General features: G+C 45.7%; 178 protein-coding genes and 2 non-coding genes across 180 annotated transcripts; 87 read left to right on the top strand and 93 right to left on the bottom strand.

The window, feature by feature from the left end:
* Positions 1–4286: 4286 nt before the first annotated feature.
* Positions 4287–4694, top strand: C8R40DRAFT_1167287 (uncharacterized protein; the record flags this gene model as incomplete). Its single annotated transcript, XM_046230988.1, has 2 exons — positions 4287–4462; positions 4517–4694. The coding sequence occupies 2 exons, from the start codon at positions 4287–4289 to the stop codon at positions 4692–4694; spliced, it is 354 nt and encodes a 117-aa protein (XP_046089649.1).
* Positions 4695–15755: 11061 nt separating this feature from the next.
* On the bottom strand, positions 15756–16017 carry C8R40DRAFT_1006370 (uncharacterized protein; the record flags this gene model as incomplete). Its single annotated transcript, XM_046222810.1, has 2 exons — positions 15756–15902; positions 15955–16017. Coding segments are annotated over 2 exons (210 nt in total), but the record flags the coding sequence as incomplete, so codon positions are not given.
* Positions 16018–17999: 1982 nt separating this feature from the next.
* Positions 18000–19495, bottom strand: C8R40DRAFT_1066992 (uncharacterized protein; the record flags this gene model as incomplete). Its single annotated transcript, XM_046225849.1, has 7 exons — positions 18000–18031; positions 18142–18310; positions 18346–18421; positions 18976–18992; positions 19078–19257; positions 19283–19380; positions 19426–19495. The coding sequence occupies 7 exons, from the start codon at positions 19493–19495 to the stop codon at positions 18000–18002; spliced, it is 642 nt and encodes a 213-aa protein (XP_046089651.1).
* A 2235-nt stretch (positions 19496–21730) lies between these two features.
* C8R40DRAFT_1038042 (uncharacterized protein) lies at positions 21731–22126 on the bottom strand (the record flags this gene model as incomplete). Its single annotated transcript, XM_046223723.1, has 1 exon — positions 21731–22126. A coding segment is annotated over one exon (396 nt), but the record flags the coding sequence as incomplete, so codon positions are not given.
* A 1200-nt stretch (positions 22127–23326) lies between these two features.
* Positions 23327–23842, bottom strand: C8R40DRAFT_1037621 (uncharacterized protein; the record flags this gene model as incomplete). Its single annotated transcript, XM_046223684.1, has 1 exon — positions 23327–23842. A coding segment is annotated over one exon (516 nt), but the record flags the coding sequence as incomplete, so codon positions are not given.
* An 8499-nt stretch (positions 23843–32341) lies between these two features.
* Positions 32342–33268, bottom strand: C8R40DRAFT_1167293 (DJ-1; the record flags this gene model as incomplete). Its single annotated transcript, XM_046230989.1, has 7 exons — positions 32342–32448; positions 32500–32510; positions 32573–32624; positions 32686–32766; positions 32824–32953; positions 33003–33156; positions 33219–33268. The coding sequence occupies 7 exons, from the start codon at positions 33266–33268 to the stop codon at positions 32342–32344; spliced, it is 585 nt and encodes a 194-aa protein (XP_046089654.1).
* Positions 33269–33325: 57 nt separating this feature from the next.
* Positions 33326–35045, top strand: C8R40DRAFT_1090068 (alpha/beta-hydrolase). Its single transcript, XM_046227462.1, has 8 exons — positions 33326–33538; positions 33592–33664; positions 33722–33846; positions 33903–34107; positions 34168–34364; positions 34429–34511; positions 34569–34581; positions 34637–35045. The coding sequence occupies exons 1-8, from the start codon at positions 33333–33335 to the stop codon at positions 34683–34685; spliced, it is 951 nt and encodes a 316-aa protein (XP_046089655.1). The 5' UTR covers positions 33326–33332; the 3' UTR covers positions 34686–35045.
* Positions 35046–35198: 153 nt separating this feature from the next.
* C8R40DRAFT_1159065 (DNA/pantothenate metabolism flavoprotein) lies at positions 35199–36758 on the top strand (the record flags this gene model as incomplete). Its single annotated transcript, XM_046229829.1, has 7 exons — positions 35199–35342; positions 35403–35437; positions 35492–35520; positions 35587–36011; positions 36071–36193; positions 36275–36551; positions 36658–36758. The coding sequence occupies 7 exons, from the start codon at positions 35199–35201 to the stop codon at positions 36756–36758; spliced, it is 1134 nt and encodes a 377-aa protein (XP_046089656.1).
* Positions 36759–37070: 312 nt separating this feature from the next.
* C8R40DRAFT_1090072 (glycoside hydrolase family 3 protein) lies at positions 37071–40030 on the top strand. The gene is made up of 5 exons (XM_046227463.1): positions 37071–37196; positions 37254–37703; positions 37763–38592; positions 38646–39192; positions 39244–40030. Exons 2-5 carry the CDS (start codon positions 37446–37448, stop codon positions 39931–39933), a joined length of 2325 nt encoding a protein of 774 aa, XP_046089657.1. The 5' UTR covers positions 37071–37196; positions 37254–37445; the 3' UTR covers positions 39934–40030.
* A 361-nt stretch (positions 40031–40391) lies between these two features.
* C8R40DRAFT_1090077 (uncharacterized protein) lies at positions 40392–42349 on the top strand. Its single transcript, XM_046227464.1, has 4 exons — positions 40392–40598; positions 40662–40790; positions 40852–41702; positions 41756–42349. The coding sequence occupies exons 3-4, from the start codon at positions 40856–40858 to the stop codon at positions 42250–42252; spliced, it is 1344 nt and encodes a 447-aa protein (XP_046089658.1). The 5' UTR covers positions 40392–40598; positions 40662–40790; positions 40852–40855; the 3' UTR covers positions 42253–42349.
* A 247-nt stretch (positions 42350–42596) lies between these two features.
* Positions 42597–43346, top strand: C8R40DRAFT_1037897 (uncharacterized protein; the record flags this gene model as incomplete). Its single annotated transcript, XM_046223706.1, has 2 exons — positions 42597–42776; positions 42843–43346. 2 exons carry the CDS (start codon positions 42597–42599, stop codon positions 43344–43346), a joined length of 684 nt encoding a protein of 227 aa, XP_046089659.1.
* Positions 43347–46138: 2792 nt separating this feature from the next.
* Positions 46139–47555, bottom strand: C8R40DRAFT_1167296 (uncharacterized protein; the record flags this gene model as incomplete). Its single annotated transcript, XM_046230990.1, has 2 exons — positions 46139–46629; positions 46691–47555. The coding sequence occupies 2 exons, from the start codon at positions 47553–47555 to the stop codon at positions 46139–46141; spliced, it is 1356 nt and encodes a 451-aa protein (XP_046089660.1).
* A 683-nt stretch (positions 47556–48238) lies between these two features.
* On the top strand, positions 48239–50218 carry C8R40DRAFT_1167297 (uncharacterized protein; the record flags this gene model as incomplete). The annotated part of the gene is made up of 3 exons (XM_046230991.1): positions 48239–48438; positions 49578–49687; positions 49743–50218. The coding sequence occupies 3 exons, from the start codon at positions 48239–48241 to the stop codon at positions 50216–50218; spliced, it is 786 nt and encodes a 261-aa protein (XP_046089661.1).
* Positions 50219–51469: 1251 nt separating this feature from the next.
* C8R40DRAFT_1159068 (dihydroxyacetone kinase) lies at positions 51470–53409 on the bottom strand (the record flags this gene model as incomplete). Its single annotated transcript, XM_046229830.1, has 4 exons — positions 51470–51476; positions 51501–51827; positions 51889–52019; positions 52081–53409. The coding sequence occupies 4 exons, from the start codon at positions 53407–53409 to the stop codon at positions 51470–51472; spliced, it is 1794 nt and encodes a 597-aa protein (XP_046089662.1).
* Positions 53410–53961: 552 nt separating this feature from the next.
* On the top strand, positions 53962–54618 carry C8R40DRAFT_1167299 (uncharacterized protein; the record flags this gene model as incomplete). The annotated part of the gene is made up of 2 exons (XM_046230992.1): positions 53962–54215; positions 54270–54618. 2 exons carry the CDS (start codon positions 53962–53964, stop codon positions 54616–54618), a joined length of 603 nt encoding a protein of 200 aa, XP_046089663.1.
* Positions 54619–55147: 529 nt separating this feature from the next.
* On the top strand, positions 55148–55789 carry C8R40DRAFT_1167300 (uncharacterized protein; the record flags this gene model as incomplete). Its single annotated transcript, XM_046230993.1, has 1 exon — positions 55148–55789. One exon carries the CDS (start codon positions 55148–55150, stop codon positions 55787–55789), a length of 642 nt encoding a protein of 213 aa, XP_046089664.1.
* A 1860-nt stretch (positions 55790–57649) lies between these two features.
* Positions 57650–59525, top strand: C8R40DRAFT_772334 (uncharacterized protein). Its single transcript, XM_046236168.1, has 4 exons — positions 57650–58039; positions 58094–58538; positions 58596–58885; positions 58947–59525. The coding sequence occupies exons 1-4, from the start codon at positions 57767–57769 to the stop codon at positions 59073–59075; spliced, it is 1137 nt and encodes a 378-aa protein (XP_046089665.1). The 5' UTR covers positions 57650–57766; the 3' UTR covers positions 59076–59525.
* On the top strand, positions 59403–61234 carry C8R40DRAFT_772322 (uncharacterized protein). The gene is made up of 3 exons (XM_046236167.1): positions 59403–59819; positions 59880–60292; positions 60345–61234. The coding sequence occupies exons 1-3, from the start codon at positions 59729–59731 to the stop codon at positions 60924–60926; spliced, it is 1086 nt and encodes a 361-aa protein (XP_046089666.1). The 5' UTR covers positions 59403–59728; the 3' UTR covers positions 60927–61234.
* Positions 61235–61285: 51 nt separating this feature from the next.
* On the bottom strand, positions 61286–62320 carry C8R40DRAFT_1090104 (acyl-CoA N-acyltransferase). Its single transcript, XM_046227465.1, has 2 exons — positions 61808–62320; positions 61286–61751 (listed from the first exon to the last, which is right to left on the bottom strand). The coding sequence occupies exons 1-2, from the start codon at positions 61881–61883 to the stop codon at positions 61447–61449; spliced, it is 381 nt and encodes a 126-aa protein (XP_046089667.1). The 5' UTR covers positions 61884–62320; the 3' UTR covers positions 61286–61446.
* Positions 62321–63784: 1464 nt separating this feature from the next.
* Positions 63785–65371, bottom strand: C8R40DRAFT_1090107 (Mad3/BUB1 homology region 1-domain-containing protein). Its single transcript, XM_046227466.1, has 4 exons — positions 64818–65371; positions 64167–64767; positions 63909–64107; positions 63785–63857 (listed from the first exon to the last, which is right to left on the bottom strand). The coding sequence occupies exons 1-3, from the start codon at positions 65330–65332 to the stop codon at positions 63955–63957; spliced, it is 1269 nt and encodes a 422-aa protein (XP_046089668.1). The 5' UTR covers positions 65333–65371; the 3' UTR covers positions 63785–63857; positions 63909–63954.
* A 456-nt stretch (positions 65372–65827) lies between these two features.
* C8R40DRAFT_1037537 (major facilitator superfamily domain-containing protein) lies at positions 65828–68138 on the bottom strand (the record flags this gene model as incomplete). The annotated part of the gene is made up of 17 exons (XM_046223676.1): positions 65828–65854; positions 65904–65996; positions 66054–66103; positions 66162–66175; positions 66228–66351; positions 66418–66518; positions 66573–66618; positions 66680–66778; positions 66833–66926; positions 66981–67012; positions 67076–67229; positions 67282–67398; positions 67460–67494; positions 67547–67640; positions 67701–67802; positions 67858–68000; positions 68063–68138. The coding sequence occupies 17 exons, from the start codon at positions 68136–68138 to the stop codon at positions 65828–65830; spliced, it is 1401 nt and encodes a 466-aa protein (XP_046089669.1).
* Positions 68139–69825: 1687 nt separating this feature from the next.
* C8R40DRAFT_772447 (WD40-repeat-containing domain protein) lies at positions 69826–72756 on the top strand. Its single transcript, XM_046236169.1, has 12 exons — positions 69826–70116; positions 70185–70199; positions 70253–70358; positions 70406–70475; positions 70532–70594; positions 70647–70710; positions 70763–71272; positions 71328–71572; positions 71633–71822; positions 71929–72063; positions 72130–72171; positions 72324–72756. Exons 1-12 carry the CDS (start codon positions 70000–70002, stop codon positions 72597–72599), a joined length of 1833 nt encoding a protein of 610 aa, XP_046089670.1. The 5' UTR covers positions 69826–69999; the 3' UTR covers positions 72600–72756.
* Positions 72757–72797: 41 nt separating this feature from the next.
* C8R40DRAFT_1090119 (uncharacterized protein) lies at positions 72798–74336 on the bottom strand. Its single transcript, XM_046227467.1, has 6 exons — positions 74179–74336; positions 73952–74122; positions 73851–73898; positions 73648–73750; positions 73311–73467; positions 72798–73252 (listed from the first exon to the last, which is right to left on the bottom strand). Exons 1-6 carry the CDS (start codon positions 74317–74319, stop codon positions 72997–72999), a joined length of 876 nt encoding a protein of 291 aa, XP_046089671.1. The 5' UTR covers positions 74320–74336; the 3' UTR covers positions 72798–72996.
* Positions 74337–74881: 545 nt separating this feature from the next.
* On the top strand, positions 74882–78196 carry C8R40DRAFT_772688 (uncharacterized protein). Its single transcript, XM_046236170.1, has 4 exons — positions 74882–74981; positions 75046–75601; positions 75653–77324; positions 77385–78196. Exons 2-4 carry the CDS (start codon positions 75191–75193, stop codon positions 78077–78079), a joined length of 2778 nt encoding a protein of 925 aa, XP_046089672.1. The 5' UTR covers positions 74882–74981; positions 75046–75190; the 3' UTR covers positions 78080–78196.
* A 1231-nt stretch (positions 78197–79427) lies between these two features.
* On the top strand, positions 79428–82289 carry C8R40DRAFT_1090127 (L-glutamine D-fructose 6-phosphate amidotransferase). The gene is made up of 7 exons (XM_046227468.1): positions 79428–79525; positions 79588–79637; positions 79795–80446; positions 80499–81292; positions 81345–81621; positions 81677–81989; positions 82055–82289. The coding sequence occupies exons 2-7, from the start codon at positions 79596–79598 to the stop codon at positions 82077–82079; spliced, it is 2103 nt and encodes a 700-aa protein (XP_046089673.1). The 5' UTR covers positions 79428–79525; positions 79588–79595; the 3' UTR covers positions 82080–82289.
* Positions 82290–83713, top strand: C8R40DRAFT_1263361 (uncharacterized protein). Its single transcript, XM_046233861.1, has 2 exons — positions 82290–83513; positions 83569–83713. Exon 1 carries the CDS (start codon positions 82455–82457, stop codon positions 83490–83492), a length of 1038 nt encoding a protein of 345 aa, XP_046089674.1. The 5' UTR covers positions 82290–82454; the 3' UTR covers positions 83493–83513; positions 83569–83713.
* On the bottom strand, positions 83714–84639 carry C8R40DRAFT_1263362 (heme oxygenase-like protein; the record flags this gene model as incomplete). Its single annotated transcript, XM_046233862.1, has 2 exons — positions 83714–84127; positions 84187–84639. The coding sequence occupies 2 exons, from the start codon at positions 84634–84636 to the stop codon at positions 83855–83857; spliced, it is 723 nt and encodes a 240-aa protein (XP_046089675.1). The 3' UTR covers positions 83714–83854.
* Positions 84640–84716: 77 nt separating this feature from the next.
* On the top strand, positions 84717–85377 carry C8R40DRAFT_1038332 (uncharacterized protein; the record flags this gene model as incomplete). Its single annotated transcript, XM_046223748.1, has 2 exons — positions 84717–85253; positions 85309–85377. The coding sequence occupies 2 exons, from the start codon at positions 84717–84719 to the stop codon at positions 85375–85377; spliced, it is 606 nt and encodes a 201-aa protein (XP_046089676.1).
* A 1981-nt stretch (positions 85378–87358) lies between these two features.
* C8R40DRAFT_1167312 (uncharacterized protein) lies at positions 87359–87900 on the top strand (the record flags this gene model as incomplete). The annotated part of the gene is made up of 4 exons (XM_046230994.1): positions 87359–87460; positions 87556–87633; positions 87689–87827; positions 87878–87900. The coding sequence occupies 4 exons, from the start codon at positions 87359–87361 to the stop codon at positions 87898–87900; spliced, it is 342 nt and encodes a 113-aa protein (XP_046089677.1).
* A 390-nt stretch (positions 87901–88290) lies between these two features.
* On the top strand, positions 88291–91096 carry C8R40DRAFT_1038107 (uncharacterized protein; the record flags this gene model as incomplete). The annotated part of the gene is made up of 7 exons (XM_046223730.1): positions 88291–88510; positions 88565–89229; positions 89288–89304; positions 89357–89430; positions 89481–89791; positions 89843–90919; positions 90980–91096. 7 exons carry the CDS (start codon positions 88291–88293, stop codon positions 91094–91096), a joined length of 2481 nt encoding a protein of 826 aa, XP_046089678.1.
* Positions 91097–92013: 917 nt separating this feature from the next.
* Positions 92014–92728, top strand: C8R40DRAFT_1167314 (uncharacterized protein; the record flags this gene model as incomplete). The annotated part of the gene is made up of 4 exons (XM_046230995.1): positions 92014–92067; positions 92120–92500; positions 92555–92657; positions 92715–92728. The coding sequence occupies 4 exons, from the start codon at positions 92014–92016 to the stop codon at positions 92726–92728; spliced, it is 552 nt and encodes a 183-aa protein (XP_046089679.1).
* Positions 92729–93042: 314 nt separating this feature from the next.
* On the bottom strand, positions 93043–95168 carry C8R40DRAFT_1167315 (caspase domain-containing protein; the record flags this gene model as incomplete). The annotated part of the gene is made up of 13 exons (XM_046230996.1): positions 93043–93069; positions 93137–93157; positions 93211–93446; positions 93500–93617; positions 93688–94130; positions 94188–94295; positions 94348–94384; positions 94447–94497; positions 94549–94598; positions 94664–94726; positions 94783–94843; positions 94900–94991; positions 95054–95168. The coding sequence occupies 13 exons, from the start codon at positions 95166–95168 to the stop codon at positions 93043–93045; spliced, it is 1422 nt and encodes a 473-aa protein (XP_046089680.1).
* A 1059-nt stretch (positions 95169–96227) lies between these two features.
* C8R40DRAFT_773199 (glycosyl hydrolase family 71-domain-containing protein) lies at positions 96228–98943 on the bottom strand. The gene is made up of 14 exons (XM_046236171.1): positions 98732–98943; positions 98482–98556; positions 98068–98430; positions 97974–98013; positions 97905–97923; positions 97795–97849; positions 97620–97736; positions 97541–97564; positions 97463–97494; positions 97310–97407; positions 97160–97255; positions 96625–97106; positions 96557–96564; positions 96228–96503 (listed from the first exon to the last, which is right to left on the bottom strand). The coding sequence occupies exons 1-14, from the start codon at positions 98758–98760 to the stop codon at positions 96340–96342; spliced, it is 1602 nt and encodes a 533-aa protein (XP_046089681.1). The 5' UTR covers positions 98761–98943; the 3' UTR covers positions 96228–96339.
* A 1230-nt stretch (positions 98944–100173) lies between these two features.
* C8R40DRAFT_1067018 (Alpha/Beta hydrolase protein) lies at positions 100174–102763 on the top strand (the record flags this gene model as incomplete). The annotated part of the gene is made up of 8 exons (XM_046225850.1): positions 100174–101660; positions 101728–101741; positions 101817–101897; positions 101948–102094; positions 102154–102275; positions 102339–102568; positions 102626–102654; positions 102723–102763. 8 exons carry the CDS (start codon positions 100174–100176, stop codon positions 102761–102763), a joined length of 2151 nt encoding a protein of 716 aa, XP_046089682.1.
* A 65-nt stretch (positions 102764–102828) lies between these two features.
* On the bottom strand, positions 102829–104713 carry C8R40DRAFT_1090171 (uncharacterized protein). The gene is made up of 6 exons (XM_046227469.1): positions 104506–104713; positions 104287–104437; positions 104145–104235; positions 103219–104080; positions 103116–103163; positions 102829–103059 (listed from the first exon to the last, which is right to left on the bottom strand). Exons 1-5 carry the CDS (start codon positions 104589–104591, stop codon positions 103154–103156), a joined length of 1200 nt encoding a protein of 399 aa, XP_046089683.1. The 5' UTR covers positions 104592–104713; the 3' UTR covers positions 102829–103059; positions 103116–103153.
* A 3613-nt stretch (positions 104714–108326) lies between these two features.
* C8R40DRAFT_1038189 (uncharacterized protein) lies at positions 108327–109093 on the top strand (the record flags this gene model as incomplete). The annotated part of the gene is made up of 6 exons (XM_046223733.1): positions 108327–108362; positions 108483–108495; positions 108551–108570; positions 108640–108715; positions 108761–108846; positions 108905–109093. The coding sequence occupies 6 exons, from the start codon at positions 108327–108329 to the stop codon at positions 109091–109093; spliced, it is 420 nt and encodes a 139-aa protein (XP_046089684.1).
* On the top strand, positions 108841–110201 carry C8R40DRAFT_773386 (uncharacterized protein). Its single transcript, XM_046236172.1, has 5 exons — positions 108841–108846; positions 108905–109069; positions 109117–109159; positions 109390–109732; positions 109799–110201. Exons 2-5 carry the CDS (start codon positions 109062–109064, stop codon positions 110140–110142), a joined length of 738 nt encoding a protein of 245 aa, XP_046089685.1. The 5' UTR covers positions 108841–108846; positions 108905–109061; the 3' UTR covers positions 110143–110201.
* Positions 110202–111421: 1220 nt separating this feature from the next.
* Positions 111422–111977, top strand: C8R40DRAFT_1037983 (recombination protein Rad52; the record flags this gene model as incomplete). The annotated part of the gene is made up of 2 exons (XM_046223720.1): positions 111422–111778; positions 111837–111977. The coding sequence occupies 2 exons, from the start codon at positions 111422–111424 to the stop codon at positions 111975–111977; spliced, it is 498 nt and encodes a 165-aa protein (XP_046089686.1).
* Positions 111827–113138, top strand: C8R40DRAFT_773452 (uncharacterized protein). The gene has a single exon (XM_046236173.1). The coding sequence runs from the start codon at positions 111962–111964 to the stop codon at positions 113087–113089; it is 1128 nt and encodes a 375-aa protein (XP_046089687.1). The 5' UTR covers positions 111827–111961; the 3' UTR covers positions 113090–113138.
* Positions 113139–113750: 612 nt separating this feature from the next.
* Positions 113751–115185, top strand: C8R40DRAFT_1067022 (peroxisomal dehydratase; the record flags this gene model as incomplete). The annotated part of the gene is made up of 8 exons (XM_046225851.1): positions 113751–113801; positions 113866–113950; positions 114069–114205; positions 114273–114372; positions 114425–114495; positions 114578–114761; positions 114815–115068; positions 115123–115185. The coding sequence occupies 8 exons, from the start codon at positions 113751–113753 to the stop codon at positions 115183–115185; spliced, it is 945 nt and encodes a 314-aa protein (XP_046089688.1).
* A 256-nt stretch (positions 115186–115441) lies between these two features.
* On the top strand, positions 115442–116836 carry C8R40DRAFT_1167322 (peroxisomal dehydratase; the record flags this gene model as incomplete). The annotated part of the gene is made up of 9 exons (XM_046230997.1): positions 115442–115492; positions 115545–115629; positions 115685–115690; positions 115747–115883; positions 115933–116032; positions 116096–116166; positions 116223–116406; positions 116468–116721; positions 116780–116836. The coding sequence occupies 9 exons, from the start codon at positions 115442–115444 to the stop codon at positions 116834–116836; spliced, it is 945 nt and encodes a 314-aa protein (XP_046089689.1).
* Positions 116837–116945: 109 nt separating this feature from the next.
* On the bottom strand, positions 116946–117033 carry C8R40DRAFT_t61. The gene has a single exon. It is a non-coding gene; the product is annotated as a tRNA-Pro (tRNA).
* Positions 117034–117036: 3 nt separating this feature from the next.
* On the bottom strand, positions 117037–118242 carry C8R40DRAFT_773535 (ubiquitin-conjugating enzyme/RWD-like protein). Its single transcript, XM_046236174.1, has 5 exons — positions 117985–118242; positions 117775–117928; positions 117603–117713; positions 117270–117489; positions 117037–117211 (listed from the first exon to the last, which is right to left on the bottom strand). The coding sequence occupies exons 1-4, from the start codon at positions 118226–118228 to the stop codon at positions 117285–117287; spliced, it is 714 nt and encodes a 237-aa protein (XP_046089690.1). The 5' UTR covers positions 118229–118242; the 3' UTR covers positions 117037–117211; positions 117270–117284.
* Positions 118243–118508: 266 nt separating this feature from the next.
* On the top strand, positions 118509–119049 carry C8R40DRAFT_773584 (RecF/RecN/SMC N terminal domain-containing protein). Its single transcript, XM_046236175.1, has 2 exons — positions 118509–118612; positions 118716–119049. Exons 1-2 carry the CDS (start codon positions 118592–118594, stop codon positions 118995–118997), a joined length of 303 nt encoding a protein of 100 aa, XP_046089691.1. The 5' UTR covers positions 118509–118591; the 3' UTR covers positions 118998–119049.
* A 4739-nt stretch (positions 119050–123788) lies between these two features.
* Positions 123789–125019, top strand: C8R40DRAFT_773671 (uncharacterized protein). Its single transcript, XM_046236176.1, has 2 exons — positions 123789–124778; positions 124832–125019. Exon 1 carries the CDS (start codon positions 123832–123834, stop codon positions 124762–124764), a length of 933 nt encoding a protein of 310 aa, XP_046089692.1. The 5' UTR covers positions 123789–123831; the 3' UTR covers positions 124765–124778; positions 124832–125019.
* A 492-nt stretch (positions 125020–125511) lies between these two features.
* Positions 125512–132291, top strand: C8R40DRAFT_1090197 (uncharacterized protein). Its single transcript, XM_046227470.1, has 5 exons — positions 125512–127788; positions 127849–127941; positions 127998–128108; positions 128171–130253; positions 130308–132291. Exons 1-5 carry the CDS (start codon positions 126001–126003, stop codon positions 132179–132181), a joined length of 5949 nt encoding a protein of 1982 aa, XP_046089693.1. The 5' UTR covers positions 125512–126000; the 3' UTR covers positions 132182–132291.
* On the bottom strand, positions 132292–133516 carry C8R40DRAFT_1090208 (B18 subunit of NADH:ubiquinone oxidoreductase). Its single transcript, XM_046227471.1, has 5 exons — positions 133323–133516; positions 133144–133227; positions 132952–132966; positions 132521–132766; positions 132292–132466 (listed from the first exon to the last, which is right to left on the bottom strand). The coding sequence occupies exons 1-4, from the start codon at positions 133400–133402 to the stop codon at positions 132715–132717; spliced, it is 231 nt and encodes a 76-aa protein (XP_046089694.1). The 5' UTR covers positions 133403–133516; the 3' UTR covers positions 132292–132466; positions 132521–132714.
* A 74-nt stretch (positions 133517–133590) lies between these two features.
* Positions 133591–135148, top strand: C8R40DRAFT_1263377 (protein-L-isoaspartate O-methyltransferase; the record flags this gene model as incomplete). The annotated part of the gene is made up of 6 exons (XM_046233863.1): positions 133591–134229; positions 134293–134332; positions 134394–134685; positions 134736–134845; positions 134917–135000; positions 135107–135148. Exons 1-6 carry the CDS (start codon positions 134021–134023, stop codon positions 135146–135148), a joined length of 777 nt encoding a protein of 258 aa, XP_046089695.1. The 5' UTR covers positions 133591–134020.
* Positions 135149–135314: 166 nt separating this feature from the next.
* Positions 135315–136965, bottom strand: C8R40DRAFT_773889 (uncharacterized protein). The gene is made up of 2 exons (XM_046236177.1): positions 136249–136965; positions 135315–136188 (listed from the first exon to the last, which is right to left on the bottom strand). The coding sequence occupies exons 1-2, from the start codon at positions 136776–136778 to the stop codon at positions 135549–135551; spliced, it is 1170 nt and encodes a 389-aa protein (XP_046089696.1). The 5' UTR covers positions 136779–136965; the 3' UTR covers positions 135315–135548.
* Positions 136966–137004: 39 nt separating this feature from the next.
* Positions 137005–140235, bottom strand: C8R40DRAFT_1038259 (nuclear condensing complex subunit; the record flags this gene model as incomplete). Its single annotated transcript, XM_046223741.1, has 11 exons — positions 137005–137418; positions 137484–137615; positions 137662–137784; positions 137846–138115; positions 138169–138327; positions 138379–138539; positions 138591–138926; positions 138978–139423; positions 139471–139659; positions 139713–139849; positions 139909–140235. 11 exons carry the CDS (start codon positions 140233–140235, stop codon positions 137005–137007), a joined length of 2694 nt encoding a protein of 897 aa, XP_046089697.1.
* Positions 140236–140881: 646 nt separating this feature from the next.
* C8R40DRAFT_1167329 (uncharacterized protein) lies at positions 140882–141668 on the bottom strand (the record flags this gene model as incomplete). The annotated part of the gene is made up of 3 exons (XM_046230998.1): positions 140882–141377; positions 141434–141529; positions 141583–141668. The coding sequence occupies 3 exons, from the start codon at positions 141666–141668 to the stop codon at positions 140882–140884; spliced, it is 678 nt and encodes a 225-aa protein (XP_046089698.1).
* Positions 141669–142547: 879 nt separating this feature from the next.
* C8R40DRAFT_1219061 (uncharacterized protein) lies at positions 142548–144281 on the bottom strand (the record flags this gene model as incomplete). The annotated part of the gene is made up of 7 exons (XM_046233249.1): positions 142548–142862; positions 142918–143010; positions 143065–143178; positions 143228–143539; positions 143595–144033; positions 144083–144154; positions 144210–144281. The coding sequence occupies 7 exons, from the start codon at positions 144279–144281 to the stop codon at positions 142723–142725; spliced, it is 1242 nt and encodes a 413-aa protein (XP_046089699.1). The 3' UTR covers positions 142548–142722.
* Positions 144282–146587: 2306 nt separating this feature from the next.
* C8R40DRAFT_1067029 (uncharacterized protein) lies at positions 146588–151201 on the bottom strand (the record flags this gene model as incomplete). Its single annotated transcript, XM_046225852.1, has 13 exons — positions 146588–146977; positions 147254–147473; positions 147533–147615; positions 147665–148082; positions 148160–148295; positions 148364–148444; positions 148545–148690; positions 148740–150061; positions 150115–150397; positions 150461–150595; positions 150738–150856; positions 150972–151058; positions 151079–151201. 13 exons carry the CDS (start codon positions 151199–151201, stop codon positions 146588–146590), a joined length of 3543 nt encoding a protein of 1180 aa, XP_046089700.1.
* Positions 151202–151724: 523 nt separating this feature from the next.
* C8R40DRAFT_1037957 (uncharacterized protein) lies at positions 151725–151964 on the top strand (the record flags this gene model as incomplete). The annotated part of the gene is made up of 1 exon (XM_046223714.1): positions 151725–151964. One exon carries the CDS (start codon positions 151725–151727, stop codon positions 151962–151964), a length of 240 nt encoding a protein of 79 aa, XP_046089701.1.
* Positions 151965–152532: 568 nt separating this feature from the next.
* C8R40DRAFT_1167333 (uncharacterized protein) lies at positions 152533–153705 on the bottom strand (the record flags this gene model as incomplete). The annotated part of the gene is made up of 4 exons (XM_046230999.1): positions 152533–152543; positions 152603–153264; positions 153316–153497; positions 153553–153705. 4 exons carry the CDS (start codon positions 153703–153705, stop codon positions 152533–152535), a joined length of 1008 nt encoding a protein of 335 aa, XP_046089702.1.
* A 2637-nt stretch (positions 153706–156342) lies between these two features.
* Positions 156343–157730, top strand: C8R40DRAFT_1167334 (uncharacterized protein; the record flags this gene model as incomplete). The annotated part of the gene is made up of 3 exons (XM_046231000.1): positions 156343–157175; positions 157240–157268; positions 157321–157730. 3 exons carry the CDS (start codon positions 156343–156345, stop codon positions 157728–157730), a joined length of 1272 nt encoding a protein of 423 aa, XP_046089703.1.
* A 364-nt stretch (positions 157731–158094) lies between these two features.
* On the bottom strand, positions 158095–160822 carry C8R40DRAFT_1037599 (protein transporter SEC23; the record flags this gene model as incomplete). The annotated part of the gene is made up of 9 exons (XM_046223681.1): positions 158095–158118; positions 158183–158392; positions 158451–158718; positions 158767–159344; positions 159400–159639; positions 159691–160164; positions 160218–160512; positions 160562–160733; positions 160789–160822. 9 exons carry the CDS (start codon positions 160820–160822, stop codon positions 158095–158097), a joined length of 2295 nt encoding a protein of 764 aa, XP_046089704.1.
* A 318-nt stretch (positions 160823–161140) lies between these two features.
* On the top strand, positions 161141–165609 carry C8R40DRAFT_1167336 (nuclear condensing complex subunit; the record flags this gene model as incomplete). Its single annotated transcript, XM_046231001.1, has 18 exons — positions 161141–161462; positions 161523–161700; positions 161753–161944; positions 161996–162795; positions 162852–162994; positions 163053–163220; positions 163277–163549; positions 163619–163744; positions 163810–163941; positions 163998–164110; positions 164169–164281; positions 164337–164449; positions 164508–164725; positions 164789–164866; positions 164918–165001; positions 165058–165129; positions 165366–165420; positions 165490–165609. The coding sequence occupies 18 exons, from the start codon at positions 161141–161143 to the stop codon at positions 165607–165609; spliced, it is 3300 nt and encodes a 1099-aa protein (XP_046089705.1).
* Positions 165610–166309: 700 nt separating this feature from the next.
* C8R40DRAFT_1159090 (gamma-butyrobetaine hydroxylase) lies at positions 166310–167742 on the bottom strand (the record flags this gene model as incomplete). Its single annotated transcript, XM_046229831.1, has 3 exons — positions 166310–166419; positions 166444–167063; positions 167123–167742. 3 exons carry the CDS (start codon positions 167740–167742, stop codon positions 166310–166312), a joined length of 1350 nt encoding a protein of 449 aa, XP_046089706.1.
* A 272-nt stretch (positions 167743–168014) lies between these two features.
* On the top strand, positions 168015–170296 carry C8R40DRAFT_774589 (uncharacterized protein). The gene is made up of 6 exons (XM_046236180.1): positions 168015–168247; positions 168302–168373; positions 168424–168597; positions 168666–168812; positions 168875–170110; positions 170226–170296. Exons 1-6 carry the CDS (start codon positions 168080–168082, stop codon positions 170229–170231), a joined length of 1803 nt encoding a protein of 600 aa, XP_046089707.1. The 5' UTR covers positions 168015–168079; the 3' UTR covers positions 170232–170296.
* Positions 170297–170921: 625 nt separating this feature from the next.
* C8R40DRAFT_774562 (uncharacterized protein) lies at positions 170922–171449 on the top strand. The gene has a single exon (XM_046236179.1). The coding sequence runs from the start codon at positions 171089–171091 to the stop codon at positions 171362–171364; it is 276 nt and encodes a 91-aa protein (XP_046089708.1). The 5' UTR covers positions 170922–171088; the 3' UTR covers positions 171365–171449.
* A 713-nt stretch (positions 171450–172162) lies between these two features.
* Positions 172163–172247, bottom strand: C8R40DRAFT_t60. The gene has a single exon. It is a non-coding gene; the product is annotated as a tRNA-Ala (tRNA).
* On the bottom strand, positions 172183–172641 carry C8R40DRAFT_1090246 (uncharacterized protein). The gene is made up of 3 exons (XM_046227472.1): positions 172539–172641; positions 172298–172481; positions 172183–172246 (listed from the first exon to the last, which is right to left on the bottom strand). Exons 1-2 carry the CDS (start codon positions 172572–172574, stop codon positions 172329–172331), a joined length of 189 nt encoding a protein of 62 aa, XP_046089709.1. The 5' UTR covers positions 172575–172641; the 3' UTR covers positions 172183–172246; positions 172298–172328.
* A 166-nt stretch (positions 172642–172807) lies between these two features.
* C8R40DRAFT_774294 (uncharacterized protein) lies at positions 172808–179881 on the bottom strand. The gene is made up of 18 exons (XM_046236178.1): positions 178837–179881; positions 178706–178782; positions 175956–178655; positions 175847–175900; positions 175668–175796; positions 175442–175609; positions 174535–175286; positions 174407–174475; positions 174292–174354; positions 174137–174226; positions 173977–174081; positions 173783–173927; positions 173698–173735; positions 173491–173648; positions 173274–173433; positions 173161–173209; positions 173022–173108; positions 172808–172966 (listed from the first exon to the last, which is right to left on the bottom strand). Exons 1-18 carry the CDS (start codon positions 179757–179759, stop codon positions 172887–172889), a joined length of 5847 nt encoding a protein of 1948 aa, XP_046089710.1. The 5' UTR covers positions 179760–179881; the 3' UTR covers positions 172808–172886.
* A 375-nt stretch (positions 179882–180256) lies between these two features.
* On the bottom strand, positions 180257–180903 carry C8R40DRAFT_1159103 (uncharacterized protein; the record flags this gene model as incomplete). The annotated part of the gene is made up of 4 exons (XM_046229834.1): positions 180257–180285; positions 180345–180475; positions 180589–180845; positions 180901–180903. 4 exons carry the CDS (start codon positions 180901–180903, stop codon positions 180257–180259), a joined length of 420 nt encoding a protein of 139 aa, XP_046089711.1.
* Positions 180904–181022: 119 nt separating this feature from the next.
* Positions 181023–186187, bottom strand: C8R40DRAFT_1090255 (non-SMC mitotic condensation complex subunit 1-domain-containing protein). The gene is made up of 17 exons (XM_046227473.1): positions 185965–186187; positions 185424–185913; positions 184986–185373; positions 184430–184941; positions 183986–184379; positions 183751–183935; positions 183580–183695; positions 183394–183530; positions 183271–183343; positions 182777–183202; positions 182530–182726; positions 182055–182478; positions 181911–181999; positions 181642–181854; positions 181527–181583; positions 181376–181472; positions 181023–181310 (listed from the first exon to the last, which is right to left on the bottom strand). The coding sequence occupies exons 1-17, from the start codon at positions 186080–186082 to the stop codon at positions 181252–181254; spliced, it is 3975 nt and encodes a 1324-aa protein (XP_046089712.1). The 5' UTR covers positions 186083–186187; the 3' UTR covers positions 181023–181251.
* A 75-nt stretch (positions 186188–186262) lies between these two features.
* C8R40DRAFT_1090256 (FAD binding domain-containing protein) lies at positions 186263–188911 on the top strand. The gene is made up of 16 exons (XM_046227474.1): positions 186263–186389; positions 186454–186527; positions 186585–186726; positions 186777–186829; positions 186878–186899; positions 186969–187151; positions 187206–187227; positions 187291–187620; positions 187672–187800; positions 187851–187925; positions 187982–188064; positions 188128–188186; positions 188244–188255; positions 188310–188403; positions 188452–188505; positions 188558–188911. Exons 1-16 carry the CDS (start codon positions 186346–186348, stop codon positions 188904–188906), a joined length of 1725 nt encoding a protein of 574 aa, XP_046089713.1. The 5' UTR covers positions 186263–186345; the 3' UTR covers positions 188907–188911.
* Positions 188912–189340: 429 nt separating this feature from the next.
* Positions 189341–189911, bottom strand: C8R40DRAFT_1167342 (uncharacterized protein; the record flags this gene model as incomplete). The annotated part of the gene is made up of 4 exons (XM_046231002.1): positions 189341–189500; positions 189563–189608; positions 189664–189833; positions 189883–189911. 4 exons carry the CDS (start codon positions 189909–189911, stop codon positions 189341–189343), a joined length of 405 nt encoding a protein of 134 aa, XP_046089714.1.
* A 403-nt stretch (positions 189912–190314) lies between these two features.
* C8R40DRAFT_1159094 (membrane transport protein-domain-containing protein) lies at positions 190315–192458 on the bottom strand (the record flags this gene model as incomplete). Its single annotated transcript, XM_046229832.1, has 7 exons — positions 190315–190446; positions 190504–190567; positions 190629–191740; positions 191791–191965; positions 192016–192127; positions 192187–192343; positions 192402–192458. 7 exons carry the CDS (start codon positions 192456–192458, stop codon positions 190315–190317), a joined length of 1809 nt encoding a protein of 602 aa, XP_046089715.1.
* A 1704-nt stretch (positions 192459–194162) lies between these two features.
* Positions 194163–195278, top strand: C8R40DRAFT_1090278 (uncharacterized protein). The gene is made up of 5 exons (XM_046227475.1): positions 194163–194336; positions 194412–194481; positions 194623–194757; positions 194835–195080; positions 195139–195278. The coding sequence occupies exons 1-5, from the start codon at positions 194272–194274 to the stop codon at positions 195226–195228; spliced, it is 606 nt and encodes a 201-aa protein (XP_046089716.1). The 5' UTR covers positions 194163–194271; the 3' UTR covers positions 195229–195278.
* Positions 195279–195538: 260 nt separating this feature from the next.
* Positions 195539–196918, bottom strand: C8R40DRAFT_1159095 (glutathione S-transferase; the record flags this gene model as incomplete). Its single annotated transcript, XM_046229833.1, has 8 exons — positions 195539–195595; positions 195648–195741; positions 195823–195902; positions 195954–196120; positions 196181–196522; positions 196581–196637; positions 196692–196724; positions 196786–196918. The coding sequence occupies 8 exons, from the start codon at positions 196916–196918 to the stop codon at positions 195539–195541; spliced, it is 963 nt and encodes a 320-aa protein (XP_046089717.1).
* Positions 196919–197762: 844 nt separating this feature from the next.
* On the top strand, positions 197763–199361 carry C8R40DRAFT_1159105 (endogalactanase; the record flags this gene model as incomplete). Its single annotated transcript, XM_046229835.1, has 9 exons — positions 197763–197907; positions 197962–198111; positions 198172–198192; positions 198250–198325; positions 198393–198453; positions 198509–198832; positions 198905–199006; positions 199058–199148; positions 199303–199361. 9 exons carry the CDS (start codon positions 197763–197765, stop codon positions 199359–199361), a joined length of 1029 nt encoding a protein of 342 aa, XP_046089718.1.
* Positions 199362–199858: 497 nt separating this feature from the next.
* Positions 199859–202036, top strand: C8R40DRAFT_1067042 (cytochrome P450 1; the record flags this gene model as incomplete). The annotated part of the gene is made up of 12 exons (XM_046225853.1): positions 199859–200045; positions 200099–200237; positions 200295–200325; positions 200390–200547; positions 200615–200879; positions 200929–201025; positions 201079–201092; positions 201209–201341; positions 201497–201592; positions 201637–201697; positions 201762–201905; positions 201952–202036. The coding sequence occupies 12 exons, from the start codon at positions 199859–199861 to the stop codon at positions 202034–202036; spliced, it is 1410 nt and encodes a 469-aa protein (XP_046089719.1).
* A 350-nt stretch (positions 202037–202386) lies between these two features.
* Positions 202387–204575, top strand: C8R40DRAFT_1219112 (cytochrome P450 2 Le.CYP2; the record flags this gene model as incomplete). Its single annotated transcript, XM_046233250.1, has 13 exons — positions 202387–202573; positions 202623–202746; positions 202806–202836; positions 202898–203055; positions 203110–203374; positions 203446–203542; positions 203611–203624; positions 203678–203867; positions 203926–203982; positions 204030–204054; positions 204115–204240; positions 204299–204442; positions 204494–204575. 13 exons carry the CDS (start codon positions 202387–202389, stop codon positions 204573–204575), a joined length of 1500 nt encoding a protein of 499 aa, XP_046089720.1.
* Positions 204576–205922: 1347 nt separating this feature from the next.
* On the top strand, positions 205923–208127 carry C8R40DRAFT_1038315 (cytochrome P450 1; the record flags this gene model as incomplete). The annotated part of the gene is made up of 13 exons (XM_046223746.1): positions 205923–206112; positions 206178–206301; positions 206360–206390; positions 206451–206608; positions 206660–206924; positions 207008–207104; positions 207163–207176; positions 207230–207419; positions 207478–207534; positions 207582–207606; positions 207667–207792; positions 207851–207994; positions 208046–208127. 13 exons carry the CDS (start codon positions 205923–205925, stop codon positions 208125–208127), a joined length of 1503 nt encoding a protein of 500 aa, XP_046089721.1.
* A 131-nt stretch (positions 208128–208258) lies between these two features.
* Positions 208259–211081, bottom strand: C8R40DRAFT_1167350 (nuclear protein 96-domain-containing protein; the record flags this gene model as incomplete). Its single annotated transcript, XM_046231003.1, has 5 exons — positions 208259–208357; positions 208413–208733; positions 208786–209064; positions 209115–209232; positions 209286–211081. 5 exons carry the CDS (start codon positions 211079–211081, stop codon positions 208259–208261), a joined length of 2613 nt encoding a protein of 870 aa, XP_046089722.1.
* Positions 211082–211131: 50 nt separating this feature from the next.
* On the bottom strand, positions 211132–213092 carry C8R40DRAFT_774955 (2 beta-glucanase). Its single transcript, XM_046236181.1, has 12 exons — positions 212822–213092; positions 212602–212766; positions 212505–212537; positions 212420–212432; positions 212321–212353; positions 212192–212261; positions 212098–212131; positions 211855–211968; positions 211678–211792; positions 211531–211618; positions 211417–211473; positions 211132–211363 (listed from the first exon to the last, which is right to left on the bottom strand). Exons 1-12 carry the CDS (start codon positions 212962–212964, stop codon positions 211290–211292), a joined length of 939 nt encoding a protein of 312 aa, XP_046089723.1. The 5' UTR covers positions 212965–213092; the 3' UTR covers positions 211132–211289.
* A 431-nt stretch (positions 213093–213523) lies between these two features.
* On the bottom strand, positions 213524–215352 carry C8R40DRAFT_775537 (2 beta-glucan). Its single transcript, XM_046236182.1, has 12 exons — positions 214981–215352; positions 214757–214924; positions 214673–214705; positions 214566–214620; positions 214494–214512; positions 214411–214441; positions 214186–214353; positions 214023–214134; positions 213876–213963; positions 213766–213822; positions 213607–213711; positions 213524–213538 (listed from the first exon to the last, which is right to left on the bottom strand). The coding sequence occupies exons 1-11, from the start codon at positions 215133–215135 to the stop codon at positions 213638–213640; spliced, it is 960 nt and encodes a 319-aa protein (XP_046089724.1). The 5' UTR covers positions 215136–215352; the 3' UTR covers positions 213524–213538; positions 213607–213637.
* Positions 215353–216005: 653 nt separating this feature from the next.
* Positions 216006–217230, bottom strand: C8R40DRAFT_1090359 (ubiquitin-conjugating enzyme E2). Its single transcript, XM_046227476.1, has 6 exons — positions 217163–217230; positions 216978–217024; positions 216762–216875; positions 216522–216705; positions 216339–216465; positions 216006–216282 (listed from the first exon to the last, which is right to left on the bottom strand). Exons 2-6 carry the CDS (start codon positions 216999–217001, stop codon positions 216267–216269), a joined length of 465 nt encoding a protein of 154 aa, XP_046089725.1. The 5' UTR covers positions 217002–217024; positions 217163–217230; the 3' UTR covers positions 216006–216266.
* Positions 217231–217970: 740 nt separating this feature from the next.
* Positions 217971–220985, bottom strand: C8R40DRAFT_1067049 (uncharacterized protein; the record flags this gene model as incomplete). The annotated part of the gene is made up of 3 exons (XM_046225854.1): positions 217971–218139; positions 218213–220691; positions 220715–220985. 3 exons carry the CDS (start codon positions 220983–220985, stop codon positions 217971–217973), a joined length of 2919 nt encoding a protein of 972 aa, XP_046089726.1.
* Positions 220986–222754: 1769 nt separating this feature from the next.
* Positions 222755–223037, top strand: C8R40DRAFT_1167354 (uncharacterized protein; the record flags this gene model as incomplete). The annotated part of the gene is made up of 2 exons (XM_046231004.1): positions 222755–222884; positions 222940–223037. 2 exons carry the CDS (start codon positions 222755–222757, stop codon positions 223035–223037), a joined length of 228 nt encoding a protein of 75 aa, XP_046089727.1.
* A 1738-nt stretch (positions 223038–224775) lies between these two features.
* C8R40DRAFT_1067051 (uncharacterized protein) lies at positions 224776–226353 on the bottom strand (the record flags this gene model as incomplete). The annotated part of the gene is made up of 11 exons (XM_046225855.1): positions 224776–224825; positions 224883–225012; positions 225135–225155; positions 225205–225275; positions 225298–225354; positions 225415–225518; positions 225697–225761; positions 225814–225854; positions 225907–226166; positions 226203–226242; positions 226302–226353. 11 exons carry the CDS (start codon positions 226351–226353, stop codon positions 224776–224778), a joined length of 891 nt encoding a protein of 296 aa, XP_046089728.1.
* A 2158-nt stretch (positions 226354–228511) lies between these two features.
* C8R40DRAFT_1090434 (uncharacterized protein) lies at positions 228512–232135 on the top strand. Its single transcript, XM_046227477.1, has 5 exons — positions 228512–228643; positions 228697–229548; positions 229608–230592; positions 230661–230895; positions 230955–232135. The coding sequence occupies exons 1-5, from the start codon at positions 228632–228634 to the stop codon at positions 231844–231846; spliced, it is 2976 nt and encodes a 991-aa protein (XP_046089729.1). The 5' UTR covers positions 228512–228631; the 3' UTR covers positions 231847–232135.
* Positions 232136–232307: 172 nt separating this feature from the next.
* Positions 232308–234433, bottom strand: C8R40DRAFT_1037834 (MFS polyamine transporter; the record flags this gene model as incomplete). The annotated part of the gene is made up of 10 exons (XM_046223701.1): positions 232308–232731; positions 232794–232909; positions 232966–233054; positions 233108–233134; positions 233189–233428; positions 233483–233550; positions 233610–233858; positions 233914–234000; positions 234061–234129; positions 234183–234433. 10 exons carry the CDS (start codon positions 234431–234433, stop codon positions 232308–232310), a joined length of 1620 nt encoding a protein of 539 aa, XP_046089730.1.
* A 373-nt stretch (positions 234434–234806) lies between these two features.
* Positions 234807–235169, bottom strand: C8R40DRAFT_1167357 (uncharacterized protein; the record flags this gene model as incomplete). The annotated part of the gene is made up of 3 exons (XM_046231005.1): positions 234807–234931; positions 234987–235083; positions 235143–235169. 3 exons carry the CDS (start codon positions 235167–235169, stop codon positions 234807–234809), a joined length of 249 nt encoding a protein of 82 aa, XP_046089731.1.
* Positions 235170–235438: 269 nt separating this feature from the next.
* C8R40DRAFT_1037752 (endogalactanase) lies at positions 235439–236997 on the bottom strand (the record flags this gene model as incomplete). Its single annotated transcript, XM_046223693.1, has 10 exons — positions 235439–235507; positions 235569–235588; positions 235641–235731; positions 235789–235893; positions 235961–236284; positions 236334–236394; positions 236449–236524; positions 236580–236587; positions 236644–236806; positions 236868–236997. 10 exons carry the CDS (start codon positions 236995–236997, stop codon positions 235439–235441), a joined length of 1047 nt encoding a protein of 348 aa, XP_046089732.1.
* Positions 236998–238284: 1287 nt separating this feature from the next.
* On the bottom strand, positions 238285–240446 carry C8R40DRAFT_1090458 (TFIIE alpha subunit-domain-containing protein). Its single transcript, XM_046227478.1, has 7 exons — positions 240056–240446; positions 239874–239969; positions 239670–239811; positions 239379–239620; positions 238885–239324; positions 238523–238831; positions 238285–238463 (listed from the first exon to the last, which is right to left on the bottom strand). Exons 1-7 carry the CDS (start codon positions 240166–240168, stop codon positions 238354–238356), a joined length of 1452 nt encoding a protein of 483 aa, XP_046089733.1. The 5' UTR covers positions 240169–240446; the 3' UTR covers positions 238285–238353.
* Positions 240447–240483: 37 nt separating this feature from the next.
* C8R40DRAFT_1263401 (uncharacterized protein) lies at positions 240484–243031 on the top strand (the record flags this gene model as incomplete). Its single annotated transcript, XM_046233864.1, has 5 exons — positions 240484–240799; positions 240855–242245; positions 242295–242729; positions 242790–242912; positions 242957–243031. The coding sequence occupies exons 1-5, from the start codon at positions 240601–240603 to the stop codon at positions 243029–243031; spliced, it is 2223 nt and encodes a 740-aa protein (XP_046089734.1). The 5' UTR covers positions 240484–240600.
* A 253-nt stretch (positions 243032–243284) lies between these two features.
* Positions 243285–244742, bottom strand: C8R40DRAFT_1159110 (uncharacterized protein; the record flags this gene model as incomplete). The annotated part of the gene is made up of 3 exons (XM_046229836.1): positions 243285–244283; positions 244333–244577; positions 244631–244742. The coding sequence occupies 3 exons, from the start codon at positions 244740–244742 to the stop codon at positions 243285–243287; spliced, it is 1356 nt and encodes a 451-aa protein (XP_046089735.1).
* Positions 244743–244850: 108 nt separating this feature from the next.
* C8R40DRAFT_1037760 (uncharacterized protein) lies at positions 244851–246598 on the top strand (the record flags this gene model as incomplete). Its single annotated transcript, XM_046223696.1, has 6 exons — positions 244851–244925; positions 244975–245497; positions 245561–245580; positions 245627–245879; positions 245940–246397; positions 246443–246598. The coding sequence occupies 6 exons, from the start codon at positions 244851–244853 to the stop codon at positions 246596–246598; spliced, it is 1485 nt and encodes a 494-aa protein (XP_046089736.1).
* Positions 246599–248533: 1935 nt separating this feature from the next.
* On the top strand, positions 248534–249223 carry C8R40DRAFT_1037836 (putative malate dehydrogenase; the record flags this gene model as incomplete). Its single annotated transcript, XM_046223703.1, has 2 exons — positions 248534–248745; positions 248800–249223. The coding sequence occupies 2 exons, from the start codon at positions 248534–248536 to the stop codon at positions 249221–249223; spliced, it is 636 nt and encodes a 211-aa protein (XP_046089737.1).
* Positions 249224–252154: 2931 nt separating this feature from the next.
* Positions 252155–253778, top strand: C8R40DRAFT_1038240 (DUF791-domain-containing protein; the record flags this gene model as incomplete). Its single annotated transcript, XM_046223739.1, has 5 exons — positions 252155–252359; positions 252421–252568; positions 252618–253072; positions 253121–253548; positions 253608–253778. 5 exons carry the CDS (start codon positions 252155–252157, stop codon positions 253776–253778), a joined length of 1407 nt encoding a protein of 468 aa, XP_046089738.1.
* A 353-nt stretch (positions 253779–254131) lies between these two features.
* C8R40DRAFT_778064 (uncharacterized protein) lies at positions 254132–255168 on the bottom strand. Its single transcript, XM_046236185.1, has 2 exons — positions 254677–255168; positions 254132–254610 (listed from the first exon to the last, which is right to left on the bottom strand). Exons 1-2 carry the CDS (start codon positions 254822–254824, stop codon positions 254213–254215), a joined length of 546 nt encoding a protein of 181 aa, XP_046089739.1. The 5' UTR covers positions 254825–255168; the 3' UTR covers positions 254132–254212.
* C8R40DRAFT_777731 (mitochondrial glycoprotein) lies at positions 255169–257059 on the bottom strand. The gene is made up of 7 exons (XM_046236184.1): positions 256500–257059; positions 256323–256444; positions 256213–256271; positions 256005–256155; positions 255796–255948; positions 255621–255737; positions 255169–255560 (listed from the first exon to the last, which is right to left on the bottom strand). Exons 1-7 carry the CDS (start codon positions 256654–256656, stop codon positions 255513–255515), a joined length of 807 nt encoding a protein of 268 aa, XP_046089740.1. The 5' UTR covers positions 256657–257059; the 3' UTR covers positions 255169–255512.
* A 905-nt stretch (positions 257060–257964) lies between these two features.
* On the bottom strand, positions 257965–258839 carry C8R40DRAFT_1167368 (uncharacterized protein; the record flags this gene model as incomplete). Its single annotated transcript, XM_046231006.1, has 3 exons — positions 257965–258019; positions 258074–258675; positions 258723–258839. The coding sequence occupies 3 exons, from the start codon at positions 258837–258839 to the stop codon at positions 257965–257967; spliced, it is 774 nt and encodes a 257-aa protein (XP_046089741.1).
* Positions 258840–260406: 1567 nt separating this feature from the next.
* Positions 260407–261625, bottom strand: C8R40DRAFT_1167369 (uncharacterized protein; the record flags this gene model as incomplete). The annotated part of the gene is made up of 4 exons (XM_046231007.1): positions 260407–260960; positions 261011–261182; positions 261232–261302; positions 261358–261625. 4 exons carry the CDS (start codon positions 261623–261625, stop codon positions 260407–260409), a joined length of 1065 nt encoding a protein of 354 aa, XP_046089742.1.
* A 3356-nt stretch (positions 261626–264981) lies between these two features.
* C8R40DRAFT_1090532 (uncharacterized protein) lies at positions 264982–266462 on the top strand. Its single transcript, XM_046227480.1, has 3 exons — positions 264982–265230; positions 265279–265798; positions 265854–266462. Exons 2-3 carry the CDS (start codon positions 265443–265445, stop codon positions 266419–266421), a joined length of 924 nt encoding a protein of 307 aa, XP_046089743.1. The 5' UTR covers positions 264982–265230; positions 265279–265442; the 3' UTR covers positions 266422–266462.
* Positions 266463–267193: 731 nt separating this feature from the next.
* Positions 267194–271267, top strand: C8R40DRAFT_1090548 (glycosyltransferase family 20-domain-containing protein). The gene is made up of 11 exons (XM_046227481.1): positions 267194–267292; positions 267358–268532; positions 268629–268953; positions 269016–269117; positions 269177–269338; positions 269409–269547; positions 269603–269988; positions 270086–270205; positions 270261–270497; positions 270563–270684; positions 270738–271267. The coding sequence occupies exons 2-11, from the start codon at positions 267387–267389 to the stop codon at positions 271116–271118; spliced, it is 3120 nt and encodes a 1039-aa protein (XP_046089744.1). The 5' UTR covers positions 267194–267292; positions 267358–267386; the 3' UTR covers positions 271119–271267.
* Positions 271268–271938: 671 nt separating this feature from the next.
* On the top strand, positions 271939–272639 carry C8R40DRAFT_779092 (uncharacterized protein). Its single transcript, XM_046236187.1, has 4 exons — positions 271939–272006; positions 272066–272148; positions 272218–272259; positions 272306–272639. The coding sequence occupies exons 1-4, from the start codon at positions 271974–271976 to the stop codon at positions 272415–272417; spliced, it is 270 nt and encodes an 89-aa protein (XP_046089745.1). The 5' UTR covers positions 271939–271973; the 3' UTR covers positions 272418–272639.
* Positions 272640–272861: 222 nt separating this feature from the next.
* Positions 272862–275078, top strand: C8R40DRAFT_1167372 (uncharacterized protein; the record flags this gene model as incomplete). Its single annotated transcript, XM_046231008.1, has 13 exons — positions 272862–273002; positions 273048–273151; positions 273218–273234; positions 273318–273409; positions 273512–273670; positions 273739–273872; positions 273930–274005; positions 274059–274103; positions 274161–274294; positions 274343–274469; positions 274537–274556; positions 274609–274618; positions 274692–275078. 13 exons carry the CDS (start codon positions 272862–272864, stop codon positions 275076–275078), a joined length of 1446 nt encoding a protein of 481 aa, XP_046089746.1.
* Positions 275079–275373: 295 nt separating this feature from the next.
* C8R40DRAFT_1090557 (uncharacterized protein) lies at positions 275374–276846 on the top strand. The gene is made up of 6 exons (XM_046227482.1): positions 275374–275462; positions 275526–275627; positions 275678–275935; positions 275988–276002; positions 276055–276114; positions 276163–276846. The coding sequence occupies exons 1-6, from the start codon at positions 275431–275433 to the stop codon at positions 276626–276628; spliced, it is 933 nt and encodes a 310-aa protein (XP_046089747.1). The 5' UTR covers positions 275374–275430; the 3' UTR covers positions 276629–276846.
* A 98-nt stretch (positions 276847–276944) lies between these two features.
* On the top strand, positions 276945–278655 carry C8R40DRAFT_1167374 (uncharacterized protein; the record flags this gene model as incomplete). The annotated part of the gene is made up of 2 exons (XM_046231009.1): positions 276945–277748; positions 277813–278655. The coding sequence occupies 2 exons, from the start codon at positions 276945–276947 to the stop codon at positions 278653–278655; spliced, it is 1647 nt and encodes a 548-aa protein (XP_046089748.1).
* Positions 278656–279485: 830 nt separating this feature from the next.
* On the bottom strand, positions 279486–282527 carry C8R40DRAFT_1167375 (uncharacterized protein; the record flags this gene model as incomplete). Its single annotated transcript, XM_046231010.1, has 21 exons — positions 279486–279589; positions 279646–279698; positions 279754–279886; positions 279941–279980; positions 280040–280053; positions 280118–280145; positions 280203–280342; positions 280396–280422; positions 280470–280717; positions 280783–280917; positions 280969–281004; positions 281060–281066; positions 281125–281185; positions 281245–281373; positions 281427–281473; positions 281526–281833; positions 281889–281922; positions 281977–282039; positions 282101–282296; positions 282363–282412; positions 282479–282527. 21 exons carry the CDS (start codon positions 282525–282527, stop codon positions 279486–279488), a joined length of 1902 nt encoding a protein of 633 aa, XP_046089749.1.
* Positions 282528–285698: 3171 nt separating this feature from the next.
* On the bottom strand, positions 285699–286310 carry C8R40DRAFT_1159117 (NAC domain-containing protein; the record flags this gene model as incomplete). Its single annotated transcript, XM_046229837.1, has 3 exons — positions 285699–285955; positions 286016–286192; positions 286256–286310. 3 exons carry the CDS (start codon positions 286308–286310, stop codon positions 285699–285701), a joined length of 489 nt encoding a protein of 162 aa, XP_046089750.1.
* A 167-nt stretch (positions 286311–286477) lies between these two features.
* C8R40DRAFT_1037712 (acyl-CoA N-acyltransferase) lies at positions 286478–287341 on the top strand (the record flags this gene model as incomplete). Its single annotated transcript, XM_046223689.1, has 6 exons — positions 286478–286519; positions 286574–286603; positions 286656–286703; positions 286772–286987; positions 287067–287099; positions 287195–287341. 6 exons carry the CDS (start codon positions 286478–286480, stop codon positions 287339–287341), a joined length of 516 nt encoding a protein of 171 aa, XP_046089751.1.
* A 183-nt stretch (positions 287342–287524) lies between these two features.
* Positions 287525–288382, bottom strand: C8R40DRAFT_1167378 (actin depolymerizing protein; the record flags this gene model as incomplete). Its single annotated transcript, XM_046231011.1, has 7 exons — positions 287525–287554; positions 287639–287752; positions 287847–287888; positions 287948–287977; positions 288039–288164; positions 288226–288284; positions 288349–288382. 7 exons carry the CDS (start codon positions 288380–288382, stop codon positions 287525–287527), a joined length of 435 nt encoding a protein of 144 aa, XP_046089752.1.
* Positions 288039–289228, top strand: C8R40DRAFT_780726 (uncharacterized protein). Its single transcript, XM_046236191.1, has 2 exons — positions 288039–288135; positions 288346–289228. Exon 2 carries the CDS (start codon positions 288518–288520, stop codon positions 289142–289144), a length of 627 nt encoding a protein of 208 aa, XP_046089753.1. The 5' UTR covers positions 288039–288135; positions 288346–288517; the 3' UTR covers positions 289145–289228.
* Positions 289229–289596: 368 nt separating this feature from the next.
* C8R40DRAFT_1038218 (cytochrome P450) lies at positions 289597–291533 on the bottom strand (the record flags this gene model as incomplete). The annotated part of the gene is made up of 8 exons (XM_046223736.1): positions 289597–289808; positions 289874–290281; positions 290337–290385; positions 290448–290741; positions 290795–290883; positions 290939–291041; positions 291098–291196; positions 291270–291533. The coding sequence occupies 8 exons, from the start codon at positions 291531–291533 to the stop codon at positions 289597–289599; spliced, it is 1518 nt and encodes a 505-aa protein (XP_046089754.1).
* Positions 291534–291974: 441 nt separating this feature from the next.
* Positions 291975–294068, bottom strand: C8R40DRAFT_779569 (HlyIII-domain-containing protein). Its single transcript, XM_046236189.1, has 9 exons — positions 293962–294068; positions 293502–293822; positions 293412–293455; positions 293324–293341; positions 293082–293272; positions 292874–293018; positions 292618–292822; positions 292390–292564; positions 291975–292339 (listed from the first exon to the last, which is right to left on the bottom strand). Exons 2-8 carry the CDS (start codon positions 293654–293656, stop codon positions 292402–292404), a joined length of 921 nt encoding a protein of 306 aa, XP_046089755.1. The 5' UTR covers positions 293657–293822; positions 293962–294068; the 3' UTR covers positions 291975–292339; positions 292390–292401.
* A 1488-nt stretch (positions 294069–295556) lies between these two features.
* On the bottom strand, positions 295557–297931 carry C8R40DRAFT_1037969 (high affinity methionine permease; the record flags this gene model as incomplete). Its single annotated transcript, XM_046223715.1, has 14 exons — positions 295557–295773; positions 295825–296077; positions 296131–296267; positions 296318–296492; positions 296549–296642; positions 296694–296723; positions 296772–296928; positions 296987–297062; positions 297113–297208; positions 297261–297345; positions 297398–297474; positions 297534–297611; positions 297674–297713; positions 297764–297931. The coding sequence occupies 14 exons, from the start codon at positions 297929–297931 to the stop codon at positions 295557–295559; spliced, it is 1683 nt and encodes a 560-aa protein (XP_046089756.1).
* Positions 297932–298758: 827 nt separating this feature from the next.
* C8R40DRAFT_780273 (CTLH/CRA C-terminal to lish motif domain-containing protein) lies at positions 298759–300549 on the bottom strand. The gene is made up of 7 exons (XM_046236190.1): positions 300399–300549; positions 300152–300337; positions 299880–300095; positions 299698–299820; positions 299465–299650; positions 299039–299398; positions 298759–298969 (listed from the first exon to the last, which is right to left on the bottom strand). Exons 1-7 carry the CDS (start codon positions 300453–300455, stop codon positions 298868–298870), a joined length of 1230 nt encoding a protein of 409 aa, XP_046089757.1. The 5' UTR covers positions 300456–300549; the 3' UTR covers positions 298759–298867.
* Positions 300550–300571: 22 nt separating this feature from the next.
* On the top strand, positions 300572–302521 carry C8R40DRAFT_1090623 (uncharacterized protein). Its single transcript, XM_046227483.1, has 2 exons — positions 300572–301121; positions 301186–302521. The coding sequence occupies exons 1-2, from the start codon at positions 301051–301053 to the stop codon at positions 302339–302341; spliced, it is 1227 nt and encodes a 408-aa protein (XP_046089758.1). The 5' UTR covers positions 300572–301050; the 3' UTR covers positions 302342–302521.
* A 150-nt stretch (positions 302522–302671) lies between these two features.
* Positions 302672–302989, bottom strand: C8R40DRAFT_990444 (uncharacterized protein; the record flags this gene model as incomplete). Its single annotated transcript, XM_046236722.1, has 2 exons — positions 302672–302805; positions 302896–302989. Coding segments are annotated over 2 exons (228 nt in total), but the record flags the coding sequence as incomplete, so codon positions are not given.
* A 152-nt stretch (positions 302990–303141) lies between these two features.
* Positions 303142–305030, top strand: C8R40DRAFT_1037917 (P-loop containing nucleoside triphosphate hydrolase protein; the record flags this gene model as incomplete). Its single annotated transcript, XM_046223710.1, has 8 exons — positions 303142–303249; positions 303305–303615; positions 303666–303877; positions 303930–304433; positions 304485–304575; positions 304635–304757; positions 304811–304938; positions 304999–305030. Coding segments are annotated over 8 exons (1509 nt in total), but the record flags the coding sequence as incomplete, so codon positions are not given.
* Positions 305031–305586: 556 nt separating this feature from the next.
* Positions 305587–307559, top strand: C8R40DRAFT_1067077 (cytochrome P450; the record flags this gene model as incomplete). Its single annotated transcript, XM_046225856.1, has 10 exons — positions 305587–305797; positions 305860–305968; positions 306032–306058; positions 306107–306295; positions 306356–306510; positions 306567–306670; positions 306729–306845; positions 306900–307095; positions 307156–307237; positions 307289–307559. The coding sequence occupies 10 exons, from the start codon at positions 305587–305589 to the stop codon at positions 307557–307559; spliced, it is 1461 nt and encodes a 486-aa protein (XP_046089761.1).
* Positions 307560–307816: 257 nt separating this feature from the next.
* Positions 307817–308457, bottom strand: C8R40DRAFT_1159127 (uncharacterized protein; the record flags this gene model as incomplete). The annotated part of the gene is made up of 5 exons (XM_046229838.1): positions 307817–307939; positions 308007–308044; positions 308098–308152; positions 308208–308303; positions 308359–308457. The coding sequence occupies 5 exons, from the start codon at positions 308455–308457 to the stop codon at positions 307817–307819; spliced, it is 411 nt and encodes a 136-aa protein (XP_046089762.1).
* Positions 308458–310176: 1719 nt separating this feature from the next.
* Positions 310177–310914, bottom strand: C8R40DRAFT_1030235 (uncharacterized protein; the record flags this gene model as incomplete). Its single annotated transcript, XM_046223136.1, has 1 exon — positions 310177–310914. A coding segment is annotated over one exon (738 nt), but the record flags the coding sequence as incomplete, so codon positions are not given.
* Positions 310915–312932: 2018 nt separating this feature from the next.
* C8R40DRAFT_1090634 (aldehyde dehydrogenase) lies at positions 312933–315726 on the top strand. The gene is made up of 16 exons (XM_046227484.1): positions 312933–313379; positions 313450–313463; positions 313523–313723; positions 313771–313874; positions 313935–313985; positions 314041–314056; positions 314114–314125; positions 314175–314204; positions 314267–314298; positions 314352–314659; positions 314716–314884; positions 314941–315133; positions 315189–315215; positions 315270–315355; positions 315409–315503; positions 315559–315726. The coding sequence occupies exons 1-16, from the start codon at positions 313261–313263 to the stop codon at positions 315608–315610; spliced, it is 1509 nt and encodes a 502-aa protein (XP_046089764.1). The 5' UTR covers positions 312933–313260; the 3' UTR covers positions 315611–315726.
* On the bottom strand, positions 315698–316763 carry C8R40DRAFT_1037528 (uncharacterized protein; the record flags this gene model as incomplete). The annotated part of the gene is made up of 5 exons (XM_046223675.1): positions 315698–316209; positions 316270–316344; positions 316403–316488; positions 316548–316588; positions 316641–316763. 5 exons carry the CDS (start codon positions 316761–316763, stop codon positions 315698–315700), a joined length of 837 nt encoding a protein of 278 aa, XP_046089765.1.
* A 562-nt stretch (positions 316764–317325) lies between these two features.
* On the bottom strand, positions 317326–320036 carry C8R40DRAFT_781439 (uncharacterized protein). Its single transcript, XM_046236192.1, has 2 exons — positions 317597–320036; positions 317326–317545 (listed from the first exon to the last, which is right to left on the bottom strand). The coding sequence occupies exon 1, from the start codon at positions 319977–319979 to the stop codon at positions 317607–317609; it is 2373 nt and encodes a 790-aa protein (XP_046089766.1). The 5' UTR covers positions 319980–320036; the 3' UTR covers positions 317326–317545; positions 317597–317606.
* Positions 320037–320990: 954 nt separating this feature from the next.
* On the top strand, positions 320991–321293 carry C8R40DRAFT_1090641 (uncharacterized protein). Its single transcript, XM_046227485.1, has one exon. The coding sequence runs from the start codon at positions 321019–321021 to the stop codon at positions 321283–321285; it is 267 nt and encodes an 88-aa protein (XP_046089767.1). The 5' UTR covers positions 320991–321018; the 3' UTR covers positions 321286–321293.
* A 16412-nt stretch (positions 321294–337705) lies between these two features.
* C8R40DRAFT_1067081 (WD40-repeat-containing domain protein) lies at positions 337706–338804 on the bottom strand (the record flags this gene model as incomplete). The annotated part of the gene is made up of 4 exons (XM_046225857.1): positions 337706–337852; positions 337907–338186; positions 338238–338349; positions 338408–338804. 4 exons carry the CDS (start codon positions 338802–338804, stop codon positions 337706–337708), a joined length of 936 nt encoding a protein of 311 aa, XP_046089768.1.
* A 592-nt stretch (positions 338805–339396) lies between these two features.
* C8R40DRAFT_1219343 (uncharacterized protein) lies at positions 339397–340500 on the top strand (the record flags this gene model as incomplete). The annotated part of the gene is made up of 5 exons (XM_046233251.1): positions 339397–339418; positions 339462–339564; positions 339805–339836; positions 339952–339998; positions 340167–340500. 5 exons carry the CDS (start codon positions 339397–339399, stop codon positions 340287–340289), a joined length of 327 nt encoding a protein of 108 aa, XP_046089769.1. The 3' UTR covers positions 340290–340500.
* A 146-nt stretch (positions 340501–340646) lies between these two features.
* C8R40DRAFT_1067083 (uncharacterized protein) lies at positions 340647–341585 on the top strand (the record flags this gene model as incomplete). Its single annotated transcript, XM_046225858.1, has 1 exon — positions 340647–341585. The coding sequence occupies one exon, from the start codon at positions 340647–340649 to the stop codon at positions 341583–341585; it is 939 nt and encodes a 312-aa protein (XP_046089770.1).
* Positions 341586–342800: 1215 nt separating this feature from the next.
* Positions 342801–344172, top strand: C8R40DRAFT_1037900 (Alpha/Beta hydrolase protein; the record flags this gene model as incomplete). Its single annotated transcript, XM_046223707.1, has 4 exons — positions 342801–342910; positions 342976–343059; positions 343117–343589; positions 343637–344172. The coding sequence occupies 4 exons, from the start codon at positions 342801–342803 to the stop codon at positions 344170–344172; spliced, it is 1203 nt and encodes a 400-aa protein (XP_046089771.1).
* A 199-nt stretch (positions 344173–344371) lies between these two features.
* Positions 344372–345994, top strand: C8R40DRAFT_1090679 (kinase A anchor protein). Its single transcript, XM_046227486.1, has 7 exons — positions 344372–344509; positions 344566–344667; positions 344724–344745; positions 344794–345187; positions 345251–345309; positions 345366–345674; positions 345729–345994. Exons 4-6 carry the CDS (start codon positions 344821–344823, stop codon positions 345669–345671), a joined length of 732 nt encoding a protein of 243 aa, XP_046089772.1. The 5' UTR covers positions 344372–344509; positions 344566–344667; positions 344724–344745; positions 344794–344820; the 3' UTR covers positions 345672–345674; positions 345729–345994.
* An 8011-nt stretch (positions 345995–354005) lies between these two features.
* C8R40DRAFT_1167403 (uncharacterized protein) lies at positions 354006–354543 on the top strand (the record flags this gene model as incomplete). The annotated part of the gene is made up of 3 exons (XM_046231012.1): positions 354006–354025; positions 354130–354256; positions 354325–354543. 3 exons carry the CDS (start codon positions 354006–354008, stop codon positions 354541–354543), a joined length of 366 nt encoding a protein of 121 aa, XP_046089773.1.
* A 903-nt stretch (positions 354544–355446) lies between these two features.
* On the top strand, positions 355447–356190 carry C8R40DRAFT_1067086 (uncharacterized protein; the record flags this gene model as incomplete). Its single annotated transcript, XM_046225859.1, has 1 exon — positions 355447–356190. One exon carries the CDS (start codon positions 355447–355449, stop codon positions 356188–356190), a length of 744 nt encoding a protein of 247 aa, XP_046089774.1.
* Positions 356191–356522: 332 nt separating this feature from the next.
* Positions 356523–357495, top strand: C8R40DRAFT_781764 (uncharacterized protein). Its single transcript, XM_046236194.1, has 4 exons — positions 356523–356617; positions 356664–356796; positions 356857–356942; positions 356994–357495. The coding sequence occupies exons 1-4, from the start codon at positions 356591–356593 to the stop codon at positions 357318–357320; spliced, it is 573 nt and encodes a 190-aa protein (XP_046089775.1). The 5' UTR covers positions 356523–356590; the 3' UTR covers positions 357321–357495.
* A 360-nt stretch (positions 357496–357855) lies between these two features.
* Positions 357856–358953, top strand: C8R40DRAFT_781757 (uncharacterized protein). The gene is made up of 4 exons (XM_046236193.1): positions 357856–357951; positions 358328–358565; positions 358617–358691; positions 358739–358953. Exons 2-4 carry the CDS (start codon positions 358351–358353, stop codon positions 358764–358766), a joined length of 318 nt encoding a protein of 105 aa, XP_046089776.1. The 5' UTR covers positions 357856–357951; positions 358328–358350; the 3' UTR covers positions 358767–358953.
* Positions 358954–359464: 511 nt separating this feature from the next.
* C8R40DRAFT_781808 (uncharacterized protein) lies at positions 359465–360829 on the top strand. Its single transcript, XM_046236195.1, has 6 exons — positions 359465–359888; positions 359956–359984; positions 360039–360052; positions 360107–360344; positions 360402–360476; positions 360528–360829. Exons 1-6 carry the CDS (start codon positions 359712–359714, stop codon positions 360547–360549), a joined length of 555 nt encoding a protein of 184 aa, XP_046089777.1. The 5' UTR covers positions 359465–359711; the 3' UTR covers positions 360550–360829.
* C8R40DRAFT_1090735 (uncharacterized protein) lies at positions 360593–363154 on the bottom strand. The gene is made up of 6 exons (XM_046227487.1): positions 363040–363154; positions 362582–362985; positions 362325–362527; positions 362242–362273; positions 360849–362195; positions 360593–360790 (listed from the first exon to the last, which is right to left on the bottom strand). Exons 1-6 carry the CDS (start codon positions 363136–363138, stop codon positions 360743–360745), a joined length of 2133 nt encoding a protein of 710 aa, XP_046089778.1. The 5' UTR covers positions 363139–363154; the 3' UTR covers positions 360593–360742.
* Positions 363155–363213: 59 nt separating this feature from the next.
* C8R40DRAFT_782157 (uncharacterized protein) lies at positions 363214–365261 on the top strand. The gene is made up of 6 exons (XM_046236196.1): positions 363214–363602; positions 363657–364083; positions 364137–364240; positions 364289–364388; positions 364443–364762; positions 364818–365261. Exons 1-6 carry the CDS (start codon positions 363291–363293, stop codon positions 365100–365102), a joined length of 1548 nt encoding a protein of 515 aa, XP_046089779.1. The 5' UTR covers positions 363214–363290; the 3' UTR covers positions 365103–365261.
* A 525-nt stretch (positions 365262–365786) lies between these two features.
* Positions 365787–367866, top strand: C8R40DRAFT_1038052 (PLP-dependent transferase; the record flags this gene model as incomplete). Its single annotated transcript, XM_046223725.1, has 4 exons — positions 365787–365987; positions 366037–366794; positions 366850–367206; positions 367269–367866. 4 exons carry the CDS (start codon positions 365787–365789, stop codon positions 367864–367866), a joined length of 1914 nt encoding a protein of 637 aa, XP_046089780.1.
* Positions 367867–368223: 357 nt separating this feature from the next.
* C8R40DRAFT_1167411 (uncharacterized protein) lies at positions 368224–369527 on the bottom strand (the record flags this gene model as incomplete). The annotated part of the gene is made up of 6 exons (XM_046231013.1): positions 368224–368462; positions 368513–368813; positions 368862–369188; positions 369239–369312; positions 369369–369422; positions 369476–369527. The coding sequence occupies 6 exons, from the start codon at positions 369525–369527 to the stop codon at positions 368224–368226; spliced, it is 1047 nt and encodes a 348-aa protein (XP_046089781.1).
* Positions 369528–369620: 93 nt separating this feature from the next.
* Positions 369621–371745, top strand: C8R40DRAFT_1090742 (uncharacterized protein). Its single transcript, XM_046227488.1, has 10 exons — positions 369621–369783; positions 369842–369903; positions 369956–370027; positions 370079–370217; positions 370270–370359; positions 370417–370811; positions 370868–370907; positions 370964–371020; positions 371069–371173; positions 371225–371745. Exons 1-10 carry the CDS (start codon positions 369654–369656, stop codon positions 371497–371499), a joined length of 1365 nt encoding a protein of 454 aa, XP_046089782.1. The 5' UTR covers positions 369621–369653; the 3' UTR covers positions 371500–371745.
* Positions 371746–371837: 92 nt separating this feature from the next.
* C8R40DRAFT_1038207 (uncharacterized protein) lies at positions 371838–373402 on the bottom strand (the record flags this gene model as incomplete). The annotated part of the gene is made up of 2 exons (XM_046223735.1): positions 371838–372500; positions 372560–373402. 2 exons carry the CDS (start codon positions 373400–373402, stop codon positions 371838–371840), a joined length of 1506 nt encoding a protein of 501 aa, XP_046089783.1.
* Positions 373403–374040: 638 nt separating this feature from the next.
* Positions 374041–375960, bottom strand: C8R40DRAFT_1159136 (S-adenosyl-L-methionine-dependent methyltransferase; the record flags this gene model as incomplete). Its single annotated transcript, XM_046229839.1, has 6 exons — positions 374041–374791; positions 374840–374904; positions 374957–375168; positions 375218–375287; positions 375354–375574; positions 375633–375960. 6 exons carry the CDS (start codon positions 375958–375960, stop codon positions 374041–374043), a joined length of 1647 nt encoding a protein of 548 aa, XP_046089784.1.
* A 267-nt stretch (positions 375961–376227) lies between these two features.
* Positions 376228–377106, bottom strand: C8R40DRAFT_1167414 (uncharacterized protein; the record flags this gene model as incomplete). The annotated part of the gene is made up of 1 exon (XM_046231014.1): positions 376228–377106. The coding sequence occupies one exon, from the start codon at positions 377104–377106 to the stop codon at positions 376228–376230; it is 879 nt and encodes a 292-aa protein (XP_046089785.1).
* A 408-nt stretch (positions 377107–377514) lies between these two features.
* Positions 377515–378423, bottom strand: C8R40DRAFT_1159137 (DNA-directed RNA polymerase III, subunit Rpc31; the record flags this gene model as incomplete). The annotated part of the gene is made up of 6 exons (XM_046229840.1): positions 377515–377531; positions 377582–377750; positions 377800–377864; positions 377919–378053; positions 378110–378236; positions 378292–378423. 6 exons carry the CDS (start codon positions 378421–378423, stop codon positions 377515–377517), a joined length of 645 nt encoding a protein of 214 aa, XP_046089786.1.
* Positions 378424–378457: 34 nt separating this feature from the next.
* On the top strand, positions 378458–380283 carry C8R40DRAFT_1090761 (uncharacterized protein). The gene is made up of 6 exons (XM_046227489.1): positions 378458–378640; positions 378707–378922; positions 378987–379140; positions 379732–379861; positions 379916–380009; positions 380060–380283. The coding sequence occupies exons 1-6, from the start codon at positions 378611–378613 to the stop codon at positions 380105–380107; spliced, it is 672 nt and encodes a 223-aa protein (XP_046089787.1). The 5' UTR covers positions 378458–378610; the 3' UTR covers positions 380108–380283.
* Positions 380284–380320: 37 nt separating this feature from the next.
* C8R40DRAFT_1159139 (uncharacterized protein) lies at positions 380321–381577 on the top strand (the record flags this gene model as incomplete). Its single annotated transcript, XM_046229841.1, has 6 exons — positions 380321–380429; positions 380477–380591; positions 380647–381048; positions 381106–381379; positions 381430–381473; positions 381529–381577. 6 exons carry the CDS (start codon positions 380321–380323, stop codon positions 381575–381577), a joined length of 993 nt encoding a protein of 330 aa, XP_046089788.1.
* A 526-nt stretch (positions 381578–382103) lies between these two features.
* Positions 382104–383206, bottom strand: C8R40DRAFT_1067097 (Pre-mRNA-splicing factor Cwf15/Cwc15; the record flags this gene model as incomplete). The annotated part of the gene is made up of 6 exons (XM_046225860.1): positions 382104–382136; positions 382223–382247; positions 382296–382383; positions 382445–382695; positions 382747–383031; positions 383094–383206. 6 exons carry the CDS (start codon positions 383204–383206, stop codon positions 382104–382106), a joined length of 795 nt encoding a protein of 264 aa, XP_046089789.1.
* A 211-nt stretch (positions 383207–383417) lies between these two features.
* C8R40DRAFT_1090767 (uncharacterized protein) lies at positions 383418–384756 on the bottom strand. The gene is made up of 5 exons (XM_046227490.1): positions 384494–384756; positions 384310–384437; positions 384162–384242; positions 383805–384100; positions 383418–383753 (listed from the first exon to the last, which is right to left on the bottom strand). Exons 1-5 carry the CDS (start codon positions 384512–384514, stop codon positions 383533–383535), a joined length of 747 nt encoding a protein of 248 aa, XP_046089790.1. The 5' UTR covers positions 384515–384756; the 3' UTR covers positions 383418–383532.
* Positions 384757–384898: 142 nt separating this feature from the next.
* C8R40DRAFT_1067099 (major facilitator superfamily domain-containing protein) lies at positions 384899–386772 on the bottom strand (the record flags this gene model as incomplete). Its single annotated transcript, XM_046225861.1, has 4 exons — positions 384899–385603; positions 385817–385845; positions 385895–386577; positions 386633–386772. 4 exons carry the CDS (start codon positions 386770–386772, stop codon positions 384899–384901), a joined length of 1557 nt encoding a protein of 518 aa, XP_046089791.1.
* Positions 386773–394739: 7967 nt separating this feature from the next.
* Positions 394740–395968, bottom strand: C8R40DRAFT_782903 (uncharacterized protein). Its single transcript, XM_046236197.1, has 5 exons — positions 395643–395968; positions 395525–395591; positions 395057–395465; positions 394871–394997; positions 394740–394819 (listed from the first exon to the last, which is right to left on the bottom strand). Exons 1-5 carry the CDS (start codon positions 395772–395774, stop codon positions 394775–394777), a joined length of 780 nt encoding a protein of 259 aa, XP_046089792.1. The 5' UTR covers positions 395775–395968; the 3' UTR covers positions 394740–394774.
* Positions 395969–396260: 292 nt separating this feature from the next.
* C8R40DRAFT_1142638 (uncharacterized protein) lies at positions 396261–397318 on the top strand. Its single transcript, XM_046229488.1, has 2 exons — positions 396261–396476; positions 396546–397318. Exons 1-2 carry the CDS (start codon positions 396318–396320, stop codon positions 397167–397169), a joined length of 783 nt encoding a protein of 260 aa, XP_046089793.1. The 5' UTR covers positions 396261–396317; the 3' UTR covers positions 397170–397318.
* Position 397319: 1 nt separating this feature from the next.
* C8R40DRAFT_1271065 (beta-glucan synthesis-associated) lies at positions 397320–400851 on the bottom strand. The gene is made up of 18 exons (XM_046234046.1): positions 400838–400851; positions 400302–400776; positions 400187–400252; positions 399944–400137; positions 399799–399889; positions 399576–399744; positions 399496–399515; positions 399172–399371; positions 399113–399119; positions 399025–399046; positions 398706–398977; positions 398598–398642; positions 398404–398533; positions 398272–398348; positions 398105–398215; positions 397891–398048; positions 397804–397815; positions 397320–397748 (listed from the first exon to the last, which is right to left on the bottom strand). Exons 2-18 carry the CDS (start codon positions 400425–400427, stop codon positions 397655–397657), a joined length of 1794 nt encoding a protein of 597 aa, XP_046089794.1. The 5' UTR covers positions 400428–400776; positions 400838–400851; the 3' UTR covers positions 397320–397654.
* On the bottom strand, positions 400852–404668 carry C8R40DRAFT_1090780 (HECT-like ubiquitin-conjugating enzyme-binding-domain-containing protein). Its single transcript, XM_046227491.1, has 8 exons — positions 404394–404668; positions 403251–404345; positions 402783–403197; positions 402131–402729; positions 401671–401807; positions 401500–401617; positions 401300–401439; positions 400852–401235 (listed from the first exon to the last, which is right to left on the bottom strand). Exons 1-8 carry the CDS (start codon positions 404619–404621, stop codon positions 401073–401075), a joined length of 2895 nt encoding a protein of 964 aa, XP_046089795.1. The 5' UTR covers positions 404622–404668; the 3' UTR covers positions 400852–401072.
* Positions 404669–404896: 228 nt separating this feature from the next.
* C8R40DRAFT_1037982 (uncharacterized protein) lies at positions 404897–406225 on the bottom strand (the record flags this gene model as incomplete). Its single annotated transcript, XM_046223719.1, has 6 exons — positions 404897–405096; positions 405154–405383; positions 405436–405558; positions 405615–405951; positions 406012–406042; positions 406100–406225. 6 exons carry the CDS (start codon positions 406223–406225, stop codon positions 404897–404899), a joined length of 1047 nt encoding a protein of 348 aa, XP_046089796.1.
* Positions 406226–406651: 426 nt separating this feature from the next.
* Positions 406652–407251, bottom strand: C8R40DRAFT_1159146 (histone-fold-containing protein; the record flags this gene model as incomplete). The annotated part of the gene is made up of 4 exons (XM_046229842.1): positions 406652–406672; positions 406728–406852; positions 406906–407010; positions 407062–407251. The coding sequence occupies 4 exons, from the start codon at positions 407249–407251 to the stop codon at positions 406652–406654; spliced, it is 441 nt and encodes a 146-aa protein (XP_046089797.1).
* Positions 407252–407573: 322 nt separating this feature from the next.
* On the top strand, positions 407574–408113 carry C8R40DRAFT_1037516 (histone-fold-containing protein; the record flags this gene model as incomplete). Its single annotated transcript, XM_046223674.1, has 3 exons — positions 407574–407745; positions 407806–407935; positions 407990–408113. 3 exons carry the CDS (start codon positions 407574–407576, stop codon positions 408111–408113), a joined length of 426 nt encoding a protein of 141 aa, XP_046089798.1.
* A 205-nt stretch (positions 408114–408318) lies between these two features.
* C8R40DRAFT_1235206 (aspartate kinase homoserine dehydrogenase) lies at positions 408319–409801 on the bottom strand. Its single transcript, XM_046233378.1, has 4 exons — positions 409194–409801; positions 409011–409136; positions 408651–408952; positions 408319–408586 (listed from the first exon to the last, which is right to left on the bottom strand). The coding sequence occupies exons 1-4, from the start codon at positions 409707–409709 to the stop codon at positions 408421–408423; spliced, it is 1110 nt and encodes a 369-aa protein (XP_046089799.1). The 5' UTR covers positions 409710–409801; the 3' UTR covers positions 408319–408420.
* Positions 409802–409941: 140 nt separating this feature from the next.
* On the bottom strand, positions 409942–411055 carry C8R40DRAFT_1038161 (uncharacterized protein; the record flags this gene model as incomplete). Its single annotated transcript, XM_046223732.1, has 9 exons — positions 409942–410091; positions 410158–410196; positions 410256–410274; positions 410331–410416; positions 410472–410544; positions 410619–410634; positions 410693–410779; positions 410832–410887; positions 410952–411055. 9 exons carry the CDS (start codon positions 411053–411055, stop codon positions 409942–409944), a joined length of 630 nt encoding a protein of 209 aa, XP_046089800.1.
* A 775-nt stretch (positions 411056–411830) lies between these two features.
* On the bottom strand, positions 411831–413604 carry C8R40DRAFT_1037550 (dihydrolipoamide succinyltransferase; the record flags this gene model as incomplete). Its single annotated transcript, XM_046223677.1, has 9 exons — positions 411831–411880; positions 411947–412143; positions 412193–412245; positions 412312–412692; positions 412754–412974; positions 413029–413149; positions 413211–413335; positions 413396–413454; positions 413507–413604. The coding sequence occupies 9 exons, from the start codon at positions 413602–413604 to the stop codon at positions 411831–411833; spliced, it is 1305 nt and encodes a 434-aa protein (XP_046089801.1).
* Positions 413605–414139: 535 nt separating this feature from the next.
* On the bottom strand, positions 414140–415338 carry C8R40DRAFT_1037659 (BNR/Asp-box repeat protein; the record flags this gene model as incomplete). Its single annotated transcript, XM_046223686.1, has 2 exons — positions 414140–414830; positions 414887–415338. 2 exons carry the CDS (start codon positions 415336–415338, stop codon positions 414140–414142), a joined length of 1143 nt encoding a protein of 380 aa, XP_046089802.1.
* A 3407-nt stretch (positions 415339–418745) lies between these two features.
* C8R40DRAFT_783518 (uncharacterized protein) lies at positions 418746–419062 on the top strand. Its single transcript, XM_046236198.1, has one exon. The coding sequence runs from the start codon at positions 418780–418782 to the stop codon at positions 419023–419025; it is 246 nt and encodes an 81-aa protein (XP_046089803.1). The 5' UTR covers positions 418746–418779; the 3' UTR covers positions 419026–419062.
* A 4943-nt stretch (positions 419063–424005) lies between these two features.
* Positions 424006–425851, bottom strand: C8R40DRAFT_1037722 (uncharacterized protein; the record flags this gene model as incomplete). Its single annotated transcript, XM_046223691.1, has 4 exons — positions 424006–424251; positions 424539–424799; positions 424859–425032; positions 425264–425851. Coding segments are annotated over 4 exons (1269 nt in total), but the record flags the coding sequence as incomplete, so codon positions are not given.
* A 1565-nt stretch (positions 425852–427416) lies between these two features.
* Positions 427417–428563, top strand: C8R40DRAFT_783650 (uncharacterized protein). Its single transcript, XM_046236199.1, has 4 exons — positions 427417–427687; positions 427750–427899; positions 427947–428368; positions 428438–428563. The coding sequence occupies exons 2-3, from the start codon at positions 427792–427794 to the stop codon at positions 428355–428357; spliced, it is 519 nt and encodes a 172-aa protein (XP_046089805.1). The 5' UTR covers positions 427417–427687; positions 427750–427791; the 3' UTR covers positions 428358–428368; positions 428438–428563.
* A 2447-nt stretch (positions 428564–431010) lies between these two features.
* On the top strand, positions 431011–432260 carry C8R40DRAFT_1167436 (uncharacterized protein; the record flags this gene model as incomplete). Its single annotated transcript, XM_046231015.1, has 2 exons — positions 431011–431348; positions 431402–432260. 2 exons carry the CDS (start codon positions 431011–431013, stop codon positions 432258–432260), a joined length of 1197 nt encoding a protein of 398 aa, XP_046089806.1.
* A 1144-nt stretch (positions 432261–433404) lies between these two features.
* C8R40DRAFT_784007 (uncharacterized protein) lies at positions 433405–434293 on the top strand. Its single transcript, XM_046236202.1, has 2 exons — positions 433405–433431; positions 433741–434293. The coding sequence occupies exon 2, from the start codon at positions 433796–433798 to the stop codon at positions 434123–434125; it is 330 nt and encodes a 109-aa protein (XP_046089807.1). The 5' UTR covers positions 433405–433431; positions 433741–433795; the 3' UTR covers positions 434126–434293.
* Positions 434294–434432: 139 nt separating this feature from the next.
* C8R40DRAFT_1235213 (uncharacterized protein) lies at positions 434433–436229 on the bottom strand (the record flags this gene model as incomplete). Its single annotated transcript, XM_046233379.1, has 5 exons — positions 435943–436229; positions 435719–435890; positions 434929–435663; positions 434611–434875; positions 434433–434548 (listed from the first exon to the last, which is right to left on the bottom strand). Exons 1-5 carry the CDS (start codon positions 436149–436151, stop codon positions 434433–434435), a joined length of 1497 nt encoding a protein of 498 aa, XP_046089808.1. The 5' UTR covers positions 436152–436229.
* A 29-nt stretch (positions 436230–436258) lies between these two features.
* On the top strand, positions 436259–438235 carry C8R40DRAFT_1038078 (uncharacterized protein; the record flags this gene model as incomplete). Its single annotated transcript, XM_046223728.1, has 5 exons — positions 436259–436502; positions 436559–436755; positions 436804–437515; positions 437544–437746; positions 437804–438235. 5 exons carry the CDS (start codon positions 436259–436261, stop codon positions 438233–438235), a joined length of 1788 nt encoding a protein of 595 aa, XP_046089809.1.
* Positions 438236–438488: 253 nt separating this feature from the next.
* Positions 438489–440026, bottom strand: C8R40DRAFT_783795 (uncharacterized protein). The gene is made up of 3 exons (XM_046236201.1): positions 439903–440026; positions 438690–439845; positions 438489–438642 (listed from the first exon to the last, which is right to left on the bottom strand). The coding sequence occupies exons 2-3, from the start codon at positions 439842–439844 to the stop codon at positions 438619–438621; spliced, it is 1179 nt and encodes a 392-aa protein (XP_046089810.1). The 5' UTR covers position 439845; positions 439903–440026; the 3' UTR covers positions 438489–438618.
* A 204-nt stretch (positions 440027–440230) lies between these two features.
* Positions 440231–441224, top strand: C8R40DRAFT_1167440 (oligosaccharyl transferase delta subunit; the record flags this gene model as incomplete). The annotated part of the gene is made up of 4 exons (XM_046231016.1): positions 440231–440346; positions 440402–440609; positions 440660–440944; positions 441003–441224. 4 exons carry the CDS (start codon positions 440231–440233, stop codon positions 441222–441224), a joined length of 831 nt encoding a protein of 276 aa, XP_046089811.1.
* An 82-nt stretch (positions 441225–441306) lies between these two features.
* C8R40DRAFT_1090862 (uncharacterized protein) lies at positions 441307–442163 on the bottom strand. Its single transcript, XM_046227492.1, has 2 exons — positions 441614–442163; positions 441307–441539 (listed from the first exon to the last, which is right to left on the bottom strand). Exons 1-2 carry the CDS (start codon positions 441786–441788, stop codon positions 441463–441465), a joined length of 252 nt encoding a protein of 83 aa, XP_046089812.1. The 5' UTR covers positions 441789–442163; the 3' UTR covers positions 441307–441462.
* On the bottom strand, positions 441669–442491 carry C8R40DRAFT_783724 (uncharacterized protein). Its single transcript, XM_046236200.1, has one exon. The coding sequence runs from the start codon at positions 442277–442279 to the stop codon at positions 441815–441817; it is 465 nt and encodes a 154-aa protein (XP_046089813.1). The 5' UTR covers positions 442280–442491; the 3' UTR covers positions 441669–441814.
* Positions 442492–442787: 296 nt separating this feature from the next.
* Positions 442788–444109, top strand: C8R40DRAFT_1037576 (uncharacterized protein; the record flags this gene model as incomplete). Its single annotated transcript, XM_046223678.1, has 4 exons — positions 442788–443072; positions 443121–443586; positions 443650–443921; positions 443981–444109. The coding sequence occupies 4 exons, from the start codon at positions 442788–442790 to the stop codon at positions 444107–444109; spliced, it is 1152 nt and encodes a 383-aa protein (XP_046089814.1).
* Positions 444110–444309: 200 nt separating this feature from the next.
* On the top strand, positions 444310–445323 carry C8R40DRAFT_784456 (uncharacterized protein). Its single transcript, XM_046236207.1, has 3 exons — positions 444310–444799; positions 444854–445096; positions 445150–445323. The coding sequence occupies exons 1-3, from the start codon at positions 444656–444658 to the stop codon at positions 445216–445218; spliced, it is 456 nt and encodes a 151-aa protein (XP_046089815.1). The 5' UTR covers positions 444310–444655; the 3' UTR covers positions 445219–445323.
* Positions 445324–445375: 52 nt separating this feature from the next.
* Positions 445376–447121, bottom strand: C8R40DRAFT_1037593 (uncharacterized protein; the record flags this gene model as incomplete). The annotated part of the gene is made up of 7 exons (XM_046223680.1): positions 445376–445489; positions 445549–445728; positions 445783–446136; positions 446184–446360; positions 446415–446758; positions 446823–446886; positions 446939–447121. 7 exons carry the CDS (start codon positions 447119–447121, stop codon positions 445376–445378), a joined length of 1416 nt encoding a protein of 471 aa, XP_046089816.1.
* A 1049-nt stretch (positions 447122–448170) lies between these two features.
* On the bottom strand, positions 448171–449823 carry C8R40DRAFT_784203 (Alpha/Beta hydrolase protein). The gene is made up of 7 exons (XM_046236203.1): positions 449724–449823; positions 449487–449662; positions 449291–449427; positions 449112–449243; positions 448898–449052; positions 448324–448844; positions 448171–448270 (listed from the first exon to the last, which is right to left on the bottom strand). Exons 2-6 carry the CDS (start codon positions 449635–449637, stop codon positions 448553–448555), a joined length of 867 nt encoding a protein of 288 aa, XP_046089817.1. The 5' UTR covers positions 449638–449662; positions 449724–449823; the 3' UTR covers positions 448171–448270; positions 448324–448552.
* Positions 449824–450151: 328 nt separating this feature from the next.
* On the bottom strand, positions 450152–452607 carry C8R40DRAFT_784246 (uncharacterized protein). Its single transcript, XM_046236205.1, has 13 exons — positions 452569–452607; positions 452486–452519; positions 452186–452414; positions 451730–452124; positions 451665–451670; positions 451523–451610; positions 451222–451461; positions 451100–451155; positions 450794–451046; positions 450694–450735; positions 450518–450636; positions 450358–450459; positions 450152–450299 (listed from the first exon to the last, which is right to left on the bottom strand). Exons 3-12 carry the CDS (start codon positions 452400–452402, stop codon positions 450403–450405), a joined length of 1473 nt encoding a protein of 490 aa, XP_046089818.1. The 5' UTR covers positions 452403–452414; positions 452486–452519; positions 452569–452607; the 3' UTR covers positions 450152–450299; positions 450358–450402.
* C8R40DRAFT_784430 (uncharacterized protein) lies at positions 452352–453263 on the bottom strand. Its single transcript, XM_046236206.1, has 4 exons — positions 452828–453263; positions 452701–452778; positions 452486–452519; positions 452352–452414 (listed from the first exon to the last, which is right to left on the bottom strand). The coding sequence occupies exons 1-4, from the start codon at positions 453009–453011 to the stop codon at positions 452399–452401; spliced, it is 312 nt and encodes a 103-aa protein (XP_046089819.1). The 5' UTR covers positions 453012–453263; the 3' UTR covers positions 452352–452398.
* Position 453264: 1 nt separating this feature from the next.
* Positions 453265–456312, top strand: C8R40DRAFT_784210 (Metallo-dependent phosphatase-like protein). The gene is made up of 16 exons (XM_046236204.1): positions 453265–453580; positions 453633–453899; positions 453954–453980; positions 454037–454205; positions 454261–454285; positions 454338–454421; positions 454472–454568; positions 454625–454707; positions 454766–454804; positions 454863–454892; positions 454942–455191; positions 455244–455337; positions 455389–455463; positions 455517–455549; positions 455606–456009; positions 456062–456312. Exons 1-16 carry the CDS (start codon positions 453353–453355, stop codon positions 456200–456202), a joined length of 2046 nt encoding a protein of 681 aa, XP_046089820.1. The 5' UTR covers positions 453265–453352; the 3' UTR covers positions 456203–456312.
* A 1102-nt stretch (positions 456313–457414) lies between these two features.
* C8R40DRAFT_784797 (uncharacterized protein) lies at positions 457415–459781 on the bottom strand. Its single transcript, XM_046236209.1, has 7 exons — positions 459409–459781; positions 459312–459344; positions 459185–459253; positions 458956–459126; positions 458840–458899; positions 458703–458774; positions 457415–458644 (listed from the first exon to the last, which is right to left on the bottom strand). Exons 1-7 carry the CDS (start codon positions 459638–459640, stop codon positions 457491–457493), a joined length of 1791 nt encoding a protein of 596 aa, XP_046089821.1. The 5' UTR covers positions 459641–459781; the 3' UTR covers positions 457415–457490.
* Positions 459328–460345, bottom strand: C8R40DRAFT_1090914 (uncharacterized protein). Its single transcript, XM_046227493.1, has 2 exons — positions 459409–460345; positions 459328–459344 (listed from the first exon to the last, which is right to left on the bottom strand). Exon 1 carries the CDS (start codon positions 460114–460116, stop codon positions 459703–459705), a length of 414 nt encoding a protein of 137 aa, XP_046089822.1. The 5' UTR covers positions 460117–460345; the 3' UTR covers positions 459328–459344; positions 459409–459702.
* Positions 460346–460407: 62 nt separating this feature from the next.
* On the bottom strand, positions 460408–462395 carry C8R40DRAFT_1090918 (kinase-like domain-containing protein). Its single transcript, XM_046227494.1, has 4 exons — positions 462317–462395; positions 462030–462266; positions 461566–461978; positions 460408–461512 (listed from the first exon to the last, which is right to left on the bottom strand). Exons 1-4 carry the CDS (start codon positions 462338–462340, stop codon positions 460834–460836), a joined length of 1353 nt encoding a protein of 450 aa, XP_046089823.1. The 5' UTR covers positions 462341–462395; the 3' UTR covers positions 460408–460833.
* Positions 462396–462568: 173 nt separating this feature from the next.
* Positions 462569–463261, top strand: C8R40DRAFT_1038313 (ankyrin; the record flags this gene model as incomplete). Its single annotated transcript, XM_046223745.1, has 5 exons — positions 462569–462663; positions 462726–462739; positions 462795–462807; positions 462856–463154; positions 463215–463261. Coding segments are annotated over 5 exons (468 nt in total), but the record flags the coding sequence as incomplete, so codon positions are not given.
* Positions 463262–465082: 1821 nt separating this feature from the next.
* On the top strand, positions 465083–465572 carry C8R40DRAFT_1037910 (fruit-body specific protein A; the record flags this gene model as incomplete). Its single annotated transcript, XM_046223708.1, has 4 exons — positions 465083–465194; positions 465242–465289; positions 465348–465370; positions 465432–465572. Coding segments are annotated over 4 exons (324 nt in total), but the record flags the coding sequence as incomplete, so codon positions are not given.
* Positions 465573–480052: 14480 nt separating this feature from the next.
* On the bottom strand, positions 480053–481910 carry C8R40DRAFT_1037835 (uncharacterized protein; the record flags this gene model as incomplete). The annotated part of the gene is made up of 2 exons (XM_046223702.1): positions 480053–480431; positions 481792–481910. The coding sequence occupies 2 exons, from the start codon at positions 481908–481910 to the stop codon at positions 480053–480055; spliced, it is 498 nt and encodes a 165-aa protein (XP_046089826.1).
* Between the last annotated feature and the right edge of the window lie 25106 nt (positions 481911–507016).

Below are 507016 nucleotides of genomic sequence, written 5' to 3' on the forward strand. Positions count from 1 at the left end.
ACCCAAATGACTCTAACAATTGTGTCGACATTCTAATATAATTCATATGACTCATTGAGTATTAGTTGTACAGATTCATATCAAGTCATTTTGGATAACTATAAATAGATCTCTTGATTACAGCAATGTCACTATAGTCATCCATTACGTATGCTGTAGTTGCATTGACACTTTGAAGTCATTTAATGGAGCAGCATAGTGTTGCAGTTGCAAGTCATTTGCAATAACAATGTTCAGCTTATGACTCAAGTGATTGCTGCAAGGTATATATGTAAGTTAATCACAGTGTGTTTTTATAACAATAAGTTGTACAACAATGTCACTAGAAACAAAGTTGGGAGCAACCTATGCTCATCAAGTATCATCAACAGCAGAGGTGTTTCTAGAAATTATTACACTGATTGAGAGACAATACCTTCCAGTTGTAGCTTTGGTTTCAAGAAGAATCCGCATGTTGGTATACAGTGAATTGTATAGAGCAGTTCCTAGTTCTTCATTAGTTTCTATTGGAGTTACCTATCGCCGAAACATATTTCAACATGAAGCACATCCAGCACATTTTGTGAGATCACTCACTATATCTGACACAGAGTTAACACAAAAAAAGAGAAGAGTTGCAAAAAAATTCATTCTGCAGCATCTTTCTCGTGCATTGGAGAAAATAGCAGCACATTCACCAACAAAATCTTTGCAGACATTTGGAATATCATCATCTTTTCTTTCCATTAATGATATATTTCCACTTCGGATGCCCAAGGCATTGATGAATATTGAGAAACTGATTGTTCAATGTCCTTTTCCTGATGTAAAAATGTATACTGCTACCTTAGTAAGTATTGAATTGCTGGTATCAACTTTTATCCAACTGATTTCTTGCAGAACAAGCTCACAAGAGCAAGTCTGACTATCCTTGAAATTGACCTTGGTTTTTACCTCTATTACCCTGGTAAGCAGAGATATATGCAAGTTATACATGTTGTGGATTTTCTATTTTTTCAGATAATGATATCTCAATCTGTGATTCATTGTTGAAGTTGGCATGCAATAGTCCATGTCTTTCACACATGCGGATGTCTATTCACTCAAAATCCACATTACAAGAGGTTTTTGATAATCCCGCATTTCACTTCCCTGCACTACAACTGCTCAGTTACCATAATCACAATGGGTCACTGCATATAGGCAACTTTCTTCACAGACATGGAACATTGAAATTCTTAACATATCATGTTACAGAATATCAGTTTGCAGAAAGTGCTGATTTACTTGACTCAAATATTTTGCATAATCTGTTAAGATTCACTGGTTCACCTTCCAGTGCAAGTGTTTTATGTAGATCACAGATGCGATCTATATCACAGATATGTGTGGAAATAATAAATAATGAGGATCCATACATAGACAAATTAGTGGAGGCTCTTGAAGGTTCTACACCAATTCAGAAGCTGATATTAAATACACGACAGCAATATCCACTGGATGTTATCCAGAAATTCATGGATACGTGTACATGCCTAAAATTTTTTGGATGTGTGTTGGCACCATTTAATGATGAATCACAGGTGAGTAAATAGTGATATTGTGCCACATTGCAGAGATATAGTTCAATGTTAGGACGTGTTGCAGAGCTTGACTACTGTATATGAGGTTATTTTGAAAGGTTCACATGTTATGGAAAAGATTATAATTTGGCTTGGTGATGTAAGTAATGAACAGCTGCTGCTTCATAAACAAGCAATGCAACTTGCTGCAAAAAAGAATGATAAAGTAACATATGTTGAGTTCAATGTTGATACTGTTTGTACTGAGTTGTCAATGTATTTTTGAAGTAGCAATCTGTACAGGGAGCTGTTATTTTCATTGAATTTATCATGTCTCATTTACCTATAGTCTCTTGAATAAAAGTGCCTCTCAAACATCAGCACATACAGCAACTTTGTAACCTGTACATCAATGTATGCACTTGTTGGGAAAGCAGACATTGTTGTTGTTACAAGAACTATATTGTGTAACTATCTGTCAGCATTAACTCTGATGTAATTAGTATGTGCATATCTGAATATCCTTGCAAGATTACCTGAGCCAAAAGCAGAATGATTGAGAGAGCTTGAGAATGCTGTGGTACATGATCTTTTAAATTTCCTGGCAGCACTCATATCAGACGTGCAGAGTATTGATGATAGTGACTGGCAAAGTGCTGTGGATCCTCAGCACAAACTCCTCACAAATCTTGCTCTGCCCAACTACACACACTTGATACCAAAGGCCAAATTCATGTTCATCACATGTCAGGCTCCTGCTATGCCTGTGATTCACAGCCCTGTCCTCATGCCATCTCCCACTCAATCTATGAACCAACTAGCCTAAACAGTGGTATAATCCTTCTGTCAATTCACTGTTCTATTGTCTCAACCACACTGCCTAATCCAATCATGTAAGATCCCACCCAGACTTCCCCTGCATCACCCACTGTAAATCAGCTCATGACACTACTCATTTAACAAATAACTAACTTGGCTTAAGTCATCGAGGAATGTAATAGATGAAGTAACCATTGGACTCTAGCTACCCAACGTCCTCCCTGTGCTTGAGGGTCAAGCTTCCCATGCTCCTTTTCACATTTAACATAAACTGTGCTTCCAAAGATGTGGAAGTTGCAGATGTCAGGGGTCATGCCAAATCATTCCATTTGCCTTATTTGGTGTCCTGTTCCATACATACACTGTGTACTCCATCATCAATCCCCAAAGCCATTTCGGTAATCCAGATCATATCATGAGGCTGCATACTCCATTGAGTAGCATCCTGTGACTCCGTTCCACTATACCATTGTGATCCAGAGTGTCACGTACCGTAAGACTATGCTTAGTGCCTAATCATTCAAGGTTTGCTGTAAATTCACCACTGAGATATTCACCCCCTTGATTGGAGTGGAGTTTCTTGACCATTATGCCATATTGAGTTTGGAGACCGGTTTGGAGTTGTAAAACCTGGGTCAGAATAGGTCCTAAGGTAGGGCTTGGTATGAAAGGGTTTATGCTGTAGCATGCTAGGAGCAAGCTGGAGCTCGAAGGGAGCTACGGGAACCGCGACTGAGGACAGGAATGACCTAGTAGTGGCTGGGATGAAGGGATTCCTATAAGGTCCAGGGGAGTCCCTAAGGCATAGGGAGGTTAGGTAGAACTACGGAACCTAGTAATGTTGCGTAGTAGGAGTTGTACTCCCTAGAACATCAACATAAGATCGAATAGGCCGTAGTGGAAATGGGTCTCGAGTGTGTAAGCTTCCGAGAAGGTATATGCCTGGGAGGGTAGCTCCGCGGGGACTGGGCTTGAGGGTGGACATCCTCAAGTGTTGGAGGTTGTAACGGAGAAGTGGCACATAGTTCGAGGGTAAACCCCCCCCCCCCCCCCTGAGGGCACTACAAGTCCAAGTAATGTCATGTTAGAGTTAAAGTAGATCTTTGTGCAGGTTTAGAATTGGTCAAGGGAAATTGGGTACTCACTCAAGATGCTTAAACATGGTGTAAAAGTAGAAATTGGAACATAGAAATGAGAAACAGAAGCACAGAGATGGAAAGTAAGAAAACAGAAAGTGAGCACTAATTAGCTATTTATTGAATGTTACCTTAATGATATGTATTATGCTGATTGGAAGATCTTATCAAACATGGTCTACATGCCTTGCATCAAATTCTATATCAGCCCAAAGATCTCACTGTCAATAATGTATCTGTTGGTATTTTTGGAGCTCTGAGCTTCCATGAAAATATCACTAGTGTCAGGTTTGTTATGGACAACAATTATTCACCAGGATTTGCAAATGATGAAATAAAGATGATTCTCACACCCCATTGTATTCCATACAAAACTTAATCAAGACCCATGACATATAGTGATAAATATTTGCAGCTTTTTGTATTTATTAATGATAAGTGGCAATCAAATACAGTTCTTAATTGGCTATTGTGATTGCATATAATGCCAACAATTCTGTCGTATCCCACCCACAAACCCTCCATGTGCCAACATCCCAACATGCTACTTCTGATCCTGCAACCCAATTGTCTAATCACCACACTGTTCTTTCCATGCCTCTGTCATGAACCGGTAGAGGCATAGTGACTAACAGAGCAGGAAAGCAGTGTGCAAGGAAAATGGGGAGAGGTGTTCAATAGTGGACTAGGAGCAGTGATTACACCAAAAGCTATACCCGTGCTGGAGGACAGGAGCCAGCAGGACATACTGAGCCCGAATGCCCAAGTGCAGGTGGTTCTCAAAAAAAGCATGGAACCAGCTGGCAGGGTTACTGTAAAGGCCTTAACCCCGCTGGATAGGGAAGTCACTGACCTCTGTTCTACTGCTCAGAGTTCTGTTACTAACAATGCTGGACAGTACAAGCCTGAGAACTCACTACCGGACAAGTACAAAGCTCCGCGGATTGAAGTGGTACCGGATGAGGAGTAGGCGCAAGCCTGCAGTGAACCCGGCATGGCTAATGACACTCCGGGGTGAAGCATGGATGCTGGCAAGGAAGAATGGCAGGTGACGGAGGCTGAGTTGGAGGAATGGCTCAGGGAAGCCTGTATGCTCCGCAGAGAGGAGACCAGCAAACGGCAAGAAGAGCTTGAATGCAGGCAGTGGGAACGGCAAAAGGTTTCGGATAAGGAGGAGGAACAATGGGATACAGAGTAGGCTGTGTGGCTGAAACAACAGCACGCAGAACCTGGTCTACGTAAATGGTTCTTCTGGCAGAACCGGTTCAAGATTCTGAGTCCTCTATGGAGGTTGCGCATGGAAGCACTAGGGGGAGATAACGCACCCCCCTCGAGGGAAGTTTCTGCAGATACTGGATGTAACAACAAACACGATATTGACCACGTTTCTGCAGAACAGTGAATCCCAAACACAGTAAAACCTGAGGCATAAATGGGGCTGAGTGGAAGCGATCCTGGAACCATGCCTTAGGCTCGCGGGTGCACTCAGTGGGGGGATGTGAAAGTCTCACATGGACACTCAATGACTGATCCTCAACATCCTGACCAAACCCAAACAGCTCCCATCTGTGTGCTCCAAGCTAACAAAGATTACCCAGGCGAAAGTGACATGGGTCTGGACTTCTTCCCCCATTGCACCAATGCGAAGATGTTACCTGTTAACATGTAACGATGGTGAAGAGGGAGCATGTCGGCCAGAGACAGTAAAAGAAATCCTCCACAAAGTTAAGATCGGCCCAAACCTCTCGACGGAACAGAGGGCAAGGGTGTAAGACCTCTTAAGCACATATGCCAACTGCTTTGCAGTATCTGTGTGCGAGGCCAAACCAGTGAAGAATGTGATCCATTGCCTGAACATACCTGAGTGAATAACCTTTCTGAAAAAAGTCCGACAAAAAACCGTAACTCCACTGCAGCGCAGATACCTGCATGCTAAAATCAATGAACTCCTCGAGGCAGAGGTGATAAAGAGATGCAACCCGGAGGATGTGAAACGCATCTCACTGTTGACGCTGGCATAGAAGGCCCACGAGGTGACAGGACTTACAGTGGAAGAGCTAATGCACAGGCTGAATGACGAATGAGTGGCTGTGGGTCTTCCCGTGTCCTTTGATCTTCCCACTCGTCCAGTACAGCCTCCGAAGCTGACGAAACACACAGGATCATCTAAGCCGGCCAAGTGGAGGATATGTCAAAATTTCATGGCTGTCAATAAGGTCACTGATATTGAGCCAATGCCCCAAGGCAACATAAGGTCCAAACAACAAGCCCTCAGTGGCCACACTTTCATCTGCTTATCTGACTTCACATCTGGTTTCTATGCATGCAAACTGGACCAAGAATCTCGCCCTTACACACCATTCTACATTGAGAGTAACGGTTACTTTTGGTGTTGGCTCACCACATCGTGGATGTGAGGCACATTCCGGGTAAACTAAACGTGGTGGCGGACGGCTTGAGCAGAATGTGGGAGGGCCAGGACCGAGTAATGGGAGATAGAAGCGAGTGGACCGTGAGTGAGGACTGGGAAGCAGTCACAGGATTAATTAACGGTGTATTTGGGGTAACCATTGCTAAGGGGATAATGGGGAGTGAGGCGGTAACAAATTGCAAGACTCTCGCGGAGCGCTTTGCCGAACAGCCAGTGTTCAGGGAGGTAATAGATGCACTGAGGGTGCTGGAGAGTCCCAAGGACAACAAAGCAAAGCTGCTTGCTACATGGTGGAGGGTAATCGGCTATGGAAGGTGGGGGGCAATGCCGGGATACGACAGAGGGCAACAGTAGAGTGTGTCACATGGAAGGAAGCTGTGGAGCTGGCGGATGTCCAACATGGGGAGGCAGGCCATTGGGAACGTGACTCAGTAAATTTGGCGCTAATTGACAGGATGTGGAGTCTGAAGCTAGATGAGTCGGTCATGGAGGCCATTACCACTTGTCCGGAATTCAAAAACTTTGGTGCTACCCACATCCATGCACTCCTCAACCCCATTACCCGACGCCACCCATTTGAACTACTAGTGGGGGACTACCTATCAATGTCAAAAGCCAAGGGAGGGTACAAAACTGTGGATCTGTATCTGGATATATATTCTCAGCATGTATGGGCCTTCAAGTTCAAGGTCACAGGGTCCGGAGCCACAACGACATCTAGCCTAACTTCCCTCTTTGGCGGATACCTCCTGCCTGAAACATTCATGACTGAGAACGGATCTCACTTTGCCAACAAGCAGGTAGAAGCGTTGTGTGCGAAATGGGGCACCAAACAGCACCTCACTCCTGCATACTCACCCTTGGTCAATGGCTTACTGGAAGGGACCAACAAAATCCTGCTCCACATTCTGAAACGCTTGTGTGCGCCAAAACTGGGGGAGGACTCGGAAGAGTTCCAGAAAATGAGCTGGGAAACGCTCACGGAGAAATGGCCAGAATTTCTTGACAAGGCAGTGCGTATTATCAACAACAGGAACGAAGCCCAGTTCAACACGACAGTCAAATTAACGAAGACGGATGAGAAAACGATCTGAACCATACTTGCTGGATGTCAGTCAGTATGAGATCTTTGTTTCTCCCAGTGTACTCATTTGCTTCAGATAAGCTTCACAATTGCGATGTCATGATTCGTGAAGATGTGAGCATTGAAGCTTCAGTCTCTGATAGTTGTTCTAAATCACATGTTAGATTACCACAGATGAATTTATTGATGTCCTTATAGGTGTGTTCACCTGGGACTTTGGGAGAGATCCCAATTTGATTCCTGCCGCTTACAGGAAATCGAAAATACGTTCCTTGTATCTGTTCATCACCCGCCTTTCTTTATCACCAAACCCCTGCTCATATGGCTTAGATGTATACAATAAAATGACTCCATCAGCCCCGAACAAGTAGACAAAATAGCTCGCACCCCCCAGAGTCTAGTGATTAGTTGCGAAATGGGTTTAAAGCGAGCAAAAAATTTTCTGCGACATAAACTCCGAGCCTTCTGACACTTCTGCTTTATATCAGTTTGGATTACCTGGTCTCAAAAACTGTAAGAAACACACACTTGAAACAACATCCTCATCTTGTACAGCATGCGCTAAGCTCACTTTCTGTGCATGTGGTGAAAACTTGCTTGATTTATCCCTACGTACAGAAGTGAATGAGGGCTTCTCGGTGTTGAATGTTAAACGACACTGACCAGACAAGAGCATATCTGAAGTTTGGTGCTAAATATCTATGGATTGTATTACAGACCGTCTGCAATTTCAGCATCTTGAGAATGGCTTCATTGGTATCAAACAAAGATCTTTCACCTCGATAGTCGAGCCTTTACATAGACAGACAGGATCATCCAGGTCTGGATGAGCTCCCCACTTCTTGGTGTATACCTTGACCATTGCAAGTTCTTTTGCAAAATATACAGTGGGCAGGTTTGAGGAGCATTGAACATCACAGGAGCAAAGTAAACATCCTAAACTAAACAATTCCATAAAAGCTACAAAACTCACTTTTTTGCAAAATACACTCACAGCACATTAGAATTAACAAAATATATTTCAAAATTCAATGGATCACAGCTAATCAAGGTTTGTCTATACTATGGACAGCTTGTCTTTGGTAGGGAACTCTGAATCAACTTCCATTGCTTCCACTCCACCCCCAACCCAACATGCATGATGCCCACTATCCTGCATCAACAAGTAGATGTCATTGTTGTTGCCTTCAGCGGCAGGGAGCCAAAAAGAGGAGTAGATGGAGAAGAGGAGGTGGCAGAGGTAGCCAGGTTGGAAAGGAAGAGCGGTACAGTGGGAGGGGAGAACCGACCCCAGCAGGGGGGTATCAGTAATGAAGTAGATGAAATCCAGCATCATTGCCTTGCAAAGTTGCATAAGCAAATTTAGAGAGGGGACAGCCAGGACCAAATCCTTCATAATGGGGAACTGCCATGTCAAGGGCAAACATGCACCAATGAAGAGGGTGTTGAGCAGGCAAGGAGTGCGTAGTGGGAACACCCTCCAGTACCATACCTGGTAGTAGAGCTTAGTGTCTCAGTGAGGCAATAAAAGTAAGAGAGAAGCGAGTTGGATTCCAGTACAGGATATGGCCTGTTTATATACATAACTGTATGACAGTATTACATAAGGAAGTACAGAGGAATCCGCATATAGTAAATGACTAGATATGACTACATATGATATATTATAACACATGATCATAATAGTGGCATGTGAACAGCATAGCCGCGTTCAACACACCCCCTTGCTGAGCAGCACAGTAAAGTACTTTGCTCAAAGCAATAGCGGTAGGCGTCAGACAGGACAGACAGCCTAAGGATTGGTGGACGAGTAGAACTCAAGTCCAAGCATTGAGCGGAATAGCTCAAATTTGATACGCCCAAGATTCTTTGTGAAAAGATCTGCAGGGTTGTTACTACCATCTACGAAGAATACTTGCACAAGGCCACGTTCGACAACTTCACGGATATAATGATACCGGATGTCAATGTGTTTCGAGTGCTTGCTAGTGACAGGATTTGATGCCATGAAAATGGATCCTTGATTGTCTCCAGCAATAGGAATAGCGTCAAGTTTATAGCCTAGTTCTTCAAGTAGATTACGGATCCAAACCACTTGACGGCTGCAATCAGACAATGCCATATACTCAGCCTCTGTAGACGAGTGAGCAATTGTCTTCTGCGCATGGCTGGTCCAAGAGAAGATGCCATTGGCAAGCTTCATGAAAAATCCAGTCTGTGACCGGCGTGTATAGGGATCGGAAGCCCAATCCGAATCAGTCCAAGCGCTGAGACCGATACCCGATTCACCATCATAGCAAAGTGCATATGATCTAGTACCTAGGAGGTAGCGGCAAATATAGAGTGCCTTGTTAAGGTGCTCTTGAGATGGGTTAGCTGCATGTTGTGCAAGCTTGGTAACAGCAAAGGAGATGTCGGGACGTGTACCCAACATAAGGTAGAGAAGGGAACCAATAACCATTTGAAACTTGCTACGAAGAGCAGAATTCGATTGGCCTATGGTGGGTTCAGGTTGGAACCCTGCAGGAAGTGGTGTATCAGCCATTTTAGCATTTTCCATACCGCAACGCTTAAGGACTTTGTCAAGGTAGGCGCATTGATCAATATAGATCTTTTTGCCATGACGATTAATCCGCATGCGAAGGAATTCTTTGGCTTCACCAAGATCTCTGCATTCCCAGTGTGACATGAATTTCCCTTTAAGGGAATCTACGAGTTTCTTGTCAGGTCCAGCGAAGAGTGCGTCATCAACGTAGATGATGGCGATGACTAGAGAGCCATCTTTTCCTCGTCGGATAAAAATACCTGCATCAGAGCTCAGGCGTTTGAAGCCGAGTGTTTTCATGTATGAGTCCAGTGTTCGCCACCAGACAAGACCTGCTTGTTTCAGTCCATACAGAGCTTTGCGCAGTAAGAGGACTTTATCCTCTTTGCCTTTGATTCGAAAACCTTCAGGCTGTTCCATGTAGATAGTCTCATGTAAGACGCCATATAGATATGCATTTCGAACATCGAGTCCAGTGAGATACCAGTTGTTCAGCGCAGTCAAGGCGAGCAACAGTCTAACAGTCTCAAACCGTACTACAGGAGAGAAGACTTGGTCATAATCAAGACCTTCAATTTGTGAGAACCCTTTGACAACAAGGCGTGCCTTCTTACGACCATCAGATTTGATGTCGAAGACCCAGCGGTTCTTAATGACCTTTCGGTCTGCTGGACGATCCATGAGTTCAAAAGTACCACGCCGTTTGAGCGCTTCAAGCTCTTCTTGGCAGGCCTTAAGCCATTCCTCACGCTCAGCCTTAGGTAGGCGAGTAATGTCCTTGTAAGTCCATTCACGGACATTCTCAGAGCTTTTCAGCTCCCCCTCAAAGGGAATGGCCTTAGCCATGAGAAAATATATTAATTCAGCTCCTCCTTCCCGACATAGTCTGATCAGGGTATTAGCTTCGTCACCGGGAGTGACAGAGGGTTGTTCTCCATTTTCAGGAGTAGGATGCTCAGTACTAGGTCCGGGAACCTGTTCTGGCTCAGGACGTTCTTGCTCAGCCGAGGAGCTACCTGGCTGTGGTGCGCGTCTCTGAATATCCCTCTTTGGTCTCTCTACCTGTTGTTCCGTAGGAAGCTTAGTGCTGCTTCTAGGATCACCGGTAAGACGAGTAGGTGGTCTCCGCACACGACCTGAACGTCTCAACTGTTCTTGAGCAGGAGGTTGTTCATTCCGGGGTTGTGGCGGCGGACTAGGATCTCGTGCTGGCTGTTCAGCTGGCACAGGCGGTGCAACGTCTTGCTCCGGATCCTGTCTCATTTGGGGAGTGGTAGGTTGATGAGAGATGGGAACATCATCATCACCAGGTGGAGGAATAGGATCTTTAGGATCTGGGTTGCGATCTGGTAGTCGCGTAGAGCGATGACGCTCTGAGGATTTACAACGAGGAAATAATTTCTCGTCAAACACAGCGTGCGTAGCAGTGAACATGGCATTGTTCGACCGCATGTAGATATTTCCGTGTCCACCGTCAGAAACTCCGAGATATGTCATTAGTTCTGACCTAGGCGATTGTTTGTTTGTCCGTATTTCTTCATGAAGATAGACATACGCGCCACAGCCAAAGACACGCAAGTGATCTATGCGCGGAACTTTGTTGTACAAAATCTCATATGGTGTCTTCCATTTGTGACGACGCATAGGAGTGCGGTTATACACATGCACAGCGTGTGCAACAGAGAATTCCCACCAGGAATCAGGAATACAGGCTTGAAAGCGCTGTGGTTCACTTTTCTCAATAATAGTCCGGATAAACCTTTCGGCTCTTCCATTCTGCTGGTGGATATGAGGAGATGACCATTGTGCTTTGATACCTTCGTTCTTAAAGAACTCATCAAGTGCATTGGATCTAAATTCTCCGCCACCATCAGACATCCATTCCTTGACGTTAGTCTCGTATAGATTTTTGACTGTGGCAATGAATTGCTTTATCACCGGAAGAGCTCCGCTCTTCTTTTTTAAGTGGCAGTAGAACCCATGCGAAGTATAGTCATCTATGAAGAAGATCGTATACTTGTACTTGTGGTACGAAATGGTAGGCCATTCTTTGAGGTCTGAGTGAATAATCTCGAAGGGACGTGATGCCCGACGATTAGTTGGCGGAAATGGACGTAAAGTCATCTTTCCTTTGGCACAACCTTCACATAGATCTTCCTCATGGGGAATGCTAAAGGTGGGAACACCTTCTGCATGTTTCCTCAGTTGAGTGAGTGCTTCGCGCGATGGATGACCCATGCGACGATGCATGGTAGTGTAGTCCACTGAGTGGATCACTAGGTTTACAGCCATAGGCTGTGGCGAATAATCTTTGAGAATGTAGATTGTATCGCTGTGAGTTCGTGGTTCAAATGACAGGAATAAACCGTCTTTGTCCCAGAAGTCAACTTTGTCTGCGTTGCCGCGAACAGTTTTGCCATCTTGTAGGAAGCGTCCTTGTGCTATAAGGCGATGACTCAACTCCTTCATATAGAATACTGGAGCGATTCGTGCCGAATGCATGCGACCTCTAACATCCTTGAAATTTATCAAGACAGTCCCAATGCCAGTAATGTAGGCAGTTGTGGTTGCAGTTGCTATGAGCACTTTTTCCTCAAGGTCTTCATACTCAATGAAGTCACTCAAGTCAAAGGTAGTGTGTTCAGAACAACCAGAGTCGTTCATCCACCATTTAGGTTGATTTCTCTGTTTACCCTTACACTTCTTGCACACAGAGTATGAAACGTCATGTACACAAAAATGTTCATTGGATATATACTTGGCATCGATACGGTAATTATACAAACGGGACAAGAGATCAGGCTCAAAGGCCGACTTGCATGTCTTCGCCACTGCAACCGATGAAGGTGCGTTAGTATATCCCATATGGTCAAGATCAGAGGAGGGTACTGACCCCATGGTGTCCATGAATCCAGTGATTGCCAAAATTTCACGATCCAAGTCGAAGTTCATCAACTCATCAGGGTCGAAAGAGGCAGTTCCTGGGACCTCAAAGTCCATAGGAGGAGATGGAGGAGGCGGCGTAGGAGCCTTACTGCCATTCTCAACATCATCCACAGGAGACATTGCACGAGTGCGCTTTGTTGGAGGATCAAGTTCATCATCACTGTCCAACTCCGAAATATGCCCAGCTGGCTCAAGGGTGCGAATGACTTCGGCAGTCGCACGGACGCCAATGTCACGGGCACGTTTGATGGCCATCCTTGTCTTCTTATGAAGATGAAGGGACGTAGCATTAGGAGGAGGGTTGTAAGGAGGATGGATGGAGTGCTTGCGCACATCTTGAACAGAAGGAGTAAGATCAGTACGTACCGGACCAAAGTCAACAGTACTGCCAATCGGACTGAAGTCCATAGAGTCTGCATCAGCGTGGGCAGCGTTTGCATTCTTCTTAGCCTTCTTGTTCTTTCCACTGCCACGCTTACGCTTCTTCTTGTTGTCATCGTTCCCATTCTGTCCCTTCTGCTGCTGGTTACTACCGTTACCATGCTGCTGTTGGGAGAACTTGGGATCGTTTCCCTTGCGATGAACGTTCGAAAACTTGTTCGCGTTCTGCGGTTGGGAGTTGCCAATGGTGTCTCCGCTGAAAGCGTTCATAACTGCGATACGAACTTTAGCAAAGGTCAATTTCTTGAGCTCTGCAGTTTCAAGCTGAGACATGGTTTGGATAACGACAGAATAACGTGATGGGAGCTTAGATAAAAGAATCAAAGCTTCGAGGTGGTCAGCAAGACCAATGCCAGCTTCATCCATACGGGTGAAGTACATGCCAATCTCCATCATAGAGGACAGCGGATTTTGCTTGTATGGAATTTTAATAGCCATAGCGGCAGCAAAGTCATTAAAGACTGCGCCCAGACTCTTGACATTGTAAGTCTTGGCTAGATAGTTCCAAAGCTTCTTAGCTGTGTCGCTGTATTCCTTGGCAAGGATGCGGATGGAGGGAGAGATACGGAGGCGAATGTTACCAATAGCCTTGGTGTCGATCTCCTTCCAGGCTTTGAAAACAACCTCATAGTTCTTCCAGGCTTCAACACTGGCGGCGTTTGCAGCAACAAGTGGAGATGGTTCACTGGGTTGGTCAGTCGTAATTGCTGATTCAAGCCCTGTAGCCTGAAGGAAGGCTTCCATTTCGGAGGCCCAGGTGTCGTAGTTATCACCTTTGAGGGTGGTGGTAACAGCGGTAAACAGTGCAGAGGACATTGCGATCTGGATAAAATCAACAGAAAATGTCAGCATGCAATTCATAAACGCTCAATGACAACAGATGGAAACAAAATGTCATGAATGTTATTGCCAGTAGTGACAAGCTGCGACATATGTCTAGCAAGCTGTCATCTACAGTGTCAAGCACTCTTGGGTGATGTCATAATCAGCACTGTTAAGTGCGATATTGACTTCAGCACCAGAGGCGACGTTCCAGGTAAAGGTCTGTGTCAGAGACAGCAATCAAATAGATGCGTCAATGACAACAGTAGACCAGAGAGCACTGCGAGCTTAGAGCTCAGCAAAGCGTTCATCCGGGGCCCATAACCTGTTGAGCAGGCAAGGAGTGCGTAGTGGGAACACCCTCCAGTACCATACCTGGTAGTAGAGCTTAGTGTCTCAGTGAGGCAATAAAAGTAAGAGAGAAGCGAGTTGGATTCCAGTACAGGATATGGCCTGTTTATATACATAACTGTATGACAGTATTACATAAGGAAGTACAGAGGAATCCGCATATAGTAAATGACTAGATATGACTACATATGATATATTATAACACATGATCATAATAGTGGCATGTGAACAGCATAGCCGCGTTCAACAGAGGGGGCTGCAGGGAATCCTCAAAAGGAGCCACAAACCTACATGCTGAGTAACAGTAACAAAAGAAGCATCAATGGGGAATCAAGAGTGCACTAAAAAGACAATAACCACCCTCCTCCCTCTCAGCAGTGTTATTGAAAAACCACTGAATGCTGCTCAAAGAACAAAGGTGGACCTTGGCACGGACATCACGAGCACCTTCTGTATACTGTAGGGCAAGCTGGAAGCTTTGGGTAACAACGTCTGATTCCAAACAATCCAAACCATGAGAATGGAAGGAAATGACAACATCAATCAAGACTCCAGTAGGGTTGCTATGATAAAGTCCATGCTTAAATTCAACACTGCCACAGCATAAACAAGCTAACACAATGTCAACAGCTCCAATGAATGAAAAGTTATGATGGGGTCAGAGAAGTTGAAAACTCCAACAAGCTCCAACATTTTTGATGCACTAAACAAATATCACTACTATCACAAACTACCACTTCTAGATACAATTAACCAATTTATATACCTACATTGCCAGATACAGTCACAGTTTAACAGTTACAACAGTTATTGCTGTAATATTGTTCATTGACAGTACATTGATTGAGCAACATATGTGTAATTCACACTTGACATGTGGGTTTGGCATCTCAAAATGTTTACTGATTGTCTGAAGCAGTAAGAGGCTTGCCTCTGTACATCCTCAACAATTCCCTAAAAACCACACAAGAAAACAACAAACTAAGCATCACATAGATCTCAACAAGAGCTATTCATACACACTCACATCTGTAGGAATATGTATGGAATTGGTTTCCCAGACAACTATTGACTGATGAATGCTATGAAACATACACCAAAAAAGTTACTACTGACCACTTAGCTCAACTTGAATGGTCCTCATTATAACTCATATTAAATCTCATCTGAACATCTTTTCTTGTTTTGCATATCAGCAATACATCACATGTCTATCACATTGATTCTGTGAGGCCCCAGCACTGAAAGCCTGCTCTGGTGTTACCCAGACTAGGCCTAAGCAAATGTGGTAACCGCCTAGGCCGGATGAGGAGGTATGGGGCATTGTCAATACTACTGAAGGGCAAACTAACCACAAGTAGTTATGGAACTTGGGTACCCCCAATAAAGTGTCCCACACGTGTATAACCACCACTTTGATATGGAGGGGGAGGTGTAACCAATGCAAGTGGGGTTTTCTGGGGAGCTTACGAAGCAATAAAGCAGAACCGGGAATCTAATGGAAACTTCCAGAGGATGAAAGATTTACCATAGGAACCCCACCGTCTACAATATTCAGTACACCAGGTGGCAAACCTTAAATTGTGTGTTGTATGAGTATCACACACTGCAAGACTTTATTGATTCTCCTCACCTGCTCACCTGCTTGTTGACAAAGTTCAGCAATGATCATGGCTGCACCAGGATCCTCTTCTGAGGACTTCAAAATTAATGTGTTTCCGGTTACAGCTGCCATTGGTATGCTCCAAAGCGGAATCATAGTGCACATTAACACCATGGAAAAAAGCTACATATTCAGAGCAAAACAGATCATACGCCAGAAAATTAAAATGTGCAACACTAACACAAACACCAAGTGGTACTTTGTGAATGTATGTATCCATATTAAAATTTACTGGAATATATGCATGAAATTCAATTCGAGTGACAGAAGCTAGGAAGAGACCCATGGAAACTTCCAGAGGATGAAAGATGACTTGTAGAGCCTCAAAGGAGAACCATAGACAAAGCATTGAGAGAAACAAACCAGACATGGGAAACAGAGAGGTCAAATAGAATTGAGGTCAAACAGAGATTTAAAAAAATAGATAATAAGGAAATATATGCAGATGAAATGTGTCAGACCCTGTTGCCGGGTACTAGTACACTGTACTAACAGGAACCAGAATTTCCAGGTAAGATTTGACAATGACATCTTCAGCAACTCCAAGGAGGGTCCCCAACCTATACACTGTACATGAGGCTATCACAAAGATATGTCATGTAGCAGCTGGAGTGACTGTTTATATTTACTACGAACATCATAAAAATGATGCATAGAATATCAGAAACACAAACAAGTGATGAAGCGGAGTTGTGGAAATACAAGGGGAAAGTCCACAGAAGCAAGACATGACAGATTTTGATAGGTAAATTGGCTATAAGTACTTGAGCAATAGTGTTGAGAACGACATCCAATGATCCAGCAACAAATAACCTGTCCCAGTCCCACATTCAATAATGCATATACTTATCATAATGGTAAATTCAAATACACACAAAGATTAGCATTCAACAATTTGCCCAACACTTTGAATCTTACACATCCACAATATTCTGTAGTGCATTGTTCACATATTTCAAGGCAACAAGATGCCTCAATGTTCAAGTGTAATTCCTTCGCCTTTGTCCGTGCCATAATCGAACATGCTGAAGTGGCATATACAAGATCGGATTTATAGCTCTAAAATAAATGTTTATGGATATCCTTGATTTACTTTCCTCCAATTGTCACAAAATTGGCTAACTTCTTCAGATACACAATCTCTTTGACAATAGCATCAAGTACATACTGGGAGTTTTACTACCAATATGCAATAAACCTTATGCCACCATCGCAATCTGATTTAAAATTTTCTATTTTGACAGAAAAGCCAACAACAGGACATTTCCTTGAAAAATAGAAAGCTTCCAATGATATTGACTATACTGAAGATGATGTTTGCTGATCATTTCTATAGTCCAATCTCACAGTGTTTGCATCATTGCCGACTTGTCCTGAAGCTTGATGGCTTCAGGAGTGTAACATCATCAAAAGCCATATCTTCCACAAGGTCAACAACCTCCTGAAATCAATTCGGACCATTGTTAAATTTGTTCATTGAACAGCCTGAAGCTGCAGTTTGACCCTTTGTCATAGAAAGCAAACTGAGCATAATCAATGCATACAAGACTTCTGTTGAGAATTCAGAATGTATGAATAGTGTTAATGCATCAATATCAATGGTTCTTCACTCACTTATATCTGTCATGCCCTGACCAACCTACCATACCCCTACCCGATTCCAAAGAACCCCCCCCCCTCATTCTTCTAGCTCCCCACGGGACTGCCCCATTCACCCCAGGACCTCCCGGGCACCTCCTCCATAAGCTTCCCTGCCTCAACTCAGCCTCGACAATGCACCCCAGATTCTCATAATACATCATTCCATAAGACCCTTCCGCCGCAACAATCCCCATTTAGTCCTCATCTCGATCATTTACCTCACACATACCAGATTCCCCAATGCTCCCTTGTTCACTTCCCATACCTATTTAAGTAGTGCTGCAACATCTCCAAGTCGCAGCTTGGTATATCTTGAACACACACCCTTTTGCATAGGTCCTGTAACACTAATGAACTATTTTGTCATAAACATATACATATATATAAGCAATATACTCTTTCAATGTTCTCAAGTCCAACTTCATAATATCATTACTTGGATGATGACGACTAAATTCTCCACTATTCACTTGACTATCAAACTCCCAGATACCATTTTCATTCAACATTCTTCCGACAAAATGATTACATCCATAATATACTATTGCATTCAATTTATATTCAAGATTCACACTTCCATCACTGGATGGCACGGTAATTCGGAATGAAGGCTGCAAATATTGAACATCATGTAATTCAAACATCATTAATTGTGCTATTTCACCTGCACAATTGCGTGGTGAAAATGTATTTCCAGTGCAGAACAGCATCTGATACCTACTGTCTATAAAATCCTGCACATTCTCAATATTATCACAATACGAATATAGAGGTTCGGCAAGCTTGCTGATGAGATTATATGATGCCACTGAGCTATACCTCCAAACTTCTCTTTCATTTGCAGTATCCAAGAATGAAAATGGAACATCATTATTGTTTGATAAATGATACTGCAAAATGGTTGATATTGAAAGTAACACATTACCATATCTTTCACACTCTGAACCATATATTGAAAACAGCACATCTCGCCACCTATCTCGCATCTTACACCATATTGACTGCAATTTTTGCAAATGTATATCATTATGTAGCAATAACAATATGTCAAATGATTCTCTGCATTGTGATTGTGAAGTCCAATTACGCCGTCCTTCTATTGACATTGTGCAATAGCAGTTATACAGTACTACTAATGCAACATCAAATGCACAACTCCAATTGACAGGATCCCACTTTGGACCAATGGTGGCAAATCTTTGATGAGCTTGTAAATATGCTATTTCATTATCACGAAATTTGTAGTCGGAACCAGTTGAATTATTGTATTCATATGATGTTTTCCTTTTTTTTGAATGATTTATGGTGCTAGTATTCTCTTGACTCATGTCATGTTTCATATTATCAATGTGAAAATTATAATGTATCTTTGAAAAACTGCCCCTATTCTCAGATTCTGCATCAGGTATCTCTTGCAGTTCCCCTTTCATGAATCCCCACTTTAACTTAGTATTGTGTGCCATTACTTGAAACCTTTGAGTTTCAAACCATAATTCATATGGAATCCCAGGACTGTTAAGATTATCCAATGTCACCTTTTTGGTAATAAACAAACCTTTCCGGGATCTCACCCTAGAAGCAGCTACATATGCACCATATCCACCCAAGTGTAACAGACAAAGAACAAATGCAAGTGTATATCCTTGTGCAGACTGACCTGTAAGTGCAAAAGCAGGCTCAAATGGTACTTGAAACCTTGTAACAGATACCAATATCTGCTGATTTTCTTCACTGAATATGAATGCATTATACTGCCATCTACGAGGTTTGATCGGATATACACCTTTTGGTAATCCATCAAGCTGTACTTTACTATTTGGAAATTCAACCAATGCACCTATACAATAAGTGAAACCATTTACATCAGAACCAAGTTCAAGCTTTCTAATAAATCCCTTTGCACCATTTGTTATGCCAAGCTCAGTATTCAAATTCTTGTGCTTTAAAACAACTGGCATACCTATGTATAACTTCAAAACACCAGGAAGTCCTTCTCTCAACTTACCAGAAGATGTATCAATACCCAACAACTGCAATTGTTCAAATTTACTAGGATAATGTTTACACCCAATCATATTGATATCTGGATGCTTTTTATATTGAATTTCATCATATGCATGAACATGAATAAGTTGAGGAGAGCCTTCTTTCTCACATATAGCACTAGCTTTGAAATCATTCAGAGACTGCCTGATAGAATTCTTTGCAACAATGATAGATGCTTGATATTCTTCATTAGTTTCAAATGTAACTCCATTTGGATTGTTTGCAGTCTTTATTACTCGCGTGTTGAAAAGTTCAACATCTGCTTCTGTGCATTCTCTAATCCGAAGCCGTGAAACAGCTGCTGCATATTCTACATCCACCTCCATCCTCTTTTGTTCTGTCAATATTACAACTTCATTAATGGCCTTCCATGCAAACCTACCTAGACGACGTTTCATTTCATTCACAGTTTGTGGTCCAGATGATCGAATTGGAGTATATAATGCTGTACCAACAGGTGGATACTGAAATAAATCTCCAGCAAATATTATATTTATACCACCAAAATAATCATCTGGTTTTTCCTTAGCATATCGTAATGCTGCATCAATCTCTGCTAAAAGGATAGAATCCAACATAGACACCTCATCTATCAGTAACAAACATACATCTTTCCATTCTGCCCTTAATGTTGTCTTTCTGTTCACACTAGCAAAAACAGATATATGCTCATCATCTTGTCCTACCTTCCGCTTAGACTTTCCATTATTATGTTCATTAACTTGAATGTTCAAACCATTGTGAATTGTCATTCCATCAATAAGTGATGCTGCTGTACCAGTTGGTGCAAGTGACCGATAGCCATTTTGCATGCCATAATAATCCATAATCTTTTGCACTGCACGAACAACATGTGTCTTTCCTGTACCTCCCGGTCCAGTTAATAGCATTACTAATGCATCCCGGCTCATCCAATCTGGTAACTTCATAACTTCCCGATAAATTATAGTAGAAGCTATAACTTCAAAAGCCTGCTGCTGAGATTGATTCAATTCAAACTGTGTCATTATTTCCTTCTTCAACTCCAATGGAGTTAATGCTTTTTTTTGTTTTTTACTGTTTCCTGACATTGTGTTACACATATTGGGGTAATTCTCATATGTATCATGCATAACAATTGAAACCGCATTATAGCTATCAGATACTTGATTGTTGATGTCTGTGCGTTGCCGACGCATTGCAGAAAATTTTTCACCTAACTCCTTAGCTTCTTTGCACCACTCATCCATTTGTTTATCAGTCAAGGTGTCAATACAAATTGATGTATCTGATTGTAGTTCACTTAACATATTTCTTGGAGGAGAACTCAACCATTTTGAAAATAACAAATCAGTGCGCAGTAGCTTAATATATTCCAGCTGCACATTCTCTTTCTGCTGAACATTATTACTTCTAACTGGTAGAATATTATTGATACTCTCACCATCTTCAACATGGTCAACTTCTCTACTATCATCAGTATGCATTTTTGATGCAACATTTGCTTGTTTCCGCAAACGCTCTGCATCTCGCTGGTCTGTACATTCATGTATTTCTTCCCAGTTCATCATCACTCTTTTATGGTTTGTACCAAATTGCATCATTGAAAAAGTGTCTTCTATTGAATACTGAGTATCTATCAATGGCATCGATACTGAAAATGGTTTAAAATGGGCAACAACAAACAACATATAATCATCTGATGTTGCCCGAGGTGCACCCATTCCAATCATGACAGGTACTAACTCCTTCCCAACATCACCCTGCTCAATATAAGTCCGTCTTATAAGCTCATGTGAAGCATGCAAAGGATGTTGCATCAATAATGAATATCTCCTCAATACACCAACCCGTGTATCTGATGTATACACAGTACGGGTATTAGATTTTGGTTGAATAAACACATATTTTATGAAATCATAGAAACACATATCACTCAAACCAGGGCCTCGATACCAGTAATCAATAACCTGATTATTCTGTGTAAATTTTCCACTCCTATCAACTGTAAACTGCAATGGTATATCATCATTAATTCCACTTTCTGTCTCATTACTATGATAATAGTTACTCCGGACAAAATACATTAAGTTAGCTGATGGCATTGGTACTGTGCAATGAGAAGACATACTATCATCTAATCCACGAAGATATCGAACACATTGTTGAGCATGAATCTGTTGCTTTTGCCCAAAATGAGTTAAACACCGATGTAACAATCTTTTTGTGTTTGAGATCGGACTACCATCCAAATCCTCTGGTGTTAGAGATGCAACTGCGTTTGACAATAATGACAATAATTGATCTGTGTTAATAGGCATTTTTGTTATATAATCAGATATATAGAACATTGCTGCTTTAGCTGCTTTACCAGATAGAATACATTTAATATCATGATTATGCCGTCCATATACTAGCAAAACAGGATTATGACCATTGACATCACATTCCTTACGAGCAAGAATAACTGAATTAGTTTCTGCATCAAAATATGAACTTTCAACAATATCATGTGGGAACCCAAACCGGCATTGACTATTAGATATTCTACCTTTGAAACAAACAGGGCGACATCTATGCCTCTGAACTTTTTCACCCAGTTTCTTATGTTCCTCATCAAACAATTGCTGCCATTGTGCTACTGCATCTTCACTTTGATTATCAGGTACTTCAGGAGCCATCTCAGTTCTAGGTTCATATTTATCAACTATATCATAATCAACACTAGGTAAATGATGATGTATAATATCTTCAAAAAATGAAAAAAACTGTTTACAATATTCAGATGAATTGTGCATCCTCTCATGAACCTCACTTGGATTCAGACCTCCTCGCAAAAATATCAAAAAATGTCCATGATAACACCCCCGATCTGTTAATTCAGCACACCCAAAAAAAGCACGCAGATGTCCAAATATACCACCATTTTGCACTGATTTTCCCTTTTCAAAATCCCAACCAAACAAACTACCAAAAATTGTACGGTACATAAATTCAAAAAAATCAGCACCAGCCACAGGATCGCATGCAAGACGGTATGCCCGCTCAGAACGTGGTTGTACAATGAAAGGCATATCTGCTGACAAATCCACATTTTGATCTCCATATATTACTTGGAATACAGGGCTATGAACTGCAGAAGGATTGAGTGTAACAAATAAATGTGGTAATCCAAAATAGGCATAATAGCTCCGAATGTTCTGGCGTATTTTACTTTTAGCTGCTTGAGACCCTGGTATTTTTGCAGATATAAAATTCACCTCCTTCAATAGCCGAAATGCATTTCGCTCATCCTCAGTGAAATGGCTAACATCTTTTTCATGCTTTAAATGATTTGCCAAACTAGATAGAACATATGGAGTAACTGATAATAAGGCAGTACTAATCTGCTCAAACTTTTGTGATGCTACTGATATTGATGTATGTAGATGTGCCTTTCTTCGTTGTATCAAATTAAGAATCACAAAAGAAAAAAAATGATGATATCGGAACACCCTTGATGAATCATCTAACAAATGTTCTGCATGAGCTTCAATTGAGACTTTAGGACACTGTCTACTATCCTCAAACCCACCTATACCTAAAGGATATAATGTTGGAAACATTCCTGGAAACAAATCAGCATTATTATATTCAACAATAGCATCTTTATTATATCTCAAAATAAAGTCACCATGATTATCTGCACTTTGTACTAATCTCTCCGCAATATTATGTATTGCAGCTGCAGCCATATATCTTGCTGGAACATCTACAGATTCAGGATCGTATACAGATGACTTTTCAAGAAGAACTTCATCAGAAGACTCCTGTTCAACTATTGCACCAGGATGTTCGTCAAAACCCTCTGTCTCTTTTCTAAAAACAGTCTCAACATCTGTTTTATGATCATACACTATCCGCTCTTCCAGTCCCGGAAGTAAACCATATTCAGGAAACAATGCAAGATGTTCTGCATTAGGAGGAGGTAAACCCATATACAATTGATTATGATGACATAACATATTTAATAGTCTTCTTATCACCTCCCGCCTAACAAAAAATGGCTTTAACTTTTGAAGATCTTTCTCAGTCAGTTTTCTAGGACCCACAAAGATTATGCTAATCAAATCATTTAGATCTGTAGGTGTCCAAGGTAGTATCTTCACTGCAGAACATATATCAAGTGGATGAGCACAAGCATTTCCATGCATTTGCAATGGATCACTAGACTTATTAGAACCATAAATACGTGTTACATGTGCTGTTGTCTTATACAGACTACAAGCCATCTCTTCCACCCATGTAACATTTTTCAATTCATCAGGCAACTCTCCCCGATAAAGATGATTATTTAATGCCAATCGTGGCATCACGTTGCGATACAAATAACCCTTGCAATCCTGACATAAATACATTTCAAATTTACCAAAATCTTTGTCAACAGCTCGAATGCCTTTAGGATCTAACAATAGTCCATCCAGTTGATGACATATATATGTAAAACGTGTCTTGGGTGTATGCTTCAGTATAAATGCATCTGTTACCTTCAAATACAACAAATTTGGCCAATCTTTCTCAGGAATGAAACTTCCTTTTCTATGCCTATCTTCACATCCACAACATGCACAAATCGAAGGTTTGACATACTGTACCATCTTGCGATACTTTCTCATACAAGACAAAATGACTTCTCTTGGCACTTGCTGTGGCCAATTATCTGATGCTGGAAGAATTAACTCTTCATCTTTCATTGCACGTATAATGCGACCTTGACGCCTATGCTCACGTAATATTTCACTTTGAGAAGTATCACTAATTCCATTGTTACATTTACTTATTTCTTTCACAATGTTATAAGGATAACCTAATGAGATCATGATATCAAATATCAAATTATATTGCTGAACATGACCAACTTCTTCTCTACATCTAAATAGATATGTATCAATCAAATTCACATTAGTCATTGAATATAGATATTGAAAATCTTTTTGAAAACACCTTGCAAATAACAAACACAATTTCTTAGAAGTCAACTCATATGAACCACAGAGTGTTTTAGCAGAATAACAGACTTCATTTTTTCGTTTTCTGTCTGTAACACTAAAACTGATCCTTAGCAAAGAAATACAACTCATACACAACCTTTCAAACATTATTTCAATTTTAGGAAGAAAATCCTTTTGCTTCAGAAAATCACAAAGATGATCATTTACCTTGTGACTATGAAATTGAGACTGCAACACATTGACAACTTTTTCCCCAAACTCAACTAAACATAATTCATGAACTTCAATATATGACTTGTCAGTGCTGAAATGTTTCCTACAAAATATCATCAATCTGCTATGCAATGAATTGACTAAGTCATTCTTCTTCTTATATTGCCTTTCCTGAATTAGATCCTTTCTCGGAAGTCTACACAAAAAAGGGAGCATAGTTTGCACATAATTTGGATCAATCCAAGGGGGAGGCATAGATATCATAGTGACACACATTGCATGAAGATCATCTGCCATTTCAAAGAACAAACAAAAGCAATTGCAGTATGCAAGGATAAACACAGCAAAATGCAACAATCTGCACCTTTGCTTTCGTTTCTTTGCCTCCAATACTCTTATATATCATCAAAATGACTCAATATCATTCAAACAGCACATTCTATGCATACACAGATATTGATAGATAGATAAACTCAACAGCGGATATTCAACAGTACTCAATCTGAGTACAACAACATCCAATATGACTACCAACATAAAGCTATCAAATGACTCAAACTATTTCATCAATGACTACCTTCTTTGAGTCATGATGCATACACAAGTATTGATATATAAGCTCAACATTAACTTGACTCTCAACACATAACCATACAATGAGTCAAAATGGTCCACCATTTACTCCCTTCTTTGAGTCAACACAGCTTTACTACAATGCAATTCATTTCACACATTTGACTCAATAGATGTGAAATTTGACAATTTTTGACAGACTCTTACCTAACCATTTGAGTCATTTACATACCAATACATTTCCAAATAGATATATAGATGGATTGACCAAGCGAAGATTAAGTTAAGAACATTCATCTCCTGACATCAACATTGTCAAAGGAACATCTTCTTTATACTTCCTCCAAATGTTTGCAAAATCTATTATACTAATTATTCATACAACTTCTAATCCTCTATAGCTCAGATTGGTCTAGTTATGAACCCTCAAATTCCAATTGAAATTTGGATTGAGATTTTATCACATACCAACTACTCTGCACTTGCTGCATTCAGTTCCACATGCAGCCTATTCAATTCCATTACACAACCATTACTGTACAACACTATTCACTTCTCATCAGCAGAATATTTCATGCATGTGGTTGAGAAAAACTGGCAAAACCGCTCCACTAAACTACTTCAGTTGACATCTAGCATTCACATTTGGAACCCATCTTATTTCCGTCTCAATCGTCATATCTCCTTTCATGATGGATCTCCTTGGTTCTTCATTGGAAATTTAGCAAACATATTACCACATCTGAAATCTTTTCATTTTGGCAACATCATACTTCCATCAAACTTGCCTCTATTTTTAAACAGTTTCACTGCACTTGAACAAGTTGTGATACACAAATGCTGTCTACAACGATACACTGACTTTTGCACTTCTCAACTGCGTTTGAAGTCTCTCACTCTAGAAGAAAACTGTTGGCATGCACCTTTATCTGATGATGTTGTCATTGCTTCTACATGCCACAACCTAAACAACCTCACAATGACATTTGATTCTGATACTGCAATCAGGCTGCAACAACACAAGCTGTGCTTGCCACATTCACTTACTACAATTACAATCACCTGCTACAACAAAATGTGGTACAATGATAATTTTGATTTATCATTCACAATACCCTCATTTTTTCAACATATCATTAAGTTACCTAACTTGACTTATTTTGAACTCAAGGGTTTTTTTCCCCACTGGAAACCTTTCTATAATAATTCATTTGACATTGGATTCAATCCAAATTTACACACATTTATTGGTCCTTTGGCACTGCTGAAACCTGCTTCGATATTCAAATGCCTTTCTCATGTACTTCTTACTGATGATGCTATTTTTGAAAATACTATCCTACCATATTCTCCACACCTTTGCAATGTTACCAATTTTACCATATACCTCTCTCAGTTTTCAACCACATCTCTGCTTACATTAGCTACAATACTTCCATCTATAACCGATTTACATATATATATTGCACACACCAACATGGTAAGTTTCATCATGACATATCCATTGAATACATACTCACAAATGCAAATCATAGTTTCCTGTTATATCTCAGATTGAACATCACATTGGACATTTCCGCTTGTTACAGCATCTACAACTACCAAACCTGACTACAGATATGGAACAAATCTCAACTTCATTGCTCAATCAATGGAAAATGAAAATAAACACACTATGTTTCATTCGCATTGGTAACAATACATGGTTTATCAACCGTTCCAACTTCTGGAATGCAGGCCAAAAGATGAAAATTGTTGAGGAGGATCAGATATTCTTCCGGAAACCTGAGTTGTGGGATTTTGAAACTGTTGTATGGTAAATAAATCTACATGGTATCAAATAATCATATCATAAATTTAATTTCTCATAAACTGATTCCAATGTACATATAATCTATACCTCTCACCCTCATGACTTATTTAAGGCAACCAATATTGTCCATTTCATTGTCTCTGTCATGTCATGACACCTAACTAGTCACCTCCAACCTCCTTCATCATTACTACTTCCTCACATTATAGTCCCTCCTGTTGGTCCCCTAACTTTTCAAATGTCCTCCGCACTCAGCCAGACCAGATCCCTGACTTTGAGCTTTTTGCTTTCCACACTTATATCCCTCCTTCTGTTGTTTGTTCCCTGCATGTAAAGCAGCTTCAGCATGTTGTCGAGCTTCTCAAACAATCCGTATATCATCATTCATACCAATACCACTACATTGACTAACAGCAATATTGAATAATGACAGGTAACCATAGCTCAACTTGAAGGGGGACATGCCTAGGACAGTCTGGGTCTGCGAGTTAATTACAAACTCTTGTCAGTGTCCCACATACAGACCCATGTATTTCTGTACTTTCTGATTTACACTTTTACTCTGTCTATTAAACTGAGGTTGGTATCCACATGTGAGATTGTGTTTAATTCCTACTTTGGCAAAAAGGGATTACATGAGTTTAGCTGCAAACCAAGGCCCATGATTGGATTAGAAATGAAGATGAAGACTATGTAGTAGATATCACCCACACCATTCGCAGTGATGGAACTCATGCATGGAATAGCTTGAATTTGTTTTCAGTGCAGCTCTGTCGTGTACTATAGTGTAGTTCCTCTGTTTAATTATCAACTTAGATCACCCTTACTTATCTCTTTGTCCCCTAAATCTTCAGGCTTGTTGATGAAGTACTCCCCACCCTAACCTCAGGACTTATAAGTTGTTTGGTCTACTCAGCATCATTGCCATTACCCACTTCGCTGCTTCTCATACCTTTCTTCTACTCCCAATCTCCAGAAACTAGCGACACAACAGGAGTGTTGTCAATAACTTCACCACTGTCCCACCCGACCCTCTGCTTGTCATGACAAGGCAGGAAACAGAAGGCATGAAGCCCGAGTATATTGAACAGCGACAGTGGCAGAGCAAGAAGACACAGAAACAAGTACAAAGCACAGATGAAAGAAATGGTAATCTCAAACAATAGTGAGATACTGTCAGAGGCCAATCACACCAGTAATCAAAAGAAAATCTAGTTGTCCAATGAGCAAGAGGTCGAGATGGGGAACTAGGATTTGTCTACTGTGCTTTATATACTACTCTTGTCTAATGAGTAATTGATTGTAAATAATGATGCAATATAGAACAAGAGTGAGGAATCAATATATACAAGTAATAGTGAGTCAATAATGGTGCATCATGAGACTTCATGACATTACCCCCTTCCTTAGAATCAACGTCCCAGTGACCAAGAATCATTGAACATGTTGTAGGCAGGTCGGGATTGGCCAATCCTTTACTGCAGCGACCTTGACAGGGTCCATATGAACTTCTCCTTTAGTGATGATCAAGCCTAATTGCTCAATAGAGCTTTGTTCAAACTTCCATTTCTCTGGACGGAGATAGAGGTCATTCTTACTGCATATGCCCGGATTTCCAGAACAATAGCTAAAGCAACTCAAAACGATAATAAACTCGGAATGTATGACATATATCTGATGCAACCAAGGACCCAGTCTGAAGTATGGAAGTGGGTCATGAGCAGATGTTTTCTTCAGAGTTTGCTTGAGTTTTTGGAGACATAAAAAATAATTGGTCCATATAATGTTAATGAATTGACTTTAATTAAACTATTAACATCATATATACCAACAAGCTGTACAACATCATTTCAACTTTAAATATGCCATTATAGCCGCATCCTAATATACACATACATGACAGTCATCTCCATCATTATTTTGCTACAGATTTACAGAACCAAACTAAACACATAGAAATTCCATATTTATCTTTACCATGTAACTTACATTTCTGGCATTAACAACTCTGGAGATATACTACCAATGTTAAATTGCACATATATTACTCTATCACTCTTTTTTAATGCACATTTCACCGCTTCCTTATGAGCAAACAGATATTCATCACTTACACCTCCAAGCCACATTACTACTCTTTCCAAACAACATGAACCTTGGAAAATAACTTCATACATAGTTGTCAACTTCTGCAATATTTCCTAACATTCTCTTATCTCCCTGCAACATAACACCACAACTAAACTCACCTCTGGTTCATTCTGTAATCGTACCAATACACATCCAAAATAAGTCAACAATGTGCATGTATCCACAAATTTCTGAATGATAGCCAATGGATACTCTTGTCGAATGTTTAGTATCAACTTCTTAAGCGGATGTGAATTTCCCAAAACATCCAGCAATTTGTCAATGTATATATCCTGATCATCAATAATTTCTATACCAATCATTGATATGCAGCGCATATGTGATCCACACAAGATACTGGAACTTGAAGCTGAACCAGTAAATGTTGACAGATTATGAAGAATATTTGAAGACTGTAAATCTGTACTTTCTGAAGAATGATACTCTGCAACACGATAAGTGAAGCATTCCACTGTTTCATGTCTCTGAAGGAAATTTCCTATCTTGAGACATCCTTTTTGACTATGATAACTAAAGTACTGAAGTGCAGGGAAATGGAAGGCAGGATTATCAAAGACCACTTGTAGGTTGGACTTTGGATGAACAGAGATGCGCAAAAGTGAAAGACATGGACTGTTGGTTGCCAATTTCAATAATGCATTCTGAATTGGTGCATCTTCATCTAAAACAATGATTATGCATGCCCTATATTATTCAATACAACAATCTCACCAGGGTATGAATGACAAAAACTGAGATCAATTTCAAGTGACTTCAAACCTCCCTCTGTCAACTTCTTCTACACACAATCAACATTCATTCAATCCCCAACATTGAACACTCACTAAACAAACACCATACATTCTGATATTGGGAAAAGGACATTGAACAATTAGATTGTCAATGTTCTTTACTGCCTTAGGCAAACGATGTCGAAATATATCATTGATAGAGAAAAATGATGACACAATCCGGAGCACCCGCAATGATTTTCTGGGTGAATGCACTGCTATTTTCTCCAATGCACAAGGAAGATACTTTATAATGAAGCCTTTTGTAACACTTCTATTTCTTGGCATAAAGTCTGTCTCAGAAACAGTGAGTGACCTAACAAAATATGCTGGATGATGCTGAGACCAAAACATCCCCCGAGCATATGTTACTCCAATGGAAACCAATGAAGAACTTGGAACTGATTTGTACAATTGGCTATAGACCAACATCCGGATCCTTTTGGAAACCAAAGCTATAACTGGAAGATATTGCCTTCGGAGAAATCCCAATATTCCCAAAACCAGCTCTGATAATAAAAATACTTGATGAGCAGATATTGCCGGTAAATCTATGACTAAAGACATTATCGCAGATGCAATTGTATAATAATTCGCGCTCTGAACCTATATATACCACCCCCTTCACTAACACTGCATTGACTCGAAATATCTAATATCAGTAAGTATGTGACCAAGAATGACTTGCAACAAAGCTATAAATATAACTCAACATATAACACTGTTTACTTCATATGACTTGAATACAGCAGTGACAGTTACACAGCCCATACTTCGTTACATACTTTATGACACCAAAACTTCACTAATGACTCATAAATCTGATAAGTAAACCTGTGTTTCTACTACTTTACATCTCAATCTAGACCCCGATTTCATATACCCCAAAGAGGTAATTTCCTGTCAGATTACCGCTACCTACAAAGACCTCCTGTGAACTAAAATATATTCTTGAAAACTCATACATAATATGACTCTTAATACTGCTTAACAGCTACATTTAATTTCAAACTAATTCAGGCTGGCCAAATGAATCAAGTCATGCCTAGTCATGCCAATGCATTTCACCCCGAAAAAAAAACACCCTTGATATAACTAAAGCTGTGCTTCTACAGCTTTGCATTCCGATCTACAGACCCGATTTTAATACATCCAAAAAAGGAAATTTCCTGCCAGATTACCGATCGCTACCTACAAGGACCTCCTCTTTCAGAGTCGGTGACTTTGAGCGTGGAAAAACGTGATGACTTTCCTTTTTAAGCGGTGCAATCTGCCTTTTATGGGCTGTGACTGATTGTTCCTGGAAAATCCACGTGATCTCGTATAATGTGAGCCCGTGTGACCTGACCTTCTGAACTCTTGTCCGCATCCTTTGGCATCCTTTGCGTTGGCGCCCAAAGGGCGCCCTTTACCCAAGGGGCGCCCTTTACCCAAGATTGTCAGTGATGCTGACCCATAAGTCTCACCCAACATGTATTAGTACAGCTGAAGAATTTCAATGAGGACTCGTACATGCCACGCGCGAAGCGCGATGGCCCACTTCCGCACGTACTGTAATCTTAAACGTTGCTCACTTTGCTCAGAACCACAATGACCTAAATCGTAATAGTGATGCTAGAATGACGGTGACTTACCCATCCGGATAGCCCATGACAACATGAAGGAGCTTGAAGGAGTATAAAGGTTTCGCTCAACTCGCAGAGATGGACACGCAAAGCCCTTCAATTCAAACCTATTGATACTTCCACGACCATGTGGAAAACTCTGGATGTGGGTGCATTTTTGAGTTGCGACTCATTTCTCAGATTCAGGAGGGAGACATCTTCACGGACAGAAGCAACCGAACCTATGAGGCCAGTCAGGCCTCTGGTTTGACGGAGACTCATCAAGATCCAGGTGAGGCGGCATCGTTTAAGCATAGATCCTATTTTACAATTCCTTATTTCGTTGTCGTTCTTGCACGGTATAGACTCCTCAAGGACGCACATTGATTCTAACGACAATGCAACTGTGAACCAAGATTCTGACTACTCAGGTGAGGACAATTGATGTATGAAACTCAGACTCAGACCACTGGATTATGCTTTAGGGCAATCAAGATCTGGAAATAGGCAAGCTCTAAATCTGCAGAAGAACGACAACAGTAAAATCTATTTTCCAGGTCCTACTCAACTCAAGTATTGATTATATTATAGACAATATTAACTCAAATGCACAAACACAAGGGAGCTCGTAAAATGACCAATATCGTCATCGAAACAAGGCAGTAAATTAGTTAGATCGTTTGGCACAAGAGCACGCAATGACGATTTCGATTAAGGAGTCGAACGAACATTCTATTGCTCGGGTTTTGTAGAATGTACACATATCACATCTGTTTCGCGTTCACCATGGAGTTCCGGGCGGGAACACCATCGGGCCGTGAACTTCCTTTCGTTTCTCAACTCCGCAGAGCATTTCCACTAACTTCAAAGCGAAAGGGAATGCAGTCCCTATTTGGCAAAGTCAGATTGTGTCAAGTTCCAAAACTATATCATCCTCACCGGGTCCCCGACTACAGCGTGACAAAAAAGTGAGAAATAAGGAATGAAAGAGCTCTTAAGCAATCATACGGACCTGGTAATCAGATTGTCGGAGACAACAACAGGTACTTCAGTATATATGAAATCTATAGCACAAGGTCGCGATAAGTAACGATAAACGCATTATCAAACTTAGAGGAGACAGACCTGATTCTAGTTGAGCTTTGACACTTGGATGAGAGGTCAACGCTTGTTTAGGTAGGCCAGCCGTAAGTGCAGCCATGCTTCCTATTTCCGCGTAGTTGCATTTGAAATGTTTGATTGATGGATTCCGAGAAAACCCACCTGCGCAAATCATGCCAACTAGCTTCTCCTTTGATAGGTATTCCCTGATCAAGGCTTGTACAGCAGGATTCTTTGAGATGGTCTCTGCACCTTTCGCACCACCAGGAATAACAAGAACGTCGAATTTATCCTTCAAATATCGAGTCAGAAGTTCATGCGAATGACGTTCGAGTACGAACAGGACCCGAAACATTCGGCTCAAAGTACACATCGGGAATGATTCTAATCCCTCTCGATCCTTTTGCTGCAACAGGACTGACGAATTCGTCGTCGTGTACAAAGGCGGACTGACACGTTACACCCGCGCGCACTAGGGTATCGTACGTGATCGTACTGCAGATATAGGTAGATATGATTTATCGAGAAAGAGAATTCAGGGCTGGATGAATGCTTACAATTCCATCTCCTCGGTTCCATCTGCGATGAGTATGAGTGCTGATGGCATATTGTAAACAAAGAGGTGACGTCTGGAGTTTACGCGCCGTGGATAATTAGACGCCCTAATCGTAATGCTCCAGACTTTCAGACCCCCACTCTATCAACGTTTAGCAAGTTCGACCCGTCGCCCGCCTCCATCGTATAATAGCGGAACTCAATACTACTCCTCTCATACTCAAAGTCAACAGATAGAACCAGTGGCCTTAAGTTTCCTCGAACAGATACCAGAAAATGGGAATAACACTGAAGGCGCGTTGGTCATTTTACATGGGCTTTTGTGAGTCAATTGTTCTAATGCATCTATCTTGCCTCATACTATCATTCTTTCAGTGGCTCGAAGCGCAATTGGTCTTCACTTTCCAAAGCGTTCAGTCGGGACTTGGGAATCCCGGTTTATGCATTGGTATGACCTTATGGTGTTCGAATGCTTGTCTTCCCACCACAGTCATACCTCCCACAGGACCTTCGCAATCACGGTTCCTCCCCGCACGCATTACCCATGACATACACTTCAATGGCTACGGATGTGATGCATTTCATTGAAAAGAAGAGCCTGAGCAAAATATCTTTACTCGGGCATTCAATGTGAGCCAACTAACGGATTTCATCCTGCTTGTTTCCGTAAACTAACCACACACTAGGGGTGGAAAAGTTGCCATGGCGCTTGCACTCAACCCCTCACTTCCACCCACTGTCTTGCAAAATCTGATAGTAGCGGATATCGCGCCGGTTCGTGCTCACCTTTCACCGGAATTCATTTGGTACATTAGTGCCATGAAGAAGATAGAAAGTATGAAGCTGCGAACGAGGAAGGAGGCACGGCAAGTCTTGACCGAGTATGAGAAGGTTCGTTCGGCCCCGCGCGCGTTGGACTCTTTTAAGAGGGATACTAAATGTATTCTGCAGGACCCAAATGTTGTTTTATTTCTTCTGACCAACATCCTAATGCCTCACTCAGAACTAAACCGAGGAGAATACATCCGATTCCGCATCCCATTGAGAACTATGGACGACGCGATACCCGAACTCGGGTCATTCCCTTACGCGCCAGGTGAAACCGAATGGGAAGGAAGGACCCTGTTCATAAAGGGCAAGAAAAGCGCGTGAGTGACTTGAGATTGTATCGTCACGGTCTATTGTGCTTGAACCACTTCGTATCGTTCGCAGGTTCATCAATCATCATTATCACCAAACGATGGAAGACTTTTTCCCAAGAATGACGATGGAGATGCTCGATGCTGGTCATTGGGGTACGTATTATTCCTTTAGATCTCGAATATTGATTCTATCTCTAACCTTGGATACAGTTCACGGCGAACGGTAAGTTGTCCTCTCAGCGATGACTTTATGTCAACTTAGCAGTCCCCTCATACAGGCCCCACGAATTCAAGCAGCTTGTGGAAACCTTCATAAATAGTCAATAATTTTGCTTTGCCTGATAGAATACAAAATTTAGATGCTTGGTGTTCAGACTAGGTCCAAAGACATGTAAATAAATTCTGTAATTCCGCATATCGTGTGGGTACAGGCCTTTCAGGTTTTTCCGGTGTTCTGCATCATTGAAGGACAATTGAAGAGGTTAGCTATTCCGTCAGTTGCGGACTGCGAATAGCGGTGGACGTCGCTTTCTTATATTTATATGCTTCTCTCTGCTTGACATTCTGCAATCCGATCAGACTAAAAAGATCCAGCTTCTTAGAATCTTATCTCCCTTAGCTGTGTAGCATATAGGAGGGCATACAAATTTCCGATTTTGTTATCGGGAAATAGACGCTCATTTGAGCGCGTCGCTTCTTTGTTTCATTCACGATCATGTCATTGACTTCCTCCTAATTCTGCTCATTGCTGTTCAAGTTTTCATCTTAACTCCGACCTAAATTTGAATACACTCGATCGAGGAAATTAGTTCATACAGAATCACACCATATTCGAGGAGAATGCCTGAATCTTCGTCATCGTTTTCCGCCGAATCCTACTTCGCTACTCAACCACCACCATCTGGCTTAGAGCACGATATCGAGGGAGTGAAGCAGTTCGTAAGACGGCAGCAAGAGGAAGGAAGAAATGTCGTGCTAATTACAGTGAGTTTCTTGTTCACAACCACACTGCTCAACGATAACAATCTGATTTCTAAAAATCAGAGCGGAGGGACGACAGTCCCTTTAGAACTCAATGTGTGAGCAGTCTCGTACTGAATCTGCCTTAGGGCTTATGGACAGCTGCGGCCTAGTGTACGATTTCTAGACAATTTCAGTGCTGGTGTGTCTATTCTAATCTTCATCTCATTTGTCGCAACACGGTACTGATAGTATCGATCTTGGCTAGGTACTCGAGGTGCAACCTCTGCTGAATACTTTCTCAAAGCTGGATATGCGGTCCTTTTCATGCACCGGCAATTCAGTCTCCAGCCATTCAGCCGTCATTATTCACATTCTACCAATCCGTTTCTAGATTTCTTGGAAATTGAACCAGGAGTTGAAGAAAGCTCTTCATTTACATCTTCCGGGGCAGGATCTGGAGAATCGCAGATTTGCGTAACGCTAGACAAACGAGAAAAGCTCCTGGAAGTTCTAACCGTATACAAAGCGGTACATGCCGCCGGAACGCTCCATACCTTGACGTTCGTCACAGTGAACGATTATCTTTGGCTTTTGCGCGCAGTCAGCCAGGAATTGAGCGTGATGAAAAGAAAAGCGATGTATTATCTGGCCGCTGCTGTTAGCGATTTCTTCTTGCCCAGGCAGAAGATGGCGAGTAATCCGTCAATTACCTTCTCAACGCTGATGCGATACGTTTCCGAATTTTGCAGTCGGAGCACAAAATCCAGTCAGGCAAAGGCTCTTTGCACATCGAGATGGACCAAGTGCCCAAAATTTTGAAGCCGATGGTGGATAATTGGACTGGGAAAGATGGGTTTGTTGTTTCGTTCAAGGTTAGTTACCTCGTCGTCCGTTACATCTTGATATTTACGCCCTCTCTGTCCCATGCTGATCATCCTTGCTTGTATGTCTAGCTGGAAACGGACCCTGCTCTCCTGATTCCAAAAGCAGAAACATCTCTTCAACGTTATGGACATCAGGTGGTTATAGGAAACGACCTCAACCGGCGAAAGTTCGAGGTCGTATTCATTTCGTGGAAGGACGCGTTGCCGTCTTCATCTATAGACACGGCGGATTCGAGTTCATCTTTCGCAGAATCATGGCTTCGAATCGATCCCCATGACCACAACAAGGAGATAGAGGAAGATATAGTTGCAGAATTGGTCAAAAGACATGAGATGTGGATTGCAGGTGGTACAACGTCAATTAAATCATGATAATGGATGGAAATGCATTATGTCACAATTATTGAGTGGTGACTGTCGTTTTAGCATGAGCTCTGACAAACCGTAATCAGGATGGAGACTGAAGAATAAGGCGAACAGGAACCTGCGTGAACTCCTGTCCGCTTATAAATCCTTTTCGAAAACGAATAACCCTGCCGAAGACAAGATTTAGCGGATTGCACCAGCCGTGGTGTGGATGATTTTGAGAATATATCTCATCAGCCACAAGACATGCCCATGGGTCACTACAATTTGTTCCGTTTCTTCACGCACGATGATGTTAAGTATACATTGAGCCGTTCTTGTAATCGGCGCAATGAAGTTGCAAGTCCATTCGGTACCGTGAGGACTGATCTCTGATTTGCCTGCTAGATGCAGAATTTGGACTACCGAAGCTGGGAGTTCGGAGCTCCGGTAAGATGAACGACAATCGAAAATGTTTATCCAAAAGGTCAGTCGGGCGCATCATTCCCCTCATCCTCGACTCATTTGACCTCCTCCAATATCGCAACGGACCGGCTGGTTTAAAAAGTATTTACGTCTGCTCAGGTGATGGAAGAATCTATGGGACTTCCTTTCCTTCTCCTTAAGCTTCCTCCGCCAACACATGGTGAGCTCATATCTTTTTCCTTTGTTCACATAATTCATCCAAACTATTTCCATTCAGATATCATCTTACACCACTCACGGAGAATCGTCAGTTGGTTCCCCCAAATCACCGCAGAAAACAAGACTATTGAGGAAGATACTAGGAGTTACATGTGCCTCATGACTCTTCAGTGCAAATATAAGTACTCCTCTGATATAAAAGATGGTTTAAACCAGCTCCATCTTACTTCAACGAACAATCACTATCGAGATGAAATCACTAATCGGAGGCAATGGAATGATCCTGCTCTCATTCGTTTCTAGCGGCGCACTCGCAGCATTCCCCGACTGTGCCAATGGCCCACTCGCGAAGAACCTAGTGTGCAACACCTCCGCAAACTTTATTGACCGAGCTAAGGCACTGGTGGCAGAATTTACTGTCGCAGAGATGATCAACAACACTGGATACGACACACCCGGTGTACCTCGTCTCGGACTTCCTCCTTATGCTTGGTGGAGTGAAGCTCTGGTCAGTTCAGAACCCATCTTATTGCCTCCAGACGACGTGACTAAGTATTCTTCCTACAGCATGGTGTAGCAAGCAGTCCGGGTGTTACTTTTGCCCCACCAGGAAACAATTTCAGCTTCGCTACGTCCTTCCCTGCGCCAATACTTACGAGCGCAGCTTTCGACGATCAGCTTGTCAATGATATAGCGACCGTCATCAGTACGGAGGCGCGTGCCTTCAACAACTTCGGCGATGCTGGCTTATCATTCTTCACACCCAACATCAACCCGTTCAAAGATCCTAGATGGGGTCGAGGACAGGAAACACCTGGAGAAGACCCATTCCACATCGGAAGATACGCGTACAGCCTAGTGACCGGACTTCAAGGGGGCCTTGGGTCGCAGCTCGATGGTGCCGAACAGAAGTATCTGAAGATCATTGCAGACTGTAAACATTACGCTGCATATGACATGGAGGACTGGGAAGGAAACAATCGAATGGCGTTCGATGCTATCGTATCCACGCAAGATCTAGCAGAGTTCTACTCTCCAAGCTTCCAAAGTTGTGTTCGAGATGCACAAGTCGCATCAATCATGTGCAGCTACAATTCGGTCAATGGGATCCCATCTTGTGCATCGGAGTACCTGATGCAGAATATCACCCGTGATCACTTCGGTCTCGGAGAGAATCAGTGGATTACGTCTGATTGTGATGCAGTCGGAAATATATTCGATCCGCACAATTACACCGACACGCTAGCGAATGCGAGTGCAGTAGCGTTACATGCTGGAACGGATATTGATTGTGGGACGACGTATTCCAGCAGCTTGCAATCCGCACTAAACGAGGGACTGGTCAAGGAGTCGGATATTGTGCAAGCTATGGTAAGACGGTATGGATCGCTCGTTCGGTGCGTGTTGGGCTACGACTTCGAAGAAATATCAATTCAAAAGTTTTTTATAGGCTCGGATACTTTGACTCCCCCGAGGTTCAGCCCTATCGACAACTGAATTGGAACGATGTAAATACTCCTGCCGCCCAAAACCTGGCTTATACTGCAGCCATTGAGGGCATCACCCTTTTGAAAAATGACGGGACCCTCCCTCTGAGCTCGTCTATCATTAGTGTTGCTCTAATTGGTCCCTGGGCCAATGCTACTACCCAAATGCAATCCAACTACAACGGTGTAGCACCGTTCCTCATCAGCCCCCTTGATGCATTCCGGACTGCAGGGTTCAATGTAACCTTTGCTAGTGGTACAACGATAAGTGGAACAGACACGAGCGGTTTTAGTGCTGCTCTAGCTGCTGCTCACTCTGCTGATCTTGTTGTATTTGTCGGAGGGATCGACGATACAATTGAGGCCGAACAGATGGACAGGTTGGAAATCAGCTGGCCGGGGAATCAGCTGCAGTTGATTGGGGAACTGGCTTCAGTTGGAAAACCCTTTGTGGTTTTACAGATGGGCGGAGGACAGGTTGATAGTAGCGATATCAAAACAAATGAATCTGTGAGTATATCGGCTTGTCTCCTTTTTTTTTTAACTAAACATAGAATATAGATCAACGCTTTGCTGTGGGGCGGATATCCTGGCCAAAGTGGGGGAGCTGCACTTGTCGACATTCTTACAGGAAAACAAGCCCCTGCTGGCCGCTTGCCTACTACCCAATACCCAGCAAACTATGTTAACGAGGTTCCTATGACAGATATGACACTGCGCCCTTCCTCCACCAATCCTGGACGAACATATAAATGGTATACTGGCGAGGCGGTATTCCCATTTGGTTTTGGTTTACACTATACCAACTTTTCATTGGAATGGTCAGAGCCACCCAAAAGAAGTTATAACATTCAAAGCTTGATGTCTGCGGCCAAGTCGGGAGGTGCTCCCGTCGATTTGGCATTACTCGATACTCCCTTCGAGCTGACCGTTAGAAACACTGGCTCTATAACATCTGATTACAGCGCCTTGCTGTTTTCAAACACAACTGCGGGACCGACGCCTGCTCCTTTGAAGCAGCTCGTTGGGTACACCCGTGTCAAGAGCATCGCAGCGGGTCAAAGTGCAACGGCGCACCTGAACGTGACGTTAGGAAGTTTGGCAAGAGTGGAAGAGGATGGGGACAGCGCGTTATATCCTGGTACGTATAATGTATGGGTTGATACCGATCTCAATGGGCTTGGGGTGGCAGCGACAAGCTTCGAGTTAGTGGGAAGCCGAGAAGTAATTACTGAGTGGCCTCAGCCTTGAAGAAAAGTAGACTATCCTTAGATTCAGAGTGTGTACATATTCCATTATCAAGGTCCACGATGTAAATGTTACATACCCCTCTACTGATGATTCTCATAACGTCAAAAAGTCAGTAGCGGCAATAGCTTATACTCATTCTTGTGCCAACATTGCCACTGGCCAGACACAACTTCTATCAATCACATCTCATGTCGTTCAGCCAAATCCACTGAAATGGACGACGTCAACTCAACATCAATGACCATTCTTGGAAGTTATTTGTGGGATCAGTCGAACGAGGGAGAAGAGGGGAGAAGAAGGACTTGGAAGGAAGGAGATCGATGTTCTAAGTTATTACTACGGAAGTTTTTGTTAGGGATTCATTGATTACTCGTTAGATTTGCCTTTGTTGCTTTGTTGACGAGATGGGACACATATGTACAGTATAGGTGTTCGAACTTGTTTCTTTTTCCAGTTGACAGAAAAAACTTTCCTTTTTTTCGTTTTGTGAATCTCGTGACTAATAATGGCCACCGTGACCGTGCTCATTGATTCTATCTTCCGACGTTCTGTGTCCACCTAAATACATATGGACCTCGGACTTACATTTTCACGATGACTGAGACAACGACAAGGGAGCACGATATATATCATCAGGGTTTATTCACGAGGATCGAGGAATGCAGGTACGAGCCATAACGTGGCTTTGGGCAGTTTGTGCCCGTTCTGGGGGACTAATTTATTTCCAGGTCAGGCCCTGCTAAGCGCTTCGCCACACTCGCAACAGCCAGATGCTAGAATGTGAATACCACCAATCTGTCTTTATCTGAAGACACGCGCCGAACCTGGCGCTTTTTAGGGGGGTTTCACATCCATCGGTTCGCTTCTTTGTTCCCAGCTTGTTGGCGGTTGAACTTCCTCTGTTGACCGACTCTTCAGAGTCATGGTCGCGTTCGGGCGACTGAAGCCTCGCCATGTCCGGCTCATCGCGATATCCATCGTTCTGTATTACATCTACACGACTTTCAAGTACCACTCAAATCGACTTAGCAAGTCGGAATCGGTTTGGACAGAATCGCTGCCATTGGAGTCTTCTACTCAAATTCCAAATAATCTCTCATTTTCAGCACAAGTCAGCATTGCTCGAGAATCCTCACGTTGTGCTCCCAAGCAGCATTCACGAACCCTAGGAACAGGCGCCCTCTTTGTTATTTCATTAAAACGTGTCGAGTCGAGGCGTCAGCAAATGGATGTGCTCGCGAAGGCCCTCGATTTGGATTTCACATACATTAACGCAACAGACGCTCAGTCATCTGGTGCATACGGTTTACAAAGGGCTGAAAGAATCATCAACCGCGTACGGTGGCAACGGGATCGTTTAGACGAAAAGGATTTGGAAGACGGCTCCGTGGAAGCAGACTTTCATCCAAGACCTTCTGAAAACCATCCAAACTACGTATTCGATGCGTTTCCGTTCAAATGGTCGAACGACGCCATGGACAATTTTGTTGATCCTCTGGCGAACGAGTTGGGCATATCTGGAAGTGATTTTTGGACGCTGGAATTGGATCGCTTTGACTCAGGCGAAGGCTTGGATGAGGCAATGGCTTGGGAAGCCGCAAATCCCATGCCTGCTCATTGGCTGCATGAATCATGGAAGCAGTCTTCGGAAGCCTTAGTAAACCACGCTTCGGTTAGGAACAACCTGCAGATGAGTGATCATCTAAGTCTGGGTGGCGTTGCGTGTGCGGATTCCCATATACGTGCAATTCGAGAGATTATACGGAGGAGTAAGCCTTTATCATCTATCCACATCTGAGCTCGAATGAATATTTACTGCTAGAACTCGACTCGGCGATAATTTTCGAAGACGATATAGACATCGAATTCTCAATTGAGAGAATCTTACAACACGAATGGCCATTCCTTCCTCCAACCTGGGACATTGTCTACCTTGGACACTGCTGGTCATCTACCGAACCTTTCCAGCCTTTCCTTGATCCAAAAGCAACCTATCTACGCAAAACCCAACACGCTTTATGTCTCCATGCTCACGCTATCTCCCTCAGAGGCGCACATAAACTCGCTCGATTCCTTCGTTCGCCCGATTACGCGTATTCACGGCCAATAGACCATTTGATCAAGGACCTAGTGCAGATGCATTATCTGGAGAGTTACACGTTTGTTCCCGCGTTGGTTGTACAGACGAAGGAGGAAGAGAGTCAGATCAAGGTGGGACAGATGAATAGTGCGTGGAAGGATGTGAGTGGGGAGTGGCTTGTGGATTCGACGAAGGAAAGGATAGCATTGGTGAGTGGTGGGTTTGACGAGAGTGGATGAAGTTAGGTATTATTATCTGTATCAGTGCATTATCTTTAGGGGAAAGTAAGTAGGTTAAGAAGTAATAAATTGAAAATGGCCGGGCTATTATTATACACCGAAAATTTAGCGTGCGTGCGAACATCCTGTAATATGCCAGCGCTTTCTTACCCATTTTCATCCCATTTCCATCTCATCACTTTTGACGTTGCTCGCACTGGTCGGCGATCTCTTATACCCATTTTTACGACAATATGGCTAGCATAATCGAGTCTGCAGATAATGACCAGCCTTCTCAGTCTCCTTCCACAGAACTGACTCAACCAGACGACGTCGACTATCCGGCAATAACCGCTACTACGCCAATGTCCCTGTCTTCCGTTACTGCGATACATAGCAGAAGATCATCCATTGACGACCCACAAACCGAATTGATATCGACGCTTCGAGGACAAATACAGGATTTATTTACTCAAGTGACTCAATTAAACTCGAAACTTGTCCAATCCTACGACCGTGTTTCCGACTTGGAAGATGACCTACACGTCAATCAATCCAACCTCCGCCAATCTACGCTCAAAATATCTCAGCTCGAATTAGAGAGGACCCAGCATCTTTCCGCGTTAAACACCGGAACGCTCGTCGAGCGAAGCAATGTTGTCGAAGAGTTAACGCGGTTGATGGAAAGGGCTACACAGGAGGCGGCACAGCGCTCTTCTGCGGAATCAGCCAAAAGGAATATCGAGACAGAATTAGAGGAATTGGCAAAAGATTTATTCGAAGGAGCAAATGGTATGGTCGCGGAGGCGAGGTATGAAAGATTTCTGAGTCAGCAGAGAGCAGAGGAGAGTGAACGACGGGCAAGAGATGTTGAGGAAAGACTTGTTGCTATGCAGCAAGAAATGCGCCAACTCGACAAGGGTAAATGGGTGCCAAGAGCAGGAGATCTGGTCAAGGAAAGAAAGTTGATGTCCTCGCACGTTCCCTATCAGGAATTTCTAGGATTTGTTGGTCATTTACGTGGATTACATGGACAGCAAGGACAAGCAGTTCCCGCTATGACTACGCTGTTGAGCTTACCCTTTCTGGCAAGGATTGCTACAGAGGACAGGTGAGGACTTCGTTTCTCTTCATTTCATTGGCTCATTCATCTCTTCTTTTCGCGTCTCTCATTGTCGTTCTATGATAACTGATTATCGTCCTACTTTTATAGTGACCCAACTCTACGTCTAGACCTCGCGCCTTCTTTCAACTGGCTCTCTCGGCGTTCCGTACTCGCGGCGATACACAATGGCTGTCTTGTCATCGAATCGGTGTCGTCCGCGGACTTTCTGCATCAGTTATCTCAACGACAGCAACGACAGGGTAGCACAGGGTTCAACCTGAATAATCTTAGTATCACTGTTGGGGCAGGAGGAGCGGGAGGTAATGGCACGAACCATAATACAGTTGCATGTGCGTTGTGTGGGGTCAATATATTTCCTGGTCCGGATGCTGCTTCGCCATCAACGCACTCTCAACCAGCTAATCAACCTACCGGGACGTGGCCAACCTCAATATCGTTATTCAGGAAAGGCTCCTCGGCATCACTGAATACCACTCAGTCCAGTCAAGGAAGTCAGGGTATTACACCGCCGCCTTCACCACCGCTTCCATCCAAAGCAAAAACGATCCTCGGTGTTGGTTCCAATGAAATTGCGCAGGGCCAGATAATGCCGGAACAGGTGTATGTCTTTCGAATAACCTCCAACTCCGCATCCTCGACCTCGGCTTCAACTAGTAACAGCACGCAATCTTCTTCCATGAACTCGACTGCTTCGCATGCGCCTACCCTTCCTCCCCATCCTCCTGCACATCCACCTGTGACCCAATCGGTGCCGACACGTCGAGGTCGATCCGGGACCGTCTCCCAGTCTCCATTTGGATCTCCGACCAAGGTCTCAAGGCCATCTTCATCTTTCCAACCTTCTTTCGCCCCTTCGTTTTCTTCCCAATCATCCTCTACCCAACCCAGTACATCTACTGCTACTGGCGCGGGCTTCAATGGCTCAGCGAGTGCCGCGGGTACTAACACTAACACGGGGACAAACACAGGGTCTATATATCCTCTCTGCACCTCGACCTGGTGCCTCACCCGTCTCCGAGCCACTTGCGAGATATGGGCGTTCGTGCGAAGTGGTGTCGTTAAGAAGGTCTGGGAGGAAGATGTCCCTGTTTCTAACACACTGTCGGGTTTGCCTTTGCCTTCAACCAACCCTAATATAGGATCCTCCTCAACTATGCCAGATCCACCGCCTACACACCCGTCTCAAGCTCCCCACATTCATACATCGAACACATCAACTTCGGGACCTGCTCCACCCATCCCACCACGCAAACGTGGTCTGTGGGGGACGTTGGAGTCTTTGAGTGAGAGAGCTGCTTCTTGGGGTGGCGGGAGCCAGTCGGGTAGTAGACCTAGCACGCCTATTGCGGAGGAGAAGGAGAAGAAACTTCCTGTGCTTCCACCTCCCCAACCGCTTGTTCATCCATCCGTAGCTTCGGTTCAGCAAGATCCGCCATCTGAAGATGGGGCGGGGGTCAGCACGGGAAGCGGGACTTCAACAACGAGTGCGCCTCCCCCGTTGCCAAAAAGGAGCGAAGGTCGCGGCCGGCAGTCATCTGCGCCTACCGCGCTCAAACCTGTTGCAGAGGTTACTTCTCAAGTCGATACTGAACCTCCCGCTCATACTTCCGAAGCGAACGCTGACCTCCCTGAGGAAGGTCAAGAAGATCCCATCCATACAGTTGTATTCTCCGCATCAGCACACAACTCCCCTATTCATTCGCCTACTCCTGCAGTGGCTCAAGAACCTTTCAAACTCCCTTTACCGGATTCACGGCCTTCAACCCCGGTTATTGGCGGATTGAGCACAGGCTCGAGACCTGGGACGCCTTCTAATACTAATAAACCACCTTCTAGGCCTAGCACACCTTCGAATGCAACGGGTCTTGTATCATCTAGGCCGGGAACGCCTAGCAATAGAACAGACGGTGTTCCTCCACCGTTACCGAGACGTGCTGTTACTCGGGGACCTAGACCGATGTCGACAAGGAAACCTTCCACATCTCCTGGACCGCCTGCAATAGACATGTCTCGTACAGAGGTAATCAAAGAAGAAGGGGAGATAGATGCTGTGGAGACAAAGGTAGTTGAGAAGGTGGAAAAGGAGGAGCAGGAGGAAGTTAGCAACGGGACGAATGGTGTAACAGAAGTACCCCAGCCGGAAGGAACGGTAGAATTGAAGCCGTCAAATGCAGGCGTCGAGGGGCAGATACAAAGAGAAGAAAATATCGGTGCCGAAATGGATATAGGCAACACAAGTACAGGTTCTACTAAGCCGGAAGTGGAAGGTACCGGAGGAGCTGAAGTGGCGGACGCGGGGAGGATGACGGCGATCACGACGGACAAAATTGAAACTGACCATCATGCAGCCAAAAGAGTCGAAGAAACAAGCGCAATCGCGGAGGAAAATGGAACCGACACTTCTCTCGAATCCGAAAAACCCTTCCTTCCGTATACCAGTGTCGGTCATTCGACATGGGAAGAACGCACTTGGAGAGAAATTGTGAGACTCAAGGAGGTCATGTTTTGGGCACGGGTAGGAGGCGTAGAATCTTCTTAGGCATGTAGGAGGTCCTTGCTCGTCAAAGTCAAACGGTAATCTACGGTAATGGGATGTGTACATAATGATTTTTAACGTAATAGGTGATACATATACCAAAGGATATACATTACGAAGTAACGTCAGTGCTACGTGCCTTTTAGAGTATCTAAAACTGATTGAAGGCTCCTGTCATGGTCATGGTTACTTACATAGAATAGTCAATGACGTCTAGTCTATGATTTCTGATAGCAATGTTGTGTTCATCCACCGGTCAAATTCCTAACCATTGCTATCCTCTCCCTCGTCGAATCCAGAAGCCACTCTCCACTCATATCCTTCCATGCACTATTCGTTTGACCCATCCTGATTTGACTCTCATCTTCCTTCGTCTGCACAACCAGCGCTGGAACGAACGTGTAACTCTCCAAATAATGCATCTGTATCAAATCCTTGATAAGATGGTCTACCGGCCGTGAATAAGCGAAATCAGGAGAACGAAGGAATCGAGTGAGTTTGTGTGCGCCTCGAAGGGAGACGGCGTAGCCGTGATTACATAGGGTGTGCCGAGTTTTGCGGAGGTAAGTTGCTTTTGGGTCGATGAGAGGTTGGTCGGGTTCGGTGCCCGACCAGCAGTGTCCAAGGTAGAGGATATCCCAGGTTGAGGGTAGGAAGGACCATTCGTGTCGAAGGATTCGTTCAATGGAAAATTCGATGTCGATGTCATCCTCAAAAATAATGGCAGAGTCAAGTTCTGAAAAAGAGTTGTCACTTGAACTTAGTAAATCCAGTCGCTTTGACAAAAACGCACTTACTTCTTCGTACAATTTCTCGGATAGCACGCATATGCGAATCGGTACAAGCGATTTCAGCGAGCGTTAGGTGTTGAGTCGTCTCTAGTGAATTTCTGACAAAAGAAGGATTCACCCAAGCTTCCCGCGATTTTCTCCACGTTTCATCCTGCCAAAAAGAGGGCATCGGATGCTGCTCTTCCCAAACTTTTGCCTCGTCCAAGTCTTCGCCTGCGTACAAACGCTCCAACTCCAACGTCCAATAATCAGCCCCGGAAATACCCAGCTCGTTCGCTAAGGGATCAGCTAGATTTTCAAGAGCATCTTTGGACCATTGAAACGGGAATGCATCGAGTATCATATTGGGATTGGTGTCCGAAGGCTTCGGGTGGTTGCCAGCTACCACGGTATCGTCGTTGACATCCTCTTCGTCTAGGCGATCTCGTTGCCACCGTATGCGGTCAAGGATTCGCTCAAGTCTCTCTAAACCATAGACACCAGAAGATTTGTAATCTGTGGCATCGAAGAAGGAAAAATCCACATCAAGGGCCCGAGCAAGCGATTCCATCTGCTTGTGTCGATTCTCGACGCGTTTAAGCGATATAACAAAAAGACCACCGGTTCCTAGGGTGCGTGAATGTTCCTTGTGAGCAAAAGGCGAAGTTTCTCGAACTGTGCCGACTTGGGCGGAAAATGATAAATTATTCGGAACTTGTGAGAAATGGGAAGGAGATTTCGAAGATGCGGGGTAGTCTATCCATTTCGATTGCGAATTGGCGAATTGGTTCGAACGGTTGAAAGCCACGTAGGTGTAATACATGTACAAGACGAAAATGGATATCGCGATTAATTGGACATGACGGGCCTTTAGACCGCCTATTGATAACATGAGTGCCCGAGTCAATGAGCGGAGGAGATATACAACAGTCGCCTGAAGGCAGCTGGGGGTATATTATGTATGGAAGGATGGAAGTTGGAAAGAAAGAAAAGCGGGATTCAGGTTCGCGCGTGAAACCCTGCGTGAAACCCCCCCTATATCGCATTCCCGCACACAACAATGCCAAGATCTGGATCAAGCGTTATCTTTTTGACACATGTATAGCGTGGGCCCCGGCTGTCCTTCGGCCGTGGTTCCTCCTCCCCAGTTCATAGAGTATGAAAGCCCCATCGTCTTTTCGACCATGCCAATATCGAAAATAAAATCAAGGGGACATTCAGGAAATCCTGGGACGCATGTAAGCTGGAAGGATCGTAAATTTAATTTCTACTAAAGCTTTGACTGATTGAATAAGTTTCAACCGCATATCAAGTCGCAATTTTCAACTTACCTGGTGGTTGCATTCAAATCATCGAAAACCAAATTAAGAGAGCAACGTCGCGGCGTTCTAAGCGCCTCGTGTTTATCGAGTATTCACCTGAATTCGCACCACAAGGACGATTAGAACAAAGGAGAATTTCTGAATGGCAGTTGAACGTTGAACGTTGAAGCTTGAAACTTGGAGGACAAAGCTAGTGAGTAATTACTAATAAAAGAAGCCCGTCGTAATTGGCGCCTAACCTCCAAACCCAATCATGCCTCCTGCCAAAATTTACGGTTACCTGGCTTTCGGGCGATTCCAACGACCGCCACAGGCTGGGTATGAGAACGAATTCAGTTTGCATTTTCTCGGAGTGTCTACAAAGGTCTACAATGTACGACGGTTTACTTCTATTGAGCTGCACCAGAGCCATCTGCATCCAAGGCCATCAGAGGCCACTGCAAAGCATAGAAGGTGAGGATCATTCGAAATTGGCAAGTATATAATTAGGCGCTTGCAAGGAATAATTTTTCGAGGCTGTTTCAGCATCAATTCACCTTGAATAAGATAAGTATTCGCTCAAACGAGCTCGATATAGAATACCAGAAGCACTGGGAAGTGCTCAATGATAGTAGAAGAGGTTTGCCTGGGGCACAGCCCCGCTCGGGTGGGAAAACACACGAAACACGGTTTGGCTGAGCCTGGAGCGTCTTTGTCCAAAGACTAGACACTAGAGTAGTAGAGGGAAGGGAGGGTGGGCTCACACAAAAGAGCTAAGAGATGGATTTCGACGATGAGAGTGTAGTTCAAAGGCGATAAGCGCCCGCTCTCATCGCCACATCTTATCTTATCCTCTGAGAAGACAGCTCTGCTGCCTTCTGGCCTTCTCTCGGAACGTTTGAACAACAAGCGCCCGTGTAAAATTTTCTTGTTGTCTCTGTCCGTTTCGACGGCGGATACCAGCGTATACCTTTGCCCCATATAAGACAATCATCCTTCATCGAACGGTGACTCTGACTCCAATCCTGCACTCTACCTGTCCCTTCCCACATCTTACACAAACTTCCCCAGTGCCACAAGCTGCCACAAGTTTTCTGCTTCTACAATCTTTGCTCAATGTCGACTGAAATAAGCATTCATTTCTCATCTTCGTGTGATATAAGCCTACAAATTTCATAAAGTCCAACCGATGAAAGAAGATCATCAGGCAAGTGAGAAAAATGCGTGTCCCCAACGGGTTACTATCTGTTACTATGTCAGCACAGCCCTAGATGATGTGATATAAAAAGCTCGTAGGAAACGGAAAATGGTCAACAACTTGTTAAGAAAACGAAAACACGGTATGTAGTCGGCATTTGCTCCTCACAAAAGGCTAACATTATGAATAAGCACATCGCCCGCCCGCAAAGAGGCAGGATTAATTTGCTGGTCAAATTTTATTCTTCTAGTTTCTGAGCTTTGAATCTTCTTCTTCCTTCGTGGTATGTGAGGATGATATTAAACAATGATTCTGACTAAAGTACCACTTCGAATCCACTTCTACTTCCTTCTTCACCATTAGTCACTTCTCTATACACAACTCGTCACTTGTATATGATGTTTTTCTGCCTCAGAAGATGCTTACTTGTCGCCACTGCTCTCATCAACATCAATGCGGCTGCCGGTCCGTTGCCATTGGTGTCTCCAAGTTATGCACCTGCGCGGCTGGAGATGCGCGGCGGAGGTAAGTAAGCTCTAACCCTACAGGCTCGAGGTTGACGCAATGTATACGAATCAAGAACCTTACACCAATCAAGTTGTCCGAGTAGGGTTCCAAGACACACAAGGACACTGGCGAGATACATATTCGAATGGCGACGCTATTGTTCTTTTCGTTGGGGAATACGATACGTTTGCGGTTGCTCAAAGCTGTCCGAAGAACATGGCACTATTGTTGTTGCATCCACCTCCTATGACATTCAGAGATGTTAGAGCTCCAGCGGCAGCGGAAGTGCGGCGGATGACTGAATTGCGCATATCAGTCACTTTCGAAGGTTATAAGGAGAAAAAAGCCGTTCTCCACACCTTGCGAGACATAAACAAACTGGAGCGTACAACCTCCCTCAAATTCTCAAACGACTTGGAGTATTTCGAAATTATTCTTGAACGTCTTCACTCCTTGGAGAGAGAGGGTCTTGATGTGTTCGAAGTGACGGGTGATGGGAAGGGATGGGAAGATGTGAGAAGAACAGTAGCAAGCGCGAGGGGATACTGAAAAGGTACAATTTATACTTTTCTGTTTTTCAGCGTCGAGCCACACGATCGAACGGCGCTTCACTCCCGGAATTTTTTGAACCGTCGACCATATGTATTTGTCATTGATATCAGATTCAAGAAACTTGAGCCCTCTTGAGCCCCAAGATGTTATGCTGAGTCTATGACGGCGCCGACTGCTCTCCGGGATAAAGCATATGATATTCATATGTAGTACAGAACGATATTAAAATGGAGGATGCTAAACACTTGGTTTGATGCAATACATAAAGGTCTAAGGTTCGTTTGGAGGAATTTTCAATGGTACCTGACTGTGCCCTACACCCCGTCGTACCAGCCGACGGAGGTCGGTCTAGCGGTGCAGCGTATAAAAGCTGCTAGGGTTCAAGCTAGACTCAGACTGTAACGGTGTAGAGCTGGACTCCCCGCAACTTCAGTACGCATGTCTGAATCATGTTCACCCTTCTATAATCTAATCCGGTCTCCTCAGGATCAATATGTATACTCCCAAGGCTGCCTTTTCGTTGCTCGTTATTGCATTACTCCTCATCTCGATGTTGCAATCAGCGGAGGCGGGTCAATATCACAAGCAGACATCTAAACCAGGAGGAAACCAGGGCAGGCAACGTTCAAAAAAACCAAAACAAATGGCAACGGATGATAACTTGACAATTCCTCCAAAGACAAACAGCAGGCAAAGCAGGACTTGTAGCAATGGTCGTGAGCGACAGTATCTTGAAGGGACATTCGAGGAGTAAGCAAAATAAATATCCTGTCTAGTCCAGCTTGATCATTGATGTCCCGGATACATAGATGTGGGACGACCAAATCGAAAGGCTGGGTCAGCGCACACAACTGTGCAGGGCACTATTACTATTGCGTTCGAGAAGGCCAACCTGCGTGCTATAAATTGAATTCCATGACGGAACCTCTTGAAAGAGGAGAATGTTTCTTATGAGGGTCAGGGCACGGGCACGGCACATAAGGAGACGGTGGTGGGCCATTAGAGTTGGAGATATTGCAATAGCGCATGCAATTAGTGGAAACAGCCGGTTTGACGTTTGTCAGGAATGTATCATAATTATTGCTATCTGCTGCAAAACTCTTCCATGCGAAACGACGAAATTGCAAGGGAATCAGGAGGCAGAGGAGATGTGCTTCTTTCCGAATCCACCGCAACGCCAACCTTGCTCGCCCTTGGAAGCACATATGAAAGCTAATTGTCGAAATTGTTTCTGACGAAACAGTATCCTCAGCTCCTTTCACCGATGATCGCCTTCAACAAAATAGCTACTCCCCACGCACCCGGATCCATCTCCTCTTCGCTTTCCTCTCCACCTCCATATACAGCCCTCCCTGCCTTTGCTTGCATCCCCTTCGTGGCTCGAGCAGCTTCTTGTGCTTTCTCGCACGACTTAAAAAAATCAGCTTTGTCTGTAGATAGACCCTTCACGAAAGCATCGAGAGGATCGACGAGCGTACGCGATGGAGGGCGTGCACGAGTGTAGGTGTACAGTTTCGTAAGGGCGTGGTTCAATGCTGAAGGCCAGTTGACTTCTGGGGTTGAAGAAGAAGAGCGTAGTCCTTGAGCGAGTGCAGAGAAGAATATGCTACGAGCGACGTAGCATATCAATGACCTATCCAAGATGAGAGGGAAGTGATAGAACTCACGAATACAACCCTCCGCTTGTTCCGCCCATCTTGTCCTCGGCAACACCAGCGATCGCGATGAAAGTTGTTGGAAGATCATGACCATTTATTTCATTGGATTGGATGAGTGATAGTACGCCTTCGGCGCCGGCCTAGAAAGTATGCTTAAGGATATATCTTCAAGACTCGACACAACAAACATGAGAAACCCACCTTTAACGTTAATCCGCAATCACCATCTCCTGCAACTGTATCCATTCGTGTCAATTCAGGCTCAACATGAATGAGAGCGTTGCAGGCGCGTCTGATAACCTCAACAACTTGTCTCGCGCCTTCATCATTTGACGAGGTAGTTTTGGTAGTAGACACAGACGTGGATGATGACGGGGTTGAAACTATCTGGTCAGATAAGGGGATAGGTGCTCTGCTAGAAACCCAGCCCCAACCAGAAGCTTCTGCTGGAGAATCAAGAAGAGAGAGAAGCAGATCTTGACTTGGCTCTTGTCCTGCACTCGGCAGCTGTAACAAAGTCAGAGAGAACCCCGGCATATTCAAACTTGTCATATACGTCCCACACAGCACTCTTTTGATTTTCAATCCTTTGTCCGATATGACTTTTGTGGCCTCTACAGACACAGCGGAGAGTTCAAGGGGTGATAGGCCACCGAGGTTGTTCACCATCAACACCACATCGGCGGAAGGTGCGAATGAGACCCAGCCTCGTTCAGGATCTTCTTCTTGGGAAACAGTCAACAGATTAACGAGACGAGGCATAATTTCGGATAAAGGAGGCGGAAGGCCGCTGGAACCGTGGAGACGTAGAACCCCTGGTTCGTTATGAATTCCCATACCAATTTCAATCTCGTCTTCTCCCAATACATCCTGTCCCCGCTCGGTTCCAGGTACATGTGAATGGCCGGTGGCGACACCGATGGAAGCCAGATTCTCCGCCACGTATTGACCAACTTTCTCAACTTCATCTAAACTCGCACCCCTCGCAGCCAACTCACCAATAATTTTGTACGTCAGGACAGTTCCAGCAAGCCCCCGTCGTCCAACAAGAGTGATTCGAGAACGAGGGACAGCAACATCGTCAGCGACGGTGAGGAAACGAACTGAGTTGGCATATGCCGGATATGAGCCTAATGCTTCTTTGGCCAGTCCAAAGTTCAGTACGTCTCCTGTATAGTTCTTGACAATGATCAACGTTCCCGCTCCTTCTTCAGTATTGCCCGAACTCGAATTTTGCGGATGCACCAATTCGACCGCTCGCCTGACCTGTTTTCCACTAGGACTTGCGAAGACACTTCCGGATACAGCGGCAGTGAGAAGTCCTTTCCCGACGAAAGCTGCGTGAGCAGGCTCGTGGCCTGAGCCACCACCGCAAATGAGAGAAACTTTCTGAGATGAATTGCTAGATAAAGGCCTGAAGAGCACTCTAGCATCCTTATCCAGTCTCAAATCGGGATTGAGCAAGCAAAGGCCCTCGAGTGACTCGATAACGAGGGTGGAAGGCGAATTGATCAAGTGTTTCGAGGCCATCCAAGCTTCTATAGCGTCAAGTTTTGAAGTTAGTAAGTTTCGTCGGGAGGTAGGGGGAAGGATAGATAGTGGGGAGTTATAGAGATAGGTTAGGAATTTGCCAGTACGCTATTCAAGTATACTGTAAGTGTGACACTTGACGAGAAAGTCAGCTGGCCCTCGGGAATGTGTAAGGTCTAAAGAGAAAACTAGTAAACCAGTGTCGGCCCCCTTATCTAATCTGATGGAATCGATAACATCAGGAGAAAACGTCGCCGTACGCGTATTCGATGGACCGCAGGCGGGAAGTTGTGCTGTCTACTTCGTGGTATCTCAAGCCATCCCAGTCAACATTTTATGGTCATAGTTATCCCTAAATGAAAAAGATTTCAGAGACTTGTAAGCACAAACTGAAAAGCACGCACGGTCCATGAAAACTCCCTTCAACGTCAGATTCAAGTTCAGCAGCTAATTGTAAATTCGTGCTGCAAGCGAGAGAAATAATAAAAACAAATCCCCACGCTTTGCTGCCATCTTCGGTTACTTTAACTTTTAACTCGTTGAATACCCAACATGCACGTATCATCTCGACCTCTTCCGAACTCGGCCTCTTCCGAACTCGGCATGCACCTCTCAATTCACCGAATGCACGTTGGAACGGATCGTGCTCACCACTATGCCACCCTTACACAGAATCCACCTCCAGAGTTGAATTTCGCCATTACATTCGAAGCACCTAACCTCGCGCTATCTGAAACCCGCACATCAACACATCACTCGTACAAGAATGGCCACAGTGGCACGGCGTTCGACGAATATCAGACCTGGTTTTCACGGTGTTCTTGAGCGTGCCTTTGAGGAACCGTATACTGCCGTCGTAGTAGAGAAAGGAGGAGTGAGTGTTTCATTCGGTTGATGAAATACGACTATGAACGATGGAAGGCAAAAAAGACGACAGCGCTATATTTCTCGATTGCGCTTGGGCTTACGATGCTCATCTCTGATGGCGAATTAGGACCAACAAGATTTAAGAATGGCCCCAATCGCTGCCATCGTTCACCAACACCTATCAACGTGTTTAATCGAATCTTTCAGCGCAAAACGAAGACTAGAATTCAAGTCTATGAAAAGTCTATGAATAGAGCGTTGGGGCAGTCTACACCGTCCATACAAGCTGCGATGCGTCAGTGGAGATTGTCACACTATTCTACCGCAGCTGAGTTCGATTGACGCTTCAGTATGTCACTTTTCCAGATCCCTCCCGTGTTCTCTATTTATGGTGCGCTATGGACAGCCTCAACTTCAAGTCGGGCTCATTGAAGTGCTTAATGAGACGCTCTCGCTCCTCCTCAAGCATTCAACAAAGCATTATACCGTGCAGTCCTTCACACCATCTTTGAACATTCAACATGTACGCGTTTAACGGAGGCAAAATTTAATCCAAGGTCTGAATCTGAACACCTTTCCAAGACATTGCCCGTACTTCCGGGTCCTTAGACAGCAGCCCCTTCAAGGTTCTCCCCGACCTTAAACAGAACTCAGATAAATTATGTCAGAGCCACACCAAGTCTCAGATCCCGCCTGCTCACCACCTCATTCGTGGGCAACGGCTGCAATTACGATACATTCTAAAAAGCGACTGTACACACACTTTCGGCTACCAACTACCCACTGCCCAATTTTTCTCGTGCCTTATTTCTGATATACGCGAGTGTCACCAGGATCTGTGTTACCCGTAACGAACTATACGACATCCACCATGTATTCCACGCTACCCTTCCTTCGAAAGATTTCTGCAGTCAGCATTGCGATATTTCTTTTCGCATCTGCCTCACCAACTCGCGCTATTCCAATTCGCATTGCCGTTTACGTTCCTGCTGCTATTCACCTCGACGTAGAGGTTACTGGCAGCCAACTCAATCACGATCTCCACGCAATCGCTTCTTCCCCCGACATTCACCTGGATGTCGAGAACGACAGCGTTCAACAACCAGAACACGCCCTTCACGCATCTGCTCTTGTCGTTGACGTCCATCCAAGTATCGAGCTCATCGGCGGTCGACCTGATCATACAAACGTTCCCGCCGCTGTAACTTACATCCGTCCCGATATCGAGGAATCGAACAGTAAATCTAGTCATCACGATTTGGATTACAATCATGAACCCCACGACTCCACACTCTTTCATGAACTTCTTGTCGGAAACGCGAAATCGCATGCGACGAGTGCGCCTTATCCAGGCGAACTTAATCACCTCAATGACGGCGGCGTTGTCAGTGGATTGAAGATCAGTACACACAACCCTTTTCGCGCTCTCAACCATGCGTCTTCTCACAGTGACTCGCTCGTCATTCAGCCAGACACCGTTACCTCCTCTGCGGAGGACGTTCATTCTCAGTAAAGAATTATTCATGCCTTAGATTCTTGTTGCGCCGTTGCACTGTAACATCGGCAAATTTGGGAAAGAGGAAAGCAAGAGACGGTATGGCGCGGAACAGGTTGCAGATGAAGCATCTAACAACAGGCTACGATTGTACTTTCTACGGACAATTCTCTTTGTATGATTTTTTTCGATCTTTTGTATGTAACTACGGATATGTAAAATGCAAAGTACTGAAGACCAAGTTTAAGATCGTTGATAATTTCTTCGTTCCAAACTTTTTCTCAGTGTAAGGAACTCACAGATCAGTACAACAATATCAACAGTGTCCTCCGTGTGCATCATGGCATTTCGGTAGAAATTGTGACTTCTACATAACCGCTAGGAGAAGTTAACGATGTCATTTCATGTTTATTTCTTGGAGTAAAAAAAAACCGCTTCACACTGTAGAGTTTCGGGGTGCTGTTATTACTAACCAAACTGGTCAGATCTCCCGTTCAAAGTACACTGATTTTGCTTAGGAAAAGTCATAATCGGGTAATAACACCCCGCAAAGTTCCCGCCTTGCATAAGCGGGTTCAAGATAGGCTGTTGTACTTGCTTCCTAATGGCGGATTTGACAACTACGAGATATCACGAAGGCCCTGACACTCAAGAGATCACCGTGGCAAGTAGGATGAAAGAAACACTTTGTTAGCACGACTTCGAAGTGAATGATTTGGGAAAGGAATGCCATCGACTTACTATTGTACCACCAATCAAGGCGCCGATATTGGTTGTACCGCTGCAGACCGCTGCATACGGTCTTAGTAAGTGTGTAATTGCCACTACCGACGTCCCCATCAGTCCCTGGATAAGGTGTATAATGCCAGTATAAGTGTCCCCCTTTGCATGTACGTATGACAATTTAAGGAGAATCCCTTGGCTCAAGAAACATGATTGTCGCCTGGAAAAAAAGATCTTATCCTTCATTTTTGGGGTGGGTATTGAAGTCGGAGTTATGTTAGTAATTTTACGGGAAATGGGTTCTCAAGATTCATGCTTTACAGCTATCTGCTGGTTCAAGATAGTGGGATCTTGAAGAGTATCACACCGTAGAACCCACTGACTAACCTAGACCCACCTTGAGATGATCATTGAGGAGGAAGCAGTGCTCGCGGGCGCTTACTGATCTTGTGCTTGTACCAGCATGATTCGACATGGCTTCAAGTGAATTAGAACGGAATCTCTCTTATCTCGAGCAGGGAAAGGTCCTGTTATTACAGTCTTCGATTTCGTCCGGATCCGTAGTTTTCCACTGTTTCCATGATATCAGATAGAAGCAGAAGTCAACTTGAACCATGACAGTGCTTTCCAACAAATCTACTGGACTCTAGCCCGCTTGGTGCTATCGCCTCATATCTTTTTGAAACTGCTCAATGCCCTTCAATGCCTAACTACAATAGACCATCCACCCAAGATCCCTTACTTCCAAGATTACACGGATGGATGTATCGGCACCGAATGAATTCAAGTTTTTCAAGTCGGACTTGTCCGAGTCGTTTCGATCCTTCACTAAGGCTATATCCTGGAATGATATCCATGAGTTTGTTCCGGGAGGTATCGTTATATACATTATACGCATCCCCATACCGTACTAAAGGTTCGGAAGGGCGAAGGTTGCTTTTGTCGAATGGTAACAGGGTGAGGCAAAAGCCTCGACTACATGCACGGCTATACACGGCGGCCTAAGGATTTCTCTTCATCCTCATCAGGAGGTACTTACAATAAGCGGTTAGTCACTTATATTACATCCTATAGATGGATTACTCATTGTTGAGATTGCTAATATTTTCACCTTATGAGAAAGTCCTAATTTTTGTCATGCAGATTACACGATGTTTGTCAGATGGATTTGCGCCGGGAAAGTATTTAAGTGCGACGGAAAACCCTCTAATACTTCACTCAAACATCCGCTTCCGCTCTCAAACTCATCACTGACAGCTCGAAAGACGCAAAATGGTCTCTACTCCCTCCCTATCGGCGCTATTCAAGCCGGCGCAAGTTGGGAAGATGTCCCTAAAACATCGCGTTGCGCTGGCTCCCCTCACGCGTATGCGTGTCAACGCAGCACATGTCCCTCATCCCATTGTCATCGAACATTATGTTCAAAGAGGAAGTATCCCCGGAACGTTGCTCATAACTGAGGCGACGCTGATTTCGCATCAGGCTGGAGGCTACGCTCATGTTCCTGGCATCTGGAACGAGGAACAGATTGCCAAGTGGAAGGAGGTTAGTACTTGCACTGAAAAATCTGAACGATCTTTTCTGATCTTATTCCACTAGGTCGCTGACGCCGTCCATGCCAAAGGCTCTTATATCTATCTTCAACTTTGGGCAATAGGACGTCCCTCTGTTCCAGGAAAGCCAGGCATGGAGTCCGACTTCCCCTACGACCATGTCTCCGCGTCAAACATTGCCATGAGTCCCGAGGATCCCCAGAAGCCAAGGCCCCTTACTATCTCTGAGATCAAACAATACATAGAATGGTTCGCGGCAGGTGCAAAAAATGCTGTTGAGCGTGCAGGATTTGACGGAGTGGAGGTTCATGGTGCCAATGGGTATCTGGTTGACCAGTTTCTGCAGGATGTAAGTAATGACAGGAAAGATGAATATGGAGGAAGCATAGAAAACCGGGCGAGGTTTGGATTGGAGGTGATGGACGCGATAGTGAAGGCCGTTGGTCCAGAAAGGGCTGCAATAAGGCTCAGTCCCTGGAGCACGTTCCAAGGTTAGAAATTTCGGTTGTTGAACTCACTCATGTGAAGACTGAAATCGTGTGTCACAGGAATGCGAATGAAGGACCCTAAACCAACGTTCCGATACTTCGTTGAACAACTCAAGAAAGCCCATCCCGCCCTTTCTTATATCCACGTTGTCGAGCCTCGTATAGATGGTTTCGAAATTCGAACAGACCTGCCTGAGTGGGAGAACAACGATTTCATTCGTGAGGTCTGGACTCAGGAAGGGAATTCGAGGTGGCTGATCAGTGCCGGAGGTGCTACCCGGGAGAATGCCATTCAGTCGGCAGATGAGAAAGGTGATATCGTTGCTTTCGGGAGACCATTCATAGCGAATGTAAGATACTCGTTTATCTCTTGTTCCCGTTGGGCCGTTGCTGATTGGTTGTTATGCTTAGCCCGATCTTCCCTACCGTTTAGAACACAACATACCGCTCAATGCATATGACAGGAACACGTTCTATGTCCCTGACGGTAATACGCCAGAGGGATACACGGATTATCCTTTTGCCCCTAAGAAGGAATAGATATACCTTACTGCTGTGGATTAGGACGACTACCGTTTACTGTTAATTGCATAAGAAACACTACTCTCAGCTTGGTCTTGCATCCTTGAAGGGTCTGCAAGCTCTTATAGTAGCTTCTGTATAGTCATCATAGAGGGGAATGGCCAGGCAAACAATGCATTGTACAAATATTCCAGGTTGTACGGGTCTCCAAAGTCACCGTTTTCTAGATCCTTTCGGGGCGAATGCAATCGAAACATACTCAAAAAATTGAACCGTGTCTTACTAAAGCACTCAACTAGAGACTGCGCCTCAATGCGCCTCTACATGATATTACTTCTCCTCACCTGTCACAATACATAAATAAGTATCATCCCAAGTTCAAGAGTGCGGGCTGTCTTGATGATTCAAAAATTGGCTGGTATACATACTATTCATCCTTAATTCATGTCGAATGAAGTGCCAGTGTTGAAACGTTGACAGTGGATAACATGAAGAAACGCTATGTAAGAGACGCGATGTTCTATAGACGCCGAATAGACGCGTTACGCGCTATCTCACGTGCTTTGCCTCTCACGGGCAACTCGCAGCCCTGACCGAGCTCTTTCATTTGTTTTTGGCACTTTCTGGCTTGTTCTCTCTTATACCACGACACCGCTCCATTGACAGCACCAATGGATTCTTCTCTTAATCTAACTACACTTGCTAGCTCCCTACCGAGCCCGTACCAGAATGCTGAGAAAGATCTGCTGAATAACTTCAAAGGTATTACCTTTCTTTTCATCTACTAATCAATCTAATCTGACTGGTTCTCTGCAGCTGCAGCGCTGAGTATCACTACACTGTACCGATCCTCTCGAAATGCTTCGAAGAGAGCGTACAACGCTGGCTATGCCAGTGCGTGCAATGATATTTTGTTGATGATTCAGCAAGGTGTTTCGGTCGAGGGAATCGAGCATACACAGAACCATTGCTCTGAAACAAGCTCAACCACACCATCGTCCTCTCAGGGCAAAGGCATGACTATAGGAAAGGTCATGGACTGGATAGAGGCCCGCATGGAAGCGATCAAGTCTCGAGAAGAGGAAGAAGACGAAGAAGAGGAAAGGGAACGGGAACGGGAACGAGCTACTACTTCGACTGCGAATACTGCTGGCTCTGCGACAGCGGCTAATCCGTCGGCCAAACCTATAACGGGATCTAAGCCTTCGATCCAACCCAAATCAGCGAGGGAACAGGTAGCATCAAATTTTTGTAGATTTGTATTTGCTGACTCTTTGTTCTATTCAGCTCATAACTAATCACGCGTCTGACCTACCCGGGCAATCACAATCACCCTCTCCGCCACCCGCTACGCTGCGACAAGCACAGCGGGCTCACAACAAGTTGTCTCGTACGCAGGCACAGACCAAGGGTGATTCTTCTCTACCCTCTAGTCCACTGGTGCCCTCCGTCGATCGCTCCGCTCTTCACAACCCCACAACGTTCAACTTTGTCTCCGAAGATCATGCGGTTTTTCCGTCGGTGGCCTCTTCGTCTCCACCATTATTATCGACATTGTCGTCTTTCCCAGACCACGTCCCGGCTGTCACTGCCGGAGCGAAACGACGCCATGCGGTAATGATGATGCTCGATTCGTCTTCAACGTCCTCGTCGCCTACTTCCGTTGGAAGCTCGACCTCTACACCTAGCGGGACACCTCCACTTATACATAGTCACCTAGGCGTGGGATCCAGGAGACGGACCAGGAGTACCAGAAGCACCAACCACAGCCTAGGTTTGAACGTGAACCTTGGGTTGGCTTCTGAAGCAATGGACGTTGAAGAAGATGGGCTAGGAGGCAGGGAAAGAAAGAGGGTTGCGAGACGTTGATATTTGAAGCGTCTTTTTGGTATGGCTTGACATGACTCTTCCACCGGTTTTTGTCCATTCTTTCATGAACGCATACTCGTACTCTCTTCTTGCATGACGATCTCCATTATTTACATTGTCCATCGTATTCTGTAGTCAGTAGTAGATCATCCACTCCGAAGTTCAATCTAACCAACAAGTGTATTATCATTTCTCCATCATTCCCTTCCCTCAGTAGTAATAGTAGTAAGTAGTAGTAGCAGTAGCCTTAGGTATGTAATCGACGTCCATGCAAATCAAGTCCATGCAATACAATCTGGGAGAGCTGCTTCTAGTATAACTTACTATACCCTTGACTCTTGAGAAGTTCACTCGTTGAACATAAATCCCCATGTCGGACTGGTTTAGACTTGCGGCGTAAGCGGTCACACCAAGAAGACTCACTTGCAATGACAATGATAGCGCTGCTACTACGACCTATATCGAGGCTTGATGTATGAGTCTATTATCGATTCGTACTGTTACTACAATATTTCAATAGTTATTTCGAGTTTAATAAATCCTTTCTGTATAGGAAAACATGAACATTGTCAATACCAAAACGAAAATCCTTTTCCAGTACAATTTTGTACCCCAGTTTTGTATATAGCTGCCTAGCATGAGGCTGGTAAAAGGTCGTTCGCAGGACTATTGCGGTCAACTTGTGTTTACTCGTAGTCGCATGCGCCTCGCACGCTTCGATGAGGGCACGAGCGATACCCCGTCTGCGGTGATAAGGAGAGACTATCATACGACGAAGTTCGGTAGTACCAGGCCCCGAGGTGAACGGAGGAGGGGGGGGATCACCTATGAGGATTGAGATAATTGTGCTGACAGCGGTAGGGCTGCTATGTTTTACTCACCAAGACTAATACAACCGACGATTTCTGCTTTATTTGTCACTGGAGACACAATTTCTGCCACCCAGAAGCCTTTCATACTAGTTGCCTCAAGTTCTGGATCTTCCGAATTTTCATTCGAAGTACTCGTCACCTGGCAAAGGTTGTAGTGACCTTGTATGTTCTTCAAGTCAGTTCGGAGGCATGTCAAGCCAAATTGAATGTAAAATCCGACGGCACTATATATCGAATAGCACAGATACAACAGTACCAAGAGGGCTATTGCTGCAACTGTCACGTCTAGATATGCTGGAAGAAAACTGGATAACGTCGTGACCTCAACTGTTATCGAAATGATGAGCAGTGCAAAGGCGCAGAGAAAGGAAGGTGATCGCGTAGTGGCGGCAAGGTGTGCTCGGGCTGGTGCTCCTTCTGAAGGAACGAAAAACAAGTCAGCGGATGTACTGTGACAAAATTTAAATGGAAGGGAGGCCAGAGGGGTGTTAATACTTACCGCCTATCATCATGCAAGTCGTGAAGAGTCTTCGTACAGCTTCGGAGTCAGATTTCCGAAATATCCGAACACGTACGGAGCTGGACTCGCTCGAAGTTAGTGTAATCAGTTCTTTTCCGGTGATGCCATTGGGGTCGTGCATTAGTGGGGGAATAGGTGCATCAAGCCCACCAATCGCGCAATAAATACCCTCAGAGTCATGTATAAATACAGTAGCTGTGCTGTCCTTCCTTGCCGCATTGATCTGATTACATGCATATTAGTCCTCACCCCGGCTACCTATATAATATACTCAGACACTTACCGATTAGTATCGGTCACTTCAACGAACCGTATACATAGTACATAGGTGGTTCAACAGTAGAAGACATCATTTCCTAACTCAACCATTTCCCCCTCCGATGATCCCATCGCATGCTGAGCCTTGCTTTGGTCAGTAGGTTGTACTGTATTCTTATTTATGCGACCCGAGGAATCTTTCTATCTTGAACGTTTGAATTCCGAGTTTCTCTATTTTTCATACATCCAATTTCAAGAAATGGAATATTGCGAAAATGTATAGCGAAGAGGATACTGCGACATACTCTAAATCGTCTAATTGCTCGTGCGAATGCGTAGTGACGCCGTCAACTCCTACTCAGTGCTACTGAAAGGTGTAATCAGTAGTCGGCCACGAGCTCGAAAAAAGACCTAACGTACTCTCATATGCATATGATAATATAAGCATCTCAATATTGAGGGCAACGTACATTCATGGATGACTACTCCCGGGCAGAACGATCATTTATAAATGGAAAAGATAACCTGAAAAAAGACACACCGGCGAATACTCCGCCGTGGCTGAGGTTTATATGGCATCTCTTGTTTGCCATGCAGCGAAGACGAAGATGAAAGAGCAGGATCTTCACTTTCAGCAAACCCCGAACTATCTCCTCGCCCGAATAATGCATCATAAGTCGATATTGTCGGTTGATGTATGCGGAGAACGTCTTTCATGAAACCAGAGCCTTTAAGTATAGAGCTCTTCGAAGTACCAGGATTGGATGCATCATTTGCAGCTGCCAAGGAATCTCCTCGTGCAGGAGACGGTGCAGCCATGACCAAAGTTGCGAAGACCGCAACAGATACAACTGTAAAGAGCCGCATAAGAAGAGACCTCGAGTGTAGTAAGCTTGAAGCTTCAACGTGGTAATGGCAGACGGGAATAAGACGACCTAAAGACGTGTCATACTTGTACTCTCGACGTTGGAACGTTTCCTTTTGAGTCTCGATGATGATTGCTGGACCTGCCGTTATTAGGAGTCATTAGCTTTTATAACGTACTGGTAGATCGGATTAAGCGTGTAGGGAAGGAAGTGATTACACGGCATGGTCCAGAAGTGAACTGAGGAAATTCGAACGGTCCCTTGCAAGGATCGCAGAAGATTTGGCTTCACAAGAAAGCAAGGAATGGAAGCAAGCCTTATTCGAACGATGACTTTCTTCAGCACTGATTGAGAGTCACATACATATTAACAACATATGAAAAGATTACAAGATTAAAAGATAGATATAAAATTGCTAGTCAACGAATGAGATCGTGTTTTTGTTATAGAGGGGTATGATCAATACCTTGCAGCGCGTGAATTCTATCCACAAATAACATTCTTTTGGAAGGTTAGTGTTCCTGGTTGGCACCAGTATCATAGTTCTTGAGCGGATCCTTCCGAAGGGCCTCGGCCTCGGAAGTCGGGGTCGCAGATTGAACGTCAGCTTTCTTTAGCTTCATAACTGAGTCAGGTACCGCCAAAGATGACGTTACAAGTGTATCCTTTGAGGGACAAATGTTAGTTCCTGAGTATATGAAGTATGAGTGGGTTCTACACTCGCCTCATCGCGGAAAGGAGTAAATTTGGGAGTAGATGGGACGGTGAGAGCACTTTCTTTGACGGGTGTGCTTGGGAAGCGCGAAGTCGAAGAAGAAGCGATGGGCGGCGGCGGTGGAGGCATCTCATCCGGACTCGGATCCCTGTAGGGTACAATCTTGGAGCCAGATGAACTAGACGCCAGCCTCTTCGTTTTGCCAGTTTGCTTTAGTGTTGTTCCAGATAACTTCTTTGTTTCGGGGACGTTCTCCTTGACTCTAGTCTTACGTGTCCCGATGTCTGGCCACGCATTAACTTCCATCTCCGCAGAACGGGCAGCGGATCCTGAGGGATCCACAAAAATTTGCATATGCGTATTCGACGCATTACGAGACCTTGTTCGGGTACTTGTTGAGGGTGGAGACACGTCAGTGGATGTAGCGGAGGTGGTGATTAAAGCCCTCCGCGTAGTAGACGTGTTTGGCACAGTCGAAGCAGCAGCAATCGGTGGCAAGGCGGAGGACATCATGCGCTTCTGAAAATCTTTATATCGACTCTTGAGATGATCCAAGGACGACACCTTTCGAGCAATACCCAAACAGTAAACGTCATCCGCTTCCTTTCGTCTATGTACATCTATCAATGAATTGTAGACAAGAATTGAACCTGGACACACCTTCCATCTCGCTCCAGTATAGCGGCAAATTCTTCGTACAAGATTGCGAAGTCCGTTCCGATATCATTTGCGAGCAGAAAACGATAGATGATGCTAGGTTTCTCGACGAAACTAGCGTAAAGCATCCACAATTTCAGATATTTCATTTCGCCTCTCCATTTTCCATCTCTATCATCTTTGAGAACACGAGTTGCTTCCTCCAAGAGCTCCAATAACCCCGATTCGGCACTGTGGCCTTGGGGATAGTTTTCAAGCGTCCAGTTCACCAGGGTACAGTAAGCTTCCAATGGGTCATCATCGTCGTCTTCCAAAGCCATCTCTATGTTTATGCGAAGCCTGTGGCGGGTGGCAACAAGTTTGGATTCTCTTTGAGCATGGGGAGTGGCTAGAACGGAGGAAAGTGAAGTAACTCGGCGCCCAGTGGCTAAAGGTTGGATGTTCTCCTTGGCTGCTTCGAGGACGTCGCAGTCAACCATTGTAGTAGAGCTACTGCTAAATACATCTTCTGTTGACATGACTGAGGCTTCAAGAGAAAGTGAATAGAATGAAATAATGTAAATTGACGCGAACATCACATGATCGAGTCAACTATGTACCAAAAACCGAACGCTTTGACCCGCGGGCCCATGTATTTTTTTAAATCTTTTCAATCAAAAGCTGGATCCTGGATCTTCGTCTCTAAAGCTCTCTAGAGATTTTAAAATGGCGGTTATTGATCGCAAGTAAGTACTACTTGTGGACCAAATCCTTGTTTAATTGTATAGTATAGCGATGAGTTGTAGGGGTGTTCTGTATGTATGTGGAGGTATGTGGGCCACCATTGTCAACTTGCAAACCTCTGTCATTGAATATTGAAGGCTTATAAGGGCTTATATGAACCATTTCTACGACGTGAGTATACAGCGAAGAACAAACTATAAATACAGGTAGCTCTACCAGACTATTATTAAAACGTCATGCGGTTTTATACAGAATTTCGTCAGATCGGACTCCCTGGAACCGTAAGCGTTTTAAATAATATAACGGAAAGTAGGAGCCTGTAAGGGATTAAAGTCATATCTTATTTGTGAACGGAAGAGGACAGACCTTGTCCGCCATTTCTGCGACATCCACTCGAGCATCCTCTTTGGGAACTCCGTGTAGCTTGTTTCTACGAGCGTTGTCGAGACGGTAAGAGATCTGACATACAATGCATCAGTACACAATTTCGAAGAGCTGCTAAAGTCGTGTGCTTACCGTCATAACCAACGCGCAAAGAGCCCCGAAAATTTCAAGGCCACAGCAGACTAGCGACAATGTCAGCTAAAGTTTTCCTCCGATACTACTATTTTTTCAGAAAATTACCCGCAAATCCTTTTCTGCAAACGGGTGCTTCAGAACAGGATGTACGACAAACTCAATCGCACTTACATGTATCGAGGACCCTCGGTGGTTGGGAAGAGATGAGATCCGAGGATACTGCCGCATTGACCTATAGCCATGAACATTGGGATGCCCGTCGCTTTTTTGGTTTCAGACCCAAGATTATGCGCAACTGTGATGAAAACCGGCACCAAGCGAGTGAATATCTTTGATTAGACAACCTCACAAGGACACGTACACCAAGCGATTATGATGCCAATGCTGGTATAGGTACCGCTAGTGATACAGAACGTTGCAAAGTATCGGGCGTGTAGGTTAGTCGGGACAAAGAGAAGGATTCTATGTATTTCGATATCAGCCGCTTAAGACACTTTGTGAGGTGCGCTGACTCACAAGTATCCGACGCCTCCAACTAAAGAAGCCAATGCTATAGGAATGCCTTCAAATTTGTAGCTGTCAATAACAAAGGTTTTTTTTTTCGACAAAAACGCGAAACAAACCTCTACTTTGCAATCTATCCGATATCCAAGAGCCTAGTACGATAACAAACGCTGCAACAGCATATGGTGGCACAGTCATCAACTGAACTCGGGCAGAACCTATATCAATTGTTAAATTTCCATCAACTCTGAGGTACATATCTGCTAACTTACTAAAACCCAGTGTTTTTAGAATGGTCGGGAGGAAAGCGGAGGTGGAGGCCAAAGAACAATTGAGTGCGAAGTATATCACTCCTCCAGTATAGATCTTGACAACTGTGAGTCGCGTAGTGTTACATAGGCTCAACAGAAAATTACTCACCCTCCAGTCCCGAAATGCCATGGAGATATGAGCTGAGTAAATTCAAGTAGTTGAGCCTTTGGCATGTCTGTGATCGTTGCGTCCATTACGCTCACATCTATTGACAACAGCTCCAACATCACCGCTCGTTCCGCGATTCATTCTTGCAATAGCTATCTCTCTTTCCCTCTCATCTAAATAATGCGTAGATTCCGGCCGGTCTGGAAGGAAAAAGAACGTCATTATTCCCAGGCAAATGGCTGGCAATCCCTAGAATGCAAAATGTGAATGTATTGCATATGGTTTTGGGTGACGCTATCACCTCGACAATGAAGAGAAGGCGCCAATTACTGAAAGGCAGAATCGCGTTTTGTATTCCAAACGCGACTATCCCACCGAAGGCTCCAGCAACGGCTGCGAACCCGAACCAGTAAGCCATCTGAACGCGGAACTTGAAGTAAGTGACAGATATCGCTCTGAGGATCATGAATTGAACATACTCGCAAGCCCATTTCCTCCTTCGTGTAAAAAAGCGCTGCAGGAACGAACGTTGGCATTCAACAAAATCAGGAACAATTTCAACTTACAGAAATAAAGAGGGATCGCGGGACCGAATCCCGCTTCAAATATTCCCAAAAACACTCTGGTGGTCATCAGACCGCCGAAATCAAAACCGGTGGACTACACAACAGATGGTGTCAATGCGTTTAAGTGGCTACAATTGCGGTTTAAGTTATTTACCATTAGTGTTGAGCAGGTTCCCCATCCAATGGCAGCTAAAGCCAACCATATGCGAGGGGCAACCAACTTGGACAGAATTGTGGCAGGTACTTGACAAAGAATCTAAACACTGAATTGAGAACCTGATGAACGTCAAGTAGATATGAACAGTGCTAACGTAGGAAAAGAAGAATGCCGAGTTGACCCAGTCAAAGAGGATTCCTGTCGGGTCACCACCGAGTGCATCGGTGGGAAGAGGTGGTTTCCCATCGTTAGTCCCAGTGAGAACTCGAGCATTGCCCAAATTAGAGCGATCCAAGTCTGGAGGTTAATTTCCAAGTTATGTAAGTGCGCAATAAATAGTCAGGAATAGAAATGCTCACAAGCAAACAAGTAGAGTAAACATGCTATGGGTAAGATACGACGATCTAGTTTTCGGATGAGCCTTTTCTCTTCCATGAACCAGGCCCCGGATGCTTCAAGCGAGGCTCGCTCTTCGGTCGCCACCTCTACTTTCATGTCGTCACCCTTGAATTCCTTGCTGCCGTCGTAAGTTGAAGCCATTGTCAGAAGAAAGAGTGAAGATGAGTGGAGCAAGGAACTCCTAAGGAACATTTACCTGGCTTCCCGTATTTAAACTTCAACGATTACAGTCACGTAACAGGCTATGGATCTGATGAATTCAATTTCGCCGTGAATTGCGGGGTAAGCTGGGGAAGACAGGATCTCGATTCAAACCCCCCACTGAAGAGTCTTTCGGCCGATGCGAGATGTTGACTTGAACTCGGGAATGTATATAGATATAGCCATCGATGATCCTGGCGAGGCTGGCCGATAGCGAAGGCATGCACCGTCTTCGGCAATAATGCTGGCAAACCGGTATGACTTTCCAAAATCTACCCGTATTACGGGTATATCCTCATACGGGTCTGGTATTCTCAACCTTCGAGTCTTCACGATACGGATGGTCGTATGGCGTTCCGAATACCAGTGATACCGGATGCGAAATCAACGTTGAGTAAAAATATGTGACATGAATCTATACATACTGTCCAAATGAATGATTGTCCCAGTATAAAGAATTTCGGGGACGTACACGACTGCATCTAAAAAAACCAGACATACAATACCTGAGCATTTCGGGACGGGTATATACGGTACTTACCCGTATATCGTCGACGACGCTGTAGGCCAGCCACAACGCCTGAATATCTATCAAGATTAAGCTGCTACTGACCAGGTTACTGATCTCGTGAAAGGGGGCAAGGTGGGGCTTGATAGACAGATGTTGTAGGCGTAAGTATGTAACTGAGCTGCATGAGAAAAATCGGCCGAAAGTAACAGGATTGAAATTCCATACATACATAGGCACCAGATGTGCGCCGGTCCCGTTTTCGTATGCAACTGTGTCATAGATATTTCGGAGCGCTCGTACAGAAAAATAGGAAAACAAGCCTACCGTCAATACTTAGTGCGAAAAGAGGGTCAAAGAACTATCAGTATTATATAGTTTGTGTTTTTGAGCCTAGTACTGTTCGAGCAAATATGGTGGGCTAAAGAAAATCTTGGTCTTGTTCGAGTATTTTGCAGGAGGATCATATATCGCCCTTCGGCTGACTTTAACCAACTTTGAGTTCTGTGAGGGATGTTGGTGGTGGCAATCCCTGGTGATCCCTAGAGTATCTGTAGTAGTACAACGATGGGCATAGATTAATCATGGATCCAGTACACCCAGATCAATGTCATGGATGCTAGGACGACGTCAGAGTCTCGCAGTCACAGTTAGCATAGCCTTGCCTACCTGGTACTGAGGAGGCTCAGCGACCACCGAAATGACCGTGACGAGCGCGAGGGTGATTCATCTGGTCATATAAATATACATATATATTGACTTCGATTGTTGTTGAGGGGGTGAGGAACAATATTAATGTTACCGTGATACCTGCGACTGCCACCTTTCGCGAGAGGGGATTGTTGGGAAAGTCAATTGATAGAACTTTTATAGGCCGAACCACTGAGGGTATTCTAACATCAGAAGGCAGCTTGTTCTTGTTGATATTAAACAGTGTCGCCCAGCTCGCCATTGATATTGAGGGGGCGGTCAGTAGAAGTCCACGTTGAGTATTAGTACAAGTCAGACAAAGCTACCTTATCAAGTCATTTCCGCTTGCCGACTTTCATGGAAAAGTTGACAAAGGGTCAAATACGACAATGAAGGCTGGATATTGTCTTCCTCGAAGATCCAGGGAAAGTTCTCGCGTTAGGGCTGTACTTTGCCACTGCAGCGCATTCAACTTTCTCCTTAACCATCATCTTCACCATGTCCTTCAAACAATACGCCATTTTTCCTTCCAATCCAGCGACAGAAAGAGGAATCTCGACGAAGCTCAGTGCAAGTAAAGATAGAATTGTGTATGCCAGTGGCAAGACCATCGTGGTCAGTGTCATAGTCATCGTGGAAAGTCATGGTGTAAAGGCTGTATAACCAACATCCGATTGTCACAGATACGCGACCTCAAGGTCAATATTTGACTTCCTAGTCACCCACGACCAATATTAACATGTCTTACTAGAATCCCAAATCATCGATTTCGTATAACGGACATATACAAAATGCTACTATTGCCCGTATCTCGCCATCGGGATACTACTGCGCATCTGGAGATGCTGGAGGGACTGGTACGATGTGCTAGCTTTGTACAGATTTTCCCTAATAAACTGATCAGTCAGAGTATGGGATACTGTGGGCGAAGACCACGCATTGAAAGGCGAATACAAAGTCATTTCAGGTCGAATGTATGCAACTAAGTTGCCCTTATCCATAAATTGCCGAACTAAATCACCTTTCGTAGTAACGATCTAGAATGGGATGGTGAAAGTAAGAGGATCATTGCTGTCGGAGACGGTAAAGAAAAGTGCGTACTTGCAACTGATTGCGATCATACTTGTACTAACCATCGACCACAGATTCGGGCATGCCTTCATGATGGATACGGGAACCTCTACCGGGGTGATTAGTGGGCACTTCAAGGTCGGTTTGGACATCTCTGCATCTATATCCCGCCTTCATATACTTTCTGTAGGCAGTAAACGCCGTATCGATTCGCCATCAGCGTCCGTTTAGAGCTGCCACCGGCGGAGACGACGCTGGGATCATTTTCCACCAGGGTGTACCATACAAGTATGACAAGTCCATCAAAACCCACACCAAATTCGTTCAAGACGTTCGGTATGCACCCTCAGGGGATATCTTTGCCTCCGTTGGTTCTGATTTCAAGATATTCCTATACGATGGGAAGAATGGTGACACTCTCGACGAAGTCACGGATAGCCCGCACAAAGGCAGCATTATGGCGTGCACTTGGAGTCCTGATAGCAAGTCGTTAGTGACATCCTCTGCGGATTGCACTGTAAAGCTTTGGGACGTCGAAACTCGCAAAGCAATTACGACCTGGACTGTCGGGAACGGAGTAAGCTTCCAGCAAGTTGGTAACACCTGGAGCGGAGAATCTGATGTAGTCTCTTTGTCGTTGAGTGGTGACTTGAACGTGTTCGACATTAGAACGGGTGACAAGCCTTCCCGAATAATTCAAGTGCGGGTCTCCCATGTAATGTCAATTTCATGCAATGACACTCCTTCACGATTAGGGTCCCCAAAAACCTATCACTGCTATCGCACCCGTCCCAGCTTTGCCTGACACGTTCTTAGCTGGAACCGCCGATGGTCGAGTTCTTTCATATTCTAAAACGACAGGAGAATCTTCTCATATGCAAGGCGTCAATCATAGTACCTTGGTAACTAGCCTGGCCTCCTCTTCTGCGGGTGGTAGTGCGTTTTCTGCAGGATTTGATGATTGCGTTAGGGAGATTGGAAGTGACGGGACTGGTTTCACGTTAGTCCACTTCTCTGTTTCACATCTATGTACTACCGACTCTGACTCTGAGGTATACAGACCGTCATCTTTCTCGCTTTCTTCTCAACCCAAATCGCTAGCTGTTGGGGATGATGCCTCTGTCTTTGTAGCGGAAATTAAAAACAGCATTGAAGTTATCAGGTCAAATCAGAAAATTTTTGACCTTTCTACGAAATACACTCCTAGTGCCATAGCAGTGAAGGGGTCGTTGGTTGCCATTGGTGGAGAGGTGAGTTTGATGAATTTTATATGTATTCTAGGATCAGTCTTCTGTGTTACTAGAGCTTTACTTCTTCCTTTTCCGTGTCATCATGATAACACGCATCACCTGCCAGGACTCCAAGGTTCACCTGTATCAATGGGATGGTAAATCACTGGAGGATGACGCGGTTCCGATTTTGCAAGGCAACAAGGCCGTTGTGTCCGCATTAGCGTTCTCACCTGACGGAAATCTACTTGCTTCGGGTGATGTGAGTTCTCAATATGTTCTATTGCTGCTTGCCGTTTTTCTTCTCCTTTTGATTGACAATTTTCAGTCGAGCGGTAGCATATCGCTTTTCGATATCAAGGAAAAGAAGGTAATTTCTTCTGTCGTTTTAGATATATGAATATTGATTTCTTGCTTCGCAATGGCCGTTTCGGAATATCGCATCCGAACCTCACTCTCTCGACTCATTCTGGAAAATTTTACTTCTAATTCATCCAACTTTCTCGTGTTTTTTTCATCCAGCTCATTACTTCTCGCTGGTCTTTTCACACTGCCCGTGTCAATTCACTCTCCTGGACCTCTGACTCCAAACATTGTGCTTCTGGTTCGCTTGATACCCATGTCTACATCTGGAGCGTTGCTAAGCCTTTGAGAAATATCGCGATCAAGAATGCAGGAGCTAGAGGTGTTAACGCTGTTTTATGGATAGATAACTCCAATGGAAAGACAGGTCAGTTGGTTAGCTCTGGGGCAGATGCCTCTGTAAAGGTTTGGGAAGTTACATTCCATGCGGCGTAGGTTGAGAGAACGTAGTAGCATTGGAATCTGGATTGTGCAATCAGAGGACAAGCCAATGTAGAAATACTCAGGAACTAAACACAAGGAATGTATACCAAATATTATCCAGGACCACTTGGAACTTTCTTGGACTAGAATGAGAACGATATTGACGCCATTAGATGATCTGGTTCTGGCTCAACAATGAATGAGAATTTTACACCGTGCTCGGGTGCCGATCGAAAAGATTATACGACCAATGTACGGTGAAATAGGACGGTAAGATACACAGAAGAAATAAATACAGCGAAGCACAGGAAAGTATACCATCTACTAATCGGCCGAAAGTTTAGTATAAGTAAAACGGACTAGTGTCCCCCACTCTTGATCTCATCCTAAGCCTAGTGTTATTCATTCTCTACGCCATCTCGACATCTTGCTCTCCAACAGCTCCAATAGCAGAATCTGCCACAAGAGACTGTGCTTCAGCCGAAGCACCGGCAATCGGTGCAGACTCTGCGTCTCCCATGAACGCATCCAACTCTTTATCCAGGTCCTCTGCCGTTTTGGGTTGCTTGGAAGCTTTCGGTCTTGGATCGGAGCGTTGAGTAGCGGCGCCACCTCTAGGCATACCTCGGCCTCCTCGACGCGAGGGTCTTGTGCGTGTGGGACCACTGCGGTGATCAATCAGATTGGGAGTAGAAGAGAATACAAAAAAAAAAATCAACGCACGGGCCAGCTGAATCCTTGACTTGTATGTCGTCGGAAGAAAGGCGATCTGCAAGGGGTGGTTTTTGTATTCTGTTGATCAGCGATGAGTGTGGTGCGCTGACAGCTCGTCGAGATTGCCGTGGTCCGCCCGTGTCAAAGGTGATTGTCATGGGTTGGCCTAGGATATAGGAGAGGATACTGGCGTTAAGAACGTGGGTCCAAATTGTTGTAGAGAAAGAAGTAAAGAAATAACAGAGGAGAAAGTGAAGGTAGCAGAAATGTGATTCGGTATTGAATTCAGTCTCAAGAGATAGAAAATAGTGATCAGAGAAAAATATATATATGGCTGTCACTTCACCTTTTGCTAGGACCCCATCGAACGTTTTCTTGCCTTTGGTTGCCTCAGCGGCTGTCTCGTAAAACACGATGGCGTTTCCTGTTGATCTTCCACTGCGGTCGTACTTGATTTTTGGAATGTAAAAAACCACAGAAGGAGAAATTGAATCATTCGTTTGGTTGGCTTTTCAAGCAAAGAGTTGGGTGCTAGTCGGATTATCGTACCCTAATCAATGGCTCGCGAACGAGCGTGCCAATCTGTCCAAAGATGGCCTATGCAAATGGTGTTTGAGCCTGGAAAACAATGAAAAATTCATTGAACGCACGGCAAGGTCTTTAGGAGTGACTTCATAGTGCAAATTTGAGACAAGGAGCTTGGTGTTGCTTTGCTCAACTATATCGGATGGTCCCCTAGGTCGAGAGTCGGTATTCATATTTTTCATTCCAGGGGCCTTGTCGTGAAGCCATTGTCCATTAAGATCACCTCGAGGTGGGCGCTGTGTAACCATAGAAATTTAGTCGGAGGAAGAGTATGAAGGGCTGGCTGTCTCACACTGTAGGGTTTGTTCCCCCCTCTTTGTGCTCGGAATGCTGACATTTTGCGCGAAAAGTTCGAGTAGAGAGTAACGAAGAAGAGGTTGTGGATAGAAGCGGGAAATGACCACGTGGATTTTGAATTCCGCCCAATCTCCATGAGTGGATGAGCGCCAAAGACTCCACCATCTTTTCTTTTACCACTTGATCAAGGGCGCTCCGACTCGAAATATCACTACCTTGGGTGACTGTGGACATTGTCGAGTCCTTCGATCTTCTTCCCAGTCTTGATTTATGGAATAGTATACATACTCACCCGTATCTCGACTCAAGGTGACTTTTCAGCCTCAATTCCACCGCAGATTGCTTCTAGTAGTCTGATATTGTGTATGTGTGCTTCTCCAAATTCATGTTCCGAATCTATGGCAACCTTAATCATGTACTTCTGCAACTGAGAGTCCAAACTTCATATACATAGTCGGTCATAAGATGTATTGCAAGCAAATTTGTAGCCGACTAAACCGACGATCCATTCGACGTCTGAAGAAACCGGATATACTGTTCATACAGACTCATGTGGAAACAAGGCATTCGTTGTGTTCGATGTGGTGGAAGATCATCAGCTAGGGCGGAGACAACCTCCTGCTAGAGAATCTTGTAGTTGTGGTCTGGTTGTAGTAAGTCGCAACTCATTCGGCCCGGAACTATAAATTATCCGGTATCTCGAGAATATTTACACGAGAGTCGTCGATAGGAAGAGGATAAAAGAATTCAAATCCTGGTCAATGGATGGAACTTTGTGACTTTGCCTGTGACCATTCTGTGACTGCAATTTCTTAATCGGGCCGATTCCCGTTGTTTAACTGATTTTTCCTCTCCTTTTAAGCCTTCATCTACTTGCGACGTGCAGGTGAAGATTGCCTCAGTCATCCTAACCGCAAGTTTTACAAAAGTCATATTATATCTGCACATCAGAACCTTCATCCCAAGGCCTTGCCGTTATCCTCCTAGGGGCGAGAATTCGACTAATAATGGATTCCATGGATTCACTAGAGCAGGACCATCAACTTTCTTCATCCGCCGATCTGTTCTTTCCAGGCGACCACCAGCACCATATGGGCTCTCCTACAGATCAGGCTCAGCAAAAAGATACACTAGACGGAGCACCATCCGGCTCAAATTCGCTGAATCTCAATCCTTCCTTTCTAAATGAAGCAGGAGGGAACAGCATGGGAATGGTTATGGCTGCTCTTCAATCTCTCGGTAGCAATACAAGGGCTTCGAATCCTTCCGATGGTGAACAGCAGCCTGCTGCCCACAATGAGGACCCCGGAGCTGGACAGGGCCAAGGGCAGCTTAGAGAACAAATTATCCTGGAACAGTTCAAACTGGCGCAGCTTAAGCAGCTGCAGGAGATCCAGCAGCAGATTTTTCAGCAACAGGTCTGCCAGCTTTAACCTTTTTACCCCACTCACTAAACTTTTATTGCCCAGATGGCGCTACTCAATAGCGGAACTACTTCTCTGGACAGTCAAGCTCGGGATCAGACTCAGCGCAGATTTCACGGTTTACCCACGCCAGGTTCATCTACCGAAATTCGACCATCTCAACCTATCCCTGTCGAGTTCGTATCCCCGATGCTACTCAACTTCAACGATATAGACTCAAGCTCTATCATGTCCCTCGATTTTCCCGGCCAAAATCCGTATCCTCGAAACAATGCGGCCTCCCACACTCCGGTGTTCCCTTCACGCGACCCCGTCGGGTTAGATATGAACGTTAGTAGCTACGCAGCAGTGCATCCGCAATTTGGCGCAGGAGGAAGTACAGTTACGGGCAACAATTTTGCATCATCACCTCCGTTCCATGCCACCTCGAATACAGGCGGGGGTGGTCATGCTCGAGCTCACGATCACTATATTGCTCATCGAGGGACTGCGTCTGCCCCTGCGCATATTGCCTTCGGTAACCCGTACCACTCTTCTCAAAATGGTATGAATATGCACGGTGGTATCAACACTATGAATATGTCGTCCGAGCCTTCGTCACCGTTACATTCGGAACTAGACTTCGATATATCACCACTGACGAGTCCTTGGCTCGGGGCAAAAATGACCGGAAATAGCAATGGAAATGGAAGAATTCAGGCGTATGGGCATCCCCAGAACCAAAGTCAAACTCATCGTAACCAAAATCAAATGCACTCCCATCTTAACACTCACGCAGGATTAAAACGCGCTGCATCACCGAGTACTCCCGATATCGACGTTGACGTTGTATTTAGTGGTGCTTCAGACGAAATCGGGAGGTCACGGAAGCGACAAGCTTCGATATCCCTGTCACCTAATACTATGCGACCTTCTGCTTCCAATTCTACTTCGTCCTCTAGGTCTTCACGTGTCTCAAGTTCTGGGTCGAGGTCCATGAACTCGACGCCCTTATTGAGAGGAATCAACCCAAATTCGAACACTAGGGCGAGAAGAGGAAGCATAAAATCAAATAGTCCCATGACTATGGCGATGACTGGTGGAGCTGGTATAAGTAGCGTAACAGGCTTTTCCAGTATGCCGAGTCCTCTGGTTGACTCTAATTCGGGATCATCGTTCAGGGGGTCGAATATGAATGTCAGTAACGGTGATTGCCATACTCATAATAACAGCGACGGAATACCCGTAGGCAATGGAGACAACTCAAATATTGGTTTCGGAGTTGTGGGAGACTCACCTTCGCCTGTGGATCTTTCCCTGTCCATGCCACCCCCTGCGGCACCTGCTTCGGCATTCACTCCTTCAACAAGTACCAGAGGTACAACGTTACCAGAACCACTGGTTCCTGTCACCCCTGCGAGTATCATGAACCTTGGGAATTCGTTCGTGGGGCTCGGTGGTGGACTAGGTAGCGTCAGTCAAAATCATAACTCTGGTATAAGTGCGGGCGTTGACGGAGCCGCTTCTTCCTCCACGCCCGGTGCGTCAGGTAATTTTCCCGCCTCGACTTCTGCAGCTGCGGGTGGTGCTGCGAAGCCCGCCACGAAAGGTGCTGGAAGAGGTGCGAAGAATGACAAAAATGATCCCGGATCAGGGACAGGGACACGAAAGTCCGGGCGTAGAGGTGGAGGTGGTGCAGCGACTGGCGACAGTACAGGCTTGAAACATATATTACCTGGTGCGTTCATAAATCCTTCATCCTCGATTCTGAGGAAGTATCTCAATCTTTTGATTTCAGCTACCAATCCGTCCCCTCCGTCTTCGTCCTTACGTCCTTCCTCAAACCTGAACTCAACCTCTGTCGCCGCCACTTCATCAACCACAACTATCGTTCCCGTCAAGGAACGAAAGACCTCACATAAAGCTGCTGAACAAAAACGTCGAGATTCCTTGAAGACTACATTCGATGACCTTCGTGGGCTCCTTCCGCCCATTCCACTCCCAACAGATGGCGATTCCAAATCCGGAGGTACTGCAGCTGTAGATGACGAGATTGGTTTCATAGCTCTCGCAAAAGCCTCGCTTCTTCCGGGGGCTCTACCTCCTAGGGGTCCGCCTAAAGTAGGGGAGGGTCCGAATAAGGGAGTGAGCAAGTTACAACTGTTAATTTGTGGGAATGAATATATTCGAGTGCTCAAAGGCAGAGTGGAAAGACGAGACGAGGAGGTGGAAAGGTTGAGAAGGGAAGTTAGGCGGTTAAGATCGAAATTGATAGGGGGTGAAGCTGAAGAAGATAGTGGTAGTAGTGGTGAGAATGAGAATGAGGGTCAGGAAGGATGTTGTTATAAAGATGGGGGAATGTTGGATTTGGATAGAGATTTGGATGCTGTGGAAGTTTTGGAGTCGATGGGGACTTCGTCTTCTGGTCTTTCTGCGTCCATGAATGGGGGAGGTTATCTCACGGGAGTTGATGAGGATGTAGAGGAAGACTAGTGCGCTTGGAATCCATATGGACTGACGGTGGCCGTGTGGTTTCGAAAGACGTTTACCGCTCTATATGTGCAACGTGAGCTTGCATTTCTTAAACCCTTCACGTTTAACGCTTAAAATCATTATATGATCCAAACTTGCTCATCATGACCATACTTAGTACCTTAGTTTTGTTGAAGATATACCTATGTATTCACAAACAGTGTTTGCATAATCCATGTTGTAGCCTTAGAACATCAATCCACATATACACAGTTGTAGTTCATCACCGTAGAATCCTTTGCTATGCTTGATACATTAGGGTGTTGTGCCCGAAGAAGACTGATCTTAGAGAATGAGATTGCGCCAGTTCTCATTAGTGCTACATACCTGCTAGGGTCCCGATCACCCTTTCAAACATTCTACGCGATAAAGATGGGTAGCACTGACAGTAATTTGGCCGCGACCGGGCCACGACTGGTGACCGTCATGATAAATTATTCAGCAATGAACAAGCTATAGCTGACGAAGATGCATGACCTGCACAGTCACGGACAATTTTTGAATGAAGGAGACCGATGTATGTATATTTGTTTTTACAGCACGGTATGCTCGAGAACAAATTTTGAACGATCCATCATGCATCATCCCGCCCTTTGACTAGAGAGGATATTTTAGTATTTATATTAATATTATACTCAATGGGAAACGGTGTTAACTCACCGCAGCTCTGCTAGGTTTCGCAGCACGTTTATACGCATTTTATTTGTGTGCTACGATAATCGCACTTTCTATAGAGCAGAACGTAAGTGTTAGAATCCCAGTGAGATATTATACTAGAAATGAAAGAATGGAAGTTAACAAAGAGTAAACGAGGACGGAGGTTTGAGTCATGGTATCTTCAGCTTCGAGAAAGTACAGCAACAGGCCAGTACGCTTGACCTATGTATCCCGCGTTCCTTCTGAAGCACTAAGTGCAGGGCGCGAGCTTGGCACTATTGAAGCAGAAGTGGCGTCATTTGAATTTCTTTGACCTTGAAATAAAGCGGTGTTTGAGCAATATCGGAGCAGAACAAGAACCGTAAAGGATACGAAACGGTGCCAATACCATGGAATATACATAGTACGTGTGTACGTATCGTATCGAGTTTTTATTCGCGTGAAGTTGCATTCGACAATGTTCAAGGTGTATGTTAGGGAAAAGGCTTGTATAATGATCCTTAAACATCGAAACTTCAGAATGGTATTCGATGAAAATCTTGAGGCTGTAACCTGATTGAATAGTGCGGAATTTTGGGCGATGATGGTTTCCAGTAATGTCATGGCGGGCACCGCTTTCGCGACGCGTTTGTGACACTGTTACGATACGTCACATTAACGTATAAATTGAACCTTGCCGAAGTTATTAGCTCTTCTCCCCTCCATCCACTTTCAAATCTTTACAATTTCAAAGCTCTTTCTTCTTCTTAGGCATGTCAATTTCTATGGACCTATTTTCATTGCTCATCGATTTGCTCGTCCCGTTGTCACAGATTCATCCATGTGTGGAATTTTTGGCTACTGCAGTTTCTTGAAGGAAAAGGTGAGGAACGTTCGCACAATTTCCCTTACTGGGATCTGCATTTATGTCCACGTTGGGAACCAATACTCTTGTCAAATGCATATGGCTGCTCGTATTCTGCTCTTTTTCGTTTACCCGTTAATATCGTAATACTGATCTCGATATGACTTGTTGATAGAGCCGCAAGGAGGTTCTAGAGGTCCTTTGCCAAGGTTTAGCTCGCCAGGAATATCGTGGTTATGACTCTGCCGGTCTTGGGGTCGATGGCGATAAACCTGGTGAAGTCATCTTCTTCAAGGAAGTCGGCAAGGTTGCTGGCCTCCGCAAGCAGATTGCTTCTTCCAATGTTGATGTAAACAAGACCTTTGTTTCCCAAGTTTCCATCGCTCACACTCGTTGGGCGACTCACGGTGTTCCATCAGTCGCCAACTGCCACCCTCTCCGATCCGACCCTACTGCCGAATTCTGTGTCGTTCATAACGGTATCGTCACTAACAGTGCCGCGCTTCGTCTCGTACTCCAGAAGAGAGGTTTCACTTTCGAATCTGAGACAGATACTGAAGCTGTCGCTAAACTTTTGAAATACGTCTACGATTCACAAGCTGACAAGAAGAACTTGACCTTTACCGATTTGGTGAAGGCCGTTCTCAAGGAACTGGAAGGCTCCTTCGCTTTCGTCTTTAAGTCGACACACTTTCCGAATGAAATTGTCACTGCTCGTCGCGGTTCTCCTCTTTTGATTGGTGTTAAGACGGACAAGAAGCTTAAGGTCGACTTTGTTGATGTCGAATTCGCAGGCCAGGATAGCAAGGATGTTAAGGCTGACACTCGTATGTGATTTGAGTTTCTTTTCTTTTCGTTTTGCCTGACTTCTATCCGTAGTTCACCCGACTTCTCCCTCCGCTTTGCTGGCGCCCCCATCTGCCAACCCGAAAGTCCTCCGCACACAATCTCGAGCTTTCATGTCCGAGGATGGCCTTCCTCAACCCATCGAATTCTTCGTCGCATCTGACGCCTCTGCAGTCGTAGAGCATACCAAGCGGGTCTTGTACCTCGAGGATAATGACATTGCCCACATTGCTGATGGTGAATTGCACATCCACCGTCTCCGCCGCCAGGACGACCGAGACCAGACCCCTGCCCAAATTGCTTCTACAAGAACCATCGAAACCCTTGAGATCGAAATAGCGGCCATCATGAAAGGCAAATTCCATCACTTTATGCAGAAGGAAATCTACGAGCAGCCCGAATCAGTGGTCAATACTATGCGTGGTCGTGTCAATTTTGACACTAATCAGATCACGCTGGGTGGTTTGCGCGCGTACCTCCCGATCATGCGTCGTGGAAGACGTATCGTTTTCATCGCTTGCGGAACAAGTTACCATTCGTGTATTGCCACTAGAGCTATTTTTGAGGAGCTCACAGAAATTCCTGTCAGCGTTGAGCTCGCGAGCGACTTCCTCGACCGAAAGACTCCGATCTTTAGGGATGATGTCTGTGTGTTTCTGAGTCAGAGTGGTGAGACGGCTGATACTATTCTTGCTTTGAGATACTGCTTGGAGCGTGGTGCCCTTTGCGTTGGTGTCGTCAACACTGTTGGCTCTACGATCTCCCGGGAGACCCACTGTGGTGTTCACATCAATGCTGGGCCTGAAATCGGTGTTGCTTCTACCAAGGTTTGTCTCTTGACTTTTTTTTGTGAGGACCTGTCATTTGACTGTTCCTAAGGCTTACACTTCTCAATACATTGCTCTCCTCATGATGGCACTCCAATTATCGGAGGATCGCATTTCCCTGACTGAGCGTCGTAACCAAATCATTGCCGGTCTTCACTCAATGCCCGCTCAGATCAAGAAGGTCTTGGATCTGGACTCTGTGATTCAGCAATTCGCTCAGAGCGTGGCGGATTACAAGAGTCTGTTGTTGATGGGTAGAGGATTCCAGTACGCCACCTGTTTGGAGGGTGCTTTGAAGATCAAGGAAATCAGTTACATGCACTCTGAAGGTAAACCTACTTTCATCCTTATTTTCGCACCCAAGTTTTATTGACTGGATATCAGGTATCCTTGCTGGTGAACTAAAACATGGTCCTCTTGCCCTTATCGATGAAAATATGCCTGTCATCATCATCATGACCCAGGACTCCCTCTACCCCAAAGTCCAGTCTGCATTTAGTCAAATCACTGCTCGTAAGGCCCAGCCCATTGTCCTCTGTAACGAGGGCGACGACGGTATTCCCGCAAATGCCAAGACCATCCGCGTACCCAAGACAGTTGATTGTTTGCAAGGCATGTTAAACATTATCCCGTTGCAGCTGTTGAGCTACCACCTCGCGGTCAACAAGGGCTATGATGTTGACTTCCCAAGAAACTTGTATGTTTTGATCAACTCTGTCGTTCTAGTCATGGTAGCTTATCCTTCTTTGTTCCTTCTTACAGGGCGAAATCTGTCACCACCGAGTAAACGAATGAATGCACCATAGGTAGTGGAGATTGTGTATGATTCTGAGCGGACTGAAAATTATTGTACTTTTACATATTTCGACAAGTTTTAAGTAATGTGGGTCGGAGCTGCCTTGCGGGTACCCGATAGAGCACGGTTTTTCGTATAAATGGACTATCTTACTGTTTTTGTCTGTACATACCCTGCAATGTGATCTGCTCTCTGAACGTTCTAACCAACGATATTGTGTCCATCCTCCAAAGTAGGGGATGTCAAAGCGAGTCTTATCATCGCCACGCGTTCACTGTTCAACCAATTTTTGCATCAGTCTTATCATTGCGTTCTGACATACTCCCATCTTCGATCCCATATCTATCTTTACTTAGGCCTATACAAATGTCAACCCCAATCCCAGCGATTGCGGAACATGCAAACGGACCAGCTAGCGTTCCACGGCTCTCTAGGACTCTGCAGACTAGCACGGAAGCTTTCATTCGTTGGCACGATGCCGAAGTTGCCCTCGCTTTAAAGGATATGGAAGCTACCCGCGAATATGAACGGTGCTTAAGGATTGATTTGCAAAATCAATTGATCCTTTCGGAACAGAATCTGCGGGCATGCGAAAGACACCTGGAAGTTGTGCAGAAGAAAGTCAACCCAGACTTACGGAAAATCAACATGGACTCGGCGCGCCTGCAGCAGGTAGAGACAGATGTGAAATCGATCATTGATGTATTGAAGAGGATTGGCATACGTTTGTGCAAGGATACGAACGATGTCCTGTGGTTGGTTTGCGACGTAGATGCGGATGCTCGATGGACTCAGGTGCAACAACCCTCCGAGGATAATCATCGCTCCTTTCAGGATGTGCTCGATAGTCCCTTGTGTTCTCCGACGAGTCAAAAAGCAACGATCCAAAAGCAACCATTGAACGCCATTGTAGCTATAGACACCCTCCTCGACGCTCATAATAAGCACATGGCTGAGAAACGCATTCTTAGCGCACGGTGCAACACGGCAGAAAGCGTGGCAGAGCAATTGAAAAAAGAAATGGAGGTGAAGGACTCCAGGATCGCCGAGCTCGAAGCAAAGATCGCTTCAATGTGGGTAGAAGAGCCGTGCTCAACGACAGGGGTCACGAATGTGACGTGCATCAGTCCTTCGCAGCTTTTCAAGAACCCAAAGTTCTCGCCCTTCCTTTCTGAATCCTCCAGCTCTTCAAATCCATTCCAGCCTGGAGTCGGGGTCGCTTCTAATAACTCAGATTACGATTCTTCCTCCAGTGATCCTTCAGATGGCAGTACAGATCCACAGTCTTTTCTGAACGCATCCGTATCGCAAATACGACAATTGAAGAGCCTTCCGCCTTCGAGTTCGGATAAAGCAGGTTGTAGTGGCACCCGGATTCGGTATCACCAATATGCGGATCCTTGAACCACTGAGGATGCAGACATTGTAAGTCCGTACCTAAAATGAATGGGAAAACAGTGCTAATAAGATAATGATTTAGAACATCAACTGCAAGTTGAAGCATGGAATATAATGTAGATATGGTATATTTTAGTACGCAAATTTTTGAGTAATACATAGTCGTTCTATTGTTTCCGATAGGTTTCCGATAATGAATCCTCACGATCAAATCAACATCTTTGGGTTGTGGCTGATGTAGAAACCTCATTTCCTTGAATATACTCCACCTAGCTTTGACAGACGTGACAAGTACCTACTGTACATATTTCTGTTTGTATTGATCTTGCAATCCTTGCTATGTTCATTTCGCGAGTCGAGCCTCTTCTTCAAACTTCTGTGGGCCAAAAGTCTGCTTCGAGCTCTATTACTCTTGCCCAAACTTCCTCTGCACGGCTCCACTCTGCAGATCCTGGTTGAATTCCCAATGAGTCCACCAGATCTGCCAAGTCGTCAACGAACTTGACAAATTCTGGACAGCTCCAGTTGTCCGATAGAGAAATGATAGCGGAGTTTGTTCGTGTTAGAGATTTAGAGGAGAATATGAATAAGGCACTGGTATTGGTCAAATCTCGAACGTAGGTCCATGCATCCAGATATACCTGGGGAAAAATAAGTTTCTCTGACTAACAATGCTAGTTCAGGTCCAAGCTTTACTAACCCTTTCCATAGCCCAGAGGAAGATCAAACCGTCGACTACCGCACCATCATTTGATATTCTTGACATCTCTGCCGTATAGTTTCTTGTCCCTTTTCTCTCAGGCCATCCTTCCAAATTCAAACCCCATTTTTGTGCTGTTTCCTGAAAGAACCCGACTTCTCGGTCGACATTCTGCAGAGAGAACAGCAGAAGTTTGAATATTCGTTGGTTGAGAAGTTCTTGGGTCGAATTAAGAGAATCTTTCGAATTGAATGGGATGTTCGATATAAGAGATCCAATGAATTTCGGATACGCGTGAGCAGCGTATATTCTGTCCTGAGCAAGCCAGAGAGCGAGCAGATTGTGATCAAGAGTTCCGCTGCCTGCTGCTGTGAGAAAGGAGTGCTTAGTGGCAGATGTATAAGCTGCAGTGGATGATGAAATGAGATATTTCGTGAGGGAAGGTGACATGATAATCGGATTCATAAGCGCTCAGAAATCCCACTTTACCTTAAATTGCCCCGCCAGGCCGAATTCATTCCGTGGCCTCCATGTCGGCCGTTCAAGCTCTCAAAAAGTTTCGTCTTCACGAGCTGAAAGGCCTTCAGAGCCATATCTCCCGCTTTGGACCTCTTCCTGCTTCTGAATCATCTTCTGGCGTCCCTCTCCCAAATCCTTTTCTTCCTCACAAAAATCCACAAACCGGAAGATGGGCCCCGCCTAAATATTCTCTGCGACGTCAGGCAGAGCTGATAAAGAAGGCTAAAGCCTCCAATAATCTCGAGCTACTTCCTCCAGGACCAAAGCTCTCTGTCCCTGCTGCCAGTATCTGGAGTCAAAGGCTGGACGCGACTGTTGGTTCATCTCAAAAGTTGGCGGTATTGGATGAGACGCTAGCTTTTCCTGTGGATTGGATTGGAGAATTCAAGCTGAAGGTGGCGGATGGAACAGACTTGGGTGCACGGCTGTATACAGGAAAGAAGAGGATGTTCAAAGGACACAAATGGGAGCGGGTCAGAGAGCGTCGGGCTGCTCACCATACTATGTTGTTGAAAGACATGGACAAGCGCGTCAGGAGGTACAAGAAAGTGAGCTCAGATGTACTCTCCTCAAAATGTGACTCTGATCAATCGTTTTTCCCAGCAACATCTGAAGAAGAGACCAAATCCTCTCAAGGTTTCTCGAAAGATATCTACAAAATTACCGTTCTAGTGGCATGCGTATTATTGAGTATAATCGTTGTCATTCAATCAATTCCAGCTTTCACAAGAAGCATCACAGCTGTGGTGTCGTTGCACCACATAGGTAAAGAAACAGATCCACGGTCCCGTTCGAGCATGCCCGACTATATCAGCTAGAGCTCGAAGTTTGGTCCGTGCATTTCTGGTCGAATTTGGAAGTAAAGAGAAACTATGTATTTTGGGTGCCCTCGTTGTGCATCACTCTCTTTTCCAAACTCATCTTCGTCTCCGCCAACGGAACGGAGCCGGAGGTATCGCCAAGGGACTTATCTCAATTCCTGAAGAGCGAAACTATATAAGACTTCAAGTTGTGTATGATATATGTCTTTTTCCTCAGTCATCTTCCGTGATTTTCCCATTGACATGAAACCATAGCCTGTGAAATGATAATATAGCCTATCCCCGCTGTGGAATAAGACAGCCTCTCGGATGTCAGGAATGTGTGTCCTGTCCGGAACATTATCCTTTCTCGTTCACAAACGACGTAGAAAGGTTACCCCCAGTTCAAACGAACATTCTCTTGGCAGTACTGAATGTTCCAAAGATGCGTTACTTCTCCCCGAGTGATTGCACAGTGGACTTGTAAGCGCGCTCCGAGACGGGTATTTTCGCTCGTGTGCAGGTTGGAATTTTTAAGTCTCTGAAAAAGGCAAGGCCGAACGCAGGTAAGATACTCCCAGTTCAGTTTCGACGCATATCACGTGCTGGTCACAGCTGTGACCCCGCCAAAAATCTCAAGGTGCAACGAATTGGTCTTTCGAGTAGTTTTCATTTGAGTTATGCAAAAATTAAAACACGGGCACTGTTAACCTACTGCTTAAAGACAATATCAGATTTTCTGAGATTTTATAGTGAAGAATTCAGAGATGAGATAGCATTCTGGCAAGAGTGTCTAAACTAAGCGCCAAGTCCTTAATGGTCCTCGGTTCATATTTTTGTACATTGACTGCACTTTTCTCATCATCCCCAGCTGTAAATCATGCTTGAATGAGCAATGTTTTATTATGAATAACCTGGGTGATCCATCCATTCTGAGAGTGGAATAACTTCAACAAGAAACAAGATGCATACCATGGACAAGCCACAAAACTGTGCTGAAATGATGAGTATTTTGCTCTACAGGCATCTATGCACATCTCTTACTACAAAATACAATACAAAGTCCTCAAGTGCTGTTGTTCTTGACTTTTGAGTTTTTTCAAGAATGTTGAGATTCATCAAAAATGGTGAATTTTGTGATTTCGCACACCATAAAGCTATAGGCTTTCTCAATTATGGATATAAGACTTAGATTTTCTGGGTAGGTCTACCTACGAGGGTACTCAACAGGGCCCGTGTTCTCAATAGACTGTATTGGGGCTGGGTGTTGAGATAAAAAGTGCTCAAGGATTGTCACTCTGAAAGTCACTGAAAAGCACATGACGTGCGTCGAAACTGAACTGGGAGTATCTTATATATCCGAGTGAACTGTCTTCCGTCCCGGTGCCTTTTCCGTCCCGGTGCCTTTCTGAATCATTTGGACTTAGAAACTCTCAGCCCGAATGATCTTTTTGAACTCTTCATTAACCGCAAGTAAGTAAGACTAGTACTAAGGCGCGGGGAGCTGCAGCCCGAATGATCATTGTCCACAGGATACCAGGTTGTTTGAGGACGTCTTGATGGTCATCTCACGATACAAAAAAGTCTGTCCGGAGAAGTTCACTTAGACACATAATTGGATTGAATATTAAATATCTGTCAGTGGTTATATATAAACCCCAGCATAGAGGCTTGCAGTACCTGTGTTAGAATTAGAACTTGAAGTCATCCTTCAAGTGTTTATGACGTTCAGTCTGCGTTCACTGGTCCGGGAGCGCTCCAAGAATCACCAAAAGATATAAGTATATAAGCCTGAGGTAACTTGGTTGGTACTGAATATTGAACCTCCACAACCACTGAATCAAAACAATACGATGACCAGTCATTCAGAGTACACAAAGACCGAGCAGGTAGTCGGAAGACCCAGAACGACGTCGCACAATAGGATGGACGATTACGTGAAGAACCCTCCCGACGTACGTCCTGGTACGCCCCGCAGTGAAAATAGTGAATACTAACACCGTATTGGAATAGAAATTTGTCTCCGGAATCGTTGAAAAACGCTGAGAAGGCCATCCGGGATTCTGAAGCTTACGAAGACAGATTGAACAATGATAAGCATGAAAGACAATATCGTGCTGAGACCAAGGTAGGTATTATTGGCTAATATCCAGTACTGATTAATAACAATAATTCCACTGCAGAAACATACCGGTGGTCGTCTGGGGGCTTTGGGTGATGCAGAAGAGGGCGGTATCCCCCAGGTCCAGGATCGGCAAGACAGAGAGGTTAGTGGAATGGTAGATCGCGCAGGCGTAGTTATTCACAACGAAAAGGAGCTGGGTAGGCCTGTGAGGAATGATGTGGAGGCGTCGCTCCTGACCTCACTCCAGCGTTGAGACGGGATTTTGAATAAATGTAATTTCATCGTAGTCTAGAATGCAAATATTTTGTTGATCTCCAATTTCTTCTTCGTTGCTTTTACAAGTTTGTTATCTATTACGTTACACTTCCTAGAAGCACGTCAGTACTGTGCCAGTGATGGGCAAGCAAAGAACATACTGTCTGCAGCCACTGTAACGATAAAGCCCATACAGGAGGTAAACAATGAACACTGATGAACATCAAGTGCTTACTTAATCGCCCTTCAAAAAAAACCAGTTACTTGTAGCCACCATCCTCGAAGGTTTCACGCCTGCATCATTTGTCGTGGATCTGTCTACAGCTTATAAGGCAGCTTGAACATTTCCAGTGCAGTTCTGGCCAAATATTTGATCTTACAGCATATTCTTACACGTTAATCAAGATGGATCCAGAATACCAGGTGCCACCACAAGAATCCGGGCCTCAGCCTCATCCTTATCTTCATGAACCTTTATTGTACATCACTAATCTTCCTGCAAATGTCACTGACGACGCTATTGGAATGGCATTTATGACTTGCGCCCCGTTCAGACCCAAAATTATCAGAGATACAGCTAGTCCAATGTTTTCTGGCACCATCGAGTTCAAATTTCTCGAGAAAGGTGCGAATTGCTGTTCTTATCGGCTAGATCAACACTGACCTTCACGTTCGTCAGCCGAGAAAGCATTAGCCACGCTTCAATCGCGTCCTCTGCCAGATGTACCAGGTGTACTTCTCGTGTTATCGCCTTACCCGCCGACAAACCCTCCCACACCTCTACCTCCACCATCTGCGCTTCCCAGGCTGGTCAAACACCTTCCAGTAGGCTTTAGCGACTCCGCTCTATTTGATCTCTTTCGACCTTACGGTGCTCTCGCGTCCGTTCGAATCCCAACGCATTTTGGGCCTGATACCGGCATGATCGAGTTTTGGAACGAGGATGACGCGCGGAGCGCCGAAGAGGCCATGCACTGCGCTGATATCGAAGGTCAGAACATCGCTGTTCAGGCTTACCAGCCACGGAGAACTGCTAGTGGAACTATCAACGACTTTAACACGAATGCCCCGGCCTTCGTACCTTCAGGACCAGTGTTCGGTTACTCAAGTCCGGCTGCGACGTATTCTCCTCCTCGTCCGCACTACAGTCCTAGGAGTCCCGTGTCGCCTATCCCTCATGGTGGTCCTCAATTTGTCCATGGACCTGGACAGCAGGTGCAACTCGCTCCAATGGCTGGTCCCGGCTCGAATAGCCATAGCGGGTTAATCGATCCATGTAACCTGTTCTGCAAGAACTTGGACCCAGAAATCGACTCGAATGCCCTATTCTCTCATTTCCGTCAGGTGTGTCTGTCGTGGCTCCCTCGTAGTGTCAAGTCTCTTTCCTAATTGAAACTTCCAGTTTGGGCAAATTGTTAGGTGAGTATATCCGTCCAGTATCTTGAAATGGAGCCGAACTCTCTGGTATCAGTGCTCGTGTGATGCGTAACGAGGCCGGTGAAAGTCGAGGCTTTGGCTTTGTATCATTCCAAATGCCAGATCAAGGTGTGCTGAACATCTTTCGCCATAATGCTCAAATTCACATTTCGTCGTAGCGGCTGCTGCCATGCACGCAATGAATGGTATCACCTTAGGGTCCAAACAGGTTGTTGTCCGACTACATGAGCCCAAACAGCTGCGTCAGGAAAAACTTGCCGCCAGATTCGGCGGTGGAGGTAATGGGCATCCTAGAACAGCGAGTGGAGCCACTAGCCCTACTGCCAGTGAGGGTGGGGACAGCTATGGCGCTGGATGGGGAAGCCCAAGTCCAAGAAATAGAACTTTAGGTCTAGGGAATTTAGGCGGTTCTCCTGGCTATGGCACTGAGAGAGATAGAGGAAGAAGAGGAAGCGGAAGCTATTACAACGTAACAAATTTTTCTTTTGGTTGAGAACAGAATATTGAACTTTCAGAACAGGCCGCTCTGACTGGAACACTGAACCTTCCTATGCGTTACGACGACCTGGCTGCTCTATCTCCGGTCGTACGCAAAGAAGTTCTTACTGGCGAACTCAGCAGACGCGTCAAATCCCTCGGCAGCGTTGCTCCCGCCGACGTCGCGAGTATCGTCGACGGTCTAGTTAATGTGTCACTGAGCGAAATTGTTCAAGCAATCGATGACCCAGAAAAGCTCGCGAACCAGGTTGATAAGCTAAGAATTTCACGGAATTTATCTGCATCGACCTCTCCGTCTCCGAATTCCAACTCACAGAGCCCGGCGCGCTCAGCTACCGCATCGCAGGACTCACGCCTCCTTGATCCTAATGCTCTTGCGGCTACCGCCAGTGCGCCTGAGCATCCCTCCACACCCATCTCGGTGAATGCTTCCTTGTCAACACCACCGCGTACCTCCTCCCCATCAGGCTCCCTTCCACCAACGTCGGAACGCGATCGTATTGCTGCCGCTGTAGCAAAATTCGAAAATTCTCCGTCAGAGAAACAAGAACAGCTCACAGAGCTTTTGATGAGTCTTCCCAAAAGAGAACGCGCGCTTTGTCTGTTCAACATGGAGGTGTTCCGTGCAAAGCTTGCGGATGCCAGGCTGGTGTTGGAGAGTATGGAAGAGGAGGAGGAGGAAACCAATGCGACCTCTGTTGCCACAGCAGCTGCCGTTCCTCCGTCTACGCCACAAAACAAGAAGACTTCATCATATTCTACAATGGAAAGATCTCCTCAGACACCTGACCTCTCCTCTCGCGGCCCTAGTGCCACTTCTTCACCTCTCCCTGCCACCCCCGCCGCCGGAACTCCCACAGGAGCAGGAAATACATACACAATCGCAGCGCTCGCCAAGCTTCCTGCCAAAGAGGTTCTCAAAATTGTGAGGTCCTCCTCCGTGATCTTACCTGTGGACATGTCCAAAGCCGACCCGCTTGTGGTGCAGGCTACGGATGAATTTGTTGATGGATTGATGGATAAGGCCCCCCAAATGCAGAAGCAGCTACTAGGTGAGAAACTGTTCAGGGTCGTCAAGAGCTTTGGAATCAAAGGAGCAGTGAGTTTTTTTTTTCGTTATGACCACTGATATTGCACGTTTAACCACCTTCCTACGAAGCCCAAAATTACTGTTACTCTTTTGGACCAGGAGGACCTGCGCTCTCTCGCGCATCTGATGAACAGCTATCCTGCGGTGTTGAAAGATAAAGCCCAGGCTCTCGTCGTTTCCAAGTAACATGATCGGCTGCAGCCTGCATCCACCATTCCAACTTCTTAATATATTTTCTTTTATTTAGCTTTTCTATACATTATTACAGAAAACATCCAGGTTGTGCTGTTTTTGAGTAATTGTTTCTTGGGTGTTTGTGTTTACTCCAACATACAAACCGTCTCACTCACACGTCATCATATCCATCCATTTGTTCGCTATACTCTTTCAGATTGTTCTAACCTCTATTACTGCTTCTTCATCTTTTCTCTCGGATTCACAACTCGCATACTTTTTCTTTTTACCCGGTCGTCCGATTTTATTTTCTGTCTATCGTTTCATCACTTCTACCTCTCAATGGCATTGTTTTCTCTGTTTCCTCGTCGCTGTTCCTTTTCTCTCGGTCTGTTCTATCCTTTTCTATCGTAACTCCTAAATTTTCTCGGCTTTCCCCTGCCCCTTCATTAGTTCTTTTGAATTCTTCCTTGTTCTATCGATCTTTCCATTGTTTTTACTTAACGATTTTACGAAACCTTACGATTTTATCTGACTTGAATCGGTTTTCAATTGTGATTTAAGTATCCTGCACCCCATTTAGCTCAGTCATCAGACATCGTATTAACGTGCGTTAGAATAAACGGCTAATCAACCTCAGATTGTCCCCATCCTTTACAATCGTGCGTCAGCGTAAGTTATTGCAGTTTTTTCATGTAATTACTTCCGTTCGTTAGCGTTCTTTATGCTCCGGTTTTACCATAACAGAAACTCACGATCCGACATCTCTCGATTTTAACATCCATAGGTTCAAATCGGATAATCATCCGGGTAATTGGGAATAATGGGGGTTGAAATCGTTGCATTGCTCTTTAAGGTAACAGCAGACCCCAAGAGGACTACTTTATAAACCCCGGAACATTCAAGTGAGATCCCACAACCTGACCAGTATGGCCGTTCCAGAAAGTATGACTACTCTCAACCTGAGTGGCAAATTTTCAATCGTACGCATACATCTTTTCATGTCCTTTGCTGAGTTTACCTTCACCGTCATAGAACAAAACGCTGAGCCATCCCCCCGAAGAGATCTTGGAGCTTCAAGGTGTGGCCATGCTCAAACGCAAAGCCATGGGCGCCGCTACACTCACAGTTAACATGAAGCATTACAAGAACGACAGTGGGAAGGAATGTCTCAGCCTCGAGCAAACCATTGCAGGCTTAGACCTAGGGGTGCCAGAGGAGAAAGTCCTTGACTGGGTAGAGCAGACCAGAGACACGAAGCTGATCGGCACCGTGGTGACGAAAGCCAAGAGGGTAAAAGTCGACGAAGTCGAGAATGCCTACCTGAAAGAGGGATGGAGCGCTGATACTTTGGAGAATGGATGTATCATGGTTCATGTCACTCCCGAGGGAAAGGATAGCTGGTCTGCTGAACAGGTTCGTCAAATCCAACGTTGTTCTCCGTTAAATTTTCACCTTGCGCGGTTCTAGACTTGGGGCATCGGCGAGGTGAAGGGCGAGAGACGCCATGTCAGACGCATTGCTTTCACTGGACCCGACAAGAAGCTCGAGCACCAGTTTGTATATGACTACCGTGAGCGTTCCCTTCGTTGAGGAGAAAAGTTGTTTTACTCACCTTTTCAACGAATAGTTGGAGAGAATTAAGATTTACTGGTACAATAACGCGTAACTATGAATGTTCTTTGATGTAGATGCGTGATACATACATACAAGCTGTGAACTCTCGTTGACCTGGCCGCAGAATCAAGGAGCGAATAAAGCCAACCCATGAATTCTAGTAGTAAAGTATGTGAAGTACAGAAAACTTTAGCAAAATGATAGCAAAATATTATTCATTATACCAAACACCAGATTATATGCATACATAGATGGGAGCAGACAAGATCCTCGAATTCGACATCCAAAACAAACTAAAGAAAAAATTAATTGGAGGAAATGTATACCTAGATGGCAGTGTGTTATGGAGCCCATTCTGCACTCATCTCCTAAATCCAGATTTAGTATAGATCTTTGAAGGACCCGAAGGAGTGTAAAGGAATTACGGTCACATACTAAAGGTCTCAAGCTAGACAACTACGAAGTAGCTCAAGGTCATTGCATTATTACTGAGTATGAAAGATACAGACCTGTGGATCCTGAGTTTCGTCCATATTCAATTGCCCTTCATCAAGAGGTTGATCACTCGCTTGGGAAGGGTGTTTTTGTTTCCATTTTGCTAGCTGCTTCTTGTACTTTAGTGTCTCCTTGTGGTAAGTATTCACTATGGCGTGGTGGATTCGACGACTAGTTTCATGACTTGCTTGTGAGCTCGAAGTGAATGAGGGAGGAGGAAGAATTAACCCAAGATTATCCATCATCGTAGCTAGTCTGGGATGAGGATTTTTCTCTGGAAATGCAATCTTCACTTAGTCTTACATGCAATCTGAGACAGAATAAGTAACAAACGTAGTAAATCCACCAAGGTCTTGGTTAGCGTGCCCTGATCCTCAGATTCCCAAGCCCTTTGAGCGTCCGTACATGCTGACAGAGCAATCTTTCGAGAGATGCCCATTGCAAGGCAAATTTGAACTTTCCAACGACTTCGCTTGTACAAATTTACTCACCACCAATGGTCCATCATAGATATACTCATCCCGATCATGGCAATCTCCATCACAAAATTGAATCGGACTGGCACATCTAGGAATCGGGATATCAAGTGACCCTAGTCGAGTAGGTTTCCGCAGTGGAACTGAGTGTTTCTGCGTCGTAGTAGCAGGTTGAATCTGCGTTTGTACAACTAAATTTGAGTTGTTGTATGGGCTGGTGTTTCGCCTTCGAAGAAAATTCAGGCTATTACTGACAGCGCTGATGCTCAATGTAGTGCGAGTTTTTCGCAGTATGCGCCAAACTTTCGCAGAAGTAGCAGTAGGTGTTCGGGAGGGGAAGGCTTGATTGTTCTCGACGTTCACAGTCCTCCTCAATGATATTGGGAGAGTAGTCTTAGACTGAGTGAATTGAGTGTCATTGGTGCGTAGATTTTCGTAAACAGCCAAACCCTGTTGACCTGTAGAGTATACGAATGAACAACGAAAGTGATTCAACGATGTGATTCAATTCATACTTGTTTGTTTGCCATTGTTATTTCGCAGAGAGTGTTTTTCTTTCAGATGGAACTGAGGAAGGAAAGGAACTTTGGCCCTACGACGGTTACAGCGCCAATGATCGAGATCTAGACTCTAAAGTATGAATGTGGTTGGACGGCCTATATATACAAGAATCACCTAGCAAGGTTCCAGAGTGGCAAGCATCAAAGACAGCCTAGGGGGAAATCCGGTGAGATCGTGTTGTAGTATTATTATACCCAGAATGTGGCATCTCACAGTCAGTTTACATTGCGCTGGTAAACTTTCGACTAGAATCTCCCTGAGCATCTGGGAAGCAGATCAACTTCAATTGTGAGCATTAATTGAAGGCATGCGTACATCATCCTGAATCGCATTCTCCACTCCATCACAATCGCATGGTACAATAACTGGTTTGAGTTCGGTTTGAGCTTCATTGATGACCTGGGAAATGCATAAGGAACATTGGACGCACATTCATCAAGGCCGTCCTCTTCTTTAGGATCGTCGGTTGTTTGCTGCTCGACATGCCCGGCGTCTTGAGAGAGCTGGCGTATCAGGGCAGTAATAGGAACGATATCGTATCATACATACAGTAAAAGAACAGATGATCTCGAGGTTGGGCATCTTCAACAAGGGCGTGCAACTCTCTAAGCTTGAAGAACGGGATTAAAACACGTTGGTCGTAGTAAGAAAAAGTGATCCGCTCACAATATTCTCCCGAGTCGGATGTCGATCCTTAGGATGAGTATCGTGGCAATCAAGCAACGTAATGATATCTCTCTCTTGATATTGGTATGTGGCTGGTCAATCGAACGAAGGATTGAGTAACAATTCTTTGGAAGTCGCTTTACGATTGCCGCACCGATGAGCAGATTTTTCATTGCTCTCACATCTTTGTGTGTTCCAGGGAGTTTTTCAGCCTGGGGTTGTAAGGTCTCCTTCACCCCGATCAAGAGAGCTTTTCTCGTGAGCGGCATGTCCGTTTCTCGTCTATTTGTTGCATCTTCCGAGTTTATTATAAGGTCCTGAGGTCGGGACCGGGATGTGTGTGTATGTCGTGGCATTGGGTAGCAGTGAGATATCCTGGTTTCGCTTTGAGTCACAGATTATATGGCTAGTTTAGCACAGCTATTAGCAAACTGTGATGGGCATCCCGATAAAGAGGATTCCTGTGGACGAAAGCTATGGAAGCGAAACGAGGCAGCGAATGTCAAAAACATGATTGATGAGGAAAAAAAACGCCCAGGCACGCGCCTAACAATGAATAAGTAGGGCCAAACGGTGTCGAGGAATTCCACAACTGACTGGGTGAGTAGAAGGAACGATCGCACATCATATCAATTTTTGCGCAAAGTCATTGGTCAAAACTGGTCAAAGCTGTTGATATCGATTCTATTTGGGCAACAATCATTTACTACTTGAACATATGATAACTACAGAGATATTACAACGATGAATACAATATTTGAGGTAGGCATGAAATCATAACGTATAAACATTAAGAGCGTCGTCAGTTGAGTGCGAACATAAGATAGAGATTAATGTTTGTAAAACTTCAGGTACCAATTTTACTGGAGGTAGCGACTGGAGAATTGGAAGCGGCCTTGGAGTAAAGGCTCAAGAAGTACGATCCTCCGCACATTTGCGAAGAATCCCCACCGCATTTGTCGTTACAATTGCTCGAAGCTACAACGGTGCCAGTAGCTCCGTTGTTTGTGATCGTATTGCCACAATAACCTATTTTGATAGCGTTAGTTGGGATGCTGAACGGAGACATACTCAGGTTGTTGACTTACATTGGGTGCTGCGCCGTCGAAATTTTACATTAGGTGCGTGAATTGAAGCAATAGAAATATTACTCACCTATATTCGGTACCGGAATATACATATCCTGCACAAAACGTCTGGCACTTAGCGGGAGTCATCGAGCTGACCGTATAGTTTGCCCCAGTAAGAGCGCGACGAGTCCCAGTTGTCCCTTCTGCGACACATCCCACATAAGAGAATGAGGCAGAAGCATTTGGGGCAGTTGAAGAAGTGGAAGTACTGCTGGTACTACTTTTGGTGGTGCTGGAACTAATACTTGTGCTGGTGCTTGTCGTACTTCTACTGGTGCTGGTGCTTGTTGTACTTCTATTGATGCTGGTGCTACTGGTGATGGAAGCAATGAGAACCCGATTTGGAGTACAGATTCAAGTAATAACTTCCTCCACATGATTGGGACGAGTCTCCACCGCACTTGGAGTTGCAATTGCTTGACGCTACCACGGTCCCAGTTGCTCCGTTGTTCGTGATCGAATTACCGCAATAACCTATTGGATTGCATGAGAAAATATGGCAAATTGAAAGGCAAGCATCTACTAACATTGTGTACTTGATATCGTTGAAAACAGAGCTCAGTATGATTACCATATGATGCGTGCAAATGCTTACCTGTACTCAGTACCTGCGTATGTATAACTTGCACAGAAGGATTGACATTTAGCCGGAGTCATTGCACTGTTCGTATAATTGGCACCAGTCAGAGCACGGCGCGTACCCGTCGTACCCTCGGCAACGCATCCCACAGAAGTGAACGGAGTGGAAGAACTTGTTGCTGTCGCACTCGTGCTTGACGTAGTGGAGGTTGAGATGCTGCTGGAGGTACCAGTCACCGCAATAGTCGCTGTCTCCGCTCCAACAAAGACGTTGTAGTTATACTGTGACGGAGTAGCAACCACGCTGAATCCAGTGGGAGACGCGTTGATGACAGTCGTCGAGCCTTTGACCATCTTGATGCCGACTGTACCGACAGCAAGCGGGAGCTTTAGTTTGTTGACGCCGGAGGCGAGGTTTGAGAAAGTCTGCGTGGAACTACCGAGTGTGAGGGTGACTGTACACGTCGAGGAACAGAAAGCGGCAGCCCATAGATAATCCTAATAAGGAAATTTTCAATACATGGTATGAACGACGATATCATCACACCAACATCAGCCCAATTGTAGCCATTGGGTCTTCCAAGCGAATCACCAGTCGCTGTAGCTAGCGCGGGATGTGGCCGGCTCCACCAGTACACTACATCTTGCTAAGAGAAGAAATAATCGTAAGTCTGCAATTGTTCAGCCGAAATGTAACTTACAGTGATGGTTGGGTAGGCTCCAGTTTTGTATGCAGTGATGTAATATTTCGAAAGAGATATCCAAGCCGTATGTGGGTAATTTTGAGCCCAGTAAGTGCCTGATGGATGGCGATGAGTTGTTGGGGTACAATTTGGGTTCTGGACTTTGCTTACCAGCAGGTTGTGCTCCCTCGAAAGGACCAAAACTAAGACAAATGAGAATGTGCACGATAAGCTTACACGGTGACATACTAGTCGGATTCGCCGTAATCATTCCTGTCAGAGAGGTTTAATTAGCCACTGAGGATACCACTAGTAGGCGGCGATTTACCAAGTGACCATTTCGACAAAGGTCAGTTGATCGCGCAGTTGGAAAAGCTCATCCCACCGGTTGATTATAAGCCAATCGTCGCCACGCAGATAGAAGTTCTTCGAGCTGAGGTGCGTGCTACAAGGGGGAATTTCGTGTGAATATACGTCAAAGGTGAGATAGACAAATAACCTACAAGAACCAACCACTAATAGTGGTGGCATACCGACCGGCGCCAAGTTGCTGAATGTCTAAATTTCAAAATGAATAAGGGATATAAATTCGACTGAAAAAATGACGCTTGACAGTATTGATCGTCAGTAGTCTGTGAAAATCGATTCAATATACAAAGGGTATAAAGTGGAGAATGCTCACGTTCTTATCCCAATCGCCTTGTGGCCAAGCACATCCCCAGCTAAACAAGTGACATGATTAGAAAATGTCTCACTCAAACTTTTTAATCGCCTACCAATACCAAGAGTCCAAAAAGGCCCAATCAGTTTTGAAGGTGTTCTCCGAATCCCAGAAGAAAGGCATCAGATATCCGTTGGTGTTAGCTTTGACCGTTTTCCAGTTGGCGACTCCCAAGCAATCATAACCACCACCATAGGTGGAAATCATGGGTTTCCCGTTGACAGTGAATTGAGCGGGATACTTGGCGAAATAGTTTGTCCAGTTGGTAGTTGCGTAACCATTGTCGCAAACGAAGGAGGTGTAGTCAAAGGAAATGAACATCTTCAAGCCAGTTCCTGAGGCCGCGGCAGCGTTGTAAGCGTCGACAACGCGGTCCCATTGCCACGTATCACTGCCTATGTTGAGTGCGACAGCATCTCTGCGGAAAAAATGGGTTACGGAACAAACGCGCAGATAAAAAATCACGCACACGCCCATGGCCGATATCTGTTGGACGTCACTCAGCCAGTTATTATACACATACGGGTATCTGCGAGTACAACAACTGTGAGCAGCATTAAGAGAGGAAATCGCAACGAATTTACGTGTCTGCGCAGGAAGAGGAGATTTGTCAGCGATCTGTAAGTTAAGAAAAAACGAACGAAGGCGTACTTCCAACAATCTATAACAATACGATTGTCAGAGAGACATCAGAACGCGAGACCGCTGACCATACGTACATGATGCATAAATACATATTTCGTTCCATCTCTCTTTGTTAGAGGCTCTGGCGAGAATGTGTCGCGTTGCAGCGACAAATCTATAATGCCTTTGCGTTGAAAATCGTCCTGATCTTGTCGTAAAGCAATCCCTGGATCGCGGCGAATATTTCGAGCTAAAGCTGGAAGGAGAAAGAAGATATGAAAGAGCGGGAAATTTGATAGGGCGAGCATGTTGCTCGGATAGCGATGTGGAAATAGTAATGTAAGGGCCTTCGCGGAGAAAGAAACGCGCAATCGCGAAAAAGCTTATTTATAGGCTCAATGACAGACTACTTTGTCCCAGTTTGACAACATATAGGAGCCTTCTACGAGACGCGCCTGCAATCGTCAGCGGCCAGGACAATTGTTGGCGCCTAATGCATGTTCTGTCGGAGAATCATATACTGCAGCTGGGAGGCATGTCGAACTGCTTTCCATATAGCAGTAAACGACGGCTTTAGCTTCAGCTCTGATAATTTCGAAAGATGTACTAGCTAGGACGTACAACTCTGCCAGTGATCACATGTTGGTACCTCCAGGAGAGTCTGAGATATATGCCCTTCATTACTCGAGATCTCAACCGTTGAACCTGAATTCGTTACTCGAGGGAAAATATAGACATGCATGTTGGAGACTGTGGAATCGTGGAGAACTGAAGAGTCTCAGTCAACTGAAATGGAGAGCATCAATTTGAATGTGGGAATCTCTGATTGATTGTCTCGTTTCGTCTAAGACAACGTCAACTCTCAGAGTCTAAATGGTCCATGCGTCCTGTAAGTTTTACCAGTTCAAGCAAATATGTTCGATGAACCCCGTTGCTTATATCTAGTCTATCGAAGCACTGATAAATTAGCTCGGGGTCTTGCGGCCAACGTTTCAAGAGCCAAGGAGAGCCAGGGTCCTCACTTGTCACGGTGTGAATCGAGTTTTTCCGTACACATCCAGACACAATCGTACACGCACACAGTAATGAATCGGAAGTGAGCTTGACGGTACACAATCCCCTCGAGCTTTATGTTCCTAGTATGTTGCCAGTGAGAAGAATAAACTGGTCTATGCGAAAGCTTCACAAGGCAGGCCTGTTAGTTGCAGATAACTTGTTATAGTTACCTCAACATTCGAGGCAATGGTGATAATAGCTGATACTTTGCTCACTGTTCGCTGTCCTGCTAAACAACAACATCATGAACTTCAGCCTAACTTAGCCTCATCGATCCTCATCGGTCGCTTACAAAGATTCTCCGCTCGCTTGTAATAGCTCCATCATGATTGGTGTTGGATATTCTATTCATCTCAAAACGACTATCCTAAAATATCCTACCGGTGTACGCTCATTCCAGGTGTCATTTAGTCCTGACAGGTTTTAAAGACGGGCGGTAAACTCACGACATCGTGAGCTTTCCTTTGCCTTCCCCATCCCAATGATACCAGAATCTATCAGCGCAACAAATAGCAATTTGAAAGGTATATGCCCTTCGAACGTAGCGGCGACCCAGAAAGTAAGGAATGTTAAGATCAGCCCAAGCACCAAGCAGATCGTCTACCAAGTCGTTCCGTTCTACAAAGGGCCTGAACGGATGACATCGGAAATATGGCTTGCAGATACAGACATCGCAGGCAGTGCTCGCCGCCTCACTGATGGCCTGTTCAACGATAGAGCAGCAGTATTCCACCCCGATGGAAACAGTGTTATCTTCGTTTCAGACAGGACGCAGCCGGGTAAAGCCAAGGATTTGTATCAGCTCTTCCTATCCGATACAGAGGACGCCCGCGATCCTCGATTTTTGAATTTAGGAAGAAGTGTACAAGAATTCGAGATTTCCCCGGACGGTCAGTACATCGCTTATTCTAGCATTCGCCATTCTTTCGCCGAGTCCACCGCATGCGATGCAAAGGTGTACGGGTTCCAGAAATCACCGTTGGGCCTCTGGATATACTCGTTCGTCACTGCTGAATCTCGTCTTGTTGACGGTATTGATGGCGTTTGTCATATCGAATCATTCACATGGAGTCCAGACGGCTTCGAACTTTTGTACCGTTTACGCAAGGGAAAGGAGGCTGAATATTCAGAACAGGAGATCCTTGTACAGAGAATCTCAGTCAAACCGGAGTCTCGTCCAATGACCCTTGGGACATATCCTCGTTCTCCTTCTGGTTCAAATATCTGGCTGGGCTCTGGTCATATTGTGGGTCTGCAAAGCTACGAGCCATGTAACTCTCTCGATGCGCGGGCTCTCTTCATCCACGACATATCGTCAGGAAAGCCCAAAGCGACTAAGAGACTGTATGGAGATTTTGAGGACGCGGTCCGTATTGTTGATATGCAGTCCAAATATTACTCGAACAGACATGGCGGAAGCGGAATGATCGCAGTAGAGGTCTGCTCAGACGTGGATACTCATATTGATGCAGTTTATCTCCACCGAAATAACTCAACGCCAAAAGATAACTATCTGTTCGCTGTACTCCCGTTATTCCGCACGCAAGGCGATGCTATCTGGTTCGGGGCTTGGGACGCTAAATATGCGTATGATTCTGCTACTGACAAAACCACTGTCGTAGTTGCAGCAGTGCTTAGCTCTGGGATTCTCAACGAGCCTCCAAACGTTTGGTCCGTCAGAATTGACGAAAACATGGAGACCAGAGGTACACCACCGTCCCGTGCTGTGACATCTGATGACCGACTTGAATACGATGTGCCGAACTGGTATTATCCTTCCTTGACCTCCGTTCGCTACAAACTTTCTTCGCATCTCGACTGGCTCAAGAATTCTGCACCTCTTCGCACGGAAGTGATCCACTGGCAGGCAGAGGATGGCACCCGATTGAGTGGCGTAGTAAGGTCGTCTATGTCTGCCGTAAATCGACCTCTTCCTACAGTTCTGTTCATCCATGGAGGACCCTATCGGTAGGTCAATCATCTCTCGTATAAAATTAATAATTGCGTCGTTAACCTTTTTGACGTGGTGAGCAAGTCGTGACATACCTGGTACGTTGAAAATCCGAATAATCCTGGAATAGTAATCTATGGCAGTGACTGATGTTACTTTCATGTAATGGCCAGACTATATGCCGTACTTCTGTAATTGGCGGGAACTTCTGGCGAGTGCCGGATACCTTGTTGTTTCTCCAAATTATAGAGGCAGTAAGTGGTATTCTTTTTGAATCAATACCAATAACTTAATCAAATCTCAGGTCAAGGTCGGGGTCATGCCTTTGCGTTTGCTGCTAACCAAGGAATTGGGGTGTACGATTGGCCCGATTGTGAGAGTATGGTCGACGAAGTGATACGTCGCGGCTGGGCAGATCCAACCAGATTGGCTGTGGCTGGATGGAGTCACGGTAACGTTATAATTCGCCAGTATATGATTAATCTAGCACACTCACTGGGGTTTTGTCAGGCGGATCCCTCACTGCATGGGGTGTAACTTTGACGAAGGACCGTTTCAAAGCGGCCGTCGTTGGGGCCGGGGCCTCCAACTGGGAGGGCATGGTAATGGAATCTGGATCTCCGGAGCTCGAGGTAACCATAAAAATCCTCTACAAGCTTCGACATTTTGCTTAATGCTAGATCGAATATTTCCAGAAAGCGATAAGTCAGAGAGATCCTTGGGACGGGGAGCTTCACAAACGAAATCTCAGCCCCATTCATAGAGTTGATGGGGTCTCAACTGCTGTATTAATTCTTCATGGTGACAGAGACGAACGCGTGCCAGTTGGCCAAGCTATCGGATTGTACAGAGGGCTTCAAAGAAAAGCTAATGCAAGGGGAAAACGAGGCACTGAACTCGTTATTTATCCTAGGGAGCCCCATGGGTGAGAGTAAAATTCCTTCACTTGGAAAACGCTGTTGACCGAATTGTTGCCTCGTAGGTTTTTGGAAAGAGGACACGCTGAAAATGGTAAGTTCTAGATTTTTTAGATTTCCAGATACGAAGTGCAATCCTGATGCTTTCCTATTTTTTGACAGTCATGGAAAGGGTCATTCGACATTTTGACAAGTGGCTATGACTAAGTAAAATATCTATAGTGTCAACAAGCTAAGGAATAGATGAAGAGTGGGGCTACACTGCGTTAAAAAAAAAGTCGTCGTGCTACATGGAAAGTACATACTATCATATCCTACATCATACATCATAATACAACAAGTTACAACAAGAGTTATATATGCTCAGACACAAGGAGTATGCTTGTTCGTGCTATAAAGTTAGAAGAAAAGAGAAAATTCGATGCATAAGAAAAAGGCTTTAATTATGCAGCATGCCGTCCAATTGAGCAAGATCCTCCTTAGCACTCATAAGGGCCTCCTGATAACCAAAAGTAATTCAAAAATAAACCATTGTGATAGAAGTACTGGGCTTACCGCAACCATGGTTTGTCGGTTCTCGTCACGAATCTCCTTCAAACGACTCTCATAAGTTGCTAATAACTCTCCATACTCGTCCCTTTTTCTCTGATCACCTTGCATTGCAGTCCGTATAACTGCTCTTAGAACATAAATTCCAGCGACCCATTCAACTTCGTCTTCCTCCCACACCGCGTCGCGCGCGGTCATCTCAGAGAAAGCCCTGCTCATGGCATACGAATAACCACTATCATCAGCGTGTCCGGAATGTTCCATATTTAGCATCCCGAGCTCTAGTGCTGCTGCGTGTATACGAGCCCATTGTATATGATCCTTTTTACGTTGTCGATCATTGGCCAATCGTTGCATTTCGTCCGATATAGAATAAGAAGAAGAAACAGAAAAACATGGTGCAGACGGACTTGGAAACCAGATGGAGTTCTTCCGAATTTGCATCTGCAAAGCTCTCGGTCCGGCGAGAGGACCAGACACACCAGCATGAATGATGGAGGGTGGAAAAAGAGTGGACGCATCTAGAAATCTGCGCAGACAAGCACGAGGATCCCTGCTGAAGCTCAGCTCAGCGGTGACAGCTTGGAACAGAGAAGTTATAACCGGTGTCAGAGGAGTAGTAGAGGGGTTCAACATCACAAAGGACTGAATCATTGAGGCTAAACTTGAAGCGTCAATTCCCTGTGAGAAGGAATCACGAAGAGTAGAGGTTGTAATCTGAAGGTTGACTGCTAATTCCAGAGACGAGTGATGTTGGCGTGGGGACTGTTGATTGTGCGATGACTGTCGATGTGCCGACATGGGATCTAAGGGTCCTCGATGTACGCCTCCGTATTGAATTGGTGAGACTAAGACCTGTGTTGGACTTGCAGTGTCAGAATCGACAGGAGTCTGAGAGTAAGGCATTACTGTCGATGCCGCTATATCACCCGTGCTCCAGGCATTGTTTAGTGTGTTATTCAACGCGCCCTCTGAGATAGCAGTAACTAGAGTACGTCGGCAGTTCATTGTCTTCAAAGATCTGAATTCACTCACCTTTCTCCAACACCTTCTTCATTGACCTTGGCCGACCCTCTAATTTCCTCCTGGTGCGCCCAACGGTATTCTTGAACCAGTTGTAGATTTGCTATTTGGCTCCGTCAGCTCCATTGTCGCATGTAATCGTTGATGTATCCACCTCCTTGAACCTTGGTTCCGCCTCTTCCACATGAATGAACTCATTGGGTAAGCCAAAAGCAGAGATAAAATCTGCTGCTTTTTCAAGTGCGAATTTTTTAGCATCTCCTCTTATGGATCCTTGAGTCCGACGCTCAAATTCGGGTAAATGGCTTGAGTATTTCAAATTCGACAATGTCTATTAGATACTGGTCGTAAGGAAGAACATCGCTTTGAATACCTTTTTAAAAAGGCAAGCTGCTGGTCGGTGTAGGATTTGGGCAGCCGGGTTCTTTGTTGTTGTACCCTGGGATCTCCGGTAGACATTTCGACACCAACGTTACAGCAGAGGTTGCGATTCCCATCAACAATCGCAAGCGAAGTCGGCTTTTGCCGGTTCCATTTTACATTTTTGGATTTCTTTTGTAAAATCCTGATTCAGAAACACAAAATGTCTTCGAGACATGAGTTGACTTGGAGTTACTTGGTTGCTGATATCAACGCGACTAAGTACCTGACATCGTTATTCTTTTTAATCCACAACCCACTCATTTTCTGTAGACTCATTCTAGCCCGAGAGTCGAAAAAACCGTCTGAAAACATTGTTGCTTCTCCTAGCTTCCCCTTTATTTGTGTTACACCAACGTTACAAGGTTTATAACTAACTTGATACTATGATAGTTTGCGATCGGGACTTTTTGCAAGATCCAAAGTTGAGCCACCTCGAGTGAATATAGACGGAAGCCCGCCCTATGGCAATTTTAGAGATCTTGTACAAACTGGTTCATCTTTCCTCGGACCCGTCGTTAAGTTTTTTTTTTCGATTCTGGGCAAATTAATCGAAAAAATATGCCTCTTGATCTCAATTCCTTACCCAAGTTGAACTTCAATCTGCTGATTTTCACGCTCTGTTGCCCCACTTGATATCATTTGAGGACTAGCGCGCAACCTTTCCATCGAAACCGAAAATCCTTGATGAATCAGCGGCGACGTTAGCTTGAAATTTGGGTAAGGTTTACTGCCATGGAATGTCGCATGAGATGTGATTTGTGAGTTGACTGCCCCCGAGCTCACTTATCAGTGTGAGCCCGCATAGAAGCGGTAGTACTAGGCTTGATAGGGACTACAAATCTCTACAAATAATACCGGCGGCGATACGATTACAGTAGATTGCAGTCCTCAAACTTTCAACGACGTCCGGGATGTCCACATTTTCTCATGTCATGTGGAACAAAAAGCAAAGAGCTCACAGCTGATACGATGAACCTTTCTAGAGGCGCATTGATCAATTATCGAAAGTGCATATTTCCCCACCACTTATTTCGTCCTACGATCATTTAGCTGGCAGGATACCTTTCCGTCTACTAGAGGGAACATTTTTCCCGTCTCCCGCCAGTCGCGGATCGAGTTTGAAGCTAGATCTTGTACTCTGCAGTGGCAAGTCCCATCTTGATTCCTATGATTGATCATGAGTACAGTCCGGGCGTTTGCCTTTGCGAATCAAGTACTTTAACCAGTTGAGTACAAATTACGCCCCCCCCCTAACTAGTCATAAATTACTTCGTCTTCGGTAGACCCTTTTTTTCAGATACGGGATGCTACGATACAGAATGTACGACTCGGTGTCTTTCGTGTATGCCTCAACTGGTGCTTCCTGTGCACGGGTGACAGATAACAAATGTATTCCGAGCCAAAGCATTTCGACATGAACAAAACAGTACTATTAAGAAGGCTTACAGGCATGGCATTGTGAGACTATTTTGAGAGTGGTATACTGCATCCGAGCTTCAAGGACAATTTCGAGTAGCATCGCACATTGGTGTGTTCACGCAGTGTTAGCCATGCGACTGACTGTAATCTTTCAAGAGTTGACTACCGTTAAGTTTCTCTGCAGCCAAACGCACCAACGCAAATATGCATGCCGGCTGGGCAAAGCTTTGTTTCTGAAGCGTATCGTATTTCTTCCCTCAGCACCTATCATGAGCATTACACGGAAATCCTAGCACGGACAATACCGTGCATAGCGGGCAACTCTCCATGTATATCAGGTAGGAATGAACCCTGGGATTTCCGATCTTTGTTTTAGTGGTCATAGGAAGACTAGAAAAATTGCTGTCTTTTTGTACATGGTACATTTACCAAATCCCTCCAGAGGTTTCGTTGTGCAAATATTGGATCTGAACGTGACGAAATGTCAGTCCGAGGTTCTCGTCGCTATTACTTGTGATATAAAGAAGAAATCCTATGGTCACACTTCCAGTCGCGAGTATTTGGCCAGTTGTGCATAGGACTTGAGTAGTGTTCCATCTGCGCATCGTATGACCAAAAACGTGGCTCCAAGGTGAGTGCAACGGAGGTACACTTATCAATATTGGAATTTTAGTTTGGCTTGAGTGGTGTACGAATAACATCATACAAAGCCAAAGAATGGGATCCATACAAATCAGTACAAATCTCAGCGAAAAAATATCTTCAATGAGTTGCATATCAATCTAGGTCGAACTCACCAGATTTTCATCTGAGCTGAGTAATCTTATAGCTGTATACGTGCAGCGTCATCGAACCCCACGAGCCTGAAGAACATGCAAGGAGCATCGGAACCCCGCATACTTTCCATGGACTTCCCGCGAACTTGAGAATATCCATAACAGCTGCACCGGGCTCGAATACCAAAATTCAAAAAAACAGGAGAACATACGGCGGTGGAACGTTCATGCTATTCTAATGATTTACTAGGTCTGTTAGTGAAGAAAAAAAGAAGTGGATTTTGTCAACCAAACAAATCTGATGCACAGCTAAAGAAGTGCCAGGGACCGAACGAAAGCTTCCATCACAATGTGGTCTGAGAAACGGATATGTTCGTGTTCCTCGATGGGATGGAGCCGATGATTGGGAATTCCAACAATCATACAAGGAAATTTGAGATTGTCCACTGCACGATTCGCCGACGGGAGAATATGTTTAGAGAGTTAAGAAGCATCCTGTGAGCTTCTAAGAATTCGAGAATTGTTTGAGTGTATGCTGGTACTATGGTCGTTTTGACATGTGAACGGTGATTGCAACCTCAAAGTGCGGCCGGCGAAGTGGGAACGCGATCCTGCACCAGGGGTTCTCCGATTTTGCGGAAGGCCAACATTAGGGCTCGAGATCATGACCGTGAAGATCAATCAGAGTTGTGAGTGTTGGAAGTTTTCAAGAATAGAACTTGGTCTATCGGCAAACAAAGGGGAAATGAGATTAACGGAAGGACAAGACGAGATGGGAAGATTTAGACAAACTCAGATATTGCGGAGTGCATGTGAGCATGGATGTTCGATGTGAGTTGGAAGAGTCAATGATGTGTCAAAATTCGAGACGAAAGCTTGCACTAGACAGACGGAACTTCCCTAGTTGACGTGAGGCGAAGACTCCGGAATTTCTGGAGCTGGGAAGATGGCACTCGTAACGGCAGACATGTTGAAAATAGGCCCGCGTCGAAGGAGGTGCATGCACGGGCGTAAGGGGTGGAAACAATTTCTCCTAGACTTGATACAGTGGTAGTTCAAAAAGGACAAACTGAACGGCATCTCGGGAGAAGTCGAAAATTTTCAGTATCCGCGGGCCGGAACAACATCGGAGATACAATTTTGCGTTCAACACTATGTGGTACACTCTCTCAAAGAATTCTTCAGCAAGTTGTACAATGTGTCGGACGTGGTCAATACTATATCTTTCTCAGATCAATTGTTCCTACTCCTCAATTCTTGCTCTCAAAGCAGATGCGGAGATCAAGCAGGACGTATTATTTGATGAAGGTTGAAGAAGATGCCGGCAGCAATGGAATGAATACAAAGGGATATGCCACGAGTTCGTATCAACTTTCAAGTTTCTATAGCAGGATTCCCGGAAGTCCTGAGCGGGCATGAAGGTCTCTAATGCATGGGAACGCGCCGTTAAGAGGATGTCTTCGGCAGAGTTCTTGTGGTACATGCCGAATCATCGCTCACTAATGCAAAAAGAGGACGCTCGTCAAGTTGACTTGTTTCTCCACACCCATCTTTGCCCCCCCATCACTTGTTCAGAATGGGCAGAAGAAAAATTGAAATCCAACCAATCACGGTCAGTGCTCATCGCTCTCAACAACATGATCTGACTGAAACGAACTTCATGGTTCCACATTTCCTTCCCCCATTTGTACTTCACCTAACCTCGTTAATTCCTCGAATCTGGTATACTTAGCACGAACGCAATCGTATGTTAAAAACACCATCAAGTACAACTTCAATTCGCTAACTCCGAGCCCGTAGGTTCAGTGACCTTTTTAAAGGTACCTATTCTTGGCAGTGTGATAAAATTATCCCGACGCGCTATGGTCGAGCTAACACCTCAATGATAGAGGAAACACGGTCTCTTCAAGAAAGCGTATGAGCTGGGAGTGCTCTGTAGCGTCGACGTCGCAGTCATCATCTTCGGTATGCCCATACCCTATTTTTAGGTTGTGGATTAATCTCTTTTAGTAGAAGAAAAACCAGGTCACAATTTCAAGAAGCTGTACCAGTATTGCTCCTGCGATGTCCAGGACATAGTACAACGACATATAAGGGTGCGTCAGAATTGCTAGGGTCTCCACAACGGCTTTGAACGCTTTTAATATATCACAGCACGACGGCGAGAAAGATACCCGAGGGCCAGTTGACTTTGCTGGTGGGCCTAGCGCCAAGTTTGAAGATTTTGGAGAAGCCGAAGACGATGATGTAGAAGACGAAGAAGACATACGTAGGGGTGCTAAGCGTATAAAGCCCGAGGAGCTCACAATCGATGTCGACGTATGTGATTCATTTGTTCTCTGATTTGTTGCCTGACAGATATCCAGCTGGGCTACGTTCCCTCACCTCCTTCGTCAATGCACGGAATCAATCCGAATAGTCAAATTCCTTCTGATCGACACCTTCACCACCAGCATTCTTCCATAGCGCCGAACAAGAGGCTGCGGTTTACAGGAGGTAAGAATGGGCTTTTTTAATCATATTTTTCAATCCTAACTAAAGACACCCTAGATCCCCTTTCCAAAAGTCCAAGGAGTACTCAAGCATTTAGCATTTCTCCTACAAGTCAGGTCTTTGGCCGATCCCAGCAAGGATCAAACACTTATAACAACGAATTTTTCCCCGGTGCAACGACATCGCCAACTTTTCATCCGGAATCTAATTTTAATACAGCGGGCCATTCATCAAGAGACTCACGGGGGGGTCATAGCGGAGCTCTTAGTTACCCTCCACGGAGTACAGCCTATGATGCTGCGTTATACACTCCCAGTATCAGGCAGCAACACCAATCTCACACGGGCAGTGCAACGAGCGGGGAGGTTTTCAAATTCCTTGAAACGGATTCGCGTAGTCGCTCCTCGGGATCTACTGGGCATTTAGGAACAAACATCGACTGGCCGGACCATACTCATTCCGGTTATAGCTCGAATGGCCCGACAGCTAGTAAGTGCTCCGTCCGATATCGTAGGTTGTAGCCCCGAGCGCTCAATTTTACTTTCCTTGACTTAGATGCTAACCATAATACATCCCCGGAAAGCGAGAGCACATGGCTTGACTTCCTTTCAACCAGTCCCACCCATGGGAGTCATCCAGTAGCAAATGCACCTGACGCCAGTGGGAGACGAAATCCCGAATCGCTGTCCTGGGAACGCGGGCCTAGTACAAGAAGCTCTATGGGCTCACCTTTTACTCGAAACATCTCCGCAGTTGGTGATGGGACAAGAAGATCTAGATTAAGCTCCTCGGGATCAGCAGGTGAAGATGAAGCCTCTGTCTCGGGTGGGAACGGTGTTCCGAGCGGCATGGGTAATACTAGAATTCCCATTAAACTGGAAAAGGACGTTGGCGGATGAAGTGTCGGGTGCAGTTGCCTCGAACATCCCCCTTCGAATACACGATCATATCACTTAGTTCTCTTGTTCACTTTCCACATAGTTCTAAATACAGGCTGTGGCTTGGCATGGGCGGGTTTTATACTGCCAGTGCACATATATATGTATGTTTGTAAATGCTCTGCGAAAATAGATAGCGTCTTTTTTCCCATGGGAGATTCAGTAGGTGATCCTGGGGAATTTGCGCTCAGGCTGCACCTTGTTTCGAGTTAACTGTTGTATCAATCACTGCACAGTCTGACTTGATAAAGTCAGCTTTGACCTGCCCTTTTCCATCATGTACGTATAGTGACTTGGACCTGGTTAGGCCGTCTCGTAGTTTAAAAAGAGAATACATCTTCGAGAACATGACAATATTATCTGATCTCTTTCGCTGACTGAGCACGTAGCCCAAGGACCGTATCGTTACCTCGTTACCCTGCGTTTTGGCCTGTCGAATAATCATAATCTCTGTTTAGGTGGAGTATGCAGCATCTTAAGAGTTCTCCCTTCCCGTGTCATTAAACTTTTGCAGATCTCATCATCGTTGAAAGCATACGAAGGTAGACGAAAGTACCCGCTATGAACGTGTGATAACTACGTGACGACTTGCAGCCAGAATGAGATTGGGGATGAAAACATGGCTACAGCTGCGAAAAGGCAGGATCAGTGTCTTCTGAGAAACAGTCCATCATGGAATAGCATGGAATATGTCATGAAACCCGCCAATAGGAAGATGTTTTACAGTATGCATATGGCGTTACTAAACTTTAAGGTGCTAAGACACAAGGGGGACACAAGCAGTGCATCCTACAGGACCTTACAGGACATGTGCTATAAAACGTAACGCGTTACTGGTTCCATGGTTGTCTTCGTATAAGTAGCTTTGACCGAGCTCGATTTAGTCAAATTTCCCAAGGTGTGATCCTTGCACGTGATATCCACGGTCACAATGATCATGAGTCTTTGCCGGTTCGTGTTGAACGTTAAAACGTTGGACATCCACTTCGCTTGCTTGTGGATGGCAGGCGCCTTAAGCGGGCACATTCTGGACTCATATTACACTCTCAAGTCATCGCAGTTCTCTGGGCCTTTTGGCGCGGTCATGCATCCTACATTCAACAATATTGTTTCAAATCCCTCGCCCAGCGATAGCAGTCGCATAGTCACAAATGGCGCTATGTCTTTCGATCCAGATATGCACGGAAACGCGCAGCCCATGAAATTGGTCTCCGATCTTCCAGAAGACGACAATTCATTCATGAATCTCTCGAAAGCCACCTCTATAAAGATTGCCTCGTTGCAGGCCAAGCTGAATCAACAACTAGGACCTGAATATATATCGACTCGACCAGGGCCAGGAGGAGGTCCCAAGCTTGTGTATGCGGAGGGATGGAAGATTATCAACCTTGCCAACGAAGTCTTTGGCTTCAATGGCTGGAGTTCGAATTTAGTTAGTTTGACGACGGATTTCATCGACTATAATGAGGAGACCAGGAGATATTCTGTGGGCGTTACAGCTATATTACGGGTTACCCTCCGGGACGGTGTTTTTCACGAAGACATTGGTTATGGTATCTTGGAGAATTCGAAAACAAAGGGTCCGGCATTAGATAAAGTGCGTCTATCGTGCGCGATTAGTTATATCTATGCTGAATCTGACTCCCGCTGTTTAGTGCAAGAAAGAGGCCGTCACTGATGCCTTAAAACGGTCGCTGCGCAATTTTGGAAATCTCTTGGGCAACTGTCTATATGACAAGCAGTATACCAATGAAATCGTCAAAATAAAGGTCCCTCCAGTATGTCTTCCCAAGTGATTGATACTCGTATGACTCAACAGTACGGTTTTCAGCCCAAATTCGAGAAGGAAAACCTCCATCGTAGACCGGAATTCTCGACTGACATGAATAAAGCTGCACCCAGCCCAGCAACGAACAACACATCCAAGCCTGCCACATCGGGCAGTACGGCAACGAAAGTTGATACTACCGCTTCAGCAGTCAAGTCTGAACCAGCGCCCTCCAAACCAATATCTTCTATCCCTCATCACGTTCGTGAGCAGGTTCGATTGTCTCTTCAAGAATCGTCTTCATCGAGAACTACTCCAAACCCACCCAAACCAAATATTTCTGCTACCCAATCTGACATATCGTCCAATGTTACCACGCCGACAACGGGACCCTCCAACCGAGGATCTGCAATCAGACACGCCGCTATCATACATGGACTAAATACACCTATTACAACGCCTGCTGCTCTTCAACCGATTCCTCGCATACTTCCACCTCAGCAAGCACAAGATACCCCCAATCACCGCCAAGTTATGTTTGCTGATTCTCCGTTGGCGAACAAAGTGACTGCCGTAGCTAATACGCTTCCTGCACCGCCAGGCGAATCTTCGGACGACTTGGGGGCTGGCGATGATTCTTTCGCGCTTGGGTCAGAAGATGATGCTTTCTTTGCCTCAGTGGACCTAGGCAATGCTGATATGGGAAGGCCCATTGGCTTCACGGAGGGGCCAGGCAACGGAGGAAATCAAGAGCGGGGCCAACATCATCTCTCGACCTCAGCTTCACATCAGAAAAACATCCAATCTACTCATCTGAATCCAGCCTCGTCATCTTCCTCTGCCACGTCGAGTCCCGCCATGACGCACAACTCATCGAAAGTATTACCGCCACTTCATCCGCGCAAAGATGGACATCGAAACCAAATTCTTCCTCATCAAGCGCAGCGGCCTGCTCCCACTTCAAAAGGCTCAGATACCCCTGATAGACAAACTCATCCGGATGCAATATCAAGTAATACAGCTAGAGACCCAACGAAAGTTGTCGCGACTTCTACTCCTGCTCCACGTCGAATGGGAGGTTTCTCATTCCCGCCCGATTTGGCAAGTTTCGATCAAAGTCGGATCATCGTATTCTTCTGACCGGTGTTGTAGCTAAATCGGCAGCCTCAACAACCACAGCAAGGGATTGGAATGAAACGGCCGGCAGAAGCTATGAGGTTTGCATATCTCCTACATACGTCAATTTCTAACAGTTGACCTACGCTCTGACCAATCAGAACACCCGTTAACGCTGCTACGGCTTCTCGAGATCGAAGACACGCTCAGGGAATGGGATTGATGACAGCGCAGGGAGCTGGTATCACGAGACAGCAGTTTAATCAGGCTAATGCACAGGGTTTGGTATTGGACCGGGAAGAGGGAGGAGATGCTAAGAGGATGAAGTACTGATATTGTGTAGTGCGGAACGTCTTTGCGCCTCATGATCGGACCTACAAGCTTTCAGGTTAGAACAAGGTTGGAATATCAGTTGACATGCTGTACTTGACTGCTCTTGTTGTTGTTGGATATATACATAATGCAAGCATTGTCACATATGTTTTCATGGTGTCGTCTGGTCTAAGTAGTGTTGGTAGGCAAAGAGCTCGAGGTGAAGCCTGGTCGCGTTGTGTCGCGTTCCAATTAATCGGCTGGTATAAGTTGCCGTCCCGGTTTCTCGAGTCCCCGAGGTCAAGACCGAACTAGCATTTTATGGCCTGCTCTGTGCTATTCCAACCTCAACCTCGTTCCTTCCAACACACACATGGCTGCTGAAATTTCGAAATTGATTGGATATGAACTCCCTGACCGTCCTGTGAGCAAAGCATTGTCAATATCCATCGTTCGAGTAATTACAACGAATAATCTGCCAACTTAAGGTGTCATGGCTGAAGCGGGATCTTATTCTGTATGCACTTGGGATTGGGGCAAAGGATGACAGCGATGATCTCTCGTTTATTTATGGTATGCTTGACTCCGCTAATCCCTTTCATGCCTTGCGTTAACTATACCCCACAGAGCTTGGTCAGTACTTATGCATTATCCAGTATTGAGCACCGGAAATCCTGACGCACACATGCAGACCCTAATTTTTCCGCATTCCCCACGTACCCTGTGGTTTTGACCTTCAAAGGTGACAGCCAGGAGCTAAATCTATTTGCGGAGACGATGAAGTCGAGCGCGCTTCCTGGATTGCCCCCAGTAGACCTGGGTAAATCTGTAAGTCCATTCCAAACCTTCTCTCCTAAAGTCCCAACCATCTGTCTTCATGCGATGATCTACATAGGTCCATGGCTCCCAGTCCATTGAAATACTCAAGCCTCTGCCTCTTGCAAGTGGCCCTGGATGGAAGTGGAAGACAAAGTACACTGGTGTCTCGGAGAACAGTGAGTTTTCCGTTTGCTTCTCTTGCATCGCTGAATGGTTCGATGTTCTCAGAAAGTGGTGTTGTCATCACCAATGAAAATCTTCTCGTTGATCCTCAGGGGGTCCCCTATGCTAGACTCTACGTAAGATCAAGTTACCTGAGTCCCGTTCCCAGTTTGCTAGTTTGTTCAATGGCTCACTTTGGTTACGTTGATATCGATGTAGAGCTCGTCCTTCAACATCGGAATGAAGATTACTGGACAGAAGTTTGCTAAAGTGATTGCTGGTCCTCCGCAAGCAAAACCCATCCCAAAAGACAGGAAAGCTGATTGGGTGGTGAGGCAACAGAGTGCTCCTGATCAAGCTCTCTTATACCGACTTTCTGGGGATTATAACCCTCTTCACATTGGTATTTGCGTCACCTTCGTGAGAGGTTGTGTATGCGTCTAACTCTTATTCTAGACCCTCAAGTGGGGCGCGCAGCCGGATTTGGCGGCACAATCCTCCATGGTCTGGCAACCTTTGGCTTTGCAGCCCGCGCACTTCTGAATGCTATTGCATATAACGAGCCAGAATCACTCAAATTCTTCGGCGTAAGGTTCACTTCACCTGTAAAGCCTGGTGATGTTCTTGAGACGCATGCTTGGGAAGTGGGACCTGGCCCGGACGGCACTATTGAAGTGGCGTTTGTCACAAAGAATCTTACAAGTGGAAAGGTATGTTTCTCTCGGTCAGGTTGAGTGTGAAGTGTGCTGAAGCAATGTCTGCAGGATGCACTTGGGGGTGGCATTGCATACATCACGAAAGCTCAGGCTATCCTAGCCGCGTTGTAGAATTTTGGCAGTATGAAGAGAATGTACTTGTACTCAATACAACTGCTACATTGTGAGAGGTTGTTCGTTTTTGCACTTAAATAGCTTGTTTAAAACTCGATCTCGAACGACGCGAGACCTCGCGAGACGCGCCGGTTTGATTCACGATCACATGCGTGCTTCGTGATGCGTGAGCAAATCAACCGGTTCATGCATTTACCGATAACCGTACGTAGACTTTCATTAGCTTTCACTCTAACGACCAATTTTGCACCCAATGTCTTCAGAGATAGAAAGAGTAATCGGTTTTCAGCTACCTGATAGACCTGTAAGTTACCAGGTTCCTTCCACGCGATGAACAATCAATCCTGGGCCGTCAGGTAACTTGGTTCAAACGAGATTTGATACTTTACGCGCTTGGAGTCGGAGCAAAGAACACTGAAGATGACCTTCCTTTCGTCTACGGTAAGCCGACTATATTCATAACAATGGTTTGCATGTCATTGAATACACATTACAGAATTAAGTACGTAAAGCACTATGATTCCGCGCCAGCCAGGACCGTTGACAAGTTTATCGTAGACCCGAATTTCGCCGCACTGCCTACATACCCTGTTGTATTAACATTCAAGGGGAACAGCCAAGAATTAAACCTGTTTGCCGATCGAATGAAAGGCGACAATATTCCTGGAATGCCTCGGGTGGATCCCAATCGAATCGTATGAATCTTTGCTCTTCAGACATGTAGATCACTTATTGGTTTTGCAGGTACATGGATCGCAATATATAGAAGTGCTAAAAGCTTTGCCCCTTGTCAGTGGTTTAGGATGGAAATGGAAGACGAGATATACGGGTATATCAGAGAATAGTAAGTCGTGCGGATCGTTCAGGCATGTTTGGGTGTCCATTTATGTATTGCTCGTATCTCCAGAAACCGGCGTTGTCCTTACAGCGGAAAGCACTCTTGTAGACCCGAAGAATGTCGCATATGCTAAACTATACGTGAGCTCTAGCATAAGACCTAACATTCGCGCTCATTCCAGGTGCTTTGCGCACAGAGCTCGTCGTTCAATATCGGCATGAAGATTACTGGCAACAAGTTCAACAAGACAATCGCTGGACCGCCCCAGGCAAAACCCATCCCTGAAAACAAGAAGCCGGACTGGGTATACAAAGATGAGACATCGACTCATCAAGCCCTTATATTTCGGCTTTCAGGGGACTATAATCCTCTTCACATTGGTATATAACACTGCAATATATCTGAACTTTGCAGTGAGAACTGATTTACGGCGTCTATTAGACCCAGCGATTGGTCAAGCTGCTGGTTTTGGAGGCGTTATTCTTCATGGCCTATCGACGTTTGGATTTGCAGCTCGTGGACTCCTGAAAACAGTTTGTGGCAACAAGCCCGAGGCGCTCAAGCTCTTTGGAGTCAGGTTCACGTCGCCTGTCAAGCCTGGAGATGCGCTCGAGACACAGATTTGGGAAGTTGGTCCTGGTCCCAATGGGACAACCGAAGTCACTTTTGTTACGAAGAATCTCAGGACCGGGAAGGTACGCTCTTCCTCCGGATGGGATAGCATTCAATTTGTGACCAATAATCTTCTGCTAGAACGCTCTGGGGGGTGGTATTGCGTATATTGTGAAATCACCATCCGCAAAGTTGTAGTGACCCATTGATTGAATGTAAAAATATGTGTAGGTGAACATGGACAATGTCAAAGTGTAATATGTGGCCAGGTATTTCTCAGTAGTTCAATGAGCAAAGAAAAAACGATGGGGCGAATCCGGATTCGAACCGAAGACCCCCTGCAACTGGATATACATGCACCCAAAGCAGGTATCATACCTCTAGACCATACGCCCATAAAGTTTCGGGGCTGATAATCAACATTGGAAGTAAAAAGTTTGAGCAGCCAAGACATGAATACGCGATATTGTGAATAGGTGTCCTGAAGGCGACCATTGGGCAACTACTTGATATGTACACCACAAAAGATGTCGACACTGATCGGGACTCCTAAGAATGTGAAGGCTACATCCACTGTTTTTCAGTAGATGTGTAAATATGATGTTCTGTAGAAGACGCCGATTGGACTCACAGAAGCACATTGTGTTCACTGATCCATTTTCCACTCTTTGAGACCAAGCCTCTCACGCTCCTCCTTCAACGTCTTCGCCTTGAGTTTGGAAAAAGGCATGGCATGTAATGGTTTCGTCTTCAAAGAGAGCTGGTCCTTTTCGTACAGAGCAGTGTCAGAGTGGGACAGGGATGAAGTCTGTGTCGCGAGAGCAGCAAAAGAAGTGGTAGATTCATGATATCTATCAAGAATCGTTGTTGCATCCACAGGAGGAGCTTAATTCGAGTACATACAATCTGGAGGAGAATGATTAACGGCATTCCGAATCGTTTCAGACAAGGCTGACGGCCTCACTTGTAAGCTTCCTTGTTCAAACAATCAGCTTCCTCTATCTTATCCAATACATCTCTCTTGAAGGCGGCCTTGATAAAATGCAGGACATCAAAGACATGGTGTTGGTTTGGTCTACAGAAGTCAAGATGAGGAAGTACTTCGGTCACTGTACAGTGATACGGGAATATTTTACCGCCATGCTCGAAATTGAGGCATAAGAGAGAATGTTCCATTAGAAGATATCAGCGGATGGAATACATCGTTTATGAATTGCACTGTAGGAGGGCGCTCAGGATAGTTGGAAGGAAAGGTGAGTTTGAATTTAAGAATTGAGTCCGCATAATATCCTACACAACGATTGAATCCATATCTGATGAGCCTGAAAGGAATATTGAGTACAGACCTTGATGGATGAAGAGAACTGCATCCCAGATTAATATCGTATCTGCTGCAGGTACAACATATAATCCGAGAGGACAATGCGACCTATTCCTCAGAGAGGCATATTCCAAAGCGATGGCTGCACGCGCAGCGGGGCTGGCAGCTTCCAAAGGCTGAGGGGTAGATTTGGATGAACGGTGAGCCGGGCGTGACTGAGATTTGGTCCTTGTTAGCACGTCTAATGGAGGACCGAGTGGGTTGAACATGTGGAAGGAGTAAGTAAATAAGCGCGCGCTAATATCGTCGTACTATCGTGGAACGCAGACCTACGCAGACTATCGACGATCGTGAGCTCTGCAGCTGCAGCTGCAGTAAATTTGGTGCCACCGCAATTAAGTATTTGACAATAATTCACGAAGGCTTCGCTAATCACTGTGCTCGCAACTCAAAGATCAAATTTTAGTACTTGTACCGTGCTCTGGCCCGGCACGGTAGCTGGTACGGTTTCATTGTCGAACCGCCCCACGTGCATTATGTGCACGCACACCATTGCTCATCATCATCTTGTCCTTATTCCTCTTCCCAAAGTCGTTACCGCGAGTATTTTTGGTCCTTAAGGCACTTCTAGGATGCCTTTGGTTCGTATAGAAGTATGTGATTTCAAATCTTATCGGTCGGTCGCATTCAGTCTTTTCGCGGCCTATCCATTGACCAAAGTCTTCCAGAGGCCATCAAACTATTGGCCCCTTCAAGAGCTTTACTTCTGTGATTGGACCCAATGGCGCCGGGAAATCCAATCTCATGGACGCGATTTCATTTGTTCTGGGGGTTAAGAGTGCACAACTTCGGAGTTCTCAGTTAAAGGATCTTGTGTATCGGGGAAGACGGCTGGCAAAAGAGAACCCGGATGGCTCTATGGCTATGGATAATGAAGATGATGAAGATGGTGATGGTGATGGAACGGCGAAGAAAGCATGGGTTTCCGCTGTTTATCTGGATGTCGAAGGCAAGGATTGGACGTTTCAGAGAACGTGAGTAGCCATACTTCTTCTCTATAATTTTCAAATCAATTTCAAATCAATAACGCGAGCTCCGAAGTGTATCTACTACTGGATCATCGGAATACAAGCTGAACAATCGCGTTGTGACTTACTCTGCTTATAACGCCGCGCTCGTGACCCACAACATTCTCGTGAAAGCAAAGAATTTTCTCGTTTTCCAAGGTGACGTAGAGGCAGTGGCATCACAATCGCCTCGAGAACTGTCGAAATTAGTCGAACAAATCAGCGGGAGTTTGGAGCTCGCGGCAGAGTATGAAAAGGCAAAGGAGGAGTTAGACAAAGCCACGGAGAATGCAACATTCAACTTCTCTAAACGACGTGGGATTGCTGGGGAAATCAAGCAGTACAAGGAACAGAAAGGCGAGGCTGAAAGATTTGAAGCAATGGAGCAAGAACGAGTAAGCAGCACTTCATTTATGATATATGTACATCTCTGACAGATACCAGGACGCGCTCATTTTGCACAGAGTATTGTTCAAGCTCTACCACGTGGAAGAATCCATCGAGCGGAACGCGCATGAAATACGAACAAAGAATAAGGATTTGGGCCGGCAGCGTGAAGAACAACGTATAAATGATGAATCATTGGAAACAGCTAGAGCAGAGCAGGCCAGGGCTCGTACAGGGGCAATGCAGATGGAAAAGAAGATTAAAAGGGGTGAAAAAGCTTTGGACTCCAAGGTACGTATGTTCCGTATAGGCTGAGTGAAACTAGTCGACAATTTTAACTCCACAGAGACCCGACCTCGTTTCTGTCGAAGCTCAGATTACGCACTCTACCCGAAAGACGAACAATGCTAACAAGGCGAAACAAGATGTAGCCAAAACGCAGAGTGATTTAGAAGATCGAGTGAACAACCTGGAAGCTGAATTAGTGAAGGTCAAACGAGATGCAGATAAAGCTCAGGGTACGCGTTTAGATGAAGCAACCAAGTGGTACTGATCATCTGATTGTAGAGGCCCAACGTATAATGTCCCAGAACAATCTCGCGCTTAGCGATGAGATTTTGGAAGAATATCGGAGCCTGTTCGTGATTAAGTTTCCTCCCTGGAGAACTTAGCTTTCAACATGATTCTAGTAAAACGTCAGCCAATCTTCTTGCGATCGAAGAACGCCAGAAGCTGGAGAAGCTCACGCGAGAAGAGAAGGCTGTTATTCGAGCGTTGAACGCGCTCAAGGAGAAACACCAAGGTCTCGAAGAAAAACGCGACTCTCGTGGTGAAGAGACCACCAGTCAAACAACAAAGAAAACCGAGCTGGAGGAAAAGATTGCCGGGCTCCAGGACGAATTGACCAACAAGAAGCAAGAACTAGAGAATCAGCAATCTGAGCGTACAAAGATTTCGTGAGTACTCTTCTTAAGTAGTCATGTTGATCAGGGTGATGATTGGTGTAAACAGTCAATTGGAAGCACAAGCGAACGAAAAGCTTCAGAGTGTGTATCAGCAACTCTTACAAGCGGGAGTTGACAGGAACGAGTCTGAGCGAGAGCGAAAGCTCAAAGATACCCTGACAAGTCTTCAGAGAATCTTCCCAGGTATGATTTCGAATTAGTACGCTTTGAGTATTCCTACACTTTCCGCTACTGTTAGGAGTTCGAGGCAGAGTCATTGACTTATGTAAGCCTTCTCAGCGAAAATACGAAACGGCGGTTTCGGTGGTCCTCGGAAGAAACATTGATGCTGTGGTTGTCGATGAAGAGAAGACGGCAATCGACTGTATTGAGGTGCAGGTTGTTTTTTAGAAACTGGTGATCCTCTCTGATACTCTGCTTCTGTTCCAATAGTATATGCGAAACCAACGGGCTGGTCAAGCAACGTTCATCCCCCTCGACACGATCCAGGTAAAGCCAATCAGTGACAAATTTCGATCATTTGCAAAGGGTGCACGACTGGCAGTCGATGTGATCCAATACGAGCCAGCCGTTGAACGAGCTATGCACCACGCATGTGGAAATGCGCTTGTTTGTGATACAATGGATGTTGCAAAATATGTGTGTTACGAGAAGGGGCAGGAGGTCAAAGGTCTGTGAAATTTCAGGGAACAGTAACATCACAGATAAGAACTCAATGGACACAATCTTCAGCGGTGACCTTGGAAGGGACTATTATCCACAAGAGTGGTCTCATCACCGGTGGACGCAGTACCCACGGCGGCGAGAAGAAGTGGGATGAAAAGGACGTACAGGGATTACAAAAGTCAAGAGATTCTCTACTGGCTAAGCTCAGAGATCTGAGCAAACAGAAACCGAGAGGAAAGACGGATGAGAATCTCATCGCAGAAATTTCTCAGCTGGAATCCTATATTACCATTGCAAGGGATGAACTGGTTCGTTGTGATATCTCTTTCACTCACGCCTGTTCCTTCTTAGTTGATCGCCGCTTTTCTAGAGCGCTTGTAAGACGAGACTCTCTGGTTTGAAGGAGGAATTAAGACATTTGGACCGAGAAATACAGAAGAACGGTCCTGAGCTCAAGAAGGTAAAAATATTATTCACCTTCTCAATTTTTATATCATTTTTGATTCAACGTTCGTAGGCACAGAAAGAACACGGCAAGCTTCAAGAACAAATATCAACCCTTGCCGAAGCAGTCAACTCGGCGGAAGATGAAGTCTTCACTGATTTTTGTAGAAAGATACGAGTTGAAAATATCCGTGATTTCGAGGAAAGGCAACTTAAATTGGCTCAAGAAGAAAGCGAGGCTCGATTGAGATACGACAATCAAATCGCTCGATTAACTCATCAGTGCGTATAACGTGGAATATCTTTTGCCGCAATTTTGTTTGATCATGATTGCTTTCACAAGGTTAGAATATGAGACTGAAGCACTCCGAAGTAGTAGGGAGCGTTTGTCACATCTGGAAGAATTGGTGAAGACAGAAGAGGTCAACCTAGCGAAATTACAGGAACGTAAAAAGACAGTCGAACAAGAGCTGGCTGACTTGCAAGAAGGCATTTCTGCACATAAAGAAGAGCTGACAGAGCTGCAAGAGGTGTTGGACGAAAAGAGCAAAACCGTTGAACAGGCCAAGCGAACGGCCTTGCGATCTTCAAGAATATTGGAGCAAACTCTCAAGGAGATCAGTGCAAATGTGAGGAATCCGACAATTATAACGTAGAGTTGCTCATTAATCGAAACCTCACCAGAACGACGAGATTGAAAAATTAGCCATGGAACGTTCTACGACGTATCGGAAATGTAGACTTGAAGAGATCAAACTCCCTCTACTCGAAGGTAACCTGAAGAACGTCCCAATGGAAGAGGTGAGTATGTCGTTCTGTCGTTTCGGAAAGCATCATCAAAAGATCAATTACTGTAGAATTTGCGGGACGAAGTTGCCATGGATGTCGATGACGATGAAGATGGTACGCAGCGACCAAAGCCTGTCCAGAACTACGGTATAGAGGTCGATTTTGCGGACATCGACGATGAGGAACGAGAAGTGTGTCTGTGGACTATAATATGATATCATGGTGCTGACGCCAATCTTTCCAGGACGGGTCTCCAGACGCGCTAGCTGAATTTGATGCACAGATAGCCAAACTCACTACAGAAATTGAACGTATTGCTCCGAATATGAAGGCCATGGAAAGGTTCGTTAATGTGATTTCTCTCATTCGTCGAAGTTACAGCTGATCAACTTTAAGATTGGACGACGTTGAGCAGAAGCTTGCGGAGACCGAAGCAGAAACCGAAAAGGCTCGCAAGGACTCGAAGACAGCCAGAGAACATTTCCAGGACGTTCAGAGGCGACGGTACGCGTATAATTGATTGTTAGGAATGTTGACTGATGTTCCTTCAAGGACGGAATTATTCATGAAGGCCTACACGCATATTTCTGATCGCATTGACCAAGTTTACAAGGACCTGACCAAGGGCAAAGCTGCGCCCATGGGAGGAGTGGCCTATCTAAGTTTGGATGATTCAGAGGCAAGGCGCTCGCTATCATTGATATCGAACAAGCAATAAAACTATCTTTGCAGGAACCATACAGTGGTGGTATTAAATACCACGCAATGCCGCCAATGAAACGATTCCGTGACATGGAACAGTTGTCCGGAGGGGAAAAGACAGTCGCTGCACTAGCCCTGTTGTTTGCTATTCATAGGTTTGCACTATTTTGTTACACCCGCTTGACAAGGACCTGATTGAATTTGCATCAGTTACCAACCCGCTCCATTTTTCGTCTTGGACGAGGTTGATGCAGCGCTAGACAACACCAACGTGGCCAAGGTGGCCAATTATATCAAAAGTCAAGCATCAAGTTCGTTCCAATTTGTCGTGATTAGTTTGAAGGGATCCTTGTACGAGCGTGGTGATTCTCTTGTGGGGATCTACCGTGATCAAGAAGCGAATAGTTCGAGGACTCTGACGCTTGATGTACGCCTTACAATATTTTATCTTCTTTATCCAGGTTTGAATGCTGACACTTCCTTTTAGCTCACCCAGTACGATGAATGAATGCTTACATATCATATCACTATTATCCTTATTTTGCCCTGCTTTGTTGAATGCCTTCCCTTGTACTATCTTTTCTTGTACAGTAACAGCTTGTAACACCAATAATTTGAAAGACCTGGCAATGGGCCTTGCGTTGACTTGGAGCGATGTTTATGAGCAATCGGCGGTCAGTAATTTTAATAAAGCTCATTTTTGCTCTGCTGCGTGGTGAGCGCCAGGCGCTAAATATTTTCGTCTAACCAAAGAGGGACAAACAGCTGCCTGTGGTGATGTTGATAAGATTATTTTTTGGTGCCAATCGGCCCGCAAATTTTCCGCATTTGCTTGCAAGTTGAATCATTCTCATGTTGCTTCGACCTATTCCGCGTTCTTTCCCATTTCTACACCCTACAAGGCTGTCCTTGACACCTTCCATTGCTTCAGCACTACTACGACGCTCTTATGATGCTCAACAGATTTCGCGATTTCACAGTTCTTCGCAGAGTCAATCTAATCAATCCCTTCTTTCGCGTCTTTCACATCGAGTATTGTACAAAAAAGATGGGATAACGCCCCGCTCAAAAAAGCGAGGCTTCGTGATAGCCAGCTGGCTTTCTGTGACAGGTCTACTACTTTATACTGCAATCTCACTACTGTCGGACATAGAGGATATTGTGCTCCTTCTCACGGCCTTCATTCAGCTGCAGCAAATCGATGCATCCTTCTACACTCCATCTGACCCAGACACCAAGCAGCGAAATTGGGATGACTGGGGAGAGAGTACTTCGTACTTCAAAAGCATATGCAAGCCAGTTCTAGTCACTTTAACATGGGCAGAGCCTGTTCATGTAGACCGTTTTTTTGCTGAGCTCGAGGATGTTGTTGACCGGCTCGATGACTTCGATGTAAATCATCGCCAGATGCAATCCGAGACGGAAACATTGAAAAATAAAATTCACAACATCATGAACAGTGCCTCACATGCCGTTCATCACTCCCTCCTTTCCCTTCGGCACGAACTGAGTAACCCAGAGTCTTCACTCTCGGGCTTGCTCAAACCGAACTCTGGAGGCTCCTTACGCACTACTGGTGCCGAAATCACGATAGAGGGAGCTTCTGAGGTCGTACAACACATTCGCGAAGCCATTGAGGCTATCCTACACGCTTTACAGGAGAAGGTAGATCGAGAAGTAAGTGGGGAGATCGATAAAGAGCTCTCTGGATGGTTCAAGGTTAAAGGCGATGGCTCTGGCAGTGGGAAGGGGAGTAAAGGCAAGGGATATGATATAATAGGATAGCAGGACACCCGGATGTACTGTCGTCAATCTGCTTTCCAAATGAATCAGAAGCTTACGTGTCCAACAGCTTCATGCCACTGGAGGTCAGTGGTTTCTCGCAAGGAAATCAGTGTATTCGTGCGAGTCCATCCGGAATCATTGCTTTGCGAATTCTTCCCTGTTTTTCCTTAGTCCTGCGAAGGAATCCACAGCAGGGTCGTTAGCCTAACTAGCGCCGAGAATCCCTAACCTTCCTATAACCTTTCCTTCCGAGACTGGTTTCTTGACAAAACATGTCTCGGCGGGCATCACCAACCATGACACTGACTTAATATGATCGCACCAGCTGGTAGCAGGATTTAATAGGTAGGCCGATAGACGGTGAATCATGTCGCAATATCAGTCTGAGTACGAGCGGCGCGCCCATTCGTAGCCATTAATGCGATCTCAAACAATGGCGCAAACTGACATGAGCTCTTATTCAAAGTGGTGACTGCGATGCATTTCATCCGGGTCCATGCGTTGCAACATAACATGGGTCTGACCTGGGATATGTACACCACCGGTATATATATGCACTACAGTACCATCGGAGGTATGTACATACATGACTGCGTCGGTTGCGTACCCTGAATTCGGAATGCGGATATACTCTGGATACTTTTCAATTTGGAAACATAGACTGTTCCACGTTCCCATTCCCCTGCTTTGTCCTGGGCACGATTTTCGGTTTTCAATTGATGATAAACTTACTAACTTTACTCTGGTATCAAATTATCTTTTATTTTCCGAAACGACAGACGAGGCTCGATATAAGTAGATCTTAATATGATGATGCACGTATGCGAACACGTCTTGTACCAGCTCGTACCTCCGGTGTACCTCTACAAGATCCCAGGGCCAGAGCAAACCTCGCAAAATTACATGTTGGATATGCAACAATTACAATGTCGCGTAGCCATTAATTTTCGTCAGCATAGCACCATAGGTCAGCATCCGTCCTGTTAGGTCCTGCAATGTGCATTTCTTGCCTCTGTCGCCTCTTCTGTCACGGTCGTCTGCAAGAAATCAGGATCCGACCTTGCAAGTTCGGGATATTGCCAGGAGGTCTATCTCTCTCTCTACAACTTCATGGCTAAGCTCACTGATTCGAATTCGACGATTCGACAACCAGAACTTGAATCAAAATTGAACTTCCTCGCCCCTGCATCACCATGAAATTACCCAGAAATCACCCGAGATGACCCCGCGCGCCCGATGCCGTACATATTTATTGGATACACTCCAAACACTCTAATTTATGTATCACCGCCTCCGTCTTGTTATACCCATTGTCAACATTCAGCCAGAGCCTCGTGGTGGGCGAGAATATTAGTACTTACAGCCGATCTCAAACGTTCCTGCCTTACTCCTACTTTTCTCTTCTCGCCAGAGATGTCTGGCACTGAGGCCTTTCGCCCTCAAGGCAGGCTGCCGCTGGATCCGTTTAGCATTGCACCAGCAGGTGCATCTTTGGGTAGCGCCGGGACTGGGAAGGAGAAAGTTCGAAGAAAGACAGGCTGGACTGTGAAAGAAGAAGATCTGAAGCATGTTTGGACGAAACACGAAACTGCGCAAGGGAAGGTCATCCTGGTTCTAGGAGGCGAGTTTTTCTTCTCCTTACGCCGGTTGGGCGCTTGGTTAACTGATGGGTGCCTCCGCCATCTCCTTTCTGACATCGTTTTTGCATATTTAGAACCCACATTAAAAGACCTTAGTCCTCTACTGAACTCCTCTCTCCTGTCAAAGTCATTACTTATCCTTGCTACGGAGCGCCCGCCATCCGATTTGGCTTCATTTCTTCAAAATCACACTTTGAAAGGCCTTGATTTTCTAGTTTTACGCGTCCAGCCGCTTCCTCACCCAATTCCACAACAAAATCACTCCATCTTGAGCCGCGCGGAGCTTCTAGCGAGGAAATGGAAACAAGATCGAAAATTAATATTTCCAGATCCAGAGGATGAGCGGGGAAGATCCAAATTCAGAAGGAACAATAGAAATACTTCTGATGAAGCGCCAATCAAAGCGGTGCAGCTTTCAGAAATCGGAGGTGTTTTTGGGCGGGATTTTACTGTAAGGGAGGAGGTTGGGTCGAATCCTATGGCCTCCGCTAGTGCTTTTCCTTCGTCGGGCCCTTCATCTAATCAGACACAATCTCGTTCTCGGGCTCCCTCATTTAAATCTGCCTCGATTTCCAAAAAGATTCGAGGGCAGCGTTCTTTCGACGCTGTCATCAACTTCGTTCCCTCCCCTGGAGTATATGAAGAGGGTCAGGAATCAGTGTTCATGCACAATATATCTTCCGTCTCATCTGCTAGTCGTGCATTCCTCGCCCCGCCTTCTTCTGGACCTGGTGGCTCAGGCGACCGACGGGGCAGAAGCTTGTCAAGAGGCTCGAAGGGACGAAGTTCTAGCTTGGATCGAATTAGAAATTGGATGAGGAGTAGATCACGTTCCAAAACTCGAAATGACCAGAAGTCAGAAAAACTTATCAGTCATAATCCTGAGTCGAGATCTGGGACCGTGAGTCATGGAAGGCAGGGACGTGTGTCCGATTCTTTGGCCACGATGGGATCAAGGGATAAAGGTCTGGGGGTAGCTCTGACTGGACCTACAGACTTTAGGAAGGAGAAGGGGAAGGCTGCTGAGGACAATGCTCGCGAAGATTCCGTTAAGAGAATTGAGCGTGGGGTCTTGACTTCGTGGAGCCGGACGCAGCTTGGTCAAGCTAATCTCCCCTCTCAAATCCAAAACGATTCCCGAAGTAACTTGGGAACAGCGAGTTCAGAAGGATCCAAAGCATATCTTATTCACGTTTTGCCACTTTCTCCCCCGCTGCCTACAACCGCCCTGTTGCGGACAGCTTTTTCCCAAGACCGACTAAGTACACACTATTCAGAGCAGTCTTCTGGTTCTGTCATTTCATCTGCGGAAACGGAAATGCCGCCCTTAGGAGCAAGTCACAGTACTTCGGAGGAGTTGAAAGATCACGGTGTTTCTCGTGCGGTGAGGAGATATTTCTGACATGTTCGTTATGTCGTCACTCACATGCTATGACTCTCGAAGGTACCTGCCGCGCAAAAGCCAGAATCTGTCGAATCCTCTACGGCTATAGCCCTCAATGGAAGTCACAACCGAAACGGATCTCTCGATTCCAAGGTAGATTGTCCTGTCAAGACCGGAATTCACCTAACCAGAATCCTGTTCTCAAATAGGTTCTCTTTTCACGATCTAGCTCCCCCGGTTCTACACCTACTTTTCGAACTGTATCGGGGAATGAAACTAAGAATGAAATCAAGAAAGAACTGCCCAATTCGGAAAATCCCGTTCGTCCGTTCATTCACAGCTTGCCTGAAGTTTTTCGAACCCCATATAATTTTTTCTACAGGCTCCGATTGGGAGATTAGAATCAACCAATCAAGTATCTGCTACAGAGAGTTCCTATCCAAACTTAGACGACAATCACTTGGTTCTTACTAGTTCGTCGCAAGAAAATACGAGCCTAAGCTCCCCGCGATCGAAAACCCCACTCAACCGACGAGCATCGTTAATCTCTCCCGCTGTCGAAGCTGCTGTAAAAATTGCCACTCGACATTCACATTCCTTGCATGTCAGCAACGGGAGAGCATTGTCGCTGACTGGACCGCAAAAGGACAGGCAACTCCAGCGTCGAAGCACTGCCATGCAGGTTGCGTCTGCGGCAGCGCTTGCGGCTTTGGAAGTTAGCTTTACTAAGGCCTATGAGAATCAGCTAAAAAGATCTCGCGTTAGTGACATGCCTATTATCGGCCTTCAAGATGCAGTCGATGAAAATGGTGCAGGATCTGTAGCCCTTGAAATGAATGGCCCTGAATCAGACAGCGATCCTGACGGACATATTATCGTACACTCTCGACAGTCTACGCTTTCTACAGACATACCAGAAGCGTTAATGCCTCATCCCCATCGTCAGAGGTCGCTGGTATTACGTGACAGTATTTTCAATCCTCTGGATATTGAAGCCTTGTTTCAAAGATTCGATTCAGGCTTGGATGGGACATTGACGGAACGGCCAACGCCGATATCACTGCTACCCCGTCCTCATGCTCGTGCAAGAACACAATCTCTTGATGGACCGACTAGGTTCTCAACGAAGTCTGATGCTTCTTCGAGGGTTTCTGACATTATTTCTCCTATAACAACCGCTCTTCCGATGCCTCCTCTTTCTCCAACTGATCCTGATTTTTATTACGAGAAAAACAATCTGGTTCAAGAGTTGGAACAATTCCTTCTTTCCTATTCTTATGCAGACTTCTCGTCCTCCGTTGTCTCACTCTCGGCACTTCCGAAAGGTGCTGCAAAACCTGCCATAATCAGTGGTGGTCCTGCTGATAGCAAAAGCCCCATCTCAGTTGATGCTATGGACGCATCGAACAGACTAAGTCGAGTGGATCAAACACCCACGTCATTCCTTCTTCCTCAAGGCTTGTTAGGACTTTCCTTCAAGACCACTTCTTCATCTTTCCCAGATGACTTAAGGCTTTCATTTGTAGACCTCATCCTTCACGGCCTACTGGATCCTACGTCGGAATCATTAGCGCTGTATCGTGATGCTATGTTCGTCGCCAAGAAAATGAGTCCTCCGGGGCTTCACGCCAGTGGAAGAAGAGGTGTCACACTGAACGAGCTGCTGGCCTTGGGTGCGTTGAGTGGGGAAGAAGCCGGTGTAGCGCATAGCATGCCAAGGGCGTGGGTAGGAGGAATTGCTGACGTCGATATTGAAAACGCAATTCCGGAAATTTCCCACTTTAATTCAGGCGTGCCAGATAGTGGAAGCACCACTACGACGGAGGGGTTGCCTTCAAGGGGCGCAGTGGCTGGGTCGAATACCGGTGAACTTCCTACCACACCTCCCATTTTCTCCATGCCACTGTTATCCGCTGTTTCTCTGCATTCCCAGACTGTGGCTCGATCTCTGAGAGAAAGAGGAGGTTCTGAACCTAGTAGCCCACATCTGGACGTGGTTCATCTACAGAATAAAGTAGAGGATGGTTGGAAACAATCCGTCAATGAGTCTGTGGACGCGAGAGAGGATGATGGCGAGCTGAGTGCAGTTGAGTCTCGTCAAACGCATACAACTGCAGTTGTTCCATCTGTTGCTCTAGATACAGTACATTCAAAGCCATCACTCGCTCGAACCGCTACTGCACCTGCAATTTCTTCATTACACTATTCAGGTGCACTGAAGCGAATGTATAGCTTCATACCTCCTGGTGCAGCACTTCCGGTCAGTCCCCACTTGCCCAACGCCTATTCGACATTCCCCAGGCATTCTGTGTTGCTCATGAGTCCTACAAGTCTTCCTCAGCACCAGCAAAACTTTACAGCCTCTACCGAAGCCAGGCCACAATCTGATATTGATTCAGAAAATGGTGGTGAGGACCACCGTGAGGCAGACGATGATATGAAGGATACGGACACGGAAGACGAAGGTATGTTTTATTTTATTTTGAATGATTGTATGAACTCACTTGCATTTACGAAAGAACGATGCTCGGAACTTACGAGCGGCACGTCCATCTCTTCAAATCCCAATCTCATCGGTGCAATTCCGCTTCCTTCAGTATCTTCGCCACTTCTCGGTAGCCCTCACTCGAGCATCTCAGGATCTGGTACTGTCACTACAAGTCTCATTTTCAGTGACGAAACAGAGATCCTACCTTCTCAGGTCGAGCCAGAAGTTAGTGTTGAGGTCGTGTCGCTTTCGGACAGTATTTCTATCATCCTTGACCCGCCGCAGCCTAGAACCAGCCTACTTCTCGGGCCTGAGGGCTCTGAATCAACTCCACCAGAGTCGCCAAGCACCCCGACAGGATCACAAATCCAACCGGATATCACGGAACGGCAAAAGATCGCTAGTACATTCGATTCAGATAACTTGGCATCTAGTTCAAAGCGCAGTGTACATAGTAGTCCAAGTGGAAGCTCTGCTCCGCGTTCTCCATCATCTCCCCTCATTGACGGAAAGAGAAACTCGAAAATTTGGCTTCAACGTTCTCTCAAGCCATCTGGGCAAGGTACACCCCCTGAGTCTCCAAGCAGAGGGTATTTCAGCGGCACTGCCGCTCCTGAAGGACGGAGAAATTCACGCGTTGGAGATTCAATCGTTGATTTGCCCAGCAGCAGCGTCAGCGATTCTCCTGATACAAAGGGAAAGCTTTTAAATCTCCCACATCTCGGGATTCGTAGACGTTCTACCGTGCCGAAGGAGCGACCGTCAAGCATGTATAGCGATAGTGAGAACGTTGATGATACAGAGGCAGTTCCGAAGAAAGCCAAACGTCTCTCAAGAGCTATTTCGTGGATGGTGACTGATTCGGACGATGGTCCTACTTATACGCTCGACGTAGACCTCGAGGAAGGACAGCGATCCGGCAGAAGCTCAAAATCTGGTAGTCCAGTCAGAAGTTTCTTCAACAGCCTTGCAGCATCAGCTTCTGCGACGTCTTTGTTGCTGAACCTTTCACACAAGGAGAGGAGGCTCAGTACGAGCAGCAGTAGCATTGAAAGTGGAACCTTCACCGTAGACGGCCCAGCCACCAGTGGCACAGGCTCTACTCCAATTCCAGACACACATTCTCCAGCTCCAGCATTGGTAATCACACCAACACCCTCCCCACTTCTATCAATTCTTTCCCTCCCTCTTCATAACCTCTCGAGTCGCCCGAAAACCCCACCTGGTCAAGCTTTAATCATCTCTGACTCAACGCCGAACTCTACATGTTCTACTATACCTCCATCTTCGGTTAGCGTCCCCCAAAGGCTTATGGTTTCCACTAACGCCAGTCTCGCTCGACGACATTCCAATGGCGCAGCCCCTGTGGGGCCACGGGCTCCAAAACGCAGTGGATCTATGCGTACTGTGACTTCTGCTATCTCTCTCAAGACTAATAGCGGTGAATCGACACAATCGCAGCTGCTCATGAGCCCAATTTCTAATCGCCCATTACCAGTTCCTGTGCCAGTGCCACAATCAGAGTTGGTGCACACTGATGTGGGATCTGTAATAAAAGAAGACGCAACAGAGAATCTCATCACTCCTTTCCCTGCTCCTAGTCCTAATTCGAACAAGGACTCCGAGAGTCGTCCGAACACAACGAGCAGACCTCAATCTCGTAGTGGTACTCCCACCGCATTCTCTCCATTACGGAAACTCGCTATCGACGAAGTACCTTTGCGTACGAGGATTCCTCGTGCAGCTATCCCTGTAGGTAAAGCAGACAGGCCTACGAGTGTCGCCGGTGTGGGCGACATTGGTACAGGAAGTGGTTCGTCGAAAGGGAAGTGGAGGTTCTGGGGTAACGGGACTGGAAATAAACGTCCCGTATCGATGACAGTCGATCTCACCAGAGAAATTTAGATCTGAATCAGCAACCTTTTTTTCACCACAATCACCCTTATTGCATTTGCATAATTCATATACTATCATTATATACTCATGTAGCACACAATTCTGGAAGGAAAAAATAATTGCATCCATTATCTCGTTAGTTGTGCCCACCTCGTCTGAGTACATCGACAACAAGGTGCCCCTCGACACCTCTATCTCAGCCTGATAGGTAGATCTGCCTAGCCCTGCGCCTTCACGCATCCCTTTCAGAGCGCTGACCACATACAGACAGCCAACGTTCAAGCAAGCTCGAAGGTAATGACTGCCCTTACTATACGATTGGCATGTTTCTTGCTTGATGATTATTAGTGCTCCTTCCGATATCAATGCTCTGATTGTCAGGAATTTGCGAGGAACGTGCTAGGGGTTGTCCGTGAAACTTTGTAAAGATGGTATTCGCGTTTGTGACTTTTCCGTAGGCGGGGGAGACACCGGGCGTTCGTACACTCTCAAGGCGTTTAGATTTCGACGATGTATACAATGTCTACGGGTATTCTTCCGCCTCACACCTCCTCTCTCTTCCTCTTCGATAGTTCGGACATTCTGCGCATGTAGCTGGTAAAACGGAACATATTTTCGAGTCGTGATTGTCGGAAAGGGAGTGAATATATCAAGAGCGGAGGAGTATGAATAAATATGAAGGTTTGCAGTAGGAAGCCAGAAATGGCGAGAAGGGGGAAGGAATGGAGCCAGGGAAATAATCAGTATTCGTATATATTATGGGGTATTGGCATACGCACTCATCGTATTGACACCTAATGAACGAACGCATAACATTCGTTCCCGATTAAAACACACAAAGTGAATAATCATACCGGGTACAGTGTATGGTTGAGCGAGCAATTAACACAGAGCAGTAGCCATGCGGTTGTGAATGAATGAAAGGAACCAGCTTCGTCAGTATATGAACACAAGAAATAAGTACAACACACTTTTCATATGCATGTTTCTCGTGTTCGCATTCCCAAGGCAAGAAGTTCTTGTCTCTGCGGCAGATGTTCAGCGGAATTAGAAGGCTGGTGATTCGGAAGTGAAACGGATGTATGAGCAAAGCAAAACAGAAAGACCAGTCAATCCTCAGTATCTTACAAGCTATACACAAGAAACGCACGCAGAACATTGGTCCCTCCATCCTAATGGGAGCCTGGCGGCTTTCATCTCCTCCGGGGTAGCGAGCGTTGTAGGGCTCATAGTGCAGTAAGTCTTCACGGGTTTCCTAGGCAGGGTATTACTATTTAGAAGAACTCAAAGGCTTTGACACTCGTTCCACGATTCGGATGCGTCGGGAAGGAAGGAGTTTTGTTTGGTTCAAATGACTCAGCCAAACATTCTATTCTAAGGGACCGCTTCAATCAGTGTTGCGCTACAGAACATTTCTATTTATCTATTCATCAGGCCAAGATACTTACAAGGACCGAAGAGGGCGTCAAGCTTCAAGCTTCAAGCTTAACGCTGAAATGTCATACCAATTTCTTTGACAACAAATCTATTGGTCCACCATACACAACCATACACACTCATGGACTGATCTTGTTCCCTTGCCACTGCCTTCAAATTGCATCTCATATCTTGCCGACCTGCCAGATCGCCTACCACATAAGCTCAGGAAATTAACTCGCGAAACGAAGGCTGAGCGAGCGTTGTATCGTAATTTTGGTTACAGTAGAGGTGATTTTCGCACGAGAACGTCATACCCTTCATTTCTTCCAATGTGCACTGAAGAAAACTTCAGTGCACGATATAAGAATCGCATCCTTCTTTATTGAACTCTTACGCCGATTCAGAAGATCCCCGAAGAACATCGACTCCATGGCATGGACATCATCAGGCTCCTCTAACGCAGAGCTCATCGATAACATGCTCCGGAACGGAATTCTTGGGAAGGTAGTGGGTGATGTAGTAGATGGCAACAAAAGCGAAGCTGAATGCGCCAGTGACCGTATCGCACGAGCAATGAAAAAGGTCGACAGAGCGAATTATGTCCGGGATAAAAGAGATGCATATGAAGATTCCCCACAGTATGCAAACGAGAAATACGTATATACACCTTCATAGCCGCGCTGAAGCGTTATCTCCTCCAGGACTATTGGGCATGGCGCAACAATCAGCGCTCCTCATATGGTGCGTTCTTGCAATCAATGACCTACTTCCTCTTCACTTCACATCTAATTCTAACCGACAGCACGCTTACGCAGCCTCTCATCTACTTCCGTATCTCCCTCCAGGCGGTCGGGTCCTCGACGTCGGAAGCGGCTCAGGCTATCTAAGCGCCGTCTTATACCATCTCATCGAGGATCCACATGGCCACAAACCATCTTTGTCAGACTCTGACGCAAAGTCAAAGCCACTGATAATCGGTATCGAACACGTCTCCGAGCTTACTGACTGGTCCATTTCTAACCTCAAGCATGACGGACTCGGAGAGGCACTGGAGAAAGGACAAATTGAAATGGTTACAGGTGACGGACGTTTAGGTTCGTTGTGTTCATATGTACAGAACTCGCATTAAACAGCTTTCATCCAGGTTACCCGCCAAATGCGCCTTATGATGCCATACACGTGGGTGCTGCTGCTCCGGAGCTTCCCCAAGCACTAGTGGACCAGCTCGCGCCTGGTGGAAGGATGTTCATCCCGGTGAGTAGTCAAACCTCACAATGTACATCGCTGGTTCGACTCTTTTCAACAACTCTACGTCTTACTACCAGATTGGAACCTATAAGCAAAACATCTACCACATCGACAAGGATGAATCAGGAAAGATCACACAGACGGAAGTTATGGGTGTAAGAGTGAGTCTTCACTTTCTGCTTTGTCTGTCTCATTCTCTCGCGGCCCCCTTGCTTTTCGTATCTTTTGGCCTGGGCTCGTGAGCTCCTTACGATCTTCCCTCCCTAGTACGTTCCACTCACAGATAGGAAGTCACAAGAAGAGCACTAAAGCAACAAATATCAGTTGCCGAGTCTTCACCGTTAAATTTTAGTGTCATTGAAACTAGCTGCCTTCATTGTCGATGGTGCTCTCGTTGAAAGATCATGAAATACCAGTGAGGGTGAAAAAATGGACTGCAGACATGATTTTGAGTTCACCAGGGGAAATGACTCCAGAGCATAGAATCCATCATTGCACTAGTGTACATCAAAATTTTCGAACATATACTGTACGAAGTCCTTCAAAATACTGTGACAAAAAATGACAGCATCAGATGAATACATCGTTGAAAGCAGAGAAACTGTTTCTACGTTATTCCGACAGCGAATAATTTAGTCTATAAATGACGCCACCCATGCACCCAATGGTAACACATAAAAAACAACAAATGCATGAATCACCCAAGAGATTAGATATCTGAATCGAAGCCATCCACTTCCATTTCCTTCTCCTGCTTTCGCCTACTGCTGCGCGTCCGTGTCCGTGTGGCCGGGGGTTTAGAAGATTCAGCTGAAGCCCCCTCTTTCGCTCTCTCCTTCAACTTAGCTTTCGCAGTTGACGCTCCATTCTCTTTTCCTTCTGGTCTGCTTTGCTTCGAGACTTTCTCGTTTGCTTTCGTCGATACTTGACCAGACGCTCTAGATCGCGTCGAAGCACGGCTTGATCTTGTCGATTTTGCTTGTGGTATCGGGGAAGGCGACGGCTGTCTCTGAGCCTCCTCCTCCTCCTCCTTTTGTTCATCTTCCTGCTCTTCATCGTCATTATCCTCTCGTTCCGCGAGTTCATCGCCTGCCACTTCTTCCTCTTCCGGAGCATCTCCGGACCAACTTGCCGCAACGGCCCTGGATCCTCTCCCCCGTTTTGGTGTTACCCTCGGTTTTGACCTCGTTTTCGGCTTGGGAGAAGGAGACGCATCTCGTTCAGGCTCTTGCTCTTGCTCTGCCTCCCGCCTAGACCGGCTTCTGCCTCCAGCTCTCTTCTTCCGTATTGGACTAACAGGCTCAGTAGAAGGTCCCGCTTGGCTCTCCCTCTGTGATGCGCGCGTTCTTCTGTGTATAGATGTATCAATTAGTCTTTGAACGAACGAAGAACCAAAATTTAATGCTTACTTTCCGGCCTTCTTCATCGGGGATGTCGTGACCACAGACGAAGGTTTTAGCGGCAGGAGGACTTCTTTCGCTTCTGCGGACCGCCGTTTCTGCCTTGCATCCGTATTCTGTTCTGTATCCATCTTACCTGTCCGACGACTCCTGCCTCTCCGAGCAGGTGCCTTGGCAATTTGAACATCCTCTTCATCTTCCTCGTCCGGGTGGCCATTTGAGGATTTTGAGCTTCTAGTAAACCTGGACTTGGACTTCGCCCCGGCTGACACACCCTTCAGTTTTGATTGTGTCTTCGAAGGTTGCGTTTGGTCCTCCTCATCATCATCTTCTTTCTCCAGCTGCTGCTCTCCTGTCTCCACTGCATCCTCATCCTCTGTAGACTGCTTCTTCTTCTTTTTCAGTGATTTCGAACGTCTCTTCAGCCTCTTTGGCTTTGTCGAGATCTTCTGCAACCGTATCTGTCGTATCCTCTTCTTCAACATACTCTTTAACATACTCTTCATCTTCTTCTTCAACATCTGACACTTCGATGGCATTGGCCACAGACTCAATCGTCGGCTCTTCGTGGAACAATTCTTCGTTTATCGGTTCCCCTGTCGCCTCTGGCACTTCCATGCCTATGTCCTCATAGAATTTCTCGAACTCCGCATCCACATATCGCCCGGGATCGATATTCTCCAAACGTCTCCCGAAGCCTTTTTGGAAACGATCTTTGACGCGTTTGAAAGTACGGTCAAGAGAGGCATCGTCGAACGGACATTGCTACAGTGTACAGCATGAAGACAAGAACATTCGGCTTTGAGTAGGATTACTCACTTCTTGCAAATTCTCTATCAGGATATTCAACTTCAATACAGTCCGATTGTCCAGTTCCAACCCTAGCTCTTTCGAGGGAAAGAATTGTAATTGCCCCAGGAATTGGCAGAACGCCTTCCTGGTGTCATCGCTCCGTTCCGAATCATACAATGCCAAGAGGAGTTGCAGAGCTAAATCGGCATGCGGGTTGCGATCGGAGGGTTTGGGTGGAGGAACTTTTTCTACCAACTTCGTCATATCCGTCCAGTCGATCATCAAGAGTCCAAACTGGTGTAAAGACACCAATTTCGGGTCTTCTTTCTGTTCATCCTCGAGATATTCGTGCATCCGCGAGGCAAGGTCAAACGCCTCGCTGAAAATCTAAGTAGGACGAAAACCGAACAACTGAATGTCAGGATCCAGACGGACATATTGACCTCACCCACCGACTGCATTCTGTTCTGATTCTCCCTAGATGAGTAACAATACACCGGAAAGAAATACGATAAACACTGTTTCAGCTCGGCGTTGTCCATTGTCGATGGAGAGATGTAGATCAGTGCGAGGCTTAGAAGAACCTGCACAGATTCAGTCAGTTGGCTGTGGTTGATTCACTGTGCAAACCTTTGAATCCGTGACCTGCCCCAAAAGAAGGAGTTTACACATTCCTGTGCAAAGCACGGATTGTATGGCGGGAGATTCCTCCGAGTCAAGAGTTTGAAGAATGAAGGAGATAATTTGACGTGACTGTGTACGCGAGAATGGTTCAGAAGAGAGAACCTTTTGGCAAAAGGTAAGCGTCACTCACGATCTCCTCTGACCTTCCCAAAAAATCGCGATCGTACACGACTAACAGGTCAAAAACAATCTGGAGGACCTTTAGTTTCAAATCCTCAGGTGCGGTTTGCACCTGGTTTAAGAATAACTGGAACGAGTTTGTTGCCATGTTATGCGCGATGAGGCAACACAACCCCAAAGCAACTAGGCCTTTCTCGCGGAGTGCAAGCTCCTTACGTTTGACTGCAGGCACGATTAGATCAGTGAGAATACCTTCAAGGGTTGAGTTGTCTTCGAAAGTCTGGATTGTGTCAATTAGAAGATATTTCTGAGAGGAACACGCTGAAAACGTACTCCGTTGACCCGCTCAAGCATTCCGATGCAAAGCACAAGACAACGCATGTCAGTCAAATCATTCTGTTGTTGTTCTTCGGGAGTCATTTCATGTCGATCCTTGCTTCTTCGCATAGATCGTTCTTTCTGAGTGATATCTGAGCGGCTACCGTCAAAATTCTGTCTTAAATGTGAGTTGGATCAATCTAAAGTGATTTGCTAGACACGCACATCATCAATGACAGGTTCGACTTCATCATCATCGCGAAGCTCGATGATAATTTCAACCACTATGCGAATCAATTCGCGCTCGGATGGGAGTATTTTCGACAAAACATCGAGACAATGTTCAATGAGTCCTGGCGGAAGGTGTGGATGTGCGAGCATATCCTCTACGAAAGAACATCAGTTTGTTTCAAACCGGAATCGAGCAAGAAACTCACTGACAACGGAAAACACTTTCCGTCTTCCAATCTCATCCATGTAATCCAAATTCAACGCTATTCTCAGTAATTCTCCGAGAATTAGCTCCTTTTTTGCTAGTTCCTCCTCTCTCGCCTCACTCTCTTCATCGTCCGGTTCCCCGATTTGCAAAAAGTCCATCTCCTGCATCAATGACAGCAATGCATTGTAGGCTTCTTGAATGTGAAAAGCAAAAGCAGTGACGACTGGTATTGCAGCGTCTTCCAAACGATTTTCGCTCTTGGACTGTAGACATTGATCGACAAACACACGAGCGAGAACAGCGGACTCGGGTATAAGGTTCGCCCAAAAGTCATCTACAAAACATGCGTCGGCAAGACGTACATGAATGAGAAAGTGAGGCTTACCGTTGAAAACGAATGCGTCTAGAAGCGCTGGCTTTGTAGTGAACACGGAAAGCATTGCGTCGACTGCGATAGCTTCACCGGGGCCAACGACATCGAAAAATGTCAAAAAGTTGATAAATCCCTTCATCACACCCCCGTCATCTCCTACCCACGTCTCCGGGGGTTGACCAGGTGGATCTTGCTCACTCATAGCAATATCCAGCCATTTGGTTATCATATTGCCTGCAGCTACCCGAACGGTTGCTTCCCTATCACCCAAACCAACCTTGGTGATATCCTCCCTCTGAGCAATAGTCAAATGTCGAGGATGACCGAGCTTTGGTTCGAGCACCGAGCTATACGCCAGCTTCCGCGTAAGGGTATCCGTGTCCCTTGTGCGTGTTATGATGACCGGAAGTGTTTCGGGCGTGACAGGGAGATTGATAAGTGCGGCTCGGCGTACTTCACTAGGCATGGATAAGCATTTAATAGGGTAGGTGGTGGATATGCTCACGGGGCGGTGTCGTATTGTGTACACTCTAATAGTAAGTCCAGGCAAGTCTTCTCTCCCTGTTTGAGCTCCTCTGGGTCCTCGGTCCCAACGAGTTTGGAAAGCGCGATGGCAGCATGAGCACGAATCAATGGCTCCTTGTCGCACAACCGCTCAATGAGATTATCACGAAGTTGATTATAAGTGGATTCACTATATGGGCCTATCCTGAGTCTCGTGGTTTCCATGTTCAGAATAACACGTACTCGATCTCTCCAAAGTTTGCCATCATCTCTATCACCAGCTGTATTGACCTCTGTCTAACCATTTTGTTCTTTGCCTTGAAGCCTTGGAACAACCATTCCAAGAGTCGAGTAACAAATCTTGAAGCGAATGTTTCCTCCTGATTCTCGGCTTGTGTGCGATCCTCCGTAACTAATCAGCAGATCAGGTCAAAGTAACGGTGCATTGTGAGTGCGACTCACCCTTGTCGTTCATCATCTTCACATAACTACCCACAAATCGAACGATACGATCTGCGAATGCTCCCTTCTTCATAGCAAGAGTTCTGTTGACCATATCAATGAAGGCATCGCCAAAAGCCCATTCTCCCGTCAATGCATCCTCATTCTTCTTCCCAGGATCCTTGACTCTGGAAGCTTGAACATGGAGTTTGTGTAATGCGACGCAGTTTTTCCGGTGATTGGCTAGAGATTTTTGGGCCTCGTCAAATCTAGCAGCTATCGCAGCTGGTACATCATCGAGAGAAAAAGTTGACTTTGCAGGCATCTGAGAGAGGACAGTGTACTAATTCCGACGGAGGTTGCGATCAACGAAGAAAGATTCAAACATACGCGATGACCACGTGGTACGTGTTTCTTTGTAATACAAGGTCAGAAATTCTGATCGAAGATAAATTACATATCCTTATCCTTTACAGGATTTGGTATCTTATCTATATTACGGCAATGTACATAGAGATAAGTCCTACGTGTATATCGCCGATATAACCCCTTCTGATCAACGTGTATGAATTCTCGGTGCTTCCGCAATTTACGACACCCCATATGTGGTATCAAGTTATAGCTGTGAGTAACACTGTTCGAGTACAACAGGAGGAATTAGGCAAATGATTTGGGGATTGGTTCAAAGTTGGAAAGGAAACAAGCATTCAGGAAAAGGGGAATTTAGGGCATTGAAGCCATTGAAGCCTTTAGGAGAGTTGGGGTGTTCAAAGGGAAATCTGTGGAGTGGTGAAATGTTGATGGTGGGTGAACAGTGAGCAATGAGCAATGAGCAGTGAGCATGAACAAGGTCCCCCTTTCGACCCCGGATATATGAAGCATAAATATGCTGAGAGATATACTGGCTGGCGCGTGAGCACAGATAAATGGTTGCTAATCGAGATGATATTATTCATCAACTTCTACTTTTGTCAGTCTGGCCGAAGGGGGAGAGAACGTGTTCGTCGCAACTGGGGACGAACGAAGGGCCGGACATCGGCGGTCGGAGGTTCGACACCGCGATAAAATTGCGTGATGGTCGTGTACGGTGAGGACGACATAGATTGGGCCCTAGGCTTCGTTCGCCTGGCAACGTCGTCAGAAGCGACGGACCGAGGTCGTTTGAAATGAGATGAAGATGTATCCGATGACGAGGAATCAGAGTCGACGGGTTCCTCAGTCCGTGATGAAAACTGTGACGAGTCGGGGGAGTTGTGGTAGACATCTTCCCTCCACGACTCTATTGACAAAGATACTTGGGGAGGCAGAAGAGAGAGGGACAATGAATTCAAAGGATGAGCAGTTTCGAAGGAGTTCTCGTCCATGAGAAAGTCAAAGCTGCCGCCTGTCCCTTCAGTGAAAGAGTCTAAATCCTTAATAAGAGGAGCAGCTGGATAGATAATGTGTTGATGCTCGGAATGAGCAGTTCTGTTCAGTAGGGTTAATGTCGCCGCCGTGTGAATGGCACGAAAGCAACGACGTACTCATGACGAGGAGGTTGTACAGAATCTTCAAGGGCAGGATGCTCGTTTGCATGTGGTGTAGGAAGAGAAGTAATCCCAGAGCTTGGTGTAGCGTCACTTGAAGAAAAGGTTATAGTTCACATCATACGCAGCGACAAGGAAGTATTCACATATCAGGGAAACCCTTTAATGGCAAATCCATAAGTTCATCCAATAACTCTACACGCTCGTCGTATATGGATTTTGTAGGCGGCATGGCTGCGGTTATCGTTTGGTGGAAAGGTCGTCAATTATATAGTTGAACGATCGTGATCGAGAGAGCCAGGGACTATGTGGGGAATAAGCTGTTGCAGAAGGGTATAGAATATGGTAGAATGGTCGTACTATGTACAAGCTCTATGCAAGAAGGGAAAAGAGGGAGGATCTAGAAGGGTGTCGAAGGAAAGAGACGAGGCGGAAGAGAAGGGTTAAGCCGTAAGAACAGAAAGGCAAATTACCAAACTTTGATTATGTACTGAACCAAATGCCGGAGAGCTTGCCGCGCACAGGTCGGTGTTCACACGACAATTCCACTTTGCAGAGAGCACTGAGCAGAAAACTGCGTCGACCCAGATGGTCTGATTTTTTTTTTCTTATCGTTCCATTCGTGATACCAACCATCACAATAAATCAAGAAAAAAACATGCTACGCAGAACCGCGCCGCGGGTCGCAGTTCTGAATATCCAGCTAACCATACTTGAAATTTCCTTTCAGGGTAATTTTCAGCTCGTTACAAATAGTACCTAATACTGTCTTTGAGCCCAGTGCCTATGCTAGTCCAAGTGGCGAAAAAATCCGCGGGAATTTTTCCCCGGTAGCCCGACTTTTTCACATGAGCGCGACTTGTTCATGGTGCGCCCGACTTTTTCTTGTCAGCGCAAATTCTTTTTGTTCAGCACAAAAGAACAATTTGCCACAGAAAATGTAATTTAGACTCCAAGAAGTAGCGTAAAAAATAGTCCCCCGTTGAAAACGTGGGTAGCTTTGTTGAAAACTAAACCTCTCCATGATATATAACTTACGACTGTAAGCTGAATATTTCAAGCCTAAGTAACATTTTCTGTACATTGAATACTATTAAGCTCATTGTAATGAGTCAGGAATGTACTGTGTATAAGCCGGTAGGTTCGATAATGCTAGAAGAGAAAGTGCAATAAAGAGTGACTTGGAGATAGAATCCTTTGTCCGGAATCGCTAGCGCTAACAAGGGTATAAGGGATTGTGAGGGAGTAAGTAGTAAAGCAAGCAATCAGATGAGAACATTCAAAGCCTAAGTCCAGTTGTCCCAACTATCCTCTTCCTCGTCATCATCATCCTCGTCAACTCTGTCCTTACCAGCATCTTGCTCTGAGGATGCAGTCGAGGAGCCAGAACTAGAACTGTAACGTCTAGACTCATCTTTGAGGCTCACTACGTAACTTATAAGTTCCCTTGTCTCACTCTTCCCAGAATCAAATAATTTTACCTTCAACTTTCTTAAAGCCTGGGCTGTCCTCACCCTCATCACCTTCATCACCCTCGTCACCTCTGTCTTCAATTCCAGGGTCTTTCAGGTCACCTGAACAGAAATATATTTAGAGATAGTAAACACCAAAACTGAAGTGAACTGTACCGTGATCATTTACTCCTTCTGAAGATTCTTCTTCATCCTCAGAGTCTGTGAATCTAACCTTGGCACTATTTTCATCCAGGTCAGAAATCTCTATGTACTCCTTAGCTAGAGAAGCTAAACAGGTAAGAAAAGTTCGTGTAATATTCCTAACAATACAACTCACTTTTGGGCCTTTTACTGTTTCTTTCCTCCAAAGCCTCATCATCAACTGAACTACGCTTTCTCTTGAGCTTTTGAGTTGATGAAAGAGCTGCAGGTGATTCAGGCTCCAACTCATTTGAAGATTCTGACGATCCAGAGTCAGAAGCTAGGAAAAATAAAGCCTTTCCCTTCCCTTTCCTATCTTTCTTAGCGGTCTCATCTTGAGCTTTCAATCTCTCCAGAGCTACTACCGGATCTATGGCTTGCTCTCGGGAAAAAATTGTAGCAGTGCGCCACAACCTTTGAGTGGAGGTTGGAATAGTCTCCAGTGTTGCTACGACAGAAATTGAGACTAGGTGGATACTCTATCCAGGAAAATAGGTACCTACCCAAGAAGAGGATCCTGTCGTGAAGGCCGGTCTTTTTACTTTTGAAGCAAAGCTCAAATAGATCACGTCCATTTGGGAACAAAAGCTGGTTCCCGACATGCTCCAGACGCCTCCCCTCCTTGACAAAAAATAGAAGATTCGGCAGAAACTTGTGTTCATCGTTTCTATAGATAGTGGGATGGAAAGGATTGGCTGTCACAGAATTGTCGTCGTCCAGGTGCTCCATGAGTAACGGAAGAGCCTGCCAAAGGTGGGTTATAATATCATCAAACGACATAGACTTCTTGAATGTAAGGCTTGGGTTGTTAAACCTTTGAGATTGGGCACCTAGGCCTGATTGAACCAGCTCGTTATAGAAACGGGGACTCATTTTCAAGCCAGAAGAACCTCCTTTGAGCGCAAAACATTGATCATCAAGAGCTAGCTTATTCCGATTTCTCTGTACAACAAATGACTAAATAAACAGTTTAAGAGTAATTGGGACTTACGGTTAACTGAACGCCCACGGGAATAACGTACAAAGCCCCCACTTGAAATGTATTTTCATTCTCGTCATCTTCCTATGAGGGTAAAGGTAAGAATAGCAACCAAAGTAAAAAGAAGGGTAAATATTACTTCTTTAGCTTTAGCCTGTGTGTTTCTTCTATTCTTTAAACCGTCAGAAGCCTCTTGAGCACTTTCCAGCATTGATTTGATTACAACGCTGTTAGGCCGGACAGATCGTTGTATGTCTGTAGCAGCGTTCAAGATTCTTTCAGTTTTTGAGCTGTTGCGCTCAGCCTTGGCGGGCTGAGAGATCTGGGAAGGAGGAGGTGGCTGCAAATGAGAGGGAAGGGGCTCCGAGCGTTGAGAAGGTTTAGAAGAACGGGATAAATTAGAAGCATGAGAGGAACGGGAAGAACGAGTGTAAATAGACTTTTGAAGTTTCTGTTTTGCAGTAACCTTTTTTGTCCGGTCTGCTAAGGTGCTCATAGTGGATAGAAATTGAGCCTACTTTCCAACTTCTAGCGATTTGTTGATTTGTGCGTGACACAAGTGGGCGGCAACTTAAGCGCCAACCTCCTTCCTCCAAAAGGAAACCTTTTGCGACTGCGTAAGTAGGATTAAGTAGCGGAAAACAGTAAGTGATTCATAATATGTAAATACTGTCCCCACTGTATAGCCCTAGGCATCCAGATAGAATGAGGAAGATCAATACGAAGCTCTTTTCTACCGCGCTTGCCAGTTTTGATAAATTCAAAAGCAGGATACTCGCCATTTTCCCATTCTTCTGCCCTCAGATGATAATTGGCAGGTATTACATTACTGCGATCAAACTCTTCAATAGCTTCACAAAATAGCTGCAACTTTTCTGGTTGGTGCGTGAAAGGTGATTGGTGTTTTGGGGTGGGAACTGGACAGTGTCGGTAATGAGTGGCCTGCTCTTGACGTATCTGTTCAATTACAGATATTTCCGCTTCTTTACCTGCTCCAGAGGAAGCCGGGGGGTTGTATCGTCCATGTTTCAGCTCTCCGTAAAAGCGTAAATCCTAGTAACCTAAGTTTGAGTAGGTGAAAGTGGAAGGTTATAATTTACTGACGTTGGGAGTTTGGTAGTGCCCGTGACCAGAAATTGGGTGAGAGTTCCAAGTACTGACAAACTTCTGACAGTCTTCATTGATTAGAGGTAGGAAAAGGGTTTGAAGAAGCCATATATGAGTAGGATCTTCTCTTTTGAGACCGTGAAGGCGCTCAAGACGTAAAAAGAAAGCTTTCCACTGACGAGCGAACTGGGAACCTACTTCAGGCCAAAGTCGCTCTATTTTGGTATTATGTGTAGAAGATCCCCACATAGCGCTAGCCCTGTTTGGCCCTCGAAGAAATACCATAAGTGTGGCGACTTCAATATTCTCTCCTCCCCTATCTAGTCTGACCCGCGAGGGAACTCCATATTTCTTAGCTGCTTCTGTGAAGAGATTCAAAACAGTGCTAGCCTTATTGTTCGAACTAGCTTGCAAGCCTACAACCTGAAGGTAGAGAGCGTAAAGGAGGAACAATAAAAGAACAGAAAACTACACATACCGTTCGGCTATAACCATCTACTATGCCATGTATAACTATACCCCAGAAAATAAGCTTATGGTGACCATCCAGATGCCATAACGCATGAGGTCGGGGAACTTTATAAAGTCCACGCGAAATCGTAAGTCTTCGTCGGAGCCGTGAGCCCAGGCGATCCACTCTTTTCAGGGAGTCCTTGACCCGCTGACGCTGAAGCCTATAACCTTTTTGTCGTAGGAAGCCCATAACATATCCAAGACCAGATGCAGGGTTTGTTTCCTTGAAACGTTTAGTTAATTTGTCCAAGTCTGCGTTAGTTATAGGGCAGAATCTATAGTCAATGCCGTTCTCCTTCAGACGGGTGCGGAGTGTCTGTCTATGGATACCAAGACAACTTGCTAGCTTGGTAAGAGTAACCCTCCTTGCGCCATTAGTAGCCTCCTGTAGAAGTCTAGGAGCAATCAATTTCCTGGGCCTGCCCCGTCTTCCTGTTTTGGCCAAGAATACTGGTTCTGAATAAGATACACTAGTTTGCTCCCTGCCAGAAGGTATTAGAACTTGACCTTGACAAACGCAGAAAAATCTAATTTACCGCCCGAAAGCAGCCTCTTCCGCTTCTGCCAGTCGTCTCAACAGTTTTCCAAACTGTTGGCTGACACCCTTAATCCAGTCTAAAGACAGCCCCTCTTCATCTGCGCAGTTCTCCATATCTAGCAAGAGGGGAATAGCTTCTTGATGAATCGCATTTTTGTGAAAAATACTGCGGTGTGCATCTAAGCTGCCTGCAGAAAGTGAGGTGGAAGCTGGAGAATAAAGGTGTTCCAGAAGAGAGGCGGCATGATACACCTGAGGAGAATAAGGAAGTTCTCGATGAGGTAGCGGATTCAGCTTCATAGGAGTTGACAGTAGAATTGGGCGTCTAACAATCCCTGGCTAAATTGAATATTTATTTATTACAATACGAAATCGTTGTGAACCCAGCCGTTTCCGTCTCTCTTGTAGGATTCCCCATCTTTATCTGAATGTAATACTAGAGAAGATCTGATTCCTTGATAATGAAGATTGAAATGTGTGTAGCGTCTTGAAGGAAAAGCCACAAAGTCCCCGTTAAACATTTCCAGCACCAACTTTGGCTCAAAAAAACACAATTCCCCGCCTGAGCAACTACTGATCACTAAAACTATACAACCTTTTTGATCTTGCTGATCTTTATGAGCCAAGGTGGCGCAGTTGAGATTGATCACAATACTTCTGAAAGGGCGCCCTGGAGTGGAATCGTAAAGGGGAACGATGTCAATTTCCCCAGCCAAACCTTGGAAGAAATCTGGTAGTCGGGTAATAGTCTGACGAAAAATTTAGTAAACAGTTCCTACGCACGTAAATCCTTTTTTTACCTTGCTGGCTATGTATTCCAGAGTATCTTCCAGAGCAATACACAAAAGCTCGTAAGGTTCTGGATACCTTCTCATATCAGCTGAAGCGTATACGTGAAACTGAGACGTGTTGGTTTTTTTTTCTTCCGTTCTTCTAAGCAAATGGGGATGGATATCTGTTGGCGCATTTTTGCCCTATATAACCCTTAGCTCAGATTCTGAAATAAGAAAACTCCGAAAGCTTACGTTAACCCCGTATTTAGCGTGGTAGGAAAAATGTAGAGCAGTGAAAGCAGTATTGGAGGAAGAATCCGTAGTCTTCAAATCCATGCCAAACATAGACAAGCTGGCTGTTTGACACCAGGCCTTTAGAGAATTGAACAGATTGGTCCGGACTTCTGAACTGAGAGTCCCATCGATGTGGAAAATCAATTTGCCGTCCTGATCCCACAAGTTAATCTCTCTCCTATATAAGCACAGAGCAGAAACTTAGCACTAATAATACGGAGAATGAATTTATCTTACCCTGCGATAATATGTTGAGGGACTTTTAGCCATTTCTGATTTTTTCTAATCTTTCCCGTAACCTGGTCGTATCTATCCTTCAGCTGGAGGGAAGTTAGATAATGATCCAAGAAGCGGGTAATAAGAACAAACTTTTTCTGCCAACTCTTCTGTATTTCCAGGACTAATAGCTTTCGAAGCTGCTGCGCGTTTTTCTTCTGTCCAAGTTTTACGTGAAGATATTTTAGCTGGAAACGGGTTACTCTTTCCAATCGAATCTTCTCTGAACCAACTCTTCAATTGAAGGATATTACCCTCCTCAGGACTCCCTCCGTAGGAGCTAGCAAACTGATTATCTGATGTGGAAAATCCTTCTCCCCTCTCCCGATAGTCGAAATCTAGTCCAGGTTCCCAGGCGTCCAAGTCTTGGTCCATGTCTTCAACCCCAGATGACTGGGTAAGGTATCGGTTCCCAAGGTTGTTAAAAGAAATAGGATCGTCTCCTTCCTCTGGTGCAAAAGATAAAACTGGTTCCCATATTTCTTCTTTACGTGCGAGATTGAATGAGGCCCTGAAAAATTAAAAGATTACTGTTAGCGTATTGAGGGAAAACAATGAAACCACCTTTGGTGAAAGCTATCAAAATACCGATCACTGGTTACAAGGTCCTGGCAGAGAAGAATTTTGGGAATGTTTTTCCGTTTTTGAATAATAGGAGAATATAATGTGGGGATCTGAAGAGGAATCAATTTTTGTAATTTTGCGATAGCGGGAACTAGACGATCTGCCACAAATGACCTAGGTACTAAAGAGTTTTGAGGAATTTTGTTCGTTCTTCAACTATACACTCACAAGGGTTATCTGGCCACCGTAGGTCGTTACACAGAGCAAATAATACAGTACTGCTAACTGCTTTCGATCTTAATTTAGAAGCTAAACCAGGTTGTCCAGCTATTATCAACAAGAGATAGATAGAACCTTTGAATCAAAATTAATTACTCTGTGACCGCTAGAATTGAGCCTTTCCACTTACCGGCTGAAGCTAGACGCCCCCAGCGTGAGCCCGCGTTCAACCAATTATGCATATTATTTCGGGTTATACCTTCGCTTACAACGCTAGTCATTGCGGGATAGGCACTTGAGAGTGGGGCCCCGTCCTTGGAATTCTCGTGAAGTATACTGTAATGAGCCTTGAAAAACAGTTCCCAAAAACTCAGTAAAAGCTTACCTGTTCACTTTTGCTGCCAGAAACAGTTCGCACATCATTCTGACAAAGGTAGCCCCAGTATCTATCTTTTCAGCCCTACTACATCTTTGAGCTAGATGAAGCAAGGAGTAGCTACTCAGCGCTCCGGATGCTTCCTCCCAATCCACACAAGCCACAATTCGTAGGATATCTTCTGCCCAAACATCAGTTCCCCAACCAGCCCCCCCAGTCAAACGCAACATTAACCCCAAAGATGCATCGGTAACCTCTTTGGGTGGAGCGCGGGGGTGAAGGCTGGCTTCATAAAGAAACTGCTGTCCAGTATCCTCCTCCTCCTCCTCCCCCCGTTCTCCTGAAGCCAGGTTGGTCCGATGATTGACCTGCAGTCTCTTGCGTGAAGCGGAGGCCCCGTTACGATTGCAATCTGGTCTTGCGTCAGCTACCCCTGGTACCGCTACCCTGGCAGGAACCTCTTCCCCAAGAGATTCACGTAAACGTCGTCGCTTGCGGGAGGCTGGATCTTCGTGTGCCGTGGCAAAATGAGAAGAAACAGGATCAGTACGTGAGCCTGGCTGCCCTGCAGTAGAGTTGACTAAGGGCCCCCTCTGTTCCTCCTCTGATAGGGATAAGATTAGAGGGTCTAAGTCTGAGAGGAAGATTGCGTCCTCCTTCTGATGAGAGTCACAGGCCTGGCGGGTATTGAAGTCGGGGTCATCCAATTCGCGGTCGCCCAATTCGCAGTCGTCCCATTCGCGGTCATCCAATTCGCGATCATCCAATTCGCGATCATCCCATTCGTGGTCATCCAATTTGCGATCGTCCCATTTGCGATCGTCCCGTTCACGATTGTCCCGTTCGCCATCGTCCCATTCGCGATCGTCCCATTCACGTTCGCCCAATTTGCGGTCGTCCAATTTGCGGTCGTCCAATTCGCGGTCGTTGAGAAGCTCGTCTAGGAGAGCTTCAAGGAGTGAGTCAGGGTCTGCAGAATCTTCGCGATGCTGGTCGCTGGGGAAAGGGTTCTCGTTGGCAAGGCCGGGATCTTCTTGTGGCCCGTAGTAGAATGGGTGGCCGAGGAGCGCTCCATCCTTAGCTTTGCCTTGGTCTAAGGCCTTGGGGAGCGCGCCCTGCGTGAGCGAATCCTGCGCGTAGTTGTGGGTGCTGTTGCTGGTGTTGTGGGCGTCGTAGTTGTTGTAGTTGTTGTGGTTGCGGGAGTTGGCGCCAGTATCCGGAGCGTAGTTCGCTGCGCCGGCGTCATCCCGCAGACCTTGGCCTTCTCCTCCCAACTCTGAGCCAGCTCCGTAGTCAGAGGTAGAAGCAGGAGAAGGAGGTCTCGAGAAGTTCTGGAAAGCTTAACTTAGCAGTTTCCCCAGGATAGTCAGGAGTGATTGCGTACCTCTGGAGCCAAATCTGAGTCTGCTACCTGGATTCCCACCTCACAAGTTGTCCTAGGCTGTGAAAGGAGCCCAGGAGACCTAAGTCTAGCTCTAGCCAAAGAAATACTGCTGGTCCTAGGGAGTCTCTCTGGGGAAGGAGATGGGGTAGGAAAAGAAGGAGCAGAGGAATTGAGGGCCAGTTGAGCTTGAAGGCAGGCAGGCAGAGACTTCAGGTCATCAGAAAGATGGGAGCCTTGAAGAAGAAGAAGGGTATGAAGAGCCTGCAGTTGAGTTACAGAAAGACTGAGATCAGCCATAATTAGCCTGTGAATTGAGCCAAGAAGGTGGAGGCCGAAAAAGGCAAACCTGTCTGAAATCCCTGCTTTGCCTAATTGAGCGTCCACTTCCAAAGCTGTGCAGCTATAAGCGCCAGATAAGCGCGCGCCTAACCCAACAAACTTGAGATTGAAGAGCAGAACTTGCTCCTTGCTATCGCTTGGTCTAATGGCAAAGGTCAGCCACCTGACTGGCAGGATTTCATTGGCATCATCCTTCTGCTGCTGATCACAATACCGACTCGGACGACCGTAAATAAATTGTATCTCTGGACACCAACCTCCTTCCAGTTCAACCTTTGTCCCACCTATTTACGATTCCCCACGAGTTTTCAGCTGCCCCGGATGTAGGTTGGCCTGATATATTCAACTCTGGTGTTCTAGTGCTTTCTCCGGGTGAAGAGAAATTTTCGGAGCTTCGGGAACTCTTAAAAATGAACGGAAGTTGGGATGGTGGGGTTCAGAGAATTCTCAACGAGTGGAGAGGAGATAATTGGAACAGACTTAGCTTCACGCACAACACTACTCCAACGGCAGCTTACACGTAAGTTTCGCAACTCCCTTGGATATAGTGCCGAGTATACAGCGATACGCTTCCTGACTTGGGCGTCAACCCCCGCCCATTGTACCTTTTGATAGCGAAGATTACCGGCGAGGGAAAAAGAGCTGGGATGAGCAAACTGATGCTAGTAGCCGAGATGGAGACGATGAAGACAATACCGACTCGGATGATGATGAACGATCCGAAAGAACGTGGGTTCGCACCCGCCATGGCGACCACGTTGGCATTAGAAGGCGTTATAGTAGAAGACGAACTGCTTCTGGCTGGCGGTTGCACAGCTGTGGGTGATTCCTTAAATCCAAACTCGCGAGAAGAAAGAGGATCTAGAGTCGGAGAAGTACGTGAGTTGGATGCGTCATTCAGTGGTAGTGCTCTTGGAACTGATGATGTGTCCATGGGGGTGGTCTTGAGTTACCCGTCTGGAGCGTTAGAGAGCTTCTTCTCGGGCTTCCAATTTTCTGATCTTGCAATAGTTTTGGTGTGTTCGATACCTTTGGCTAGTTCGATACCTTTGGCTAATCCACAAGAATAGAAACTTAAACGGCCTGCTCCCGCATTTCTGGAGAAATATTCTGAACGCCACATACTGGATATTCTTTCTTTTTGGATTTCACACCTTAACTCACCGATGAACCTAGACAAGCCGGATACAGGAGTTTCGTTGTCACTATCGGCGAGTCGGCTGACCACTCCGCAAGGCCCCAAGGCTTTGTGTAATACATCAAACAACTTGATGATCACTTCCCCTCCTTCGTCTGCTGGTCCTGTATCGCCTCACGAAGGACAGCCTATCTCCTCAGTAGTGTCTTCCAGAAAAGCTGGGCGAGTGTTTGACCTTGCAAGAGGTGTCGAATTGTTCAAACGTGGATCAGAGGAAGTTTTGGCTAGGTTTCTAAAAATGAGCTCATGGGAGGAAGAGTCCTCTCCTCAGTGGCGATTCGGTGCTGTCATCGTAGTAGTATCTCATTTCTGAATTACGATTATTGTCTTTTTCTTTTTTTCCTGTTGTATGTCTTCCTGCGTTTTGGTCGCATCTCATCTCTCCTGCTTCCCTACTGTCTGAAGACTGTTTCATCCTTTTTCTATTCTCGCTGTGTTGCCCTCTTTATGAACGGGCCTCTTCACTCTTTTAGATCAAAACACTCATTAGATTTTCATTTCACGAACCACAAGATCTAACTGTCTACGTCTCTACATCGCGTTCGTATCAACCCCACCTGTTAACCTCCGTAGCCCCTCTTTTTCTTTCTTTGCATGTGTGCCAAGTGCAAGTTGCGTTCTTTCTTGGTTCTTCCGTTTGCATATTTTCAAGCGAATTTTCCCTTCAGGAATCTCTTTATACCCCAATTGCAGTTCCATATTTTAATTTGAATAAAATAGTCAACGTTGGATGTTGAATCCATGGCGACACGGGCGTCAAAAACCATACTCATTCTTGCTCTCACCTGTTCACAAGATAAAAGTTGATCCCTCTCTCAAGCAACACATATCCAGATAGACACAGATTTAGGGCTATGAGTACTGAGTACGGAGTATATAGTTCAAACTTCAGCTAGAAGTAAGTTAACGGCGATTAGAAGAAGGGCTTGAAGTACAGAGGGGTTTACCTACCGTTCCCTGGAGCTGGACCTCTTCTAGGGACGTGGTATATGTCCTCAATTGAAGCTACTGCTTCTTCCACCAGTTCCTTCATCCCAGGATAATCGCTTTTCCTTGATAACCAACTCAACATGCGTGCTTTGCAAGACGGATTTACTTTGGGGAAATCTGTGTTTTGTAGTAGTTCAAGAAGCTCCCTGTAGGTGAGAGGCTTCTGGAAGTGAAGGAGAAGATAGCCAATGTTCTCTTTCCAAACCAATTTCCAGGCCTTTTGACATTCTTTATGGGTTAAACAAAGATCAGCTTCTTCTTGCTGGTCCTTATCTGCGAGTTTGAGAGCAAACGACCTCTGAGATACTTCGGTGAGTAAACGCTGAATGTTCTCCCGGGTTCTAGCTATGGTCGGATAGGCAGCTGCTATCTGCTGAGCCTCAGAGTTCGTTATTTCACCAAGAGGCCTCCGGATAAGATCCTTGACTGCTGGACCAACCCAATAATGAACCTCTGGAAGGTGATGAAAATCACCAACCAGTTGTAACATCCTAGCAGAAGGTAGACGTAAACTTTCCAGACCACTGACAGCGTAAGAAATCCCATCCTCGGCCTTCAAGGTTGAAGAGACCCTCAGAAGATTCACCAGACTTTCTTCCGTTATCTTGAAAGGTCGCCACTCTCTACCGTAACATAATTAAAGATAATAATTGGGGAAGGAAAAAAAAAGTTACCTATCATGAATCCAATCAAGGAAACCAGTGAATTCTCGAGTTGTGAAAGGCAAGATCACTGGATTTTCTTCCGTCCCTTCAACACTGTCTAACACCTGGGTCAAGAAGTTGGCCAAAACAGGAGCGTGAAGCTCTAGCGAAGACAAATGGAGTTTGAATCGAGAATAAATGGCCTTGCCTGTCTGAGATCCAGTCAGTGATTTTACAAGTTTATTTAAATACATCTTGAAAGTGTACTTCGTCGATCTCTTGGGTCTCGATAACCACCATGCGATTGTTATGATAAAAATCCACAACATTCACAGAAATTTTACACTCTGCTTTGTCAACCAACATTTGGTTCTCGATATCCTCTGTGGATCTGGGCTTAGGTTTGGGATGGTCGGCCATCTGATTTAGTAGTAGTAGATGAAGCTCTGACTTTTGCGTCACAGTGACAGTCACATCTTTCCTTCTGGACTCTCACCTTCTACCGACAGAATTTTTCTCTAACAGCCACATCAGTTTGCAAATAGTACAGATCAGCTTCCATGTCTACTGCTCAGCCAAAATCCACCCCTCTATCTTCAAAACCCTCTGTTGTTACTGATAAAAGTCAGGAAAACCAGCAGCTCCTTCAGGTGGCTCAATCTTCAGTTTGTCGCTCATGCAACATCAAACAAAGCAGTAAGTTTCTGGCCTTATCTCCATTCTGGTTTCTTATCTCAAGTCTTTCTGTGCTCTGCTATACAGATGTCAAAGTTGAGCAATTTTGGAAGAATTTTCCCCAGGAAGCCACCGAACAAGCCAGTAAGCTACCAATATTTTTACTACGAGATTCTGCAGTATTCAGCTGCCTTTTGTAGATATTCAGAGAGTCAACATCTGAAAAGTCTTAGTTTTCTTATCTACCGCAGTGAGTAAATTTCATGGGGACATATAGCGTATAGACAACTCATAGATTCTCTTTGGGGCTAGTGAATCATCTCCAATTTTCCTTACTTCCATTACCCTTTCCCCAGTTATTTGTTGCTGTAGTCATTGCCGTAGTCATCACCGTAAATTAAAAAGGTTTCACTGAGGAGTAAGGTTCCTGGTGAGGGAGCACACCGTTATGTAGGTACAGCTTGGACACTTCCCATTTGAGAGATGTTCTTATTACCGTAAACTATACAGTTATACCTATGTACCAAGCTGACAGTGTATTAAGCTCCCTCAGTGGCTTTGCAGACGTCATAGCAAGACACTTAGGATACTCTGACAATACAATAGCAATGAAAACTGTATATGATAGTGTCGTACCTATTGGAAATTTGGAGGCTATAAATGTTTTCTGAGGAGAACAGTTTTTCGGGAACATGAACAAGTTCTTTACTACAAAAGCAAGAAAAGCAAGTTTTCTGCTGGTTTGAATAAGTGCTGGAATCCAAATAATATTTTCTGCGGCAGATTGTTCTTTTGTGCTGAACAAAAAGAATTTGCGCTGACAAGAAAAAGTCGGGCGCACCGTGAACAAGTCGCGCTCATGTGAAAAAGTCGGGCTACCGGGGAAAAATTCCCGCGGATTTTTTCGCCACTTGGACTAGCATACAGTGCCCACTGGCATCTGCAGAAGTTGCTCAGGCTAGCATTTTCCACAGATTCCGGGTTACAAGCAATGTTTGTCATTCGATTCCAGTAAGTGATATCAGCTTAGGTATGTACGGACAACTCGGAACGAGAACGAATTCAACACAACAATTCGGTCCTGTCAGGTCTTGATGCGGTCGCGTCATTTTCGCTAGTGAACGCGGGAGATCCAGGCAAAATTTAGGAATAGCACGGAGGATGGAACGGAATTCTTTAATCACTGAGGTCCCAGTTAATGGTTCCGGTCCTTTCCCCCCCGTGACGAGAACTTGCAACTTGCAATCTGACTACATTTGGCCCACTCAGGTAAATAGGCGTCACCCAAGCGCCCTGCTATTGATGATCAAGGGGTTTATGGCGCTATGACGCAGCGCCAGCGTAGAAGTACGTGGTTCAAGCCTTCTTTCAATTGCAATCTTTGCGCAGTCCTAACAATAGCGTCTGAAACGCGAAACACCTCCTATCTACATGCATACACGTAGTATCAGTGTTAACTAACACGTCGAACGACACGCTCCGACACGTTGATTCCAGAGACCTGAAAGCAGTTCTTGGGCGACCGAAACTTCGAAGATGCTCAGTGTATCGAACACTCCCATCCTCAGCCGAGTTTCATCGGGAATATCTTGCTCATATACAGATCAACGTCCGCGTCGCTCTACCTTGATTTGTCAACAATATCTTTCTATCTCAGGATATGAAGCTTGAATGATTCAGAACGAGGTCTTTATTCATTTCAATCGTAAGTTTCATCCGTCTTTGGATCCCGGGAGCCAGAGGCATAAAATAATTCACCGGAATTAGGCGGGACTCTCGGTTGTCCCTGGATGGGGCACCATTTTCCTTTCCTCTTTCTCCGTCTATCCGGTTCATGATAGGCAAACAATTCATACTTTTGCCAATTTCTGCTCTCTATCATATAAACGGATAACTGATTGTATATTCTGGTCAAAAGCATGGTCCACCCCAGTGATATTTCAAGCCTCGGCTTCCGAATTCATTACATCCGATTCGCACAAAAGTGTTTTGTCTATCGTTTTGTTTTGCAACACCACAACTCCAATGGATTTCGACGAGCAGGGCACCAATACAGGAGATCCGAACAGTGCGGCACGTAACGAATTGTAATCAACGCCTCCTTCGATCAACCTTCAACCCTCAACCCCAGAGCTTACCACACTCATCCTTTCCTCTTGCAGCCATCATCAACTCGTTATACCCTGGGCCTCGACATTGTTTATTCACCACTACTACGACGAGGAAGACAACTTGACCTCGACCCCGGTCAGGTCTAGTCCTACACAGACTCCGTAAGTGTCAGGCCTGTCTCTCAGGTAAGCAGAGTTGAACATCGAGACAGAGGTAATGTCTCTTACTTCGCCTGTTGCAACCCGTGTCTAATTTCTTTCGAAGAAATCCATGAACAAGAACTGTCCCATTTCTGGTTCCGATATCAACATGCAACGGCGATTTCCCAATGAAATTTCCAGCATCGTTGTTGACTATCTTGTCGACGACCCTCCCGCTCTCCAGAATGTCGCTCTACTATGCCATGATTTTGCAAGCCTGGCACAATCGCGCATCTTTGAGCAGGTCAGCTTAGAAGACGGTTCAAAGTTGGCATCTGGTTATATGCCGTGGTCCAGGTGGTCCAGGTACCAACGGCATGATTACGCTCCCCTCATGTACCGGTTCAATGCCCTATTGAGCAATCCTCAGACGGGTTTCCTAGGAAAATTTGTTCGAAGACTCGACTTGGATCCATGCTTGGGTCCCCTCAGAAACATGGAGCATACCGAGGTCGATGTGACCATTTCTTCCATCTTTCAACAATTACCTGCCTTGACGGAGCTCAGAATCAATCACGGACGCGGCGAACACTTTGGAGCTGTCGAAACGTATCTAAGTCAACAGTTGAAGGAATTATGGATCGGACATACCACTATTCATGAACAAAAATGCTTCGAATATTTCCAAAACATGCTCACCTCTCTTACTGCCTTGACGCGTCTTTCTATCAATAATTGTTCTCTTAGTCACCCCCCAGACGTCGGGTCAAACCCTATACGCGCGCTCATTTTCCCGAGTTCATTGAAAGCAGCTTGTATCACAGGTACAGATGAGCGTACTTTCCGTGCCCTTGGACTAGGATTAGAATGTCCTCAAGCTCCAGTGTTATCCTCCTTTCTTTCGGATTTTCGGAATGAAGTGGAAGATCCGAAGTATACTTTGGAAAGGACTCGGGACCAACAGTTCGATTATTTTAGATGTAGGAAACATGATGTATTGGCCCGGTGGCCTTACAATGTGGAACAGAGCTGACCCAATAACTTCCTACTTGCCGGGTGAGCATTCAACTATTATGTTCACTAGCAAATTTCCATTTATCTTTCATAGCTATGATCTCCGTCACTAGAGGGATAGAAGGCCCCAACCTAACACTATGTTGCTCGCAGTTTTATCAACTGATTGCATATTTCGCCCACTTTATTTCCGTACTTCCCGAATCCGTTCGAAGAATATGTATCGATTTCAATGCTGGAGCTACCGATGGACCTCCAGATCTTCATCATCTGGATGGGTGGGTCAAACTAGATGATACTCTTATGGATAGACATGCGATCGGATTGCTGGAAAGTGTCTGCTTTAGGTGCACGAAACGTACCATATCTGGTAATGGTCCATCGTTCAAGAGTGGTTCTTCTCTTGACCGAACAATTTTAAATCGTGTATCTGGATTGTTACATCGGTCAGATGAGGCAGGAATGCTCGAGATCGACTATACCACACTCATCTTTAAATTTTAGCGTCTACGTATGTACTGGAAGAATTTTGGCCCCAATTCACAATCATTCCGAGCGTCATGTTGCCTTCGTCAGGCTCACGTATATCATTTAATAGCCTGACATAAGTGCTAATCTCCTCAAGAGCTTCAAGAAACTAAAATCTGGTCAAAATTAGTAGTCCTCAGGCAAAATATCGTATTCAATTACTCCGAACAGTCTTCGAGCCATGCAAAATGCATAGGGAATGCTGGATAGATGTCTCTCCATGATGAAACACCTTAGTACTGATCCTGAAGTTATATCATAAATACCGAGGCGACAGGGGCTACAGTTCGAGGAAGAGACGAGGAGTAAACACAATGGAACGACTATACACCCAGAGCTATTAATTGGTTTGCGCTCCGACAGCCTGCAAAACAGCAAGGAATAATTATAATCAGACTTACACACGAAAAAAGAGATCAGATACGTACCAGACGTTTCAAGTATTCCATGAACACCTGCAAGCTAACATCATCCGTGAAGATAGCCTGTCCGGACCCTGCAGCGGACGACTGCCCATACATAGTTGCAGACATGTGGGTCGTTGATGGATTTAATTTGGATAGTAGGAACCGCGCTTGACTACCTCCTTGGTCACAGACAATGTACCGAGGAATGGGAGTTCGCTCGCCAAGGAGATCCTAAAAAAAGGGTGCGGGATCAGCGCGCGATTTCATACCTCCAAAAATAAAGGCTCACCTGAGCATCTTGGACGGGAGCCTCCAATAACTCTTTGAAATTTTCATATCCCTCCTGGTCCTGGTAGCCTTGTTTTCTCCACTGAGCAACAACCTCTCCGTGCCAAATCAGGATATGGAAGAACGTATCGAGAAGCAGGACGACATCGGGCTTGATAGAAACACTGTCCAGCAGTACAGGTTGCGGTGGCGTGTCAAAGGTGTACGACATGAGTGTTGGCTGAATCATGATAAGAGAGTTGTTGACATCCTCTTCATTTAGGACATGTCTAAGAACAGTTAAACGTGAAAGAGTAACAGATTTATTATCCGCGTACCTGTAGAACGCAGTCTCATCAGGACTGTTGTTGAAAACTTGTAAAAACTGACTCCTCCGTAAATGGAACATGAATTGTGGGTAGATGCTGAAGTTGTCCGTAAGCCGGAAACTGGTCGGGTCTTCTTTCCTGTAGTCGGCGAACTTTTGGCACAGACGTATAAGCATACGGTCAACCCATCGAAGAACATCAGGCGATTCGTCAACTTCCGCTTTGAACACGGCTACCCTGGCCATGAGAACAGCAGCCGTCTCTTGGTCGAACGATGCAGCAATGTTGGGTGATCCTGCCTCGGCAAAATTCCGTGCAATGGTGGTAACCCGTAGTCGTTGTTGACCAGAAGCATGTTGGTAGTGAGTAACGAACTGTATGAGACCACGCGATCCAGGCTGGAGAGGCTGCCCGGCGGGAGTAACGACTTCAAAGTACACACCCGCCGATGTTCGTGGTGTCAAGGTGTTGATCTTCCAAGCAGATGTTTGTCCAATGCCGATCTCTGTTTCGCCGACGCATCCCGACTTTTTGCCTGCAGAAATAGCGTGTCCAATCATGCCAGAAACTTTGAGTTCTTTTGTCGTCTAAAAATGAACGGGGTTCACAGTTATCGCCGGAAGAATCATCATGAGTACAAACCTGTACGTCGAAAGTGGCATTGAAGCCCATTTGCAATTGACCCTGTTCGTCCTTGTTGAATATACGTAAGAAACTCTGTTTGAAGATTGACGTTGCGAAAGAATCAGACAACACGATAACACCGTTTGTCGAATTGGGCAACGATTTCATCTCGAGCAGACCGACTTGATCGAGACACCCAGCGAACAGATCGACGGCGTGACCATTGTTTGAAGCGCGTTTAGCAAGTCCTTCGTAGAACTGCCATGACGTCAATTTCGACAACACCGAACAAGTGAAGGAATTTCAAACCTTCATAGCCCGTTTATAGTGCTTAGCACTGTCCCTATCAATATCGTGATGTGAACGAATAGGCTCTTTCAGCTCGTTGCTAACAACCATTCCTGGGCCTTCTGTGGCAGGCCCACCAGTAAACAACATGATACGAGCACCAGTGTTAGGATAAGTGGTTTCCAAGAGACCGATAGCAACACTCAAAGCTCCACCAGTGCATCGCAACGCCCGTTTGTCGTTGGCGACAGGCCATGGGTCGCGTGTGAGTGACTCGAGGATTCCTGTGAGCTGGAACTCGCATTGTTGGACAGGGAGCAGGAAGCGAGAGGCACCAAAAGCTTGAGGAGGCATAGGTTGTCCGGGGCGAGGAGCAGCACGGTTCGTGGAGCTAAGCCCGAGCATATCTTGTATTTGTTTCGGTTGGTACTCTTTTCCGCCACGGAAAACATAAGATTTGCTGCATTCAGGATAGCCGATTTCGTGGACTTGTGTCTATGACTTAGTCAGAAAAATAAAAGACTTGGGCGCGGGCGAGTGCTAATTACCATGGTCCCATAAGTGAGCAATCCTACCAGTGCGTACGGAGGTATCAAACTGAGACTGACAACAAGAGCGTCGCGTAAAGCCTTCAGATCATCCTCATCGAGACAGGTATCGACGACGAAAAGGAATATTGGAGGAACCTGAGCGGGTCGAGAAAGTGTGTACTCGATGGTGGTGTATTTTGGTAAAAGTTCAGCAGGGAGATTCGTGTTGGAAATATCTTTATAATGTGGAGGAAAGGCATTACGAGTAAGGCAGAAGGGACAAATCCAGAGCTTTGCTCTGATATCTATTTGACTGAAGGAATTTGAGAACTATATTCTGTCTGCAGGTCACTATCACATACCAATACGGATTTAGGATTGCACGACATGGCGGCTTGCAAGCCACGGGTTCATAGAGCACGGGAGGCAAGTCTTCCCTTACTTTCAAAGGCGTATAAAGAGCTGAGATTGGGACGACCGTTCGAGTTGCTTCAATGCGAGAAGAGGGCCAAACGTTCCACGATAATCGAACACCTGAAAGTAAAGTACAGTCAACACAAGAAAAAAGTCACATATCAGCAAGACGCACCATCTCGCTCCTCTACATCTTCAAAGTCCAGCATTTTAGTTGTAGAGTATGCCTCTAAAGGTTAGAGAAAAACAACCGACACGTATCAAGCAGGAACAAATACAATGATATGCTTAAGCGCTTGTACTGCCACCCGCAAGATATGCCGAGATGCCGACGCCTCCAAGGAGGAGTCTCTCTTCATCATGAAAAATTATCTCTTCTCTCCGCCTTGCCTCCACCACTCGTCTGTTTAGTTGGATTTATAGCGCCTGTTGACACTCCTTGAACTCGATCGTATATTTACGAAGGATATCTTCTGAAGACAGCCATTCGTCGTCCGAGTCGTTTCAACTTTGAATCTGCCATCATGATGGCTCAAAGGATTTCGCAAAAATCCAGGAATACGTCGGAGGTCCTGAACACCTTACCCAGGAGGGTCTCTGAGATAATAAACGAGGTCCAACTCTCCTCATCTAACCACCATAAAAATAAAGTTGCCCTTCATAGGGTCTATGTCGATGCGATTTCAATACGTGAGGTAGTCAAAGATGGATGCGTCTTAACCGGCATGCATAAATTCAAACATGCCATCTATCTCATGGTCATCCGACTACTTGACGCAGAAAAGGGTGCCTCCGGAGATCGTGTGGCCAAATTCCTTGTTGAGTTCATTAAGTATCTCCTTGAAGAAGGTAAGACATATTCATCACATCTAACATCCATCGACCAGGCATCATAACAATCTCTTGTAGAAGATTTTCATGAATATGAACAAGACTCGAATAAAATTCAAGGATCCATCGCTCAAACGTTCACGAATCAATTTGTTCAGCAACTGCTTAAAAAAGGCTGTGCCGCGAAAGAGAAGAATATTCGATACAGAAGTGTAGCTTTATGTGCCAACATTGCCCTTGGCTTGGTCCAGATCCAGTAAGTGCTCTTGTGTAGTAGTTCAATGTTTGTCCTACATTTTTCATCGCAGTGAATCACTCTATTATTCTTTACGCGAAATACTCTTTGATCGAATCAACGACGAAGATTGGACCATTCGGGAACATGCAGCAATTGCGCTATGTACTTTTCATAGGGTGGATGATCCTGAGGAGCTTGAGGCCAAAGGTTTAACCTCATCGTCCGACGTTTTACTTGACTCTTTGTCCAATGACACCAAGCAGTATGCATTGCTTTTTCTTTATTGAAAGTCCATGGCTAACTTTCGTTAAAGAAACGTCCGCCTTTCTATATTGAAGAATCTAGACATCAGGGAAGATACAATTGATTACATTCTTGACCGCACTCGGGACACGGTTGTCGAAGTTAGGAAAGAAGTCTACTCCTTACTGGAAAAGAATGTACTCATCGGTGACGAGGATGACAAAGACGACTTGGAAATGGGTAGGATGCACCCAAAAATATTATCAAATGCGCATCGCGATCTTATCATCAAAAATGGGCTGGGCGATCGGGACCCTAGTGTTCGAGACTCTGCTGTCAAACTTTTGACTAAGTGGGTAGATAGCATCACCATAGGGGACGTGTGGCAAGATAGACCTCAAGGGAGCATGCAGGAAACAAATCTTTTCAAATTATTGACGTTGTTCAACCTACGTGCCAATGACACACTTTCTGAAGCCATCATCAAGGTGTTTGAGACAAATCCGAGAATTTGCAACGATGTTCTTTTTTGCAACACCGACTGGTTATCATTGACTCCGGAGACAGCCTTTCTTGAACGAGTTTACTTCCAATATTGTGTCAAAAACAAATGTATCACGCAGCTCGCCGAGGTGCATCCGGTCGTCATGGATTTTGCATTTTACATGCAAGAGTACTTCAATGGTATGGTCGATGTCATTCAAAGGTACCAGGAAGAGGCATCCAATACCAATCTCGATGATGTGGCCCGTGCAATCCTTCAAGCTCAAGTGGATGATCAAGAATTGATCACCTCCGAAGTGCTCAAAATCGCAATCCACCTTGATTATGGAGATGAAATTGGACGGAGAAAAATGGAACAGCTTGTTCGTAAGTTTCTTTTTTTTTGATTCTTCTCCAACCCCGTCAATGTTGAAGTCATACAGGGGACTTCCTGATCCACGAAGATCTTCCGGTAGGGCTTATAGGACCATGTGTAGAATTACTGAGAGAGATAACAGTTAATGAGCACGAATTGATCCACATTGTCAATCACATTATCATACCAACTGTCCTTCGCAACAGCGAGGTGAGATACAATTCATTCCATGGCGGGTCAACCGTTGACGACTCGGCGAGTAAAATAGGTTGATGTTGACCAAGTTTGTGCAAACTTTGATGCTCTCGATGTAACTTCATTCCCGTCTCAACGACAACAGGCCCGCGAATATTCAGCTGGTAGTCAAGGGCAGAAGGGGAAGGTAACTGCTCGTTGTTTGTGTATTTGCGAGTCCATGCTCGTGCTTGTCAATGTGGTATAGAAATATTGCATGTTCTTATTCTACCAGTACTCACGACACATATTTTCCAGATAATCAAAGAACATTCTCCAATTCGCAACATTGCTGACCTCGTGTATTCTGCGGTCGAGAGAGAAACAGACGATGAAATTAAGGAAATGGCATTTCGATGTTTTGCCCTCATTGGTCTTATCTATCCGAGTGTCGCCGCGAAGGCATTGAAATTCTTTCTGGGACATATGGCAAACCACGATATGCCAGACGAATTAAGGTTACTTGCTACCCAAGTTAGTTTTGACCTACTACTGTGGTATGGTGAAGAGAATATGCACAAATGGTGCAACGTAGGTGTTCCAGCCTGTCTTGAACATTTTTAGGGTTTTAAATTTAATGCTATCTCTTGTGTGTCGCAGGTTGATCATTTGGTCATTCATTTTGTCGAGGCACTGGACGAAGAGGAACCTACAGATGACATGCGGGTTCTCCTTTGTGAAGGACTAGTGAAATTGATGAATGCAGGGGTACTTGTAGATGAACAGGTACATTAATGACATGATCATCTTTGCTTATAATAGCCTGATTCTCTTTCTTGGAATATGTATAGATCACCAATCTCCTCATTGAGAACTACTTCTCTCCTGAATATACCAAAAATCAAAGTCTCAAACAGTGTTTGTCATTTTTTGTTCACAAGTACTGTGCACTCCTACCGGATAACCAAGAAAGGATTTCTAAAGTATGCCAATTTCTTGGTGTTGATATACTAGCATCTGACTGATATGACTTAAACAGACATTTGTACATGCCTTTCTGAAATTGTGTGATAAATTGGACACAGATGGGCTTCCTCTCATAGCCCAATTTGTTGACATGTTCTTGACATGGACTCATCCCAAGTATATTCAGTGGGCATTTTATAATCTACCTCTCCCAATCATGGAGCTCAACTTCTCCATTTCTCAGGGAACAAGACAAACTGAGGAAGTGTGGTGTCAACCTGGATACATGCATACATTTAAATCTGGCTTTCCGAATCATTAGAGAACTTCTGCAAGAGGATAGTCTCAGGGTACCCAGTAAGTAGGACTGTCTTGTGCTTTGTCATGACTGTTGAAATTGTTATTTGTGTAGAAGAGCACAAAAAGATACTTCTCCAGGTGTTTTCGCATAAACTGTATCTACCAGACCATATTGATGATGTCGAAGTTCGACATTTCAAAATGCTGCTTGACAAGATTCCTTCGGTGAGTTTGGTTCCCACAAATCTGCAGTCTAGTAACCTATGGATTTTCTATGTTGTAGTTTTTCCATCTTGATGCCTCGTCGAAGAAAGGTTTCGAAAAATTCCAACTGGATTTTGCAAAGAAATACGAGAAACAGCTGGAATTATTCACAGAAACAAATCTCCGCGCCCTCAACAAATTTCATAAGGAAATTGCTTTCTTGGACGAAATTGTTCCTTCCCGACCCGAGTCTTCAAGTCTGAATATAGGCAAATCATCAAAACGCGGTAAAAAAAGGTCTGTATCCTTTACCGATTTCAAGATAACAAATAGCTCACAGAAGTATGAATACTAAACCAGGAGATTTGCAAGCCTCACAAGTAGGTCATCTTCTGAAGCCGATGACATTTACCCTCATGGCAAAAATGGACCCTCAAAGTGAGCACACCCACTTGGTTCATTAGCAGTTCTCAGTGTCATGTATTGCAGACGCCCTCGTCATACTGTACAGCGAAACGAATTCGATTGGGATTCTGACTCCCTATCGCTATCAAATTCGCCGTTCTTGACACGGTCAGTGCTAGTAACCCGACTAGAGCATTCAATCGGAACTCAGTTCAATTTACTAGTGACCACGCTTCAAAAGATGTCGACGGCACTTCGAAAGAGGAGATCCTCGATGATTTGCTAATTGTCAATCAGTGAACAGAACACAACTGAGTAGCTATGAAACGGAACTTATTTCGTTACACGAATCGAATTCCGCCTCGAGTGCGAAGGGAGGTTGTGCTACGTTTGGGAAATGGGTCGAGCAACTGGGATATCGACAGCAGCGATACGATCCGTTCGTTTAGCGTGCTTTTCTGAGGTCCAAAAAGGGAGGGGGAAAAATCTAATTAAATTTTTTTTCGAACTCCTACCTACCACCTATGTACAGAAACGTAGTACCTACCCTAGATCTGGACTTTAACTATACGAACCCTCGAAACAAAGTGCGTACGCAGAGTACCTACCAGATAAGTCATAAAAGATATTGTATACCTACTTATCATGTCTTTTAGAATCAGCCAGTTGCTGTATCCATGCTCCGCTCCGACGTAAATCCAACAATCATTCCGGAGCACGAGCTAAAGAAAGTGGATGTGACGGTGTCATTCGCACCTGGTATTCCAGAACCCTAGCCCTTAGCTCCAGTTTCACAAAAAATACAGCATTGCTTAGAGCTCGTAGCATCAGAATTAGGATTCATCGCATCAATATCTGATACGAAAGGAGAGGAGAGCCATATGTAAAATAAGGCGTGGTCCATTTTATAATGGCAGGATCCGGATCGTATTCAGGACAGATGGCTGCTGAGGATATAGTCGCCGAGAAGTCTACCACGTTTCGATTGAAGATGTTAGACGGAGAACATAGTAGAGGAAGGGTAGTCAGACTCATATCGGATGGGTCAGTTCAGTCTCAGCAGAGTGCTTGATCCATGGCTTTGATTTTTTCTTGCGGAACTCGCTACATCAATAGACTAGGCTCTCATTTACAAAGAACTTGGACAGCTGAGGATGTTGACCGGTCTCCAATGGACCTTTGGTAGGATCGGGAATGGACGTCAATGGACAGAGTTGGTTAATACCTATGATACATTTGATACCAATTTAAATACACTGTATTTTGGGCTCTGCAAGAACCACTCTCTTGATATTGTATCATATCTGGCAGATTTCTATAATACCCAGCATGAAGATTTTGTATACATACTGTCCATTAATTCCAAGTGGAAATTTTGCACAGATGGATTTTGTTGCAGTACACATTCATTAATATGGTGGGTACGGGATGTCAAAATGTACAACCAAGAGAGCAAAGGAAATAGACCCAATCATCTCAAATCAATCCAGCGATCTTTTTTGCTCTTAGCACTCTCCCTCTGTCCTTCATGATATCACCCTCGAAATAGCATCCTTGCAACCATCGACTTATATCCTTCTTCTTCTCTGTCGTATCAAAATCAGACCTACCACTATCTACCGCATTTGGATCCGTAAAAGCCGTCCGCGAGTGCAACACCCGCCGATTATCGAAGATCACAACATCTCCTTCTTGTAATGTGTCCTCATATGTATTTTCGGGGCTATTGAGTAATTTGGCAAAACGTCCAAGAGCGAGATAAAAGCGGCGTAGCGCGGAGGATGACGACGAAGGGGATAAGGAGGATAAGGAGGAGCTGGAAGTTGGGCTCAGCAGAAGCGGGGCTTGAAATGGAGGTCCGTAGTTTATGCATTTGATTGGCGGGCACCGTAACCCAGGATTATAGTGATCTTCCTCGATAGTAGGGTGTGAGAAGTGTAAATGATGATCTCCATATAGATACTCGAATGGGACTGGCGTTTTCGTTAGAATATCATAATCCTCCGGATAGAAGCTTTTCAGCATTTTAGCCGCATGGAATGAATCGCTGAAGATGGAGGATCCGCCTTGGACTCTGTTCCGGATGCAGTGGAGAATCTGATATCGAGGAGGATGCTCGAAGTAGAGCAGGTCCATGTGTAGTCCGAGTTTGAGATTGGTGTATGCAATGTTCTCAGCATTAGTGTTTTGAACGTGGAAGATACGGCCGTAGAAGGTTTCCCGGATTTCGCTGGAGAACTGAAGCGCGAGATCAGTTAATGTAGGTTCGGTAGGTGTAGTGGTTGAAACGCCTTTCTGAGAGAGGAACTTATTATGAGCCGCTCGTTTTCCGAGATGAATGTACTTGCACGCACCAGAAAAAGCAATCCATGGCGACATAGTTTATCGATAGCCCGTGATAAACCAGCTGGCGTCTTGATCTCCTCATGCGATAGATATAGATCCCTACTCTGTTCAATATCTTCCTTGTCCCACGTCTCAGCTTCAACATCTTTCCGGAAACTCCCAAGATACTCTTTCGATGAGTGCCTCTTCAGGAACGATTCGGGGAAAAACGAAACATGTCCGTCAGGCCATTCTATGTGGATACCTATCCCACCTTTCGACTCGTTGTCCTCGATGATCTTCACAGTCTTGGGCCGGATATCAACATCAAAATCCGTCGAAGAGTGCAGTTTCTGCGTCGTCTCTGGATGTTTACATTCTGGTGAATGGCACGAGTCTCGGAGCCAGATATAAGGGAAAGTGGCATTATTAAGACTAGGAATCGTCAGGGAGTCGTCGTTGAGGGTCGCAGTAGTTATACGTCGATGGAGAGCAGGTGAGATGAGGATCTGCTTGGGGACGATTCGCCTGGGGAGCGAGCGGGAAAATCTACCCGGGACTAGGCGATAGAATGAGAAAGACATGTTGATGGTCCCAGATAACCAACGTTCACCTGTGATTATTATATGTCTTGTTTGACCAATCGAACATACATAATTATACTGTGTTTCTCCCACATACTGCTTTTTGTGAGCTTGAGAAGACGAAGAATTATTCTGGTTATCAGCAAAAGCACCCGAGGCTTATACAAAGCAGGTTGTAAGCGAACTGAAGACAGCATTCCGTTCGGTGTGGTTATGGTACTAAGTATTGTGAAATCGGAAATTAGCAACACGTGGTCGTGTAGATAAGCTGTGATTGCGATAACTCCGGCCAACCCGTTGGTCAACTTCTGGACCCATAACCACAGCTTGCTGGACCATGGCGTCCAACACGAACAAGAGCTTTGTCAACTGGAAAACCAACGGGAGAAACTGGATGACGAAGAGTAATGAGTTTGGCTCGCCGATGAACTTGATGAGCAAATCCTCTTCCGGACAACGCTCTGAAGCAGAGAAGAGACCGGTCTATCCTGCGACATCCACTACTGTGAGCACAAGCACTAATCCATCCAAATACTATCAAACTGAAAATAGAATCCAGGATAGTGGTCATGGAGGCTGGAGTGGAAGTATTAGTGAAGATGCGGGTTTCAATACGAGCAGAGGCGGCATAGTATGTTATCTTTTACTAATATATCTCCAGTTGCATTGATATAGATACAGGTAGATTTTTCTCAGTCTTATCCTACGGAGCGCGTGTTTCCGAGTAACGTCAATGAAGCCATCAACCCATCCAAGTTCAAGCAATGGCAGCCGTCCACGTCTAGTTTTGAGAAACGCGCAGAGCACAATTATAATCCAGCTACCAACGGACGCGGTGGTAGAGTATATCACACAGTGAGTAATGCTCTTGATTCATTCCCAAGGTGTGAAGATCTAGCTTACATGTATACATACATGTTCAGCATAATTCGCAGAAGAAGTCTTATGCACAGTCGAGTGTAACCCATAATGGACCAATTACGCTAGGCAAAGGAAAAAACAAACAGGTATCGGCGGAAACAGTCACGCATAACGTCAGCCGCAATAATTGGACTAACGATAACACCAAGGTGAATACCGTATATACTAACCAATCGAGCCTTCAACCCAAAGTTATTTACATCCCTATCAGAAATCTCAACGTCCTATCAACAAATCTTATCCATCTTTTCCTTCTCAACATTCAGTCCACCCCCCTAAGAAGCCATCTGCCCAAGTTCGAAAAGGAGTCCCACATGCGGAAGATCTGCAGCCCAACGAAGGTTTTACCGGCGTGAAAACTACGGTAGCACCCGGTGTTCCCAAGGTGCTCTCGACGTCAGGTAAAGTCAGTAAGAACGGCAATACGTTTCGTGGAGGCTGGATTCCAAAACGAGGTAACTGGACATCGAAAAGAGGAAGATGGGGTGATCAAACTGGGAAGCAAGGAAGCGGCAGAAATCCTAACCTACCTATGCGACCTGCACAACCTTCAATTACTTCCTCGGATCTTTCATCATCCAGTTCGCTCGATCCTGGCATATCCACACCACATCGTCTCCCTCCCACTGCTTTAAGCAAAGCTCTCAACAACCACCATATCATCCCTCAAAAACGGAAAATTTCGCCGAATTCTGACCCTGCTGCATCGATATCCTCATCTTCGCTAATGAGTATCTCTACTAGTAGTAGTGGGAGTGGTGCACCAAGCGGAAGCACCGGCCCGAAGGACTTTAGCCATTTGCTTCCTGCGGGGCCTTGGAAGAACGTTAAACGACGAAAGATACAGGAGCAGGAGTTAAGGCAGGAAGATGAAGTTCCACAAACTCGTGAGACTCTGAAGGAGGAGTTGGCCAATACTGGTGCAATACTTGTGGCTGACGGTCAAACCGTGGGCGAACGCACAGTGAATCTATCAGATCATGACCCAATGGAGCTCAACGCTGGAGAAATCAAAGTTGAATCTATCGATAATAGTTTTCAACTTGTATATCCTCCTTCTTCACCTGCTCCTTCTCGTCCCTCGCCTTCAAATGTGCTTCCTGCGACATCAATTACACATTCGAACTCGCAAAAAGCCTCCACTCAATCGAGCAGCGGGACTACAATTGTCAAGGCTACTCCCATCTCCACTACAAATATCAAAGACGAACCACTCGACGTTGCACTTACCGAAACCACAAAACCCAACAATCCAACTTCTGGTACCAAACGATACCACCCAATTCCTTCTTCTTGCCTCAAATTCTTCTCCGTTCCCGCCGTCAATACATCTTTCCCTAACATCCTATCCTCTTCTTCAAGCTCCAAGTCGCAACGTCCGGGTCATCAACTAGTACCAAACCCCCATTTCCGTACCGCTCGTGCCGAGTTCACCAAGCGCGCTGTTGCTGAACTTCGTGCGGAGGGTCTGGTAGTGTTGAGGGTATTGTGGCGGGACGATGGGTTTTGTGTAGATTGGGAAAAGCTTACTGTTCGAGAGAATGCAGCTATTGGTGCTGGAGAGGTGAATAGTGGAAATGGAAAGGAAGGAGCACCGGACGTGGGGACTAGGAAAGAAAAGGGTGCTGAAAACAGGAATGGTCAATTTCGGACGATGAAACAGGCATCTAGCCTCACGGGAACGAGGTTTAATAATCTTTATTCAATGGAGGATGGAGACTCGCAGGATAAATCCGAACCTCGACCGGATCCTAAACCACCGACTGAGACTTGGAGACCTGGCATAAGCAGCTCACGTCGCTCACAGCTCAAGACTGATGTAGATACCAATGTCGACATCATCGACCTCACCTTGGACGAGGAGACGCCGATACCTCCCGTTTCCGTTCTCCCTAACACCTCCAACTCTGATTCTTCTCCTGGCATTGGATCCAAAGAAAATGTCGTTGTCGAAAATGAAGATGTTCACCGTTCTGATTACAAACCTCCGCTGCTCGTTCGTCTCGGTTCCGGGCGCACTCCAACTGTAGATCCTTCTCGCCCGGTAACTGGTAGGACAAGATCGCCCTTCCTTCGTGATATTCCGCCATATCTGAAACCTCGCAAATCCTCCACAGTAGTTTTTGACTCTGGATATGAATGCGTCACAAAGTCTTCCTCTGAGTTATCTGGACTTGCTACACCTCTGGATTCAAACTTGATCAAACTTGAACCTCAATCGACGTCGCTAGTTCAATCTCAGCCTATTGTTCCTTCGGCTGTCCAACGAGTTCATGATGATTGCTTTATCAGCCCTCCAAGTGCTCAGTCTCTTTCTGCTGGGGCGAAACCACATACCGACAGCCGCCTCGAAGGTACGGAAGTCAGCCAGGCTATCTGCGTGCCGTCCCGTGACGCCGATGATTCCGGGGATGTGGAGGAGGAAATGCAGGTCCGGGATGAGCTTGGTCTCGATCTTCATGATGTGGAAGTGAGGCTGGATTCTGAAGATGACATGGATAATTCGAGGCCATTGGAGCAGTCTTCCGAATCTGTTGTTGAATTCCCGAAATCCACAAAGCGTGGCAGTTCTCAAGTCGCAAGAGAAGACGCGAGAGACTTTGGTTTTTCAAGCGCCAATGGACGTATCGAACGATTGGTCGTCGATCGGGATGAGAAAGTCAAAATGGAGCAACTGACACTTGATTTTCTTCGACGGTAATTTGAAATCACTTCTCTGGTGGGTAATCTTCTTTTACTGAGTAGCCTATATTGCAGATATATCAATTCCTGGGAATACGATCGTAGAAGTCTTTCTAGCGCCTACGCTCCGAACGCGGTGTTTTCATGCTCTGTTGTGCTCCCTGAATCGTCATCTGAGATATCCTTTGATGCAAGCCCCACACATGCCTTCGCATCACATTTTGTTACGTCGACATCCGCCTACAACTTCGATCCTTCAAGTTCAGCTTCAGCTTCATCTCGTCCGGTTCAGGGCCCACCTATCCTCATACAAACACCCACAGTCATCACACCTGCCCTTCTTCTCCTTGACCCCCAGCGGGCGTATACATTCTTTCCCCATGGGAGACAGGCAGAAGTAGCATACGACATATTATATCTCGGAACTCTTGGGAACATGGACGGTGGAACAAGCCTTGGTGTATTGGTGTATCTCGGTGTTCAAGCGGAGCTCAAGCGTCGAATACCCGAAGCCGATGATGACATTTTGAACATACTTACTAGTCCCAATGTGGATAAGAAGGAGAAGGGACGGTCGAAAGCCGGGATGGAAGGGAAACTTTGTCTCGGCTGGAACTTTGTTTTACGCGCTGGGGGTGTCAAAGACGATGATAACTTATCATTGCAGATTGTATCCCACCAGATGTTGGTTAGAGACGGACTCTAATAGATGCGAGTTCTAATCATTAGTGGCCCTACTACATACATACATATATCTTGAATGATTATCGAAGAGAAACTGATCACAAAATCAAAGTCATATTGAGGAACAAAATAATGGACACACTGGGAATTGAACCCAGCACCCCCCGCATAAGCGTAAAATGCTAAGCGGATGTGATAACCAACTACACCATGTGCCCTGTGGAATTTGGGATTAGAATGCGGCCTAGAGCAACAATGGAATGCCTGCCATATAGCAAATACATAAATAAATGCAAAAGTTAAAACCAAGCCTTCCTTCTCTCGTTCCATAAGTATAGTGCGTGTATAATCCCCCCAATCCAGAAGAGGAACGTGAGTAGGATATTGATTAGTATATCTGATACGGGCCGCTTCATTAAGAAGACCGCAACAGGGGGAAGAAGGATAGCGCACTACAACAATCAGTGTTAGATGGGTGCATGCCAATGAGTATACTAGAAAAAACCAACTATTATGATGAGGACATCATCAGTTCGTATAGCCATTCGTATATATTTGGGTGCGGGTGGGGCTTTTAGATATTCTGCAGAGTTCGGACGAAAAACAGCCACTATATATCTGCTACTCAACCCTATAGCGTCATAAATCCCAAGGTCATTACGAGTGTGGCGCAAATTGCGATGCATCCACAGTGAAGTCATCACAGTCTAGTTTGCAAGGTCGTGGTCAAGTCGTGGTAATGGGTAATTGTGGTGTGTATTATATGTATACAGATATGAATTCTATGTACTTGTCCAATATTATTCCTGAATTATTAGTATCCAGTCCTTGCAGTACGAACTCTCGGAATCCATGCACTAAGCACGCTGCTTCCTGGCCGCCCGCTTTTCAGCATCCTTGCACTTTCGGCTCGCATCTTCAATTGCTTTCACCCACACTGCAATGAGATCGAAGTATCAGCGAGACGTGCCATCGATATCACCGGTACACACCTTGACAATCCCTCGCGGAAGTAGCTCGCAGTCCAATAGTCTCGCCACCACGAGGATATGGCAGTGCAACTTGGAATGCAAGATCATCTGTTCAAATCATTCTCAGTGAATATATTTGGCGCACAGGGAAACTTCCTACCTCGGTTTCCAGGAAGATCTTTTACTTGCGTCTCTGACAATGCGATAGGCTACAGAGTAGAGGGTTATTGGATTGAGTCGTGTATAGCTCTTCATGGCAATTAGTCACCCTACCATACGATAAAGATTTTGGACTTTATCATCGGTGAGCACCAAAATATCACTGCACAAGAATGCGTGTAGTCTTCTTCCGCTTTTGGCTTTTGTCAAGGTGCCCTCCTTTAAGAGTTTTCGTACACCCATGTACCTCGTCGGAGCTGTGAGATCCAGTCGCCTTTCGAAGAAGAGAAGGACGCTTAGCCACAATCCCTTTATAATTTGAGTACCTTACCCTTGCCCAATCCATAGATACTGGGAAATTCGCTTCAGCGTCTCCTGCCCCTCCTGATATCGAATCGCTTCGTTGATATGGTTAAGGATTTTCTCAGCAATTTCAATCGATCGATCAATCGAATCTTTCTCTTCCCCTGGTAAAGTATAGTGAGAGATCTAAAGCGCGTTGAGCTTTGATATCTCGAGGATAGGAAACACTACGTGCTTGTCTTATGAGGAGTGGATACCTCGTAATGCGTTGCACTGGAAATAATGTAAGTATTATCAACACAAGAGAAGCCATCACGTACTAGGTATTAGCAGATAGCTAGACAAGTCCAGATTCCTCGACGATGGGCCATCTCGAATGTGTTGAAGTTGCAGCGCGACTTCAGAGTTCGAATTGCGGATGTCTTGCAAGACTTTGATTGCATTGCCTTGATTGACACAATATTCCTGTTTTGTGTAAAGGAATAGAATGGCCCATAGTACTATCGTTGCTGACCATATAGACACCCATACTCGACATGTAATTCTCTATTATGTCACCGATCCGATCAATGTACAACCTGCAATCTTTCTGCCTTTCCTCGAGCGAACTCATGAATGTCTGCGAAGGAAATATTCAACATAATTAGGAGGAATGTGTATATCAGCTCACGTACAATGTTTGTTAACAAGATATCTTCGATATTTGCAAAAATCACAGTTATTGCCTTTCGGTCCAGAAGAGGTAACAGTTTGGAGTAGAAGGCCTCGAGTCAAAGACAAAGCACGTCAGTTTGGATGCAGTAGAATTTTATAGTTAGATTCTCCCCACCTCAACTACAAGCTGTAGATCTCGAACGTAGGCGTTTTCAGTGGCGATCAGCTCGAAGATGGCCTAGAGCAAAATCTAATCATCGTCAAAGGAAACTTTTCTTTATTGGATTTACCTCTTGTCGGCGTCTCTCGTGGGAAGGTATACCATCCAGGGCAGATTTATCTACCAAACTGGCCCAAGACTAGACACAAATGCTGTTTGAACGACCAAGGCTCAGCAAATACGAAAATTTCCACTCACACTCCCAAATGCAGGACTGTTTGAGCGCGCGGAATCTTCATTAGAAAGGGAACTCAGAATGGGAGCGGAAATTGTCAGAGTACGTCTGTCGCTGTCCACCGGGGTCTTGGACCGTCCGAGGAAATGGAAAATCCCAGAGTGTGAACGGGTTTCGCCGTCTTTAGAAGGAGAAGTTGACATAGTCACCGAAGTCGTAGGGGAAGAGAGCGCGGTGTCAAAAGATGCAGCGGAGAGGCGGTTGTTACCTGCGCCTGACTGTGTGAGACGGAAAGCTTCGTATCTTTCAAAAGCATCGTCCAAGGGGGTTGGCTCTGGACCTTGCATAGACTCAGGGATTTTCGGAAGATCCTTTGAAGATATGGATGAAACGGACTGTGTTCGAGGAGCGATAGGCGGAGGTCGCCTTTTTCGTTTGGGGGGTCTCGGTGGCGGTTTAACGTCTTTCTTGACGATCAAACCAGCGGCTTCCAATACCATCTGACGTTCGTGTTCGCGGCGAGCCTCCCGTTCTTCATGCGTTTCCTCACTGTTTTCCTCGCCGTCACTGTCCTCGAATGAATGGTAGTCAGTATCAGAATCTGAAGCATCACTAGCAGCAGCATCATCCTCATGTTCGACCTGCTCAATGTTCTGAATGAAACCATCCACCACATTGAGATGATCCAAACTTCCGACTTCAGTTGGATTTACTGTCAACATATTTTGGGCATCTTTCAGTTGGCTTGCAACAGTTGTAGTGTGAAGAGCACCATCTGAATGTCAATAACAATTTCCATTCCATTCCGGGTCAGGATTTATTTGAAGGTGGTACATGATAAAAGAAAACCAGAAAAAAAGCAACTTCAGCCTGTTGTTCACATGACGAGGGTAAACAGAGACGCATAGGGGAGGTAGTAACTTGACTAACCCTGGATAATTTCTAAATAACCCGCGGGCACAATGAATACTACTCCACCCTGTTCTGCTTTCCACCATTCTTCTTCGCTCTGGTCGATGATAATAACTTCGTCTCCTTCGGCCATTGACAACTCGTCGGGATTTTCTCCAGTATACGTGTAAAGTGCCTTGGCCTTGACTGTTGGAAGATGATGAGACAATCAATATAGATAGAGTGTAAAGGAATCGAGACCAACCTTTCGTTACTTCCTGTACATATGTCTTCGGGAATAAACCCGACTTGCCGGTACAGTCTAAAATGCCATACCACCAATCGCCACCCGTTTTCGAAGGATGAGCAGTAAGGGTAAGGTTTTCTCCGAAGCCTATCCAGTCCAAAGATTAGCGGATGAGATTAGAAGAAACACAATCTTACTGAGATCATCGGGGCCATCGCCCTCGAACGGATAGAGTGACCTTACAGACAACGCTGTTGATAGATATTGGGTACCTTCACAAGCCTGCCCGAGGAAAAGAAGACTCACTGATAGACTTGTTGATATCGGCCATCAGATCGGAAGCGGGATCGGCAACATCAACTTGAATATCCGGGATTGGCGCATGGTATTGCTCAGACTCCGGTTCATATTCGGCATCTTCACCGATCGTGGCCGGAACCACAGGAACGGAAGTTTTCCCAACATCCGCCGCCAAACCAGCATACCAATCCACCGACTGACGGTTATCCTTCACATTCATAACAGGAGGCTCGGGCGCAGCCATAGGCGGAGGTGAGGGAGGCGATGGTGGGCGAGCAGCAGCGGTAATATGTTCTGGAGGAGAGGATTCACCCAATACCTTTCCAGATAGCTGAGGCCCACTCTTGTCCACAGTCTTTGTGGGTTTCAAGCGAAGTCCACTTTGGATAGAACTAAGGAGAGCGCCTCGATCTCCAGGAGCAGCCGGTGGTGCTCCCCCTCCGACCATGGGAGGCGGCGGCGGAGCAGTAGGAGCAGTAGAAGCCATGGGCGGTGCTGGCGGAGGTGGCGGGATACCCATGGATGGAGACTCGGGTTTAGGCGTATGGCTTGCACCAGGCGCAGGCGAACTCGGGCTAGACCCAGGCCCCGATTGAGGACGAGGTAACAAATTGCCGAACAACCTATTTGCAATATCATTTCGAACAGCCCTGGAAGAGGATATCTCATCGTCGCTGCTATCTTCATCATCATCCTTCTCCTTGACCATATCCCAGTCATCGTCGTCATCTTGAGGGGCCGTATGGTATAGTTTAGGTCCGGATGAGATAGGTGTAGGGGTACTGGGAGCCCTAGCAGCAACAGACGGTGTCGGTGCAGGAGAAGCTATAGCTGCTGCAGGTTTGGCCCAGGGGTTCGTACTTGCAACTGCAGGAGGTGAAGACGTGAAGGCTCCTGCACCTGCTCCTTGATTCATGAGACGACTAAAGGGATTTGTACTAGATTTATCAGGCGTAGACACTGGAGGGCTGGCAACTGGAGGTGCGGGCGGCGGCGGAGGTGGTGGCGCAGACACGGAAGGAGAAGGAGCAACAGGCGGAGGAACAACAGGAGAAGCTGCTGCAGGTATAGAAGGTGGAACTGGTGACACAGAGGGGCGTTCACTCAGAGCCTTCAGTCTCGCCTGGTACAATTCTTCTTCAATTCTAGCCTGTTCCGCTTCCTTCTCCATCTCTTCAAGTGCTTTCAAACGGGCTGCACGCGCTTCCCGCTCCTTCCTCAAAACCTCTTGACGTTTACGAATCGCTTCATCTTCTGCGTTAATTTCAGGCTCAGCGGGAGCTGCCGGGGGTACGACAACCGGGATGGAAGGCGCTGGAGGGGTAGGTACTGCCACCCGGATAGTCCGAGGTTTAGGCGGCGGAGGAGCTCGTTTACTGACTGGAGGTGGAGGAGCAGCTTTTGGAGCTGGAGGAGTAGGAGCAGTTTTCGGTGTGCTATTTTCTTTTAAAGCCCTTTCTTGGTCCAACCTCTCTTTACGAAGATTCTCCCTTTCCTCAGCTTGTTTCTCAGCAGCACGGACTTTCTCCTCAGCTTCCTTCTTTTCCTGCTCAAGTCGATCTTCGACGGATGTGTCAACCGAAGTGGGAGAAGGTGTGGCGACAAGACCTAGTTTGGCTTTGCGCTCCTCAATTAACCGCTGTGCTCGAGCTTGGGCATATGCTTGTCGTTCAGCGGGAGTCATATTCTTGGTCGAAGGACCGGGGGAAGGCGCCGGTTTCGGAGCCGGAGGAGGATCACGGATGGTGCTTGGTGGCGCAACAGGCGGTGGCGCTGGAGGGGACCGAGTACGTGCGGAGCTGCGTGGACGGTCATAATCTCTATCCTGGTTCCGTTCACGATCTCTGTAGTACTCAGAGTCACGGTCCCTATCGAGGCCTCTGTCTCTGTAGTCCCTGTCGTAATCTCTTCTATCGCGGGAGCGAGAACGTTCTCGATACCTATCACGGTCGTCGTCGTAACCTCCTCGCGAATAAGGTCTATCACGATCATCGTAATCCCTGGGAGAGGAATATCGATCATCTCTGTCGTCGCGATATCTCCCCGTCCTCTCGTTGGCACGATCGCGATCTCTCTGCCACTGCCTCTTTTCCCTTTCCCTCCTTTCGTCCCTGGCCTTGAGTTTTCTCTCCAACTCAGGCAATTTCTCGTGTCGTAATGATAGGAGTTCTCTTTCGAATCGTCTCTTGTCTTCTTCCTTACTCGCAGTCCTAGGACCTCGTGATACGTAGTCCAAATCTTCAGTGAGACGCTTAATACGGTATTTGAGATCGTCTCTCTCGGCATCAAGAGCTTCATCTTCCGCAGACCTAGAAGCATTCTCCTGCGATGTTTTGTCTACCATGTACGAGCTATTATCGAGCATGTGTCGCATCTCGTCAATGTCGCCGGCGCCGCTTTTATCGTGAGTTCCACGAATAGCGCTACGATCAACATGACGCCGTGAAGAAGTGTAAACGCCGCCCGAACTATCATCGCTATGCTTGTAGATGGTTGCATCCCTACTGGAGTCGAGCGAGGAGCCTGACGAGTTGAAAGAACGTTCTTTGAGGTAAGATACAGGGGAATCGTGGGTAGTTGGGGAGCGGTTGCGAGTTTCGTTCTTCAAAAGGTCTTTGAGAATATCAACAGAATCACCGAGATTTCGGGCAGACGGCGGGACGAGTTCGGGAGGCAGGGTCTCGGGAATATCATTGCCATTGAGCCCTAGTAAGGGTCAGTTGTACTGATTTACATGGTGTGATTAATGTACGCACGTCGGTAAATCAAACCCATAGCAACATGAAACTCAGCAAGGTTCAACTTTCCGCGATCGTCTACATCTGCTAGAGTCCTAAAGTCAAATAGATCAGGATGAACCTTAAGCCTTCCTTGCAGAGGTACTTACCAAATCCTGGCCAAATCGTCTTTACTGAGGCCACTTTGACCGAATACCTCCAAGGCGTTCTGACCAGTGATAAAACCAGTGCTCTGAGCGTCCCAGGCTCTGAAAATCTGATCATAGCTCTTCTTCTCAGACCTTGAGAGAGCCCAAGGAATCTTGGGTGCAGATCCCTGATTCTGCTGTTGGAATGACTGCTGCAAGTTCAGACCGCCTTGCAAGTTTGACGGTAGTTGCGGAGCACCGGTTGCGCTGTAGGGCATAGAAGTATTCACAGGCATAAAAGTGTTGGACATCATCTGTAATTTAGGGTCAATATAACCCGTTGCCTGAGGAAGTAGTGGTCGAGCGGAGCCCATTCCAGGAGATGGACTAAGGAAAGACCGGTTTTGAGGAGGTTGAGAAAGAAAGGTTGGCGTGGAGTTCTGCTGCTGAAATTGGCTGGGGATAGGTGGAACCGGAGGAGGAGGCGCCGCTCGTAGCTGCTGCCCTTGCATCATACCTGGATAGCCAGTTGCTTGGGTTTGCAGGAATCCAGAGTTGGGAAAGCCGGTCGGCTGTGCTTGCATGGCGAATCCAGTAGGCTGAGACTGAAGTCCACCTGAAAATCCAGGTTGCTGGGGCTGAATTCCAGCAGGAAACCCGGTTCTCTGTGGCAAGATACCGCCTGTGGGTACACTAAAGCCTTGCTGAAACTGAGCATTTTGTTGTAACTGGGGATTTTGTTGAAACTGAGGGTTACCGCCGGGCATTCCAGTCTGCATAGGGTACTGGTACCCTTGCTGCTGGCCCCATTGCGACATGATGGTCAGGAAAGAAGGAAAATGCGGCCACTGACGACGTAAACTTGGACTGGACGAATTGGCAGTGTGGGAAATTACGCGGTTTACGTCAGTCCCGGAAACCAAATTCTCGCCGTACCATAGCATTGCGATTCACTGTAAAGCATAGGTCGTCTTTGATTGCCCTTTCAAGTACTTATATCTTGTAGATGAAGATGATCGAGAATAAATACAACCACCTGCGCAAGGCGTGCATTTACTGTATATGTACTAGATCTCAAATGGCACTTGATAATTCTTGCCTGTAGCACTGAGGTGTGCAGTCCAGAGCGTGAATCCCATAGTAGAAAAAAGCCTGAACGTGAAACTCGCAATACTGATAGAGAAAGTCAATGGGCAGAACCCAAGAACAACTGCGATCTGCGTTTCACATCCGGAATTGCTGCGATGCTTTTAGATCATGTCCGATAAGCGATCATCGATATGACTCTGAGTCGCCTGAAGAATGCGAGTTTACAGACGTCGATCTGGCAATATCCATTCAGATTTCTACGATTTCACGACGCGAGAGTTTGGTAAGGATTAGGACTACAGCACAGAACTATTAAGGGGAGTGAGAATGGTAGACCATCAAGGGGAATTGTTTAGAATGATTTGCTGGCTTTCTCCAACACTGTCCACGACGAGATCAGATCAAAGAGTTCTATCGTGTGTAAAGGTCGTCAAACGCACCATTCTCGTATGAAACCTCACTCAAGTCACTTCCTTGTATATCGAAATGAATACCATCGAACGACTTCTTTAAGGCGTCCTTCGAAGAGGCGGTCAACATCCTGGACCTGACCGATGCCGCGTCGGGGTTCCTTATCAAAGAAGATCATTAATTCATGATTTATCCCGGAGAGACAGCGCGCGCGTGCATCCGCAGGGAAAAACCGCCAGGCCTCCAAAAAAGAAGAGAAAGAATTACACTCACCACAAGAAGAAACAGACCTTGTTCCTCTGACCGCCACCTTCTTTCTCATATTGAAAATCATATACCGCATATCGGCATTGGTCCTCTGGGAGGTCCGCAATGAAATCTTCGTAATTGTCTGATTCCGACGTCTTCTCTGTGATAATTTCTTTGTTGTCTGGGCTGAACTTGAAGATGATGTATTTAAGCTTTTTGCCCAATTTGAGCGTCTGGTAGTCTTGCAGACAACCGGGGTGGACACCGATACCGGAAGAGGCCTGTAGCGCGCACGAAATCAGCGTCAAGAATTTCCAAGATTGAAAGGTTTCTGACCATGGTAGATGTTGTTAATAAAGGAAATGGATGTGGTTGAGATGAAAGGTATGGATCAGTTCGAATCAGAGGCACTGGCGCTGGTTACGGTCTGGAATTTGTGACAGTGACTGACTTTATTAGGCAACGAAATAACTTGCTGGGACAGGCCCAGCCTTAGGGCAGAAATCATGAAGTATAACAACGTATGTAGCGTATAGTGAACAGTACAGTGATATCATACAGTATACAAGAAAGAATTCTACAACAGTACTATAAAATCTGCGATAAAAAAATACTAAAGTTACAGATCACAAATAGGCAACCCAGGAATTTAGGATGCAAAAGCTAGATGGCCGCATCATCATCGACCTACTCTTCCTCAGATTCGCTTCGATCTTGAGTTGCCTTTGCTGGCACGCGACGAGCGTCTGCATGAGAAATCAAGAATCAGCAAAACAGCGGTTCCTTCTGACAAGATCTAAACGAAACGTACTCTTCTTTGCACGTTTTTTAGCTTGTGCCTTCTTGCCTTTAGCTCGTTTCTCTAGAGCCTGATCATCTTGACCCTGGCGACGGGCCTCATCGAGAATCTGTTTCAGACAATGAGAGGGTTACACAATCGGAACACATAATCCATAACTTACCTCTTCAAACTCCTTCAGTTCTGCCCCGATATCGTTCTTACTTTTGGTTAGCCGGGCCTGATGAAGAGATCATAAGTTCGCAAAGAGGAAGGAAGGAGGGGGAACTATGACACACTTTCTGCAGAATCTCCTGGAACTTTTCAAAAACACCTTCCTCGTAAAGTTTATCCCGATAAAACGGCAGACCTTCGACGATCTTTTTGACCGACTTCTCAGACTTGTAAGGCAACAGCGACAGACAGTAGGCGATGTCGCGCCACTGTCGTGGATCATCAGTAAGTCTAAATCGCTGGCATAGTTTCTCGACGATGTTTTCGGCTTGTTTTTCCTGCAACGAAGAAAAGATGAATAATGCTTCTACAGGCACGAAACCATGAGACCGACTTTTTCGATAAAGCCAAATATGAACTTGAGTGTCTTTTGGAACTTCACTTCGTCTACAGCATTATCCCCTGCAGAAAGATGACTGATGACTGTGGGTTTTGCAGGTTACTCGTTGGTCAAAACGGGACACGAAGAATGTCTTACCATCGGGCAAGTTGTTGTAGATTGCATTATCCTTCGTGGACAATTCCTGGAAGAAAAGTTTGGCAAGATCCGAGATCCGTAAATCCTCCTCGTCCTCGACACACTTTGCCATCTCTCCAAGTTGACCTTTGACCTTGACCATACCATTTAGAATTAGGTGAGTGAGCACCATGAGCGTGTTCTTCTTCACGATCGGGTCGCGGTCAGAGAGGCCTTTGTATAATTCATTACTGTTTTCGTCGATGATACTGCTGAAAGACACAGCGACATCACCAAGAGCGATCACTATGTTGCTTCGAATACCAGCATTCTTGGATGTTTCCAGAATTTTGAACAGCAGGCGATGATGCTGCTCGCAGAATGTAGAGCTGACACAGAGGAATTTACTGAGAGAAAGGGTGGCTGCAGCTCTGAGTGTAGGGTTCTGAAAAGACTTGATTTAGCAGGATTGTATCAGAAGCAAGTTCATGCATACCTTGAATTTTTGGGGACTACCGCAGATGTTCACAAGCATTGGACCATAAACACCAAGAAGAGAATCCTTATCAAGCATTTCGTGCTCTCGGATCTCTGTGATTTTGTCCCCGATTTCGTCCTCTGTATTCCCAGTAACTTGATCGAGCTCTTCTCCGTCCTTATCCGTGGCTTGGGGTCCGTTCGAGGTACTTCCCGCTGCAAGTAACGTCAGAAAGTCAGTATCGGAGCCAGAATAGAGCGCTTACCAGATTTTTGAGATTCTTTCTGCTTCTTCATTTCTCGCTCGACAACTTCAAGGTAAGCTATTTGTTTGATGGCGACGTGTCCCACCACAAACAACAATTGAGCGAGTTCAAAGGCGTCACCTTTGTCCTCGTCAGTTTGTGACGGGTTACCGTTGGCTTGTGAAGGATTTTCATCCTCATCCATCGCATCCAAATCTTTCTGCGGGATTTCTGCCTGAGTCTTGGGAGTGAAAATTCGGATTGTCATTTTCTTGATGATATCGCTACAGAGGTCATCAGGCTGTTGACCGAGAGCATAGATGGTGTTGATCGCTTGCTCGGCCAGGCCGAACCAATCCTTTGACCGACACGGGCGTTCGATGACATCGCGCATTTTGCGGAAGATTGGACTATCCATTTCGATTCGCTTTGTTTGCGGCATCGTACCTGTAAAATATATTAGGTGTCAAATTAGGATCCAGACTCTACAACTTTATCTGACGCCTCAAACGCACCCTTCACTTTTTTCATGGTACCAGCAAGACGCTGCAGGGCAACACAGGTGAAGCGCGCTAATGTGAGGTCCGCCTGTGCTTCATGAGTAAAGGTTATTGTGAAATCACAGTGGATGTACCGACCTTTCCTAGGGCGCCCAGTCCGACTTTGAGCATGACATCCACTTTGTCGACAAGCACACTTCGCTTTGAAAGAGCAAGCATACCCAGAATGATGATAGCTCCACGTCTTTGGTACTTTGGAATATGTTTTTCCACACCTGTACCACGTCAATCACGGATAGCATACAAGTGGGGAAGGTTACTCACTAAAGATGTTCCAGAGCTTATTGATAACGTCTTGATGCACTCTGTCATCTTCCATCATTGTCCGCATCATCTCCTCCAAGCTTGTTAGGTCTGCAAGTGTCGCGTCGAACGTGAGCCTAAGACAGCGGATTGAATGAACAGCAACAATAGCAGTTCACGCAGAATACGCACTGTATCATGTTCTTTGCGATACGATTGACCTGTTCCTTGGGAGATATGTCGGGTACGGGGTTGAAGTACAGCTCTTGATAACATTCTAATAATCTTGCACGAACACCTTTCAGTTGTTTGCCATCTTCAGACGTCGCGTTGTTGTCCTTGTTCCAAATCAAATGCAGCATTTTCCGGATACCAGTCTGTAGTTACGAGTTATAGACAGCAGATACCTTTCGAGTGAAGAACGCACCTCAGCGGTTGAAAGTTGATATTCATGTGCTACCCTGAAAAATTCCATAGCCTCCAAAACTTCAGCTTTACTTTTAGATCCAAGCATCTGCACCAACAACACTATGGCACCTTCCATTTGTCGGATGAATTCCAGACCATCTGCAAAGTACTTTTTTTGGAGACGAAGCTTTTCGGTGTCAACACTCGTTAATTTCCTGATCGCTTCGTCATCATTGAAGGCTTCGAGATTCAACTGGGATTTCCGTGGTTTCAGTTTGTTCTTCTTCGTAGAACTGGGAAGCTGCCCTTCTTCATCGACAGCCATTGAAGTGTTTTCGCCCTCATCTTCATTCTCATCCTCGTCATCGGTCGGTTCCTCGTCCTCGTCGTCAACTTCCATGTCATCTTCAGTTCTAGGGAAATAAGTAAATACAACGCGAGAGGATACCTGGTAAAGTTTTACCTTTTCTTCTTTTTCGGTTTCTTCGTAGTTTCACCCTCTTCATCCTCCTCTTCGTTTGTGGCTTCCATCACGCGTTGATGGGCTGTATGTTCTATCTCGTCGAGCTCTTTCTTCAGTTTGGCGTAACCCTCATTGAAAACATCCAAGGACAGCCTGCCTCCATCAACCATCCAATACGGGTGCGTGTGGAGCAGTTCGATGAGGAGGGTTATAGCGTTCTTCCGTACTGTTGGTGTCTTATCCTCGAGTGCCCCCACTGCTTCTTTGGTGACCTTCAGCCTTTGTTTGGGGAATTTCCTCTTGATGCGTGATAACCGAGTTAAGACAGCTAAAACTTTGACCCGCACATAGGAGTTGGAATCGTACACGCGTTCAAGGAGAAAGTCGTATATCCCTTTTATCTGCTTTTCAAACTGGTGGGGGTCTTCAGCAGTTCCGCCATCAAGTGCAGCGGCAAGGTCGAGGATTATGAGACCCATTGATTCTATGACAGCCATACGCATTGGATAGGCCTTTGAATCTTAGTCAAATTCTCCAAGAATATAAGAACGCTCACATCAGATTCCAACTGAGCAAGCAACAGACTGAGCTGCTTTAAGAGGGCGCGAGGACTGTCCTCTGCGAACTTGGTAAGAAGTCGACCGTAGATACGAGGGGCTTTGTTATCCTGCGCATTGAACTCCTTTTGCGAAATTTCACGGATAATCTCGTCACCGAGCTGCGTATGGTCATATTCCTTGGCCAGCAACGTGAGACATTCAGCTATCGGTTCAGCGAGGTGTTCATGATACTGAAGGCGCTGCATAAGCAAGATTTGAGCAGTGGCTGCGTGGTTTTGATTCTTCACGGCTCGACAAATGACTTTGTAGAAATTCTGTCTGACTTCGAGTGATTTCATGAAGACTTCGCTTTCTGCAACTTGATATGCCGGACGTGTAACGCAGCTGAAAGGCAGATAAGTTATATGAATTAGGCGTAATGTGCTGGGACTCACCTAATGAACACCTCTCGCTCTGTGTTGGTCGTCCATAGACGCTGGGTGTTCAATTGAGCGAGAAGACGCGCAATCAGCCCGAGGGTGACTGCCACATGGTCAAACCACGTCCATTCCTCCGATTTCTTAGTACGAGCAGGAGCTCGAGCGCCCATAGACTTTGCTCCCCTCCCTCTGCGAGATTTTGGAACAGGAGTGGAAGGCTCTGCTGTCCCTTTCACCTTCTCTGCAGCTTGAACAAACCACTGCAAGAGAAACGCGTACATTTCCAGGGGTGCCTTGTGGGTGCGATATACCTGTTGGTCTTCGTTCTGTATATCTTTCCTGGCACTATCCAGTTGAGTAGAGAGACCGGATGTGATGGAGTCCAGTAGCTTGTTCATGACAGATCCGGGCACAAATTCCGAATGTTTTAACAGGCTGCAGTACAAATCGAATACCTGAGGATCGGTGATAGAGTCGCTGGATTCCGCGACGGCTTCCACAGCAGCTAGAGACTTTCCGGTCAGAGTTCCTCTCGCAGGAGTCAAGGAGAACTGACCTTCAAGCAATTGCTCGGCTTCTTCTCTGCTAACATCTCTTTCATTTGGTATTTCGAACTCGGAAGCACTGGATGTGAGTCTTTCTAGGGCATCCGCTAAATCAAAGCTTGAGGTCATTAGAGCAGACCAGACTTGATATCGCAGCTAATCGTTAGAGAGAGATGACTGAGTGAATAGATACAGGTTCAACCCTTCCCAAGAAGTGAGATCGTTGAAAACGCGATACCCCGTGACTTTTGCATGATACCCACAGCGGTACGGCTAACAAGCGCTGGGAAAAACAAAAGGCGCCCGAACCTCTCCTGATTGGCGCCACGTATTCTGCAACTCTTCTGAATGGAAGGATGATGTGCTGAGAACCTTTCTTTTCCTTCGTAAGAATGTCAAGATTCGCTGAAACCCAGAACACAGTTGACGTCGTCATGTAGAACCGTGCTAAATCTGTCACGCATTCTGCAACTGATTTAATCTCCCTGACAATCTCATAGTGTCGGTGGTGGACCCGTAGGGCTACTTCTAACCTATCAACTTGCCCGGTTTGGCTGCAGAGTCTCTATCATAGGTTTGTATTTCTTGATGAATGAACTCTGTCTATTCCAAGTAACGACATTGGCATCAGAACAAGATGACAAAACGCAATCGTCCTATGGTCGTGCCAGTACAATGTGGCCCCGAACGATTGAGCTACTTGACCAGCTCGACCTTGCTGAGCCGCTTATTCAAGCGGGAATGATCACTCGATCGGGTTTGCACTTTCATGAGTAAGCGGATGCTTAGTGGATTACATTCTGTACCTACTATACCTTACTAGAGGTCGTCGTGTAAAAGGTGGTTTGATGTACGGTAATCGGATGGATAAACTTGGTGCGTTATCTCGACCTCACCGAACCCGTGGTTTAACTTTCTAATTAGGAGATACTTTCTTCAAATTTGCGTCAGTCGCGTCACATATCTCATCTCAGTCATCTCATCCTCCTTCACGTTTGCCGTAACTTGATACTAGCCTACATTTACGCCAACGCCTCACCGAAGAAATATTCGCCGACGCGGCCTCTAAGGAGATCGGGTCAACACATATGATGCTTCATCGGATGCAAGGCTTTACAATCGATCAGAATGAGGATTCGCATCCTGTGACAGTTCAAATCAAAGACTTGAATACAGAAGAAGTAGTCGACATTAAATGGTAAGCAAAGCGTATTTTAAGACACCATTTTTTTCCGACGCCTATGTCTCTTAGCAAGTATCTCATCGGTGCTGATGCAAGTACATTATTCGTTACAACTACCATTGATATATGTAGGTGCTAATATCTTCAATGGTAGGGTGGGAAATCGACAGTCCGCAAACTTGCCAACATCTCATTTGAAGGAGAACATACCCAAGGTCGCTGGATTCGGATGGATGCTCGGGTGACGACAGACATGCCCAACCCTCGTTGCTTGAATAGCATCGATTCCGCTTCGCACGGTCAAATTCTCTGGTGTCCAATTGACAATGGTCTGACGCGCATCGGATACGTTTTTTCTGGATCGCTCATCGAAAAATACGGCGGAGTAGAAGGGGTGACGCAAGAAGTCGCAATGGTAGAAGCAAAGCAAGCTTTACATCCCTTCAAGCTCGAGTTCTTGAGTGTAGATTGGTTTACTATTTATGTCCGTCTATGATTGAAAGAGGTCAATCCGTTTACTGAAGCAGGATCCCAGGGAATTGGGCAACGTATCGCTGGAACTTTTTGTGCCAATGATCGTGTCTTCCTTGCTGGGGATGCTGGTCATACACACAGTTCTGGGTCTGCGCAAGGTCTAAATACCGACTTGGCTTGGAAACTTGCAGTAGATATATTCTCTTCCCCATATGTATACTACTGATTCTATTTTCGTAGCTCCGTGTTCGGGGTTTAGCGAAGAAAGCATTGCTTGATTCTTATGATGCTGAAAGAAGACAAGTTGTGCAAACGGTCCGTTCCATCTAGTATTTCTTCGAAAGGAGAGCTCGTCTGAGGTCGTCTTATAGGTTATTGATAATGACAAGGTCATTTCCACCTTGATCTCAGGCCACTATCCACCGAGATTCCAGGGGCGCAGTGAACCAACCAGGTAACTTGTCTTCGGAAGGAATGGCATTCGATAGTTAGCTGACAGTGAGTGCTTTGCTCTTAGAGAATTATTGACAGAATGGTTCAACGATCTCAATATGCAACACTTTACTCTTGGACTTGGTGAGACTTATACGGGGGGTACTTATCTATGCAAAAGTTGATGCATCGTCTCTGTAGGGATATCTTACCGTGCGCTGGAAAGATAGTCTTATCATGAATAATACTCTGACCCGGATCATATAGCACTCAGTTTACTCAACGTTACAATTGCAGATCCGTCAGTTGCTACTATTGACCCTGGCGAGAGAGGCCCTGATGTATATCTAACCAGTCTGGGGTGCGAGAGATTTTTTCCTTTGGTATATCTTCATGCAACTTTGAACAGCACGGGGGATCCGTTACGTTTGCAAAAGATATTGAGCAACAGAGCTAAGTTCTCGTGAGTTATGATTTATTTTCGATGTGTCCCTCTCGGACTAAACGTCTCGAAGAATTGTAGTGTTTTCTGGAAATACCGAGTACACTAGATTGGCCCTCGTCGACCTCAGAACTACAATTACCGCATTAGATTCCTTCGTCAATGTATTCCCAGCGCAAATATTTCAATGGTTTACTATCCCCGCGACCTTTGGCAACGGGGGGCAAGAGATTCTTGGTTGTCACCCTTTTGGAAAGGTGTACCTAGATACAGAGATGAAAGCACACGAGATGTACGGCGTTGATATACGAAGAGGCGCGGTCATTGTATTCAGACCAGATGGATGGATTGGAACTGTCGTCCCACTCTCTGGTGTTGGACAATTAAACCACTACTTTGACGCAATCTTGAATAGACGATAATCAGGCACTTGCTAGTTCTGTTCCTTATGTAGATTCTTATTTGACTTTCCCCGATGGTTTTTAGGATGACCAAGTGGGTCCAAGACAGTTGAATATGACATTGCATGCTTCAAGACTATTATCTTCTTTGGACTTATAGGCGATTACGGACGGATATATTGTGCCTCTTGGAAAATTTGGGGTTAAAACTTGAGAGAAAGATTAACTATCGCATCCTGACACATCTTTCCAGAATTCGCAGATTCCACTGGCTGGTCTTTCAAACAAGTTCTGCTATCATTGCAGACCCGACAGTATACATGGCGGATGCGAGAAGACCTTCATAAAGTCACACCATTTAGAACTTGTTAAAACTATCCAGATGCAGATCAATCCTCACCTAGCAGGGCGATCAAACTGGTTCGCGCTCCAAAAGTTCGCTTGATAAATAGTAATTAGTTGACCTGCAGATGAGGCTGAGGACTGAGGAATGCTATCGGTACCTTTTCGGGGCCGCTAGATGTATAATCTCGAGTGTAAATTGCGCGTGTGATCACCCACGATTCACATAGCGAAGCAGCCAGTATAGGATATTTGCACGCAGTGATACAAGTTCTGGATTTTCAAAATATCAATCATTGGTCTTCCACTTCGTTGGGACTTCCATTGAAACTCACACCAGATAGACCATTGGAAGATATTCCAAAGTATTCAGATGCGCACCTGGCAGGAGTTCAAAATCGTTAGGTTCGCGTTCCAGTTCAAAGAAACGTCATACGTTGTGCACAGTTCAATCTCAATGCATGAAGAGACTTTGCAACCTCTGCCTGTTCTGCATATAACTGAGGAGGTTGGATACCGGATGCTTTGCGACGCGCGGCAACAATTATAAGCTGTACAGAGACAAGAAGGATGGAGGAAAGGAGTGCTGCGCCAACGTAAGGCAAACTTGGATTTCATTAGTCTCGTGAAGTTCATTCGCTGTTAGGTAGCTTACCCGTGTGGCACCGTTATGGTGATAGACATTGCTTGCTAGCTCTTGAGAGAAGTGATGATATACAGGAGTATACAGAGAGACTTTATATGAGTCCGCGTATGCGACTCACGCTAAACCCGAAAATCCCAAGCTGCAAATCCGTCGGATATCCCGGAAAAAGGCTGCACGGCATGACCTGACACGTACGTGCGGCTCTGCTCTGAGGCGCACTCACCTTCATCCTCCGGCACAATCGGGATATGTTTATAAGTTTACAAGATGATATTCATCTGTGTCTCCTATGTTGCTTTGTAAAACGCCCACAAAACCTCACACTACACTGATGCGATCTTGGGCTGTACGAAAGCTGATAAATTTTTCAGATACTTGAGCATCTAACAACGAAAAGAGACCACTAAAAACTGAGTAAAGACATATCTAACCACAGGTTCCTCAAATTCCAGTCAGAATCAAGCCCACGGCAACGTACAAAATCATCAACGGCGGGGTAACAATACAGTAGCTCCAAAAAATGGTGCGGGAAATGAGTCGTTCGAATGCATCTCCGGACGCAGCTTGAGTGATCTGTATGCACGACAAAGCTAAGGGCTTATTATATTTGAGGTTGGAATAAGCACAAACCTGAGCAAGTGTTAGGGCGGGAGGTGAAGCAATTAGTAGTACATTGGATACAACGAAAACGGGGCTAAGGGGATGAATAGAGGTCAGAATTGACATAATGTCGGTTATAGTCGTAAACGGCTTACTCTTCGAAAACGCTATGCCAGTCCTCCTTGGCCGCGAACGTTACCAAGGGCATCAACGCCAAAGGTGTCAGCACCATCCTCGACAGAATCGCGATCACTACCGTTTTCGTCTCACCGGGAAGCGGCATATCGCCGTTATCAGAGTGAAGGAAAGCAGGACGTCGCTTCCGCTTTGGGTTCAACTTTGAGAACAGATCTCTGCAATGTTGGACTGCGGACGGCTGAGAGGGACCCCCTGGTAGCTTGGATCTATTGTCTACACCATTGCTCCCTCCGGGAATAGCCCCTGCCTCCTGTACGCCTTCCATTCTCGTAGGTATCACGCTCATTCCGTCACCGAATCCGTCCTTCTCTTTATAAAAGTATGCGCCCAAAACAACCAATGTTACTGGAATGGAACAAGATCCAGAGCTCTCCAAGGCACCTTTGATAGGGTACAGGTGTACTTCCAAGGTGTGTTGTATAGTTGGAAGTAAAGCAACAATTATTGATAGAAAGGCGGCGTACAGAGGAACTGTCATAAAGTCTGTGAATCCGTGCCAGAATATTGACATTGGGTGCAACAGATATTTTTGAAGGGCAGTCGGCTGTTCAAGTACATGCGAGTGGCGAGACTGCGTAGAGCAAATTGAAGATTGTCGAACATTGGGTTGTCGAGTAACAACTTCAGCATTACGCGCGCGGTCTTCTTCCACCAAGCCCCGTCCTTCCTCCACCTCCGTGTCTTCGATATCTGGAAGAGACACTTTCGATTGGTTGGGAGAATTTGGGAACGAACGATAAAAGTACGAGGATTTATGAAGGTGACTCTTGGTTAAATCGGGACGAGCACGTAGAGTGGCATCTTTATCGAAGGGTTTAGCTAATGGTGGCGGTGGCGAAGGAGACGATTCTCTCATGAATGAATCATCGATGATTATACTGGGAGTTTTGGATTGATGCCCTTGCGATTGGGTGTCGACCATAGTTGCCGTGGAGGCGGAAGGCAACATTGCTTCCAGGTCACGAATTCGTCTTTCTCCCTCGGCGTCTCCGTCCTCAGGCAGTCGGATTGGTGAATCCAGAGGATCATCGGCTTGCGCAAGGAGACGGACACCGTAGCTCCAGCGTAACTGTGAAAGGAATATGTGAAGTGCCTATGCCAAGTCAATAACAGACTTACAATCATGCCAAATGTGCTGTACAAGACCAGATAAGTCAATGCTCGTCCAAGCATCGCATTCTTGTTATCATCTTTAGACCATTTCAGCCCATGTACAGTGACCACAAGGGACTGCATGAGTGCGACAGGCAGGGAATTCGAGTTCATAAACATAGAAGCGGCGATCGCGAAGCTCCTGGAAATAGACTTAGAAACGGGATATGTTACTGGATATAACAGACGCACCTCTGCGATCTACTCAACCGAAAAGTCACTGCCAGAAACCAAGCAACAAACATCGACACCGTCGTGACAATGATGAAAAAGATCGGTATAACCCATAATTCGCGCAGTTTTTCTATGGACATCAAGAGTCTTATTTGCCATTATCTTTGATGTGGAGGAATGGGCGCATACCTGGTGACAAAAAGAAGGCAACTTTTGAGAAAAGAAGACAGGGCGTAAATAGCGAAACATTGATTCTGTTCATCTGCTTTTGCGTCTTCTTATCCAGGATGCCTTTCCATGCGAGAACATAACCGGCGAGACATAGTAGAAATACTTCAAGAATGGACTGAATGTTCGAAAAAGTCAGTTTTACTTTTATAGGATATGAAAGGACCGGGACGTACCGCAAATACTGTGATCAAAAGACCACCAACATTCAGTGGAGCTGATGAGAGGATCATTCTTGTTCAACTGATCCAGAGAAAAATCCTTCGCTGACGGAGGAAATCTTGAGGATTTGAAGGTGTATGTATGATTCGAGCGAAATGCTAAGCAATGGGGGAGTGAAGACGTCAGAATAATGGAGGAGCGACCAGATAGAATATTTCGAGTACCAGGGAGAAAAAAGGAGATGATAGTGGAGGTCCAGCCTAGTAAAAGGCCAGCCTCGTTTTGCGCAGCGAGGATTCGATCAATTGTGGATCTTTCCACGCGGTTTTACCCCCGACGCTCGTTAATCACTGTTCCGTCGGCCGCCAATGTCTTTTCTTTCTCTTTCCTTCTGTCATGACCGTTGAACTTGACGGTAACACTTACCGCGAATTGCTCCCTATTGCTCCTGCTTTTTATCGAGAGATTGTAGCGATACACCAGCAACTCGTCCTTTGAGATCAATGAGAACAACGAACAGCGCTAATTGACGTACACTGCACGGCTTTTCCCTCCTGCCAAGAAGCGCTAAAGCTTTTCTAACCAAGACCAAGCTCCTTTTTTCCCAAGAAACGAACGGACGTCAGAAGCTTCGAGTCGCCGCAGAAACAGACGAAGGAGCAGCTAACGAAACCCACGTCAAGACTCCAAGTCCACGATTCAAGTTCGCATGCTTCTCAACGTAACCATTTTGGCTAATGCTCCTCTAATCTCAACCGAACAGCAAGGCAAAGTCGACACAGATCTGTGGTCCGCGGTCATTGAAATACTTGATTATACCGGACCTGGTTTCTGGTATGCGTATGACGCTCTACCTTACACATACCCACTGAACAATTGAATAGTGCATAGGCAAAAACCCAGTTATATCTAGCGCATCTGGGCACTGAAATCACATCGACTGTGCTGTGTATTCCTAACGCAATTCGGGTTGCAATCATACCTTCATCAACCTCAGTCAAGTCGTGCCACCATCATAGTCGTATTGACCGTTGCAATCCTAGTAGACATGCAATACTCCCGAAGAATGTCACCTCAAACTTCAGTACTTTCCCTGTATCACTCGCCAGTCCAGATGAACCTGGATATCTACGTATAGACCAGTGTCCATCTTACCTCACGCCATCTGGGAGTGTGAGCCTGACTTCCACTGGACTCTGTTATTCAATTCCTTTCCGCAACCTTTGGCTGTTGGTTCGACCAGTTTGCGGTATAAAAACGATGAGGATTCGTGAATATGGCTCTACAGAACCAGGTGTTCCTACAATCCAAATTAAGCTGCTGGTCAGCCTCAACACTCTGTACTTTATTTGCCTTACTCTTCAACTATAATGCATCGTCAAGCTTTCTTTTCCTTTATCGTCGCGGTAATCGCTTTGTGTGCTGCATTGAGCATCGCAGCCCCGACCGTACATTGTATATCCCCTTTCCTATTGAATCAGCGAGGCTCACCCCTTGTACAGACCGGACATTCGTCAAGTCCATCCTTTCCAAACTTGCCCAAGCCCGAATTCAAGCATTTCGCTCCAAGAACTAAACCCAAGTCCCCTCCAAACTCGTCATTAAAGGCACCCGCCAAGCCAAAGGCTGCAGCTCCTCCTGCTCCCAAGAAGGCTTCTAAGCCCGCTCATATACCGAAAGCTCCGACATCGTCGTCGACCCATCCGTCAACTCCCAAGGCTTGCTCCCCTCTCTATCTATTTCAAATAATTTTTCTAACGATCCGGTCTTGGAATTAGCTTCCTGATAGATGTCCAGCCAAGGACAAAACTGGGAAGAAGATTACAAAGGGTAGAAGTATTGAACTCGAGGGACGTACACCTAACCCTGGAACCACTCTGTGCGATGTCCCGATCCGCGAAAATGTGGACTGCACAGGCAGACCGAGCCCTCTTGAGCATGTCAAGCGAGTACGTTGTCCTATCTTTATCAACCTCCCCTTCTTGACATGATCCTAATCCCCTTTCCTCCTGTCATTACTATAGCGTTCCCCACCCGATTCATCCGACTCGGAATATCTACCTGGCCCCAGTTCCTCCGAAGACTCAAGTGAAGGTGAGGACGCTAACGTCTTAGAATGTGGTGGGTTATTTTTCCCTTTTAGAAGGCATAGTTTGGAGCTCAAAGTTGTGTGTAAAAACCCACTTCACAGAACACGCCGTAGAACTCCAGCTTCTCGCATTCACTTTCACTAAGAACGGTTTCTGTGCCGCCCTCGATGATCTTGTCGCTCTTTCCGGAATGGGCAAGGATGCCTACTTGACTGACATCAAAACCAAGATCAACCAGAAGACGAACTTGTACAACATTCCAAAGGACACTAATGCTGCTGTGAGGACTCTTTTAATGCTAATGTTTACGTAGTCCAATCGATCAAACACTAACACGAGAAATTCTATGGTCTATAGAAAAACCACATCACAGCAAAGTTCAAAGCTGGGAATGGTGCTTCCAACGCTGCAACAGCCCCGTTCGACCCCGAGAATGTGATTCAGTGGGGACGAGTGAAGACGTACCTCAATACTCCGTACGTTTCTAGCAATGCGGCAACTTTAGTCAAGTCCATAGACACAAAGGCGACGGCGCTTCTGGAGAAGGCAGAATTGGATGCCAAGGGTTGCCAGGCTTCTCAGAATACAATCGATTCTGCGAAAGTACGCGATACTCATAATCACCCAAAGATGATTTATGTACCTCTGCCATGTTTTTCAGGCCAAGTTCGAGCCCAGTGAAGTGACCATGGCATCGATATGGGAAAACTATGTCAAATATGTCACTACGCAGGCGAAGGTGAAGAACTAATCCGATACGTTGCTAATGTGTATCATAAATACAGTATTGACAAAGTCCAGCGAAATAACAAGGAATACAATAGTCAAAACAAAATCGGAGACCGACTCAATATCGATACGACTTTCTGCGCTTGCTCTGAGCTTTGAGAGATATAACAAGCACGACAAGTGCTGTAAATTTTTATTACAAGAAATACCATAGAATATCCTGCAGTACTAGTACATAACGACATTACCCAAGGTTCCTGACTCAAATTCTCTTTTCTCCACTGGCATGATAGGTCCTTATTCAATGTTTTGCATTTCTCGTTCAAGGCCGCTCAAAGAGGTTGGATCACTGTGATAGGTCCCACAGGAACGATCCTTGTAGGATTGATCTTTCAAAAGACGAAGATCAACATGAATTCGACAGAAACGACGAACACTTACCGAAGGATGTGACCAGTAATAATGGGTCTTAATATGTTCAAAATTAGTGCAGTCCTTGAACGCGGCATTGTTCCAATACAAGTTCTTCATCCACCTGCGGCGAGTGGGTCAGTACTGACATACGATGGTAATATGGAGGATTACAACGCGACAAAGGGAAGATCCGCACACTTACTTATTGATGGAGGGATATCCATTACGAATGTCTCGTATGTTACATTTGAAGTGACCAACATAGACCGGGTCGAAACGAATCTACTCGCAGTCAGTTCGGAAACGTATGTGATATGGAAGAGGGGGACTCACTATGGTTACCCAAAGCCTCACATCGCATTCTGTAAGCTGATCTCCAACAATATATTTCTTATCTCCAGCCAGAATTGCTTCAACTTTGTCTAGTGCTTCAAAAACCTCTTTGACGGCGGTTGAGTACGCATCTTGACTAGTCGCAAAACCCGCGCGGTAGACACCGTCTGCCAAAGGATAGGTATCAATCAAAACACCGTCAAGACGCCTTGAAGCCAAAAACTCACTATTGATATTCGGATAGATCCATTCATTCAACTCGTCAATCTTAGCTTTGAGAGATGCTGGGTAGAGATCGACCTGTGCAAACTTTTCTGGTAGCAGATGATTGAAAGCAGTGTTGAATATGCGAATGATTTCCGAGCTTTCATTATTCACGATAGTTTTGTCCTTCTTGTCCCAAAGAACCGGCACGGTGAACCTTCCGCTGTAATCAGGCGCGACGGAAAGATAGAGGTCCTTGACGTGTTGGGAGTCGTACAGCGGATCCACATCAGCTCCTGGAAATGGATCTACGGAAGCAAAAGGCCAGCCGTTTGCGCCCATGCGCGGTGATACCACGGAGACAGCTAAAAGTATATGTTCGGTCGAAGGAAATAAAAAGAGATAACGCTTCTTTATACGAACAAACGAAGTCCTCTAGGCCTTTGAGCTTGCGTACGATGAGAGTTCTGGTGGCCCAAGCTACGTATGGTCTCCGGATTTAGCTTGTACCAGATTCAGCATGTATGTACATACGACAAGCATAGGAAACGTATAGATGGTATCGATCTAAAATCAATAGTGGTCATAAATCCCGCTGGAACTGGATGCAAAGATGCAGAATGCGCACCTTTCTCTGGTTCAAACTGGCTTCCATTCTCTATAGAGTTCCTGAATGAGGCATCCAATCTTTTGAAGGATCCATCGGCCTCTGTCTTCATCTTAGCAATGTCAGTTTGGTGAGATACATCTCTCGTAGACATTATAATTGTAGATGCGAAGAGAGATGACTTTGACAAGACGCGAGGCTTATATGCTTTGAAAAGAGACTGCGTGAGACGCAAATGAAGATAATTCATTCTGTACAAACAAACGCTCTCACATTGGCCGTTTGCAAACCGATACGATGACATCATCATTTCGATAAATAAGCAACTGCTTACTAAGCTGCAATTATGAGGTGAAGCGCTGTTCGGGCGCTTATGCAGAAGCGCGGTGTCACCCAAATCTTTCCCAATGTACAATACAGGCTCATCTGTTCGCCAGACACTCCAAGAGAACAAGCGCACGCAGGGATACTGTTGTATAGACGATGTTATCAGTAAGAAAAACAACAAAATGTCAAGCAAATTTCTCCAAAAAAATGTGACACCGAATGGTGCAACGGCTGGAAACGGTCAAAGAGTCTGGTGGCTCCCGGTAACCATTCGACTGCCAGAGTTGTCCGCCTGACGAAGTGTGTAATATTCCTGATTTCTCTACTCTACTCTCAGTCAAATTCAGCTCATTGTCGTTGCCCACAAATCCAAAAATATACCACTGTTTTTTCCGTCTTTCCTCTGATCCATCTTCATCCGATGTTCTTCCGACAACATTTTTACCAGTACTCACATGGAAACAGAGCGCGCTTTCACTTGCACTTGATCATGAGTCAAAATTTTCAAGCATGGATAGAACCGTTTTTCGTGTCTCCTCATGTGTACGACCTTGCGGACCGTCTGCCTTTACTGACTGGATATCGTTTTCGAAAAACCCTTCCTCGCAACGCCTTATATATCCCCCAATATTTAAATGATCTGAGGACGTATTTTTCCTGATCCCCGCACCATGCTCTCTCAGAATAACTGGCAGTCCCTCGTACTCTTTGTAGCCTCGCTCCCTTTAGCCTATTGTCTCACTTACCATGGCGCGGACTACTCGTCTTTGGTCAACCTCGAAAATTCGGGAATCACGTATAAGGATTCTGGGACTAGTTGAGTTTCTGGAGCCGTGTCACTTCCCTGCCTATGCTAATACCGTCCATTAGGTGAAAAGTTTGACACAATTCTCGCCAATCAAGGTGTCAACCTGGCCCGAATTCGTATATGGACAAGTACCAACGACGCCGACTACAGCTTGGACTACGGGTTAGCACTCGCTAAGAGAGCTGTTGCTGCTGGAATGTCCCTCTTGATCGGTGTGTCCTGCATTCATGATCTATCGTTGATTATCCATTGACTTTAATCGTTTGGTGTAGATCTTCATTATTCAGACACCTGTATGTCTCAACTCGCTTGCTTCATCGACAAATGTTTACTTTGTTCATTTTATGTAGGGGCCGATCCCGAAGATCAAGCTACTCCCTCTTCCTGGCCTACCGACTTGGACGGTTTGAATACCGAAATTTATGAGTACCTACTATCTCCTCCGCGCGTTCCGTGCTTCATCTACAGATATCTGACAGCTTTTCACCTCTAGCTACACCAATAGTCTAGTGACATCATTCGCCGACCAAGGAACTCCAATCGACTTTTTGCAGGCAAGTGCCTTCACCTTCACGAGCCGGTCACCGTTCTTGACAATTCCATTGTCAGATTGGGAATGAAATAAACAGCGGCATCCTGTTTCCCACAGGTGAAATTTCAGTCAACGGGTATTCGCCGTTATCCCAGCTCTTGCATTCGGCGGCCAATGGGGCTCACGACGCTTCTGATACTGTCAAAATTGTCGTCCATCTCGCCAACGGCTGGGATGGCTCTGCTATGAGTTCCTTCTATGAGCAGATCTTCATCCAAGGTGAATTTGCTACGACCGACTTCGACGTCATGGGCTTTTCGTTTTATCCATTCTATGACGCGGCTGCCACATACTCTGCTCTGCAATCAAGTTTGGATAATCTTGTTGCGACATACGGCAAGGTATTTCCCCCCATACGTCGTTCAACTAATTCTGTACCTTTATTGAAATTCCTTCCTTCGTTCCGTTGAAAGGATGTGATGGTGGTGGAGACTGACTGGCCAAGTTCGGGATCATGTTCTGGCGTAACGCTTTCAGAAGATTTCGCGATCTCAACTTCAGGGCAGGAATCTTGGGTAAGTCAGAGTTTAAACCAATACATACAACGCAAAGTTCATATATCTTAGGTATCCGGCATAACTGAAATACTGGCTGGCTTGTCAGATGGTCATGGACTGGGTGTTGTATATTGGGAACCTGGATGGATTGGGAACGACGGTGGGTTTTATGTTCCGTAAAAGGAAGAATTCGTGCTCAAGCTTTGCGCGATCAAACGTTCGTAGGACTGGGGAGTGCCTGCTCGGTAAGCTCCACTTCAGTGATATTCTCATAACGTACATGCTTTCTAACTCCTTTTCTCAGAGCAATCTAGTTGTTGACGATTCGGGAAATACTCTGGCATCAGTCGACTTGTTTTCTGCCGACATGTAGTTTGCCTTCTCTTCCTTGTGCCATACAGTTATGTCACTGAACTTCTCGGAATGGAAGACGATATGTGAATATAGTGTCTACGACGAGTTCCCTTTTTGCGGAGACATGGGAATATAATTTCTGCCCCACAGCATTCGTTCTTTGACGATGTTCAAATGCTCATCACCTGAGTGCCGCTAGCTAGGAGAACCGTATCAACAAAATTCAGAAGCTTGCTGTTCGTGCGTTCAATCGCAGGTGCCACAGCCTCGATTCCGACACGATGTAATTCCGTGGTCCAAATTGCATCCGCGGATATTTCGAAGTCGTTCTTTGGAGTCACTGTGCAAGGGTCTCGAGATACCAAATTGAACTTACGCAAAGGTTTGAACTATTTCTACTATCTTTAATGTAATAGACCTTTCAGCATCATCTCATCTCAAAAAGCTGAGGAGAAAAAGGACGGTATAAAGGGATCTCTTCTCATGTAGACGATTCGGTAGTTCCGCAAGAAAATGATGAATCTCACCTCCCTCGTCTCGTCTTTGCTTCTCGGCTTCACTGTTATAGCCTTGGCGGTGCTGTACAGATATAGTCGCAATCGGTCGACGTACACAACGATTTGTTATCCCCCTGGGCCAAAGGTAACGAAGATGCCGACTCATGATGCCTGGGCAAGATATCGAGAATGGGGAAAGGAGTACGGTTGGTCTTCTTTTCACCGATCTCTAATAGGTCAGAACTCGAAGTGCTGATAGAATTTGAACCAACAGGCGGACTAATTTACGTTAGCAGCGCAAACGCATTGATCATCAACAAGGCTGAGGTTGCTATCGACCTGCTGGAAAAACGTGCCCGCATCTATTCAGATCGAGCTGTGACTCCTATCATGAAGCTGTGAGTCAAAAATTGTCGTGATCGCACAGACATCTTGAGCCAAGTCATTTCTTGAAGATGTGGAGCAGATCTAAACCTTGCACTCGAAGTAAGTGGACCTTCATTTTTCGATTTTGCTATCTCTGAATATTGGCTGATGCTATCAATGTCAGCCGTACTCCGACAGATGGCGTAGGGACAGAAGACTTTTTCAGCAAGTATTTCGACAAGCTACAATCAGTCGCTTTTATCCGGCACAACACTCTAAGATAAATGAATTCCTGCGTGAATTGTTATTTGCACCTGATGACTTCATGGACCATACCATGGCGTGCGTGAACAATAACTGGAGCAAGAAATTGAAGAGGCCTTGTACTGATATTCTATCGTTCTATCAGGCTTTCACAAAGACTTGTATACTCTGCACTTTATGGGTTAGACATCAGTCCTGGAGATTCACTTGCACAGAAAGCCCAAAATGCAGTAGGGGGCATTGGAAAATCTTTACTCAGTGGCAGCTTCCCAGCACTTGAGCGGTTCCCATTTTTGCGCTTTATGCCCTCCTGGTTCCCGGGGTGCGGTTTCCAACAAGTTGCAGAACAGTGCCGGAAAAATATTAAAGAGATAGACACCGTTCCGTTCAAACTTGCAGTCACTAATATGGTGTGTATATTCTGCTGTGATCGTAACGTACGCTGATCAGATTGCATAGGAAAATGGTACTGGTACTTCCCCTCTAGCTGAATTGGCGGCGAGGAAACCCACAGAGATCGAGGCAATCAAAGCAATGGGTACAGTGAGCTACCTTGGTAAGTGCTATCACACTATCTCGTTAGGTGATCTTACAATGTATACAATCCAGCCGCCGCGGACACGGTATGTTCGATCACTGCTTCAACCTGTGAGCAATGTGTATTGATATAAACACGGTCCAGACGATGTCTTCCATTTCTTCCTTCCTTTTGGCTATGTGCCTACATCCAGATGTGCAGAATAAAGGACAAGAAGAAATAGATTCCGTGATTGGCAAGAATCGATTGCCCAACCTCGAAGACCGCCGCTCCTTGCCTTACGTCGAAGCTATCTATCGTGAAGTTATGCGATTGCACCCCCCTCTTCCCCTAGGTACTAGACATCCTCTGGAATGCATAAATGTATAAAAATTGTGCTGCAGGAGTTCCTCACAGTCCAATTGAGGATGATTTTTACCATGGATATCATATCCCGAAAGGTTGAAATCACCTCGCTACTAAATTCCAATTCAATTGACCTATATTTAGGATGTGTGGTCTACCCTAATATATGGTTGGTGTATTTTCTTTGTTGGGTTAATGCATTGACCACTGGGTATAAGGGCTATGAATCGGGACCCAGATGTATATACAGATCCTGAAAAGTTCACTTCCAGAGCGATTTGTAGACTCCGAATTTGGGCCATTCGAAAGCATCAACAACATCTATGCATTCGGGTTTGGGCGACGGTGTGTTACACCATTAAACATGGATTATTTTATTCTAAACAATCACTAAAACACCAATCTTTAGAGTCTGCGCTGGTCGATATATGGCCGAGAACACCGTTTGGCTTACAGTGGCCTCTGTTCTGGCAACCTTCACTCTGAGTAAGGCGAAGGATGAACAAGGATCTGTCGTTGACGTACCCGGTGATTACACGGATGAGTTCTTCTGGTATGGCTTCTGTTGCGTTCGTCTCCGATATTCACATCTGTCTTAGTCATCCCAAACCTTACCGATCTACTATAACTCCTCGCAGTCCAGTAGCAAGGGACTTGATTCTGTCTACAACAAATGACCCTTAATGGACCTGAAGTGTACCCGTTGCATGTTTTACCTGGTCAACTGGGTGTCATATGTGTTGAATGCCTTCTCTTTTTCCTTCTTTGACTTTCTATTGCCCATCCCTCTGAGAAATGCCGAAGGATTGGTTGTACTTTTTTTGGCCAAGTAAGGCCCTGTCAATAATGACGCACATTAAAAACTTGACACCGTGTATGGCCAGCTATGGTCAGACGAATCACACAACGGAAATTTTAATCCCCGTCAACATACATATCGGGTGTGCGTTGGTCAGTGCGCAAGATAAAAAGATTGATTCTCCTCAGAACTTCCCAAAGAACACTTCCTTTGCTCCTTTTCACTGTACCAGTGGATGATGTATACAGCATTTTTTGGTTTATTGGCTGTGGCCACGCTAGCCTTGATAGGTCTCGTTGGAATATACCGTGGTCGACGTCAACCCTACACGGCGGCTGGTTCTTGCCCTCCTGGGCCCAAGGTTGCGATTATGCCAACCCACGATGCGTGGGTGGAGTATAAAAAATGGGGAAACGATTACGGTGAACTTGGAAGACTTGAGACCAATAGATTTCATTTATTTTTGTGCAGGCGACTTGATTTATCTTTCTGAGAGGAATACTTTGATAACAAACAAATCCGAAGTCGCCATGGACTTGTTGGAAAAGCGTGCTCGCATCTACTCAGATCGGGCAATGACCCCAATAATGAAATTGTAAGTGGACCTCTCAATCTATCAGGACAGCGTTCTCTGCTTAGTTGAATGTCATCAAGATGTGGGGGTGAGGACATACTCTCACTCGAGGTATGGTTTTCATGGTTTATAAAATCCATGGGCTAATGTGACTCGGACTTTCTTCACACAGCTTTACTCTGAAAAGTGGCGAAAGGATCGACGTGTCTTTCAACAAACCTTTCGTCGAGCTGCGAATAGTCGTTTCTACTCTGCCCAGTACAATAAAATCCACACATTCTTACGCCAATTGCTTCTCACACCCGATGATTTCATGGAACATACGTTGAGGTGCGCTCATAAAACCAGTAAGAAGATCATAGATTGAGTCTTCTCGATTGCTAGGCTCTCCCAAGCCCTCGTGTACAAAGCACTATATGGGCTCGATGTTGATCCTGAAGATCCCTTGGCAAAGAAGGCAGTAGAAGTCATAGATACATTGGGGCAAGCTTTACTTCCTGGTGCTTTCCCTGCATATGAACGTTTCCCATTTCTACGTTTCATGCCTTCCTGGTTCCCTGGATGTAGGTTCAAACGAACTGCAATTCAGTGCGGTAGAAGTGTGAAAGAGGTAGACACTATCCCATTTGACATTGCAATGGCTCATCTGGTGCGTAACTTCATCACGCAATATCTCCCAGTCTATTGTCCAAGTGTCCTGCTTCTTATTTCTTCCCCCAGAAAAGTGGGACAGGTGTTTCTCCAATTGCCGAGTTGGCGATGAGAAAGCCTCAAGATATCAAGGCAATCAAGGCAATGGGTACTGTAAGCTACTTGGGTAAGACTTTCAGCTGTTCTCACAACCCTTCGATCCAATTATTGATGAACGTTGAACACGTGGCTCAGCTTCGGCAGACACGGTATGCCTTCTCAACTAAGTTTGAGGATCATAGGTGAAACCGAAATGAATTAGACCATGTCCTCTATATCATCCTTCCTCTTAACAATGTGTCAAAATCCCGATATACAGGCTAAAGGGCGAGACGAGATAGAACGTGTGATTGGCACAGATCGACTACCCACCTTCGAGGATCGCCAGTCCTTACCTTACGTCGAAGCTATTTATCGCGAGGTCATGCACTTACACCCTGCTCTACCTCTTGGTACTCCGCTCTTTTTTCTGAGGGTGTCAATCTAGCAGTTGAACAGCGAATTTCACAGGCCTTCCTCATGTTTCGACTGAAGACGATTTTTACCGTGGATATCATATTCCAAAAGGTAGCAAACATCGCTCCCTGAAACCAATCCGATTGACTTCTGTTCAGGATGTGTGGTTATACCCAACATATGGTATGTACGCGATTCTGATATGACAGACAATGTTGTTCTGACAAGATAACCTGATATCAGGGCTATGAATAGAGACCCAGATGTGTACACAGAGCCTGATAGATTTCTTCCGGAACGTTATAGTGAATCTCCTACGGGCCCATTTGAAAGCATAAACAACATTTATGCATTCGGGTTTGGACGACGGTTTGTCTCATACATATGGGCAGTCTCCGACTCGCTCTAAAATTGTTGAGTACTCCAGGGTCTGCGCTGGTCGTCATATGGCGGAAAACACTATTTGGCTCACGATTGCCTCTGTACTCGCTACCTTCACTCTGGGTAAGGCCAAGGATGGAAAGGGGAATGAAATTGATATCCCTGGTGAATACACCGATCAATTTTTCCGGTACATATCACTTCATCGTTATCTTCTTTCCCATTGTTCACGTCATCCCAGGCATCCCAAACCTTACCGGTCCAGTATTGTTCCTCGCAGTGCTCTGGCAAGAGAGTTGGTTCTCGCTACAGACGCCGAATAGAAACAAGAAATGCCTTTTGTAAGGGTCACTGGTGAACACCCAGTTGATAACGTCTGAGCACTGGATCCAGTCTCGTTTTAGGAGAAACTTCGTATTACAATCAAGTTGACAGAATAACGAAATTGTTGTAATTATACGGCCTCTATACTTTTGATAGAACTATTTGGAACGGCAGTGTGAATATGCAGCAGCTATATGGCTTTGTTCGAAAACTGAGGTTGAATTTGTTACTATCTGCCAGGTGGTATATAAGAACGACGAGCATTGAATAAAGAACTTACTCATCATTGCATTAGACCTGACACTTTCTACAACTTTCTCCAATTAGAATCTGCGCTGGTCGGTACATGACCGAGAACATCGTTTGGCTTAGTACAATTGTATCTGTCCTGGAAACCTTCATTTTGAGTCAGGCGAAGGATGAACCCGGTGAATACACGGATGTCGATAAGTTCTTCTGGTATGGCTTCCTTTGCGTTCGTCTCCGTCCGTCTTAGTCATCCCAGACCTTACTGATCTACTATTACTCCTCTAACAAGGGACTTCAACTTGATACTATCTACAATAAATGACGCTCAGTAGTGCTTAGTGAACTGTATCTGATGCATGTTCTCACTCATTGACTGAACCGCTTATTAAATCCTTCCCTCTTTGCCTCCTCCAGCCTCCTCCATACCGCCTGTCAGCTCACAGTTGAGATTTTTGGTCAAGGCTCCCATGGAATGTCACTATTACTAGTATGTCGTGAGGATAGGATAGGATATGGATTATACTAGCGAGGTCCGATTCCCGAACAACCAGTCTACCATGTTACATCACACAACTCACTGCGGGGATGAGCCGATTTCCTCGAGGCGAAAATATGGGTTCTATCTCGAGGTTATGTACAAAAATATGGCAGCAGATATTTTGAAGGAATTGAGTTGAGGTTATGGTAAAATTATGAAAAGATAATTACAATAAGCACGGCCCCCCGCCAAATTCACAATAGCTTCACAATAATTGCCACACGAATAGTTTTAAAATTCGTGCTCGGGATTTTTGACAAACTCTGGAAAAAATTCTTTCAATTTCTCTACATTTTCACCACGAGGACATTGGCACATCCCCACAGTGACTTGTACATAGAATAATGGAATCTATTTTGACACACTCAGGCGTATACATAGTCCGACCAATCAGACAGGGAGATTGAGGATATAACGTACCGATTATGCTGCTGATCACGCTGGACAGGTCGTGGCAGCTGTCGAAGTCGAATGCCTGCTTTGATATAAAAAGATCCTTCTAAGCCTCCTAGAAAGCAACCATCTTCCTGCGTAACTTTTTCATTGTGTTACGGTGATCATGTATACCACAATTTCTCCAATGCTTGTTGTGTCATTGGCCACACTAGCCTTCATAAGTCTCTTTAATATATACCGATATCGGTATCGACCCTCCACAGTGAACAGTCCTTACCCCCCTGGGCCAAAGATTGCCACTATGCCGACCCGTGATGCTTGGGTTGAGTACCGAGAATGGGGAAATAATTACGGTGAACACCAATATTCTCCACTATTCATGGATTGAAGCCAATGGATTATGCTTATTTCTGTGCAGGCGGACTCGTCTATCTCCCTGAAAGGAATACTTTAATAGCCAATAAATCCGAAATTGCCATTGAGTTGTTGGAAAAACGTGCTCGTATCTATTCGGATCGGGCGATGACCCCAATAATAAAGTTGTGAGTGGGCTTTTGATCTATAAGAGTAGTATTTCTGCTTACTCGAAGGTCCTTTAAGATGTGGGGGGGAGGACATACTTTCACTTGAGGTAGTCCACGATTTAGTATGAAATTAATGGGTTATTACTCACACAAACTTGTTCACATAGCGTTATTCTGAAAAGTGGCGTATCGACCGACGAGTCTTTCAGCAAACTTTCCGTCAAGCTGCGAGTAGTCGTTTCTACCCGGCGCAGTACAATAAAATTCACGAATTTTTACGCCAATTGCTTATGACCCCTGATAAATTCATGCAACATACAATGAAGTGCGTTCATAAAAATGGCAAAAAAGGACATACGTTGATTTTGAGTTTTAGGCTCTCTCAAGCTCTCGTGTACAAAGGACTATATGGACTCGACGTTGATTCTGAAGATCCGTTGGCAAAGAAGGCCGTAGAAGTAATGGATACATTGGGGCAAGCTTTACTTCCTGGCTCTTTCCCTGCATATGAACGGTTCCCATTTCTACGTTTCATGCCTTCCTGGTTCCCTGGATGTAGATTCAAACGAATTGCAATTCAGTGCAGTCAAGGTGTGAAAGAGGTAGACACTATACCATTCGACATTGCAATGGCTCATTTGGTGCGTAACTCTTTCAGTCCGGCGATTTCTTGCAATATTTCCCAGTCTATTGACAAGTCTTCTGCTTCTTATTTCTTCCTCAGAAAAGTGGGACAGGTACTTCTCCCATTGCCGAGTTGGCGATAAGAAAGCCTCAAGATATCAAGGCAATCAAGGCAATGGGTACTATAAGTTATCTAGGTAAGACTTTTGCTCCCACGAAGTTGAACTTTCGATCAAGTTATTGATGAACATGCAGCTTCTGCGGATACGGTATGCATTCTCGACTATGTTCGAGGATAATAGGTGAAAAAGAAATGAATTAGACCATGTCCTCTATATCATCCTTCCTCTTAACAATGTGTCAAAATCCCGATATACAGGCTAAAGGGCGAGACGAGATAGAACGTGTGATTGGCACAGATCGACTACCCACCTTCGAGGATCGCCAGTCCTTACCTTACGTCGAAGCTATTTATCGCGAGGTCATGCGCTTACACCCTGCTCTACCTCTTGGTACTCCGCTCTTTTTTCTGAGGGTGTCAATCTAGCAGTTGAACAGCGAATTTCACAGGCCTTCCTCATGTTTCGACTGAAGACGATTTTTACCGTGGATATCATATTCCAAAAGGTAGCAAACATCGCTCCCTGAAACCAATCCGATTGACTTCTGTTCAGGATGTGTGGTTATACCCAACATATGGTATGTACGCGATTCTGATATGACAGACAATGTTGTTCTGACAAGATAACCTGATATCAGGGCTATGAATAGAGACCCAGATGTGTACACAGAGCCTGATAGATTTCTTCCAGAACGTTATAGTGAATCTCCTACGGGCCCATTTGAAAGCATAAACAACATTTATGCATTTGGGTTTGGACGACGGTTTGTCTCATACATATGAGCAGTCTCCGACTCGCTCTAAAATTGTTGAGTACTCCAGGGTCTGCGCTGGTCGTCATATGGCGGAAAACACTATTTGGCTCACGATTGCCTCTGTACTCGCTACCTTCACTCTGGGTAAGGCCAAGGATGGAAAGGGGAATGAAATTGATATCCCTGGTGAATACACCGATCAATTTTTCCGGTACATATCACTTCATCGTTATCTTCTTTCCCATTGTTCACGTCATCCCAGGCATCCCAAACCTTATCGGTCCAGTATTGTTCCTCGCAGTGCTCTGGCAAGAGAGTTGGTTCTCGCCACGAACGCCGAGTAGATCCAAGAAATGCCTTTGTAAGGGATGCCGACGAACACCCAGTAGGTAACGTCTGGACATCAGATCCTTGTTTCTTTTTTGAAGAAACTTCGTATTACAATCAAGACGACAGAATAACGAAATTGTTGTAATTATACGGCCTCTATACTTTTGATAAAACTGGACGTTGAAGCAGCGCGAATATGCCGCAGCTTTGTAGCTTCGTCCAAAAGCTGAGGTTGAACTTGTTCCTATCCGCCAGGTGGTATATAAGAATGACGAGTATTGAATAAAGCACTTTCTTACCATAGCGTTAGGTCTGACCATATCTACAACTTTCACTAATCGCGCAGTCATTTCGTGTAAAGCCACTTGATGTTTCAACTTCAACTGTGCTGCGTCCGTTCTGCTTGCCCTACTTCCGCCTTTGCTACCGCTGTGGGCAAGTGTCAAAACATCAGGTAGGAGTGAAATTAGTCGAGGGATTCCTCGAACGAGGTCGTCCAATTCTTTCGCTCGCATTGCGTCGGGCACAGCGTCCGGCTCCAGCCCCTCGACAACTGGATTTGTCTCCGAAGGAATTAGGGTTGGTATTCGAGTCATGGTATCCGCGTAGTCAAGGAATGCCTAGAGGTATCTTTAGCATGAATGGGATGCATTCATTCATTCCTCCACTTACTTTGCCCCGAACGTACCACCCTTCAACCCTGCCTTGATCAGAGTCTCCAGAAAATGGAACGAATGGCGAGAAAATCTCCTTCAAAAGATCGTAGTCGTTACGGATAACGGCATCCGGCGCAAGTGAAAGGACAGCGATGTCGTGCGCACGGTTGAGATTGCCAGCAGCAAGGAATAACTCATAAGCTACGTACGCTGGATGAGAGGAAGATGAAGGCTCATGATTAGTTGAGACAATATGGCCAGGTGGAGGGGAGAAGGAGTTGAGGGCATAGATGGCCTGTATCTATTTCAGATAACGAAGGACGATACGTTTGGCATGAGACAAACCTGAGCTTCCTTGACCCATCTTAAAGGGATTTTGAGGCTCCCGACGAGACCCCGAATGTTCCATTCATCTAACATGGGTGCAGAGCGAATGAGAAGATCTTGAATGGCCTTACGGCGTCTAAAGTTGATGAATTTTAGAAACAGATAGTATAGTTCAGCAAATGCACCAACCCGGCAGACCCTTCCAAATGCAGTAGTACAAAGATTGCTTCTTGAATCATACCTTGCTGCTCAAGTTGCAAGGCGTAGCTGCTCGTGAGCAAATCAGCAGTAGGACTATGCCCTTCGAATTCGGGTTCAGGCTCCGGTTGATCGTCGTCGATGGAAACGTGACCGTCGTGGCGCACATCACCACGATCGGGAAAGTCCCTTACACGCATGCATCGAGAGAGAATGATGTAGAGGTGCCATGGAATGGTATAATTGAGCTGACCGGCGGAAGTTCGAGGTTGGAAAATGTCGGAAAGGGAGCACGTCTCATCAGAATACAGTCGTAATAAAGAAAACAACAAGTCCTCTGAGCCGTCATCGGTTGATTCTCTGAAGGAGTTGAACACCTGTGCGATGGGAGTGTGCATTGGTTCCACGAACCAAAGGTAAAGGCCGAAGATACGTTTCCAGTCAAGACCGTGGACAATGTCCACGGTGAGATCTCCTGCAAGTAGCGCGTATATTTTGCGCAAGTCGCTGTCGATGAGTGTGTCAACTTTCTGGTTTGTCCAAATTTCCAATTGCTCTAAAAGGTCATTTCGATATTGGCTGTCCCCTCCGGCTTGCGCAATCAGGGTGGCAAGGGTTGGATATCCACTGTCCATTGCGACGTCACAGGCCCGTTCGAGTTGATTACCGGTCAGATGGGCAAAAGCAATGGCCGGTGCGCTCGCCGCCAGATGTGTTTGCAAGTACTCCTGCACTGCAGGAGCAACAGCATATTGTAGCCAGGAAGATAACGCGGCTTTACGAGTTAGAAGACTAACTCGCTGCCGGATGTCCGGCGTAGCAGCTTGGGACGAAAGGTGCAGGGAAAGTGGGTCAAACAGTGCAGACCCTAGTCGGAACATAGATGCTTCTTGTGAAGCATCAGTGGCAGGGAAAAGGGAAGAAAAGGAAGAAAAGAGAAGGACCTCCGGAGAAGGGTTAGCAAAGGGTACTCCGCCATCATCAGGTGATATAGGTGAATGTGAAAGCTGGTGCTGAAGAAGTTTTGGCGACAACGAATCACTTGCCGGCATTGGTATCTTAGATTTTAAAACAATAGTTCCAGAACTGGGTCGGACTAAAACTCCTCCCGGACCCCATCCGACGCGGAAAGACCTTCCGAATGATAGTCCTGCGTCTGCCAAAGCATCTTCGGCTCCAACTGCTACAGACATTGTGCTATCCACCCGCGTGTATTTTCGTGTTGGTCGAGTTAGTGTCGGCTGTACGTCCTTCGCAAAAGATGGGCGCGTGTCCCAACTTCGTATATCTCCGTCTGATTCTCGACCATGTTTGCGAAGAGTTGGTGTAAGCTTCCGGAACGAAGAATCAGCGATTTGATTCATTGCTTTCAATGCCGCTGCCTCTTCCGGCATCCTAAACAAAGACGTCTGCATTACATGCATTCTTTGTGAGTCTACACCTGCTATTTGAGCTCGTGGTGCCAAGTTCCGATCCTTTGTTAGCTGCAGCTCGTCTTCCTGCATCTCTGATGATAACTCAGAATCTGTTTCTTCTTCTTCCTCTTCTTCCTCTTCATCATCTTCCCCTTCGTCGTCTTCATCTTCGTCCTCCTCCTCCTCCTCCCCATCATCTTCTTCTTCTTCTTCTTCTTCGGCTCCATCCTCCTCTTCCTCTTCAGCTATAGGAAGTTTTTGGACTTTATATGATACATGACGCGCGGGCTTCACAAGTTGTTCTTCAGAGTCGGAGTCGGAGCTGGAGGCACTGCTACTTTCGCCGTCACTAAAAGCACGAAACCGCGCCATGACATGGATTTTGAAAGACAAGCGTGTTGGTTAGGACGAAAATTCTCACGTACATGATATGATCGTGAGACACAATCGGTGCTTATGTGGCGCAGTTGCGACTTTCATTTAACCTCCCAACAATCCTGGAACTGCGAACCCAAATAATATACATACATATCACAACAACGACAATAACGATCCCCCCTGATTTATACTACCTCAATTCTCAGGTGTAGATCTTCAACCACTGAAAGTCAAAGTAAGCGTCTTCAAACGCCCATGGATTGTTGTCAACATAATCTAATAACCCATAAGCAATTTCTTGGCTTGAATAAGAAATACGCGTCCCTTACCTTCACATGTAGATGGGCACCCAGACGCTCCGTAAGCACTTCCAGCCCAATCTCCGCCTGTAAAGAAAAAGGTCTTTCAATACTCGCCAATCTCCGAAGCACCATTCTGCTTACACAGACTCAGATTTATGACGATATTATGCGGTCCGAATTTCGCTCCTATATCACAGTCTGTGTTGGGGAAATATGCCGAAGGCTCTCCCTGGAAAAGAATAGAATTGCCATTCAGCTCAAGAGACATCCTTGGGGGATACTATGTACCCAATTGTCGGTGTCAACAGTTTCATTCCCGACTTCCACCTCGTAAGGAACAGTCCCCGCATCGCGGGACCAGAACCAAACACTTATGCCTGCCTCTGACCTTTCTGAGGCAAACCTATAAAATTTGAAAACATCGCTTAGGCTTTTCCATGTCCCACCCCAGGAGCGGTTACTCACCATCCACCACCGTGATCATTGAATATAGGTCCGTAGCTTCTCGTATCCACGAATTTGACACCACAGCCGGAATTGGAATTGAGGAGAGTGTTACAGTCGTCGAGGAGTGCGTTCCTGCACATGTAGAAAAGAAGGCACGGTCAGTTCAATCAGTAAATTTAAGCGATCCGAGTCAAGACAAGGTTCAAAACCATAGCAAAGCAATGACATTGAGAGGATTGTGACGTTGAAAACTTCACTCACCCTTTCTCGTACCTCCAATCCGGCATTGTACAACCTGTAATCAAGTACCAATAGTATAATTACACGCACTCGAGGAAAGGGTATTAACGCATACCAGCACTTGTGTGCAGTGTTGCTTGGTTAGGCCCTTGGTCGTTGACGCCTTCCAAGACGTCGATTTCTCCCTGATGAAGAAAGGTGAGCCCCGGACTAAGGTAAATGAAGATTTTACAGATCTTCTTACATTGCTAGGCCAGTCTTCTCCGACAGTCCATACCTGACACGGTCAATGAACCATCAGCATATCGGCATTCACAAACTACAAAGACTTAAGAGCACATACGGCGGGCCAAGTACTGTAAAATACATGGACGCGCATTATCAATATCAATGATGATAGAATTCGTCAAAAGCGGTACGGTACTCACCCACATCCCTGGGGCATATGACGAATGTTGAAACTAATGTTCATACATAGTCAAAAAAAAATGCGCAATAAATTCGAACACTGTGACTCTCGCTCACACCATGACCGAGGTCGTGTATTGCTTGTTTGATTGAATGCGCACAGAATCTCTCCCGGGTCCATTTGGATCGAGAACAGTCCAGTAGTCTGTCCGGAGGACAAAATGGTCTCCAGAGGCATACGTTAGATTCTCGTTTGCGGCGGTGTAAGCGTCGACGTAATTCCTGTGTTTCCTCAGAACTGGCCACCATGAAAAAACAAAGACAAGAAAATACTTACACCCGGCCGTGTGTGGGGTCCGGTATGGCTTGATACGAGAATGACTTCAAGAAACCAATGCCGGTGTGACTGTCGGACTGAGTATACGATGCCCCGAGCACCAGTTTGAACGCGAGGAGGAAGTGGAGGAAATACAGTAACATCTTGGTCCCAGACTGAAAGATATCTGATGAACCAGATCCTGCAGCACTAGTACCGAGTATCCAGTTTTGCTCTCTGTTTATATACGTTCTGTGTCTCTCTCCTCCTAAGGCATGTACCGATTGAAGCTACTCGCCAGCTCAAGAACGCTCAATTCCCTCAGCGTAGTACACTAATCGGGGCATCGCAAGTTAATTGTTCGAAAGTGCTTAAGAAGGCAAGCGCCAAGCTAGTGCGGTCGATATCGGTAGGCTCCATATGGCGGTCAACACTTCCTGTAAGTCACATCTTCAACTGGGAAACGACTGGAAAGTCAAAAGGAAAGCCGAGTTCCGTTCTATACATACAGCCAATTCTATGGTGTGCACACATCAAAATGTATCGATGTACCACGGATATAAGAACAGTGCTAGGTGGCGGATGCATTATGGAAGAGATGGCCATTGGATGCATTCATGCCAACGCATAGTAGAACTCGACCATGTGCTGGAAGGTATCAGCTGCTGGTCAAGATAGGCTAGGTTCATTACAGGAAGTTGTATGCACGACATCAACAATAAGTAATCCTCTTCAGGTCTAGGGGCAGCAGGAAGAGCGAGCTCAGGAAGAAGAGAGACTGATTCCTCATTTCTGATCAAACTAACCGATAATTTACGGGCCGTAAATAGCACATGGTCACGTATAAGCTTTGAGGGAGAGGAAGTCGAAGTAGGCATTCTCAAAGTCTGCTGGGTTGTTATTGACATAGTCTGTTGATTATGGGTAAGCATCGGTAACAATATCGTGACACGTCTATAACTCACCAACACATGTTGATGGGCATCCCGACGATGAATAGACGGCACCAGCCCAATCGCCACCTTCAAACAAATCAGATATAGTTTTACTGCGCCGCTATGAAATATTTACTCACAGAAAGTCAAGTTGATTATGATGTTCTGAGGCCCGAAATGAGAGCTTATAGAGCACGATGTGTTGGGAAAATACGCCACGGGAGTACCCTTCGGAGGAGCAATAGTTCAGAAATAACCTAATGCAGTATTGTCTTAGGTCCACGCACCCAGTTATCGGTGTCGATTGTAGAACTGCCTCCACTGACATCGGAAGGAACGGAGGTACCGCGGGCCCAAAACCAGATCTTGACGAAATCGTCCGTAAGCTCCATAGCGTACCTTCGCGTCATTCATTAATATCGTGCGATACAATCAATGTGGGATACTCACCACCCTCCGCCGTTGCTATTGAACGTAGGACCAAAGCTACGAGCATCAGTGAAAGACACTCCACATCCCGCGTTGCCATTTACTGCAGTGTCACAATCAGATTGGAGAGCTGTTCCTGTTTCTGTTCGAGAGGCGGGCATTGAACAATCCGGACTGGTATGAAGCGTCCTGTGCAATCGTTGTCAGTGAAAAAAAGATGAAGACCCAAGAGTCGAGCTTGCATACCCTTGATTAGTGCCAACGTTGTTGACCCCCTCTGTTCAGATGGTGAGTTGTATAACGAATCGCCTTTGAGAGAGGATACGGACCTATGATGTCAATTTCACCCTGGCAATGTAGGTTTTTTCAGATATTGTGTAGCGCAAGAAAAAGATACTCACGGTAGTTGGCCAATTGTTTCCTTGATCTCCAACAGTCCAGAAAGCAGGCCAAGTACTATATGGAATGTTGATGAACAGTACTTCGACAACATTATCTTCACACTAACCCGCATCCTTCTGGCATATGGTTGAGGTTCGCCCTATCGGATAATTTCAGGTCAATCCGGAATACACGTCGGGAACATACATACACTAAAACCGAACCAAGCCCATATTGCTTGTTAGACAATAACCTGACAGAATTCCTTCCCGGGCCGTTGGGGTCCAGGATAGTGGTGAAATCTGCACGGGCAATGAAATTGGTGGCAGAGGCAAATGTTAGATTGTCGTTCTTTGCGGTGGCCGCGTCGACGTAATTGCTACAGCAAAGAAGCAGTGAACAACGAGAACGATGGATCGATGATTTGTTGCATACACTCTTCCATTGGTCGGGTCTGGGATGTTCTGAACCGTAAAACTGTTCAGAAAATCTTGACCTGTGTAAGTATCTGATACGGTATAGGTCGCAGCCCATACGCCAGATACGAAGACGAGAGCAAATGTCAAGGACCAGGTGAAAGAGGTAGACATGGGGACTTACACAAATAAGAAATTTACCGTGAAGTTTTTATATGAGCCTGATGTATCACCACCCGCTGGTATTCCAAAATTTTTCTTTGTTGAGACATGTGAAGTGGCGATTGATCTCTTTCTTTTTGGTGCTGTTGTGATACAAAATTTGTCCATGGATTCGGATATCGTATCCCATCGGCATCGCGGTTCGGTGGGAGAAATAAGGAATACCTGATTAGGGATTACAACACAAGTAACATTTTGAAACGAAGAACTATCAAGTCCAGAATTGGAATCATGAGCTTATGAGGTCGTGAACGAATTCAAGTGTTGATCTGTCGCTAGACCTTTCCGGGTAGTAAACAAGATACGAAGCCGCCAAGGAGTCCTAGGACGTATAGTAACATATATGGTCCGTACTGTGCGAGTAGCAGAGGAATTTGTCCATTCGCATGAAGGTATTCAGCAAATCGTTGTCACAAGGCCAATTCTTTTTCATCGTAATTGTCCGTGGAATATACTCGGTAGGCTTTGGAGTCAATACCAACGAGGATGTTCAGGCTGACCCAAACCATATGATACTACACCTGTACAAGGAATGTCTATGTCAAAGAGCACACGAACAACGGAATAGAGACCAACACTGACCAACAAGCATGGATACCCTCATTCGGAGCTCCCACCAGCCAGCCTGAACAACTAGGAGGTCATGAGAATTATATATAGTGAAAGATCAGATTCACCGTAAATATCCTTTCCTCGAGCTTTTGAATTCACTTGCTATTCACCGACACGAAATCATTATCTATTCAACCATAATTAACTCAGTTTAGCCCACTACGAAGTTGGCCAGGACAAACTGGGCTTTTCAAATAGAAGACATAAAGAGACCAAGTGATTGAATATAACGTAGCGAGCTGAAGGAGACTGGTTGTAGCGTATGCACAACGTGGGAAACCAAGTACGACGCCCTCAGCGACAGCGACCCAAACGTCACACACAGTTGAAATAATGAATGATGAAAGATGAGAAATATTCGGATGGATGTTACTACTACAGCTAGACATATTGAACACATAGAACACAAAAGACTTTGACGTTGTACACATCTCGAGTGCAAAGGTAATCTGCTATCAAATGTCTGCACCATCACTGCATAGCATATCTGGGGCCAAAAGCCAGGTCAGTGAAGGCAAATAAATTGAAAACGTTTGAACGTACTTCCTTGTCCATTCTCTAGCGGTGGCCTCATACCGCTCCCGATCAGTCTTGTACAGATGGGCAATGTCAGGTACCAAAGGATCATCCGGATTGGGATCAGTGAGCATCGAACAGATCGAAAGCAGTACTGAAAGCCGGTGCAAAATCAAAATTCTATTCTATCGTCATACGAGATGAACGGACCTTTCGAAATTGTAAGCGCAGGAGACCATTGGTCTCGTAAAATGTCGAGACAGATGGAGCCGTTGGCGTTGATATTCGGATGATAGATCTTTGTCGTAAAGCTGACCTTCGGAGGTTTGAACGGATAGTCGGTAGGGAACAATATGGAAAGGAAGAAGACTCCGCCGGCGTAAGGTGAGTCACTCTGAATTGAACATCGGAAAATGAGTGTATAATCATTTTGCGGAGATAACAACGAACCGGGCCCATGATTGTAGCTTGCCAATGGAACAGGTCGTTCGCACGTTCTCCTCCGCCTTGAACAGGTCCGGCGCTGCAAGAAGAGGGTGGATCACGTCCGAGATCAAGAAGCTCCTGTGAGTGATATTATAAGTCAGCCAGATTCAGGCAAGAACGCAATGCTTGACGACTGTCCCAGCCGCCGCCACATATAATCCGCCCACATCCAAAACTCACTTTGTTGATGCGCTTGAGAGCCATTGAGGATTAGACTAGTTCTGCGTCTGAAATTGGCATGTTCAAGGATTAGAGATTACGATGAGATGACGATGAGAAGCCATCGATGAGAAATTCGTCCAAAAAGTAAAGCAATGCATATTAGCAACCTTACAGACTAACAAAGGCAGGGAAGGCGTACTCACAATATGCACAAAGGAGAGAAGAAAACAGTCGTCCAATAGACACCTGGTGGTGGTAAAGGGATAAGCTGTTGTGGCTGTAGTTGGTGCTTGTTTTGTTCACGGGGACACCAGCGCTTGTGATTGATAAGGCGCTAACATGGCGGTAACTACAGAAACGAAAACAAGGACTTTTCCGCTCTCTTTCAATTGTGTAGCCAAACTGTAGCAGAAGTAGATATAATAATTCTCAAATTAAGCTCAAGGTTGCTTGGAATCAAAATTCATTGGAAGTCATGACGTTTTTTTCAGAATGTTGTGGAACCTTCCAAAAAAGCTTACGAATAGTGCGGTCGGACACAGCGAAATATGAATTCAGGAAATAAAAATAAAAGATAAAAGGCACCGCTCGGAAAAAGAGTCCAACACACGAACCACAAAACCACCGGCTGCATGCTTGAGATACGATATTCACTGGACGCCCTAGTGAATATGCGCATTTAAGCGATTCAAGCCTGGGTATTCTCACAAACGACCGAGAACTGAAACTATCGAGTGGAGGACACGCGAAAAGCGGCACTACAAAAGGTCAACAATACCTATACAGACTCGTGAAAGAAATACATACACTCGTGCCCTTCTGAAGGAGGAGACCCCTGAATGAAATCTTTTCAGACCGAGCATGCCCGAACAAACAGAAAGAATCTTCATTTACTTTACCCTTGCACTGCCCTTTATATGCACTCGGTATACGGTATCGCGAGCGCTGTCCGCACCTGTGGTAAAAACATCAACGAGGAAGAAAAGGAAAGAAGAATTCCAGCATAACCGGCTAATCATCGTCCTCATCCTCATCATCGCTCATAATGAAGATTCCACCATCGGGGATACTTTCGGGCCAAGGTGGCTTCGCGGGTTCAATTGGCTTCACAAGAAACGAGGGATAAGCAGGAGTATGCCCAAAACTAGAAGTTGGAGGCAATGAGGCCTGCTTTTGGGACCTAAAAGGACCAGAGCCTTAGTGCCTAGGGTCTTGAAGACGGCCACACGGAAATGGCAATATGAACAACGCACCGACTGAGCTCGCGTATCTGAGCCATAATGCTGTCCCTTCCTTGCTTGGTTCTTGTCTGGGAGAGTAATTCCATGAGCCTCTTCGTCTCCGCGATCTGATATTCCAGCTGTTCACGCCGCGCCGCCAACCCCACAGATGAGCTGTTGGATTGAGGTTTGGTTGCAACAGCTGGAAGCACGGGCGTTGGTTTGATTGTCTGTATACTCTCTTGTATAAATGAAACTGCAAGATCGTCGAACACTGCACCAGCGGCTGTGGAAGAGATTCGTGTACCACTATTGGAGTCAGATGAAGCGGCTTCCGATACCACAACGAGGTCTGAATTAGTGAGCAAATGCTCGTCGTTGTCAATGGTGGTATCAGAGCTGGGTGAAAGTGGAAGAATAGAACCAGAATCACTGATTTTCTTTTTCCGCTGGCTGGCCAAAACCAGACGGCGAAGTTGAACCTCGATCGCCTGCTTATTAGGAGGAGAAAGAGCGTCAGAATTAGGAGATGGCAGAGGAGGTTTGACCGATATAGATGGCGAAGACGCCGAGGTAGATGCTAGGGTGAGGGTTTGATTAATGGGCGACCGCATCGTTGAATCGTTTTCTTTACCTGCCAATGATTGGTTGCGTTCAATTTCCAATTTACTACGTGCAATTCGCTCTTCGAGTTCTTTCTGTCGAGCCAAGAGTGAGCGTTTTACAACGGAGGATCTGACTGATGAAGTCTGTATGGTGTTTGAATCCGAAAGGACAGTCGATGATTCAGATGATGTGTAATCGAGATGTGTGAGATTTGAAGCAGAGATTTTACGCGCGCCTAACGGACGAGCCAATTCTGTCTTGATGTCTTCTGTATTCGATGTGATCACGATTGGTTTCATGACGGTAGCATGATGATCGTTTGGATGATTTTCAGGCTTTACTACTTGTGGATCGCGAGGGATCGGAGAAGGTTGCACAGCAGGAGACGACAATTCCATGTCAATGTCGTCGGTATGATCCACCGCTGAAAATGGAATGTCAACGTCGACAGCGTTATCCGCATGCTTTGTAAATCGATAGGCAGGCTGGGATCCTCTAACTGCATCCCCTGTTGGTGTTATGTTTTTAAGGCGAATAGTTGGCTTTATAGTGGATTCCTTGTGCGCGGATAAACTAGTAGGAGGGGACATAAGTAGGGGAACGGGAGGAGCCGCAGAAGGAACGTATATGGTGGATGCAAACGGCCTTGGGGGAAGCGCTGAAGCTGGGGAAGGAGGTAGTGGTAGAGACCTTGTATTTGAAGCCGGTATGTGGATAACTGGTGAATCCATAGACGAGGAGTTGGAAGATAGTGTTTTGATTTGAAGACCTCTGCTCTGAACCACTGAGTCTTTCTTCTTCTTCTCATCTTTGGCCTGTTTCGCCAATCTCGCTCGCTTCTCTTTCTTCGATTCCTTTCTACCATCCACCATAGATTCGTCGTCCTCAATCTCGCCTTCCTCGAGCTCTTTTCGAGTGAACACAAGCTCCGGAGAAGAGCTACGATACCACCAGACCCTGATCAAGTCTACTCTTGCTTTTCCTTTGAGTTCAATTGGGCCTAAGCTGTTGAGGCCTTTTCCCAACTTCGGACTACTCCAAGCCTGTTCTGCCTGATCGACGGAAGAAAACTCTAGAAGCGCTTTCGCGGAGCTAGAGTCTATAGCGATAAAAACCGGTTCGGTTCCGCAAGCATCTATAGCCCAGGACTTTAACCACTGTGGTGTCCGGGAAAGCTTTGGTAACTGGTCCATGATAAGGGAACGAGAAGGATCTGCTTTGTGCGGAAATGTTAAGTGAGACCTTGACTCAAACACTGTCGTACTTGAGAGCTTGAACCCTCCTCGTTTACCGTCTGGATCTCTGGCGTAAGGCATACCAATGGTATTAGTAGGAGGAGATTTCTTTGGAGATTCAGCAGATGCATTGATGTTGGTCGATGATGTAGGCATGGCTGCATGCACAGGTTTCGCTGGAAGATTAATGGGTGGAATCGGGATAGATTGCAAAGGCCAACTTGGCGGCTGATCTAGGTCTGGCAAAGGTTGGGATGTCCAGGGAGTAGGAGGCACAAAGATATCCCAAGGGATGGGGATAAGCTTCTGCGTTTCCGGAGGGTCTGCGGCTTTCGCCATTGAATTCACCCATTCCGAAGATGAAAGAGATGGGGTTTTCACATGCGGATGACCTGACATATACGCAGGAGGTAGATAAATATCAGGTGGATGAGGCGGAGAGAAAGAGTCGGAGTTGAATGAAGAAGACTCCGCGTCAAAAGCAGCGTCGTCAAAAATTTGACGGCGAGCGACTTCATCTCTCTGCCAACGAGTGATTCGTTCCTGCTGCCTAGCTCGTTTGCTCTTTGTAACAGGAAGTGGCGGAGGAGGAAGAGAATGCATATGACTAGGTCCTGCGATATTATGTGGAAGGTCATACTGTTCGCGTTTACGCTTTCGTGTTTTCAACGCTAAATAGGAGGTGAGCACGTACTGACAGAACGAAAGAGAAAGAAAGAACTACATCGACCTTCCTCGTCTACTTGTCGGTTTCTCCCAGTGAAGTCGCGTTTCTCCACAACCTGATGTCCGGTTCTAGAGACTCTTCCATGTCCGGAGTATTGGGGAAAAGTAGCATTGAATTTTGGGCTGTGCGCGGAAAATTCCCCCTTTGTGAGCTTGCCAGAGACAGTCACCATTTGCTCATCATCATCATCAGAAATGAGAATGGGAGAAGTTGGCGAGCCAGAGCCCGGATAGTGCATCATCTGAGTGTGTTCGCAGAAAACAAACGTGTATCACTGTATGGTTATTTCTGGGTTGCTCAAAATCAATGGGTAGTTTGTGTGTGTGAACAAAATCTGCCGAAAATTGAGCGCCTAGTAAGATGCAGCCTTCGGCGCACTTGATGACAATGGACACAAGACGATTGCTTGGGATCTATCTCTATTTATCTTCTACAAATCATCTATACATGCTAATTCTTATACACCCCTTGACCCCGTAGTCATTTCGAGGAAAGTGAACTTCGTGGAACTCAGGCTGCTCCCATCAAAATTGTTACCACGAGCTCACAGTCACCTTACAGCCACTATATAGCACTATATCTGCCGATTCGATAATTTTGAGTCCCACTGATTCTCCCCGTCCCGCCGACAGCCATAACTCGTTTACCGGAACATGTAGGCTACTAGTTGAACTGAATATCTTTGTCACTTCGCAAACTCCTTTTGCGAGAGAAGGGAATATAAAAATCCTAGGAGAGTAGAGCTACAGCGCTAGCAGGGGCAAAAACCGTCACTTGTGAGTTCGTTCCCTCATTTCGCGACAGTCCCAAAGGTGATGGTGCTGGTGCTGGTACCGGGAGAGCCTCTGGAAACCAGCGTTCAGTTAGGTTCAGCCTTTAGACCATGCCGTGTCAATAAATTTCCTTTCCTTTACAACTTGTTCTCGAAAAGGTGAACGAAGGAGGCTCACATGCGATGGCTACTAATTATGGCCAGCTGCTATCATGGGGCCACAGCATCATGGGATAAGCCAGTAAGCTAATAGTAACCGCCATCCCATAGGCTGCTAGGGTCGAAAAAAAACCTCATCTATTCATATCCATCCACCAAGTATTCCGTTCACCATACAGATATTCGTTAACGCTGGGTTTCTTATTTTTCTCTGTTCCAGTCGTTATATCGTTCAAATAGGTCACTTTATAGTAAGTGCATCTGAGCATTCGACAAAAAAAGGTGCCCCTAAAAACCTTGACTACTTAGTCCCGCTATCATTTTCGCGATCCGTAGTACTGATTTCCGATTGGCTAGGATCATGCTCTCAGAGTTCATCTGCGGCTCGGAGTGTATCAAAAGGATGCCATTCTGGTGACGTCCATAACAATTTCCTGGAATGAACATCGCAACGAAAACCGTGCCTTCAATCTATTAAGATTTCCATGCAAGTACATCACCTTGCTTGCAAAGGTCATTTGTTACTCGATATTATTAGCGCTGCGGAAACTTTACCCACCACGGTTTCGGCGCTTGTTTCTAATTCTAACCTGTCGTTTTTGTCCTGTTTAACCACATGTCTACCGTACCAGTGTCCCTCCACTGTTGTGTGCAGCGTGCTCAGGTAGGTCGGCAGGTATTCACTTCCTGTTCAAATAACAACTCCAGCCGTTTCTTGTCCTGTTCCCACTCTGCCTCCTTTATATATCTACCACAAGTTCAGTGTATGATGTATGGCTGAAATCGGTTGACAGATATTCATGCCAGGGCGCAAGCCGCCTTTGTACCTGTTGAGTACCACCAACTACCTTCACATCAAATAACAAATCCAGCTTTTCTACCGCCCTGTTCTTACTTTGCCTCCTCCATGTCCTTATCACAAGTTGCTGACTGACATTTGAACATATCATTTACACACAGAGTTTCTGCCTCTGTTTCATCTCAGATTCCATGTGCGATGTTGCGCTGTTAGCCTTTACTTTGTGCCGCACCCGCGACCACCCCTTTATTCTGCTTGACCTGTTTCCAGCTACTTAATGTTGGATTCAGCCACACAACAGGGCTCTGAGTTCCTCAGTAACGGGTTGAAGCCTATGGCAGGTACAACAGCCACAGTTGCAAAGGTTGCTTCTTTCACATTTGGGGAGGAGGAACATCCATTGGAAGGTATGTGTAGCTGATATATGTGATTGTACATTGACGACTTTCTGCTTGCGAGCAGAGTCAGTTAATGCCAATGGTAAACAGCGTTCAAGTGCACCAAATGCGAAAGCGGGGCCTTCCAAGGTGGCTAGGACCACCGGGTTGGCCAAAGACTGAAGGCCACGTACAGTTGTCTGTTTTTATTGTTTATGTATGTTCGTTTTGGTTCAACTCCTTGTAGTCAGGCTGTATTGTTTTACAACAGCTTCGATAAGATATGTATCTGTATGTATTGAGCTTGCTGCTTCACTGCAGAGAGGGGCAATTCGCATGTGACTTACCAGAACACCTCAAGCAAGGTTTGTGTCCCCTGCGGGGGCAACTAGTCTTAAAGACTAATTTTGAGTTCGTGACAGGATTCGTGACAGGATTCATGATGACTCTTTTTGCATGGTAAGCAAGTTATATTTAATTGTTCCGTCCATATTAGTCCTTGTCTGCAACCTCCGGTAATTTTGCTACCAAGGTCAACTGATGATCGATTGTTGGTAGTTTCAATCCCCATTCCTAATCTTCGTGCGTCTGCGCAAGGAAGATTTTGGAATTTATGGTTTGACCGATGCTAAACTTTGGGATGACCCTAGAACCATGCTCGGGTCGACAGTCCTTGAATATGACCTTTTTGAAGACAACTCGTGGCACACCAATTCAAATCTGACTAGATCGCAACAGCGGGTGAAGCCATAGAAAAATTAGATACAGTATCCATGCTACTTCCGGTTATAATGAAAATGAGTTTGGTCAGTACAAAAGCACCACCACAAAAGAGCATCTCAAGCTGTTAGAATGGATCTAGCGAGAGCAACAAAAATATGTAAAGGCAGGTCATGGAACTGCAAAAGGGAGGGGGTATTGGCAGGACTCAATCATGGGATCCGATTGTGATACCACTACCACGGTCGCGACGCTTCCTCAAGTTGTTCATTTAATTTCCCGGATCCAACTCGTTCATATCCAACTTTGAAAGAGTATCGAGACAACTGAGAAGCATCTGATTTTGGACTTACTGAGCCTTTCCATTCCGGTAAGCAGGCGTGTACCAGGCATGTACTACTCACAAGCGGCGCGAAAAACAACCGAGTCACAAAGCACAAGAACTTGAGATTACTTGTGCGGACCGCCAAACTCTAACGATAAATCGATTAGAACAAAAGTTAAGCGACGATAGCTATTCATTTTGCCTCTCCTGACTGGGGACCGGATACATGCAAGGAAAACCCACTCGTGTGGACAGCTATCACATGCACCAGAGATAACACGCATTTCCAGTACTGGTAAACCCGGAAGAGATGCCCTTAGAAGACACCCACCCAACACCCTACCAGCATTCGAAGCCAATCAGCTCCAGGCGTCCAGCGAAGCGGGAACACTCAGCTTGAGTCGAAGCACAAGAGACAGATGCCACATCGATATCGATACACCTCCACCGACAATTCGATCGTGAATGAACCTTGCGGGATAAGCCTTATCGGCGACGTAGTATTACTTGTAGCGTATTGTCTCGCCATGATGACATTGCCCTTGGTACAGAAAACAATATAAAAATCAAGTCAAAGCTAACAGAAGTTTCTTTTCAAGCGAATGAGATCCACTATGATCCAAGTTCGGAATTATTAGATTAATTGTGCACACTTACATTACGCAGAAAGGACAGCGCTCAGGCACATACCCTGGATTTTTATGTTCATTATGAACATCGGTTGCTTCCGTAACGATTATGGAATGATGCATGTTGGCCTTCTGTCTTGAGAAACATAGACATTTAGGCATGTCGCATGATGCAGCTGTTGAATATCAGCTTGAATAATGAACCGGCAGAACAAATGCAAATCAAGAACATTCTACGTGTGGATCCTTAGTCACAAACAACGGTGCATTTCGCTGGGAAATAAACCTCGTCGTAACCTAAAGGGCGAAGTTCACAATCGGACTAAATATAACGTGGAATGCTAAAAGACACACCGAAAGGTTGCTCAATTTCTTCGCCTGCTGCTAGGAAGCCCAAGTATATAGAAGAGGCTATGAGGACTTCCGTAATTGAATGCCAGCCGAACATTGCAACCAGTTGTAAGGGGAGGAAGAACAAGAACAGCTGAACAGTACTTCAAGAGTGACTTGATTGTCAGAATGCACGAAGAAGCAGATAAATGTACCGCCTATAAGCATGAAAAACATTGAAAGCCTCGACACAGACTCGAGACTTCAGGAACGCACCCAATGTGAACGCTGTACACACTGCCCATAAATATCCAGAATATCTGTCAGAGCAACACTGGAGACTCACAATCAATGGAAGAGGTACAATCGATATTTTTCCATTACTGACGGGCGAAAAATCAGAAATCAAAATAAAATCTTGAAACCGAGTTCATGATACCTGTTGATTTGTCTTCAAATGTGGATATACAGCCCATGATAGAGCCCAAACTCGTTCCTGTTGGTAATTAATACATGCTGAGGTCGGTGCGAACACATGTAAACAAGTCTAACACACCTGGCACAGTTCCTCTGTCCTCCAATAGGTTACACCATTCGCTTAAACACCTCAGAATCTCCAAAGGAAGGTTGTAACTTGTCACCCTTTCCGCCACTTCGAGTCTATAGTTAGACCGACCGTTAACGAAGACTTGATATATTGTCTTTCATGGTCCGCGCCTGCATCATCTATATGTCTGCTTTACTATGTTTCCAAGATCATCTTGGGACAAAACCCCAGGAGAAAACGGGGAGCGATTTTAACCGATAGATCTTGATCATTCAGCGTTGGTCGGTTTACGGTGAAAGATGACGCGGTGGGGTTTTCGACGCTAGTAGATCAGGATAGTTGGGGCTAAGACTTTGCTAAGGAGTGAAGGTTAAGCGGATCATGCTCTTCACTAAAACGTATACGTACAGGTTGTAGACAAACAAGGTCGTAGAGGTCCTCGTAATATACTACACTCCATTTGAACAGATATCATTTACCACGGAAGTACAGCCAACCCACCTCGAGAATGATGCTTCAAGGCCACACTGAAACCCTCGCCAAGGTCCAATGCCATTTTCTTTTCGGCAATGACTTCCGATAACTTCTGTCCAGGTCTTTTCCATTCCGCAATGGCCCGTTTTCCGGAGGTACAGGGTGTTCTACACGGAGGAACCTGGTACCATATTAGACGAATAATGGCGTGCGGGGTCTTCATTAAATCGCTCCATGCAGTTCTTCCAAGCCAGTAAAGTTCGTATCTTACCATAAGCGGAATTAGGCTTGAACGGAAGCATCACGGAATAAGACTAACTCACGCGCTCGCTGCTCTATAGGAGATCGTGAAGCCCAGAACACCTGAATTAGATTTAAGGAAAATTGTGGAACGCCGATGAATAGGAATCTTAAATTCTCACCAATCACTGTGAGCATGACATTGGGTGTAGCAAGTTCAAAGCTAGTAGTCATTGTTACAACGACCGCGGCTGCTGTTCCAAGCCCAAATTAGCATTTGCGTCTCAATATTTTTGAGAAACAGTGTTCACCAATAGCAAAAATGTATGCAGAAAACAGACTTCCATACAATCCGGTATATCATATAGTATGATCGGAACCACTTATGACTGACAGAAACAGGTCATTTTGCTCACTACAGAGCCGCGGCCAACCGACCACCTACAGCGATAGTCAGCTTCTATGACTCCCATGGCGGGTTTAAGCGCGTGACAGCCACTTATCGGTTCATGTTTGGTGTCAGAGGCATGTATATGGAAGCACAGAAAGATATCAAAGGTCGAGAAAAGCTTCAATGTTAGTTGGAGAGTATTAGTTGTTGCAACTTGCAATGCACGTGGTAATTCAATATTCACAGCTTTGACCAGCGTGTTATTATTATTTGAAGCGCTTCTTCACTTTCACTTTACATGTTCCGGCGGTTTCAGCACGGTTTGGGCTATCTGCGTCGTGTGATTCCATGTATCATGTCCAGTCAACACATACTCGTCACTCAAAGCCTCAAGGCCTCAAGCTGTACACACCGAATACAAGGGCGCTCACAATGTCATCGTGACAAATTTCTTTTTTGAGTCGGTAAAATGAAACCATTTTTGGCGTCTCACATCTTTTCAAACATGGCTAACGTATACGACTCAATCTGCTGGGCAGGGAACATAAGGAAAGCACTCACAGTGGCAGCATCCTTCAGGTAACATTGATCAGAAGACGCTACTGGAGGTGGGGTGTAGAACTGCCTCGCCGACTTGGGCCTGGCATATTAAATTTCCGAGGAAAAATACCACTTCCATTTCCGTATGTTCCTTTGTTCTCTTTATATCGATCTTTGACCGACAGCTCTTCATCACTTTTCAAAATCACTTTCCTCACAGAAGTCGAATTCCCGAACTTCTAGGCTCCGCATTGCGTTATTCCATGGTCCCAGGACATACCAAATCTCCAAAACCATCTACTAATGAACTCCATAGAACATCACGAGTTCTGGGTTCTATCGGGCGGCCCATCGACGGTCCATCTACAGTGACCAATCATCGACATTCGGGCATTGTGCTTCGTAGTCGAGAATTCTCCCGCAGCCACCATATTCAAAGTCCACGACATCAGCCACCGGCTTTTTTTCTTTTTTCTTTTTTGGCTGCTTACGCTTCCAAGCCCGTGTTATTTCATCGAGTGAAACAAAACCCTTGGTGAACGGTTCAAAAATTTTGGTTCAATCCACTGCAATATTATTTCTGCGTCTCCAAACCTCTCATTAACTGCGATATCGCCGGAGCTTTGTGCAACGTGCAGCGCGCAGCGAAGCTTCTAGTGCATGGCATTGGCGTACCCGTGTCGTAAGCTAATACAACGGGTTTAGAGTGTGACATGATTTACCTTGCCATAAAACCCGCTTTGTGAATGTTATTGCCCATTCAAGGAGAAAGGCATCACCCGCCAGCGCGAGGCTATGCAAAATTTTACCATTTTTTCTCCTTTGAACCTCCGGGAGCGGAGCGCCAGTGACGGAGCGCTGATTATCTGATGCTGATGGAGGCTGATTGGGCTTGATGGACTTTGCAATTTTTTGTGGATTCATAGAAAGCATGATGAAGGATGGCCGTCAGGATCTTCCATCGTTCTTCTTTTTGATTCCACGGAGGTTTTCTGACTGTTGATGTGTGTTCGACGCGCTTTACCTCGGTCTGGTCAGCGGCCTTTCCCCGAGAGTCGGGCTAAAGGGGAAAGAGAATTATTGTAGTTTCCCGCTGTCCCGTCTACTGTCCACATGGTGATCGCTTACTGGTGCGCTAAGCGTCGGTGAGTCCCGCCAGTCCAGGTCAGTCCCCGGGGGCCTTGGGAGTCATGTTGTACATAGAGGCTTCTCCCACGAGTCTTCCGACAAAAACTAATTTATTTTATCTATCTTTGTACGGAAACAGTACGGGAAGGAACCAGAGCGGCGAAGGGGGAAGAAATTACAGTAATATGAAAGAGTGACCGGGGGATCGGCTCGCGCCTCATGTCTGGCACGGAGGTCGGCACCGCCGTTATGGCATTATCGAAGGTTCCTTGATTCCATTCCATTTCTGGTTCGGGATAGGCTTGGAGAAAAAGTGCCGATGGGAACTTTGGGAGCGTGGCCCAATAAATACTTGTCCTGCCGCCCTCTTCGCGCCCCCATACTTTCCCATCTTTGTCTTGATCCCGCCTTAATTCTGTTCGAATAATTTTCTACGCGTACATGCTCATTTGAATGAGAATTCTCGTGAGTGACTTTCGTTTTTTATTCGTATATATCTGATCATACGCGCGACTTAGAACGAAATGGACGTAGACGTGCTCATTCAGCCAGTTGCACAACCCAGAACGTCGAAATCTCCGGTTCTTCTTCCTGTTATCTCACCAGCAAATGGCAAACCAAAATCTCCTCCTGCCGATGTGGAAGCGCTTCCGGCACCACCCTCTCCAAATTCCACTGCTCACCCCGCCTCTGCTCTTGCTTCTATGCTCACCGACGCATTTGTTCAGATAGAATCTTTGAAAGAAATGTTGAAGAAGGAAAAAAGCCGAGCAGATCACTTTGAAGTACTTGCCAGGGACTACAAGGACCTACTGGGAGAGGGCTCAAGGCCGGACACAGAAAGGAACCAGACGGAGAATGCGAAAGGGGATGACAAAAACGATATACCGATGGATATTTCTAGATCAAAAGATCAAGCTAGCCAGCTCACTGCCGCGGCTGAGAAAATCAGGCAACTGCGTGAGTCCTTAACAGCCGCGGAAGAAGTTCGTGATGAAGAAATGGCGCGCAGGATACTCATCACTGACCTGTGGGCCCAACTGAATCAGTACATTGAACGCCTCGAGACTACAGGTAAAGATGCTCGGATAGGATTTGACCGAATCGTCAAAAGTGGCGGTGGAACCATACGCGATACCAACAGCATCTTCAAAGATATTCCGCAGCTGGCTGAAGGCGACTTAATGAGGGTCGACAGGAACTACAACGCGAACGGTGTTCTGCAGCCTTTAGCGTCTACATATCCTAGTCGAAGACATGATTACCCACGCGAAGAAAGACATGGGACACGAAGACCTCGAAGTGGCAGTATGGATGCATATGCATATAGCCTCGGCCCCAATAGCAAGAGGGTCAGATACCAAGATGAAGTGAGTTTCACTAGCAAATTTTCGCCGTCATTCTGATTTATTGACTACTATTTCTCCAGCACCCGCATCATCATCCGTCAGGTAATGTCGTCTCGCCGACCTATTACCAACCTTCTCCACATTCACAACACCCCCCACCACCGGGTGGTTCAAACCATCCGCTGTCACCTACTTCCCACATCCAGCAGCATCAACATACCATACTGCAAAATATGCCATATGCTCAGCCTCCGCCGCTTGCCGCAGCCTCATCCAGCTCTGGGTCGGGCTCCAGACACCGTGACAGACGTCATACAGACCCTGCCGCAACGCATGCTCCTGAGCAGCAGAGCAATGTGTATCCAGTTCCAGGCCCACCTGGTTATGACCACGCATATCGGTCGCAAGACCATCCCAGAGCATACCGCGATGACAGGCAGAGGCGAAGAAGAGATCGCTCGCGATCTTACAGCCGTGGTAGGAGTCCTAGTCATGGAAGCGAGGGAAGTATGGATCTGGATGAAATGCTTCTCGCCACCACGGGTGATGAGCAGCATTTGCAAGCCAATGGAAATGGCTTGCCAGGTCCTCCTCAAGTCCTTGTCGCTGGCCGGGGCAAAGCCCGTCCTTTAAGTTCCCATGGTGGGCTTATTTATGATCCCAGAGATGGCTCTCAGTATGTTCCTCAACCATCGCAGTATCCGTTATCACCACACGCTCAGCATCTGTCTGCACATCATTCATCGCAGCATCTTGGAGGTCCACCTCCACCGCCACACGTCATTCAATATGGCCAAAATCCTCAGCCCGGCCCTCCATCAGGGCGTCAGTCACCACCCTTCAATACATCTTCAAGGCCGAGCTCCTCTCGCCGAGTCCTCAGGAGTGAACCTACGCTCCGTGATGACCTTGACCGAAGAGAAGGTCCATTGTCACAATCCACTGCTCCGGGACAGGTCCAATATCAAACTCATGTATTTGCTCCTGTGCAAACTGGAGCACCGGTTAAAAAGAGTAAATTCAACAACGCAAGTGGAAATGCTAGTACTGCTAACGTCGCCGAAGGTAAGATCTTTTTTTTTTGTTTTTTTCCCCTAACAATGAAGGTTTTTGACGTGATTTTTTTTTCTCAGAATCCCAGGCAAAATCACCGGCTCCCAATCCTGCTCCGGTTGCCGCTACTAGCTCTAGTAGCTCCCTTCCGCTTGCATCGGTTAATTTGGCTCCTGCAACTTCTCCGTTTCCGCCGACAAATGAACAAGGCCAGAGAATCTGCAGACAGTGTGGTATGCCAGGTCGCTACAAAGAGGGTAAATGTGTGGAAAAGTGGGGTCCGGGACCGATGGGTCCTGGAACAGTCTGCGACAGGTGGGCATTTTGAGGTGTTTCTCAGCCGAGGAATTTTTTTGACAATGCATTTCAATCAGATGCCGCAAGAAAATGAAGCGCGTGGAACGCAGGGGGACGATAGAGCAAGCACAGCTCCTTGCTGCTCAGCAGGCACATAATCGTTCCCAGACTAATATCGGAAGTACTTCTTCCTACGGAAGTTTCCCTACTCCCCAACGTGAAAATTCCAGCGCCAAACTTCATCGCACGGATACCGTAATTATAGAAAGCGGAAGACACGCTTATGAGGAGCCTACTGTTTCATCAATCCGAAGTACTTCGAATGCACGGATTGTCACATCCTCACCCTTCAATAAATCTTCGAAATCCGGGTCACGTCCTACCAGCAAGGCGGCCAGTAGAGCTGGATCCATTGTTGATGGCTCCAGAGGCTCACGTCGGTCCTCTCCAGTACCTTCATCTCGATCGAATCTCGGTACTTCAATGACAATGCACGCATCTCGGAATCACGCTTCCAACGCCTCTGTGCATTCTAATGGCTCAGGCAGCGGTATGGACATTGACGCTGATGCTGACGGCGATGCCGAAGCCGATCTCGACGACGCAGAAGCAGAAGTTGAAGGTGACATCGCCGCCTTAGTTGACCAGGCAGCACCTTCTCCACTACGACCACGTCCAGGCTCAAAGCCCCGCAATGACGAAGATGTGGATATTGCTGCACTAGCTGGCGTAGATGACGATCCTGATGATTACGATTCGCCAGCGACAACACATGCTTTGAGGAGGCAGCAGGCAGTCCGAGCTGCAGGAGGTGTAACGTCAGCATATGGTGTATCTGGTTTAGGGAAAGCCGCTGGTGAAGTCTCCTCAGGTCCTAGTGCAGATGCAGAATTGGATATATTAGAAGCTGTAGACGCTGCTGAAGCGAACAGTGCAAGCAGCTCTACCTTGAAGGTCGAGGATTCTTAACACTCTTGACTGATCTCATTGTGCAAGATTATATTACCCAACATAACCTACTCATACCTCTTTCTCTTGGTTGAACCGACTGGACTCGGTTCATGTACAGAATTATCGGTACTAGTTTTCGAAACGGCTTTCTGTATTTTCTATCTATCTAGTCACTCGCTCTACTTTTCTGCTCGCTATCGTATATTGTATCGATGTCTTCTCTAGATAAAAACCCACACGAACCATAGTGTTGTTCCGCTCAGCTTTGACCTTGAACTAAATGATTGTAATAAAGTGTAATGGCCGCTGCGACATTATCACCGATGTCAAATTCTATTAGCTGTAATTATTCTCTATTCTATTACATTGTCCTAATTTAGCTGAAACATCTAAGATGATCTATGGACATGATATGTGGACTATGAATCGTCTAAGTAGTTCGTCAGGCATGCATGTCATTAAAAGAACCCTACTGGCTCTCAGGTCTCGGCGTCTAACTCTTTCTTCTCGATATCCTCAGCGAAATGTCTTCTTTTCGCCTGTGATGCCTTTGTACTTTTGCTTCTAATATGTTCCCCATATCTGTAGAAGATGAACGGTATGGGGGCGATAAGAACACCGACCAGCGCCAACAACAATCCCGCATATTGGAAGCCCATGTTATTGAACATCTGATTAACGTATAGCGGGACCATAGCGCCAATCTCCGAACGAACAAGGGTTTTAGCAGCGATAGCGGACGCAGCATAGTCGCTGTAGCTGTCAACGATGTACGAGTTGCCCGAGATGTAAATAATGAGGAGAGCGAAGCCGAACATAAATCCGGCAACACAAACTCCCATCCAGTGGACCCAGGAGTACGCACCGGTGAAAGCAAAGACGAAGAGAGCAGATGGTAAAACACTAGATTATCGATCAGTCAGTTCAGTCAGTTGAAAGAATTGAAAAGGTTAAATAGAACTAACATTGCTCCAAGCATCATGGGGAACAATCTTGCCTCAGGGAATGCGCCAAAGCGAGTGATGTGATTGTATATTTTTTCCTGGAAGGGCATTAACACCATTGCAAGGCAAATACCAAGCTAGATGAAAAATCATCAGCCCGTTGAACTATGAATACACTAGACTTATTCCATACCATGATGCTGACGAAAGTGACTCCTGAAAGTCCAGCGGAAAAGTTTCGGATCTCGACAAAAGCTATCGGAAAAGCGAAAAACAGGAGATCTATTGAATTCAAGTCAGTAAATTTTCACTGCGGTGAGGAACATACTGCTCACATAAAATGCTGTAGATGAACGAGAGGTCTGACAAAATGGGTAATGAATAAGGAGTGAGAATATAGTTGGTAATCTACTTACAGATCGTCATGAAGGCAAGAATTGGCTCAGTGAAAAGCATCTCTAATGGTCTCCATAATGCGGTCTTCATCAATTCACCGAAAGATGGGCCCTCAAGTTCTTCCAATGTGCGATAGTTGGAATTTCCCGTCTCCTGGCGTAACTTTTTTGCCTTTTTCTTGAGCAAAGCAGAAGCGAGGGTCTCGGGCATGAATAGTGTCAAGACAGTTGCACATCCAGTGAAAATGAACAAAACCCAATCTATAGAACGTGAATTAATCGTTCACATAAAGACGGGCATTCTTTAAAACTTACAGATCCATCGCCATCCGACCTCTTGGCCTATCCACGATCCAAGGATAGGTCCTAAGCAGGGTCCAATACTGATATGCTAGTATGAGCAAAGAAGATAAATAAATATGAATGCAGACGAGTAACTTACAAGATTGCAAATGAGAACGTGGCCATAGGAATACCACGTTCCTCAATAGCCCATATATCAGCCATACTTCCACCAACATTGCAAATGGGGGCTGACGCGGCCAACCCTGCCAATTGCCTTCCAATGACTAGTGTCGCGGCGTTTCTCGCGAGCGCACTGGGTAGCGTGAAGATAAAGAAGAATAACATGCTAAGCATGTACGGCAGACGTCTCCCTGAGACTTCAGATAATGGCGCGAAAAATAATGGACTGAGGCAATGGTTAGCAGGATCAAGAGAAAAAGGAGAAAGCGACCGATATATACCCAATTCCAAAGCCGATAACAAAACATGTTACCGTTAAATTGACGATTTCCTGTGTGGTGTGCAAGTCGGGAACTGGTCCACTCATACTGAAAGCAGGTTGACATCAGGATCGAGGTAGATACATACGATGAACAGACGATACTCACTCTCCCGTAACGATAGACGAGCCAAGAGCGGCAGACGTGCAAAGGAATGCAGTAGTAAACGTGACGAACCTGAACCAGTGTCACTAAATCAAAATGTCGTATGTCGAAAGATAACCGCTTACCATTTTTTAGCCTTGGTCCACTCTCTAGGGTCTTCGCCTTTACCCTTTTCAAAATTCACGACTTGTATGCCCCGCTCGGTGTACGTCCGTTCTAGGGCAGCAATAGTCCAATGTCCACTTACAGCGGTGGCCGTACGCGATAACGCAAATTCTGGACCATGTTCGCGGTCAAGATCTCGAAATTCATCTTCCTGTTCCCTTGATAATGCCGGAGGGAAGGCAAACGTTGCTTCAGCAGGCTCAGAAGCCATTGATGGAAGAGACGGTCAGGAAGTGAGACTCGGAGGAAGGAAAAGAGGGAAGCGAAAATTTTGATTGGTTTTTACCAAGGGATATCACCTCTTATATATCATTGCTCGGCATCGTTCTTGATTTTTGAACCGTTCTGCACGCCTCAAAGATAATGACATTGGAATTTGGAAGATAATGGAAGCGCACAAAAGCAGGGAAAAAAGGGGTGGCGGGAAAAGTCAATGCCGGTCGGCACAGGGCTCGGGCTCAGCCTAGGCTTGCTTGGGCGGTACATGTGTATGGCTTGGCTGTACGACTATATCAATGATGCGCTCTAGATTCTGAAAGCGTAATGTACAATGTATAGAATCAACGAGAAATTTCTTTTTATTTCTATTTGCGTTCTCCAGTCATTGGACTACCTCGCGATGCTCTTTGAGAAACGACCTCGCTGACTTCCGCCGAGCTCAAATGTGCATCGCCAGCCTTTCCAATTGTTCTATCCGAATCTCCCGGTTCTGTCAGTGCCATAAAAATCACATTCTTCACGACTTTGACGTTGAATGCACTCACGGAATATGGAAGCTTGGCCTTCCTTCCTCTTTGCGTCTTTCTGCATGACAAACATGGCTCCTGCGGAGATAGAGATAGCTGTCACCGCTGCGATAGCCTGACAGACAAATACCCCATGAATGATTAGAGTAGATATTCAAGGCATGGTGCACGTACAAGACCTGGACTTCGAGATGCTGCCATTATGTGTGAGTTGTATAGGTAGTTTGAATTTCGTGAAGAGGGAAACTTTTGGTAAAGCGGGGAAGCTCAAGCTCAAGCCTTTTACCAACTTATATGGTGGAGAGGTGCGGAGCTCCTGTTATATGCATGACGTCAAGACTTGTATCTTGATTTTAAGCGCTCAAACCTTCGCTTCAAGGTCAAAGCTAGTAATCCGAATCCCAAAGCGAGCGCTTTAGCTTTAAGTACTAAAGTTCACCAATCGCAATGTACCAGGCACACTATATCAATTACATATCTGATGAGAACAACGATATCGAAGTCAAAGTGTTTCCTGAATCATCAACCACAAGGTTATTCTGCGGGACCATCAGATTGACATTAGCCAAACCCACTTGGGCAATTCATTTTTGAACGTACCGAGCAGCCAGATCCCAAAGCTGAAGAAGGGCGGTCAATCATTTTGTATCCAAAGTACCAGAAGACACACACCATCATTACCAATCCAGCCCGGTTCCCAATAAACGATCCCAATTCCATGTCCGCCTGAAACCTCAGAAAGCGTATTCTTTATTCCGTTCACCTTTGGACGATTTCATAAGTAGATAAGCAGACAGGAAGGACACAGTTGAAGTTTTACCCATGTTTCTTGACCAGACGGTGACAGAGCAATACCACTTTGTGACAATGTAACCCCAGAGCACGAGCCCGAAGACGGCCAGTCAGTTTCCACAACCATGACGTCCTACATAACAAACGAAAGGATCAGTACGGTAAATCAAAATGACATCTAAATAGTCAATGCTATATACCTTTCCGTACTTGGAGACGATATTATTCATACTTGCCAATAGTGCAGCATATGTAGCACCAGCATCGTAGAATGGATAGAACGAGAAACCCATGACGTCGAAGTCGGTCGTAGCGAATTCACCCGCGATGAAGATTTGTTCATAGAACGAAGCCACAGCAGACTCTTCCCAGCCATTAGCAAGATGCACCACAACTTGTACAGAACTATCTGCATCGTGGGCACCATTAGCAGCCGAGTGTAGGAGTTGTGAAAGAGGAGAATATCCTGCAGAAGAGATTTCGCCTACTGGCCAGAGAATTCCATTGTTGATCTCGTTCCCAATCTGGAAAAAAAGTAAAACTCTAATACATGATACACAAAATTGTACTAACCTGTAAAAACTGGATTGGTGTTCCCTGTGCAGAGAAAGCGGATACCAAATTGAGGGTGTATCTATGGGTCATGTTGTCAAAGCGGTTGCATCTAACACGGCATTCGGGCACATACGTATAGATCTCAGTGTTCAAACCAGCCAAGGTGGTAGGCCACCCCGAAGGAATAGCCTGCTTGCTGGGATCAGCCCCTACAACATCCCAAGTTTATAATTTTTCTTGGAAAAATGAAACCGAGACCCTCACAAGTATCGCTGTAGGAACGACATTTTAAACTCGAATGATACGAGCGAAAGATCCTATTCCATACCTGTAGTGTAGGTCAATCAACAGTTCCATTCCTAAAGCGACTGCCCGTTTGGCCAAAGCCAATCCATAGCTCAGGCTGTAATCAGCATTGTTCGCGCTTGTCCATACTCGAATGCGCGCCAGGTTAACGCCATGATTGTGGAGAATTGCATCAAACTTTTCAGCTGACATCAGAGAAATTCTTAAGACACTATCATTATGTGCAGCGAATTCAATGAGACTCACTAACGCCACCATCCTTGTAAGTCGTTCCTGCGTTCTCGAGATTCACCAACGACGAGTAATCCGCTCCGTGATATGTAAGGCATTTCGCGAACGGTAAAAGGATACTAGTTGCAAGGAAGAAAATCCGCATCTTGAACCCTAGACTTGCGGTGATGACAAGACAGTTGATAAGCGGGAGACCCTACAGCTTTATACGAGCAGACTAGGTTTTTGCGAGATTTCTACATCATGAGGTTCAAGTTCTCTCGTTTCACGTTGTGCCAGGTCATTTTTGCGTTGCCTTTCCGGGCCGTTTTAACAATGTCTCTGGAAAGTACGGATTACCTTTGGGAAATCGTAGTGATAGTAGATTGATTGCGTACCTTGCAGACCTTCAACCGAAAAAAACTTCTTGTTTTGAATGGAATTGTATGGAATTGTACAAGGTAGTGATGTGCCGGCTCCGGCTCTGAGCCCTTGGGCCCTATGAGCCTGACCGGATTGAGCCTGGCCGGGCCGGAGCCGTCTCTAGGGCTTTGGAAAGCTGAGGGCCCGGCTCAGAATTTTCAAAGGCCCCAAGCCGGGTTCTGAGCCGGGGCTGAGTACCTGAATTTTGTGCCGAAATTTTCACCTGGGAATTGGCAATGGATGATATGCCTATAGATAAATGCTCAAAATTTACCTATATGGGCATCACTAGCACCATTCTCAGCTGCAGGAATAACTATTAATAAATGCCATGATCACCTAAAGGGTAATATTGTTGAAGCATTACAATTCTGAGACTTTTGTCATTGCAGATAGGTTGAAGCTTCAATCAGATGAGCATTTTGAGGGACTGACAAGAAAAATTGATTGAGGGACATTAGTGATAGAAAAGTCACAGTGGATTCTTCTTGATGATCATAATGAGGCTTGGGAAGATGTTACATTGACATGACATGGCAGCACCTTTCACTTTGAATGTTAGTCTACAAGCCTCAAGAAAAGAACCATTTTGATTGATCATTGAATTTGGAATTGACAGTAGTTGCAATGACAAGTAATGATTTTGGTGCTTGTTATTTTGATAAGTTTAGTGTACTGGAATTCTACTGTTTGATTGATGTACACCATTATTCTTAATGTTACACCCCTCTCACAAAGCTGGAGCATAGAAAAAACAATGTACCATGGCAGTGTTTTTAGCCTAGCACACTACATTGGATATTATATGATTCAATAGTGAATACTTGAACAAATCAAGAAATTTCGAACCTCACAGCATCCACCTACCACAGCCGGGGCCCAAGCTTGAGCCGGAACCCAGCCGGGCCCTGGCTTTCATGTAGGGCCCGGCTCAGGATTTTCATGAGCTTTGGCCGGGGCTATATGAGCCTTAGCCGGGGCTTTTGAGCCGGGCCCCAGCCGGCACATCACTAGTACTACAAGGGGGGCATAAGCTCAAAGAACATGCACACAGTGTTACATGATTGATATATATATATTGACAAGGACATTGTACAACCTATTCCTCCAAAGACTGCATTACCTCGAAATAAGCCGTATACTCTTCCGGGGTCATCAACTCGTGATCTTCTTCTGTGACCTTGGAAAACGCGACTGGATTTCCGTTCACTGATGGAAAATATCAGTTATATTGGAAACAAACACCACACGCATGGTAGGGAACGGACCATAGACCATAGGATCTGCCTTAGGGATTGCTTCGCCCTGGATCCCAATTTCAACATTCACATGTTCGCCGTTTGTAAAGCTCTCCGTCTTGGCAATCTTGTTCCTGCCGGAGAAACCTTCGTTCTCCTGCGATCGAGATCGCTTGCGGTAATCATTCAAGGAGTTGAGATACTCCAATGAAGGTTTTCTGTCTTCCTCATCTTCTCCAAAATCATCGAGATCTAAGCTTCCGGGTACACTACCAGACGGGGTAGCCTGAGCAGAAGCGACGGCAGAAGCAGCGAGAGATGCATAATACTGCTCATAGTCTGTAGTAAGAATCAGTATTTACTTGTCGGAAAAGATGTGCGAAGACAATCACAATCTGCATCAGGATTGGTAACAGGCTTGGATTCTCGTTTCGTTTCAACGACCAAGGCCGTTGTGCTTTGAGAAGGTTTCATTCCTACTACACCCAACCCACGCAAAACCTCGTCATTTGAAGTTGAACCGACGCCATTGACAACAGCGGCTTCGGCTCGAGCGCTTTCCTTGATACCCAGCGCAGTTAGATCACCAGAGATTGTACTCTTCAAGTGCCACGAGGGAAGAGCATTCTGTTGTCTCTTGAGCTCAGCCTGAGCATCCCGCTCCATCTTTCTTGTGGCTTCGTCCTTATCTGATGCGATAACGACACCAACGCCCTCGTCCTCTGGCCTGTTCGGATCCGATCCAGCAATTTTAAGGCCCGCACCAGGCGAGTCAGAGTTTTTATCATCTCCACCCGCGAGATTTGCTTTGACCCAAGCTGCTACATCAAATCTGTACCTAGTGATCAGCAGGACTGTATTTCCTTAAAAGTGTATATACACGCACGGGGGAAGCACCATTGCTTCACTCTTCTGTAGACCAACACGTATGAAACGCATTTGGTGATTGAAGCGAGACATGCGATCCTTGCCCCCCTGCACCGTCTCTGGATTCTCGTTGTCCACCACTTCACATTGGCATATTTCGCACACAAAACAACCTCGAGCAAAGTCCATCAGCTTGTCAACATCGAGGGGTGTGTACGTCGCTTTGCATTGAGGACAAATATAACCTTTATTGTCAAGTTCCTGTGGGACGTTAAATCCCTGGCTTTCATGACAAAAACGAAGGGCTTACATTACGCAAATTAGAATCAATCTTGTGTCGCATCTTTGCGATACGCCATTTGACCACATTACAAAAATAAGTATAGTCGATATAGTAGTATTGTTTGCTGACAGCGCGCTGTGCGCCTTCCTTCAGTTCGTTCTGCCGATAACTAAAGAAAACCCCCCATCGTGAGCAACGCGTAACCAAGTCATTGTTGATTCTCAAACTCACATCTTGACCAGACAGTCGTTTGCTAGCACTGCAATGACCTTATTCAACTCCTTCGGCTGCCAACCCATCCTTCCAGCAAGGTCATCATCTTTGAGACTAGATCACCGTAAAAGACGGATATAACTCGTTCAGCTCCATTACGAAGAGACGACGGGCTGCGGGTCCGGGACTCCGCCACTTACACTGGATGGCGCGCAAGTTGATCCATGATAATCGAGTATTTCGGTTCGTAAAAGCCTCGAGCGACATGCTGAACAAGAAGTCGGAGAGTGTCCTGCTCTTCTGTGGTCGCCATTGAATCAGTCCTGACACAAGTAAGTGCAGCCGCAACTTATTTAAGCATCTAAGGGCCAAAAAGGCCAGAACAAAGATGAATGTTGATTATGCTAAGAGAAGTGGAAACAATAAATGACAAGAGACGAAATAAACATGTGATCAGGATGAGCTCGAGCCTCGTCTCGGACCAAGCCCGGACCGTTGAAGAACCAAACGGGGACGAGCCACAGACACTGCGGGGATGAGCCGATTTCCTCGAGGCGAAAATGTGGGTTTTATCTCGAGGTTATGTACAAAAATATGGCAGCAGATATTTTGAAGGAATTGAGCTGAGGTTATGGTAAAATTATGAAAAGATAATTTAAAATAAGCACGGCCCCCCGCCAAATTCACGATAGCTTCACAATAATCACCACACGAAAGGTTTTAAAATTCGTGCCCAGGATTTTTGATGAATTTTGGTAAAAATCCTTGCATTTTCTCTAGATTTTCACCGCGAAGACATTGGCTCATCCCCACAGTGAGACAAGGACCATGGCCAGCCATGGCCCCTACATCCCGCTGCCATTGCATTGTCTGTGGTATTTCTATCGAATCTGCGATTGACCATGCCGGATCCGAAACAAGCTGGATGAGTGAGTTTCGGGCCAGTAAGTAACGTCGCCACACTATCTCAACCTCCCTCTCAGCTTGTTTTTACACTAGTCTACGCCACGAGCAAGCACTCAATTTCTGCTTTCCTATCTGGACCAGGAGAACGACGGCAATTTGCTGATGTTATACCCATGGGCGAATCCGCAGAAATGACGGAAATTGAACTGCTGTGGTTTGACTGGGGCCCAAGCTGGGCTAATACCTCATCTAGTTCACTGTGGGGCTTTCCCGTGCACTGCGCCTGCTGGGACATCATGGTCGCCGTTCGTCCGGGGCAGCCACCGAACGTTCAACATCTGTTCGATCTCTGTCGCTCTTTCCCAGTCCAAGGGGCGATCAATTTTGGACACAACTATGGTGGCGCTGTGCCTTACGGAGCGAGGACCATACTATCTGTCGGCGAAGAGCCATGGTTGAACCCTACACCGACGACCAGAAGCGAGCCGCAATACAAATGCAATCCATTCCATGATCCCGAACTAACTCGCCTTTTTCAGCAAGACAGTGCTGTCTCTCCTGAAGGATCATACCTGCCCACTGTTGACCCAGCTGTCACATTCTCTGGACATAAAGTGAACTTGACTCGAGGAGAATCTGATCCTTTCAACAAGCTACCCAATGAGATTCTACTGTCCTTATTGTACTATCTGCCGTCACCTAGCGTTGCGAGCCTGAAGTTAGCATCTCGGGTATATGCTGCCATAGTCTTACCCGATAGATTCTGGTTTTCCCGCTTTTGGCCTGATCAAGAGTTTGAGCATGTGTTCGAGGCTATACAACATGCTGCGTTATGGGGAGGCCGTTGGAAGTTGCTGTTTGATTCTGTTAAAGACCTTCATCATCGCCTCATCACGAGGAATGCTATGTCAAACCGAAAACGAGTTTGGGAATTAGCAAAGTCACTCCAAGCTCTCCTGGATGAGGTAGGTGAAGGACCTTGTGCTGGAGACCCTGTTTGTTCGTTCTTCGAGCCCAACGCACCACTCGACGACTGCATCTGTTGGGCTACAGCAAGTAGAAATCTCAAATCTCCAATAGAGATATTCGGGAGTGGCTCCAGGTCGCTTTTCGAACGATTGCTTGTGCTTCCCTCTGAAATAATTGCTATCTTTATCTCCACTATTGAGGTGTCCGGGCATTGTTACATCTCCGGCTTGAGGCTTGAACTCGATGACGGTGAGAGCTCCGTCTTAGGATACATTCACCCACGCAATGAGACACTGGTAACATGGGATGCCACCACTACAACACGAGTCTCAATTGCTGGTTTTCATGTTGCTCAGAATAATCAGGGTGTTTCCGCACTTGCTATACTCTCTACCGAGGGATATTTGTCAAATTGGGTGGGGGAAATCCAAGGCATACCTAAAAGGAGATTAACTGTTGACCTTATCGAGGGAGGGTGCAGCGACCCAACAAAGTTTTTGAAGGGTGGGTTCGATGTGAGTACCATATAATATATCAGAAAATGACAAATTCATGCAATTGTAGGCTCTCAGACTAGTTTTTCTCTCCATCTCTGTTCCGACAGATACAGAACCAAGCTCAATCCTGCTTGACCCGGCTGCTTCTTTACGCAACACAGCTGCCTGGCTGCCTGACATCCCCGACCCAAATCTTTTTTTCATGGGCGAAGACTACCAAGGGGATTTACCTCTGACAATCATAACCTTTGACGGTTCGAATGGCAAGAACTTGCGCGATTTTGTGATCTCGATATGGTCTCAGGACGGAGAAATATTTGGAATCAAAATTTCGTATGATCATTTGCTAGACGGACCAAAGACACTTCTGCTCGGCGATGAGCTACTTGACGCTCCAGTGGATGGAGTGGACCGGTGTGATATCTCTATTGACTACGCAAATGGCGAGTACATCACGGGTATGGAAATTTTCGAACGAAATAGGGCTTCAATGGCTTTGAAGGTGCCGCCAAGTTGCAATTCTTCGCGACGTAGCATACTAATCGTGAACACGCGAAAGTAGCTGTCTACAAACTGGGATCGTGCGGAGCAATATATACCTGGAAAGCCCAATTCACAACGTACGGATTGGCGCAAACAATCTCTTTACCCGAATGGAACCGTTGTTGGATTTTACACATTATTCGTGAGTCTACCAAGTCTCTACCCGATTTGCGACTGGGCTTACAGCTGTTCAGAGCTGTAGGATGCTGTGCACAATCGGCCTTGTTTATGCTACTCCATCTTGAATTGTGGAACCGATGACTGACGAAATTCATTGATTCACAACTTTAAGATTAGTGCAGAGTCCCTGTCGGGTTCCCCCCACGATCTTTCAAGTTCATGTCAAGAATAGGACTTGGGAGCGATGAATATCGTTGCAGATTGAATATGTATGAAGTGTATAATTTCTTAATGTACAGTAAAGTAATCTACAGTCATTTTAGTTACAGACACAGTCATAGTACATAATCCAAGGTCGTTACAATGTGCACATACTCTAGATCAGTGCTGTGGATTAAACCATCTCCGTCACTGGATCATACGTCAAACATCCGACTTGCTCCAGCCAAGCTGTTCTGCGCTTTTCAAGATGACAGAGTAAGCTTTTCTTACCCATACATTTCCCTGGCGCACATCCACCATCTCCAAACGTATTTAAAGCCCAAACCGGAGACGCACGCAGGTTTACAGTGATGCCCATAGTTACCGAAGGATCTGGAACGCACATGGAGAAAACAGCAGGTTCTGCTGAGCTGGTAGAGGAACCGGACAGTGAGGGTAGCAGGGGAGGTAGAGTGGACGAAGAAGAAGCGTAGGTGTAGATTCTAGCCCGTTGGGAAGAAGAGAGAGTAGGAGAAAGAAAAGACAGAACGTATAATTGAATCTCCATTGGAAGATGCCTGAACGGAAAGCCCGCGGTATCAACCGAGGAGTGAGCAAAGTCGTCGTAATTGAAAGGATCCTTAGAATGGAGTAGGATTGCCCGCGAGTAGACCAGAAGCTGCAACGCCTCTCTCCAGGTCTCCTTCTTCAGATGAGAATTTCGTCCAAGGACTTGCTTGAGCAGCCCTTCTGTGTTCTTCCACGCATCTGGACTATAAGTCTGTGTCTGCCCGTTAAGATCGTCGTCAGTATCCTCGCTATCCCGACCGGATGTGACGTTATTCGAGTACAGTTCAACTACAGTCAGCCCAAAGTTCGCCCTCTCGATGGCGCGTATGATTTTCCGTACTCCACGAAATTCCAGATTATTGCCATTGCACTTAAGAATTTGTAGGCGACATCTACCGGCAGAGGTGATATATTCCGCGATAAATGACGCAGAACGATGTGTCAGTCCAATAGCCGAAAGATGTAACTCGCAGAGATAACGAGAGCAAAGGGCGGGAAAGAGCAGCCGACAGAAATCATCGTTGAGTGAGCGATTGTTAGTGAGTGAAAGAACACGGAGACGGGACTGGTTAATGGCGTGCGTAAACTGGATCACAGTATTGGAGTCGGAAGTGAATAAGTTCTGTAGGATGATCAGCGATTGCACTGGAACTGAATAGGTCAAAACTCACGTCTTGAAGAAACAGCTCAGTAAGAGTGATATTCTCTACCAGGTACGCAGCAATAGCTGCGAGCCCTCGATCACCGATTCTGTTTGCATTGAGGCTTATCTCCGAGATAGGGTATCTACGGCCAAGAGGGGAGCTCAGAAAAGTGAACAGGAGGATACAACCATCATCTGAGAGTGCATTATTGCCCAGGATGAGTTTTGTAACCGTTCGACGCGAAAGTATGAGCTCGATGATATGCTTCGCACCTGTCTGATCATGAGCGGTAGATCCATGGTGACAAAAGGTAGAAAGGACGCACCAGCAACAGAACGAAGACCGCTATCCATACATTCTATCTGAGTTCTGCTAGAGAGCGGTATAGCCTTGGGAAGCGAGGACCTAAATCGTGGATAGGAATTCAACGAGAACATTCAATGACAGAGCGGAGTGGGTGCTTAGGGTAAAGACGAGATGAGAAAATTGGCGCGCATAACCGTCATTCCATAGCGTTTACATAACACTCCACTGTGGTCTTCGGCATGAACAGCAATGACACGGTATTCACTGAACAGCTTTTGCCCTGTGGAAAGACAATACCGAATAGACTGGTCAAGGTGATTAATATCTCAACTCCTATAAATCAAAATCGACATCCGAACCTAGGTCGCCATGTACGAACACCTTTCTTCGATTCTAGGCGGGCCTCCTAATGATTTTCACTACGAGCTGTACTCCGCTTGGTCCAAGCATGACTGGGGAATGATTATGACTGGGAATGTACAAGTTTCCAAACAACATTTAACCCTTGGTCGCGATATGGTAGTGCCCAAAGTATTAACAAATCAGACGATCCAACCATTTCAGCAGCTTGCACAAGTTATCCATGGTGATCAGCATTCACATAGCCTGGCCATCATGCAGCTCAGCCACGCAGGTCGACAATCTAGTAATATACTCGGCGGACGACTTCCCTTCGTATCCCCGCTTGGGCCTAGCGCAGTAAGATTCGGTCACTCTAAACGGAATGAAGGCGTAATTTCGAACATATTTCATCGGCTGCTTTTTCAAACACCTAAAGCCATGTCTTCTGCGGACATTGACAATGTGGTTTCTGAGTTTGTTCGTGGCGCTTCACTAGCCTTACAGTCTGGCTTTGATGGCGTGCAGCTACATGTAGCTCATGGATGTAAGTAGCCAGCCCTCCCAATCCCTCCAACTGATAAACAATAATGGTATACAGACCTTCTAGCACAGTTTTTATCACCCAAGGTCAGTTAGAGAACAAAGTCCTCGAATTCTACTCATCTATCATCAGTCTAACACCCGCACCGATGAATATTCATATCACTCACTCCTTCTATTAAGTCGTATAGTTAATGCCATCCGAGAAGTCGTACCCAGAGATTTCGTACTCGGCATCAAGTTTAATACTAGCGACTACAGTCTCTTCGAAGAGAGCGAAGCCAAAGTTGCCCAAGAAGAACGCGCCCTTACACATCTTCGTCAGGTTGCCTCATGGAGGACGGTTGACTTTATCGAGATTAGCGGTGGCGATTATGAAAATCCTGGTTTGCGTCCTCCACAAGTTTATGGCTTCTCATACGATCACTCAGTCCTTCACATTATAGAGTTCATGCTCAGTTCAAGCTCCGCCACCTCTGCCAAGAATCCCCGTCAGGCATTTTTTGCTCATTTTTCCTCAAAACTCATGAAGGAGTTATCTTCCGTTACTTCATCCGACCAATGTGCACCTCTTATTCTACTGACGGGAGGCCTCCGTTCCCCCGCCCACTTATATACCGCCCTCAGAAATGAAAATGCACATCTCCTAGGCATTGGGAGAGCTTCCGTCCTCTGTCCAAATCTCCCCACTGTCCTCAAACGTCGACGGGCTGCTGAAGCTGATCTCTCGAGTGATGTCACTCCTTTCAAGCCCGAACCTGATCTTAGATTTTGGCCTTCGGGAAGAGAGCCGTGGCGGTGCATTCGGAGGTTCTTTCCAAAGGTGAAGCTTATTGGCGCTGGAGTTGGAATGGCGTGGTATGTCGTGATGATTCGTCGATTGGCTAAAGAGCATATTCGACGGGTTGATGATCAAAATGGCAAGGAATTTGAAGAGGAATGTTTCGAGCCTGACTATAGCATAGGAGGGTTGGGTGCTATGACTAAAATGTGGGTGTGGATCGATGCACCTGAGCTACAACAGACAAAGGCCATCTATGTACTGATCTTAGGCCTAGTGTGGTATCTGTATTTGGGTTCCTCGATGTTATTCGATAGTTATTGAATGGGCGGAAAGGTGAAGGATACTTACTGAGCTAAGTAAGGCGTGTTTTACAAATAATGCAATAGATGAATCCCGCTTCCTAAACAATTACCTAGTGGATGTGGGGAATTTTGAAATCGAACTAGATCGTGCATTTACGTTGCATTTTTCTCTTTTCTTGATATTTTCTTGATACAGTAGGCAGGCTAATAGTATGTTTTCCTAACCCGTCACTGTGATGTTCACGAGTACGAGTTCTGATACCCGTGCTGCATCTTACTAGTGCCTTATTTGTCAACAAACAACTTGTTGAGTGCCTCAAATTCGTGATGAGCCTCGTAAGGGGAAGTAAAACACTATGACGATATAGCGACTAACTTGGTTCCGCCTAGAACAATGTGTATTAGAGCTTCACCATCGAGTTGTAAACGCTAGTATACTCACCGTTTTTCGAGCTGGCCTGTTGTACTATCGGCCTTGCGGAATGCTAGGGGGTAGTTGAAAGGGGGAGAAAGACCTTCGAGAGGATGGATTTGCTAGATATCATTGGCGGTACTAGTGGTAGTGATAATGTCGGTCTCGAGTTCGAATTATCTTCATCTCTTCAAATTCAAACGATGTACGTATAGGCAGGCAAGCCTTCGAAGATTTCGATATTGAAAGGTCATGTTTGAGACGGCTTGCCATGCAGAGCTCCGATGAAGTCGTTGTACTGCTTTGGAATTGATGAATGCCGCTGGTAAGATTTTTTTTCCCTCCGTTATATTCTAGCTGGTAAATGCCGGCTTCCATCGCCTGTTTATCATTTTTCGTGTTCTGTTTGGGACTGGTTTGGGAACGACTGTACACTCAGGGGTATGAACGCCCGGAAGCGAGGAATGCGAGCTCGAGATCCGAAAGAGTACCAATTTAAACACTTCAAAGGCATTCCAAAGGAGTCTGATCCTAGCTTTGGAAGTTGTATCTATTTTGACTGAGCTAACCAGGAGCTACATAGTCTGATCCATTGATAAGTCCAAGTTGTTACTGCAAATGCGATATCCCGTCGGCGAGTTTTTGGTCCAATTCTGCTAATTCAAAAACAGTCAAGCTAGTAAGTCTCAACATCTCAAGGTCTCTAGTCCTGCGGGTCAGAATTAACGAGAGTGCAGAGAGAATTGGAGGAGAGGTTGACTCTGATCGTGGGAGTAAAGAAGGAAGACATCAAGAGAGACCTTGTCAAAGTTTGTATAACTTACCTCGACCGGTATTGGTGGAACTCACAAGTTCAGAAATATGTTCGCTCATCTACTGTACATCTTCATCTTCGAACTTGATTTCTGTCTGTCCGTCAGAACATTGCCTGCCTGTCATCAATTCGCTGGATTGGATGAACCTGGGATGAACAATTTTGAAGAGAGAGTTGATGAATAGAATACCAAAAAGCTTCAGGGTAGCTGTATCACAGTTCATTTCAAGAGACGGCTCCCAATTTAAAAGTTGTCTAATCCGGTACAGAGTCATAAAGAACCCTTGTAGAGCCCTGCAGTCGCTCCCAGGTCATGATATCCTTGTCAACCTTGTAAACCCTCAGTACCTCGATGTAGAAACTACATGGAGCGCGGACATTGCAATGCGGGACCGACCATACTCCTCGATATTCTTGTATGCGTTTTCGCCGAATCATTCTATCTGTCGATATTCTTTGCCAACTTCCCCGGGCACACCGCTGTTGAACTATAACTGCTAAACGTCCGTCAGAGGCAATATTAGATTCTCCTTATGATTCATGATGGTAATGCTGTAATGAGTTGCAATAGCTCCGTGCCAATTAGCCTTTCCTTTTCTAGCGAACCCCTGGCGAGCCCTGAGGTTTCAAAGTGCGTGAAACGAATCTACATTTGAAATTCTTTCCCTATAAGATGGGTGTCAATCCTCTGCAGCTACTTGGCCATTTCCCCTCATTTCCTTTGCGCGATGATCTCGACATTCGTGATTCTTGCTTCTTTGGCTTGTGCTTCCCTCACAGCTCCGGCCACTGGCAGCGCTGATGCTCCTCTCTGTGATGTCTCCTCCGCCGTCATTGAACTAGGAAATAGCACTCTACCCGCTCCAAAATTTACACCGACGTTTGTTGGCCTGGGAGTTGGTACTCAAAACTATACATGCGCTTCAAGTGGAACATATACGTGAGTTATGGAAATGTGAATCGTCTTCGTATCATTGATCAGCCAAACTTATAGCAATGTCGGTGCCCTCGCGGAGCTATTCGATATTTCCTGCTTGTATGGCCAACCAGGTTTCGATGATATAACATCTGTCGTGTCTCTTTTTTGGAATGCTGCTCCTCCAGCTGTCACACCTTCCGAGATCATTGCTTTCGGAGAAAAATACGACCTGTCTTTCGTCCTAGGCGAACACTACTTTGTCGTCAATCCTGTCACTGGCTCTGGGCTCAATCCTAAGTGGGACTTTACATCCCATGCATTCGCTGGCAACCCCAATGCGTATGTTGTGGGATCCAAGGTCGATGACGTCCCCGCCCCTACTGGATCATCAGATATCGATTGGCTCTACTTGACAAACTTGACCGGTTCCCTTGCTAATGAGATATATCGCATTGAAACCAAGGGCGGCCAACCTCCTGCATCGGATAGGATAGGATAGGATATGAATTATACTGGCGAGGTCCGATTCCCGAACAACCAGTTTACCATATACTGTACAATATTACATAATGTTGTACAATAATGGAACACACATATCTAATACAGGGGGGCGATTATGATCATTCATGTCCTGGTTATTGAGGGGAAAAGCGGAAAAAAACCCCTCCCATGGTATCATGAATTACACGGTCTTCCCTGCCTCAATATGCATGCAGTGTGTCACTCCAGCTGATATATTTCAACCTCATTGACCTGCAAGAGACCCCCAGCCCCCTCTAAAAATCCTCCCCAATACCCCGGAGCTTCAATCCTTCCTGCTCACTCGGTGAGTTTTTATAGCCAGCACTCCACTCCCGTGTAAATGCATCCCTATCATGATATGACCGGAATGTCATGACCAAGACCCCAAACCGGTATTCATCTCTCCTCACATCCCTGGGAATGACACTCCTTGGGACAGATTTTGCAATGAGCGCAATCTGATCACCCATGCCGGCTGTGGCATATTGCCCTCGAAACACCCCAATAGCCAACTTCAGCTCCTGCTTATCCCTTGCTGGGGCAGTTGGTGCAAAGGCGGGTGGTCGGGCAAGACGTGGCAGCGGCACCCCATACCCTTGATTCTGCTGATCATGCTGATAATTCCCACGAGTGTGAGAATCGTTCCGTCGATAGTCGTTGTGACCACTCCCTCGGTTGTCAGTGCTCCATTCATTACCCCTGCTGCCCATATCGTGTACTGACTCTGCACTGTTCCCACGCGGGAACTTCCCACTATGGCCTTCATCCGTCATTTCGTCCTCCCCCAACCTCTTTCTCTGTGCCCCATACCCCATGACTTCCCTTGCCCTTTCCGACATCCTCTCCACCTGTGCCTCCTCTTCTTGCCTCTTCTCTTGCGCCACCCTTTCCACCCTTTGCTCGAGGTCCCTGTTCTTGCCTTCCAGCTCTCGGTTCTGCCTCTCCAGGACCTCTATTCTCGCCATCAGATCCTTTACAACATCCTCCACCTTTGCCGTGTATGCCTCCGCTTTTTTCTTCTGCTCATTACACCTACTTTCCGTTTCCTGCCTCAGCCGTCCCTGGATCTCTTTTAAACTCTCCTTTGTAGCAGCAGTCACTCGCTGGATCTCGCCCTTCAACTCTGCACGCACTGCTCTGCCATCATCCCTTGCCTCCTTGCTGACAACCTTCACATCGTTCTTCACAATCCCCCGCAAGGCCCTCATCTCCCCCTGGATTCCACTGCATGTCCCAGCCATGTCCTCCTTTACTCCCTTCAGTGCTACCGCTAGCCTTCCGTCAATCTCGCTTCCAGTCAGCATCTTCAATGCAACCTTTTCCACATTCTGCACCCTGCTCTTGAGCAGCACCAGCTCCGGTCGTAGAACAAACTCCCCTGCTTTTTCACTGCCAGCCTGGCCCTTTTCTACTCTTGCCACTCGCTCCTCTAGCTTGCTGAGATCTTGACGCAGAGTTGATGTCTCATCCCGGAACGCATTCCGCATCTCCATCTGCCATCCCCCAACAGCGATAGCAGTTTTCTTCAGTTTGCTTGCCACCTGGACAACCTTCGAGACAGAACTCATGTCCAAATTGATACCGTACTCCTTCTCCACACGCGCTTCCATTGTCGCATTACCTAGTGAGTCCACAATAACGTCCGGCGCCTCCGACATAGGAGAGAGAAGCAAAGATGTTGCTAACGGTTCGTCCCCTGACTCATCGTGGTCCATTGTTGCTGCTGACAATGTTGAGGCAAGGGTCCTGGCTGCCGGAGAGGCGGTCGATCCACGTGTCCGCGGTTTTTGCTTCGCGTCCGATGGGCCCTTCTCCCCGCCAACTTCCGACTTTCGCACTGTTTTTGCCCTCGCTTTTGGCGCAGCCTGCCCCCCAGCCTTTTTCTTCGTCTTTTTCGGCGACTCCACCACAGTCCCAGCAGTGTCCGCGGACCCGTTGAAGCTCTCGCCGTCCCTTCTGCTATCTTCAACACTCGGGCCTGTGTCTTGTTCGTGACCACCGTCCTTCACCAAGCCTTCTCCCACTGTCTTCGTCCCAGGTGTAGCCCTCCTATCGTCAGTCTCCTCACTTCCAGCAAGACCCTGCCTGTCTTCTGAGCCTCGGTCCTCGCCAATAGTCCACTCCGTCTGCAAGGCACCGTTCGCAGGGCAGTCAAAGCCTTCGGTCGACAGCGCTCCTTGTTTTTGATTCATCGATGCGGAGAGGTCTTGCTTGTCCGTCTCTGGTGGCGACGACATGCTTGCTTTTTTTTGGTAGAGCTTTCGTTCGCACTCTTTTCGCTCGGTACGTGATAATGTTTCTTCAATTCTGCTCTACGTTACCCACTATCGAGGTCTTTCTTTTTTTTTTCTCCCCAGCGTTCAGCTGTTTAGCGTGGGAAAAAACAAGATGATGGTGGTCACAGAAGAAGGTCGCCTCTTATGTATTTTATCTTGCTTGACCGTATCGTTGTATTTTGATGCATTGATTACTAAGTGCACACCTGGGTCGAGCAATGTTACGGTCAAGTATACATCATTATACTGTAAGTCTGTATCCAAATGAGACGAACCACTGCTAACGGTTGGTTCAGGGTTCACGGGCGGCTCATTCTGAAGATCTGAAGGCTTGTGAGAACTGTAACAGGGTGAAGATACGAGCGCTTCGAGTGTAGAAACTGCTCATGAATAAATAAATACATGCTCTTTGACCTGACGAATTGGATTGTGAGATCAAGAATTGTCTGTGAACTGCTAAGTATAAGTAGTGGTAAGTTGTCAAGAAAAATGAAGAAGCAGACGAGAAACTATCGCTCTGATCAATTGCAATAATTGATCGGAGATGGTGTTATTATCTCACCGTTACTCCAACGCATTGAACGCGATGCCACCTCACCGAAATCTTTCCTCCTTTTCCTCCCTAACTTGTGATGGGCCAGGACTTCTACGAAACACAACTAATAGTTTTAACATGCTGTTGCGGCCTCTTCCTCCTTGTTGAACACATTCTCTCAAGAAGCAAGATCTCTTCGAGAGATGCAGCTGAAGCACGCATGGAAGACGGAGGAGTACCAAACACGTCCTTATTGGCCAAATTGACGCGACAATATCTCTTCGTATACGCGATGGTTATGGGTGAGCGGATATCGAGATATTCTCGAAATACCTTTCGCCGTATCTCTAACTCCTTGATTAGGTGCAGACTGGTTACAAGGACCGTACATTTACAGCCTTTATAGAGAGCAATATAAATTCCCCGAACGACTTGTGGCTCTCCTTTTTGTCACTGGATTCTCATCTGGAGCTCTGACGGCGCCTTTGGTTGGCGCATGGGCTGATCAATTGTCAGTATCCCTAGATTTTGCTTCGTTAAAGACATTAATAGTTACACAGTGGGCGGAAAAAGATATGCTTAATTTTCTGTATAACTTATACTCTATCATGCGCTTGTATCTTCGTTCGGTTCCTTCCCATCCTACTCATTGGACGATCGCTCGGTGGAATCTCCGGCTCTATCCTCTTCTCTGCGTTCGAATCATGGCTCATATCTTCCTCGAATGGTGCAGGCATTTCTGACTCCGATTTATCTCGAATCATGGGTCGTGCTTCCTTAATTAACGGGCTGGTGGCGACCGGCGCTGGTGTTGTCAGTAATCAACTCGTATCTTCCACAAGCAACTTTGGATCCCCTTTCCTGTTGAGCGGAGCTATCCTTGTTCTTGCCTGGTTCGTGATAGCTAGGACATGGCAAGAGAACTACGGATCCAGTGCTAAGGAAGCGGGTGCGCAGAATATCAGTATTTTCCAGATAGAGCGTCTTGCGAAAGCATGGAGCATTGCTCGTCAAGGTGCGATTCACATAGGCTAGCCTAGTTGTTTTCTGACCATTTTCCTAGACAAAGTCTTGCTGGTCCTTGGATTGACTCAAACCTGCTTCGAAGGTTCGATGTACCTATTCGTCTTTCTTTGGGTCCCTTCTCTTCAAGAAGCGTCACATTCTTCAAATCTACTCCCCCTTCCTCTTGGATATATTTTTTCTGCATTTATGATTAGTATGATGCTTGGATCTTTATTATACACCACCATCACCTCCCATGTTCTCACATCGCCCTCAAAGTCCAACGATAGTTCCCTTTCCATTCATGCCAAGCTGAGTAGCCTAGTTTGCGCCATAAGTGGTCTGGCCCTCGCCGCAAGTGTCAGCTCTAGGAATGAAAAGATCCGCTTTTGGTGCTTTTGCGTATTCGAGGCCTGCGTAGGAATATATTACCCTGTTCAAGGGATGCTCCGAGGGACACTGATCCCCAATGAACACCGAGCGACAGTGAGATTTCACTGTACCTTACATGTACCTGTATTGAACATCAATATTTCCTTTTCTAGCTTTCTTCGCTGTTTCGTGTGCCTTTGAACGTCTTCGTGGTCGTGTCACTTCTGACTGGTGTCTCGTCTGCTCGGTATGCCGTGCTCTCCGCAAGTTCTGTCATGCTGGGATTTTCTGCCATTATGACAGGGCTTGTCATAGTCAATCATGCCGATAAGTACTCAGTGTAGGTTGTTGCCAATTGAGAGTACTCTTATGATCTGCTCATGTACCTCTGTCAAGCAGCAAATGAGCACCATCCAACTCTCCATGTGCAGTCGAAGTCTCTTTCGAGTTACCTTCGGTGGACTTGTGCAAATGTCAATACATGCTGTCGTCCCTTATATTTATGCATCATACCTATGTAAATACCTCTTGGATTCCGTATAAGAATACATACTACACGTCTTCTAATTCACATTGGTTAACCTCCCCAACTGTGCTCAAAGGAGTACACATTTAATTCACGGTTCAGATATAATATAGATGTATGTTCGTGAAGACATGATAGTCAATTAAGGTCAACGCGCACACTGCAACGTTGCTTGCAGAAATAATGGTAATCCTCCGTCCGAAATCGTTAATATATTCTACACCTCTGTCTTTTGTTTGCCTGCCGACACCATTATGCAACCGCAGTGGGTGCAAGTGGCAAAGGGAAACCTGTAGCAGAAATTGTCCGCGTCCTCGGAACTCTCCAGCTTAATTCGTCTATCCTCTTCCCGTATCTCCGTCTTTCCGGAAGTCTCCCTTGACGAAGTGTGCGCCTTTGTACCGTTGTCGGCTGGGTGTTCCGCACGGATGACAAAGGTTGTCGAGTGTCCTCCTTCGGGTGCACCTCTCCAGGAGCATGCCCTTTGTGGTGTCGCTGGTGCTCGATAGTTTTTCTCTGTCTACGGCTGGGAAGGATTTCGGGAGCATGGTCCTTCAAGTGATCGTGCTGCTCAGAAGAGAGCGTAGCCAGAAGCGAATTCGACAGCAGCAGCAGATCCTGAATCGAGTAGATGGGGATTGATAAGGTCTCTGATAATTGAGAAGGTAATCAGTATTGAACCCCTCCAACCATTGAAAAAAATCACAAACCTATACTTGAATCATGTTCACTAGTGGGAGTAGTGGATCTCGCGGACAGCGAGTCCCTACTAGAAGCACCCTCGCGACTTGCAGTCCGTTTGTGTACGGGAACATACAAGGCAGAGGGAGCAGTTGCTTGAGTGTTCACAAATACAGAAGACATAATTGAAGGTAGAATCGAGGTGAACGTCGATGATGGAGATAACCGAAAGTAGCTATCGATTGAGCTGGGGATATGTGGAAAACTAGAAGATAACCGATGGTGTTGACGTCCATTTATGTACTGCGGTACACAGGCTTACACAGGCCACATAACTATTGTGATAATACGTGGCCTTCGGACGCTTTGACTGAACACGCAATAGTCATATATTTGTCGAAAGTTCCCGAATGATCGAGCGCCTTCCATCCTTTTCAGGAAACTTCGGGCTTCGGGTATTCCAATTCCTTGTTTTTCCTTGTTCTTTTTTGTTCTTCCTTGTTCTTCCTTGATGTCCTCGGGTCTGAGTCGAGTCGGGTGAACACGTATCACACACTCTGACCGATGACGAGAACAATGGAATTTTTGTGAGAACAAAATATTCTTTCTAAGCTTAGACCAAACCACTTGGACTGACGGCTCCTGCAGGTCTGAGGCCTGAGGCCTGTGGGCTGGACACTGAACGATTGATGAAATACAGGGAGATGGGGTATGATTACTATGATAGCGTCATGAACATGTGAACGTATGGATAGATGATAGTATGCAATGGCAATGAAATGCATTAATAAGATAATAAGGATGGACAACAACTGGCCCTTTTGGAAACATAATCTTGGGACCTGAAATTATGACACGAATAGGCCATCCTTCAAGCGTCGACAAAACCCTTGACACCTTCGAGCCAACTCACGTACTCCTACCGGGACAAAAGAGGCTTATCAGTAGAAGCAACTTAGAATAAACTAGACGAACTCACTCTTTGTTCCTTATGTTCAGCATACTCTGGAATGAACAAGGCAAGTGTTTGGTCAACCCCGCGCTCCTGCAAAAACTTGTCGAATTCTTCTTGAAGACCAATGTCAAGTGTATCAAACTTTAATGATGTATTAGTAACGATAATCCCGAGCTGCTGTAAAGAACGAGACACAAACCTGGGGGCCCATATAGATTCCCCTTCGTTTCCAATCAGCTTCCGCCGTTAAATCGGTGGCCAGACTACCGTCCTTATAATAGGCAATGTTATCGACAACGAATTGACCTTCCTGACACATCATGTCAATGGCCAGGGAACCAGGAGTGCTTGACTACACATGCATTCAAATTAGAGGAACAGAATCAAGATAAGAATATCAGTGCAGACCTTGGTTACAGTTAGCGAGACGCGAATGGGGTAAGTATTGAGGACTTCCTCCTCTTGAGAACCGTCCTCATCATTTTCTTCCGAAGCTGTCTCATTGTCAAAGTCTTCCTGTTCTCCCCGAATATCAACAATAGAGAAGGTGAGACGAAGGCTAGAATGATAATGGAATCAGGGAAGGGAATTTTGTTGCAGTAAAGGCTTAGTTTACTTTTCGTTGCCAAACGTCCGGGTGAGCGTCACTTCGTCATTGAAAGAAGTGTCCTCAATCTGTGAACAAGAGATTCAGCATAAGGATGGTGTACGAGAAAACGTACTAACCTGCCATTTACCCTGCGCCTTGAACTGTTCTAAAATATCTGCTGCCTCTTTAGGTGAGTCGGTCATGGATTCCTTTTCGTATTTCATCTCTTCCGTGAGCTTATTTGAAAGGGCAACATCGGCTTCGGGAGCAGATAGTCAGCGAAGTACACAAAGTTACACAGCAACGTTACTTACCAGTTCCCTGGCCGAAAGACCTAGCAGACACAGAAAAGGCTCTCGAAGGCACTTGTAATGAAGCCAAACGGGCTCGAACAGCGAAAGAGGTTGACCGAAAGACTGTTGAGCGTGAAGACACAGTCGAAAGTTGACGGAGAGCACGAATAGCGGACATGGTGTTTGGAATTTGGTGGAGACAAACTGGAAAGAAACGCGACGCCGAAAGCGCGAAATTTTTGTGCCGAGTATTGCCAGATGCCGAATCAGTGCCGCTCTCTCACCCGCCTTCGAACTACACTGCACCGGTTCACCCCCAAGCAGCTTGAACGCGATTCGCCGGCAATAATGTGTCCATTCAGGATCTTGTCAGAGTCTGTAATCGTGCATATGTGGCTACATACAGGCGGATGATCCAAGCGCTGCACTTACTAGCTTTTGACCATGTAGTTGGATCAACTCGCGATGAACCGGTAACATGCAGTCTCCGTTGACACTCAGCGCATCCATGGTTTGACTGGAAATAACATACATATTACTTCCTGGAGCTAACTGGAGTATCTATGTAGCAGTAAATAAAGATTATAAGAACCCAGATTATAAGTATCTATCACCGAACGACAATGTATGAAAGCAGGGGAGAATGACAGTGGGAACCTTTACGAATAAATAAAGAGGTAGCCTGACCTCCATCCAACTTTTTTCTACTACCATATGCATTGTTATTATGCACATTCTCCGTAGACAACTACATCAATCGTAATGGCAGGCATAAACTTGGGCATAACGTCAAAGGACAATTATCCTGTCCGTTTCCTTGAGTCAATATTGAACAGGTCTGGCCAGGAATATTCCTCGGGAACTACGTTGCGCAGCCCGAGCCTGGAGTTCGATACCCGAGTTCCTCCGCGATACTCCTTTGCGACGCGGCGCTGAGGAAAATCACCACGAACAGGACATAATGTCTCGAAGGAGCAGGAGACTCTAGAGACTGATCGTTCGGGTCCGGGTGATTAAGATAGGAACGGCATATGAAGGAAGATAGACGTGTGCAGAACACCGGTGACGATATGGCAGTCTTCTCCAAGGACTTCCGATAAGCCGATCTGAATACTGAACAAATGTACAGACAGTCCCAGGAAGAAACCTGAAATCAGCCCAGCTGTCCGCGTTGATGCGAAGACGATTGATAGAATTCCGGAGCGAACTAGGTCGCAATGTGTTCCCAAGCATGAAAAGTAGAGTAAAGATCTAACGGCGAGAAGAAATCAGACAAGATCAATGATTTGGTGGTATTTCACGGGCCAATGAAATTGGCTCAAGCATCAAATTTCAAAGCCCATGTTGTGATATGTTGGAATTCCCATTCAATGGCGTATTCCAGTTAGTCCCGGGTGCCTAGGTGACCAAGAGCTCAATAACGTTGCTATTCAAATTAGCAAATCGCTTGAGACTCCCAGGGAGGTTCGGACGTATTCTGCAGGAATTAATAGTACCTGCGATTTCCGCATGTGCACTGCATTCCTGGGCATAGACATTCCCTGAGAGACAAACGTCAAGAAACACCAATGTGCATCTCATGAAATAGTACGCACCCCGCGCCGTAATGCCCCTGAGAAGCGTTTGAAGCCATGTTCCAGTCAGCATAGCTTGGATCTCGATTGAAGTAATGATTTTGGTCAGGTAGTGGGTTCAACACCATCCCCGGCATTCCGGAGCTGAAATGGCCATATTGTGGCGTAGAAGACATGGCAATGTTGGGCATCTGGTTCATGTGGGACCCAGTATGCATCATGGAGTCGCCATAATTAGTTGAGGAGCTGTATAAGCCGTATAAAGGCGAAGAAAGATGGCTCTCCACGCCCGACGATGAATCGGAGTAGGAACTATTCGAAGAGGGATATTGGGAAGCATCAAACGAAGTGGCGTATGGATCGGACCGTGACGAACTCCGTGAATGGAGGGAGGTTGAGAGAGGTGAGTATCTGGTTTGCATGTGAGGAGAATGGTTTATAGCATGCGATTTCCCGTTGGAATCGTGAAGTAAAGGGGAAGGATAGACTGCGGAACCGAAAGACCCGGAACGACTTCTCGTATCGTTGGAAGGAGTGTGGGCGATGGCCACATACTCACAGACCAATTTTCTATTGACACATCGCTGACAAGGATGGTCAGGGTAACGCTTGTTCGAATCGCACTTTGAACTAATAAGTCAGGCAAATTTTATGGATAATAGATACCCACCTTTATCTTTCTAGCGCGACAATTGGTACAGGCCATAGGATTCCTCTGGTGGCCTGCTTTTTTGCTGGAAGAGCCTGAAGTAGCTGAAGAAGTAGGGCTTTGTTGACGAGAAGGCATCTTATGAGATATGGTGGTCACACTAGGGGCAAGAGTATAATCGCACACCGCTTTATACCTTTACACACATTCCCATAATAAGGTTGAAGAATTAATTACAGAGTATAAACAAGCATCACTTGAAACGCATTGTCAAAATGTTTGAATCTATCAAGATGTATACTGGTATTAGTGGGACAAAAACGGTACTACTTGAAATGCTACATACGTCAATGAACCGTTAACACCTGCTCCTCCAGAAGAGTGGTCGAATTCCGCATCGGATCATATTCATAGCGCCTGTACAAGATATACAAATCGGATGGAGGCCATCAATATCAATACGTTCACTCCAGCTGCTTGATAGATACACTCACTGGAGCAAAATCAGTTTGAGCACCTGTATGTACCGGTATGTACCTTTTCGTGGAAACATTTTGTGCCTAGCTGAAAATTTTAGGCATCTGAAAGGCTCTAAAAGACCGCAGTCTTGCGAGTAAATGCTCAGAGGCAACAATCTAACAATACTCTGTACTATTCAGTCGAGATCTTTGATGGTCGCGCTGGACAAAGTTCGGAGATTCTGGGCATTCGAAAGAATCAAAAGAGTATTTTTGGGACCAAATAATTTTATGAAATCACGCACCAATGCGAGACCACTGAAACAACAAGAAACAACTGCAGTGACTATTGCGATCATACAACGAGCAGCGACGATCACGGTTTCGATGTGGACTATAGTGGGTTGGATAAGGCTGGATATTAGTAAATGCATCAAGCGTGAACAGATCTGTATCGGAGGCGCATCACATTCTTTGTAAGTGAGGCGCCTAGCGGCCGAGATCATGTGACATTAACGCGATGTTTACTGTGACTACGACCGCGGCGGCGCGGTATTCGTTCTTGTGACCTCACATTTCGACAAAGCAATGTACATGTCTGAATGTGCTAGAGAATCCGTCTGTTGAGCGCTGATGCCTACTGATGCGTTCGTCAGTCAACATCTACAATCAAATTGACCAAGTCATGACGATGTAGAACATGAGATCAACCAGGGAAAAACGGGAAAACGGGGCGAATCCCTGTGCATCATGTCCATCTACATAGCAAGCTTTGGGTCTAAGTTGGTTGCAGGTTATAGGGGATTGGCATCAGCTTCACAGAAGACCAGTGTAAGGGTGTAATACCGTGTCAGGAAGACTCAGAGAGAAGAAATAACATAGTATGATATAATTACTATGTAGGTTCAAGCCGATAGAAAGACAATATCAATGAAAAGTACAACTGACAGAAAGACAGCAAGCCGCGCCGGCGCACCCAAAGTTTTTAGACCAACAACAGGGTCCAGAAGTGGAAAATACACAACTAGGCCCGGTATAAGGTCGAAAAGCACTAGGAACGGACAAGAGCTCAAAGCTAAACTGATTGAGTTGCTAAGTAGATGAGCAGCTTACATATAGTTATCTGAAAGGAAAACAGTTCACATAGAAAGAATTTTACGAAGATCCAAAAAATAAACAAATGAGACATAGCAAGTAAAGCTTGGAAAAAATGTATGTTCGACACCATTTGGGGAAGTGTCCGTGAGTTAGTCACCAATTGAGGACCTATCAAGGTCCATGATGGTAGCATCACCCTCGCAAAATGCTTCATTGTTGCTGTTGTTGTTGTTGTTGCCGGCCTTAGTATGATCATGAACATTCTCGTCACCTGCATCTTCGGAAATGGTTGTTGCAGTCGGAACTGAAGCCGTAGTCGAGTCGCTAACCTGTTCTGCTGAGCGCTTAGCGGCTGTAGATACAGTCCCAGCCTCCACCGTCATTGACTGTGAAGCCGGCGGAGGAGGAGGGTGTGTACCTTGCGGCGGAAGTTGGAAAACTGCACCCGGAGGTAATCCGTACGGCGCAAAACTACCGATGTAGAAAGGTACTAAAGTTGGGCCAGATGGAGCGGACCCATCTACATTAGGCTGAGGTTCAGGTAGAGTATAGCCTGGTGGAAGGTAAATAGGATAGAGGCCCTCGGGTACGGGAGGAAATTGAGCGACAGAATGCAAGGTACCCGATGTCGTTGCCGTATTCGGAGGCGGAGGAGAGCCTTGAGGCCATTCACCTCCTTCAGAAGGCGATTGCGCTGTATATTCTGTGACGTATGCATGAGCCAAGGTTGTAGTACATAGAATGGAAACGAACCAAAATTATCTTCCGAAGATTTATTCTTCCGTTTATAAGGCCCTCTTTTGATACCTTTCTTCCGCTCTTTGCGCTGGCCATCTACGCAACTGTCCGCAATGCCATATTTTTTGCATCGTTCACATGGGCGAGCCTCGTCGCAGCGTTTGCACGCGGCGGCACAATTGGTACACTGTGCGTTTATTCGAACACCATTTGGGAATGAGGATAATACCACTTACTGCCATCTTGACTTGTCTTCGCTTAGGCCGCGAGTTAGAAACTGACGACGCAGGCGTTGCAGCTGGAGCCGCTGTCAAAACCTCGAATTAGTCGCAGATTTTGAGAGCAGATATTCTATAGCGCACTTGGAGGAGGAAATGCATACACCATTCCAGGAGGAGGATACAATAAAGGATAAGGAAGCGGTGCGGGATTTCCTTCTCCTTGTTGTCCATCGTTGGGAGGAGGGTAGGCGAAGAATGGAGGATATCCCGGAGGCAATGTTGGAGGATATGCGCCAGCAAAATGAGGAAATTGAGGAGGAATAGAAGCAGAAGCAGAGTTAGTAGCAGTAGCAGGAAAAGGATGTTCGGAAGTAGGAGGTGAAGCCGTCTTTGATTGCTCGGTTGTCATTCTGGTTGGTCAGGTCGCTGTTTAGAGACCTCGAGCGCCCAGATTGCGCAGGACTGTAGGTGAAAATGAACGACATTGTAAACGGTGGACAAGGCAAACGAAGCAAAGCGAAACAGAAGGGAAATTGGAAGCTCAATGACGAAAACAAGCGAAACTCACTCCGACTGAAATCCTAGCGCCGCTCAGACTTTCTTCAAGTCCGATTTCGAGCTCAGCAGTCTTCACAGACCGGCTTGTCACCAAAACCACTTTTCACTTCCACAACCAACTACTGCCAGAATGGCCAAACTTATCGAAAAATACTGAGAAATACGTCAAAAATACAAGTAGAGGGAGAAATAGCGTGAACAGGAGCTGGATAACCTGCCCAGTGGCTGCACGTGTGAAAGTGTAACAGACCTTGGAACCTTATTCTCAATGGTTCCCTACCGCCATCTTCCTACGCTGTCTTAGTTTATGACCAGATATCGTTGTAAGTAACAAGTTCTTCAACGAACCATGTCAATCATACTCCGCTAGACTCCGCCTAAATGTCCGCCAGTTGAGTCTCACTGCTCTTACAGTCGCATCAGAACAACGAGGACGATGTTCCAGACGTGTTGTTATCCTACAGTGCCAGTGTGGCTCGGGCGTGGCTCCAGGTGCGTCTTGTACAATTTATAATTTTATCCACGCATGTGCTTAGAATTCTGACTTGATTTTGACGTGAAAACGTTCAGTACAAAATGAATTGTCACCGCGATATCGACAATGGCTGCACCGTAAGCATACACACTATTGCTATCAGGCAAGAAAGAAGCCAGGGAATGCGTAAATATCTTTCCGTTTATTTCCGTTTGTACGAGCGCGCGCGCGAGGTAAGCTACGACCAAGATATGTACCAATAGTTCATTGTGAAGCAATATTATCTTTGCATCCTACCCAGACAGATCTACCCCAAGTATCATGTCGTGAGCAATTCCACCATCATTTCCCGAAACAACCAATTTGACTAGATTCAGTCAGAACCAAACTCCATTTCTAATACTAAGATCCTCTTGGTACTGCATTCCCGGAGGTCCTGAGAGCCTGAGGTCTTGAGTTGGTAAATCTGACCTTCATTAATGTCACCGCACCGCAATGATCTATCGCGTCTAGTTTGAGTATGCTTCGTTACAACATCCAAATACACCTATGGAAGCGATGGTTATTCAAGTTTCCGTATCTGGTTACCAGCGACGAGGTGATGAAGTGTCATAAAGCCTCGACAGACCTACTCGACGCATTGCAGTATTTTGTAACAGCGGTCGGAATTTCCCGCGAACCACAAGCTTCATTCTCTCGTGATCCTTCTCAAGATGTTTTGATCGATATGATCAGACTTCAAGATGAGTTCAATTCTTCTTGCTTCTCTTCACTGCAATATCGAGATCTCTCTCTCAACTTTGTGATTGGCCAGACCGCGAGGCCAGCTAAATACTTCTTTCTTCTTCCGACCACTTTTCTTCTCCCCTTGACTGTTAAGCTTTGATTAGCTGGTCCTTTGGATGCCTCGGTTGCTATAGGTTCCCGGTCGATAAAATCAAAGAAGTTCGCGACGGCGGTGACGCTGCATTATTATCCAAAATGCATCTTGTTTCAAATTCTACTTCACCTCCTCGATCTGCAAATTTTCTAGCTCTTGGGCCGTTCGCTGGCCGACCGCTTCATGCATTGTGCTTCTTTCATCGAGTTCTAGAAACTTAGCCTGCAAGTGATTCAATGTTCAATTTTAACTGAAGCTCACAGTGCTTTCATCTTGTTTGAAGCAAGCCGTGCATTTCGGTCGTCGTGCTCTTCGCTTTAACGCACGGTATTCACTTGGTATTTACCAGAAGCTCGATTTTTCGCAGGTAGGCTATCTTGGGGGCTTACTGATTGACCTAATCAATACTGTCTCTTATGGTGGCCACAAGACACAGAACCTTTTCCGTATTCTTCGCGGTGATTTTTTCATCTGTTTTAATTTCTGCACGGCACCTTATTGTGTTGGACCGTGCCAGGACCTCGCGAAGGTTCTCACGCCGCTGCTCTGAATTATGCTCCCCCATATGTCAGGCAGCTGTCTTCTGAATTAGCGACAGCTCCAAAATTTGTCTTGGAAGTTGCGAAGAAATATCCGGCTCTGTATTTTTCTCGACTTGCACCGGTATACGTTGGATGCCAATTGGAAAGCCTGAACGACTGTGTTGGGCCATCTGCTCCGCCTTTGCCGTTGTTTGTTGTCACAATTTTGGCTGGTGTTTACGTCCCCCGTCTGACCGTTGTTTTTTTTTCGAGCTTCCGACACAGGTATATCTTTTTCAATCATTCTTGTTCATCTCGCTCGTAAACCCTATCCATAGGACGTCTTGCAACTGCTTTATGGGCGCCCGGGGTTTCAACACATTATGATCTCCGACAAGATACGGTGCGCGCCGTTTTTCACATGACTCTGCACATCGAATACTTGTACTAGTAGCGAGGCGACTGACACGAATAACTGTGATGGCTACTAGGCTTCTATCGACTGCGCATAATCTGTTGATGCTATTGCACTTTCGGTGCAACTCATGATATACTTCAAGGACGCTCATGCTCTTGTATAGCACAGCTAATATGAAAGACAACCGTACTGTACGATAGGCCTAGCATCTGCTCTACAATCAATAGCCTCTCAACCTAATATCTTGGATAGATTCCCACTGGACTTACAATCCGAGCAGTCAATATCGACAGGCCACCGCTAATGTCGAAGATGAGCCAACGGTGTACTGAAGATCAACATCTTCTCGAATTGCAGGAGAACATTGGCAGTGCTGCACTGCGACGCAGTTCACTGTACTTACTCAATAAGTATTTTTGAGGTTGCTACATGCCACGATCGGCGCTCAACGTCACATCCACTTCTTTGCCTCCAAATTGTCCCCCGACATCGGTGCGGCCAAGTATACAACGTTGTTTGAATCTCCTGTGTTTCTAAGTGGTTATGTAAAAATACTCAAGAACAGCGCCTGTGCAGAATAATGCAAAGAATGTTACGGCGCCCTCGCCTTACAGTATGACTCAGTCAGCAGTTGGACCAGAGCAATGGTTGGTAAAGAGTTCATAGAAGCGGGTCCCAGGAAATACCCTTGTTAAGTTACTACATATATGATATTGACTGCAACTGATTCCCAATGAGGATCGGCAACCACCCACATCTCAACATGCTCACCGGAGTGCATTATTACAACTGGGAATCTGGGATGACTAGTAGCTACTACATATGAGTCTGACTGGACTGCCTTTCTTAAGGGTTCTCCCTCCTTCCTCCGAAACGACCCTATTAATAGGCGCTGCGCTGATGGTAAAGGTAAGGTAACCGACACGATCTCATTGAGAAACAGCCAAATTCCGCGCTAAGCACACTGCGCAATTTGTTGAATTATCCCCTTGCAGAGTCCTCAAGTCCATGGGCACAAATAATTTGGAAGAATAAGATGACTTGTTTTGAAGGCGGGCCGCGGGACTGCTATACAAGGTATGGCCGTTGCACCCACTATCCTATCCTATCCTCCAGTTGGTTCAACTCGTGTACTTGCTGGTACTGTATGCATTATACCTATGTGGGTTAGTCCGATCTTGGGAAATCAGTTTTAACATAACCTGTGCAGGGTGCTTTGCGCATCACCCCCTCGTTCCGGGCCTTTCTTCGTTCCGCTTCCACTAGAGCCACTCTTGAACCACTAGAATTCTAACGCACGTTCAAAATGGCAAATTGTCTTGATCGAAATCTGTGCTGAAGAGAAATTAGCATATATATAACGTTGCGCAAATAATGATGAGAGCTAGCCTCTTCCCTCATTTCTTCTACTGGGTTTTTTTTCTCATCTCGCATATTTTTACCATGATCCTCCCATCTTCCACCACTGTTGTCGCCATGCTGGTAGCATTCAATTTGTGTCTAGGTTCAAGCGCTTCTATTGTTCCTAGTCCACTTGAAATTTCCAATGTGTCCTTTCAAGGCCGCCAATTGGCTTCACCATTCGATACCAGTTCATCCGGTTGCGCTGTCTCCACAGCTATGGTACCTAATCAGCGCGGAGAACTCGTACATCCCACATATAACGTCACTCAAATTGGATTAGGGATCGGCACACAGAATTATTCGTGTTCGAGTACAGGAAATTATACGTGAGTTTCTAGAAAGCATAAAGGATTTCGGCTTAATCCTTGTTCACTCTGGTAGGAGTGTCGGTGCTGTAGCTGAGCTCTACGACGTCTCCTGTGAATACTTAACTGCTGATCTCTCCAATGTTTCCGCCGAAGCTTATCGCTTATGGGTTGCCGCGCCTACCTACTACACTGAATCCACCCTCATCGATGTCCTTCATGCCTACAGAGGAACACCCAGTGTCCCTACCATCCTTGGCCAGCATTATTTTGTTCCTAATCCGACAGGAAGTGGCCTCAGTCCCAAATGGGACTTCACCTCCGAGTCATTTGCGGGCAATAACGCTGCGTATGTGATTGGAAGGGCTGTAGGAGATATACCGTCTCCGGATGGTAGCGCAAATATAGATTGGCTGTACCTCACAAATGTACAAGGAGGTTTGGCACAGGAAGTTTATCGGACGAATACGACGGGTGGTCAACCACCTACTGAAGCGAGTGGAAGTTTCAAACGACGTGCTCAAGGTGCTGATGAGGGTACACTGAACGGTATAGAGTGTACACCTGGCTCCACAGTTGCTGTTAAGTATACTTCCTTGTATTGTAAGTTTTGTTCGCTCAAGTATCATCCATTACTGACTTGAGTTTAACGCAACTTTTAGATTTTACAGGAGGTTTAATTTGATCATTATTGACAAGGCTTATTATTCATGTCAGATTGGGATATTCCCTGCTTCTGCATTTATTTCCACGTCGAGAATGTTGATTTCTTAACATTCACGTCGCGGATTCCCCGAGGACCAATGTTTGCGCATAGTTTGAAATATTGTGTGTGCTTAAATGGATGAGTAAATTCTACTCACAGGTCATGCGTGTCAGGAATCAGCACTGATTGTCCAAAAGTGTTTTGGCAGGATTTTGGAATCTAGAACTTGCATTCAAATATGTCAATGCGAAGGGGACATGGTTTTTTATATCATTAGTGACGATCAGGAGGTAACAAATCTTTTTGGAAGCTGATAAAATGTACATGGAGAAATTGAGGGGTTTCAGCGTACCATTGTTTGACCACAATTTATTCGCATTGCTTGATAGCGCATATAGAGGATAGCGCTACTTGATATCGTATTTGGAACGGTCTAAGGAGAAGAGCCAGATTCCTGATGTGGCAGGGAAAGGACTATCTTCACCCGAGCGTGTGTGTATCGGTGTAAAAATCGGATCCATTGCGGAAAAATCACTGGGCGATAGAGCAACGGGGAGAAAGCGATTCGAGAGCAATCGTAAAAAGAATGATTCGATGATTCTTCGATGGAAGTGATAGCATTTGGCGAATGATATCTAGCACGGTCGTTGTGTGAAGGATCGGATAATCATTACGATAGGAGCCAAGTTTCCAATTTGAGAACTCTCACGATAATTCTTTCGTGCTGAAATCTTTATAACTACAACTTACTTTAATCGACCCATCGTCTCTAATACCTCTCGTTTCTGAAGCAGTCAGAGCTAGTCAAAGTTAGCCGCCATCTTTTAACTTACTTGCTTCATTTCTGCATCTGACTTTCACTTCCACCTTTCAGCTTGCTGGCGGAATTTGCTAGTTACGGTGATGCAGATGCCAATCCTACCTACTCTAGACGACATTAGAGCATCTATCGTGCAGCTTGAAGATCGACACCGACGAAATGGCGTAGTGCTGAGTGGACGGATTTTGCATGTCTGTCACTCTTTACCGGTTACCTGCACTCTACATATCGACAAAGACGAAGCCTCGTCATCTTCGAGGAAATGGAAACTTGGCCCGCGATACGGCCACGCAGCGATGATTTCTGGTATTCGATCGCTCAGTGCAACACACGAACAGATCATCGTTGGCTGGACGGGTGACATCGAGGGCTCAGAAGACGAGAAGAAAGAAGTCGGGCAGGTGACGGAAGATGACAGGACACAGTTGAACGAACTACTTTCTAAAGGTGGTGAAGAGGACGACGTACACGAAGCACACGACAAGGGTCATCATCACACAGGCTACGCAGCTGTCTGGATGTCTTCTCCCGTCGCGCACGGTTACTATGATGGCTACTGCAAACAAATCCTGTGGCCTCTTTTCCACTACCTCCTTTGGCAGGATGTTGCCACTGAGTATGCTTCTGCTGACTCTCATTATCCTCACTACGAAGCTGCCAATGCCGCATTTGCACGTAGGATAGCAGAGCTTTATCGCCCAGGAGACCTTATCTGGGTACACGATTATCACCTACTTCTACTCCCCAGTTTACTTAGGGAACTGCTGCCGGATGCGGTAGTTGGCCTTTTTGTCCATACACCCTTCCCGAGTTCCGAAGTATTCAGATGTCTTCCCAGGCGAAAGGAAATTCTCGACGGTATGCTCGGAGCTAACCTCGTCTGCTTCCAGAATTACTCTTACACCCGGCATTTTGTCTCTACTTGCATACGTGTCTGTGGATATGAATCCCAGCTTGGCGGTCGTGGTATCGAAAACCCATCCTCTTCTCACGTTACTGCCGTTAGCTACTGTCCGGTCGGAATTGACGCTGAACGAGTAGCGAGGGACGTATTAAGACCTGGAATCAAACCTAAATTCGATGCTTTGAAGACGTTGTATCAAGGGAAGAAGATCATTGTCGGAAGGGACAAACTGGATGTTGTGAAGGGAGTGTTGCAAAAGCTGAGAGCGTTCGAAAAGATGTTGCAGATGTACCCGGAATGGGTGGGGAGGGTTGTAATGATCCAAGTGAGTATGATATGCTTTTTGAGTTGATTTTATCATACATATCATTTCGTTCACTCTTGCTCATGATGTCAAATACTAATGTTGTCTTCCTCTTAGGTGACGAGTCCATCACTCGCAGATTCACCTAAACTCGAACGTCAAGTGTCTGAACTCGTAGCACACATAAACGGCACCTACGGTTCACTTGACTTCATTCCCTGTCATCACTATCATCAAACGTTGAAGAAGGACGAATTCTACGCTCTACTGAGTGTAGCGGATCTCGCGGTGATTACACCATTGAGGGATGGGATGAATACAACCAGTATGGAGTTTGTTATTGCACAGGAGCGCACCAAACGATCGCCTTCTGTTCTTTCTGAACTCATGGGCGTGATGGGTATCTTAGGGCCGAAGGGACCAGGTGATACGAATGAGAGTGGTCAGTCTTCTACTTCCTTCTTGAATGCTCGGTTGTCGATTCCGTCTAATGATCTGGTGCAGGTGAGAAAGAGCCCATCTCACCCGGCGGACTCAATGGACACGGTAGTCCGGCATCGCCAAACATGAACATAGCGAACAACAAAATGAGGTTGAACGGGATTGGTACGCGTCATATAGCTATCCTTCTCGCCCCACCCTCACGCGACCTTCTTTTTCAACAGACATATCCAAGCGCAAATTCGCGTGGAACTCCAATTCTCCCTCTGTTATCCCCACCCCAACTCCTGTAGTAAGAGGAGATCCGATTGCATACGCTGCTTCTGCCTATACAGCCAACGATCTAAATGGGAAGTCGGGTCCTGCCCTGAATGGGTTCAGTAGTGGTTAGTCATCTGGCGCGTTCCTGTCGTTCGAAATATCTCATAAGCCTTTTTCTCTACATAATATCTCTAGAATCTGACAATGATTCTTCCTCCCCGGGATGCTCAACACAGGGCGCTCTCTGGGTTAATCCATGGGACCTACACACCGTCGCTTCTGCTATGCACCGCGCTCTACTCATGCCAGAGGCAGAGAAAGCTACTCGGCACAAGTAAGTTTATTCAACATAGCGCTCCTTTTGAGATTCAACATTCAATTCATAAAAGGTACCTTTACGATGTCGTCACCACCCGAACAAGCCACATGTGGGCGAACGTGTTGACAGAGATGCTCTTGCAGCAGATGACACCGAGTGTCCATGGCAAGAGCGATGCTAACGCAACAGGGGGATCAAAGAGGGGCATTCCTTACCTTGACATTGCACGTTTGCGAAAGTGGTACGATGCAGCGTCTACCATATCGTCATCAGCCTCGATAACTCATCAACCTACTCATCCTCGTGTGAAACCGACACGATTATTCTTCTTCGACTATGACGGTACTCTCGCACCCATCGTTAAAGTTCCTTCAGCCGCTGTACCAAGTGAGCAGGCGTTGAACGCGTTGAATAACCTCTGTAAAGATGAGAGGAACTTGGTTTACATTATCTCTGGCGAGTACTTGCTTCGTTCAGTCCTTTGATCTCTATGGATCTTCGGTGTCTTTTCTCACGTCATGGAAGTGCTTAGGCTTACTCATGCTCTTTACAGGCCGGGATGCTGATTTCCTCGATGAACACCTTGGCTCCGTAGGGACTGCTGATGGCGGCCGAGGGTTGGGGTTCAGTGCTGAACATGGCGGGTTCGTAAAAGAACCGAAAAGTAGCACAGGTAATTTCGTTCGGCCTCCCTCAACGAGTGCGTCAAATAACAATACCTTCTCTAGATGGTTCTGCATCCCCTTGGCGCAATTTCACCTCTAAGCTCGATATGTCTTGGATGTCCGAAGTTTATGAAGTCTTCCGCTATTACACAGAACGTACCACAGGCTCGCACATTGAAGTAAAAAAGTCAAGTATCACATGGCATTATCGGGGTGCTGATCCTGAGTGGGGTCAATTCCAATGTCGCCAGTGCCAGGATTTGTTAGAAAATAATGTTGCCCATAAGAGGCCCATTGAGGGTGTGTGTCATTCCTTTTTCAATCATGCCTCCTTTGTTTTACTGAGTAGACATCTCTGTTCATAGTCCTGGTTGGCAAAAAGAACCTTGAAGTACGGCCAATTGCTGTGAACAAAGGCGAGATTGTGAAGAGGCTAGTGTACAAGCACCCTGAGGTGGAGTTTATCTTTTGCGCAGGAGATGACAAGGTATATATATATACCTTTAGCGTCTATGATTTACTCAAGTCTTTCTATTCTAGACGGACGAGGATATGTTCCGCGCCTTGAGACAGTTCACGGAACGTCCTTCATCCTCTCCTAAGACGGAATCATCTTCCAACGGCAACGGCAAGGTTGAGTTTGTAATGGAAGCACCCTTGAGTGTGACGTTAGTCGATGGTGATGACGAAGAGGGACCGGCCTCGCAAACCAACAATACCTCGCTCAACGGCAAATACCCCCCGATGAAGATCCACCTTGCCCCTGAAGCCGTTTTCACTGTCGCAGTTGGGCATTCGTCCAAACGCACACTTGCAAGCTGGCATGTGCCGAGTCCTGCAGAGGTGGTGGGCGCTGTAGAAGGACTGTTGGGTTTGATTACTCCCGAAGAGGCATCAAATCAGAGTCAAAAGGAGGATTAGTGGTAATAGATTTGACGCAAGCGACTAACTCTGCAGATACATGATACGATTGCTTAGTTTTCTTGGGGGGTGTTTACTTTACAATACTCACTTCTATGTAGACAATATGTACAGAACAGATATTTATAAGTATAGAGCAACGCTGGATTCAATTGAACTCATACATGTTCATATGTTATACAGCCTTGTGCCGGAGATGTATCACCATGGGGGAAGACTGCACAAAAACTGATGGAGTTTTGGAGAAATGGAGGATTAGAGTGCACTCATTTCGAAGAGAGCGTGATGAAGAATTGAGAGGAAGATAGAGAATTGGAAGATGAAACTTGTTACATGACCGAAGGATTGACTACGGAATGAGGATTTAGGGATGGACTCAACCAGAATGAAGTGTTTGCAAGTTTCATGGGTGTTTGGGCAGGTGGATGACAGTGGGCACTGGGGAGCGGTGTCAAAGAGGGTGTCAAAATAACGAGATGAAGTTAAAGAATGAGAATGCTAGTCCAAGTGACCAGGTGGTGAAGGACTGGAAGGATCAGGTCAATATTTGAGGGACGTAAACTGGATTGGGAAGAGTATTGTATGTATGTTGAGGCAGGGAAGACCAGGGAAGACCGTGCGGGAAAGATATTTCCCCCCTTTTCCCCTCAAAATCAGGACATGCCCCTGTACATGTAGTAGATATGTATGTTCCCTTGTGTTCTATTATTGTATTGTACAGTATATCGTAAATTGGTCTCGCTACTATAATTTATATCCTATCCTTATCATATCGACTGAGAGGGAGGGTGACGACAAACAAGTACAACGTGTTGCACCGTCTGCATTCCCAATATCTCAATCCTCATACAACAAATGTTCTCTTTTCAAATATACTTAGATGGAGCGGTACGCGAATTTCGACTACTTCTGATACACCCGGGATACACCTGATAGATACATGGGAGTCTTGCTTCGTGATTCAAACGGCAACAGGAAGGTTGACGGAGGCTATCTTTCTGCTAGCTTTTGCTAGAGAACTTGTTACGATGTGTGTCTGATACAGTCTCCGCAACTTGAATTGAGCGAATTTATGTACATACGCTTGTGCTTCTTCAAGAGTTACGTGGAACCCGTCCTTCGGATGTCGAAGCCGCCTGAGGTATTGTAATTCCCTGCTACATAGACATGATACTCATCTGTATTAGATTTCTGCCAAAGGCCGCATGTGTTAACCTGTTAACCCCGATACAGGATGGATTAAGTCGAGGTTGCGACAGGCTACTCTCGTTCAGTTTATATATTCCTTGCAATTGGTAGCAGGACACATTCCATTCAACTACTTTGTCCTATCCTATAGGCTATCCCCCGCCAAACGGTAAATTCGTACCCGTGTAAAATCCAACTACGACTCCGTGCATGCAGTCTGAATCCGGCTTGAATCGTTCGATAAGGACGGGAAGAGTGGATAATCGCGTATCGTCGAAGAACTCCGAGGTCCAGCGCCGAGCGCGAAGTCGGTAACTTTACTTACCTACAATGTACATATATACTTTCAGGGATGCACCAAAGGTTTGGAATTTGTATGTCAAATGGAGTTGAACAAAGTTTCTTGGTGCATTGGGTGACAATTTGAATTCTATCAGCTTCAGCGTACTTAATCACGGCGAGTACATACTTACAGACTCGAGTTCTACCCTCATTCCTACTCTTATATCCCAGGTTATTCAGCTCACTCAGGGAACCTTCCAGCCGAACATCAAGATGCCATCGGATTCGACCAATGCACTAAAATTCGTTATTACCGGGGCTGGTATCGCGGGCCTGACATGCGCGTATTTTGTAAAAAGAGCGGGGCACGATGTTGTAGTACTGGAAAAGTCATCTCGCAGAGAACAATTAAAAGTACGTGGAAGTTACTGAAGTTTCCCCTGACTAATTACTATCCAGAACGAGGATGGAGGTGTGAGAATACCTCCAAATATGATGCGGCTACTGCAAGAACTACCAGGCATGGAAGAGACGTTGAACGCAAAGGCAACAAAATGTGCCGGGTAAGTATGTTGTCAACAACTGCTGTATGATCGAGCGATCCTGATTATGGCTGAATATTTCCGTAGGATATTGTTCCACCAATGTGAGTTTTAAACCTCCTACACATCTTACGGTGTGAACCACAAATCCTTGAATCGTTGGCTATACTCATGTTCCTTGCTGAAGGCAAGGAAGACGGGTCCGCAGAACTCGTCGGCAAAATGGATTTTTCACAAGAAATCATGGATGATTTGGGATGTGATTTCTATTTTATACCAGTAAGTCAATAACTTTTCTGCTTTTTTTGCATCTACCATCCCCTACCCTCTTCTGTTGATACATTCTCAACGCCCAGTTGTTATTATTTCTATTGCTACCAGCACAAGGACCTTCACGAGCACCTCTACACCCTATGCGTCAACTGTGGCGTCGAAATTCGCCACGAGTTTGAAGTAGTAGAGGTTCAAACAAGTAGACCTCCCCATGTAGATGGCCCAAAGGTCTTCAGCAAATCCGGAGAGTATGTCACAGGCGATATCGTAAGTTGTAAAGATCGAAATCAATGATGACCGACTTTTTGAAAACTTTTTTCGATGATGAATACTAGGTGATAGGGGCAGATGGTAAAAACAGCGTTGCTCGCAGGGTTCTACTAGCAGAACAAGATGAAGCGGAAGAGGCGGATTCTACTACGACTGGCTCAGAGAAATCGGCGCTCTCTCCAATAAAGGCCATCGTTGGGTGCGGGTTCTCTCATCTCAAAAATTATTGCCTTTTCATGAAATGTCTGCCTATTAGCGCGACATTGTCTATTCCAGTTTCACTCCTCGAATCTGATCCGGAACTCGAACCATTACTACGAGTAGAAAACCACGTACGTCAGTTCAGATTTTGACTCTCTGCATGGCTGTTGATATCCAGCTGCAGTGGATGGTATACATGGGCGATGGAACGAGTGTTGCTATGGCACGAGTGAGCCCTTTTCTCTTGAGTTCGCGTTATGGAAAGGATATTGAAGTCCAACCTTAGTACGGACCCGACATTTACCTCCTTGACTTGACGTACGGGCAACCGCCACTCCTGGACAATGAAGACGAGGAATGGCTCTCTGGCGGAACACCTGTGCAAAGTGTCCTTGAAAAGGTGCAGGAGTATGATGCAAGGTACGAATTAAGAGTACCACGTCGAATCGAACTTGATTTCGTACATAGGGTGAAGAAGCTCATCAGCTTAGCAAAGACTAGTCATTGGAACATTCAAACCGTCTATGATCTGCAACGATATGTTTCCAAGTTCAATCAAGTGATGGTAGTTGGAGATGCAGCTCATTCTATATATGTAAGTGAATGATTTCATGTACTTGAAAGCGAGTATGGATGATTCGCCTCAACTCTCCCAAATACAGATAAATGGTACCCACAATACGTGAGTTGTTGTCATCATCATTGTGACCTATGCTAAAACCACGTTGTTGCAGTGCTGCTGCGGTATGTATACAACCTCTTCCCAAATTTTGAATCTTTGATAATATATTTAAAAATGATAACTCTTGCTTTTTAGTTCGAAGACGCATTCACTCTCGGTCGACTCTTTTCGCGCTTTTCTTCCTCACGGCAGTCACAATCCAACGCCTCATTTCTCTTGAGCAGCTATCAACAAATCCAACAAAAACGGACTCGAGCAATGGAAACGAGCGAGATGAATACGATGCTTCTCTTGGGTATACCACCGGGCAGTGAACGAGAAGGACGTAATAATGGTTTCCGATTGACGCTCCATCTAGAGGGAGCGGATGATGCGACTTTGGAACGCGTTTGGGCGGGATACGTGGCACAATTTAATTACGACGCAAGGGATGCAGTGGACGAGTGGTGGATGACTTGGGCAAGACCAGGGAATCGAGAATCATTGATCATTGATGGTGTATCTGTTATATCCGCGCATTAAGTCGAGCAGAACCAAGTGCTATCAACAATATCTTTTTTTGACTCGCTTTGACCCCCTAGGCCTGTCGTGCTCACCTTCAATATGTATATTTTTGGAGCAGGTTCTTGGATTATAGTCCAATCTTTCAATCTTAACTACAATTTGTGTCGCATTCTTTCACTCATCCAACAATCATAATGATATCCAGCACCATGCATCCCGAGCTCAACTTCATGCTCTGAGAGGCAGTGATAATCCTGATGATCTTTCCGCAGAATGTTGATGATCATTGGCCTTGAAAATGTTTAAAAGGGGTGCCAACCCTGTCTCACCCCCTTCGATGATTTTTTCGCCCTACTGATTTTCCTCAACCATGATATTGGCCATGAGGCTTCTGCTCTTCTGGTAAACGGGCTGCTCACGGGATCCCGAGATTCAGAACCGAGCTGATACTTACTGTACTTGAAGGATCCCCATGGTACAAATTTCCTCTGTACAGTCTCAGAACGTCAATTTTCCAATTGGGAATGTACTAGGTTCAAATGCGATAGTTTCATTCATACACAATCTGTAAGTGGTTGAGATTTTGAACTGAATTCCAAGGCTTACCATGGGACAAGGGAGACAAAGGCAGAATCTAGTAACCAGGAGAAATCTACTAGATTCACGACGCATTCTGTACAGATACCAAAACCGCCCAACGCTATACCACAGCCTGCACTCTCGCAGATGTCATCATCTTCCACTTCCACGACAGAAACAGCAGCTACACAGGAGATCAGTACTCCCCAACCGACGATTTCTCCAGCTTCCTCATCTACTTCCCTTACAGGCTCAGAGTATAATATCTCACCTCCAGTAGTAACTTCATTGGTGATGTGAGTTTATTTCTTAATGAGATGCGTATCATCATTCCTGACTCAGGTTTAGAAGCGACGGTGCACCGTGCGTCCAAACCCTCAAGGAATCATTGCATCTCTCATTGTTTTTCGTTCAGGCTTATCATTGATCCAACTCAGACCTTGTACACGACATCTACATCTACCACAGAGTCTCAGTAAGCGTGCTTGATCTTGAGCGAAAGTCAAGCTTACATAGTTTGAAGAATTCTGCACACCACTCGAACTCCGAGCCATACCGAGCCCACTACAAACACGGCAGGACCATTCATTCCTTCCGGTAGTGCCTCAAGTACTTCAAAACCCAGCCATCTAGGAGCTATTATCGGTGGAATAGTCGGCGGAGTCGCCTTTGCATTCATCATCGCACTCATCGCACTCTTGAAATGGCACCGTCGTAGGCAAATAAGTTCCGTACAAAAAACGGCCTTCAATGGGGACATGATGGTAAAACCTCCATTCAACTGGCGGAATGTTGCTCGTAGTTGGAAATCACGATCTATAGCTTCATCGTTACCCAGGCGCTGGCATGGTTCTGACTACGGGTATGGAGGATACTCATCATCAGCGGTGACTTCGGAAGACCTCGTGCCAAAGAATGGACTTGCGGAGAAGAATGGGAACGAGCACAAGCCACCGTCGGAAATCGACGGGGACAATGGGGTCCTCTGAGGCCCCCAACCAATCGATTTTGAGAAAACCTGGTTTCAATCCTGTTTTCTACACTTATTATGTATGCTGTATTTTATCTCTGTAGTACTGCGTTTACCCACCTTGAAAGGTGCACAGCAGAAGTAATTTTGAATCTGGAGTTGGCACTGTCGAATTAGTAGAAAACAAATTCATTTAATATCTGAGCCTTGCTACATAGATGGACCTGAAGCTTGAGGCTTGAAGGCCTGACGGTGGGTGGAGAGTTATATAAAAGAACCAGACCTGCGGCGATGGTGGTATAGTGTATGTAAATAGACAGGGTTGCACGTGAACCATGAACTCCGCTAGTACCGCACAACGGTTGAAGCTACTACAAGACCTCCCTTTGGATGTCCTCTTGGAATTGATTTCATTCTTGCCTGTACCGGATGCCCTTTCATTGGTCTCTACATCGCAGAGGCTACATATTCTCCGATCCAATCACAGTTTCTGGCATATACTTGTCCAAACTCTCCGCCATTCTTCTATTCCCCTTGCTTGCCCTTCATTCGTAGATTGGACTCAGAATTTGAAGACTTTGGCATTGCGCACTCTGCAACGTCAACAAATCCTTTCATCTCCAAGCCCACATCCTGTTCGAGTCTCGAAGTACTTGGGATACACTCGCGACATCGAGTCGATATCTCCTATCAGCGGTACCAACCTGTACTTGACTTGTGACTCCACAGATGGCAGGGCTAAATGCTGGGATTTGACCAAGGGGACAGTGCTGTCCGAAATTTTCATTGGCAGGAACATCCTGGCAAAGAGCACTCTATCGGCTGAAAAAGGGAGATTCTTGGTCTGTTTGCTCGTCGCAGAGACGACACATGAATTTGTTGCGACATCTGTGGTTGTGCTTCGCTTGGACTACGACGTCCTTATCAACAACTCTCCTTCCCTTTCCTATTCCTACTCGAATGTCCAGTTGTCTGTCCTTCATCGTTCATCCCTCGATGCTACCTTTCCAGCAATGTATCCCTCCTGCGCCATCAACGATCAGGGTCTTATAGTGATCACCAAAATGGCGACATCCATTCATCTCATTGCAATTAATGTGAATACTGATGTGAAGTATGTTATTGAGACGGATCTGACGGTGTGTAGCTCGAAATATACGGTTTAACCCCTTTCGCTGACCATTGTGCGCCATCAAAACATAGGAATTAGAGTTGGACTCTGTCGACCTTTCATTCAGCGAGAAAGACCTTATCATCACTGCCAGTAATTCTAGGTCTTCGTGGATGTATAGATGTTCAAAGGACAACCTCCCTTATTCTGATTCCGATGTCACAGGGTCACGACAAGAGCTCAAACTCCTTTCATCCAGCACAGACATGCCTTCTCCTACAACCACTCTTTCCTACGAACGGTGTGGTTTCTACGCGAGTGGAATCCAAACGACAAATCACAGCACCACATCGCCCAAAAACCGATTGGCAACAACGGCATACTATGTCACTCAATGCGGAAGAGAGCGATACACTGAATGTTGTTTCTGGGATTTCGACCTGGCGCAAATCGATGGTGTAATTCATACCCAAGCAGCACACCAGTGTCGGCTTCCAGGCCTGCAATTTTTCGAGGTCCCGTGCTCAGGCTCCGAGTCTGGTGCATGGGGAGTCTTTATATGCGATGTGGACTTGGATATGGACGGGGTTTTTGCAGATCATGATTTCGAGGTGGACGTTGGAGTAAACCTCACTGCTGCCAATGTAGCGCGTAACACAGAGTTTGCGCGCACCGCTCACTTGCCGATTGATTCAGAAAACTCGAAGCCTGAAATATTCTTGGTGCACTATGATGCATTTACGCGGACATCAAGTGTACATCGACCAGTACTTCCCAAGTCGCTCCCTGATTTCTGCGAATCGCGTCTGGTACCTCCGCCCTATTCATGGGTTAACGATATAAAGAGTATCGAGTTTGATGAGCGGCTGGGGATTTTATATATCATGATGGAGGGGTTAGAAGGGGGTGTGCTTTGTGGAATTGAATTTCTTTGACCAAAATGTAGCACATCGTTGAACTAAATTTAGGCGCACCAAGCGCTTAATTTGTATCAAGCGTCACATGCCAAAACTCGCGACACAGAATTTTTTGATGTGGATGCGCCTGGGATTGCGCTCCCTTGACTGACTGCAACTGAGCCGGTCTCAAGCTCAACGGCGCTTTTGGTCTTCCCACTGTGCCTCGAAGATCTTTGTCCAAACGCCAAAAGAGGGCGGAATGGAACTCGTTGTGGAGATTGAGTAGCATTGTCAACGAACAAAGTTTCCTGTCGTTCAACTTCATCTCAGTTCTTCTCATTCACCGTTTGTGTTTTTCTTTGGAAAAGCGCCTTGCAGGATGATTCACGTCATACTACCTGTCGTCCGACCGCACCCAGCCATGTCCATTTGAAAACCTGCCGTGCAGGTATTTTGGCGTTACAACTGTATCAGCATCTTTCGCAGTGATGATTGCTGCTGCTGGCAGGCTGTAGTAGTGTCGGTCTGAACGCATATACGTAGAGATTCGATCTGGGCGGTGCACATGTCCTAAAATAACATGGATAATATGTGCTGTCTAGAATCGTAGCGGTGTTAATCAGGTGTTTGAGGGAAGGAAGGGTCACTGTTTTGTTGCATTTGACGTGTGTTTGCACTTGAGTGCACTTCGCGGCTCGCTGTTTGCTGGCTCGTCTCACGAGTCGGGTTGGTAGCTGTGAAACTTGATCTAGACTGTTCTTGGTCTGCGGTGGATTTTCAATTTGTTGCTATTATTCTCTTTTCGAAGGGAATACATTTTGGTGTAAGTATTCTAATTATCATATGGAGCCAAAAGTTCGTCGAGTTTACAGCTTGCCCCGATCTGTTTGTGAGTTCTGTCGTTTAGCCCATTCTTCGGCCGCTATTTTGCGAAGTTCTCCTTTGATAATCTTACCAGAGGGTGTATGTGCTGTGACATATATATGGGTAAATGATCAAGTGTTTTAATTGCCTGCAATGACGTACTAAAATCCTGCTCTCTAATCAAGATCATGACTGGTACAGCAAACTTGGGTAGACTGGAAACAGATTCTGTTCAATCAACCGAGTGACAAGGAAAACGGATGAACTGACTTCTTGCGAGCCACATCCATCAAGCCTGCAACATTAACTCTTTTTTTGTGCTCGGGTTTGACAGTGACCAGAGCGGTAACCAGTTCTCCGAGCCTAGCGTCCGCAACCCCTACAGCTGCAGCCTCCTGGACTCCTGCAAGGTAACCGGTTATTACTTGTTATCATCTTCAAAGGACCACATAATTACCGTCATCGGTATATAGTGCATTTTCAACGGAAATGGAGTCCTATATGATTTTCGAAGTAATGTGAGTTAATGAAACTCGTGTAGAGAGCTATTACTGACTATGTTTTCACCTCCTGAATTTGAAATGAATCTTTGAGGAAATGGATCTTCAAGTCTCTCAAAGCTGATAGTACGCACCACGAATGATAATGTCTTTTAGTCTATCCTGAATTCAGCGTATCAGCACCTGATTCGTGGGATCTATAATCCTTTCACTCGATACCTTAATGTACAAAAATCCCTCCTTGTCCATATAAGCCATATCTCCGGTCTTGAGCCAACCGTCCTTGGTAAGAACCTTCTTTAATTTGAGTGATTGCCCTTTTCGGATTGAATCATAAAACTTTACTTTACTGGTTGCAACTAAAGGTACGGGTTTTGAGTACTGCAGCAACGACGGAAGACATGGAATTTACCTGGGTCACCCCAGTAGCCCTTCATAACTGTTTGAAGTTGAGGATATAAATCTATTAATGAGTAGCCAACGTACTGTTCGGCCCTCTCAACCAAACTTCACCAACAATGCCAGTCGGACACTCTGTAGCGTCTGCTGACATGATAAGTACATCGTCGACGGGCATAGGTCTACCGCTGTGATGAACCGAATCAAAAAAACTCAGCGAGCCATTGTAAGAAATGGGAGAAGTATCAGACCAACTGTCAAGTCTTGCCAGGTAATCTTCCCCGCTGAAAGATACAGTCGTAGCGTTTGTTTCGGTCAACCCATACGCGTGGCTCCTATACTCGGTCAACGGTAAGGAATGTTCGGTAATTCATTATTGACTATTGACTGATAAACTCACAATGATGCAGTAGGAAATGCGCTCAGAGCACGTTTGGCCTGAGATGGTGAGACTGAAGCACCGCCGTACAAGATGGTTCTGAGCGGCGCGCCTTTCGCCTCACTATTTGCCATATCTGAAATGGTAGATTGTACTCTTTGAGCCGCATCAGTGCATTGCAAAAAGCCCCAATTCACGGCCCCTTACCCTCCGATGAAGACGATGCCTTCCTGCTTAATCAACCTAGATTGAATCCAGGAGATGAGACGCTTGTTAACATTGCTTTTGAACGACCAACCGAACAGCTTGAAGAATTGATAAATATCAATTAGCTTGTATTCTAGGAACATTGGGTGTGCTTACCATTCTCTACATTCCATTGGCGCATCAAGACCAATTTACCGCCAGTAAGAGCCCCTATCATCTGAAAGGAATCCAATATCAACTTATAGCCTGTCGTGATTCCATAGGCTTTCTACCCACCAAAAGGGATGTCCCTGCAGAATGGAAGAGTGGCGTGGGAAGAAAGAGAGCGGCTTGAGGGCCTGGAGGGGCTCCGAAAACCAAGCTTTCACCGCGCCGCAGCATTGCCCGACCCATACTAGCAAGACTCTAAAAGCAACGTATGTGGCTGAGATCGGTGAAGAAGTGATGAATAGTCTTACATTGAACAAATTTGAAAGGAATGCCCTCTGCGTACTCAGACAGCCCTCTAGGATGACATGAGATTCTTGTTTCACCATTAAAAAGAACGAACTACTTACTTGGTGTGCCGCCAGTACCAGAAGTGAAGAGAATAGTCGCATCGTCTTCAGGTACTATGCGCGGGTCTTCCGCCAACACTTGCTGTGGGTTTCCATTGTATCCTTCGAATCGGGTTGTCCAGTTTTCCATTGCAGGCCATGAACCTTTCCCCTCATGGGCTTCGAGAACGAGGAAAGCCTTTGTTCGAGCCTTCGACTTAATCTCAGCGACGGCCGGCGAGAGCAGAGTCGCTCGTTCACTATCCACAAAGATCAGCGTACAGGTTGTTTGAGAAAGACAATGTTTCAAGGGATCTAATGGTAACCAACTAATATTTATTGTCAGAAAGAGGTCGTACATCTTGGATCAACGTTGGTACGTACGCGTTTACCAGGACTGAAACAGCTCCGATGAGGTCTTTCAAAGAGTGAGCAATTGTAGTTATATTACTCAGATGATAGCAGCACTCACGACATGCCCAGAACAAGACAAGATATTCAGGATAGTTTCGAGAACATATTGCGATACGGTCACCTGGTATCATCAATGATCTTGCTATTATACATCATACATAATGCGGATAACCGTCACGTACCTTTTTTGACGCCGAATAGATTCCTAAAAATGCTAGCTGCTCTGGCCGCGCGTTCTGCCACTTCACCGAAGGTGAGACGTTGATTCTCGTACACAACACACGTCTTGTCTGAATGTTGTTTCGAGACAGAAAGCCAGAAGATACGAAGAGAAGGCCATAGATTCTTATAAACGCGTTGCACTTGACCGTCTATTTCCTGCAAGACGGGATATCATATTTCAAGTTGGGAGTGTAAGATAACATGAAGAACAGCACTGCGTACTCGAGTCTCTAATTCATGCAGAGCATTGGGTGCGCATAAAATCTTGTCCACTGAGAGATTATTTCAGTTGGAACAGACGGAACACACCGTCGGCCCGGGGGTGGATGAGATCCTACCTTCGTCATGAGTGCGCTTGGGGTTCCAATTAATGCCAGTAGGCGACATGGTTGAACCTAGAGCAAGAGGGTTAGTAGAAAGCTTTCACCTGGTATAAGTACTGCCTGAGTCTTGATTGGATAATAACGACTATATGGACAAAAATTTCGTATATGCTGCCGCATCTAAATTGAAACGGAGGAGATATGTACCAAAAGATGCCTTACCGGTCCTAAAATGAGATCACGTTGGTCGGTACAGACTGTACAGTGAACGTCAATAGTAGAATTGGGATCTGCAACCTTGCCGCGTTGATTATGGTCTAGAAAACCTAAGTAGCGGGAAAGCATTTCATGCTGAAGAGGTGCGACCTCTTGTGAAAAGCACTTGGAGCGCATCATCATTGGCTTGTGTCCGTTTCCCCGGATGCTATGGTTATACTTGCAGGCTTTGCGCTGTTATCTTTCGTCCGGTCACTGTCGGTTCTCAATTGCAATCGATGGAGTATGATTGAAAAACTCGAGTCCGTTTACTGGGGTCTGATAGGTAAGTGATTCAAGCGGTTTGAGCGAATGAGGTCCTTAGTCACCTTCCCTTGCAGGAAGAAATTAGAATGGAGAATGTTAATGAGCAGTCAAACTCGATCTTACTAATAAGTCTGGGTTGTCGCGTTGACTCTCGTTGACTAGGATTGGCAGACGGTCCATCGATAAATCTACGGATACTAAGTAACCTGTTCAAGGTATGTTACTCCAGATTAGAATGCATATGGAGCGATTGAATGTCCAGTCAGACGGAAGACGCCTTTTAGAATTCAATTCGTGACGGTGTTGGAGAATACTTTAAATAAGCGCTGGTCTGCAAGCTCACTAGCTCGACCGGACAACGCTGGAGCTTGGAAGTTCTATATTATAATTGTACATGACTATTGAAGTATTGATTATCCATACAAATACGGATGTTATATTGTACTATGCTCAGCGGTTGAAATCCTGTTGAGCAGTGCTGAGCATGGCCTGGTCATGTTGCCAATTACCTACTATAAGCCGACAGAAGCTGACAGAAGCCGACTGAGTATCAAAATCGTGTACAACAAGAGTTTGCGCACCCGCAGCCTGTGGGGATTTTGTCGCCTTTCGTAGCACCAAGCGCAGAGCCCTTATAACCTCCTGCCTGGTCAACCGCGCCCTCCGCGTATTCTTGTGCGCAACTCGAGCGGCATCATCATCATATCAACCTCACTAGCAGCGTGCTCTTCACCAGACTGCGGCTACGATCCAGAGACCCGTAACATTCCCAACACTCTCAACAGCATTACTCCCGAGGGAATTATTACCCGGTGGTCTCAGGGTGGTCTTGATGTAGAAGAGATGTTAATCGTCGGGAGTCACGGGTGCGGTAGGCGGGAACTGTGAGGTTGCCGCAGTGCACACGGGGGGCGAAGCACGCACTTTGGGCCGGGGCTCTGGTTGTTGTTGTCAAACATATGTAATCTGTAGGTAATAGCGATGCTTTGCGATTGTTTGTTGATTCGTCAAAAGGTTGTGAGACGTTCAGTTCCCCTTTCCCTTTTGTACCTTTTGTAGTGGGGTTGTAAGCCAGGACGTGGTCATTGGTGACAAGAAAAATAATGAAACTGATATAAGAAATAGGTATAAATCAATTTGTGGCTATTTGTGGAGAACGAAGTGGAAACATGCAGAAGGTACTTAGCGTGGAATTTAGTGGAGGACACGATATATCAAGAAATGAAAAACATCTTTCGAAATGCAGCCTACTCGGAAGACCAGAAGAGATATTTATCGTTTCTTTATGTCTGCCAACGAGAAGGAGCTTGGTCTTCAAGATCATGCATATCCAGCTGGAATACTATGAAGGTTTACATTCGCGTAAGTGTTCACACTCGGCACAACCTGTGAATTGAGTAGAGGGAACAGGGACCTGCCAAGCTGGCGCAGGGCGGCGTCTGAGATTGGTGGTCGCCCAGGTGTGGTGTATGGATCGCGAAATTAAGCTAAAAAGGTAAGCAATATCTGTAATATGAATCCAGTGCCAAAGCCCCTCGCTCTCGTTGTCGGGTAGTCCACGTTGGGCACATACCCGAGGATCGCCGGAGTATATTTTGGATTCGCTGAGAGGACAAGAGAGGAAAACCATCTCCAGCCGTTTTTTCCAACTGCGTCGAAGAACCATGGAAGCAAGGCTCCAGACTTCGTGCCATACGTATGCCATGGGTGATACATAGTAATGATGAATCACATCTTGCTAATGCATCTGGCCGAAACTCCGTGTAGCATTTCGTGCAGTATCAATGCTGGGGATTCTTCAATCAGGGATACTCTGAACGAACGGGAGGATCAATGATCGACACACGACTTCCGAGCGCTCCTTTGTACGTTCTAGGACCTAAGTTTTCGCAAGACACTATCGGAAGTTCGAGCTTTTGATATCGACCAAGAAGCTGGAGGAAGCTTGTTCATCTCCAACGATTACTTTGCAGGTTTGAAATGAATCTTCCGATAGAGAATCCGCATCGTGCACGGCGGCGAAGGTGAGGGCGGGTCGCAGTTTGGCAGCGCAAAGCCACGACATTAGATTCACCATTGACAAGGATAACCGAAACTTCTATCTTGCGGATGAGATAGCCTATGTTCTTTTCGCAAGTCTAAATTCCAGAACAAGTATCTTGGAAGTACGCGAGCCCAGCTGTTTGTTTATAAGGCCGCTGTTTGACACCACGGAAGTGAGCGCGACTCAATATTTTGCAAAATCTCGGAGTTCCAGTTGAGATCGCTGGGATCTGCGAATAAAACGTGCAGATGTAAATACTTCAGGAATATGCAAATCGAACCAGAGACTTACCATGACTTACTGTGGGTGGTGGAATACCACGTACTAACTAAGATGACGACGCTGTAAACACTTTCCGGGAGGCAAGAGGAATAGCTTTTTGTTAGTCCGGGCGAATAGCATACTGGAATAATAGCAAAACAAAACTTGTCACGTATCGAACAAGTTGGATCGATCTTTTGAATGATGATAACATAGCAGTGAAGATATTGCAAGAATGAATACAATGGAAGATTACCAACACCACCATCACAGATACACCGAGGACGGTAAGGAAGCAGTCGATACGACACGGCACTGACAAGTCCATAAAGCACGTCACACCACTCGTCCGTGCTCAGACCAGCTGCCTCAACGATTTTTTCCCCACTATTCGTACAATAAACTGCTTTAGTCTAAGCCAGCCGTCTTATCCGCCTCATCAAAGTTTTCCACCAAATCGGGGACATCGTCGTCGTCGTCTTCTGCGGCAGGGTTTGTTGTTCGTTGGCCTTGCTGTATGGCCTGATAGGACTCCGCGAGTTTGCGTAGGGAGGCAAGGGAATCTGGACCGAGTTGGTTCAAGATTCCAGGAACGAGCTCGGTGAGCTCCTTCGATTGACCGGTACCGTAGATAGCAAAAGTATTCGCTGAAACGGCAGCATGCACTGGTGGTGAAAAACACAAATCAGATATAATCTGAAGTTCAAGGAAGGAATTTGACGCGCCTTTCGGAGCCTGGAAGTGAAGAACGGTTCCATCTTCTTTGAACATGTTGACTTCCTCAACACCGGCGATGGGCTGGACGTTCAATTTTTTGAGTGCGCCTTGCAGTTTTTTGTCATCCTGTGCCCCTGAGGGCTTTGTTTTCCGGACAACTTTTCGTCGCACAGTTCCCTTTCCACCTACGAAACAAAAACAAAAGCACACGTAAGTATCGAAATTTTCGAGCAAAGAATTCAGCACACCCAGCCGGTTGGCCGCTGCCTGCGCCTGCAACTTTGCTAATTTAACGGGATCCATTATAGACTAGGTTGTCCGCTGTCGCTTGGAGGGTGAAAAAAGTCGAGTACGCTGAACCATAAACACCTTCAAACAAAGTGACATGTTAGATAATCAGGCCGACTCGGCGTGCACCCTTCGTTCAGTCGTACACTGACACTGCAGTCTGCTGCCAGTACCGTACAGTAATGTCAGGTTTTCTCATACGACCTGCGACGCCAGAGGATGCGGTGCAGCCAAGTGCTCTGTTATTAGTGAACGTGACAGCTAACGTCTCTTGGTAGGACAATATCCTTCAACTCATTGTCGATCTGGTAGGTTGCCGGAAAGAGATCTATCAGGATCTACATTAATCGTCGTCTGCAGGCTGTATACGAGAAAGCGCCAGACGCAGTGAAGGCAACCCCAGACCTTGTGAGTTTGAGTTGTACCGCACTTATTGAACATCCTCTCATCCTCGCGCGACCTCGTCAATTCCGAAGCTTCGCCAAAATTTATTTGAAAAGCAGTACGCGCACGCGTTGCTTGCTATGAACGGGGACAAACCTGTCGGACTAGCTCTGTACTTTTTCAATTACTCAACTTGGACCGGCAGACCAGGACTGTATCTGGAAGACCTTTATGTTGCTCCTGAATACAGAAAACTAGGCCTCGGAAAAGCATTCTTTGGCGAATTGGGAAAAATTGCGAAAGAAACGGTGAAAGAATTCCCCTTTTCGTTAACCGTTTTAACTTGGTTTCTAAAAACTTTGGCGTTGCATCCGCGTGTTTGAACAGAACTGTGCGCGTATGGACTGGTCCGTCCTCAAGGTACGTTATATTGCTAACAAAGATAAACGAGCTAAATTATGCTTTCACTCTATTCCATTCTCAAACGTGTCTTCGCGACGCTTACATGCTTATAGTGGAACCAGCCCTCGATCGACTTTTATGAAAAGAAACTTGGTGCAAAACCTATGTCCGAATGGCTGGGCATGAGGCTCGAGGAAGATGGGATCGACGGTTTGCAGAGTCTTGTGCTAGAAGCGGGCCCTTCGGGGTCCACTGCCTAAGTCAACGCGAATAATTGATAGTATGTAGAGGCGCACTAGTGCTGACAGCCAGCTCGCAATTACCTCTTTATCTGATCTACAGGGAAGCCCTGGTTAAAAACTTTAAAAAGGTATGTTTTGGTTCCATTCCATTGCAAAATTGAAAGCGGGTAGTCCAGCACCAGAACACCCACAGGAATAAAGTTATACACCATCGTAGCTGGCGCCGCCAGCCTGAAAATAGTAGATGAATCACCGATGATAAGAAAGGTCAATAATAGACTGCTCTGATCTAAAACTGGAAAGGAAATTCCGCACCTTCCGTAGCCGCAAGATGATAGGATCCTCATTTATATCGTCTTTCTCTTGCGCCGCAACCTCAAACGAGTACACCCGCAGTACAGCCTTGACATCAGCAGCATGAACAGAAATCTGAGGTGCGGCAGAAATGAGTGAGACGCTAGTGGATCCAGTTTGGAACGCGATACGGAGAGAATTTGTGTAAGGCAAGCGAATGGATAGGTACCTTGGCTTTCCTCATGAGTTTGCATCGAGGGCCTATCCATACCTGGCGATCAAGAGTATTAGAATATGAAGAGAGAGAGGCGAAAATGGCGGACGACGCACGATTAACACGAACTTCTCTCGAATAGATTCCTATACATAGATTTTTGGAAATTCATGATTGCTCGCGAATTATGAATAGTCCTTCAGTTACCTTATCATTGGAATACTGAACGCGCACGTATGCATATGAAGCTCTGGAGTCATCAAGAACTTCTCGCAGCTCGGCGAGACCCCCGGTCCCAGTCTGCGTCAACTTTAGTGTATCCGACCGGTCTGACTGTAAGTTCAGAGCGATTATTATTGTAGTTCATATGGGGTGTAAGCGCAATGTTCAGTACCTCATAATCAATTAAGAGCCAGTTAGTGTCGGTCTTGTCCGAGCGGACATCCTGGTACGCTGGTAGATTTATCTTTGAGCTCAGAAGCCAATGAAGGAAAGTGCGAGTTTTTCGTAAAAGTACCTTCGGTAATCTGGGGATCCGAGAGTTCAGCCATTAGAGACGAATGGAATGGTAGGACGAGAGAGAAAGTTGCTGGCAAGTTCAATTGCCGCTAGGATGACATAAGGAAGAATCCTTTTCTCAGAGTCAGTGTCACTGTGGTGACTATCAAACTTGTTCTTTCGCGTCAATGTCTACCTGCTTGCTCGCCGCCTTCCCGAAATTCACGCCATGTAGCGAGAGGTTATTATATCTTCCCCGGTTATACAGCACAAACGCGTCTGCAGAATTCAGACAGCGGCGCTCTTCTGGTCCATCCACCCAATCCATCTTCGACGATGATTCACCAGTCGATTTGTCAGAAGATGATAATGCTGTAAACGGATCCTGGAGCTCATCTACTATCCCATACTACCGCCAGAAACCGCCAAAAGAGCCTACACCAGATGCATACAAAATACATCGAAAAGTCATACGCGAGGAGTTTCCTGACGGATGGAATCCTCCTCGGAAATTGTCTCGAGAAGCCATGGAGGGTCTCCGGCAACTGTATCACCTCGACAAAACCAAATTTACTACCCCGGTGCTCGCTGAGAAATTCAAGATCAGTCCAGAGGCAGTACGGCGGATTCTGAAGAGTAGATGGGAACAGCCGAAGGAGAAACGGGCCAAAGAGGCGGAGAAGAACAGGCAACACATGCTCCTCAATCGACTGAGAGATAAGTTGCGGGAGAGGAAAGAAGTGGAGGAGATTCTACAAGCCAAACGCGGCCGGACCTGGGGAGTAGACAACAAGGACAAGCTAACGTTCGAATAAAACCCCGTTGGCCTTGTCAACGTATTTTTGCAGCTGTGTTTCTTACGTTCACACACTCCCCATGACAAGTCGACTGCTAGATGCATCACTCTTCTTGATCTTAGAACTGTTATCGTAATTTCGTTTTGGCCCACTATGTAGCTACGATGTGTTATCTACATAAGTATTCTAATTCGTAAAGCCAGGCATAAATAATATATATATCCCTCCATAATCACTCCAAATGTCTTCCTGCAGATGTATATCCCCGTTCCTATAATTATATGTACATAAAAATACTAATAGATAAAACAAGTTAGCATGCGGTGGTACCGCGAAATGTTGTTCCCTTCTTCTGGTCACAAGGGAGTACGGAGCAATAAAGCGCGAAAAACGAACTGAAGGCGAAATGGTCGGAGGAGCATAGATAAAATTATAGACAATTGGAGTTGTGGGTGGACACCGGAGCCGCATTATAGCACAGCGCCTGATCGTTCGTACCTCACTCTAAACGAGCCTTGAGGTGGCCGACAGAGGAGAATGTCATTCCAATTAGGAAGAGGGGGTTCCCGAGCGACTTTTCCAGAACCGTCAACAATGCAATGCCGGAAACCCAGAAGGAATAGCGCAGTGACGATCTTGAGTTCTACTCTCGCCAAGCGTTGCCCGAGGCAAGTGGTCTTCCCTAAGGATATATGAAAGAAGTATCAGTTACAACGTCAGACCCGGGATGATATGAACAGAACAAACCTCCTCCCCAACCTACGTAGTTATACGCAGACTTCGTCTCCGGTTGCCTGTTTGGGTCGAACTTCCAAGGATCATGATAGATATCGGGGTTTAGATGGACGTCGCTGAAGGGATACACGACATAGGAGCCAGATGGAATGAGTTTGCCATCGATATGCATTTCGGGACCGAGATTTCGACGCATAGCAGTATGGGGTTGAGCGATTCGAAGGGTCTCACGAATGATGGAATCGAGGACAGGAGTCTCGTTTTCCCAGGTCTCAAGGGGAATCGCGGCCATCTGCGAGGACAAGGAGTCGATTGTAGAGTTTTGGAATAAATGTTGCGAAGCCAGAAGACCTTCCACTTCCGCTTTAGCTTTGTCACGCCACTCAGAATGCCCTCCCAAAAATGTGAGCATCCAGCAGGCTGAAAAGGAGATAGATTTAAAAAGGAGCAAGGCGGATAGAAAGGCTTCACTGACCCGTGGTACCCGTGGCTCTAGCACCAGCAATTAAGAGACCCATTATGAACTGCAGATAAGTAGACTAAGTTTCAATTACCGGTTCGAAGGAGTAAAGATTAAGGTACTAACCCCGACAACAACCAACTTCTCGTCACCAGAATCTAAAAGCATCTGAAGTGTATCGTTCTTCGAGACTCCGCTTTGTTCTCGAGCGGTGATGGCTGCGACAACGATATCATAGATCTCTTTTGTAGCCCACAGCTTCTTCACCATAGCAGGGGTCGGAAGCCAAGGAAGAAGAACGGTCGCTGGAGTCGTCCCAACATCGAGGGTATCGTAGAGCTTTTTCAAGCGCGAAACAAGGCAAGGGTCATCGGAAATTTCAGTACATGATAACGACCGCACAGTCAGTTGGAAAACAAGCTAAGTTACAACAGTAATCAGCAGCTGACTCGATGTGTTTAGAAGGAACAGACCTCGTAAATGTTATCAAAGGGGTCAAAACAACCAGAGTTTCCCCATGAATCCATCAACCTCCGAGAATCTTCCAACATCGGCCGTATGACTACGGAGATACCTTTAAGCGGAACAAACCGGTGTAGAATCTAAGGACCACTCACGCATACTGAGCTGCTCATTTTTCTGAACAGCAGCCAAACGTTTATGGATCAACGATATCCTCTTTGTTTGAAGATCGGAGGTCACTCCTCGAACCATGGGAATCTGTGGTAAAAGACCGGTCAGGGCATGTTCTAACATTTAGCTATTGCACTACGTACTGCGCCGGAAAGAATTTTAAACCCCTCAGTGAGGTCGAGTCCCTTCGCAGTGAAGAACGCCTGTCTAGCAGACTCCCCGGACACGACAACGACTTTGTTCTGGGAGAGACAAAACCGATAAATTAGTAAACGCACACATGTAGTCCCGGAGGATAAGCAAGAGTTTACTGACTCGTAAAAGATCGAATTGAAACGCTGACTGCCCCGTTGCTTGAAATCCCCAGTTCAAAAAGTCGAAGCGACGGCGAAAGAACGGAATGATAGTAAAGAAAGAATAGATGGGTAGACGCGCAGGCGCGTCAGCTACATCCTTTTGTAAAGACGAAGTGATGGAGATTATAACAAGAAGGACTATAATAGCCGTTGTAAATAGAACAGGAAGACCTGCAGAGAGGAGAGCGGCGCCTGCAGCCTGAAGACCGACTGAGTAAGGCATGATGTTGGCAGTATAAGGAGCGTTTGAGCAAGAGAGAGGAAATGACAGAAATCGACAATGCTATCAAACAAGGCATTGTCATTTTATACCATGCCTAAAGAATGCATGGAGCATAGGATTCGGACGAATCGGAAAATCCACGAGAACCTACGCTTTTGTGGCAAAGATCGCAAAATTTTGTGAAGTGCGGGAATCACACCAAACGAAGCAACACACCTTCTTCAGCCAGAGCGGATCTGGCAAACTGCTGAGCAGAATCTGGTTGCTGTAAAGCAAGACGTCAAACAAGTACACCTGCTCAGTCGGGTCCGAAATGAATTGGAATGAATTACATGGCCTAGTTGCCGTGGACCTCAGGGCTTCCATACACGTGTAGACTGGTTCACTTCTTCCATTCCTTCATTGAGTCACCTATGATCGAAAACTTCCATGGCCAAGTGCTGTACGTTTATGATCTCATTTCTAGGATGAGGCTGAGGTGATTGAGTGTCGAGAATGAAAGAGTCGGTACTCCGCGCTAATATTTGGCTTGTAGAACTGGCGCGCATACGTCGTATTTCGCCAAACACTTCAAATGTTGTGGGAGCAATCCGGAAATTTCCTTGCTCGTGGACGCAAGAAGAGCGGTCACTATGTATGCTTCACAACTTGTATTCGAAGGATGGGAAATTGCAAGTCGTAAAGTTTTACGGGCCCGAGTCGCGCACACATTACCCAAAAAAATCCGCGTCGATCCTCGCTTTTGATATATATGTAGAAGTTGGGAATCAAGAAAGAAAGAATCTAGAATTCATTTACGATCGAAGCTACAAACACATTATTAGCTATTAGGCATTGTAGGGAGTATGCACCGTACCAGCCTCGTCATTCACAACTCACAGTAGGATCTGGTATATGCGTAATCCAGTGCAAATATGATCGACTTATAATGCGCCAATGCAGCAAAAACTACGAAAAAATGGAAAATTTGATGTGAAGCGCAAAAGTAATCGAAAGTTCCAGGGGAGAATCTCTCTGGAATACGATTGGCACTAGAACAGAGGAGAATATCAGCCACTACAGCCTCAGTCTGAATCACACATACTAGAGCAAAGCTCCTACGACGTAAAAACAGCCGGATATTGCAAGATAGTGAAGACCCATATCAAGCATCGTTCGAAAGCCGTGTTCTATTAGCCAGTGAGACATAGGAAAGACTGCGCAAAGACCTAGAGCGATGAAAACGCTCGTGCGAGCACCACGATGAGTGGGCTTTGCATATTCAGGATTTAGAACAATGTACGCAGCACCTGCTTTCAAGGTCAGAATCCTAAGTCTCGGCATTTTTAGGCAGAGTATACCTATTCCCACCAATGTTATTGCAGTGATGTAGAGGGCCTGGAATTGAGGTTCACAGAAAAACCCGTAGTAAATGCACGGATAGAATGACCCCACTGTAAGCACGACAATTCCGGAGTAGTCGAGAGCATGGCAGTGAGTCGCTATCTGTTGAATGAAAGTATCCACGGAGATCAAAGGAGGGCAATTAAAACACACATGAGTACGTACCTTTTCGGAATGACACGTCGAGACATGAAAAAACGCGCTTGCACAAAGGCAAAATGTTGCTGAAACCAAAAAAACCGAAATAACGACAGAATCAATCCAAGCGATAGGATAATGAACCAAGTGCGTCGAGTGTGCAGTGGTCAAGAAATATAGAAAAAGGGCTCCACCCCAAAGGTGGCTATGTATGTTCACTGAGGCATCTCTAAAACGGAGTGGAATGTCAGGTGGTTTGGATTACTCACCGGATTCATTATGCAAGTCTAGACGGTGTAACGTTCGTCGTTAGGAAGTTCTACTTCGCGCGCGCAGACCAGGACTGTGACATCGTACATGAATAAACAGACTTGAAACAACCTTTCCAGTGTTGCTGTTCCCTGGCAATGATCAGCTCCTTATAGGTATGAGAGGGATAGCATCAACCTTCGATAACCAGAAATGATATATTCATTATCTTTCATCCACTCTGGCAGTTCTGACCACGTCAGCAGAGGAGTTTCAATAACTCCTGCTCCTCCAACTGTAGTTTCCCATTTTTGTTCATTTTGCAGAGTTCTGATTTTACGTCGAAGTGACATGGTTGAACGGTTAAGGCCAAGGGCTGAGCTCACGTAATAATCTCAGGTTATCTTCGGGCGCTCCCTGAATTTAAGCGCGTCGCGCGTCATTAGGCCCCCAGAATCTCCTGCAGAACCTCACCCGAAATAGCGTCATTTTGGGCCCGATTTTGACGATTTCCTGGTCCTAAAATAGCGTCATTTTCAGTCAAAATCCTTAGTCCTTGTCCGTTTATAGCGTCATTTGAGTCGGCAGGAGTCGGCGCACCAGCACCAAACCAAAAAAATTTTAGAGCACCGGAAAAAAATGGAAAAAGAACACCAACATTTGAATTTTGAAGAAAATTTTGGAAAAGTTTTCGATTTCACGTGACGATCCTGGTCCGAAATAGCGTCAATCATGGCAAAATGATAGCGTCAATTAGGGCGTCAGGCCGGGTGGGGTTCTGCAGGAGATTCTGGGGGCCTGCGTCATTTGAAACAGTGTGCCTGGGTCCTGCCGGTCTCCCCCACAGTGCCTTCAGCGGGCAATACTTGTTAGGCGCACGAGGGTATCCTGGCTCTCAAGCTAGCAGTATTACCCACCCGACGAGAAGGCAAGGTTGCCATCCGCGTCCCACAGATCTTACGCAGCTCTGCTAAGTAGATCTAGTCTTCTTCCTCATTCATATTGCCAGTACTGCAAGATCTTCGTTTTTTACTATTTGCTACCGACTCAGGCCGAGTAACGAGCAACCTGTCTTTGCTTTAGACATACTTTCTGCCCGGTAACTACACCCGGCCCACACCCAGGTTTGAAATTTATCACAGGCATCCTCAACAGGGGCCCAGCTACATATGTATGTGCGTATTGACAAATCAATGGAGGGGAAGCACTCGGTCATGCAGCTTATCGAAAGCCTCACAGAGCCTGCTACGAGCAAGGTTTCAATCTTCAACATTCCGGTTCACCCATTGAACTACTAGACATGCATCGCGATGATGTAGTGCGATGAAACACCCAGGGAGGCCCTGTAAATAAAGTTCCAAGAGGATACGGTGTGTTGGAAGTATTGGATCTGCGACGCCTTTGATCAGGAAAACCTATGTTCTGTATTTAGTGTGAGCATTCTGCATGCGAAAAACATCGGCAAAAGGCTAGCTCATATTTTTGCATGAATCGCTACATGCTGGGTTCGCACTGCAGGGTGTCACCATTCAACACAATTGCTCTCGAGAAACTGACCCGAGGGTACCACTTCAAGATCGTCACTCGCTAACAACTCAACCTGGCCGAGGTCAAGGAGCAACCTCAAACATAATCTGTACACATGTTAATTGAAGGCAAAAATAGATGTAGAAATGCAAAACCCACTTTAACACAAAGCACGTCTCGTACCCTAGAACCTAAGTACTTCCCGCGGCCGCAATGCCAGCCTCCAGGGCAATTCTCTCAGTTCTGTCACTAATTTCATTATGCAAACATCACTGTCGAAAAAACAATCGCCAGACGCATTCTAGAAATGGCGAGAGACTTTAAAGGCTGTTTCCTGGAAGGCTTGATGAACGAGAATTGTGAGAATCAGATTTCGAGAGGTAAAAGAGTTTCAAATTCTGAACACCGCGGGGCGTTTCAAAGAAAACACTTTCGCGCCACCGGTATTGGATACAACTTTCCGGATAAAATAAGATTGCAATAGCAACCGAAGGAAACCATTCTAGTGACAGCTTCCGCTCCTATACTATAGCGACATATATATCTATTCAAAACTCTGGATCAGCGAGTCTCATCATAATCATGCACATGCGCAGACCAGGTGTTGTACAGCAGTCCTGCTATGGCCTCGAACCTGTAGCCATGCAATGTCCATCACCACATCCACAAAATAGACATATTACAGTATGTATGTGTCTAAAAGGCGTTGTTGTCTTTCAAATACATCTAGTCATGATATTCCTCAGACGACGCGGGAATAATAAGCTGGCCGTGGTCGTCGTGTGTTGAATCCCATTGAGCAAGCGCGTGAAGCGGTACTCTGACGGTTCGAAGAGCCTGAGCTCCATCGGATAATTTGTCCACAACCAGCCGTATGCGATACTGACCGCGCTTCGGTAAGTACTTGAACCACACCCAGTACAAGAAAGCGGCCAGCAGGATTCTGGTGAAGAAAGGGTTAACTCACAATATATGGATGACTAACGCCACTTACATGAATACACCGACGATGCAGTATGTCGCGTAGAAGAAACTTACGTCCCCTCCGTATATCCCACCTTCCGGAGGAACCCACGGCAGGACCATGATACCAACATTTACGGCTAACGCAAAAGCCGCGACGCTATCCCATACCTTGAATGCGCTAGATGGTGCGTGTGCTTTCTGACGGCGTGCTCTGATCTTATAAAGACCAAAAGTCAATAGTAGAGCCCAGACAGCAGTTGGATAGTACTGTAAGTCGACGACTATCAGTCCGTCAGTAACTAATGACAACAAGACGTGCTTAAAAGGTACTTACTGAAATTGAACGCATCCCCCGGGGGAGGTAGTATTATAACGACACAGGAAATGAACCATCTTAGTGCGTAAGCAGCTAGCGGAGTACCGAAGGGCTTGGTTGAGGCCCAGACACGAGGATAGGGTAGGAGACCTTGCCTATGAAGGTGTTCAGTAATATTGGACGGCGTGACGCCCCATTCACCTACCTGCCACATTCTCGAACGACTCGAGATGCTGAGATAGTAGAAGCAAACACACTCCCTAGACTGCTGAGGGCCACCAAGACCTGTAGCGCGACTACAGCTTCACGATTCGGAAATATAGCTTCGAAGAAGAGACTAGCAGTCAGTTCATGAGATTCTAGGATCAGCTCTTTGGGTACTAAGAAGGGGGTCGGTATGTGATTTCAGATTAGTCAAGATATGAATCACGCTTACCGGTGGCGAAGTAAGCGATATTTGCCATGAAATAAAGGATGAAGACAATGCCCAGCGATAGAGGCGCAAACTTCTTCAACGTCGGTATTGGGTTCTATCTTGAAGCGTAAAAATTTGAAAGATCGTTCTCCTGTCCTTTACTTACTTTGACTTCATTAGCTACACTGAAAGCATTCTGTTCAGGATTGAGAGAGTGTTACATTTTACAGACAAATTGATGTACCTCGTATCCGACATATGCAAATCTTATCTTGAGTAATGCATTGGCCAGACCGTTTAGATTCGTTGAGGTACCAGAAAAGGCGTTCCGAAAATTAGATCCCGGGTTTTCAACACGGCTAATTCCGCCGGCTAGGACGATAAGACCAAGAATGGCGATACTGAAAGATAGACAAGCAATCAATTATCGACAGATAGCACCAAGCGAAGCTGGCTTACAATACCAAAGTAGCGACTTTGATCATTCCAATCCAGTTACTGAAGCGAAGTGACCACTTCGTGTTAGCCATACAGACTGAGTAGTTCATGAGAGACTCGTATGGGAAATGTAGATGGTGTTCTCACCAAGGGTGACAAACGTGGACATTCCGACCGCCAAACCCCGAACATTCCAGGTGGATGTTTCCTGTCCCAAAGCAGCAAAGATATACTCAGCGAACACTGGACGATCGACCTGATCAGAATGGGAAGGACATAATAAATAACGGCTCACCAATCGCACTGCTGCTTGATATTGACAAAAACACGAAAGTGAATGTATATAATGCGGGAACGAAGAGTCTTGGTCGCGGATAGGCCTATTTGAGATGGTAAGTTCATGGATGTTACAAAAATGTACGGCAAAGATACCTTCTCGAGGTACGCAATGTCAGCGCCAGAACGCTTTGGATAATAAGATAGATATTCTAGATAGACGGCGAGAGATGCTGAATGGAAGGGCCGGACTCAGCATCAGTCAGTAGCTGAACAATGATATAATACGCACCAGCAGAAAATAAAAACCCGACCACCCAATATATTAAACTCAAGCCTACGCTTCCCACTCCTTTCAGGATCGTTCCCGCTACATATTAGGTCGAGTCTTTCAAACGCCTTTCGCAGGGAGGTTCAAATGACAGCACCCACGAGTTGTGAAGACTCCAATTCCAATCGTCCTGCTAACATTCTGAAATCATTCAGCGCAAGGTACGACAGGGAAAGACGAGACGAACTCACTAGAAAAATCACGCTGATCCAATCGACATGATATCCTAGAGGACTGACAGTCTCGATGGGTGCTCCGGTCTCTTCATCAGAGGGCGTGATGGAGGCTTCGTCCCCATCTAAACTTTGTGTGATTGTCTCTTCTGAACACACAGACTGTTTTGAGGGAGTATCGGTCATGAGTTGGGATGGATGAGTTACAGAGAATCTGCTGAGTGCCCTAAATACGAGGAATTTACGTCCATGGAGTTACGAACCGTCTTCCTTGTCGCGTGGACATTCTGACTTTGGCCGACGAAGCTCTATCTCCGTCACTGTCAAGAAAAGTTGTATAGAATCGTTCATAACGCACTCGAGGCCACTTAAATAAGGCAAGTTCAGATAAGTCGATCAGGTAGGCGACTTCAATCTTGCATAAACGTGCTTCCTCGGTCCGGATGGAATGGGGAAATGGAAAAAGCGCAAGTTTTGGACATCGTGAACGCTGCAGCGTCCTTTATATGTGGACTTCTGCAATCGCGGCGTCAGCCATGTCTTGGAAACAGAGATCCCGACAAGATCCTATACATTCTTCAGGGCGTTAAGATTACAATATATATGGGTCAGGTACCTGAATCCACACCAGAACTGAGAATTCAGATGCGGAGCCTTGAATTGCGCCATTCCCTCTCACATATACACATACGGAGCCCCAGATACAGACATGTACTGGTAGGTACTGGTCGCGCAGTAGTACATTACAGAGAGTAACCCGATGGATTCTGCTTAGGTTTCCTAGCATGCACGGTATTTCATGCCAGTTAACCTTTGAGAGGTTATAGTAGTTTATGAGGTCGGATGATTCGGGACGAGGAAGAACAAAGGTTAGCGAGCAAAGACAGGGAGAATGAACGCCCATGCTACAGACTACAGTAATCAAAATGCAGCTGCACGGACTTGCACGGAACTTTCATAGTTGAAAATGAACGGCGTAACAGATCAAGTCATGACAACAGTACCACATCGCTAAACATCGCTTTGACTGATTCTGACTGATTCTACATAGTAGATTGTACGCCGAGACTTTGAGAGAAGATGACATATTACAGATGACGGCGATGAGTACATAACACTCAATCATGAAATGAAAACTTTCCTCAGTTCCGTGAATGGACATGATATACCAGTCCTTGGGCAAGTTACTATCCCATTGTTCCTTGTGGCCATCTCTTCCATTGCCTATGACATACACCTGTCAGAATCGATTCTGGAATGCGATGAAGCTTCACAATAAATCGATGAACTTACCTCCCGCGAATAAACATAGCCGTTACTTGGAAATGCCATCGGCATATTATCCGCATCCATGATTTTCTTGGTAATATAGCACACTATGGTCGAATTCGCATGATAGCTGGAAGGAACCTCTTCCGCCAGCTTTCCTAGTCCCATACCCTGTATCCCAGACCCGGATCCTGTTTCACCGTCACAAACAGGACAATCAACGTTCTTTGTGGAATGGTCGTAACATGCCGGCAGCTTTAAGGATGCCAGCCCGGCGTAAAGAGCCAGATTAAGGAGAGGTTCAGAAGGAAGGGTGTTGAGCATGTAAATGGAACGGCGGAACAATTTGATTAGGGAAGTCCATCTTGAAGGGTCATACAGGCGCTGGGGGATGGAATCAACATTGAGGTATGGCTATAACAAGCAAGACTGAGAGCGGCGCCTGCTAACCATGTATGGGCGGCAAGTCGTCCCCGACGAGAACGCGAGCAAGCCAGACGCTTGTTGAATCTGAACGAGGTGTGTCTCCTGCCAAGATATGAGATGCTTTCGTTGATATAAAATCGCTTCCTGTTGCTTGTTTGATCGACAAAGTTCAATATACTCTTGCAGTCTGAGGTCGAATTCAAGGGTATTCTGCAATGAATGAAGATAAAGATGAGGGCCTGATTCCCATAGCTCACCTTGACTTTGCGTAGGGAGGCTTTATTTTCACTACACCAAGCGAGGGCTTCCGTGCAGCTGTGTTCTGAAAGTGCACTTTCAATACGTCGAATATCACTAAAGAGGTCAAGATCCACGAGAACCTAAACGGGGACAACATGATCAATGAAACGACAGTTGACTATTCTGGATAGATATGTACTTCAATGTCCTTTTCTCTAGCGATTTGCTTAGCTGTTTTCTCTTTTCCGTGGCGGAGACACCAGTCAACTAACCATCTATCCAGTCGTTTGTCGGCCCATTTGGAATATTCACTATCTGCTGTGCTATTGAGATTTTCAATTGTAGCCATATGCTGTAGACGTTCCCGTATAACATCTTGTGTTGGCTTTCCAGCAGACTCATGAAGATCCGAGAGCTAAAGAATGACATTCCATATACTGATTAGACCAAGGCAAAAGACCCGAGACAGACCTTGCGTTTAAGAGTCTCTGCTCTGCCAATCATGCCGTCAACGGCGGAGGCTATATCCTCCTTCTTAGCGGTTCCAGTTTTGAGAGTACTCGATACATCGTCCACTGCAGATTGAATCGCCCCGTATTCACGCTCAATATTTTTCTGCGAAGATCGGAAAACTTTTCGATAATTCTCGTAAGGTACCTATAGAGCAGGCTAAGCTTGAGTGGAAGGTAATACGATTCTAGATCATTGAAGCACTCACTCGTGCAAAAGATTGCTCAAACAGGAACGCCCCTTCAACATCGACTTTACTAGTCATTGCGCGACTTGAAGGATATGTTCTCGATTCGATTGAGTAAAGACCAGCACAGCGAGATTACACGGTAACGTCTAGATGGTGGTTAGAAAAGCTCTTGTGGGCGCTTACTAACCGTGGTGCGTCATGCCGCGTGCATGGGCTGCTACATCACAATGACATTGAAAGACATTGACCGGGCATCTCGTTATTGTCGCGCGTACATATCTATTTCAGCGAGAAGACTTGTAGTCTTGCCCACATCGAACTTGGAATCCAACCAATATATTGATCTAAGAATCATTGCAGACTGTAATCAGCATCAATGAAACCGAAGAAGTGATTTCAAGCAATTATTCATTTCTAAAATTCACAAATAATCGTGATATCCTGAACCAGTTGTGACTATAGCTTCCATATCACATTGACCATGGCTATATCACAAAGTCCATTGTCTACCGCCAGAACCATCCCGGTCCATCCCGCCTTGTACCATATACGGCAATTTTATATTGCTTTATGTCAAAGGAAAACGCGAAACGTGACATTTGTGGCTAGGGGAGAGCATCATTGTCCCTCCAGAGTGCGTGCGCGTATAAAAATGGTCAACCAGATCTAAATGAGCTATCATCGACTTATCCTCGATTTCCCTCGATTTCTCCACTCTCACTTATCGCTTGACTCGAGAATCTGTGATTCGCAACTAAGAATCATTTTATCCATTCTTTTACACCACACCTTCATTGAAACACACCTGCTACATCCTGTTGATCCCAATGATGATCACACCGCGAACAGGGAACCCTTCGAAGCCTTCTAGTCACCGTCGCGATGGTGGCAACCACACCACTTCCATAAGGCGCGATCACAACGCCGATACACGTCCACAGTCCGACGTTGTGGTATCAACCCTCTACGTGTCACACCACTTGACGTTCTCGCAACTCTGCCTCCAAGGGGATGGGGAGTCGATCCTGTTCGAGCCGGCATATCCTATCTTTGCGCCGTCTATAATACCAACTCAACAAAATCTCCGCCGCTCCATCGAGGCTGGTGGTCGAGGTTCAGTGGTGCGAGTCGTCGGTTCTCAGCTCGTCACCGTATTGAGGGATGATCGAAAGACGATTAGACGAAGCACACTTTCGGCAATCACTCAAAAGTTTGCCGAAAAGAGGAGCGCTTGGTTGGACGATGTGGATATCAATGCTGAGGACGAAGGCGGCGAAGATCTTGCGAAGCAAAGAGAGCACCGAGCTAAAGCCGAGAAGGTGCTTGCTCTATTGCAACTAGAGCAGGAAGCGCTGGAAAGGGAAGAACTGGAGGAGGGAGCACAGTACGAGCGATGTTCGCCCATGCCGAGAGAAGATGCTAGACTAGATGATGCAGAGAGCGCTCGGAGAGAGCGCGTAAAAGCTAAAATCCGTCTCGAGCTAGACAACCTAGCAGCAGCTGAAAACTACGACGAAAGCTCCGAAGGAGAGCAGGAAGATGGATGGCAGTTTGATCAAGAGTCAATCACCTCCTCAAGATGGGCTTGGGATGGAATCTCGAACCAGGGTCATTGTTATCGTGAGGAGATGAGAATCTTGGTGTCCAAGTTCAAGGAAGCAGACGCAGAGGTATGGAGACAGATCATCCGTCGCCATAAGCACAACAGCTGGTCCAGCGCTTCTTCCGACACCGTGATTGATGATTCAGACCAAGGCCAGCAGCCTTTCGCTGCGCTCACAAATAGTCAGCTAAGGGGTGGAGCATACGAGATCCTTCGCCTTCAGGCAAAACGCCAACACCAGTTGAAAGAGTGTATAGGAATGCAAAATCAATGGAGATGCGCGGGCTCATATATGTTTGACGCTGTGACCAACGAAAATTGGCAGGAGAGTAGGGGATATACAGAGACGTGGATTTGATAGCGTTGTCGATATTGGTGGTGTCTATGACTGTTCTTCGTATCTTGGTGAAATAATGATAGAACCTGTATGATAGAATGTAACCTCGATTCCCTGTAACCTTGCTTCTTGATAACTCGAAAATCTCGGAAATGCAGTTTTCTGTTGTGATGGAAGAGAAGAAGAGGGTTTGCCGTTGCACCGGCACCACTCACAACCAATCAGACAAATCGGATTCACCACGATTTTTCGTCGTTCATAAACTATTTTTCCTAAATAACGTATCCCTGAAACCACTGGACCTCTCAATCAAGGTGCTTACTTCGCCGAGTCTGTAATCTGCTGTCTGTATCTTGCTCCTCCAACAATGTCCGACAAAATCACCCGTATCGCTATTGTCGATGCTAATCGGTGCAAACCGAAAAGGTGCGCCCAAGAATGTAAAAAGGTAAAGGAAAAGTTTTTCAAATACGTTGAAAACGTTCCTCAGAACTATTATAGTCATGTCCGGTGGTCAGAATGGGTTCGTTCCGATTGCTACTTCCAAGAAACAAACCTCATCGATTATGATCAACCAGGAAAATTGTGCATAGAGGTCAAACCAACTGACAAGATTGCATTCATCTCCGAAATTCTCTGTATTGGCTGTGGTATATGTGTAAAAAAGTATGTCTTGTTTATGCAATACATATAGCTAATGACAACGATTTTACAGGTGTCCATTTGAAGCAATCGCTATCATCAATCTACCAACAAATCTAGAATCCGAAGTAACACATCGATACACGGCCAACGCCTTCAAATTACATCGTCTGCCAACCCCGAGACCAGGCCAAGTTCTTGGTTTAGTAGGAACCAACGGTATCGGAAAAAGTACTGCGCTGAAAATTCTGGCTGGCAAGTTGAAACCAAATCTTGGACGCTACGACGTGCGTATGTTACCTGAATATCGCTCTGTACAAGGAACTCACTACCTTCCTCCAGGATCCTCCGGATTGGCAAGAAATTCTGAAATACTTTCGTGGATCGGAGCTACAAAACTACTTCACCAAAGTTCTTGAAGACAACCTCAAAGCGCTCATTAAACCCCAATATGTCGACCATATCCCGCGAGCGATAAAGGGTTCTATGACCGTCGACAAGATGCTCGATTCCAAGTTAGAGCTGGATAATAAGCAGCGGATGTGTGACGAACTAGAGCTGAATGAGGTACTTCAGCGCGAAGTTTCGCAGTTGTCGGGCGGCGAGCTGCAGAGATTTGCCATAGCAATGTCTTGCATACAGAAGGCCGACGTGTACGTTTTCTCCGATTGACATCAATATTTTTACTGATATATTCTCCCAGTTACATGTTCGACGAACCTTCCAGTTATCTTGATATCAAACAGCGTCTAAGGGCTGCCGAAGTCATACGATCTCTCCTCACCCCCGATTGTTATGTCGTTGCTGTTGAACATGATCTCTCAGTCCTTGACTACCTTTCCGATTTCGTTTGCTGTCTTTACGGCAAACCTTCAATGTACGGTGTAGTCACCATGCCCTCCTCTGTCCGAGAAGGTTAGTCTCCTTCTCTATGATGAGACTAACTTTTCTGACTCCTCGAGCTTAGGAATTAATATCTTCTTGGACGGTTTCATTCCTACCGAAAACTTGCGTTTCCGTCAGGAATCATTGTCTTTCAAGATGGTAGAGACCGCCGAAGAAATTATGGTCGATAAAACTCGACATTACACTTACCCTTCAATGACTAAAACCCTCGGATCCTTCAAACTCACTGTTGAAGCAGGTTCTTTCACCGACTCCGAAATCATTGTTATGTTGGGAGAGAACGGTACTGGAAAGACGACATTCGTCCGTCTCTTGGCTGGTGACACTCCTGATATCGAAACCGACAAACAGACGCTATCAGTATCCCTCAAACCCCAGACAATATCGCCCAAGTTCCCCGGTACCGTTCGGATGTTATTATTAAAACGGATTAAACAGGCTTTCATGCACCCTCAATTCCAAACTGATGTCTTGAAACCAATGAACTTGGAGGCTATCATGGACCAGGATGTGAAAACGTTGTCAGGAGGGGAGTTGCAAAGAGTGGCTATCGTTTTAGCATTGGGTATGTGTATCATGTCATAATTCTCTATGATACATGCTCACTCTCCTGAAGGAATGTCCAACGTCAGCGTGTATCTGCTTGACGAACCCAGCTCTTTCCTGGACTCTGAGCAACGTATCATTGCAAGCAAGGTCATTAAAAGGTGTGTCACAAGTGGACTTACTATATTTCATTTACAAATAAAACCTATAATCAATATAGATTCATCCTTCACGCTAAAAAGACTGCCTTCGTCATTGAACACGATTTCATCATGGCTACCTACCTTGCAGATCGTGTCATCGTCTTTGAGGGTGAACCTGCTATTAGAGCAACCGCCACCCCGTAAATAGCTTCTTTTCATGTTCCGGTTCTCTACGATTGACTGATCTTTACAGACCACAATCGCTACTCACAGGAATGAACCGCTTCTTAGCCTCGTTAGAAATCACTTTCCGACGTGATCCAACGAACTTCCGACCACGGGTTAACAAGTTGAACAGTATCAAAGACCGAGAGCAGAAGGGTACATATGAAACCTGCTATCATCGTATATCCCTCGAAGTTGACTTCTTTTTCTTTTCAGCTGCGGGCAACTACTTCTTCCTCGAGGATTAAACTGAGCTTTCACACGCAGGGAGACACAGTCGGTCTCTCTATTGCTTGTCTTGTCGCGTGCTTTGAGACAACGTCACCATACAGACAGTTGAGTCAATCGTAGTAATGCCAGTGTCGCATAATAGCGGCTATTATTGGTCGTCGTTCTTTGATTTGACGGAATCGGACGCGTCCGTAGATGAATGAAATGAAACCTATTCGACTATCCGAGTCCGTTTCCGTTTCAGTTCTCAGGTTATCCTTGCTTTTCGTTCTGCGAAATTCTCCTGAATAGTTGACCGTGCTGTTCGGGTGGACGCGATGTCTAGACCAGGTTGCAGATGCGCATCCACGGTATACTGAATATAATATGGTAACCTCTTGCGTTGTCAATTCAACTCGTCCTCTAATAATTTATCGTTCGAGCCGTTGAGCTCGTACATCTACTTTCCCGATTTGTTCCGCTTTTCCTTCTAGACTTTCTTGCTCTTTCTTGCCACTTTGGTGCAGCATTGACTCGCCAAGCATATATATAAACTTCATGACCCTAATTCCCAGTATCTTACTTTGATTCTATATGTTTTCGCAAGATTACTTGAGCTCTGTTTCGGGTGGGATTGCAATTGCTGTTACCGGGATAGCGGCAGTTTCCCTTGCTTCCAGCATGATTTTGAGGAGGAGTCGACATTATCCCCCTGGACCTCCTCAACTTCCTATAGTGGGGAATTGGTTTGATCTACCCAGCACGGAGCCCTGGGTAAAGTTTGCTGATTGGAGTGAGCATTACCGTAAGTGCAGTCACACGATATATGTGTCTACATTCTACATGATTGCCATTCTGTACACTCAGAAAGCGATCTCATTCATTTGAATGTTTTTGGGACTCATATCCTCGTCGTCAACTCTGCAGAGGTTGCCAAGGCCTTGTTCGAAGGAAAATCCGCTCTATACGGTGATAGGTTGGTTTATATATTCACTTGGTCCAGCGAAAATTCTGATTGCTTCCAAAAATTGCTCGCTAGACCTCGAATGACGATGCTGAACGAGTTGTATGTAGAGTCTTTGCTCCTCTTGAGATGATTGTCTTATATCATAAGGGTTGGCCTATCATGGCTTCTGGGCTTCATTCCCCAAGGCGATACATGGAAAACACATCGGAAGATTCTTGCAAATAACTTCAACCCGGCTTCGGTGTCGCAGTTCAGACCTCACCAGCTCAAATGGAGGAATATCTTTTTGCAGAATTTACTCAAGACGCCGGATGAATTCTTCACACACATTCAACAGTGAGAAATCTTAACATGCTATTTCAGTATATTTGTATCATTTTCTGACCTTTGTCGCAGCCTAGCTAGTGGTCTTTCATTGGACCTAGTATTTGGACTCGATGTCGCATCCTCCGGCGAACCGGATCCTTTCATACATGCAGCTAATGAAGTAGTCGACGGACTGGCAGCTACCGGAATCTTTGGAACATATTTAGTTGATTACCTGCCTTTCTGTAAGCAGCTCTGTTCTAACTGTAGTTGATAGAATCTCAATATCTTCGTTTGAAAGTGAAGCACCTTCCTTTTGGCCGATATCAGCATCAGGCAAAACACTGGAAAACTTTTGTTGATATTGCAATCACTGTACCCTTGGACATGGTCAAGGCTGACATGGTAGGTTTATCTCTGTTCCAGGTTATCAAAAAGTCGAAAATTTGTGGTGTTCATTCAGGCCACGGAAAGAGAAGTTCGACCGTCGATAGCCTCGAGGCTTGTTCAAGGCGGAGTTTTTGCGCAAGAAGATATACGCAAAACTACTTCTACAATGTTCGCTAATGGCTCGGCCGCTGTGAGTCAATCATGATCCTGCAGAGGCCCTTTGTCTTGATCACCCTTCGACTAGCTCGTCTCTGCTTTGAGGACCTTTATTCTAGCAATGTCCCTTCATCCAGAAATTCAACATAAAGCCCACAATGAAATCGATGTTGTGCTTCTCAACTCTGGGAAGGCTTTACCAGATTTTGACGACGAATTGTCTCTTCCTTATATATCAGCTATCGTAAAAGAAGTTCTTCGATGGAACCCAGTAGTCCCACTTGGTCAGTTCGAACTTGAATTGCTCTTGCTACATAGTATCTAATAATCTTTTACTTTGCCAGCATTTGCTCATAGATTGACTACTGATGATGTCTATAATGGTTACCATCTTCCTGCTGGTTCGGTTGTTTTGCCAAATGCCTGGTAAGTCAATTTGGAAGAAATGGTTTATGCTGTTAACGACGTAATATCCAGGGCTATGTTGTATGATGTGAAAACCTATGGAGACGATGTGTCTGCCTTTAGGCCGGAGCGTTTCCTCACAAAAGAAGGAGCTCTGAATCCTAATATGAAAAATCCTGATGTTGCATTTGGATTTGGAAGGAGAATATGCCCTGCTCGGAATTTTGCATTGTCTGAGCTTTTCATATTCATAGCCTCCACTCTTGCGATATTCGAGATAATCAGCGTAGAAGGGCTGAATGCCGGAGCGAAACCGCAATATACATCAGGACTTCTTCGGTGAGCAAGTGCATTTGACAGTACATAATTTGCAGAAATTGACTGGTTTTCGGAACAGATACCCTTATCCATTTCGCAGTATCATCAAACCTCGATCACCCAAGCACAAAGAAGTGATTGAAGGGCTTGCATCCTAATTGCTTTACGACATAACGGATAGGACACCATGGGACAATACTGTTTAGTAGAACCGCAGAAGAACCTCGCTCCGTACTAGAGATGTATCGTAGCAAGCAGATAATTTTCATGATATACAGGATTTCACCTACGACCCTCGACCATGATGATATGATAACCAAAGTTTGTCTTCACCAAAGGAGAAATGATGGGTTTGTCGACAGTAGATGGGGTGAGAGCAAAAGCAGCATCTTGGAAAGCACCCACCTTCGACGCAAGTATCAGGGTAACCAACGAATGTGCATAGAAAGAATTGCAGATCATAAATACATACCATACTGCCTCTTATCATCCATCCTAAGCTTCCGCCAGCTGATACGAAACATTATTGATCTAGCGATATAAGTTTGATCATGGAAACGTACCTTTGGCCTTATCCTCTGAATACTCCCCAGCTACCTTATTGAAAGATTGACCTTCCTACCATACAGATATTGCACTTTAGTGGAAATATTCATCTATAGCTAACGACTACCTGTATTTTCTGTAAAGCTTCAGTGGCCTTGGAGTGCTTCTCGCACAAGATGTGACGGACATTGACGGCGGTGGCGGCCTTTAAGCTACCCTTTCCCTACACTTCCACCATGATTTCAGAGCTAGAGCAATGACATCCTCGAAATCTGCACCTTCGAAGATTTCTCATCTCCTGCAGAACCGTTTCCTGATTTTCCCTTCATTTCGTCATTTTTCTTGTTGGCAGTTGCGCTAGATTTCTTGTTGGCCATTCTTTAATGTGCGCTGAAGGAGGTGTAGGTGTAGGTGTAGCTGAAAGGGAAGCGTCACACTTGTCACAATCGGTCACCCCTTACCGCGCCTAGTCAATAATTCATACTAGTATGACATGTTCCCGTACACCTAAATGTATAATATACTGTAATAATGATAACACCAGAATGCTCATTCAACCTCTTATCGACGGCGACAAATTTCCCTCTTATCGACGGTGACAAATTTCAAGTAAAGCCTCAAGTAAAGCCGGGATAAAAGGGTTGTGCAGCAGTGGCATTAGCGCCTGGAGTGGCTTTTGTACCTGCAGCAGTTGGTGGATGATTAGCAACTGCTATCGGGGGATATCCAGTCTGATAGGAGAAAGGATAGTGAATATATGGCCTCCCAGCATAGGCTGCTGCATTGGCTGCATATGTCGTCAAACCCGTCGCACCGGGAGTGGCGGAGGCTGGTGGAGGAGCAGGATATCCAAAGGTAGTTGCAGGATAAACCTGGCCAGCGTATAACGATGTCATCGGAACTGGAGATTGAGCTGGCGCGCCATAGGGCGAAACGCCAGAGGCATATCTTGAGAAGCCTGGATGTGTAAAGTATGCGCCCACGTCTGGAAAGGGTGGCGTACCGAAGGCAGGATAACTTGGATTTAGACCTGTCGTTGCATTTTTTGACCTAGCTTGCCGTTTTTCAGTGCCATTAGGATCAGGTATCTCATTTGGTGTCTTTTTCAGTGCGTTTTCGGCAATTTTACGGAATCCAAGCGGGACCTCGTGCGCCTGATAGTAATCGCTGCACTGAGTGATAGTCTTGCAAAATCAAAAAATGAGCATAGAAGATCCCAGTGAAACCAATCTTTTCACCTTGCTTCCCATCCCAGCTGCAAGTTTCAAAGGGTTGAAGCCATGCAGGCCGAGCAGCTCCAGAAATAATTCTGGCAAGACATAAACGAAGGCTATCCGGCAAAGATAGACCGACTCACCTTTTTCTGCTTCTGACCACTCACTGCTCACCCTTTGCCGCGCAATATAGGCAGGGTCAGAAACTTCATGATTGATGACTGGGGGAGGAGACGTCTCTTCGTCCGACACCATAGCGGCAGATTTGACTCTGCGTCCCCCACGCTTCGGCTTCTTAGCCGGTCGAGGTTCAGATTCGAGTTCGAGCTCAGGTTCGGTCTCAACTTCCTGCAAAGAAGCAAAATTCCCCATCAGGATCACATATGAAAAAGAGACGCGGGATTCAATTACTGGTACTTGAACCTCCTCCGATGGTTCCTTTTGGCTACCTCCAAGAGAGGCACGACTAGTAGGAACACGACGTCGTTTAGGTCGAGCCTCTGGTTCAGGTGTGGGTGTAGCGGTTGTTGGAGTGCCCTCCAGCTGGACGATCACCTTTCTGGAAGAGGTCTTTCGAAGCTCTGGAGGTAGTGTCGGTGCGAAAATAGCTGAGGGCTCTGTGCCCGCTGTAGCTGTGGCAGCTCGTCTTGGCCGTCCCCTTCCACTACGGCCGTTCGTCGAAGCCGAAGATGAAACTTCTGCGTCGTGTTTCCGAATGTCGGTGAGCAACGCATTCGCCTTCCGCTTCGCAGTACGCCTCCTGCCCCCTCTTCTACCCGGAGCATGCTTGGACACAATAATTTTGAAGTCAATGTCCATATTCTTGTGTAGATAATAAAAATCCACACATTGAGCGGTGGTCTTATTGGGCAGAAATCTAGATATTGCACCGAACTGTTTTGGAAAAATGGCGAATTTTTCTACAAAGACTTGTTTTTCCTCCTCGGTCCAATCATCTGTTTGTGGGGCATAGTAGGAAATGGGGTCATCAACACGCAAATTGTTGTCGTCGTACACATAGTCGACTTTGCATTTTATGACAGATATCATGTCGGGAATTACTGCAACATTCCTCAGACATAATTGATTCGGGTCAGTCGCCTCGTTAGACCCAATACTTGCGATTATTTGTTCCATTTCAAGATCAGAGCGGACAGCGTCCCCGAGAGTGGCAGCGGAGCGCCTCGTTGTCCGTCCAGTCAAAGGAGGAGCAGCCACGGTCGCTGATGTGACTCTGTTATCTGCGGCTCGTGCATCACTCCTAGCTTTGGCTTGTCGATCCAGTATCGCACAGTGTATCTTCCACTTATCATGCAAAGCTACGTATTCTTCACTCAGTCTCTGCACTTTGTTTTTCAGGGCGTCTTGCCTTTCTTGGAACTTTTCCGCCAAAGACTGCTGTAATTGATTATGAGTTTCCAGCCGAATTTTTACTTGGTCACCCTCTGGGTGGGTCTTCTCTGTCATGAGAGCATGTAAACTTGTCTTTTGAAGAGGATTCTCAAAATCGATTTCGATCAGAGCATGATTGCTAATCAAAACTGGCTCCACACGCTCCTTTCGAGTCTGTCGATCTGCGAGAAGACGTCGCATGATTGCAACGCGAACGGCATCACGTACAGTCGGTGCTTCCGATATATTTGGAATATCCCCAACCTTGTAATCGGGTATGTCGCGGGGACGAAAATGTACTTCGTCTTGTGGCGGTGGATTAGCGACTGGATCGCGAGGAGTTGTTATGACGGGATCGCGGGGAGTGACTACGACCGGAGAGTGAGGGGAGGTAGCAGCTGGATCGCTGGGAATCACGAGCGGAGAGGATGGAACTTCGGACGCAGACTGCTCTAAGGTAGGGGATTTGAATTGAGGAGAAGAATCCGATATCATTTCCTGAGATGGAAGTCTTGACCGAGCTGATGGGGATCTTGTCTTCGTCGCAGCTTCCGTTCGCAGTTCATCAATCATGGGATCGACAGAATCATTCTCCGGAGCAGTATCGGCGTTCATGTCTTCGCATATAGTCAAGTCAGTGATGAGATGATATAGATAGCAATCTACTCACCTTGACTTTCATCTACATTTGACTTGCGAAGTATGACATTCAAAAGCTCAGATGCAGAACCTAGTGAGTAACCTGCTGGAAGTTGGCTGGAAGGTAACGAGTTTGATCCATCAAAAGAGTCCACCGGATTGATGTCTGTTGGTGAACTGGAAGTTTTGCCATCATCTGGATGAGACGGTCGGAGCGCGGGAGGCCTAGCGGACGTCTCTCTGGAGGATGCAATGGAGGATCGAGAAGAAGAGCGTGACATAGATTTCTCTTTGCCGGAGGGAAAGGGTATAGCAGAGACGTCTCGGCGTGGGCCAGTTGGTATACGAGCGGGAGCTTTATTCGCAGAAGAACTACCCTGAAAGTGATAATGTCTTCCGAGAGAGTCAGCAATTGGTGCATCAGAATCATTGTTACGCTCAGGTAGTCTAGAGCGTGCTAGTGGAAGAGGAGGAGGAGGAGTGCGAGACCGGGAACGGGAACGAGAAAAGGAGCGCGACAAAGACCGAGAATGAGAACGAGATCTAGAACGATAATGGCGTCTTGGTGAACGAGGTTTTCGAGGATCATCGCCAGTGTAAGAGTTTGTGAATGATCTATACGCATCTGATACAGGTCCCGGACGCTCAGAGGAAGGATAACCTCTTGTATATGGCCTTTCTTGATTATAGGAAGGAATAGTGGCAGACCACGAAGGCTTTCCGATGTACTTATTGCGATCATGATCTCTCAGTGCTTCGACGGCAGGATACCGCTCCGGGGAATAATGACTATGAAATAATGTTGAAGAAGAAATGATGGCTTACAAAAAAACACGCACTATTCTTTGGAACCCTTGTATTCTCGATCTCGCATTCCATTGGAATATTTCCATGAATCTGAAGGTTCAAACGTCCTTGAGCTCGAGCTTCCATTTGATTCTCGTCTAGTATGATCTCTGGAAGCAGATCCTATGTTGGAGTCATAATACTCTCGTGGATGATACCAGGTAGTAGTTTTGTTATGGGTTATACCAACAGAGACGTCCCGGTATCGGTCATAAACTCCTGGGCTTGGAGCCCTGTAATAGTCACGATATGGATCTGAGTGCCGGTAGCTTGGATGGCGGGAATTATAGGTGTCATAAGTAGGTGAACGATTCATACGGCGAGGTTCAAGAGGAGGTGATGCTGGTCGGACTCTCTGGAAGTAATTTAGTGCTCCAACTAGAAAAATTGAGAAATTGAAACCAACTTCATAGTCATAAGGAGGTCGGCGGGGAAGATTGGCACTAGCAGGTATCGATGTTGGTCGCGAATCGTAATTACTGCCCATTACGAATTTGGATCACAAGTCTTAGAACAAAAAAGTAGACGAATGGGTCTGGCCAAACAGAAGGTTTGCGCGGAGGTTAGTGAGTCTTTATAGGGTAGTAGCGGAAGAGTTGAAAGGTAAATTGTAGTATACCTCGAAGTTGTTGAAGTTTTGTTGTGAGTGAAGCTTGAAGTGCGCCAGTCGGAGTTTATCGGAGTTGTCGGCAGCTGCGGCATTGAAGTCGGCATCAGGCTGCCGCGTAGGTACCATTGAGTACTGATTATTGCCTTGAAATAACTTGGGAGTGCTTCAGTATCAAAAGGCACTTTGGTGGCTGAAGACATTTCCAATGTCAATGCATTTGCGAAAGAGGTAACTCCGACGAAATGTACTGCAATTCTATGAACTATTTATTCAGAATCTATGTCGCTTCGACATCACTCCCTGGACCTGTACTTGTAAAGACAGATAACCAGCAGATAACCTGACTAGCACTTCCTCAGGCTCGCGCTGGGCCCGGGTATTTACGTTCCTGGGCGCAAACGTACAAAAAAGGTCCAAGGATTGACTCACTAAGAAGGTTCTGAAGCTACTGCCACTGGTGTCCACATCTACTTCACGTCATGCCTGCTATTTTCTCTCACCGCTTTGATACTCCCCTCTATACTGGCAACGTGTACGTCCAGACAGGACTGTTCATTAATGGCGCTTTTGTGGACGCATCGAGTCGCACGACTATCGAGTGAGTACTAAGATTATATAGTATTATATCCAGTTCTAATAGAGGGGAATCACTCATTACTTGTATCCAGCATATTCAATCCTTGTGCGTTTCACCAATCATTGTCGAACAATGTCTATATATGAACTTTCAATGCGCATCAGCTACGGGGAAAGTCATCACTCAAGTGTCAGAGGGAACTGCGAAGGATATCGATCTCGCTGTTGCAGCAGCTCGGAATGCATTCAACACGACTTGGGGCCTGAAGGTACCCGGCTCCGCTCGAGGACAACTTCTCTATAAGCTTGCTACCCTGATGGAAGAGTCTTTGGAGGAGCTTGCCGCAATCGAGGCACTCGATAATGGTATGTATGCGTATTTGTTCTTGTAAACTTACACTCAACCTTTTTAGGAACGGCGTTTGGAGTCGTGAAAGGATGGGTGGTCCCTTTCTCCATAGGACTGATCAAATACTATGCCGGCTGGGCAGATAAGATAAGTGGGCAGGTTATCGAGGTGAGTTTGTATCGAGCGAAAGCTTCCAAGAAAAGATCTTCTATTAACAAGCGACGTTAGACGGACGAAGGAAGACTCACTTATACCCGCCACGAACCTATAGGCGTAGTGGTGCGTTTATGCAGAGCCGCATTATCGGTTACTGAGCTTCACAATATGCATGTAGGGCCAAATAATTCCTTGTGCGCCTTTGTGGATCGTTACCAAAATGATCAGACTGATCTTGTTCTGAATATCAGGGAATGCACCCTGTAAGATGTTTTGACTTTCGAGGTTTTGTCAGGCTGACCAAATTTCCAGTGCTCATGTTCGCAATGAAGATAGCCCCTGGTAAAGTCACCGATTGTGCCTCATTGTCGATGAAACCCTTTACTTACTCGCTCATCCCAAAGCGTTGGCTGCAGGGAACACCGTTGTTATAAAGGTGCTCTGATGATGTTCATAATTGAAGAGTCTTGGCTGATACCGTTTCTTTAGCCATCTGAACTGACTCCATTGTCAGCTCTACGTGTTTGTTCACTGGTTCAGGAAGCAGGTTTTCCTCCAGGTGTACTGAACGTGGTTGTTGGGTATGGTAACACAGTGGGCTCGGCTCTCAGTTCCCATATGAACATTGACAAGATCTCGTTCACTGGAAGCACTTTGACTGGACGCAAGATTATGGAGGCAGCCTCAAAAAGCAACTTGAAGAACATAACGCTCGAACTAGGGGGGAAGAGCCCCAATATCATTTTTAATGACGCTGACGTGGATCAAGCTGTCAGCTGGGCTTGCCATGGAATATTGTAGGTTATTTCCATGCCTCACTCAAACGGTCACAAGAAAGCATGACACTTTCAAGCTTTGCCCAAGGCCAGATATGCTTCGCTGGTTCAAGAATATATGTTCAATCTGGAATATACGATGAATTTCTGGCCAAATTTACCATTCGCTCCAAGGCTCACAAAATCGGCGATCCTTTCGGTGTAGATTCTTACCAGGGGCCTCAAATCTCCTCTACACAGACCGAAGTTAGTATCATCTCGCAACTCATTATTGACTAGAGGGTTCATTAAGTCGCCTTCAGAGAGTGATGGGATATATCAAGTCTGGAGTGGACCAAGGTGCAAAAGTGCATCTGGGAGGACAGCGTCACGGAGATCAAGACGGCAACTTCATTACGCCTACAATCTTCACAGACACGAGACCCGACATGAAGATCGTTCAAGAGGAAATCTTTGGCCCGGTCAGCGTTGTGATTAAATTTGAGGACCAGGAGGGTATGTGTAAAATATTCGAAATTGTGAATTCTATCTCACACGAAAGTTGTGTCAGATGTTATACAGCAGGCAAATGATACCAGTACAGTGTTTTTACCTTTCTTTTTCGCAAAGTCAGCTTAAAGAATGTACCCAGTCTACGGCCTCGCTGCGGCAGTTTTTACCCAGGACATCAGTCAGGCCTTCGAAGTCGGACATGCGCTCAAGGCGGGTACCGTTTGGGTAAGTCCGTTGAAGACTGCCTATGACTTGTATTAACTCAGTTTTCCATAAAGGTAAATTGCTACAACGAGGTTCACGCCGCTGTTCCCTTTGGAGGTTTCAAACAATCGGGAATTGGTCGCGAATACGGTTCCTATGCTCTGGAGCAGTACGTTTATTTGGATTGTTGTAAAATATTCCTCGTACTAATTTGTTGAACACAGTTATGTCAATGTCAAGGCAATGCATATCAACATTAAGCACAAAATGGGCTAGACGTTGTTATCACAATGCAGAAATGCCAAAAGCAGGAGTTACAAAAGTTATGCTTACCAGATTCCTGCAGTATACTACCTTCATCGTTCATATACAAGTTACGCTCCACCAGATTATGTCCCATTCGCCAAGCACGCTAAGCCTTCTCTGCGGTCTAACTTTGATCTTCCAAGAGATGTCCACACTGCCAGCCTCAAACACTTCAGACCACATTTCTGTAAAGCTTTTGGCAGAGTGAAACAAATTTGGTCCTACATCCTTCGCAGCACGCTGGGCCGGCACGACTCCATGAGAACCAAAGATAACTGAGCCTGGTTTGCGCATCAAAAGATATGCAAGTCGCTTGGCAAGCTCTGATTGTTTTTCCACAGTGAAGAGGTGGAACACATTGCAGGCGTAAATAGCGGAAACACGTCGTCGTAAGGGAGTAAGGAAAGTGAGATGGTGAAGGTCTACCGTTTCTAAGTTTAGCTTCGGAATGGTGTCGGAATCGTCGATGGGAGCGAGAATTGTGTCATCAAATATGTCTCCTCCTATGAAACCCGCAGGAAAGGAATCTGAGGTTGATCTGAACAATTCATGACCGATGTCCCAAAATTCTATCGACACCGCAGTATCTCTCAAACAGAATGCATCTAAAACTCCTGCTTAAAACACACCTTTGTGCAGGTCGATCCCAATAGTGTTCTCTGCAGGCCAGCCATCAGCAACAACCTTTCTAAGGGCATTCCCAACTATAACGGACGTTAGTAATTGGGCCAATAAGTACGAGATCTTTTGGTATGTACTCACCGCAGCATCCCACATCCAGAAATAGTGCGTCTTTGCGAGATCTGATCAGCGAGAGAACCTGTTGATAGTTAGGAGAAAGTTTGATACTAAATCTATGAAAAACCGTCTTGATGTCAGTCGACAAGAGCGACGGATATCCGCATACTTTGTGAAAGTGAATAAGCCAATGCATGGGTAGTTGTGAATCTGGATGTTGGTCAAACAATCTGCACATCAAGGTGAGCCTGCGACAACGAACTCGATTCGCCTTATTCTGAACAACGGATATATGTTCTTCAAGCTCCTTCTCGTTTGCTATACCGGTGAGGGTTTGAAGCAATGAGAGATCCCCAGGGTCTACATCGAATCGAGAAAGGCTCATTTGTGTATTTCAATCTGCTGAAAGATGGTTCGAGTCGAACCCGCATTTCATTATTATTGATCAGGCGGAGGGCTGGCGCCTATTATTAGACGCCCATTCGCCTCCGTTCCCTTTCCGCTTTCAATCTCTAGATATGGTTCTACTCGGATCCGGAAAGGCCTTCACGTCCTCAATGTTTCACTGGGATCTGAACGTTTGAACATTAGTCTTGAAAGGTCTTGCCAGAATTCACGAGAGCTTTATCTCATCAGTTATCACAATACTATTACAATACGATATAAAGTACGTGTGCAACCATTAATGAGATTCATGAGCTGTTATACTACAACGTGAGGTGGGTGTCTAAGGTAGACAAGAAACACAAATCGAAAATAACGTAGACATATGCAAAGTTGTGAGGTGCTACAAAGCAAAACCGGAAAAGTTGGGAAAATGATGAAGACGCCGTGTACAAGCCAAAAAGTTAAAGAGACCATTCGGCACCAAGGATATGACGACACTGAAGAATGAAGAGTGATAGTACTAAGTTATAATAATGTACTTGAACAAATTCCCCGCGTCAAAAAAAAGTGTGTGATGTTGGAAATGCGAAATGCAGATACGAAAAGGTGTCATGACGTGCTCGTAGATCGTGTGTATGCAATGTGCAAGGTGAATAGCCAGCGGAGACGTGGCAAAGGTATGAATGTAGGTGTGGTCCATAAAACCAAAATTTGAAACCATGTGGGGTCGTTCAAGAAATTCGTGATTCTTTCCACCTCTTTTGGCGACAAGGCGAAATTCTATGTATTCAGAGTTAGGATAGAACGATGTCATTTCGAATTATGACTCACATCTAGTGATTTAAACTCGAGTTTCCCTAGCACCTGTGAGTTGAAGTAGAAGCTCACATTGCTCGTACCAGCTTCGTTTCGCTAGGGAAGCTATTTCCAATTGTGGGTGTTGTGTATTGAGCTTACATTTTCCCTGGGCGTTTGACATCGCGTAGTCCTTCGTAACCATCGACGATGAAACGGCATGCGAGTCAAAATAGAGCGTCCGGAGTAATGCCAACGATTCTCTTTCGGGACAAAAAATGTCCACCGACGTGTTAGATGAACCAGACAAACTGCTGCTACAAGCCGCGTCCGAACTTCCACAACCCAAGCCCAGATCGACTTCTTCAAAATCCTCCTCTTCATCTTCATCAGCAAGAATACCAGAAGATGAACACGTTTTGTCAAAGTCTACACTTCGCCCGCTGAGTGGAGGCTCAGCCTGGGCGACAAAATCTGACATGGAAGATGCGTTGAGGGGAGCCTCTGAATCACTATCGCTCTCGACAAGTGTGACATCCGAGTCTTCGCTGCTTGTCGTGGTAGAAATTAAAGATGCCAGGCTGACAACAGAGGAATACATCACTTCTCCTTCCTCAGAGTCCTCATCCTCTTCAGAAAGGCTGTCGTTATCATCGCTAATTGAACAATTTTCTGCGCATGATCCTGATATAGGATCCTTGCTTTCGTCATCAACAACGAACGTTTTTTCGCCCTCTGCTTCCTCCTCTTCCTCTTCTTCGCGAGGACGAGGAATGGCACATATGCGGTTCAACTCGGACAACCATAACACCTTCCGAATGGTCCACAAGCCTAAGCCCATACCCACAAGAAGATAGCGATCTGTGTGCATGCACCATGTCTCGGTGCAGGCGACAGCAGAGCTGTAAGTGGTGGCGAAATTTAATCTAACGATGTCACCCCATCGAGGATGAATGGTCAATGGTGGGAGGCTAGAGCGCGCAAAATCCTCTAGAATACTTCCAGAGGTCTCTGTCTGTTGTTGCCGAGAATTGTTAGGTCCCGAGTCCCGCGAGCTGGAGAAGAGGGAAGGAAACAGTTTGAACCGATCCTGCTCTTTGAGTTCGGGCTGCCAACCTTGTAAGACAGGTGAACATTCTGGCTCTGGCTGCCATCCTTGCACAGCGGGGGTGCATGTTTTATCCTGTTCACTACTTTGTGTCGTGAGGACAGGCGAAGTTGACATCCCTGAATAGGCTTCCTGCTGAGACTGATACTCTCCCAACCACTCTGTGTAACGTGCCCAATCTTCCTCTCTCAACGCCCAAAACCATTTGCGGTAATGTAGAGCATGTCGCGAGTGGCCTCTATCGGTATAAAGGTGCCGTTGGGGTTGAAACGGAGATTGTGATGGATACTGTAGTGTAGACTGCGATTGCGAGAAGGGGGACGGTATTACAGGCGGAAATAAGGATAATGGAGAGGGAAGACAGGTGTATTTGGGACGTGGTTCCGGGGTATATTCTAGCATATTCTGATCTAGATCTCCATCTCCAAATGACTCCAGGATGGACTCTGTATGTGGATTGGCAGGGTATGGGGTGCAGGGGGCTTGGACCATCGACGGAGAAACGGGTATTGGACTATATGTATGAACATATGTCTGTTCTTCTTTGACAGGAGCAACACATTCATTTCCTTCTCCCGTCAACCCATCGCCGAGATCTATTTCCTTCAGAGAGTCCGAGTCTGAGTCCGTATCTGAATCCTCCAAGGAGCCGTCGAAGTCAGAGGACGAGCTCAACGAGATGGTGATACTTTCGAGAGCTGGGTATGAACCAGAGGAAGAAGACGAGAGCAGCGACGAGTTTGAAGCTGATGAATCGAGTTCAGGACTGCTTGCTATATCGATCGTGATCGACATGCCTTCATCATCAGCGAATGACCCGTTATATAAAAAAGTAGCCGCTTTGGACGGCTCAATCGTTGCTGATATTTCAGGGCAGGGCGGAGGTTCAAAGTCGGAAGTCGAAGTAGCGTCTGTCAACCGCATCTTTTTCAAGATTTCGCGTGTCCACCGGAAAGTAGCAGATGGAGTCCGTTTGTGTGAACGAACCTGTGCCTGTGTTTCAACTTCATCCTGGGCATTGGCCAACTGCGTACTTGAAGATCCCAATACGAAGTCCAGTCGGCTTGCTGGCCGAGGAGGGATTTCATTCCCGCCAGTGGAATTGCGATGCGGGGTCCCGATAGAATGAGCGTTGTCGTTTTGTGGTTGGATAGAAGCAGGAGATAAATGATTTTCTTCCTCGCACTGTTGAGCGAGGTCACCGGAGAGACATTGTTGGTGATGAAGAAGGGAGCCATGATATAAAGCATGGATGTTATCGTTAGGATATGCGGTGTCGTTCGTGTCTGCGGGCGAGAGGGAGATGGTCATTTTCGTCCGACACTCGGTGTTATGTGTACCTAGAATATGTTAAAGGCAAAGAACATGCAAAGGAAGTTTGTTGCGTACTTTGAAACACACCCTAGAAGACCACAAGATCTCGCCAGACTTGTCCAACTTGACAATACAGGTAATCCTGCATGTAGAACATTAGGAGTAAGTGAAGTACGACTGGCAAGCAAGCTGCGGCTAACGTACCAATGTCCTGAATGAGAAAGCTACGCTCGTCTGACGAGCTGTGGCTACCAGTGGCTACCCTACTTTCGTGGGGAGCGGGCCTGAGTTCGAAAGAGTTGAGTAGCAGCAGACCCAAGGTAGTTCGAAAAGGTTAAGGTGTTCAGCAAGAAACAAGCAGTTCGTGAGAGCTGTCGTGAATCTGTCCTAAACTTGTAGCGCGAGATCCGTGCTCAGCGAGGAGAGAAAGAAACAGTTGACAATAATGGCGGGAAGACCAGTTAGACCAGGGCGCAAATCCGAAATGAGAAAAATTGCAAATTGAATAATGATCCGTGCTCCGATCCGAAGGTGACGTAATATATTTCTGTCATACCATGGGTGAGTCTGTTATTCTAAGGATATAGATTGGAAGCACTGTAGCTTTTATAGCTTTCAAAGAGCTCCGACCCTAGTTGTTTCCATTGCTCCTTCTCTCTGAGTATAGACCAAGCAGGACCAAGCCTGACCAAGCATGTGGATTCGGGTGAAGTGGTCATGTGACCTGTTAAAATTTAAATAGGCATGGGCTCTACTTTCTACTGTGCCACCGCTCTTCGGCTGCCCAGAAAAAGTCTATGGATTCGCCGAAGCTGTGGATTAAATGTTTGATCTACACATTCTTATGCCTCACAGCTGATCTCTTGGATATACTTCTTTCTTTTGTTATTTCCAAAAGCAAGCCCCTTCTCGCTCTAAAACCCTCTGATGTGGACGATCTGAGTGACGACGAGATCCTAACCCAGTATGAGAAGACAAGGAATGAACTAGACAAGCAGAATCAGGAGAAGGGGTTGGAACATGACTGGACTGTTGTATGATCCTATTCTCGGCATCTAGCCCATCCCAACACCTTTCCTATTTCGGTTCTGACCTCCCAGTCATATCTTTTAGCTCACAGATGACTTGTATATTAGCTTCCGTTTATTCTATGAAGTTCTCTATGACTTCACTTTACCTTCTAGCCGATTCTTCAGAGTTCTTCCAAGTCCTCATGATTCTTGTAAATTTCACCTATTGCCTTATTTGTACTCTCTTATCCTATCTTCATATCTTTGGTAGATTTCTACAGTACCGAAACTAGATAGCCCAAAGTAGTATAAAGTATTGTAGGAACTGGCAAATAGATGACAGAATTCTCTCTGCCCTTTTGATCGCTCAACCGGACTCAAGCCCGAAATTGAACAGACAGATACTTCACTTTGCAAAGTGAAGGGTCTCTTATCTACTTGACGTCTTTACCGCTTATCATCAAGACTGGAATTCTCAACTGTATGTTTATATTGCTAGCCCAACAAATTCCCATACTCACTTGGGTACCTCTCTATAGAGAACCACCCTATCTAGTCGTGACATTACAAAACACAGAACATCCCAATGAACTTCGAATCCACATAGTACCATTTGACTATGCCCGACGTAACTCTAGATCAGCTTCGCGCAGTACTGACTGCCGAGGCATTCAAGGTCATTGCCCCAATCTTTAGTAATATTGCTCAGCGTCTTCAAGAAAGCGAAGGCCATGTTGCCAAACTCCAACAGCAATGAGTTTCAACTGAATCACTGTCCTCAGCGTTTCAAGATGCTATGTCCCATCTTACACCAACCAACCAAGTGTCTCCTCTGCTACAGCTCGAGCTCCCTTACGCACAGAACTCCCTATTTTCTGAGGTCATCCTGATGAAAATGTTTGTGCCTTTATTTTGATTGTAAAAGACTTACTGAAAGCCACTCACATTGCTCAGGAGGACTGGGGAGTTATTGTAAGTGGTTGTTTTTGGGATGCTGCTCAAACTTGGTACTTAGCCAAAAAGCAGGAAAATAGTGACCAACCTCTCACCTGGGACAAGATAGAGCAAGCTCTTCGTACTCAATTTGATAATCCAGCCTGAATGGATGAACTTCGGAATAGCTTGAACGACTGCAACTACAAAGGTAATGTCTCTGAGTTCATTCCTTGCTTTCAAAAGCTGGAAATGCAACTTTCCCCTACAGATATGACCTTTGGTGATTGTAAGTTTCATTTTTTCTAAAGCCTCCCTCCGGAGCTCTGTTTCCACATTTCTAATGCGAATCCCTCAAATATGGCAGAAGTCTATGACTCTGCTCGAGTATATGAATGCTACAAGTGTTTCTCAGGAGCAAACTTGAATATGAACACTGGCCATACCACAGATCCTCATTGGAATAGGAATACCCCATCCTCTACCAACATCTCTACATCTTCAATGTTTCCTTCCACTGCTGCTCCTACTGCCACCACATCGACTCACTCACCAATGGATCTTGATGCCTTTGCTACAGCCCCAGCATCCAATAATTGATTGAAGCTCCAATGTTACAACTGTAACAAGATGGGGCACTACACTAGGGACTGTCATCAACCTCGAAGACAATGAGAACGCAATGTATCTACCTCTCGGACTTTGCCTATAACTCAAGAGAATCACACCCATTATCCAATGTTTTATATTGCCTAAGGGGATCCACATCGATAACCTCATGTCATAAGACAACCTAGAGCAGATGAACCCACTCAGCTTGATCACCTTCAAGGATGACTTGCAAATCTGAAGTCAAAGGTCACACAGAGAGATGTCAACAATTTCCTTGCCAGTGTTGAAACTGAACCTACCTCCAATCCTCTAATAGCCAATTTCTTTAATGTTGATTTGGGAAGTGAAGAATCTACCCTGCCAGTTTATGCTGCGACAATTAGTGGACGACCTCATCACTTTCAAAAAACCAAATCAATGGAGGCTGAAATAATCCTGGACACCAGTGCTAATGACAACTACATTCACGACAATATTGCGACCTATATCGATGCAGAATACTTTGCCCTGGTTAAGCCATGGGAGATAGTTGGAGCAGGACATATGTGTTAAGATCATGTACACCGTGTAACCGTGCCAGGGCCACAAGGTGTCTAAGTGCAGAAGACGAGTGGGACAGTAGTGAAGTTATTAACAACACCGCCGTTACGCCGTTAGTCCCCGGAGATCGAGAGTATAGAGAGAGGAGCTAAGTAGCAGCCAAGTTGGAGCGGCGGTAACGCCGGTGATGAGGAGCGGACCAAAGAACGTCTAAGTCCTAAGGTCGAGTAGAACGTACTTCGAGGCGTTGAGCCTGAAGACTTAGAGAAGAGCTAGGTTGAGAAGGGAGATCTAAGTTGATAATTAAACTGAGGAACTACAGTAGCGTACAGGCAGTATTTATATCTACGGAGCGGCGCATCAGTGTGGAACGCCAGACTAACTACTAGGAGCTATACGAGTAGTACCTGCAGGGTAAAGTAAAAGACAATAAGGAGGGACTAGAATGAAAGGGTATGTGTAGCGAGAAAGAACAATAAGGAGACATTACAATAAAGGTAGATCTTCGGAATACCGAGCGGCGGAATGGAGGCCCGAGGCATGGACTTGACAGTATCCCCCTCTTAGGCTTGAGCCCTCGAAAGCCGTTAGTATCGGAAAATACTATTAGTCACCAGAGAAAAATTTTATATCCCATTAGTACCGGCAATTATCCGTTGGTTCACCGTAAGCCGAGTACAATTCGAGGGAAAATTTTTGCTGGTCCATGCGCAGTTTTGCCATATAAAAGGCCCAGAATTCTGCCAATAAGGTCCAAGTTTCAAAAACTCCCAAGTTCACAAAATGTCCGGCAGCCGTACTCAAACCACCACGACCATCACCAGTGCTGGCCCTTCGCGGTCAAGACCCACCAACCTGCCTCCCTCTGAACCTGTCGACGACGAGGCTATTCGGCGAGCGGAGGAGAAGGTCCGCTGGATGAAGGCAAGGAAGGCGGCGGCGGCGGCCAAGAAGAAAGCCGAGGAGGAGGCAGCCAGGAAGGCCGCAGAGGAAGCGCCGAGGAAGAAGGAGGCAGCAGTGCGGGAGTTGGAGGAGCAGCGGAGAGTAATGGCGGAGGCGGCGACCGCTGGTAGTCGACGGGGCTCTTCGCCAGGAGGAAGCTCGGTGGTGGTAGAAATTTGGAAGGAGAAGGGCAAAGGCAAGGCCAAGGCCCAGGTGAGTACCGAAGGCCTTCCACAATATCCTTATACTAACACTCCTGCTTGTAGCCTATTGGCGGGGACCACGATGACGACGACGACAGAGCTCCCTGCGAACGATGAGGGAGCAAGAAAATCTCTTGTCAGATGCAGGCTGGCAAGAGGAGCTCTATCATTTGTAAACCCTGCCACGACGCAAAGGTGCGGTGACACGCCTAAATTTTGGCTAGACGTCTATACTGTGAATTGTGACATTTTCACGTATAGATTTGTATCAAGAGGACTGTAATTGAGACCCAGATTGACAGTCAAAGTCAATACTGAATCAGTCTAATAAGTTGAAGGGACCATATACCCATACTACCACAAGTTGGTTAGTTTACCCATCCCCGATACTACCTTCGGATAGCAGTCTACCTGTTTGTCAAGCAGGATTATACCAGACTCGGACTACATCCGAAGGATGACCATTCACGTATGACATACCAAGGGTATTCTTATTGGACCTTACACTGGCAGGAGTTTGGAAGAACTTACTCAAGTGACCATGAACCGAGGATTGACTCGAAATGACTTTCTAGAACTCAGGAATTATCAAATACTCCTTCTAGAACAAGATCATGCATTAATCTAAAGGACTGCGATTTAGTCTAATAGACCAATCAAGTTGCATGGTTGAGTAAAATGACTAGAAGAACGATCGAAAGACTGCGAGGCTCCGAAGACATATCAAATGAATGTCAAAGAGTCCTGACGTAGAAAACATTGAAGAATGCAATTAAATGAATACTATGCGTAACTCCCTTGATAGAGTATAGGCACAATGGGTGTCTGTTGAAAGAGAGAAGCAATTAGTTTAATCCAGATGAATCAGATTGATAGGATTAGAATCGAGGAGAGTTGATTTGCCTCCGGACGAGATGACAAACGATCGAAGTAAGTGTTGAACAGCAATGACAGTTGAACACCATTCGAGTCATTCTCTAAAAACAATTAAATTAAATGAATATTGAAGTACCTACCCATGTTTGGAGGTATACTAGAATCTTGGAACCAATATGGACTAAATAAGGACATGTAGATTCAAATTAAATGGTATCTGACTGAGTGTAGAAGTTTCCTTGCGGTTCCGAACGTTTATTGTTTTAAATTAATTGTACTATGCGACTCTATATTCTGTATGTATAAATAGCGATCCGATGTATCTGGAATACAAGTGATTTTGGGACGACGTTGCAGTGCTAATCCGTAAAAAGGAAAGACACACTCCCGCCAGACTGAAACCTCTTCGCTAGCAGCCATTCGGGCCCGGCACTTGTGAGTATAGGAATGTCGTGTTCTGCTCCTTGTGACTGCGAGAAGTATATCCAGTTGTTGGGTATTCTTCGAACTTAGGATCAGTCGTTGGTCTTAAGGGCAAATCACGCTGTGTGGTTGTGCCAGCACATAGTTCTAGCCCTCCGTAGGGGTCTGTGTGTTTCGGTTTTAATTTACTTTGATTCAAACCCCCAATTCTTGATATACCCAAATCAATACAAACCAAAGCACAAATCGTGCTGAATCTACCTTGATCAAAGGCATATATCGAATCCTTAGAACGATTCAAATTGATTAATCAAAGCTTCGTACTTAGCTCTCAAAGCTTTGCGGAACCTTTGCCAACGCTACCCCTTGCTATTAAATAAATTTGATAGCAGTGAACTCGCATATTGTGTATTAGATTGGTTGGTTGGAGTGCCCATTAGATTCCTTCTTTTCTCTTTCACACAAAAACGAGGCAAGCTCGTTAGCGGTGCTCGTACTCCGGGCGGCCCTCGACATTGAAGCGAGAGGGAGGAGGAAATCCGCTTGGTGAGCGGATAGCCGTCCTTGAGAGCCAGATGGCTCAATTGCTCGCTGTCAACCGTCAACTCCAGGACAGTCAGATCAAGGCGAATACGTACCATTGCCACATGACCCGGAAGTTGGAGTGGTTGATAATGGATGCCAACAGGAGAAGGAATTCGCCCCCTGAATTACCGGAGGCCGGGCCGTCGGCACCATCGAAGAAAAGAAGGAGGGCAGTGGATAGTGATGAAGAGGAAGAGAAGGAAATGGAAGGGGAAATGGAGAAGGAAGGGGAAGAAGTGGAATCGGAGGAAGAAGGAGAAGAGGAGGACGATGAACCGGCGCCGAAGAAGGCCCGGTCGGAGAAAGGAAAGGAAAGGGCAGAGTAGAGTAGCGTCGGACTGTTAAGATCATGTACACCGTGTAACCGTGCCAAAGCCACAAGGTGCCTAAGTGCGGAAGACGAGTGGGACAGTAGTGAAGTTATTAACAACACCGCCGTTACGCCGTTAGTCCCCGGAGATCGAGAGTAGAGAAGGGAGGAACTGAGGAGCAGCCAAGTCGGAGCGGCGGTATCGCCGATGACGAGGAGCGGACCAGAGAACGTTCAAGTCCTAAGGTCGAGTGGAACGTACTTCAAGGCGTTGAGCCTGAAGACTTAGAGAAGAGTTAAGTTGGGAAGGGAGATCTAAGTTGATAATTAAACTGAGGAACTACAGTAGCGTACAGGCAGTATTTATATCTACGGAACGGCGCAGCGGTGCGGAGCGCCAGACTAACTACTAGGAGCTATACGAGTAGTACCTGCAGGGTAGAGTAAAAGACAATAAGGAGGAACTAGAATGAAAGCGTATGTGTAGCGAGAAAGAACAATAAGAGAGAGATTACAATAAAAGGTAGATCTTCGGAGTACCGAGCGGCGGAATGGAGGCCCGAGGCATGGACTTGACACGGACATTGGACATCTGCCCTTCGGCCTCTTCTTGTAATCTTCTTGTAACCTCGTGCTCCCTCTACCTATATTTCCTTTTGCTTCTTGTATAAGTATATATAAAAAAATTGTTAACACGATTTGAAATCGGAAAGCGAATGGGCCGCGAAGCGGCGTAAGAAGTAATTAGTTTGAAGTATTAGTAGTTTAAGTGTAATTAAGAATTAAGTGAAACAGTAATTGAATAAAAAGATAAACAATTAAGAGAGAGGAGTAAACACTCAATTTGCTATCATCATGTTTACCCTCTAAACGCACAAAGTAAACTTTGGCGGAGCTCGGCGGAATCGGGGAAAGGAAGTAAATGATTTTTTGTGATCAAGGTCCAGGTTTCAAAGGGTATCGAGCGTGGAAAGCGGGTACCAGTTCGTCAGCATGTAATTCATCAGCAGCTACCCAAGAGAATTCATTGTCGGTACCTTCGTAACCGGCCCACCAAATATAGTAACGTAGAGGACAACGTTTATACCTTCTGTCTAGCTTGGAGTCAAGGATTTTGGCAACGTTGTACTCCTCTTCACTATCAACTTCAATTGGAGGTGGAGGAGATTGAGTACGATTCGGGAACGGGTTCGGCGTAACCGGCTCCAGCTGTGAGACGTGGAAGACCGGGTGAATCCGGCAAAGATAGTCCGGGAGCTTGAGCTCGTAAGACAAAGTACCAGGTCGACTGATGACCTTGAAAGGACCAAGATATTTTTCAGAGAATTTTTCAGTAGGACGAGTAGATTGAATATGCTTAGCCAAAACAAATACTTCGGAGCCGATCGGGAACTCCAGGTGCGAGATTCTTTTCTTGTCAGCTTGTTCCTTGTAACGGGATTGAGCTAAAAGGATTTCCTCTCGAAGGAAAGCGTGGAGTTCATCAAGATTGACGACAAAGTCTCTGGCTAGATCAGACTTCATGTCGACCTCGGGCCGAACAGTGATATTTGGATGGTATCCTTTGTTAGCAAAGAACGGAGTAATACCTGTGGAAGCATTGGGAGCGTTGTTATAGGCGAACTCGGCGATCGGAAGTAAAGGCGACCAGTCATCTTGTTGATAGGAGCAATAGATCCTGATATACTGTTCGAGAGTTTGGTTGACATGCTCGGTCTGCCCATCGGCTTCCGGATGATATCCAGAGGTATAGTGCAGTTCCATGGAGAGCGCTTTACCAAGAGCCCGGAAAAACGCCAAAACAAATTCGGAACCACGATCAGAAGTGACATGATTAGGAACACCATGCTTAGAGAAAACGTGAATAACAAAAAGCTCAGCTAATTGTTCAGAAGTAATGGTGTCGAAGGTTGGAATAAAAATAGCTTGCTTGGATGATCGATCCACAACGACTAGGATAGCTGTGTAGCCATTCGACATTGGCAGTTGCTCAATGAAGTCCATAGAGATGGAATCCCATGGTCGGACCAGAACCGGCAGAGGTTTCAACAAGCCGTAAGGCCGATGACGGCGGGGCTTGTTGCGACCACAAGTAGTGCAGGATGTAACGTAGTCACGAACAAAGTCTCTGACCTTGGGCCAGGTGTATTGACAACGTACAGCTTCTAGAGTGCGGTTCTGGCCGAAATGGCCGGAGAGTGGGTGATCGTGAAAGTAGCGGAGAACTTGAAGGCAAAGGTCGCCGTGATTCGGAACATAAATACGGTCATCAAGGCGTAATAACCCATCACTACCTAACCTCCAACGTTCATTGGAAGGATCTTTGGCAAGTTCCAAACCAACGACGGAGCTCGGGTCCTTCGGAAGAGCGAGAATGATAGCTTGATGCAACACCTCGATATCCATGATGATAGAGGCTCGGAGCATCGGTCCTTCTAAGAAGGTAGCTCGAAGAGAAGTAGTGAGTTGCTCATTAGTGAAGATAGGTCTGAAGTTGTGAGGGTTGACTTGCGCGTAGCCGATATCCCCCTCTTTGGGATAGATGTCCCAGCGTCTAGTTATCGAATCTGGTTTTTCACCAAGCTTCCCCGGTCGGAAGCAAGTTACCATGTTGAATTGGTGGAGATACTCTGACCAACGGACCTGTCGACAGGTGAGAATCTTGGTAGTAGAAAAATACTAAAGATTTTTGTGATCGGTGATGACGTCCACCGGATCGCCGGAACCTTCCAGATAATGGCGCCAAGCTTTGAAAGCTTTGAAGATGGCAAGGAGCTCTTTGTCGTGAGTGTCGTAGTTGAGCTCTGCAGCTTGTAGAGTTCTGGAAAGAAACACTAAAGGATGAATTTCACCGTCAACAGTCTGGATGGAGAGAATCGCCACAATGGCGTAGTCGGAAGCGTCGGTTTCCACGATAATAGGACGATTGGGTTCCCAGTGAGCGAGAATAGGCGCAGAAGTGAAAGCAATTTTGAGGTTTTCAAAGGCCTCTTGACAATCATTGTCCCAGATCCAGGGAGCGCCCTTCCGGGTAAGCTGAGTCATCGGCACAACGATATCACTATAATTATAAATAAAACAACGATAGAAGTTTGCAAAACCCAAAAAGGACTAAATGTCCTTAACCTTCCTAGGAACAGGCCATTCCAGAATGGTCTGTACTTTCTCTTTGGACATGGTCAATCCGTCAGGAGAAAGAATGTAACCCAAGTATTCAACGGTATCCATATTGAACTCGCATTTGTCAGGATTGGCGTAAAGCCGATGTTTCCGCAATCGCCGAAGAACTTCCTTGACGTGTTCTCGGTGTTCCTCCGGCGTGTCGGAGTAAATCAGGATGTCATCGAGGTAGACGATGACACAAACATCTAGCATGTCAGAGAAAATGTCATTAACAAAACGTTGGAAAGCAGCTGGTGCGTTCGTAAGGCCGAACAGCATAACCTTCCATTCGTAAGAGCCGTAGTGCATTCGAAAAGTGGTTTTCCATTCATTACCTTCTGCTATTCTGACTAGATGATAAGCGTGAGCGAGGTCCAATTTGGTATAGATTTTGGCTCATTTCGGAGCATCGAGGAGGTCCGAGATCAACAGCAGGGGATAGCGGTCCTTCTTGGTGATGCGGTTGAGACCGCGGAAGTCCACGCAAAGCCGAAGTTTTCCATCCTTCTTGGGAACGAAGAGTACCGGAGCGCCGTGAGGCGAGAAAGATGGGGTGATGGTGCCAGTGGCCAGTTGTTTGTCAATAAAGTCTTTAAGGGTGACTAACTCCTTTTCAGACATAGGATAAATTCGACCGAGAGGCGGCGAAGCGCCTTCTTTCAAGTCAATCTTCAGGTCGTAGGGTCTGTGTTCAGGTAATGAATCTGCAGCAATCTTGTTGAAGACGTCTGCAAACTCGGCGTACTCTTCTGGAATAGAGTGATGAAGTGGAGGGACAGTAGGAGCAGTGGAAGAGCGGTCGGCGGCGCGGGCCGCGACTTCTGAGTGGATAGCACGAAGAAGAATAGGTTCCATACCAGCGTCCTTGCAAGCCCTGTTAAAGACTGCAGCACTGATGAGTGCAATGTCGACCTCGGGAGTTTCCAGTTGAGCAGCGAATTGAGAGACCGTAGGATAGGAATAGATGGGTTCAAAGGGAAATTTAGACGAAAGGGGCTTAGCCCGTAATGTCCAAGAGCGGGAGCGAGGTGAATCCCCAGGAGGGGTTTCCAGAATTGTCAGTGAAAGTTCCGGTAGTGGAACAGCGACCTTTGCAACAAAGGGGTTGATAGCAGAAGGCACAGACGTCTGTGGAGAATCAAGATGTGAAGTGTTACGGAATGTAATGTTTCGAGATGCCCAGTCAATCAACGGATTGTAGCGGGATAAGAAACTGTAACCTAATACTGCTTTACAGGATGAATCTAAATGAGTAACATAAAAGGGTAATAGAAGCAGCTCGCCAGAAGGAAACCGAACGGCGATATTCGCCATATCGGTAATGGGTTTAGAAGATAATGAACCATCAAAAAGACGAAGATTAACAGGAGAAATTTTGGTCGTAGGAATAGAATTTTGAGAAACATAACGAGTATCAATGAAAGAGTCAGTAGAACCAGAATCAACAAGAGTAGGAAATTTGAGAAGAGCAGAGATAGGTTCGGCCGGCGCAGCCGAATCGGATAAAGGAAATTCAGTAGTTAAAGATATTACAAGAGATTGTTCAATGGAAGAAAGAGCGGACACGTTGAGATATAACTCCCCAGGTGAGGTACGAACCTGATTAACGCAGCTCCCGTTTCATACCGGTAATGAGCTTGCCTCGTTTTTGTGTGAAAGAGAAAGGAAGGAATCTAATGGGCACTCCAACCAACCAATCTAATACACAATATGCGAGTTCACTGCTATCAAATTTATTTAATAGCAAGGGGTAGCGTTGGCAAAGGTTCCGCAAAGCTTTGAGAGCTAAGTAAGAAGCTTTGATCAATCAATTTGAATCATTCTAAGGATTCAATATATTCCTTTGATCAAGGTAGATTCAGCACGATTTGTGCTTTGGTTTGTATTGATTTGGGTATATCAAGAATTGGGGGTTTGAATCAAAGTAAATTAAAACCGAAACACACAGACCCCTACGGAGGGCTAGAACTATGTGCTGGCACAACCACACAGTGTGATTTGCCCTTAAGACCAACGACTGATCCTAAGTTCGAAGAATATCCAACAACTGGATATACTTCTCGCAGTCACAAGGAGCAGAACACGACATTCCTATACTCACAAGTGCCGGGCCCGAATGGCTGCTAGCGAAGAGGTTTCAGTCTGGCGGGAGTGTGTCTTTCCTTTTTACGGATTAGCACTGCAACGTCGTCCCAAAATCACTTGTATTCCAGATACATCGGATTGCTATTTATACATACAGGATATAGAGTCGCACAGTACAATTAATTTAATACAATAAACGTTCGGAACCGCAAGGAAACTTCTACACTCAGTCAGATACCATTTAATTTGAATCTACATGTCCTTATTTGGTCCATATTGGTTCCAAGATTCTAGTATACCTCCAAACATAGGTAGGTACTTCACTATTCATTTAATTTAATTGTTTTTAGAGAATGACTCGAATAGTGTTCAACTGTCATTGCTGTTCAACACTTACTTCGATCGTTTGTCACCTCGTCCGGAGGCAAATCAGCTCTCCTTGATTCTAATCCTATCAATCTGATTCATCTGGATTAAACTAATTGCTTCTCTCTTTCAATAGACACCCATTGTGCCTATACTCTATCAAGGGAGTTACGCATAGTATTCATTTAATTGCATTCTTCAATATTTTCTACGTCAGGACTCTTTGACATTCATTTGATATGTCTTCGGAGCCTCGCAGTACTTCGATCATTCTTCTAGTCATTTTCCTCAACCATGCAACTTGATTGGTCTATTAGACTAAACCGCAGTCTTTTAGGTTAATGCATGATCTCGTTCTAGAAGGAGTATTTGATAATTCCTGAGTTCTAGAAAGTCATTTCGAGTCAATCCTTGGTTCATGGTCACTTGAGTAAGTTCTTCCAAACTCCTGCAAGTGTAAGGTCCAATAAGAATACCCTTGGTATGTCATACGTGAATGGTCATCCTTCGGATGTAGTCCGAGTCTGGTATAATCCTGCTTGACAAACAGGTAGACTGTCATCCGAAGGTAGTATCGGGGATGGGTAAACTAACCAACTTGTGGTAGTATGGGTATATGGTCCCTTCAACTTATTAGACTGATTCAGTATTGACTTTGACTGTCAATCTGGGTCTCAATTACAGTCCTCTTGATACAAATCTATACGTGAAAATGTCACAATTCACAGCATAGACGTCTAGCCAAAATTTAGGCGTGTCACCGGGGAACAAGAGCTGCGGACTAGTTTTCCGATTCCTCTTCAACAACCTCAATGGTTGCTTTGGGGGTTTCTTCAACCTCGGCAGCACGGCCCTTCGACTCTCGGGCCTTTCGCTTATTGCAGTCAGCAATTTGATGCTTACCACCGCAGAAGAGACAAAGATTGTTCTTCATCCTTCTTTCCCGTTCGGAGGGAAGTACCTTACCATCTGCTCCTAGATGGTTGAACGCGGGGCGCTGACCGCCGGATTGGCCGGAATTCGAAGAGTTCTGGGGCTTACCACCAGAGAAGGGTTTAGGTTTTGGCGTGAACGGCGCCGAAGAGCCAGATGGCTGAGAGTTGTTTTTTGCTGGTTAGTAGAACCAGTCTTAAAGTCCGAGGAACCCTTTTTCGGGTTCCGAGCAATAAAAGGCTTACCAGCCTCACGCTTCCAATAACGGTTGTCAATGCGAAGAACCTCTTGACGATAATCGGCGAGCGTCGCCAGCTCGGGCAAACGCGCCATTTTGTCCTTGATACGTTCAGCTAAACCTCGTCCATAGGCCCATTTCAGGGCAGCAGAATCCCAGTTGGTACTAGCAGCCAGGGTATTGAACCGGATGTTGTATTTCCGGATGTTCTCGGTTTCCTTCATCTTCAGATTACCGAGAGAATCCTCGGCCTTGCCTTGGGCGTCGTAAACGCCGAAATTGTCCTGTAGCTCCTTAACCAGAGCTTTGAAGGAGGACGTCCATGCTGGCAGCGAGTCGAGAATATCAGGGACAAACCATTCTTTGGCTGACCCACTGAGATAGGAAAGAGTATAATTCACCTTCCGTTGGTCGGTGAAGTACTTTGGACAGTCATTGAAGACCAGGGCGAGATTGATGAAGAACGTCTTGAGTTTTCGGGGGTCCAAACCGTCGAATACCTCTGGCTCCTTGACCTTGCTCTTAGATTCAGAGCTGTCAGAGGGACGGCTGAGTGCGGCGAGAACGGTACCGAGGGTTTCAATGGAACCCTTGAATCCCGAGAGAAGTTCCAACATAGCACGTTGCTCGTTGGGGATGTCAGGAGAGATAGGAGAACGGGGTCCACCAGGTCCACCAGGTCCACTGGGGTCACCAGGCTCACCACGCGGTAAACCGCCGGAATCGTCATCCAGATCGTCGTTGTTATTGTCGGCACCCGGATCGTCGGGGTCGAGTCTTGATCATCGTGATCGCCAGTTTCCAGATCGAAATGAGGAGGTGGGTCACGAGGAGATTCTGAAGCAGCTCTACGTTGGGGTTGTTTCCCCGTACAGTGGGCTATGGCTTGGAGAATTGGAGAATCAATTTGAGTAGTTGAACGGCCCCGAGCCGGAGCGACCACGGGGGGTTGTCCGCGGCGAGGGGTCAAGACTTGGACAGGTTGTCCGTCACCGGTGTACAAAGTGCTGTACTCAAATTGCTGTTCTTCTTCCATGGCTTCAGGAAGAGTCGACGTAGTAGGAACTGTAGCTGGACCGAAACCGCGATTACAGCGACGTGGTTGACCGATAGCAGAAATAGATTCGGAGAAAGGGGCAAATGATTGGGCTGTAGTGAAGAAAGTATTTTCTTCGGAGTTAGCTCTAGATTGAGCTTGGGTTTTCGGAGGCATAAAAAATGATATGTCAGTACAACGTTAACGGATTGAGTTTAATTATACTGTTAAGATCATGTACACCATGTAACCGTGCCAGGGCCACAAGGTGTCTAAGTGCGGAAGATGAGTGGGACAGTAGTGAAGTTATTAACAACACCGCCGTTACGCCGTTAGTCCCCGGAGATCGAGAGTATAGAGAGAGGAGCTAAGTAGCAGCCAAGTCGGAGCGGCGGTAACGCTGGTGATGAGGAGCGGACCAAAGAATGTCTAAGTCCTAAGGTCGAGTAGAACGTACTTCGAGGCGTTGAGCCTGAAGACTTAGAGAAGAGCTAGGTTGAGAAGGGAGATCTAAGTTGATAATTAAACTGAGGAACTACAGTAGCGTACAGGCAGTATTTATATCTACGGAGCGGCGCATCAGTGTGGAACGCCAGACTAACTACTAGGAGCTATACGAGTAGTACCTGCAGGGTAAAGTAAAAGACAATAAGGAGGGACTAGAACGAAAGGGTATGTGTAGCGAGAAAGAACAATAAGGAGAGATTACAATAAAGGTAGATCTTCGGAATACCGAGCGGCGGAATGGAGGCCCGAGGCATGGACTTGACAATATGACAACTAAAGGCTTTGTTCAGTTCACCATCCAGATTGGGACTGTCAAGGAGACAACCTTAGCCTATGTTCTTGACAAGAACTCAGGGTTTCAATATGACCTTCTTCTCGGACATTCCTTCTTAGCACAACATGAGGTCCTCTTTGACTGGGCTAACAATACGTTCGAAATGATCTGCCCTAAAATTCAGCAAGTGGTACGAGTTCAAGCTATGCAGGACTTACCCCAGTTCTCGAACATTTAGGAGGCATATCCATCAAACATTAGTAAAGGGTACGCTGAACTTCCAGATGAAGAATACACTTACTCATCAGACATTGACATGACATCTCTCAGTAAACTATACCACCATACTGACCTTGACATGGCAGATACTGACAATACTACTAGTTCTTATCCTGACCCTCGACCTGATTATCCAACTCCTACCCCTCCGTTGACTCCTATTTTTGATGACAACTGGCCTAAAGGAACTTCATTTGGTCAGAAATTGAAAGAAAAGGCAATGAAAATATTTCTGAAATGTTTTCAGAACAAGGTAGGATACCCACCTCTTTGTTGTTGGGTAGATTCCATTGATACCGGGAATGCACAGCCTGTTTGTATCCAAGGACGCCCTCATTCCCCCCATGAAAACCTCGAAATCAAAGTTTATTAACAAAGCTTTGGCTGAAGGTGTTATTGAGCCCTCGACTTCTCCCTGATCTGCTCCAATCTTGCTTATCCCAAAGAAAAATGGTACACTTCGTCCCTGTGTTGATCTTCAAGCCCTAAACAATCTAATGAAAATGAATACATATCCGCTGCTTTGTATAAATGAATGTTATGTAAATCTTTATGACGCTACTGTCTTTACGACTTTTGACCTCAAATTGGGATATTGGCAAGTCCGTTTGGCTGAGGAAGATAAGGCCAAGACTGCTTTCACCTGCAGATATAGCCATTTTCAATTCCATGTCATGCCTTTTGGATTAACAAATGCACTGGCTACATTCCAGAATATGATGAACGACATTCTTGCCCCTTATATTGATGACTTCATTATGGTTTACCTTGATGATATTGTCATCTACTCAAGGTCTATTGATGACCACGACACTCACATTGAACTCGTTCTCGCTGCTCTAGCAAGAGAGGATCTCATCCTCAATCTTGAGAAATGTACTTGGGCTGAGGACGGACTTCTGTACCTTGGTCATTATGTTTCTGGAAAAGGTATTCAGGTTAATTCAGACAAAGTAAAAGCGGTCACGGAATGGCCTATACCTTCAACGATTACAGAACTCTGTGGTTTTTTGAACCTCACTGGTTACTACCGCTATTTTGTATACGGATTTGCAAAGATCGCGCTACTGTTGACAAATCTCCTCTCAGGGGCTCCTAAAAAGGGTTCAGCAATTGAGTGGTCTTCAGATTGTGAGACCGCTTTCAACACACTCAAGAAACACCTCACCGACACTCAAGTCCTTATCCATCCCACCCCTTGGCATGTCTTTGTTATTGATGATGACACTTCTGGTACTTGCCTTGGTGCAGTTCTTCAACAGTCAATCACTGCATTCAAAGATCTTAACAATGGGAGGGATAATAGTGAGTCAGACAAATGGTTTGAGTTCAAGGAAAGAGATTTACAGCCAATAGCATATGAGTCCCAAAAAATGACACCAACCAAACAACGATACTCTGCACAGGAATGCAAAATGTTAGCCATTGTTCATGCACTGAAGAAATGGCAAGCCTACATTGAAGGATCACCCATTGTTGTTCGCACTGACCACAAATCTCTCAAGTATTTCCTTACTCAAAAACATCTTGGTCGTTGTCTCATTCACTTTCATAATGATGTTGCTCATTTTGATGTGAAAATCATCTACCGCCCCAGATCTGCTCAGGTTGCTGCAGATGCTTTGTCTCGTCGAGATGGTCTTCCCAATAATCCCGACATTAACTATCAACCCCTCTTTGCACTGGAATTCAATCCTGAAGAATGATCAGCCATCTTCAAAACCCTGGAATGATATTGAACCAACTTACTCTCAGATATTCACCCCCAAACTGATGGTAGATACTTGGTAAGTGGACAACACCTGTTCAAGGATATTAGTCCTGAAGACTCAACTGCATCACAGGTTGTCATAGTACTAACTTCAGTCAGTGAAGCCCTAGAGCTTGTCAAAACTCTCCATATTGATTTTAGTCACCTTGGCATCAATGCCATGTCGGAAAGCCTTTGAATATGTGCTTGGGTTCCTTACTCAACAGAAATGATGGAATACACAGTACGCACTTGCAATCATTGCCAATTTGTGAAATGTAACAATATTCCTCTCCAGCCAATATTTCCTCTACCTTGAGTGCACACTGGTGATGTTTGGTCTTTCAATTTTATTGGTCCACTACCAAAAACCAAGCATGGAAATCAGTATTTGCTTACCTCAATGGATATGGGTACCGACTATACCTTTGCAGAAGTTCTCATAGCTCGTTCTGCCAATGCTGTGATTTCACTCCTACGTCGCCTTATTTCACTCTTTGGGAAATCTAGGGCTGTTATAACAGATAATGGTGAGGAATTCATGTCATATGCCTTTCAGAATCTGCTGCAAAGACTTACCATTGAACATCTCCATACTTCTCCATACCATCCTCAAACAAATGGTCATTATTGTGTTTTATAAGCCAGGGATAACGTACTTACTCGTTGGAGCCAACGAAGACATCCAAGCTACTATCGCCAGAAGGGGAAGATGGAGACGCAGTGATTAGGTAGTCCGTAACCCATGTCCTCGGTCCACTATGTAAGCATGGTCCACGAATATCGTGCGATTGGAGTAAATCGAGCTACGAAAATTTAGTCTGTTTATCAAGTTACAATTCAAAAGTCGTTGCTCGTACCTCTTCCGACCAGGTACTAAAGGTTTCCATATCGCTTGCACACCATATCCGCGACCCATCAGGTAGCCATCCAGCCTGACTGACGCTACATCCCCAGTTACCAACATTGACCACTGCCTCATCCTCATCAGTCTCTTCAGAATTGGAAAGTGAGATCAGACCATCAGATGAGGCAGTGAGGAGCACACCAGGCGTGCTCGGAGAGAAATGTACAACGGTGATATCATCGGAGTGGGTCGAGCTATGTGTTCGAAGCGGAGCAGCTGGTTGACGGGGGTCCCTACCCTCCGTTTAAGCGAGTGATAATCAGGAGTTGAACGAAGATACATACCAGTACAACACCGAGACGTCATCACCGTGTAGTTCTGTACCAGCAGCCACTGTATACCCATCCAGAGAGACATCGAACGATAAGAATGCACGCGATTTACTCAAGTCGGTCACTGAAGCGATGAATATATCTCAAACCAGCATCCATCCCAAGCGGTCGACTCTACACACTTTGAATCCCATATCCACCACTTCGTTCATCCCAAACTCTCACAGATCCGTCCTTCCCAGAGCTAACGAGGACAGGCCGACCCGAACCTGCTACAGAAACAACCGAACGCATGAACGTTGAAGAAATTTCGTGTCCTGGTAGTGTCTGTTCTCTCTGGAGTGTTTGTTTAGAGTATAGATAGATTGGGCACGTAGTGTTTTTGTTGTTTGCCGCATTCTTTGTAGGATTAGATGTTGAGCCAGAACTCATTGCAGCATATTTTCCATCAAAGTTTGCGAGACTGAGAACGTATGTTTCTCCGGAGGCGATAGTGCTGATGATATTACTTCGGAGAACTGAAGAAGCCGTAGCCAGGTTCGGAGAGGCGAGAAGGACCGAACCATTAGATATTTCCATCGATGCTTGCGCAGCAGATCAAGCTAATGATGATCAAGAGAAAAAATCGATGGCTCATCCTGCCCAACTTGGTCACCTGCCAGATTAATTACTCATCCTTCGTCCGCTATGTACGATCCTGCGCAGTCCTGCGCACACCTCGCATTCAGCACCGACGACTCTATACCGGGTAGCGATGTATGGCATTCATCTATGTCCTAGAAGGACTAAGGCTACATGATGTCTATACATGTTTATGCTGGGACTGCGGGTTTGTTGTCTCGTAGTGGGTTCCGCCTCCTCATCTTGATGGCTAAATAGTACTGTGGATACATATAGTTGGGCGTATATACTGATCGTATTAGATGAGAACTGTTACCACTCTTCTTCGCTTTAAGTTTCTTCTGATCATCACATTTCACCATTAAAAGTCCTCTTTGTATCCATATATTCCGAATTATGGCCGCATTGCTGTTCATTATACAGTTCATTCAACATTCAACCATTCAACTGCCCTCTGCACTGAGCTTCATCAGTATACTTACCGGGTTCATTCCACCGATCACTGTATAATGGAACTCGAAACTACATAGTGCAGTATGGCGGTACAATGATGGCTTTCACCGGATTTGTAGGTACCTTGTCCTACTCCTCAATTCATATCTGCAATCGCTCCAGGCTTTCCGAATTTCGATAAACTTCGGATAGAATTTTGGTTTCTAGACGGAACTGCATTTGCAAATTTGCTGTTTGCCAAGATCCAGAGAATATCGAGGCCCGAGTAAGCATCTTATTTCACCTTCACATAATGGTGATTGGCATGTTATCATAGGTGAGAACAGCTCCAGTCTGAGCCTCCTGATCTGCTCTTGATCATATGTATCACATTTCATCTTCGAAAGACCTCCTTGTACCCATAATCATATAATTATTTCCGCACTGCTGTTCATTACACAGTTCATTCACGATTTACAGCTTCATCAATACCGGAATAATATTTGGAATTCGAAGCTATTTGTAGTGTGGTGCAGGCAGTGAAACCTGATCAGATTTGTAGGTACCTTGGCCTACTAAGATTACAAGCAGCGCTCGATTTTCACAATTGCGAATATTGCTCTGGGCTTTTCTCCATGTTTCTTGCTTGTGATAGGTGGTTTTTGATGTCTAGACCGAACTGCGCTCGTAAATTTGTTGTCTGACGATATCGAGGCCCGAGTAAGCATGTTATTTCTCCTTCACATTCACATAATGGTGATTGGTATGTTAAATGTTAACGTTGCTTTGACATACCTGAGTCATGAGGACGGCAACGTTCACCAGAAACACAGAATGTAGAAGGAGTTTACCTGACAAGATGCCTTTCATGACATGATGTTTCGTTAGTCGAAAAGTTGGAACGGCTATAGTCGGCGGAACCCACTTCCGCTTCACGGTACTCTTGGGTGCGGGTGCAGCTGCGCCTTATGCCCCGACGCCCCGACGCAGGCGACATTTGAATTTGAGTAATACATACATAATAAAAATTAGAACGTGCTTCACGGAGACAGACGTCGCCCTCAGGCACCGACGGTGACTGTTTCCAGAACGACGGATGTTTGATCCGGCATAGATAGCGACGGTTACGTTTGATTACGTACTTTTAGTTGCTCCTTTGTCCTATAAACGAACAATAACCAGCCACCTTTGTTCTCTCACCTAACCACGGCCACGCTCTTATTGTTATCCTGGGCAACATATAATCAAAGCCTTTGTCTTCTACTTTCACTCCGTCTCTTTTCTCCTCTTTTCTGACGGCTGTGATACCTCCCCAATTTCTATCAACCTTTCACTACTCTGTATTTCTCCGTTGTTCATCAGAAAATGATGTCCACATCCTCATATCCAGTTCTTCCTCCTACCACAAATGAACTTACACCATCTCAGCGTTTACGCCTGATGCGCTCGACGCGGAAACTGGGTAAAATGCTAGGCACCACACCCGTAATAAATTCTTCATCCGAGTTTGGCCAGCATCTTTCGGCAAATCATAGGGATACTCCCAGTATCTCTTTGCACCATTCTTCATCGCCTCGATTTACACACGCGCCGAAGAAGTCCAAAGCTCTTCCTCGCCCACTCGTGTTATCTTTACAGTCTCTCCCTGCTTCTTTCTCATCTCCCAGGTCATCCGCGGGTCCTACATCACCGCTTTCGCCGACATCTATATCTACCAACATCGCTTCATCTAGCTCATATCGTGACGATCATGACTCTTTGGATGATTCACTACAGACTCGCCGGAAGCGCATGGCAAAACTTACTCGGACCCTTGGAGAGAATATACCTCCCGAGTTGGTCTTTAACTCTCAACTGCATCATTCCCACTCTCGAAGCACCTCTGTTGAAGCAGCTTCTGCTCTTGCAAACTTAACGGTCACCGCTAATGGCTCCACAGAGCCTTCTCGCCATACCCAAGAGACTCTCGTTCCCTTGCGAATGAAGAGACTTCCGCAGACACCTACCACGATGTCCCGTAGCGCGTCGCTACGAGCTCCGTCACCTTCGTTCGTTGCTCGGCGAATGATGCGAAAGCGTCACGGCCAACCTCACACGACGAGTCACGTCGAGCTCACTCCTTCCGGCGGTCGCAAATCCTCCGACACCATCCGCTCTGCTGTTTCTTCGTGCTCTACTGCCTCCGAGCCGGGCCATTTGAATGAATCAAAACGGACTTATCGGAAACAGGCAGGGTGGAGCGGGGAATGGAATCGCCAGGATATGGATGAGGTTATGAATCGACTACGGGGGCTGAAGGCTGCATAAGCTTGAAGCATTGTGCCCTTTTTCTATCATAACAGGGCTGGTCCTTTTCCAAAAACAAAATTTTTGATTTCGTCACTGGGTTGCCCTCATCTGGACATTGGCGAACCACAAACTCAATCGCAACTTTTTTTCTTCATCAACTTCCATGCATTAGACCAATTGTACTATCCTTCATTCTTGCCTTTGTAAGTTGTATGAACTGTATCTTTTTGTTCATGTCTTCTCCTTTTTCCTCTATCTTCATTTTGTACTTGATGGGCTTTGTAACCTTTATATCCTTGTTGCTGTTTACTATTGATTGATAGCAGGCGGCACCAGCAGGCTTCGCTGTTCCTGCTCTGCGGCGCAGGTAATGTACAGATGATAAACTTTTCTCTTTCTTTCACGAACATATAATATTTACTTCTAGTATCTCATACCACGCTCGTTTTTGTCCTCCTTTTACTTTAATTCAACCTCTCAGCCAAATAATATTATAATATCTATTCACTCTGCACACGGCCTTCGAATACCTTCAAGCTTACGCGTATGGTCACGACTGGCACCTAGGACTACACAGGATATTGGACACTAACACACGGCAATCCGATTCCTAGATGACGCCTCTTCTAATTATAAGTTCTCAATTCCTCACATTGATGTTCACGTGCTCACGAGGCAGCGTTGTACGATTTCAACCAGCTTATCGGAAGTTATCGCTCCTCACTTGCTATTCCTTTTCAATTCTCCCAATCAGAGTATTCGATTGACGGCAAGGCGAATTTCAAGCTCCATGCTCGTCTCCGAGCGCTAGCTTGACATACCTAGTACACATCGGGCGCACTGGAACTTGAAGAAATGAGAAGATTGATTAATCTGCGCTGCGTCACCTGTGTCGGTAAACTTTCATGCTCAGAAATCTACCCGTCGCCCGCTGCGGTCTCTGTACGTTGACCATGATTGTTCTTATCTTGGACAACTTCTTCCTTCCTTGATCTATCGTGTTTTCGCTGACATTGTTCTCAAAATAATCACATTCGTGAACTTGATGAATCTCTATTAATGCATAGCTAATTCAATACCTTCTGCCAGTGGAGGTTGGATATTGAATATCCTACATCGACACCGTGTTAATGGCAGTTTTGTATGAGATCATTGGGATCACATCTCGGACGGTAGGAGGAGCATATAAAGGTTCCCTCCCTCATCAACTGAATCAGTAAACTCACGGTATACATGGCTTCGCTATTAAGACTTCAGCCCCTCAAAGGCCTCTATTTGATCTACCAGCTCATCAGCACAGTGTTAATACGACTTCCAATATGGGTTCTCACTTCAATCCCCAGGTATGCACTTCTACTACCCTACTATTGCTGTGCTCTGTGCGGCTCAATAACCACTTGCTTCGCAGGTCATGGCGTCCTAGACCGCATTGGACGATGAGAAAATCTGTCAAGCTTAAGGTGGTGCGCCATATGATAGATTTAACGACTATGTGAGTTTTCATATAAAATCCGGGACTCGTATCAAAATCTAATGATTTTTCCCTTAGAATCGGACCCTTGAGGAAAACACCAAATCATCTGGCTATCACCCCCGGCACAGGAGTTAATGGCGTCTGGATCCCCCCCATCCCAGGACTCGTCAAAGAAGAGCTGGAGAGGTGGGCCAACGTATCCCAAGTCATTTCCACTGAAATTCCTGGTTACTGGCAACACAAAAAAGGATCAACAATCGACATCGCCGCTCCCCCTATGCCTGGAGAAAAAGTTATCTACAGTCTCCATGGAGGTGGTTATATCACCTTTTCTGCTCATCCTTCGGATATGACTGCAGCTATCGCTCGAGGTCTCCTCCAGCACGTTGACTCTGTCCATCGTGTCTTTTCTTGCGAATATCGACTTTCTTCCGGGGAAGGGGTGAGAGCACAGAACCCATTTCCTGCGGCTTTGATCGATGCTTTGGCGGGATATGTTTATCTCGTCGACATTGTCAAATTCGATCCTGCAGATATAATTCTTGAAGGTGAATATTCCATCACCATCTGTAACAATTGTCTCATCAACCAATAGGGGACAGTGCTGGAGGAAATCTAGCTCTTGCATTGACTAGATACCTAATCGAGCACCAAAACTCAGGCCTTCCTTCTCCACCTGGCGCTCTGCTCTTGCTCTCAGCCTGGGCAGACCTCAAACCCCCAAATGCCTGGCTTGACAATGCTAAATCCGACTTTATTGACCTCGCGGATGGAGGGACTTTAGCACGCGCCGTCATTTCCTTCGTCGGTCCGCACGGTCTCAAAGCCGCAGAAACCAACCCAATGATATCACCCGGGTCACGGAACCCTGAAATGAAGATCCATTTTCACGGTTTTCCAAGGACATTCATCGCGGCGGGAGGTGCTGAGGTGCTTTATGATATGCTTTGTTCTTTGAAAGAAAGAATGGTTAGTGATTTAGGTGAAGGTGATGGGGTTCGGCCAGGAGAGGGGAAAGTGCGCTGGTATTGTCCTCCTGATGCTTCGCATGATTGGGTCGCTTTTCCGCAAGATGAAACAGAGCGTATCGATACGCTAAAAGCGATAGCTACTTGGGTCGCTGCTTCGTAGTTTCATATTCAAGGTTTCTGTCAGGTATTTTGATCACAATTCATAAATATTAGCGAGAAAGAGTTTTTTTCTTGTTCTTGCGTTCTTGACTGTTTATTGCTGCTTCTGCTGCTTCTGAATCGGAATTTGGGCAATGAGACTTCACAGAGCAAGGTATATTTGAATTGGGCCTTATAAGGCCTTATATATATACGTACAGCTTTGACCTTTGCCTCTTGCTTCACTTGATAATTCATGCTGAATTGTGTGAACCTGCTCATAAGGAATTTGAAACGCTCGACCTTTCGAAATATGTCCACGGTTACTAAATCTTCTCCATCCGACGCCAACTCGAATAGTAGGACTTATATCTTCATGCTCTGCTCAAACAACGATACATTCATTACGACACAGACAGTCGAAGACCTCGAAACCCATGGAATGACCATGTCCCACGACCACGAAAAGGATTTGGAAAGAATATCAATGATACAGGAAGGAGCAGGCCAACCCATTGTGAGTTTGCGTTATAGCTTACTTGTGATCATAACGCAGCTCAACCACATACTTAGTTCTTTGCCTTCCCTTAGTAAAGTGATGTTGCCTTCCGCCATTAATTTCAGGTTCTCAATCCATAGATAGGGACATCATCCAGACTTGCAAGATAAAATGACAAAATTTCAATCATCCTTGCTTGAAGGTTCAGTCGATGGACTGGATCCATCCATATTGATCAAACCTCGGAGACTACACTTTACTCTAGGTGTAATGAGCCTTTCGCCTCAATCCTCCATTTCTAGTCAAAGTTCAACAACCGTTGAATCCGCGTTGACGCTCCTACGATCCCTGCAACCTCAATTGACCGAATTATGTGCAGTCGGCAAAAGCGGAACTCTCCAGGCTTCTTTGGAAAGATTGGGTGCATTTGAATCAAAGGACGGGGCTAGAGTGATGTGGGTCAGTCCAAGAGAGAATGAAGGATGGCCAGAATCTGAAGAGGAGTTGGAGGAACGGGTGAAGCTTGTGCGTGTTGCCGGTGCGTTTCATTGAAGTTCATGTGAAAATGTATTCTTGAGCTTGATGATAATGTATTCTACAGACATGGTTCATCGGGCGTTCAAGGACGCAGAATATATCACTGAAACCAGGCCACTCAAAGTATGCGCTGTATCATCCTTTGCCCATGTCCAAATTTAAACCACCGTCTTATTTAGCTTCACTGTACGCTCATCAACACCAGTTACCGAAAACCGTTCAGCAGAAAGCCACAGCTCTTCTCCTTCACCGATGTACTCGCTTCCAATACCTTATCAGAATTTCGCCCGAATGGATATTCCACACAGGCCACTTCCGTATCATCACCTTCAGAGTCATCCCCTGATAGAACGACTCGAGTCGCCCTTGGAACGTATACTATTCCCGAAATACAGTTGTGCGCAATGGGAAGCCATGGGCCTGAGGATGAATATGTTAGCTTGGGAAGTGTTAAGTTCAATGCCGATGTCGCTCGTGGTGAATGAGTAGTATGTTCTGATAGTGCTATTTCGATCAATTGTTCATTAATCTCATTGGCCAAGGTCGAAAATGAATCCACAATAAACACTGTGACAACCAGAATTGGTTTTTTGCTTAACTGAACCGTTTTGGCTGTTCACAGAGGCAGTTTTGCATCCACCATGCGCTAATCCAAAGTCGAAGTCAAGCTATTCACCTTACTAACAGTCTGTATTAATCAAATTGAGGCCCAGACATAGGCTTGAAATCCATTGGTAGTAATGTGAACTGTACAACTTGAACTGTCACGAAGCGGCAGAGGCAGAGTGACTAAGCAAGGCAGTGAGGCGGAGCGACTAAGCGGAGCGGAGGCAAACTGGTCCCAGATAATGACAGATATTGTACAAGTAAAGGCGTCAAGATGGTGAGAAAAGGAAAATGATAGGGGCTGCGTACTATATGACATTACCCCCCTCCTTATGACCATTGCCCTTGATGGTCAAGGTTTTGCTGCTGATGGATGTTTTTTGTGAAAGGCTCGAACAATTTTTGGTGCCTGACTGAGGTTGGGTGTGGGTTCCCAAGAGTTGTGCCCTGCGTCGTAACCTTTCCACTTAACTAAATATTCCAACTTCTTCTATTGAACCTAACTGTCTAAGATCTCCTCTACTTCGTATCCCGGTTCATCTTCATCCTCTAAGTATACCAGCTCTGGTGGTGTTGGTATTTCACCGTTAATAGGGTTACCTTTCCAAAGATATAGTTTGTCAACATGAAAGACAGGATGAAGGTGATCTAGGGACAGGAGGATGAAGGTGATCTAGGGACAGGGGGAGGTCAAGGCGATAGTCTAAGGGCCCAATTTTTTCCAGAATACGATAAGGTCCAAGTTGCCGGTCTCCTAGCTTTTTGCTGGATAGCTGAAGGTTAATGTCCTCTGCACTGAGCCAGACTAGGTCCCCAACTTTGAATTGATGAGCTTTTTGCTTCCCACGTTCATATCCCTCCTTCTGTTGCTTCTTTCCTAGATGTAAAGCGGCTCCAGCATCCTGTCATGCTTCTCGGAGAATCCGTATGCAGTCGTCCACCGCTGGAATGCCGCTGCGTTGACCAACTGGGATATTGAATAGGGGGAGGTTGTCATGCCTTGCCTGATTTTGCTTCCTTACCTATCATATTCCTCCTTACTACCTTCCTATATCTCCCCACTGTATACCCAGAGCTCCCCTTGTCCGCTTTTACCATTATGTAATATGCCACATGGCTGTCACATGTATAGTATATAGGCTGGGGACTCCCCTCAGAGCTCCCCAGCGTGTTATTGTCAAATCTTATCTGGAAACTCTTCCAACCTGGCTTGGTCCCTGTTAGTACAGTCTACTTGTACTTGCTAACAGGGCCTGACACGTCTCACCTGTCATACATTTCCTCTTTATCTGTTTCCCTCAACTCTGTTTCCTTCACCTCTGTTTCACTCAACTCTGTTTCTCTTCTCTGTCTCACCTCTCTGAACACCTCTCTCAACTTCCTGAGCCTCTCCTACGACTTACAGTCTACGTCGAGGCTCCACACCCCCAACCACCTCCATTCTCACCAACTACACCTCCTTTCCCCACTCCAGGACCTTTGGCTAGGTCCACCCAAGCTCCGCAACCACCACTGGTCAGGCTCCCTACACCAGTAGCGGCACTTATCCCACCTCCCCTTGTACGGCCTAGGCAGCTGTCCTGCTTGCTTAGGCCCAGTCCAGATAGGACGAGAGCAGGCCTTTTGTGCCAGGCCTCACAGAGGTATCCGTAGGTTAACTCGAATGGGGACATGCCTAGGGCCAAATGAGTCCGCGAATTAATCACAAACTCCGCCATAGGGAGATGTTCTGCCCAGTCATCTTGTTGTCGTCCCATGGAGAGGCAGATGTATTTCTCCACTTCTTGATTTGCATGTTCAGTTTGGCCATTGGACTGAGGACGGTATCTGGAGGTTAGATCTGATTTGATTCCCAGTCTAGCGAGGAGGGATTGCATGAGTTTAGCTGCAAACTGAGGTCCGCGGTCGGATTTAAAGTGGAGGGGAAGACCATGGAGATGGAAGATCTCTCGGTAGTAGATATCAGCGACACCTTCAGCTGTGATGGAGCTGGTGCAAGGAATAGCATGGATTTGTTTTCCATACAGGTCTGTACAGACCAAGACCGCGTTGTATCCTTGGGAGTTAGGCAGTTGCGTTATCAGGTCAACCCCTACCTCTTCCCATAGACCAGATGGTACGTCCAGTGGTTGAGTTACAGCTCGTGGGTGTCATTGGATCTTCTCGCGGGCACAGATCTCACATCCCTCAACATATTTCTCCACAAAAGAACGCAGTGTTGGCCACCAGAAGTGGGTGCTAACTAGATCGAGTGTTCCGTGGAGCCCAGGGTGTCCAGCAGTGGGATGGTCATGACATTGATGTAGTACTTCAGTGCACAGGTCATCGTCTGCTGGCACATACACTCGTCCTTGGTAGTAGACCAGACTGTTGTCCTCCTCCCATTCAGCGATTCCATTGGCCAAGCGCTGTAGTCTGTGCTCTTTGACTGTTTTGAGACCTTCCAATACCTGTGCTTCCTGCTGTGAGGCTTTCCGGATGCAATCCTCTAAGGGGTTCTGTAGGATAGAAGCTGCAATTTTGGTGAAATTGTTGGGCTTAAGGACTGTCTGCTGTCAATTATCCTCATTGTCCAGTACCTGGTGGGCTGCCATGCGGGAAAGAGCATCAGCCTAAGTGTTTATTCTACTAGGGCGGTGGATCATGTGGAAGTCAAACCGTGAAAGGTATAGAGCCCAGCGAGCTTGGCGGCGGATGAGGTCTTGAGCTGTGCGCCAAAATTCAAGGTTAGAGTGGTCAGTGATAATGTCGAATAGCTGGGGTAGTCCCTCTAGGAAGTTTCTCCAGTCCTTCAACACTTCTATGATGGCTAGCATTTCCCGGTCATAGATCTTGTAGTTTCGTTCTGCTGGTTGCATAGAGGCTGATCTAAAGGTGACAGAATGCCATTGGCCATCATCTTGCTTCTGCATGAGGGCACCGCCAGTAGCAAAGCCTGAAGCATCTACCTCGATTCGGGTTGGTCTGTCTGGTGTCCATAGGGCTAGGATGGGTGCAGAGATGAAGGCCTCTCGGAGGGTATCAAATGCTTGTTGCTGGGTGTCCATCCAGGTGAAGGATATGTCTTTCCGAGTAAGGTCGTTCAGGGGCCTGGCTATCCTTGCAAAGTTCCGGATAAAGTGCCGGTAGAAGTTAGCAAATCCAAGGAATCCTCGTAGCTCTCTAAGATTAGTGGGGGCTGGCCAGTTGCAAACTGCAGCTACCTTTACTGGGTCCATCCTCACCTCCCCTTCCGATATAATAAGGCCTAGATATTCAATCTGTTGTTGTTTGAATTCACACTTCTCCGGTCGTAGGTATAGATCATGCTTCTCCAACCGGGTTAGTACTTCCCGTACTACTCATCGATGCTCCTGAAGATCACTGCTAAAGATGAGGATGTCGTCTAGGTAAACCGCTACTTTTCCAGCTGCAATGAGGTCTGCAAATATAGCATTCATAAGTGCTTGAAACGTTGCAGGGGAGTTGGTGAGACCAAAGAACATAACCTTAGGCTCAAACAGCCCTCGTGTGATTGCAAAGGCCCCTTTCCATTCGTGACCTTCCTTGATTCTGACGTTGTTATAGCCCCAGCGTACATCAAACTTGGTGAAATATCGAGCCCCTTGAAGCCGACTAATTATATCAGCCACCAATGGGAGGGGGTAGCAGTTCTTCACAGTATACTCATTCAGTTTCCGGCAATCCTGTACAAAACGGAGTTTCCCATCCTTCTTCTTCACAAAGAAGACTGGGGACGAGATGGGTGATTTGGAGGGAACAATGTAGCCTTTCTGCAGATTCTCTTCCAGAAAGCGATCCAACTCCTTCTGCTTGTTTAGGGACATGGGGTTAATCTTGGTGCGCATGGTCGCTGGTGCTTCAGGTATGAGATCAATTGCATGGTCCCAAGGTTGGTGGGCAGGTAATTGTTTGGAGGCGGATTCTGAGAAAACCTTCTTGAAATTGCGGTACTGCTCAGGGACCATTTCTTCAAAGGTTTTAACAGGTTTGTCTCGGTTGGCTTCCTCTGCTAGCTGCTGGGAGTAAGTAAATCCTGCGGCGCACCAGACTTCCTCAGTCTGTTCCTCTAGGATTCCTGCTTTTACCCATGCCCGGCGAGTTTTATGATTGGCTCAGATTCGGTGTATTGGTGGTTCCTCCACCACTGCTGATTCGCTCTCTTCAAGGGTCGCTTCTAGTGGCACCTCAATGTGAGGGGGTTCAGCGGGAGGTTCCAGGTTCGGGAGTTCAGAGATTGGGCTTTCTGTGTTAGCGGCGACTAGATGAGAGTATGAGATCTCCTCATCTGGGACTTCTTCTATAGCTACTCGAGGGGGCTTTACTGAAAGTCGTCCTTTCTCCCAATCGATCTCCGGATTTACCTTCCGTAGCCAGGGGAGTCCAAGGATGACGTCTTCACCTCCTAGGTTGGTGATCAGAAAGTCCATCCATCACTCTTGATTATCCACTGTGAGTGCTAGGCATGCAAAATGGGTTATCCGTCCAGCTCGGTTAGGTGTTCCATCGATATTAAAAACGTTGATTGGTTTATGAAGGAGTGCACATCTTACATGGTTCCGGGTGGCAAAGTCTTGGTTTAAAAACAGGGCGGTAGCTCCACAGTCTACCATGGCTGCAGTTGTTATACTATGATTCCTTCCTCTTAGTCTCACATGAATTCGGAAATGTGGGGAAATGGAGTTTAATTCCCGGATCGACGATATTGTACATGATGGGTGCGAGTCATACGAAGAAGCAGCGAACATAACAAACTGATTACGGGGTACTCTCGGTGCAGCCGAAGCGGGTACCCTCTTTAAAAACCCTGTTGAAAGCCAGCGGACAAGGAGGACATAGCGTTAGCACGATCGGGTAATTCCCTTATTTGACCAATCTGGTTGGAAAAGTCCTGGTTAGGGGGGGCTCGGAGTAGCAGGTACGGTTGCGGGAGCAGATGTTGGGGTCGAGGAAGCGATCTGGACGGATTCATTTGGGAACAGGGAGAATGGCGCAGGTCCCGTAGCGGATATCTGCTGGCGTCGGCCTCGGTCTCGTCCGAGTCCCATGAACTTGTCTTGGCAGACTGCTTCCAGATGTCCTCGGCGTCCACAGTAACGGCAGGTGGTTTCTCGGTGTGGGCAGTTTTGCTTGACATGACCTTGGGCACCACAGCCGAAGCATCGTCCTCGCATGCGAGCTAGGAATGCCTCCCTAGTATTCCCATTACTAGTGTGGGTTGCATCAATGTCCATAGCGTGGGGGTCAGCAGGAGTAGTGTGAGCGGTATGCATGGGAGCGTGTCCAGAATTTTGGCCAGTCATGGTGGGATCATGCAGGTAGACATCCACCGATATGGCCCATTTGATTGCCTCCTTCAGAGTCAGAGCAATTCCTTGGGCAATGTCTACGGTGATGAGATGTTGTCGGATCTCTGGAAGTAAGGCAGTGAAGAAACGTTCCCGCAAATCAATATCAGACATTTCAGTCCGATCTCCGATATCCTTGAACTTCTGAGCGAATTCTGCAACTGTCTGCCCTTTACTTTGCCTGAGATTCTTGATCTCGCTACGGGCTTCCATACCTGGGTCCATTGATTTAAACCGTTGGGCAAATTCCTTCAGGAACGTATCCCAATTTCCTCCGAAAGGGGGATTTTCCGTGCTGAAATGTAGCAGATGGGGAGTTGCCCAATCTCCGGCACTTTCTGTGAAGAAGCCCAGGGCAGACTTGATAAGTTTCACTTGGCTTTTGGCGAGATCAGGTTGTTCTGATGCCCAATTTTGGAACTGAGCCATGAAGCAGCGAGCTTCAGAGCCGTCTTTACCCTTGAAAACCTCAGGTTTGTTCATGCTTGACTTGGAGGACGAGCATTCCTCCATAGCTGTAGCAAGGTTGGCTACTTGTCTGATGAGCTGAGCCATGAGATCCTCAGCAGAGGTAGGTGGGGCAGGCGGGGCAGGTGGGGCAGGAGTCGACATAGTTGGAGTAGGCGGTCGGGGATAGGGAATTGGCAAGAAGGTGGTATCTTCTACGGTGATTGGGTTCTGGACTGAATTGGAGAGCGCGTGGGGGCAAGGCTGAGAGTCACAGTCGTACCAGCTATCACCAATATGGTGGACGTGATGCTGATCTCTGGGGTTAAGTGCGTGTTGGAGAGTGGAGCAATTGGTTGTAGCAGTATGATCAGAGAGATCTACGGGTGTAGAAGATGTGATGTATGCGGATCCTGCAAGGACAACCTTATCGGTAGGCTGTCAGTGCAGTAATGGATCTTGACCTAATGTCATGAAGCGGCAGAGGCAGAGTGACTAACGGAGCAGGAAAGCGGAGTGACTAAGCAAGGCGATGAGGCGGAGCAACTAAGCAGGTCAGTGAGATGGAGCGACTAAGCGGAGCAGAGGCAAACTGGTCCCAGATAATGACAGAGTTATATTGAGTATCATAATCACAGGTAATAGTAAGTAAACACATACCTGGTCCCAGATAATGACAGAGAGGTCAAGATAAGGGACCAGGCTGTGGAGGGTCGGCTATATATACATAATCCGATCTGCGAGAAACAACGATGTAATACTGTACAGTTCAGGGGCAAGGAAGGTGGCGGAAGCCGATAGAAAGAGAAGGTGGGTCAGGTGGATCAGTAATCAATGGGGGTTGACAGCGATGGGATGATGTATCGTACAAGTAAAGGCATCGAGACAGTGAGAAAGGGAAAATGATAGGGGCTGCGTACTTTATGACAAGGTGGATCAGTAATTGATGGGAGTTGACAGTGATGGGGTGATGTATCGTACAAGTAAAGGCATCAAGACGGTGAGAAAAGGAAAATGATAGGGGCTGCGTACTTTATGACAGCCTCGCAGTACTTCGATTGTTCTTCTAGTCATTTTTCTCAACCATGCAACCTGATTGGTCTATTAGACTAAATTGCAGTCTTTTAGATTAATGCATGATCTTGTTCTAGAAAGAGTATTTGACAATTCCTGAGTTCTAGAAAGTCATTTCGAGTCAATCCTTGGCTCATGGTCACTTGAGTAAGTTCTTCCAAACTCCTGCCAGTGTAAGGTCCAATAAGAATACCCTTGGTATGTTATACATGAATGGTCATCCTTCAGATGTAGTCCAAGTCTGGTATAATCCTGCTTGACAAACAGGTAGACTTTTTATCTGAAGGTAGTATTGGGGATGGGTAAACTAGCCAACTTGTGGTAGTATGGGTTTATAGTCCCTTTAACTATTAGAGTGATTCAGTATTGACTTTGACTGTCAATCTGGGTCTCAATTACAGTCCTCTTGATACAAATCTACACATGAAAGTGTCACAATTCACTGCATAGATGTCTAGCCAAAATTTAGGCGTGTCACCGGGAGGTCAGAACTGAAATAGGAAAGGTGTCAGGATGGGCTAGATGCCGAGAATAGGATCATACAACACAACCCCCTGGTTAACTCTTTTGCTCCTGCAAAAGCAGATGTGTATAAACTACAAGGGTTGATAATCTGTAACAAAGATATAATATAAAATGGAACTAAAAAGGAATTTGAGATATCAGTACACAGTATCATTGAAAATGAAAAAAAACCTCGGAGATATAATTACAAGGGATCAAAAATGAGAAAGATCAGAAAAGAACATCAGACCATTTGTCGTTCAATCAGACCGGCTGTAGGTCAAATATTTACTTCTTGCTGTTGCCAGCGCTTTGACCTGTTTTCATTCTTTCATGAGCATCTTGTCATTGAAGGTCAGCAGAGGCATACCACAGAAAAGGGTCTGGCAATTGGGAAGGAACTTTGGAGTAATAGGGTCAAAGTCGGGTGCCGTTATAAAGGTGTCGAAGGATGTATCCATTTCTAGTCATCAGCTAGTAAGTATTTTTGCCAGAAACATCTTGAATAATGAAAGGTCCATCCCAGTGAGGATGAATCTTGGACTGACGTTCACTCTTCCTCAGGACCAAATCTCCAATACCCAAACCTCTTTCTTTGTATTCATCTTCTTGCTTTGCTGCCTCCACTTCCAACTATTCCAAAGCTTTTGCATTAGCCTCTTCACAATATTGTTCCAAGTTTTTAATATGCTTGAGGCGTCGCTCTTGAAGGACTGAAATTTCGACGTCGGAAGGAGGGATGTGGAGGGTGTCATATACAGTATCACCAGGAAGACAAGGTTCAAAACTGAACATCATCATTCTGGGGGAATATCCAGTGCTGGGATTTTTGTGAGCGCGATGAGCAAGGAGTGCATCTGGTATGTACTCATCCCATTCTGTCTGTTTGTCTGGAGCACAGAATCGAGCTAAAATTTGGACTAGTGTATCATTAAATTTTCCAAGATGAATCCTCCTGTTGTAGGGGCGATATTGCACTGTTGTCTAACCGCGATCTATCAACCCCTCAGAGCTCAGCGCAGTGGTCTCTGCACAAGCTGTGGTCAACCGGGCACGAGGGAGTCGTCAGAAGCCTTCTGTGGGACGAAAAGGTGAGTGATCATCTTTTATCTTACCTACTTTACGTAGAATGGCTAATTTTACATCTTTGCTTAAATAGGATCAAGTCCTAGTCACGGGCGGAGAAGATGGAAAAATCTGCGTCTGGCCTGGACTATCCCAGGGCGGCCTTGGTGGGCGGGGTGTCGTTGTCGAAGATGAATCTGCCATGGACGTCGATTCTGATTTGGGCAATAAAAGAAGTCGTTCAAGGGATATGGATTGGGATGCGGAAGACGTTGACCCAAACGGAAAAAATGGGAAACGTTTGAAGAGATAACATTTACTACAAGGACTACCATATTGAGCATGTTAATTTTTTTCTGGCTATGTTTGACTTTTTCCTCTCGAACTTCAGTTCCGTCTCCCCCATCACCACAACCACCATCGTTATTCCCTATCATCGAATCGGGATTGCCGCCACAGCTTCGCATTTACAACATTGACTCTCAGCCAGCAAAGTTGAGTTAGAAAGATTTTACAAGTACTCTGAGGCCAATGCTCAAGGAGAGTCAGGGCGGGCATAGCCACCGAGCGGATGTAACCTGTGTTGTCGCTTCGAATTTTGAAACAACGCGTCCGCACAAGCCTTGTCAGGTCCTGGGTCGGTCTCTTCCTACAGCCGTTGTATTTCAACAGTGGCTCGCTGACATATGTTGGCGTATAATCTAAAACTGTACCTTCTTAAAGACATTCCAGTGTCATTTCAAGCGTTCAAGCGACGACAAGCTTCAATTCTTGAGACTGCGCTGCCTGGCGCTATGCCAAAGGAGGGACTGAGCGGTGCCTACCAAGGTCGACCGCTCGCAAAACGCTTATGGTTGATTGACAGCCACAATGCACTACTAATTCCAGACCTCCACGAATGTTCAACGTTCAACGGAGGTAACGATTCTGACTGAAGTTCGCTTAAAAGGTGGTCTTCACTAAGGAATCGAACATTCACCTCGCTTTCGTCTTCGTGGACCTGCTTATGTCTCAACCCAGGTATTTTCTCGCTTGATTTTAAGCTCATTCATCTACGACTTGGACATTTCTCTTCCTTGCTAACCCGACCCTAATTAGCGCCCCAGTCGCCCCGATTGCACCTCTTGCCAGTGCTGCCGCTGAAGTACCAACTAGGCAAGTCGACGTCTTTTGAATCCCTAGTCTGATTCGAAAAATTCATTGACCACACAGGCAAATGATCATCGAGCCTTGGGCCAAGCGTGAAATCAATATTGTTCTTCTCGGCGAAATCGCTACCGGAAAGACCGCTCTGGTGAACCTCATCGCGAACATGTGTCCTGGTTCCACACTGGAAGACCTCGAGGAGAAGATCGAACTCAGTAATGAGGCAGGGAACAACGGAGGCAGTCAAACGATCCAACCTCATCTCTACAGTATCACGTGTGTCAATGGGCAGAAAGTCAATATCCTCGATACTCCTGGTCTTGCTGATGGCCGTGGGATGGCTAAAGACATCGAGCATATGAAAGCGATCGTTGACGCCATTAAGAAGAATTTTCATACCCTCGACGGGATTGTCATTGTCGAATCGGGTTACTCGTACCATTTAAGTCCACCGTTATATTCCACGCTGGACAATCTATCCCACTTGTTCCCTGATTCTATCGCCAATAATATCGCCTTCGTCTTCACCGTGGTAGGACCACCCCCTGAAAAGCCTCATTTCGTCACCACTTCGCTTCGAGAAGAGCTGCAAAAAGCACCCCAATGGTCGATTAACAATCCTCTTGCGCTGTGGTTTAAATATCAGAAGAAACTCGCAGAGGGTTGGTCCGACGAAGAGCATCCCCTAGAGGAATTGCATGAAATGACTCAGCATGAATACAAACGGGCAATAGAGATGCTTTCGCAATTGTTCCAGTACTTGGACAAATGCAAGGCCCAACCTGTGAAAAGTCGAAGGGAAGATGGGGTGTAGGAAGGTGAAGGGGAGCGAGATTAGAGGAAGTGAAGTGATTCATTCGATGGGGCCTTCTGTAAAAATAATGCAATTTTCGTGTAAGAGATAAATTGAAGTACTGTGTCAAGTCATTGAACATGCTTATGCTTCCTCTTGCCCGTCCAGTTGAACGACCAAGTAGTGTATGTTACAGACAGATAATTCCATGCGCATGAACTTGCAGTTGTATTTCTGTCTATTCTATCCAACTACCGTCGCGCCCATGCCTAGATTCTATGCCCCACTGGGACAAGCGTCGCGGAGAGACGAGGAGGCGGAGTTCTGATTTCCAGTTCGGCATGGCGGTCCGCGCCGACGTACGCAATTACTAATCAACAAATGAATTCTTCCTGCTTCAGTTTCCAAATTCTTCCACACAATGTCGCGATGGACCCAATACGACGAAGTATATCTCTCTTTAATACTTATGAGTATTTCTAAACCTGTTAAAGGACAGCTACCGCCTACCTGAAGGGATGGAACGTATAGGCTACGATTCAGATAGTGGCAAGTATATATTTCGGGACAGAGATGGCTCAGTCTGGCAAGGTCCTGAGGGTGCTGAATACGGAGAGATGACCAGAGGTATGCTCTACTCTCCGCATACTAACACATGCTGATTGCAACCATTGTAACAAACACTAGTATCAGGTTCAAGTGACCAAGAGGCTCAAGCAGTCATGGAAGAACCTAGTGTGCGCGCTGACGGTTACCAGCCACTTGCAACTGATGTAAGTGTACATGCATGTAGATATACTCCTGATGCTTACCCCAGTCCCCAGATTCACTCGGACGCCCCCTTAGCTTTCCGTCGCCCAGTGAACGCAAATGCTTATCGAACTCTCGCACCCTTCTTTCTCCTCATCGGCGTAGTCCTACTACTTGTTTGGAAGCTTACACACTCCGGATGGTCCACTTCACCAAGCCCATGCCCTGCGAATGCGACTACCCCGTATATGATCCAACCAGGCGATTATTGCTGGGACATTGCACGGTCTCATAATTGCACACTTGAAGAGCTAGAATCTTTGAACCCTGCTGTTGATTGTGGCACTTTGCGACCAGGGGCGATCGTATGTCTCCCAAAAGCCATGCTGTCTTCGTCTTAGAATCATAGTTGCTTCTGCATTTCGTTTTCGATATCTATACATCTACTTCAGGGACTTTAAATTTATTTATTGCGGATGTTGTACGTGTACATATTCTCATTGTCGTACTAATATTGGAACTTGCTATCTTGTCTAATTAATTTCTTCTGGCATCCGATTTTCCGTCTGTCGCAGCTGAAAGCTCGAGGCTTTTGTTTTTGACACAAAAAAGAATGGGTGAGTTTGCCATATGTACCTCGGACTGACCTGAAAACGCTGATGACCTGGATTCATCCGATTGCAGTATATGTAATTTGATACTTCGACTCTCGAAGCATGCACTAAAAGACCCGAACGCCTGCAGACGCCGTGCTTTGAACAGCAATAACCAGGCAATAAATGACATGTTGCATATGTCCCAGAACAGGCGTTCCTGTCTCTTCCTGTCTATGGAAAATATTTCTCCCTCGCATTCCCTGGCAAAAGGCTGGAATTCACAACCCATTCAACAATATCATCTGACTCTGACATGATTCTGGGCTCGAGATTGTCAACCGCAAGGCCTTTCTCGAAGCCTGAACTTGATGTGAATTATCCTTTCATATAAAACGGTGACGAACAGATTGGGGTCCCTTCATTCAGGCAACATTATGTTCGTAAGCGTCCGTGCTCTTGTGTGCACCATTCTAAGCTTGTTGCTTCTCAACGTCGCTGGAGCACCTTCAACAACGTCGGAAGCTACTGTAGATCTAGAGGGCTTGGTTATCAGCGACCTAGTGAAGAACTTTTCTGCCTCAATTGACGTGCGTTCTTTCCAGAGTGGGTCGTTTTCAGGATGTTCACAAGTCTTCAAATTTGTAGCTTGAATCTTTCCTCGATAACCTCATTACGCGAGTGCTTTTTTTCTTCGATTATCACCCAGTCTATCCTCCACTAACAGCGAGGTATCAGTCTTGATTTCACTGGTATCTTCCATTATCCCAATCTTCCTGCAATCGTACTCACAAGTAAATTTTACCCGCGAACAGCAGGAAACATTTTGATTCTTGAAATGACCCTTGAAACAGTATCGGCCCTCACTGGAGTCAATGGCACGGCTTTCATGAGTTTTAACCACACCTTCGATCCTCCTGTAGTGGTACCCGTTCTCGGTACAGCGGATTCTGGAACAATCGACAATGTACTCATGGTGCAAGGCACTATCAACTCCCTTAATATCATTCCTCTTGGAGAACTTGATATCCTGGATATGAATATCACTGCCCGGTGAGTTCTTCTTTCGGCATTTCCATCCACCCGCTTGACGTTTCTGCCCAGTATCGGGTCGCTCGGTGGTATCGGGGGTATACCTCTGCCATTCAACGGGCTGACGCAAAGTGATGTTCCCACTACGTGAGCTTGTTTCCAAATCGCTTCATATTCTCTGACGCCTCTTGTAGGTACAGCCTACAAACTCTTAGTGTTTGAAAGTGGGTACGCTGAGAACATGGCATTCAACGTCAAGTATGATTCTAGCAGTCGCAGGATCTATGTAGTCAATTTCTTGTCCCAATCTCATCAATGTTTCAAACTCGAACATCACTAAGTACATACTCCTCAGCGTGGTAGAACGACGTGTTTGTTTTTGTGTCACAACCCATGACTAAATATTGAACAATCTCAGTCTTCATTAAGTACTAGGCTTCACTGTCGTGGACCACAACTTGCTTGGTACATTTTTGTGCGCGCCGTGAGGGGGTACAGGGCCTCCATAGTGGAACCTTCCGAACAAAACAAGTTCAAAGTGTACCTGCACATCAAAAATGTCCTGTTTTGGGGTAGAATAGGCCCTGCAAGCAAGGTGAAGTTCAGATCAAGTTCATACGTAGGAAAATAACCTGTTACTTCTGCGCAGTGGCCCGCCTCCCAGATCGACCACCTAGACTTTCATCATCAGTCTATTTGTCCCCTTCAAAATTTTGCCTAAGGATTTGCATTAGTTCCTCTGATTCTCGTGTCCAGTCAATCCGTCCTATGAGCTGCACACTTGCGGGCCCTATATTCACTGTTTGACTTATGGGGGGGCTTTTGAGGGGGTTTGGGCTTGAGCATAATTCACATGATTGGACATTAAAATAGACTGCAATGCGCTTCGATTCTTGTAAAAATCCTCAAGTTAGTTGTCACGGTATTGGCTACATATGCTCTTAGAACCGGTGATCTTTTCTAGGAACCTTTCTTCCTTAGGTAGCGTTAAGAGCGCGACCCACCTATCACAAGGATCTCCTGAAGAAGAAGCACGCACCTCAATATAATCAACATCAACATCTGACTCTCACTCGCATGTCCAAGCTCGGGGCTTTCCCGACCGTAAGTAGTACAAAATAGCGTTGGCAATGAGGAGATCATCGTCCTGTGCCACCCTGATCCATCATGTTCGTAAGTGTCCATGCTCTCGTTTTCACTCTCTTGAGCCTGCTACTCATCCATGTCGCTGGAATACCTGCACCCGCGACGGATGCCACTGCTGATCTCGGAGGACTATCCATCGGCGATATCATCAATGCACTAGGCATCGGACTGGTACAGAACATCTCTGCTATAATCACCGTGCGTACTTTCCTTTTTATCAACAACTGCTTTTCAACCAAATTGAAGGCTCGTATATTCACTACAGCTCGAATCTCTCACCACTAACCTCATTGAGCAAGTTTCCGCCATATTCTCGCTGCCTGTCCTCCACTAATACTGAAATATTAGGATCGACTTCACCGGTATTTTTCTTTTCCCTAGGCTCTGTGTTTTTCCGAAAGCTTAACTGGGAACAGTAAAAAACCCTTTGATCATTGAGTTAACCCTCGATAGGGTGTCAAGTCTTGCTGGAATCAATAACACGGTCTACGCCAGTTTTGACCACACGTTCGATCCCCCTGTAGTTGTTCGCCCTCTCGGCACAGCAGATTCGGGCACCATCGACAATGTACTCTTGGTGCAAGGAGCTATCAACTCTCTGAACATAATTCCGCTTGGGGAGCTTGATCTCCTGGATGTTAATGTTAGTGTTCGGTGAGTTTCAATTCATTACTTCACATTGTAGGTAACTTGACTATCAATATTTGTAAGTGCCGCCTCGATTGATGGCTTCGGAGGTATACCCATTCCCATCGATGGACTGAAGCAAAGCGATGTTCCTACTACGTAAGCTTGAGCGGCATTGATTTTGAATCATCTCTTTGACAATCTCTTTAGTTACAATTTGGACTTGGACTAATTGAGGAAATAAAAATATGCCACATGGGGAGACTCAGATGCATCCTGCATCATACTGTCTTGAAATTTGTGTCTTATGTAGTAGTACAATGAGATGATGGTTTACCAACATACACCAGGTTAGAGATATCATAAACAGTGTTTCGCATACGAAGATGGAGACCATCAATGTTTTATGCCGCCGTGCCACAAATCTACATGGTCAAAACATTGATGGTTTTCAATTTTTGTCCTCTGCCTCTCTTCGATATCCAGAACAAGATCAGCAACGCCAGCCCAAAACAAAACTGGTAGACGAACCTTAATAAGAAGTAACCTGCAATCATCCATCATGATCTCATTCACATTGAAAGTATCTTTGCTGATGACCTCCACATAAGGAAGACACGAGACGATATTCTCCCTGAACACTCCTCGAACATTGACTTTCGTGGGTCCATTAACGACGCGTCTGTATCCGCCGCGATCTCGGATCATATCTGGCGAGCATCCACCAATCTCCTGAACATCATACGACGGGGAACAAGGTGTTCGGGGCAAGGGTGGATCCTGAGTACCCGGAATTTCCTCCTCTTCTTCCAAAGCCTTGGAAATCGAATACGGGTTGAAGTCCCGTACCCGAAGAAATTTTGGTAACGTGCTCGTGCATCCCAATTGGCTTTCAATGTCACCTACGGCTTCGTCGAAAATAAAAGCATCTTCATCTTCGTCTGATTCGTCTCCGCCATTGTCTTCGTTATCAGAGTCACTGTCACCATGTCTGTATTCTGAATTTCCACTCAAATCGCGACTGCCATCACAATGGAGTAAGTCCTCTAAAGCGGCTCTATCGACCACGCAGTCTGCTGTGCGAAGACCGTATATTGAACGTTGCCAATCTTTGCTTAAGTGCTCTAGGAACCATCGTGTATTCTGAGGACCCCATGCTTCCCAGGGAATAGGGATGCGCGATTGTGTGCTAGATGGAGTTGCTCGACCGGAGGTCGAGGGAGAGGTATCGAAGAGCATGGATGAAGACCCCGCGTGAATAGCTCGAGGAGTGGGAAAGTTAAGGAGATTGTGTGAAGTATCATCCGATGAGACAGATGATGCGGAGGAGCCTGATTGAGGGGAAGAGGGTGCGGATGATGCGGAGGAGGAAACCAAGTCGGAGAGAACCGGACTATTATAGTCCAGAGTGGAAGGCGAGGACGCTTCAATTGCGTTAGGACCCTGCCATGTAGAAAATAGATCTATCCCTGCGTTTCCGGAAGAGGGTTTCCGAGGCAAAGGTGGATTTAATAACGTGTCAGGATGGAAGAAGAATACGAAGGGATATACGGTGTCTCTATTAGGCAAGGCAGATTGATACACGTATATGCAACACGCATGAAGTCGATCAGCTGGAGAGCAATGATATGTCTTTTCCTCCCCGGTAGGTCCTGGAAAACGTGGTGATGGATTACTGCTGAGACTGATGTACCAGAAGCTGTACGCAGGAGATAGCATAGGTAACTCGTAACAGGCGCGGAGAATCGGATTTGTTGGATCTGATATGGAATCCGAAAAACTATAAACGTCGAACAATCCATTTGGTTCCACAAGAAGAAAATGATCTTCAGACAAGAAGGTGAAATCGTCAATACCAAACAACGACTTAACCATGCACTGTTTAAGCAGTCAGTAAAAGAAGAAACATTGACGGGTATCGTACTGAGTTTGGAGAGACGGCTTGCCATTTGAACACTAATATTAACATTGAGACACAGGTTGATTTTCATACAATTATTGGCACACCTTCGAAATGGGCTCGTAGAGACAACAATGCCTCCTTGACGAGGAAGCCGATCACATCTCCCGAAATCTGAATTTGAACAGCACCTTCTGTCAAATTCAAACCTGGGAGCTTCCGATAGCACGGTAGTATTGGGGATGGTGCAAGCGGGTGCGGCTCGTTCAAAGAAAGCGTTCGCAGATGTAAATCATACAAGTACGGAGAACTAGTAGCCGCATCTTTAGCTATAGTTCAAAAGAAATTACGGATAGGGACCAACTCTTCATTCATTGAAACTAGAACAAGCAGATCCTGCGCGGGATCCATAGTAAAGTCGATAACGTTGACGTCGGTGAAAGTATGGGTGATACTGCGCTGTGCACCGGACATGACGCTATGAAGATCATAGAATGTAATGTAAGCTGTACGCCGGTCGATCTCCTTCCCAATTCCATAGACTCCTCCAGCAAATTCATATACTGTACCAGAATGATTTAATTTGAGTTTGTGTTGGGATTTGGGACTAAATGTTCTCCATGAATTTTCACGATCCCGAAGTATGCGAAGACGAGAAGAAATGGGAAGTTTAGAGGTAGGCGCAGGTTTCATACGACATCTTGCAAGCTCGATAGTAAATTGCAGAGCCGACGACTCGTTTATGATTCTCCGTAGACGTTTACAGACCTGAGAGCAGATGTGGCATTATATGAGGACACGATGAATGCGCTTCGAGCTCACCAAGTTGCACTGGAGAAGATCCTTGACAGAGAGGACCTGGAGGACGTCACATAAAATTTCAACAGGTAATTGCAGAAAGGATATTGCTCCAACGTCCATGGTGGTTCAATGCAGGTTCAGTGAAATGTATTTACTAAGTACGTACGGTCCGGTCGATTCGCGCAATCAGTCACATGAAATTCATGCGCAATCTACCTTTCCACGTCGAACATCTAGCTATCTAGTCCGGTCCAGCTTCAGCTCACCAGTAAATGTCAAATATTGGCGCGAGTCCTCCTATGTTATCATCTCCTCCTACTCGCACAATGAATGGACTTTCTCTGGGTGAAACGAGGTCCTCTTTGGATAGCGAACGGAGCAACCCTGCATCCCCGATACACGTCAATGGTAATGGTAGTGCACAGGCTGAACCGGATGAATCTCCGGACTCAATAGAGAGGCTGCAGAGGGAACTTCAACGGACTAGAGAAGAAAAGGAGGCTTTGGCAACACAGTATCGCAATCTACTTGCTAAATTGACGCAGATGCGTACAACGTTAGGCAATAAGCTAAAACAGGACGCTGTATGTACATTCGTTTCTTCAGTGTCACCCCAGCTCATTATTTGCTTGGTCCAGGAAGAGCTTGACCGCAGAGAACAACTGGTGCAACAGCTCACTGCGCAGAACGATGATTTGAATTCTACGTTGGAGACTTTAAAAGAGGAGCTCATTTCCGCTTCTGAGGAATCAGCACGTACCGCGGCCGAGCTAGATAATATGCGCAATCGTGCCTTTCAAGAAACTACTCATGAGAGTTTACTGCGAGAACGGGAACTACGGGAAACTCAAACCGAACTAGAACAATGTAGACTGGAACGCGATGAGTTGGAGAGGGTTGCATTGCAAGAAAGAGCATTTTCCGAAGATGCCAGATCAGCAGCTGAATCAATCACTAGGGATCTGGAGCTGGAAAAAGAAAGGCGGGCAAGGGAGTTAGTTGAACTTGCGCTACAGCGAGAAAGGGGTGACAATCTACAATCCGTTTTGCAAGATTTCCAAGCAGGTACTTCCTCGTCTCATTTTGAACGAATCAATCATCTCAGTGTTACTTTGAAGCAAAGGAACACGAGCTGCGGCAAGCTGTCAAAGACTATGAATCGCAATTAATTCAGGTCACTCAATCGTTGGCAGAGTACAAACATCGAGCATTGACAGCAGAGGCATGTTGAATACACTTGGTCTTGAACTAGATCTCAACCTTTCTGTAGACAAGTCTGGAAGAATCGCAAACAAATAATTCACGGGCGCAAGAGCTGGAAAAGGAGGTAAAGGAAAAGACGGTCCTTGTCAATAAGCTACGGCATGAAGGTGCGTTGCCCATGGACCACATTCCGAAGTAAGCTGTGACGCGGACATTACTAGCTGTCATAATTAACGAGCATCTAATGGAGGCACTGCGCCGACTACGCAAGAATTCTTCGGACACAAATGTGGACAGACGACTAGTCACTAATGTTCTTCTCTCTTTTCTGACTACCCCTCGGGCTGACGCTAAACGCTTCGAGATGCTATCATTACTCTCCTCTATCTTATCTTGGTCGGATATTGAACGCGAAAAAGCTGGGCTACAACGATCCCATCAACCAAGTGTCATATCTCCTTCTTCATCGTTCTGGCGCCGGACGTCCACATCAGATGGCCCAGGTAAAAGTGCAGATTTACAAAAGACAGATGAGACGGAGGTGTGCTTTCAAAATGCTGTAAAAATATTTCCCGATCCCCTCATCATTTTTGTAGTCATTTTCTCGTCTTTGGGTAGAATTTCTACTGACAGAGGCGGCGGCTGGAGAGTCACATTCTGCTGCCACTAGTCCGTCACGGGTGAACACTTCTCTACCCGGAAGTCCCACACTAAACGGGTTCCCAAGTTCAACTACCCTTAGCCCCCCATCTCATGGCTCACAACGGCGGTTATCCTCTTTTGGTTCTGCTGCAATGGCTAGCTCACCAAATCTATCCCTAGCTAATATGTCTCCGTCATGGAAAGGGAAGGAAAAGGCGATATCGGAGAGTCATACTTGAGCTCAAGAAGGCGATGATGGACGGATGGTTGCGCAGAACAATTTCTTATCCTTTACTTATTCCCATACAGCATCTGTTTTCAACTGCATGTTTCGGATCACTTGCAAGCGACAATGTACTATCATATCGTATTCACAGCAAGAATAGCGCGCAACTGAACATACATCCACTGCATGCATGGTTACTTCAAGCTACCTCAGGAGTACGAACACTCAATATGTGTGTTAGGTTTGTATTCCCCGGCTTTTCCATTTTATCATAGCTTCAAAATGCTGATTGAGACCCAAGTAAAAGAATGAAGCAAGGCACATATTCCTCCAGCTTTGCGGGAAATCCAACGGCTGATCCGAATTCGACCTACTAGTACATAGTTATTTTATGTTTGTGAATGCAGCAGAAATATTCGAGCTACATGGTTCGAGTGAATCGAGATTGGTATACAGCACTTATTTCGAAACTACCTGCATTTCAAGTCGTGTGCCTGGATATACTCCGCACAGTAGCATAGATATATATAAGTCTCCTAATCGTTGCTTTCAAGGTTCAAATTTTCAGAGTTTCTCCAGTATCCCACATTCCGCGTTGCGCCGCAAATTTTGACGTAATTCAAACAATTTCGGTCAATCGGACGATAATCCCGAATAATTTTCTCTTTCCTAGTCTGACTCTGATTCACCGACGTCCATGGGAGCAACCATCGCAGAAACTATTGGTGCTGCACCAGTTGCTCTTGGGCTACCTGTCCCGCCTTTCACTCCACATGCAATCTCAGTGTCTCTTCCTACCTGGCGCGACAATGTAGCTTATGAAGCAGGCGACAAAAGGGTAATGGATGTCATGACATGTGGGTACCCTCGATTCTTTATCGGCCTCGGCATACGAAAGGTAATGCTTAGAATATTTTTAAAAGGCCTACTTCTGATATCCGTTTTAGCTTGCTGAAATATGTGCCCACAAGTTTGGCGTTGATGGCGAAAGCGCCATGTTATTCCCAACTCAAAAAACTGCTGATGCTTGCCGTTCCTTTATACTGAGTCGCTCTGCTCTGGAAGGAGTGCCGGCACAAGCTCGACTCATTCAACTCTTGATCTGTCCCGAAGACAAGGCAAATAAAACCATACTAGTTAATTCCGAGGATTGTGACTGTAACGGTTCAGCCTCTCTTTTAGATCTCCACATCGTACTTTTTCCTTCGGAGGCATCTAAAGTAGCGATGCAATTCTGGCAACATTCTGGCGCCGGAATATCATCGCGTTTAGCAGAACAATGCCTCTCCCTCCTTCCAGAAGGTTCACCTACCTCTTCACCTGCGCCTCCACCCGCTCGCGGCATCTCTTTCAAATCCTCCAACAAACACTATGGTGTCAAAGGAGCTCGGCGATCCTCGCCTCCTACGATCGCAGAAGACTTGAATGCTGACCACAGTGTCTATCTAGAAGAAAGATACGGTCGAAATCTTCCAATAGCAGCTGCAGCTGCAGCCAAACGGGCTCTTCATCGCAGAATAGCGGGTGTGCTATTGCGCGATGACCCCACTGGCGCTCAAAGCCCCTTGCTTGGTCCTAGCACTCGAGGTGTGAGCGATGTGTCCGAAGGCGACGTTTTTCTTTACCCAGGAGGCATGAACGCGATCTGGAACGCACATCAACTTGCATTAGCTACTCGACCGGTGGGAAAGAGTGTATGCTTTGGGTTAGACACGTTTCAATATTTTCGAAGCCGTCCACTAATCCATGTCATCTCATAGGTTTCCCTATACGGATACTCTGAAGATCCTTCAAAAATGGGGTCCCGGATGTCATTTCCTGGGTCACGGTCTTGACAGCGACATCAATCAATTGGAAAAGATCTTGGAAGAAGAATCTAAGCTGGATCCATCCAAACCACCAATTCTCGCGCTATTCACAGAGTTTCCCTCCAATCCTTTATTGCGCTCTGCAGATCTCCCTCGTTTGCGAGCGCTTGCAGACCAGTACGACTTTTTGATCGTTATCGATGAAACCATTGGGAACTTCATCAACGTAGAGGTTTTACCGTTTGCCGACATTGTCGTGAGTAGCTTGACCAAAGTGTTCAGTGGGTCTTCGAATGTTATGGGCGGAAGGTCTGTTGTAATTTCTTTTACCTGTAAACAAAGATTTTAACAAAGTAAATACTTTCTTTTAGTCTTGTTCTCAATCCTAAAGGACGTCATTATACGATCTTGAGATCTCACCTTGATTCGAACTACGAAGACACGTATTTCGATCAGGATGCGATCTTCATGGAGCGAAACTCACGCGACTTCCAAAGGCGCATTAAAGTTATCGATATTAACACAGAAGCGATCTGTGATTTCCTGTACTCTCGTTCACAAGCTGCAGGGGTTCCCAATGCTGTGATCAAAGATGTGGCTTATCCAAAGTATACTACTCCTGCACATTATGCAGCTCGACGTATCAAAGCCAATGCACAAACCGACGCTGAACAAGGTGGCTACGGTGGCCTGTTCTCTGTCACGTTCACTTCGTCTTCAGCATCTCATGCGTTCTTTGACGCTCTTCCGTGTTATAAAGGCCCCAGCCTGGGTACCAATTTCACTCTCGCGTGTCCTTTTACCATCTTGGCTCACTACAATGAGCTAGACTGGGCGGCACAGTATGGTGTCGACGCGGATTTGATCAGGGTCAGTGTTGGGCTGGAGGATACTAGCGAACTGTTGGTAGGATTTGATCTGGCTATGAAAGCGGCAGAAGCTGCTGTTACCCAAAACGAAACGCTTTGAGGCTCATGGATAATTTTGCTCTCATGAGCCATCAAATGCCTCGTCATTCCCCTCCTTAACTTATGGCTCGAGTGCCTTCTCGGGTCCTCCAACAGGACTTGTAATAATCGATCCGGGTATATCCACAACACTATCATTTGTATCCAACTACAAGCACGCTGGGACGATTTCATGATTTTACTTTCTATTTTCTCTCTATTATTGCTCCAGTTCCTCCAACAGGACTTTTGATTCATGTATACCAGCAGCATTGTCATTTGTATCCAACTACAAGCATTTATCTATTAGTTATGTATCATTTTGAATATCTACTAGGATGTCTGTAAATAAATATGCACTTCAAACTTGACTTAAGACTCAGGATTCCAATTCCGATGCAGGTCGTCGGTCCAATTTCACTGGAACTTTGCTCATTTTGGTCAAATATTGATCAGAGGGAACGATATATCCTAAAAGAGATGACACCAGACGCGTTCGATCCACTGGACCGTCATTGGGGGGAGGAGGAATCACTTGAACAAGATTCTGCGAGTCAATGTTGTGGATTTCGATGGTGCCATCAGGGAGAATAGCAGTGGCATGAGGTAAATCCAAACCTGCGAGTAAAATGAGGAACGGGCGCGTAGAAAGAAAACGGCCTGCATACATATAGAGGTAGGATGTTGGGTCCATGTCAACGTCCCACGAACCGGATCACCAGAGCCGGTAAGGAATATGCCCATTGAACTTTGGCCAGTCCAAGAAACGACGAGAAAGTCACCTTCTCCGGTAGGGATGATGAATGGTTCCACAGGTAAGTTGGGAGCATCGAAGTCTTGATTTAGCGGAAGGATAGGTAATATCTCAGCGGTTTCTAAGTTGAGCATATTGTAGTTGATTTTGTCTGCGATACATAGGGAGGAGCCAATGCGACGTGCAAGAGTTCCACCTTGTGGGAGAGGAATTTCCTATCTCGACGATGAGAACCAGAAATGTTTTGGATAGCTAATACACACCTTTTGGTAGAACAAGCGTTGCCCTAACGAGTACATTGCAAGAGAACTTCTTTTGATCACGCAGAAGTCAACAGGTTCGAGACGATGAGGTCCAGAGGTTGGTGGCATGGGTTTCAAGAGATGGAGTTGGTCCACTGCAAAAGCAATGACATGTCGAATGGGTTTGATGAGTTGGTAAGACACGACATCTAGAGATGGTAGTGTGTAGAAGTGGATCTGGTTATCTGAAAAGACGAGGGCACGCGAGATACTGGGTAAAAGAACTATGTCTTCCACTGCTTTGTCGTTTGGCACGCTCTGACGCGATAAAATGGTATATGATTCAGCCTAAGTATTTGTATCAGGTATGAGCTTCTGGTAAATGTGTTTCGTTGCACCTTGTTGGAATCTCCTCCTTGAAGAGAAAAGCGCATAAGCTCCCCATTTGAGCATCCGATATAAAGTTCTGTTCCTGTCCTTCAAGTAAGCATGGATCTGGCGTTTCTCGCTCATTGCCCGAGGAATGACCTAGAGCTTGCCCACATCGTATCTGGATACCTTGTAAAACAGAGTCTGATAGTTCTATTCAAGTCGAAAGATTGAATCAGCTTTTCGGACGAGTAAATATCACTCACGACTGAACACATTGGTGATGAGCTCTTGAATTTGGTACGGTGGCACGGTCATGGTGGTGGAGGACCGGAAATTGACCTTGAACGGCCGGGCCGGGAGTATTCTAGATAGGCGCTGGAATGCCTCCACTGTTTTTCTTTTATGTAACCTCAATCTCAATGATCTAAGTGTTTGCATGCCATGGCTCACGGTCGAAGACCGTCACAATCCCTCATACACTCTCCAGAATTGGCGTCCAACTTCACAGCGACTGCTCCTCCTAGTGACGCTGAGGATTGGTTGACGCTGTGGCAAGCCTCATTCGCCAGAGGTGCCAGTTTCTTATCTTTAATTGAAATCAAAAAATCCTCACATTGTCATCGCAATAGACATCATTGACTCTCGTATTGTCGCTGTAGATGGACAGATAAGCGTAGAAGAGGCTTGCGACGTGAGCCTCAGTATTTCCCTTACTAGCTTGGTTGATATACATCTCCCTCTAGATTTTGCTCTCCGAAGACATACCATGTCTGGCTATCAAGTCAATCGATCATTCAGTATCTGGTCTCTTTGATGTGAGATAAACGCTTTCATTCTCGCCCTCGAGTAAACTGTTGCACATCTAGTTTTCCGATGTCAATGCGTTTTTGACTCTAGCCGCCACGAAACACACATTCTCTGCGGAAGCATTCCAAGAGAAGCCGCGAGTAGACGACATCTTCACTGCTGCTCGTTCTGGCCACGTTCCTGTATCCATTGTCAGCAGTGAGATACGCTGTTGGTATTTCTCTTCGCGGAAGACTCATCTTACAATTAGATCTTTCTGAGAAGAATCCGCTTCACACTCTACCATATGATGCCACGGTTGTTTCCCTTCTTGAAGTGTTTGCACGGGGTGCTCATCGAGGTGAGTTGATCATGCTTTATTCAAGACGCATAATGTCATTGTTATCTTTTTTCCTAGTTCTGATCAAATCGAACTCGTCCGAGACCAGTGAGGAAGAGTTTATTGGCATCGTTTCGGACCGTCGTCTTTTAACTTGGTTTTTATCTTTTGCTCAACAATCCGAGTCTGAATCTCTGCGGACATATCTTTCCAATCCACTGAGCTCCTTCTCCGACTCCCTACCTTCGCTTAATCTATTTGCATCCGTTGTGGCCACGGTATCGACGGAACCAGTGTTGGAAGCGATGAAACTCATGAGCGAAGAAGGTGTAAGTAGTATTGCCGTGCTGGAGGAGGAAGGTGGAACATTGCTGAGCGCTGTCAGTGTGACCGATATTGGGAAGATCGTGGTCCCTTCACAGAGCAACCAAATTCTGTCCCTATCCATACAACATTTTATATCCCTGATCAAGGTTTTTCCTTTTTTATCAGCACGCGCAGTTGGATTTTGATGACAGTAAATTTTCAGGGACCAGATGGTTCGATGGACGGGCAAGACCGATATCCAGGTATAGTGCTAACTTTCAAGGGCTACAACTTTTGTCCGATTCATTCCCCTTCTAAGTGTACTCTGTACTTCCGACAAGCACAATGCTGTATACAATACAGAAACTCCTCGCTAGTTCGTGATCTCAACCTGATGGGTAACACTCAAGTGACATTCCTCTAGCTAATGCGCACAGGGTATTCATAACCCAAGATTCCACAGTATCATCGCCCTTGCTTTCCCCAAAGTCCTCCGGAAACCTCGCTGGGCTCGTTTCCGTCGTCGACAGTGAGTAAATACTTTTATATGCAATAAAAGTCTTTCCTTCCTTTTATCTAGTCCTGTCACTCTTTGCACGCCTCGCGAAAGTCAAAGACGTCGATCCAACGCGTATGCAACGCCATCGTCGAGCGTCATCCGTCTCGTCCCAAGCTTCGTCTAAGGAGTCAGATCGCTCTAGGTCAAGCAGTCGGACTAGTGTGCGGAGGGCGTCGAGTACGAAGACCTCTCAAATAATGAGTAGTAATCAGAAGCGTAGATCAAGTTCTTCAACGACCACATCCACTACTGGTGCAGCTGGAGATACAACCAGTGCGAGTAAATTACCGTCCTAAGCAGGATCGTATGCTATGGATGTTGGTATCCTCAGTATTCAGGTTGTTGTGTTGGAATTGCCTTTTTCCTGTGAAAGTAAATATGTTCTTCCTTAACGTACTTGACTCAATAATTTTTCGTTCATCATTGGAGCATATGTATATCATTATCTAAAAGTTTATCGCCGTAGCCCACTTGGGGTGAGTTGGATCCGTCGGTAACGTAGGACTATGTGGTACTTAGAACGTTCAGCTTCCCATTGCTGCATATGTTTTTAAACTCTTCATTAACTGCAAGTAAGACTATAATAGTACTCAGTACTCAGGTGCAGGGAACTTGCTTGCATATAACTCGGGCTTTAAGTGCTCGGGTGGATGTTCACGCCCTTCACAGCCTGTTCGAGTACCTTTCTCTTTTTCTCCAAGTAATCGATACCTTTGGATATCCTATCCATTTCCTCGACACCTGCGCCCATGTTCATCTCGTGCTGCTCACGGAGCTTCAGGAGACCGATCGCAGAAAAAACGTACGGCATGAAGTTTCCAGAGAGCGAGTGCTTGTTATACTTTTCACAAGTATCCGTGACGCCGCTCATAGAATCCGTAATTTCTTGTTCGAGCTGCGCCATCTCCTTCTTTATCATCTCTGTTATGATGTCTATCTTTTGCAATTCGGTTTTCGCTGACTCATAGCGCCACTTCGACTCGTTGTCAATCATATTTTCCGTCGCGACCTTCTTTACCCACTTTGATCGATAGTGGTGATGATCTTCAGCTGGATGACTGCAGACTTTGCAGCGTCGCTGGAGGGGCGGAACGCCAGGTGCCTCCTCAAAAGCAGCGGATGACTTTGCAAGGGCCTCCGGGTCCAATGTAAAAGGGAAAGCGCAGCGTTCAACGCAATTGCTAAAACAGTTAACTGCAATGCAGAGAACATTATGTTCTGAACCAGTTTCTTCCATTTCGTGGTAAGGTCTATTGATGATCCTCTGGTAGTGTTGATTAGTTTGTTTTATGCGTTCCTAAGCATCGGCGAAAAAAAAATTCAGGGCTTGCATAATAAATCCTGAAAATAGCTTACCTGGTTCTCGAATTCCACCTGTAACTTTTGTAGTCTCATACGCTTATCCTCCGCTTGGCTTGCACGTGCAATTGTATTGGAGATGCGGGTTTCAATATCCACTGAAATGTTGTATAATTCGAGAACAGGTTGTGTAGGCTGAACCTTGCGCTTGTCCAAGTACTGGAAGAATTGTGAAAGCGTCTTCGTTGCCCGTTCGAATCGATGAGAAATTTCGTTCATTTCCTCCCTGAGATCCTCCTCAAGGGAGGGTTCCTCTCTGAGTCTCTTCTGATACTTGAACCACAGCTTAGAAGAATTGTCAATCGAACATGTATGAGTTGTTCGCAGCTCCTGTGGCAGCCAATTAGTGTCGAAAGAAAGCATCAAGGTGGAGGACACCATGGTAAAGATGAAGGCGACATTGTCAGACAAAGATTTAGGGAGCATGTTGGATAAAGCGTTCATCGTATAATGTGTTGAAAGGCCTAATCGGGGCACATGACCGCATGCGAGAATGACAATTGCGTCGATAGCGTCGAAATTCTCCGTGATAGCATGAACGATCGCTGCCATCTGCTCAGTGTCTTTATGAATCCCCCGGTCACCGGCTAAACCAGGAGTATCGAGTATGTTGACTTTGTGTCCATTGACACAGGTGATACTGTAAAGATGAGGTTGGATCGTTTGACTGCCTCCGTTGTGCCCCGCCTCATTACTGAGTTCAATTTTCTCGTCGAAGTTTTCCAGTGTAGCACCGGCACATACGTTCGCGATGAGGTTCACCAGTTCCGTCTTTCCGACGCCAGTTTCACCGAGAAGAACAATATTCATTTGTTGTTTGGTCCAAGGCTCGAGGATCATTTGCCTGTGTGGTCATGAAATTTTCGAATCAGACTATGAATTCAAAGGACATCGACTTACCTGGTGGGCACTTCGCCAGCAGTGCTGGCAAGAGGCGTGTTTGCATCTGGGGCGCTGATTAACGCACAGGTACAGGAGAGATTAGGTGTCCGACTACTTGAGTTCATAAATACAGAAATACCTGAGTTGAGACATGAGCAGGCGTTGCGAAAACGAAAGCGATGTAAATGTTCGATTTCTCTGTGAGAAGCAGCTTTTAAGCGAACTTCAATCAGAATCCAATCGCGACCTGTTGAACAAGGTTGAACTTTCATGGAGGTCTAGAATTATATTAGTGCATTGTGGCTGTCAATTAACCATCTGTGACGGTCGACCTGTAGGCACCGCTCAGTTCCTCCTTTGGCATAGCATCAGGCGGCGCGGTTCAAGATAGGAAAGAGAATTAAAACTTGCACGGGTATTATATGCAAGGGGTTATGTTTGCTTGGACGCTTGGAATGAATTCGAATGACTCTAGAAGATACGGATTTGAAAAATACGCCAAATACAACGGCTCTAGGAAGAGACCGACCAAGGTCCGACGACTTCGACACATGGGCCTGAGGAGGCCTGAGGTTTAAGATGGCCATTGAAGGAAACTATACAAGTCTAAGAATCGCTACAGATTCTACATGTGCGGTTTGCGGAAAGAGATCGAATCCTCGCAAACTTTCAAGGACATATTTTTTCCCCTCACCCTCTACGGAATCCTGAGTAGCCTTGAGTATCTTTCCCACATCCCGAGCCTGTGTATGGACGTTGCAGCTAACATATGCCACCACCTTTGGCCGAAATTCCAGAAGTTGTTCGATGAAAGGATCATCACAACCTTTCCTTGGCGGATCAATGACCATGACCGTCTTTTCAGGAGGAAAGTCAGAAACAGTTTTGAATATCTCTGCTGCGTCGCCCTTGCGGAACGTCATTTTCTCTGCTGCGATGCCGTTCAACTTTGCGTTGCGTTTCGCATACAAGATAGAATCGGCGGAGATCTCGATGCCTGCCACTGTAGAAAAATCAGGAGAGAGTGTGATTGCGAACAATCCTGAACCGCAGTACGTGTCAATGAGGTGGGTAGGACGAGAAGAATCATTGGGATCGGGGTAGAGCGAGGCAATGGCTTCACGGACGTAGGAAGTCAAAGCAGGAAGAATTGCATTGTTGTTCTGGAAGAACGAGCTCGCAACGTATTCAAACAAAAAGCCTCCTACGCGTTCTCGAATGGATGCATGGTTGTTAGTTATGCATAATTTTGTGTCCTTGCTGGTGTCGTTTGGATCGGGGTCGACCGAGGTGTCCAGGGACTCTCGAAGTAAAAGTGTCGCTCCTTTTTTGTAAGTGTGTATAGTTCTGTAATGCGATCAGCGAAGACACGGGTAGAGAAAGAGGACCACCGACTTAACCACGTTCTGAAATATTTCGGGTAGTGCGCGATTGAGTACTGGCGTCGCAATAGGACATTCCTAAGTAGAGGCTTAAGAACACAGGAAGTGGCGCAAATACTCGCATTATTACCTCAATATCAAACACCTTATTTTGACTCTGGATGTTGAATCCGATCTGCAACCAGTCTGGTTTGTCACCGCTCTCGACCTGAGCTTGAAGTGCAATTCGATCTACTTTGGGCGGTGGAGCTTGGAAATGTGGTGTTATCTTTGTACGGTAGCCATATTGCAACGGCGAACCGATGGTGGACTGAATTTCAGGTATAACGGATTGAGGAAGACCTGAAATGACTTTAATCTCCGGATATTTAGCCATGTTGAAAGGACGCACCGGAATAATTTTTGTAAGCTTTTACCACCACATTTCGTTTGAAAGCAAGTTGTGTTTCGTAGGAAAGCATCTAGACGATTATAGTATGAATCAGATATCGCAAAAATCATCTAATTAGCCCTCAGACTGCTCTCACCTGATATTGACATCCTCCGCACTTGGAAAAGTACTTGCAATTCACCCTCTCGTCATCTCTGAGCACAGAATTAGGTCGTATGATTTGCATGAAGTCCGCTAACGAATGCATTCGGTCGTTCTTGAATACCCTGCATTTAACGCGTTCACCAGGAAGGCAGAAAGGGACAACAACCACCCAGGGTTTCGAATCCTTTTCGTCTGATTGGGCCAGGCCCTCACCTGCAGATCTAAATAATTTCGTCTGTCCTGAATTTCGGTTTCGAGCAAAGCTACGCACCATTGGAAGATATAGCCTTTACTTCCAGCTCCACCTCGGATTTGAATAGAAATGGGGAGTTGAATTCGCTCCCGTCTTCGGCAGCCTTGTCAACGACGTCCTGTCCCAGGAGGCTAACGATGTCTGTCCATCGGACGTCTTCTGGAGAGCAAACTTCTGGAATATGTCCACGTTGTTTCTTCAGTCTTTTGGCAGTTGCTCTGGCAACTGCTTTAGCTCTTTTAGCTTGTTTTTCTTCTTGAGAAAGTGGCGAAGGTGCGCGAGGACGTTTTCCTGGTCCTTTTTCAGAAAACTTCGTTTCAACTTCGGTTGCTTTAGATGAGGACATGGGCAACCACTGGAAGGCACCTCGGATTGGATAAGTCCGTTTGCTATATGTTCTGCAAATGACACGCGGGATGAAGAATCGGATCCGCGCAAGCATCCGACAAGTTGAGAAATATTTACTAGCGCTCATTGTATGTAAGCCAATCAAAAAGCTCTCATATGATCATTTTTCAAGTAAGGCTTGGGCCAGGATACAAATGCAACCACATACTAAGCTGGCCTTCAACAAAAGTTTTCATCTCGAGATTTCCTGCTGTATTGAAAGTGTTTATGATATACTCGCTATTAGTAGCGAAGGCTCATGTAAAATATCCAGGTTCATCTCCTGCTGCCTCCGCAACCTCTTTCCGAGCCTCTGCCTCCTCATGCCCTGAATCCCCATGACGCACAGCAAAATTATGATGCCAGCGCCAGTCAAGGTCGCAAGGACAAAAGTGATGATTGTCATTAATTTGCCCAGGTCCATGACTGTTTGAATTTTTGAGATTTTGAACAGCACGAAAGGACCGTAGGGATACAGACTCAATAGGATGTACAAAGGTAAGAGCAGTAATCCCGTAACGACAAGCTTCAGGTCATGTCCAACGAAAATTCCAATCCTGGCAGTACCAAGCGCAGCGGGAGAGACAGAAGAACGTGTGGTCCGGGTGGGATAACGCAACAATGGACTTTGTGAGCCATGATAGACGACATAAACTCCTGGGATGACAGTGAAGACCACCAGTGTCAGAGGTACAGTTCTGACAAAAATTTCGGCGCCTCCTTCCAAGGGCCTCGTAGACCACGGACGCGATGCAGTGGCAGTCAAAAAGGCGCCGCTGAGGCAGAATGGGATGTATAATATTCCGAAGAAGAGATCCTTGACATCCGCTCGACATCCTTTATCGCCCTTGGATTTTGCCTGATGAGTGCAGAAACCAAAAATACCCCAGGTAACAAGGAGCAGTTGGACGACTACAACGACCTGAAGAAAAAGTGTAACCAGCACCGTTTGGATGAATCCAGCGATGAGGAGTTCTGGAGGGATAAAGAAATGGTCTTTCATCCACAGCAAATAAACCAGGACGATTTGAACAACGAGTAAGAACGTGATGGCGACAGTGTCAGCGACCAGCTGAGTCCGGCAGCTGCGTATAAAAGTGTTCATGTCGAGCGGAAAGACGTAGCAATCATAAACATATTGCCCCCCGCGAGAGCAATTCACGAGCTTTATAAGTTCATAAACTTGGCTTGGCAATTCCTCATCGTGATCGTCATGCAATACATATGTACTATATACTTGCTAAAAGATTTTGCCGCATGATTGTTGATACGACAGAGATATGTAGCCTCAGGACAGTTGCACATTGAGGATCGGGATCCGGGAGAAGAATGAATTCGACTTTCACGCTCTGTAACACTATGTTGGAACATTGGTGGGAAGAAGAAAGAAGAATGGTTGTCCTGACGGCGAGAATTCTGGGTTTCTTCATCGCCAGCCAATGACGAGCCAGTAAGTACAATGCGGGTACAACCATTCGTCAACAAATAATGACTGACAAGTATGTCCTCTCGGTCAATCGTAATCACCGCCTGACGGATAAGTAGGTCAGTCCGACAGATAAAGCAGCTCGGATTCTTACCGATGCCTCCATCATCACCTCCACCGCCGTCTCCAAGATCATCAAAGTTCTCTCCTTCGCCATTGTCAAAGTAGTTGTCAGCGTAATCATTATCGTATTCTTCCTCGGTATCATAGTCCGGTTCGCCTTGAGAGCCGCCCGCATCTGATCCTTCCTGTGCTGATTCATTCTACGAGTATTTGTCAGGGACAGTGTCATGTCAGGAGCACCGAACCTACCGCTTCATCGTCATCGAGCATTTCGTCAAGATTGAGCTTCCGCTTCTGACCAGCTTGTTTTCGTGCTGAGGTTCAATAAGGATCGTGTTGTATTCGAAGTATAGAGGACCACTTCAAACCTTTTGATTTTTTCTTGGGATTGAAATATGCCTCGAAAATCTCGGACGGGAAGAAGGGAGCGTGCAAGTCGCTACGTTTCAGTGCCGGCTGGGATGTAGTCGAAGGTCGATATTTATCCGAATATCGAGGCAGCTCTTGAAGCTTTCTGTTAATGCGCGCATACAAATGACCACTTTCCATAAATGCATACCGGTAGACTTAGTCGATTCTACAAGATAATATTCAGATTTCCGTAATCTCGACGCGAATTCAATCTGCAGCTGGGTAATTCGTTTTTCTTTTTCAGTAGGTTCATTCATGACCGGGGCTCTCAACGGCTATTGCATTTGACACTTAAGAGAAATTGTAAAGATGAAGGATCAGAGTGCGTACAGGATATAGAGCGGTTGCTTCCCTGGACATAGCCTGAATATCTGCAAAGGAAAGCCCCATTGGAGGCAGCGCACCAGCCCCAAATCCTCTTCCCCTGCCTCTGCCGCCACCTCTTCCTCCACGTCCAGCCATGATATGTTGACGAAGTCAAGGTTTGATCCAAACAGTTCAAAGCAAGATGACATAATAAAACCGCTTTCGCAAAGCTGTTGCTTTTTGACTTTCACCCACCACCAGCCCACCACCACTTCAATAAGTCGTTGTTTTTCTGGTCCTCTTTCCTCTCAAATTCGGTCGCTCAAATTTCTCTCTGCACGCAATGGACAACATGAACAAATCTCTCGACGATGTAGGTTGAATTTGACTCGGTACCCAACGCCACAGACATTCAACATCACCTATAAAATTCCTTCAGATCATTAAATCTCGTCCGAGGACCCACCGCCGCTCTAGTGGCCGTAATGCTCGTGCACAGGTGCTTGGAAAGACTCCTGCTGCGGCTGCTCCTGCCGCTCGTCAGCGTATCAAAGTTGCGAAAGCGCCACCTGCACTGCCTGCAACTGCTCAGCAGCCCGCAGATAAAATTATTGTCTCGAATTTGCCTCAGGATGTCAATGAGCAACAGGTTAAGGTATGTTACATCCGGATTCCGTCCTCTCAGCAATTTTCATAAACATTTTCCTTTTTTTTTGTAGGAACTATTCCACACCACTGTTGGTCCTCTGCGTGAGGTTACTCTTCATTACGACAGTGCGGGTCGCTCTAAAGGCGTTGCCGCCGTCCTGTTTCAACGCAAAGGAGATGGTACAAAGGCGTTCCAGCAGTACAACAACCGACTCATTGATGGCAGTTAGTATCGCCTCCTATACCTTCGTCTCGTCTTCTTTGGTGGCGCTGCATTCGAGCAATTGAGTGCGGCTGGCTTCTTCCTTATCTTGCTTTGCTTTGCGTTGCAGAAGGTTCACGGCTCCCTGTCTCTGTCTCGTCGGCACACTTAACCCTGAAAGCGCTTCGGAGTCGTGAAGTGGATTGCAACTGATTCGAAGGTGCCATTCCTGACCTCAAGTGGGAATTGCGCCTTGGTGTTAGTCTGTTACCAGTGCTTGACTGACAAGCTACAGGAGTGTGAGAGGTTACCTCAGTTTTTAGCACACGGTTGCGGATATTTGTCGGTCTGGTTTCAGTTCCAGTGGTTTTGGACAACGACTAATGATACCCTGATGCACTCAACGTCGGGGTTTCTCATCCGACCATGAGACAGAGACATAGCTGGTGGTACTTCGAAGACGTGCAGACAAAGTAACCGTTGGGCGTATTCATTCAAATTTACTTGCTTCTTGCTGCTGCTTCCGTTCAGCCGACTAACAAAAGCTCGCTTCTCCCTTTCTATTACACGCATATCAATACATCGGTATCTTCGTCTTCTCCGCCCCCTCGTAGAACGACCCATGAAGATTGAGATTGTTGTCGACCCAACGCGCGCTGCTCCCGGGCCATCTCTAGCTGCTCGAGTCGCCCCTGCTACTGTCGCTGCTCAGCCTAATGGGGCCCATAATGCTAATGGCACGAGGTCAGCCCTAGATCTGAAGAATTCTGATTCTATTTTGCTCATTGGATTTTGAAGAGGCGGAGCTCGCAGAGGAAGAGGTCGTGGCGGCAGAACTCGCAAGAATGAACGTCCCAACAAATCCGCTGCCGATTTGGACGCTGAAATGGAGGTAGGGGTGTACACCGAACTATGCAATGCTTCAATCTTGACATCTCTTAGGACTACACCTCCACCACTGCACCTGCCGCCACCACAGCGGCAGCTTAGGTATATGTGTAATTGGAATGCTGAATTATTTCTTGCAGCGGTATTGACCTTTTTACGACTGACGATACGTACAATACTTCACTTTACTACCTCTCACCGTAAATGTGTATACTTTCACTCGATTCCTTCTGTTGTTATTGTTATCATTGATCAACGTGTTTGAGATGAAAGAAAAAATCAGTGATATCAGTCTCTCTTGTCTGAACTTTCACCATGTCGCAGCCTACTCTCTACGCTGACCGTGCAGAATGGAGCGACGTCGTACCCATTGAACAATACGAGAACACTACTCCTTTAGCGCCAATATTCTACAAAAACGAATGTGTGTAGTCCATCAGCCGATATGAACTGACACTGAGTAAATTGCAGACAAAGATGCAACAAATTACTTTCGTGGAATTGCCAAGACTGGGGAAAAGAGCCAGAGAGTCCTTGAGCTTACTGAGCACCTAATCCGCCTCAACCCTGCTCACTACACAGCTTGGTCCGTTGTAACGTCCAATGAACACGTTCAATCTCTTTATCTCCATTTCCAACAGGCAGTACCGCTACGAAACTCTTTTGGCTATCGGCTCCAATTTCGAAGATGAGCTCCGTCTTATGGACGAGCTAGCCATAACCCACTTGAAGACTTATCAAGTGTGGCATCATAGACGGTTGTTAATGCTCAAGATCTGCAAACCTGCTCGGGAATTGGATTTCATCGCTAGAACGTTCAAGGTGGACGCGAAGAACTATCATACGTGGTCGTATCGGCAATGGATTCTGGCATATTTTAACGACAACGAGCTGTGGAGCGGGGAATTGGACTTTGTTGAAGATTTGCTGTATGCTGATATTCGAAATAACTCTGCATGGCACCATCGGTTCTTCACTGTATTTCAATCCGGAGTTCATGATGGAGAGGAGGACAGAGAGAGGGTCCTCAAACGGGAATTAATGTACGCATTGCTCTCACCATTGAACAAGTGCAAACACTAATAATGATGCCTGGATAGATACGTGAAACAAAGCATATCTCTGGTTCCGAACAATGCCTCAGCGTGGAACTACCTCCGGGGTCTCTTGGAGCATAATTCCATACCCTACTCCAGAGTGATCTCTTTTATCCAACCATATACATTATCGATGGACGAGCAAACAGCGGATTTGGTCGATTTGGATAATCCACCACCATCTAAAGGCGCACACTTGCCTTGTGCTCTTGCGATTGAGTTCCTTGCGGATATATACGAAGCAGAGGGTGGAGATAGGATGTTGAACGCCACGGAGGCAAGTCAGTCAATGTTCCCAAATAATCATGATCTTAACACTTTGGTCAGCTATGGAAGTCTCTTGGAAATGAGTACGACGTTGCTCGGAAAAAGTGGGACTTCTATGATATCTATATCATAGGCCAGTGCTGATTGAATTTCTTCCAGGTATTGGGAATATCGCATCAGGGAAGGTCTACGAGCTATTCAGACATGAATGGGGAAATGGTCCATTGTTCAATTTGAACGGCCTAATATTGGGACTTGCAAGTTGTAGTTACAGACAATGTATCGTCTTCTGTGCATCGATCCCTATGTAAACGATTGTAATATATACATAACCGACGCTGCACAACATGGTCCAAGACCTGGACAGGTGAATCAATCATGATCTGTCATGCAGAACTTGGCTGAAGCGTAGCTCCATTCCCCAGGAACTCGTCGTAGGGACTCGCGGGATTGGCTAACTCATAATGCACGCTTTTGAGACACTATGTGGAAGAAACTACATCACACCAGAATGTACATATGTGATATCAATTTCGCACTTCAATGTTTCTTAAGGTGACAAGGCAATAATAAAGATCCGAGAACATCTTGAATACCCCGTCGAGGCAAAGATCTTGGACATTCAGCACTGTTTCTTCAAGTCTGTATGGGCCTCGAACACTGTTGCGTTTGAACCTGCTACTGTGCATTCAATATCATCCACCTTGCTCATTGTGATGTCACTCGCAGGCAATTCAGCGAACAATATACAATTCCAACTGCAAACCCTATACACTATGAATGTTAGAGGATGCACAACATCACTATGAAGACCAGTTAGAAACAGGCAATACACCAACAAGAAGCAACTCACTTTGATGAATTTGGACATGAATTTCCTTGAACGCGGTCAATGATTGAAACGACCACGCAGTATGAGTACTCACTTGTGGAACTCTGTCCGCAACAAATCATTTACGAACTGACCTTGAGGTTTATCTCGTGAACTCATGGCTTGATTTTTGAATATTAAGTCTACGGAAGAAGCGATATGTTAGGGCCAGAGTCGCGTATAAAGCCAAACTATGAAACGAACCGTCATCCCAGCGTCTCTTAACGGCAAACGTTCCAGGCGCTGTGGTGTTGATATTCGTCGGTTGTCCCAGAGCAGCAGCTAGATTCAACAACGGATTCGCTGTAGCAATATCTATTTCTCTTGACGCAGCCTCCGACGCAGATTGCTCTCGTTCCAATCTGGCCTTGTCTTCCGCTCGTTCTCGTTTTATTTTTTCCAGTTCGCGCAGAAGTGCTGCAGTGTCGTCTTCCTCATCTGACTCGTCGTCGTCACTGTGGTTTTGATCATTCACAAACCGAAGAATTCTTCTGCGCGGAACGCACCTATTATCGTCCTCATTATCGTCCTGCCCTTTTTTCCGTTCTGTCTCCTTCTCATTTTCCTCCTCCTCCTCCTCATCATCATCTTTGTCCAGCTCAATTGCGTCCTGTAGCAACTTCCGCCGCTTATTTGTTTCGTCGTCCGCTACTGGGGCGGGTGTATCCTCCACTTCTAGAGGTAAACCTTCCGCCTTTCGCTTTTTATTCCTCGCTTCCTGTTCCGCAGCAAGCAGCTCTGCACGTAAATCTCGTTTATCCACTTCTGAAGTGGATGTTTGGCCAATCTGTCTGCAAAGTTATGCAAACCATGATCAGAGTTGTGTTTATTGATTTTAAACACTTAGTAATACCGGAATTTGAGCTTGGTATGGGAAGGCATGTCCCTCACAGAGACTTGCCGCGAGCCTCCTTTGACATCTCGCGCTTGAGCTGGGTCCCATGTTGGTCTATGAGCTGTAGACATTGTGGAAGATGGTGATGTTGGTAGTTGCCGGAAAAGGAAAGCGGTTGTACAGCCACTTCCAAATCAAAGATGTCAAAGCGGTATTTATCAACCCCGATCAGCTGCAGAAGGCATTTGCGCGATTGTATGAGATAATTAAGCACAGATATGGACAATGAAATTCCGTTAGACGAAATTATGAAGATGAAAGTTTGTCGAAACAGAACTTCCTGGAATGTCAAGGCCGAAAACATTGAAATACGAGGATTTACATAGTTCATATATTAGCTAGAGGCTCGATCTTATAGTTATCGTATCTAATCAAAGGCGGAATTCCTACTTAACTTTTAAGAAGTACAGCGACTGAATCCGTATAATGGATGAGACTGCCGATCCATCTTCCAAGTCTGCTCTGCACAGCACGTCGATGCCTCGCCGACACCCTTGGATATATCAACTGGCTCTGGTAATGGATTCAAAAGCGCCGCAAGATTTGGTGGCCTGGTTTTTGGTGGCTCTGGCTGTAGTGCATTCAGCAATCCAGCAATACTCGGAGGTCTCGGCGGTCCTGTTGGAGGTATTATAGGTATCGGCATCTGTAGTGCACTTTCAAGCGCACTTGTCGTGTTCGAGGCATTCAATTTGGGATTTGAAGCCTTCTGATTCAAAGCCTTGGGTGCTTGGGGCACCTCCGACGCGCTCCGTCCCGGGTTGTGTCCTGGATATCGATTACCGGAATTTATAATAATGATGTCCGAAGTTCCTGAAGCCGAGGAAGTCGAGAGAGTCTGCTCAGCTCGAGGCTTTCTACGCTCTGGAACATATTCATGGCGCCGTTTCCGGTGCCTAGTAAGTGAACCTGGGTCCGCAGTGGCGAACTCGCAATCAGGACATTCTTGGTCTTTGATCCTTGTACTAAAGAAGGCGAATCGGAGTGATTAATCAGAAGATTTATTGTAGGCAAAGTATAACTTACTGCACGCTACGAATGTGCGTATCCATATTACCCTTCTGTAAGCTCTGAAAGTCGCAATTGGAGTAGGGGCATGAAAAGGATCTGGAAATCACGATTGGTGTATCGATGAGCAAGACAACTTCCGCAAAGTGAGGAGCGTAAACCGTACCTGGACGCTCGCTCTTCTCCTCTCAGATGTTTCTGCATGTGTCTATGAAGATCGCACGGTCGTGCCACTCTTGCACCACAAAATTCGCAGACGGTTGGATCTTTGAGAGTCCCATCGGGCTTGTATACCTATCAAGTTCGCAGATCCAACAAACCGAGGCCAGGTAGAAAACGAAAGAAGATACCAATGTCCTGGCCCTAGGCATCGATTCGAGGCTCAATGGGAAAGAGAATAGAAGGAAGAGAGGACAATCATCGATTAATGACAAGCGGACATTTATGGTCGAACATTCCGGGCAATGTGTTTTCTGTGGGCGTGTTCAAGGCATGCCACCGCAAGGCATCAGCGCGTTTTGATGCAGGGTAGGAATTCGAGATCGTACAAAGCGTATCGCGTAGCTCAAGAAGGCAGTATCCGAACATTGATCTTCAACATTAAAAACATTCATGAGTAGATTGCTGCCATTACAAACGTTGCTCATTATTGGTCGTGAACACTGTAATAGTTAGTACATGTACATGTTACACCGAAATAATATGTCATGAAAGAAAAACAAAACTATAGATAGAGACAGAAATTAGTATACTCGTCACGCTTTCTCGATTTCATGATGGTCGTGTGTTTTCACATCCACGCTATCTTTTTCACCACTAGCTTCAGCGTCTCTGGGAGTGGGCGCGACATCACCAATCTCAGCATCGTCGTCTCCTCCACCCTCCTCGAATGCAGCACGATGCTTCTCAAACTGTCTCCCATGTTTCTCTGGTCCAAAGAGTGTCACCACGAGTACAAACGCTGCGACACATCCAATTAGGATTCCTTGCACTTTAGCATAATCCGGCACTATCTTTCTTCCATCTGGATAATCGCTGCTGACTGGTACAGCGATAGTGGTCTTGAGATGGTCGCCTCCCGTTGATTCAATTTGGGCCGAAGCAGAGGAGACCATGTTGCCAAGTTGGTAAGCTACACCCGGGAATGTAGCACGGAAGGCGGGGGGACTCATCTCCGCCAATTGGATTGGAATAACTCCCCAAGCGCCCTGCACACCGAATTGGATGCAGAAGGCACCCGCGGCGAGTCCGCTGAAGGATGAGGGAATGATCCATAAAGGTATAAAACATGCGACAAGGAGGACAAATATGATGATGGTCAACCGACGACCGATATGTTGAGAGACGTAGCCAGCGATTCCTCCACCGGCAATAGCACCGCAATTACCAATGATGGTCATAACGGTGGCATCGTGTGAGGAGAATCCTTTGCTGGTTTGGATATAAGTAGGGAAAAGGTCCTATGTCAAGAATTACGGTCAGTATATGAGTTTAACAGGTAAACGACAGAGGGAAGCGAAGTATAGAAGATGCATAAAGGAGCGCGATCAAGAATGGCTAATTTCACGATCGGTCAATCATCAAAATCGGGATTGTGGATGGCCACATGGAACACAAAACGCGGGTCCACTCGGAGAAGAACGAAAAAGAGAACAAAAGGAATAGATATTCACCTGAGATCCGTGCGAGAGGAAATTGAAGCCTATGCCATATGTTAGCATGTCATTGTCAACGTCGACGTCTAGACTTACCCGTCATCAATAGCACTGCGTAAATACATAGCATCCAATGGGCCTTTAACATTTTCTTGGTCTCCTTCAGGAAAATCTTGGTTTTAGTTGCTCCTCCGTGTGACAAGCCTGTTTTCTCCTCGCGCAAGCGCGCGTCCTCCCTTGTTCTGAGGAAGACTGCACTCTCAGGGAGTAGTAGCCTCACTAACGCTGCGAAAGCACTGATTCCCGCTGCGCACCAAAACAACGCTCTCCATCCGTGAGTTTGCTCTGGCACAAGATAAAGATTGATCACAGCGGCGAGAAGATATCCCACAGCGTAGCCTTGCTGCAAAACTCCGCTTGCTAGACCACGAGTTTCGACAGGCAAATTCTCCAAAGCGGTAGAAGCAGCCAAACCCCAAATTCCACCCATGCCAATACCGAACACACTTCTCAAACCAAGGAACTGCGAGTATGTTTGTACAAAACCAGCTCCGAGTTCGAGGACACAGACGAGAAGCAAGTTGAAGACGAGAGGATATTTGCGCCCGTATCGATCGGATATAATACCAAAGATGACGGCGCCAACAGAGCGCAGAAGGAGAGTCAAAGTTATCGCACGTGTGATATCGGTCGTATTCTTGTTGAACTGTTTGGCCAAAGACGTTACTGAAAGCGAGACGGAGAAAAAGTCAATAGCGTCGCAGGACCATGCTAACCAACTGCAAACAGCGATTAACCTTGATTTTATTTGGAGCTACTATATTGTGTACTTACCCAGTCCAAAACTCGGCCCATTGTCTCGCGTTCAACTCGGTCAACGCGGTCAGAAGAGATTTTTCTGAGCTTGTCTTTTCCTTCCTAGGTACGAGGTTGTGTGTCGCGTTGGACCATAACTGCGACAGGGCGGAAACCATCTTTTTTGAACAGTGAATACCGGGACCGTCGTAGATAGAGGTAAGAACCAGAGACAAAAACGCGATTGCATATAATTTATAGTGATTTTTACCCGAGCTTTACAGGCACGGCTGTCGGATCGATTTTCATCCAAATCAGAAAAATCTGATCATGCGGGGGTGTTGTGGGGTCAATCTCCATTCGGACTGGTTTCGTCCTAATCAGGATGTTGATTTTGTTTGGTTTATGATCCTGCATTTTCCAGCTTTGCCCTTGGTGAATATCCCTTAGTTCCTTCTTGAAGGGAACCATAGAAATAGCCTGCAAAAATCTGCTAAAGTTTGTCCCCGGCACCTAGGCTTGACATGGCAGTGGCAATTGGCAATAGTGACACTGACATATCCATTCACTGCGGCCTTACGCTTGTTCCGTTCCGCCCAGACTCCCGTGTTCTTGTCTCGCTTACTTAGCCAAAATTTCCGGTATGGATCATATTAGGGTAGCGGCTGGTAGCGGGCTACACTAATAGCGGCCAGAGAAAAGGCTAGAGAAGGACGATATCCATAAGTCAGACGTCTGCCGTCGACAAGCCGAAAACGCTATAATTATCTTGCCGCCAACTTTGCCCGATGTATTGTGTTCCTTGGGCGTCCTCAACTCAAGGCTTTCCAAGTCCTTCGTTTGCAGGTCCGTCCGATTCCATTATCTGGATTCGCTGCTCGAAATCAACCAGAATGTAATGGGAAATTCATTCCCAATTCGTTTTCTCATGGTACGTGCAGTACTACCTTATATAACTGCTGTTAATCTAAGTAGTATGGTCATTTACTAGCATTTGCTCTGAGAGCCTGCGTCGCGAATCTCATCTACCCTACTTTTCTGGATATAGAATATAGCATGAAGTTCAGCAACTATCTTTCCGCAAAGATTACGCTACATCAGTTGCAGAACCATATCTGCCTTTCCTCGTCAGAGCTTTTGAGCGGTCAATATTCTTTCACTGACAGTGATCCATCGATGCCCCTCATCCATCCATATTTACAATCACCTTGATTGTACATTTGTCGGATGCTATATATTGTCCTCAGATGAGTCGGTAAATAAATGGTCTCTTTCGGATAGGCTTGGTGTGCATGTGTGTCCCAGCTTGTCTGCATTTTGAAAGAGAGTAGATCTCCGATAGAAAGAAACAAGAAGAAGCCAGCTCTTTCCAAACAAATCTCTAGACATGAAGGATGGTTGTTTGGTGCGTTCCACAGCTCAGTGCTATCGAATCTAGTCGGTCTTATATCTCGTGTTGGAAACCTGCTACGTTCGCAGGTAACACTAATCGACACTCACGAGCGGACCGGATACTATGAATCGGATATGATTGGAAAAGTGAGAGAGAAAAGGCAAGAGAGATATCGGATACAGGAGAATATTCTATGTGAGTAGATGGAGGGAAGCGATTAAGTATAGTCTTCAGCTAGTACTGTATATATAGGGTGATGTGTCACAAGTGTGACTATATGCAAGTCCGTAGTAAGCAGTATGTTTACACCCTCACCCAACTAAAACCAAGAGAGGGCTCTGAAAAAAAAAAAAAAAGGTTATGAATTAGTAGTGAAGTCAGATGCAATGAAAGCCAATTCAATCCAAATCCACCGAGTCAAGAAGCGCGGGGGGCCCGTCACCACCGTTGCGAACCCAATCATCCAACGCTTCACATTCATGTAAAGCACTATATGGGAGCCAACGATCCTCAGAAGGCGATTGGTCCACCCATCGAACCAGAAACTGCCAGCCACGTCCACGCCTTCGTGAGTCAAGGATGCGTTCGATATCGAACTCCTCGTGGCCGTCCACTATAGTGGGTGTGGGGATGCGTCGTTGACGGCCAGGAAAAAGGGCCGAGTCATTGGGAACGAAACGTTTCAGCTGATCCACATAAAAGGACGGGAATGCGTTCGGTTGATTAGGCATGTCTAAAGTGTAGTGAGAGGTAGCAGGGAAGGCCTGAATAACCTCATATGGCCCGTCGAAACGCGCAAAAAATTTAGCAGCACGTTTCTCGCCTGCCTTCTTGAAAACCTCACGGCGGTGGTAAGTTGAGAGCATGACTAAATCCCCTTCTTCAAACAACTCGCAAGGTCCCCGGTGTTTGTCCGCCTGGTATGATTGAACAACTTTTGCCAGTGTAAGATTGTCCCGAGCCTCACGAACAGTTAACTGGATTTGATCCAAGAATTCACGCGCAGCAAGAGCATCAGTGGAAGGATTTGGCACATCTAGAGAGGGATCCTCCAGCAGGGGAGGGAGAACTCGTGGGCAACGGCCATAGCGTAGTTGGAACATCGATAAACCAGTTGAAGAATTCACGGAGTTCATAATGTCGAACCGAATCTTAGGTAGCGCATTTACCCACCCCATTTGGTTACGCTCAACGTAAAAACGAATGCATTGATTCACGGTCTTGTTGGAGCGCTCACTAGAGCCATCGGTTTCAGGGTGGAACGAGGATGACATTTTAATCTTGACCCCGGTGAGCTTGTTCAAGGTGGACCAGAAATCAGAAACGAAAAGTTTATCCCGGTCAGAGACCCATTCCAAAGGCAGACCGTTATCACAATACCAATGATCAAAAACCAGTTTAGCCAATGCCGGAGCAGTAATGTCAACCGTAGTGGGGATAATTTTTAAATCCGAACCCAATCTATCAGTCATGGTGAGAATACAGTCAAAACCCTGGTCCCTTGGTAATGGCCCAATGAAGTCCATGGCCACACTGTCGCAGCGTCCTTCTGGGACAGGGAGAGGATGCAAAGGACCTTTCCGGTTTTTGGCGGTTCGACCCTTATTATGTTGACATTCTTCACATCCCGGGACATAATATTTGCAAAGGTCACGCCGCATATGAGGCCAGTAATACGAATCCGCCAACATAGCGTAAGATTTGTCTGCACCAAAGTGACCACAAGTATCATGAGCCAAATGGAAAAGGTCTTCACGTAGTGATGAATAGGCCGGAATAACCAAACGGCCAGCAACAAACCACAACCCATTTTGATGCGTGACATTAGGAACGAGAGAACCACCTTCAACCAATTTGAGAACGAAAGGATCAGAAACATAACCTTCCTTTATGCGGCGCAAGAAATCCTTGTCCGCAGTCAAGGAAAGGATGGATGCGCACATGAAAGGGTTAGCCTTCCAACTGTCAACATTAACGGAAGGTTCGGAGACACAATTCATTGGGTCTGAAGGTAGAGCTCCTGCCCGAATACGGCTCAAGGCATCGGCAGCAGGGTTGTCATCTCCACGGATGTATGCAATTTCAAGATCAAATTGACTGATTTCCTCCTGCCAACGGAGTTGACGGCGGCTCAAATCCTTTTGAGTTTCAAAATTCTCCAGAGTACGATGATCCGTTAAAACATGAACCCGCATCCCCAAACAATCCGCACGCCACTTACGCAGTGACCGGACAATAGCAAGTAATTCTTTTTCATGTACTGGATAATTAAGTTCAGCCTTCGAGAATTGGGCAGAGTCAAAGGCTACGGGACGAGCAGTATCAAGGGTCGGACCCCACATAAGAACTGCACCATGTCTCCAATCGCTCGCATCCGTTACAAGAAATATGTGGTTATCCTCGGGGTTATCATGGTCAATTGTAGTGAGAACTTGTCGACTCAAAACTAGTGTCTTAATGGAAATAAATGCATGTTCATGTTCACGCGTCCACAGAGGAAAATGTTTTTCGCACTCTTTCTTCGTCAATGGAGTCAGAATCCTGGTATGTTCAGCAAGGTTTTCGAGATAACCTGCCACAAAACGGACCATTCCAAGAAAACGGCGAACTTCAGATGCAGACGTAGGGCTAGGATAGTGTAGAATTGCTTCACACTTGGATGATTGAGCCTCGACACCGCGACGTGAGATGTGGTGTCCGAGGAAATCGAGTTCCAACTGAAAAAACTGACATTTTTTTGGATTACAATAAAGCTTTGCACTGCGTAAGGCCTCGAGAATGAGCTCAACATGGTGAGCATGCTCTTCAACGTCTTTTGACCAAATAATAATATCATCGAGATATACATGACAAAAACGCCCTATATATTCACGAAGGGCTTGTGTAACACGACGTTGCTGAACAGCGGGTGCATTTCGCAACCCTTGGGGCATTACCAGCCATTCATATTGACCGAGAGGTGTTTGTACAGATACCAGGGGTACAGACTCGGGTGACATGTGACTTTGAAAGAAGGAGTCTGTCATATCCATTTTTCCCCAAATCTGACCTTTTGCACAATCGGCAAGGATGGAATCAATACGAGGCAATGGGTGACGATCTGGGATGGTGTTTGCATTTAGCTTTCGGAAGTCATTTACCCAGCGGGGCAAGGCAGTGGGGTCCGACTTAGGAATGAGGAAAGCCGGTGAAGAGAATTGCGAAGAAGATGGACGAATACGGCCAGCCTGCAAGTGTTTTTCGATAAGCACAGACCAAGCCTCGCGATACTTTCGCGGGGAAGCGTACCCGCGGGACTGCATAGTCATGTTAGCATCCTTGAGGGAAATATTACAAGTAATGTCTGCAGGCAGCTCATCAATATGTGGAATGTCTCCAAAAACATCATTGAAGCGCGATTTCAGTTCAGTACTCCGTTTTTCTAAATCCTCAAGCGCAGATAAATGTTCAATTCGGGAACGAATCGCTGCTGCTACATTTATAGGTAATACAGGATCGGATCGATATAAACGAGGGTGGTCGCGAAAGTAGGCATGTAATTCAACAAGGACAATTTTTTTCTTTTCTAACGTATCTTCGTATGTATGAAAAATTTCTCGACGACGGTCACGGGGGCTCAGAGAAGGTAATGGCGGAACAGGAATATGAGGGTTCATTAAATCAAAACCAGAGGTCTTGTCCATAATAGTCCGGGCAGCGTAATCGGTAACGAGAAAATTGTGAGCGAGGAAGGGAATACCCAATACCATAGGATAACATAAGGAAGGAACCACGAGAGCACGTACGACACGGGAAGACCAGCCACCTGATGGGTCCTCGAGGGACAGTTTACAGAAATGGGTTGCCTCAAAAATCTGGGGTGTACCCTCAGACATTGCAACAGACATTTGTTGTGGTCGGTGAAGGGTACGTTGTTTCAATCCTAATTCCGAAACAACATCAGCACGAATCAGAACGAAAGGACAACCATCATCAATTAAAAGAGTACGTGAAATCTCTGTAGAAGAGGATTTCAAATGCGCTGTCCACACGAAATGAGGAAGCTCAAAAGGCATGGCAGGTACACGTACTTTGTTCGAGGTACGTAGTTCATCCTCTTCACTCCCCGACGACGATTCCTTTTCAATGTTTGCAATAGGTCTGGTACGTGAAGAAGGCGAAGGAGAGACAGAACCGTCGGACCAATCAACATCTTCTTCGGCATTATCGCGAGTCAAACGATATTGTCCAACGACAGGAGCAACAACACGTGAGGAAAACGAAGAAGAGGAGGCGCTGGAACGGCGCATGGAAGGACCAGCGTAATTACCATACACGTTATCATCTCGAGTGACGTGGGCTACAGCGCGAGTACCATAAATGGCAGCAGCGGGAGGAGCACGTACAGTTTCATTCGTAACATAAGCACTGATGTCCTCCAAGGGAGGACCTAGTACGGAAGCCACAGATGTGTTCGAATTAGCCTGTTTCAGGATTGCGTTGTATAAAATTGGACGACCAGTAGATTTATGAGCAGCAATAGCCCAGTCAACCATTTCCTTTGTCAGAGGACGCCACGGAACGGAAAGAGTAGCACCTGTGCACTTGTCGAGGTTAGATGCGCAAGTGCCCCACGCCGTGCGACATTTCACGCAGGCACTAATACGGGACAATAGTTCACGTTGTTCCTTCTGCATCGCCTCAGGCATTTTACTGAAGGCACGCATGTAAAAGGGGCCAGCTCCTGAGCCATCATTCGTCGAGCGTTTGTTTGGATGACCCGTGGGCTCGCTGGTAGCGGTACGTTTATGAGGTGGGACATTGTTAGGACCGCCGTTGGTAGGAAAATTTCCACGACGGTTAGTACGATCTGCAGACGCGAGGCGAGTTTTAAAACGGACTTCAAGATCACGACAGGAAGTGATCCAATCCTTGTATATAGTCGTTTCGTCAATGACAATGCCTTGTTCGGAAAGAATTGCGGTAAGGGTTGCAGAAATACCGCGAGCCAAAATCGTAAGCAGTTGGGCCGGTGTCAGATAATTTCCGACTCCCTTGAGGCGGTTGTTACATCCCTCCACTTGAGAGAGATATTCATCGAAACATCCGACGCCGCCAATTGACATGCGTAAGTCATCTCGGCGAGCAGCATGAACCTGGGCCCAGTCATGACCACAGAATTTACGATGAAGGGCATCAAGGAAGGGAAAGGTGGGAGGACTAGTCTGATCATTTGGGTCCTTTACCTCCAAGGCCAACGCAAGGTGCGTGTTCTTTTCCGCACGGAACCAATCTCGGTGAACGTGGGGAGAGAAAGCATCCGCGATTACCTCGCGCACGTTTTCGATGTTATCTTCGGAACGTAACTTCGCAAATCGACGCGCGTCTTCGTATAGATCATCGAGATCTTCTGGAGACAAAACAGCCGTTGGTTTTACGCGAGGACCGTACTTGCCATGGCATAACTCAACATTCCCAGATTCATTCAAACGAGCAGTCATGATGTCTTCGTCTGATGAAATTGGAGAGCAAGTACGAGTTGGAATGTCAGGGACAGGGATCGGTGTCGGAATCTGATCGGGAGGTGTGTGTGCAATATGGGATGGATCGAGTTCTTCTGAACTCGAAGATGAAGCTGAATGAGAAGAAGGTTTAGGGCCAGATGCTCTGACAGAGCTGCGTAATCCTTCACGGCGAGGTCGTAAATCAGCCAGGATAACAGAAGGAGAACTGTCAGATGTCTGGTTAGTGGGTTTTGTTAACAAAGAGGTCATCGAGAAGAGACGATACGGAATACAGGCAATCTTCTACAAATGTAAAGGCAAGGTATCAAAACCGTTAAGGCGAAGTACGAATGACGAGATACGAAAGACGAGAGTGCGTGAGACGAGAGTGCGAAAGACGAAGGTGCGAGAGACGAAGAAACGATGAGCGAGAATGCTCGCCGGACCCTTCGTATATGAAAGGCAACGACTATAAGTTTGATTTAAACAAAATATACAGAAATTTTCTTTAGGCGTGGCGATCCTTTGATCTCCAAACCTATTTTTTTCAAGCCCGAATCGTAGTAAAAAAAAAGTGGAAACCTGCTACGTTCGCAGGTAACACTAATCGACACTCACGAGCGGACCGGATACTATGAATCGGATATGATTGGAAAAGTGAGAGAGAAAAGGCAAGAGAGATATCGGATACAGGAGAATATTCTATGTGAGTAGATGGAGGGAAGCGATTAAGTATAGTCTTCAGCTAGTACTGTATATATAGGGTGATGTGTCACAAGTGTGACTATATGCAAGTCCGTAGTAAGCAGTATGTTTACACGTGTGCTTCAAATTGGCAACCTGCTAAAAGCATCAACTCTCTAGACACTTAGCAAGATTTTTGTGAAAGTTACGTTTTCAATGCAAGACTTGAACTCACCTGCAGCATAATTGTAAAGCTGTAGAACCATGATGGGAATTCCAAATACTGCCCTACCGTCAACGAAACACCACATGATGATGGGTCTGAGATAATCCTCACATACGTACATCACAAACTAACGATCCTTCGTGCAGTTGCATTTGTCTAAAGGCAAACTTACTTGAAAATCGTAATTGGTGTTGCGCTGAGGCGCCGAGGCTATCGAACACTTTCTTTGGAGTCCGAACCCGGGTGAACGACGCTGTCGCCCAATGAAGGTCCGTGATGCAAAATCACACACACAGGTATGAGTCCTCAATGATACAACGTGGTGACGCGAAACTAAACTAGGTTTCGAATGGATCTGATAACATATCATAATGGAGGGCGCGAATTTAAAAAAACTACCACTGTTTGCGATTACTCCACTGCAGTTCGAACCATTCCTCCTGTGTATCGCCGTGAATATCAATGACGAGCTGAGAATTTCAAACACTCACAATATCTGACTTGGTTGCAGATGTTCCCACTCTGAAGATTCCAGGAAAACCAAAATCAAGAACCCTACATGTCTTGACGGAGTCGTCTTTGTCGAAGGTGACATGTATATTGTAGGAAGTGAAGTCCCTGCAAATATTTTGACTATCAAAGAGACTATTCAAATTCCCCAAGAAATTTGAACTTACACATGAAGCAACCTTTTTTCGTCGGCCCAGGTGACAATCTCATTTTTGACCAAGAGCTTCATTTGGTTCAACAATTCTTCCCGTCTGGACTGATTGGCTTTTTTCCACACCCCGGTACTCTTGATCTGTGCCCCATCGATCTTCTTCATAAGGATAGCAGGTTTCCCGTATGGTGGGAGTAATCCAGAGGAGATGAAGTACCCAACGTCTTTGAGCGCCTTGACCTCACCCAAAATCTTTCCGTCAACAGGTCCATATAGAATTTTCACTACAACTTCCGAGGCCTCGTATTTCTTGTCCTTGGCATTGTAATCAGCCCCCAGCATGTACATTCCCTCATTGAAACTCCCTGTGACTGCCCCGGGTGATGACAACTTCTGTCCAAGTTTGACGCCGACCAGATGCTGTTCTGCATGGAAAACACTTTATTTTGAGGGACGAGCAACCATCAATCATTTTGGAACCCACTGAAAGCATTTTTGTCTTCATCACTCAGATATTTGTCGCTTCCATAGAAGTCTTCAATCCAAGGACGCTGTAAGAGGGGTAGGAGTGATGACTTTTACTTAGAATGCAAAACGCTTACATCGCGATCCTTCAGCAGGTTTCTTCTAAACTGTTCGGGTGAAAGAGGCGGCGGCACTGCCTGTGTCACAGTTTTGAACCAGAGAGGTGCAATAAGAAGAACGAATTGGAGAGCAAGATGCATTTGGAGCATGTAGCAAAATGAAAACTCGAAGGGGTGATTTACAAGTTGTTCTGACCAGCAGAAACAAAACTAGGGGGGAAGGAAGGAACCTAGGTCTGACTCTGAGTGCTCTTATATAGTCGAGTGAAAATTTTCACATCCTCGCTTGGTAAATTGACCCTGGCACCGTCGGCGTGTAGACTTGCACCTTCATGAATTCCGGTGTCCGGTGGCGACAGATGTATACTTATCTTTAGGCCGTGCAAGTGCATAGAGGTGCATAGAGGGTAAAGTTCCGAGTCACTGGCAATTATTGCAGGTTTTTTCAGTTTTTTTTCAGAGGCTTTTAGAGCTTTGTACAACTCCTCCCGATCCAAGTATCACTCTTGACTGATCCGGATAGGCCTTTGAACCCTAGTTCATATTTTTGGCTTCGCTCCTTATCTCGCATAACAAGCATGGATTCGTTGAGAGTAAATACGAACAGGCGCTTGTATACATAGATAGGCGCTTGACTCTTGAACTCGAACCTCCATTTTCTAAAACTCATCTTCAATTTTCTCCATCTCGCCCATGCGCTTATTCAGCTCTCTCGTCTTTCTTCCTACATTCATAGCTGTAGCATTCTTTTCCCTGTCTACGTCCGCCTGTGAAGGAGATTGTATTACGAACACGACCAACGAATTTATCAGACTATATGCGACTCCATTGAAGACGCTCCTGGACCATACGGTGGGCATCTATCTGTCTCCAGTCGTACGTTTACGCAATTCTGATTTTTCAACTCTCGATATCTACTAGGATATCGATCTCGCATCTCGCTTCAACCTCCCTTCCTCTTCAAAATGTGTCTCCTACCTTCAAGATGCCTACGCCAAGATCGCTTATGCTTACCTTGAGAATGCCATCTTTCCTTCATATTTTCATGGAAAATGCCAACAGCGCACCGCGAACGGCACGCTAGTCAACCCGCCCGGATGCCCTAATCCCGATTGCCCCGTTGTCTGCGGCACACCAGGATCTATGGTTCATCATTACGACGCCTTGCGCAACATCACGGTCAATTCTCATGAAGGAATGTTCGCTCTTCTGACGAAGCAAGACTCGGGATCATTCCAAGATGTGAAGACATGTGTGCTGGGCGCTACGACCCTCAAGAAATGTCCCCAAGAGCCCGCTCGTACTACAAGATCATTTTCGCGATCATTTGCAGCTCATTTTCCTCGCTCCTTGGTTGGTGGTTCTTCCAGCGGATTCTCGCCTCGCGGGAACTGCTATGATGACACGAATTTTGAGAAGAATCTCTACGACGTCCTTCAGGCCGGCATGGTACAGATGTGGGCTGATGTATGCGACGCAAAGAAGGACTATGCGAAATGTAGCTGGGAGAAGGAGATGAAGGCCTTTATTTTGCAATTTCCTTGATCGGAATGCCCTTGGAGATCTTACACTCCATACGACATATTTCTATCCCTCGTCAACAAGACTGTAATTGGATTTTTTAGAGTTTCTGTACGGCTAGTACTCGCTCATCGCTATGTATCTATAGATAGTTTTGTATCATGCATTTTCTGTCTCTCCTATTCACAGCATACCAGCTTGGTTTGAAAAGCAAAACTATCGAGGCATTTACTAATAGGGCGGTTTCTACATAGTCTAATACATACGTCTTCCGGTCGTTTCAAAGGCTTCCGGTACTCTTTCACACTCGCGTTCATTATCGGTATGACTATCGATGACTAGAATGCTACAAGCAAGGGGTGGAAGCAAGAAACAAAAAAGGGAACCTTCTCAATCCGCACGAATTCAAAAAAAAATTAACTAACGATATGTATACAAGTGAGAAAAGTAAGTATGAGGATAAGAATGAATCATGGAATTATGGCTAAATTTGCCAACGAAAACAGCGGTCAGCATTGACCGAGGAAACTGCTCTTTGGTATTGTCTGCTTGAAGTCATTGACCCATGTCGTAAGATTGGGGTTGGTATAGGCCTCCATATATCTATGAGAAATGTTATGAAATTCAACTGTTAGCAATTAAGAGAGATATATCTCACTCATTGATATATCTGCAGTCGTTCGAGAAAAAAACAATAACGGTAGTCAGAATTGCGTGCGTAATGAAGAAGGAAATCCAATCTTACGCAGCTGTTGGGAAATCTTCCGGGTCGCACCCAATGTTGATACTGTCCGAGCGTTGGTACACACGGATATAGTCAATTGACATAATGGCAGGGAATTTCAGATGGGTTAGGTCGACATATCCGAAATTTTCGGAAATACCAAGGTTAGCGAGGAGGTACTGTAAGTTCGGGACATGGTCAGTGAAGTAAAAGGCGGATTGAGCTCTGTAATCACCAAAGGCTCTTGGGGGACTGGACGACCAGATATCTCCACTTCACTATCCGCGCCGACTCCAGCGACGTTCAACGTCCAAGCCGCCTGGCCATTGTTTATCCAGGTGATGTACTGTGAATTTGATCAATTATTTCCAAATAGGGTGTTAAATTGACGAGAAAACTGACAGCATCGTCAAAACCTGGTTTGTACTCCAGACCATAGGTAGCAAAACACGTCCCATTGAGCTGGTAGCAACTCTGGGCTGGAACAGAAAATGTCAGCCTTGCGGGTTACAAAACAGACACCCAAGGACATACCCGTTTGAGATATGCAAGAAGTGGCCTGCTGATACGCCCCTCCAAGGTACGCGTTGAGGGCGGTGACGCTCGAGTTGTGAATGATCAGGTTATCTGAGGTGTTCAACCAGACATACTCGTGGTTGAAGGGCTATGGGTTGAATCCACACATGTGAATATATGTAGGATATGAGTGGTCATTTCAAACTACTTACCGCCCATTGTCCGGATTGTGATACAAATCCCTTGCTGTTGGATACCTGACATGGATATAAGCCTCAAACTAGGAGCGAAAATGCATTGAAGCGCATGCAGATACTCACCTGAGCTTCGAATATATCAATCTCAGGCGCTGCCCGTCCGACGTAACTACCATCAGAGTGAATCGGTCCAGGATGCGATTCGCCAGGGCAGGTACATCTAGAGAGACGCTGTCCTGGCAAATAGGATAAAGCATCACCGTTCGAAGGATCCCCATTCTCCGTGGCGGCAAGCGGAAGACCGTTGAGGGTTTGGTTGGGAGCAGTACCAACATCACACGCGTCGTATGTATAAGGCCACATGCCGTCCAAGCTAGCGCCGTAGCCGGCCCTTCCTATTCAAAGGTCAACGACGTTGCGGACATGATCCTGGACAACATACCAAGATTGCCCATAGTCCAAATCTAGATAACACATCCGATGTATTCGAGTGTCAATACATATAAATCTACCTGATGGATAATACATACCGCAGGCCTATAGCAAAACAATGTGAGTTGTAATCAAAGAGGTGAACGATCTCATTTACCATAATCCAAGCACATTGTTTGATCCAGGCAAGTTCACGCTGGCTAAGACCAATCCTCCAGTAAAACAAAATTTGTTCCATGTCGACATCATGCCACCCTGATAATTCAGATCATGGGTCACTTGCTTTGAAAGTGTGATTTGTAGAGAGCCATTCTTAGTTGTGATGGCTTCGGGACTATACCACTCCAGGTTGTTCGTCTGGAATTCAAGCGAGTGAAAAGGAGGTCAACATACTGAGGAATGGCTGAGGCGCAATTACAACAGTTCCGAGTATCAGGTTGTCTTAGGCACCCCAACCACACTTCGCAACTATCACACTCACCTGCCAATAATGGAGATCCACTGTTGAGGGAGGGCGCGCGGCATGAGCCAATGAAATCAAGCATTTTCATATAGACACACCAGCTTCCCAGTAGGGATCATCTCCTGGATAGAATGTACGGCCTTCGGTATTGAACTCGTCACTGAAGATGAGCTGCATCTCAGAATTGTCGTTAAAAGACGAATAAGTGTAAGCGTCTTGAGGTGTTTCGAGGTCTATCATCCCCCAGTTTCCTGGCATGCTAGGAACCTAGCAGAAAGCCAATTCATGAGCACCCAAATTTCGAAGAGTAGATGAACGTACCTGGCCGGTACCATTAGTACCTCCTAGGTTGAATCCGCCATTAGTCGATACTGTTTGCTTAAGAAAATGCGACGCGATTGGGTATCCAGCGCTGGAGTATTATGGTGTCAAATTATTGAAGACCTTCATCATCAACCGCACGCACAAGAGACCAATCAACACAACTAATAATATCGCAAGACAACCCAGGTTGGCAAATCCTCGAGCAGTAAGAAACGTCCCTCCTTTATCGTTCTTTCTGTCACGCTTGGGGTCCGGATTATGAAGATAGTCGTCCGGCTCGCGAACGTTCAACGCCACTGCGGCGCCCCAGTCTCGAGGGTCTGGAGATAGAGAGAACTATCGTCTAAGGTTAAAGCTAGCATATATAACAAAGGCAAAAGCAAACCTTGTCAGATACTGAGGGTTTGAGAGATGGAGGCCGGCGGTCTGTTGCAGCATCGTATGGAGAATTCTGTATAATCATTAGGGAATAGTGAAACCCTCGAAGGCAGGAAACTCACAGTGGAACCCACGCTTCTTACAGAGGGAGGTCCACGTCGGTTGGAAGGCGCAGAAGGAGGGATAAGATTAGTCGTTGAGCTCGCAGGAGAGCCTGGCATTTGAGAATACGGCGGTGCTCGACTCATAGTCGCGAAAAAAGGGAGGACGACAAATCTAGCAAGCAAGGAATGAGAAGGTGAAAAAGAGTGTGTAATACAGTCAAAAAGCTCAGTCTCTGCTGAGGGGCGGGCTGCAGTTGCAGTGGGAAGAAGAGGCTAAGGGTTGAAGAAGTGTCATTCAGGGCCCTCATAAATGTATTGGTTACACGCGGGCAAATGATGAACAAGAATGTCCACTGAACTCCACATGCAACCTGACAAAACCTATTTCTAGTACGGGAAGCCATATTACCACTTCAAAAGAGCCAGCCAGCAGTGGTAGGGGCTAGATGGAAGGTTTCCTCGTTGTCTGTCTCGAGGGAGCCCTCAATAACACGTTAGGTCACCTCCTATCTTATCTAGTACTCGGCATTCAAAAACTATACCGTTTGACTTAGTTTCGTCAGAGACAAAAGAAAAGATGAACTGAGTCTCTGCAGCCATGCATATGTACGTTCAATCTCGAAGGATATCTATTGCGAACAAGTTCTACAAACAGACTATCCGAAGGAAATATGCGGTGACGAGTATAGTGATATCCCAAGGACACATCTGGAGCCTGGTGCGATATTAGTATACGAGAACAGTTCAACGAATAATGAACCAGGAGGGGGACCGGGTGAGATAACCGGCTCAAGCACGTTGTAGCCACCCAACTTCCAACCCCGTCATGATTCGCATGTTGTCTGGATAAGTTCTGTTGCTCTCTTTCAGTAGGATAGCAAGCCTCTGGCAGGTGTCCATCGGGTAGAAAAGATACTCTGCCTGCGGGAATCCTGGGTATCTTTCCAAAATACTGAAAGGGAGAACGAATGAGTCAAACTCGAGGTAGGATGGACAAACTCAGAGAACCAACTGACTTTTGGAGATCCATGTTTCCTTCAGACGGTCCCATGAGCTTGTATAACACCTTAGCTGCATTCATCGAGCCACTTCTTGGGATTGCGTAATGCTTTGAGGTGGTGTAAGCGAGCTGGAGGTTAGGCTTGAACAACCAGATCTAAATCATAATGTTGGATGGGTGTTGTGTATGTAATATGCAAGAAGCAACATCACGAACGAGAATGCGAGGGCGTTCGTCCTCTTCATCAGAGATGATAAACCGGTATGATGCATGAGCGTGTACGAACTCAACCATGTCTTCTACAATGAACGCAGATAATGGGATCCTGAGAGGCCTACATCATGCAATCAGTACACATTTGAGACGTGCTGTAACATTAGAACATACTCTGAGGAAGCGCTGACCGGACGAACAGCATACTTCAAGATCTTGTAGGCCATGACTTTAGTGGTGTCAGTTGGATGCTCCTGACATCGGCCTAGGACGGACCCGCACAAGCAGCGAACCAGGTGATGGTCATCACCCTTATTTGAGAGAGAATGTCAGTATCGAATGTTACCGCAAAAAAAGAAAGTAGTATGTAGAAAATGTATTCTCAAAAGTAGCTCCCGAGACGTAAACCTCATAGCACGAGAGTTGTTTTAACGAGCAATGAAGTGACATAGTCGCTCTCACTCTTGGATGCTTTGTATCAACCGATTGTGTCAGAACCCAAGGCGGAAACCTGAACACGAAGGGACGGTTTCCTACCTTAGATTTCATGACCGCTGGTAGATTTTGCCAACGTCGGTCTTCTTGATCATCCCTTTAAACCGTTCAGTGGAGAAAAAGCGCTGAAAGAACTTACTTTGAATGTATCAGGATGTAAATTATCTTTGACCATGGCGGAGTCTTCGAAAAGGATATAGCTACCCCCAACAAGCGCCTGATCGGTACTAGGCCAAAATCCACGGCCGTTCTTCACCACGTTCTCGTTCAATGTTTGAGAGGAGTGACACATCCATGCATCAACGAGTTCCTCCCAATGCTCTGATGGCAGGTCCCGATAATGAATTGTCGATGATTGAATGAGCTGGAGCGAGCACATTGAGCAGATGAAACTTGTTGGATTAGAATTGGAAAGCTGGGTAGCGTCAAGAAGGGGACCAGACTCTGATGGTGAGGGTGAAGAGGTTAATGCGGCAAGTTTAATTTCAAAGTGGTTACTTTGTACTTTGATTTCCTGCTTTCCGGGTACAACGCGGGCAGGGAGGAGCAGAGGAAGGGAAGACTTGGATCCGCTTTTGATGATGAGCCGGTCACCATCGTCGGATTGATTGTTGGAGAATGAAGGTACGACCTCGGCTTCGAGGTCAACTCCGGGCTGTGCCCCGGCGACAGTGAAAAAAACTAGGACATGATGAAGATTTTCGTGAAACTCGGCGACGTAAGTAACCTCAAATGAAACTATTATTTGTCGTGAGAGTTGCCAGAAGAAACAAGATATTTAAGATACTCACGCTGGGGGGCCGACGCGTCTTCATTAGATTTAGATTGTGACTCTTGGAGATTCGATTTTGAAGACGAGCTTCTCAACCACGCCAAAGGCGGCGCAGACATACTCCTATCCCTGTTCTTGGATCTGGATTTTAGACGAGCAAACGCGCCTCCAGCAGGCGCTGGAGTTGGCAACGCGCTGGTAGAGCGAGACGAGATGATATGTGGAGGGGGAACTTCCTTGATAAACTCAGGAAGAGTGAGTAGAGCTTTCGGGTTCTGTATTTTCAAAGAGTCGACTGGAACTGCCTCCCGGATGAATTCAGGAAGCGAGAGCATCGCATCGGGATCTTTGATCTTTATCTGAAGTGAGGCATCCTGGTCGTGTAGACGACCCGCATTGGAGTGCTCAGCGAGCTGGTCAACGAAGGCTTCTCGCTATACAGACAAAGTGAGTACACAGGATAGAAGATCAACCTCATCAATCTCACTTTAGCCATGTCACGTTGACGGACTTTCTCCAACCTTGCCTGCATCCCGCCATCCAGAATGACAGATTGATCCTTCAAGGTTCGGCCAGATGCCTTGTTAATGAGCTCTAGCATGTTTTCCAGATCCTTTATATCTCGATCTTGCTCCTTCTGCTTTCCAGCGGAACGCGAGGAGGTTGCGGACTGAGAACCTTGCCTCCTGGCTTTCTCCATCTGAGCGAGCTTGGTCGATTTGAGTTCTACACGTTGATTATGCAATTGCGGGGCGACGAGATATAATCTGTCGATTGCCATTGTTACAGCCTCCAAGTCGAGTTTCCTCTTCTCGGACATTTGTCCACCAGGAATGACTGACGAAGACGATACCTCGGCTCGTAATTTCGGTTGGTCAAAATCTTCCATAGAAGACCGAGAATCATGGTCGTAGACGGGAAGAGTGTCGTATTCATAGTCTGGAGGATCGTATGAAAGGTATTCTGTTCGCTCTTTACACATGGACACAACTGTATCGAGCTCTTGGTCGATTTTCGACCAAAGAAGAGCAGCCTCCACTGTTAGAACAGGCTTGGATCCACGAGGAACGACATCCTGCTGAGACGTTGATCGTTCGAGCTGAAAGTCGCTCAGTTGACGCTTGAGCGCATCAAAAAGATTGAGAGATTCATCTGAATCAGCCGCATTCCAGAAAGAGGTTATCGGTTTGGGCGAAGAAGGGTTTACGAGGATGGAGAGGCGATGTAAATGAGAGAGAAGTGCAATGAGAGTCTTGACGAGTATGGCATCTGAAGAGTCTAAGGATGAAGATATCTCGTCCACACGGACGTGGAGCTCCTGAATGAGGTCGGCATCGGATTCTGAAGGGGAAGCTTGGATCATTTCTCCAGTGCCTCTAGTACGAAGGTTGGAAACGAGGGTGTGGAGAGCTGAGGAAGACGATTCCTCTACAGCCTGAGGAGATGAAGATCGTGGCGAGTTTGGCATGGAATGACGACGGTCTGGTACAATCGTTTTCCATCGAAGAGGAAGAGAGAGCAGGTTGTTTAGAGCCATTATACAGGCTCGTTCGACATGGACGATAGAGGGCATTAATTCGTGCTATATTTTGGTTAGCATATAAATCAAAAAGAAAGGATGTAAACTCACCAGCGAATCAGTTTGTTGTCCATTTTGAGACCTTTCGCGGACCTCTAATATATTCGAAGGACCTGCTTCTGATTCCTGTAGCTGTGGCTGCTGTTCTTGAAAAGATGTGGATGTGTCCACTGCAGAGCTGTTGATTACCAGAATATCTCTTGGGAAAGGTGTAGGAACCGAGGAAGCTAGGGCTGAAATAGCTCCCAAGTCAGACTTGACTTTTGTCAAGGTTGCCATCGTCGGAGGAGTTGATGTACTTACAATAATGCGCGTGCGCAACCGCTTTTAGCAATTCATCAAAATTCATCCCACGCTTACCCGCCTTGTCCACTTCCCCGTGGTCTATCCGCAGCTACCAACCTCGCACTCCATTGCTAACTGTAAAGTGTGGGTAGATAAAAGGCGGTCGTCGAGGAACGAGAACCACCATCGCGGGGTGAATACAATTACAGGAAAAAATGCGCATCCGTCACATGTAATTACTACTATTTACTATCTCCCGAGTTTCCCAACTACAAATCGGCAATCTGCGTAACCAATTTGCCTGTATTCTCCCCTCGAAAGAGTCTGATCCAAACTTCCGGGACTTTCTCAAAGCCTGTGCGTACGATGGTCTCCCCTCCAGCTACGGAAAGCTTTCCTTCCTTGATGGCAGAAGAGATCACTTCAATCCCCTCACCTCGACGATGGTAGTAGTCCATGACGATGAACCCTACGGTTACAGGCAAGGTATGTGAGCGAACGGGAGTAGAAATGAGAGTTCTCTCACCTTGAACAGTGATTCGGTTAATAATTATCTCAGACCAGTTGCTCAAAACCGTTTGGCTCGGGTCGTTATAACCGCTAATCGCACCACACGCAGCGACACAGCCATTTCTCTTGATCAAAGGCAGACATGTATTAAGAATAGTACCACCGACGTTGTCAAAATAACAGTCGACATAGGAGGGTTTAGCTGCTTCTGCTATGGCTTCGGAGAACAAAGGAGATTTGTAGTTCCTATGAAGACGTCGAAGAAAATAGAGGCGATTGGAACAAAAAAGCAACGCACAAAGCAACATCAGCACCAATCTTCTTCAACCATTCGCACTTTTCATCGGAGCCAGCGATAGCGATCACTTTACCGGCCCCGAATACGTGTTTTGCTAGTTGTACGGCGACGTTTCCAGTAGCACTGCAGGACCAGTCTCAGCGCCGCCGCAATACGAATCGGGATCGATTATAACCCACCCAGCAGCTCCCGAGATGATGATATCCTGTCCCTTTTGCAGCTTACAGACATCCTTGAGCCCAAAATACGCTGTCAACCCCGGCACTCCAACCGCACCCAAGAAAACACTCGGGCTCAATCCCGGAATGTCAGGAAGAGGGAATGCATCTTTAGCGTTGACGACAAGTTGTTCTGCCCATCCACCATAGCATTGCACTAGAGTGCCTGCTTTGATGGAAGGTGAAGTAGATTTGAGCACCTTTGCGACACTTCCGGCGCGCATGCGTTCGCCCGGGAGGATAGGCGGTACATATGCACGGTCGGCGTTTTGGTCTTTTTGAATCCACCCGCGTTGAGCTGTGATGAATAATGGCGATCAGACAATGGATCTATCAATGGAGTAATGTACAAGATTACCTGGGTCATTGCTAAGGAAAATAGTTTGAAGCTTCGCCACAATTTGGTTAGTCAAGCTCTATAGTTCAATGTCACAGGAAGCACTCACCAAAACTTGATCATCCTTCAACTCTGGTAACTCCAGCTCCTTGAGCTCGAATGTAGAGTCCGACTTGCCCAATTCTATGACAGGAAAGCCGGTCGGCGCGTTAACGAGGATGATTTCTCTGACCATGTAGTAGTGGCGGGGATGGAAGTTATGCTGATATCTTCTGGCTGATTATATCTCTGTAACATCGGCCCCACAATCAGCGGTGTTGGTGTAGTCAGCCTGTGTGTATTTTTCTCCCCATTGGCCGAGGAAGGCGAAACTCACACCATATAACACATGCGCACCCAGACTATAGGGGTCCTTCACGCGAAGCCAGCAACAACCAGTAATTTCTTCACGTCCTAAAGGAAGAAAGTGAACTTCAATTTTCACCCTACTTCAGAAACCTCACAAATAATCGCATTTCAAAGTTGATGTCATTGAAGACGAGATGGGCTAGTTACACAGAAAGGAATACTAAGGTGATAAATACGATAAAAATGGTACATCGAGGTGATAATACAGTGTCGAAAAGTCTCCAGCCCAAAGTATGAACAACTCGAGAAGCGATTACTTGGCACCTGCTGAGAACTGTAAAGTAAAATATTAGCTGAAAAGAATGACTCGAGTGAAACTGGGATCGAACCTTAGTGACACTCTTCGTACCCTCAGAGATGGCATGTTTGGCGAGTTCACCGGGGAGGATGAGTCGTACAGATGTTTGGATCTCACGCGAAGAAATAGTTGATTTCTTGGAGTAAGTGGCGAGTTCTACGGAACGTGTGATTAGCAAGAAACTAGAGCGCGTCAGAGAGCAAACTCACTAGATGCCTCAGTGGCGATACGCTCGAAAATGTCGTTGACAAAGCTGTTAAGAATAGCCATTGCCTTGTTCGAGATACCAGTATCAGGGTGCACTTGTCTCAGAACTGGAAACCGAATAAGCAATGAATTCACAACAGTCAACAACGAAAAGGTACCCTTATAGATGTAAGAAGAGTAAGTCTCCTTTCTCGCCTTCTTTCTCTTCTTCTTCTCGCCGTCGGCGGCACCTGCAGATGACTTGGCAGAAGTCTTCTTAGCCGCCTTGCTGCCTTCAGTCTTTGCTGGTGCTTTACCAGCAGTCGAGGCAGGGGCTTTTCCAGCAGTGGAAGCGGGTTTGGGTGCCATTGTAGAATATGAGTGGCAGAAGTGTTTAAAGTGTTGGTGGTGATGGTAGTGGTTGAACGAAGAAAGGCGATGTGGGAGGTGATAAACAAACTTGGGCCGCCTAAATTCTTCGTATAAATACCGGCAAGCACGTGAGTCTACGGCACGTTGATCGGGATCAACGACGCGTAAGTCACATGCATACCACGTGAGTCGTCACTATAAATCTAATGATCGCAGTGCTTTTTGCCTTTCAACATCCTTGTTGTCGTCCACCACTCTCCGCCTACAATTTTGAGCTTTTGAAGCTTTTGACTTTTTCCTCAACACACTTATTACTGCAATGTCTGGCAAAGGCGGAAAATCTGGAAAGACCGGTGGCAAGGCTTCTGGTGACGGTTCTAGCAAGTCCCAGTCGCGTTCTGCCAAGGCGGGTCTTCAGTTCCCGGTTGGTCGTGTCCACAGACTGCTTAAGAAGGGCAACTATGCTCAGCGTGTCGGTGCTGGTGCTCCTGGTGAGTTTGACCTGAAATCACTTCGCCTTCAAATTCTAATTTCGTCATCCTTTTTTTCAGTCTACCTTGCAGCTGTCCTCGAGTATCTCGCCGCTGAGATTCTCGAACTCGCTGGTAACGCAGCCCGTGACAACAAGAAACAACGTATTGTTCCTCGTCACCTTCAACTCGCTATCAGAAACGACGAAGAGTGAGTGACTTGCAATGACTGATTACTCATCTAATTTTTTTTTTCCGCATTCAGGTTAAATAAACTGCTCGGTGACGTTGTCATCTCGCAGGGTGGTGTCGTTCCCCATATCGAATCTCAACTCTTGCCAAGCAAGTCAAAGGGCAAGAAGGAGGACGGTATTTCACAGGAAGTTTAGATTGGTTGATGTTTATATTATTTTTTCCTCGTCTTGTATCAACACTGTATTCTACGTTTCTCATCCACCTCCTACATGGCATGACCATCTTTTCGTTCACAACTATAATTATGTATTCATTTGTATCCGTGTCGTGTCCATCTTCCGTTGGTTTTTGGAGGACACAGGACTGCCTAATTGATTGTTGTGTAAACTGAACTTCGTTCGGGAAATGTGTGATAGTCCCATTTTCCGAGCATTCTGCGTTAGAGGTACAGGTTAAGGTCTAAGCTACACATTGCCTGATGAATCACGCTAAATTCGCTTTCTAAACTAGCTTGAGCAAATCCCCCAGCACGCCCATAGCCGTTACTGCAGCACCTGCACCCGCACCCTGAATAATCAGAGGTCTTGGGCTGTACCTTTCCGTGTGGAACATGATAATGTTGTCCGAGCCTCCGAGGGATGTAGCGAACGGATGAGATGTCGGATATCTATTTGCATACACGTCTATCAATCCGCTTTGATTCTAAAGTCGTGAACAAACACGAAACGCACTTTTCCAAACCAGCTTTCACTTCTCCCTTGACAGTGTCGACAACGCCAACAAACCTCAACACTTTACCTTCTTTACTCGCATCCTTCCGCATCTGGTCAAACCCTGCATCAAACTCCGGAAGTCTCTTCAAGAATTCATCGCCTGTAGGGATACCTTCGAGGGCAGGAGGTATGAGAGATGCAGTTTGGACAGAGGCGAAGGACTGTAACGATGGTAATGATGAAGAGCCGATAGTACGAGAGAGAATCGTGAGTTTTCGGGCAACGTCAAAGCCGTTCAGATCATCTGCAGGATGGGGTTCCTTGTTGTCCGACTGGTATTAGAAAGAAATACAGTGCGAATTCAGTAAAAATACACACCGTGTAACCTTTTTCACGAGCCACACTGACAACAGAGGAGAAGCTGGGACCGTCTGGAGAACCAGTGGAAAATTCATTGAAGATGTAACTCATTGTACCCGAGAATACACCTTCAATCTTCTTGACCTAAATGTACTTTCTCTCATCGAGGAGAGCACAAAATCGTATCAGATTTGAGCTTACCTTGTCTCCAGTAGCCACCAACTCCTTCAACGTCGATATAACAGGCAACCCAGCCCCGACCGTCGATTCATTCAAGAATCGCGCTCCGCTTTCTTTGCTTGCGCTCAGAATCTCCTCGTACAACCTCAGATCGCCAGAATACGCCTTTTTGTTCGGCGTAATCACATTGATACCAGCTTTGAGCCATTTAGGATACAACGACGCGATTTCATCCGAAGACGTATTATCGACGATAGCGACTTTTGTTGAAGGAGAGATCGAACTAGAAAGCTTTGCGGTGAGGCTCTCATAGTCCGGCTTCTCATTGGATTCGGATAAGATCGTTTTCCATTTTTCAATCGAAGTTATGGCGTTTGCTGGTTCAAAGTAAATGGTACGGGATGATGATGAAAGAGAAACGAGTCGAAATGGGGAAGATTCGGTAGGAATAGATAAGAGTTGGTTAATAAACTCTGAACCGACAAGACCGACACCGACTACGGCAACGAGCATCTGCGGTGTTTTTTGGGTGGACATGGTAGCGAAGGTGAAGCTTTTGTGATTCTTTGCAAGTCCATTCTCTGGAAACTGACTCGACGCAATATCGATGCCATCAATCGCCGCAATAAGCTGCACTACCTTCCAAAATTCATGATCATTCAAATAAAAGACAACGTCGGGGTTATGTAGGGTTATGTGTGTATAAAAGTTTCGGGATAAATTCAGTCAGAAGACATCAAAAAGTATAGTAATAATCCAACAAGACTGTTCAATCAGCACTGCTCTGAACAATTTCAGAGACGGTGCAAGTATTACCAGATGCCACATTTCCAGTAACTGTGTATGGATACGTCCCCAAATGAGGGATAGAACCGCACCAAGCAGAAGCAGCTGTAGTAGCCGTAATTTCGATGTTTTTCTGTTGACACACATAAGATCAATCCTTGGAATTCGCTGAATCTACAAGAAAAAAAAACAGACGTACGTAGGTGATGGGTCCGAAATTGAAATCTACATCGTACAGCTGCACAGCGAAGTAGCAGATGAGTTGAGATGTGAAACCAGAAGGTGAATAGATCTTACCTCTACTGCAAAGATAGCGCTGAATGATTTTGAGTCAGACTGTTAACAGCACAAAACGCTCAGGATACTACAAACCGGTTCATGGTGTTTCCTGTGATGTCCAAAGTAGTGGAAGCGCTCAGACTTCCGCTGGATAAAGTGCAGGTCCACGTCGTTCCGGACTACAACTGAGGTCAGTCTCATCGCCAACCCAGGTCCAAGGCAGAGATCACTTACAGAGCTAAAGGTAAAATGAACGGTGTCACCGGGGTTGACATTGAACCCATTTCCCCATGCTAAGGAAGGTGTGCTGCGGGTAATGGACAGCGAGCCCGGGGTTAGTCCGACTCGCTCGATTCTCACTGTTCAGAGGAATGGCCCCACCCGTAAAAACCATCACCTACATATATCATTCATCGATACAGATGGATGAAGTAGATTAAAAAAATCATACTTACCGATCCACCAAACACCGCTAGATCCATCGAGTACAGCTTGCAGAACTCCATTGCCACTTTGCACACCAGGCCAAACGTAGGGTGTACCTTGTGAATTTCCTTTACAGCGATCGAAAGTTATAACAATCACTGAGCATACCTCCCGGCGTAGGTAAGTCGGGAACAATCATGTCTCCGGACATGGAGACGAACTCACTCGAAAAGGAGAACATACATGCTCAGTCAAATCGATCTAGGCATCATCAAGAAAAAGTCTCACGTAGCGTCCCATTCCACTGTGTACCAATCCTGTGCAGCAACCGCCTTGAAAAAGACGGAAAGCAGAACAAAGATAGAAGCAGCTAAATGCGATTTAGCGAGCATCGACATATGAAGTAGTTCAACACAGGCAGCGCAGGGGGAAAACCTGAATAGATTTTGAACGAATTCGGTTTGTTTTTTACTCTAATCGACCAACGGTCCGAGACTGACCCGCAATATACGCTTGATCACAGCAGAATCGCTGGGCACAATCACCTGCAGTAGGAATGTTAGGTTTCGGAAAGCGGGGACACTGGAAAGATATAAGATATTCCGAAGAAGCATTGTGCCATATGCTTTCTCGGGAAAATCATACGATAGCGCAAGGTCGAATAATAATGATCATCCTGACGAAAGATAGTCAGTCTGGAGAGGGAGGAAATGTAACTCGGAACTGGTGTGCTGGAACCGAAAGCATTCGGCCGTGGGCACTGGTCAGTGAGTTGGTGGCTATTTAAGTTGATACGTTGAGAGATAAAGACAGCTGGATAAATTCCAGTTGAGAGATGTTGATCTGAAAATCTTCGTAGTCCGCCTGAGGACCACAGAGATTAGCGATTGCCATGAGGCGAACGACGGAGAATTATTGATCGAACATCAGGAAGAGAAGTTGTATTAATAGTGGTCAAAAAAATACATCGAAAAGTGCACTCACCTCTCTCTATGGTTGATGACGTAGATCGCTATTGAGGATTGATAAGACGCTCTCATTGTTTGAATGTTAGCAGGATTGCATCAAGTAAAAGAATATAAATATCTATCATTATGTGTAGATTTCTAGACTGCAGACATATCCCGACCAACATGCAGCAGGTAGAAGTAATTACACCTACATCAGTCATGCTAACAACATCTTCCTCGGATCCTCGAGATACTCTTTGACGCGTACTGAACAATATTTCAGATTAGCAACGTATAGTATTAGTGATAGTCGGAAACGAGAGTGTAACATACCAAGGAAAGTCACCGCCTCCCGACCGTCCAACATCCGATGGTCGTAGGTGAGAGCCACGATCATAATGGGACGTATGACAATCTGACCATCGACCACGACAGGCTTTTCCTTGATCGCGTGCATTCCTAATACAGCGGTCTGAGGCAAGTTGATAATGGGGGTACCGTATAAAGAGCCGAATACACCACCGTTGGAGCTATACGAGTGTCAGTTAGGATCGATGGAAGAAGTTACATCGAAGTTACATGGTGAATGTCCCTCCAGCCATGTCTTCGAGGGTGAGTTTTCCGTCTCTCGCCTATTGGGCAAAGTCAGTACATCAGTACACGGAGCTCTGTTTTTTTGTCATTCATGTAAGACTCACCTTCTTTCCAAGAGCAGCAATCTCTTTCTCGATTTCAACAAAGTTCATTCCCTCCGCATTTCGGACCACAGGAGTAACTAAGCCTTTGGGCGTAGCGACAGCAACACTAAGGTCAACGAAATCGTGGTATACGATCTCGTCACCGTCAATGTAGGCGTTGGCAGCAGGAATTTCCTTCAATGCGAGAGAACAAGCTTTGGCGAACGCGCTCATGAACCCGAGTTTTACATCATGCTCCTTGAGTACAGCATCTTTATACCGTTTGCGCATATCCATGAGTGATGACATATCGATCTCATTGAATGTAGTGAGAGAAGCGGCAGCATTCTGTGACTCTTTGAGACGCTCGGCAATACGTAGACGCATCCTGTTCATCTTGACCTGCGGGGATGTCAGAGTGCGTTTATTGGTTTGTGTTTTCGGATTGCATGAGGAAACTCACCCTAGTTTCATTTCTACTCCCAGCAACTGGTGCAGCAGATTTTGGTTCTGCTGGTTTGGGAGCTTCCTTCTTGGGAGGCTTGCTTTCTGGTGGCGGAGGGGCAGGCTTCTCTGATGGTTCTGGCTTTTTTGGCTCGTCTTCTTTAGGTTTCTCTTCCGTAGATTTCTCCTCTTTCGGTTTATCCTCCTTCGAGTCTTCTTTCGGCGGCGGTGTCGGAGAGCCTAATAATAAACATTCGGAATGAATAGGAATGACGTTGGAATGTAACAACGCACTTTCGCTGACTTCACCTGGCTCGAAAACAAACAAGTCTTGCCCAACCGCAACAGTATCCTCTTCGTTAGCCAATAGCTCCTTTATAGTTCCTGCAGAAGGTGCGTTTACAGAAACGTCGATCTAATAACAAACCATTGGTCAAGGCAAAGATACGCGATCTTGAAGAGGAAATGATATAGACCTTATCTGTCTCAATAGTTGCGACTTCCTCGTCAGCAGCAACACTGTCGCCAACTTGTTTTGACCAAGACTTCAGGGTACCCTCTGTGATGGATTCCGCCATTTGAGGCACTTTGACGGTCTCCGCTATATGATGGTCCGGTGAATTTCGGAAGTCAATGGTTCTAAAAATCCTTTGCTACTCACCCTGCAGAAGATTCGTCGAGTGGAACTGGGCCCGCTTGATATTTGCACTGGCTGTTTTCCTATCGGCCTTCTCTCTGTAAATTTCCAATTCGGTATTTCGTGTTCACGTACCAGCCTCTTGACATGGTCAACGCAGTTCCTCCATGGATAGTCCTGGCGCCCAGAACGCCCTTTCCTCGAGCTACAGCAGTAATTTGCTTCGAGAGCATGAAAAGTAAAGCAACAAACGGTTGACGTCTGGTTCAAAGTTGAGGCCTTGAGGTATGAGGTATATTTGGACGCAGAAGGCTTTTCGGAATTATTCACCGCAAAACTCGGGCACGGGCCGATTCTGACGTCAGGCTCAAAGCTCTCCCAGTTTCTTCTTGCTCAACTCACTGCACAGTGCACCAGTCTGCAGCGTCAAGCTTCAAGACTGACCTCAATAAATTATATTATATCCTCTGCTATATTGCATCGAAGTTGTGAAAACCCCACTTCGTGCGTCAATGGCATGATAGCCGCAAACATTTTATAGTTTGGCTTTTCGGACATTCGGCATATTGTTCACTCGTACATGACCACATAGGGCCGTTGCAGAACGTAGCTGCAAGTATCTCTAGTACACTGGACAAGACGCAGGCAGAAAAAGCAAACCGGTCTCCAAATATTCATCGAGGACGCGAGCGGACTTTCGAAGCTTGAAGTGTGAAGTAGTAGCGTGCTCAAAAAAGCGAGTTTGTGATTTGATCCAATTCTCCTTTGCTAATTGCAGGAAGCAAGTGTTACAGTATTCAGATTGATACTGCTCGTAGTCACAGAATTAGCTGTTCCACTCAGTACACCCGCACCAGTGATGAGTAATGTGCCATCTGGAAGTACGCGCAGATTGCGATTGTATGATGCACTTTCTGGCGTGGACACTCGCGTCCATGCATTCGGAGCACCGAGACATTGGTTCAGATAAACAGCAGAGTCGCTGTTGGCACTTACAGCGAGAATGCCATTTGCACCCCCGACTGAGCTCCAAGTGATGTACGGAGAGCTAGTAGGTATCGTTCCATCTGTTGCTCGAAGTACTTGCCCAGGCACCGAGTCAAACGCGGTAGGATCGTCCGAGATGCGGTAGTAAACAGCGAACGATGCTTCAGGAGCTCCGAAAAATTCGTAGGTCATGATGTATGAACCATTTGGTAGAAGAGCAACAGTGGTCATTCCTGGCCGATCGTCGAAGACATCGTAGGCAACGTCGTTTACCGCAGCTTCCCAAGTCAACAGATCCGCAGAGGTTTGGTGGACTAGCTTCTGCCCAAAATCAGGATCACGTTGGTCAGAGTAATACACGATCATTTCGTCTTGGTAGAGCATGAGGAATGGTTCCCAGACAGGAGTATCGCCGTTCACAGGTTCTGCAACACCCCCGCTTGCGATATGAGATACAAATGTCCAAGTGAGTCTGAGGGTAGGGTCAACAAATGAACGATATATGTACAATTTTCAAGCTCCACAAACCCTTTATCCGTGCTTGCATACAAATCAATTTGGGTCGCAGATAAATCCGCAGGAATCGAATTACCCGCACATAGAATCGCACCAGCGGGGAACCCTCCGAACTCGCTGGGGAGCTCATACAAGAACGGTTGATACCGCAAACCCCATCCATTGACCTGATCTGTTACTCGTGATATTTCAGTCCACGTCGAGCCACTGTCCGTAGATTGGAATATCGGGAAATATGGAGGTTCGGGGGAATAGTTTTCCCAAGTTGCTAATAGGACATCTGTCTCATCCCCGTCTGTTTCCAGGAGAAGGGTACGTGCGTAGAGAGTTCTGGGGATGGTGTAGGTTGAGGGCGGTACGAAAATCGTGACTTCCTCCAGTACTTTCGGAGCTCGATGTGCAATGAATTCGGGGGTGGGATGTGCAATAACAAAAGATGCTAGAAATATTGCTAGCAGGAGCATTCCAAGAGCGTTGGTTGGATACATAATGTCTTCAGACAGCAAGCGACAGGAAATTTAACGAAACGACATTTATAGGAATGTTGGCTGGTCGGTGTATTGACTCAGCTGACTGGGATAAGTATGAGACTGGCCACGCGCCACAGTGGAGAGAGAAACGAGAAGACGGGCCGCTGCTGCTAACGAGAAAACGGACCGCGAGCAAAAACACCACATCGGAATGGTTGATAAGTTGAAAGAGAAACCAGGAAAGCATCTGCCGTCGAAAATTTGTGACAAAGAGGTAAAATGCATCTTTGCGAAGTAAGCATTTCACCATGGCTGAAAGTGAAACCCAGCGATGGTAGTCGGTAGACTCGAACCAGTCTGCTGCTGAGAAGCGATATGCGGAATCAGCTTCGCTGACACCTTTGAGCGCCAGTTTCCAAAGTGTCAACTACTGGCTCGAGTCTAGGTAGTCGGTGATCTTGCGTGCATTAACTGCCTCCAGGGACATCCACCTCAGGCTTGCCTGCATATAGGTTTCAGCCCATAGGTTATTGCATTTAGATAAATTTCTTGAAGAAATAGCAGGAAAAGAAAAAGGTAAACAAGAGTGCAATCACCTTGTGCCTTGATAAGGTCCTTTATTGCCCGTTGGTACCAGCGTCTACCCGCATTTTTTTCTTACGCTTTGACATCTTCCATAGATTTTTGCTTCCACATATCCCATCGGTTTTCCGCTTACCCGAAGCCTCAAGACTCCTCAAGACCAGCTCTCAACTTTCAAGACTGGCTGTTCCCTTTGGGACCACACCTTCAGGGGCACCGTGTATATAGACTATCTATCTACACTGCTGCACGGTTCTTTAAAAGAATTTCATCATTTTTTCTTTTGAAAATCTGTTAGTGTAGAGTAAAAAAATTCCAAAAACGAGCAGGCACAGATTTGGCCTGGATTTTTGAAAGTCAGCATTTTCAATGATCCATCCAAAGTCTTTTCGCATATTTGAATAGATAACGGCGTGGATAATGCTACCGGCACATTGCGAGCGATGATAATTCTTGCCTTCTTCCAAATTCCAATAGCATTATTAATATCTATAAACAAAATTTATTGCACCTGTCTACATCTACCTCTACTTAAATCAGACCAGGTATATATGTCCGAATTTGTGACTTGCTGACAGCTTCGAAGCGGAATTGTACATGAACATACCAGATGAAAAATCTGCATACGACTTGCAACAAGGCCTTGAAGTTGATGTTGAGGCCTTGAAGTCGACGTTGAGGCCTTAAATTCGATGTTGAGACCTTGAAGTTGACATTGAGGTCTTGAAGTCGACGTTGAGGCCTTGAATGTTGAGACCTTGAAGTCAATGTTGAGGTTGAGGTTGAGGCCTTGAAGTCGACATTGAGAGACATTGAGACCTTGAAGTCGGAATTGAGACCTGAAAGTCAATGTTGAGACCCTTGAAGCCGGTGTTGAGGCCTTGACGGAGCACTGGTACAATCGCGCTCACGGCGGTCAAAAAGGAACGGAACGAAAATTTTTACTGCGGGAAATTATAAGTCTGTGTCATCTGACCGCTTGAGGGTGGGACTTGATCAAAAAATTGTTTACTGCCTGCTTTCTCGGCCTTTGATGACTGCCAGCAAACGCGAATAGATTTTCAGAAATGATCCTTCATTAGATTTTTGTGAGAATTTTGAAGATTCTTCAAAGCATCAGATTCTGTCAGGATTTCCATAAGAAATTTTCAAAAATAGATGATTCTACAAATATCTGAGTAGAATATGAGAAATTATTGAAATGTCAGCTATTTGGAATTTTTGAAAGGTATCTACTCATAATCTAGAAAAGAACGGTGCAGCAGTGTATCTCGATTCTGCCGGCTTCGTTTACTTTATTACCTTCGGGCTTTTTGCATTTCGTATGCTGTTCACCAGTGTTCACCCTTGTTCACCTGTGAGTCTGTCGCTCTGTTGGTTTTGTTTACTTTTTTACCTTCGGATTTCTAGCCGTTCCTATGGTGTTTCACCCAGCGTTCACCTGTCACTTCAGCAGCCCTGGACCCTCACCTACATACACAGGCGTGCAGTTCTATTAAACCGAGGTTGACCCAGTGATATGTGATGCTGGGCCTCATTAAATTAGTGCTGAGTGCAGTTTCCGTAATCCTAACCCCGGCCTCATTTGCGATTTTTTTGTGCTGGGGATGTAATAATAATGATTGCCGGTGATTTGACTAGCCGCTATTCCTCTCCGCCCGCTTTCCACATTCTGGCTTTATTTATTAAACAATTCTTATTTCATAGGATTACACTGGGACTACAAAGGTACATACTGTAATATAAATACTTATATGATATCTGCAATAAGATTATAAAGACACACTGACCATCAATACTTGAGGTTTGGAGAATTAACATTGGCAGAGACAACGAATGTGACAATGGTAACGACCAATGGTGACGACAATGAAAGATGATGGCTTGAACATGAGGGAGTGAAATATGAACATCTTGCTCATCAAAACTGAAGACAGGAAAAACAACAAGAGAGGGTTGAAGTATTGAAATTTGAGTTATTGAGCATAAACATGTTTTGGACGACGTCAACGTTGATGCCAATGAGAACAGGGTATAAATTTGATACTTTTGATGTAATATTGAGCTTTGATAAGATATTTTGGTCTTTGACACAAGTTTGTGGACTGGTGTTGCGGCCTTGAGGGCCTTTGAACTTACGAGTTGGTGGTATGAGGGAAAGAAAGGAAGAAAATTTTCGACTGCGGTATTCGAACATAGATCACATGAGCAAAAAATGTCAACAAGCATCAAGCGCTCAGCGCTCCAGCATTGAGCCCAAGGATGAGCAGGCAGAAATTACGGCGGGGGACGACCCGGGGACGACGCTGGGTTTATTTTTCATCAATTGAACCCAGGCATCAAAGAATTGAGACTCAACTCAAACAAATAATTTAAACCCAGGCTCACTACCCGCATTGAGACTAGGGTTATACAAAGGTCTGGTTGTGTAGGCGTGCTACACTTTCAACCTACAATTCAAGTACCAAGCAATGTGTAGTCCACAACAGTGGGGCCTAGTTTAAGTATGGACCAAGCACCAGAAGCCGAAATCAGAACCAGTTTACAGGAGCTCACAGGTTGGAAACGGAAGTGCAGGGACAGGTAGGGATCATGAGGATTATACTCTCGCCGTCGGATTCTCCCTTGAAAGTGGCTTTTGGTGGGAAGGCAACTGCCGAAATCACGAAGCGAAGCTCATTTAAAGCGTTCAAAATTTCATTCTTTCTTCCCAGTTCCTCTCACTTTCCAAACACAGCGCTGGTCGTTGTATTCAGGTACGCCTTGCATGCCCCACTATAATTCTCTTCTCAATTCTGACCTAGCATTCACCTTTGTAGATCCAACATACATTTTTTTTACGTCGAAACATCAATGCAGTCTCGTCTTCCTGGCATGAGCTTGTATCTCAAAATCTGTTTCATTGTCATCCTTTTTGTTGCACACGTTGTTGCGCTACCTGTTTCCGGCTCAGTAATTCCTGTTTGTGCAGATTTGTATGAGCGTATTCTAACTACATCATTCTTTAGGAACTCGTCCACCGAGCCGACCAAGCTGGCCCAGCCAATCCACTCGACAATTTATTTTTGGGTGATCCCCGAAGCGCTTGGACAATCATGATCGTCTTCTTCTTGCCTTTGAAAGTGACCCCGAAAGTCGGCGCGATCTTAGCCTACAAAGAGGCAATAGCAGTTTCTATCCACAATCGAATCCATGACGACACCGAGATCACCACTTGCTGCCGGATATTCCCATTAAACCAAATTCAAAGCCTTTTACCCCCCGGAGTGAAGTATGAGGGTGACGTCAGTCTCAAACTTACCTGGCATGGTCCGAACCATGTTTTCGAGTCCAGAGGGAAGATTACTGCAAATGGCGGAATCTCCGAAGTCACTGCTATAGATGTAGAATTTTCCTTCCCGGCCAGTGATGCAGGCATTCGGATTCGCAAACCAGGGGTCCCAGACGAGGTAACACTTACCGTTGCAGTGCATCAACCTCCAAAGCAGGCAAGTATAAAGTTGCTTCAAGCTCATCTACTCTCTGATCATGTTTTTTTCTTCCTTTCTAGAAGGATGACCAGCTGAAGGATGACCTAAAGGTTGAACATTGATGAGGGAGGATGTCAAAAATGCTCTATTTTGTGCATGTTGTATTTGGGTTTGGTAAAGTTACTCTTTTGAACTCCTGGATATCTGCTCAGTGAATGGAACAATTATCAAGGCCGCCCTACTTTCTGACGGATGCTTCAATGAGTCTCATATAAGTCTACTACCCAATATGCTATTGTCCTTTGGAAATGCATTGTCTTTGAAAGTAACTCAGGAGGGGATTGTACCGTCAACCTGTGCCTAATAATGGCACTAGTCAGGTCAGGTGAGACAACTTCACATCGAGCTTTCGAGGTAGAAAAGTTTCGGACTGGGATTACAGAACTAAGGTGTAGGAATTGAAACAACAATAACATCCCTTTACTGATCAGCGTTGCATGCCTTGCAGGTGAGGTAGAGTTGAGGCTGTCAAGATGTACACAAAGAAGCGTGCGAACAAACAATCAAACAGTCGGACTCGGAACGTGAATCTACCGAGAGTCAAAAACATCGAAAGCGAACAACCGACATTGACTCTCGTTTCACAGCGCTTCAATTGGCCTGTCGGATCCTCATCAGTTTGATGCTGAGGTTTTGTTTGTCTTTCACTCTATGTATAGATACTTGACCTCCAAGAGCGACTTATCCCATGCTCTGGGTTCACATCATAGTGGCCACCGCAGGTGAACCTCCAGCAAAAGTTTGCATCATACTGGCCAAATTTTGGTAGATTTTAAGCCGGTTGCAGGCCATTGCCTCATATGACCCATCAATGCAGAGTAATTTCAACATTTTCTTTTGAGACTAATTTTCAACCTCAAAACAATCAGAAACGTGTACTAGGGGGGGCCTAGAAGTGAGTCAGACCATGAAATGAATCATCTGCCATCCGCAGGCTGTAATACTTGTTTAGAGTTAGAAATGTGACATCATTTATGTAGAGCGACTGTAGAAAATGCTCTGAACCTGCTTTGGAGATGATCAAAAGGATGGATAGTTAACAATGGATCAATTGTTTGGCGCAGTCAGCAAAATCACGTGAAATCCTTAATTATTTCAGGCTTCATTTTGAGGAATTCGGGTCTGTGTTGCGGTTCGCCTGCTCCTTTTGCTTTTCGATGGGCATGAGGACAAAGTTCATCACTTCTTTCAAGCCATGTGTGATGCCTCGGAGCACAGTACGTGTAAGAAGCTCATCTTTGACTGTCCAGTATGCTTAATCTGATGCAGAATGTCATTCTCCATATCTCTCCAGCTATGCATCGGATCTCCTTCAAACCCGGACCAAGCAGCGAGACTGATGGCTTCATACCAATCATGCCTGCAATGATTTTTCCCATTTTTTTTGCATCTTTGGGATGGCATACAAGACTTGGGAGTATTCAGGTGGTCCGTCGCAGTTCACATCCCAAATATATGTCATTATCTGGAGTATATGGTATTGGTGCGTAACTACCACTCGAGGTATCTATTTATTACTAATTTTGACCTTTGCCATCATCATCAGGCATGCTATGAACTGTGTCCTTTGACGTCCTGTGGGCTACTTATCACCTATCCATCTACTACGTACCAATACTCATATCTCAAAATCTTCAATTATTACTTACCTGCATCTGTCCACCTGCAACCTCATTATGTACTTCCTATCGATGAGAATTGCCAATATAATTGTATTGGGTCCAACAGCCCCGGAATTTTACTCTCCATCTTTCAGGATGTCTAACGCACTAGATGACCCTGATATGCCTGAACTCGTCTCGAGTGACTCGGATGATGAGGGTGTTGAAGGAGCCACTCCACTGCAGTCCAAAGAAGAAGCGATCCGAAGTGCTATGCAGGCCATTGAATCTTCTAATGGTGAACTCTCTGTCCGTAAGGCTGCCAAAGCCTATGGGGTTCATCCAGCTACCCTCCAGCGACGTGTTCATGGTGGAAAGTCTCGCTCTGAGGCTCATGCCCACCAACAGAATCTCTCACCTGCACAGGAAGATCTTCTTGTGGAGTGGATCAAAGTACAGGGTCAGCGTGGTGTGCCTCTCTCGTTACCCATGGTTTCTGCATATGCCTCAGATATTGCGGGAAAACCTATGGGCGACAATTGGATTCGCCGTTTTCGGACCCGCCACCCAGATCTTGCATTGAAATTCACCACTAGTCTTGAGGAGAGTCGAGCTCGTTCACTTACTCCAGCTGCAGTCTCTACCTTCTATGATATTCTCGTAGACACTGTTGCTCAGTATGAAATACCTCCCGAAAACATTTACAATATGGACGAAAAAGGAGTTCAATTGGGTATTGGTCAGCGTACAGCTGTCCTTGTGGATCGTAACCAGAAATCTGTCAGTTCCATCGAGTCTGGCAATCGCGATTTAGTGACAATCATCGAAACAGTTTGTGCCGACGGGTCAGCCCTCCACCCCTCAGTGATTTTTGAAGGACAGAGGCGGGACATTCATTGGGGTGATGTCAATCCAGCAAATGCAAGGTACGTCTCAGTCATCCTTTGTGTCATGGATTGCGCTCACTTGCATTTCCGTTAGTATTTTGACCTCGCCCAATGGCTGGACTGACCAAGAGCTTGGCTCTCTCTGGCTCGAGAAAGACTTTGAACCTGTCACTGCAGCTCGTAACCACACAAAAAAACATCGCTTACTCATTCTTGACGGACATAATTCACATTGCACATATCGATTCTGTAGATTTGCAGAACAGCACAAAATCGTTGTAATTTGTCTTCCTGCTCATACCACGCATGCCCTACAGCCTTGTGATGTAGGAGTGTTTGGACCTCTCGCATCCAGCTGGAAGGCACGTCAGCCTCAATAAACATTTCATATACATTACTCACATATCTGTATATACTCAGGCCCTAGTTACTTTGTTGTCCCGAAAATACATCATTATTGACAAGTATAATCTACTCCGACATTATGCAACAGCACGAGAGAAAGCATTTAAGACTACTACAATAGCAGCAGCATTCCGTAAAACTGGTATACACCCATTCAATCGCAACGCCATCGATTCAATCTTGTATGAACCTGCAAAAAACTTCACAACAAAGTCTGCTATGCCTGTTCCTGTACAGCTTCCCTCACTCCTTGAACCTGTAACGTCATCTTCTACTTCTTCAACTCCTACTCCCAGCACAAGCAATGAGCATGGGATCGTACTTCTGCCTCCTCTCCCTCACGTGCACCGCACTGTCTCAAAAGAATATCTCCGGACCGAAAATATAGTCATGCGCACACAGCTTGAGGCAGCAGGGAAACTGTTGAGTGCAAATTTTGCCCACATGAAGCTAATGGAGGCCGAGAATGAGAGGTTGCGCAACAAGGCATTCGCGAAGAAGAGGAAACGTGTTGCTGTGAACACGGGAATGAGTCGACATTTGACAGCAGAGGAAAACATGAAAGAGTTGTTGAAAGAAGAGATGAAACGTGTCCTGACATCGCTCAAGCCAAAATTTAAAGAACTGAAAAAGAAAATAGAGGCATTCAAGAAGAACGAGGCAAAAGCGAGAAAAGAAACAGCGGCACAGGAGAAAAAAGTTTTGCAGGCAGCCGCAAGGGAAAGAAAGGCAGCGCAACAAAGAGAACTAGGCAGAGGTCGCAGTCGTGGACGTGGACGTGGACGCGGACATATTCGGAAAGGGCGGGGACAAGGACAGACCCAGGCTAGGGCAAACCAGTCTGAAGACTCAAGTTCAGAGACATCCTCGTTGAATTACACAGATCACGCACCTGAAAATGATAACTCGACAGATTCAGACTCGGATTCTGAAGCTGCTCTCACTTCATCTGTTCCCACTGCACCACTCAGACAAGCTCATCCTAGGCCTAAACCTCGGCCTATTCCCCCTTCTGATTCCAACTCCCATAGCTTGCATCCTGTAGACTCTCATGAGTCATTTGATGTACCAATTACTGGTGACCCAGGGACCGACAATGCCAAGGATCCTCAGACAAGCTTTGGAGAAGAGGATAATGGGGTAAGCAAAGAAGATGAAGCAGTTGAAACAGCGATTCGGTTGATTTTGGGCCATAAATGGATTGGGCGGGGCTTGAAGTTCATGGTAGAATGGGTCGACGACGATGTTACCTGGGAGTCTCTTTCGAACATCAAAGATTGTGTTGCCCTGGATGATTATTTGGTCCATCATGGCTTAGCTGAGCCTTCAAAACTATCCAAGAAGATGTATCTTTTAAGTAGAAAATGATCGATTGGTTGTATATGAATGCGCATGGTAGGAAAGATAGTTCCAGGATAGTTCTATGGTGCACGTCACCTAATTGCCACTACCTGTGCACAAGCGTGGGAGCAGCCTTAAGGAGTAGACGAATCCTGTGTTCCTCTTGTGAAAAGATACTAAATAGATAGAGGATGAAACGCTCTAGAGGGATTTTGGAACAAGTTGAATTTCAGAAAAATCATGGGGCCGTTTTTGCCATTTCCTTTTATGGTAATATTATGTAATATGATAATTCCCTAATATGGCAATATTTATCTACTGATCCATTGCTCGAGCCAGTGATTCAGGAATGCGACGGTGAGAAGTATAGCGACGTGAGCTGAACTTCTTTACTTGGGTCACCGCATCTTTAGCCCCCAATCCATCACTGTAAGCATCAATAAATCTCCAAGCCCGATGCTCCCACTTTCGAATCAACTCGATCTTGATTGAAGCCAAGGCCTTTGGCATATTTTCACGCAAGGTCTGAAAGGTATAATCACAGTGTTCACGAAGATAGCGCTTGACTGCACCCCAGAAATACTCGATGAAATTTATTTCACAATGAAATTTTGGGAGAAAGAGACACAAATGCCCTGAATGAATTTTGTACAGCATATGCACGTAACAAACAGAGAGAGAAACTCACCTGCTTCCTCAATGACTTCCTGGACAAGGGACTTCTGCTCCTGAAAGTCAGGCTGAAGGCTGAGGATACGCCTAGCACAGCAATCAACTACTTCAGTGGGGCATTCTCCTTTGCATTTCATATATAGTCCTGCTTTCCACAAACCTCGCTCGATAAGAACCTGCTGCATACCTTTTGGCTGATCAGGATATTGAGGATGGTCAGGTGGAAATAGCATTGATTGATCAATTTTTTGTCCATTGCGAGTGAACCAACCATTTCGCATTCGGCATTGTTTTCCACCAGGACGAAATCCCATTTCGGAAACCCTTAGAGCATCCTTTGCATATGCTGCATGTCCTTGTGAGTTATCAACAAGTACCACAGCAATATACCCAGGACCATGAGCTGCTCGGAAAGCAGGAAAGAACTTCTCCTTCAGCTGCAATAGTAAGTTTCGTCAGTATTTGCTGTATATTGAAAGATTGATTAATACTCAACCTGCTTGATAAATAATTCACAATTCCAAAATCCTTCATGGTTCTTTCCATACTCGAGGGTGACACTGGCATCCTTAAGCCATCCAACCGTTGAGCAAATAAAATCACTTTGATGAATTCCGCGACCAGGACCTTTCTTCTTCAGTGGCTGATTATCTTCGAGAACCCATCCTTTCTTTTGCCCATCATGGGCCTGAGCAACCATCTCATCATGCGAGCACAGCACATATCTGGGCTTATCTGTGTATTCATCTTCAGGAGGAAGTTGCTTTGTAACATCCTTGGTATCATAACGAACAATCTGGCAATAAAACGCCTTTGCCTGTGGTATAAACCGGGTCTGGCGATCTTGAACCACATCTGGCCGTTCATGGCCATCGAAATAAACTGCCTTCTTGTGCTCAACATAGGTAAATCCTTCTCGAAGCATCAAACGCCGCATGCTGGACAATGAGAGACCGAGATGACTGGGCTTGCATTGCATACTCGGCAGGAGGGTCTCTTCAACGAAGCTTTTGAGTCCCCGGGGCATCTCTTGAGAGATGATTTGTCTGGAATATTCATGTGCCTCATCAGGTGCAAGCTCGTTCGCAAATAGTTTTTTCAATTTCGGAGGATCGAGTGACCATTTATTTGTACGCAGATATGCCCTTATTGCATCTCGAGCAGTGGGATCACTCAAAAGTGAATAGACCTTGGCATGTCGCCCTCGATTCGAATGAGGAAGTTCCCTGGTCTTTATCCAGTCCTGCGTCCAGCGACGGATGCAACGGGAACCCCATTCAACAGCAAAGTTATGAGCCTCAGCAGCAATGCGTGATGCATCAATCAATCCTTTCTTCCTCTCCACCACCATTGTCAATGTCGAACGAATTGAACGGGCTCGCGTTGCCTGCAGACCATCATGACCATTCACAAAATTAGTCTTCTTTGATAGAATGAGTTTGTCAATATCTTGAAGAGCCGACGTAAGTATCTCCTCTCGTTTCTCCCGATATCTGGCTGATGCTTCTGCACGTTCAACTCGGGCAGGAGTCAAACGCCTTTGACGCTTTTGTGGAGGTGTGGGCGCAAACTCTGATTGTATATCAGAATGTTGAAGAATATGCAAAGGTGTGGTTTGTTCGCGTGGGCAGCATTCATCGTCTGACAGATTTAAATCATCCCCAATATCGTCTTCTGTATCGGAAAGAAATCCCTCAAGCTCAATCGATGCAAATGAACTCAAATCGGTCGATTCACCAACACCAGATGAAGATGACAGCGCGAGAGTTCTGGGAATAGTCCCGGGAACAGATGAACGTGACGACGCGAGAGTTTTGGGAATGGTCTCGAGAGCAGAATTGGTGATTTGTGCTTTTTGTACTGGAGCGAAAAATTTAGTGAATGCCTTGGCAGTATCACTTCAAGGAAGTCAGCGGACTGTTGGAATTGGCAGGCTCATACGTACGTGTTCCTCATTGTGGCATCTTTTTTCTCCTTCTCAGTTGCTTTTTGTGCATGATAGCGCCTGGTTCGGTCTGAATGACCATTGTACACACCCATACGAGAAGAATGCTCAGCCTGCTTCCACTCCTGCTTTGATTTATCTCTCATCAACTGGGCAAAAGTGGACTCGATCCGTGCTTCCTTCTCTTCCAGACTTTTCACAAGCTCTTCACCTTGCAACTCCTCTATCTCCGAATCACTATCCTCTCCCATATCCATTGGACCATCTGCAGGATCCCATAGGTCAAGATCCTGCAGCATATCTGCAAGCTCCTCAAGGTCATCTTCAAGGCCAGACAATCTAGCCTCTTCAAAATCAGTTTCATTACTGACATCTCGGGGTTCCAGGTCTGGCTCGGGCAGTATGTTGAGCCCCAAATGTTGTCGTGCACGGCCTGCATGAGCACGAGCTGCTGCGGCTTTCTTGGCGTTACGGTTAGCGGATGTCATTTGTAGTGTAAAGATTCGAATGTTGATTCTACATCGATTTATTCAGTCGAAGCCTGTCTACGCGTAATTCTAGTGTATCCCGCACTGATCCCGCACGTCGTGTCTGATAATGAGCTGGCGATTTTGCCGCTTATGTAAGATTCCCACGCTAGTACACAGGTAGTGGCAGTTAGGTGACGTGCACCATACGACGATTCTACGCAGCTGCCAGGATGAGGTCCATCCCAAAATGGATGTTTTCCCACGCATGACTCGGATCCCGGTCAATGCCTGTTTCGGACCCCTCTTCCGAAAAATATTCATTCCTCAGTCATAACCTACCCTAAAATCACCAAATCGCTATCACCGTGTTCGTTGGATAGGTGGGCATCATATCACGTCCCCATAGCTTGTATGTATGAAGTAATCATGTATGATAACCAAAATACGCTTGTGCGTCTCATTACCTGGCCCCACCTAGTAGAAACGCAAAGTTTTGGTATTCTCCTACCATTTTGAGCCATTTTGACGGCCAGACCCCAGTTCGCATCATAGAGCATCATAGGCATGCCAGTGGAATTTTTCGCGAATTTGGTTCACATTATAGAGAATTTTTTGGATAGGTCTGGACTCTGTAGTCCGTGGTTCTCTAAAACCTCATGCATTTCTCAAGTATCATAGCGACAAAAACCCCTCCGTTGATTAGATCATTTTCTAAACAATCAAAGTTGAGCAAAATTGGCTCTCAGGTGACTCCTTTTGATAGGAAGGGCCGCAATCGCCGAAATCGCGAAGCGAAGCTCATTAAAAGCTTTCAAAATTTCATCCTCTAAATTTCTCTGAGTTCCTCTCACTTTCCAAACACAGCGCTGGTCGTTGTAGTTGAATACGCCTTGCTTATCGGAAACATCAGGTATGTACCTACCCCACGACTCTGATCTCTTCTCAATCCTGTTCCAATCTCCACTTTTGTAGATCCGACATACATTTTTTATCTTTGTGCTCGTCGAAACATCGATGCAGTCTCGTCTTTCTGGCATGAGCTTGTATCTCAAACTTTGCTTCATCGTCATCCTTTCTGTCGCATACGTTGTTGCGCTACCTGTTTCCGGCTCAGTAATTCATGTTTGTGCAAATGTGTATAAGCGTATTCTCACTGCATCATTCTGTAGGGACTTGTCCCCCGAGATGTTCTGGCTGGCCCGGTCAATCGCCACAACAATTCGGGTGATCCCGATATCCCCTGGAAAATCTATATCACCTTCTTGGTCCCTTCAAAAGAGACCGAGCCAGTCCGCACAATCTTAAGCCACCAAGCGGAAATAGAAAGTCGAATCAAAAGTCGAATCAATGAAAACAGCGACATCACCACAAGCTACGAGACGTCCGTAGTACCCCAACTTGAACATCTTCTACGCGGAAAAAGTTATGAGGGTGACGTCGGTCTCAAACTTGCGTGGTTTGGTCCGAAAGATGATTTCGTGTCCAAAGGGGAGATTACTGTGAATGGCAAACTCGGTATAAATGTGAAATTTTCCTTGCCCCGGATCCCAGTAGAGGCAAGATTTACCGTGCCAGTGTAGCACCCTCAAAAGTAGGCAAGTATAAAGTTGCTTCAAGCTCGTCTACTCTCTGATCAAGTTTTTTTTTTCCTTTCTGAAAGATGGCCTAGAGGTTGATGAGGGAGGGAGGATGTTTGAAATGCTCTACGTTGTGCATGTTGTATTTGGGTTTTGCAAAGTGACTCTTTTGAACTCCTGCATAGTATTTAGTCGATGAGTGCGATTATCAAGGCCGCCCCACTTGATTAAGGAATTGGTTTATTCAGATTCGGCCCTTCTATATGTTACGGGTGTGTATTCATTTTTTTCTACTTCCTGCTGATGCTTCAATGAGTCTCTCATATAGGTCTACTACCCAATGTTCCCTTGTCCGTTGGAAACATATTATCTTTGAAAGTAACTCAGGAGGGGATTTTATCATCAACCTGTCCCTATTAATGGCGTCAGGTCGGGTGAGACAACTTCACATCGAGCTTTCGAGATAGAAAGGTTTTGGACTGGTATTACAGAACTAAGGTTTAGGAATTGAAACAACATCCTGCAATTCTTTCACTTCTTTACTGATCAGCGTTGGATGCCTTGCAGGTGGGGCCGAATCTGCTTTTGAATCAGAGTAGTTGAATACGTAGAGTTGAAGCTAGTTGAGGCTGTCAAGAAGCGTACGAATAAACAATCGAACAATCGGAACGTGAATCTACCGAAAGGCGGAAACATCCAAAGCGAACAACCGACATCGACTCTCGTTTCACAGGGCTTCGATTGGCCGCAGCTATGGTGATTAAAGATGGGATGTGTTGGGGTGGGGAGAGGATACGATAAGTCGGATGTAGTGAGAGGTCGAACCACGGCGATCCGGCACCGAATCATCCGGAAGCGCTAAGTAGACCACGCAACAGCCTCGAGTTTGTTGTATCCAGCTGTATCTGTGATATTCGGTCTGAACAAAGAAAAGACATTAAATTCATCATCCAAAACGCATTCAACATGTTGTAATGCAGCTGTTGTATGCAGTGCGCAATCAACGTTGTGGTACAGCTCGAATGATCGAAAGACAACGATTACAGCGCAGATAGGGTATTGACAGAAAAGAATTTGGTACCAGGATTCAGAGAGTATCGCACAATAACACCATCGGGCTGGAGCGAATCTAGGCTGAATTAGATTTGAAGGTTCTCCATCACGATCAAAAGAATCGCGGTTGGTCGTCTGACCCCGGTGGAAGAGTTTTGCAATGGTTCAGATCACCACGAGTTCGATATCTTCCGTAGCGATAGATACAGGATCCTGGATTTCTGATTCACGAGGCCGATATGTAGTTCATTCGATTTACGCCTGTGAAAAGGGTGAGCACTATACTTACCTGAGAAATAGGAGGCTTCGGATGACGAAGTATGAGAAAAGGCGTGCAGCCTAGAACACCTAGGCCAGTGCACGCCGTCCTCCACGACAACGGAAGAAGATAAAAGGCATTTACAGACATCTAGAGCTGCGCTGCTCAAGCTTGAAGTTTACCGATTAGCGTCATCGAAGTGTAGTTCTGGGAGTTCTGGTCAGCGGATAAGGGCACTAAAATTAGTAAGGTTGCGAACGGGTCGCCGATTGGATGATCGCCGTGTTTAGCGCAAAGTATACGAGACCTTCTGTTACGAGGTTTTTTCAAGTCCCCATAGTCGACGAGTGAAAGCGAGAGGCGAAGCGTCAAGCTAAACTGTTCAAGCTTGGAAGCTTGAAATCCCAGAACTCCTTGGGAGGTCAGACGATCCGAGGATGCGTAAGTCTGAGCGCGTGATAGATAGACAGGAGGAGAAGAAGTGGGCCAGCACTATGGCGGGAAGAAAATGCATATACTTACTGCAGTAGTAGTTCGTGGAATGATAGCAGAAGGTTATTAAGAGATCTCGAGACAGCAGTGGCAATTGGCAACAGTGTATTGTTGGAGTCCACATGTGAACGCTCAAAGAGACTATAGAATCTCATCCGTTGGAATGATATCTGATGGATGTTCAGAAGAACGCGTTCAGAGCGGCGAAGATATGATATGATGGTTTCTGTAAATCACTGTCAGGTTTCCTCGTCAATACTGAGAGTTGTTGCAAAAGATGATAACCCACCGGAGGCTAACTTGAAGAGATAGGTACATTAATCGGACGTTAGTATCTAGAGCATAGAGCTCGGTGGAGATGAGGATGAAAAACAAATGCTCAGGGTCAACTTAATTTTTTTCAATTGACTCTCCGTCAATCCCAAGATTACACAAAGCGTTTGGGCTGATTGTTCCTCTTTTGGACATATGAGGCTCTCAGAGGCAGGCTGCCTGCAGCTTTGATACTTACAAGCACAAAAGACAGAAACAATGAGCGAAAAATAACTGTACTCACCAAGTCTCCCTGGCCAGACGACACCGGAGGCGATAAGAAAGTTTTTGGCCGAAATTAGAAATTACCAGCTTTGGCTAGCTTTGGCCTGAAACAAAATTAAATTGAAAAAAAAGTGGAACCAGTCCAAGCGTGGGATCGCGAGTACGTAATGGATGCCACAGGGTACTTGATATACAAGCGCAAAATGAAATGCCCTTTTCTCCCTCTGTAACTCAGTCTACTGCCAATATTCCGCAAGAAACAACGACCTCCCCGCCTCACCCTTTTTCCTCCTTCCCCTTTTATTTCCTTCCACCATGATCCTTGTCCACAAACAACAATTTCCGTTATCTTCTCCATATGCTCATCACAGGCGGCATCCGTCCGCACCTCCTGCCGTCGTCGTTCAACCGACTAAGATTCCAGGCCTCTTATCACTCTCGAAGCCTGTACAACGACAACTGCCTTCACTGCCGAGGCACCGCCCATCGCCAAAGTCGAAGCAGGTTCAGCAGAGCCCTTCGCCGAGGGCAACGCCGGCGCCAGAAGCGACTTCAGTTCTGAAGCCTTCGCCGGAGATTCTGGCCAACAAGTCCACTTCGGCTAATGCGAGAGGTCGTCTGCATTCAAAGCCCAAAGAGAAGCTAACAACAAGGTCAACGATTTTTCAAAATATATCTTAAAATTTTACCAAATTTGTTTCAATAGGAGCAATTCTCATTCCGCGGTACGGGGTCGACGAAACAACACTCGTCAACAATCACCACCTCTTCCTACCTCGCAGGCTGAGGTTCCTCCTTCCCCGACGTATAAATCCAATAGTTCGAACCCTTTCGATCCGTTCTTGGATGATTCCAAAGTTCGCTCCAAGTTCACTCATCCGGCATCCATACCTACCCTAGCAACCCATCCTTCAGGCAAGCTTGCTCGTCGAAGACAACCGAATCTTCCCTTCAACTCTACCAAATCGAATACTCCTTCCAAGGCTATTCCTGTACCCCGCAGCTTCAATTCGGTCGGTGCCAATTTGTCTCGATCGGAGCCTAGCTCTTCCAACGTTCGCCCTCGTAGAGGCAACCCTTTTCCCGCTGGAGACCCGTTCCCAATTTGTGATGACTTGACTGACACGGAAGATGACACAGATGACTCGACTCCTCCGGTTACGCCTACACGTGCTCGTGCAGCTCCTCGCTTCAATTTGGGCCTTGGTGATGGACCTCGTACTGCTCCTATCACTGCTTCGTCCTCTGGGTTTCCTTTCAGTGTTTCTTCTACGCCCAGTCCCGTGGGTAGAAAGACGGTCAGGACGCACCATCGAGTTCCTAGTGAAGGCATATTTGCTATGTCTTCTGACGAAGAGTCCATTACTCATCGTGCTGCCAACGGGCCCGATATTGACTTGAAGGCGCTACTCCGTCTGGCTGCAAAGCGTTTGCCATTGTCGGACGAGTCCGAGCAGGAACGAGAAGCCGCCGCTGCTGCTGCTGCTGCGTACTTCGCGAGCTCCAACTTCCAGAACTCTCCTAGCCCCGAGGAACTACCTCCTCCTTCGTTTGCTTTTGTCTAACTTTGTTTTGACAGGTACATGGTGTTGAGGTCAGTAGTGCTATGTCTAGATCATAATCGTCTACTAACGAGGCTTTAGTTACAGGGATTACTTGTTCAAAACCTCCCCTTGCCTAGCCGATTAGACTTTTGCTTGCATTTCGACCTTCCACGCCTCCGTCGAAAGAAGTGTTTTTCTAGCATTGCTTTGAAAATTCTTTTATCATTATTATTTCTTCTTCTGGGTCTCGTGAGATGCGGTCGACATTTAACGCATCGTTGTACATCCACCTATTCTTCGGCATTTGGCCTAGGCTATCCCTCACCCCCCGGTTCACTCTCGCCATCTAGTACTTTCACATCACTAGAAACCCCGGTATTTGGTCACTCGTTCTCAGGACACCCGTACACTACTTGTCTTTCACTATCATCTGGTAAAGACGCACTTGCTTTCCCGCTTCCTTTACCTCTAGGTCCCTCACCACACGATCCTCCATCCATATCCTCTATTGTCACTGTTTTCGCATCGCAATCCCTTCGCTCACCGCAACTCATCGAGCATCCTGCAATTTTCTATGTTTTTGGTCTGGACGGCGTGCCTGCGTAGCGTGGAAGCTAGCGGTTTGCCCGTGCCAGAGTGTAAAAAAGAGTTGGGTTGCTGATTGAAGGGGGAAAGCACCGACTCAAACGAATCTGGAATACTGTATACGATACGCAGTGGTAGGAACCATTGCTCATATTTATTGAACATCGCTGGTGGTGTCATCTTGTATCCTCTACTCCTGCCAATAGCACGAGGAGCAGGCTATAGCCGGCCAGCCTCTGTCGCGTCAACGCCTACCGATGTCTACACACCCTTCTTCTGGTCTGGATCGCTCTTGGGCCCCGAAGTTCAGCATATCTTACCATTTGTCAAACGAATCCCCTCGGCCCCATCTATTATCGTCCTTATATTTCCTCCCGTTTATCGTATCTCTATTTCTTATTTCCGAGCACCCTCTACCTCCTTTCATCCGGAGTGCTCGTGCCTCTTTATTATTTTCCGTCTTTCCGTTCGCATTCAAGCTCATAACTTTTCTTTGACGCGATCACTGTATCAAGTAACCATCTGCATCTTCCTTCCCCCATCCCTATATTACACCCCCCTCTACCATTGATCCCTTTGTTCTATCAGAAACATTGGGGAAGGTTTCGTGCGTGTACAACTTATTTCTATCTGTGTTTCTTGAGGTTTTTTCATTCTCTTCTTTGCCCGTGTGGTACCTGTTCTATATTTTCCTCCTTGCGTCTATTTTTCTTGTGCGGCTCCATGGTCACTATATTATGATTATGAATGCCTTTTGGTGTACTTGTTGGTTATGTGCGTATTTTTTTTCTTTTTTGCTGTTGCTTTACTGATAACTGCTCTTCTCTAGTTTTGCATGCATACCTCCTCTTCCTTCTTCTTTTCTCTGTACCTTCTGGTACATGGCATCCATGCATACACTTCTCCCATGAAACAGACTGATCTCCTCGCAGCGCCATTGCTTCGGCGCTTTCACGACGGCACATCACCCTATGTTCTTCTCGCCTGTTATCGTCCCCCCTTGCATGGACCTATCTTCTCACTGTTCATCATCGCACATTCTGTCTTCATCGGTTCCAACTAGAGTGTATAATTACATTTTCTTTAGTTCCTTCACCCCGTTTCGAATACGACGTCTGCATCCTCATCCTACGCGTTCCTCCGATCTCCCCATTCTCTACCTTCTTCCGCAAGTTACCCTTACCACCGCCAGCTTTTTTTTTTCTGCACATCGTTATATCATAGTCGTAACTTACACACTCCTTTGCATTATCATTACACCCCACACCTCTCCTCTGCCCTACCTCTGCCTCCCTTTCTAACTCCCAATTCTCCAAGACTGTACAGAATCGAACAAGATTACTACGCTCCTTTTTATTTTGTTTCTCTTTACCTATACTTTATATAACACCCTTTTTCATTTATTTGAAGTGAGCCAACTGCTTCTGAAAGTAGGTGTATTCGTAGGTTGAAGTACCCAATCAAAATAATAAGTGCTTTGTGTAAACAATCGTTTGGATTTTGCGGGTATGAGAGCGGTAAAATCGACAAGGTGGTAATGTTTGTGCGCAAGCGACGAAGTGTATATTGATCACCAAACTTAATTACTAGGTATATGATACTTATGAGTCAACCAAACATCATGGTATCTTCTCTGTCAATCGCATACATGCCAGGAGTAGGGTATTCGTCTTCGTCCGGGAACGTCCCACCGGCTCCGAAACCGGGACCAGGACCACCCATACCTAAGATAGAAAAAAAATAACCCCTCAGTCTCGAGACAGAACCGTTGAAGATGGGTAAGTACCAGAATTACCGCTCGTTTTGATCGCCTTAGAAATGAATTCCTTGCTACGCCCGGTCTCCATATCGAGTTGAGCAAGGTGTGCCGACTGTCTTTGTATAGCTTCTAGAAGAATAGGAACGGACACTTTTTGTAGACCAATTCCAGTAGGTAAAGCTCCTAGAAGCGGGCGTATATCTTCTACACTAATATCTACAGTGCCAGGCGCATCGTGGAAGGTGACAATTCCAGAGTCGGAGATTGTGGCAAGAATAGTTTTCGACTCAATCTGTAGGAAGGCTTAACAATCGGAGAACAAAATACGATGAAGGGTAAACTTACCATATTCAGCACCAAGGCTCTGACTTGTTGCTCATCGTCGATCCCAATATACTTTCCGATCTCAGCCAAGCCTAGCGTGACATAGGTTTCAGTTAGCCTTTTGATAATCCACTTCGGAGCTTCCGCCACGAGCAGGTCGACCAAGCCAAGGTTACACTCCGACAAGTATAGTTCCCTGTCTTTGTTTACGAGCAGTCTTAAACGGTGATTTCCCGAAGATGAACCTTCACCTCGGTCTTTAGGATGTGGAGAACCAGGAAAAGCGTTGATCAGATTCTGGTAGGGAGATGCCTTGAATATACGCATGAGAACAGGTGATGTATATTTTGGCAGCGCTTGTGGTCCGCCCAGGGCAATACATTGCACCAGACGAAGTTTCTTAAGCGCTTCGAGTTGAAGACCAGCAGGAGGTGAGTTATGGGTGCTCGGAGCAGTGAGCGCAGTCTCAAAGTAGTCGAGTGCAGCAGCGTAATTTCCCATTTTTGTGAGAATGATTCCACCGAGATAATGGTAGAAAAGATTATCGTTATACGATAGATTGTCCTCGGAATAGACGCCGGTGAACATAAACAAGTCGTCGATGGGGTTTTCAACGAGTAAAATGCAGATTTCGGGAGTGATGTGTCTGGTCTGAAGTGCGGTCAGGAGCAAGATAGGATGGATCGGAGTGAGGGTGCTGGGAGTAATTGGGAGCCGAGTGGCAAGAGAATAGAGCAGAGGTATTGCTAGTTTAAGCTAGATAGAGAAAAGTCAATTTGTCATGGGCGCGACTTCAGATTGAGTCTCTCACATTTCCTTGATCTAAAGCATATCGCGTCAAGGATTTGGCGAGCATTATCATTCGTTCAGGAGCTAGGCGCGCTTGCTCTGGATCAAAGTTGTCGCAGAACTGGACCACTGTGGCCCATAGGGGCCTCTGCACGCCGCTCTGTGCGTTAAAGTACATATGTAGTCTCGCAGATCTACGAAAACATCAGTGCGACAGTAAACCAGGCAGGGAAAGACGCCACATACAAGATATACATCACTCCAAGCGTGTTATTTCTTATGTCAAGGACAGAAAGCGGGTCTTGGCCGGAGGATAAAGAACTTGCGAGTATGAATTCACGGACATCTCTCCCAGATGCTCCAGGTGTGCGTAAAGTGTGCGCCAAAGCCTCGAGATTGTTACTGGTCGTGATCTGTTGGATTAACCCATCAATGCTTTGACTATCTGGCGCCATCCTAAGGCTTGCGTAGTACAAATGAAGTTTCTGAATAGAATCACGACCAGAGGAAGAGAAGAAAGGAAATTGAGTGTTAAACGCTGACGTTATCGGCAAACCTCATCATGCTCATTCAACTGCCTCCAGAACTGATTCTTTCTGTTCTTTCTTTGCTCGATTTATCTTGCATCCAAGCTTTCTCCCTCGTCTGCAAGACTTGTAAAAGACTTGTCGATGAAAACGAGTCATCCATCTACCACGCCCTCTCAGCTTATCGTGGATATATCGATTCAAAAACCGTCTTCAATCAATTGCCTTCCCTGTACTCTTCAAAGTCCCTGGTCGGCGTGACGAATTGGAAATCTTTCTGTGCGCAGCTATGAAATTCTGCCATTCTTACCAGCACTCAATTGGAAACTAAATAGGCCAAAGACGCGTCCATATCAGCAAAAGTTGGACTGGCAAGGCCTCTTCCCATTATGTATCATACGCGGGATCCGGATCTAAAGTGCACCGCATCAAGGTCGATGAGCAAGCTGGATTTATTATCACCAGCTTCCGAGATGGCGGTCTACTAGTAAATGATCTCGCAGACGACCAGGTATTATGGTCGCTACCGAAGGTACTTTGTCGGCTATGAATACGATCACAATTGCTTACATCCACATAGACCTATGTCAAGCAGTTTGCTCATCTAGAATACGGAGAAGGATTTCTCATATTCGATCGTCTAGGAGGGAGCAAAGAAGTTTGGCATCTTGCGAGTGGATTTCCTCCTACTCCTCCACAATCGAACGCTCTTCCAGACCAAATTTCCGCCTCCGAGGAATCTTATCAGAAGCATGCTGCTACATACCCCAAAGGACATTTCAAGCCATGGGCAATTTTGAGGATGCCTCGACTCACCCGTGCTTTCCGGTTCGTTTACCCAACTCTTCTAGTCGGGGCTTGGGATCATGCTTTCCTATGGGACATCCCCTCTTGCGAGCTTGTGCAAACGATCACGTCGATCCAGGAGGCCGAGGATCCCAGTTCTGCTTTTGCAGTCGTGGTGGCAAACGCCCCTTCTTTCGATGCTCCTGCTCCCAGACTTGGTCCTCTGGGAAATCTCAATTACGTTGACGTGGACGAAAAGCATATATTCATCTGTGGTGTTACTGCGTTGCGTGTATTTTCTCGTGCAACAGCAAAGTGCGTCCTTGACGTATCTTCCGCAAGACGAGAATTTGGTTCACGCAAATTCTCTGTAAAATATGAGTCTGAAACACCGACGGCAGGTGCAGCACTTGTGAACCATTTTACTGATGGTGAAGAGTTTGCACTGTCCTCGTCGTCTTTTCAACCACGGATCATTGACGAGTTCGTTGCCGGTGAGTCCTGTTGTTTCTCATAGATGAGTATAGCCTTCAGATAAGGTGCATTCTGCAGTACATGTCTCTTCTTGTGGCCGACACCTCGTCGCGATGTTGGCTAGCGCGCGGGTGGTGGTAATGGAAAACTTTCAAGAAGGTCCCTTCTCATTATACAATCGCATGGTACAAATTCAACTCGGAGCTTCTCGAAGCCCATCAAAATATCTAGCAATACATGATGACCGCGTCGTTGTCGCTAATGTAAGTGAAGATCTTCTATATATCTCAGCAGATTATTCGTCTTACGGACCTCGATAGAACAACGGTCTATTTCTCTTTTCTCTTTCTGCCGCTCTCGAGGCTAAGATAAAACCAGACGCCAGTCCTAGTGGAACTCTGGTCGTATCTCGTGCTCCATTTTTTGGGTATCACGTATACATGTCGAATGTCACTTGTCTCCAACTTTCAGACACCGGTCTCTATCTCAACTGGGATCCTTCCCATCTCCAACTTTGCCTTGAAGATGAAGCCGAACAGGCTAGGCTAGACGCGCTATTTCGTGTCTCGGTGAACGATCGAACGTCAAGACATGCTAGGATGCCTACAGGCGATATATTGATTATGTTGGATGAAGGTATATTTACTGTTGCCGTTCAAAGACTGGTAGTAACAACCTCTGACTCCACACACTTAGATGATTTCTTCACAGAAAAATCAACGGTTTGCGGTATCGATTTTTCACCTTTGTGATCGTTTCGTTTCAAGAATGTACATGCGCGAGGTAGAAACTATTACTACAGTGAATCTGAAATCCATTATTTAATTGGATGTATGTACAGTATAGAAATTGTAGGGAACATAGTAAAATAGCTAGTATGGTTGAATGTAGTCCCCAGCAATGCCGGAAGCGAAATAAATTCAAGATATTGTAAGCCTTTCCTTTAACTTAAGTGAATCATCTACTCGGGAAAGACTCAGCTTCTACCTGGGACCTTTGTAGAAATTCCATCATCGCACTAGCAGTCAATCCGCCCTCGATCTCCAATCTAGGAAACCCGACGATACAGACATTAGGACTGATACGCGGCTCGAAAGTGATTTCCCGTACAAGCTCGGCACTAGGATAGCAATGCTCACGGGCATTCCGTACAGTGACACTTCGAATCATCGGACACCGGCGGATGAAGTAGACAATGTCACGTACGAGGTCTGTCCATGCAATCTGAGAGCCCGATGAACTTTGCCTAGCGACATCATAGATCAGTTCGAACGCTTCTAGCGCAGAAAATTGGAAGACCCGGCAAAAAGTGGATAAGAAAACATCTGAAGAATTGGCTATCTTGAGTTTTGATATCACTGGAAAGATTGCCTGCTGTCTAGAGATAGAAACCAGCCTAGGCATCTGTGTCAACACCACCTGCTTGATGTGCGGTAAGACATTAATCAGAGTCATCGTCCTACATAATTGTTGGAAAGAAGACGCTTCAGAGATAACTAATGACCTCAATTTGGGAAAAGTTAAAGCAGGTGAAGGTTCTGACGAGGATTTCGGGAAGAAGCAAAAGCCCTCGTTTCCGAGCGTAAGGTGCCTGAGTCGAGGTAGATGCTGGAAAGGGAAGTAGAAGCAATGTCGAGAGACGTATTCCAAAGAGAGCGAAACAAGATGGGGAAGAGCGATTGTGTCTGAGCAAGGTTGATTATGTCCCGAGTCAATCTCTGCCAAGCAAGGATCGACGTACGCAAATGCATGCAGAAGCCCGTGGTCTACACGTAGGCGAAGATGCTTTATCCTGCGGGAATTGCTCTGCAAGTAATTTATCGCCCCGACTGAGACATATGATTGCCAATTGGCATTTAAGCCTCTGAAGCGAGTGGGCATCTTTATGGTGACCGAGAGCATGCAGTCCACGGATCGCTCAAGATATAAGGATGTCAGTTTGGCCATGCGAAGGAGGGTTGAGACGGACGAGGAAGGAGTAGGATTCGGAAACAGGTCGCGAACTGTCAAGGTAATGTGGGACCATAGGTCTGGATCTACCAGCATGAGCGCGCGCCATTGTTTGCACACGAGGCTGAAAGATAGAGCCTCCCAGTTTTCACCGACCTGGCAGGCATGTTTAAAGATGGTAAGAAGGATTTCGGAGGGGAGATGGCGAAACGAAGCTCGCGATGTGCGAGTAGGAACCTCGTCGGCGCACTGAGTCTCTCTACTAATCTCACTCGTCGTGTCAAGGAGAGCGGCTTCAATTTGAGTCAAGGCAACAGCAATTTCCTCTACACCTGTGTCAAGAGGGCTTCCCATATGTGAAGCGGATGATAATGGCTCAACAGTGTGTACAGTGACTACCGGAACAGACATTCTAGTAGGTCGAGCATGATGAGTGATTTTAATGGGAGGGAGCCCACTGTGGACATACTGGTGAGCTTGAACACTTGGGTTCAGTTAAAGACAATTTCTAGTGCATGAATATTTTGGAAAGCTGTTGAGCTGTTCCTGTATCCAATTAGGTATTGTTAACTTTATACTTCCAGAATGGCGCAAGGGAGATGAAGGGGATTGCGATGTATGACTGATGAAGATCTCAATCGAGACTGTATGTATCTGCCTGAGCTGAGAGCGAAAGCAACAAACTTGAAAGCAGGAATAAACCAGGCGCTAGTTTGTAAATGGTCCACGGGCCGTCAAGCCGAGGACTGGACTGCGACACGTATAAACTGAATTACCGCAACTTAAATCCGACTGCGATGAAGGCTGTTTGTTTTCTTCTGCTCCTAGGAGCGGCAGTCCAGGCTGTCAAGCTATCTGTCGACTCAGTAAAATACAGCATAATATCTGCGAAAGGCGAACCCAGCACCAAATCGTACGTGTTTCTTTTGTACTGTTTCATGAACGACGGCTCAACAACAAATATGTAGACTATCACCTACTGAGAAGTCTTCTTCAGAAGTCGTAACAATCTCCCAGGACCAAACGTTGAAGCTGAGCTTCCAAGTCGTCGATAAAGTCACAGGAAAGGGTGTGCAACCGGAGCAGGCCTTCCTACGGTTCTACGACGAACAATCTGGTGAAGAAGGAATTCAACCTGTACGTGTCACAAGTAGCGGAAAGGCCAAATTTGACCTGGTTTGTCCATCTATCAATCTAATACATGCTTATCATAATATGCGACATAGAGTCTGGCAAAACCTCCGGCATCACTTCCGCCCACTTCATCTGCGCCGTTGAAAGTAACTCTCTTACTTGGAGCTTCCTCTTACGCACCTGCAAAACTAGAGCTGTTTAACCTTCACATACCTGCTTCGCATCCGGCCCCGACACACCCTGACGAAGCAAAATTCCACATCTTACCTGAACTTGCGCATACCTTCCGTCCAGATCCCAAACTCCCTGCGCGCGCAGTATCCGCCTTGTTTGCCGGTCTAGTTCTTGTAGTTCCTTGGACTATCCTGCTCGGTTTGGTGCGCATGATCCACGTTCATTTGTCGTTTTATTTCTCATATGGTCCTGAATTTGTAGTGGTTCTCTATTTCTCCGCGAGTCCCCCGTTTGTTTTCGCCCAATATCCTTCCCTTCACCGCAAGTCTTGGCGCATTCGAATTCCTTCTCTACCGTTACTGGGTTGATCTCAAGCTTGGCGATGTTTTGACTTATGGAGCTATGCTTGGTATCGTCACTGTCTTCACGGGACGACACGCGTTGGCCAGTATCGCAGATAGGAGACTTGGTAATCACAAATAATTACGTCGCGCCTACGCCTGTAGTACGTGATACAAAATGTAATTTATTTGGAATCGTCAACAGACAAGATTTTCGTCCGCAGGATAAATACACGATGAACCTGGAGCAGGAACGCAGAGTTTGGGGGATCGAGCGCAGCGACCGTGACATGAATTCGACTTTGTCCAAACCGAGTTGTGTAAATAGTTATGCGGAAACGACCTTTGCTTCTGTACAGTCGGTACTAGTTTCTCTCCATTCAGCACATTGCGACGAATCGCTCGAGCGCGGTTTTCATGTGAGTCACGAATTCGTTTAGATTCTGGCGGGTTTGTTCTATAGAGAGGGTCAGTGGACCGTAGCAGAATGACGGGCATACGTTCGAGAAAAAGATAGATTGAACATCCTACCAAGAAGCAAGACAGGCCAGAACGACAACGAATAAAGTGTCCTCGAAGATGACTGGGACATGCCTTGTCTATTTTCCACCTCGATCACCTCGCTAATCTTGTTCTCCAACTTCTGCACCGCCAACTGACTCTCGAATTTTGGACGTGCTGCAGCCCAAGCATGAGTCTCCAGCATCGCGTCAAGGAGAAGGGCTCCTAGTTCTATATACCATGATGATTAGTAGGGACTAGTAAAACGCATATATGCGCGAGAACGCGAGTTGTAGACTCATAAGTACCTTGTTCGAAACTCGCGTCTCTAGCAGTCTCCTCCGTAAATGGGCCCACAACAAGACGATTATGGTCGAACGGCGTAAATTTCTCGCTGATTACCTCTGTTAGAGGACGATCTTTGGTTGTAGCTGGAACAGAGTGGACGGTCAACGTTGATTCAGAATTCGTGCCGTTTCCGCTGGATTTTAGGGTAGGGTCTTTCTTCGTTGAAGAAGACGCGTTTTGATTGACTTTCGGTTGACTACCACCGGCCAGAGGTTTCGTAGAATTGCCAGTGATAGTAGGGCTTGGTTGCAGATTGGTGGTAGCTTGACGCGCGCTGACTGTTGGTGCCGTCGCGTTTTCAGATGTAGACGATTCTTTGGTCGATATCGATTGTTTGTTAGGTGCCATGGTGAAATGAGAATGAGAATGATAACGTCAGATCTCGACGTTTTACGATTCTCAGCTTTGACCATTTCCTTTTTAGACGGTACCGATTGAGTAGTCTGTTGCTCTGAGCTCTATGTATTATTGCAACATTACTGTTTCCTGAATTACCCCAATAAATCTCAGGCTGAGAAGGTATAAATTATTCCCTGGGATTCGAGAAGGTTTTCGATGAGGTTGAGCGCTTACGGAACTGCTTTTCTGTCACCATATATCACCATCTCATTTAACTATCCAGACCGACTCGAGACTCAAGTTTTAGTAAGAGCGCAAAATCCCGAATAAAACGGCAAATGCATCCTCTGTCAGTGAGTCTTTGACCGAAACTGTCGGCAAACAATGTCGATGACTGTGCAGGACTATGGTCTTTATCCTAACCATAATCATGAACAGCTCTTGCGGGACATATTGGTAATGTACAAGGAGTATAAGACCGAGCTGGCTACTTTCTTCAGGTCCCAAAACTTAGAAGATGTCTGCCAGTGTCAGCCTTGATTCGCAGCCTAGCCTATTTCAACCTATAAAAGTAGGAAGAATGAACCTCAGCCATCGGATCGTGCTTGCTCCGCTCACGCGTTTCCGAATTACAATTTCACATGCACCCATACCAGGGGTTGTGAGAGAATACTATTCTCAGCGTGCTAGCACCCCGGGAACCTTGCTCATCACAGAAGCAGTTGTTATATCCCCACAGGCTGGAGGGTTCCCTCATGTTCCTGGTTTGTGGTCAGACGAGCATATTCAAGGCTGGAAAGAGGTTCGTCAGCTATCACCGTAACTTTCATTATGCATAGACTCCTTGCAGGTTGCCGACGCAGTCCACGCCAAAGGCTGTTATATCTTCTTCCAGATTGTTGCAATCGGTCGGGGCGCAAACCTCGAAGCTTTGCACGATCATGATCCATCTTTCGAAGTTGTGAGTGCAGGAGATATACCCGAGCCAGTCGTAGAATCTACCGGTGGGCCACAATTCACCGGGACTATTCCAAGGCCTCTCACCAAACCTGAAATTGACCAATACGTCAAGATGTTTGCTGAAACCGCCTCAAACGCGGTTTACAAAGCTGGCTTTGACGGGGTGGAAATTCATGGCGCTAATGGTCACTTGATCGAGCAGTTTCTACGGGAAGGAAGCAATAACCGAACTGACGAGTATGGAGGGTCTATAGAAAATCGGGCAAGATTCCTTCTCGAAGTCGTTGAGGGTGTAAGTAAGGCCATAGGGGAAGACAGGACGTCTCTAAGAATCACGCCTTGGCTCCATGATCGAGGTGCGTACTATTTTCTACTATGTTTGATTGTCTCTGTGTAAGTGTTAACATGCTCTATGACAGGTCTCGCAATGAAACATCCAATCCCGCTATTCTCTTATGTCGTCGCGGAACTAAAGAAGTTTCCAAACCTAGCTTATCTGCACGCTGTAGAACCTCGAGTCTCCGTTATAGACGACCGAACTCCGGATTCAGACGAGTCCAATGACTTCATCAAAGCGCTCTGGTGCCCTCGACCTCTGATCCTGGCGGGAGGCTTTCTTCGCGACAATGCTGTTCAGGCAGCAGAGACAGATGGTGTTTTGGTAGCCTTTGGGAGACGCTACATTGCAAATGTGAGTTTTCATATCGTATACATACGGGTTATAGTTGAATAATCGTCTGTTTCGAATAGCCTGATCTTCCATATAGGTTGATGAAGAATATACCCTTAAACCCCTACGATCGAAGCACGTTCTACCTCATGGGAGACGCAACTGGGCGCGGGTACACTGACTATCCGTTTGCAAAGGCAAATGAATAGTATGTAGACTATGCCGGCTTTCCAGCGCCTTGCTCCACGGTCGGATTACTCACGCTCGGAGGGTCTACATCCAATCAGCCTTGAAAGCCGAAAGTTTGTTAGAAATATCTCTCTTTCGTCGCTTTAGAATTATTCTCCAGCTCATGCACGAGTCTGAGCCAACCATACCTTGGGTTTACATGCTTCCTTGAAGTTCCTCCGACTTCCGGCTTAGCCTTATGTAGGCTTCCGTGACCACGAAAAAACTAGAATAGAATAATGAGCTTCATTTGAAGGCATCGCCGTAAGACTCTTTCACTATTCAGATCCTATGGATTTGGTATAAGTTCAAGGTATGGTCCTTCATTTCGGTGGCAAACTTCAAGTTTCATCCAGGCCGCCCAAGGCTATACCTAGGCTAAGCCTACTATGTGTATTCCGAAGGCGTTTTCATGCCGCTCTCTCACTCCAAGTATTCTTCGGGGGTGTATATAAGGCTCACATCCTTAAGCTTGTGGGTATCCTCAACTTCCTTTGGAGAAAGCACCACACGAATTTCCTTGAAATATGTTGCACACCATGTCTTGCACTGTTCTTGCACTTCTTGTTCTTACGTGCACCTCTGTTGCTCAAAAGGCACTGTTTGCGTATCCTCAGGATGGAGACACATTGGTGGCCGGATCCAACATCAGTATCAGAGTTGACCGTCCTGTAAGGATTTGAACCATTGACGCACTCAACTGGCATTCACCTATTTCTTTTTAGACGCCATCCGGTCCTGTTGTAGAGGCTGGCATTGGTTTGGGAATGAGCCCTTGCAATGAATCTTGCCCTTCACCCGAAACCTCCTTCGAGTATCTGTTCTATGCAGGCGCATTCAATCCTCAGCGACCTGCACAAGTAAGCCTCGGAGAAGATTTCAGCGCATTCCAAAACTTCACAGTCACAGTGCCTTCTATCGATGGACCTGCTATCTTAGGCTTCTTGCATTCAAGCTTCGGCGAAGGGGTGAGTGACTTTACGTTGATAGTATCTTTGGTGCTCATCTCGTCAATCGTTAGGCTGCTGCCTTTTACCCTTATTTCGAATCTGTGAACATCACGGTGAACGTTGTACCATCGTCACAATAAGAGTTTGAAGGAGTTTCTGATTTATGAGAGTATGATATACAATATTCAGAAGGACCTTAGCGAATAGCACTTACACTATTTCATCCGTAAATCTAATTGCAAGAAATTTTAATCTTTTCTGTCCAATTACCTATCTGTATCTAGGAGAGGGTGTTGTTCAAGTGCGTACTACTAGGAACGCTTCAGGAATATCCAGACCTTGATAGCGCATGACACGGCGTCTGATTCCCACAGGAGCATTGTGCTGGTCAAGAAGAACTTCTCTGCCGACCTTGGCACGGAGGAATGATATTAAGTCGAGAAATGGTATCTTGAGATGGAAATATTCACCTGCCACACCCTGGTATTACAACCAAATTGCACTACGTTTGGACCGCACCGGTCAACAATCTTCTGTGCATCGTATTCCGGAAGGATATGGATATTTCCCATCTGAGTTGTTTCCAGAGGGTAATTTATGTGAATTACTCGTAGATTTGGTGCCAAACTAAGACAAGAACTGAGATTTTCCTATGAGACGACGGATGAATATGGGACCAAAGCTGGTACGAGAGGGAGGCGAACCAGGGAGCTCGGTTCAATTACAACAAAAAGTTGTTCTAAGTTTGTACAACGCAGGCATACGTCCTCGATGGTATTTAAGCTGATGAGCATGCGATGAATAGAGAAGCGGGTCAGGTGGCCCTGATGTGCGTTCAAAAGGTGAGACCATAGTTGTTCCGTTGCAGGAGATTGTTCTATGAACGCGCCGCTGGAATACATTTGGAATGTTTCGAGAGGAACAGTAGCGGGAAGAAGAGCAGCAATCTCGTTCATCCAGGTGTTCAAAGACGTTTGTTGGTTGACTGTTAAGGTAATGGCACGCAGGCGGCGAAGGGCATTTGTTTTATTACAGTAGAGGGTAAATTGAGACAGATCCTATCCGAAATGAGAACTTGAATCAGCAGGACAGATCGCAGACGTACAAATTTGGGGGAAAGTCCTTCAAGGTCTAGACTGACAATTCCATCCTCATTCGCAGATAAGACGGATTCTATACCATCTTGTGTGACTCTCGAGCATCCAGTCAGATGAAAATGTTCCAACCGTGATAGGTAGGGGGCTAATAATTCGAGTTTTGCGTTCGTGAGGATCGGAGACGTCTGCACAAGGGAGAATTATTTTCATGTAATGTCCGAGAGAGCATGAAAACGAACCTTGCAAACGATCGTCAATCTCCTTAAGGGTGTTCTCAAACCCTGCAGCCATGGACGTAATACTGATATAACGGAAGAACTAGGCATAATCAGAGATAAATTCTGAAGACCACCGAAGCGAATAAGGAGTTCAGGATCGTAGCTTCCTTCAGCATGTCCGTTTATCTCGAGTGTTTGAAGATTATGACAAGATTGGAGCGCCTCCAGTATACCGGAATCTAGTGAACCGTCTCTTGTCCAAGTACATGACTGCAAGTTTGCACAGTTCCTCAGCCCATGGACAACCGTTTCAATAATGTCGAGCCCATCGCTGTTAGTCAAGGCTTTGGGAAAGTCGCGGAGTTCTGGAGACCATAGTCGACTCCGAATAAGCAATTTAGTTGATAATTCGGAGGGGAGAAGATGCACCAAGTCGTCGAACGTGCTTGGCTAGATGGGGATATCGAGACAAACTGAGGAACAAGAGTATAACCTAGGAGAGTAAGAACGAGCGAAAGAAATTCGGATTAGCGTCATATACTCACCCTCTCCTTTCCTTGTTTATGCCATGAATGAATATAGATTTGTTCGTATAGTTTTGGAGTTGCAAAAAGCTGGAATGTTTTGTTAACCAAACAGATATTCCGAAGATGCCGAGGCAGCGAAAATTGGTTGAATATAACTGGAAGAAGATCCAAAGGTAGATCAAGAAACTTGAAGCTAACCATAGTCTTATAATAAGCGCTCATTTACACACCTGAACATCAATGGCGATCTATGGCGATCAACCTGGGTACTGGGCGTCGTGACACTAACCAACAATACTATCGTTGGAGCCGTCTCCGAAAGGGCAGAATTTATGGGTCTGCCGCTCAAATGAAAGAGTCGGCCAAGGACTATAGAGATTGTGCGCACTCCTTCATTTATTGCATATATATGTACTACTGCATCTCGGACCCTAGCCTAAGTCCAAGAGTCGAACTTGAAGCTCAAAGAGAAATCATCTGAATATCGTAATCATAACCATTTCGTGCGGGAAAGAATCCGGAAAGATGAAGGTCAATGCGAGAACGAGATGGAACGATATCTTCATCAAATCGTAAAGTCTTTCCATCTTGCTATTCTTTCTCCCATTTTCCCCCGGTAACCGTTCTCGAAATACGAGAAGCTGCTAGCAATCAGACGTTCTCTTGCAGAGACTAGTCCAGAAGCGCCTCGTCCTGAACTTCCTCTGAATTTTGTTCCAGATCTTCTCCTCCAGCACTTCCAGAACCTTGCTCTGAATCGCTCCTTGCCTTCGTCTATCTCCACAACGTCGTCCTTTTTTAAGGTCACAACTTGGCCGATCTTGTTTGCTAATCTTGTTGCTATTGCGGATGACAAGCAACAGAGGTCGAATGACCGAGAACGCACGAAAGACCAGATTGATGCTGGAATGTTTCCACACATCTTCCCCGCATCGTCGCTTGATTAGATGACTACGTTGCTTGTTTTTCTGCGATCTCTATTCCACCAACATCCATTGAATGCATCGACGGTCTTTGTCGTCGAGCTTCTCGCACGCAGACTGGGCAAGAGATATGGACCCCGCCAGCGCGTCTTTGCATTTGTCTAGAACAGTGATTGGGCTCATTTTGTCGTTAGTCGACAGCGAAATAGAGGCCTCCCATTTAGGCAGCGAAAATCGGTTTGTTATGACTGGAACAAGATCCAAAAGTATATCCAGAAACTTCAAGCTACCCATACAGATAAGCACTCGTTTGTGAAAAGGTTCTATAGTACCATGACCAGTGATCATACAGTTACGACTAACGAAGTTTGAACGACCTAAACCCATCTTTATCTGAGATACTGTTGCACAAGGTTCAACTCGAAGGCTATTCAAAATAATTTCAGCCTGTATATTGTCGCTTCTTCCTCAAGCACTCACATAAGAAACCACGAAATCGTCATCGTCAGAATCAACACTACTATCCGTGCCATCGTCAAGACCTGCGGATAGTAATGTCCCCTCCCAAGGAGATTTGAGGCCACTATTCGACACTGGCCTTGGTTTTCGGGGATCATTTTGCATAACGAAATCATGCAACACGGGATCGACTCTGCCAGTGTATACATTCAGTGTGATGAATTCAAAGGGACGAAATCATTAGTTAAACTTACTGATTAGCATGTGCGACACTAACAAAATGAGGTGCTCCTGGAACCACAAGTAACGAAACATCCACACCAGCATCCTCGAGTTCCCGGAAAAATTTTTCGTTGTATTCTTGTGGATATGCGACATCATCGGTACCATAAACGAGCTTGACAGGGCATCGTATGCGGGATAAAGCCGATCTGGGTTGCGACTTTCGGTTGTAGAGGAAGTCGAGAGTTGCGATACGATAATTTTTCAACCCTTGGTATCCCCAGTGCTTCTGGCTCAGTTCGAAGGATATTTTGAATAGTCTAGAAATTTCTCCATGAGAACAAATTGGCCGAGAGGGACGACTAATACATACGCATCTGCCATTTTTGTCATGTTATTGCTGAACATGAATTGCGCGAAACCGTATCCTCCTTCCATCATACGCTCGTTGTCAAATTTATCTGGCCCAGGGAACGCAGCGATCCAGCAGTCGTACACCTGTTGGTGGCCTTCGCGTACCTCTGGTGGCTATACACGAAAATTTATCAGTACGATGTCAAATAATCGAGTTCTTGATAAATGCCAACCTCTTCTAGACAAGTTTGCGAGATGAAGAATAATGATAGTACTCGATCAGGATAAGAGATCGCTATCTGCAGAGCAACCGGACTTCCATAGTCCATCGCTACAAAGTGACATGGGGGAAGGCGGAGTGCATCCTGCAAACAATTAGTTTGCTGTAGCCAAGTTGAACTAGCGTACATACCATGAACGCCAATGCATCTTCTGCGGCTTCCTCGACTCCGTATCCGTCGGGCAGATCATCCCCCTCTGTCTCTCCGTGGGACCTCATATCAAATACAACAAGGTTGAATTTCCTGAGTAGAGGGTCTCCAAATTGAGCTGTCATTGAGTGTTATAATTGATGACAACGTTGACGAAAAGAGGTCGCTTTTACTCACAGTGGAAAACATGCGGAAAAGCAAGTGAATGGAAAAACAGCAAGACTGGGATATCTGGGTCTATTTTGTCTGCGACGTCTGAATCTGGAGTGCTGATGATGTAGTGAAATTTAATGTTTCCAGAGCTGGTTTTGACATGAATGAAAGGCATGCTTGCAGGATGGTCGAATAATTATCTTGAAAACAAAGGTTTTGAGAAGAATGTGTCGTGGATGAATACAGAGTTGGGTCGCCCACATCTTATGACAAAATGAAGGGATACCCACGAAGTAAGGGAAGCTTGGGGAAAGGGAAGTTAGGATCCCCCGGCATCTATAGGACCCAGAATATTCCGTTACATACCATATAATGCCATACATCACCTTCCGTCAGAAATACAGAATCGTTACGAGGTCATCGTGGAAAAATTAAATAGGACCTACAAGTCCCCACTTCCCCGAGGAGTTGATAAGGGACTATTTAGATGCTCGCTCAGCAGAGTCTCGGAGTCCCGGTCAAGTTGATTACAATACCTTTACAAGGCCGGGGCATCTCTCAAAGGCGATTGACGCTATGCCGCGCTCATCCTGCACCACCTCTTCATACCTCTTTGACTGCAAATCCCTCCCGGTTGTGTATATTTACACCGCCGGTAGTTATGCTCACAGGGTTAACATCTACGGTACCGAGGACCTATGCACCATGGCAGGACATCTCTGTATGCTCTCTACATGGGTTTAGATCTGGGAAGAACAAAGCCCGTGAAGATACAGGGCTGATGTACATATCCTAGACAATCTGGTACAAATCTTGTACATACGTATGGGACAGTGGCTGGATCAAGCTGGATCAGACCTGATCAGACATGTACATACACTGAAAGCCCTCTCACAAGACACGCAGAAAACAAGGTCTTAGGGAAGGGGATGCAGTACTTTCATTGAGGTTCATCCTGCGCTCCAGCAATAATGACATCCGCTGCTTTTTCTGACATCTATCAGTAAGGCAAAAACTATGAGCAAGGGACACCTCGAAAATTTTATTCGACCAACCATATATGTGAGTGTGCAGATGAACCAGCCGGGTACATTCGGCCACGAGCTAGCGTCGACCACCCGAAGATTATTTACGCCTCTCACTTTGAAGTCTCCATCGAGCACCGCAAAAGGATCTAGACCGTCCTCAAATTATGACAATTAGCAGAGAATAGCAAAATTGAGAGACGAACCGCTATCCGCTCCGATGGCATTGGTACAGCAGGCATGATGACCTATAAGAAGGTGGATTACGTTCAGTGACGGAAACCCGTCAGAGAGATGCATATGTACCAAAGATATTTTCGTAAATGTGAGCGTCTATCTCATCATCCGTTTGAGCTTGAGGCCCGGGAAAAATTTCTTCGTCAACAAAAGACAGAATGGTCAAAGACTGCATCACGGCTCTCGAACGTTTGATTGCTTCGCGGAGGTCTGCGATATCCTTTGGGCCATTTTCTGCTTGAAAGTGAAGTTTCTGTATGTTCAACAAGTCTTGTGGATGAGAACCGGTCAGCTGTACGGTCCCTCTTGTGGACGGGTGAGCCTAGGAGCCGAGATAAATACTATATACAGACGAGTAGACATCTACCAAATTACCTTCAAGTGTACCGCAGTCACCGCGTTTTTATTGTCAATAAACTCTTCTGGAAAACCTTCCGGATACGTCCACGTTAAACTTTCGCCATCTTGCCAATCATTATATTGTGAATCAACATTACCTCTGACAAAACCTGGAAAGTATGCAGGCTCCCAGTAAGTCATAATGTCGGGTTCCGAGCTGTCTGTCGATTGGGATATGATAGCTTCGACGGCACCTCCAAATGAATATGCATTGAGACGGCTATCGTCTTCCCAGAATTCCAGACATGGGTCTTCTCCTGGGTCAGGTTGCAACACACATCCATCAAGAAGCGAGAAATTTTGTTTCATGCGCCATATAACGGAAATTTCATCGTGGTCTAGGAATAAGGCAATGATGATGATATACAAACACAAACTTATAGCAAAATATGAAACTACCTTGCAAGTTGGTGCCAACACCCGGAAGGTCTACGACAGGTATAATGCCAAAATCTTGAAGTTGCGAGGCATTTCCGATTCCGGATAACTACAGAGCGGGGACTCTCAGCAACGTACAAAGGATGATAAAGAACCATCATACCATTAGCTGATTTTCGACATCAGTCAACACTCAGGCCTCAAAACTTATTACATATTTGTACTTACCAATTGAGGGCTCTGGAATACGCCGGCAGAAATAATTACTTCATGTTTGACAGTAATATTCTGTGTCGGCACGATCGCCTTGCCCTGGAAATTACTGGCTACGGGTAACGCCGCTCCTGGTGCGATTTCTACACCGTAAGCTGTGGGGGAGCCGTTGCCGCTGTTACACAACAATATCTTCGTGGCCAGTGTGTCCAAAGTAAACTGAAGAGAAGAGGTTGACTGGTTCACATTAATCAGTCTATCTCGAACACTGGACCGCGTATGGTCGGCGTCAATTGTAAAGCTGGGCATGGTGCCTCCGATAGCCTGGTCGGATGCCAGATCGTTAAGATCAAGGATGGGGGGTAAGCCCGCGGCGGTCAATGTCGCAAAGAATGCCACGGTTTGCGCATCTGTGCAGAAGTGATCGTAGTCACGACGGTTGAAATGAATAATTTGCTGCACGGGACATACCGAGAAACATGGGATTCAGCACTGTTAAATCTGGATTCAAGCTCGTGGACAACCACCCATTGTACCCATGGTTCAGCGGATCAAGCCCCAAAGTGTAGAGATTATGCTCAATACGTTTGAAGTAATTTTGCATATTGTCCCGAGACCACGTCGAATCATTGAAAGTGGCAGCAAGATTATCAAAATCTGTTTCAGTTTCCGCGATGATATTGATCATTGCATTGTGGATCTACATAAGTTTGAGTTGATAAACGGGTTATGATGAGTGCAGGATAGGCGAGACATTCAGGCTGAAAATACCGTAGAGCCTCCCACAGCACGAGCACGAGGATACCTAACGAATATTTGAGTTAGGATAGATGTAAGTTTGAGGGTAATGTTACCAGGCATCGTTCTTCTGGAACTGGAAGCCCGGAGGATATTCATCAAGGGTATAGTTAAGTTCAGTTTGAAAGTCTGAACACGGTAGTTGTCTTCACGAAGAAGCGCTTAATATACGCATGCTAACTACTTGCCTTCAATTGCGCGAATGAAGTATAAAGGTATTGTAGTGTTTAGATTGAGGACGTCATGACCAGCATCAATGACTAGGACTACTCTTCTCACTACAGGAGTGGTTCTAAGAAGGCCAAAATAGCTTACCTGAATATCCTGCTTCAGCTAGTCGACTTGCGAGGGGTCCACCCCCAGCTCCTGTGCCAATAACTACATAGTCAAAGGTAGAATCTGAGGTATCAATATCTCCACAGGGAGGAATGGCAGGGAAGGCACCATCCGCTAATAGAAGGAATGAAATACCTATGAGTAGTAGGTGGTGTAGCATCATTGCGAGGTGCTTTGGTCGCTTTCTCCATAACTGCGTCCGGTGCTTCTTGTGATGACCTTTGTGGAGTCAGATGGTTTGATTATTATTGGACTGTGTTACCAGTGATTGCATGCAAAATGTAAACAGAGAGAATAAGAAATCAGGCAGGCAATTGAATTTTGCTCCCGCCGAACGATGGCAAGATCGAGCCGTTGAACGTTACTGAGATTAGATAAGATTGAGCGATTCAATGACGAGTCGTTGGCTGGTATTCAATCCATTATCCTTTTGCTCTTCCATGTCGTTTCTTGTTTGCGGCGTTAAACTCTAGAATTTCCCGGCACCAATAATATACTTTCAGAATGCTCTGGCACTGTCTTCGTTCACGACTTGTGGCTACGGCAGTACTTGTTTTCCTCCCTTACACAACCCACGCATGGTCATCTTTGGCGGACGGAATAATTGCTGGATTGAATAATGCTGCGGATTGTGCTTCCTGCCACTCGCTTCTTGTGACTTTCAGGGCTACTGCTGCGCTGGGGGACGACGCGTTCGTCAATTCATTGAAGAGTCTCTGTAAACGACTCAAGGTATGTCATAATTCGTTTAATGCGCTGCAAAGTTCCTTATGATTCCTCTTAGCTTCAAGATACAGATGTTTGCGATGGTATCTTTGAGAGCGTCGGGCCCGTAGTTGCTCATGACCTAAGATCCATGTCTCCCTTCGGCCAGACCTCGACGAAATTCTGCAACGCTATGCTTGGTCTCTGTAGCGAACCTCCCGTAAATACTTATACTGTCCCTTTCCCAAAGTCAGCTCCAGAGAATCCCAAAGAATTCAAATCTCTTGGAAGACCGCCTTTTCAGGTTGTTCACTTCAGTGATGTCCATATAGACCGTGAATACTCGGTGAGGTACCTCCACGATGTTTGACAATTCCAGTTTCTGACTCGAATACGCAAGGTTGGCTCTGAAGCAAACTGCTCCAAGGTGGGACCATCGCCCTCATTAGTATGATCTGGAACATTGAATGATCAATACTATAGCCGCTCTGCTGTAGAGAATTCTCCGACCAATCTGAACCTACGACGATACCTGCTGGTCCACTTGGCGACCATGCATGCGATACGCCACGCAACCTTGTGGAGTCAATAGTGAAGGCAATTGATACCACAAATAATACTTTCTCGATCTTCACAGGCGATATCGTTGATGGTAAATGTAACTACCGGGACTGGACGATCATCACCTATTGACTGCTTTTTTCCAGGCGCTGTATGGTTGGTAAACCAAGAGTGAGGACAAGGATTGAGCTAGAATTGAACTGGGACTTACATTCTCAAATAGAGATGTTACCGCAGACATCAACCTATTTGGTGAAGAGTTTAAAATGGCTCTCCAGGCGCCTGTATATCCTGCCTTGGGAAATCAGTATGTTCCCTGTTGTAGTGTCGTTGTTCAGGCTCACTAGTCTGTCTCAGTGAAAGCGCCCCCGTGAATTGCTTCCCCAGGTTAACCACCGAAAGCCATGCGAATGACTCTCAATGGGTGTTTGAGACGAGTAGTGCACAGTGGCGCGTGCGTTTTCTGAGTTCCAGTACCTCTTTCTTCGTTCCTAAGGCCCTTATTCATAGCCTTGGATCGGGAATGCTGCAGCAGATCAGATTGTTCACCATTCTGGAAGCTATTCGCTGGTTGTCCCCGACACCAGTTTACGGTATAATTCTAAGCCTTCCAACAGCTTCCAACACGAACGTCTTACTGAGTACGCTTAGAATTATATCTATCAATTCTGGATTTTGGTACAAGATGAAGTGAGCGGCGTACCTTTCTGAGCGATGCAAAACATCGTCCTCATTGACTTTCCCCTAGTTTATGGCTGTATGATTCTGATGATCAGCAGTATGTGCATCGATTCATCTCGCTTTTATTCATTGATCCTCTGCCGTAGACCGGATCCAAACGGCATTTTGTCATTCTTGGTCTCACAGCTTCAACTCGCCGAGGACCTAGGTCAAAGATCTTGGATTATTGCACATATGCCTCCCGGAGGCGGGGACGTCTTACTTGACCAGGTACTTCTGTATCTGAGTTCGATCCTTGATAGATTTCTAATCATAGCACAGTCGAATTACTACGACCAAGTTATTCAGCGATACAGAAACACTATAGCTGGGCAATTTTTTGGACATACGCACGCGGTGAGTATTCGTCTTGACAAACACGTTACCTGGTGTAATAACATATCCTTAGGATGAATTTCAGCTGGCTTATTCTAACTATAGTGACCAGAGAAAGGACACGGCGACAAGCGTGGCGTGGGTTGCACCGGCATTGACACCCAGAAGTGAGATTGTTTCATTGAAGTCACCTTGTTCAGACCTGACAATTCTACTAGGTGGGAACCCTGCTTTCAAGGTCTACGATGTCGATCCGGATACATACGAAATCATGGACGCAAAAACGTATTCAAGTATGTTTCTCAAGGGCCCTTTACACGAAATGATTCTGAACATAACGTGTTAGCTGATGTATCGCACCCGGAGTACCAAATCGATCGTATGTCTTCTTGAATATGATTCATGTACGTTAATCTCACCTCGAGCTTCTTTCAGCGGTATGGAAGATGGTCTATAGCACGAGGGATCTTTATGGTCCATTAATAGCTGGCGGTCTCGACTCTTCTGATTCTCTCTCGCCTTCATTCTGGCACCAGGTCACGGAACTACTAGAGACCGATAACCAAGCGTTTCGGATGTTCCAACACTTGAAGAGACGTGCCGGTAGGGGTGACTGTAGTTCTGATGATGATAGCAATGAGGATTTTGTCGAATGTAGACGCCGTTCGATATGCCAGCTCCGGGCACAACGGAGCGAGAATAATTGCGTTGATGTACGCCGGGGATGGATCTGGAAAGGCAAGCCACCCGTCGATGTGAAATTGACTACTTTGGAACGTGAGTGCGAAGGTGTAGGCGCTGGTTCAATCTTGAGGCAGATGGTCCATGCCACCAAACAGGTGTGAAAGAGCCTCTCAATGTTTATATTCTAAACATTTTCCTTGAATACAGATCGACCAGTCGACGAAGAGTTCACTCCGCGCGCATCTCAATAGTGTATTGGTGCCTGCACAGGAACGCCATCGTATGGAGCCTTCTTCCATCTTTACCTCTGGCTCGGATGGAATACAGCGAGTTATGGAAATCCCATAACCTTCAAGTTTACGCTACGACAGTTATTTGGTGTATAATTCCTGTGATTCTGTTCTTACTTTGGCGAAGAATAGTTGATACGTGTAATTTTTTGTATGTTCTGCTAAAATTTTGTCAGATTCTGCTTGTGGCTCCCGTACATTACAATTGGTGAGAATCAATACTTGGCTATAGCGGAAGAGCGGAGGCTGCACGGCATATAGTCCGCGATGAATATGGATGTTTTGTAACCAAGTTTTTCACCTTTTGTATCTTTGCTCGTGCGGTCTTTCCGTAAGGTTGCGCTCTATATACATTCACCTGCTATTTGTGCTACTGTGGTGGTCTCTTCTCATTCAAACGAGCTCTTCTTTGAACAAACGTGGAATATTGTCGACGTCAGAGGCTAGAGCCTTTGTTTCTCTTCCACCAAGCCCGAACTTCCGCCAAAAGAGAATCGAATTCCTTTCCACCCCGCCCAATCTCATGCACTACGACATAACACCAGATGAGGCTGTTGTTAAATCTATCCATTCGCTTCACTCAAGTAAATTCTTTGCTGCAAATTGAAAAGAAAGTAGCACACAGGCCAAGATTTAATTAACGAGGTCGTGCTCTGTAGGGTGTTGTCAATAAAGTTTATATGTTTTGTGCTCTCTTTCTTCCTGGAGTCACTACCGGTTGACCGAGGATCACGAGAATCCGCCCAAGAGTTTACCTGCAAAACTAATCAATTCCTTTCCCCTTGGCATCAATGCCCGCTCCCTCCTCCCCCTCATCATCATCATCAAGACTTGCTTACTCTGAATCGTATTGGACAGAGGCTCAAAATTGGAACTACTAGTGCAGCAAGTGCTATCGCCAACCCCCCTGAATCCAATGCCGTTCAATTCAAACCAAGCGTCATGAACACTTGCACTTTTGTCATCGAAGATGAAGATTCGGAGGTGCTCTCATTGGAGCTGATTACGAGGAGGACAAAAAACGTGTTGATCGACGAACTCCCAAGCAAGGCGAAGATGCCGATGCCCCTTCATCCTGCATTAAGTCCAGATCAAGTCCTAGGTGATAACTTTGTGTTCAATAGAGTATTAATTCTAGTGCATTTGAACTCCAGAGAATATTGTATATGTACACGACCGTACTACTCGTATTAGAATCGGGTTACAGCGCTCTTTACTCTTGAGATCTCATTGTAATACACGACAATATTACTTATCCTATATATGGTATATCATGGTTTAATTCGTTAGTATAGGTCATCACAGTTTTGGCGGAAGAAAAATAACTTGACAAATCTTCGAGGAAACTAAGAAAACTTGGGAACGGGACCTGGCCCTAAGCCCAATAATAGTTTCCAAGAACCATCTGAAAAAACAATCGGCCTAAGCCCCAGAAATCGTCGATACGTTCCGAGTAAATCGCTTCTGCGATATATTGAAGACTCCCCTGGATCCGCACCCATGAGTTGTGCCGACCATCCATCTTCGAGGGCGCGCCCTCTCAGCGCCACGCTTCGTAGTTCGCAACCATTTGAGGCCCTCAACCGCCTTGCATTTCGCAGTCGCATTCCGTTTCCATGATTGACACCGTCTGTAGGTGTTTGAACTTCTACAGCTTTCTTGTAATCTCCGTTAGTGAGCGGAATGGAGAGATACGTATGAACGGCGTCCAGTACATCACGGACAGTTATATTCGATTTTTCAATGATTATCGGTCCCCATCGTTGCATCCACCAGGCAAGGATAGGTGTATCGCTCTCAATCCAGATCTTGTCAATCTTTCTATCGGCTTGGCCGTTTCTAGGCCCAGCGTTCAGACCAAAATTTTGAGTTGGGGCAGGTACCACAGCTTCATCATTGAGCGAAGGTCGTTTTATTAAGGCTTGTCCTGTCAGAACCCTAGCTTGTTCTGCTCTAAGCACAATGTCCCATTGTAGAACAGGTAAAGACGGGCTCATGGGATTGTACAGAATATGCGGGTGCACACGCAACGGAACGGAACCTCCGAGTGGAGACATAGGAAATGTTCCAGGTTCCCACATGACCGCAGAACCCGGTACAGGCATAGCTGGTCGTAACAAAAAAGAAGGTACGGCAGGCGTTGGCCAAAGAGGCAACTGTGGATTTGGAAGTGCGTTTGGTGGCACAGACGGAACGTAATGAACTGGAGATGGGACCGTTGGAACGACGAAGGAAGGTGCGGGCGGAGGCAGCGGAGGAGGAGGAGCATTTTCATGGTATGGGAATGGACGAAACGGCCATGGGATCACAGGACTAGGACGTACAGGATAGGAAACGTTTGAAGTTCTGTTTCTTGAAGGATCATTGCTTGATAGACTTGCTCCACTCGGAGGTGATCGAACTCCTGCAGGTCCGCCTGGTGGATTTGTTCCATTCGGAAGTGATGAATCTCCTGAAGGTCCGCTTGGAGCACTTGATGGTCTGGGAGAGTTTGATTCATCTAAGAACATCAACCTTGAATTGAAATCGATTGGACGTCTGGAAAGAACTCAATTTACCGTGATCCACGGACCCTGGAGGTTCTGAAGCGGAATTTTGAGGAGATGGTGGAGATGCCCCAATCACGCGAACTTTTAAGAACCATGAGTACTTTGTATACTGAAATATAGTTTAACACGAATGCTTTGAAATTCACCTGGTGTTGGATCGCTGTTGCTACGTTGGTGATTACGACGAAAATGGTCATACAGGTCATCTGAAGACACAAATGTAAATATCGCCAGTTCATTGCAAAATGAAATCATTGCTCACTCGAAGTCCCTCTAGAGTTCCGGGGTTGCATATTAGAATTTTCTGGCGAATCTTCCACCGGGATTTCAGAGCTGAGGGATGGATCCAAAACAGACTCATCCTGAGCTCTCTCGTGTCCAGGATTATCTGCTGTCGGAGGAGGAGAAGCGAAGTTATTGGTTGATGGAAGCACTGGATGGAAGACCCAATTCAGGGGTGATGTAACACCAGGATGCAATAAATGCCCTACCTAGATTTCCGGTACTCTGTGGTCGCGGCGTTATGTCCTGAGACGGGCGAGTATGTCGTGGGGGAAGTGCTGAAATTGAAAATTCGGTACATTTCGAGTAACGCAGTGCGACGAAAATACTGCCTACCTGGACGAGGACCGGGGTCAGTCCGGCTCACACCTAGAGTACAAAGGTTAACTTCTGTAGAACAGGCGGACATTAGTAGTATAGTATGTATGCTTACCACCAGCGTGCTGACTTCCCGAAGCCACAATGCTACGACTCGGAGTTCTAGTCCGAGATGGCGGCGAATGATGAGTACCAAATTCAGAAGGAGTGGTCGAGTTCACAATTGGCACGGAGCTAATTGACTCCTCGCTATCCATTCCGCCATGTCCTGTACTTGTTATAGGGGCCAATGAAGCTTGGCGCTGATACTCTCGATTCAGCTGCGACGTTGCTGTGACATTCGGCATCTGGAAACGTGTTCGCCTTCCGTCTTTAGCAGGTATCGTTCCTTAGTTTCCTTGATACACAGTCACATATTTGAAGAGAACTTACGGAACGCAGCTTCCCTGAGCATATCGTAAGATGACTCAGAGGACAAATGAGTGGATTCATGGCCAGTGGAGTGCGGACGGCGGGGGTAATGTTCCGCCGACCGTAATGGAGTAACATCATTGGCACTGCGCGTAGTTCCAGGCGTCGTTTGGTCAGTCCCAGATCCGTCTGTTGAGCGGGTATCATGATGGCGAGCAGATGGATGATTCGGACGATAAGGAGGATTCGTATGATAACGATAGTATTCATCAATACTTTCGAAAACTCGAGGAATCTGGGTCGGAGGCCTGGGTAAGGGATTTGGGTGTGTCGACGATAGCAACCCGACTCCAGGTGTGTTTGGACGATAGCTTCCACGACCAGTTCCCGAAGTTGTATTCCTATGCCACATCTCGAGTTGATACGCAGTAGGGCGTGATTATGAGTAAAAAAAGGCTTAAGAAGGAAGTTGATAAAGAAATGGTCCGAGCCTCAGAGACTGGAAGAAAATTTGGCTTGAAGCTTTCGAGGCCGGACATTATATACGTTACAAGTGCGTTTCCAGCCATTTCATGTGGCGGGAGGCTTAGACTGGGCTTAGAGACCTTGTTTTTCGAAGAACAATAGCAGCTTTGTCGTTGGGCAAGAAGAAAGTAACTTTGTATGTCGCTGTGTTTCCCTGTGGGCGCCAGTTTAGCGCCAGGTACAATTTTGTCATCCCATGATGGTGGAAACGAAAGAACAAGAGTGTACTAGCTAGGCTCCGCTGTCGTGGACCACACCTTGCTTGGTGGCAGTCAATGTACTAGAATTCTAGATGAAAAATGTGTTGCGTTGCAAGTGGGTACAGGGCCTCCATACTAGCTATGTAGGTGAAGGATGATGTTGTGGAACCCCCTTAAAACAAAACAAGTTCAATCAAAGTCGTCAAAAAAATGTCCAATTCCGAGGTATAGCCATTGCAAGTGGCAAGGTCATTGGTTGTCCTGTACATACATCTTGAAGTACTTATTTTGAACGTACTTTTCACGTGTGGTCATGGTCAGTTGTGAACCACACTAGCACAAAAGTATTCTCTTTGGACATCTCCAAAATCACCCAAACCAAACTCATGCAATATAATGAAAGCTTAAGCAAGCCCTAATGCTTCTGATAACAGATCGCCCAGGGTCATATAAGCTCCATTCGCTTCGATTCGTGACACCTTTCCTGTCCTATCCATCTCCTCTTCGAAATCGAAGTCTTCCGGCAGCAGCCGTTCGGCACAGGAGAAGAACGGATGTCGCTGTGCATCTTCTGCCTTCATTCTCCTTTCAGGAGGATATCGAAGGAGAGATTTAATCAAATCTACTGCAGAACCAGGGTTTTCAACGTTTTCCGTAGGCAGATTCGGTAAAACATGATCCAAATCCACCCCATCCACTTTGGTAAATTCGACTTTCTGTGCATCGGGGAGGTCTTGGAATCCTGACCATGCCCAGCTTTGAGCCTTTTCCTGTTCATTTACGGGCTCCCGTGGAGTACCAAAGACTTTGAAAATGCTCCAGGCCAACCCAATTTCGCCACGAGAGGCGTCGAAGAGAGGGCTACGAGCGTAGCGGGAGGGGGGATGCTTTGCAGAATAGTTTGAATCGGATGTGAAGGGCGATGTTATGAACGAAGGGTAGGAAGGAAAATCATCAGATGTTGGTGACAAGGGAACAAGCGGTGTAAAAAACTCGGCGAACACTGCGCCTAAGCTCCATAAGTCGATCGCGTACGCATCGTAAGAGCGCGTTCCAAAGAGGAGTTCTGGGGCGCGGTAGGGACTGTAATTTGAGGTTCGTGTCAGATCGATCAAAAGGATAAAGATAAAACCAACCCAGTAGAGACCTCGAAATACATGCTGTCTTTTGCCTCGGGCCACAGATCACCATTCCTCAGTGACTCCTCGTAATAATCTTTTGCCCCATCCCGGGATATTCCGAAATCAATAAGGATCACACGTCCAGTCGCCGTCAGTAAAACATTGGCAGGCTTTAGATCGCGATGGGCGATACTTTGTGCGTGAAGATACGTCACGCCGTATATAATCTGTATCATGAGGGAACGAGCAAGGTGAAGGAATTTTGAGTGTTGGGCTTGGGAATGTGAAGTCGAGGAATCTTCTAGCTGTGGTGTAGGTACAAAACGCGCTGAGTCTAAAAGACCAGAAAGGGAGTACGGAACGTAGGGCATCCAAATGTTCATGGTATTCTGAGATCGGTCCAGCAGAGAGTCGAATATCGGGATAACCTTGGATGCAAAATGTTCATGGCAATCTACAAGAAGGAAAATGCTTCGTACATTAGGATGAGAAAGTCTTTCGAGAATTCTGCATTCCTTAATGATATCGTGTGGCTCTTTCGCCCACTTCTTGATTATGGTAGAAGTCTTGACGACAACGAGCTGAGGCTCTCCGTTGTCTACAGATGCCAAGGTCTTTGACACAGTCGAAGCAATGCCTTCAGCGATGATTTCAAAGTCGCCGTCATCTTCACTGTCACTTGGATTGATGATATCCTCCTCCTGACTGTCAGCAATCTGTATACGTATGATTTCCGAGAAAAATGTTCAGGGATACGTATACTCACATCCGTAGAGGACAATTCCAGCATGAATTTGCAAACGGTAAAAGAACATGTTATGTGGCATATGTAACCAAGGAGTTGATCAGCGTCTTTCTTCTCTTTCTTAATTCCTTACATTCTACCTTTCAACCTGTATTAGCCTACGGTATTTCCGACTCTTGATTCATCATGTCTGAAGACAAAGGCGCCAACAACAGTACGTATGTTATCACCCTTCATTTTTTCAAGCTACAAGTTATAGAACTTCTAAAATAAGATCAGCGATTACTTGCCGCAGCTAGAGAAGACAACGAGGAGTTGTTGTTAGAAGTCTTCGAGGCCGGGGATTTCGATATCAATTTTCAAGATGGGTAGGTATATCCCTTCCCTTGACTGTGAATCACCTTACTACAATCGACCTTCACAAATGCAGAGTGGGCAATACAGGTATTTGACTGCTTCACTCTACTTTAGTGACTGTAGTGAAATCGGTACCAACAAGCTTTACATATCGCGTGAGTTTTGTCTTTGTGAAATTTATTTTCGTTCTGAAATCATTTTAGCGTACAGAACGGCTCCGTGGACGTCTTAGAACACATACTTTCCCATGAAGCCTGCGACGTAGACCCCATCAACCGTATCAATCGCGCGACTCCTCTTCACCTAGCGTGTCAATTGGAGGACGACGGTGCACGCTCGTATATGGTTGAATCCCTTTTAGAAGCTGGCGCGGATACCAAGATACGCGACAAAAGGGGCGAGCTAGCGGAATCTTTCGTTCCACCAACCGACGAGGAGACGAGGAAGCTGTTCAGAAAGGCGCGGGCGCAGATCATGACAGTATCAAAGGACGATATAGCTAGTGGTGAGCTTCCAGGCTTTTTCTCAAAATAACCCCTCCCTTATCGCTGTCGTGTGGTAGACGACGATGGGGAAGAAGGATCGGGCTCGGGTTCAGATGAAGATTAATCTGCAAGGTTACTTGTGTGATTGATGTCGGGCCCGGGACGATGTTGTTTTTCTAGAATCTATCATATACATGCATAACAGGGAACGGACAGTCGCTATTGGACTAAGACGGCATATCCGATCTATCGATTTCCCGCATAATGTATGACCAGCGATTGTACCCAGCAAGGCCTGAAATTGCCGGTTCCTTCAACATGGCCAATGACTTGATGCTGTTCAAGGAACCGTGCCTCTGACATCTTTTCTTCGACACGACATGAAAAATGATCACGCGTTGTTCAACCCCGATTCCGCGAAGATGTACGTTCTTCAATAGTCTCTAGAGCCCTCTGGCTGGTTTTCGGGCTCATCAGTCGAGTTGAGTTTGGGACTCACCCCGGAATGATTTCATCCTACTGCACATCATGTCAATGTGTATGTCGTTCTCCTCTGTCAAAACAGTTTAGATACATTTTATCCCTGTTTTCGGCACAGAGCGTATACATTGTAAGCATTATGTATATGTCCTTCGTCTTTTGATTGAGAATTTGCCTGTTCATGCTTCAGGTCGGCTTTGACATATACGAAATTTCAATAGTAAGACAAAGAAGACAAGGGATTCGCGTGAATGGTGGGCTGAACGGTATATGTGAATACGAATAATGATTTGCTCGGACTCTAGAGTCTATCTGGTGTCGCGATTCTTTCTTCACGTCCAAGGTCTAGTCCCAAGTGTCGTAAGTTTTGGAGTTATTCTTCCTTTAACTTCCTCTTCGCTTTCTAGCTAGCGCCTCTGACGCCGTTTCCTATTGACTTTCCAGAGCTGGCGTTACACAGCTTCTCCTATAAACTTCGATTGATAGCCAATCACGAGAGGTTCACCAATCACACCGGATAATTTAGAAGAGGCAAGAGTTCCATCGCCGAGGCAAGGTAGGGCAAGGTACATGTACTTCGATCCACTTTAAATCCATGCCCAATGTCCAACGTTCAATATCATCATTATTTCAAGTTGAATTTCTTGACGTGAATGATGTATTTGATACTCTGGCTCATTCGCAGTCTGTCGAAAGAGCCGAATAAAGATTTCAGAAAAGATGTGGCAAGGTACACAGGGGAGATATACTTCGATACCATTTCAATCAACATAGGATGAGCTAAAGGCTGGGGTGGCCCTGTTCTGGCCTGTCAAGCTCGAGCTGGAAATTGTATGAACTTACAGGAAGTGAAGGTAAAGAAGCCCCCTTCGTCGGAACGGTGGAATGTATCGGGGGAACCAGCGGATATTAGGTCTATGCGCGGAGCTGAAAAATACTATAAAAGCGAGGCATTTTTTGTGCAGTTCTCCTCAGCTCTTAGTCTTCCACTGAGTTAACCACCGACAGATATGCGCTTCTTCACTTTGCTCACTGCTGCTGTCTTTAGCGTCGTCGTTCGCGCAGACTCTAACACTGCTGCTACTGCTGCCTCTGCTGCCAGCGTTCCTTCATCCTCTGCGGTCGCCGTCTCTGCCTCCTCATTCACCAATGTTACACTTCAGACCGCCTTGAGTGCCAGTTTGAGCCAGGCTAACTACTACGTGCGTCTGAATTTCCGCATATGTGTAATGTGAGCGCTGATGAGACTTCCAGGGTGCTCCTATCCCTCCTTGGGAAGTAGGCTGTCACCCTGGCTGGTACTATGGAACGGACCCTGGAGCTATCATTGGCTGGGTCCTCCCTTGGCTCTTGGACGACGTAAGCTCTTTTTGCTATGATATGCTGAACGTCAACATTGACTTGTATAATTTGCCTTTAGCTCCTCTGCGCAATCCTTGACCTTCTCCCGTTATGTCTTCATTGCCCGATTCCCAAGCCTCCCCCCCAAAATGGCTGGGTACCAACTTTCAGTAACCTCAACGGAGCTACGCAGGCGGATGATTATTTGACCTACGGACTTGTTGACACCATTGAAGGTCGGTGTCATCAACAGAATTCAATCATTGTCTCACCTTGATGTTAGATTGTGAGACCATGTGTCTCAACGTCGAAGGATGTAATTTCATTAACAGTAAGTTTTATACACTCTCCCGAATCGCATTGTTTAAGTGCTCATCAATATGCTGCAGCCTACCATGATGTCAACGGCAAGGTTTGTATTTGCTTTCTTCAACTCAACTGTCATACTTGAATACTGATGCGAATTCTGATAGGACGGGTCTCCTCAACTGACTTGTGCGTTGTTCTCGCTGTGCCACGACGCTTCCGACGCCGACAACAAAGGCGGTCAGACTCAACCGGACGGAAGCGTCGACTACATTACCGACAGCAATGGTTTCTGCAAGCACTCTTAAATGCATGAGACTTGGGTATACAAAACATGACGTCTGCAGACAACTTGGGCCTTCAATTGTTCTATTTTTTCAATAGGGTATCAGTAGTTATTCCGGGTTACTTGAATCTGAACTCTCGAATGCTTATTGGCATGCTTGTTACGTTCTGCGCAGTTGTCACTGAGCTTGCGGTCCTTTTCAGCGTTGAACATCCCGCTGAGGTTTGAACTTGCGAAAAAAACACTACATACTCAAGGCTATTTAGGTTATGAATCGTTGTCTGTTACAGGTCGGAGTCAAGAGCCATCAGTGTTGGTGCCAGGGTGCATGAGGTCGTATGACGGGCATCTGATTGAATGGAAATTGGGCACAGGTAAGATCGTAAAAATCTGACTTTGGTTTGCCCTCTCATGCGATTGTGGGCCACTGCACATCCGTGCATGACATTCAATTGGCTTCGAGATCAAACGATAGCATGTATTGATAATCAATCATATTTTGGGGTGCGCGACTTTCTTCAAGCACAGTAGGTAGGTAGGTTAACCGACATGGTCCCAATAGGATACAGCCGGGGCCTGTGCTGCACACATTGGTAGAGAACAAGAGGAGAATAGACTTTATGTAGAATGTATTTGCAGGTAGGCCCCCAGAATCTCCTGCAGAACCCCACCCAAAATAGCATATTTTGGACCCGATTTTGGTGATTTCCTGGTCCTAAAATAGCATCATTTTCAGTCAAAATCCTTAGTCCTTGTCCATTTATAGTGTCATTTGAGTTGGCAGGAGTCGGCACACCAGCGCTGAACCAATTTCTTTTGAGCACTGGAAAAAGAACATCAACATGGCAGTTTGTTAGCTCGGAACGGGTGTGACAAACTTTGAGTACCGGCAATGCCTGCCAATTTCATGTCTGTTTGGCTTTGTTTGTTATCCGGTCAAAGCTGGCTTAACAATGGGATGCAAGGTAATCAAGGTTTTCATCCTGTATATATACATTAATGTACTGGATTTTAGTTATTTGCATGTATAGCTAAGTGGGAAGATGGGAATGATTCTCCTTGGTTTTCTTGGGTTTTCTGATGCTTGTAAAGTTATAAACACACGATTTTCTGACTTGTTTGCTAGCTGGCTCCATGAGCCGGCTGGTACGAGTTCAGTTCCAAGGCAATCCTCCTAAGAATCTGCAAGCGCATAAATTGCAGTTGTTGCACAGAGGCAGAGTGCTCGTAAAAGAACAAAGCATGAATAATGCAAGTGTTTTTCTACATAAACACCCAATACTTGATATAAGCAAATTGGAAAGAGTAAATTAAATGTAGAAGAACCAAAGGTGCACTTTGTACCCAAGCAGACAGAGCATGGTAGTATTGAAGTGGGTCCATTGGCACCCAATTGAAAAAGGACATTGGTATAGGGGAAGCAGTTTCTTGGTTCAGGCATATGTGGAAGAAGCCCAGAGGGCAGGGAGGTAACTGTCAACTGAAACAGAGTCACACTGTCAAGTCAAGTGGCAGTTAGTTGACTTCAAGGGAAAATAATAAAAATAAAAAAACCATAAAAACCATATAAAAGAGAAAGGAGAAGACAAATTATCAGGTAAACATACGAAGGAGAAATAGGAAGTAAGTTCGATGAGAAGAGCACTTGTCATCAAGAGGCAAGTTAAATCCAAATCAACTCTCTTACCCTGCCATCAATTAAAAGGAAAGGCCGGTGGTGGCCCGTGGACTGCAAGAGCAAGTTTCTACAAATCGTAGGATAGGAAGGTGAAACGTGGCTCAGGCTAGTAAATTATAAAAGGGAAAAAGTTCTCACCCTTAAGCGGTCACAGTGGCTGTGCAAATTTTTTTTGAGCGTATAGAACGAATTCCATAAATGGAACTCATAACTCTTTTAGTTCCCCATCAGAAGCTTGGTTGACTGCAAGCCATCAACCGAGCTATCAAGGCTGCGAGGGTGAGGAATTAATTAACAAAGATGCATCTGGCCTTTACATAATGTATCAAGCATATCCCCACCTCATTTGATTCCACTGATGGAGTATTTGGGATGTTGCACTGAAAATGTCATATAGAGGCTGAACTTTTACTTGAAGTGTTGAAAACAGATTTTTGATAATTGTGCCCAAAAGAGTATGCAAGATTGATCATTGTCCAATGATTTTTTCAAACACTAAAATAAAAATTCTGCTTTCAACACTTCAAATAAAATGCTTTTCTGAGTTGATCCCGCAGAAAAAATTAAAGAATTTGCTGTAATTTCAAGCCTGTGTCATGAAGTGGCAGGGGCGGAGTGACTAGATGGAGCAACAAGGTGGAGCAGCTAGGCAAGCAATGGGGTGGACAACCAAGTGGAGCATGGACAGACTGGTCCCAAGATAATGACAGAGATATATTGAGTATCATATTTATAGGTAATAATAAGTAAATGCATATGGGCAAGGAAAGCCTCCCTGCTGTTTCCAGTGCTGGTGTGAATGTCATCAATGTCTATGGCATGAGGGTCAGCAGGAGTGGTGTGAGCAGTGTGTGTGGGGGCATGTTCAGTGTTTTGGCCAGTCATAGTGGGATCATGCAGGAAGACATCCACCAATATGGCTTATTTGATTGCCTCTCTCAGAGTTGGAGCAATTCCTTGGGCATTTACAATGATGAGATTTTGTTGGATCTCTGGAAGCAGGGCAGTGAAGAAGTGTTCCCATAAATCAATGTCAGACATTTCAGTCTGATCTCCGATATCCTTGAACTTCTGAGTGAATTTTGCAGCTGTCTGTCATTTACTTTGCCTAAGATTTTTGATCTTACTATGAGCTTCCATACCTAGGTCCACTGATTCAAACCATTGGCTGAATTCTTTAAGGAATGTATCCCAATTTCCTCTGAAAGGGGGTTTTTCTGCACTGAAATGTAGCAGATGGGGAGTTGCCCAGTCTCCAGCGCTTTCTGTGAAAAAGCCCAGGGTAGACTTGATCAGCTTTACCTGACTCTTGGCGAGATCAGGTTGTTCTGATGCCCAATTTTGGAACTGAGCCATAAAACAACATGCTTCAGAGCTGTCTTTTTTCTTAAAAAGCACTTGGGTTTGTTTATGCTTGACTTGGAGGACAAGCGTTCCTTCATAGCTGTACAAGATTGGCTACTTGTCTGATGAGCTTATTTGCAGTGTCGTAAAGTACACAGCCCCTATTATTTCCTTGTCTTGATGCCTTCACTTGTACAGTACATCATCCTATCACAATCACATTCCATTGCTGTCAATTATCCATCAATTACTGATTCACCTGATTCATCTTCTCTGTCAAAACCATGTCCCGGCACCCTGCTTTGGTGCTTGGTACTCCAAGATCCACTGTTTATTGTAATCTCCTCTTATTGTTCTCTTTCACTACACATTTCCTTTCTACCTAGCTTCCTTTTATTGTCTTATTCTCTACCATGTAGGCACTATATATACAGCCCCTAGTAGCTAGTCTGGTACTCCACCCCAATATGCCAATTAGTAGGTATAAATACTCCTGTACTGTACTTGAGCTCCTCTGTTTAGTTATCAACTTATCTCACCCTTATTTGTCTCTCTCTATCCTCTAAGTCTTAAGGCTCTTTACCTTGAGTACTTTCTACTCTGACCTTAGGACTTGTAAGTTCTTTGGTCACTCCTTGTTGTTTGTTGGCATTACTGCCATTACTGGTCTGGCTGCTACTTGTGCATTTCTCATACCTATTCTCTTCCTCTGGGGACTAACAGCATAATGGTGGTATTATTAATAACTACACCATTGTCCCATTTGACCCTCCACACTTAGATAATAGCCCTTGGCATGGCTTTCCAGTGTACATGATCTTAACAATATAATTGAACTCAATCTGTTAATGTCATTGACATGCCTAAATTTTGGCTAAACATCCATGCAGTGAGTTGTGACACTTTCATGCATAGATTTGTATCAAGAGGACTGTAATTGAGACTGTCAAGTCCATGCCTTGGTGCCCTACTCTGCCACTTGGTATTCCGAGATCCACTGTTTATTGTAATCTCATTCTTATTGTTTTTTCTCGTTACACATTTCCTTTCTACTTAGGCTCTCCCTTATTGTTTTATTTTCTACCCTGCAGGTACTACATGTATAGCTCCTAGTAGTTAGACTGGCGCTCCACCCGGATGCACTGTTCTGTATATATAAATACTGCCTGTACGATACCGTAGTTCCTCAGTTTAATTATCAACTTAGTCTTCAGGCTCATTGCCTTGAAGTACTCTCTACTCTATCCTCAGGACTTACAAGTTCTTTGGTTCGCTCCTTGTCGTTGGCAATAACACTGCTCCAACTTGGCTGCTCCTGGCTCTCTCCCTTCTCTACTCTTGATCTCCAGGGACTAGCGGCATAATGGCAGTGTTGTTAATAACTTCACTACTGTCCCACTTGACCTTCCGCCCTTAGAAACCTTGTGGCCTCTGGCACAGCTTCATGGTGTACATGATCTTAACAGAGACCCCGATTGACAGTCAAAGTCAATACTGGATCAGTCTAATAGTTGAAGGGACCTTATACCCATACTACCACAAGTTGGTTAGTTTACCCATCCCTAATACTACCTTTGGATAAAAGTCTACCTATTTGTCAAGCAGGATTATACCAGACTTGGACTACATCTGAAGAATGACCATTCACGTTGACATGCCTATGTTGAGCAGGCAAGGGGTGCATAGTGGGACACTCTCCAGCACCATACCTGGGTAGTAGAGCTTAGAGTCTCAGAGAGGCAATAAAAGTGAGAGAGAAGCGAGTGGGATTCCAGTACAGGATATGGCCTGTTTATATACATAACTGTATGACAGTATTACATAAGGAAGTACAGAGGAATCCGCATATAGTAAATGACTAGATACAACTACATATGATATAACACATGATCATAATAGTGGCATGTGAACAGCATAGCCGCGTTCAACAGCCTAAATTTTAGCTAGATGTCTATGCAGTGAATTGTGACACTTTCACGCGTAGATTTATCAAGAGGACTGTAATTGAAACCCAGATTGACAGTCAAAGTCAATACTGAATCAGTTTAATAGTTAAAGGGACCATATACCCATACTACCACAAGTTGGTTAGTTTACCCATCCCCGATACTACCTTTGGATAAAAGTCTACCTGTTTGTCAAGCAGGAACTCAGACTATATCTGAAGGATGACCATTCATGTATGACATACCAAGGGTATTCTTATTGGACCTTACACTGGCAGGAGTTTGGAAGAACTTACTCAAGTGACCATGAGCCGAGGATTAACTCAAAAATGACTTTCTAGAACTCAGGAATTGTCAAATACTCCTTCTAGAATGAGATCATGCATTAATTTAAAAAGACTGCAATTCAGTCTAATAGACCAATCAGGTTGCATGGTTGAGGAAAATGACTAGAAGAATGATTGAAGTACTGCGAGGCTCCAAAGACATATCAAATGAATGTCAAAGAGTCCTGATGTAGAAAATATTGAAGAATACAATTAAATGAATACTATGCATAACTCCCTTGATAGAGTATAGGCACAATGGGTGTCTATTGAAAGAGAGAAGCAATTAGTTTAATACAGATGAATCAGATTGATAGGATTAGAATCGAGGAGAGTGTCATAAAGTACGCAGCCCCTATCATTTTCCTTTTCTCACCGTCTCGACGCCTTTACTTGTACGATACATCATCCCATCACTGTCAAACCCCCATCGATTACTGATCCATCGATTACTGATCCACCTGACCCATCTTCTCCTTCTATTGGCTTCCGCCACCTTCCTTGTTCCTAAACTGTACAGTATTACATCGTTGTTTCTCGCAGACCGGATTATGTATATATAGCCAACCCTCCACAGCCTGGTCCCTTATCTTGACCTCTCTGTCATTATCTGGGACCAGGTATGTGCTTACTTATTATTACCTATGACTACGATACTCAATATATCTCTGTCATTATCTGGGACCAGCCTGCCGCCGTTCTGCTTAGTCGCTCCGCCTTGTTGCCTTGTCCAGCTGCTCCGCCTCACCGTTCTGCTTAGTCGCTCCGCTTTCCCGCTCCGTTAGTCACTCCGCCTCTGCCGCTTCGTGACATTAGGTCAAGATCCATTACTGCACTGACAGCCTACCGATAAGGTTGTCCTTGCAGGGTCTATAGACACCACGTCTTCCCCAGCTCCGCCCGACTCTGAAACACCTGTTGACAGTATAGACTGCTCCGCACTCCCGCACGCACTTGACCCCAGAGACCAAGCTCACGCCCATAACAACGACGATACTTGGCGCGATTGCCAGTCTCAACCTTGCCCCAACGCCCTTTCGAACTCAATCCGAGAGCCACTCACTGTGAGCAATATAACCTTCCTGCCGATTCCCCAGCCCCGATTGCCTACTCCCATCATGTCGACTCCTATCCCGCCTGCCCCAAACACCTCTGCGGAGGATCTCATGGCTCAGCTCATCAGACAAGTAGCTAACCTTGCTACAGCTATGGAGGAACGCTCATCCTCTAAGTCAAGCATGAACAAACCCGAGGTTTTCAAGGGTAAAGATGGCGCTGAAGCCCGTCGCTTCATGGCTCAGTTCCAGAATTGGGCGTCAGAACAACCGGATCTCGCCAAAAGCCAAGTAAAACTCATCAAGTCCGCCTTGGGCTTCTTCACAGAAAGTGCCGGAGATTGGGCAACTCCCCATCTGCTACATTTCAATGCGGAAAATCCCCCTTTCGGAGGAAATTGGGAAGCGTTTCTGAAGGAATTTAGCCAACGGTTTGAACCAATGGACCCAGGTATGGAAGCCCGTAGCGAGATCAAGAATCTCAGGCAAAGTAAAGGACAGACAGTTGCGGAATTTGCTCAGAAGTTCAAGGATATCGGAGATCGGACTGAAATGTCTGATATTGACTTGCGGGAACGTTTCTTCACTGCATTACTCCCAGAGATCCGACAGCACCTCATCACCGTAAACATTGCCCAAGGAATTGCTCCGACTCTGAAGGAGGCAATCAAACGGGCCATATCGGTGGATGTCTACCTGCACGATCCCACCATGACTGGCCGGAACTCTGGATACCCTCCCACGCATACCGCTCATACTACCCCTGCTGACCCCCACGCTATGGACATTGATGCAACCCACACCAGTAATGGGAATACTAGGGAAGCATTCCTAGCTCGCATGCGAGGACGATGCTTCGGCTGCGGTGCCCAAGGTCATGTCAAGCAAAACTGCCCACACCGAGAAACCACCTGCCGTTACTGTGGACGTCGAGGACATCTGGAAGCAGTCTGTCAAGACAAATTCATGGGACTCGGACGAGACCGAGGCCGACGCCAGCAACCTCGACGCCAACAGATATCCGCTACGGGACCCGCGCCATTCTCCCTATTCCCAAACGAATCTGTCCAAATCGCGTCCTCGACCCCAACGTCTGCTCCTGCACCCGTAGCTGCTACTGCGAGCCCCCCTAACCAGGACTTTTCCAATCAGATTGGTCAAATAAGGGAATTACTTGATCGTGCTAACGCTATGTCCTCCTCGTCCTCTGGCTTTCAACAGGGTTTTTAAAGAGGGTACCCGCTTCGGCTGCACCGAGAGTACCCCGTAATCAGTTTGTTATGTTCGCTACTTCCTCGTATGACTCGCACCCATCATGTACAATATCGTCGATCCGGGAATTAAACTCTACTTCCCCACATTTCCGAATTCATGCGAGACTAAGAGGAAGGAATCACAGTATAACAACTGCAGCCATGGTAGACTGTGGAGCTACCGCCCTGTTTTTAAACCAAGACTTTGTCACCCGGAACCATGTAAGATGTGCACCCCTCCATAAACCAATCGACGTTTTTAATATCGATGGAACACCTAACCGAGCTGGACGGATAACCCATTTTGCACGTCTAGCACTCACAGTGGATAATCAAGAGCGATGGATGGACTTTCTGATCACCAACCTAGGAGGTGAAGACATCATCCTTGGACTCCCCTGGCTACGGAAGGTAAATCCGGAGATTGATTGGGAGAAAGGACGACTTTCAGTAAAGCCTCCTCGAGTAACCATAGAAGAAGTCCCAGACGAGGAGATCTTGTACTCTCATCTAGCCGCCACTCACACAGAAACCCCGATCCTCGAACTCCCGGAACTGGAACCTCCCGCAGAAAACCCCCACATTGAGGTGCCACTAGAAGCGACCCTTGAACCGAGTGAATCAGCAGCGGTGGAAGAACCACCAATACACCGAATTCGAGCCAATCATAAAACTCGCCGGGCATGGGTAAAAGCAGGAATTCTAGAGGAACAGACGGAGGAAGTCTGGTGCTCCGCAGGATTCACTTACTCCCAGCAGCTAGCAGAGGAAGCCAACCGAGACAAACCCGTTAAAACCTTCGAAGAAATGGTCCCTGAGCAGTATCGTGATTTCAAGAAGGTTTTCTCAGAATCCGCCTCCGAACGATTACCTGCCCACCAACCTTGGGACCATGCGATTGATCTCGTACCTGGAGCACCGGCAACCATGCGTACCAAGATTTATCCCATGTCCCTAAACGAGCAGGAGGAGTTGGATCGTTTCCTAGAAGAAAACCTACGGAAAGGCTATATCGTCCCCTCAAAATCACCAATCTCATCACCGGTCTTCTTCGTAAAGAAGAAGGATGGGAAACTCCGTTTCGTACAAGACTACCGGAAACTGAACGAGTACACTGTGAAGAACCGATACCCTCTCCCATTAGTTGCTGACATCATTAGCCGACTTCAGGGAGCCAGATACTTCACGAAGTTTGATGTCCGCTGGGGTTACAATAACATACGGATAAAGAAGGGGCATGAATGGAAAGGCGCGTTCGCAACAACCCGAGGCTTGTTCGAGCCTAAGGTCATGTTCTTTGGTCTCACAAATTCCCCTGCCACGTTCCAAGCACTTATGAATGCTATATTTGCTGATCTCATTGCAGCCGGCAAGGTGGCAGTCTACCTAGATGACATCCTTATCTTCAGTAACGATCTCGAGGAACACCGACGAATGGTACGGGAAGTATTAACCCGGTTAGAAAAGCACGACCTCTACCTACGACCAGAAAAATGCGAATTTGAACAACAACAGATTGAATACCTCGGACTCATCATCTCAGAAGGGGAGGTGAGAATGGATCCGGTAAAAGTAGCGGCTGTTCGTGACTGGCCAGTCCCTACTAACCTTCGGGAACTACGAGGGTTCTTGGGATTTGCAAACTTCTACCGACGCTTTATCCGGAATTTTGCCAAAATAGCACGACCTCTGAACGAGCTGACGAAGAAAGACACCAGCTTTACCTGGACCGACACTCGACAGAAAGCATTTGATACCCTTCGAGAAGCCTTCATCTCCGCACCGATCCTTGCTCTATGGACACCAGACAGGCCTACTCGAATCGAGGTAGACGCATCAGGCTTTGCCACGGGAGGCGCCCTTATGCAGAAGCAAGACGATGGCCAATGGCATCCGGTAGCCTTCAGATCGGCATCCATGCAGCCAGCGGAACGGAACTACGAAATCTACGATCGAGAAATGCTTGCTATCATTGAAGCACTGAAGGATTGGAGGAACTTTCTAGAAGGACTCCCTCAACCATTCGACATCATTACGGACCATTCGAACCTCGAATTCTGGCGCACTGCACAAGACCTCACCCGCCGACAAGCCCGATGGGCCCTCTATCTGTCACGGTTTGACTTTCATATGATCCACCGCCCTGGCAGAGTAAACACCCAAGCTGATGCTCTCTCCCGCATGGCAGTTCATCATGTATCGGACAGCGATGATAACCGACAACAGACAGTCCTTAAACCTGGCCACTTCGTAAAAATTGCAGCTTCGATCCTACAGAACCCCTTAGAGGATCGTATCCGGAAAGCCTCAGAACGGGAAGCACAGGTATTGGAGGGTCTCAAAACAGTCAAAGAGCACGGACTACAGCGCTTGGCCAATGGGATAGCCGAATGGGAAGAAGACAATGGGTTGGTCTACTACCGAGGTCGAGTATACGTACCAGCAAACGACGACCTACGCACTGAGGTACTCCGTCAATGCCACGACCATCCAACTGCAGGACACCCCGGACTACACGGGACGCTCGACTTGGTCAGTACCCATTTCTGGTGGCCTACGTTGCGCTCTTTTGTGGAAAAATACGTTGAGGGATGCGAGGTTTGTGCCCGTAAGAAGATCCAGCGACACCCACGGGCCGTAACTCAACCATTAGATGTACCATCCGGTCTATGGGAAGAGGTAGGGGTTGACCTGATAACACAGCTACCTAACTCCCAAGGCTACGATGCTGTCTTGGTTTGCACAGACCTGTATGGAAAACAAATTCACGCTATTCCTTGCACCAGCTCCATCACAGCCGAAGGCGTTGCCGATATTTACTACCGAGAGATCTTCCGTCTCCATGGTCTTCCTCTTCACTTTAAATCCGACCGCGGACCCCAGTTTGCAGCTAAACTCATGCGATCCCTTCTCGCTAGGCTAGGAATTAAATCAGATCTAACCTCCGGATACCGTCCTCAGTCTAATGGCCAAACCGAACGAGCAAATCAGGAAGTAGAGAAATACATCCGTCTCTATGTAGGACGACGACAAGACGACTGGGCAGAGCACCTCCCCATGGCGGAGTTTGTAAATAACTCACGGACTCATTCTGCGCTAGGCATGTCCCCGTTCGAGCTAACCTACGGCTATCTTCCCCTGTTCAATATCCCAGTGGGCCAACGCAGCGGTATTCCAGCTGTGGATGACCGTATACGGATTCTCCGAGAAGCGCGACAAGATGCCGGAGCTGCCTTACACCTAGGAAAGAAACAACAGAAGGAGGGATACGAACGCGGGAAGCGGAAAGCTCATCAATTTAAAGTTGGAGACCTAGTCTGGCTCAGTGCAGAGGACATTAACCTTCAGCTTTCCAGTGAAAAGTTAGGAGATCGACAGCTTGGCCCTTATCGCATTCTGGAGAAAATTGGCCCTTTAGACTACCGCCTTGACCTTCCCCTATCCCTAGATCGCCTCCATCCCGTCTTCCATGTTGATAAACTATACCCCTGGAAAGGTAACTCCATTAATGGCGAAATACCAACACCACCAGAGCCGGTATACTTAGAGGATGAAGACGAACCGGAATACGAAGTAGAGGAGATCTTAGACAGCCGGGTTCGATGGAAGAAGTTGGAATATTTGGTTAAGTGGAAAGGTTACGACGCAGGGCACAACTCTTGGGAACCCGCAGCCAACCTCAGTCGAGCACCAAAAATTGTTCGGGCCTTTCATAAAAAACACCCAACAGCGGCAAAGCCTTGACCATCGAGGGCAATGGTCATAAGGAGGGGGGTAATGTCATAAAGTACGCAGCCCCTATCATTTTCCTTTTCTCACCGTCTCGACGCCTTTACTTGTACGATACATCATCCCATCACTGTCAAACCCCCATCGATTACTGATCCATCGATTACTGATCCACCTGACCCATCTTCTCCTTCTATTGGCTTCCGCCACCTTCCTTGTTCCTAAACTGTACAGTATTACATCGTTGTTTCTCGCAGACCGGATTATGTATATATAGCCAACCCTCCACAGCCTGGTCCCTTATCTTGACCTCTCTGTCATTATCTGGGACCAGGTATGTGCTTACTTATTATTACCTATGACTACGATACTCAATATATCTCTGTCATTATCTGGGACCAGCCTGCCGCCGTTCTGCTTAGTCGCTCCGCCTTGTTGCCTTGTCCAGCTGCTCCGCCTCACCGTTCTGCTTAGTCGCTCCGCTTTCCCGCTCCGTTAGTCACTCCGCCTCTGCCGCTTCGTGACAGAGAGCTGATTTGCCTCTGGATGAGGTGACAAATGATCGAACAAAGTGTTGAACAGCAATGACAGCTGAACACTATTCAAGTCATTCTCCAAAGCAATTAAATTAAATGAATATTGAAGGACCTACCTATGTTTGGAGGTATACTAGAATCTTGGAACCATTATGGACCCAATAAGGACATGTAGATTCAAATTAAATGGTATCTGACCGAGTGTAGAAGTTTCCTTGCGGTTCCGAATGTTTATTGTATTAAATTAATTGTACTGTGCGACTCTATATCCTGTATGTATAAATAGCAATTTGATGTATCTGGAATACAAGTGATTTTGGGATGACATTGCAGTGCTAATCTGTAAAAAGGAAAAATACACTCCCGCCAGACTGAAACCTCTTTGCTAGCAGCCATTCGGGCCCGGCACTTGTGAGTATAGGAACATCGTGTTCTGCTCCTTGTGACTGCGAGAAGTATATCCAGTTGTTGGGTATTCTTTGAACTTAGGATCAGTTGTTGGTCTTAAGGGCAAATCACGCTGTGTGGTTGTGCCAGCACATAGTTCTAGCCCTCTGTAGGGGTCTTGTCATGCCCTGCCGGTAGAGCTCCCTTTTCTTCACTGTCGGAACTCTACCCAGAACCTCCCATCCTCCCACGGACCTCCCATAACTCTCCATGGACCTCTCATCACTCTTCCTCACACTCCCATGGACCTCCCACAACTCTTAACAAACCTCCCATAGATCCCCCATAACCGGGATGGACCCCATATATACACTGTCAACGATATATCAACTCAGCCTCATGGATTCCGCGTCGCACACCATCCCCTTTGGATGCTTGATTCCTATGATGTCTCCTTGCTCATTCCTCTCGCATATATAAGTAACCTCGTAGCATAAACGTCTCCAGCTTGGTATATTTTGAACACACACCCTTTTGCATAGGTTCAGTCCCTGTCCCTTTGTACCTGCTAACCATATGGATTTCTCTTTACACTCTGTTTCTTTATCTCTGTTTCTCTCAACTCTTGTCTCACATATCTACGATCCAATACATGCTTTTACTTCACATCTAAGCAATCCGAGTGAGTCTCTGAGCTCCCTCGAACAATACTAAAGCTCCCCAACGCCTAACGCCTTGGTGAGCTAACCTCCCCAAAACCTCCTTGAGCTTCCTACTTGTCCCACAAGTTCTGGGACCTCAATCTAGGTAATGTCGAAGCTACTCCCTACGTCGAACTACGTGCTGCTTCTCCATTACTACCTCCAACACTCGAGGACATCCACCTCTAACCCCCAGTTCCCGGGACCTCCCCTCCCAGGTGCCCACCTCCTTAGGAGCTTACACACTCAAGACCTATTCTCTTTACGACCTATTTAATCTTACGTTGACGTTCTAGCGAGTACAACTCCTCCTACGCAACGCTACTAGGTTTTGTACCTCCACTTCCTCTACCTACGCTATAGGGACCTCCCTGGACCTTACAGGAACCCCTTCAAGGGTCACATCTCTCGATCCCAGCTACTACTAGGTCACTCCCATCCTTGGTCGTGGTTTCCGTAGCTCCCTTTGAGCTCCAGCCTGCTCCTAGCATGCTACAACATAAACTCTTCATACCAAAACCTACCTTAAGACCTATTCTGACCCAGGTCTTACAGGTCTGTGTGTTTTGGTTTTAATTTACTTTGATTCAAACCCCCAATTCTTGATATACCCATATCAATACAATCAAAGCACAAATCGTGCTGAATCTACCTTGATCAAAGGAATATACCGAATCCTTAGAACAATTCAAATTGATTGATCAAAGCTTTTCCTAGCTCTCAAAGCTTTGCGGAACCTTTGACAATACTACCCCTTGCTATTAAATAAATTTGATAGCAGTGAACTTGCATATTGTGTATTAGATTGGTTGGTTGGAGTGCCCATTTGATTCCTTCCATTCTCTTTCACACAAAAACGAGGCAAGCTCGTTACCGGCGCGGCCGAATTGGACAACAGAAATTTAGTAGTTAATGATATTACAAGAGATTGTCCAATAGAAGAAAGGGCGGACCTGTTGAGATATAACTTCCCAGGTGAGGTACAAACATGATCAATGCAGCTCCTGTTTCACACTAGGAAACAAAAACTGTGGATTAGTTTTCCAATTCCTCTTCCACAATGATTGGTATTGTGGCGGGAGTGTCTTCAACTCTAGCAGCACGGCCCTTTGCTTGTTGCAGTTAGCAATCTGATGCTTACCACTACAGAAGAGACAAAGATTGTTCTTCATACTTTTTTCTCTCTCAGAGGAAAGAACCTTCCCATTGGCACCAAGATGATTGAATGTGGGGCGCTGATCACTGGATTGGCTAGAGTTTGAAGAGTTTTGAGGTTTACCAGAGTTGTTTGGTTTGGGCTCGGGCGTAAATGGCACCAAAGAGCCCGATGGCTGAGAGTTGTTCTGCTGGTTGGTAGAACCAGCTTTGAAGTCTGAGGAAGCCTTCTTTGGGTTCTGAGCAATAAAAGGCTTACCAGCCTCACATTTCTTTGTTTCTTTGCACTTTCAATAACAATTGTCAATGCAAAGAACTTCTTGACTGTAATCAGTGAGCATCGCCGGTTCGGGGAGATGTGCCATGTCGTCCTTGATACGTTCTGCCAAACCTCATCCATAAGCCCATTTCAGGGCAGCAGAATCCCAGTTGGTACTGGCAGCCAGAGTGTTGAAATGGATGTTGTACTTCTGGATGTTCTTAGTTTCCTTCATTTTGAGATTACCAAGGGAATCCTTGGTCTTGCCTTGAGTATCGTAAATGCCAAAATTGTCCTGAAGCTCTTTTACAAGGGCTTTGAACAAGAATGTCCAGGTGGGCAGAGAATCAAGATCTGAATCAAGGATGTCAGGCACAAACTGCTCCTTGGCTGAGCCACTGAGGTAGGAGAGAGTATAGCTTACCTTTTGCTGATCAGTGAAATACTTTGGATGGTCATTGAAGACCAGGGCAAGATTGACGAAGAATGTTTTGAGCTTTCGGGGGTCCGAACTGTTAGACTCTATCTCCACCCGATGTATGCACAGCCCATAGGGGTGTAAGACCTGGGTCAGAATAGGCCTTAAGGTGGGGTTTGGTATAGGAAAGTTTATGTTGCGTGCTAGGAGCAGACTGGAGCTCGAAGGGAGCTACGGGAACCGCAACCGAGGACAGGAATGACCTAGTAATAGCTGGGGCGAATAGGGGTGACCCTTGAGGGGGTTCCTAGGAGGTCCAGAGAGGTCCCTAATGCGTAAGGAGGTTAGGTAAAAGTAAGGAACCTTGGGATATTGCGTAGTAGGAGTTGTACTCGCTGGAACGTCAATATAGGATTCGAATAGGTTGTAGATAGGAATGAGTCTCGAGGGGGTAAGCTCCCGAGAAGGTATACGCCCGGGAGGGTAGGTTCCCGGGGACTGGGCTAGAGGATGGACATCCTCGAGTGTTGTAGGTGGTAACGGAGAAGCGGTACATGGTTCGACGTTACTTAGATCGAGGTCCCGAAGCTTAGGGAGTGGCTAGGGAGCTCGAGGAGGTTTGGGGAGGTTAGCTCACCAAGGCGGTAGGCATTTGGGAGCTTTAGTATTGTTTGAGGGAGCTCGGGAACTCACTTGGATGGCTTAGACGTGAAGTAAAAGCATGTATTGGACCATATAGACGGTCGAAGAGACGATAGACGAGAATTGAGAGAAACAGAGATAAAGAAATAGAGAGTAAAGAGAATTCCGTATAGGTAGCAGGTACAAAGGGACAGGGACTGGACCTATGTAAAGGGTGTGTGTTCAAAATATACCAAGCTGGGCTTCTGGATGCTACTGGACTGCTTAAATACGTATAGGGAAGTTAACAAAGAGACAGAGTATGAAACGGGCACTTAATGGGGTTTCTAAGTACATGAGGACGGACATGAGGACGGAATGATGGGCGCATGTGCGGGGTTCCAGGACCCTGTCGTGGAGTGGTTCGGTTGCATTGAGGGGAACTAAGGATCGTGGAGGTTGTCCTAGCAGTAAGGAGGTTTGCAGGGCGTTGGGAGTGTTCTCAGGGGTTCAGGGAAGTGAGCTGAGGAGGTAAGGGGACCGAGGAGGTTGGGAACTATGTTAAGGAGCTTATGGGCTATGGAATTTGGGGCGAGGCATGACAAGGGGCAGTACATTTGCCTCCGTCCACAGGATTACATATACACTGTATAGTTTATTAGCCACCCACAGGCAATGGACACGGGCTCCCTCAGTTGTTTTCTATCCAACTGAGGTGAGCCCAATGATTATTTACCTGTGTAATACTTACTCATAGTACATGTAGTATTTATCATTCAACAGGTACCTAATACAGTTGTTTTCTGTCCAACTGAGTATTTATCATTCAACACGGACCATCAAATACCTCCAGCTCCTTGACCTTGCTCTTAGATTCAGAGCTGTCAGAAGGTTGGTTGAGAGCGGCTAAAAGTACCAAGGGTTTCAATAGAACAGAGAGGAGTTCCAACATAGCATGTTGCTCGTTGGGGATATCAGGAGAGATTGGAGTACAAGGACTGCCAGGACCACTTGGGTCACCTGGTCCACCTTGCAGTAAACCACCAAAGTCGTCATCTGGGTTGTCATTGTCAGGATTGTTGTTGTCGGCACCTGGGTCGTCGGGGTCAACAGGAGGATCTTGATCATCATGATCACCAGCATTCAGATCGAAGTGAGGAGGTGGGTTACAGGGAGAGTGTGAAGTAGCATGACATTGAGGTTGTTTCCCAGTACAACAAGCTATGGCTTGGAGGATGGGAGATTCAATTCAAGTAATGGAATGGCCACAGGGGGTTGTCCACAACAAGGGGTCAGAACTTGAACAGGTTGTCCATCACCTGTGTATAGAATACTGTACTTGAATTGTTGTTCTTTTTCCATAGCTTCAGGAAAAGTTGATGTAGTGGGAACTGTAGCCGGACTGAAACTGCAATTACGGCAACATGGCTGACCAATAGCAGAAATAGATTCAGAGAAAGGGGCAAATGATTGAGCTGTAGTGAAGAATGTGTTTTCTTCAGAGTTTGCTCTAGATTGAGCTCGAGTTCTTGGAGGCATAAAAAATCTATCTCTGGGGACTAGCGGCATAATGGCGGTGTTGTTAATAACTTCACTACTGTCCCACTTGACCTTCTGCACTTAGACACCATATGGCCCTTGGCATGGCTTTCTGGTGTACATGATTTTAACAAAATCTGTTGTTCCATTGCTCAGAATTATTGGGGTTTGAGGGTTTGAGGACCTTATATTGTTACAAGCAATTATTTATAGTAGATTCGACATGCTTTACAGTGTGTAGCATACAAAAATGTTCATAAAAACAGTTAAATCACAAAATTTCCAGATCAGGGGGTGTGGATTTCATTTGTGTCTCACTGTACTTCATATTATCAGAAGTAAGTCTGACTTAGTACAGTCTCGTAGCTACTTATCTTATTGGTGTAAGTAATAGCTCTCATATGCATGTGACCTACCAATAGCTTCACGTGACTTGGTTGTTTTTTTTTTTCAATTTATGGATTTAGATAGATAGATTGTTACACAGCCTCAACACGTCAATGGTGTGGTCCTCTAAATGGAATGGCTGGTCTCAACAGCCAAACAACAGCAAGCGCAACCTGCAAGGAGAAGGTAGACTGTCACCTGGATGTCAAGGCAGAGGAAGTAGATAGAGTTTAGGAGATAGATAGTTAATTATTTCTGTCAGAAATTTTATTGTTGCTCCCATCCAATTGTTGATGTGTGAAAACCTTCCAACTACTTCATGAATGAATCATGCAACTCAACATACTGTGCTCCAATTGAATATGAAGGCTTTGAGGTAATGCAAAGATTCAACATTGGTGAAAATCCGAGTTGTTGGGAGGGGAATGTTTAGTATTTATGGATTTATGATTTTCCTCAGGGCTTCAAAAGCTTTTATTTTGCTTCTAAAAAGTAAGAACAAGCAAAACACATGCTCCCTGCAAGGCTCGAACTTGCGACCTTATTTTCCACTAGGATCCATGTCCCTCGGGTTCGATCTCGTTCCTCAAATTGTTCGATCCCAACTGAAATCTTCGTGTAGCCTTTTCAGCTCAAAAAGGCAAACCTGTCCAAATTCCCTACCTTTCCTAATTGAGCGTCCACATGTGGCCCTCACGTGCTTTCACACGTTCCAATTTTTTGCTTCACCGCGGTCACTCGATACAAATTGGCCCAGGGAAAACAAGTACCAGCAAACTACACCAGAGGTCGACAACGACAATGACAACGAATTACAAACCCCTCTTACGTATATCTTCTCTACCTACCTCCGCGGATCCCTATGTCCAATCCGAAGCACGAGCCCCTCTCCTGTCCCAATACCCACTCCAGCTCTTTCTTACATCACCACCTCCACCCCCTTTCCCCCTCTTCCTCCTCCCAACAATCCAGTATCCTCCTCTCCCCAACCTCCCTCTACACCCACACCGACATGCTCCAATAATAATGCTTGCTGTCATGCCTCGCCCCGAATTCCATAGCCCATAAGCTCCTTGACATAGTTCCCAACCTCCTCAGTCCCCTTACCTCCTCAGCCCACTTCCCTGAACCCCTGAGAACACTCCCAATGCCGCAAACCTTCTCTCTGCTAGGACAACCTCCATGATTCTTAGTTCCCCTCAATGCAACCGAACCACTCCACGACAGGGTCCTGGAACCCCGCACATGCGCCCATCATTCCATCCTCATGTCCGTCCTCATGTACTTAGAAACCCCATTAAGTGCCCGTTTCGTACTATGTCTCTTTGTTAACTTCCCTATACATATTTAAGCAGTCCAGTAGCGTCCAGAAGCCCAGCTTGGTATATTTTGAACACACACCCTTTTGCATAGGTCCAGTCCCTGTCCCTTTGTACCTGCTAACCATACGGATTTCTCTTTACTCTCTGTTTCTCTACCTCTGTTTCTCTCTACTTCTGTCTATTGTCTCTCTGATCGTCTATACGATCGAATATACACTTTCACTTCAAGTCTAAGCCTTCCGAGTGAGTCCCCGAGCTCCCTCGAACATTACTAAAGCTCCCCAACGCCTACCCGCTTTGGTGAGCTACCCTTCCCCAAACCTCCCAGAGCTCCCTAGCTACTTCGTAAGCTTCGGGACCTCGATCTAGGTAACGTCGAAGCTACCCCTCACGTCGAACTATGTACTGCTTCTCCGTTACCACCTCCCACACTCGAGGACGTCCATCCTCAAGCTCAGCCCCCAGGGACCTACCCTCCCTGACATATCCCTTCTCGGGAGCTTACACTCTCGAGACCCAGTTGCATATACGACCTACTCGATCCTATAGTGACGTTCTAGCGAGTACAACTCCTACTACGCAATACCGTACGGTCCCGCACTCTTCCTTAACCTCCCTACGCCTTAGGGACCTCCCTGGACCTCCTAGGAACCCCCTCAAGGGTCATCATCTCGTCGTTCCAGGCACTACTAGGTCATTCCCGTCCTCGGTCGCGGTTCTCGTAGCTCCCTTCGAGCTCCAGCCTGCTCCTAGCACGCTACAACATAAAACTTCATATACCAAACCTACCCTAAGACCTATTTTGACCCAGGTCTTACACTTGCATTCCTACCACTACTACTAGCAATCCCTCATCCATCGACTCTCGTACCCAAAGCCATTGACGAAACCAAAGATGCCATCTTGTCACGCGAGTGCATATCTTTTTACTATGTACCTTCAATGTCACCCGTGACTAAATTTGTTGTGCTTGCTCCTGTATACAGTAATTGGACATTTCGTCATTTAAAGACGCTACTTGCCTGGGAGCAGAACCCTCGACCACTGCTCGCAATGTTACGCGCGCTTAGGATTCAAAGTTGATTCCAAGCTGTAGCCCGAGACTTTCTCTGAAAATGAACTACCCACCTCAAAGCTGGGTACAGCCTGAAATATGGCGTGGCGCGTCTGGTTCCATTTTCAGAGAAATTCTTGGGTTATAACTTTGGACATTGCCTTTGGTCATTACTCAACTGCCTGATCCTAAGCAGGGAATTTGCTGAAGTAATCACCGTTCACGGTTCCAACTCTCTCTCTGCCTCTTTCTCTCCTTCTACTACTATGGCCGCGCCCTCCGGGATCATCTACAAAGCAAAGGGTTCCAACCGAGAGGTCCTATGGGAGCACCTCCAGAACAATTCAGCTCTCAGAGAGCATTTCAATTCTAGTTGCGATGTTCACCACTACAAACAGCTGGCACGTCTGACTATTTGTAATCATGATATTGTCAAAAGTCATTATAGAGACTTTGCGGCATACGTTCAAGAAATCTTTGACAAAGGCAGGTCCAAGAAACGAGCCCAGCCTGCAGAAATTGTCATAGGAACACCCTTGCCTTTGATGGGTATGTCTACATCTGATTATATGCGGTCGTTTTCACTCACGTTCCACAGAATACATGAAGGACTTTATCTGCTACTTAGCATCTGTACTTCGAGGTAGAGATGCCTCCACATTCATCTGTTACGAAACCCTGAGGGGCTACATGTACACCTTCTTTGTACTTTGGCCTCGCTATGCCAATGTTCAGATCATCCAGAAATGTGCTATCAACTGTGTTCCTATATGTTGTCCAAGAAACTGCGGGGGGCTGTGATGCTTTCCACTAAGATCAGGACACTAAAGCATGTTGAACCTCAATGTCTTCAAATCATCATGGAGACTCTTCATTCGGCCACAAATATCTTTCGCTCTCACCAAGCCCACCTGCAAATGGCATTCCTTATCCTCTTCTCTGCTTGTCCTGGTTCTGTTGTTGAATCTGCTTGTTATCGTGGTTCAAATGAAGCTCTCACCTGGGGTGATATAAATTTCTATCTTATTCCTGATAACAAAGATCCAGCTCATCCCTCTCTTGTCGTCGACATTCAACTCAACCTTGTCAAGAGTTTTCGCGATGTGGACCACCAATATTGTCATGAAGTACGTAGCCCCTATCATTTTCCCTTTCTCACCGTCTCGACGCCCTTACTTGTACGATTACATCACTGTCAAATCCCATCGATTACTGATCCACCTGTTACCCTTCTCCTTCTACTGGCTTCCGCCACCTTCCTTGTTCCTAAACTGTACAGTATTACATTGTCATTTCTCGCAAATCGGATTATGTATATATAGCCAGCCCTCCACAGCCTGGTCCCTTATATTGACCTCTCTGTCATTATCTGGGACCAGGTATGTGCATACTTATTATTACCTATGACTACGATACTCAATATATCTCTGTCATTATCTGGGACCAGTTGCTCCGCCTCACCGCCTTGCTTAGTCACTCCACTTTTCTGCTCTGCTAATCACTCCGCCTCTGCCACTTCGTGACATTAGGTCAAGATCTATTACTGCACTGACAGCCTACCGATAAGGTTGTTCTTGCAGGATCCGCATACATCACGTCTTCCACACCTGTAGATCTTTCTGATCATACTGCTACAACTGATTGTTCCGCTCTCCAACATGCACTTGACCCCAGAGATCAGCATCATATCCACCATATTGGTGATAGCTGGTACGACTGTGACTCTCAGCCTTGCCCCCACGCACTCTCCAATTCAGTCCAGAACCTAATTACCGTAGAAGATACCACCTTCTTGCCAATTCCCCATTCCCGATCGCCTACTCCTACTATGTCGACTCCTGCCCCACCTGCCCCACCTACCTCTGCTGAGGATCTCATGACTCAGCTCATCAGACAAGTAGCCAACCTTGCTATAGCCATGGAGGAACACTCGTCCTCCAAGTCAAGCATGAACAAATCCAAGGTTTTCAAGGGTAAAGATGGCTCTAAAGCTCATCGCTTCATGGCTCAGTTCCAAAATTGGGCATCAGAACAACCTGATCTCGCCAAAAGCAAAGTGAAACTTATCAAGTCTGCCCTGGGCTTCTTTACAGAAAGTGCCGGAGATTGGGCAACTCCCTATCTGCTACATTTCAGTACAGAAAATCCCCCTTTCAGAGGAAATTGGGATATGTTCCTGAAGGAATTTGGCCAACAGTTTGAAGCAATAGACCCAGGTATGGAAGCCCGTAGCGAGATCAAGAATCTCAGGCAAAGTAAAGGGCAGACAGTTGCAGAATTTGCTCAGAAGTTCAAGGATATCGGAGATCAGACTGAAATGTCTGATATTGATTTGCGGGAATGTTTCTTCACTGCCTTACTTCCAGAGATCCAACAACATCTCATCACCGTAAACATTGCCCAAGGAATTGCTCCAACTCTGAAGGAGGCAATCAAATGGGCTATATCGGTGGATGTCTATCTGCATGATCCCACCATGACTGGCCAAAACAACGGACACACCCCCGCACACACCACTCACATCACTCCTGCTGACCCTCATGCCATGGACATTGATGCTACTCACACCAGCACTGGGAACAGCAGGGAGGCCTTCCTTGCCCATATGCGCGGATGATGTTTTGGTTGTGGAGCTCAAGGCCATGTTAAGCAGAACTGCCCACACAAAGAGACCACCTGCCGTTACTGTGTATATTGAGGACATCTGGAAGCAGTCTGCTAAGACAAGTTCATGGGACTCGGACGAGACCGAGGCCGACACCAGCAACCTCGGCGCCAGCAGATATCCGCTACAGGACCTGCGCCATTCTCCCTGTTCCCAAATGAATCTGTCCAGATTGCTGCCTCGACCCCAACATCTGCCCCTGTAACTGTACCTGCTACTCCGAGCCCCCCTAACTAGGACTTTTCCAACCAGATTGGTCAAATAAGGGAATTACTTGATCGTGCTAACGCTATGTCCTCCTCGTCCTCTGGCTTTCAACAGGGTTTTTAAAGAGGGTACCTGCTTTGGCTGCACCAAGAGTACCCCATAATCAGTTTGTTATGTTCACTACTTCTTTGTATGACTCGCACCCATCATGTACAATATCGTCAATCCGGGAATTAAACTCCACTTCCCCACATTTCCGAATTCATGCGAGACTAAGAGGAAGAAATCATAGTATAACAACTGCAGCCATGGTAGACTGTGGAGCTACCGCCCTGTTTTTAAACCAAGACTTTGCCACCCGGAACCATGTAAGATGTGCACTCCTTCATAAACCAATCAATGTTTTTAATATCGATGGAACACCTAACCGAGCTGGATGGATAACACATTTTGCATGCCTAGCACTCACAGTGGATAATCAAGAGCAATGGATGGACTTTCTGATCACCAACCTAGGAGGTGAAGACATTATCCTTGGACCCTGGCTACGGAAGATAAATCCGGAGATTAATTGGGAGAAAGGACGACTTTCAGTAAAGCCCCCTCGAGTAGCTATAGAAGAAGTCCCAGACGAGGAGATCTCATGCTCTCATCTAGCCGCTGCTAATACAGAAAGCCCGATCCCTGAACTCCTGAACCTGGAACCTCCAGCTGAACCCCCTCACATTGAGGCGCCACTGGAAGCGACCCTTGAAGAGAGCGAATCAGCAATGGTGGAGGAACTGCCAATACACCGAATCCGAGCCAATCATAAAACTCGTCGGGCATGGGTAAAAGCAGGAATCCTAGAGGAACAGACTGAGGAAGTCTGGTGCACCGCAGGATTCACTTATTCCCAGCAACTAGCAGAGGAAGCCAACCGAGACAAACTTGTTAAAACCTTGGAAGAACTGATCCCTGAGCAGTACTGTGATTTCAAGAAGGTTTTCTCAGAATCCACCTCCAAACAATTACCTGCCCACCAACCTTGGGACTATGCAATTGATCTTATACCTGGAGCACCGGCAACCATGCGCACCAAGATTTACCCCATGTCTCTAAACGAGCAGGAGGAGGTGGATTGCTTCCTGGAAGAAAATCTGCAGAAAGGCTACATTGTTCCCTCCAAATCACCCATCTTGTCCCCAGTCTTCTTTGTGAAGAAAAAGGATGGGAAACTCCGTTTCATACAGGATTACTGGAAACTGAATGAGTATACTGTGAAGAACCGCTACCCCCTCCCATTGGTGGCTGATATAATGAGTCGGCTTCTGTTAAGATCATGTACACCGTGTAACCATGCCAGAGGCCACAAGGTGTCTAAGGGCGGAAGGTTGAGTGGGACAGTAGTGAAGTTATTGACAACACCGCCGTTATGCCACTAGTTCCCAGAGATCAAGAGTGTAGAAGAGAGGAGCCAGTAGCAGCCAAGTCGGAATGGCGGTATTGCCAACGACGAGGAGTGAACCAAAGAACTTATAAGTCCTAAGGTTAGAGTAGAAAGTACTTCAAGGCGACGAGCCTGAAGACTTAGAGGAGAACTAAGTTGAGAAGGGAATCTAAGTCAATAATTAAACTGAGGAACTACAGTAGCGTATAGGCAGTATTTATATCTACAGTGACACACCTAAATTTTGGCTAGACGTCTATGCTGTGAATTGTGACATTTTCACGCATAGATTTGTATCGAGAGGACTGTAATTGAGACCCAGATTGACAGTCAAAGTCAATACTGAATAAGTCTAATAAGTTGAAGGGACCATATACCCATACTACCACAAGTTGGTTAGTTTACCTATCCCCGATACTACCTTCGGATAGCAGTCTACCTGTTTGTCAAACAGGATTATACCAGACTCGGACTACATCCGACGGATGACCATTCACGTATGACATACCAAGGGTATTCTTATTGGACCTTACACTGGCAGGAGTTTGGAAGAACTTACTCAAGTGACCATGAGCCGAGGATTGACTCGAAATAACTTTCTAGAACTCAGGAATTATCAAATACTCCTTCTAGAATGAGATCATGCATTAATCTAAAAGACTGCGATTTAGTCTAATAGACCAATCAAGTTGCATGGTTGAGGAAAATGACTAGAAGAACGATCGAAGTACTGCGAGGCTCCGAAGACATATCAAATGAATGTCAAAGAGTCCTGACGTAGAAAATATTGAAGAATGCAATTAAATGAATACTATGTGTAACTTCCTTGATAGAGTATAGGCATAATGGGTGTCTATTGAAAGAGAGAAGCAATTAGTTTAATCCAGATGAATCAGATTAATAGGATTAGAATCGAGGAGAGCTGATTTGCCTCTGGACGAGGTGACAAATGATCGAAGTAAGTGTTGAACAGCAATGACAGTTGAACACCATTTGAGTCATTCTCCAAAACAATTAAATTAAATAAATAACGAAGTACCTACCTATGTTTGGAGGTATACTTGAATCTTGGAACCATTATGGACCCAATAAGGACATGTAGATTCAAATTAAATGGTATCTGACCGAGTGTAGAAGTTTCCTTGCGGTTCCGAATGTTTATTGTATTAAATTAATTGTACTGTGCGACTCTATATTCTGTATGTATAAATAGCGATCCGATGTATCTGGAATACAAGTGATTTTGGGACGACGTTGCAGTGCTAATCTGTAAAAAGGAAAGACACACTCCCGCCAGACTGAAACCTCTTTGCTAGCAGCCATTCGGGCCTGGCACTTGTGAGTATAGGAACGTTGTGTTCTGCTCCTTGTGACTGCGAGAAGTATATCCAGTTGTTGGGTATTCTTTGAACTTAGGATCAGTTGTTGGTCTTAAGGGCAAATCACGCTGTGTGGTTGTGCCAGCACATAGTTCTAGCCCTCTGTAGGGGTCTGTGTGTTTCAGTTTTAATTTACTTTGATTCAAAAACCCCAATTCTTGATATACCCATATCAATACAAACCAAAGCACAAATCGTGCTGAATCTACCTTGATCAAAGGAATATATCGAATCCTTAGAACGATTCAAATTGATTGATTAAAGCTTCTTACTTAGCTCTCAAAGCTTTGCGGAACCTTTGCCAACGCTACCCCTTGCTATTAAATAAATTTGATAGCAGTGAACTCGCATATTGTGTATTAGATTGGTTGGTTGGAGTGCCCATTAGATTCCTTCCTTTCTCTTTCACACAAAAACGAGGCAAGCTCGTTATCGTGCACGTATTGCCAAAGTAATTGCTGACGAAGCTTGCAGCATCTTGAAAAGTCGCCAAGATTCTGGATCAGACTCTTCTGCTTCTGATGCAAGTTTTGCTACTGCTCAGAGTATCCCCACCACTGGTTCTGTTCCCGTTATTAGGACCGTTGAACGGGCTACTACTCCATTCACTCGTGGTGTTACTCCTATGATGGAAGACAAAGGACACGTCTCTGCCTAGGTCTGCAATCCATCTAATTGATTCTCGTTTAAACTAATACACCATCATTTAGATGCATTCGTTTTAAACCCATAAATACTATAAAAACAGTTCTTCATGTTGATTCACTGTCTTTACATGATTTCTTATATTCGTATTCATTCATTCCATGCCTACTGTCTTTACGCCATCACAGCTGTATAGCAGATGCATCATCTTACCATCGTCACTCATTTCATGATGTTTGTTTATAACAGTATATCATCTAGAGTTTCAATCTAATTATTGATCCTCCTCCGCACTGAGTTCTTTGTCAGAGTTGGTATCTGGTAGTCTCAGATGTGATATGGCATCAAATATGTAATCATTTTCTGGTGTCATCCAATATTCATCTTCATCTTCCACCATTAAATCTAATTGTTCGGCAGTTAAGTCGATAAGTTCGTGAATATTGTTTGGAAATTCAATTGGTTCATTTCGTGTAAAATGCAGCAATACTCTGAAGGCTCCGACCTTCTCTTTGAGTACTGTTCCATCCATTTCAGCAATAATATAAGAGCCACCCTTAGTTCATCTGATTATGACCATAGGTCCTCTATATCTTGGATACATCTTTCTATCCAAGCTCTTTTCAATTCCAGAATTCCTAACCTGGACAAGTTGCCCTGGTTTAAAATTCCAATCTTTAATTGTATGTCTATATTTCTGTTCAAATCTTCGTAGCTCTGCAACTTTGTTTGCATCTACTCTTTGTCGTACTTTCTCAATGAATGAGTTATGTTCCGACAGAGCTTGAGCATGATATCCAATTAATTCATCTCTAGTTAAGATTCTATTAGGTGGATTCACCAACCAAGTTGATTCCACAATATCAAAGGGAAGCAACGGTTCAGCTCCTGTTACCAGGAAATATGGAGAACAACCTAAACCACGTCTTGGTATTACTCTATCCGCCCATAGTATCATTTTCAAAAAGTAGAACCACTTAGATACATCTCCACCAGTTGCTTTGATCAAAGCCTGGCATATGTCCAAATGCGCTCTTTCAATCTTGCCATTAGCTTGAGAGTTGTAAGCGGAAATTCTTATTCCTTTAATTCCATACTTCTCTTCTAACCAAGCTAGCATGTTTTTTATTTGACCTGCATTATCGGTTACCACTTCCTCAGGACATCCCCAATGACAAATTATATCGTCAAAGAACCATTCTCCTAAAGTTCTAGCATTCTGTTAAGATCATGTACACCGTGTAACCGTGCCAGGGGCCACAAGGTGCCTAAGTGCGGGAGGTCGAGTGGGACAGTAGTGAAGTTATTAACAACACCGCCGTTACGCCATTAGTCCCCGGAGATTGAGAGTATAGAAGGGAGGAGCTGAGTAGCAGCCAAGCCGGAGCGGCGGTACCGCCGGTGACGAGGAGCGAACCAAAGGACGCTTAAGTCCTAAGGTCGAGTAGAACGTACTTCAAGGCGTTGAGCCTGAAGACTTAGAGAAGAGCTAAGTTGATAATTAAACTGAGGAACTACAGTAGCGTACAGGCAGTATTTATATCTACGGAGCGGCGCATCGGTGCGGAATGCCAGACTAACTACTAGGAGCTATACGAGTAGTACCTGCAGGGTAAAGTAAAAGACAATAAGGAGGGACTAAAATGAAAGGGTATGTGTAGCGAGAAAGAACAATAAGGAGAGATTACAATAAAGATAGATCTTCGGAATACCGAATGGCGGAATGGAGGCCCGAGGCATGGACTTGACACATTCTCATGTTTTACTGCCCAGGCTTCAGACCACGAAGACAGTGAATCATGAATGATGTATTTACATCCATTAGATGGAATCGACATGTACCTTCTGAAACAATGAAGGTATAGGCATCAACGTAGGAGGTGCTTTCAACAGCTTCATTTGTCTATTTTGACACTCCTGACACGATCTAACATACCATTCCACGTCTTTATATATGTCAGGCCACCAGAATCGCTTCTGCAAGAAATCATTCATTGCAAAGACTCCTTTGTGTCCTAAACAATCATGTGCACTATTCAACATGTGCATATGCTTTTCTTTTTCCACCACCAATTGTGGTTGATCAGGTTGATCAGTATTCCTATGGTACAACCTTCCTTGGTCGTCCACTTGAAATTTCTTAATCAATGTAATAAATTTAATCCGTTCTTCTTTCCACCCAGGAATTCATCTGTTGGGTTTGACAAGTAATTTCCAATCAAAGGAATTAATTCGTCCAACCTATTACCCTCAGAAGATCTATGTGCGTCTGGGTACGGATTGTTTTGTACAAATTCTTCATCAAATGTAGGGAATAAATTCCTACTGAAGACTTCACATGTCGCATCTTTGGATTCTAACATGTGGTTCCTACAAATCTTGTAGCTGCGCTCTTCATCCAGAGCTTCTTGTACATCTAATTCAATATCATCAGCTTCTTGAGCTGTTTCGTATAAGTAACCACTTCTAGGGTCAATTTGACCTTTGAAGTCATTAAATTGATACGGCTCTTCCGTTTCCCCATCTCCCATAATAAAATTAATTAGTTCCCCACCATCCTCATCAACGTAATCTTCTGGATTTACTTCTGGACGCTTTGTTTGCCATCCACCAGGTGTGATTCGTGATAATCCATCAGGACCATGGGTTGCACCTTTTACATGGATTAATGTAAAGTGATAGTTTCGTACATGCTCAATCCAACGGTTTATGATTGCATTAGGACCACAACTAGGATTGTCTAGCATGCCTTTAATATAACTCGCATTGGTTTCAACTGTTAAACGTCTACATCCATAGACATGATAATAACTAGCTTCCAATGCTAATTTCAAGCCATACAATTCTCTCTTACATTGCGAGAATCATGCTTCGCGTTCATTCAAAGTTATTGATCCAAAGTAATTGAAGAACTTCTTCTTCTCAGATGGATCAATTTGATAGATATACCATCCCACAGCTTTGTAAGAGGTATCCACCGCTAAGTAAACATCCCAATCAGAATTAATTGGTCTTAAAGCTGGACAGTCTTGGATTCCATCCTTTAATTCGTCCATTGCTTTGTTACATTTTTCATTCCATTCAAATGGAATGTTACTCGTCAACTTAGTCAAAGGAGCTGCTTTCTTAGCAAAGTTCGCAATGAACATCCTCAATTGACTTGCAGTTCCTAAGAATGCTCGAACCTCCGTCTTATCACGACATGAAGGCCATTCTAGGACTACTTGAGCAATATGCTCTTCTGGCATACTGCCTTCATAGGTACATCTATGCCCTACAACAATTGTTTCTTTACAATAAAGAAATGCCTTGGTTCCACTAAAGGTTCCTCCTGCATATTTCATTCGTTGTATTACTCTATTCATGTTTTGGAAATGTTCCCAAACAAATCGTCTAATTCCAGGATTCTCTGGAATAGTTTCGTAACCTCCTCCTGGTAATTCATATCGAGTTGATGGTCCTTTTACAGGTACATCATCAATGTAAGGAATTGTTACATGTGGTATTTCATCTCGTAGAATATATGTCACATCGTCATGAAATATAGGTACTGAATTTGTCCTTCCCATAGGTAGTTTTACTAACCTATGTGGTCCATACGGTGTTTGAAACGTCGTCATGTCTCTAGACAATTGATCTAATTCTTGTTCATCATATCCAACGTATAAATCTAAGGTTCCTCCACAAGATCTTCCACTGAAGGATCTTGCTAGATCTGCAGTTGCAGGAGGTACGCCTGAGTGTTGGATGGTAACCTTATTCAAAGGTTCCAAACTATGTACTAATTGTAGACTCTTGCCATCTTTCTTAATGACACAGAACCATTTCGAATGATAACTAGCATTCGATGGTTCGTATATTCCTGAGTCAATTTTACTTTTAATTATTTTGCACACATCCTCAAAGATACCTGGTGGAATTGGTATATTCCTTTCCACCCACAGTTCATGTGGAATGACAGGTACTTTCACAGGTGGAAAGAATTCATTTTTAAAGGTTCCAGCTGCACTTGGTTGCCAAGCAAAGCCTGCTTCCTGTTTACACTTCATTTCGTGCATAAGATTTCTCTCTTGTTCCCACAAAAATCCTTCAGGATGATTTTTGTCTATTATTTCTTTCCTTTCTTCCGTATACCTTCCCATAGGAACAAACAGTTTAGGATGTTTTGACAATTCAGGTAGTTCCAACAACGGATCACCATGAATATGTCTTTCAATTCTAAATTCATCTGGTAACGTTGCCTTTATAGAATTAACCTTCTTGTCAACAGGTTTGTACTTCGTAAACACTTCTTCTGTATTCAAGTTGATGGGTTTCTCGACTCCTATGGCTTCATTAACCATTTGTTTAATCGTTTCATCTATTAAATTGATAGGAGATTTATCCTGCTGATTCAATTTAATACGTTTTTCAAGTTTATTTGTTGAAGGTTCATTCAATAAGTCTGGCTGAACATTCTCCTTCTTGTCCTTCGAGTCCTGGGCTTTTCCTTTTTTTTGTTGCCTCGACTCATAACATACTTTCTCAAAACTCGGTTGAGATCTTTGGAATGATTCAGTTCCTCTTTTGAGTACTTCATATCGAACCATTCTCTTCCTAGTTTTCTGAGAGTTTTTAGGTTTATTCCAATTATCATCTCTGATCGTTTCAGAGGTGTTTTCGTTATTACATTGATTCTGTGTAGTCTCTGTGGCTTCAGATTTATCGCAATTCTCCCCCAAACTAAAATTTTGTAGTACAGGTTCAACAAATTGCCTTTTCTGAACTTCTCTTCGTATGGGTTTAGGCTTAATTCTCCCATTTTGAAGGAAGAAGGACTTTATAGGATTTAAATTGAATTGGTCATTATTCAATTGATCATCAAATTTGCCTAATACACCATCTCTCCATACACAGAATACTTGTTTATCCCCAATTGTCTTTTGATTAAGGTAACAATCAATTATTTTTTCAGCCTGATCATCTTGAGACTTCAAATGCTCTCTAGATGCAAGAACATATGCTTCAGAAAGTTCTTTCTTAGAGAATGTTTCTTGTTCACATTGTTTGTATCCATCTAATACAATATTTTGCTTTTCATCAAAGTGGAAGCTTATAGCGTATTTATCCTCTCCTTGGTCGCTACTCAACTCATCGAGGAATGAAAATTTCCCTTTGAATCATTTTCACCTGTCGATTTCTCATTATCAGGTGGAACATTCTTTGGTTCATTATACCGTGAGGTATTAATTTGATTGTTTCGACCTTTCTGGCCACGAGGATAGGTTCCTACAGTAACCCTCTTGTGTGAGTTCGGATCGCTGATTGTTATCTCGGAATCTCCATTTCCAAAGGTCTTAATTTCACTTTCCACCAAGACGTCAAAAGTTCTCCCCAATAACACTTGAAATGGAGCTTTATTCTGTACGTGTAGTTGCAAATACACTGTAACTTCACCAAATTTAAATGGAATATTTCTTGCTAAACCAAGAGTCTGATTCAATTTTCCACTTGCATCTTGCATTCTAATCGTGAATTCTGGATCCCAAGTAATTCCTAGACCTATAGCTATCAATTGGTCTATCACAACAATTTGTGAACCTTGGTCCAATACACTTTCAATCTCTTTATCTTTATTATTGATCTCAGGAGTAACAGCACGTAATCCATTGAATTGATTTGCTACTACCACTGGATGATCATTATGATCTTCATATGCCACGCTTTGATTAGCAACTATGGCAATGTTTCTTCGTTCATCATCAATGGAAAGGTCTCGTAGAAAACTTTCCACAATATCTTTCTGCACTATCGATCCCACAGGAATGTCATTACGACTTTCAGTCAGGACTTCAAACATATCTGCCTGATCCTGCCAAAGATCTTCAATTCTAATGCAGGTATCAATCATCTGTACCCTGGATGGATCGTCCAAAATTTCAGTTTCTCCATCTTCAGATAAAGTTGATATGTAGTTATTTGTTTTAGTCCTTGGACGGACTCTTTTATTGCGTATCTTACGATTAATAATCTTTCTAATAGCAGGCAATAAAGCTGCTAATTCTTCTGTACTCAAATCAACTTTAGCATCGAATATCTTCTTTGCTATATTTTCTTCTACACCTGGTCTCGAGACTTCATTCCTAATTTTATAGGCTGGAGTATATCCATGACTATCAATTTGATTTGTCTGATCCCTTGGTACCTTCATAGGTGTATTAGTTTGAATAGGACGATATGTCCTAGGTTGAACATGATCATACAGTCTATGTTTGCTATTAATTTGATTTGTTGGTCTTGACAAAGGAATTGATTTAATAGTATCCTCGTCATCAGATTCATCAACGTCTTCAATCGTGACTGAGGGCTTCTTCAAAGGCCGATCTATGGACTTTGGAGCCTCAAATCTCACTGTTTTCTAATTTCCATTGGTCGTTTCAACCAATTTACCTGGTATTAAACCTGGTTTCTTGGGTATATGCACCCCATCAAATACTAATCTTCTCGTATTATCATTAAATTGATTTTGTTTTGCTTTCTCACTTTCCTCTGGAGCTACAGCATTGGATCTTAAAGTTCTCTTGGACCGATCCTGCTCCTTCATTGGAGTACTTATTTTTTTTCCATTTGAACTATCTTGGTTAAACACACGAACATCATCTTCTCGGTGTGCTTCCAAATTCCCAAGTCTATCTGATAGTTCTTCTATTCTTGTCATCCAAACAGCTAGATTGACGTTAGGATTCATCTGCTGGTCCATGAATTTATCATCTTCGTCATCTTCCATGTTTGCAAAATAGGATTCAGCACGATCCCATCCCAAGTCTTTTGCCATTTGTTCAATTTTCTTGTATCGAGGTATGTTTGGATCATCTCGAGGCATTCTAGCATTGTCTGTTAATTTGTAATGCTTTGAGTCACCTCCTTCAGGCATCATCCAACCTCTTTTCGTAAATTCAAGCAAGTGTGGACATTCATTCATAAAATGATCTGTCAACTTGCACAAGAAACATGCCCACTGAGTTCCATTCGAACTTCTTGGTGTCGTATTTCTTTCAAATCTATTAGATTGATTCGAGGGACCACTCGGTGGTATCGAATTAATCATTCCTTTAGCATTTTCTTTGGCCATCTGTGCCATTACTGATGTTAACTGCGTCATAATGTCTGCTCCTTCTTTGAAGTGCAACTGTAATGACTTTACAGCTCTAATTTCTTTCATGTTTGCCTCCATGAGGTCTTTATTCAATGCAACCATCTGCTGTTGTTCTTCTGTCAATTCCCTTGGAATCAAACTTTCTAATTTAATTCCCAGAAGATCTTTAAATTCGTCTTCTACTTTGGGTTTCAACACTTGAAGATAGTTCCTATCTGTCTTAGGAACATCTGCAGCAAATGGCAAATTAATGTGTCCCCTACTAAATGAATTAGGATTATTAATTGGTGGGCTCGAAGAAGCAATGGAAAGTGTTTGATAGTAGTTATCAAATGAACTCCCAATCATATACTTCTCAGCCGCATTCATTACTTCGTCAATCTTGAAAGGGTCCTCCTTTTGTCTATCTGACATAGAAGTAACTGATACATCTTTCACAACTGTTTCTAGCATGCCTCTCCTTACTTCGGGAGTCATAGGTGCCAAGAACAATCTTACTGCATCACTATTTGTGATCATTTTTGGTTTGTCCATCAGCTTTTTCATTTCAGTGTCGAAGAGGGGTCTGAAGATTCTCATCTTCTCCTGTTCACCTGCATCAATCGGATTAAATTGATGGACTAATTGTTCAAGCAATAATCTAGATCCTCTTTCGTCTCCTACAGATTGCGGAAACATATTTTTCAGATCCTTTTTAAATTGATCCCAATTCGGTTTCTTCACCAAATCAAAGACTCTTAATGCTTGTCTTGTTTTATAAGACATCCATTCTAAAGCTAATCTCACTTTAGCCTCGTCAGATGTAATTCCTCCATGTTCAAATATGCTTTCAGTAGCTTCGAACCATGGTATCATTTGACTTGGATCAGTTATATCAAATAATGGTGCTGTCTTATACTTTCTTGGAAGTTTTGCACTGGCTTTGTCAATCTCAGCTTTAGCTTCAGCTGACAACACAGGCATTCCATAGTTATTAGTAGTTATTTTGACTGGTTCAATTGTATTATTTGTTTGAGAGATAGTCTGATTTAACATATCTATCAATCTAGTTGATTCAATCAATGTAGAAGATGTGGAAATTGACTCTGGAGTAATCAATTCAATTATATCTTCTTTAATATCAATTGGATTAATTTCTTTTCTCTTCCTTTTCGGATTGAGATTAGATTTCTTCAAATTCCTCGGTAAAGATGTAAGTCTTCCTCAAGATATAGATGATCCTGTTCCTCTAGAAACAGAACTTCCACACGATTCTTCTGTCGGTATTTGAGAAGAGGATGGATGACTGGATTCGTTCGTAGGATTTAATAGGGATGTTCGAGCTGATGTGCTGGACGTAGATCTCCCAAATACAACTCCTGCTTTATGATATTCCTCCGGTGTCAATACTCCTGCTTTCTCCAAATTCTTCGAAGTACGTGGTTTTCCTGATGAACTAATGTTGACAGTTCACAGAAATGGTATCACAAAGATCAACACATGTCTACCAAATAATCGAATATAATCCAAACAAATGTTCAATTTAATTTATCAAGCTAATTGTAGCTTCAAAACCACCCCTTGCGGTGGGCTCCAGATAACGAGCTTGCCTCGTTTTTGTGTGAAAGAGAAAGGAAGGAATCAAATGGGCACTCCAACCAACCAATCTAATACACAATATGCGAGTTCACTGCTATCAAATTTATTTTAATAGCAAGGGGTAGCGTTGGCAAAGGTTCCGCAAAGCTTTGAGAGCTAAGTAAGAAGCTTTGATCAATTAATTTGAATTGTTCTAAGGATTCGATATATTCCTTTGATCAAGGTAGATTCAGCACGGTTTGTGCTTTGATTGTATTGATATGGGTATATCAAGAATTGGGGGTTTGAATCAAAGTAAATTAAAACTGAAACACACAGACCCCTACAGAGGGCTAGAACTATGTGCTGGCACAACCACACAGCGTGATTTGCCCTTAAGACCAACAACTGATCCTAAGTTCAAAGAATACCCAACAACTGGATATACTTCTCGCAGTCACAAGGAGCAGAACACAACGTTCCTATACTCACAAGTGCCAGGCCCGAATGGCTGCTAGCAAAGAGGTTTCAGTCTGGCGGGAGTGTGTCTTTCCTTTTTACAGATTAGCACTGCAACGTCGTCCCAAAATCACTTGTATTCCAGATACATCGGATCGCTATTTATACATACAGAATATAGAGTCGCACAGTACAATTAATTTAATACAATAAACGTTCGGAACCGCAAGGAAACTTCTACAATCAGTCAGATACCATCTAATTTGAATCTACATGTCCTTATTTGGTCCATAATGGTTCCAAGATTCAAGTATACCTCCAAACATAGGTAGGTACTTCGTTATTTATTTAATTTAATTGTTTTGGAGAATGACTCAAATGGTGTTCAACTGTCATTGCTGTTCAACACTTACTTCGATCATTTGTCACCTCGTCCAGAGGCAAATCAGCTCTCCTCGATTCTAATCCTATTAATCTGATTCATCTGGATTAAACTAATTGCTTCTCTCTTTCAATAGACACCCATTGTGCCTATACTCTATCAAGGGAGTTACACATAGTATTCATTTAATTGTATTCTTCAATATTTTCTATGTCAGGACTCCTTGACATTCATTTAATATGTCTTCGGAGCCTCGCAGTACTTCGATCGTTCTTCTAGTCATTTTCCTCAACCATGCAACTTGATTGGTCTATTAGACTAAATCGCAGTCTTTTAGATTAATGCATGATCTCGTTCTAGAAGGAGTATTTGATAATTCCTGAGTTCTAGAAAGTCATTTCGAGTCAATCCTCGGCTCATGGTCACTTGAGTAAGTTCTTCCAAACTCCTGCCAGTGTAAGGTCCAATAAGAATACCCTTGGTATGTCATACGTAAATGGTCATCCTTCGGATGTAGTCCGAGTCTGGTATAATCCTGCTTGACAAACAGGTAGACTGCTATCCAAAGGTAGTATCGGGGATAGGTAAAGTAACCAACTTGTGGTAGTATGGGTATATGGTCCCTTCAACTTATTAGACTTATTCAGTATTGACTTTGACTGTCAATCTGGGTCTCAATTACAGTCCTCTCGATACAAATCTATGCGTGAAAATGTCACAATTCACAGCATAGACGTCTAGCCAAAATTTAGGCATGTCACCGCATTCACCCTGTGTTCCATGTTGACAAACTCTACCCCTGGAAAGGTAACGCTATCAATGGAGAAATACCAACACCACTGGAGCCGGTCTACCTAGAGGATGAAGACGAACCAGAATATGAAGTAGAGGAAATCCTTGATAGTCGGGTCCAGTGGAAGAGGTTGGAATACCTGGTTAAGTGGAAGGGTTACGATGCAGGGAATAACTCCTGGGAGCCAGTGCCCAACCTCAGCCGTGCTCCAAAGATTGTTTGGGCCTTCCACAAGAAACACCCCACAGCAGCAAAAGCTTGACCATCGAGGGCAATGGTCATAAGAAGGGGGGTAATGTCATGAAGTACGTAGCCCCTATCATTTTCCTTTTCTCACCGTCTTGACGCCCTTACTTGTACGATTACATCACTGTCAAATCCCATCAATTACTGATCCATCTGACCCCCATCATCGATTACTGATCCACCTGTTACCCTTCTCCTTCTACTGGCTTCCGCCACCTTCCTTGTTCCTAAACTGTACAGTATTACATTGTCATTTCTCGCAGATCGGATTATGTATATATAGCCAGCCCTCCATAGCCTGGTCCCTTATCTTGACCTCTCTGTCATTATCTGGGACCAGGTATGTGCATACTTATTATTACTGTCATAAAGTACGCAGCCCCTATCATTTTCCTTTTCTCACCGTCTCGACGCCTTTACTTGTACGATACATCATCCCATCACTGTCAAACCCCCATCGATTACTGATCCACCTGACCCATCTTCTCCTTCTACTGGCTTCCGCCACCTTCCTTGTTCCTAAACTGTACAGTATTACATCGTTGTTTCTCGCAGACCGGATTATGTATATATAGCCAACCCTCCACAGCCTGGTCCCTTATCTTGACCTCTCTGTCATTATCTGGGACCAGGTATGTGCTTACTTATTATTACCTATGACTACGATACTCAATATATCTCTGTCATTATCTGGGACCAGTTCGCCTCCGCTCCGCTTAGTCGCTCCGCCTCATTGACCTGCTTAGTCGCTCCGCCTCACTGCCTGGCTTAGTCACCCCGCTTCCTGCTCCGCTAGTCACTCCGCCTCTGCCGCTTCGTGACATTAGGTCAAGATCCATTACTGCACTGACAGCCTACCGATAAGGTTGTCCTTGCAGGGTCTATAGACACCACGTCTTCCCCAGTTCCGCCCGATTCTGAAACACCTGTTGCCAGTATAGACTGCTCCGCACTCCCGCACGCACTTGACCCCAGAGACCAAGCTCACGCCCATAACAACGACGATACTTGGCGCGATTGCCAGTCTCAACCTTGCCCCAACGCCCTTTCGAACTCAATCCGAGAGCCACTCACTGTGAGCAATATAACCTTCCTGCCGATTCCCCAGCCCCGATTGCCTACCCCCATCATGTCGACTCCTATCCCGCCTGCCCCAAACACCTCTGCGGAGGATCTCATGGCTCAGCTCATCAGACAAGTAGCTAACCTTGCTACAGCTATGGAGGAACGCTCATCCTCTAAGTCAAGCATGAACAAACCCGAGGTTTTCAAGGGTAAAGATGGCGCTGAAGCCCGTCGCTTCATGGCTCAGTTCCAGAATTGGGCGTCAGAACAACCGGATCTTGCCAAAAGCCAAGTAAAACTCATCAAGTCCGCCTTGGGCTTCTTCACAGAAAGTGCCGGAGATTGGGCAACTCCCCATCTGCTACATTTCAATGCGGAAAATCCCCCTTTCGGAGGAAATTGGGAGGCATTTCTGAAGGAATTTAGCCAGCGGTTTGAACCAATGGACCCAGGTATGGAAGCCCGTAGCGAGATCAAGAATCTCAGGCAAAGTAAAGGACAGACAGTTGCGGAATTCGCTCAGAAGTTCAAAGATATCGGAGATCGGACTGAAATGTCTGATATTGACTTGCGGGAACGTTTCTTCACTGCATTACTCCCAGAGATCCGACAACACCTCATCACCGTAAACATTGCCCAAGGAATTGCTCCGACTCTGAAGGAGGCAATCAAACGGGCCATATCGGTGGATGTCTACCTGCACGATCCCACCATGACTGGCCGGAACTCTGGATACCCTCCCACGCATACCGCTCATACTACCCCTGCTGACCCCCACGCTATGGACATTGATGCAACCCACACCAGTAATGGGAATACTAGGGAGGCATTCCTAGCTCGCATGCGAGGACGATGCTTCGGCTGCGGTGCCCAAGGTCATGTCAAGCAAAACTGCCCACACCGAGAAACCACCTGCCGCTACTGTGGACGCCGAGGACATCTGGAAGCAGTCTGCCAAGACAAATTCATGGGACTCGGACGAGACCGGGGCCGACGCCAGCAACCTCGACGCCAACAGATATCCGCTACGGGACCTGCGCCATTCTCCCTATTCCCAAACGAATCCGTCCAAATCGCGTCCTCGACCCCAACATCTGCTCCTGCACCTGTAGCTGCTACTCCGAGCCCTCCTAACCAGGACTTTTCCAATCAGATTGGTCAAATAAGGGAATTACTTGATCGTGCTAACGCTATGTCCTCCTCGTCCTCTGGCTTTCAACAGGGTTTTTAAAGAGGGTACCCGCTTCGGCTGCACCGAGAGTACCCCGTAATCAGTTTGTTATGTTCGCTACTTCTTCGTATGACTCGCACCCATCATGTACAATATCGTCGATCCGGGAATTAAACTCCACGTCCCCACATTTCCGAATTCATGCGAGACTAAGAGGAAGGAATCACAGTATAACAACTGCAGCCATGGTAGACTGTGGAGCTACCGCCCTGTTTTTAAACCAAGACTTTGCCACCCGGAACCACGTAAGATGTGCACCCCTCCATAAACCAATCGACGTTTTTAATATCGATGGAACACCTAACCGAGCTGGACGGATAACCCATTTTGCACGTCTAGCACTCACAGTGGATAATCAAGAGCGATGGATGGACTTTCTGATCACCAACCTAGGGGGTGAAGACATCATCCTTGGACTCCCCTGGCTACGGAAGGTAAACCCGGAGATTGATTGGGAGAAAGGACGACTCTCAGTAAAGCCTCCTCGAGTAACGATAGAAGAAGTCCCAGACGAGGAGATCTCGTACTCTCATCTAGCCGCCACTCACACAGAAAGCCCGATCCTCGAACTCCCAGAACCGGAATCTCCTGCAGAAAACCCCCACATTGAGGTGCCACCAGAAGCGACCCTTGAACAGAGCGAATCAATAGCGGTTGAAGAACTACCAATACACCGAATTCGAGCCAATCATCAAACTCGCCGTGCATGGGTAAAAGCAGGAATTCTAGAGGAACAGACGGAGGAAGTCTGGTGCGCCGCAGGATTCACCTACTCCCAGCAGCTAGCAGAGGAAGCCAACCGAGACAAACCCATTAAAACCTTCGAAGAAATGGTCCCTGAGCAGTATCGTGATTTCAAGAAGGTTTTCTCAGAATCTGCCTCCGAACGATTACCTGCCCACCAACCTTGGGACCATGCAATTGATCTCGTACCTGGAGCACCGGCAACCATGCGCACCAAGATTTATCCCATGTCCCTAAACGAGCAGGAGGAGTTGGATCGTTTCCTAGAAGAAAACCTACGAAAAGGCTATATCATCCCCTCAAAATCACCAATCTCATCACCGGTCTTCTTCGTAAAGAAGAAGGATGGGAAACTCCGTTTTGTACAAGATTACCGGAAACTGAACGAGTACACTGTGAAGAACCGATACCCTCTCCCATTAGTTGCTGACATCATTAGCCGACTTCAGGGAGCAAGATACTTCACGAAGTTTGATGTCCGCTGGGGTTATAATAACATACGGATTAAGAAGGGGCATGAATGGAAAGGCGCGTTTGCAACAACCCGAGGCTTGTTTGAGCCTAAGGTCATGTTCTTTGGTCTCACAAATTCCCCTGCCACATTCCAAGCACTTATGAATGCTATATTTGCTGATCTCATTGCAGCTGGCAAGGTGGCAGTCTACCTAGATGACATCCTTATCTTCAGTAACGATCTCGAGGAACACCGACGAATGGTACGGGAAGTATTAACTCGGTTAGAAAAGCACGACCTCTACCTACGACCCGAAAAATGCGAATTCGAACAACAACAGATTGAATACCTCGGACTCATCATCTCAGAAGGGGAGGTGAGAATGGATCCGGTAAAAGTAGCGGCTGTTCGCGACTGGCCAGTCCCTACTAATCTTCGGGAACTACGAGGGTTCTTGGGATTTGCAAACTTCTACCGACGCTTTATCCGGAACTTCGCCAAAATAGCACGACCTTTGAACGACCTGACGAAGAAAGACACCAGCTTTACCTGGACCGACACTCGACAGAACGCATTTGACACCCTTCGAGAAGCCTTCATCTCCGCACCGATCCTTGCTCTATGGACACCAGACAGGCCTACTCGAATTGAGGTAGACGCATCAGGCTTTGCCACGGGAGGCGCCCTTATGCAGAAGCAAGACGACGGCCAATGGCATCCGGTAGCCTTCAGATCGGCATCCATGCAGCCAGCGGAACGGAACTACGAAATTTATGATCGAGAGATGCTTGCTATCATTGAAGCACTGAAGGATTGGAGGAACTTTCTAGAAGGACTCCCTCAACCATTCGACATCATTACGGACCATTCGAACCTCGAATTCTGGCGCACTGCACAAGACCTCACCCGCCGACAAGCCCGATGGGCCCTCTATCTGTCACGGTTTGACTTTCATATGATCCATCGCCCTGGCAGAGTAAACACCCAAGCTGATGCTCTCTCCCGCATGGCAGTTCATCATGTATCGGACAGCGATGATAACCGGCAACAGACAGTCCTTAAACCCGGCCACTTCGTAAAAATTGCAGCTTCGATCCTACAGAACCCCTTAGAGGATCGTATCCGGAAAGCCTCAGAACGGGAAGCACAGGTACTGGAGGGTCTCAAAACAGTCAAAGAGCACGGACTACAGCGCTTGGCCAATGGGATAGCCGAATGGGAAGAGGACAATGGGTTGGTCTACTACCGAGGTCGAGTATACGTACCAGCAAACGACGACCTACGCACTGAGGTACTCCGTCAATGCCACGACCATCCAACTGCAGGACACCCCGGACTACACGGGACACTCGACTTGGTCAGTAC

This window comes from Lentinula edodes, assembly GCF_021015755.1.
Source record: "Lentinula edodes strain Le(Bin) 0899 ss11 chromosome Unknown C8R40scaffold_6, whole genome shotgun sequence".
Lineage (NCBI taxonomy): Eukaryota > Fungi > Basidiomycota > Agaricomycetes > Agaricales > Omphalotaceae > Lentinula > Lentinula edodes.

What these genes read in the sequence shown, in the direction of transcription:
- C8R40DRAFT_1090068 (XM_046227462.1), top strand. Translation starts at nt 33,333, where the DNA reads ATGCTCCAGACTTTCAGACCCCCACTCTATCAACGTTTAGCAAGTTCG. An exon ending in GAATCCCGGTTTATGCATTG is followed by an intron (nt 33,665 to 33,721) that starts GTATGACCTTAT and finishes TACCTCCCACAG; the next exon opens with GACCTTCGCAATCACGGTTC. An exon ending in ATAAAGGGCAAGAAAAGCGC is followed by an intron (nt 34,365 to 34,428) that starts GTGAGTGACTTG and finishes TATCGTTCGCAG; the next exon opens with GTTCATCAATCATCATTATC.
- C8R40DRAFT_1090072 (XM_046227463.1), top strand. Translation starts at nt 37,446, where the DNA reads ATGAAATCACTAATCGGAGGCAATGGAATGATCCTGCTCTCATTCGTT. An exon ending in CTTGGTGGAGTGAAGCTCTG is followed by an intron (nt 37,704 to 37,762) that starts GTCAGTTCAGAA and finishes TTCTTCCTACAG; the next exon opens with CATGGTGTAGCAAGCAGTCC. An exon ending in ATATCAAAACAAATGAATCT is followed by an intron (nt 39,193 to 39,243) that starts GTGAGTATATCG and finishes CATAGAATATAG; the next exon opens with ATCAACGCTTTGCTGTGGGG.
- C8R40DRAFT_1090077 (XM_046227464.1), top strand. Translation starts at nt 40,856, where the DNA reads ATGGTCGCGTTCGGGCGACTGAAGCCTCGCCATGTCCGGCTCATCGCG. An exon ending in TCGAGAGATTATACGGAGGA is followed by an intron (nt 41,703 to 41,755) that starts GTAAGCCTTTAT and finishes ATTTACTGCTAG; the next exon opens with AACTCGACTCGGCGATAATT.
- C8R40DRAFT_772334 (XM_046236168.1), top strand. Translation starts at nt 57,767, where the DNA reads ATGGTCTCTACTCCCTCCCTATCGGCGCTATTCAAGCCGGCGCAAGTT. An exon ending in AGATTGCCAAGTGGAAGGAG is followed by an intron (nt 58,040 to 58,093) that starts GTTAGTACTTGC and finishes TTATTCCACTAG; the next exon opens with GTCGCTGACGCCGTCCATGC. An exon ending in TCCCTGGAGCACGTTCCAAG is followed by an intron (nt 58,539 to 58,595) that starts GTTAGAAATTTC and finishes CGTGTGTCACAG; the next exon opens with GAATGCGAATGAAGGACCCT.
- C8R40DRAFT_772322 (XM_046236167.1), top strand. Translation starts at nt 59,729, where the DNA reads ATGGATTCTTCTCTTAATCTAACTACACTTGCTAGCTCCCTACCGAGC. An exon ending in TCTGCTGAATAACTTCAAAG is followed by an intron (nt 59,820 to 59,879) that starts GTATTACCTTTC and finishes CTGCAGCTGCAG; the next exon opens with CGCTGAGTATCACTACACTG. An exon ending in CCAAATCAGCGAGGGAACAG is followed by an intron (nt 60,293 to 60,344) that starts GTAGCATCAAAT and finishes TGTTCTATTCAG; the next exon opens with CTCATAACTAATCACGCGTC.
- C8R40DRAFT_1090104 (XM_046227465.1), bottom strand. Translation starts at nt 61,883, where the DNA reads ATGAAAGGCTTCTGGGTGGCAGAAATTGTGTCTCCAGTGACAAATAAA. An exon ending in CGTCGGTTGTATTAGTCTTG is followed by an intron (nt 61,752 to 61,807) that starts GTGAGTAAAACA and finishes CAATCCTCATAG; the next exon opens with GTGATCCCCCCCCTCCTCCG.
- C8R40DRAFT_1090107 (XM_046227466.1), bottom strand. Translation starts at nt 65,332, where the DNA reads ATGTCAACAGAAGATGTATTTAGCAGTAGCTCTACTACAATGGTTGAC. An exon ending in ATACTGGAGCGAGATGGAAG is followed by an intron (nt 64,768 to 64,817) that starts GTGTGTCCAGGT and finishes AGATGTACATAG; the next exon opens with ACGAAAGGAAGCGGATGACG. An exon ending in TTACTCCTTTCCGCGATGAG is followed by an intron (nt 64,108 to 64,166) that starts GCGAGTGTAGAA and finishes TGTCCCTCAAAG; the next exon opens with GATACACTTGTAACGTCATC.
- C8R40DRAFT_772447 (XM_046236169.1), top strand. Translation starts at nt 70,000, where the DNA reads ATGTCCTTCAAACAATACGCCATTTTTCCTTCCAATCCAGCGACAGAA. An exon ending in AGTGACGGGACTGGTTTCAC is followed by an intron (nt 71,573 to 71,632) that starts GTTAGTCCACTT and finishes TGAGGTATACAG; the next exon opens with ACCGTCATCTTTCTCGCTTT. An exon ending in TCGATATCAAGGAAAAGAAG is followed by an intron (nt 72,172 to 72,323) that starts GTAATTTCTTCT and finishes TTTTTCATCCAG; the next exon opens with CTCATTACTTCTCGCTGGTC.
- C8R40DRAFT_1090119 (XM_046227467.1), bottom strand. Translation starts at nt 74,319, where the DNA reads ATGGAGATTGGGCGGAATTCAAAATCCACGTGGTCATTTCCCGCTTCT. An exon ending in GGGGGAACAAACCCTACAGT is followed by an intron (nt 74,123 to 74,178) that starts GTGAGACAGCCA and finishes ATGGTTACACAG; the next exon opens with CGCCCACCTCGAGGTGATCT. An exon ending in TCACTCCTAAAGACCTTGCC is followed by an intron (nt 73,899 to 73,951) that starts GTGCGTTCAATG and finishes CCATTTGCATAG; the next exon opens with GCCATCTTTGGACAGATTGG.
- C8R40DRAFT_772688 (XM_046236170.1), top strand. Translation starts at nt 75,191, where the DNA reads ATGGATTCCATGGATTCACTAGAGCAGGACCATCAACTTTCTTCATCC. An exon ending in AGCAGATTTTTCAGCAACAG is followed by an intron (nt 75,602 to 75,652) that starts GTCTGCCAGCTT and finishes TTTATTGCCCAG; the next exon opens with ATGGCGCTACTCAATAGCGG. An exon ending in CTTGAAACATATATTACCTG is followed by an intron (nt 77,325 to 77,384) that starts GTGCGTTCATAA and finishes TTTTGATTTCAG; the next exon opens with CTACCAATCCGTCCCCTCCG.
- C8R40DRAFT_1090127 (XM_046227468.1), top strand. Translation starts at nt 79,596, where the DNA reads ATGTGTGGAATTTTTGGCTACTGCAGTTTCTTGAAGGAAAAG. An exon ending in GCAGTTTCTTGAAGGAAAAG is followed by an intron (nt 79,638 to 79,794) that starts GTGAGGAACGTT and finishes ACTTGTTGATAG; the next exon opens with AGCCGCAAGGAGGTTCTAGA. An exon ending in TCGGTGTTGCTTCTACCAAG is followed by an intron (nt 81,293 to 81,344) that starts GTTTGTCTCTTG and finishes ACTGTTCCTAAG; the next exon opens with GCTTACACTTCTCAATACAT.
- C8R40DRAFT_1263361 (XM_046233861.1), top strand. Translation starts at nt 82,455, where the DNA reads ATGTCAACCCCAATCCCAGCGATTGCGGAACATGCAAACGGACCAGCT.
- C8R40DRAFT_773199 (XM_046236171.1), bottom strand. Translation starts at nt 98,760, where the DNA reads ATGGAACGAAATATGTATTTATGCATCAT. An exon ending in TTTGTCGAAATGGTCACTTG is followed by an intron (nt 97,565 to 97,619) that starts GTAAATCGCCGC and finishes CCTCTCTGACAG; the next exon opens with GAATGATTACGGCGAATCCG. An exon ending in GATTACGGCGAATCCGACTA is followed by an intron (nt 97,495 to 97,540) that starts GTATGTCACCGT and finishes CATTTGTCTTAG; the next exon opens with TTTTGGTCCTTTCGAGGGAG.
- C8R40DRAFT_1090171 (XM_046227469.1), bottom strand. Translation starts at nt 104,591, where the DNA reads ATGTCTACCGGAGATCCCAGGGTACAACAACAAAGAACCCGGCTGCCC. An exon ending in CGGAACCAAGGTTCAAGGAG is followed by an intron (nt 104,236 to 104,286) that starts GTGGATACATCA and finishes GGAGCCAAATAG; the next exon opens with CAAATCTACAACTGGTTCAA. An exon ending in GAAGAAGGTGTTGGAGAAAG is followed by an intron (nt 104,081 to 104,144) that starts GTGAGTGAATTC and finishes CTGCTATCTCAG; the next exon opens with AGGGCGCGTTGAATAACACA.
- C8R40DRAFT_773386 (XM_046236172.1), top strand. An exon ending in TTCGTCAATGCACGGAATCA is followed by an intron (nt 109,160 to 109,389) that starts ATCCGAATAGTC and finishes CAAGGATCAAAC; the next exon opens with ACTTATAACAACGAATTTTT. An exon ending in CTCGAATGGCCCGACAGCTA is followed by an intron (nt 109,733 to 109,798) that starts GTAAGTGCTCCG and finishes TCCTTGACTTAG; the next exon opens with ATGCTAACCATAATACATCC.
- C8R40DRAFT_773452 (XM_046236173.1), top strand. Translation starts at nt 111,962, where the DNA reads ATGTCTTCCCAAGTGATTGATACTCGTATGACTCAACAGTACGGTTTT.
- C8R40DRAFT_773535 (XM_046236174.1), bottom strand. Translation starts at nt 118,228, where the DNA reads ATGTTCAACCCACTCGGTCCTCCATTAGACGTGCTAACAAGGACCAAA. An exon ending in AGTTCTCTTCATCCATCAAG is followed by an intron (nt 117,929 to 117,984) that starts GTCTGTACTCAA and finishes ATCGTTGTGTAG; the next exon opens with GATATTATGCGGACTCAATT. An exon ending in TTGAACAAGGAAGCTTACAA is followed by an intron (nt 117,490 to 117,602) that starts GTGAGGCCGTCA and finishes GATTCTTGATAG; the next exon opens with ATATCATGAATCTACCACTT.
- C8R40DRAFT_773584 (XM_046236175.1), top strand. Translation starts at nt 118,592, where the DNA reads ATGCCTTTGGTTCGTATAGAA. An exon ending in TGCCTTTGGTTCGTATAGAA is followed by an intron (nt 118,613 to 118,715) that starts GTATGTGATTTC and finishes GGCCCCTTCAAG; the next exon opens with AGCTTTACTTCTGTGATTGG.
- C8R40DRAFT_773671 (XM_046236176.1), top strand. Translation starts at nt 123,832, where the DNA reads ATGTTGCTTCGACCTATTCCGCGTTCTTTCCCATTTCTACACCCTACA.
- C8R40DRAFT_1090197 (XM_046227470.1), top strand. Translation starts at nt 126,001, where the DNA reads ATGCCGTACATATTTATTGGATACACTCCAAACACTCTAATTTATGTA. An exon ending in ATCACGGTGTTTCTCGTGCG is followed by an intron (nt 127,789 to 127,848) that starts GTGAGGAGATAT and finishes TGACTCTCGAAG; the next exon opens with GTACCTGCCGCGCAAAAGCC. An exon ending in TGCCCAATTCGGAAAATCCC is followed by an intron (nt 128,109 to 128,170) that starts GTTCGTCCGTTC and finishes TTTTTTCTACAG; the next exon opens with GCTCCGATTGGGAGATTAGA.
- C8R40DRAFT_1090208 (XM_046227471.1), bottom strand. Translation starts at nt 133,402, where the DNA reads ATGAGCCCTACAACGCTCGCTACCCCGGAGGAGATGAAAGCCGCCAGG. An exon ending in TGGAGGGACCAATGTTCTGC is followed by an intron (nt 133,228 to 133,322) that starts GTGCGTTTCTTG and finishes CCGAATCACCAG; the next exon opens with CCTTCTAATTCCGCTGAACA.
- C8R40DRAFT_773889 (XM_046236177.1), bottom strand. Translation starts at nt 136,778, where the DNA reads ATGCCATCGAAGTGTCAGATGTTGAAGAAGAAGATGAAGAGTATGTTA. An exon ending in CCGATGAAGAAGGCCGGAAA is followed by an intron (nt 136,189 to 136,248) that starts GTAAGCATTAAA and finishes ATCTATACACAG; the next exon opens with AAGAACGCGCGCATCACAGA.
- C8R40DRAFT_774589 (XM_046236180.1), top strand. Translation starts at nt 168,080, where the DNA reads ATGGCGTCCAACACGAACAAGAGCTTTGTCAACTGGAAAACCAACGGG. An exon ending in GTGGTAGAGTATATCACACA is followed by an intron (nt 168,598 to 168,665) that starts GTGAGTAATGCT and finishes ATACATGTTCAG; the next exon opens with CATAATTCGCAGAAGAAGTC. An exon ending in GGACTAACGATAACACCAAG is followed by an intron (nt 168,813 to 168,874) that starts GTGAATACCGTA and finishes CATCCCTATCAG; the next exon opens with AAATCTCAACGTCCTATCAA.
- C8R40DRAFT_774562 (XM_046236179.1), top strand. Translation starts at nt 171,089, where the DNA reads ATGCAGGTCCGGGATGAGCTTGGTCTCGATCTTCATGATGTGGAAGTG.
- C8R40DRAFT_1090246 (XM_046227472.1), bottom strand. Translation starts at nt 172,574, where the DNA reads ATGGCTATACGAACTGATGATGTCCTCATCATAATA. An exon ending in ATGATGTCCTCATCATAATA is followed by an intron (nt 172,482 to 172,538) that starts GTTGGTTTTTTC and finishes TGATTGTTGTAG; the next exon opens with TGCGCTATCCTTCTTCCCCC.
- C8R40DRAFT_774294 (XM_046236178.1), bottom strand. Translation starts at nt 179,759, where the DNA reads ATGCTATGGTACGGCGAGAATTTGGTTTCCGGGACTGACGTAAACCGC. An exon ending in AGATCTTCCTGGAAACCGAG is followed by an intron (nt 173,109 to 173,160) that starts GTAGGAAGTTTC and finishes TGATTTGAACAG; the next exon opens with ATGATCTTGCATTCCAAGTT. An exon ending in TTCCGCGAGGGATTGTCAAG is followed by an intron (nt 172,967 to 173,021) that starts GTGTGTACCGGT and finishes ATCTCATTGCAG; the next exon opens with TGTGGGTGAAAGCAATTGAA.
- C8R40DRAFT_1090255 (XM_046227473.1), bottom strand. Translation starts at nt 186,082, where the DNA reads ATGACCTCAAGCTTTGATTTAGCGGATGCCCTAGAAAGACTCACATCC. An exon ending in ATCGCAAAGAACATGATACA is followed by an intron (nt 183,696 to 183,750) that starts GTGCGTATTCTG and finishes CCGCTGTCTTAG; the next exon opens with GCTCACGTTCGACGCGACAC. An exon ending in GTAGTCCCCAAAAATTCAAG is followed by an intron (nt 182,479 to 182,529) that starts GTATGCATGAAC and finishes AAGTCTTTTCAG; the next exon opens with AACCCTACACTCAGAGCTGC.
- C8R40DRAFT_1090256 (XM_046227474.1), top strand. Translation starts at nt 186,346, where the DNA reads ATGTCAAGATTCGCTGAAACCCAGAACACAGTTGACGTCGTCAT. An exon ending in AGTATCTCATCGGTGCTGAT is followed by an intron (nt 187,228 to 187,290) that starts GCAAGTACATTA and finishes CTTCAATGGTAG; the next exon opens with GGTGGGAAATCGACAGTCCG. An exon ending in TAGATTGGTTTACTATTTAT is followed by an intron (nt 187,621 to 187,671) that starts GTCCGTCTATGA and finishes GCAGGATCCCAG; the next exon opens with GGAATTGGGCAACGTATCGC.
- C8R40DRAFT_1090278 (XM_046227475.1), top strand. Translation starts at nt 194,272, where the DNA reads ATGTCCCGATCCGCGAAAATGTGGACTGCACAGGCAGACCGAGCCCTC. An exon ending in CTCTTGAGCATGTCAAGCGA is followed by an intron (nt 194,337 to 194,411) that starts GTACGTTGTCCT and finishes TCATTACTATAG; the next exon opens with CGTTCCCCACCCGATTCATC. An exon ending in CTCCGAAGACTCAAGTGAAG is followed by an intron (nt 194,482 to 194,622) that starts GTGAGGACGCTA and finishes ACTTTCACTAAG; the next exon opens with AACGGTTTCTGTGCCGCCCT.
- C8R40DRAFT_774955 (XM_046236181.1), bottom strand. Translation starts at nt 212,964, where the DNA reads ATGTTACTGTATTTCCTCCACTTCCTCCTCGCGTTCAAACTGGTGCTC. An exon ending in AACACTGCACACAAGTGCTG is followed by an intron (nt 212,132 to 212,191) that starts GTATGCGTTAAT and finishes ACTTGATTACAG; the next exon opens with GTTGTACAATGCCGGATTGG. An exon ending in CGTCATAAATCTGAGTCTGT is followed by an intron (nt 211,474 to 211,530) that starts GTAAGCAGAATG and finishes TTTTCTTTACAG; the next exon opens with GCGGAGATTGGGCTGGAAGT.
- C8R40DRAFT_775537 (XM_046236182.1), bottom strand. Translation starts at nt 215,135, where the DNA reads ATGTCTACCTCTTTCACCTGGTCCTTGACATTTGCTCTCGTCTTCGTA. An exon ending in GACCCGACCAATGGAAGAGT is followed by an intron (nt 214,925 to 214,980) that starts GTATGCAACAAA and finishes TCTTTGCTGTAG; the next exon opens with CAATTACGTCGACGCGGCCA. An exon ending in AACGTTGGCACTAATCAAGG is followed by an intron (nt 214,354 to 214,410) that starts GTATGCAAGCTC and finishes ACGATTGCACAG; the next exon opens with GACGCTTCATACCAGTCCGG.
- C8R40DRAFT_1090359 (XM_046227476.1), bottom strand. Translation starts at nt 217,001, where the DNA reads ATGGCTCTCAAGCGCATCAACAAA. An exon ending in CTCTCAAGCGCATCAACAAA is followed by an intron (nt 216,876 to 216,977) that starts GTGAGTTTTGGA and finishes TATCACTCACAG; the next exon opens with GAGCTTCTTGATCTCGGACG. An exon ending in TGCGCTTACAATTTCGAAAG is followed by an intron (nt 216,466 to 216,521) that starts GTCCGTTCATCT and finishes ACCGGCTTTCAG; the next exon opens with TACTGCTTTCGATCTGTTCG.
- C8R40DRAFT_1090434 (XM_046227477.1), top strand. An exon ending in TACTGCTAACGTCGCCGAAG is followed by an intron (nt 230,593 to 230,660) that starts GTAAGATCTTTT and finishes TTTTTTTCTCAG; the next exon opens with AATCCCAGGCAAAATCACCG. An exon ending in CCTGGAACAGTCTGCGACAG is followed by an intron (nt 230,896 to 230,954) that starts GTGGGCATTTTG and finishes CATTTCAATCAG; the next exon opens with ATGCCGCAAGAAAATGAAGC.
- C8R40DRAFT_1090458 (XM_046227478.1), bottom strand. Translation starts at nt 240,168, where the DNA reads ATGGCGACCACAGAAGAGCAGGACACTCTCCGACTTCTTGTTCAGCAT. An exon ending in TTGATTCTAATTTGCGTAAT is followed by an intron (nt 239,621 to 239,669) that starts GTAAGCCCTTCG and finishes AACGTCCCACAG; the next exon opens with GAACTTGACAATAAAGGTTA. An exon ending in TACCAATCCTGATGCAGATT is followed by an intron (nt 238,832 to 238,884) that starts GTGATTGTCTTC and finishes TTCTTACTACAG; the next exon opens with ACTATGAGCAGTATTATGCA.
- C8R40DRAFT_778064 (XM_046236185.1), bottom strand. Translation starts at nt 254,824, where the DNA reads ATGTCTTCTGTATTTGTGAACACTCAAGCAACTGCTCCCTCTGCCTTG. An exon ending in CACTAGTGAACATGATTCAA is followed by an intron (nt 254,611 to 254,676) that starts GTATAGGTTTGT and finishes CTCAATTATCAG; the next exon opens with AGACCTTATCAATCCCCATC.
- C8R40DRAFT_777731 (XM_046236184.1), bottom strand. Translation starts at nt 256,656, where the DNA reads ATGTCCGCTATTCGTGCTCTCCGTCAACTTTCGACTGTGTCTTCACGC. An exon ending in AGGCGCAGGGTAAATGGCAG is followed by an intron (nt 256,272 to 256,322) that starts GTTAGTACGTTT and finishes TCTTGTTCACAG; the next exon opens with ATTGAGGACACTTCTTTCAA. An exon ending in CTGAACATAAGGAACAAAGA is followed by an intron (nt 255,561 to 255,620) that starts GTGAGTTCGTCT and finishes TTGTCCCGGTAG; the next exon opens with GAGTACGTGAGTTGGCTCGA.
- C8R40DRAFT_1090532 (XM_046227480.1), top strand. Translation starts at nt 265,443, where the DNA reads ATGATGAGAGCTAGCCTCTTCCCTCATTTCTTCTACTGGGTTTTTTTT. An exon ending in TCGAGTACAGGAAATTATAC is followed by an intron (nt 265,799 to 265,853) that starts GTGAGTTTCTAG and finishes TCACTCTGGTAG; the next exon opens with GAGTGTCGGTGCTGTAGCTG.
- C8R40DRAFT_1090548 (XM_046227481.1), top strand. Translation starts at nt 267,387, where the DNA reads ATGCAGATGCCAATCCTACCTACTCTAGACGACATTAGAGCATCTATC. An exon ending in GGAGGGTTGTAATGATCCAA is followed by an intron (nt 268,533 to 268,628) that starts GTGAGTATGATA and finishes TCTTCCTCTTAG; the next exon opens with GTGACGAGTCCATCACTCGC. An exon ending in AATGAGGTTGAACGGGATTG is followed by an intron (nt 269,118 to 269,176) that starts GTACGCGTCATA and finishes CTTTTTCAACAG; the next exon opens with ACATATCCAAGCGCAAATTC.
- C8R40DRAFT_779092 (XM_046236187.1), top strand. Translation starts at nt 271,974, where the DNA reads ATGTTCTCTTTTCAAATATACTTAGATGGAGCG. An exon ending in AAATATACTTAGATGGAGCG is followed by an intron (nt 272,007 to 272,065) that starts GTACGCGAATTT and finishes GATACATGGGAG; the next exon opens with TCTTGCTTCGTGATTCAAAC. An exon ending in GGATGTCGAAGCCGCCTGAG is followed by an intron (nt 272,260 to 272,305) that starts GTATTGTAATTC and finishes CATCTGTATTAG; the next exon opens with ATTTCTGCCAAAGGCCGCAT.
- C8R40DRAFT_1090557 (XM_046227482.1), top strand. Translation starts at nt 275,431, where the DNA reads ATGATATTGGCCATGAGGCTTCTGCTCTTCTG. An exon ending in ATGAGGCTTCTGCTCTTCTG is followed by an intron (nt 275,463 to 275,525) that starts GTAAACGGGCTG and finishes CTGTACTTGAAG; the next exon opens with GATCCCCATGGTACAAATTT. An exon ending in GTTTCATTCATACACAATCT is followed by an intron (nt 275,628 to 275,677) that starts GTAAGTGGTTGA and finishes CCATGGGACAAG; the next exon opens with GGAGACAAAGGCAGAATCTA.
- C8R40DRAFT_780726 (XM_046236191.1), top strand. Translation starts at nt 288,518, where the DNA reads ATGTCTACCTGCTTGCTCGCCGCCTTCCCGAAATTCACGCCATGTAGC.
- C8R40DRAFT_779569 (XM_046236189.1), bottom strand. Translation starts at nt 293,656, where the DNA reads ATGTCACTTCGACGTAAAATCAGAACTCTGCAAAATGAACAAAAATGG. An exon ending in ATCATTTCTGGTTATCGAAG is followed by an intron (nt 293,456 to 293,501) that starts GTTGATGCTATC and finishes GATCATTGCCAG; the next exon opens with GGAACAGCAACACTGGAAAG. An exon ending in CGACGTGTCATTCCGAAAAG is followed by an intron (nt 293,019 to 293,081) that starts GTACGTACTCAT and finishes TTCATTCAACAG; the next exon opens with ATAGCGACTCACTGCCATGC.
- C8R40DRAFT_780273 (XM_046236190.1), bottom strand. Translation starts at nt 300,455, where the DNA reads ATGACTAGTAAAGTCGATGTTGAAGGGGCGTTCCTGTTTGAGCAATCT. An exon ending in CAGAGACTCTTAAACGCAAG is followed by an intron (nt 300,096 to 300,151) that starts GTCTGTCTCGGG and finishes GTCATTCTTTAG; the next exon opens with CTCTCGGATCTTCATGAGTC. An exon ending in CCTCCCTACGCAAAGTCAAG is followed by an intron (nt 299,651 to 299,697) that starts GTGAGCTATGGG and finishes CATTCATTGCAG; the next exon opens with AATACCCTTGAATTCGACCT.
- C8R40DRAFT_1090623 (XM_046227483.1), top strand. Translation starts at nt 301,051, where the DNA reads ATGAGCTATCATCGACTTATCCTCGATTTCCCTCGATTTCTCCACTCT. An exon ending in TTATCGCTTGACTCGAGAAT is followed by an intron (nt 301,122 to 301,185) that starts CTGTGATTCGCA and finishes ATTGAAACACAC; the next exon opens with CTGCTACATCCTGTTGATCC.
- C8R40DRAFT_1090634 (XM_046227484.1), top strand. Translation starts at nt 313,261, where the DNA reads ATGCCTGCTATTTTCTCTCACCGCTTTGATACTCCCCTCTATACTGGC. An exon ending in CGCAATGAAGATAGCCCCTG is followed by an intron (nt 314,205 to 314,266) that starts GTAAAGTCACCG and finishes CTCATCCCAAAG; the next exon opens with CGTTGGCTGCAGGGAACACC. An exon ending in ACAGCAGGCAAATGATACCA is followed by an intron (nt 315,216 to 315,269) that starts GTACAGTGTTTT and finishes GAATGTACCCAG; the next exon opens with TCTACGGCCTCGCTGCGGCA.
- C8R40DRAFT_781439 (XM_046236192.1), bottom strand. Translation starts at nt 319,979, where the DNA reads ATGACCATCTCCCTCTCGCCCGCAGACACGAACGACACCGCATATCCT.
- C8R40DRAFT_1090641 (XM_046227485.1), top strand. Translation starts at nt 321,019, where the DNA reads ATGATCCTATTCTCGGCATCTAGCCCATCCCAACACCTTTCCTATTTC.
- C8R40DRAFT_1090679 (XM_046227486.1), top strand. Translation starts at nt 344,821, where the DNA reads ATGACAAAATTTCAATCATCCTTGCTTGAAGGTTCAGTCGATGGACTG. An exon ending in GAAGCTTGTGCGTGTTGCCG is followed by an intron (nt 345,188 to 345,250) that starts GTGCGTTTCATT and finishes TGTATTCTACAG; the next exon opens with ACATGGTTCATCGGGCGTTC. An exon ending in CTGAAACCAGGCCACTCAAA is followed by an intron (nt 345,310 to 345,365) that starts GTATGCGCTGTA and finishes CGTCTTATTTAG; the next exon opens with CTTCACTGTACGCTCATCAA.
- C8R40DRAFT_781764 (XM_046236194.1), top strand. Translation starts at nt 356,591, where the DNA reads ATGTCGCGATGGACCCAATACGACGAA. An exon ending in GATGGACCCAATACGACGAA is followed by an intron (nt 356,618 to 356,663) that starts GTATATCTCTCT and finishes AACCTGTTAAAG; the next exon opens with GACAGCTACCGCCTACCTGA. An exon ending in ACCAGCCACTTGCAACTGAT is followed by an intron (nt 356,943 to 356,993) that starts GTAAGTGTACAT and finishes CCCAGTCCCCAG; the next exon opens with ATTCACTCGGACGCCCCCTT.
- C8R40DRAFT_781757 (XM_046236193.1), top strand. Translation starts at nt 358,351, where the DNA reads ATGACCCTTGAAACAGTATCGGCCCTCACTGGAGTCAATGGCACGGCT. An exon ending in GATATGAATATCACTGCCCG is followed by an intron (nt 358,566 to 358,616) that starts GTGAGTTCTTCT and finishes GTTTCTGCCCAG; the next exon opens with TATCGGGTCGCTCGGTGGTA. An exon ending in CAAAGTGATGTTCCCACTAC is followed by an intron (nt 358,692 to 358,738) that starts GTGAGCTTGTTT and finishes CGCCTCTTGTAG; the next exon opens with GTACAGCCTACAAACTCTTA.
- C8R40DRAFT_781808 (XM_046236195.1), top strand. Translation starts at nt 359,712, where the DNA reads ATGTTCGTAAGTGTCCATGCTCTCGTTTTCACTCTCTTGAGCCTGCTA. An exon ending in ACATCTCTGCTATAATCACC is followed by an intron (nt 359,889 to 359,955) that starts GTGCGTACTTTC and finishes TATTCACTACAG; the next exon opens with CTCGAATCTCTCACCACTAA. An exon ending in CAAAGCGATGTTCCTACTAC is followed by an intron (nt 360,477 to 360,527) that starts GTAAGCTTGAGC and finishes CAATCTCTTTAG; the next exon opens with TTACAATTTGGACTTGGACT.
- C8R40DRAFT_1090735 (XM_046227487.1), bottom strand. Translation starts at nt 363,138, where the DNA reads ATGGACGTTGGAGCAATATCCTTTCTGCAATTACCTGTTGAAATTTTA. An exon ending in ATCTTCTCCAGTGCAACTTG is followed by an intron (nt 362,986 to 363,039) that starts GTGAGCTCGAAG and finishes ATCTGCTCTCAG; the next exon opens with GTCTGTAAACGTCTACGGAG. An exon ending in GCAGGTTACTTCTTATTAAG is followed by an intron (nt 360,791 to 360,848) that starts GTTCGTCTACCA and finishes TGGATATCGAAG; the next exon opens with AGAGGCAGAGGACAAAAATT.
- C8R40DRAFT_782157 (XM_046236196.1), top strand. Translation starts at nt 363,291, where the DNA reads ATGTCAAATATTGGCGCGAGTCCTCCTATGTTATCATCTCCTCCTACT. An exon ending in TTTGCAAGATTTCCAAGCAG is followed by an intron (nt 364,084 to 364,136) that starts GTACTTCCTCGT and finishes GTTACTTTGAAG; the next exon opens with CAAAGGAACACGAGCTGCGG. An exon ending in AAAAGACAGATGAGACGGAG is followed by an intron (nt 364,763 to 364,817) that starts GTGTGCTTTCAA and finishes TCATTTTTGTAG; the next exon opens with TCATTTTCTCGTCTTTGGGT.
- C8R40DRAFT_1090742 (XM_046227488.1), top strand. Translation starts at nt 369,654, where the DNA reads ATGGCTCACGGTCGAAGACCGTCACAATCCCTCATACACTCTCCAGAA. An exon ending in CAGTATCTGGTCTCTTTGAT is followed by an intron (nt 370,028 to 370,078) that starts GTGAGATAAACG and finishes TTGCACATCTAG; the next exon opens with TTTTCCGATGTCAATGCGTT. An exon ending in ATTTTATATCCCTGATCAAG is followed by an intron (nt 370,812 to 370,867) that starts GTTTTTCCTTTT and finishes GTAAATTTTCAG; the next exon opens with GGACCAGATGGTTCGATGGA.
- C8R40DRAFT_1090761 (XM_046227489.1), top strand. Translation starts at nt 378,611, where the DNA reads ATGGACAACATGAACAAATCTCTCGACGAT. An exon ending in CATAATGCTAATGGCACGAG is followed by an intron (nt 379,862 to 379,915) that starts GTCAGCCCTAGA and finishes TGGATTTTGAAG; the next exon opens with AGGCGGAGCTCGCAGAGGAA. An exon ending in ATTTGGACGCTGAAATGGAG is followed by an intron (nt 380,010 to 380,059) that starts GTAGGGGTGTAC and finishes GACATCTCTTAG; the next exon opens with GACTACACCTCCACCACTGC.
- C8R40DRAFT_1090767 (XM_046227490.1), bottom strand. Translation starts at nt 384,514, where the DNA reads ATGCCTAGGGCCAGGACATTG. An exon ending in GGAGAAGAGCGAGCGTCCAG is followed by an intron (nt 384,243 to 384,309) that starts GTACGGTTTACG and finishes CGTGATTTCCAG; the next exon opens with ATCCTTTTCATGCCCCTACT. An exon ending in GAATGCCTCGAACACGACAA is followed by an intron (nt 383,754 to 383,804) that starts GTGCGCTTGAAA and finishes TACCTCCAACAG; the next exon opens with GACCGCCGAGACCTCCGAGT.
- C8R40DRAFT_782903 (XM_046236197.1), bottom strand. Translation starts at nt 395,774, where the DNA reads ATGCTCCAAATGCATCTTGCTCTCCAATTCGTTCTTCTTATTGCACCT. An exon ending in ACCTGCTGAAGGATCGCGAT is followed by an intron (nt 395,592 to 395,642) that starts GTAAGCGTTTTG and finishes CCCCTCTTACAG; the next exon opens with CGTCCTTGGATTGAAGACTT. An exon ending in CTGCAACCAAGTCAGATATT is followed by an intron (nt 394,820 to 394,870) that starts GTGAGTGTTTGA and finishes GGCGATACACAG; the next exon opens with GAGGAATGGTTCGAACTGCA.
- C8R40DRAFT_1142638 (XM_046229488.1), top strand. Translation starts at nt 396,318, where the DNA reads ATGCGCTTATTCAGCTCTCTCGTCTTTCTTCCTACATTCATAGCTGTA. An exon ending in AGACGCTCCTGGACCATACG is followed by an intron (nt 396,477 to 396,545) that starts GTGGGCATCTAT and finishes GATATCTACTAG; the next exon opens with GATATCGATCTCGCATCTCG.
- C8R40DRAFT_1271065 (XM_046234046.1), bottom strand. Translation starts at nt 400,427, where the DNA reads ATGAGTCGAGCACCGCCGTATTCTCAAATGCCAGGCTCTCCTGCGAGC. An exon ending in AACCCTCAGTATCTGACAAG is followed by an intron (nt 400,138 to 400,186) that starts GTTTGCTTTTGC and finishes CTTAGACGATAG; the next exon opens with TTCTCTCTATCTCCAGACCC. An exon ending in GTACTAATGGTACCGGCCAG is followed by an intron (nt 399,745 to 399,798) that starts GTACGTTCATCT and finishes GCTTTCTGCTAG; the next exon opens with GTTCCTAGCATGCCAGGAAA.
- C8R40DRAFT_1090780 (XM_046227491.1), bottom strand. Translation starts at nt 404,621, where the DNA reads ATGGCAACCTTGACAAAAGTCAAGTCTGACTTGGGAGCTATTTCAGCC. An exon ending in CCGGTCAGCGCTTCCTCAGA is followed by an intron (nt 401,618 to 401,670) that starts GTATGTTCTAAT and finishes TGCATGATGTAG; the next exon opens with GCCTCTCAGGATCCCATTAT. An exon ending in GGAAACATGGATCTCCAAAA is followed by an intron (nt 401,236 to 401,299) that starts GTCAGTTGGTTC and finishes TCTCCCTTTCAG; the next exon opens with TATTTTGGAAAGATACCCAG.
- C8R40DRAFT_1235206 (XM_046233378.1), bottom strand. Translation starts at nt 409,709, where the DNA reads ATGTCCACCCAAAAAACACCGCAGATGCTCGTTGCCGTAGTCGGTGTC. An exon ending in CTCGTGAAAAAGGTTACACG is followed by an intron (nt 408,953 to 409,010) that starts GTGTGTATTTTT and finishes TCGGACAACAAG; the next exon opens with GAACCCCATCCTGCAGATGA. An exon ending in GTGAAAGCTGGTTTGGAAAA is followed by an intron (nt 408,587 to 408,650) that starts GTGCGTTTCGTG and finishes GTATGCAAATAG; the next exon opens with ATATCCGACATCTCATCCGT.
- C8R40DRAFT_783518 (XM_046236198.1), top strand. Translation starts at nt 418,780, where the DNA reads ATGCAGTCTCGTCTTCCTGGCATGAGCTTGTATCTCAAAATCTGTTTC.
- C8R40DRAFT_783650 (XM_046236199.1), top strand. Translation starts at nt 427,792, where the DNA reads ATGCAGTCTCGTCTTTCTGGCATGAGCTTGTATCTCAAACTTTGCTTC. An exon ending in TTTCCGGCTCAGTAATTCAT is followed by an intron (nt 427,900 to 427,946) that starts GTTTGTGCAAAT and finishes ATCATTCTGTAG; the next exon opens with GGACTTGTCCCCCGAGATGT.
- C8R40DRAFT_784007 (XM_046236202.1), top strand. Translation starts at nt 433,796, where the DNA reads ATGTTCTTCTCGCCTGTTATCGTCCCCCCTTGCATGGACCTATCTTCT.
- C8R40DRAFT_783795 (XM_046236201.1), bottom strand. Translation starts at nt 439,844, where the DNA reads ATGTCTGTTCCGGTAGTCACTGTACACACTGTTGAGCCATTATCATCC. An exon ending in AGATTGCATGGACAGACCTC is followed by an intron (nt 438,643 to 438,689) that starts GTACGTGACATT and finishes GATGATTCGAAG; the next exon opens with TGTCACTGTACGGAATGCCC.
- C8R40DRAFT_1090862 (XM_046227492.1), bottom strand. Translation starts at nt 441,788, where the DNA reads ATGCTGGAGACTCATGCTTGGGCTGCAGCACGTCCAAAATTCGAGAGT. An exon ending in CTGGCCTGTCTTGCTTCTTG is followed by an intron (nt 441,540 to 441,613) that starts GTAGGATGTTCA and finishes CCCTCTCTATAG; the next exon opens with AACAAACCCGCCAGAATCTA.
- C8R40DRAFT_783724 (XM_046236200.1), bottom strand. Translation starts at nt 442,279, where the DNA reads ATGGCACCTAACAAACAATCGATATCGACCAAAGAATCGTCTACATCT.
- C8R40DRAFT_784456 (XM_046236207.1), top strand. Translation starts at nt 444,656, where the DNA reads ATGTTGCACACCATGTCTTGCACTGTTCTTGCACTTCTTGTTCTTACG. An exon ending in GTATCAGAGTTGACCGTCCT is followed by an intron (nt 444,800 to 444,853) that starts GTAAGGATTTGA and finishes ATTTCTTTTTAG; the next exon opens with ACGCCATCCGGTCCTGTTGT. An exon ending in ATTCAAGCTTCGGCGAAGGG is followed by an intron (nt 445,097 to 445,149) that starts GTGAGTGACTTT and finishes GTCAATCGTTAG; the next exon opens with GCTGCTGCCTTTTACCCTTA.
- C8R40DRAFT_784203 (XM_046236203.1), bottom strand. Translation starts at nt 449,637, where the DNA reads ATGCCTTTCATTCATGTCAAAACCAGCTCTGGAAACATTAAATTTCAC. An exon ending in AAGATGCATTGGCGTTCATG is followed by an intron (nt 449,244 to 449,290) that starts GTATGTACGCTA and finishes AATTGTTTGCAG; the next exon opens with GATGCACTCCGCCTTCCCCC. An exon ending in CGCAAACTTGTCTAGAAGAG is followed by an intron (nt 449,053 to 449,111) that starts GTTGGCATTTAT and finishes TTTCGTGTATAG; the next exon opens with CCACCAGAGGTACGCGAAGG.
- C8R40DRAFT_784246 (XM_046236205.1), bottom strand. Translation starts at nt 452,402, where the DNA reads ATGATCAATATCATCGCGGAAACTGAAACAGATTTTGATAATCTTGCT. An exon ending in CATTTACGAAAATATCTTTG is followed by an intron (nt 450,736 to 450,793) that starts GTACATATGCAT and finishes ACCTTCTTATAG; the next exon opens with GTCATCATGCCTGCTGTACC. An exon ending in TGCCATCGGAGCGGATAGCG is followed by an intron (nt 450,637 to 450,693) that starts GTTCGTCTCTCA and finishes AGGACGGTCTAG; the next exon opens with ATCCTTTTGCGGTGCTCGAT.
- C8R40DRAFT_784430 (XM_046236206.1), bottom strand. Translation starts at nt 453,011, where the DNA reads ATGATGCTACACCACCTACTACTCATAGGTATTTCATTCCTTCTATTA. An exon ending in AGCTGAAGCAGGATATTCAG is followed by an intron (nt 452,779 to 452,827) that starts GTAAGCTATTTT and finishes TGAGAAGAGTAG; the next exon opens with TCCTAGTCATTGATGCTGGT. An exon ending in CTTCATTCGCGCAATTGAAG is followed by an intron (nt 452,520 to 452,700) that starts GCAAGTAGTTAG and finishes AATATTCGTTAG; the next exon opens with GTATCCTCGTGCTCGTGCTG.
- C8R40DRAFT_784210 (XM_046236204.1), top strand. Translation starts at nt 453,353, where the DNA reads ATGCTCTGGCACTGTCTTCGTTCACGACTTGTGGCTACGGCAGTACTT. An exon ending in CTGAAGCAAACTGCTCCAAG is followed by an intron (nt 453,981 to 454,036) that starts GTGGGACCATCG and finishes TCAATACTATAG; the next exon opens with CCGCTCTGCTGTAGAGAATT. An exon ending in GTATGGTTGGTAAACCAAGA is followed by an intron (nt 454,286 to 454,337) that starts GTGAGGACAAGG and finishes ATTCTCAAATAG; the next exon opens with AGATGTTACCGCAGACATCA.
- C8R40DRAFT_784797 (XM_046236209.1), bottom strand. Translation starts at nt 459,640, where the DNA reads ATGCCGAATGTCACAGCAACGTCGCAGCTGAATCGAGAGTATCAGCGC. An exon ending in GGGAAGTCAGCACGCTGGTG is followed by an intron (nt 459,345 to 459,408) that starts GTAAGCATACAT and finishes TTTGTACTCTAG; the next exon opens with GTGTGAGCCGGACTGACCCC. An exon ending in ACAGAGTACCGGAAATCTAG is followed by an intron (nt 459,127 to 459,184) that starts GTAGGGCATTTA and finishes TCTTCCATCCAG; the next exon opens with TGCTTCCATCAACCAATAAC.
- C8R40DRAFT_1090914 (XM_046227493.1), bottom strand. Translation starts at nt 460,116, where the DNA reads ATGTGGCATAGGAATACAACTTCGGGAACTGGTCGTGGAAGCTATCGT.
- C8R40DRAFT_1090918 (XM_046227494.1), bottom strand. Translation starts at nt 462,340, where the DNA reads ATGCTGGAATTGTCCTCTACGGAT. An exon ending in TGGAATTGTCCTCTACGGAT is followed by an intron (nt 462,267 to 462,316) that starts GTGAGTATACGT and finishes ATACGTATACAG; the next exon opens with ATTGCTGACAGTCAGGAGGA. An exon ending in AAAGACTTTCTCATCCTAAT is followed by an intron (nt 461,979 to 462,029) that starts GTACGAAGCATT and finishes TTTGCATCCAAG; the next exon opens with GTTATCCCGATATTCGACTC.